The sequence below is a fragment of the Schistocerca serialis genome, chromosome 9, assembly GCF_023864345.2.
Source record: "Schistocerca serialis cubense isolate TAMUIC-IGC-003099 chromosome 9, iqSchSeri2.2, whole genome shotgun sequence".
Lineage (NCBI taxonomy): Eukaryota > Metazoa > Arthropoda > Insecta > Orthoptera > Acrididae > Schistocerca > Schistocerca serialis.
The window spans coordinates 238,621,318-239,198,033 of NC_064646.1; the positions used below are offsets into that span (position 1 = coordinate 238,621,318).

The 576,716-nt window shown below is 40.2% G+C and overlaps 1 protein-coding gene and 2 long non-coding RNA genes across 4 annotated transcripts; 1 reads left to right on the top strand and 2 right to left on the bottom strand.

The window, feature by feature from the left end:
- Positions 1–30,910: 30,910 nt before the first annotated feature.
- LOC126418474 (uncharacterized) lies at positions 30,911–84,198 on the top strand. Its single transcript, XR_007575856.1, has 3 exons — positions 30,911–31,340; positions 33,512–33,687; positions 83,847–84,198. It is a non-coding gene; the product is annotated as an uncharacterized LOC126418474 (long non-coding RNA).
- Positions 84,199–106,389: 22,191 nt separating this feature from the next.
- LOC126418473 (uncharacterized) lies at positions 106,390–124,762 on the bottom strand. Of its 2 annotated transcripts, none has more exons than XR_007575855.1 (2): positions 124,629–124,762; positions 106,390–107,137 (listed from the first exon to the last, which is right to left on the bottom strand). It is a non-coding gene; the product is annotated as an uncharacterized LOC126418473 (long non-coding RNA). The 2 variants fall into 2 exon arrangements; XR_007575854.1 differs by having other exon boundaries at positions 106,390–107,140; positions 124,629–124,756.
- Positions 124,763–188,067: 63,305 nt separating this feature from the next.
- On the bottom strand, positions 188,068–485,388 carry LOC126419511 (xanthine dehydrogenase/oxidase-like; the record flags this gene model as incomplete). The annotated part of the gene is given in 30 exon segments (XM_050086701.1): positions 188,068–188,135; positions 190,604–190,714; positions 190,785–190,881; positions 193,063–193,224; positions 198,612–198,705; positions 199,647–199,780; positions 199,865–199,993; positions 216,165–216,323; positions 241,017–241,207; positions 242,306–242,501; positions 270,190–270,373; positions 284,686–284,868; positions 290,161–290,185; positions 297,130–297,313; positions 297,422–297,517; positions 298,959–299,074; positions 310,927–311,092; positions 318,725–318,892; positions 323,532–323,660; positions 357,433–357,524; positions 363,441–363,464; positions 364,312–364,323; positions 376,707–376,809; positions 376,956–377,179; positions 391,663–391,856; positions 431,690–431,710; positions 445,110–445,274; positions 479,342–479,502; positions 480,254–480,411; positions 485,364–485,388. Coding segments are annotated over 30 exon segments (3,771 nt in total), but the record flags the coding sequence as incomplete, so codon positions are not given.
- Positions 485,389–576,716: the final 91,328 nt, after the last annotated feature.

Consider the following 576,716-nt stretch of genomic DNA (forward strand, 5'->3'; position numbering starts at 1 on the left):
TGAACATCAACAAAAGCAAAACGAGGATAATGGAATGCAGTCGAATTAAGTCGGGTGAAGCTGAGGGAATTAGATTAGGAAATGAGTCACTTAAAATAGTAAATGAGTTTTGCTGTGTGGAGAGCGAAATAACTGATGATGGTCGAAGTAGAGAGGATATGAAACATAGACTGGCAATGACAAGGAAAGCGTTTCAAAAGAAGAGAAATTTGTTAACATCGAGTATAGATTTGTCAGGAAGTCGTTTCTGAAAGTATTTGTATGGAGTGTAGCTATGTATGGAAGTGAAACATGGACGATAAATAGTTTGGACAAGAAGAGAATAGAATCTTTCGAAATGTGGTGCTACAGAAGAATGCTGAAGATAAGATGGGTAGATCACATAACTAATGAGGAGGTATTGAATAGAATTGGAGAGAAGAGAAATTTGTTTCTCAACTTGACTATAAGAAGGCATCGGTTAGTAGGGCTTATTCTGATGCATCAAGGGATCACCAATTTAGTATTGGATGGCAGCGTGGAGTGTAAAAATCGTAGAGGGAGACCAAGAGATGAATACACAAAACAGATTCAGAAGGATGTAGGTTGCAGTAGGTACCGGGAGATGAAGAACCTTGCACAGGATAGAGTAGCGTGGAGAGCTGTATCAAACCAGTCTCTGTACTGAAGACCACAACAACAACAACAACACCAGCACAAGGTAGGTCGTCCTCCAGCATGGGGTAAGCAGGACGACTGCGTGGAACATTTTACATAATTCTCACTATCAGTATCACTTACAAGGCATCCAGGCCTTATTACCTATGTACCTACCCCTGCAGCGACGATTTTTTCGCCAGCTCGTCGCACAGACCAGCACAGCGTTGGGATTTCTGTAATCCATTCTAGTCACACATGGGGCTACCTTTACTTTGAGGAGATAAACGTCAGCGTCTAGCGACGTGCACATACACAAATGGCGATAACATTGCGTACACAAGGTATGAAAAGGCAGTGCACTAGCGGAGCTGACATTTCGACTCAGGTGATTTATATGGCAAGGTTTCCGAGGTGAGTGTGGCTGCACGAAGGGTATTAAGACTCTGAATGCGGAATGGTACTTGGAGATAGACGCATGGGATATCCCAGTTCGGAACTCTATATTTCACAGTGTCAAGAGTGAGCCGAGAATATAAATATTCAAGCATTACCTCTCACTCAACGACCGAGAGCACCGGCGTTTGCATAGAGTTATCACTGCTAAGATAGAAAGAACACTGCGTGAAATAATCATAGACATCAATGTGGGATGTACGACGAACGTATCCGGTGGGACCGTGAGGTGATATTTGGCGTTAATGGGCTGTGGCAGCAGACGACCGAAGTGTGTGCCTTTGCTAACTCCACAAATCCTAGGCTCGTGACATGTCAGTTGGGCCCTACACGCCTGGAAATTCCTATTCTGGTCAGACGAGCCCAGATTTCAGTTGGTAAGAGCTGATGGTACTGTTCAAGTGTGGCGCAGACCCGACAAAGCTATGGACCCAAGTTGTCAACAAGGCACTGTGCAAGTTGTTGGTGGCTCCGTGATGGCGTGGGCTGTTTTTACATGGGATGGACTGGGTCCTCTGGAGCAACTGAAAAGATCATCAATTTGAAATGGCTATGTTAGGCTACTTGGAGACCATTTGCAGCCATTCGTGGACTTCATATTCCAAAACAAACACGGAATTATTATGGAAAACAATGCGCCATGTCAGATAATTTTGGACATTTCGAGCGAAAGATTGGGCCGCCCAGATTGTCCGACATGAATAGCATCCACCGTTTATGGGACATAATCGAGAGCTCAGTTCGTGCACAAAATCTTACATCGGAAATACGTTGCAAATATGGACGGCTATAGGGGCAGCATGGCTTAACATTTCTGCAGGTGACTTCCAACTTCTTGTTGCGTCCATGCCACGTCGAATTGCTGTACTACGCAACATGATATTAGGGGGTACCCCATGAACTTCTTCACCTCAGTGTATGAGGAGCACTACATCAATGTGCACAACACCCACCAACGGGCTGTGGAGAATCCACATGGTATGGTTGTAATGAATCATCAGCACTGATTCAGCTTCAAAGTGTTGGCGGGGGTTATTGGCGACCATCTTGAGGAACGACAACGCCTTACAGACGAGGCACATCTGCGCTTGCTGTAGGTGACCCTTTCTTCCCTGCTAGAACTCGTGCATTTGGTGGTACAAATGGTAATTTGGCTACTATCTGGTGCAAGAGTCTCTACAACATCCATTCAGGCCCAAAGAAGCAAAAAAATGGTTCAAATGGCTCTAAGCACTATGGGACTTAACATGTGAGGTCACCAGTCCCCTAGACTTAGAACTACTTAAACCTGACTAACCTAAGGACATCAAACACATCCACGCCCGAGATAGGATTCGAACCTGCGATCGTAGCAGTAGCGCGGTTCCGGACTGAAGCGCCTAGAACCGGTCGACCAGAGCGGCCGGCCCAAAGAAGCAGACGAGGTGGTTCACTCGACCTGTCACTGGATCTCAGCCCTTTACATTTCCACCTGTGGAAATACGTGAAAAAAGCCTTGTATGTAGATGTCACCCTGGCTGTGAAGACACTGCAACAACGCATTCAGGCTGCCTGTGACGCCATTCGCTTGGAGGACAGCACTGTGGAACGTGTGCTTCAGTGGCTGCTGCATCGTGTTTGTGCATGCTTAAAAGCCTATGAAACCCACTGCGAACACTTTGCCTAGCGGTGGTCTCAGAATAACATGTTCTTTTTTTATTTTTTAGGACATCACATTCGTCTTTGACTCTAGAAATTATTTATTTCACAACTGTGTTTTCGTGCTTTAGGACATTTTCAAGTAATGCAGCAAAATCTAAAAGAATACAAAATGAAGAACAGAGTGCTTATAAAGAACTGCACAAACGTGTCGTGTAGTCATATACAGTACTGCATAAACGTGTAATGTAGACGGCAGCACATTACAAAAATGGTGAAAAAATACATCACATTTTTCTTCAGTATCTGTCAGACTTTAAAAACCTCCGACATGTATATATGTCATCGTTTCTTCCTTCTTTTTTTCTTTATTGTTATTTCGTGCCATATGAGAGAAAAATTCTAAAAGAAAAAGTTATATGAAAGCTTGACATGGCGGCTGACGCAAACATTCCGTACAATAAAAAGACAAATTATCAGTTGCATAAGCTAAAATATAAAAAGTTGATTAATTAAAACATGTAAAATAAAGGCACTGATGAGTGAAAAATGAGCGTCACACACGAATATATAAAACCAGATAGTTGCGTATAGTAAAATGGAAACACCAATTTGTTGACTAAAACAGACACGTGGATAGTAAAGAGATGAGTCAATGCAGACTGGAAGGAAGAAAGATATCATGGGAATGTAGCATTTAGAGGTAGTGCATTGGAGGGCTTCTGTGTGGATGAATATTTGGAGGAGGGACGGGGGAAGAGTGGAGAGGGATGCAGTTTGGATGTGAGTGGAGGGGTTTGGAGGGGAAGACGTTCCTGACAAGAGGTGGCTGGCAAGGTTCTCCTAGATCTGCTCGGAATGGGCAGATTTCATGGACGTGTAAGGGAAGGCAATTATAATTTTTATTGGGAGAAAATACGGAAGGTATGTATTTGCAGTGTAGGGGAATGTGGTGGTAGAGGCACAGCAGAGTACCATAATCAGAGAGCAGGGGAAAATAAGGGAGGAGGATAGTGTCGATTTTACAGATAATGTAGGATATATGGAGGTGATCAAGATGGAAGAGTAGGCTGGAGGATTTCATAAGTTGATAGAGGATGCAGGCGGGAGATGGTAAGCATATCCAAAAGCTTAGGCAGAGCATATGGCGTCTGAGGATCAGCACGCCGTGATAAAAGGAGGGATGAATGGAAACCGATGCCACATTGGCATAGCAGAGTATGGGTCGGATTATGGCTTTATAGGTGTGGAGAACTGTGGAAGGGTGCAACGCCTATGTTTGGACAGCTAATAGTTTTAGCAGCTTTAGTCTACTATGGGCTTTCTTTTGAATGGTTAATAGATGGGGCTTCCATGTTAGTTGATGACCAAATGTCAGTCTGAAGAATTTTAGTGTGTAGGTTAACTGTATAGGACAGTCATAATACTAACGAAAAAGTCGTGGAAGCAGAAACTGTGGGTGATTTCACCAATAAAAATTATTGCCTGGGTTTTGGTAGGGTAAGGTAGAGGGCGAGGAATGTGGTGTCATCGACATAATGGACTAGATGAAAAGGGAGCTTTGGAATATCAACAGTGAACAGGAAATGCAGGAGAGGCTACAGCACAAACCCTTGTGGCACAGTGTGGTGGGAGATACGCGAGATGGGGTTGTTAACAGTAATATAAGATGGGCGCTTAGAGAGAAAGGAGGCAATGAGGTGGACATAATTTATGGAGAGTGCATCGGTCTGGAGCTTAAAGAGGAGCTCAGAGTGCCATACATGGTCATGAGTTTTCTCAAGATCTAGGGATACAAAATTAAGCGGATTTGTGCATGTTGATTTGTTGGGATGGGAGATGAGTAAGGTGCAGGAGTTTGTCATCAGAGGAAAAACTGGGACAGAAGACAGGTTATTAAAATTCATGGTGAAACCTGCAGGTGCCATTTATTTTGCACAACTCGCAATTAGTTCCGGTCAGTGACCATTATCAAGCTCAGATGGCATAAATGGCCGGAAAGCTTGATAAATGTCATTGACCGAAACTAGTAGCGAATTGTGCAAAATAAATGACAGCTGAAGGTTTCACCATGAATTTTAACAATTATTTGGTTCCTGAATATCCCCACCTGCAAACACACAAAGAAGACACATTGATGGAAAGGAACACTTAAGTGTTGTTGTAGTTGTTTATGGATATATCAGGATAGGATGGACTCAAAGATCTTGATAATCAAGGAAGTGACAGTGGGAGGAGGTATCAGTGGCAGGTTTATTAGGTTTGAGGTGGAAGAGGATTCGAGAGGTTTTCCGCAGCCCAGGTTTATACTGCAAAGGGCAGTTGCAATTTGCTGGAAGGAAATAGGGCATTGTTTCAGGTGTCTGTGGGTGATGCGTTTGTGACCAGGAGCCGTGTTGCATTTGTGATGGAGTATCTGTTAAATGTCTTGTGTTATTACTGGAACATTGAGCCCTGTATGTGGGATGTTGTCGAAGTACTGGGAGTTAGAAGGGAATGGCTCTGAGCACTATGGGACTTAACTTCCGAGGTCATCAAACCTAACTACCCTAAGGACATCACACACATCCATGCCCGAGGCAGGATTGAAACCTGCGACCGTAGCGGTCGCGCGGTTCCAGACTGTAGCGCCTAGAACCTCTCGGCCACTCCGGCCGTCTAGGAGCGAATGGTAGAAGTGAAGTTTGGGTACGCTCGTGGACTGTCGAGAGTAAGAAGTAATGGAAGTGCTGCTCATCTGGAATAATGAAGATGTCACAGAGGTAGGAGGCGGAGTGGTTGGCTTTGCCTAGGTTATCGGGGATAGGGCGATTATCGAGCAGAAAGGGGTAGGAGGGAGCATGATTGTTGCCAGTGAAGCAATTAAAGCCTTCCAGTACCTGGAAGAGTTTACGGGCAGTGTGACGTTGACGTTCGTGCATGTTTGGCCCCAAACGCGGCGTTTCTTTGCATTCAGCAGATTTCGGATGTATCGCTGTAGCTGTCAGTGGTGTATGAGTGTGTCGCAGTCACAGGTCTGCAGGATGGATCGGAAAAGGTGATAGGATTTGCAGAGGAGTAAGAGAGTATTTATAGTGCGTGTGGAATGGTTTGAGTACATATGTTTCGTCAGAATGTGGTGCGTTATGGGGTTTGACAGGGTCTGTTGTAGGATGGTGGCAGCATCGTAGATGTCATGGGAGTCTTTCTAGGATAAGGGAATGGCTTCTGAGTTTGATAGCAGTGAATTCCCTGTAGGCATACCAGTTGGTGTAGGAGTAATCCTGAATGTGTTTGGGAGAAGGAGTGGGTGTGTGGGTGGGGTTTGTGATGTTCAGGATGCTGAGTATAACAGGGAGATGGCCACTTCTGATGGGGTGAAGGACTGCTGCAGTTGAGGATAACATCAGGAGTAGAATTGCTTTCAAGGCGGGTATGCAGTGGGAGAGGGACTACATCACATAGAAGGACTCAGTAAATTGATGCCACTGCTGCAGTTCAGCATTGGACCGGCTATGGATGTTATGGCCTGTGGTAATGATATAGGTTGAAAAGGTACATATGTTCTACGATATGTGGGTGAGGTATTCGTATGGAATGGGATGATGTGGTCTGATGTAGTAACACAGGTAACAGCTATGAAGAAGAGAGTGAGAATAAGATGTTAAGTAGCATTGTTGTAGAGGGGTTATAGCTGAACAGGGTGGTTTTTGTGGTGACCAAGAGCAACTCTATCTCAGGCCATGTGGAGCGGAGAATCTATTTGTTGGAGTGTGTGTAGAGTTAAGTGTGGATAGTATTATAATGGATGATATCATGAATATAGCGTTTGGAGAGGGTTTGCATGACGAAATTTTCGTTTTGGCTGAAAAGGACCGGATATTGTGAAATAGGATATTACACTTTGTCATGTAATGATTTAGGGAGAGAAGGGGTGGTGGAGATGGGTCACTCCGGTGAGTTCAAACTTCAGCCGAGTGAAAAGAAAGTGGACCTTGTTGTGGGAATAGGTGGTTTGTGTGTTGAGATGTAAGACAGAAGGGGGTAGCATAGGAAATTTGGTGTAGGATGTGTGGCCTGTGGAAAGGATAAATGTTTTGAAGAGCTAGAGTCATAAAGCGGATGATGTCTTCAGCTGTAGTAGGTGACAGAGGAAGTTGTTGCAGTGGAGGGGGTTGTCCATAGGTTTGATGGGTATTAGTCCAGGCTTGGAAGATGGAGGTTGACCCCCACACTTGGAAGAATAGGTCAGTTGGGGCAGGTTACTGGTGTTACATGTGGGAGGGAAAGTGAAGTTAGGACATTGCTTGAAGAAATGGTGGGATTTACTATGGGGGTAGTTGGAGAGCTTTTTCAGTCAGTGGTTAGGTGGTCACTATACATTAGGCATCTTTGGCAGCAGTAGAACTGAGGTTGAGATTTGTATGGCACAACAGTGCGTCATCATTTGCAGATAAGGGCCTCAGCGCGGAGAGGGTGGTCGATTGCGGATGGGCATTCAGAGAAGATGTGGATGATTTTGAAGGTTGGGCCAGAATCGTCAAAGATAACAGTGCTTTCAAATCTTCGAGGTCAGGATAGTTGAGCTCAGACTCTACCTCCTTTGTGGTCTCAGAGTCAGTCTCTTTGATCATTGCAGTGAGGGGGGGGGGGGGGGGTTTACGAGGGGACTGTGGTCGCTTGGTCCAAATGGTTCTGGGAAATGGTGTGATGTTTGTGCAGGGAGAGAAAGTGACAGAGGAATCTTATGGAGGAGTTTGGTGATGAATTCTAGATCAAAGGATTTGATGAGGAAATCTTTTCTAGAGATGATCTGACTGATGAGTAAGCGAAGGATATATTTTCTGATTTCGAGGAGGAGGGTTATCGATTTAACTAGGATTTAGGAAAGGAAAGAAGGAAGGTATGAAGTTCTGTCGACATAGTGGCAGATGGGATGACCTGGCAGTCCATGAACGCCAAAAGCATTCCACTGATTTCAGACAGGGACTGGGCACGGCCCTGTCCATTGCAGGAATGTTATTGCCCAAAAAATATTGCCTCGCAAATGCTACTTTACAAGACAGTGCATTGTCATAATCACCGTCTCCAACCCGTTCCTCTACTGCATGAAGCACAAATTACTCTAAGATGTGCTGATATCATCTGATACGATTCCGCACTTTGTACATACCACTGTCAGCCACTGAACAGTGGCTTCGCTCTTTGCACCCCCTCAAAGTCGCTCAGCTATGATTTTAGAAATGGATGGATTATGAGGAGCAGGTCGACCATTGTACCAATTCTTAAGGCATAGGCATAAGTTATAGCGCACTATACGGCTCAGACTTTGGTTCAGGCTTGATCCTTACTACCCACGTCCAATTGTGGTACCGCTATCCTGTTCGGGTTCAGGAAACCAAACGAAGAACATATTTAACGACATCGTCTCTGGCGGGTCCCTTTAATCCACGCGGGCAACGGACCCACAGGCTAACCTCATTGCTAATTAACTCGGAAACGGCGTGAGGTATCGGACTTCTTTGTAGACAGTCAGTTACCAGCATAAGCTACCCTACAACACCCTTTCAAGTTTTCCAGACTGTTTCTGCCCATCCTGTACTAGCAGGACTACTACAGCATTTGATACTCAAGATCTGTTCCTTCCCCTGATTTCATGCGATTTTTTACAACAGCCCTCTGCAATCCATGATGATCCCTGTACGTCAGTGCACGGGGGTTACATGGTCCTGGTCTGGCTGTTGTTGTTCCTTCGAATTTCCAACTCACAATCACGTTACCAACAGTCAACTTCGGCAGCTATAGAAGGGTCAATGAGTCTTTGATGGATTTGTTACTCAGTGAGTTGACTACCATCGAAGTCACTGAGCTCTCTTGAGTGACCCAATCTGCCGTTACTGCTTCTCTACTGACAGTACTCCCCGCCTCCTTTTATGCTGGCGGATCTGACTTTCGTGAAATCTAGTAGTCAATTCCGCATCACACGGGTCCGTCCGAATACTTTTGATCATATAGTATACACATTTCATTCTTTACCTGAAGGGGGAGAGCGGCCCATTATAGATGTTCACTTGTTTTCAACCAGTCACCAGGAGAACCGGTAGTGAAGTAGACGGGGTTCACAATACAGAATGATTAGGAAAGGCTTTTCATTTCTGGCATTTACGTCAGAGCCATGACAAACATCACAGAGACCTTAGTCACAACCGAGGCATTGGAATTTTTTGGTGGGAGTAGGTTGTACAAGGATATGTGTGATGTTTTGATTGACAGTGCGCACTCTTTTATAAATTAAAACAATTTTCCCCTTTGACAGAAGCGCGAAGAGAACTGTGAAGTGCACGGCAACTGCTACTTCCCATTGTACCATTTGTTAGGGCCCCTCACCGTTCCATTCACATACGGATGAACGGCTGTTTAAACGCCTCTGTGTTTGCTGTGATTAGTCTGATGGCAGCAATACGTGAGAGGTTGCAGTTCATTCCATTTTATCCGCTTTCTTGAAACTTCGTAAGTAGAAATCCTCGACAGAGTTTGAGTTTATTTTCTAGCGTCTGCCAGTTCACTTTCTCCATCATCTCCCTAATACTCTCTCATGGGTCAGTAAACCCGTGACCAATCGTGTTACTCTTCTTTGCGTCTGTTCAATATGGCGTATTACTCCTGTTTAGTACTGGTCCCTCACACTTGAGCACTATTCTGGAATGGATCTAACGAGTGTCTTGCGAGCAATCTCCTTTGTAGACTGACTGCATTTCCTTGGTATTCTACCAATGAACCAAAGACTGGTATCTCCCTTATTTATAACTTAGTATATGTGAGAATATTAGAAAAAGCGCCTCTAGGATAAAAGCAGTACAGAAAATGTTTTATTTAGAGTAAATGTAAACACGAAACGAAAACACACGTTATAGACCGTGATTCACTTGCTGTATCGAGAGACACTAAGGCTATCTCCGGGTCAGTTATTTTCCGAGCAAACATTGAGGTCAGACGGACGTAACCACGGAAGCCAGCTTCAAAGATTGCACTGGCCTTCGCCGCCGCTGGCGATACTGAGTGTGTGATTCACAGCCGGACAGACGGTCTCATAACGAACGTAACCACAGATAATAATCCAAGCCTCCACCCAATGTCTCATGGGTTTGAAGACACATAATTGTGACGCATTAGTTGTATTATGACATAAGAGGCCTCCATGTAGAACTTATGGTACGTTTTGCTATGATTTTCACTCTTTCACAGCTATCGTCAGCAACATATACTCAAAATTGCAGACAAAGGACGCAGTCACATATACTGAGTCTCGGGACTTTGCACCTCAGGAATAATGCAGTAATTCCAGTTCGAAGGAAGGTAGGTGCTGACGTGTGTGAATACTACCGAACCATCAGTCTAATAAGTCATGTCTGCAAAATATTGCCGGCCGGTGTCGCCGAGCGGTTCTAGGCGTTGCAGTCTGGAACCGCGCGACCGCTACGGTCGCAGGTTCGAATCCTGCCTCGGGCATGGATGTGTGTGATGTCCTTAGGTTAGTTAGGTTTAAGTAGTTCTAAGTTCTAGGGGACTGATGACCTCAGATGCTAAGTCCCATAGTGCTCAGAGGCATTTGAACCATTTTTTTTTTTTTTTTTTGCAAAATATTGACACGAATTATTTACACAATATTGCGACTACAAAAGTCAAAACACTTAAAAGCTTCGACAGACGGCACAGCTTTGGTGTCAGCGTGGTAGTCATTGCACACTACTATCCATCGGTTTCCGCCTGTTGACATTGGGGAACTACCCCCAAGAGCTCGATTTCAGTCACATGGAGTGGAGCTGTTGCGGGCGGAATTGGTACCAGATGCCCGGGGTCAACTGTAAGATGTCTTCCATCACTGACACTACTTACAGTGTCTCGCATTGTGTCTTAACGTCAGAGTGTATATTTTTCACGGAATTTTGAACATCTTGCACAATTTACATTGTCAACGCTTTTTCCAGGTCGATAAATCCTATGAACGTAGCTTTTATTCAGTCTGGCTCCTTTTATCAAGCCCAAAGTGAGGACTGCCTCTGTCGTGCCTTTATCTTCCCTAAGCCAAACTGATCGTCGTCTACCTAATCCTCAGTTTACTTTTCCATTCCTCTGTATATTACTCTTGTCAGCACCTTGGATGCTTGAGATGTTACGCTGACTGTGCGATAGTTCTCGCACGTATCGGCGTTTGCTGTCTTCGAAATTGTGTGGGTCATATTTTTCCCGACGCCTAAAGTTACGTCACCTGCCTCATACATTCTACACAGTAACTCAAATAGTCGTTTTGTTGCCACTTTCCACAGTGATTTTAGAAATTCCGATACAATATTATCTACCTCTTTTGCCTCATTTTATCTCAAGTCCGACACAGCTCTTTAAATACTGACTCCAATACTGGATCGCATATCTCTTCCAAATAAACTGCAATTTCTTATTCCATCACGTCCTCAGACAATTACCCCCTCTCATGTAGGTCTTCAATGTACACTTTCCGTCAATCCTCTCTCTCCTCTGCGCTTAACAATGAGATTCGCATTGAAATTTTAATTTAGCATACCCTTATTTTTCGTTTCACCGAAGGTTGTTCGGACTGTTTTATATGCTGGATCAATCCTTTCGACGATCATGTTGCCTTGGCTTCCATGCACTTTCTAATTATGTCATTCCTAAGTGATTTCTCTCTCCCTCTGAACGTTTTTGGAAATCCTTCTTTCAACGACCAATTGAAATATTTCTCCTGTTACCCAAGGTTACTTCGCAGCTACTTTCCTTGCCTCTGTGATAGTCTGCCCAGCATCTGTGATTGCTCTTTTTAGAGATGCCGATCATCTTATGCTGAACTGCCTGCTGTGGTATTCCTTGTTGCAGTACCCATATTTTTAGCGAATTTCAGAGCCGTCTCATCATTCCTCAGCACATCATTATCCCACATAGATTCTTCCAGACTATTTCCTTAGATTTAAAATTACTCTTCATAATTACTAACGTGTGATGTGAGTCTATATCTGCTCACAGTCCAATATCTGATTTCGGAAGCAGTGTCTGATGATGATGTAATCCAGCTGGAATCTTCCAGTCCCAATTATACCTCCTCGTCTTTCAATTCCTAAACAGAATATTCGCTGTTACTAATTGAGATTTATGGCAGAACTCAATTACTGTTTCTCCTCTCTCATTCCTTCTACCAAGCTCACACACTGTTCTGCTACTTCCCCTAGGAATGCATTGCAATCCGCCATGTCTATTACATTATCATCTCACTTAATGTACTGAATTACCCTTTCAATATCATACAATTTCTCTCTATCTTCATCTTCTCCATGCGACGTTGGCATATATACCTGAACTGTTGTTGTCGGCGTTGGTTTTCTGTCGAATTTGGTGATAAGAACTCTATCACTGAAGTGTTCACAGTAACGCACTCTCTGCCCTACGTTGCTATTCATAATGAATCCTACTCCCTTTATACCATTTTCTGCTGTTGTTGATGTGACTCTATACTTTTTTGACCAGAAATCCCTATCTTCTTTCCGTTTCACTTCACTAACTCCTAACACATAGACACTGAGCTTTTCCATTTACCTTTCACAAATTCTAGCTTCCCTATCACATTCAGAGTGTAACCCTTTCGTTGGTTATTTAAGCTTTTTCCCATGGTCACCATCCCATTGGCAATCCCCTCCCGGATATCTGAAAGGGGGACTAACTTGGACACTTTTGTGAGATAATCACGACATTTTTTTGAATTACAGGCCACCTGTCTTCTAGCCTATCTATCCAACTAAGGGAGCTAACATTCCATGCTCCGACATGTGGAATGCCAGTTCTGTTGTTTCTCCTGAGTAATCATCGCCAGGAGATTTGAAGGAGAGAGTACCTCCAGAATATTTTACTCAAGAGTATACTATCGTTTATAAGCCATACAGTAAAGCTAGATGCCCTAGGTAAGAAAATAATAGCATTAGTTTCCCCTTGTTTTCACCAGTTCGCAGTACCAACACAGCAAGACTGTTGGCTAATGGTACAAGGCCGGATCAGTCAGTCATCTAGACTGTTGCTCGTGCAACTACTGAAAAGGTTGCTGCCCCTCTTCACGAACAGTGGTTAGACAGGCCTCTCCAACTTTGTTGTTGTGACAGCTTTGAGGCACGCAAACCTTTCACCTTGGCAAGGTCAGTGGTTCATGGCGTTTCCTAAGGTGTGTAATATTTTACTAATTCATAACTCCTAAGGGTATTTTTGGTCTGTTATTGCAACTACAAAAATGGGTGATTTTTTCACCAGACGCGTTTCTCTTTATTGAAGTAAAGCGCTATCAGTGGTGGTGATTTTCGGTTGATTTCTCGCTTACATCGGGAAATGCCGTCTGCTAGCGCATCGTTGTATCTCTGCGTTAGACACAGATAATTTTGGTCTAATTTTTAGTTGTGCTGCAGCACTATGCATTTCTTAAGTTTTTCACAACACAAGTAATTCATAGTGCTGTAGAACAACTAAAAATTAGACCAAAATTATCAGTGTCTAACGTAGAAAAACGACGATGTGCCAGCAGACGGCATATCCCGATGTAAGCGAGAAATCAACAGAAAATCATCACTGATGATGCTTTAGTTCAACAAAGCGAGACGCGTCTGGTGAAGAAATCACGCATTTTTGTAGTTGCAACGATAGCACAAAAATACCGTCAAGAATTATAAAGCAACTACGGACACTATGGCCACAAAAAAGAAGAATTTAATTCTTAACTATTTAGAATTACTCGCTTTAAGGACACTTCATGTTTAAATAAGATAGGCTTTTGTCATGAGGTCATCATGATAAGTTGTAATTTATTTGTACCACCATCGCACACGTTTTATGACGTTTTTTTCCGTAGGTTTATTGAACTTAACAGAGAAAGAAGGAAGTAAATCACCTTTCTCTCACATTATCTGAAACGATCTGATAACAGTCAGGCAGTTTTCGATTTCCATACCTGTAGCTCAAGGCTGCAATAGGGCCACAAAATGAATGTACAGAACTGGCTGGAATGCGAGTGCAAGAAGTCTGGGAGTCAGAATGGCCATCCAGCATGGTTGTGCATCTTCCGTTACGACAGATCATGACGGGGACAACTGTGACCTTCAGTACTTCGGTATATTGGGGCTAGCTTAGAATGAAATGAAGCTATATGTTTCCAGGGACTTTTCCAAGTCTCACACATCTATAATATTCAGGGTGGTCGGAGATTCCCGTTACAGACTTCTAGGACTTGTAGAGGGTAGTGAGTTCATCGTATTTTGAATAGAAACCCATGTCCGGAAACGTCATCCAACGAGACTACAGAGCTCAAAGTTAAAGGCGCGGGCGTCTGTAAATATACGTATACACGGGATGATTCCGTGATGATGTTACAGACTTTCTAGGATGATGGAGAAAGATAAATGTATTAATTTTAAATAAGGAGCCCTGTACCGGAAACGAACGAGTCGAAAGTTATAAACGAAAACCGTTCTGATACCTCTGACAGTCGAATACATATACCGATTCTTGTGTTGCGAAGAGAGTAAGGTAGGTAACATATGAAACTCCCCCTTAGAAAAATTGTACATGACTGTGCTTAAACTGACACACAATATTTTTTAGCGCAACGCAATCTTGACTTTCAATAATCCCTGCAAGAGAATGGCCCTGACTAACATTAACCTATACGTTTCACAAATCACTTACCTCACAAAAATCTTCGTTGCTCGAACTACTGCAACACAGCGAGCGCCACTACTGCCAGCTAAATAAAAGATTCTAACTACTGAAGGCACTAACTACTGATAGGCATAGTTAGCAAATGGAAGATTTTGATAGAGAACAAACAATGTATTTACCTTAACAGTGTTCAAAAGTCATAATATATATAACAGTTCATGGCATCCAGTCTTACAAATTTACTATCTCTGATGGACACACGTCCAGATCGTCCGCTCTCAAAATTCCGTCATCTCTCTCCCCACATCCACCACTGCTGGCGGCTCACCTCCACCTGCGCAACGCTACGCACTGTTAACAGCCAACTGCCCAACACTTTTTTTTTTTTGTCATCATTCTACTGACTGGTTTGATGCGGCCCGCCACGAATTCCTTTCCTGTGCTAACCTCTTCATCTCATAGTAGTACTTGCAACCTACGTTCTCAATTATTTGCTTGACGCATTCCAATCTCGGTCTTCCTCTACAGTTATTGCCCTCTACAGCTCCCTCTAGTACCATGGAAGTCATTCCCTCATGTCTTAGCAGATGTCCTATCATCCTGTCCCTTCTCCTTATCAGTGTTTCCCACATATTCCTTTCCTCTCCGATTCTGCGTAGAACCTCCTCATTCCTTACCTTATCAGTCCACCTAATTTTCAACATTCGTCTATAGCACCACATCTCAAATGCTTCGATTCTCTTCTGTTCCGGTTTTCCCACAGTCCATGTTTCACTACCATACGATGCTGTACTCCAGACGTACATCCTCAGTAATTTCTTCCTCAAATTAAGGCCGGTATTTGATATTAGTAGACTTCTCTTGGCCAGAAATGTCTTTTTTGCCATAGCGAGTCTGCTTTTGATGTCCTCCTTGCTCTGTCCGTCATTGGTTATTTTATTGCCTAGGTAGCAGATTTCCTTAACTTCATTGACTTCGTGACCATGAATCCCGATGTTAAGTTTCTCGCTGTTCTCATTTCTACTACTTCTCATTACCTTCGTCTTTCTCCGATTTACTCTCAAACCATACTGTGTACTCATTAGACTGTTCATTCCGTTCAGCAGATCATTTAATTCTTCTTCACTTTCACTCAGGATAGCAATGTCATCAGCGAATTGTATCATTGATATCCTTTCACCTTGTATTTTAATTATACTCCTGAACCGTTCTTTTATTTCCATCATTGCTTCTTCGATGTACAGATTGAAGAGTAGGGGCGAAAGGCTACAGCCTTGTCTTACACCCTTCTTAATACGAGCACTTCGTTCTTGATCGTCCACTCTTATTATTCCCTCTTGGTTGTTGTACATATTGTATATGACCCGTATCTCCCTATAGCTTACCCCTACTTTTTTCAGAATCTCGAACAGCTAGCACCATTTTATATTGTCGAACGCTTTTTCCAGCTCGACAAATCCTATGAAAGTGTCTTGATTTTTCTTTAGCCTTGCTTCCATTATTAGCCGTAACGTCGGAATTGCCTCTCTCGCCCCTTTACTTTTCCTAAAGCCAAACTGATCGTCACCTAGCGCATTCTCAATTTCCTTTTCCATTCTTCTGTATATTATTCTTGTAAGCAGCTTCGATGCATGAGCTGTTAAGCTGATTGTGCGATAATTCTAGCACTTATCAGCTCTTGCCGTCTTCGGAATTGTGTGGATGATGCTTTTCCGAAAGTCAGATGGTATATCGCCAGACTCATATATTCTACACACCAATGTGAATAGTCGTTTTGTTGCCACTCCCCCCAATGATTTTAGAAATTCTGATAGAATGTTATCCATCCCTTCTGCCTTATTTGACCGTAAGTCCTCCAAAGCTCTTTTAAATTCCGATTCTAATACTGGATCCTCTATCTCTTCTAAATCGACTCCTGTTTCTTCTTCTATCACATCAGACAAATCTTCACCCTCATAGAGGCTTTCAGTGTATTCTTTCCACCTATCTGCTCTCTCCTCTGCATTTAACAGTGGAATTCCCGTTGCACTCTTAATGTTACCACCGTTGCTTTTAATGTCACCAAAAGTTGTTTTGAATTTCCTGTATGCTGGGTCTGTCCTTCCGACAATCATATCTTTTTCGATGTCTTCACATTTTTCCTGCAGCCATTTCGTCTTAGCTTCCCTGCACTTCCTATTTATTTAATTCCTCAGCGACTTGTATTTCTGTATTCCTAATTTTCCCGGAACATGTTTGTACTTCCTCCTTTCATCAATCAACTGAAGTATTTCTTCTGTTACCCACGGTTTCTTCGCAGCTACCTTCTTTGTACCTATGTTTTCCTTCCCAACTTCTGTGATGGTCCTTTTTAGAGATGTCTATTCCTCTTCAACTGTACTGCCTACTGCGCTATTCCTTATTGCTGTATCTATAGCGTTAGAGAACTTCAAACGTATCTCGTCATTCCTTAGTACTTCCGTATCCCACTTCTTTGCATATTGATTCTTCCTGACTAATGTCTTGAACTTCAGCCTACTCTTGATCACTACTATATTGTGATCTGAGTCTATATCTGCTCCTGGGTACGCCTTACAAACCAGTATCTGATTTCGGAATCTCTGTCTGACCATGATGTAATGTAATTGAAATCTTCCCGTATCTCCCGGCCTTTTCCAAGTATACCTCCTCCTCTTGTGATTCTTGAACAGGGTATTCGCTATTACTAGCTGAAACTTGTTACAGAACTCAATTAGTCTTTCTCCTCTTTCATTCCTTGTTCCAAGCCCATATTCTCCTGTAACCTTTTCTTCTACTCCTTCCCCTACAACTGCGTTCCAGTCGCCCATGACTATTAGATTTTCGTCCCCCTTTACATATTGCATTACCCTTTCAATATCCTCATACACTTTCTCTATCTGTTCATCATCAGCTTGCGACGTCGGCATGTATACCTGAACTATCGTTGTCGTGTTGGTCTGCTGTCGATTCTGATTAGAACAACCCGGTCACTGAACTGTTCACAGTAACACACCCTCTGCCCTACCTTCCTATTCATAACGAATCCTACAACTGTTATATCATTTTCTGCTGCTGTTGATATTACCCGATACTCATCTGACCAGAAATCCTTGTCTTCCTTCCACTTCACTTCACTGACCCCTACTATATCTAGATTGAGCCTTTGCATTTCCCTTTTCAGATTTTCTAGTTTCCCTACCACGTTCAAGCTTCTGCCATTCCACGCCCCGACTCGTAGAACGTCATCCTTTCGGTGATTATTCAATCTTTTTCTCATGGTAACCTCCCCCTTGGTAGTTCCCTCCCGGAGATCCGAATGGGGGACTATTCCGGAATCTTTTGCCAATGGAGAGATCATCATGACACTTCTTCTAATACAGGCCACATGTCCTGTGGATACACGTTACGTGTCTTTAATGCAGTGGTTTCCATTGCCTTCTACATCCTCATGTCGTTGATCATTGCTGATTCTTCCGCCTTTAGGGGCAATTTCCCACCCCTAGGACAAGAGAGTGCCCTGAACCTCTATCCGCTCCTCCGCCCTCTTTGACAAGACCGTTGGCAGAATGAGGCTGACTTCTTATGCCGGAAGTCTCCGGCCACCAATGGCGAATATTGCAACAATGCCGACCAGCCTCAGACTGCACAAAGCACCGTCAGTGATTTTCATACAGAGCGCTACGTGGCGTTACCAATATAAAAACCTAAACATCCTACTTACACATTCAGTGATAGTAGTGGAGAAAAAATGTCCAATAAACGTGGGCTGTAAATTGCATACCTCAGGAGCCATGACCATTCGTTCATCTTCGCTAATGTGAAACACAACTTCTCTACTAAGCAAGTGTTCATAGCTGTTAAGGTACGCACTCTAGAGCCCACGTCCACTGGACATTTTTTCTCGTTTTTGTCCACACTACCACCACTGAAAGTTACCAGCCCTACACCGTTCGCAACACAAGAGACGGTACATGTATTCAACTGTGAGAGGTATCAGAACGGTTTTCGTTTATAACTCTCGTTTCGTTCGTTTCCGGTACAGGGATCCATAGTTCAAATTAATACATTTATCGTTCTCCACCATCCTAGAAAGTCTGGAACATCACGACGGAATCACCCCGTGTAACAGACGCCCGCGCCTAAACTTGGACGCTATGTAGCCTGGTTGGATGACGTTTCCGGACATGGGTTTCCATTCAAAATACGATGTACTCACTCCCCTCTACAAGTCCTAGAAGTCTGTAACGGGAATTTCCGACCACCATGTATACAGGGTGTTACAAAAGGTACGGCCAATCTTTCAGGAAACATTCCTCACACACAAGAAAATATGTTATGTGGACATGTGTCCGGCAACGCTTACTTTCCATGTTAGAGCTCATTTTAGTTTCGTCAGTATGTACTGTACTTCCTCGATTCAGCGCCAGTTGGCCCAAGTGAAGGAAGGTAATGTTGACTTCAGTGCTTGTGTTGACATGCGACTCATTGCTCATCATCAGTACGTAGCATCAACAGGTTAGTGTTCATCACGAACGTGGTTTTGCAGTCAGTGCAATGTTTACAAATGCGGAGTTGGCAGATGCCCATTTGATGTATGGATTAGCACGGGGCAATAGCCGTGGCGCGGTACATTTGTATCTAGATAGATTTCCAGAACGAAGGTGTCCCGACAGGAAGACGTTCGAAGCAATTGATCGGCGTCTTAGGGAGCACGGAACATTCCAGCCTATGACTAGCGACTGGGGAAGACCTAGAACGACGAGGACACCTTCAATGGACGAGACAATTCTTCGTGCAGTTGACGATAACCCTAATGCCAGCGTCAGAGAAGTTGCTGCTGTACAAGGTAACGTTGACCACGTCACTGTATGGAGAGTGCTACGGGAGAACCAGTTGTTTCCGTAGCATGTACAGCGTGTGCAGGCACTATCGGCAGCTGATTGGCTTCCATGGGTACACTACTGCGAATGGTTCATCCATCAATGTGTCAATCCTCATTTCAGTGCAAATGTTCTCTTTACGGATGAGGCTTCATTCCAACGAGATCAAATTGTAAATTTTCACAATCAACATGTGTGGGCTGACGAGAATCCGCACACAATTGTGCAATCACGTCATCAACACAGATTTTCTGTGAACGTTCGGGCAGGCATTGTTGGTGATGTCTTGATTGGGCCCCATGTTCTTCCAACTACGCTCAATGGAGCATGTTATCATGATTTCATACGGGATACTCTACCTGTGCTGCTAGAACATGTGCCTTTACAAGTACGACACAACATGTGGTTTATGCAAGATGGAGCTCCTGCACATTTCAGTCGAAGTGTTCGTACGCTTCTCAACAACAGATTCGGTGACGCTCCCACGCTCTCCTGACCTCAACCCTCTTGACTTGCATTTATGGGGGCATTTGAAAGCTCTTGTCTACGCAAGCCCGGTACCAAATGTAGAGACTCTTCGTGCTCGTATTGTGGACGGCTGTGATACAATACGCCATTCTCCAGGGCTGCATCAGGGCATCAGGGATTCCATGCAACGGAGGGTGGATGCATGTATCCTCGCTAACGGAGGAAATTTTGAACATTTCCTGTAACAAAGTGTTTGAAGTCAAGCTGGTACGTTCTGTTGCTGTGTGTTTCCATTCCATGATTAATGTGATTTGAAGAGAAGTAATAAAATGAGCTCTAACATGGAAAGTAAGCGTTTCCGGACACATGTCCACATAACATATTGTCTTTCTTTGTGTGTGAGGAGTGTTTCCTGAAAGTTTGGCCGTACGTTTTTGTAACACCCTGTATATGAAGACTAAACACGATGAATGAAAAGGCCGGAATTCGAAAAACTTGTCTTTTGCTCACTAGGCAAAAGCGCTAACCACTGGACTATAGTGGCACGATGGCTCTGCACAACTGCATGGACCACGCTAGCATGCCTCCCTCCTAAATCAGAAATCCCATTCACGCGTCACATCACTTGGTATTCCCTCTAATCTCGAACAGCATTGCACAGGTTCAAAATGGTTCAAATGTCTCTAAGCACTATGGGACTTAACATCTGAGGTCATCAGTCCCCTAGACTTAGAACTACCTAAACCTAACTGATCTAAGGACATCACACACATCCATGCCCGAGACAGGATTCGAACCTGCGACCGTAGCAGCAGCGCGGTTCCGGACTGAAGCGCCTAGAACCGCTCGGCCACAGCGGCCGGCTCGTGGATTTTCCTTAAGCGCCCTACTCACTTCAAAGTAAATCCATTTTCTCTCATCTGTTGTCATCCCGACATTGGAAGTAAGCTTCAGGTTCATTACTACTTGGCTAGGTGTTACGTCACACATCTCTGACAGCTACTCAGAGTTTTCTCAACAATACTCAGGTCCTGCGACGAGAGTGTGTGAAATCTAACTACTGTATGTCATTCATGTATATCGTAGTTAGATCGGCAGTGCAGGGTGTATATATATATATATATATATATATATATATATATATATATATATATCCATACAGTATGAATGGAGTGTATTTCTGTGTGGAGTGTATTCCCATAATGCAAGTTAAAGAACAATTGGCAACGCAATTCACGTCATAATTTGCCAGCAAGTGAATGTGCTGGACGCTATTACAGTGTAACTGCACACAGATTGTGTAAAAGTGTGTGAAGTGATGTACCAACTACCCATCAAAATGGAAGCAGACAGATGGACACTAACAGGAAAAAGCCGGCCGTACTGTCGCAAGCCAGCACCCATGATTATGCTAAATAGTGATGGAGCTTCCAGAAAACCACTGAAAAGGTTTGAAAAACCGGTTCATGAAATATCAAATAACTATTCAAAAAAGTGACTAATTGTGGTTTTATGTATATGAATTCATTTAATAGTCACGGGTACTAAAATATTGGCCGCGCGGGATTAGCCGAGCGGTCTGGGCACTGCAGTCATGGACTGTGCGGCAAGTCCCGGTGAAGGTTCGAGTCCTCCCTCGGCCATAGGTGTGTGTGTTTGTCCTTAAGATAATTTAGGTTAAGTAGTGCGTAAGTTTAGGGACTGATGACCTTAGCAGTTAAGTCCCATAAGATTTCACACACATTTTGTACATTTTTTTCTAAAATATTCCTTATGGGTAAGCTTAATCTAAAACGTAAAATATATAAAAAATTTCTATAAACAAAATATAAAATAAAGGGCATAAATAAATTAACATCTGTATGAGAAGAGTCTGAAACATTGTCATCATGATTCATAATACATCTGATTCTTGGTAATCAGTTGGTCATTAGACATACATCCTTAGCTACATGAAAGTGTTCCACAATTCGTCCAACAAAATCATTTTTTTGCTCTTGGGTACACGATGCGAAATTTGGAGTGATTCTGGGTGAGGTTCTGCGTGCCACTAGCTTTTAAATACTCAGCGAACGGAGCATTAGTTTTAATTGCACCATTTTAAGCGAGCGTATACTCTTGAGATCTCTTTTTGAACGTTCGACCAATCTGTCAAATGTAAGTTGTAGGACGTTGAGTGCATGTTAATTTATAAATGCCGAAATATGAGAATTTCGCTTTACATGGCTGCTTATTATGTATACAGTGATACTGGATCTTGTCTTGAGAGGTGTGAGCTGCTGAAACATTACAACTCTTAAATAGCCTCGCATTCTGATAGAAGACGCTTCCCAAGAACGATAGGACAACAAACTTTCCTTTTGGAATTACAAAATTAGCGTCTGTTAGACTACTATTTTTCTCTACTTTTTCTTTATCTATCTTATTGACAAGGTTCGAGTTCTATCTATTACTGCTAACAACGAACTGTTACTTGGGCAATCATACAATGTAGGCTTTCACGGCCGGAGTTGTCTTCAGTTGAATCTTCCGGGCTGAGAGGCCGTGGTCGATGTATAAAATTTTTACCCGACGTTTCGTCTCCACCTGCGGAAGACATCTTCTAAGGTCGTCCGGGTACTGTTAATTGGGTAGTTCATGGCCTGAGGCGCCCGGGGTTCAAGGAAGTTCGCATAGGCGGTCTATCGTAACTCAAAAAGCTCATTTTGTGCTGATATGGATGGCACGACGCCGTATGAATAATTGAGTCGCTTATGGCTGGCTTACGAAAGATGCCAAAATTAATTTCATGTTTGGCGAGCTAATGTTTTCTATCCAACTAATTAAGCAATTTCTGTGGACCCATTATATCAGACGCGGAAGACATTTTAGGACGCAAGGTGTTAAATTCATCTTTCAGTAAAGATATATATAGTGCAAAGGGCTATCAAATACAGTGAATATTTCGTCGACATAACGGTAATAAAATACAATTTTCTTGCAGAGCTCAGAATCGTGTAGGCAGTATTACATACTAATGATTTTATGATGTAAAAAATGGTTCAGATGGCTCTGAGCACTATGGGACTTAACATCTGAGGTCATCAGTCCCCTATAACTTAGAACTACGTCACACACATCCATGCCCGAGGCAGGGTTCGAACCTGCGACCGTAGCAGTCGCGCGGTTCCAGACTGAAGCGCCTAGAACCGCTCGGCCACAACGGCCGGCCTTTTATGATTTAATGATAACAATTTTTAAACCCCATCTCTGTGGCCTGTATTTTACGTTTTGGCTTATGGAAATTTTTTATGTATTTTATGTCTGTTTTGCAAAGGAGCTGTAATGTCCATGTATTTCTTACTGTCTTCTCGTCCTTACTTTCGGCACCAACAAATTTGGCGCTATGTTTCAAATACTTTATCTCTTCTGTAATTGTATTTACAATTGCTACACTATTATCAACTTTTTTAAATGTATTTTTCATTTGGAGGGCGTTAACTGTCACTGTATATTTTACTTTAAACTTATCTACTGTACTCTCAAACATGTAAACGCCACCTAGCAGAGCTTTCGTCCGTGGTGTCTGCAGCGCCCTGTTTACCAGCATCACATTACAAGCACGTTTGCGGTCACTACAATTTGTATACCAATATTTGTGTTGTCCTATCCTATCATAGCGCATGCCATCGCCGAATCTTTCACGGTTGCACTTCCAGTATGACCCTTCGTTTGTTAGTCTAGGACAACGTTCTTTGCCGGCCTTTGAGGCCGAGCGGTTCTAGGCGCTCCAGTACGGAACCGCGTTGCTGCTACGGTCGCAGGCTCGAATCCTGCCTCGGACATGGATGTGTGTAATGTTCTTAGGTTAGTTAGGTTTAAGTAGTTTTAAGTCTAGGGCACTGCTGACCTCCGATGTTAAGTCCCATAGTGCTTAGAGCCATTTGAACCGTTTTGAAGAACGTTCTTTAAAAGTCTTGTGTTTCAGCTCCACACTACAATTTTCGGCTACTTATGACTAATGCATTGCCCGCAGTTCCTAAACGTAAATTCTCCCCTCAGTCTGGTGTTTTTGCGGAAGTTCTCACGCTGGAAAGGACCATACCCCTATCTTTTTTATGTATTTTTCCCATGTAGACATTCCGATGATGCCTCAAGAGGCGAAAAGCGCCAAAAAAAGCTTCTTCTGTTACTGCTGTGTTTTCGTACTGAACATAGATCATCACATGGTTTCTTAACCATTTTAAGCGACCTTATTAATGCTAAGTTCAGAAATGCTAAAGATTTTTTTCTATCACTTAAGGTTTTTTTCCACAAAGTAATGATGAAAATTCAGAAAATTCATACAAAACACATTCATCTTAATAAATGATTAATAAAAGCATGATAATGTAAGACACTCTTAACGTTGTAATAGAGTATTATCATCTTCAGGCTTAATACAAAGGCTTTAATCTTAATACCTCTTATTTTTTTCTAAAAATTCCATGTTCCATATACCTTAGTCCCGACATCCTATTGCAGAACCAATTTTGAGATTCCTGGAAATTACACATTCGTTTCACCTTTTTGTACGATGTTGTGGTAGTTAAATGTCACGGGAACCATGGAAAGGGAATATTAGTAAGGAATAGATTCGTGAAGATTAAGAAACTCTTTGATTAATATTTTGAAATGAGGCGCTACAGAAGAATGCTGTGATTAGATGGATAGATCACATAACTAATGAGGAGGTACTGAACAGAAATGGGGAGAAGAGAAATTTGCGGTACAACCTCACTAAAAGAAGAGATCGGTTGGTAGGACCATTCTGGGGCATCAAGTGAGCATCAATTTAGTAGTTGAGGGAAGCGTGGGGGATAAAAATCATAGGAGGAGACCAAGAGATGAATACATTACACAGATTCAGAGGGATTTACGTTACGGTGGTTCCTCGAAGAGGCATGCGCAGGATACAGTAGCACGGTGAGCTACATCAAACCTGTCTTTGGACTTAAATCCACAACAACAACAGATTAATGTTTAGGGTATGCTACAGCAATTAAAGCGCATTATGCGATTTAGTCAGTGTCCAGAGGTTATCTCAGAGCTGCTACTCAGTATACTGCCTACGTATAACACACCTGCTACGTATTCTGACGATTACGATGAACACCTGGCCAGGTGGATCTATCGAGGATCTTCCACCGAGTGTCTCTGGTTGATTGACTGCGTTTCAGTTGTTTCAACGGAAATATCTTTCTCGTCTTCTACTTTTATACGTGCTTTCCAGGTCTGTTTCAGGTTCACGTCACCTGATTATATGTCAAGTGCAACATAGTTCTCCGAGAGAGTTGCCAACAATCCCTAGATCGTTTGAATAAAATGAGGAAAGTTAAATTTGTCCGTTGAATCCTGTCATCGCGTTTTCATTTGTGTTTTATAGATGTGCTTAATTGATCTGCGTCCTCAGAATATAAGTTATTTATATATTCCTCCAAAAGTGCCTCCACCCACACATACACACACAAAATAACGTGTATTTCCTCACGGGAACTACAGTGCAGCTTCGCGCAGTAACTTGTACTTTCGGAACTTCTTCCAACATTCTAGCTGTTAAAGAACGACTTGTAGTTCACAAGCACTGTCTACAAAGAAACAGGTAAAATATGCAACAAGTATAGCTTCGGCTTACTGACAAACAACGAACAACCTAATAATACACTTGCGGATTTCGATGTGTTGTACAATGTTTCTGTTATTAAACGGCGGATGTAAACGATCTCAAAGCGAATACATTACGTGTAAGCATCAGAATTAAAACCAGAAACCTCAATGCGTGCAGTGTTATCTTTACCACTAATGCTCCATTATAGGACACCTTGACGGGCTCATGTTAATTTTTGAACACTGTCACTTCTGTCCACGCGGGAAAAAGTTACGGAAAACGTACAGCTATTCCAGTCGGAACGTCCATAGTTCGATACATAAGTCAGACGTAACGTACTGTATGTTGTTATAAGCATATATTAAAAAGTCTATATTGTATGGAAACAAATCCAGAACGAACAGTGTGCCAAAGCATCAAATAAATCTGCAGAGGAAGTCTTTATTACACTGGACACAAAATAATTAGAAATACACTTTGCTAGGCGGCACATCAATAGATATATATAGAATGTGAGTATATAACTACTTACATTGTTGGAAAAACTGCAACAACAAAAACTAATTAATGTACAGTAATGAAATTTCGGGAATATAATTGTCTGGGTAGCATATTTAGGTGATTTACATTGCAAGATCACATGTTAATGTAGGTGCGAGATGGGCCATTGCAGATGTGAAATGCTGGTACATTAATAACCGGTGCAACCGCTGAATGTGAATGCAAGTATCCAAAAGTGCATACATCGTGTCGTTAAAGTTGCCGGATGGCAGTTTGTGGGATGCAATTACATGCCTGTTGTACCTGGTCTGTCATTATAGGGACGATTAATGCTATTTGTGAATGACACTAGAATTGCCGTCTCATGGGGTCTCATATGTGTTCGATTAGAGACACATCTAGCGATCGAGCAAGTCAAAGCAAGATGACGGCATTCTGCAGAGCGTGTTGCATTGCAACAGCGGTATATGAACGAGCGTTATCCTGTTGGAAAACACACCCTGTAATGCTGTTCATGAATGGCAGCACGACAGGTCGAATTACCAGACTGATGAACGAATTTGCAATCAGGATGCATGGGATAGCCACGAGAGAGCTCCTGCTGCCATACGAAATCGCACCCCAGGCCATAGTTCCAGGTGTAGGACCAGTGTGTTTGGCACGCAGACAAGTTGGTTACAGGACCTCAAGTGCCCTCTTCTTAACCAACAAACGGCCATCACTGGCAATGAGGCAGACCCACCTTTGGTCACAAAACACAACTGACCTTCACCCTGACCTTCAATGAGCCTTCGGGTGAAGTCGTAAATGGCCTTGTTTTGGGGTCGATGGATTACACGCTAAAGGGCGTCTGGCTCGAAGCTGTCCTCTATGTAACAGATTTGTTGCGCCATTGTGGTGCCAACTACTGCTCAGATTTCTGCTGCAGTGCACTACGATGCGCCATAGCTAGACACCGAAGGGTAGTGCCATGGGGGCCGTCCGGAGCACATTCTTCTTGCGAGCGTACAGTCTCGTCACCGCCGCTGCCAGCACTCATGTACTGTGTCTACGTTTCTGTCAAGTATATCTTCAGAATCGCAGATGGAACATCCAGCTTCTCGTAGCCATGTTACATGAAATCGTTAAAACTCATTGAGGTGTTGATTTTGCTTGTTTGTCGACATTTTTGACCGACATCAACTCACCACATCCAATGTCAAAGGCAACTAATGCTCACGACCGTTACAGCGCGATTTTAGGGTAATCCTGATTAGCAACCTCATAGTGACGCTACTGGCATCACTCTTATGCGACTGAATAGACATGGTCTCCGAAAAAACATGATATTTCAGATGTAGAAACATTCCTACCAACTTTCGTTTATGTCGGACAAATCCATCTTTGTGTTGCGATTTTTTCTTTCATTAGTGCACATGTTACAAATAACGTTTACTTTAGCTAGAAAGCGATATTTATGACTGACGATATTTTACATTCAGTCAGATTAATTATCGTGATACGTGGCTCGCTACATGACAAATATTTTTTATGTGAAAAAATACAAAGTGAAGATATATAAACAAACAATGACAAGCATTATCTGTTGTAGCATAAGACTGACATGTTGAAAAGAAAGAAATAATCAATTTGTAATTTAGCTTCATGAACATAATCATCTTACGTAACAGGAGCAGAGGTTTGAGGACCTAGCATCTAATATAGTAAATGATGCATCAAGTAGAGAACATATATAGAAGCCTAAAATATATGATTGTCACTATCTAAAATATGTACACAGGTAGTTTCGCACAGGTAAAGTAAGTGACTGGGTATAACACATGATAGTAAAGTGTATATTGCATAAAAACGATAGTTACATTATTCCCGCATCATGGTCTGGGAACTTCTCATTTAAAGTACTATTATCAGTTTAAAAGAGGAAAAAGGGAGTGTGCGTGTGAAAAGGGTCAGTGGTACAGTGTTTAAAAGCCATAGCAAGCTATATATTTAAAACGAGTAAACAAAAATTGTTTGATGCAATGAACATAAGAGACAGTGAGTAAGTCTTGCATAGGAGGGTAATCAGTCATCTTATAGCGACAAGACAACGGTAAAATACTAGTTATGTTATTACATATAACATTGAAAATATAAGAAAACGTTATTTAGCGTGCTGAAATCGGACAATTTATAACAAACAGAGTTACAAACACTAAAAAGGACACACTGCTTAATGGACCTCTGAAAACAGGGTCGATTCTAGAAGTCGGTCAGAGGAGTGGCGTGAGGGGGGGGCTAATGGGGTGAATGAGGTTTGGGGGATTGGAATATCGCTTAACAAAAGGAGAGTTGGGATCCTCCAACGACAAACTGCTAAAATTTGGTGTTACTTAACGTAGTTTTTCGTAACTGTTTTGGAGCTCAGGTTAAAAAATGTGTATTAACAATAAAATTATTAAATGTGTTTTAATAATAAGACGCTCATTTTAAGTTAAATGATACTTATGGTTTAGATAGTAAGCTATCTGCCGCCCTGGGGGGGGGGGGGGGGGGGGGGGGAGAGAGACTATAGCCCCCATAGGCCCTCCCTTGCCACTGCCCCTGTCTGAAAATCTACATCATCAGCTAGAAAGCGACACTTCACGACTGAACACAGCTTACACTGAGCCTCAGGACAGTTATTGTAATATATGGCTTTGCCAGAGGGCAAATAAACACAATTTCTCATATTTTATACCACAGAAAAAAAGTAAAGGTAGGTTAAGAAAAGTTCCAACAGTTGTTACCTATAACAAAAGAAAGGCATGTTTAAAACAAAGTACGCAATATATCATGAGGCAATAATCAGTTTATAATTTAGCATTATGGACCTAAGGTCATCTTACGTAAATGGCGCTGCTAGAGCTAAAATATGGTAACTCATGCATCAAGTAAAATATATATAACAGTCTAAAATATAAGGTCGTCAATATTGAAAATGTTAACACAGGTAGTTCGGTGCAGCAAATACGAATGTCGGGGTGTAACACTCACATGACGGTGAAATACAAAATTTATAATAAAGTAATAGTTTATTCTCATATCACCGTCTGAGAAAATCAAACGTGCTACTGGCGACTAAAATGGGGGGAGTGATGGATTGATTAAATAACAAGGCTGGCTAAAGGGCAAGGCTGTCAATAAATTAAAACATTTAAAGCATTTAAAACCTTAACAAAAATTGTCTGCTGCAACAAACGTAAGTGGCGGGCGTGAGTTCCGGATACCAACAGAATAGACAATAGCGTAGTTACTCTAGAATCATGGTCTGAAGCAGTCTCACATAAAATGTGCTCCAGTGGCAAACAAAACAGATGAGAGCCACTCAATCATTTGTAGTGGCAAAACCAAGTGTAACATTTCAAATGATGTTGTGAAATATTAAAAATATAAAGGCATATTATTTACCTTATTAAGATTGAGGATCACGATGTTTGATTTGTGGGGCGTTCAACTGCGCGGTCATCAGCGCCCGGACAAATTCCCAGTCTGTACACAATCCAATCTAGCTACTTTCACGACTGATGATAGAATGATGAGGACAAAACAAACACCCAGTTCCCGGGCTGAGAAAATCCCCAACCCGGCCGGAAATCGATCCTGTGACCCCGTGGTCCAGAGGCAGGAACGCTAGACACTTTTTCTGGTCTCATTTTGTTCTATATTGTTCGGTGGATTTGTTCTGGGCTTGCGTCCGATGACACTCGTTTAGGTTCTTCGTTAGTGCGTTCAGTAAGTTTATTATTATTATTATTATTATTACAGACAGTAGCTAACCCTCTGACCGAACACGCTGGGCTAGCGTGCCACTAAACCACTAGCTGCGGACATTAACATTGGACTATTTATGTACAAACAGTGATTGAAAATAAAATTGTAAAAAAATATATGGTAAATAATATTGTATTCGTAATACAATATCAACATAGTGGGATAGAGCACTTAACGGAAAGTTCGCACAACCGAGTCTCTTCGTTGTGCTATGTAAGTGGTGGTGACACTTCACGTTTTTATCCATAAGTTTGTCAAGATATTGCACACTGGGTTTCACTTAGTATGGGCCCACTGATCTTTACATCTGGTACATGTAAGATATTCTCATTTATTTAGAACTGCATTTTATGAAACCAGTTGTAAGTTTGTCCCACTATCCTCCTGGGTGTGTTTTGTATAAATGTGTGTGAGCGCTTTCTCAGGACATTTGTGTCATCAGCGAACTTATGGCTGTACATGGCATACCTCACTTGGCATAAAAAACATGTACAGTCATTTCAATGACAGTGGAAATGTTAAATCTGTACGTCAATGACTAGCGCTGGTTGTATTAACAATTTAAAAAAATTGAAAAAAAAGGAAGGGTCAAGTATTGTGAGAAATGATTTGTCCAAAAATAAGAAATAAATATGTAGGCCAACACTTGACGGAAGTTTCAGCGATGCGCGAAATCACCTACAGCAAATATGATCTAACGTTTAAGTTTCTAAGATTGTAAATTCAATAATGAGCTTTAAATTCTGAATCGGAGCCTCATTTTCCAAACATGATTTGGAGCGCGATTCAAAGGTGAGTCGAATGTTTCTCTAAACTATTTTATTTCTTGCTTTTATTTTAAACTTTTATTCTGAAAGCACGAAATATAATTTCGATGTATATGTTGTTATTTTCTTAATTACCCTGATTACTTTGAAGCAGTTATCAACGTGCAGCTGTGCGCAGTGTGATACCGTGACCTTTGACTGGTCCAGCCCTGGTTTGAACTTTAGGTCCTTTGCGACAAACATAGTACACGAGTTTCCTCAACAGCTGAGAACATCTGCATTTGAGGACGAGATAAGCCTTGTCAGACTGTGGTCAGAAATATTCCGAGAACTGTCTGTGGTCGATTGGCGAAACATTATTAGGTGGGGCGGGGAAGGGAGGGGGACTAAGTGTCGACCAAAGACCTTGTAAAAAATAACTACACTCACTGATGGCGCTGCAGTCGCGGGATAATTTGAACCTTCGGCTGGACGCCATTATAGTGGTTGTAGTCTGATGTGTTGTGTAGTAGCCGGCCGCGGTGGTCTAGCGGTTCTAGGCGCGCAGTCCGGAACCGCGCGACTGCTACGGTCGCAGGTTCGAATCCTGCCTCGGGCATGGATGTGTGTGATGTCCTTAGGTTAGTTAGGTTTAAGTAGTTCGAAGTTCTAGGGGACTGCTGACCTCAGATGTTAAGTCCCATAGTGCTCAGAGCCATTTGTTGTGTAGTATTGTTGTTTATGAAGACCCTGATTCAACGTTGTATATTTGTTGGGGCATACATACAGTATTTGTTACTCGTAATTCTACTGTCTGTACGTTCCAATCAAAATAAGTACAATGGTGAAGAGTTGTGCAGCGATTAATTGTACAAATAAATTCGAGAAAGGAACGAATATTACATTTCACAGGTATGTGGATATTTTAAGTTGTTTTGTATGTCGGTGCACTTGCTTAATAAATGTTTTTGTAACACGGTATTAGCATAATGTCTGTGCATGTATTTGCAGGTTTCCTTTCTCAAAACCACAGCTGTTACAAAAATTGTTACACGCTGTCAGGTGGCAAGATTTCCGACCGACTGAATACCATTTTATATGTTCTGATCATTTTGAAGAAAGTTGGCTGATAGGTAGTGTTTTCACGGTCTAGGTTAGGTTTGAAACTTGATAATTTCGTCGTGAGTTGCCAAAGCACTATGCCGTATATAACGCACTTCTCGTCATAAAATCTAAAGCAAGGTAGAGTCAGAAAATATCTATTAATATAGTGGGCAAATATTCGAGTATTTTGATGCATTTTGCGTACATCTATCGTAAATGAACTACGAAAAGTGCTAGGGGTCCAGTCCATAACTTTTAGCTACGGCAGATTCCACGTAGTACGTAAGATAAATTCATAAACAGTGACTAGTTGCTGTTTGTTCATAAATTAAAAAGTATATTGTTGTAACGTATTTAAATGAGGCATTATGTTAGATTAGATTAGATTAGATTAGATTAGATTAGGTTAATACTAGTTCCATGGATCATGAATACGATATTTCGTAATGATGTGGAACGAGTCAAATTTTCTAATACATGACATAATTAGGTAATGATGTGGAACGAGTCAAATTGTCTAATACATGACATAATTAGGTTAATTTAACAACATACTTAAGTTAATATAACAACTTTATTTTTTGTGTTTTTTGTTTTTCTTTTTCTTTGTTTTTCTTTTTATTTTTTTTAATTTTTAAATATTTTTTCTCTTTTTTTTCTTAATTTATATCTAAAAATTCCTCTATGGAGTAGAAGGAGTTGTCATTCAGAAATTCTTTTAATTTCTTCTTAAATACTTGTTGGTTATCTGTCAGACTTTTGATACTATTTGGTAAGTGACCAAAGACTTTAGTGCCAGTATAATTCACCCCTTTCTGTGCCAAAGTTAGATTTAATCTTGAATAGTGAAGATCATCCTTTCTCCTAGTATTGTAGTTATGTACACTGCTATTACTTTTGAATTGGGTTTGGTAGTTAATAACAAATTTCATAAGAGAGTATATATACTGAGAAGCTACTGTGAATATCCCTAAATCCTTAAATAAATGTCTGCAGGATGATCTTGGGTGGACTCCAGCTATTATTCTGATTACACGCTTTTGTGCAATAAATACTTTATTCCTCAGTGATGAATTCCCCCAAAATATGATGCCATATGAAAGCAATGAGTGAAAATAGGCATAGTAAGCTAATTTACTAAGATGTTTATCACCAAAATTTGCAATGACCCTTATTGCATAAGTAGCTGAACTCAAACGTTTCAGCAGATCATCAATGTGTTTCTTCCAATTTAATCTCTCATCAATGGACACACCTAAAAATTTGGAATATTCTACCTTAGCTATATGCTTCTGATTAAGGTCTATATTTATTAATGGCATCATACCATTCCCTGTACGGAACTGTATGTACTGTGTCTTATCAAAATTCAGTGAGAGTCCGTTTACATGGAACCACTTAGCAATTTTCTGAAAGACAGTATTGACAATTTCATCAGTTAATTCTTGTTTGTCAGGTGTGATTACTATACTTGTATCATCAGCAAAGAGAACTAACTTTGCCTCTTCATGAATATAGAATGTCAAGTCATTAATATATAATAAGAACAACAAAGGACCCAAGACTGACCCTTGTGGAACCCCATTCTTAATAGTTCCCCAGTTTGAGGAATGTGCTGATCTTTGCATGTTACGAGAACTACTTATTTCAACTTTCTGCACTCTTCCAGTTAGGTACGAATTAAACCATTTGTGCACTGTCCCACTCATGCCACAATACTTGAGCTTGTCTAGCAGAATTTCATGATTTACACAATCAAAAGCATTTGAGAGATCACAAAAAATCCCAATGGGTGGTGTTCGGTTATTCAGATCATTCAAAATTTGACTGGTGAAAGCATATATGGCATTATGTTTGTGACCTAAGTCAAGGGAAGGCATTTTATAACCAAAAACGATGTATAAACATTCGAACTCCGCGCGTCAGTTTACCACTCTAATGGTCGCCAGCCAGCTATTCAATTTGTCCGTTCTTCACAGTCGACCACTCGTGCGGTTGTTGGGGGGCCTGGTGTCGACAGCAGCAGGAGGGGGTTGGGCTACAAGGCCTATAAGAACGCCATAACCCGCACTCCTGACAGTTCACCTGCCCCACAGCAGCTGCTATGGCGCGCCACTTGCTCGTGCTTCTACTGGTAGCCGTCTGCTTGGTTCAGGTAAGGTATCGCAGCTCACGTACTCCTTCTCGAACTCCTTTAATACAGCAACAGAGCATGTGAAATACCGACACTTTGCAGGTACACGGCTTTATGATCAAAATAACGGAAATGCTTGTGGTTCCTAAACTGTATTTATTCACGAGAACTTCTAAGGAGAGGGAACGGGGAAGCAGGTAGATTCCGTCTTCTTAAGTTTCCGAAACTAACACTGAGCAATACATTGATATGCGACTGGTAGAAAAGTTTTTGACTGACTGCATTTACTTCGCTACACTGGAAGGCGAATGTTTAACAGAAACGAAACTTTCCGAAGGAAGTGTAATATAAACGATCTATTTGACAGGTCCAGCAAGACTATTAAGTTGCTCGGTAGCGGTAGTCTTGTCCACTAGAAAATATCGTCTTTGAATGACCGTGAGAAAATGCAGAAAAACCTTTGAAATATTTCGTTTTGATGTAATAACGGAATCTCTCTTTAATAGCAAGATAAAGTCCGGAATGAAGAGTGAGAACATACGCACAATACACAACCGTAACAGGACAGAGAATCACTTATATTGTTTCGAAGTATACCCCGCCTTTCGCTGTACAATGGCTTGCGAAGCATACAGGAAGAAAATTATTGAACTACATGAAATAAAATGGTTTACGTTAGGACGTTCAAACTGCATGGTTGGCCGTGGGTCATGATGGGAATTAGTATGGGCAAGCATCGTTTGGTTTGCGACGAAGCCCATTTTCATTTAGGTGCATTCGTCAATAAGCAAAATTGACGTATTTTGGGGACTGAGAATCCGCATTCCGCGATCGAGAAGCCTCTTCACCCTCAACGGCTAACTGTGTGGTGTGCGGTGTCCAGTCACGGTGTAATTGGTACGATAGTGCTTGGTGGCACGGTGACTACCGAACGGTACGTGAAGGTTTAGGAAGATGATTTCTCCCCTTTATCCAAAGTGACACTGATTTCGACAGGATGTGGTTCATGCAAGACGGAGCTCTACCCCACTGAAGCAGGAGAGCGTTTCATGTCCTCGACGAATATTTTGGAGACCGCGTTCTGGCTGTGGAGTACCCAGAGGCCACTGGCATCACCCTCGATTGGCTGCCATATTCTCCGGATCTGAATACATGCGACTCCTTTTTGTAGGGCTGTACTAAGTACAAGGTGTACAGCAATAACCTAATACCATTGCTGAACTGAAAACAGCCATTCAGGAGGTCATCGATGGCATCGGTGTTCCGACACTTCAGCGGGTCACGCAGAATTTCGCTATTCGTCTGCGCCACATCACCGCCAATGACGGCAGGCATATCGAACATGTCATAACCTAAATACGAATATTTGTAATGACGTTTACGTGTTGTATAAATTGTGTGCAAGCCGTAGCTTGTAGCTAATTTAAGTTTTTTTTCGTATAGTTCACCAATTGACATACTGAACATATATATGTAGAATACACTTGGAACTAAGAACTGGAACCGAATATTCAGTTTATTATAGTCATAATGCAACTATACCTCACATTATCAACCTAATCTGATTAAAACAGCCCCAAATGGCGATTTCCCGCCTCAGTGCTTGCTTGCATTACACCATACTTCATTGACAGATGTGTATTCTGACCTCACTGCCTCAACATGACGTTTATTCTAGGTGTTCAACTGCTGCTCCAGTCTCTATTCTCCTAAGTGTGATTTTCAAACGCACGTTGTGAGGTGTTGACTAATTTTCTCCTACACGACCCTCAAATTCTCTTACGCGAACAGTAAGTTGTCGACAGCCTTGTTCATCACTGTAGTGGCTTGAACGACACAACTTCTCTCCAGTTTCTTTCCACAGAAAAAACAACAAAAAACCCTCTCCTTAACTTGACGTCTGTTTAAAAACTTTTTTGTATAGCTTCGTTCACCTTCCCGGGCTCTATATGCTTCTGTATCATATATATGTAATGAGTCACAGAAAATATTATGAGCTCAAAAGGACTTAATTTATCTTGAACAGAATGATCTTCTCCATACCATTCGGTATGGATTTCTCAGACATTGATCATGTGAAACCCAACTCGCACTTTGATCAAAAGACATCCTAAAAGTCATGATCCAATCATTCAGGTTGAAGGACATTATCTTGACTTTCGAAAATCATTTGAGTCAGTACCACTCGTACTAGTATTGTCGAAAGTACGATCTCATACCGTACCAGACGAAACTTGTGACCGGGTTGAGCATTTCTTGGTAGGGAGGGGGCAGCATGTTATCTTGGAGAGTAAGTCATCGACACACATGATCCAGGGAGATTTGCTGCGACCACTGCTTTCCACGTTGTGTACTAATGACCTTGCCGACCCGATTAATAGCAGCCGTAAACTTTCGCACGAGATGCGGTTATCTAGAATGAAGTACTGTTTAAAAAGCTACACAAGTGTTAGGTCGGGTGTTGACTGGGTATCAAAGGTGTGCAAATGTTGCCAGCTTACATCAAATGTACAAAAATGTCAAATTGTGGTGTTAACAGAAAGAGAATACGTAATACCCTATGACTACAATATAAAGACCTCACCGTTGCAATCGTCCATCTCAAGAAAATCGCTGGTTGCTACAATCTGCAGGGATAAGAATTGCGAACGATCACACAAGACCAGTTGTAGCTGAAGCGGGTGAGAGACTTCGGTTCACTGATAATATACTAGGAAAACGTAATCAATCTGTAAAGCAGATTGGTTACAGAACTCTTCTGCGACCTGTCCATGCATTTTTGCTCTAGTGTTGGGGATGGCTCTAGTGTGCGGGACACGTACCAGACAGGACAAAAAGGGGACATTGAACATGTACAGAGAAGGGCACCACGAATTGTCACAGGTTACTTTGATGGGAGAGTGTCACAGAGATGCTGAAGTAACTCAGCTGGTGGACTCTTGAAGACAGACGCAAACTATCCCGACAAAACATACTTACTAAGGCCCAAGAACTAGCTTTAAGTGATGAGTCTAGTAATATACTACTCTTCTGTATATATTACGGGGACAAAATTAAACTACTTACTACAGACACAAAAGCGTGAAAGTTATCATTCTTGTCGCGTTCCATACGTGGATAAAGAGAGAAGTAGCCTTACTAATTGATACGATAGGGGGTACACTCTACCACGTACTTCACAGTCGTTTGCAGAGTATGGGTGTAGTATATAAACAGTGGCGGCTCTACAGTCGACACATCACAGACGATTGGGTATTCTCTTTGAAATTAGCGACACCAGTGACGATGCAGAAGTGTTATTTTTTTCAATCAACACAGGCAAATTATAAACACGTGGTTCAGAATTGTCATTTCCATTAACACCTTATAATGGATTATACTGTAAATGATGAAAGTATGTGAATGCAGCTTGCCGCTAACTTGGTGTAATGTCTCTCACACATAAACCTGTACAGTAAAGTAAGGGCCTCCTGTTTTATCTTTAGGCTGATCCGTGATAAGACAGGCAAACAATTATACTAATGGAGGATTCTGCGTATTTTCTCTAATTTCATTCGCTCTCTCTCTCTCTCTCTCTCTCTCTCTCTCTCTCTCTCTCTCTCTCTGTCTGTCTTTTATCTATATACAGTTTTAAATATAATATTTCATTACGTGAACTCAGCCCAATAGAATCTCTGGTGGAGCCCTTCGTCTTAATATTCAGCGGCTGGCTTGCTGTAAAAGATCTTTATATCTATTATTATTGTTAAGCGCTGCATTCAGTTGGGAAAATCGATCGTTTGAACAATTCTTTCATTTTACGACAGATTTAGAATTTCAGATGTGTCCGAAGCCTTTTTGGACGATTTTACAAAATCTCGGTGATTGCAGGCTCTCTTCGTCACAACTGAAACTTCCCCACTAATTACAGGGCCAAGACAATCGTCAATGATTCAGACAGAGAACTCATTCGTCATTCACTCTAGAATAAAAGGGTCACAAACCTTATTTCTGAGGAAAATTGTATATTCAATCCATCTCCATTACATGTTCCGTTTTCTGTTGATTCCCAGTCTTACTTAATTTGCGTTTACAATTTTTCTCTCTCTTCAAATAACCCGCTAGTGGCACAAACGTTAATAGCTCGCTTTAGCGAGAAGAAGAGCAAATATGTCTCTTTTAGCAACCCGACAATCTTCCAACAGATACTTCCGAAGCTGTTCTAGTTATCCGTCTATAATAACCATGGAGAATACATATATGTATCTCTGTTATTCCAAAGAATAAACGTACTAGAAAAATACCTTGGCGTCGACGAGCTGTCGGCGCATATATTACTAGAAAATCCGATCAGATACTATTCAAAAGTGAATAAATGTGGATGATTTGATTGACCATTATTAATTATTGCGTGGTAGAGGGTAATTTTTCGTGGGGAGATTACAATGCCCCTCGCAGCGAGCGAAGTTTGTGAGCTCAATTTTTATTTACCGAACACACTTCGCGAGCTATCTATTATTTGCATAACCCGGAAGTGATGATTGTCAGTCCTCCGAATATTATGTTTAAGACAGACGAAGAAAAGAAATGTTGAAAACAGAAGAAATGAAGAGACAGTTACCGTGGCTGTATTGCTTTTACGTGCATCTAGGTGTTATGTTTGCTGTGCACAACCAAGGAAGATGATCTTTCATGAAACTGTTATCAGGGTCTACCCATTCGGGAACTTTCTTAAGCAGGGAAACCTTGGAAAACCTGTTAAGCCTAGACCCCCAGCCTACGGTACATAGAAGATAGGAAAGCCTATAGAAGAAAAAAATAATTTTGAAATAGATCTCTAAAGGAACGACAGGGATCAATTTATATCACGATTTGGAGAAGAGTGATTTGTGCCTCTAGCAAAAGAAAAACATTTTACAATAAATAACGTGAATTTTCGTTTTACAATCTTGTTCCTAGGACAATATCTTGAGGTGCTAAAACTCCCCCGGGTCTTGCATGTCCCCGACGTCCACATTTGTAGTCGGTCTTCTACGCGGCCCACTTTGTAGTCGGTCTTCTACGCGGCCCACAATGGGAAGAGTAGAAGGGACAGGGATACTCGAATTCACATGCAACATTCATTCCAAAAGAATTAGCAATGACCAAAAGGGAAATTCTTCCTGTAAGAGAACTGGTTAGGTTGCACCGTCCAAGATTCTCCTTTTTGAAAGCAAAATCCTTATGGCTTCATGGATCCTTTTTGTTACGACGTACTTCAAGGAATTTAGCCATTAACTAATAATGTTGCCAAAAGCATCATCATATTTACTCTCGTTTGAATACTCTTTTTGACTTTGCATCCCCACTTGTGCTTATAAGTCCAAAAGTTCTGACACATTTTCTATCACTGATTTGTTCTTCGTAATTTAAAGGATTCATGCAACTTACAATAGATTTTGGATTCAAATCATCGAATAATGGAAAGTGTAGTTCATTTTATACAAAGACATAATCCATCATTTCCTTGAAAGTCATATAATTTATCTATACTCAAAAACTTTTTATCCTAAATACACATATTTCTCCAATTGACTGTTGTAATGTAAAAGTTATTAGCATTGACGAATGCGGATTCACTTCTTTCATTTATTCTCTGATTCATACGGCGTTCACACATGCATATATATGGAAATGGACTTTTTTTTTCAAACAAAAATTCCAAACGAACACGACCCATTAAATAACTATTAATTCTATGAATATTACTTTCTTTAAACATTCAATAATAAATTAAAAACTCTTAACTTCTAATTATAACACCTTTTCTTTTTAAAGTTCAACATGAATCAGTTTACCCTCGCGTTTGGTGCGAGTCTCTTACAAAGCATATCTGTGTCGTCTATGTCGATTCTACCTCTGGCGCCGACGTCAACTGTTTTGCGCGGGAAATTATCTTTGCGGCGTTAACCGTAACTCATGATTCACTGCCTCAACACATCCCTTCACACGTTTACACATCTAAGAGTGCACTTGAAATTATATATGAACCTTCACTCGGAACCTCTTTTGATTATTCAGCGTCATTTACGGGAAACATTTCATTGTTCTTGAAGGTCAGTTAGATCCTTTATACATCTTGATGACATTAGCAATGCTAAAGTTCCATGTTCACCCAAACACAGGTGAAGCCTAACTCCACTATCTTCTTTGCAACACTCGATAGTAATAGTTAGTCACTATTTCTATAGTCTATGTCACTGATTAATTATTTCAATTTAAAGTTTTCTAACACTACACATACAGTTTTTTTTTTTTTTTTTTTTTTTTTTTTTTTTTACGAGCGTTCATCTCTGTCACTCGCAACACCATTCCTCCCTATCTTCTAATCTTCATTAAATTTCTTCAAGTCGTTATGGGAAAATAACCCTTTTATTTTGTTTGAACCCCGGGTATGCTAATAGATAAGCCCCAGGATTCAGAATTTGTAGGATAATGTATGGGCCAGTATATAGTAACTCCCATTTCTTTATACTTTTCTTTATTAAGGATGATTTGGTATGTCTTTTGACTAATACCTTTTCTCCGACCCGGTATGTCTGTACCCTCTTGATTAATTTTTCAAATTGTTGTTTCTCTGATCAGCTTTTTTCGTCATATTTATGATGGCTTGTCTTATTTTTTCTTCCCAAGGCACCTCAGTTTCCTGAGTTTTGGGCATATGGTCAGTCCAGAAGTTTTCCTCTTCTGCTTCGAACATCAATTCACGAGGTGTATATCCAGTTGAGGAGTGGGGCATGTTATTGTATATCTGCTCAAACTCTTCCACATAATTTGCCCACGCAGTCTGCTTATTATGGCAATACGTCCTCATAAATCGATTGAATTCTCTAAAAATTCTCACAACCAAATTGCCTTGTGGGTGGTAAAATGATGTTAGTATGTGTTTCACACCGACTTGAGACAAAGTCTGTTTCCATCGGAGTCCCGTGAATATTTTAGCATTGTCTGTTATGATCGCCTTAGGTGTACCAACATGTGGAAGATAATCCCTTATCAATCTTAATACAATTACTTTGGCTGTAGCCGCCTTTATCGGGTATAGCTTTACGTATTTCGTACACACATCGAGAAATGCCAACACATATTTAACACCACCTCTTGAAGTAGGTAACGGTCCACACAGATCGCACGAAATTAATTCTTTTGGTTCTTGGACTAATATAGAGCATAATGGGTGCTTAGTCCCTTTATAATCCGGCTTTGTTTTTTGACAGATTATGCATCTCTTTAAGACCTCATGCACTCTGCGCTTTATGTTGGGAAAATAACAGTACCCACTTATCTTGTCAGCACATTTTGTCGCACCGAAATGTCCCCAGGTTAAATGAGTGAACCTTACAAGTTTCTCTATTTGCGCCTCAGGTATACAAACACACCAACGGACTTTGCTTTGCCTTCCACAGCGGAAAAATAATACGCCATTTACCAGTTTGTAATAATTTGCCATCTGATCCGAAGGTTGGTGTCGTAACCTTTGAATGACACTTCCCCATTGAACATCTCTCTTCTGTAATTGTGCCATATGCGCACACAAATTGACGTAGTACGTCTTAAATGGATTTTCCTGAAGCAGCAATACAGGGAATTCAGAGTTATTATTTACTTCAATCTCTTTAGTCAAACCCTGCGGTGACCTTGATAGAGCGTCAGCAATAATGTTTTGCTGTCCTGAGACATGCACGATCTTAAATTGGTATTGTTGCAGAGCGAGAGTCCATCTAGCCAGTCTGGGATGTAACAGTTTACACGTTTGTAAAAACGTTAATGATTGATGATCGCAATATACGATAGTCTTTGACCCATATAGATAATAATGAAATTTTCTAAAACCCCAGACGACTGCAAGGTCCTCTAATTCTGTCGTCGTGTAAGTTCGTTCACAGTTGGACAAAACACGACTGGCAAACGCAATAGGACAGAAGGTGAGTTGCCCATTTATCTTGCGTACTTGGAAAAGGCACGCTCCAAGACCCACATTCGACGAATCTGTTGACAAGTAAAATTCTTCTTGCATGTCCGGATGGTACAAAAGCGGTGCATTTACTAATTGCTTCTTTATCTCCTCGAATGCTTCTTGACACTCTAATGTCCAGAGCTAGGGCACATCCTTCTTCAGCAAACTATTTAGAGCTGCTGCATTCATGGCCTGATTTGTTATAAATCTTCTAAAAAATGAGGCAAGACCCATAAACCCTTTTAATTGCCTCCTATTTCTGGGTGTTGGAAACTTACTAATCGCAATTAGCTTCTCCTTGGTTCGTAAAATTCCCTTTGCGTCAATTATATGCCCCAGGAACTTGATTCTGTTTACTGCAAAATGGGATTTCTTTAGGTTAGCAGTTATTCCCATGGTTTTGAACACGTCCAACACCCGTCTCAGTAAGGTAATATGCTCCTCCCAAGTCTTCGATGCAATAAGCAAATCATCAGCAAACACTGTTATCCTGGTTCTTAGTTCTGGGCCTAGTGCATAATCTAGAGCTGCTATAAAGATTCCAGCACTAATGTTCAGTCCGAAAGGAACTACAGTAAATTGGTAACTTCTTCCGGAATAAATGAAAGCCGTATATTTCCTTGATGACTCATCCAGCTTGACTTGCCAATAAGAACTCCGCAAATCAATGCTTGTCAAATATTGAACATCCTGGAACCGTTGTATAAGTTCGTCTATGTTTTCCGGATGTGTTCTCACTGGAATTATGATTTTATTTATTTCTCTGGCGTCGAGTACCAGTCTCACAGTCCCATTTGCTTTTGGCACGACCAACAATGGGGAGCAGTATGGGCTTATAGAGGGTTCGATCAAACCCCATTTCAACATGCGATCTATTTCTTTCTGAACTTGAGCCTTTAACCTCCAGGGAACAGGATAGAAAGTTCTACAATACGTTTCGTGCAGCTTAACGTAGAGATGGCATATGTATCCCTTAATAACTCCTGGCCTTTCATCAAACATGTTTTTATACGCTAATAATATTTCTTTTAGCTGCTTCTTCTGATCTTCAGTAATGCAGTCGGATTCATTTAACTTCTCGTACACTAATTGACCGAAATCTCCATTGACTTGGAACTCACTAATTACATGCTGTTTAGAATTTTGTGCCGTCCTGCTTACTTGCACACTGATCCCACTATTATATTTTCTGGTAAGGCTTTCTTTTTTCAACAAGTCCAACTCAATTTCTTGTTTATTTACATTTAACCAAATTTTTCCTGTTTTAAAATCTATTCTGCATCCGTACTGACGTAGGCTGTCGACTCCGATAATGCAGCCTACCACCAAATTTTTCACAACAAGGAATGTGCTTAATATTGCTACATTTCCGACTTCTACACTAAGTAGTGACTGCACTTTTACATTAGCCGATCTAGCCCCAACGGCGCCTATTATTCTGCAATTTTGAACTGGAAAAATTGGTACTCGTCTTATATTTCTGATCTTGTTGAATAGTGCCCCGAAATAACATTTGTGGTTGCAGTTGTGTCTAAAACCGCCAATATAGGTACAGTCTCCTAAATGACTTGCACTTCGGCTACTGCCACCTGTTCCTTATCCTCATCCTGTGGTTCTAAGTCCTCGGTCAATTCATCTGCCAGTAATCGTCCATCATTATACGTTAGCATGGGTACACATATCCTGTTGCCCCTCAACCAATTGTTGACCGCTCCTCCGGGGCACGAGTGGGTCCTTACAAGTTTGTTGGATTTTGATTTGCCTGCTGGTTGACATCATCCGTCACTTCGGTAATTACCGGTTGATTCGTAGATGTCCGTCCCCACTGATGTTGATTATTTGAATTCATTCCCCCCGGTTGATTCCACTTTCTATTACTGTTATTATTCCAGGCTTGGGGTCTGAAATTCCTTTCGTTCCCCCACACGGGATTTTATCTTTTCCCGTCCCTGTTGTTCCTTGGATAGCCCCTCGCAAGACTATTGCCGGAATTACTATTGAGATTTTGAGGGGTTTCTCCGCTATTTAACGATCTCTGTCCATTCCCTTGCCTACCGTTGGGCGGAGGTTCTATCTCCCTATATTGGAATCTGTTATTACGGGCTTTCTGGTTGTTCTCTTCAATAATATCTATATGGTCTAGCGTCGTGAGGAACGACTCCAAGTCTTTATCATTGCCGTAAATCAATTGATTCCGGATGCTAATTGGTAGTCTTGCCTTAAGTATGTTTATTATGTCTGGCAAGGGCATAGGTCTGTCCCAGTATCTAGTTTTATTTATATATTTTTCAAAATACTTCCTAAGGCTTCCTTTTGAAAAGGAGAAAGGCTCTGGGTAGAGCACCTCCTGCCTTACGCGTTCCTGTACCCCTTCTGACCAGAACTTTGCTAAAAACACCTTCTCAAAATCGTCATATGTCGAGCAAACAGAAGTCATGTCCGAGGCCCAAATCGCCCCCGAACCTTGTATATATCCTGTAACGAAACTGATCTTCTGCCACTCCGACCAATTTCTGAGTAGCACTCCTCTGAAACTTCGAATAAAAACAATTGGATGGACCCCCCTTTTGTCAGTGTTAAAAATCTGGAATTGCCGATGCTTTATCATTTTTTCTTCGGCATGGCAAAGGCTTTCGTAATCTCCGTTAGAAAAAAATTCACGCGAACAACTAGCTCGTGGCAATTTAATATTTGAGTTACTTACACCAGTCGGTATCGTGTGCGAATGTGCAGTAACTGGCTCTATAGTCGCTGCCAACTTCTGCTGCTGGCCTGTATTCATTTGTTCTGAGCCTTGTTGTGAAACGCGTATCGACTCTTCTATCGTTTGTTTCCAATGCTCGAAATCAGCACCTAACTGCTGTCGCACTTCCTCAAGTCCTTTCGCAAACAAATTCTCTTCCTGATAGCCAAATAGACTCTGGAATGCTGCCTTAACATTTTGCTCAACGTTTTCACACATTAGCCTTTTGTTTTCTAATGTGATTTCGGATAATTTACCCGTTAATACATTAATTTGGTGGTCTATAACATCTTGACGCTCTGTCAGATGTTCAACACTTTCCTTTAAGTTAGTCTGCGTACGTGCCAATTCAGGAAGTTGCGCAATTGCACATGACATGGCAGCTTGCTTTTGTACTAATTGCGGAACCATTTCCACCTGTTCCCGTACGGTATCTATCTTAATAGCCACATACTCCTTCATTTCTACACGTACGCGGTGAGTAGATTCCTCACATTGAGCTTTCACCAATTCTATTTGTGCAGTTAATTTTCGTTCCGTCTCTTCGGCCTGATCTTTAAGTTCCTTTGTCTTCGCCTCTATCCGCTGCTCTAATTCGGAAAAACTGTCTTGTAACTGCTGCTTAATCTCAGTTTTCAAATTTTCCTGCCCTTCCGTAACTGAGGCTAATTTCGTGTTCAAATCATTTTGCCCTTCAGTAACTGAGGCTAATTTTGCATTCATATTATTCATGCTCTCGGTTATCATCTGCATCTGTCTCATGATTGTGGTGTCACCGCCAGACACCACACTTGCTAGGTGGTAGCTTAAATCGGCCGCGGTCCATGTAGTACATGTCGGACCCGCGTGTCGCCACTGTGATCGCAGACCTAGCGCCACCACCAAGGCAGGTATCGTGATACAAGAGTGGACTCGCCCCAGTTGTACGCGAACCTAGCTCTCGCCCAGTTGTACGCGAACCTAGCTATCGCCCAGTTGTACGAGAACCTAGCTACCGCCCAGTTGGACGAGAACCTAGCTACCGCCCAGTTGTATGAGGACCTAGCTACCGACCAGATGTACGAAGCCTTTCTCTCTCCTTAGCCGAGAGACAGAATAGCCATCAGCTAAGTTAATGGCAACGAACTAGCAAGGCGCCATTTGTATCAGTGCCTATAGCTTACAAGTATTCAAGAGAGATGTATTCCAAGGACTAAATAAAAGATAAGTAATAAGCATCTACATACTTTTCTTCTTATTCATTTATAAGTTCTCATGTTCCAGACTTCACGCCCGTCTGCTTTATGCCGTGCGTGCACTATCGGCTACAGCGTTAGTCTAGAGTTCATTTTCAGCAATCTCAACTTCACGGTGTCGGCCCAGCTACCGATACAACATTTATTGGCGACGAGGATGGGATCGTGTAAAGCGGCTGGCAGTGACCAAGTCGTAAGAGCTCCTTTAAAAAGTCGACTCTGCCTTTCTTATAGCGTCTACACTGAAATAAGACGTGATTTACATCAGCAATTGTTTCCTCTTTGTTGTCCGGATGTCTTCCACGACGTCCTCCGCCACCATCCAAGCGTTGTCTGCTATCTTTTGCATTGAAGGTCTTCCGCAGACTATTGTTTCCGACAATGGCCCACAATTCATGTCCGCAGAATTTCAGTCATTCTGCCAGGCCAATGGTATTCAACATCTGACATCCGCGCCGTTTTCGCCTCAGTCCAACGGTGCCGCTGAACGATTGGTCCGGACTTTCAAGTCACAGATGTTGAAATTGAAAGAGTCGCATTCTCGGGAGGACGCATTGTTGCTCTTTTTGTCTTCGTATCGCTCTCAGCCCCGAGATGGTCGCTCGCCGGCTGAGTTGCTCCACGGTCGTCCTCATCGCACCTTGATGTCTTTGCTGCATCCGCCGCATCAGGTTCCTGTGCAGCGGCAGACTCCTGCTTTTGCTCCAGGCGACGTTGTATTTTATCGCAACTATCGAGGTTCACGGCGTTGGCTCGCAGGGCGCATTCTTCGCTGCCTCGGCCGAGCGATGTATTTGGTTTTGGGGGCCTCTGGTGAGGTGCGTCGGCATCTCAATCAGCTGCGCCTCTGTCGTCGCTCGGGTTCTGCCGCTCCCCGTCTGCTTTCAGCGACGGTGCCGTCCGGTCAGCGCCCTGGGGACCCATCTACTGGCTCGCCTCATCCCCAGGTGTTACCGACGATGCCTTCCATTTTGCCCCATGGCGACGCGCCGCCGCCGCCGCCGCCGCCGCCGCAGCAGCAGCAGCAGCCGCCGCCGCCGCCGCCGCTTGTTCTCCCGCCGGCGCCGCCCGCATTCGACGCTTCGTTGCAGCCGCCAAGCGCCTCCCAGGGTCACGCGCCGCCGATCGCTTCCCGTGACCAGCTGTCCTCCGCCATGGACCTCCCGCCCGCTCCGGACCACATGACGTCCTCGCGCGTCGGCTACCCCGACGCAATGGAGGTCGACCCTTCGGTACCTCCTGTCTCTCTACGGGCGCATACACCGCATGTTGACGTGCACCCTGGACTAGTTTTTCAGGCGTTTCCTAGCTCTCCTCGGACCGAATGGCCGGGTGCGGGTGGCACAGCCTCGCCTGTTGTTAGGCTCCCCACCTCATCGCATACGTCAACATGTGGTCCTCCCCACGGCGGGCGGAAGCCTTATCACACGACCGTTCGCCGATTTGCGGGGGAGGAATGTGGTGTCACCGCCAGACACCACACTTGCTAGGTGGTAGCTTAAATCGGCCGCGGTCCATGTAGTACATGTCGGACCCGCGTGTCGCCACTGTGATCGCAGACCTAGCGCCACCACCAAGGCAGGTATCGTGATACGAGAGTGGACTCGCCCCAGTTGTACGCGAACCTAGCTCTCGCCCAGTTGTACGCGAACCTAGCTATCGCCCAGTTGTACGAGAACCTAGCTACCGCCCAGTTGGACGAGAACCTAGCTACCGCCCAGTTGTATGAGGACCTAGCTACCGACCAGATGTACGAAGCCTTTCTCTCTCCTTAGCCGAGAGACAGAATAGCCATCAGCTAAGTTAATGGCAACGAACTAGCAAGGCGCCATTTGTATCAGTGCCTATAGCTTACGAGTATTCAAGAGAGATGTATTCCAAGGACTAAATAAAAGATAAGTAATAAGCATCTACATACTTTTCTTCTTATTCATTTATAAGTTCTCATGTTCCAGACTTCACGCCCGTCTGCTTTATGCCGTGCGTGCACTATCGGCTACAGCGTTAGTCTAGAGTTCATTTTCAGCAATCTCAACTTCACGGTGTCGGCCCAGCTACCGACACAACAATGATAATGACCAATGGATCTAACCCATGTTGCGTACTTGCCGTTTCATCTCCAGCCGTGTCTACAGGGCGTTCTCTTGCGCTATCTGTAGCGATCGGTTCTACAACACTTTTTACTACATCATTATTATCAAAGCTAACAGCTGAAGGCTGTTGCGTGCTGCTCTGCTCTGCTTGACTCATCTTAAACATTGCCCTAGTTAAAGCCATATAAATATCCAATAATACTAAATAGAAGGGCGTATACTTCATCTATACTAGCAAGCTTTAATAATAAAATTATAGATCGGTTCTACAACACTTTTTACTACATCATTATTATCAAAGCTAACAGCTGAAGGCTGTTGCGTGTTGCTCTGCTCTGCTTGACTCATCTTAAACATTGCCCTAGTTAAAGCCATATAAATATCCAATAATACTAAATAGAAGGGCGTATACTTCATCTACACTAGCAAGCTTTAATAATAAAATTATAGATCTGGCCTTTCCTCTGTGGGCAGCTTTTTTTCTTTTTTTTTTTTTTATTAAATGGACCAGCGTGTTGTTTTATGTTCTTATTTGTAGATCCACTTAATGTGACTGCGAGAATTTCTTCTCTTTTCCAAGCGTCAGTTAAGTTGGCTCGTCATAGTTCACGTGAAACAGAGAACAAAATTATTTTAACAACGTCCAAAAACGTGTCCTGTCACGGATTGGCCATTATAATGGATTATACTGTAAATGATGAAAGTATGTGAATGCAGCTTGCCGCTGACTTGGTGTAATGTCTCTCACACATAAACCTGTACAGTAAAGTAAGGGCCTCCTGTTTTATCTTTAGGCTGATCCGTGATAAGACAGGCAAACAATTATACTAATGGAGGATTCTGCGTATTTTCTCTAATTTCATTCGCTCTCTCTCTCTCTCTCTCTCTCTCTCTCTGTCTGTCTTTTATCTATATACAGTTTTAAATATAATATTTCATTACGTGAACTCAGCCCAATAGAATCTCTGGTGGAGCCCTTCGTCTTAATATTCAGCGGCTGGCTTGCTGTAAAAGATCTTTATATCTATTATTATTGTTAAGCGCTGCATTCAGTTGGGAAAATCGATCGTTTGAACAATTCGTTCATTTTACGACAGATTTAGAATTTCAGATGTGTCCGAAGCCTTTTTGGACGATTTTATAAAATCTCGGTGATTGCAGGCTCTCTTCGTCACAACTGAAACTTCCACACTAATTACACGGCCAAGACAATCGTCAATGATTCAGACAGAGAACTCATTCGTCATTCACTCTAGAATAAAAGGGTCACAAACCTTATTTCTGAGGAAAATTGTATATTCAATCCATCTCCATTACATGTTCCGTTTTCTGTTGATTCCCAGTCTTACTTAATTTGCGTTTACAATTTTTCTCTCTCTTCAAATAACCCGCTAGTGGCACAAACGTTAATAGCTCGCTTTAGCGAGAAGAAGAGCAAATATGTCTCTTTTAGCAACCCGACAATCTTCCAACAGATACTTCCGAAGCTGTCCTAGTTATCCGTCTATAATAACCATGGAGAATACATATATGTATCTCTGTTATTCCAAAGAATAAACGTACTAGAAAAATACCTTGGCGTCGACGAGCTGTCGGCGCATATATTACTAGAAAATCCGATCAGATACTATTCAAAAGTGAATAAATGTGGATGATTTGATTGACCATTATTAATTATTGCGTGGTAGAGGGTAATTTTCCGTGGGGAGATTACAACCTGAAGTATTCAGTTTCTACAGTTGGTTCTGGTATGGTATGACTGTCATAAACATGCAAGCTGCAACATGTACTGGAGTGCTTTACTTATGCGTTGTCCTGCAGGCGTCGGTATGCATTTTTGCCTTCCTCCGACTTATCAACCCAATTATAAGGGAACCTACAGTTAAAGTGGTCTCCAAATTAGAACGCAATTTGACATTTTTATGTATGTAAATCATTGTTATAGGTGTAAAGATGAGTAAATGACAGAAAAAATAACTTTAGAAACTGAAGTCCGATAACCATTCAGCCATCGAGCGAAAGCAAAATTTTCTTTCCCCTAACTGTTCACTTCCAACCAATGCATTGTATCTCAGAATACTCAATTTTTGCTCCTTTATTTTATGTATAGTCTTGATCCCGCAAGCGAGACATCCTATGTAACTCTTCTGTGGAGCGAAAAGCGAGCATGTAGAGAGTGCTTACTCTAGAGTCCACACTTCAAGTATATCATGTAGCTTCTTGCAGGTGAGTCTCGCTAAAAGCAGCGTAACTGCTTTCGACAACAGTCTCAAATGATGTACACTTTTTAGAGCAATGCGTAACAAGAATGTTTACTTCATTTGTTTCCACATAGTTGTAGAAGCACCAGCAGTTGGTTTGTTCATAAGTGTATGAGTGTCGTGTCCGTTCAGTTGAAGGCAGATGACGTCAGCAGAATGAGGTGGAGCCCTGGTGAGGCACTGGATACACAGTTCGGAGAATAGAGGCTCAGATCAACGTCCAGGCACGCAGAGTTCGTATTTTCGTTTTTACTGTATATCGCTGAACTAAATGCCGGGATGATTGTTTTAAACTGAGCACAGCGGATATCCATCTCCATTCTTCTTCACACTGAAATTGTGCTCCGCCTAAAATCACCTACATCTACATCTGGATGATTTACTTTGCAGTTCACACTTAATTGCTTGACAAATACTTCTTCGCGCCATCTTCGGAGTATTTCTGTAGTCAACCGAGACTCGAATTCCGGACCTTACCACCTCGCGGCCAAGTTCTCTCTGGAGGAAGTACAGCTGTGCGGACGGGTCGTGATTTGTGCTTGGCCCGTTTCACTCTCGGACAGTGCGCGGGAAAAACGGTTTCTTACATCTTTCCGTGCCAGCACCGAGTCCTCTTACTATACTTCGGTAAGTATTTACCCCTATCTCAACGAAAAACGCCTTTTTTTAACGATTGCCACTCCAACTCTGTGTTATATTCATGGTACTCTCTCCCTGTTTTGCGATAATACAAAACGAGCTGCTTTTCTTCGGACTTTTTTGAGGTTTCTCGTCAGTTCTCTCTGATAAGGATCCCACAGCGCAAAGCAGTACTCCAGAAGATGACATACGTGCAAGTGTATTTAAGGCAGTCTCTACAACAGCTGTTGCATCTTCTAAGTATTCTGCAAATAAAAAAAACAGTCTTTGGTTCACCTTCTCCACAACACATTCTCTGTGACCGTTCCAGTTAAGTTGTTCGTAATTACAATTCATAGGTATTTAGCTGAATTGACAGCCTTTAGATTTATGTGATTTATCCGTGTAACCGAAATTTAACTGATTCCTTTCAGTACTCGTGTGTATAACCTTACTGTTTTTGTTATTCACAGTCAACTTCCACTTTAGGCACCATACAGATTGTAACGCTGCGCTTTGGGGCACACAATACTCTTTAAAGCCTGTACTATGGTAAGTTGACGGGCTTCACCTTATGAGAAAGGATTTTTGTATAGATATTGACCGCGTGTACCTGAATGGAGGCAAATCTGACTTACACCCACTCTGTAATAACAATGATACGTCAAGCAAGTCCGAAATGCAACTACACGTCAGGACGGACAAGAAACAACACAGAAGATGTTACCAATTTGTTAATAATACGGTCGCCAGCCGAATTAGGCATTAACTGAGTTTCTTTCCTGTACAAGATGATGTACGTGCAAGCAAAACAACAAGTAATAACACTGCATAATATGGTAAATTTTAGAACCAGAAAATCTACTGAACCGATAATTTCACTTTTTGTACTAATATGGATAAACCATAAATACATCACATTACACTATAATGTTTACTACAAAACTTCGTACTACCTATTGATCTGATTAAAATCGGGCATAGGTTACCCTAGAAATAGCACTTTCAAAACACACATACAATGTCAATTTTGATAAAGGTAAAACACTGACAAATTTTGGTTTTTATACTGACTTTAACTTTGATGGTCAAATCAGTTTAGAACACTTCAGAAATCAAATTAATAAAAGGGGGGGGGGACCCTGAAACTGTTATGGTCACTGTATTAAAACAATTAATTACTGAAATCATTATGTGCTCAAGATTTCCAATATATGAGTTACTACTCTTTTCATCTTATTTCCTGCTCATTTAAATACCATTATATCGGTCTCGAAATAATTAAGCTTCATTACTAAATCAATATCAAAATTATCTTCCAACTTTGTCAAGCCTTCGTTATTTATCTACAGATTCATTAACAAAAAAAGTTCTTTAAACATCATTCTAACATAGCTAGGTCTGCAGGTAATTATTATTAACATAAACTTTAATTCTTCGTTTCGGGACACTCGGATTGCGCAACATTTGGAAAGGACCCTGTCTAGGTTAGTTGTGAGGATAATTAAATGATAGGACAGTTCTGGTAAAATTTAAGTTGTTATTGGACAGTATGGAACAAAAGTAACACTGGTCCACACGAATACAGTACTAAAAGTTTCAACCTGTTTGTATCGATGTGGCGGTTGGCGGGCGGCGATGGCGAGGCACAGAGCACACATACAACCACAGCAATGGCTTTTGATGTATCGGCACTTTACTTCTTCATAGCGTCGCAATACTTTACCATTTAGTGCCTATGCAATTTTGCCATGCTGTATAGGCGTCGGAACGGCATATCCGAGGCTCAATGAAACTACGTCTTCCAGGAGAGCCTCCTCGATCCAGAACGTGTTGCTCAGACCAATACCCAACTCCGACTACTATTGCTGAGCCCGTTATGCCGTGCAGCGCCCGTGTGCATTTTCCCGCGCTCGCCTGCCATCCACCTTTTACCGCTCCCCTACAGACCGGGTATTCACCAGAGGTTTTGCATTCTACATATCCCAATACATTGCCTACGTATGGACCAGACGCACAATTAAAACTTTAACATCTTACAACAGTCTCAACATTTGTTACACTTCAATTCTGTTATAATATTGTTTGAAATTCGACATAAACATTAATATTCACATCGAAAATTGTCTACAGTTTCTTTTACATAATGTGAAACAAAAAAGAAATGAAATCAGAACATCGATTACACTAATTTATCGAAAATCAGAAGAAAAAATTATTATATGTACAATAGTACAGCGTTGTTGTTGTTACAAGATCTCTTGTTTAAATCATTCTGCACTTGGTTTTGGTTTACTGATACTTCGTCAGACAGTAAACGGCAGTATTATCTGCAAACAATCTAAGAGGGCGCTAAGATTGTCTCCGAAATCGTTTATACAGGGTGTTACAAAAAGGTACGGCCAAACTTTCAGGAAACATTCCTCACACACAAAGAAAGACAATATGTTATGTGGACATGTGTCCGGAAACGCTTACTTTCCATGTTAGAGCTCATTTTATTACTTCTCTTCAAATCACACTAATCATGGAATGGAAACACACAGCAACAGAACATACCAGCGTGACTTCAAACACTTTGTTACAGGAAATGTTCAAAATTTCCTCCGTTAGCGAGGATACATGCATCCACCCTCCGTCGCATGGAATCCCTGATGCGCTGATGCAGCCCTGGAGAATGGTGTATTGTATCACAGCCGTCCACAATACGAGCACGAAGAGCCTCTACATTTGGTACCGGGGTTGCGTCGACAAGAGCTTTCAAATGCCCCCATAAATGAAAATCAAGAGGGTTGAGGTCAGGAGAGCGTGGTCCGCCTCTACCAATCCATCGGTTACCGAATCTGTTGATGAGAAGCGTACGAACACTTCGACTGAAATGTGCAGGAGCTCCATCGTGTATGAACCACATGTTTGTCGTACTTGTAAAGGCACATGTTCTAGCTGCACAGGTAGAGTATCCCGTATGAAATCATGGCTGTAGCCGAGCAAGTACAGTACATACTGACGAAACTAAAATGAGATCTAACATTGAAATTAAGCGTTTCCGGACACATGTCCACATAACATCTTTTCTTTATTTGTGTGTGAGGAATGTTTCCTGAAAGTTTGGCCGTACCTTTTTGTAACACCCTGTATACAGCGTGAGTCACCTAACGTTACCGCTGGATATATTTCGTAAACCACATGAAATAATGACGAACCGATTCCACAGACCGTTGTTTAAAACAAACCATAAAAAAAATGCACGGAAGTATGTTTTTTAACACAAACCTACCTTTTTTTAAATGGAACCACGTTAGTTTTGTTAGCACATCTGAACATATAAACAAATACGTAATTAGTGCCGTTTGTTGCATTGTAAAATGTTAATTACATCCGGAGATACTGTAACCTAAAGTTGACGCTTGAGTACCACTCCTCCGCTGTTCGACCGTGTGTATCGGAGAGCACCGAATTACGTAGGGATCCAAAGGGAACGGTTATGGACCTTAGGTACAGAAGAGACTGGAACAGCACATTACGTCCACATGCTAACACCTTTTTATTGGTCTTTTTCACTGACGCACATGTACATCACCAAGACGTGGAGGACGCATAAATTGGCCAGTCCGTTCTCCTGATCTTACACCTCTGGACTTCTTTCTGTGGGGTACGTTAAAGGAGAATGAGTACCGTGATGTGCCTACAACCCCAGAGGAACGTATTGTTGCAGCCTGTAACGACATTACACCAGACGTACTGCGGCGTGTACGACATTCATTACGCCAGAGATTGCAATTGTGTGCAGCAAATGATGGCCACCACATTGAACATCTATTGGCCTGACATGTCAGCACAACTCTATTCCACTCCGTAATTGAAACCGGAAACCACGTGTGTACGTGTACCTCAACCCTCAACTCAAGCGTCAACTTTAGGTTACAATATCTCCGGATGTAATTAACATTTTACAATGCAACAAACGGCACTGATTACGTATTTGTTTATATGTTCAGATGTGCTAACAGAACTAACGGGGTTCCATTTTAAAAAAACGTAGGTTTGTGTAAAAAAAACATACTTCCGTGCATTTTTTATGGTTTGTATTAACCAATTACACTAGCCGCTCTACTCACGTTCGGTCGGTGGAATCGATTCGTCAGTTTTTGATGTGGTTTACGAAATATATCCGGCGGCAATGTTAGGTGACTCACCCTGTAGATTAGGAGCAGCAGATAGCCTGTAACAGTTCTGAGTGGGTCACCCGATATCGTATTTTTTACTCGTTGACTTGCCGTCAGTTATTACGAAATGTGAACGTTCTTACATGAAATCAACAATCCAATAGCACAACTGAGATGATACTCCATGGGCAAGCATATGTTTAGGTTGCTTGTGGGAAACGGTGCAATATACTTCTGGAAATTTAGAGATATAAAATCAATTTGAGATCTTCTGTCCGTATCACTCATTACATTGTGTGAATAAAGAGCTAGTTGTGATTCAGAAGAACATTATTTTCCGAATCCGTGCCGACTATATATCGATAGGTTGTTTTCTTCGAGGTACTACGCAATGGTCGAACACAGGATATCTTCCAAAATCCTACAGGAAATTGATGTAATACTGGTCTGTAACTGAGCAGATTATTTCTATTTCCTTTCTTAGGTATTGGTGTATCCTGCGCAACTTTCCAGTCCTGAAGTACGAATCTTTCGTAGAGCGATTGTAAGACTGCTAGGTATGGAGCTGTAACATCTTCATTCTCTGAAAGGAACCTATTTAAGATACAATATGGAGCGGAAAACCTGCCTTTATTATGTGATTTAAGTTGCCTCGCTACACCGAGGTATCTACTTTGAAGTTACTCATGTTGGCAGCTGTTCACGATTAGAAAGCTGGAACAGTTACTTCTCCTTCTTTGGTGATGGAATTTCGGAAAACCATGTTTAAGTAACTCCTCTTTAGCGGCGCTGGCATCTGTAATATTGCTGTTGCTATTGCGCAGTAAATTTATTGATTGTGTCTTGCCATTGGTGTACTTTACATACGACGATAACCTCTTCGGATTTTCTGCCATCTTCCGAGATACTGTTGTGTATTAAAATCATCTAGCATAGAATTCCGCTCTAAATTTAGAGCATTTGCAAAATAGCGCCAATTTTGGAGATTCTGTGTTGTTTTAAATCTGGCATTATTTTTTACTTGCTTCTGCAACAGTGTTCTGACCTGTTTTGTAGGAGATCCGTTATGTCTCTTATAATTTACTCGTATTTCATACGAATCTCTCAATTCTGTCGACACTATTTCTTTGAATTTAAACTACCACTGGTCTAAGCTTACATAGTTTGGATTTAACGAGGACTGTCTGTTGGGAAGACGTCAAGCGAATTTTTATCTGCTTTTTTTAAATACGCACATTTTGCATTTAGTTTTGGTGAATTTGGATGTTACGGCACTCAGTCTCGCTACAACAAACTTGTGGTCACTAATCCCTTATCCGCCATGATGCTCCGTATTGCTCAGAAATATTTGTTGTTAAGAGGTCAAGTACGTAAGAGCAATCATTTACACATCGTTTGGCCTCATGAATTAACTGCTGAAAAATATATTCGGAGTCAGCGTTTAGTACAATTTAGGACGAAGTTTTATACCACCACTGACTTCAAACGCGTGTTTTCGACAACATATCGTTGGCAGATTGAAGTCACCACCAACTATTATACGAAATGAGACTCAAGTTTTCTTTGAACCTTTCAAGCAACCATATCCTCCAAGTCGAGGGGGTATGCAAACGGAACCTATTGTTTATTTATTCCCGCTGTCAAGTATAACTTCCATCCATACTCATAGTAACTGTTTACTTGAGTTTCACTACAAGATAAATTACTTTTAACGGAAGCAGACACGCTACTATCAACTGCATCTGATCTGCTGTCTTTGAACAGTGTTACATCCTTTGCGTAATTTTGGCTGTTCTCATCTCCGGAGGTAGCCAGCTTTCTGAACCTATAACGATTTATCATTCAGTATTTTCTATGGTTACTTGAAGCTCTGATTAATTCCCAGCTTCTCGTTGTCTATGTGATGTTAAAACCTAATTTTCTTTACTTCACTCCAAAAGACATCTCAAGTCAGATATTTCTATCTGTGTCATCTCATCTATGTGTATGCAAAATACAACGGGAATCATTTCCTCCGCATATGTCTTCATAGAGCAGTCTCGGAAACGACTCTAATAAAATCTCTGTCACCATTTGACATTTAACCCTGGAGTACCCGTAACATCTTCTCAGATAACTGTCCATCAACTCCAACTGAGTCCTTACAAAGTATGTAAAGGTTTTTTAAATTACCGCTTCCAGTCACAAACTTTGCCAACTATTGTATACTTATTTATTTAGCGACGTGTTTCGAGGGAATACCTCATCTTCAGGCTAAATGGCATTACAAAAGCAACTTTACAATAAGGTCATACTGATGTTACATAGTTGTTTTTGTAATACGATGTAGCCTGAAGAAGAGGTATTCCCTCGAAACATGTCGCTAAATAAATAAGTAATACAATAGTTGACAAAGTTTGTGTCCGGTAGCGGTAATTTAAAAAAAAAAAAAAAAAAAGAACTTTACATATTTCTTGAGACAGTCACGGTCGGAAAATAGTGAAAAAATGTTCAAATGTGTGTGAAATCTTATGGGACTTAACTGCTAAGGACATCAGTCCCTCAGCTTACACACTACTTAACATAATTATCCTAAGGACAAACACACACACCCATGCCCGAGGGAGGAGTCGAACCTCCGCCAGTACCAGCCGCACAGTCTATGTCTGCAGGGTCTGAGACCGCTCGGCTAATCCCGAGCGGCGAAAAACAGTCAAAATGGCTTCAAATTCCTTACAAAGTAACTATCATGCATCGATTGATCAGTTTAAATAATATTGCTCGGTGTCAGCATTACAGCTGACTATTTGCCATGTATATATGATGTAGACAGTAATCTTGAAGTGCTCTTTTCCTCTGATGAATTGCGGCAGCATTTATTTGGGTATGCAAACTTGCAAAACAATTTTCCTCGAAATACTGAAAACTGCCATTATTTATATGAGACATGGTTCATAGAGTGAGAAATTGGGATCAAGACATATAAACTTTATATTCCTTATTAGCTACACCAAAAATCTCAAAACGATATGGGAGCAAGAGTGTTGTATGCAATTACTGCTACAGGGGATCCTGTCGTCAAAAACACCTCATAATGCTCATTGATACTGTGTGGTCTCGCATTATCCTGTACGACATAGCTGTAGATCTTTTTGTCAGCTGTTAGGTCACTGTAAAAAGTTGCAGTTTGTTGTCTACATATCTGCCAGATGAAAACTTTTGGTGGTATAAGGTCGCTCCGTAAATTGCGGACCATATCTAGGGTTCTTACTAGAGCGTAGGCGGGGATTCGACCCTACCTTCTCGCTATTGGTACAGTAAAACGGTGTTGTATCCAACGTGGCAACTAAAAGGCACCCAGTCAGGTCCGGTATGAGTGATCTGAATTGTTTCTTCGTATCGTGTTCATTTACTGTTACATCTGTCATTTTCGCATGCATACACTGGTCGAATGCAGAACATTTTCGCTCTTATTTTAGAAACTTTCTGTACGGTTCTGTCCTAATCAAACAACTTTTCGACCGGCAACTTTATTCAGTTAACTGTAGTTAAGACCTACGCCTTTTGGATATTTTGCCAATACAATGTGTAAGATCTCAGGCATACTACCGAATAAAAGTTCTCGTTATTGTGCTTCTTAGACCGAATTCGTCTGTTCACGCTGCCCTTGCAAGTTACTTTACCTGTGAATAATTACGGCAACCTACCTCCATATCAACCTATTGACTCGCAGTCAAGTCTAAAACATCCTCTAAGATGTTTATCCCACACACGTATCTGGTAAGCGCTGAGCACCCTAGAACTTAGAACTACTTAAACCTAACTAATCTAAGGACATTACACACATCCATGGTCGAGGCAGCATTCGAACCTGCGACCGTAGCGGTCGCGCTGTTCCAGACTGTAGCGCCTAGAACCGTTCGGCCACCCCGGCCGGCCACACGTATTTCCTTCAACTATTCACTGATGTCTCAGTACGTATTTTATGGACCTATCCCTCCTTAAAGTCAAATTCTGCAATAGATTTCTTTCCTCGCTGACAGAATTCAGGACGTTCTCATTAACCACGCAATCTAAATATCTAATATTCGTCATTATCCTGTAGCACCACATTTCGAGAGCTTCTAATGTCCCCTTGTAAGTACCGCACCCATATAAGGCTACACTCCACACACTTTTAGTAAGAGTTACTAACACATCAATATTCTATGTAAACGTTTCCCTCTTTGTTAAACACATTTTCCTGTCTGTTACTATCCTGTATTTTATTTTTTCATTACGGTCAAGTTAATAGATCTCCTCCTTGACCTCTATATCAATTTCTGTCTTTTGATTACCTATACTTCTTCCGCGTGTACTGACTGAATAGCATGTTGGTATGCTGCAACTCTGCATCATTCTCTTCTCAAATATTGCCTTACATCCATGTTTTTCGGGTCTTATAGCTCAGTATTATTTTTGCACAAGTTGTAGATAATCTTTACCTCCCTGTATATTTCAGTGGCAACTTCAGAAGTTTAAAAAGTTGGTCCAGTCACCATTGTCCATACCTCTTAAATGATGTAAATGTATGTTTTTCTTTCTTCTACCAATCCAGGTCAGCATTGCCTACCATATTCTCACATTTATTACAGATTCAAACATTTTCCTCCAGGTCAGCTTCCAGCAACCGTTAATAAAAATTTTTTGAACAAATACATCAGGGTGATGGAAAAACCTTAAAGGAATCCACAGAGCTCAATATAGGGTTCTTTGTTGTTTCTCATATATTTTAATGATCCTTCATGTAACGCACATAGAGGAAATTTGGCTCTTTTTGCGGCTGGTAAGTATTATAATCAATCCCAACAGCCATAAAGCAATGGAAGAAATTTTAAATAATGTGCTTAAGGAGTACTGAGTGGTTTTCAGCAAATGAACTTCCACTTAATCTCTGGAAAACGCAGCAAAATCAATTATAAAGTTCATTACAATCATTTCTCGCATAAACTATTTGACAGATATTTCTGCTTCGAGTCACTAGTTATTACCGACAGTCCATAAATATTTTGGTCATAATTCCCATAAAATTTCTATTGAAGCACTGGAAATCTTGGCCGACAGCTGCGTCAGAGCATGGTTTTAGCCAACATACCCATATATATATATATATATATATATATATATATATATATATATATATATATATATATATATATATATTATTCACGTTTGGGCCCTACTGGACCACGCGAAGTACAATCACGGGGCATTCAGTTATTTTCTTTTAGACTTTCTCTCTGCCCAAATTGTTTTCATTCTCTCGGAATGAGCTCTTTTCCTTTCATCAGACCATGTGGTTCCAGTTTTCTTTGGTTTTTCAGCTTGACCAACTACCCAGTCATGAATTTTTTGCCTAAATAATTTTCTGTCTTGAATTTCATCTTGTTTTATATCTGCCTCTTTCATGTCCTCTTTTATAGCAGCAATCCATTTTATTGTCTCAAATTTAGCTTTACTTCGATTTTCGTAGAATTCCACTACTTGTTTAGTTAGTCTGGTAGCATCCATTCTTTTAATGTGCCCATAAAATTTTAATCTGCGTTTTTTCATATCCGAATATATGCTGGTGTATTGTTGAATTTCACTATTTGCTCTTAGCCTGTATGTTCCTTCTTCAGTATATTTTGGACCTAGAATTTTTCTGATTACTTTTCTTTCTCTTTTTTGGATTTCTTGAATGTCCTTTTTTCTGTTTAAAATTAGCGTTTCAGCCCCATAAAGGCACTCTGGTTTTATGACCGTGTTGTAATGTCTCAATTTAGAGTACCTCGAGAGACATTTTTTGTTGTAGATGTCTTTTGTAAGTCTAAAAGCTGTCTCCATCTTTTGACAACGAATTTCATTTCCAATTTTTTCTAGACCAGTCTCTGAGATTGTTTCACCTAAATATTTGAATTGCGAAACTCTTTTGATTTTTCCATACTTAGTTTCCAAAAGTTTGGGTGCCAGTTTGTTGCTAGTCATATACTGTGTTTTTTCAAATGAGATTTGGAGACCTACTCTTTCTGCTGTTTCTTTAAGAATTTCTATTTGTTTCCGAGCAATTTGGATGTCCTGCGTTAGAATAACCAAGTCGTCTGCAAAGGCCAAACAGTCTATTCGAATATTTGTTCGTCCTAATTTCATTGGTTGGTCAATTTTGAACTCCAATTTTCGTTCGCGCCACTCTTGTATTACTTTTTCTGGAACGCAGTTAAATAGCAACGGAGAGAGTCCATCACCTTGCCTCACGCCTGTTTTTATTTCAAAGGATTCTGAAATTTCTCCTCTGAACTTTACTTTTGATTTTGTACCAGTTAGCGTGTCTCTGATAATTGCCATGGTTTTAGGGTTCAGGCCTTGTTCTTTCACAATTTGGAAAAGAGATTCACGATCCACTGAGTCATAAGCCTTTCTAAAATCTACAAAGGTACAAACTAGTTTTTTATTGTAAATTTTTTGATGTCTGAGAATTAGTTTGAGGACTAAAATCTGTTCTGGGCAAGATCTATTTGGCCTGAAACCTGCTTGATATTCGCCAATTTTCCATTCAAGTTGTTGTTGTGCTCGGTTCAGAAGACATTGAGAGAGGATTTTGTATGTGACTGGAAGAAGAGAAATTCCTCTGTAATTATTAACATCAGTTTTGTCTCCCTTCTTATGAAGTGGGTGAATCAAGGCGGTTTTCCATTCATCAGGAATTTTTTCAGTTTGCCAAATGTTTTGCATGATTGAAGTAATTTCTTTAACGGTTTTTGGACCAGCTGCCTTTAAAAGCTCTGCAACAATTCCATCTTCACCAGATGCTTTGTTGTTTTTCAACCTATGAATTTCTTTAATGATTTCCTCTTCATTTGGTGCAAGTGAAACTGGATTGCGTTGTTGGGGAATTTTTGGTGGAAATCTTTCTGTGGGCTCGGGGCAATTTAGAAGATTCTTAAAATATTTAGAAAGTTCTTCGCAATTTTCTTGGTTGTTAAGAGCCAACTGTCCATTTTCCTTCTTGAAGCAAAGATTCTGGGGTTGGTACCCCTTTATTTTGGTTTTAAAAGTTTTATAAAAATTTCTGGAATTGTATTTCTGAAAATCTTCTTCAATTTCTAAGAGTTGACTATTCTCATATTGTCTTTTTGTTTGTCTAATTAGTTTTGAAGTGTCTTTTCTAGTTGTCAGGAATGTATCATATGTGTCTTCTGTCTTGTTGCTATTCCATGCTTTAAATGTCTCTTGTCTGGCTTTGATTGCATGATCACAGTTTTCATTCCACCAAGCATGTTTCTTGTGTTTTCGTAAAGGAATTTGATCTTGAGCTGTTTTGATAATCTTGTGTTTGAGTTGTTCCCAATTTTGTGCACTTGTTTTGTCAAATTTGTCTGCTAATAATGATGGTTGGATTTTACTGGTGTCAAATTTGGGGATTAATGGTGTCCTTTTGTTGAAATTTTTCGGTTTTAGCTTTAGTTTCACACGGGTTAAGTAATGGTCTGAGTCAATATTGGCGCCTTTACGAACTTGAACATTTAAAATTTCTTTGTGACATGGATACGAGATTGCAATATGGTCAATTTGGAATTCACCTATGTCCTTGTTAGGTGATCGCCATGTCTTTTGTTTTGAAGGTTTTTTCTTCAAATGACTTGACATAAGTTTGAGATTGAAATTTCTGCAAAATTCTACCAGCCTCTTTCCATTTTGATTGGTCCATTTATGTGCAGGGAATTCACCGACCGTTTTTCTAAATTTTCTCTCTTTCCCTAACTGTGCATTAAAATCACCCATTAAAATCTTTACATAATTTTGAGGAATTTTGGAGACTGTATTCTCTAACACTTCCCATGACTTATTTACTTTTTCTGGATTTGTTTTATTCTCCTGGTTGATAGGCATGTGTGCGTTAATTAAACAGTACATTTTATTTGCACATTTCATGGAAATTGTCATTAGTCTGTTGTTTACTGGATTTACTTCGATTACGGAGCCAAGAATGTCTTGCGAAATTGCGAATGCAACACCGAGATGCGAAGTGTTTTTAAGAATTCTTTTGTCTGTTTTACTTTTAAACAATCGGTAGTTTCCAAAATCCATGGTATTCTCATCAGGCAACCTTGTTTCTTGCAGGGCTAAAATTTTGATATTTTGTTCTTTTAGTGTGTCTCCTAATTTATAGAGTTTTCCTGGTGTCAAGAGAGAGTTAATATTGATAGTTCCAAAAAATGTTTCGACCTTGGGCATGAGTCGGTCAAAAGACTTCGATTTCCTCTGGTTTGGGATATAGCGTTTCAGCCTAGTCTCCCCAGAATCCGATAGACTAGTTGCGCCACTGATGGCGGAGGATTTGTTACCACCTGGGGTAATTTTGTAATTACTAAAACGCTCCATAATAGTACTTAGAATCAAAGGGTTGAGCTCAGAAAAGCTCAGTGGTTAAGACTGGAGTGGTTAGTTCCAGAATTTGTATTACGGCCGCACCTCTGGTGAACAGACGCCGACCACAGTGCCGCTTGTTACAAGTCAGACGCAAGGTGGATTTATTGTATTATGTGCCTCTTCCGCTAGTTCCACCGTACCGAGATTCGTTCTCTCCGCCTTCACTACCGTTGAGGTCTTCGCTGTAACCCTAGCAAAGGGGCCCTGACAGAGTACTATCACCCGGGCCAGGTGAACTCTGGTTTTTTAAACGAGGTTGTTACTCCTCCCCCTCCTCCTTCCTCATCACTTGCATAATGAGGCCCCGGGCTTGGGACCGGTACAGCGGAGTTATATATATATATGGGCCATCGATATCGAATACTCAGTGGAAACTTCATATGAGAATTGAAAGAAGTATTCTTGTTCTAAGTAATATGCTCACTAATGCTCTCAACAAGTAACGTGGAAAATGTGAGTAGGATATTCAATTTTTCATATCAGTTGGTACAACACCAGCAATAATTTTAAATCAAAAGCAGTTGTTAGTCAGCAACTCTCCAAAATTCTTGGTTATATATGCTTGAATGGACAGAATTTAAATGTCGTACGGAATATACTCTGAGGTGACTCATCTTCAAGAAGGGAAGTGTTCATTGCACGAGAACGTGCCATAAGAACAACATGTCGTGCTCATCTTCGGCCGTCTTGTAAAACACTGTTTGAGGTGACAGCTATTTCAGCTACAACAACGCAGTGCGTACTTACTCTAGTGAAATTTGTTATAAATATTCCATTAGATATCAGAAGAAATAATGACATCGATAGTTATAATATTCGAACAGAAAATAATTATCCATTACAACTGACATAGGGGTGAACGACGCTGCTACAACAAACTTTGATCGTCCGTACAATGATATATGTATGAGAGATGACACATGTAAATTTGAAATTAAACTGAAAAAGTTCTTTCTAAACAACTCATTCAATTCCGTAGAAAAAAAATAATAAAAATTTGTAGCCTGTTTGATGCAAAAGTGTTACTTTTTTTCGTGCAGCTGATCACGAATTCCTCTCCGGTGCCAAACTTATCATCTTAGAAGAGCAGTATGTCCTAAATTATTTGCTGGATGTATTCCAATCTCTGTCTTCCTCCACAGTTTTTACCCTCTACAGCTCCCTCTAGTACCATGGAAGTTATTCCCTAATGTCTTGAAAGACGTCCTCTCATCCTGTCCGTTGTTCTTGTTAGTGTTTTCCATAGATTCCTTTCCTTGCTGATTCTGCGGAGAACATCCTCATTCCTCACTGTTTGTAAATAAATAGTCCAATGTTAATGTCCGCTGCTCGTGGTCTAGTGGCACGGTAGCTCAGCGTGTTCGGTCAGAGGGTTAGCTACTCTCTGTAATAATAATAATAATAATAATAAACTTATTGAACGCACTAACGAAGAACCTAAACGAGTGTCATCGGACGCAAGCCCAGAACAAATCCACCGAACAATATAGAACAAAATGAGACCAGAAAAAGTGTCTAGCGTTCCTGCCTCTGGACCACGGGGTCACAGGTTCGATTTCCGGCCGGGTTGGGGATTTTCTCAGCCCGGGAACTGGGTGTTTGTTTTGTCCTCATCATTCTATCATCAGTCGTGAAAGTAGCTAGATTGGATTGTGTACAGACTGGGAATTTGTCCGGGCGCTGATGACCGCGCAGTTGAACGCCCCACAAATCAAACATCGTGATCCTCAATGTTAATAAGGTAAATAATATGCCTTTATATTTTTAATATTTAACAACATAATTTGAAATGTTACACTTGGTTTTGCCACTACAAATGACTGAGTGGCTCTCATCTGTTTTGTTTGCCACTGGAGCACATTTTATGTGAGACTGCTTCAGACAACGATTCTAGAGTAACTATGCTATTGTCTATTCTGTTGGTATCCGGAACTCACGCCCGCCACTTACCTTTGTTGCAGCAGACAACTTTTGTTAAGGTTTTCAAATGCTTTAAATGTTTTAAGTTATTCACAGCCTTGCTTGTTAGCCTGCCTTCTTTTTTAATCGATACATCACTCCCCCCCCCCCCCCCTTTTAGTCGCCAGTAGCACTTTAAACAAGACTTTCTCAGACCATGATACGAGAATAAACTGTTACTTTATTATAAATTTTATATTTCACCGTCATGTGAGTGTTACACCTTGTCATTCATATTTGCTGCACCGAACTACATCTGTTACCATTTTCAATATTGACGACCTTATATTTTAGATTGTTGTATATATTTTACTTGATGCATCATTTGCCATATTTTAGCTCTAGTAGCGCCTTTTACGTAAGACTACCTTAGGTCCATGATACTAAATTATAAACTGATTATTGCCTCATGGTATACTATGCACTTTTTTAAAGGTGTTTTTTTGTTATAGTAAAGAAGTGTTGGAACTTTTCGTAATCTACCTTTACTTTTGTCGCTACGGTCGCAGGTTTGAATCCTGCCTCGGGCATGGATGTGTGTGATGTCCTTACGTTAATTAGGTTTAAGTAGTTCTAAGAACTTAACTCCCATAGTGCTCAGAGCCAATTTTTTTACTTTTGTTCTGGGCTATGAAAACTGAAAAATTATGTTCATGTGCCATCTGGCAAAGCCGTGTATTGCAATAACTGTTCTGAAGATCAGTGTAAGCTGTCTTCAGTCGTGAAGTGTCTCTTTCTAGCTGATGAGTAGATTTTCAGAGGTTCATTAACCAATGTGTGCTTTTTATGTTTGTAACTCTGTTTGTTATAAATTGTTCGACGTCAATAGGCTAAATAACGTTTTGTTTTTTTATATGTAATAACATAACTATTAATATTCCGTTGTTTTGTCGCTATAAGATGCTAGAATTACTCACTGTCTCTTATGTTCACTGCATCAAACAATTTTTGTTTACTCGTTATAAATATTTTAATTGACAACCATAGCTTGCTATGGCTTTTAAACAATTGACCACTGCCCCTTTTCAGCCCCCCCCCTCCATTTTCCTCTTTTTAACCGCTAGTAACACTTTACATGAGATCTTCCCAGACCATGATGGGAGAATAATCTAACCATCGTTCTTACGTAATATATATTTTACTATCATCTGTTATACCCTGTCCTTACTTTGCCTGTCGCAAACTACCTGTGTACATATTTTAGATACTGACAATCATATATTTTAGACTTCTATGTATGGTCTCTACTTTATGTATCATTTACTATATTAGCTGCTTATGCTAAATTACAAATTGATTATTTCTTTCTTTTCAACATGTCAGTCTTATGCTACAACAGATAACGCTTGTCATTCTTTGTTTTTCTTCTTCTTCGCGGATGGATCACTTAGGACCACGCGTAATCAACATTTGTTGGCCTTCCTTTTCGCCCAGTATACCTTCATAAACAACGAATGGGCTAGCTTTCGTTGCGTAGACCATGTATGTCGGTTAGTTTTTCTCTCTTCTTCCTCAAAACCCCGTGTGTTTGTGATTTTTCTGATTTCATTTCTATCATGTAGATTTGGAAACCCTAATTCTCTCAGGTCTTTTTCCGTCTGTTTGTACCAGTTCGGTCTTGTAGTTGTGTTCTTTAAAAATGTATGGATTTTGTGCGTTAACCTGTTTGAGTCCATTCTTTGTAAGTGCCCCATGAATTGGATTCTTCTCATGCGCATTGTGTCTGTTATTTAGGAGATATTTTTATGTATTTCTGCATTGGATTTTGGATAATGTACCCCATCATTAGTTCTTGGTCCTAGGATTTTCCTCATTATCTTACGTTCTTTCACTTCTAATTCCTCTTTTAGTGTTCTGTGTTGAAGGTTTAGTGTCTCAGATGCGTAGAGAGCTTCGGGTCTATTTACTGTTGTGTAGTGTCGTATTTTGCAGTTCCACGAGAGACTCTTTCTGTTGTAAAAGTTTCTTGTTAACTGAAACGCCGTCTCCATTTTCTGGACTCTTGATCTGACAGATTTCTTTTCGTTACAATTATCTGCAGTCCATTCACCTAAATATTTAAATTCTTTTACTCGAGAGATGTAGTTATTTTTTTATATATATCTTCACTTTGTATTTTTTCACATAAAAAATATTTGTCATGTAGCGAGCCACGTAATTATTCTGACTCTGAATTTAAATATCGTCAGTCATAAATGTCGCTTTCTAGCTGAAGTAAACGTTAATTGTAACATATGCACTAATGAAAGAAAAATTCGCAACACAAAGAAGGATTTGTCCGACATAAACGAAAGTTGGTGGGAATGTTTCTACATCTAAAATATCATGTTTTTTCAGAGACCATGTCTATTCAGTCACATAAGAGTGGCTCTAGTAGCGTCACTATGAGGATGCAAATCAGGATTACTTTAAATTCGCGCTGTAACGACCGTGAGCATTAGTTGCCTTTGGCATTGGACGTGGTGAGTTGATGTTAGTCAAAAACGTCGAGAAACACGCCAAATCAGCACATCACTGAGTTTTAACGATTTCGTGTAATAGGGCTACGAGAAACTGGATGTTCCATCTGCGATACTGCAGAAAGACTTGACAGATAAGGCCATTTACGACTTCACCCGAAGGCTCATTGAAGGTCAGGGTGAGGGTCAGTTGTGTTTTGTGATCAAAACTAGCTCTGCTTCGGTGCCAGTAATGGCCGTTTGTTGGTTAAGAGGAGGGCAGTTGAGGGCCTGCAACCAACCTGTCCTACACCTGGAGCTTCGGTTCAAATGGTTCAAATGGCTCTGAGCACTATGGGTCTCAACTGCTAAGGTCATTAGTCCCCTAGAACTTAGAACTAGTTAAACCTAACTAACCTAAGGACATCACAAACATCCATGCCCGAGGCAGGATTCGAACCTGCGATCGTAGCGGTCTTGCGGTTCCAGACTGCAGCGCCTTTAACCGCACGGCCACTTCGGCCGGCTGGAGCTACGGCCTGGGGTGCGATTTCGTATGGCAGCAGGAGCTCTCTCGTGGCTATCCCATGCATCCTGATTGCAAATTTGTTCATCAGTCATCAGATAATTCGACCTGTTGTGCTGCCATTCATGAACAGTGATCCAGGGTGTGTTTTCCAACAGGGTAACGCTCCCCCACATACCGCTGTTGCAATGCAACACGCTCTGCAGAATGCCGTCATCTTGCTTTGACTTGCTCGATCGCTAGATGTGTCTCTAATCGAACACATATGAGACCCTATGAGACGGCAATTCCAGTGTCATTCACAAATAGCATTAATCGTCCATATAATGACAGACCAGGTACAACAGGCATGTAATTGCATCCCACAAACTGCCATCCGGCAACTTTAACGACACAGTGTATGCACTTTTGGATACTTGCATTCACATTCTGCGGTTGCACCGGTTATTAATGTACCAGCATTTCACATCTGCAATGGCTCATCTCGCGCCTACATTAACATGTGATCTTGCAATGTAAATCACCTAAATATGCTACCCAGACAATTATATTCTCGAAATTTCATTACTGTACAGTAATTACTTGTTGTTGTTGCAGTTTTTCCAACAATGCATGTAGTTATGTACTCACATGATATATATCTATTGATGTGCCGTCTAGCAAAGTGTATTTCTAATTATTTTGTGTCCAGTGTAATAAACACTTCCTCTGCGGATTTATTTGATGATTTTGCACACTGTTCGTTCTGGATTTGTTTCTTTACAATATCGACTTTTTAATATATGCTTATAACAGCGTACAGTACTTGACGTCTGACTTATGTATCGATCTATGGACGTTACGACTGGAATAGCTGTATGTTTACCGTAACTTTTTCCCGCGTGGACATAAGTGACAGTGTTCAACAATGAACATGACCACCTCAAGGTGTCCTATAAGGGAGCATTAGTGGTAAAGATAACTATTACTGAGGTTTCTGGTTTTAATTTTGATGCTTACACGTAATGTATTCGCTTTGAGATCGTTTACATCCGCCGTTTAATAACAGAAAAATCGTACAACACATCGAAATCCGCAAGTGTATTTTTAGGCTGTTCGTTGTAAAATATTGTTTTTGTTTGTCAGTAAGCCGAAGTTATACTTGTTGCATCTTTTACCTGTTTCTTTGTAGAAAGTGCTTGTGAACTTCAAGACGTTCTTTAACAGCTAGAATGTTGGGAGAAGTTCCGAAAGTACAAGTTACTGCGCGAAGCTGCACTGTAGTTCCCGTGAGGGAATACGCGTTATTTTGTGTGTGTATGTGTGGGTGGAGGCACTTTTGGAGGAATATATAAATAACGTATATTCTGAGGACGCAGAACAATTAAGCACATCTATAAAACACAAATGAAAACGCGATGATAGGATACAACGGACAAATTTAACTTTCCTCATTTTATTCAAACGATCTAGGGATTGTTGGCAACTCTCTCGAAGAACTATGTTGCACTTGACATATAATCAGGTGACGTGAACCTGAAACAGACCTGGAAAGCACGTATAAGAGTGGTAGACGAGAAAGATATTTCCGTTGAAACAAGTGAAACGCAGTCGGTCAACCAGAGACACTCGGTGGAAGAGCCTCGACAGATCCTCCTGGCCAGGTGTTCATCGTAATCGTCAGAATACGTAGCAGGTGTGTTATATGTAGGCAGTATACTGAGTAGCAGCTCTGAGATAACCTCTGGACACTGACTAAATCGCATAATTCGCTTTAATTGCTGTAGCATATCCTAAACATTAATCTGTTGTTGTTGTGGACTTAAGTCCAAAGACAGGTTTGATGTAGCTCACTGTACTACTGTATCCAGCGCATGCCTCTTCGAGGAACCACCGTAACCTACATCCCTCTGAATCTGTGTAATGTATTCATCTCTTGGTCTCTTCCTATGATTTTATCCCCCACACTTCCCTCAACTACTAAATTGATGCTCACTTGATGCCCCAGAATGGTCCTACCAACCGATCTCTTCTTTTAGTGAGGTTGTACCGCAAATTTCTCTTCTCCCCATTTCTGTTCAGTACCTCCTCATTAGTTATGTGATCTATCCATCTAATCATAGCATTCTTCTGTAGCGCCTCATTTCAAAATATTAATCTAAGAGTTTCTTAATCTTCACGAATCTATTCCTTACTAATATTCCCTTTTCTTGGTTCCCGTGACATTTAACTACCACTACATCATGCAAAGAGGTGAAACGAATGTGTAATTTCCAGGAATCTCAAAATTGGTTCTACAATAGGATGGTGGGACTGAGGTATATGGAAAATGGATGTCTGAGGTATTCTTGAACCTTAAGAATGTGGAGGAAGAATGTGAGCTGACAGGGGACAGAGGTAGCGAACAGCAAGTCATGGAAAGTTTTGTTTAAGAGCTTGGAGAATGTGGTGAAGTTAGGAGAGACAGCATGGGCCTGCTCTACATTTCCGCTGGTTATGGTGGGTTAGATGATGGGCTTATAGGTTCAGACGACGTATGACACGTCTGACCAGTTAGGAGTTTGTTTACTGCGTGTTTCGGATGGTAGTACACAGTGGTACGAAGTTACCTTAAATCGAAAGTTTGTACAGAGTGCTCAATTTGGTGTTCAAAAATGGCTCTGAGCATTTTGGGACTTAACTTCTGAGGTCATCAGTCCCCTAGAACTTAGAACTACTTAAACCTAACTAAGCTAAGGACATCACACACATCCATGCCCGAGACAGGATTCGAACTTGCGACCGTAGCGGTTGCGCGGTTCCAGACTGTAGCGCCTAGAACCGCTCGGCCATCCCGGCCGGCTCAGTTTGGTGTCTCTAGGGACTATTTCATAACGTGGAAACCAGTCGGAAGAACACTTTTCAGTTTGTTACAGTGTTGTGCTGGTCTGCATGGATGTTGGAGTGAAGCAGCGTTTACAAACCATGGGGAAATCAATCCTAACAATATGCACAATCAGTTAAAAACGCACATTTGGTGAAAGAAGTGTAGTTGTTCAAGAATCACATCATTTATGCCTGTCTTATTAAAGGGACTCTCAAGAGCCATAAGTGTCTATAGTTTTCAACAGATATGCTGCCACAATTACTGGAAGACATTCCACTTGACACAAGGCAATACACGTACAACCGCCATAATTTATTTCCCGCTCATGACGCGCAGATAATTACTAAACTTCTGAACAGAACATTGGGAAGAGTAACTGGCTGTCGACAGTTCTAAGATTTTAACCCAAAGCCAAGAACTATACTGTATTTCGCTTCATACTTTTTTTAGAAAGGCATGGTAATCCTAATTTCACGAAATTTTGACTGCCGTTTTCAGTCAGTTCAATTTCACCAAAAGTTGAAACATCTGACAGACATTCTAGGTTATCCAAGACCGAGCGTTCATGGCTTTATGGTAACTGTGCCACATACTACTCATTCAATGGTTGGATCTCATGCTCCAAAGTGAAATGTTTTGTCATCACAGAGATAAATTATGAGAGCTGGTTGTAGATTTAAATTACATTGTCAGCTTCATGATGTCAGCTTTTCTTACTGGGCCTTCCGATTTCGCTCTGAATGTTAAACAGACAGTTAAGTTGAATGAAAATATTGAGTACGCTGAACAGCCAATGCTGCAGTCTTATAACGCCATAATTCATAGAGCAGTGAAAACAGGCGATAGAAATGCTCCTAAAAACGAATGACTATATTAACTTTGCACAAATTGGTTATGTTTGACACATATCATCAGTCAGTTGATGAGTATCAAAAGTTATCCATTTGGTCTACATAAAAGCTGCAGAACAAATAGAGAGATCTGCCTTAGATTCTGTTACTGATTATCATTCTATTCCTTCTCAGTTCCCTTAGAGTAGTGGGGAAAAATTACTGACTTCACATATACAACTTCTTCTGGCTGCAGTTGCTTTCACATCAGCAAAAGACAGCGACATCATAGAGTCAGGGAGGTGTTGGTGTCGTGAATATTCATTACCGAGGTAGCGACTAAGAAAGAATGCCATATTGCTCGCAAAATGAAATACTGTACTATACGAGTAAAATGGCTGTGGTACAGCGCGAAAATTAATGTCTCTAATTGGTTATCACTTATTATATAAGAAATTATCGGAATGTTTCATCGAAATTACATAGAATTATCAGGTGAATCTGAAAGGGTAATTCAGCTTCAGATGCCGCTCTGGGCTACCAGACACCAACGTTAGGACTGCCTTCACTCACCTCACCCATAGAATATACTAGTTTTATCTGATAACATTATCTGAATGAGTATGTAACTGTAGAAACATTGTAGGTACAAATAACAGATCCTGTCACTTAGATGATTGTAATATTATACACCAGTTTTATTTTTTATTTTTAGACACCTTACTGCAATTTAAAACTGTTTCTCAGCAGACATGTTTCGCTTTTTATTTACGAAGCACCTTCAGTGGTCAGTCTTGAAATATGGTACCCGTAATATATTTCCACATTAAAAACAGTTTCACAATTTCATCTTCTTCGTGCAGTTTACTGCGACTGAGGGAGGGAGGGGAGAGCGAGAAACAAGAGAGAGAGACTGGGTAGAAATTAGAAAATGTATAGTAAATGTTCATCAAATATATGATGGAAGGGTGTTGGTCAGTGTAGGGGGTTAAAGTTGAGGGCAGGTACCGTGGTTTTAGGGAGAAGCAACTGGGAGAAGCTCATAGTAGGGAATGGGAACAGAGTGAGAGAGAGAGTGATATTGAGTGGATGACATAGCCACAGGTGTTCTCGTATACAATATTATACGGAACAGCCAATTACTTTAAAAAGCGCTTTAAAAGGTGTGTCATTTGCCAAGTGGCACTGATCAGTTACGAGTTGTTTCATTCGTATTTTGGTTTTATGAAATATATAGTTTTATTGTAGGGTGAGAATGTGGGTTTTGTTATTTAACGTAATGATTTCCATGTCTGTGTCTCAGTCGGTAATTTTATGTTGGTGTCGGTGGAAGTGGTCAGCAAAAGTTCATTGGAAGATGTCTAGGAACGTTTGACATCAGATACAAAAGGCATGTAAGAGCATGAAAGTACAGAATAAGGAAAAGATAGATTGCTGCTCACTGTAAAGACCACACATTTCCTTATATTGTTGTTATTCCATTCTGGACTTTCCAATGTTTGAAAGTACAGAATAAATCAGTCAACTTACGCTGTACACAGTGCACCAACATCAATATAGAATTTAACTTCCTCTTCCTCCATTTATCTCCGTTTCTCTCTTCCTCATTCTCTCTGTCTGTTTGTCCATTTGTTTGTCTCCCTTTGTATCTCACTCTCTCTCTCTCTCTCTCTCTCTCTCTCTCTCTCTCACACACACACACACACACACACACACACACACACACACACAGACAGTTGAGGGCAGATACCGTGGTTTTAGGGAGAAGCAACTGGGAGAAGCTCATAGTAGGGAATGGGAACAGAGTGGGGGAGAGAGCGATATTGAGTGGATGACATAGCCACAGGTGTTCTCGTATATAATGTTATACTGAACAGCCAATTAATTTAAAAAGCCCTCACACACACACACACACACACACACACACACACACACACACACAGGAAATTTTCAAACGAAAGTATTCACAACGCTCTTAATACTCAGGACTTACACAACAAACAGATGAATAAACCAAAACATTGCGCTGAGTGCAGAACAGCTGGAATTACAGTACTTTAGTGACGTTTACAAAATTTAAGTGTGCAAGCTAGCCTATGGTGGCGGTAGTTCTCCATCTGCCAAACGACTAAAAAGTAGTAATCACCACATCCAAGAGGTGCCACGGTTATCAATAGCGCAAGGAAATCTGACTAGTGGCCCCAGTGTGGATCACCCCTGAGTTGGCTAACTTGACATAAAATTAATTTAATTCCTTCAGACCCGCAAGAAAATCAATGACATCATAGGGAATGAGAATGTGTGTCATTGAAAAATTAATAACAAAGACCTATGTATCATAAAGAGATTTATTAACTAGTATCAAGGGCAAGTGAGAACAAACACATAAACAGAAACTTCAACTGTGTCACATTTCATTAACACGAACTCAGGTTGGTTGGAAATAGACTCGATGAACCTAACTGGAATTTACGTATAGGGAAGACTGGCTATTGTGAGTTGAAGGATGCCAATGTAGGCAAGCACATACTGCTGTATCGTTCCACTGTTTGGCCTGTCATGTCAAAATACACTCATGCTCATTAATTAAGGATAATTGCAGAATGTGGCGCCACACAACATGGCACTAGACAAAACTGGTTCTAATAGCATAGGCACATAGGGAACACACACGACACAGATCTGTAAGTCCACAGTATTGGTGGTAAGTTGAGAAAACCGTCCCGAAACACATGTGCTACAAAACGCCACTGATTCCTGCGCATGTACCCCGACATCAATATGAGATATAATCACCACGCACACGTACACAGGCCGCACAACGGGTTGGCATACTCTGGGTCAGGTGGTCGAGCAGCTGCTGGGGTATAGCCTCCCATTCTTGCACCAGTGCCTGTCAGAGCTCCTGAAGTGTCCTAGGGGTTTGAAGACGTGCAGCGATACGTCGACTGAGAGCTTCCCAGACGTGCTCGATGGGGTTTAGGTCAAGATAACAGGCAGGCCACTCCATTCGCCTGATATCTTCTGTTTCAAGGTACTCCTCCACGAAGGCAGCTCGGTGTAGCCGTGCGTTACAATCCATCAGGAGGAAGGTGGGACCCACTGCAGCCCTGAAAAGGTGGACAGACTGGTGCAAAATGACGTCCCAATACACCTGACCTGTTACAGTTACTCTGTCAAAGACATGCAGAGGTGTACGTGCACCAGTCATAATCCCACCCCACACCATCAAACCACGACCTCCATACAGATCCCGTTCAAGGACATTAAGGGGTTGGTATCTGGTTCCTGGTTCACGCCAGATGAAAACCCGGCGAGAATCAATGTTCAGGCTATACCTGGACTCGTCCGTGAACATAACCTGCCACCAGTGTTGCAATGACCGTGTACTGTGCTCTTGACACAAGGCTTTACGGGCTCTCCTGTGACAAGGGGTCAGCGGAATGCACGTTGTAGGTCTCCGGGCGAATAAACCATGTCTTTTCAGTCGTCTGTAGACTGTGTGTCTGGAAACAATTGTTCCAGTCTCTGCGGTAAGGTCCTGAGCAAGGCTACCTGCAGTACTCCGTGACCGTCTGCGGGCACTGATGGTGAGATAGGGCCAGTGTAACGACCTGCTGTGTTTGACCAGCTTCCAGTCACCCTAGTATTCTACCGCTCATAACGTCATCAATATGTCTTCTTTGAGGCATTTTCAACACACAGTCACCATTAGCACGTCTGAAAACGTCTGAACACTTACTCATTGCACCGTACTCTGACATGCACCAACACACCTCTGCGTATGTGGACTGCTGCTAGCGCCACCGTGCGACGACCGCAAGTCAAATGCACCGCATGGTCATACCCGGAGGTGATTTAAATCCGCAAACCGACTACCACGGAGTTGCTTCACCATGTATCAGCATTATCCTTAATTTATGAGCATGAGTGTATAATTAAGCCTGCAATGGACAGTGGGAGTGACTATTGCGAGTACAAGGCTGCTATGAAAAAAAGATGGTTGTGAAAACGATTGATAGGCTTCTGAATTTGCTGAAGCTGCGCAACATTACCGATACATCCGGTGAAAGAGGAGACACAGTCGTCTGCTTGCGGGCGTTGCCAAAGCGTCGTACTGCGGAAGATGACCCCACATCCGCCAGTGATTGTACCATGTCCGCGAAAATATATAGCTTCTCCCATGTGTCCGGACATGTTTGCAGCTAACTCCTCCCTCCATAGATACTGACGGGCGGAATCAAACAAATGCGACGTCCAGAGAAATTCGCCGTCCTATCTTACAAGGTACGCTGTTCCTGTAATTAACACATTATCCACGCGCCAGCCTGACGCCGCTTTACCTGGACACGCACGTGGGATAAGGTGACCAGACTCCCACACCACATCCACTCGCTAATAAGGTGGTTAGGCAGGCGCCAGGAAAAGCCGGCGCCACCAGCTTCTAAAGAAGTGTCATTTCGCATTCAGCCACGACATTCCCATCCTCTTGCTTGGATGCTAGTGGAACAAATCAGGCCAATAAACCACAGCCTGCTAGGCCCACGGTCCGCTTTGGTGACGGCAAAGGAATCTTCGAACTTGCTTGCTGCTCGGGGAAAGTTCTACAGCTGCCCTAAGGCAATGGTAACCTCCACCGTCCAAAAGTCTGTCTCTAAAACGGAATTTAATTCTACTACCTCTACTCAAGTCATGAAAGTACTGCGAGATAAATCAGTGGTTTACCCTAACCCTAATAGAATGAGTTTCTCACTCTGCAGCGGAGTGTGCGCTGATATGAAACATTCTGGCAGATTAACACTGTGTGCCGGACCGAGACTCGAACTCGGGACCTTTGCCTTTCGCGGGCAAGTGCTCTGCCAACTGAGCTACCCAAGCACGACTCAGGCCCCGTCCTCACAGCTATACTTCTGCCAGTACCTCGTTTGGGTAGCCCAGTTGGCAGAGCACTTGCCCGCGAAAGGCAAAGGTCCCGAGTTCGAGTCTAGGTCCGGCACACAGTTTTAATATGCGAAGAAGTTTCATATCAGTGCACACTCCGCTGAAGAGTGAAAATCTCATTCTGGAAACATCCCTCAGGCAGTGGCCTGGCCACGTCTCCGCAATATCCTTTCTTTCAGGAGTGCTAGTTCTGTAGAGTTCGCAGGAGAGCTTCTGTAAAGTTTGGAAGGTAGGAGACGAGGTACTGGCAGAAGTAAAGCTGTGAGGAAGGGGCGTGAGTCGTGCTTGGGTAGCTCAATTGGCAGAGCACTTGCCCGCGAAAGGAAAAGGTTCCGAGTTCGAGTCTCGGTCCGGCACACAGTTTTAATCTGCCAGGAAGTTTCCTAACCCTAATAGTCCATCTGATTAATATCAATCAGGGAAAATTCAGGTACACCAAAGGCGAATAAAACGGTATGATAATCATCAACAGCCGGCCGAAGTGGCCGTGCGGTTAAAGGCGCTGCAGTCTGGAACCGCAAGACCGCTACGGTCGCAGGTTCGAATCCTGCCTCGGGCATGGATGTTTGTGATGTCCTTAGGTTAGTTAGGTTTAACTAGTTCTAAGTTCTAGGGGACTAATGACCTCAGCAGTTGAGTCCCATAGTGCTCAGAGCCATTTGAACCATAATCATCAACACAAAATGAAAGGGGAAGCACTTGACGGGTATTACCACGGCAGTGGCCGTCTTTCATTACCCCCCACTCACAGTAGATCATTTGTCGCCATTTGTGGCTCACTTAAGGAAGGGATGGTGTGACATAACACAAGGAAAATGTCTGAATTAAAACATCATAGCAACCACTAGTCGTGGTGAAGCAAGAAAGGGCAGAGGTCATGGAGGCGAATATTGCAAACATCACAGCCAATTTTACCCTTGTACCTCATGTGATGCTCATTCATTCACGTGGATACCCACGTGCGCACACACATCCTCTCCTCCAGTTGCAAGATAATTGAGCACTGCTGGGTGTTACCATTGTCAGTTCCATGGACCATATCGTCTGGCTAACATCCAGACTTACTTCGTTAACAATGCATAGTTTAGCTGTGCAAACACATACATTCAGTAGAAGAAGGAAAGGGGAAATCCTTACAAAGGACATTCCTCCCTATGTGAAAAGTGACCACATACTTTCAGTATCCCTGAGCAAAGAAAAGACATGGCCTAATATACTTTTGTACTGATTCATTCATGAGACATGACTACTACACAACTTGCACTCACCTTTCATTAATACATGTGCAGCTGGATTTACGAAACGTGTGTCACAATTTATACATGAGAAATATGTTGTATTACAAGACTAACAGTAAGTGAAAAACTGCCGCGCGGGATTAGGCGAGCGGTCTAAGGCGCTGCAGTCATGGACTGTGCGGCTGGTCCCAGCGGAGGTTCCAGTCCTTCCTCGGACATTGGTGTGTGTATTTGTCCTTAGGATAATTTAGGTTAAGTAGTGTTTAAGCTTAGGGACTGATGACCTTAGCAGTTAAGTCCCATAAGATTAAAAAAAAAGTGAAAAGCTGGTGAGGATACACAGGAAAACAAATTATCCAGGATACACAAAAAAACAAATGGAATCTGATGTTAACGTTACATGAAAACACAAAACTAGCATTGTTTAAAGCAGAGACTGACCGACAGTGCCCTGTTGTGGTTTACTGGTTGCCAAAACAAAAATGAGAGCTACTTCAATCCATGACAGGGAAGCAAACAGACAATTATAGTGTTCATCAGTGAAATGGATGATGACAAGAAACCAAATGTCACTCAACATTTGTGCATATAATAAGTTGTGGATGTTAGCGTCCTTGGACTCGACCTATCTTGTGTAAATGTTGACAGATTTCTTTTGCACAAGACTCTACATAACACAGGTAGACGGCACAGTAGTCTTGAGAGAGTTGTGGGCGGTCTTACAGACCAGGCCCACACGTGATTCGGTGGGTGTAGGCGTCGGTGGCCGTGAGGCAAGGCACTAGACACACATCGCAACCCATTAATGCCGCTGGCTACTGTGGGTTGCGGGCGGTCACACAGACCATGCCCACACGAGGACCAACTGCACACATGATAGCCACCGTTTGTCACACTGTGTTACATCTGACTTTTCCCTCATGGTGGCGCGCCGACAGGAGGATCAGATGGCACGTCTCGTACAGCTGCTAGATGCTGGAGGCTGGAACAGACTGGGTAGTCGCACGGACCACACCACGCATCAACTGTATGGCAGCATGTAAGAGGCGCTCCAGGACGTCCCTCGGCCGATGGGGATGCCCCTCCGTGGGCGTTGTTCTCGGGTAGTCGCGTTGACAGCGACGTGTAACATGCGCTGCCCCTTACAGTTCATGCAGCTAGTCAGGCCGGACCACTGGCTGGCGTCAGCTCGTCCCACAGAGAGAGAAAGTGCACACCAGCAGACAGCGGTCCACACTCAGGGATCCTCCAAGGTTACTTCTCTCGCGTCACCTGTCAGTGAAGGCTAGCATAGCACGTGGCAGCCATTGTCCACTTCTCCCAGCAGGGGTAGCCCTGGTCATCTGCTTGTCGCAGCGTGGTCTACCGTGCCAGTTGACTGGTGGGTTACACCACCTGCTTCTCTCAAATGGCCTTAGCCTCATCCAGTCCAAATTCAGCACACGCAACTCAAGCGTGGTGAGCACACTCGAGAAAACACCACAAAAATAACTGGCGCAACACTCAAGGCCGTGCCCATACGCACTCGAAACTGATCAAGAGATAGATGCAACGCAACGACTGCATGCCCACTCACTGTCATAAGCATTCGTAAGAGTGGTAAGCACCCCACAACACCACCAGAGACACAAGACCGGCCCAGGATTCACACATGCCAGGTGACGATTCCCCCATCAAGAACACAAAGGCCGAGATCACCCATGTATCAGTCATGACCCCAGAAACAGAATGCATTCGCTCACAAAAACACCGATAAATACCATTTTTATAATTACGGCGTTCAAAAAAATGGCTCAAATGGCTCTGAGCACTATGGGACTTAACGCATGAGGTCATCAGTCCCCTAGAACCTAAGAACATCACACACATTCATGCCCGAGGCAGGATTCGAACCTGCGACCGTAGCGGTCACGCGGTTCCAGAATGTAGCGCCTAGAACCGCTCGGCCACTCCGGCCGGCTATGGCGTTCACATTCCAGATCAGTGTTCCATGGGAAAAGCAGTCATAGAACAAAAAACAAACAAAATAAACACATTAAGTTGGATGCGACACTGAAAATGACAAAGATGAAATGCAGTAGTCAGACACAAATGCCCATTACAACCTTGGTTTCACTCAACCCATACAACCAAAAATAAACCCTGTGTTACACCTAATTTTTACACCGTTACATTTACCAACATAAAAAGAATACCTAAAACTTCTACTACTACACAGATGTGTGATACATTACGAAGACCCTATTTTATGATGTGCTTCACGTAACATACGGGGTGAAGGCCGATCGACCTTTTAGTCTTCAATGACTTCAGTTCCATGGCATTCTCTTGAGTGATTCTGTGAACATGGAAAGGCCCGTTATACATTGCGAAGAACTTCTGGCATTGCTATTTTACCTTATTAGACAGCCGGAAGGATTTCACCAAGACTTTATCTCCAATGTGGAACTGTCGCACTCGTGCAGTCTTGTCAGCCCGAATTTTCCTACTCTGTGAGGCTGCCTAAATTCTACAGAGCCAGTCTCTTATGTTGTTCCCACGTCCTCGCAGGGTGATCAACAATGGTTCTAATCAGGTCCTTTGGCCACTGATTCCTCAATACTGTCACAGGTGTGAATTGTGTCACGCCGTGACACACCTCATTGAGTATTTCCTGAAAGTAATGCAGGAAAATATTCCACGTCGTATGTTGCTTATTGCAGTATATCCTGCAGAGATTACCCAGTTCCTTTACGACGCACTCCGCGGGATTCGGACTTGGATCGTCAGAGATAAGCGCAGGTTCAATTTTGTGTTTCTTCAACATCTCCCTCCATTCCCTCGATTGAAACTGTGGACCGTTGCCCTAGATGATCTTCTCGACTTGTCTCACTTGCAGCAGGAAATCGTTAGAGGCCACAACACCGTCCTCACTGTCACCCTCTTAAAAGGCGTCAACGTTACGAATTTCGACTTCACCTCCACAAGACGAGGATCTAATAGTACCCTCTATTACTGCGAGGTAAAGGGCCCATGAGGTCCGTCGCTGCTAGAGGTTTGAGTTTCCGGCGTACAAGGCCGGCCGGTGTGGCCGTGCGGTTAAAGGCGCTTCAGTCTGGAACCGCGTGACCGCTACGGTCGCAGGTTCGAATCCTGCCTCGGGCATGGATGTGTGTGATGTCCTTAGGTTTTTAATTAGTTCTAAGTTCTAGGCGACTGATGACCTCAGAAGTTAAGTCGCGTAGTGCTCAGAACCATTTGAACCATTTGAACCGGGGTACAATGGGGAAGAGGGTTGCCTGCATGCTTGTGGTGGTGTGTTTTGCCTTTTGGCATAATTTGCACACCGACAGGATGTGGCGGATTCTCCTCTCCAAGTTGTTGAACTGCGCAAGAGACCGCAACTTCAAGTTACACTTCCGAGCACCAGTATGCCCGTAACTGTAATGAGTCTCCAGACAACTTTCTCTAAAAGGTGCTGCGGTAGGTACGGGCGCCATAGGGAATCCTCCATTCTTCCTCTGTGAAACAGAATTCCTTTCCAAAGAAGGTAGAACTGCCGGATTTCAGCCTCTCTCCGGGCCTTCCACTTCTCTTAAGTTCAAGAGCCCTGAATCTTTGCCCTTCTCCTCCCTGGTACATTGCATACTCGTAGTGACATCCTCTTCGAATGCGACTTTCCATATGTAATAAATGCAAAAGTGGTCACCCTCTAGGTCATTGTCATTGACTTCCTCAAAGCCAATGGGTGACCGAGACAGAGCGTCAGTTATTATATTGGTGTTACCTTTTATGTGGATAATCTCGAAATCATACTCCTGAAGCTGGAGAACCCACCTCGTGAGCCGTTCATGAGACAGTTTCGCCATGAGCAGGAATTCAAGAGCTTTGTCGTCTGGGTAGACCTTGGGTCTACGTCCAAACAAGAAATACCTAAGCTTCTGGAACCCCCACACCATAGCAAGCGCCTCCAACTCCGTCACCGAGTAGTTCTTTCGCTTTTGGTGAGAACTTGGCTACCAAATACTATAGTTTTCCACATGAGGTTGCCTCCTTCCAAATATCTTTGAAAAATCATCACTCCAAGCCCCGAATACGCACTGTCTGTCACCATGCAGAAGTCCTCTGCTATGTTTGGTTTGATAGTATCGGAGCCTGAAATTGTTTTTCCTCTTCTTCGTCCAATACCCACAGTGTTTTCTTGCCGGTGAGTTTGGTTCGACAAAGGTTACTCAAGGTATTTGTATCGATGAAATGCTGATAGAAATTTATGACACCGAGAAAACAGCTTGGTTGTTGTTTGGTCGTCAAAAGTTGGAATTTTGCTATTGCTTCTATTTTTTCTGGGTTAGGGGATATCCCCTCTGTCGTAATGACCTGTCCCAGAAATTTGACACTCGTGGCCCTGAAACATGATTTCTCGATGTTAACTGTGACCCCATAATCACGGAATGTTTTAAGGACTTCCATGATAACTATATTGTTGTCTCGCCACATTTTCTCTGGTATCAGCAGGTTGTCAACGTATGTGTGACACGTTCCTTAAGGAAGTCACTCATTATCCCATGAATTCCTCTAATGAAGGCCACAGACGAAATGTTGCGACCGAATGGCAGTCTTTGGAACTGATAACATCTACTGAATGTACTTTCGACATTCCGGGTGCAATTGAATCTGCCAAAAGCTACTCCGCAGATCTATGGACGAAAACACAACACCATGGAAATTCTGGAGCAGCTCTTCCAGCCCCTCTGGTCTGTCTGTTTCCATCTCGATTATTGTATTTATCTGCCAATAGCCAAGAACGCGGCGAATCGTCCCGCCTTTCGTCTCCACAACACAGACTGGGCTATTGTACACCGACCTCCTGGTCTCCATAACTCCGTCTGCCAACATTCGGGAAATCTCTGCAGCTACCAGGTGAAAGTTGTTTGGAACGCGATTGTGGACTGGAATCTCGAAGACAAAGTGCAGTTTTTTTGTTGTGATACTACAGCTTCAAATACAGGTCATATCAATGGTGCCTGTGTGTTACTTAAGCAAAAACTTAACAGAAGTGTCATTCTTTTTCCTTGCCGCCACCACGTCTATGAACAAGTGTTAAAAAACGTGTTCCAGGCAAAAATCAGTTCAGTGACAAGTCCTGATATTCCACTCTTCAAAAAGTTCCAAGATAACTGGAAAAGTGTAGACCCAGATAACATACAGTGCTACAAAGAAAAGGTCGAACTGCATCTAACTGTTTCAGAAATTGTCAGTCTGCTTGAGTTTTACCGCACTGAACTGACAAAGGAAGTAATCAGAGATGATTACCAGAGCTGATAGAGCTTTCTGTTGTATTTTTAGTTGGAGATACAGACAGAAAATTCAAGATACGGCCTCCAGGTGCCATACACCAAGCTCGATGGATGGCGAGAGCTATATATTCCCTAAAAATATCATTACTTCGTGCTCAGTTAAAAATTTCGAGCAAGGAGAAGGTAGCGCCGTTTGACGTTTGCCTGTTCATCGTGACATCCTATGTCAAGCCATGTGTATTTTGGCAGTAAAGGCACCCTACCAAGATTTGTGCTTTTTGAAGGCAATGAAGGCATACGAAAAAATAGATAAAGATATCTCGAAAGCAGCTCTACAGAATATAAGCCAGCATTTATGGTATTTTGCTGATGAAGTTTCTGTCTTGTCACGCTGTTTGACGATGATGTGGATCTAGAAACAAAAGTAGAAATGGTTGAAAATTTAACCAAAGGTAATTTATCATCTCGTGCTAAACGTTACATTCCATCGAAGGAAGAACTTTGCGTTCCATTGTATGGTGAGTTAAATAAATGAATAGAGACGTTGTTTCTTCAGTTTTCTATTTACATTGCAATTTTGTTAACTGGTTTGCTCTCTCTTAATTACAGAGAAAAACATCTACGACTTCATTTCTGTCATAAGCATGTCATTGCTCTTAAAATTGATGACAGTTTTCTCCACGTATGTCCTGCCATGTGGTCGAACAATGCTTCCTTTCAAGAAACCAGAAAGAAGGTTTCAGCTCGAAAAGCAGTGAATGATACAGCTGAAAGAGCGGTCAAGTTGATGCAAGAGTTTCATGGTGTAATCTCGGTTGAGGAAGAACAAAAACTATTTTTGTTACGTTGCGTACAAGAACACCGAAAGATTTATCCTGACTGCAGAAAACAAACTCTGAAACGAAAATTTAGAGACTAATGTTTTTACATGTTAAATAGTGAATAAACACGATTTGGGCAACTTGGTGTTTTATTTACCAAACAATCATTAACTTCCAGAATCCCTCCATTCCCACATAGTAAAAGTTTTCAAGTTTCATGTTTAGTGTAAAGTCGGTACGTGTTATAATAATTGAATTATAATAATATTTAGTATGTGAGTTATTAAGGTCAAATAGAAAAAAATAGAGGGTATGCGTTTTCGATTTCAGGAAAAAAATCCCCATTATATCTTGGGACATCGTAATGGCGAGGTTTGGTACTACTATAAAATTAGTCTCCAGGCGGTGTCCTTGACACTCAAAGTCAATCCTAGCCTGAATATTGACCTCTGCCACTCTTCGAGCTATTGCCCCTTTAATTTGCGTGTTGGTCGTGGCAAGCATGGGCCAGTTTCCGTGCTCCGCGGAAAGCATGTACCGAAATGGCCGTTATGTTACTACCACTGTCCACAATAACTTTAATTATTACGTCTGCTATCGTTACTGACATTACCAGATGGAGATAATCACCGCAGACTGCATATTTCTCCTCCATTAATATGACCTGTATGTCTTCATAACCAACCATGTGTATATGGTTTCGTCCAAGTTTGGCAACGAAGATATCTCGAACCTCTTTCGCGCCCTCCCCCCCCCCCCCCCCACCCCCCACCCCCCCGGGCGTCAGTTTCGCGGAGGGCTGCAGTTAGGTGTGTTGTGAGAGGGATTTGGCGGACGAATCCCAATCACCTCTCCTACCTGCTGATTCGTGTCTGGACCGCGCTAACCTCCAGAAGCTTGCTGGTTGTGTTCCCACTCCCGCCAGTTACGATCGTAGTGCCACACATTATATCGTGGTCGGCTCTGGTACCCGTAATTTCTGCAGTCGGGTTGAGGTGCACTTCCCTCTGAGCCTCCCTGTGGAGCGTGGTGCTCGGTGTGCCAATCCTTGTTCTGCGTTTATCGCTTACGTTCTGCCTCCCATATATCAATTCCAGCTCGTTGACTAGACAATTGAAAGTTTCAATGTTGCCTCCGCCCCTACCGACGAATGGCCGTTGGTAGTGCGTGGGGAACTTTGAGAAACAGAAACGAATAATTTCCGACGGCCTGCTGGGTGCGTTCAAGAACTGGTTCTTCTTTAATAACGCCTAGAACATTTTTACCAGTCATTTGTATCCCGAAGATTCGAGTTCAGGCCACATCATAATCCCCTGTTTTGTTCTGTCTTGCATTTCGCGTGACCAATAGGTAGCGAGAAAAGCTTCCTTGAACTCTTCGAATGTGCTGCACTCTACCGCGACATCTCGCATTTTTTCGGCGGCCGTTCCCTCAATATGTGCGCAGATAAATTCCAGCTTCGGACTGAGGGGCCATGAAGATGGTAACTACTGGATGAATTGTCGTATTAAAATTTTAGGATGCAAGCCGCCGCCATTTTCCTTAAAATTTTGAAATATTGGGACGGACAGAAAATGCTTCTAGTCGAACGTAGGTTCTACCCTCGCATTTGGGAATCTGTCACATTCCGTCACGGGGATTTGGCCGTCACAACTACCAAAATTCTCCGGGAAAGTATCTGGCGTGTTACTACCCATCAGCTGAGAGGTATCGCGTGAGTGGGCACAACACTCGGAAGAAGACGTGACATGCATCGCACTGCTCTGTGAACCAACCGATGGCATCACTCGTGCCGTTGAAGTTTCACAGATAGGGAACTGTTCCGCCGTGCAAGGTCTCGAAGTCTTTGTATACAACTTTTCCTCTATTTGATCTAGTCGGTCGTTTATTTTGGCAACATTCTCCGTGTTGGGGGTCACTGCCTTATGTCCCTCGGCCAAGGCTTTCAAACATTTTTTTTGCCATGGAGCTCGCTCGTTTTGCTCGGATGTCAGCAGCAAGAGCGATGTTCTTCGCACCTGCTACCTCTGTACCGGCAAGGCGAGCGTCTTTCTTCACCTCCGTCCCGAATTTGCGTACATCAGAAAGCTTTGCCCCAAACTCGTCCATGCATTCACTAATCTGCTCCTTTAATGTGATCGCCTCATGCTTTCTTGTTCGTTCCAATTCTTCTGCATCCTCCCTTCGTTTCCTTTCTTTCTGCCTCATCCCTCCGTTTTCTTTCTCATGCTTCTGCCTGCTGCTTTCGTTTTCTTTCTTTCTTCTACCTCCTGGTTTCGTTTTCTTTCTAATTCTTCTATCTCCTGTTTACGTTTCCTTTCTGGATGATATACCTGCTTCTTAAGCTTACCTAGGAGAGCAATGACTGGATCGGGTTCCGGTTCATAATGCGTGCCTATCATTGGTGAAGCTGCTGCATTGGCGTCGCACTGTGTGTCTGTCTTCTATCTCCCTTTGCGAATTTCTACTTGTCACTAACACATCTAAACGGCCATGGTCGTCTCCATCATCCGACTCATCACCAATGTTAATTCCCTGTTCTGATCCAGCATCATCTATCAGTACCCAGTCCCTATCATACGTGTTTTTGGGCCTGACTCCCCCCCGTGAAACCCCTCAAACACGTCACCAGAAGGGTTGACACCGTTATAACTGTGTTCCACCGTATTTTCCGAGTCTACTAGACTTTGGTCAAGAAGTAACTTCGCTTTACTCCTCGTCAACATTCACGATGTTGGACATTAAGAAAAGAAGTTATTTTGCATGACCCGAAAGAGAACGAAAAAACAGAACACAAAACAAAAAAATTGTACATATGTAAGAACACCTAATAATATCTGGCTCTCTAAATATACGTAAAGATCTTGAAATGCTCTTCCTATGACTCAGAAATGATTAATTAGTCTTCGACATAAGTAGCATAGTTACCTCGTCCCTTGCGCACAATTTACATTTTTGAGGTCATGCATGCAGGCCAGTGCCCCATCCATGATATCGTATGTGACACATGCCTTATCTATCCGCCGGCTGGTGTGGCCGTTCGGTTCTAGGCGCTTCAGTCTGGAACCGCGTGACCGCTATGGTCGCAGGTTCGAATCCTGCCTCGGTCATGGATGTGTGATGTCCTTAGGTTAGTTAGGTTTAAGTAGTTCCAAGTCCTAGGGGACTGATGACCACAGATGTTAAGTCCCATAGTGCTCAGAGCCATTTGAACCACTTAAAAAAAAACATGCCTTATCTATGATGCCATCACGTCACAAACATGTACCTTTTCATGATATCACATTACAAGAAGCAACACCTCTTTTCGTGGATTGGTGTTGGCGTTTAAAGCGAAACAGTCAGTCACATTTTAGAATTCTACCAGCCATTACATTGAAACAGCCAATCAAAATGTAGCCATATACCGCCATCTTCGTCACTTTGCTAGTAATTATTGACATACTGGTTTAACTGTATGCTAGAGATCAAACTTACAGGTCAAGCAGCACTTGTCAAAGAATTTAGTTTGATCTCTTTACCACACTTCGCGTAGCGCAATGCAGCTCGTAAATTGTATATTTACACAATCAAATTGTCTGTACTATTTATCAGACACACATTAGCGCACGCACGTACACACACACACACACACACACACACACACATGCCTGTCGCTATTAAAATACTTGTAGAGACTAACCGACAGTATTTTCACATCTCAATTATTCTGTAACTGTACAAAACACATGTTCTCTGCTAAAATAACAGGCTAAGCAGGCATCTGACGTTTCCTCCTTCTCCTAAATGAAACTGGTCACAAAAATCTATCTCAGCAAGTACTATTTTGGGCTAGAAGAAGACAACAAAACATAGAATGTTTATTTCAAGCGCAGATATGCCATTTTCGTTTTTAAAATGCCCATTACAGTCTATAAAGAGTATAGAGTTTAGTATTCCGCAATCTAAAATGTTTTTCAGAAAATACATTGGCAACAAACGAAATAATTATGTCAAACGACACAGTGTTATTTTCACGTCAAAATATTTGTGAAAATATGTAAAGAGTAGGGAATTTTGGCCGTAAGCCTACTTCAGACTATGTTACTGATGGTACGTAAATCAAACTTTCACCATCTGATGTTTTTAGAAGTGTGGTGGTAATGCTTCATATCACCAATCACCATTTCATGAGGGCAGAAGATAACGCAACATGTTCCACATTAGACAAATCTAATTGTCGTTATTTACTTACTAGCATATGTTCCTTGATCTTTGATATACATACATTTATGTTCCGTGATGTACTGTATTCTAAATCGCGTTATCTGACACTTCATTGCAATAAACCACCCTAAAAATTATACACTTTGAAGTGATGTTTAGCGTGCTGTAGCATTAAACTATTTATCTTCGTAATATGCAAGGAAAACATGATAATGTATGAACTATGAATGCCGATAATACCCAACATGACTAAAAACAATAATGCATCAAGCTTCCAAGTACAAATATCTTTGTATTGAAATAAATTTATTTTTCGGAATGTGTAAAGAATTTGACTGGAGGCATATGCAGGTTGCTTATTTTAATCTGAAAGTGTAATTACAGATCTCCAATCAGGATTTCAAATTATATTTTTGCACCTAATACACTTATTATCCAAATACATAAGGACTTTAAGTACTAAAACACACGGCACTAATATCGCTACTGAAGTGATATGTAATGATAAAAAAAAAAACAGACATGGCTTGAATAATAGTGATACATTTCTAACTTCCAAGTTATTCAGCACTTTTCAACGAGCATAATTCGATCTTTGTCACTCTTATTAAAGAAACCGGAGTTACTGTATTATTTATGAAATACGTAAAAATTAGTTCTGTAACACAGCAAAACACACATGGCACTACTTTTGTTCTTGCAGATTTAAGTGCACTTATTGGAGAGAATACCAGAGTAAACAATGTTAGTTTCATGACTAAACTGTTTGTATCACTTTGCCAAAAAGTCGTCTTGGTTCCATTAAAATGAATATCAAAGTCATCCAATCATTATAGCTAGCTACCTCACGTTGGGGTACAAATTTGATCTTGTGGTACAACGACAACTTAAGCTGTTGCGTGTTGGAAACTACATGCCACTTCACTCCATACATCGCAATGTTACTGAAGAACTGTGGCAAATTACCCACACATCACTATGTTACAATCAACTTATGACAAATTGCCTCAAATATCACCAGTATTATACAGAAATGTAACAAATTACCACATGCATAGTCATGTTATAACGAAACTGTAATGAAATACACCTCACTTCATTAAATTACAGGAAAATTTTAGCAAGTTGTCTCATACATCTTCACATTACGGTAAAATTGCAACAAAACGCACCATAAGTCACCATGTTACAGCAAAACTGCAATAATTGCCCAACGTCACAGCAAAATTGTAACAAATCGCCCCATACAGCGACAAGTTACAACCAACTTGTAACAAACAACCCCGTACATCGACGTGCTACGGCAAAATTGTTAAAACTCTGATATATTGCTGTTACGCTAGAATTGTAACAAATTTACCCATACATCACCATTGTTATAAGAAACTGTAACAAACTGGGACAATGATCATCAGTTTACTTGTCTAAAACTCATCTTAGTTTGGCTAAAACTAATACAGTACCTCCCAGTGTCCTGTAGTAAGGGGCACAGCATTTGTGTACTCTCTGAAGAACACACACATCAGAATCAAATGGTTAGGGTACTGTGTAAGTGGTGATTGGACCCTTCCTGCTTAGAACAGGAATTTGTAAACTGTGAGACATGGGGTTTGTGTACACACTGTACATCACTGTGTCATAGTCATGGATTAGAGCACATTGTATATGATGATTGGAACCAGCCTTCTCTGTGCTGGAAAACAACTAACACCCATGAAATTGTAACGAATTGCTCCATACATGGGTGTATTACAGAAAAATTGCAACAAATTCCCCCATAAAACACCATATTACAGCAAAAATTTAACAAATTGCTCCAAACATTTACAGCAAAATTATTAAGAATTACTCCATACATCATCATCATCATCATTACATGAAACCGTAACCAATTCCCCATACATTGTGAACCTATAGTGGATCCTATCATGGGCAATAATGGTCAGTTGATATGGTGACAGCCATTACCCCAAATGCTATTGCATTACTCTGAAAGCAAGGTGGTAGTACATGCACAATAACCTAACTGTTGGTGTCAGTAAGTGTATCGTAAATGGTACATATCACCAGAAACTGATAGTGTATGGAACATGACAATGCATATCAACTAGAGGATCTTAAGACTTTATTGTAACACCAGATGCTAACAGTATACGTCTCATAACCTGACAGTAAGTAATGAGAAGTAGCGTAAATGAAAACAGCGAGAAACTTAAAATGAGGATTGATGATCACGAGGTAGATGAAGTTAAGGAATTCTAGCACCTAGGTAACAAAATAACCAATGACGAGCAGAGCAAGGAGGACGTCAAAAGCAGACTAGCACTGGCGAAAAGGTATTCCTCGCTAACAAAGTCTACTAGTATCAAACATAGCCGGCCGGAGTGGCCGAGCGGTCCTAGGCGCTACAATCTGGAACCGCGCGACCGCTACGGTCGCAGGTTCAAATCCAGCCTGGATTTGGGCATTGATGTGTGTGATGTCCTTAGGTTAGTTAGGTTTAAGTAGTTCTAAGGTGTAGGGGACTGATGACCTCAGAAGTTAAGTCCCATAGTGCTCAGAGCCATTTGAACCATTTAGTATCAAACACTTGAGGAAGAAATTTCTGAAAATGTACATCTGGGGCACAGCATTGTATGGTAGTGAAACATGGACTGTGGGAAAAGCGGAACAGAAGAGAATCGAAGCATTTGAGAAGTGGTGCTATAGACGAATGTTGAAAATTATGTGGACTGATAACCATTTGAGGAGGTTCTGCGGAGAATTGCAGAGGAAAGGAATATGCAGAAAGACGGACAAGGAGAAGGGCCAGGATGATAGGGCATCTGTCAAGACACGATAGAATGACTTCCATGGTTCTAGAGGGAGCTGTAGAAGGCAAAAACTGTAGAGGAAGACAGAGCTTGGAATACATGCAGCAAATAATTGACGACGTAGGTTCCAAGCGCTACTCTGTGATGAAGATGTTGGCCCAGGGGAGGAAATCGTGATGGCCTGCATAAAAAAAACTAACGGTTGGTTTCAGCTACTGACTACTGTATTTTGAATACCAGAAGGAAAGAAGATAGTGGTTAATGGGCCATCAATATAAAAGTCGTTAGAGATGGAACACAAGTTCTCAATGATTTAAGGATGGGGTAGGACACTGAACATACTCTTTGGAAGGAATCATCCCAGTACTTCCCAGAAGCAATGTACGGAAATCACAGAAATAGTAAATCTGAATGGTTGCATGTGGATTTGAAATCTCATCCTCCTAAATGTGAGTCCAGAGTGCTAGCCAGCCGCTGTGGCCGAGCGGTTCTAGGCGCTTAAGTCCGGAACCGTGCAACTGCTGCGTTCGCAGGTTCGAATCCCGTCTCGTGCATGGATGTGTGTGATGTTCTTATGTTAGTTAGGTTTAAGTAGTTCTAAGTTCTAGGGGACCAATGACCTCAGATGTTAAGTCCAATAGTGCTCAGAACCATTTGAACCATTTCCAGAGTGCTAACACCTGCACCACCCCAGTTGGTGCCAATACCAGAAGCTCACAGTGTGTGTATGTGTCATAACTCAGCAGTGGTTGTCAGGTATTGGACAATGTAAGTCTCATAACCTAATATCGAGTGTAAGCTACTGATTTTCAAAACCTAGAAGCTGACAGTGGGTTTATGTGCTGTCACTTGACAGTGGATACCACCTACTAGACTTCCCTTATTTTGAAATCATTTGCAGATAAATGTGAAATGAAACTCCAACAAAATACTATATGCATTGTCAAGTTATAGAAAAATTTGTAACAAATTACTCCATACACAGCTTTGTCAAAGTAAAATCGTATCAAACTTCCACTGTTATAACAAAATTATAACACATTGTCCCATATGTCAACAATATAAAAGATTGTAACAAATTAAATATACATGACCAATGAATGTCAGCTTGGATTTGCAATACCAGAAAGAAGAAAGGAAGATTGGTTTTTAATATCTCATCAACACTGAGGTCATTAGAGATTGGGCACAAACTCATGATGATGGGTAGCAATGGAAATCGACCATACCCTTTACAAAGAACTTTCCTGGCATTTGCCTGCAGAGATTTAGGGAAATAACAGAAAACGTAAATTAGGATAGTTGGGTACAGATTTGAACCATCCTCCTCCCAAATGCAAGTGCAGTGTGCTAAACACTATGCTACCTCACTCAGTCCCAACACCAGAGGCTTACTTCCTATGTTCCATAACTTGGCAGTGGGTGTCAGGTGCTGGGTCTTAAAACTGCATTGTAACACTAGAAGTTGACATTGTATGTACCATAACTTGACACTGGGTGTCAGCTACGTACTGAGTTTCGAAAGCTAGAAGCTGACAGTGAGTGTGTGTGTCACAACTTGGCAATGGATATATGCTACTAGAGGTATCTGCTAATAGATCTTCCTCCTTTTGTAATAGGTTTCAGATAAGTAACAAATAAAACTCTAACAAGTTGCTACATACATTGTCATGTTACAACAAAATTCCAACAAATACCCATTTACATGAGTATGTTGTGGCAAAAATTGTAACACACAGCCGTGTCAAGGCAAAGTTGTAACGAACTGTCCCTATTGTAATGAAATTGTAGCAACTTCGTCACACACTAACATGCTTACAGATGATTTGTAACAAATGACTTGTAAATTGACAGAGTGTATCAGGCAGTCGATCTCATTTATTATTCTAACACCATAATCTGAATCCAGAAGCCAACACTATATGTCCCATAACCTGAAAGGAGCATCAGTTGTTGAACTTCACATAGTATCCCAAGCATCAAACAAAAGTGTATCAGATTGCTACATACATCACCATGTAACACAAATTTTTTCTAAATTCCACCGTAATTTGTTGAGTAAAATGGCACATGTTCTGGGAAGTTGATACTTCTGCCAGAAATGTCATTGGCAGACCTTACAGTTTTTATTTATTTGCCTTCAGCTTTAATTTCATTTGCATATTTCTCCTTGGTTTCTTTCACAGTTTACAAATTAGGAATATACTGTAAACCTGTCCCATTTCTGTCACTTATAATTGCAGTCTGGTTACTGTCTTATAATTGCACTCTAGTTTCTGTACAAATTGTAAATAACCTTTTTTCTCTCTGTGTTTTATTCCGTCTACCTTCAAAATTTCAGAAAATGTAGTGTAGTAAACATTGTTAAAGTACACTCTGAGTTTAATATTTATAATTTCAGTAGAATGGATCATAGTTGTTGTGTGTGGGTTTGACTTGCAGTGCTGTACAGAAATAGTTCGTAAATTCTTTCACAATTATGATTTGTTAAACATGTACTTACTTCGAATATATAAAATTTCCTTGAGATGTAAGCTTCTGTCCGCAATCAGCAAGGATTAAGAAAGCATTGTTCATACAAAAGTCTTTTCTCTCAAGATATCCTACAAACAGTAGATGGAGGGCAATTCCTTTTCTTTAGATTTTTGGAAAGTATTCGACGCACTGCCCCACAACAGACTGTTAATGAAGATAAAAGCATCCGGAATAGGTTCCCAGATATATGAGTGGCTCAAAGACTTCTTAAACAATAGAACCCAGTACATTGTCTTCATTGCAAGTGTTCATCAGAGACATGGGGTATCGTCAGAAGTGGCCCAGGGAAGTGTGATAGGACTTCTTCTATTCTCAGTACGCATAAGTGATCTGACAGACAGAGTGAGCAACAATTTGTAGTTCTTTGCTGCTAACGCTGTGGTGCACGAGAAGTTGTCATTGTTGAGTGACTGTAGGATAATAGAAGATAACTTAGACAAATTTGTAGTTTGTGTGATGAATGGCAGCTTGATCTAAATTAAGGAAAATGTAAGTTACTGCTGGTGGGCAGGAAAAACAATCCCATAATGTTCAACTGCACCATTAGTAGTGTGCCGCGTGAGACTGTCACGTCGATTAAATACGAGGCGCGTTCAGAAAGTAAGCTCCGATCGGTCGCGAAATGGAAACGGCTATGAAAATCCGATAAAGCTTTGCACAGATGTGTTGGGTAGTGTCTCTAGTATAACCCCAGTTAGCATCACGTCGCTCTTCTCATTTCTGAGCTCGCAGTGAGTGCGTAAAGATGTCTAGAAAATAGTGTCTGCCGCCAAGTACGAGGACCTGGTGAGAAATTTCGCCTGAAGCTATGCAGCTAACATTACATAACTGTCGTGCTGTTTCGTATTCACGACAATGCTCAGCCGCATTCTGCAGGGGCAATGAAGATGCTCCTGCATCGTTTTCAAATGGAAATGTTAGATTACCCACAATACAGTCCGCAATTGTCTCCCCCTGAGTTTCATCTCTGGTCACATGAACCGCTGTCTTTGAAGACAACATTTTGACACAGACAACGAGGTGTAGGCCAGAGTGGAGAATTGGCGGAAAGCACTGGCGGCTGCCTTCTATGATGAGGCTGTTGAAACGTTGGTACAACGCTATGACAAAAGTCTAAGTCAGAACGGCGACTACGTAGGGAAGTAGCTGAAAGGTGTAGCTAATTGTTACAAGTAAAACATTTCTGATGTTCACTGTGGTTTCAATTTGGCAATCAATCGGAGCTTACTTTCTGAACAGGCCTCGTACCTAGGAGTGGCAATGCTAAGCAGTATGATACAGAACGGGTATGTAAGGAAGGTGGTAGGAAAGGCAGATGAACGACTTTGGTTTATTGGCAGAAATTTAGGAAAGTGTGATTCATCTCTAAACGAGACCACATATAGAACATTACTGGACCCAATATTAACTATCGAGTGTTCGGTATCCCCCCCTCGCCAGATCGAACTAAAGGAAGATATCGAATTAATTCAGAGACAGGCCACTAGATTTGTTACCGGTAGGCTCGATCAACATGCGAGTATTATGGAGATGCTTCGTGAACCACCCAAGCGGTAATTCTTGGAGCGTGGATGACATTCTTATTGTGGAATACTAATGAGAACATTTAGAGAACCAGCATTTGAAGCTGGCTGCAGAACGATTCTACTGCTGCCAACCTACATTTCACGTCAGGATCAGCAAGAAAGGACGAATGAAATTAGGGCTCAAAAGAGGCTTACAGACAGTCCTTCACCCCTTTCTTTATTTGCCCGTGGAACAGAAAAGGACATGATAAGTAGAGTACAAGGTATCTTCCGCCAGGCAGCATACAGTAGCTTGCCAAATATGTACATAAATGTAGATGTAGATGTTACACAAGAAGTTTTAACTTCAAGCAGAATAATGGGTTGTTGTACACTATCCGATGAACAGAATTCAGACACTCAATGAAATGCAGAACTGGCCACAAGGTGCAAGAGAGACAGATCTGCCAGTACAACAGGAGCTGAGGAATTCTGTATTGTCAGTACAGAAGCTGTAACACCAGAATGGGACAGTCAGGAGAACTCAGAAGCCGCGAACGTGCGCTGGCCATTGGACGTCATTGCGAAGAGTGATTGTAAAAAGTCGCATGATATCAGTGGAAAGAATCACGCATGAGTTTAAAAATGCTGTCACAAGATCAGCTATCAAAATGACTACGTGTAGGAAGTTAAAAAGAATTAGGTGCAATGCTCTAGCAGTTTCTCGTAAGTCACGCTCTTCTTAGTCAGTGCCACGCAACGCCTGAGCTGGAGTAAAGAGTCATGCTACTGGATAGAGGATGATTGGAATGACGTATCTGGGATGATGAATCACGTTATATCGTCTGGCAATCTCATGGAAGAGTTTGCGTTTGGAGGTTGTTTGGAGAACGTTACCTGACGTTGTATGGAGAGCTGACAGTGAAGTATGGAGCAGGATGTTATCGTGAGGTAGGTCTGACAATCCCATGGAGGAGTTTGCGCTTGGAGCTTGTTTGGAGAACGTTACCTGACATTGTATCGAGAGCTGACAGTGAAGTATGGAGGAGGTGATGTTACCGTGAGGTAGGTCGTGCTTTTTATTACTAAGCGGTGGTCCCCTTATTGCAATTAAGAAGATGCCTAGTGAGTTATGTTCTACATACAATAGAGCAACATTTGGGGGAGGATGATCGGGTGTATCAGCGTAGCAATGAATCCTGACACAATGAAGCATCTGTGCGGCATTGGATTGTGGCCAGTAACATTCCTGAAATGGACTGGCTCACCCAGACTTCCCACCTGAAACCAATGGAATACCCTTCATATGAGGGACAACGTTTACTTCGCTCCAGATTCCAGTGCCCAACAAGATTACTATCTCCAGCTGAGCAGTGGCATCGTCTCTGCCAGTATGGCACTTGGGTCAAGATGATCTTTGACCAGATTGGTTGCACTGCAGTCCTTACCAGAGTGGAACCTCGCGAGGTGAAGTTGATGATCAGGCACACGCACCCAGAAAATAAAGGAAGGAAGTGGTCGGACAGCAGTGTGTGTGAGAGTCGGTTCAGTGAGTAGTATAGGGAACGTTTTCGCTGCTGCAGAGATAGAGGTAGAGAGAGAGAGAGAGAGAGAGAGAGAGAGAGAGAGAGAGAGAGAGAGAGAGAGAGAGGGAGAGAGAGAGAAATTGTTTGTGGCTCAGTTAGGTGTGCGTGGCTCGAAAATTGAAAGCAACTGATTCTGGATCCCTGATGAAGGCAGAGAAGCACCACGAGGGCTCGCTTCAGGAATTAAGCAGATGCATTGAGTTCAGGTGTGGTGTTTTGGGACGAGTCGTTGCTTTTCCTTGGATGGGGAACTGGCTATGTATTGAATCCAACTCTGATTTCAATGAAGTCTGCGAAAGCTTGGGAAATCGCCATGAGTGTGGTGGGCCAATGCAGATTTATTTAAACTAGTGAGCACTTCTCTTTTGCTAGTTATGTGTAAAGTAGTGAATTTGGTATGTAAATGTAAAACTATTCCTCATCTTCTATCCTCGTTTATAATGGTAAATTTTGTGCTTGATAATTTTACCCATTTGTCTGGCGCTATGTATTAAGTGGCTAAAGCTCACACTATTTCAGTCAAGCCAGTGTACGAAGCTACAGGAGTGTTTTTCTTAAAAATACGATTATCTTTGTAAGTTATTGCAAGCAGAATAGAGCCTGTGAGGTGAACTGGTATACACTAGATTTTTCCAATATCTGTGTGACACGTTTAGACCCTCGCAAATTATGGTGCCGTAAAACTGTTGTCAAATGGTGATTATTCAATTCTGGGGTTTCGCTGGTATTAACACTCTGTGTTCCCGGATTTGTCTGTGTTGTCAAATTCTATTTTTTAAACTACTGTGCCGTTAAGGCGACTTTAGGTGATAACAATTATTCGTTAGTAGTAAAATTTACCATGCGTTTTTGGATCAAAGTTTTAAACCAAGCAGGAGCCATTTTACTTCATCTATTTACCTTATATTTTAATTCTTTAAGGTATTTTCACGTGTTGCAGAATACCTTATCGGTTTTTTTTTAATGTTATTGAGTTGATGGTCTGTGGGGGCCTTCGTCATGCTGGGGCGTGGCGACTTGGCGCCTGTGTTGGGTTACAATATAACAAGGCCTTCACGTGTTAAACTAGTGCCTGCCTGGGCGTCTGACATAGATTTTTAGTTACTTGAGTTATTTCAGGTGTTGAAGTTTGGAAGCCGTTTGCATATGACTGTACTATGGCATTTACATTTTGAAAGATTATAAGAATTTTTTAAGAATTTTATTTCATTTAAATAAGTTTAACTTCTTTTATGTTCGGAAGTTTGAATTTTTTAAAAAAGAAAGGTATAAGGTAAACGAAGTCGTACTGAACTATTGTTTGAAGGAACTTCTCGGGAAATGTGAAACGCTATTCCACAGCCTGGGTGTTTAATGTACAATAAATGTTTATTGAAGGTAGTTACATATTAATTAATCCCAGCACTTTCCCTGCTCCACAAGCGTAGACCTGTTTACCGTGGTCAGTAAATATATTATTTTACTTAAAGAAAGATCTGACTGTTTCACAGTCGTTTCACGTCTCCCATATCAAGTATTAGTCTTTTTCTGGCACCTCATTGGTCTGCCCATCTTTTGTCTTTGCAGTCCTCCATCCCTCTGGTTCACCTGTTCAAATTACCCTATATTCAAGTGGACATTGTAGCGTTAGCGGAAGCAAGTGTCAATGTTGACATACAACATATGCAAGATGATGGTTCAAATGGCTCTGAGCACTGTGGAACTTAATATCTGAGGTCATCAGTCCATAGAACTTAGAACTACTTAAATCTAACTAACCTAAGGACATCACACACATCCATGCCCGAGACAAGATTCGAACCGGCCATCATAGCGGTCGCGCGGTTCCAGACTGAAGCGCCTAGAAGCGGTCGGACACTACGGCCGGCTTGTGCAAGATGAAACGGAACTGTGTTCGTGCCCTCTTTTCCTCTGCTGGCCCAAGCGCACGTTGGGACTGCACAATATCAACCGAGATTTAGAAAATTATAGTAGTTAACCTACTGCAAAATGTAACTTAAATTGTTCCAATACATACAACACTAGATCTTGACTTAAGCAATGGTTAATATAGTGAAGGAAAAAACATTAATGTAAACTAATAAAACATCTGGAATAAAGTTGTCTACGTAACATATTTAAGTGATTAACGTTGCAAGATCACAGGTTAATGCACGTGCGAGACAAGCCAATGCAAAAGTGAAAAGTTGGTACAGTAATAACCGGTTTAACCGCGAAGTATTGAATTCAGGCATGCAACGGCCATTCATTGTGTTGTACAGGAACCGGATGTCTGTACATGAGGTGGAGTTGCATGCCTGTTGCCCTTAGTCGTTTTGTACAGGCATGATTAACGCTGTTTGTTGATTATGCTGGAGTTTTCGTCCTATGGTGTTCCATGCGTGCTCGACAGGAGACAGATCTAGTGATGGAACAGGCCAAGGCAACATGTCGACACACTATAGAGCCTGTTGGTTTACAACAGCGGTAAGTGAGTGACACTTATCCTGTTGCAAAACTCCCTCTGGAATGCTGTTCATGAATGGCCGCTCAATGGGTCGAGTCATTAGCCTGCAGTACGAATTTGTAGTCATGGTGCTTGGGCTAACTACGAGAGTGCTCCTGCTTTCATTCGAAATCGCACCCCAGACCATAACTCCAGTTATAGGTCCAGTGTGTCTAGAGCGCAGACTGGTTGGTTGCAGGCTGTCAAGTGGACTTCTAATCAACACACGGCCATCACTGGCACCGAGGCAGAACCAGCTTTGTTCAGAAAACACAACAGACCTCCACTCTGAGCTCCAATGAGATCTCGTTTGACACCACTGAGCCGTGGCAAGCTGGCGCCAGTGTTACTTTGTTTACGTATCGTTGAGATCGATTGTGGTTGAGCTAAGCCATATTTGCTTTTCGCGTGTCTTATCTTCCGGGTTGGCGGGCGAAGCGATTTAGTTGTTAGCCTTCGACGGGTAACCCTCGAGATCTCGTGACATTCGCTGGGAGACGAGTGTCAACGGCTGCCGAATGAGCGTGATGACCGTTATATATTGTGGTGTGAAGTTGGTCGGGCGTTTTGGCGACATGGGCAGCTTGGAGGTGCAACTTCTGTGACTTCACTGGCGACAAAATTTGAAGTGAAGCGGTGAAGATGTGGAACCCGCTCCTTCGTATTGTATACGTGATAGGAGTTAGTGGTCGTAATTGTGTGTTGTTGACCGAAGCACTCAGAGGCATTTAAATTTTATTATTATGGTGAGACTTTCATAGTCGAACTTTAAGATGGTGTGGAAGAGTTCAGTTGGCCTAGTTAAATGGTGGCCGTTATTTGAAAGCTTTTTCAGAAGTTTTACTGGCGTTTTGTGTTTCTTGTAATCAAAAGATTTTATGTTGGCGTTTTCAAAGTCTGCATTCTATTAATGGAGCTGTGCATGTGTAAAATGCGTAAGGTTGAAGTTGCGAATTTGTCGGTAGTGTAACGTGTTCCTTTACACGTTTACCCATGTATCGAGTCAAAGGTTCTGCCGAGTGCTTCTATTTTTCAGACTTATTGGAATGTCTTTGTGATTCGCGTAAAAACCTTTGATTGTGCCAGCGCCTTGGAGGGGAGTGAAATGTCATCCGAGGTCTAGGCCTGGCAGTGTTTATGAACCTGGCCACAACTGGGAGTTGCTCACATACCGCCTTTCAAAGTTTAGTATTTATCTTCCTTCCGCCAAGGCGGGTTAAGCTGGTAGCTATATATATTTATATTATATGTAACCTGTTCTTATACGAACCTCGTTCCTTAAATATTAGCGACTGGCAACTGGTTAAACTTTAAACTGCATACATCTGCTCAGTTCCTTGCGCAGATCTTTCTAGTAGTCTTTTATTAACACGTCTGAGCACGTGAACATTCATTTTTAAAGATCAGTGTTTCTGCAGTAGTTTTTTATGTATGTGGTTCTATTATGTTATGTAATTGGATCTTGAAGTGTAATTAAGTCACCCTTTATTGGTAACTGTTTTCATTTTATGTATTTTGAGGGATTTCCTATATGGGAGTTTGAACTTCTGAAGTTTGTCAGTAATTCTGTTTCCTTAATAAGGGAAAATAAAGCGAGAGGTATTAGTGCCCGGCAACGTTGAGTTTGTAATTGACCTTTTAACAAGTGCTTCTTTAACGGATTGAATTAGTAATTTATCAGGGTATTTTAGTAAAGAATGTTTTAAGTGTGGCCATCTTAACGTAATAACTGGTTTTAAGGAGTTTGCTGAAGTGGCTATGTGAAGTAATTTATAACTACTATGCCTAAGGTTTCTATAAATGCCTGGCACATTAAGATTTTATAACTTTCTCTTAAGGGACTGTTTGAGTACTGAGTACGTTGGGTTTATAACTGTATTTGCAAAGTTTTATATAGTGGCTCGTCCACAATTTGTAATTTTCAAATTCCTTAAAAGGTGTAATGTCAATGTTGTTGTTGTGGTCTTCACTCCTGAGACTAGTCTGATGCAGCTCTCCATGCTACTCTATCCTGTGCAAGCTGCTTCATCTCCCATTACGTAAAGCAGCTTACATCCTTCCGAATCTGCTTAGTGTATTCATCTATCGGTGTTCCTCTACGATTTTTACCCTCTACGCTGCCCTCCAATACTAAATTGGTGATCCCTTGATGCCTCAGAACATGTCCTACCAACCGATCCCTTCTTCTAGTCAAGTTGTGCCACAAACTCCTCTTCTCCCCAATTCTATTCAATACCTCCTCATTAGTTATGTGATCTACCCATCTAATCTTCAGCATTATTCTGTAGCACCACATTTCGAAAGCTTCTATTCTCTTCTTGTCCGAACTATTTATCGTCTATGTTTCACTTCCACACATGGCTACACTCCATACAAATACTTCCAGAAACGACTGCCTGACACTTCAATCTATACTCGATATTAACAAATTTCTCTTCTTCAGAAACGCTTTCCTTGCCATTGCCAGTCTACATTTTATATCTTCTTTACTTCGACCATGATTAGTTAATTTGCTCCCCAAATAGCAAAACTCCTTTACTACTTTAAGTGTCTCATTTCCTAATCTAATTCCCTCAGCATTACGCGAGTTAACTCGACTACATTCCATTAGCCTCGTTTTGCTTTTATTGATGTTCATCTTATATCCTCCTTTCAAGACACTATCCATTCCGGTGAACTAACTGTCTTAATTATAAATTGTGACTACCAACCATGACTCCATCCTGCTTCCTCTTTTATAGTATCTAAAATATGGTGGGTAAGTGTGGTATGAATAGGGAACCCACGTACCCACCACTAAGGTCTCACATGGCGTTGCTTTGAGGTCAATATAATGCAAGCTACAGGGTGTCTGTCTCGGAGCTGTCCTTGAAGCAACCGATTTGTAACAGTTCGTTGTGTCACTGCGGTGCCAGCTGCAGCTCAGATTTCTTCTACAGATGCAGTACGATGAACAGAGCCACATTCCGATCTCGATGGTCTTCCCTCTCGGTAGTGCCACGTGGACTTCCGGAGCCCCGTCTTGCGACCGTACATTCCCGTGACCACCGCTGCCTGCAACCATGTACAGTGGCTGCTTTCTTTCAAATTCTGTTTCATATTTGGCAGATGTAACATCCAGCTTCTCGTAGCTCTGTTACGGGAAATCCTTCAAACTCAATGAGGTGCTGGTAATGACGCCTTTGTCGCCTTAAAGGCATTCATAACTAACATGCACTTACCACGTCTAATCTGAAAGGTAACTAACGATCACGACCGTTGCAGCGTGTACCTAAAACAAACCTGATTTGCATTGTCAGAGTAGAGCTACTAGCGCTACTCTTGCGCACTGGCGTGAAATTTGAACAGACATCATCTTTCACATGTGGCAACACACCTGCCACCTTTTGTTTATGTCGCACAACTACTTCTTGTTACGATTTTGTGTAATAGTTCCCGAAAAAGTCGCTGTTTTGCATAATTTTCAGTGGCGTCAGACTTGCAAGCTGTAGATTTACTTTATCATGAAACCGTCGCCCTGAAATCCCTTCTACGACAACTGTAATATTTTTCGATTTTTCACTAAAAATTTATATATATATATATATATATATATATATATATATATATATATATAGAGGGACCACCCGACCGCCGTGTCATCCTCAGTGGAGGATGCGGATAGGACGGGCGTGGGGTCAGCACACCGCTCTCCCGGTCGTTATGATGGTATTCTTGACCGAAGCCGCTACTATTCGGTCGAGTAGCTCCTCAATTGGCATCACGAGACTGAGTGCACCCCGAAAAATGGCAATAGCGCATGGCGGCCTGGATGGTCACCCATCCCAGTGCCGACCACGCCCGATCGCACGGGAACCGGTGTATCCACTGCGGCAAGGCCGTTGCCTTTATAAAAAAGTTAGTAAGCGGAATTTCAGCACCGCCATACAGTTGAAGGCTGAGAAATTGTAGCAGTTTTCAAAACGAGTCTAACATTACATTGTACAGCAATTTGGAAGCGGTAAGTCCAAAGGAGAATGGCTACGAGTAGTTACATTTAAAAATTCGTAGACGGCGTAATTACATAAATAGAGAATCCATATTTTGCCAGTGTTTTCAGATAACAGTTCTGTCATAGAAAAAAATTATTGCATGGAATCCCAATTGGGAAAAAATATTTGAGATTTGGTGTCACTCGCATTGATTTTTGAGGAGTAAGTTAGTGTTCCCAATGCCGTCCGCACCGAGTGACAAAAGCAGCACCGGTATGCGTAGTGGACACAGGCTGCAGTGGTCAGTTAATACGAGTAGTCCATGAAAAGCTATGTGAGGCGCAGGCTGAGGTACCTGAGCTGTGTGCGTAACTGTCGCTTGTAATATAGATGGGCAGTGTGAGCCCTTGATGCCACTGTTTCGAAAAAAAATTCCTTTTGAACTTCGAGCGGATCTTACGAAATAGTAGAGATACTTTCTTGGGCTTTTGCCTCCAATTTTCGGTATTGGCAAGTTTTGGTGTTGCTGGCTATGTTAAAATTTCTGGTGGCAAGTGTAGTATCAGAATTTCTAGTTCATTTCTTATCTATCATCGACTAAACCGATCGCTGTTTAAGAATAACATTATATGGCACAAATGGAACTCCAGTAGCATTTCCGAATTTGTAAAGTAATATCTGTAAAAGGTTTTAGTATTTTCGAAAAACATCCAAAACAAAAACGCATAAATATTTCTTTACTTAAAATAACCAGTTTCGACAGCCTTTGCTGTCATCTTCAAGTTTGTTTGTTTGTTTTTTTTTTCATCTCATTTTGCTCTATATTGGTCGATGAATTTGTTAGTGGCGGACGTCCGATGACAGCTGTTCAGGTTCTTTGTTGATCCGGATTTTTTTTTTTTTTTAATCTCATTTTGTTCGCTTGTGTTAGTTTCATCTGCTCGGGGTGGACGTCGTTATTGAGTTGAGAGTCCAGGTTTCACTTCAGCTCGTCAATAATGGTACTTAAGTTTTCTTACTTTATCATACACATTCGCTGCACTATTTCCAGAAACTTTCCACTCTGTTAACTGCGACGTATGTATCCCGTGGATAATTTTTTACGTCATTTGGAAGCTAAAAAGTATACAATATACTGTTTCCAGAAACTTTCCACACCATAACTACAACGTATGTATACTGTGGACAATTTTTTAGTCAACTAGAAGCTAAAACGTATAAAATAAAAACCTAAATTTGTTCAAATATTTCACTGTTAATCAAAAAAGTAGTGTATCATTTCTTGCCTTCAGAGGACAACCACTTGGTTTTCTGTGCATACATTTCCATATTAACCCTTCAGTAAAGAACGTTGTCAATAAACACAGATTTTTATTAGCATTTAACGGAAACGAAGAGTGCTTACAATTAGGATTACATTGGTTTTTTCAACGCCAGTTTGACCTGACTGTTAAAACCGCTCAAAATAACTGTTTCTAAAATAACCAATTTTCAATTCCCATTGTTTCCTGTAATAAACGTAGAAATCGAACAAGGATTGGAAAATTTTGTTTCCTTTAGTTTCAAGAGACACGGAATCAAAATACTGAATTAAATAGGGAAATAAAAGTAGTCCTTCCACCTTTCGCTGCTTTTCTAGAAAGGTTATAAGTAGTTGAATACTACAATAAATCATCAGTACTTTCCTATGAATCCAAATTTTTTTGGAACTCTACTCAAAAACCATATTGTAATCGAGTAACGTGGCAGTACTTGGTCATTACGAATAGTCAGTGCTAAAGGGTGAAAACTGAGGTTGAAGGACTCTGTTTTTCGTGTTAATTTGTCCCTTTTCACGGGTACCATGTACATGGCTTGACAATTAATAAGCAATAACTGATAGCTGCTAACAAATAACTGCCAGTTGCCTTGGAAAGCAAGAAATTGCTACCGAACACCCGACCAGTGGTAGTAAACGAAAATGAAGAGCGGGCGTTGGGGTGAGGGGAGGGGAGGTAATGTTAACTACAGAGAAGCCTTTGCAAGATCACTTTGTATGCATTCGACAGTAAATGCAGAGAGGTGTTCGAACAGATTAGTGCGACATACCGTGTGGTATTGCAACATGTCTGTGTAAGACTCATTTGATTGCTTACGATCGTGGAAGAGCAGTTGTACAGGTCGAGGCCTGTCACAGTATCATTGCTGCGACCTTAGTAAAGGATGTGTCCGAAAGCGTCATCTCGCGATTAAAAAAGGCCGTTGAAGTTGGAAATGCTATGCGAAAGCATGCCGGTATTCGTAAATGGACCACCACACAACACGAGGATGCCTTAGTGGCAAAAAAGAACAGACATCTCACTGCTTGGCAGATATCTGCAGACACTGCAACCGCCACTGGTACACGTGTTTCTGTCAGAATCATTTCGCAGCGATTTCAATCAGGCTGTCCGTATGCCCGGAAGCCCATTAAATGCTACCCACTTAAACCACGCCGTCATCGAGAAAGATGTCGTTGATTGGAGTCAGCAACAGTGGTGCAGAGTGATGTTCTCCGAAGAATCCCGCTTCACTGTGGAAATGGCGCAGGCCACCAGTTAGTGGGCAGACAGAGGGGCACGTTACAGACCACAGAATGTACATGATCATCGGGCAGGCACTATGCACAAAGGCCGAGCACTGCTCCATATCTTAGCGCAACGCCACACAAGACCGTTGAGGTATTAGACACACTGGAAAGTGAAGATACTGAAAGCATCGAACACCTACAGAGCATGACTTGTATGCTCCTGGCAGACATTTTTCTCTGCAAACACCGTCTTCCAGAACCTTGCAAGAACTGAAACCGCCTTGAGAGAGGAGTAGAACAGTATCCACCATAGACTCCTAAACAGTTTGATAGCCAGCATGATTAATAGGTGCAAAATATTCATTAGTGGCCGATGACGGCATATTACTTACTGAGAGGCTGATATCGACCTTCACGTTGGGATTTTGACCTCTGTCAAACTTTAACGGTGTATTTTCAACTGTCCTGCTTTCGCTTGTGGTAAAATATGTACCATTTTGGTTATAAATATACCAACCCACATCTGTTACGTACGTACTATGTTTGATGTCGTCCATCATTGCCTGTCGTTATTCCTTAGCAGTTGTTAAGTGGTGTATTTTAGGCACCGGAAGAACTCATTTCTTATGAGAAACATGCTATGTACATTTTCAAATCAATAAAAATACATGTATTTCAATAGTTAATTACATTCTGGAAACACTATTTATTCGAAAATATATCTAAAATACATTTTTCTCAAAATTATAAAACGGTGCCGAAGGAATGGTTAAATACTTAATACATTACATTAGTAAGTGCGTGTAAGAACATGGAACAGTGAATATTTTCCTTTAGAATTCATGTAAAAACACATCAAGCCGTCTCACTGCCAAACTTGCTCTATAATGTTATTGCTAATATGGATACTTGCTCTAATTTATTTTTCACCGAGACATTGAATATTTTGAATTTTTTCTCTAGACATTTTCTTATTAAATTCATTCGTTACACTGTATAAACTCTAAAACTATAGAGATGTAGGGATACTTTTCCTTGGGACATTAGGCCGTCACACTGGACAGTTGAGGTCGGTTGGTGCATCCGGCGATGAAGAATTTTATGACTGATTCTCAGGACACTTAGTGGCTGATGACGCTTCATGTATCATACCCATCAGTCGATTGCTTACAAAGTTATGAAATTTTCAGTGGTTGTCCCCAGATCACATCCAGAAGGGTCTAGACGGGGACGGCTGAGGTGGAGGTGGAGGCGGCAGCCTCGGCAAACTCCTTGTCTATCCGCCTCTGCGCCTCCTGCCTTAAATATTTCATCAACATGTGAATAGCCTCGTTCACGTGAGGCGGCATGTACTTCTTTTCTTGCTTCTCGTAGTAAGTGTTCAACCGCTCCAACTCATCCTGGAGTTCGTTAACCAGCGACACCGCTACCTGCTGATCAGAGCCGTGAAGTTTGTTAGTTAGTTAGCTACATGTTCTACCCGACACATTCTGTACATTATTCCGCAAGGAGTCGAAAGAGTCATTACAAAGAATAGTGACATGGATCCATTTACATGTGAGTTCAAAAAACAGAATGGTCTTTAGTTTAATAGCACAAATAGGTATGTAATGGTATTGCAGTAAGGAAGCTACAAAATTCCAAACGAAAATTCTTCCGTGAAATAGACTCATTTCCCTGAACGGACTTTTCAACTTACTTTCAAATCTGGGTTTCCCGTCTTCATACAATTACATCTATAACTACATCCATACTCTGCACACCACTGTCAAGTGCATGGCAGATGGCAGTTCCCACTGTAGCAGTCATTAGCTTCTCTTCCCGTTCTACTCACGTATGAAGGAAGCAAGGAGAACTACGGTTTAGCCTCAGGTCAACTCCGGGGTCATTAGATACAGAGCACAAGCCCGGATTGTTGCAAGGATTAGGAAGTAGCAGAAATAAAAATAGCTTAACAACAAAATTGGTAATCGTGAAGTACACGAAGTTAAGGAATTCTCTTACATCGGAAGCAAAATAACCCTTGAGGCTTGAAGCAAGGAGGACATACAAAGCGGACTGGCACAGCCAAAGACGGCGTTCCTGGCCAAAATAAGTTTGTTACTATCAGACATTTGAGGAAGAAATTTCGGAGAATATACGTTTGGTACACGGTATTGTATGGGGCTGAATGATGGACTGTGGAAAAATTGAAACAGAATAGAATCGAAGCATTTGAGATGTGGTGCTGTAGAAGAAACTTAGGTGGACTAATAAGGTGAGGCATGAGTAAGTTCTCTGCACAATTGGGGAAGAAAGGAACATATGGAACACACTGGCTAGAATAAGGGGCAGGTTGGTAGGACATCTGTCAAGACCTTAGGGAAAAATCTGCACAGTACTAGAGGGAGCTCTAGAAGGTTAAAACAATGGAGGAAGACAGAGACTGGAACACGTCCAACAAGTAACTGAGGACATTGGCAGCAAGAGCTACTGTGACATGAAGAGGTCTACTCAACAGTGGCCGCATCAAACCAGTCAGAAGACTGATGACAAAAAAATATCGAGGAGTCGGTCGAAATCAGTCTTGCTACTGAAGAGTTTGTGTGTACAACGACTGAAATAAACCTTATGCTCTTACATGCTGCGTATTCCCAAAGTTAAAAAAGAAACCATTTGCAGATAACCGCCCAAAAATGCTTCTCAACACTGTAAATTTTTCTCTATTGCTGTATGCCTGCTGTCATTGATTATAACACTTATGTCTCCTGCAAAACAGAGGTAATTGTTGTCGATGTGCAATAAATGAAAGCTCATAAACATATATCAAAATCAACAGAGGACTCAATATTGAGTCCTGTGGACTCCATTGGTGATTCTACCCTCAACTATAAAAATATATGCAGTTTTATACGTTCAAAAATTTTTTCCGGGCTTGGTGAACGATGACCTGAAAAAAGAAGCAAAAAACAGTTTCAAATTCGGATAAATATAAGACGACACCAGAAAATGTAGACCCTACGACTTAGCACGGAAAATTGAAAGGATAGAGAAGTGATTTCTATCTTGTCACGTAGATGCTATCTAAAATATATAATTCAATGACTTTTCATGGCCAGAGAATGCAGACTTAGGGTATATGATTACGATGAAAACGAACAAAATGCTATCTCTAAATGCCTCTGAAAGCGTTTGTAATTTTTGTTAACAATAATTAAATTAACATGAAATTGTGTGTGTCTACTGCAAAGAATAATATCACCATTTGCACAGCTGACGGACCATGTGTCCAATTTTTGTAAGTACTTAACCGGAATAACGACTTGCTGGACAAACAATTAGCAACCTTTTTTACGTCTCATGCTGATCGGTACTAAAGGCAGCAAACTTTTTCAGAAAATACAGTTACTCACTCTCTACGAAGTCCAATGTCTTTGGGCGATCAAACTGACCTCTCTGTAGTAGTTATTATTCACGCATTCGTGAATTCGAAAACGCGAGCCTGTTTTTCCGACAGCTGACAATGGTTCTACGTATCTCAGCCCCAAAATCAGAGTAATTAACTGTATTTGTGCTTTTGCCTATATAATTCTTCCTCTTGGTTTGAAATCGGGTGTTATAAGACAGAGCGAAGGAAGGCAAACTTGCATCTCTAAAATTTTTGGATTTGGACAATGGTATTGACAGTGCTGTTTGGAACATACAGTTAGACATCATGAAGTTACCAGACAGAAATACAGGAAGCAAATGTTCAACTGTAGCTTGTGTAGAAACCGCACTGTATTTCTGAGAGGCGAAAAACATGAAATAGAAGCAACATTTGAGAAGGGGAGGAATCGCGGATGCCAGAAAGTAATGGCACAACTTCAGTAACAATAGTTTCGTGACGCACATGGTGAGGCATGAATGAATAGTTAAGTTGCTAATGGAGGCACATATGTGGGATAGACACCAAGAGGAAAGCTAAGACTTGACTACATATCAGCAGGTTCAAATGGATAGAAATTAAAATTGCTATTCCAGGATAAAGTAACTTGCACAGAACAGATAAGTTCAAATGGTTCAAATGGCTCTGAGCAATATGGGACATAACTTCTGAAGTCATCAGTTCCCTAGAACTTAGAACTACTTAAACCTAACCAACATAAGGACATCACACACATCCAGGATTCGAACCTGCGACTGTAGCAGTCGCGCGGTTCCAGACTGTAGCGCCTAGAACCGCTCGGCCACTCCGGCCGCGAACAGATAAGTGTTAAGAGATGTATGATTTCAGTGCTTGGATTGAAGGCCACAACACCAACTGCAGTTTCCATTCAGTACGGTGTCTGTGCCAACGCATCAAGAACAAGACTTAATATAGGGATACGAGGGCGTCCGCAATGGGGGACCACAGGAGTACTTGCCCCTTCCTGGAACCCAGGGGCATAGAATCTGTATTAATTACACTATTGTCGCCAGTTTTTAATAATGATTGCCTGCTATCCTATTAAATAGCAGATGGTTTTTTTATTTTTATTTCTGTTTTTCCGTTTTGAGAAGCATTAATTTGCCATTTGTTCATGATTATTTTCGTTGCACAGGGATATTCTCCAGCACTCTCATTTTATGACTCTACGTCACATTTTTGATTTTCAGTTACAGCCTAATATTTTTGGTGTACTAATCAAAATTCAGCAAATGAAGCAAGTGAAAGGGAATACAAACGTTTCAAAAATGAGATTGGTAGGAAGTGCAAAATGGCTAAGCGGCAATGGCTAGAGGACAAATGTAAGGATTTAGAAGCATATATCACTTGGGGAAAGGATAAGTAAAGGGGTCGTGGCCCAAGGCAATCTGCCTTCGGCAGTGGTTAGATGAGCACGTAATGTTTGCGTCTTACCTGTTGTGTTGCTTGCGAGCGAGTGCGCGTTTGTTTATTTTCGCGTAGTGGCTTGTCTTCACGTCCGACTTCATGAACTTTTCCTTAGGATCGTAAACGAGCAAAAGCGTATGAAGTACGAAGGTTTATTTGGGATGAAATGTATCTCTGGCCGCAAGATGTTCTCAGAACTCATTTTTCGATCCTCAGTACAACTGTGCACATAAAGCTGGCGAATGAAGAGGTATGCGCGAAAGTTGTACGGCACCATGATAATGATCTCAAGTTCTGATACTATGGGAGGTTTCGGGGGACGCTGGTTTTGGCACCCGTACGTTGAGGGTTTCGGACTCCCGTTTGAGGTGCCGACGGACGCTGTGATGGCCGCGTTGAGACGTTACAATACTGTCGTCAGTCACGTTGCTGAAACGTGGAAGACTTTCGAAACGGACCGTGTCGTCAATGGTGTCCAGCAGATAAAAATTGAGCTGAGGAAACGCGTGCCTTCCTACTTGGTAATTGCCTATTGCATGCCTCACGTCATGTACAATGGCTAACCGCATATTTGTTCAGCTTGTGACGAGGAAGGTCATGTCCGTTCTGAATGTCTCCGACGTAGACTGGACCAGAAGCGAATCAGAGACGTCGCTCTCCCAGCGGCGCCCACTGTGTTACCTCTACCTTGCGCATCCGCTGTGGGGCTGCCCGCGCCCACTCTGAATCGGGCGGCGCCGGCGTCAACTCCTCCCGAGGACGCGATGGACGTTTTGCCTTTTCTCCTACAATGTGCTGGAGACAGTACCAATGAACGATGGCCGTCAGCAGACACAGCCCGTCTGTCCCGACCCAGTGGTTGTCGATCATGGATCTGTACCGACCTCCACTTTTCTGCCATCTGACCATACGCGGACGACAACCGCCCGTCATCCGACACAGAACAATATGTTGGGAAGCAGCGATCCGAGGATACAGAAGAGAAAACGCCGTACCCTTCTGATGACTCCCTCCACCAGATGTGTGCAGGGGATGATGACCCTGCTACTGCTGATGCCATGTCCTCTGCCCTGGCACCGGATGACGCGACGTCTTCCCCCCCCCCCCCCCCCCCCCTTCGTCTTCTATCAGCATCCACCTACGGGCACTGACCTTCGCCCGCCTGCATCTGATGTGGTTGTCTCCATTTCTGTCTGTCGGTACCTGTGGCCGCACCTCTGTTAGTGTTCGATGAACCGGCTCAGTGAAACGTCTGTCTTCTGTGCGAATGATATCGAGGCTGAAGATGGACGTTCTGGAGATTTACCGAGAGATGGACTCCCCTTGATGGGGTCTGCTCCTCCCTCCTCATCACAAAGACATGCCCTTCCACGGGAGCTTAACAGGGAACTCCCTGTGCTTCCCCCATGTCTGGATAGCCCATCCTCCTGGCAATGGCAGATTTTCAAACTTATCATAGAGCCACAGACAGTGTCCATAAAATGCTGTATGCTGCGGGCGTTGACTTTGTCCTCCATCAGAAGATGCATATTGCAACCTTTTGTGCTCCTCTTCGCTTCACGACATATGTCTCCCATACTTCCCCTTCTGGTTGTGGGGTGGCGATCCTCCTACATGAGGATATCATTGCTGACGCATTTGCCGATATCTCTGAGCAAGAGGTATGACTCTCACGTTTTAGGGCGTCAGGATCATCAATGTCTACGCGCCATCTGGTTCGAGTCGCCCCCACAAACGTTCCATTTTCTTGCGATGCTGGATCTGCTTGCCGACGTAATGGAGGACGAAGTCCATGATGATGCTACTCAGGTGGGTTCTACAAACAAGTTGCCTGGCCCTAAAGGCCGATGGTCTCCACATTGCTATCCCCAAGCCTTGAGGTACATTATGGATGCGTTATTACCGCCCCTTGATGTTGCTCAATAGCAATAGGCAGATCTTTACCCAGCTGTCAGCTGCGTGGCTTAAACGCATGGCCCAATACGTGGTCTCCCCTCAACAAACTTCTTTGTTAGGTGCCAATAAGATAAACACTGCTCTCTGTCCCTATCAGGACATAATCACTCTTGCTCATCTTATTGTGTATATTGTGTACCTGGTCTTTTGACCCACGCCTTTCCCACTCTTCGTCTGGTCATCAGAAAGTTCTTCTCGGAAAAACTATACATCGATAATTTCACTGAGTCCCTCCTCCTCGTGACGTTGGTTTCCTGTTATTCTCAGTTATATTAACAACAGTAATTTAAAAATATACTACAAGAAAAGGAAATAAATAAGTCATTGGTGTTCTTTGTAGCTCTATTCCACGTTCCCTATCCTGTTCTTAGTTCCTGGGAGCGGAGAGGGGAGGGTGGTGGGGGGAACAGGACATGGTAGCCAGGCCTCTGGGTGCGTCTCTGCCCACATTTCCCCCACCCCCTTATTTGGATGCCAGAAAAAAAAGAGAACGTCTTTGATTAGTAAACAAAATGCCTGCAGTCACCCCTTCGACCCCTGAAAAAGCCTAAATTTATAATGAAAATCATCAGCAATGGCGCCCAAAGACTTCTGGCATAAGATGTCACCCTTATTCCGCCTACGGCAAAGTGGGCGGAGGAGCAGACAAAGGTTCAGGGCACTCTCTTGCCCTTAATGTGGGAACATACACCCTAAAAGTAGAAGAATCAGCAATGATCAACGGTGTGATGATGCAGAAGGCGATGGAAACCATTGGACTAAAGACACATAACCAGTATCCACAAGATATGTGGTCTGTAATTGAAAAGTCTCATGACGATCCCTCCACTGGCAAATGATTCAGGACTAGTTCCCCATTTGCACCTCCAGGAGGGGACTCCCAAGGGGGTGGTGACTATGACAGAAAGATGGAATAACCAACGAAAAGATAACGTTCTACGAGCTAGGGTGTGGAATGTCAGAAGCTTGAACGTGGTTGGGAAGCTAGATAATCTCAAAACGGAAATACTAAGGCTTCATCTAGATACAGTCGGGGTCAATGAAGTGAAATGGACGGAAGACAAGGATTTCTGGTCATACGAGTATAGGATAATATCAACAGCAGCATAAAATCGTATAACGGGAGTTGAATTCGTTGTGAATAGAAAGGTAGCGCAGAGGGGTTACTGTGATGATGATGATGATGATGATGATGATGATGATGGTCTGTAGGGCGCTCAACATCGTGGTCATCTGCGGCCGTACAAGTTCCAGTCTTTCGATAACCAGTCTCTCGACTACCCGAATGGTGATGAGATGATGACAACACAAACACCCTATCCCCAGGTGGAGAAAATCCCCGACCCGCCGACCCGGCCAGGAATCGAACCTGGGATCCCGTGATCCAGAGGTAGCAGCGCTAGCCACCAGACCACGAGCTGCGGACAGAGGGGCTACTGTGAAAAGTTCATTGATAGGGTTGTTCTCATCAGACTCGCAACAAACCAGCAGCGACAATAATAATTCAGGTATACATGGCGACGCTTCAGGCCAAAGATGTATAGATAGAGGAAGTATATGACGGTACTGAACGGGTAATTCAGCATGTAAAGAGAAATGATAATCTAATAGTCATAGGGGACTGGAATGCAGTCGCAGGGTAAGGAGCAGAAGACCAATTGAGTTCTCCAATAAATTTTAGCTAGTAATGGTGAATACTTTTTTTCAAGAATCACAAGAGGAGGACGTATACCTGGAAAAGACCGGGAGACACGGGAATGTTATAGCTTAACTACATGATGTTTAGTCAGAAACCAGATTTATGATTTGAAAACGTACCCAGATGCAGATACAGTTTCAAATCGCAATTTAGCACTGATGAAGAGTAGGGTGAAGTTTAAGAGACTGCTCAGGAAGAATCAACGCGCAAGGAAGTGGGATACGGAAGTACTAAGGAATGAAGTTCTCTCAGGCTACAGATACTGCTATAAGGAATAGCTCAGTGGGCATTTCCGTTGAAGAGGAATGGACATCACCAAAAAGATCAATCACAGAAGTTGGAAAGAAAACCATCGCACAAAGAATGTAACTTCGAAGAAACAATAGGTTTGATTTGATTTGATTAATTATTCATTCCATAGACTCACAAAAGAAGGGATCCTCCTGGGTGTGGAACATGTCAGATAAACACAGTACAAAAATGTAATTAGAAAAACTTGAGTTTCATTAATTTTAATGGTCCTCAGTCAATAAACAGTAAAATTATGTACATGAATTAAAACTAAACTTCTAATATTTACAGGTTTAATACTTACATCTGCTTTCAATAAATCCATCGTTCACACAGTAGCTAGTTACTTGGCTATTACAATCAAGCATTGTCAAAAATTAAAGTAAATTATTCATTTCCATGATCCTCAGTTAAGAACAGTCAAATTATGTACAAGATTTAAAATTAAACTTCCACTATTTACGGACTTCAGACTTACATCTGCTTTCCATACATTCATCATTCACACAGGAGGTAACAGAAGAGATATTTCACCTGATCGACGGAAGAAGGAAATACAAAAATGGTCAAGGAAATTAGCGAACACAGTTAAACAAGTCACTTATGAACGAAATAACAGGAAGTGTAAGGAAGCTAAGGTGAAATGACTCCAGGAAAAATGTGAAGAAATCGGAAAAGAAATGATTGTTGGAAGGACTGACTCAGCACATAGAAAAGTCAAAGTAACCTTCGGTGAAATTAAAGGCAAGGTTGTTAACACTAAGAGTGCACTGAGAATTCCACTCGTAAATGCAGACGAGAGTTAGGATAGATGAAAAAAGTATATTGAAGGCGTCTATGAGGGCGAGGACTTGTCTGATGACATGATAGAACAATAAACAGGAACCGATAACGAAGAAGTAGAGAATCCAGTATGAGAATCATAATTTAAAAGAGCTTTTGAGGACTTAAGATCGAAAAAGGCAGAAGTGATAGGTAGCATTCCATCAGAATTTCTAAAATCAAAGGGGGAATGGGCAGTGAAACGATTATTCACGCTTGTTTATAGAATGTATGAGTCTGACGATTACCACTTGACTTCAGAAAAACATCATCACAATTCCGAAGATTGTGCGAGGAATATCGCACTATGAGCTTAACAACTCATGCATCCAAGATGCTGACAAGAATAGTACCCAGAAGAGCGGAAAAGAAAATTATGGATGTGACAGATGACGATCAGTTTGGTCATGGGAAAGAGAAAGTCACCAGAGAAACAATTCTGACGTTTCCGTTGATACTGGAAGTAACACTGAGGAAAAATAAACATAAGTTCATAGGATTTGTCGATCTGGAAAAAGGGCTCGACTATGTCAAATAAAGCAAGATGTCCGAAATTCTGAGAAAAATAGGGGTAAGCTATAGGGAAGGGCGGGAAAGATACGAGAGAAAATAACAGTGGAAGACCAAGAACGAAGTTCTCGGATTAAAAAGGGTGTAAGAGAGGATGTAGTCTTTCGCCCCTACTGTTCAATCTATACATCGAAGAAGCAACGAGGAAATAAAATAAGTTTTCAAGAGTGGAACTAAAATTAAAGCTGAAAGAATATCAGTGATAAGACTTGAGGATGACATTGGTGTCCTTCGTGAAAACGAAGAGAATTTACTGCTGTTGCTGAGTGGAATGAACAGCCTAATGTACACAGAATATGGACCGAGAGTACATCGATAAAAGACGAAAGTAATGGAAAGCAGTAGAAATGTTTGTCACGAAATAGATGGAGTTAAGGAATTCTGCTACCTAGGCAACAAAACAACCAAAGACGGACGGAAAAGCTGGCTGCTATCAAACTTAGGGCTCAACTGCAGGAAGAAATTTCTGAGAATGTACATTTGGAGCACAGTATTGCATGGTAGTGAAATACAGACTGCGGCAAAACAGGAACAAAAGTGGATAGAACTATTTCAGATGTTGTGCTACATAAGAATGTTGGAAATTGAATAATGTGGTACGGAATAATGTGGTACTAGAGAAAGCTGTAGAGGATAAAAACCCTAGAGGAAAGAGAGACTGGAATATATCCAATAAATAATTGAGGACGTAGTTTGCAAGTGCTGCTCTGAGATGAAGTCGTTAGCTCAAGAGAGGAATTGGTAGAGAGCGGCATCAAAACAGTCAGAAGTTTAATGATTCAAACACAGTGGAGAAAAGAGAAGAAGCTGTATGAGTATCAAGATATCTGGCGGAAAACGAGTCCTAAGCAGAGAAGAGAAGCTGAAAGGTGAAAGGAGTATATTGTGGGTCTGTTGAAGGGAGATGAAATTGAAGGCATAGTTATAGAAAGGGCAGAGGACGTACATGAAGATGATGGAAGCATTTGACAGAGCACTGAAAGATGTAAATCGAACCAAGATCCCGGCAGAAGAAAAATTTCATTATAACTACTGATACCCTTGGGAGAGCCGGCTATGACAGAACTCTTTCATCCAGTCAGCAAGATGTATGAGAGAGGCTAAGTACTCTTACACTTCGAATTCCAAGAAAGCAGGTGATAACAGGTGTGAAAATTACCATAGTATCAGTTTAATAAGTCTCTGTTGCAAAATACTAACACGAATTCCTTACAGGTCAATGGAAACACTGGTAGAAGCTGACCTCGGCTGAGATCAGTTTCGATTCCGAAAAAACGTAAGAACACGCGAGGCGCTGACCCTAAGACTTCTCAAGGAAGATAAGTTTAGGAAAGGCAAGCCTACGATTATAGACTTAGAGAAACCTTTTGACAATGTTGACTGCAACATTATCTCTCAAATTCTAAAGATGGCGGGGGTTAAATACAGGGAGCGAAAAGCTATTTACAGTTTGTACAGAAACCAGACAGTAGTTATAACAGTGACACGGAAGGCAAGCAGTGGTTGAGAAGGAAGTGACGCAGGATTGTAGCCTATCCCGATTGTTATTCAATCTGCATACTGAGCAAGCAGTAAAGGAAACAATAGAAAAATCTGGAGTAGGAAAAGTGGGGAGTGAAGAAATGAAAACTTCGAGGTTTGCCGATGACATTTAATTCTGTCAGCGACAGCAAAAACTTGGAAGAGCAGTAGAATGGAATGGACAGTGTTTTGAAAGGAGGATATGAGATGAACATCAACAAAAGCGAAACAAGAATAATGGAATGTAGTCGAAATAAACCAGACGATGTTGACGGAATTAGGTTAAGTAAACGAAACGCTTAAAGTAGTCGATAGGTTTTGGTATTTGGGCAGCAAAATAACTAATGGCGGCCGACGTAAAGAGCATAAAAATGTAGACTGTCAGTGGCAAGAAAAGAGATTCTGAGGAAGAAAAATTTGAACATTAAATATAAACTCAGGTGTTAGAGAGTCTTTTCTGAAGCTGTTTGTCTAGAGTGCAGCCACGTACTGAAGTAAAACATGGACGATAAACAGTTTAGACAAGAGGAGAATAGAAGCTTTTTAAATGTGGTGCTACAGAAGAATGCTGAAGATTAGTTGGATAGTTCATGTATCTAATGAGGAAGTACTGAATAGAATTGGGAAACAAAGAAATCTGTGGCACAGCCTGACCAGAAGAAGGGATCGGTTGGTAGGACACAGTCTGAAACAATTAGCGATCACCGATTTAGTAATGGAAGGGTGCGCGGGGGTTAAAAATCGTATAGGGAGAGCAAGAGATGAATACAGTAAAGAGATTCAGCAGGATGTAGGCTGCAGTAACTTTTCGGAAAGGGAGAGGCTTGTGTAGTATGGAGTAGATCAGATAACTGCATCAAACATGTCTTTGGACTGAAGATCACGACAACAACACAACACAACAACATCTGGCAACACTAAACCTGAGGTAGGTGTTTATAATGGGAATACGACTCGTAAAAAACAACTGCATGCCTCGCCAATATTTTTGGCGATATGTCGAAAATCAGTACATATACATCTGTGATTTGTCGACGTTGGGTCTTTAACGACGTTTAGCGTTCTTGACTGGTTGTGGAAGATGAGCATTACTATTTAACAGAAACTAGCAGACAAGAACGTAATGTGAGGGGGAGCAGGTTATAGGGACTGGGAAACCGAATAAATGTGCAGAGCACAGTTTCGCAACAGGCCGCCTAAAAGGAAAAATTTATTTTGCTGTCGATATTAATTTACGTAAAAAAATGGTATTCGAACAACAATAGTTGTTGGCAACAAATAATTATTCGCACAGCAGTACTGGTAGAACAGAAGTTACGCTCCTGCGCACCTGGTAGATGGGAGAACTGCCGAAGCTGCATCCCTGCCGCATACACACACACACACACACACACACACACACACACACACACACACACACACACACACTCACTCACAAACACACACACACACACACACACACACACACACACACAACAGACACGCACCCGCACACACATAAAACTTTGCACGTCTTATAATTTTGAAAACAGATTCAATAAGAATGAAACATTATTGAAAAATACCACTTAAATGAACTACGTGGACGAAAAATATTACCTGTAATAAATTAAGTGTGTCATTGTACTACATACATTACAAATTGTATAAAGCTTATAAAGAAACTGCAAGTAAAACAAAATGTATACCTTATTGTTTATGGCAGCACTGTATGTTGGATTTCGGACTATATACACTCCTGGAAATTGAAATAAGAACACCGTGAATTCATTGTCCCAGGAAGGGGAAACTTTATTGACACATTCCTGGGGTCAGATACATCACATGATCACGCTGACAGAACCACAGGCACATAGACACAGGCAACAGAGCATGCACAATGTCGGCACTAGTACAGTGTATATCCACCTTTCGCAGCAATGCAGGCTGCTATTCTCCCATGGAGACGATCGTAGAGATGCTGGATGTAGTCCTGTGGAACGGCTTGCCATGCCATTTCCACCTGGCGCCTCAGTTGGACCAGCGTTCGTGCTGGATGTGCAGACCGCGTGAGACGACGCTTCATCCAGTCCCAAACATGCTCAATGGGGGACAGATCCGGAGATCTTGCTGGCCAGGGTAGTTGACTTACACCTTCTAGAGCACGTTGGGTGGCAGGGGATACATGCGGACGTGCATTGTCCTGTTGGAACAGCAAGTTCCCTTGCCGGTCTAGGAATGGTAGAACGATGGGTTCGATGACGGTTTGGATGTACCGTGCACTATTCAGTGTCCCCTCGACGATCACCAGTGGTGTACGGCCAGTGTAGGAGATCGCTCCCCACACCATGATGCCGGGTGTTGGCCCTGTGTGCCTCGGTCGTATGCAGTCCTGATTGTGGCGCTCACCTGCACGGCGCCAAACACGCATACGACCATCATTGGCACCAAGGCAGAAGCGACTCTCATCGCCGAAGACGACACGTCTCCATTCGTCCCTCCATTCAGGCCTGTCGCGACACCACTGGAGGCGGGCTGCACGATGTTGGGGCGTGAGCGGAAGACGGCCTAACAGTGTGCGGGACCGTAGCCCAGCTTCATGGAGACGGTTGCGAATGGTCCTCGCCGATACCCCAGGAGCAACAGTGTCCCTAATTTGCTGGGAAGCGGCGGTGCGGTCCCCTACGGCACTGCGTAGGATCCTACGGTCTTGGCGTGCATCCGTGCGTCGCTGCGGTCCGGTCCCAGGTCGACGGGCACGTGCACCTTCCGCCGACCACTGGCGACAACATCGATGTACTGTGGAGACCTCACGCCCCACGTGTTGAGCAATTCGGCGGTACGTCCACCCGGCCTCCCGCATGCCCACTATACGCCCTCGCTCAAAGTCCGTCAACTGCACATACAGTTCACGTCCACGCTGTCGCGGCATGCTACCAGTGTTAAAGACTGCGATGGAGCTCCGTATGCCACGGCAAACTGGCTGACACAGACGGCGGCGGTGCACAAATGCTGCGCAGCTAGCGCCATTCGACGGCCAACACCGCGGTTCCTGGTGTGTCCGCTGTGCCGTGCGTGTGATCATTGCTTGTACAGCCCTCTCTCAGTGTCCGGAGCAAGTATGGTGGGTCTGACACACCGGTGTCAATGTGTTCTTTTTTCTATTTCCAGGAGTGTATATATATAATATAGACCAGATTATATTTGCTCCTCATGAATGACAGTGTATAAGCTATTAGTCAGAAACAGAAGTAAAAGGGCGTATGTGAAGGGTTGTCAGAATATTCCTTTCCAGGAACTGTGTTTTTCTTACAATTTCATTTCGCATTTCCTTGCTTTCAATGCTTGTTATGTATGAATAGATGTTTTCTTAAGTATTTCGTGATGTTCTAACACCCTGTACGTTCCAAAAATCATATTGTAATTTCGCTTCTTCGTATTATCACTAAAGATTTAGACAATCTTATAGATTCCAGGTTAGTTTTCTCCTAATATTCCGGTCGGTTAATGTGTGGTTCTTATCTTCTTTTGCCTTATGAGTTCATCAAGCCTGTGAATCCTGTTCCGATTTGGATTTGAGCGTTGTACAACACATAGTGTCATGCAAAAAGAGCTACGAACCATTAAAGTAATAGGTAATTTTGTGTCTTACAGCATTTCCTTACGATATTCCAACGTCGCTTTCTTGTAGAAAACAAAATCGTCAGCTGGAAACCTCAGAGTCCTGCTGACATTATCTGATAGATGTTTCTTTGTATGGATTTGTGTATATTTAGCACAGTAGGTGATAATAGCCCAAGTTAATTAAAGTTCATACTTGTTCAATTGAAATACCATCTGCTTGTGATTTACATCTTATAGCTAGGCATTTTTTTTTGCAGATAAGAGAACCACATGTAAGAACATCAAGAGCTCAGATGGAAACCCACTTCTAAGCAAAGAAGGGAAAGCAGAAAGGTGGAAGGAGTATATAGAGGGTCTATACAAGGGCGATGCACTTGAGGACAATATTATGGAAATGGAAGAGGATGTAGATGAAGATGAAATGGGAGATACGATACTGCGTGAAGAGTTTGACAGAGCACTGAAGGACCTGAGTCGAAACAAGGCCCCCGGAGTAGGCAACATTCAATTTGAACTACTGACGGCCTTGGGAGAGCCAGTCCTGACAAAACTCTACCATCTGGTGAGCAAGATGTATGAAACAGGCGAAATACCCTCAGACTTTAAGAAGAATATAATAATTCCAATCCCAAAGAAAGCAGGTGTTGACAGATGTGAAAATTACCGAACAATCAGTTTAATAAGCCACAGCTGCAAAGTACTAACACGAATTCTTTACAGACGAATGGAAAAACTAGTAGAAGCCGACCTCGGGGAAGATCAGTTTGGATTCCGTAGAAATACTGGAACACGTGAGGCAATACTGACCTTACGACTTATCTTAGAAGAAAGATTAAGGAAAGGCAAACCTACGTTTCTAGCATTTGTAGACTTAGAGAAAGCTTTTGACAATGTTGACTGGAATACTCTCTTCCAAATTCTAAAGGTGGCAGGGGCAAAATACAGGGAGCGAAAGGCTATTTACAACTTGTACAGAAACCAGATGGCAGTTATAAGAGTTGGGGGACATGAAAGGGAAGCAGTGGTTGGGAAGGGAGTAAGACAGGGTTGTAGCCTCTCCCCAATGTTATTCAATCTCTATATTGAGCAAGCAGTAAAGGAAACAAAAGAAAAATTTGGAGTAGGTATTAAAATCCATGGAGAAGAAATAAAAACTTTGAGGTTCGCCGATGACATTGTAATTCTTTCAGAGACAGCAAAGGACTTGGAAGAGCAGTTGAACGGAATGGATGGTGTCTTGAAGGGAGGATATAAGATGAACATCAACAAAAGCAAAACGAGGATAATGGAATGTAGTCGAGTTAAGTCGGGTGATGCTGAGGGTATTAGATTAGGAAATGAGACACTTAAAGTAGTAAAGGAGTTTTGCTCTTTGGGGAGCAAAATAACTGATGATGGACGAAGTAGAGAGGATATAAAATGCAGACTGGCAATGGCAAGGAAAGCGTTTCTGAAGAAGAGAAATTTGTTAACATCGAGTATAGATTTAAGTGTCAGGAAGTTATTTCTGAAAGTATTTGTATGGAGTGTAGCCATGTATGGAAGTGAAACATGGACGGTAAATAGTTTGGACAAGAAGAGAATAGAAGCTTTCGAAATGTGGTGCTACAGAAGAATGCTAAAGATTAGATGGGTAGATCACATAACTAATGAGGAAGTATTGAATAGGATTGGGGAGAAGAGAAGTTTGTGGCACAACTTGACCAGAAGAAGGGATCGGTTGGTAGGACATGTTCTGAGGCATCAAGGGATCACAAATTTAGCATTGGAGGGCAGCGTGGAGGGTAAAAATCGTAGAGGGAGACCAAGAGATGAATACCCTAAGCAGATTCAGAAGGATGTAGGTTGCAGTAGGTACTGGGAGATGAAGAAGCTTGCACAGGATAGAGTAGCATGGAGAGCTGCATCAAACCAGTCTCAGGACTGAAGACCACAACAACAACTACAGCTAGGCATTTTCCATATTACCGTACTTTTTCATCTAGAAAATCGAAGAGTATATAAATATCAAAACACCTGCAAGATGTAAATTAGCTGCAGATGATGTGTTTTAATTATTTGTGGATTGTTGTTGTTATATATAAGGCGGAACTATGAGCCTCATGGAAAAAGGGTGACCCGGCTGAGTCATGCAATTTGACTCTTAGTCTGATCACGAGGTGTGGCCATTAATTGCACGCGTTGATCACGTAGGCTGACGTGAGGATCAATTAACTACACTTGACGGAATGTATCTGGAACATCTTAGGTGATTAGAAAGTTAGTAGACAGGAATAAAATTAAATATTTAGCTTTAATTCAGCATCAGCGGTGAACGCCGATCCTGACTTTGTACAGTAATTTTTACAAGTGCACTTACAGACTGAACTGCGAATACTTCTTTGCAATTCTGATTGCTTCACACACATAGATCAATTGTCAATGCATATACTGTATGTGACGCCTGGCTAGTTCGTAGCTACTGAATTAGCTGAAGGCTATGCTGACTAGCGTCTCTGCAAATGAAATCTCTGAAGCTATAACAAGTGAATCATTCCTATTAAAGTCGGATGCAGAACTGGCCAGTGCGCTAGCTTGTCTCGTAAGACCAACCGAGTGGCGGCACTCGGTCTGCTAGCGTCGACAGTGGCGAATCGCGGGTCCGACGTGTACTGACGGACCGCGGCCGACTTGAAGCCTACAACCTAGCAAATGTGGTGCCTTGCGGTGACACCACAGTTACCACCAACTACAACCATCGACGTGAAAAACCAGTTGACAAAGGCCGTAAGAGTTGCTGGGTGCCTGCAAGATGTTGTGTGTAGAAATAAATTTATGACAACTCAGGGGACAGTAAGCGTTATAAAGCAATATTGCAGTCTGTTATGACATATGTAGCAGAAACTAAAGTACAAACGAAAAAGAAAACAAAAGTTAACGGTAGTGGAAAAGAAGGTACTAGGACAAATTCAAATAGTAGCGACGTGGGACAAGAGAACAAATGTATCGATAAGGGAAAACTGTGGAATGCGCCACATAAATAAATGAACGTGGCCAAGGAAAATAAACTGAAAGGTGCGTATAGAAAGAATGGACCCCACAAGACTCTTTAAAATTTGTAAATATGGACGACCGCAAAACAAACGGATGCCCGGATGACCACTCAAGAAATAGGGCAAGAGATGGTCCAGTACGACCCCGAAATGCGACCGACAAATAGGGGAAATCATAGTTAGCGGAAGAAAAAAACAACAAGAACAAGAAGGAGAGCACATTAGAGGCCATTCCACGTTTTCTTGGGAAACATCCGAGGATAGCTTCATTTCGGTTGAACATCCGCCTTGCGGTGTAAATAAGTACGTTCTGTTAGTCAAACAGTCATTCTACCAGTCTCGTATCCGTGATTGTATTTTGATTAATTGTAGACAAAGTGGTACGGTGTCGAATGACCTTAGGAAGGCAAAAGCTACCTGCTCCTTTGTTTCCACTGTTTGTAAGTTTCCTGAACATATCCAGTTTAGGACCTACAAGCATATTTATTATTTTTACCCTAAAGCTTGTGACATACCACAAAGTAAGTACCTTCGAGGTGCCGATTGCTTTGTTGCCATGTTTGAGACACAGTACGGGATCATCGATACGTTACCTGAATCAAGCAGACGGATAGCAGCAGAAACACGAAGATGTGGCGGGGCATGGCTGACACTTTGTGGCAGACGAACTGGCAGTGAGGACGGTAACAGGGTTCTTATAGGGCTTGGGGCCCATTTTGCCCCTCGTGTCCTGCCACTGTTTCCACTGTGGCCCCCTCCCTCCCGTTTGCCCTCCCCCCCCCCCCCAAAAAAAAAAAAGGAAAAAAATCTTCTCCACCGAGAAAAGTTGCTGTAACATTCCCCATCAGTCTGACAAGGAAACACTCGCCTGCGAATGAACTCTAGTATGACTCATTTCGAATGATGTTTGGCCGTCTGGGAGGCTTATGCAATATATTTGACACAAAGATACACAAAGTTCAAAGCAATACAGCGCATGTCAAAGGCCTCTGTGTCACGCTTCACACTACAGTAAGATGATAATCTCTAGACGTAACGAGTGTTAGTCATACTGCAGATATTTTGCAATACAGATTTAACATTTCCATAGTTAGTCATGTCCCCAGAGGAGTTCACGCCAAATATCTGGCATCTATCATATTGACATACGGCAGCCATATTTGTTCTAAAAAGTAACCCACACATATCCACCTGTAAGTAGTTACAACTGAGAGAATAGTGCAACAGGATTAAAACTGGTACAAATCATACAAACTAAGTCTTAATCTAGAAAAACTCATAGTAAACAATTAAATACATATGAAAGCTACTCACGGGTACCAAAAGTATACAGGGTGACTCAGTAACTATTGCCACCTAGAATAACTGCGAAACTATAAGCCAGAAAACAGTAAATACCTACAAATTCAAATACAAAGAAATATTTGGATTTTGGGATGTAAAGATTAGTTGATTCTAATCTCCACCTTAGATAAGATTTTAAATTTTAGAGTATACAGAGAGACGATAATGCTACCTTAAATGAGTGAATTTACATACCTGCGTAGTGTGAACTAGTAAATCAGAAAAGCAGTTGAATCTTGTTAGAGGAAAAGCAGTGGCTTCTTCCAAAAAACTGCATTTCGATAGTACACCCAACACACACATACATACATACATACTCCATCAAATATACACAAACACCATAAAATTGGCTTCTTCAGAAGAAGTAAACGTTCCTAGGTGCATTTTTTGAAGTACGTAAGTAAATTTTTATGCTTATAACTGCCTTATTAAGACACCAATCTTGTTTTTTCCGTTATTTTTAAAATAATATCTGTATGAGGAGATAAAAGAAATTATTCGTATAGTTAAGGGAGACGAAACTTTAATAGTGATTGGGGACTGGAATTCGATAGTGCGAAAAGGAACAGAAGGAAAAGTAGTAGGTGATTATAGACAGGAGAAAAGGAATGGAAGAGGAAGCCGCCTGGTAAAATCTTTTCCAGAGCACAATTTAATCATAGCTAACACTTGGTTTAAGAATTATGAAAGAAGGTTGTATACGTGTAAGAGACCTGGAGACATTGGAAGGTATCGGATTGATAATATACGAGATGGCATATGTATATACTGAAAGAACCAGAGGCTGTTTAGAGTTTCAGAGGGAGAATTAGGGAACGATTGACAAGAACAAAGAAAGGAATACAGCAAAAGAAGAAGCTCTGAGAGAAAAAATAGTGAAGACAGCAGAGGATCAAGTAGGTAAAAAGACGGGAGCTAATAGAAGTCCTCGAGTAACACAAGAGATATTGATTTTATTTGATGAAACTAGAAAGTATAAAAATGCAGTAAGTGAAGAAGGCGAAACAGAATACAAATGTCTAAAAAAATGAGGGACAGGAAGTGCAATGTAAGGATTTAGAAGCACATATCACAAGGGGAAAGATAGATGCTGCCTACAGAAAAATTAAAGAGACCTTTGGAGAAGTGAGAACCACCTGTATGAATATCAAGAGCACAAATATAAAACCAATCCTGAGCAAAGAAAGAAAAGCAGAAAGGTGGAAGGAGTATACAGATGGACTATACAAGGGAGAAGTACTTGAGGGCAATATCATGGAAATGGGTGAGAATGTAGATGAGGTGGGAGATACCACACTTCCTGGAGAATTTGACACAGCACTGAAAGACCTAAGTCGAATCAAAGGCCTGGGAATAGATAACGTTCCGCCAGAAATACTGATAGCCTTGGGCAGCCAGCCAGGACAAAACTCTTCCATCTGGTGAGCACGATGTATGAGGCAGGCTAAGTACCCTCAGATTTCAAGAAGAATATAATAATTCAAATTCCAAAGAAAGCAGATGCTGACATGTGTGAAAATTACCGAACTACATTTAATAAGTCACTGTTGCAAAATACTAACACGAATTCTTTGCAGATGAATGGAAATACTGGTAGAAGCCGACCTCGGGGAAGATCAATTTGGATTCCGGAGAAATGTAGGAACACGCGAGGCAATACTGTCCCTATTACTACTCATGGAAGATAGGTTAAGGAAAGGCTAACCCGCATTTATAGCAATTGTAGACTTAGAGAAAGCTTTTGACAATGTTGACTGGAATACTCTCTTTCAAATTCTAAAGGTGACAGGGGTAAAATACAAGAAGCGAAAGGCTATTTAGAATTTTTACAAAAACCAGATGGCACTTATAAGAGCCGAGGGGCACGAAACGGAAGCAGTGATTCAGAAGGGAGTGAGACAAGGTTGTAGCGTATCCCCGATGTTATTCAGTCTGTATATTGAGCAAGCAGTATAGGAACAAAAGAAAAATTTGGAGTAGTAATTAAAGTCCAGGGAGAATAAATAAATATTTTGCGGTTTGCTGATGACATTATAATTCTGTCAGAGACAGCGAAGGACTTGGAAGGACTGTTTAACGGAATGGACATAGTTGACAAAAGCAAAACAAGGGTAATGGAATGTACTCGAATAAAGTAGGGTGATGTTGAGGAATTAGATTAGGAAATGGGACATTCTGCTATTTGGGCAGCAAAATAAGTGATGATAGTCGAAGTAGAGAGGACATAAGATGTAGACTGGCAATGGAGTGAAATGCGTTTCTGAAGAAGAGAAATTTGCTAACATCAAATATAAATTCAGGTGTTAGGAAGTCTTTCCTGAAGGTATTGGTCTAGAGTGTAGCCATGTACTGACGTAAAATATGGACGATAAGTAGTTTAGACAAGAAGAGAATACAAGCTTTCGAAATGTGGTGCTACAGAAGAATGCTGAAGATCAGATGGATAGATCATGTAACTAATGAGAACGTACTGAACAGAATTCGGAAACAAAGAGATTTGTCGCATAATCTGACTAGAAGAAGGGATCGTTTGGTAGGACTCAGTCCGAGACATTTAGGGATCACCAACTCAGTACTGGATGGAAGCGTGTGTGGTAAAAATCGTAGAGGGAGACCAAGAGATAAATACAGAAGGATGCAGGTTGCAGTATTTACTCGGAGATGTAGAGGCTTCACAAGATAGATTAGCATGGAGAGAGCTGCATGAAACCAGTTTTTGAACCGAAGACCGAAACAGCAACATTATTCTGTGGCACTGGAAGAAATCCTCGAGGAGTAATTCATTGACAAGACAGGTGTGGACGCTGTGCAAGTAGTACAGGATGACATCACCACAAACTGCTGCCTTCCAGTGAAAGGGGTCCCGCAAACGACTAGCCCTACTGTACCGCCTGTAAGTAGGCACTTAATTTAGCCGGTCGAAGTGGCCGTGCGGTTAAAGGCGCTGCAGTCTGGAACCGCAAGACCACTACGGTCGCAGGTTCGAATCCTGCCTCGGGCATGGATGTTTGTGATGTCGTTAGGTTAGTTCGGTTTACCTAGTTCTAAGTTCTAGGGGACTAATGACCTCAGCAGTTGAGTCCCATAGTGCTCAGAGCCATTTGAACTTAACTCAATTTGTGTGTTTATTAGTATGACTGTCGCATCAATTGCTCAAAATATTGATATATGCTGTAAAGCAATTAAGCGATTAGGTACAACTATACCGCACGTTGAATTTCATCTGGACTTTGAGCAGCAAAGGTGTGTGTTATACTGCAGTTCGGGAGTGATCGGTGTTTCTTTATAGACCCATTGTTTTAATTTTCGCCGGCCGAAGTGGCCGTGCGGTTCTAGGTGCTGCAGTCTGGAACCGCGAGACCGCTACGGTCGCAGGTTAGAATCCTGCCTCGGGCATGGATGTGTGTGATGTCCTTAGGTTAGTTAGGTTTAACTAGCTCTAAGTTCTAGGGGACTAATGACCTCAGAAGTTGAGTCCCATAGTGCTCAGAGCCATTTGAACCATTTCTTTTTAATTTTCGCCATAGATAAAAGTCCAAAGATATAAAGTCTCGTAGCGGGCAGGCCATTTTGTGTTTCCCGAACGACGGATCCAGTGATCACCAAATGCTCTGAGAAAAAAATCTGTAATTATCTTTGCGAAATGGCGGGACGTAAGTTACGTTGTTAGCACGTGGATTGCCTTGTGTGACGTGGTACTTCTTCCAATAACTGCCTCGCCGTATTTGTTACCAACGAAGTTACTTGCTGCTGTTTTATATTTCCATTAATAAAATAGTCACCAGTGATGTCATTCTTCAGGAACCCGCTCTACACGTTGACATTTCTCACATACAGACTGCGTTTTCAACGGTTAGTGCGTATTGCTATGACGGATTTTGTGTATTGTTGGTAAATGATGTTTCGTCTGTAAACAAAACCTCTCCATTTAAATTAGCCCTGCAATGTAAACAACAGAAATATATTCTTTCAATTGATTTCCACTATATTTGAGAGAGCGCCTGAAAATTGTTAATCACCGCTCTGCAAACTCGGGAAGCATAGAGTTGTGATAACTTTCATACTGATAGATAGGAGGCGACCACACTGACTAACGCGTACGTTAGTGTGGCAGAGACGTCAGTCTCCACATTTACATCATTCACCAAACTAAATCCCTTAGTATAAACATTCAATCCAAAATCAACTTAGTACCACTGTCTACCAGCCGTCAGAAACAAAGTTCAACACAAACTACACTACTGGCCATTAAAATTGCTACACCACGAAGATGATGTGCTAAAGACGCGAAATTTAACCGACAGGAAGAAGATGCTGTGATATGCAAATTATTAGCTTTCCAGAGCATTCACACAAGGTGGCGACACCTACAACGTGCTGACATGAGGAAAGTTTCAAACCGATTTCTCATACACAAACAGCAGTTGACCGGCGTTGCCTGGTGAAACGTTGTTGTGATGCCTCGTGTAAGGAGGAGAAATGCGTACCATCACGTTTCCGACTTAGATAAAGTTCGACCGACGCGAGTGGCCGAGCGGTTCTAGGTGCTACAGTCTGGAACCGCGGGACCGCTACGGTCGCAATTCGAATCCTGCCTCGGACATGAATGTGTGTGATGTCCTTAGGTTAGTTAGGTTTAAGTAGTTCTAAGTTTTAGGGGACTGATGACTTCAGCAGTGCTCAGAGCCATTTGAACCATTTTTTTACAAAGGTCGGATTGTAGCCTATCGCGATTGCGGTTTATCGTATCGTGACATTGCTGCTCGCGTTGGTCGAAATCCAATGACTGTTACCAGAATATGGAATCGGTGGGTTCAGGAGGGTAATACGGAACGCCGTGCTGGATCCTAACGGCCTCGTATCACTAGCAATAGAGATGACAGGCATCTTATCCGCATGGCTCTAACGCATCGTGCAGCCACGTCTCGGTTCCTGAGTCAACAGATGGGGACGTTTGCAAGACAACAACCATCTGCACGAACAGTTCGACGACGTTTACAGCAGCATGGGCTATCATCTCGCAGACCATAGCTGCGGTTAACCTTGACGCTGCATCACAGACAGGAGCGTCTGGGATGGTGTACTCAACGAGGAACCTGGATGCACGAATGGCAAAACGTCATTTTTTCGGATGAGTCCAGGTTCCATTTACAGCATCATGATAGTCGCATCCGTGTTTGGTGACATCGCGGTGAACGCACAATGGAAGCGTGTATTCGTCATCGCCATACTGGCGTATCACCCGGCGTGATGGTATGGGTGCCATTGGTTACAAGTCTCGGTCACCTCTTGTTCGCAGTGACGGCACTTTGAACAGTGGACGTTACATTTAAGATGTGTTACGACCCATTCATTCGATCCCTGCGAAACCTTAAATTTCGGCAGAATAATGAACGACCGCCTGTTGCAGGTCCTGTAGGGCCTTTCTGGATACAGAAAATGTTCGACTGCTGCCCTGGCCAGAACATTCTCCAGATCTCTCACCAACTGAAAACGTCTGGTCAATGGTGGCCGAGCAACTGGTATCGTGTTGGAGCTGCATGGGCAGCTGTACCTGTACACGGCATCCAAGCTCTGTTTGACTCAATGCCCAGGCGTATCAAGGCCGTTATTACGGCCAGAGGTGGTTGTTCTGGGTACTGATTTCTCAGGATCTATGCACCCAAATTCCATGAAAATGTAATCACATATCAGTTCTAGTATAATATATTTGTCCAATGAATACCGGTTTATCATCTGCATTTCTTCTTGGTGTAGCAATTTTAATGGCCAGTGCTTACATGGCAGACGCTCTATCCATCTGAGCCACCGAGGACGTAGATGAATAGCGCGACTGCAGAGACTTATCCCTTGCACGCTTCCCGTGAAACTCACATTCCCAACTGTCCACAATTCCACATACGTTTTGTACCTTATAGATGTTCTGCCATGTAAGCCGGAGATCCCGGGTTCGAGTCCCGGTTGGGGCACACATTTTTAGCTGTCCACATCGAGGTATAACAACAACGCCTGTCGGCAGCTGAGGTTGTCAGTTAGTCATCATTTATTGCAGGGAAAAGCTGCACGGTCATCAACAGTAACTGTTCTTTCGAGAACAAGTTACTGTCTTCATATATATAGTTAAAGGCTGCCCAGCCATTGACCTTCGTCTGTGCGAATGCGCACAGGTTGCCCAAACTCTTACGGGAATCGCCAAAGCGTGCACGAGCAATGAGTGGGTGGGCAAATGTCTACAAGGTACAATACATACGTAGAATTGTGGACAGTTGGGAATGTGAGTCTCACGGGAAGCGTGCAAGGGATAAGTCGCTGCAGCCGCGCTGTTCGTATGTGTCCTCGGTGGCTCAGATGGATAGAGCGTCTGCAATGTAAGCAGGAGATCCCGGGTTCGAGTCCCGGTCGGGCCACACGATGATTCGGCGTAGATTCCTCAGAGTAGGTGGTGGGTCACGTCGTCCATAAACAGCCCCTTTTAACCTATCCCAGGCATGTTCGATAGGGCTCATGTCTGGAGAACAAGTTGGCCACTCTAGTCGAGCGATGTCGTTATCCTGAAGGAAGTCATTCACAAGAAGTGCACGATAAGGACGCGAATTATTGTCCATGAAGACGAATGCCTCGCCAGTATACTGCCGATATGGTTGCGCTATCGATCGGAGGATGGCATTCACGTATCATACAGCCATTACGGCGCTTTCCATGACCACCAGCGGCATACGTCGGCCCCACAGAATGCCACCCCAAAACAGCAGGGAACCTCCACCTTGCTGCATTCGCTGTACAGAGTGTGTAATGCGTTAAGCCTGACCAGGTTGCTTCCAAAAACGTCTCCGACTATGGTCTGGTTCAAAGCATATGCAAGACTCGTAGGTGAAGAGAACGTGATGCCAATCCGGGGCGGTCCAGCCTGCATTTTATTGGGCCCATCTGTACCGCGCTGCGTGGTGTCGTGGTTGCAAAGGTGGACCTCACCATGGACGTCGGGAGTAAGTTGTGCATCATGCAGCCTATTGCGCGCAGTTCAACAAGGTGGCGTTGCTGTTAGGATTCCTCCGAGCCATAATCCGTGTGTAGTGGTCGTCCACTGCAGTAGTGGTTCTTGGGCGGTCTGAGCGAGGCATGCCATCGACAGTTCCTTTCTCCCCGTATCTCATCCATGTCCGAACAACATCGCTTTGGTTCTCTCCGAGACGGCTGGACACTTCCCTTGTTCAGAGCCCTTCCTGGCACAAAGTAACAATGCGGACGCGATCGAACCGCGGTATTGACCGTCTAGGTATGGTTGAATTACAGACAACACGAGCTGTCTACCTCATTAGTGGTGGAATGTTTCGAACTGATCGGCTGTCGGACCCCCTCCGTCTCATAGGCGCTGCTAATGCTCTTTGCGCGGGTTTAGTGACATCTCTGAACAGTCAAAAGGACTGTGTCTGTGATACAATATCCACAGTCAACGTCTGTCTGCAGGAGTTCTGGGAATCGAGGTGATGAAAAAGTATGTTTGATGTGTGTACTAAGTGCGAACTGATGGGGACACATTTTACAGTACTGCGTACAGTAGGGAAACGTCTGGGAGATGATGTTTTTTGCATCAACCTCACAGTACACCCTGTCATAATGCAGCATCTGTGACGGAATTTTTTGTGGGCAGTAACATTCATGAAATGGATGTCCACAGACATTCAGGCACCTCACTGAAAGTGTGCCCAATGGAGGTGAAGCCATCGTAGAGGCGAAGGGTGGCTGCACCCCACATTAATGTCCTTTAATAGGTGTACGGATACTTTTGATGAGTTAGAGAACCACGACTCCCACAAAGAAAAACTTGAGACGTTCTGGCAGATTAAAACTGTGTGATGGGCCGGGATTTTATCCTGGTACCTTCGACGTTTGTAGGCATGTACTCTACCGACTGCGCCATCCACGCACGACTTAGGAACCGCCATTGCAGATTTACTTCCACCAATACATCTCCTACCTTCTGAACTTCGCAGAACTTGCCTGTGTAACTTGCGCGGTAAGTGCTAGTCCCGCAAGGTATACATCATAATGTTTGGTTTGTGGGACGCTCAACTGCGCGGTCATCAGCGCCCGTAAAATTCCCTATCTTTACACAGTCTGCGGCGGGGCGGTCTTGGTGGTCAAAAAATGTTCAAATGTGTGTGAACTCTTATGGGACTTGACTGCTAAGGTCATCGGTCCCTAAGCTTACACACTACTTTACCTAAATTATCCTAAGGACAAACACACACACCTATGCCCGAGGGAGGACTCGAACCTCCGCCGGTACAAGCCGTTTGGTGGTCAGTGCTGTTGTTAACGCTATCGTTCAGTTCACCTAACTCTTTTTTTTATTTATATTTTAACACATGAAGTCCGTATTTAATATGGTGAAATGTTATCATTGAAAGTTCTGTATAACAAATATTTACTCGAAAAAGCAGCCAGAATTTTAGCAAGTCCGACCCGACTAATTTTCACGTTTTACCAGTCACAGACATACAACTGTTTGCGAGTTAAACATTCGGTCGTTTCAGTGGTTTTCTTCCTAAGAAATGTTCGCCAAAATATTCCGTACAGATCACGAAACACGCCACGCGGAGTTGTTACTATGATCAGAAAGTTCACACGCCCATATCTCTCAAACTATTTAACTTAGAAACACCAAACTTTCATTAAAATGTTCGTAACTCCAGTCACTTCAATCACGAAATGTTCGAACCGAAATTAGCTCACTATTTCATCTTATGCAGAGTATTTTTAAGGAGCGATCTAACATCGTGTTATCCGTAGGTCGGCTAACAAGCGACTATCTCAAGGTACTCTCCTCTCTGCCCACCCCTCTATTCGCGCGGGGACAGCTTAATTCTGATTGGCTGTTGATCTAAGCGACCAATCAGAACGTTCCTTCCTGATCATTCTTGCGGCAAATTTTGCTTTATCCAATCACTAATTTGATAATAATTAATGTCAGCAAATCTTCAATTTCTCTTATTATGTTTAATCAAAATAAGCAAAGTGCGATATATTTTTCAAATTGATAAATAAACTCATTCCGCCTCTAACTGCCATCCTGGCTGCTTTTATACAAAAGCATGCTCACACAGACTTATGTCACCTGAATCGTGGTTGCAACATAACTTTCTCACAGTTCGTTGATACAAGGTTTTACATAAAATGAAATATTGAATTTTAACGTACGTTCCACACATACTCTCTCAATCATTCTCACGCACTCACACAACAAAATATAATCAAATAATAATTTTGACCGATTTTAGTATTACGTTATGCAAAGTGGCTAAAGTTTTAAAAAGAAAATTCTAATTAATTTATTTTTATGCACTGAAAATAGCTTCAAATGATAATGACAGTCAATCTGTTATTGTTCCTAGCTTGGTTTTAAAAAAAAAGCATAAGTTTTAGGACTTTCAGGTAATTCTCTTTATCTCTGGAACTATCATAAATAAAAATCTGAAATTTTGACAGTATCATTCCATTAATAACAAAAGACTGTGTACCAAATTTGAACAAAATCGGATAATAACTAACATGAATTATTTAGATTCGTAGAGGGTATGAAACTTCGTGTCGACTGAATGTTACGCTATGCAGTTCTCACGGCAGGCAGCGTCAGCTTGCTGTGAGCAGAGACAGAAAAAAAATATAGCCATCCTGCAGCCTCTGTACTAGACGGCTACGTGCTTTACTGCAATGACTGTTATCTAGTAATATCTTGCTGCGTTACAAGTCCAATCTCGCCACTTGCACGAATGATGATGAAATGATGTGGACAACACAAACACCCAGTCCCTGAGCAGAGAAAAATCCCCAATCCGGCTGGGAATCGAACCCAGGACCCTGTGATCCAGAGGTAGCAGCGCTAGCCATTCTAACACGAGCTGCGGACAAGGTATATAGGAGAAAGGTATGTACAAGAACGGTGAAATTTGGAAGCTCGGTGCAAGTAAAACTGTGAAGGCGGGTCGCGAGTCGTGCGTGGGTGCTCAGTCGGTAGAGCATTTGCCCGTGAAAGGTAAAGATCATAGGTTCTAGTTCCGGCCTGGTTCACAGTTTTAATATTACAGTAAGTATCATATCAGCGCACACTCTGCTGCAGAATGAAAAGTGAAGTTAGAAATACGAGAACTTGTTTACGAAACTTCTTTTTGAGGTTATGAAACTTTAAGACTACCTCTCGTAAACATTTTATTTGTTCGCATTTGCCATGATATATTTCTCTGGTGTGTTGTCAGCTGCCAGGTGATCTGTGTGTTGTGTGTTTTATGCGTACGTTTATATATATATATATATATATATATATATATATATATATATATATATATATATATGTATATGTATGTATGTATCTCTTCAGATTTACGTAATCAGGTTCTATCAACGGGGTATATATACTAAATCCCAACAAAAATAAGAAAATATGAGTTACTTGTTTTAAGGCAGCGCCTGAGGCGCGGTTATGGGAGGAATGTAATTTAACAGAGCACATTAAAAAGTTCAGTAATGAAGAGAGTAAATCAGGTAGTAGAAGTGCGCGTTAGTTCACAATGTCTAATATAAAGGTATTTAGGTCACACACACTCGCTACCCACAAACAGGCCGACCGCTGTGACCGTGCAGTTCTAGGCGCTTCAGTGCAGAATCGCGCTGCTGCTACGGTCGCAGGTTCGAATCCTGCCCCGGGCATGGCTGAATTGTGATGTCCTTAGGTTAGTTAGGATTAAGTAATTCTAAGTCTACGGGACCGATGAACTCAGATAAGTCCCACAGTGCTCAGAGCCATTTGAACCATTTGAACCCACAAAAAATAGTTACTAGTGGCTACCATTGTTCATCGGAAAGATTCTTGTCAGTGTGGAAGCCGTAGAAGAGCAGAGTTTGAAGCGCCCAGATGCGCTTGAACAACTGTCCCTCGCTCAGAGTCAGAGGAAGGGTAGGATTCGCATTGGCTACGAACAATCTGAGATTTCGTAACTTGATAACGCTGTTCATCTTTGGTGCTAACTCCCTTTTGCTTAATTTGCCCATACAGGCTAGGATGGTACAATGCAATTCCACTTCCACTAGCTATGGTTAGCCGCAAGATGAGCTGTTTTCACCTCTTTCTCACTCTTATGCATTCAAACACACGGGAATGGAAATGTAGGGAAGGAAAAGGAGTGTGACATATAAATAAACGCAGATGGGTCAATTTTTCTATTCAGTGGCATAGTATGTCAATATAAAGAGAAGGAGGTAGTACATATACCGTCCAACGATAGCAAATTAGGATCGCAAGGACAGATATCGTCAATTTGTATGCATAACCTAAAACTGCGTCTCCGGTGTCTGCTACAATCGTAAGAGAACTGCGTAATTGACAACCGCGGCGCCAATGAAGCAGGGTATTCTTCAGAGATCCTGGCAGGACCTATACTCACAAAGTTCCGTAGCACCTTAACAAGTGTATATACAAGGGGTATTTGAATGTTCCCGGAACACATTAACTGAAATTATAACGTCTTACCTAGATTTTATTCTCCACCACTTTCAAAGTAATCCCATGAGTGCGAATACAAAGATCACACCATTTCTGCCAATTTTTAAATACATCTTCGAAATCTTTTGACTGGAAGCTTGTTTAATATTCTCAGCCATTTTACTTGAAGCCGTGCCACTGTATCAAGTCTTCGTCCCTTCAACGTGATTTTCATATTGGGAAGACGAAGAAGTCACACGGAAATAAGTTTCTTGACTATGAAAGGTGGCGGACAATTGTCATCTTGTTGTTAATCAAATATACGTGACTAACATGTGCTTCACGTAGTCATACATTGTTCTGACTGTGTATCCAGTCGTTTGACGCAAATTCTCTGACATTTCTTCCTCATGTGATCTGTAAAACGTCTTAGAACATGGAGATAGAAAGTATTATTGACCATCTGACCAGAAGGGGAAACTTTTTATGAAGAGTCTCATCAATATAAAAAAAAAAATACAACAGGGAAACGAATTACTGTTACTCTCGACTTGTCGATTTCTTTCTAGTCGAGATGAAAAAGGGTTATTCCATTGCTATGATTGCTGTTTAGGCTCTGCGTCACTGCCAAAATTCCAGCTTTCGAGCAGAATGTTCAAACTTATTCCTAAGGCGTAGCAGAATTAGATACTCCAGTTGGTGAACATTTTCTGATATGATACCAGTTGATGGGGCACCAGAACCATCCTCATCATTCAATGTACAGCCATTCTTGAGAAGCTTATACCAGTTGTTAAATCTGCGTTTAATCTAAAGCGTATTTCTGAAGCGGTTTCCCTGAGCTTAAAACTGTAGCGGGGTCAATATGGCTAGAGATTTTAATGACCTCGTAGCAGGTTGTGGTGACGTTGGAGGATGGATGACAGGATAGCAGGTAATGACCTCGTAGCAGGTTGTGGTGACGTTGGAGGATGGATGACAGGATAGCAGGTACGGAACCATATGACCAGCCATCGTAGAGTCATAGAGGTAATAAGAGAACAACAAATTTATTTATCGTATACAACTTTATAGCACGGACAGTCACAGCCGTTGTAATTCATGGCAAATTGAACTTAGATAAAACCGCAACACCTGTAAATTGATGATTTAATCATATGACCAGTTTCGCTCCGTAAAAGCAACATCTTTAGGTGATAAGTTGTGTCGCATAGATTAGCACCCGGAGACACCTCCAACTTTCCAACCCTGTGAAGATGGGAAATTGTCACCAAATAACAACAGGCTAATAGTGTAGGGGATGAGGCAATATTAAAAACTAATCGGAACTGAAAATGAACATATCAGATAATAGAGGACACCATTAATAATGGCAACCCCTATAGTTGGTTGTTGCAAGGATGAAGCACTGAAGGTAGTCAGCTGTATACCCAGTGTAATCTGTCTTTACGTACAGAAAGTAAATAGAGTTACTGCTACATGCTTCGAGTGGTTGCATTGCAATGCTAATAGTCTTAATATCTAAGGATGTGCTACTCTCCGTTGCAGTTTTACTTTTGTTGCATGCCATGTTCATGATATTGAAACTTCAATGGTCAGCAGTATATTAATTCGACATCTGTGCAACGACTGGAAGGAGAACCATATTATGATCTTCCGTATTAAAAGAATTTCGAGTTATGGAATTCCTACATGTCAGGGACACCGTGTGTACAATGTTCCAGACGTCGTGGGGCAAATCGGTGACATTGGAGGCCTACCGCGTGCTGAGCGTGGAGCGGCGCTTTCTGCTGGAGGGAGCAGACCTGCTGGACCGACGGCGGCACTCCGGAGCTGACCATCGGCAGCTGGTGGGGGAGATGAAGCATACGGACAGTGCTCAAGTGGAACTAGCAAAACCCAGCTACAGAGCGGACAGAGTGGAGTCACCATTGACGTTACAGGAGCTATATACGTAAAACCTCTTCCTCAGGGACTGGCCCATCCACCAAGGAAGGGCGAAGAAGGCCAAGAAGCTATCCTGTGCAGGTGAGTCCGGCTGGACAAACGAAGTCTCTGAACAGACAGTCGAGGTTGGGCCCACGGTGGAGATGGTGGATTGGCTGAGGCTGTAGACGCCTTCTGCTTAAGACGTTTACCAGCTGGCGGAGAAGCTCAGGCACATCTGGTAGATGCACAAGGTGCGCTTCGACGATATCGACACTGAACACGAATCTGTCCGATGAGGAATGGTAACCACTAGTAAGGCAAAGAGATCTATTGTTTGTGGGTAGCAAGTGTGTATAACTTGAATATCTTTGTATTGGACATTGTCAACTAACGCGCCAATATTCTCTAATTTACTCTATTCATTACTGAACTGTTTAATGTACTCCGTTAACTTACATTCCTCTTCATAGGGCTAGCAGTAGCCCCCGTACCTGCTCCTCAGGCATTATTTTAAAACAGGTAACTTACGTCTTCCTGTTTTTATTGGGGTTTGGTATACGTACCCCGTTGCTAGGACCTAATTATGTAAATGGTGATTGTGAAGATTAAACAAAAAAAGACGCGTGAAGGCACACAGATCAGCTAGTAGCTGATAAAGTCCATCCCTTAGTGTAACTGGTCCATGATGGAGCCACCGTAATGTTTATGTGGGTTTCTGGTTGTGTTGGTCTGACAGGAAACGAGGCTGCGGACGCTGCTGCCAAGGCTGCAGTCCTCGTACATCATTCCACTAATTCCTATGTTCCCTCTGATGATCTCTGTGTTGACATATGTCAGGAGATGGTATCACTTGGGCATCGCCACTGATCCTCCCTTCATGGGTATAAGCTCGGGGTTATTAAAACTCTCCAAGTGGCTTGGACGACCTCCTCTCGGCCCTCCCGCCGCGAGGAGGTCATTTTAACCGGGTCACTTATTGGACACTACCTTTTTAGCCATCGCCGTTTGTTAAGTGGTGCTCCTCGACCACTTTGTGCACATTGCTCTCAACTTTTAACCGTCCGCCATTTCCTGACAGAATGCCCTTTTTTTAACCGATTACGTTCCCGTTTGGGTTTGCCGTCTGACTTATCGGCCGTTTTAGAGAACGACGCGCGCGCTGTCAACCGCGTTTTACTTTTTATCCGTTGTACCAATATGGCGATGGCCATTTAATTTTTAGTTCTGGACCTCAGGCTCTCTATGGCGTTTTTTATAGACCTTTCTCCACGTACCTGTTTTTAGCTGTCTTATCTTCCGTCGAGTCGGATTGACGTATAGTCGTTTTCAACTCCTCTCTTTGTCTTCGTGTTTCACAGTTTAGTATGACCCTAGTTGTTTTTGCTCCTTAAAACAAGACAGACTACAGCAGCATATAATGGTAACTGCTAACAAATAAAACGTTACTTGAAATAGTCAAGTTTCGACTATCACGTCGAAAAGATGTTTCATAATACAGTTACTGTTTTATAAGTGAATGTTTCATTGTACAGCCGAGTGTGCGCCGATATGAAACTCCCTAACAGATTAAAACTAAGCGCCCGACCGGAACTAGGATCTTTACCTTTCGCGGGCAAAGGCTCTATCGACTGCGCTACCCAAGCCGACTCACAAAAATGGTTCAAATGGCTCTGAGCACTATGGGACTTAACTTCTGAGGTCATCAGTCCCCTAGAACTTAGAACTACTTAAACCTAACTAAGGACATAACACACATCCATGACCGAGGCAGGATTCGAACCTGCGCCCGTAGCGGTCGCGCGTTTCCTAGAACCGCTCTGCCACACCGACGGCGCCGACTCACAAACTGCCTTCAAAACATTACCTGCATTAGCACTTCTTCTCCTACCTTCAAACTTCACAGTTTTCCTGTATAACTTGCGGGACTCGCACATGTCCCACAAGCTATGGAGGAAACTTCTTTGAAGTTTAGAAGGTAGGACATGTATAAGCCGAAGTAAAGTTGTGAAGGCGCATTCTAAGTTGTGCTTCAGTAAGCCAGTTCCGCTTCAGCCGCACTCACGAGTAGATGTTAGTTACTGCTGCGTTTCACTTCCGTGTTTACATCGCTGTGCTTGTGCTTCACCGAGTGCTGTCCGTCCGTTAACCTCCGTGTTCGTTCATATTCCTTGTAATCTGATCGCTCCTTCTGGTGCTGCTGGTGCTGCTGCTAATTGTAATTTCGGTTGTTTAACCGAAATTTCGTTGCTGGATTAACCATGGCTACAAACCTCAGGAAGGATACTCTGGTTTTTGCTTTTGAGAAGGAATCCCGTCCTGTTCAGCCAACATCCCTGGAAATAGATGACTGTATTACAGAGGTAATTGGTCTCAGTACTGAAACCGTCTATACCTGGTAACCGGATAAGGAAAATACTGTATTTTTGTCAAGTTATTCAGTGCTGCGACTGTTGATAAAGTGTTACGAAAATGGGCCTGTGAAGTATATTTTGTGCATATAAATGTTTATGAGAAATGTGTGTGAAATCTTATGGGACTTAACTGCTAAGGTCATCAGTCCCTAAGCTTACACACTACTTAACCTAAATTATCCTAAGGACAAACACACACACCCATGCCCGAGGGAGGACTCGAACCTCCACCGGGATCAGTCGGACAATCCATGACTGCAGCGCCTCAGACCGCTCGGTAAATGGTTATAGAAGCAAGGTTTTCATCTGTAGAGCTGACATTAATTACAAAACCGTTCTTGTCTTGAATCTTCCCATTGAAATTGAAAATATCTGTTGCATGTGATGAGTTGCAGCTTGCTCTAAGTATAGAAAAATGTATGTTCATGCAGATGAGAAGGAAAAACAATCGGGTAATGTTCGAATACATCATTAGTGGTGTGCGTCTTGTTTCAGTCGCGTCGAGTAAATATCTAGGCGTAATTTTGGAAAACGATATGAAATGAAACGAGCACGTAAAGCATGTAGGGAATGCGAATAGTGAATTTCAGTTTGATGGGCGAATTCATCACGTGCAGAGCTTGTTAAAGACAAGTAGGGCTTTATTCACACAGAGTAATCAGTGCTATTGATATCGGATGTCAAATTGATTTCACGCTTTTAGATTTCTAGAAGGTTTTCGACACCGTTGCTCACAAAGGACTTCTAATCAAATTGTGTGCTTATGGTGTATTGACTCAGCCGTGCGACTGATTTCCCTGTCATAAAGGTCGCAGTTCGTAGTTATTGAGGGAAAGTCATCGAATGAAACAGAAGGAATAACTTGAGTTCCCAAAGGATCTACATAAACGATTTAGGAGACAATCTGATCAGCACTCTTAGATTGTTTACAGAAGATGCTACCATTTACCATCTTATAAAGTCATCAGATGATCAAAACAAATTGCAAAACGATTTAGACAATATGTCTGTATCGTGCGAAAAATGGAAACTGACTCCAGATAATAAAGAGTGCGAAGTAATCTACAAGAGCACTAAAAGGAATCCACTAAATTTCGGTTACAGGATAAAACACACAAATCTAAAGGCTGTAATTTCAGCTATCTTAGGATTGCAATCACTAATATCTTAATTTGGGACGATCACATAGATAATATGCTGGGGAACGCAAACCTAAGACAGATTTATTTGCAGAATGCTTAGAAATGGAACAGAGGTACTGAAGAGACTAATTGTCCGCCCTCTTCTGGAGTATTGCTGTGCGATTTATCAGATAGAATCGACGGAAGTCATCGAAAAAGTCCAAAGAACGTTAGCACGCTTTGAAATATCGCGAAGTAAGGGAGAGAGTGCCACTGATACGATACGCGAATTGGGGTGACAGTCTTAAAGCAGAGGCGTTCTTCGTCGCTGCAGGATCTTCTCATGAAATTTCAGTCACCAACTTTCTCCTCTGAGTGTGAAAATATTTTGTTGGGCCCACCTACGTAGGGAGGAATGATTATCATAACAAAATAAGAGAAATCAGTACTGGCAGGGAAAGATTTAATTTTTCCTTTTTTCCATGTGCTGTTCGAAAGGGAACGGTAGAGAAACAGCTTGAAGGTGGTTCGATGAACCCCTTGTCAGGTACTTAATTGTGAACTGTGGATTAATCATGTAGACGTAGATGTAAATATAGAGGCAGAGCACTAGTGCGACCTATGTTGAATATTGCTCGAGTATATGGGATCCACACAAGGTCGGATCAAAAGAAGACATTGAAACAATACGCAGAGTGCTGCTAGATTTGTTACTAGCATGGTTCAAATGGCTCTGAGCACTATGGGACTTAACATCTATAGTCATCAGTCCCCTAGAACTTAGAACTACTTAAACCTAACTAACCTAAGGACATCACACAACACCCAGTCATCATGAGGCAGAGCAAATCCCTGACCCCGCCGGGAATCGAACCCGGGAATCAGGGCGCGGGAAGCGAGAACGCTACCGCACGACCACGAGCTGCGGACTGTTACTAGTAAATTCCATCAACAAGTGAGTACTATGGACTCAGATGGGAGTCTCTGGAGGAAAGGAGACGTTCTTTTCGTGTAACACTATTGAGAAAATTTAGAGATCATGTATTTTATTATGACTGCAAAACGATTCTACTGGCGCCAGTGTATCTTTCGCGCAGTTCCCGTGCAGACAATGTATGAGAAACCAGGCTTACTGATGCATATACAAGGTGCGACAATAAAGTAATTAGACTGATTTTCTTTGCAAGATGTGGCAACCCTGCAGGCTTGTGTAGGCACAATATCTTTGACCTTGGTCTATAAGCTGCTTCTAGTCCAAGTGGCACATCGATGCAACTTCTCAGTCGTGAGTTGTGCTCTAATAAGTTAACATGTGTTGGTGTCTCTCGTCACGGAAATGGAACCGCATAATATTGCGCAACGGTATGCCATTTCTTTTTGCATTAAATGGGGTGAAAACGCGACGACAACTTACAGTAAGCTTCAGAAGGCTTTTGGAGAGGAGGTTATGTCATGAGATCATGTTTTTCGTTAGCATAATATGTTTAGTGAAGGCAGAGCGAATGTTGAAGATGAAGACCGCAGTGGACGACCATCAACCTCACAGACGGATATCAACTTGGCCAGGGTGCGTGAACTTGTACGATGTGATCGAGAATTACCAGTGAAAATGATTGCAGAAGAACTGAATATCAATTAACAAAAGGTTCGTCTAATAATTGAAGATCTTGGTATGAGAAATATTTGTGCAAAAATGGTCCCCAAAAATCTCACACCACAACAGTGAGGAACACGGAAAAATGTGGCAGCCGATCTGTTACAGCAAACGGAAATCAATCCAGAATTGTTGAGCCGCGTTATCACTGGTGATGAAAGTTGGTTTTTTCAGTACAGTCCAGAGACAAACCGCCAAAGTTCGCAATGGTGCTCAAAGAGAACACCCAGACCAAAAAAAGCTCGTATGTCAAAGTCAAAAGTGAAACACATGCTTGTGTGGTTCTTTGATTCCAAGGGAATTGTTCATAAAGAGTGGGTGCCTCCTGGACAAACAGTTAACCAATATTACTACAATGAAATTTCAGAAAGACTTCGTAAAAGTGTTCTTCGTGTCCCTGACAACATTGCTGATAATTGGATTCTGCATCACGATAATGCGCCATCCCATAATGCTCTGTCAGTACAGCAATTTTTAACCTCAAAACAAATTTCAGTACTATCACAGCCATCTTATTCAGTAGATATCGCTCCGTGCGACTTTTTTCTATTTCCAAGAGTCAAAACGACGGTCAAGGGACAACATTTTCAAACAACACAAGATGTCCAAAAAGCTGTGACGAGGGTCTTGGAGGATATTACAGAAGATGAGTTCCAGAAATTTACCATCAGTGGCATAAGCGCTGGAAAAAGTGTGTGCAATCAGAAGGGAACTGCTTTGAACAAGACAACACTAAACTTGACTAAAACAGTAAGAAAACTATCTTTTTCACATCGGTTTCATTATGTTATTGGTCCCACCTCGTATACAGCATTTTCCCTTGCTCCGTTTGCGACCGGAACAGTATAGTACTACATGTCATTCATATTGTCGGTCGACTTTCCCGCTTGGCTGACCAAAATTTCAACACTCTGCCGCTAGAAGCCTCCGAACTCTAACGTTAACATGGCGGTGTGTAACGTAACTATCCTCAGAAAACTGAAAACACAAATTTGAAGACTTTTGCCACACATGAAGCTCCCTCTTCTTAAGCATGACAAAGCAAGGCCACAAACGAGTGCTGCGACTTCTGCAACAATTCGACCCTTGGGTTCACTGTCATTGACCATCCTCCATACAGTCCCGACTTGGCCCTCTTCGTTTTTCATGTGTTTCCAAAACTTAGAAAATGTCTTCGAGTCTTTGAAAGTGATGAAGTGGTGCAAGCAGAAGTGGGATTGTGGCTCCGTCAACGAACATTCTACAGTGACGGTATCAAAAAACTGGTCTCAAGTTAAAAGAAATGTGTTCGTCGCAGGGGTAACTATGACATAAAATAAATGTACAGATATGAACAATGAAGATGTAGAATTTTATATTAAAAAAGCTTTAAATTAAAAAAATTCGCAGGCATTACTTTTGAGTACGCGCACGTAAATGTAGACATCAAGCATGAATCATGGTATGTAGTCCGCAGTTATGTCCACGTAGTCCACAGTGGTCTTGGCGTCTTCGATTACTACCACCAGATGAATGTCACCCGTAGTTTAGCTGTCTCCACGGCTTAGAGCAGCTGCTCACCTGGATGACGGAGTATTCAGATGCAGCCATCGAACTTGCATAATACGAACCGTGCATCGACCAACTGGGCGACCATGTCTCCATTGGTCTAGTCCTCAATCTCGATAATGCCGTCAGCAGTATAATTGTAACTGACGGTCTCGTTGCGTCGTTAGTTTTGGAATCTCATGATGAATGGTGTGCTCCGAAACACTTATGCTTGCACTAGGGTTGTACTCTCTCGCAGATATGCCTCAGACTGCAGCTTATCCTACTTTGATAGAGCAGAAGAGCCTCCATCCCCCATATTTTGTGATGAGTCGTGGACGTGGTACACCTAGTCGCCTACTAATCGTTTCACCGTCCTGCAGTCACATTCCATAGATACGACATTAATATATTTGATAGTTTTCTGGAAATCGTCATAAATGTTAATTAACTCTTGCTTATAACATGCTTTCTCCCCTCATGAATTTTGATATTAAAAAAAAAACCGCAAATGAAAATGAAATAATTTGAAAGCCTGCTAAAACATTCCATTGAGTCATGCGAAGTCTGTGACGTCACTACTTAGCACGCTGCTCCCACTGTTACATAGCTCATACGCAGAGAAATCTTGTTTTGGATTCTTCGCTTTGGAAAATGTATGACAGATGGCGTGTAGTAATACGCTGTACAAATATATCTATTAACAGTCCTGTAAATTGTTGTTGAGTGTCCCAAAGAATGAGAAGATGCGTAAAATGCGGCTGCAACTCGCTCCTAGAAATCCAAATAAGATAGTGGTAACTACGTGTATTTGTTTCGATGAGGATTATTTTGATATAAATAAACACGCGACATGATCACACTGTTGCTTGTAGCGTAATAGGTAACGATGGCTCTGAGCACTATGGGACTTAACTTCTGAGGTCATCAGTCCCCTAGAACTTAGAACTGCTTAAACCTAACTAACCTAAGGACATCACACACATCCATGCCCGAGGCAGAATTCGAACCTGCGACTGTAGAGGTCGCTCGGTTCCAGACTGGAGCGCCTAGAACCGCTCGGCCACTCCGGCCGGCCCAATAGGTAACGTACTGGACTTACTCGTAAGATCGACCGTCGTCATGGGTAAGTCTATTTTTCTTTCTTCTTTTTAAATACTACTGTCTCCTTTAGTTTACTATTTTCGTAGTACAGTTATGTTAAGAGTAAATTCTACATCATATTACATTTTTATATCTTTTTTCATGTAGTAGCTTCATTTTACACCTCATCAGTTTGAGGTGAAGCACAAAGATAGTGTCATGAAAACGTATTTCGTGCCTGATGTAGCTCTTATTCTGAAGCACATGAGAAACCATTTATCAATTTCCGATCACATTATTATAATTTGCCACTTCCGACTGTCTCCTCTGAGCCTGTTGTAAGATATATGACTTTGACAAAGAGAAAACTTGAACATTACTTAGAATTTAGGAAGAAATGTAATAGGACCAACATATTACGATGAAATTAAAGTTGGTCCTTAAAAAAAAGTGTTTCAGCCTCAGTTACGAATGCAGTAGAACAACAGATACTTTAAGGTTCTACTGTGGCAACTGCATATTTTATAGACATAAATGTCCATTGGTTTATACTGCTGATCTGGAAGAACACAAAAATGTACTGTGCGAGAGTGTTGAAGGCAAACACAATGATGCTCTGTAGTTCCCCACGAATGTTATTATGCAGTTTGAAAATTTGGAAATTGAGAAAAGAGATACTTGGAAAACAGTAGTAGTTCGGGAAACAACCACATCAATTGACAATCAAATTCATCTTATGACTCAAAAAGTTTCCACTGTGTTTTACTGGATAGACTTTCACAAGTTGCCCTGGAAAACTTTTTCAGTACGGTCCGGACAAATAATCAGTTTCAGATTATCTCAGTTTTAATTCTGCGACCAATTGATGTGTCACAGTACTTCCGTACCAGTTGCCATGCAATGCAGTTTTCGCGTTTCTTGTCTCTGAAACATAAAAATCTTGGTTGTTTTTGAAGAATGAATAGATCTTAAAATACATTAACTTTCGTAAGGTTTCCACTATGAGCGTTCACAAAATTCCTTTCCATTGTTATTTAAAAGTTGTATATGGGCTTTTCCTTGCTTAATAACTAAACTGTTTGCAGAGAAAGTGGGGAATAGCCCTAGTTACTTGGGCTAACAATTCTGTAACATACGCATAGCTTCGTGTTACTCCTAGCCTGTGCCGTATCAGAGCTTCAGCCAGTAACAAAGCGTTTTCGATCACATGACCAAATCTTCAAATTTATTGTTTTTTTATGCTTTAACTACATGAAAATAACAGATGACTCGTGAGACTATTGACCGAAAATACTATTCGAATGTTATAATCGTTAACAATCCGAAGCATACTTTTAACATACAAAAACAGCCTATAGCACGCGAACAACAGGCACACGAACAACAGGCCAGTTTCGCTTTCCCGATATGCTGGTTTCCACGTGCCAGGTCAAAACGCTCTGAACTTTATCAGAGTGGCTTATGTCAGTGGATTTCCACATTTGCAGCCTGTATCGTCGCTAAAATGATTCTCCATTCTTTTCTGTTCTGTTTATATACTTTCGTTACCCCGACCCGTGTCTGTGGAGGTGGCATTCAGCCTCAGAGTGGGCAATATGGTGTTAACGTTTAGGCTCATCATTCTGTTTACATATAGTAGCAGGTAGGAGGTAAAAATAAACCACTGAAATCAGAAGTGATGAATGTTAATTTCAAAAGCTAAAGAAATTACCAGTGAAAGAAAATAACAACTGATGAAATGCAGATAAAGAAAAATAGACCACTGAAATCAGAAGTGATGAATGTTAATTTCAAAAGCTAAAGATATTATCAGTGAAAGAAAATAACAACTGGTGAAATGCAGATGAAGAATGGCAATGTTTTGGAAGGTTGGCGCAGATCAGTAACCTCATCCTCTATTTAAAGAAGAATACCGGAATGACTGGAGTAACTATGGATGTATAAGCCTACTAAACTGAAGGAATAACAAATATACCAACCAAGATACTTTCCTGATGATTAAATACTTGAACAGAGACGTTTCTGGCAGAAGGAGAAAATGGATTTAGACTGGAAACATAATTAAACGAGCGTGTTTCTTCTGTAAATCAGATAACAGAAAAGCATAAAGGATTTAATCTCCCAACATAAATATATTTTGTGGATTATAAAATGGCCTTCGGCAGGGTGGTCAGATGTAAGATTCCTCTGCATATAATATGGTCAATTCAGAGTGTACTTGCTGGTAACATCAAGGTACGTTTCAGCCTAACAATTTCTACAGCATTGAGAAGAATCGTGCAAGGAGTTGCACAAGGGTGCCCTATATTGCCCATATTATTTAACATATGTATAAATTATATTGTCAATAAACGGCAAAAGAAAATGGAAGATTCCTGCCCACCGAGATGTACAGTATCCACAAAGAAAACTCGGGGTATGGCTTGGTGTGAAGGTTTACTGTTGGATAACAATAGAAACAGGCATTGTCATTATTTCTTAATTACCGTCAGTAACACATTTATCTGAAGTTGCACGTCCACTGCTTGACCGACTGCCAGAAATAAATTGAAAAGTCGCTATTTTGATTGGAAACTTAGTGAATCGGGAGTGTCGTAGTTTATGGACTGTGATTTTAAACTGCCGCGCTACGAAAACATGCCATTGGATGGAACATGGAAAAACGGAATGTTCCTTCGTGCGGTTTGCGCTAAGAAAGTATTTGGAAGGCAACGTCAACCGATCTTAACTAACAAAAATAAACAAAAAACTGAAGAAAACTGGTGTGCAGGATCCTTTCTTACTGTCATTTAGCCGGCCGCTGTGGCCGAGCGGTTCTAGGCGCTTCAGTCCGGAACCGCGCTGTTGCTACGGTCGCAGGTTCGAATCCTGCCTCGGGCATGCACGTGTGTGATGTCCTTAGGTTAGTAAGGTTTAAGTAGTTGTAAGTCTAGGGGACTGATGACCTCAGATGTTAAGTCCCATAGTGCTTAGAGCCATTTGAACCATTTGAACTGTCATTTAAAGTTCCGCCAAAGGCACACCACCGGAATAAATTTTTCACGATGATGTACTGTCAGGATCGCTCACTATTCCGAGATCAGGTCAGAACACCAAGAGAACACAAGAAACTGCGTCGATGTTAAAGGCAATTAAAGGTTAGTTCACACATACGGTTGCAGTTAAGTGAATTTATTCGTGTCTTCACCTCAAATTCGAGAACGATTAGCGATTTGTGAAGCACACTCTTCTAGTTGGTAACGGTGGTGGCTCAGTGTCGAATGTCACTGCTGTTTTCGGCAACAGTCGAAGATAGTTTTCTGCTGTCACAACGACAATGCTCGCTATATGTGCAGCGGTCACATATCTAAGTCGGTTACCGTCAAAGGGCGTGCCCTTTGCTCGCTACAGCGTGATAATGCAAAGAGCACTTTTCACTGTCCAGCGGGTCTATCTTTACTGACACAAGAAGCGACAAACAGTGCACAGAGAGGGATCTCTGTTTGTCTTTCATTGGTTCGAAAAAATTGAGTGAGGAAAGACATCTCAAAGGAAATGAAACTTAACGAGATGTCTCAATGGTGCGACACTGAACTCGTATTCCAGAAGACAGCGATTTGCGTCGACGGCCGAGCATCCGCTTTTAGCTTTCCCGCGTTTTCCTTAAATCACATTAGCTTACTGCCGGGCCGCTTCCGTTGATAATGGCACGAGCTACTTGCCTTCACATCATCCTCCAGTCCGAGCTTTTGCCCTGATGACCTAGTCATCGAGAAAAGTTGAACCTCACTTCCACAGGAACTCATCTCGAGGGAACTACTAGACATTAAGCTTGGTTATGCAGATAAATTCGCACTAATAAGCAGCTCAAGATATGACACATGAAATATTGAACAAAACTATTTTACTTGGCACTCGTCAAGACCGAGGGCACCCTACCGTGACTGGAGCGCAGTGCCCTGAAGAAGGACGAATACAGGGCTCAGAGGATCATTACGAAAAGTTCCAGTTTCTATATGCTCGAATAAATAACAAGGACTTTATTTACAAACGTGAAGATTCGAATACCAGACTAGGTAATAGTCATATTAAGAAGGTGGTGGGAAGAAATGCAAATGGTAATCAGGTGAGAAGTTTCTGCTCTTACAGTAACCTCAAAATAACTAATTCATTCTTCCGAAAGGAAGATATTCACAATACATGAAAGGAAGATATTCACAATACACGTGGGCCCACAAAGGAACTGGATCAGTTATCAGCTATACTCGTATTGTAGCGAATAAGAAGCCTACATCTTTAGTTCAAAGCATTAAAATTTTCCGAGGGTGTAATATTTTCAGTGACTAGGTTTTGATCGTGGCCATAACAACACTGTTATCTAGGTCGACGAGACGCAATGGCTCATCGCCTACAGACAAAGAATAACAAAACAGTTTTAAAGTGAAATTGTTAAAAGATCCTTCGGCTTCAGATCTCTACCAAAAGAGACTGGACTATTATTTAATAAACACACCTATACAAAATTATGCGTACTCAGAATGGGACAACTTCAGATACCGTGTAAATAAAGCAGCAGGCGAAGCTTTAGGAAAGCAATCCAAATGGCAAAGGGAAAAATAACTTAAAATTTTGAATGAATAAATTGAAGAAATAATTAAAGAAAAGCAGCATACGTGTGTTTCGTCCAATCTCCCAACGATCCAATAGGAGAAAACTACAGGCTGATGAGAAATATAGCAAAATCACTGATGAGAAAAGCTCTTCGAGGTAATTGCGATAAATTTGTAGCAGCGATAGAACATGACGTATATGAGAGGAAAGACCTCGCTTTCAACATATTATGACACTTGAACAGGCAAGAGAAAGATGTAGCACAAATAAATGTAGTACGTTAGGATCATTGGACATGACATTACAAAAATCAGTAATATAATCCAAAACCGAGTAATCATTATGAAAATGTAAATGATTGTGTTAACACTAATTTAATTACCTTACCAGAAATGGAAGCTGTAACTAAAAAAACAATGATGTAAGAAGTGCTCAGATCCTGACAGGATTAATATCGAATAATTAAACATGCTGGTTATTGCTTACGCTGAGAATTATACATTCATTCAATACCTAGTGGTTAGACACTTAAATGCCACAAAATTAGCTTAATTAGCTTACAGAGACGTGTTTGTTTAAAAAGGGGGATCGTAGTAAAACTTCAAATTATGGAGACGTCATTATGTCAAACATGCTTACAATATATATTCGGATTTATTAAATAACAGGTTAAAGACTATTACAGAAGGGCTACTTCCAGAACTACAAAGCAGCTTTATAAGCGTAAGGTCGGGTCGTGATAGCGAAAAAATGTTTACTGTGCGACAAACGATACAGAAACGATGGGAATATTGTACTTTATATATATATACACCTTCATGTAGTTTGAAAAATCACTTAATAAATTGCATCTAGAGTCTGTATAATGGAACCTATATCATCCTCGACGCTCCAAATTACCCCGAGGAAAAGATTTTAATAAGCAAACTCCTTTCAATACTCAAGAATAAGTACACTCCCGGAAATTGAAATAAGAACACCGTGAATTCATTGTCCCAGGAAGGGGAAACTTTATTGACACATTCCTGGGGTCAGATACATCACATGATCACACTGACAGAACCACAGGCACATAGACACAGGCAACAGAGCATGCACAATGTCGGCACTAGTACAGTGTATATCCACGTTTCGCAGCAATGCAGGCTGCTATTCTCCCATGGAGACGATCGTAGAGATGCTGGATGTAGTCCTGTGGAACGGCTTGCCATGCCATTTCCACCTGGCACCTCAGTTGGACCAGCGTTCGTGCTGGACGTGCAGACCGCGTGAGACGACGCTTCATCCAGTCCCAAACATGCTCAATGGGGGACAGATCCGGAGATCTTGCTGGCCAGGGTAGTTGACTTACACCTTCTAGAGCACGTTGGGTGGCAGGGGATACATGCGGACGTGCATTGTCCTGTTGGAACAGCAAGTTCCGTTGCCGGTCTAGGAATGGTAGAACGATGGGTTCGATGACGGTTTGGATGTACTGTGCACTATTCAGTGTCCCCTCGACGATCACCAGTGGTGTACGGCCAGTGTAGGAGATCGCTCCCCACACCATGATGCCGGGTGTTGGCCCTGTGTGCCTCGGTCGTATGCAGTCCTGATTGTGGCGCTCACCTGCACGGCGCCAAACGCGCATACGACCATCATTGGCACCAAGGCAGAAGCGACTCTCATCGCTGAAGACGACACGTCTCCATTCGTCCCTCCATTCACGCCTGTCGCGACACCACTGGAAGCGGGCTGCACGATGTTGGGGCGTGAGCGGAAGACGGCCTAACGGTGTGCGGGACCGTAGCCCAGCTTCATGGAGACGGTTGCGAATGGTCCTCGCCGATACCCCAGGAGCAACAGTGTCCCTAATTTGCTGGGAAGTGGCGGTGCGGTCCCCTACGGCACTGCGTAGGATCCTACGGTCTTGGCGTGCATCCGTGCATCGCTGCGGTCCGGTCCCAGGTCGACGGGCACGTGCACCTTCCGCCGACCACTGGCGACAACATCGATGTACTGTGGAGACCTCAAGCCCCACGTGTTGAGCAATTCGGCGGTACGTCCACCCGGCCTCCCGCATGCCCACTATACGCCCTCGCTCAAAGTCCGTCAACTGCACATACGGTTCACGTCCACGCTGTCGCGGCATGCTACCAGTGTTAAAGACTGCGATGGAGCTCCGTATGCCACGGCAAACTGGCTGACACTGACGGCGGCGGTGCACAAATGCTGCGCAGCTAGCGCCATTCGACGGCCAACACCGCGGTTCCTGGTGTGTCCGCTGTGCCGTGCGTGTGATCATTGCTTGTACAGCCCTCTCGCAGTGTCAGGAGCAAGTATGGTGGGTCTGACACACCGGTGTCAATGTGTTCTTTTTTCCATTTCCAGGAGTGTATATTAAAGTGCTGTTATATGTTGACGAAATTTTATTAATGGCAAATTCTGAAAATGAGCTGCAAGGACTGTAATTTTAAAATAGCAGTAAGTAAATGTAAGACAGTGGCATACCTTGGAAATACCCAACACTAAATAAAAATATAATCTAAGAACAGACTTTGGAACAAGCTCAGCACTTCAGTTACCTAGGGAGTTATATTAGTTGTAACGAAGATAAAGATGTATCTATCAAATTACAGAGGTATCAGGGTATATGTGACGCTATAAGTAGAAAATTAAAAAATACGCGAAGTGACACAAAAACGAAATTTCATATGGTGATGGCAGAAAGCTGTGGAATGATAGAAATTATTGCTGGTAAAATGTAACTACCGCTACCTCTACCCTTGACACGGATGAGATTATATTGCCAAGTTGGTGTATTTTCTTAAAGTGAAGTGGTATAAACGTCTAAATGCATTAGGTTTATTTTAGAAAGTGGCTAGGAGAAAGGTGGTCTGGAACCAATTTCTTTTCCCGTCCCCTCTACCCCCTCTTCCGCCTCATGGGCTCACCTGAGCGAAGATGGTGTCAGCTCTGGCAACTAACAAGCGTGCACAGAGAGAAGTACAAATGATCATATCGAATAAGTGAAGTATATTTAGCGATAGCAAGCATGGATAGAAACCAAAGTAAACATTTTCCGAAGAGACCCTGAAGAAATTGTTTCTTTCGTCGCTGCTTGATAGAACCACTTCTGAGTTATCATTGAAAACAATAACTCAGAATGTTCTTCATTTAAATAAAACTCTTTTAGTTACCTTCACCGTTTGTGATGCCATGCAGTTGAACTAGAACAGTAATATTTGGCAAGAGACGAGATGCAGCAGCAACATTACACGAGAAAAGGAGAAAAGTATTAATTTGCAATAAAATCTTAAGAAAACGTTCCATTTTTGTCATTTGTTTTTGTAGTAGAATAATGACGGAACATCACATTACGTACTGTGGTATTTGGTCTTCTCGTTCCATACAAAATAGAAGCATCTAAGCCAATGGAATCGAGAAGTATGTAATGTTACGTCTCACATTTTGGTTACCAAAAACTCACTTATTGACCGTTTTAGACGGCATTCAGTTGAACTATAAACGTAATATGCAGCACAAGATGTGTTGCGGCAGCAAAATTACACAAGAAAACGCAGAAAGTATTAATTTGCAATAAAATCTTAAGAAAACGTTCCGTTTTTTTCATTTGTTTTCGTAGTGTCATAATGCCATAACATCACATTGCTCTCCCTTATCTCCAGAATGGTTACAGGTATCGAATGGAAATCTGTGTCGTGTTCTATGGTATTTGGCCCCTTCGATCCATTCAAAATAAGGCACCGCATACAGGAAGTACAGCATGTTACGTCTCATATTTTGGTTATCGAAAACTCACTTATTGGCGGTTTTAGATTGCATGCAGTTGACCCAGGAGATGACCAAGAGATGAGATGCGGCAGCAGTATTACACGGAAATACGCAAATAGTATTAAACTGTAATAAAATCTTAAGAAAACTTTCCGTTTGTGTCATTTGTTATCGTACTGTTGTAATGCCAGAAAATCACATTGCTCTCCTTTCTCTTCAGAATGCTACAGGTATCGATGTAAATTTGTGTCATTTACTAAGGTATTTGTCTTTTCATTCTGCACAAAATAGAAGGAATTAAAAGAATGCAGTCGAGAAGTATGGCCCGTTACTTCTCATATTGTGGCTATCGAAAGCTAACTTACTGACCCTTTTTGATATCGCGCAGTTCACCTAGAACCGTTAGAATTGGTAGGAGACGAGGTAAGGCAGGAACATTACACGAAAAAACACGAAAACTAGTAATCTGTAATAAAATCTTTAAAAAACTTCCTTTTTTCCATTTGTTTACATACTGTCGTAATGCAAAACATCACACTGCTCAAATTTCTTTCGGGGATGGTTACAGGTACTGAGTGGAAATTTGTGTCATGTACTAACGCATTTGGTCTACTCGTTCCGTGCAAAATAGAAGTTTCTAAGTTAAAGCACACGAAATGTTTGGTAACTTTCGTCTCGTATTTCGGTTATCGAAACCTCACTTATTGACAGATTTTGGTGCTGTGCAGTTGACCAAGGACCGTAATATTTGGCAATATACAATGTGTGACAGCAACATGACACGAAAAAACGCGAAATGTGATGATTAGTAAGAAAATCTTTAGAAATCGTTCATTTTTTGTCATTTGTTTTCGTACTGTCTTAATGCCAGAACATCAAAATGTTCCCCCTTCACGCGGGAATGCTTACAACTATCGAGTGGAAATTTGTGTCACGTACTAACATATTTGGGCACCTCATTCCGTATTAAATGTAAGCTGCTAAGCCAATGCATACGAGAAGTATGGCATGTTACGTCTCAAATTTTAGCTATCGAGTGTTACTTATTGACCGTTTTAGTTGCCATGTTCTTCACCTAGGACCATAATATTTCTCAAGAGCCGAAGCGGCAGCAACTTTAAACCCGAAAAGAGAAAAGTATTAATTTGTAATCACGCTTCCTCTTAAGAGGAAGTTACGTTTTTGTCATTTATTATCGTACTGTCATAATGCCAGAACATCAGATAGCTCGCTTTTATTCCGGGATAAATTACAGTTATCGAGTGGAAATTTGTGTCACATACTAAGGTATTTGGTCTCTTCATTCCATACAGAATTGAATTCTCTGATTCAATGCATTCGAGAAGTACGCAGTGTTATTTCTCACATATCGGTTATCGAAAACTCGCTTATTGACCGTTTTAGGAGGCATGGGTTTGACTTAGGAACGTAATATTTGGAAGAGACAAGGTGCGACAGCAACATTACATGACAAAACGTGAAAAGTATTAATTTGTAATAAAAGATTAAGAAAATGTGTCCTTCTCGCCATTTCTCTTCGTGCTGTCTTAATGTCAGAACGTCACATTCCTCTCCCTTCTCTCAAGAATGGTTACAGGTATCGAGAGAAAATTCGAGTCACGTACTTAGGTATTTGGCCTTTTTGTTCCGCATGAAACAGAAGCTTCTAAGCCAATGCAGTAGAGAAATATGCCATGGTAGGTGTCATATTTTCGCTATCGGAAACTCACTTGTTGACCGTTTTAGAAGCAATGGTCTTGACCTAGGACCATAATATTTGTAAAGAGATGAGGTGCGGCAGCAACATTACACATGCAAAGGTGAACAGTATTAATTTGTAATAAAAGCTTAAGAAGACGATATGTTTTTGTAATTTATAGTTGGAAGCAGAAACAGCATTCTATTTTCGATCACTAAGTGATTTTGCGGATAATAAAACAAAAAAATACGACCAATGCTGTTTCTGCTTCCAACTATATCCATTATCTGGTCGTGGTGCACAGAACACTCCATGAAGTCGCCAACCAATACAATTTTTGTCATTTGTTATCGTACTGTCATAATGCCAGAACATCACATAGCTCGCAGAATGAGATTTTCACTCTGCAGCGGAGTGTGCGCTGATATGAAACTTCCTGCCAGATTAAAACTGTGTGCCCGACCGAGACTCGAACTCGGGACTTGCCCGCGAAAGGCAAAGGTCCCGAGTTCGAGTCTCGGTCGGGCACATAATTTTAATCTGCCAGGAAGTTTCATCACATAGCTCGCTTTCCTCTTGCTATTAATTACAGTTAACGAGTGGAAATTTGCGTCACTTACTAAGGTATTTGGTCTCTTCATTCCGTACAGAATTGAATGATCTAATTCAATGCATTCGAGAAGTATGTCATGTTACATCTCACATTTTGGTTACGAATACTCACTTATTGGCCGTTTCAGGCGCTTTGCAGTTGACCTAGAAACGTAATATGAGGCAAGAGACGAGGTGTGACAGCAGCATTACATGAGAAAACGCGAAAAGATATAATTTGTAATAAAATATTAAGAAAAGTTCTAATTTTTTTTCCATTGGTTTTCGTACTTTAATAATGCTAGAACATTATATTGCTAAGCTTTCTCTCGGGCATGGTTACAGGCATCGTGTCGAAATTTTTTGTCAACTGCTGAGGCATTTGATCTCTTCGCCCAGTACAAAATAGAAGCTTCTAAGGCAATGCAATCGAGTAGTACGGCATGATATGTTTCATATTTTGGTTATCGAGAACTGGGTTAATGACCATTTTAGGTGGCATGCTGTTGACGTAGGATCGTAATATTTCGTAAGGGACGTGGTGCCGCAGCAACATTAAAGCAGAAAAGAGAAAAGCCTTAATTGGTAGTAAAATCTTAAGAAAAAGTTCCGTGTCATTTCTTTTTGTACTGTCGTAATGCCGCAACATCATATAGCTCGCCTTTCTCTCAGGAATGATTTCAGGTATCAAGTGTAAATTTGTGTCACGTACTAAGGTACGTGGTCACTACGTTGCGCACAAAAAAGAAGCTTCCAAGCCAAAGCAATGGAGAAGTACGTCATGTTGCGTCTCATATTTTGGCTATCGAAAACTCACTTATTGTCCGTTTTAGATGCCATGCAGTTGACGTAGAACCGTAATATTTGCCGATACACGAGGTGCGACAGCAGCATTACACGACAAAACGCGAAAAGTGGTAATTTGTAATAAAACTTTAAGAAAACGTTACTTTTTTACCTTTGTTTTCGTACTGTCGGAATGGTAGAACATCACCTTGCTCGTCTTTATCTTGGGAATGGGTACAGGTAACTAGTGGAAATCTGTGACATTAATTTATGGTATGTGGTCTCCTCGTTCGGTTCAAAATAGAACCTTGCAAGTCAATGTAATCGAGAAGTATGGCATGTGACATGTCATATTTGGGTTATCGAAAACTCACGTTTTGACCTATTAGAAGCCATGCAGTTGACCTAAAATCGTAATATCTGGCAAGAGAAGAGGATCGGCACCAACATTACACATTAAAACGCGAAAAATGATATTTTGTAATAAAATCGGAAGAAAACGTTCCGCCAAACCAAACGAGAAGTATGGTATGTTACATCTCACATTTTGGCTATAGAAAACTCACATGTTGTCGGCTTCAGATGGCATGCAGTTGACATTGGATATTAATATTTGGCAGGAGACGAGGTGCAGAACCAACATTACACGAGAAGATGCGATAAACGATAATCTGTAATAAAATCTTAAGAAAACTTAACGTTTTTCTCATTTCTTTTCGTTCTGCCATAATGCCGGAGCATCAAAATTGCTCGCCTTTCTCTCGGAAATGGTTACCGATACTGAGTGGAAATTTGTGCCACTTACTAATGCATTTGGTCTCTTCGTTTTACACAAAATAGAAGCTTCTAAGCCAATGCAATCGAAAACTACAGTATATGGGGTCTCATATTTTGGTTATCGAAATCTCACTTAGCCTATTGTCCGTTTTAGTTGGAATAAAGTTGAACTAGGACCGTAATATTGGGCAAGAGACGAAGTGCGGCAGCAGCATTACACGAGAAAACGCGAAAATTGTTAATTTGTACTTAAAACGTAAGAAAATGTTCTGTTTTTGTCATTTGCTTTCGTACTGTCATAATGCCTGGATATCGCAACGCTAGCCTTCCTCCCGCGAATGAATACAGGTATCGAGTGGAAGTTCATGTCACATACTAAGGTACTTGGTTTCTTCGTTCCGCACAAAACAGAACCTTCTAAAACCATGCAATCAAGAAGTACATCATATTCCGTCTCGAATGCTCACTTATTGATAGTTTTAGATGGCATGCAGTTGACCTAGAACCGTAATATTTGGCGACAAACGAGGTGCAACAGTAACATTTCACGACAAAACGCGAAAAGTGATAATTTGTAATGAAACATTAAGAGAACTTTTCGGTTTTTGTCATTTGTTTTCCTACTGTTGTATTGCTGGAACTTCACATTTCTCAGCTTTCTCTTTGGAATGGGGACAGGTAACGATTGGAAATCTGTGTCACGTACTAAGGTATTTGGTCTCCTCCTTCGGTTGAAAAGTCAGTGCAATCGAGAAGTACGGCATGTTACATGTCATATTTTGTTATGAACAACTCACTTATTGACCGTTTTTGATGCCATACAGTTGACCTAGAATCGTAATATTTGGCAAGAGACGAGGTGCCGCAGCATCATTACATGAGAAAGCGCGAAAAGTGATCATTTGTAATAAAATCTTAAGAAAACGTTCCGATTTGACATTTGTTTTCGTACTGTTGTAATGCCAGAACATCACATTGCTCGCCTTTCTCTCGGGAATGGCTACAGGTATCGATGGAAATTTGTGTCACATGCTAAGTTATTTATTTCACCATTCGTTTCGAAATGGAAGCTTGTAAGTCAATGTAATCAAGAACTACGGCATGTTACGTGTTATATTTTGGTTATCGAAAACTCACTTGTTGACCGTCTTTCACGTCATGCAGTTGACTTAGAGGCATAATATTTTGCAAGAAATGAGGTGCGAAGGAACGTTGCACAAGAAAACGCGAAGTGTATTAATTTGTAGTAAAATTATAATAAACGTTTCCGTTATCGTGAATAGTTTTGGTACTGTCGCAATGCCAGAATATGACATAGCCTGCTTTTCTCTCAGGAATAATTAGAATTATCGTGTGGACATTTTTGTCACCTACGAACGTATTTGGACCTACATTCCATGCAAAATAGAAGCTTCTAAGCCAATGAAATCAAGAAGTAGAGCATATTAAATCACATATCTTTGCTATCGAAAGCTCACTTATTGTCCGTTTTAGATGCCATGCAGTTGACCTAGATCAGTAATAATTGGGCGACAGCATGACAGGGGCGACAGCAACGTTACTCGACAAAAGGCGAAAAGCGATAATTTGTAATAAAACCATAAGAAAATGTTCCGTTTTTTGTCATTTGTTTTCATATTGTCACAATGCCAGTAATCGCATTGCTCGCCTTTCTTTCGGGTATGCGTACAGGTATCGAGTGGAAATTTCTGCCACGTACTAAGGTATTTGATCTATCCATTCCATACAAAATGGAAGCTTCTGAGTCAATGCAATCGAGAATTACGCCATGTTACATCTCATATTTTGGGTGTTGAAAGCCCACTTATTGGCCATTTTATGTGCCATGTAAACACGAAAAGTACTAATTTCTGGTAAAATCTTAAGAAAACGTTGGTTTAAGTCATTTTTCGCCATACTGTCAAATTGCCAGAAGATAACATTGCTCTCCTTTCTCTCCGGAATGCTTACAGGTTGTTGTTGTTGTGGTCTTCAGTCCTGAGACTGGTTTGATGCAGCTCTCCATGCTACTCTATCCTGTGCAAGCTTTTTCATCTCCCAGTACCTACTGCAACCTACATCCTTCTGAATCTGCTTAGTGTATTCATCTCTTGGTCTCCCTCTACGATTTTTACCCTCCACGCTCCCCTCCAATACTAAATTGGTGATCTCTTGGTGCCTCAGAACATGTCCTACCAACCGATCCCTTCTTCTGGTCAAGTTGTGCCACAAACTTCTCTTCTCCCCAATCCTATTCAATACTTCCTCATTAGTTATGTGATCTACCCATCTAATCTTCAGCATTCTTCTGTAGCACCACATTTCGAAAGCTTCTATTCTCTTCTTGTCCAAACTATTTATCGTCCATGTTTCACTTCCATACATGGCTACACTCCATACGAATACTTTCAGAAATGACTTCCTGGCACTTAAATCAATACTGGATGTTAACAAATTTCTCTTCTTCAGAAACGCTTTCCTTGCCATTGCCAGTCTACATTTTATATCCTCTCTACTTCGACCATCATCAGTTATTTTGCTCCCCAAATAGCAAAACTCCTTTACTACTTTAAGTGCCTCATTTCCTAATCTAATTCCCTCAGCATCACCCGACTTAATTAGACTACATTCCATTATCCTTGTTTTGCTTTTGTTGATGTTCATCTTATATCCTCCTTTCAAGACACTGTCCATTCCATTCAACTGCTCTTCCAAGTCCTTTGCTGTCTCTGACAGAATTACAATGTCATCGGCGAACCTCAAAGTTTTTATTTCTACTCCATGAATTTTAATACCTACTCCGAATTTTTCTTTTGTTTCCTTTACTGCTTGCTCAATATACAGATTGAACAACATCGGGGAGAGGCTACAACCCTGTCTTACTCCCTTCCCAACCACTGCTTCCCTTACATGTCCCTCGACTCTTATAACTGCCATCTGGTTTCTGTACAAATTGTAGATAGCCTTTCGCTCCCTGTATTTTACCCCTGCCACCTTTAGAATTTGAAAGAGAGTATTCCAGTCAACATTGTCAAAAGCTTTCTCTAAGTCTACAAATGCTAGAAATGCAGGTTTGCCTTTCCTTAATCTTTCTTCTAAGATAAGTCGTAAGGTCAGTATTGCCTCACGTGTTCCAGTGTTTCTACGGAATCCAAACTGATCTTCCCCGAGGTTGGCTTCTACTAGTTTTTCCATTCGTCTGTAAAGAATTCGTGTTAGTATTTTGCAGCTGTGGCTTATTAAGCTGATAGTTCGGTAATTTTCACATCCGTCAACACCTGCTTTCTTTGGGATTGGAATTATTATATTCTTCTTGAAGTCTGTGGGTATTTCGCCTGTTTCATACATCTTGCTCACCAGATGGTAGAGTTTTGTCACGACTGGCTCTCCCACGGCCGTCAGTAATTCCAATGGAATATTGTCTACTCCGGGGGCCTTGTTTCGACTCAGGTCTTTCAGTGCTCTGTCAAACTCTTCACGCAGTATCATATCTCCCATTTCATCTTCATCTACATCCTCTTCCATTTCCATAATATTGTCCTCAAGTACCTCGCCCTTGTATAGACCCTCTATAGACTCCTTCCACCTTTCTGCTTTCCCTTCTTTGCTAAGAACTGGGTTTCCATCTGAGCTCTTGATATTCATACAAGCCGTTCTCTTATCTCCAAAGGTCTCTTTAATTTTCCTGTGGGCGGTATCTATCTTACCCCTAGTGAGATAGGCCTCTACATCCTTACATTTGTCCTCTAGCCATCCCTGCTTAGCCATTTTGCACTTCCTGTCGATCTCATTTTTGAGACGTTTGTATTCCTTTTTGTCTGTTTCACTTACTGCATTTTTATATTTTCTCCTTTCATCAATTAAATTCAATATTTTTTCTGTTACCCAAGGATTTCTACTAGCCCTCGCCTTTTTACCTACTTGATCCACTGCTGCCTTCACTACTTCATCCCTCAAAGCTACCCATTCTTCTTCTACTGTATTTATTTCCCCCAATCCTGTCAATTGCTCCCTTATGCTCTCCCTGAATCTCTGTACAACCTCTGGTTCTTTTAGTTTATCCAGGTCCCATATCCTTACATTCTCACCTTTTTGCAGTTTCTTCAGTTTTAATCTACAGGTCATAACCAATAGATTGTGGTCAGAGTCCACATCTGCCCCTGGAAATGTCTTACAATTTAAAACCTGGTTCCTAAATCTCTGTCTTACCATTATATAATCTATCTGATACCTTTTAGTATCTCCAGGGTTCTTCCATGTATACAACCTTCTTTCATGATTCTTAAACCAAGTGTTAGTTATGATTATGTTGTGCTCTGTGCAAAATTCTACCAGGCGGCTTCCTCTTTCATTTCTGTCCCTCAATCCATATTCACCTACTATGTTTCCTTCTCTCCCTTTTCCTACACTCGAATTCCAGTCACCCATGACTATTAAATTTTCGTCTCCCTTCACAATCTGAATAATTTCTTTTATTTCATCATACATTTCTTCAATTTCTTCGTCATCTGTAGAGCTAGTTGGCATATAAACTTGTACTACTGTAGTAGGTGTGGGCTTCGTATCTATCTTGGCCACAATAATGCGTTCACTATGCTGTTTGTAGTAGCTTACCCGCATTCCTCTTTTCCTATTCATTATTAAACCTACTCCTGCATTACCCCTATTTGATTTTGTGTTTATAACCCTCTAGTCACCTGACCAGAAGTCTTGTTCCTCCTGCCACCGAACTTCACTAATTCCCACTATATCTAACTTCAACCTATCCATTTCCCTTTTTAAATTTTCTAACCTACCTGCCCGATTAAGGGATCTGACATTCCACGCTCCGATCCGTAGAACGCCAGTTTTCTTTCTCCTGATAACGACATCCTCTTGAGTAGTCCCTGCCCGGAGATCCGAATGGGGGACTATTTTACCTCCGGAATATTTTACCCAAGAGGACGCCATCATCATGTAATCATACAGTAAAGCTGCATGCCCTCGGGAAAAATTACGGCTGTAGTTTCCCCTTGCTTTCAGCCGTTCGCAGTACCAGCACAGCAAGGCCGTTTTGGTTATTGTTACAAGGCCAGATCAGTCAATCATCCAGACTGTTGCCCTTGCAACTACTGAAAAGGCTGCTGCCCCTCTTCAGGAACCACACGTTTGTCTGGCCTCTCAACAGATACCCCTCCGTTGTGGTTGCACCTACGGTACGGCTATCTGTATCGCTGAGGCACGCAAGCCTCCCCACCAACGGCAAGGTCCATGGTTCATGGTGTGTAGTCAATTAAGGTGTTTGGTCTCTTCGTTCCACACAAAATAGAAGTATCTAAGGCAACGTATTCAAAAAGTACAGACAGCATGGTACGTCTGATATTTTGGTTATCGAAAACTCACTTATTGACCTTTTAGATGCCATGCTATTGACCTAGGCTAGTAATACTTTGTTAGAGATGAGGTGCGGCAGCAACATTACAAGATAAAACGGGAAAAGAAATTTGTAATAAGATCTTAAGAAAACGTTCAGTGTTTCTCAGTTGTTGCCATACCGTCGTAAAGCTAGAACTTAACATTGCACGCCATTCTCTCTGAAGTGGTTAAAGGTATCCCGTGGAAATTCGTGTCACGTTCTAAGGTATCTGGTCCCTTCAATCTGCACAAATTAGAAGCATCAGCCAATGCAATCGAAAAGTACAGCATGATACATCTCATATTTTGGTTGTGGATAGATCACTTATTGACCGTTTTAGATGCCTTGCATATGACTTTGGATAGTAATATTAGGCACGTGACGAGGTGCGACAGCAACATTACATGAGAAAACGACAGAAGTATTAATTTGCAATAAAATCTTAAGGAAAACTTCCTTTTTTTGTCATTTGTCTTCGTACTGTCGTAATGCCAGAACATCACACTCCACATCTTCCTCTCGGAAATGGGTGCATGTATCGAGTGAAAATTTTTATCATGTACTAAGGTATTTTGCCTCCTCATTCGGTTCTAAATAGATATTTGCAAGTCAGTGCAATCGACAAATACAGTATGTTACGTCCCATTTTTTGGTTCTTGTAAACGCACTTATTGACGTTCTTTGATGCCATGCAGTTTACCTAGGACTGTAATATTTGACAAGACACAATGTGCAGCAGGAAATTACACAAGAAGACGCTAAAAATATTAAATTGTAATAAAAACGTAAGAAAATGATCTGTTTTTGTCATTTGATTTCATATGTCGTAATGCGAGGACATGACATCGCTCGCCATTCTCTCAGGAATGAATACTTGTATAAAGTGGAAATTTGTATCACGTACTAAGCTATTTGGTCTCTTCATTCCAAACAAAATAGAAACTTCTATGCCCACGCAATTGAGAAGTACGCCATGGTACGTCACATATTTTGGTAATTGAAAACTCTCTTATTGTCCGTATTACATGCCAGCAGTTGACCAAGAAACGTAATATTTGTCGACACACGAGGTGCGACAGCAACATAACGCGAAAAAACGCGAAAGGTGATAATTTTTAATAAAAACTTAAGAAAATGTTATGTTTTTTGACATTTGTTTTCGTACTGTCGGTATGCCAGAACACCACATTGCTCGTCTTTCTCTCGGGAATGGATTCAGGTAACAAATGGAAATTGGTATCACGTACTAAGCTACCGGTATTTGGTTTCCTTGTTCAAAAACAAAGCTTCTAAGCCAATGCAATAGAAAAGTACGGCACGTTACTTCTCATATTTTGGTTATCGAAAAATCACTTATCGTCCGCTATAGATGGCATGCAGTTCACCTTGGATCGTAATATTTGGCAAGAGATGACGCGCGGCACCAACATTACACGAGAAGATGCGATAAACGATAATTTGTAATAGAATCTTAAAAAAAGATTACATTTTTCTCATTTGTTTTCGTTCTGCCAATACGCCAGAGCATCAAAATTGCTCGCCTTTCTCTCGGAAACGGTTACCGATACCGAGTGGAAATTTGTGCCACTTACTAAGGCATTTCGTCTCTTCGTTTTACACAAAATAGAAGCTTCTAAGCAAATCCAATCGAGAACTACAGCATGTGAGGTCTCATATTTTGGTTATCGAAAAATCGCTTATTGTCCGCCATGTCTCAGTCAGGTGGCGAATGTGAACGGGAGACCGCAGCAAACGAAATGTAGGCGCTGTTGGTACAAGACGCACCATCAGTGAAACTGGCAGACCATAATCACGAACGGAACGTCACAGAATGATAGAATCTCGTTCATCTAGTCTGGACGGTGTCAGTGGTGGATCTCAGTTTGAGGCTCTCATGCAATTCATGCAAGAGGCAGAAAGAAAGAGACAAGAGGCAGAGAAAAAGAGACGGGAGGAAGAGCAGGAAAGACAGAAATTTGTCATAAGAGTCGTCACAGAGGGTATAGATGGAGTCAAGAAAGAGATCGCAGGAATCTAAGAAGAATTAGAGAATGTCAAGAAAATGACATTAGAAGCGCGTGAGGCCGCGGACCAGGCGAAGTGTGGTAGCGCAAGTAGCACGAAAGGACGCATCAGTGGCCAAAGAACAAGTTAAACTGGCAAGAACTGAGGTGTGTAAGACAAAAAAGGCACTTGCAGCTCTCCAAAAGTAAGGCCAAAAAGTAGTTCCAGAAACGCAGGAAAAAATGTGTGAGGCGAAGAAGCGAATTGAACAGATAGAAATCAAACAGACCGAAATCTCTGAAGTTAAAGATTAGCAGGCTCGAGTCGCCGCGCAACAAAACGAGTTGGCTAAGGGCGTTCGGCAGGCACATGAGCGGGCCGCAAATTTCAAACACAATCTCGTCCGGTAGAGCGCCATCGAGAGGATCACAGAAGTGAAGAAAATGTTTTGCGACTCTCCGAACCGCTATGCACAGGAATATGCTCCCGCCGCGGCGGAACGCGTAATAGAAAATGCTCCGTCGGTAACATGCAGCATGTCAGAGACCGAGCCGGAAAACAACTGTCAGAAACGTTATTACTTGAATCTGACAACACCAGGGGACACCATAACAGTGCACGAGGATCGTTTGGGCATGGATACAGGGAATCACGCGCTGCAAACGAAAGGGAAAATTCGTACGGTGGATACGTCGAACCTTTCGACCACAAACTTTTATTCACCATCCAGAATTTTCAAGTCTACAAGGAGGCAAACAACGCATTACATCCAGAGACCTGGATCGCACAGTACGATCACGTGCTACAAGACTCCTGGCCACTGAAGTACAAGCTCCACTTTAAATGTATTTCTTAGAAGGGTCGACTGCAGAACATATGCGCGGAGTTGCGGAAAGTTGTTGCTCCTACCAAGAATTTAAGGACGCATTCCTTAGCACGTATTGGTCGCAAGACACACAGGAGAGGATAAAACAGGAGATCATTTAAGAAAGGACTTAGAAGCGTCAAGATTCCGCAGTCCTGTCAAATTCTTCGAATCCCTGTTCAGGAAGAAAAGATTCTTGGATCAACCGTACAGTCTCAAAGAAATTATAAGGCACTGCTACTTCAAATTACCTTTACATTACCAGCAACCGCTCATCGGTAGGTGCAGCGATTCAACCGAAGCTTTCAAAAGTGCGCTGAGCGAGATCGAGTACGTGAATGGAATTCAAAACTCGCGGGAAAGAAGTAGAAATAATGACCGTAACTGGCGAGATTTGTCGGAGATGAATGACGATGGACGAAATGGAGGAAAACATCGATCGAATCGAAACCAAAATTCAAACTTCAATGGGAATAGCCAGCCGTCATGGGAAAATAGAAGAAGACGAGGAAATTATAATCATAACAACAACAACTACCGACGAAACGGAAACTGGAGACAGCAACAGAACTCGAACCAGGATCAACAGAACATACAACGGTCAAGGTCAATGGAATGACCAATGTACTGAATATGTGGAATTGAGGCCACCTAATCCATTGCAGGGGTCACGCAGAGAAAATTCAACCAGGAAGCCGCTGCTGATTCAACTCCAAACAATGCCACAGAAACTATCGAAACGAGCGACGTTAACCTGTTAGAGTACTAAGAGAACTCTAACGGGAAGAGAAGGTTCAGTATGTAAATAGTCCCCATGGATGAACTGTTTAACGTAATTTAATATTGATATTGTGTTGCTTGGCGTAATTTTCCATTTGTTCTATTTCGGTGTTATTTTGTTTGTTTGTCATTTCCATTACTTTTCAGCAGGAGTCCTTGTTGAACGTGGTCAAATGAGTCGCATATTTGTGACATTTTCACGCCAACATTTACTGTATAGTGTCAGATTACATACAAATTTCGATGCCTGTTAAATGCAATCACCAGTTGGCACTTTTTGTGGCATAGGCCCACCAAACCAGGCACGTTGCAATACTGACTACTCAAAACAACTGAATACTGCTATTATTTCTTTGGGCCTCACTATTGTTGACCAGTTTCCGCAATGGAACGTCATCGTACTGAATACTACTATTATTTCATTCAGCCTCACAATTGTCGTCCGGTTTCCACAATTGAGCGTCGCCGTACTCTGTCATAGCATTCTCGTATAAGAGCCTTCACAGTTATCACCATGGTCGATGAAATTGTTTCTGTTTAGTTTCCGTGGTTTCTTGTGCACTGTCCAAGGGACGGATGTACGTCAATTTATGTTTTTCGTGGTGACTAGACGGTAAATCGTGCCTTAGAGCATGTGCCTCTCGATTTTCGTATGTGTTTTGTATGGTGTTAGCAGTCCACGCTTCGGGCGCGTGTCGACGCAAAGACTCGGTGTGATATGAGCCATAGCCTGTCCTGCGATGTAGCCTGTCTCGTAGTGGAATTTTGACAGCGTCATGTGAGCGCCGTCGGCGAAATATTGTGTATGGGGAATTAGCACGGACAAGTGCAATTCAGGGTAGAGTGGCGTACACCAGACCCGGATATAGGGCAGAAACGAAATGATGGACCATGGATGAGATTTAAATTAGAAAAATATTTATACATAGATATAAATAATGCATAATGCTCGTGTTTCATTTCAGCAGCAGTGATCCTGACAGAGGAGTAGGAGGCATCCTTGTACTATGTACAACTGCGTGTATACAATCATGAAATGACACTTCAAAGTTTTCAGGCAAATCACCAGCACCTGAGGGAGTAGACGCACTTTCTGACCACTTCAGCGTCAGCAGACAACACCGCCGGACATCAAAATAAAAAAGTAGTAGTATACAAGGAATAAAATGCATGAAAATTCGATCGGTAGTTTTAGCATAGGCAGAGGTTAAAACAATAAGTTAGTATCTAGTATTGGGAGAAGTCTGCATGTTTGGTGGAGGTGTAGAGGTACGCAAGTGTAAAAAATTAGTGTGCATGACAGGAGTAGAACTAATCAAAAAACACAAAAACACGTGCACACACAAGCAAAGACACCTCACGCCACATAATTTACGTCCGTACAACGTTAGTAGGGCGCTGCAGTCATTAAATTTATTTTTGGATTCGCGTCCTTAGCAACACGGCAGACCAGACATCGTGTCCAATGCCAGCCAGCGACAGGGAAGGTAGCAGGCAGCCGTAATGACTCTCAGTTGTGGCAGCCTGGCAGCCCAGGTGCGACAGAACTGGACTGGGCTGCAGCCAGCTGACTTGCTAACGACACGCAGCCCTGTCGTCTACCAGTGGCTACCAGTGAGGATGGTACGTCTCAAGCAAGCGCAGACGGCGGGACGCCACCATGTGCCGGCAGCAACCCCTAGTGGCCGAAGAGCCCCCAGGCTGCTAATGGAGGGACAAGAGAGTTGAGTGGCACCACAGTCGACGTGCACGCCTGGCCTAACCAACTCAGTGAGGTGCTGAGAGGAACGTGTCCTGTTGACAAAAGGCGAGCTAATCCAATTTCCCGCGCCGGCTGGTGCGTTCCGATACTGAGGTGAATGGAAAGAGCAGGGTTGCCCCACGTCCCACTAACACTGAATGGATTTCTACGCCAGGGGTCAGGTTGCACAACAAATGCAACACTATCATGCCAGTCGCTGACAACTAACTGCTGCCTGGCCAGGATGATGCCAAATGTCCAGCTGCAAGCCGTAAGCTGCCCAAAGATACTGGTTGCTGCGCAGTCGCCAAATGCTACCTTGAGACGAGAGGGAACGCCAAAGATGTCTGCGAACACTTCTGCCATGTCATGCACTGAGTGAGAGGCCATTCCACTCTGGCGCAAATTGCTGTTCTTCAGTCCTACCAGTCACAGGTTTGTCTCCCTAGGGACCCTTGTAGAGGGAGCGATAGGATACCTTTCTGTAATATCATTATGTAATATCTTTTGTGTTTTTGTATATATCAATTGAACTGTCTTCATTGTGACATATATGTTGTCTGCACATTTATTAATGCTCTGATTATGTGCCTGTATTTGTTTTCATGTTGTAGAAAATAATATACAAATTACACAACTTACATAATAAGACAAACAGATTACACATGTGATTTCCTTGTTCATTGAGAATTTGAGAATGTATGTGTTTGATTAATGTGACCAAATGAGTGATAGAGCAGGGGTAAATCAATGAGCAGAGAATAGTTCATACTCCAGGACACTGCAAATGATTAAGGACATTAAACATCTCTGACCTCAGGATATGGTGTGAATGGATATATTTCTTTTAATGCAAGGCATTTTAACCGCCTATCAAATGTTTATTGGAAGTATGTGACCCCTGGGTCTAACATAATTCAGACTACTCACAGCAAACTTGTCATGTACTCTTGCTGGCTTGCAGCTTCATGTGAATGACTGACCCCTGGAATGAATGAGGTCAAGCTAGGGAGTGTTTTTGCCATGGGAAATCCTAATTGGCAAAGTTACCTTTTTTCACACATATATATCGGTTATAAGGATGAGATTCTCCTACTATTTTCAATGATTTCGTCTGGTTCATGTCACAATAACCGATATTGAAGTGAGGCACTACCCATCAGAAATCAATGGCAGGTAGATGGCAGTGAGAAAGGACAAGTTATTCTCTCACCTATTTTTCATACAAAGAAAATTATTAAAGATTACGCACGTTGAGCAAGACTCTAGAAAGTTAATGGCCTGAGCAGACGTTTATGGAGCCTGGCAGGGTGCTAAAAGCATGAGGTATTTTTACGGTTCTTAGTTCATAGAAACGGCATGTTGGAAGTTGAAAGCAATTGGCGGCGAGCCCATCCCTCAGTAAATCTTGCCAGACAGGCCCAGAGCTGTAAAGGTCAGATAGAGCAGCCCCTAGTCAAGACAGGTCTCCAGTAGGACAATGCCACTATACCTGCAATGGCGCCAGCCGAAGGCTGGGCTAGGGGCGACGGACTGAAGGGACACTTGTACACAGTGGAGTCATGAACCAGGCATTGTGTGCAGAGCCACGCATAATAAAAATTCACAAGTTTTCATGTTCGCTGATACTGCAAATAGGTCTGTGACTCACTTCCATTGGCTGCCTCAATTGTATAAGAAACTCTGGCGTCTGAGAAACGTTTAGAGATACAATCCTTATTACACCTCCTAACTAGGACTAACATGCTCCAAGGCATAGGTAATTTACATACAGATCTTTAAGATTGTATCTGTTCATTTGTTGCACGGGAAGTGACACGACTTTGGAAAAAAACATCTTCTCCCTCTGCGAATACTTAAAAAAGCCAGTAATTGGCGTTTTCTTTTTTTCTAGAGATACAGGTTCCTTAACTCTTGCGCTGGTTTGAAATAAGTTTGTGCTGTCGTGTAGGAGAGGAGATTTAGCGCCTCTAAAGTCCTGTGGTTGGCTCAAGATGGGGTGAAGGCGGCGTCGTTCGTGCACTTGGCAGAAAAACGGATTTTTTCTTTATCTGGAGAGGCACGAGGTGCTTGGGTTCTGGACTTCGGTATGGAAGTGATCTTCCGGTCAAAGCTCTGGCATGTGTGTGGGACCTGTCCTGAGACTGACTTCACATGCAAGTAGTTAGACTGGAGAGCCTGTGGTGAAGTTCTTATTGTACCGACAGTGTGATTTCAAACGTCTTGGACTACTCATTTACTGAGGGCACACTTATTCGTTTCTGGTTCACCGTCTTGACGTTTGGTATCCATGTGCGCTTCATCATATAAGTGAGCATAATCGGTCCTTGATATGACCAGCGAACAGGTGTGTTACACACCGAAATATACCGTGATTTCAGGGCTCTGGTAGAGAGTAAATTGCGATGCGTCTGCCTGATCGCTAGACCATGAGATTTTGTATTTCTTCCATGGCCGCGCTGGATTCACAGGTGCTGCCTTATGAGTCACCTCTGCCACACACATCTCACCAGCTGCAAGTTACATCGCTGCACGAAGCAAACATGGTAACATACTGCTGTCCCGGCCTTGTCAGGATGTACAGATCTCAATCAACACTTGCTCTCAGCTGCACCTATATAGAGTTCTGTAGATTATCAATCAAAGTCTGCTCAGTGTCAGATCAATTCAGATTGCGTTATCCACATTTTTAGGGCAGGAGTACTTGACTCACCTCTGCCACCAAGGATCTTTGTCCATTGTTCTCTTAACCTAACTGTTAGTTGTTTACTGTATTCAATCAATATCTATAATTTATGTCTGGTTTCCTTTAAAAAATAAATGTTGTTCGTAAATTTTACTACATTCTCAATCATTTTATATAGTCGGCACCATCGGTTAACTTTCATTGTGGTGTCCCATGCCAGGATAACTTTCAACTGTTTCCCCAGTTTTCAGTGCTCCCATGTCAACATTTCCATGTACTCCTCTTGCTGTCATACACTCTTTTCGATGTACAAGAATCGTTCTGCACCAACTAGAAGACATGCAAGTACTTCCTCAATTTCCCCGCATTTTGGAGTATTTTCCCTCAATTTATATGTATTTTCTGTCATTTTTTTGTGATTTTACCGATTTTATGTCATTTCTACTTACGTGATCATGACATCTCTTCTCATTCTGTACTCTAAAATTGCTTGTAAATGTAGTACAGTTGCCAACACCTAGCGCAAATGCACAATATTTCTGTTAGGGCGGCATAGTATAGTACTTTACTCGAATGCATCCAGCCACATCCACCCACATATTCAACAGTGCAGTGTGCGTGCTCTGTTTTCTGTATGTCTGTGTCTGTGCGTGTGATGCAGATGGCTCCCATGACACAGTCTGCCCCCTAGTGGATCCAACTTCGAAGGTAGAACACATCTCCGGATGTAATGCGTCATAAATTCCTTTCCTACATTTAGCCCAGGTTTCAAGGTTGATTACTGCTTGTCGTATTTTATCATCCATTGATAGCTCCTACGTTGGTATCTTCTGAAAAGGTTTCTCCCACTCGTCTAATTGTTTGCAACTGAACGTCAGGTCATTTGGTGTAAATACAATTGATGTACGGGAAGGTTGTTAACAACTTGTAAGAAGGGAGTGACATATTCAAACCACTTGCCATATTTACAAGGTATATAGGTCCTCAGAAACCTGTTGAATTCCTTAAACACCCATTCTATGGGGGATGCTTTGGGATGAAATTTGGATATTAAAATGTGTTCCGTTTGATTTGCAGTCTACAAATTCTTGTCGTTTAGATCCAACAAAATATGAATATTGTCTATTAACATGATTTCTGGTTTTCCTACTCTTTCAGAATATTCCTCTTTGATTCGTCTTATAATTGAACTGGCTGTAATGTTTTGTACAGCATATAGTTGTACGTATTTGGTGAAAATGTCATACAGACTTACTATATACCTTACTCCCCCCTTATCTCTGAGATAGAGTCCAGCCACCTCAAACAATATCTTTTCTAGAGGTTTTTTAGCCATAATGGGATGTAGTTCTAACTGTTTGGAGATGTTGGAATGTTTTACTTTCTGGCAGACAATACACTTTCTTACCACCTGTAGTACTCTTCGTCTAAGGTTGGGGAAGTAGTAATATTTACCTATTATGTCAGTGCATTTTTCAGTGTCATAATGGTCCCACATTTGTGTGTGTATAAGATAAAATCATCCACGTATTCCTCTGGCAAACACACACACCATTGTTAATGTTTGATCACAAATAGTGAACTGCGAAATTTTGTTGCTTTCGAATCTTACAGAAATGTATACCCACAAATATTTAGACATTTATTCATTGTTGACAACCACGAGAACTACGCAAAACTGAATACAAAATTTCTGTACTTCACTTTCATATATCACTCTTGCAAGCTATGCAAACACAGGAATCTACTTGTAGGATTCCTTTTGTGTTGTTACCCTAACTGCAGATGATGATTATAATAACATGTAACCATAATTTTGTCAGAAAATACACGTTTAAAAAGACACCAATAACATTAGAACACTGAAAACACAAATGACGAAAGACACTTGAGAGGTAAAGATATCGCTTTGCATCATACTGCACAGCACTTCGATCAGTCGATCTCATGGTCGCCACAGTAACTCGCCCCCCCCCCCCCCTCCCCAGAAGAAATAGAAGCTACAGCTAAAATGAGTGGTGTTTTTGTTGTACCTCAACTTTCTTCTGTCCGCCCCGAGGACTTTAGGGGAGTTGATCAATGGTGGAAGAAGGGAGCAACCAACAGAGAGCACGAAAGTATTGGTAGAAATCTCAGTCAGGTGGGTGACAGTGTCTTGACACTGCCTGTCCACATGACAGCCTGGTGTGCTGGGAACATCCATGTACTTGGACGTGATCACTCTGTCTGCACAAGTCAGTACAGCAGAAGTTTGAGGGGGCAGGGGGAGGGCAGGAAAGTGCGATTCACCCTGCGCAAGTGTTGCCAGATGTAGAAAGGAGGTGAGCTTGTCCACTGCCTGTTGTCGTGCTGGTGGCAACAGCAGACAATTGCTTTCACACTCGGTTGTCGAATTGTCCACGAAAGAAAGTTTACGTCTCTAAATAGACACAGTTTCATGTACGCCACCTTTGCGGATGATGATGGTGTTCATTATTCTTAATATTACTTCGTATGGGGTGGAATGTGGATGAGTAGGAGGCGCATATACAGCGTCATCACGATGTTCCAGTTTTTACATCTTTGATAATGAAAGAATGATGTTTTCATGGCGTTGTCAGTTATGTTCCCAAAGTTCTTGTAGGAGCAACTCAAGTTTTTTGTAAGAAGACTGTGTGTTTAGAGGATGGCTGAGCTGTAGGGAGTGTTGGTGTTGTAAAATCACCAGGAATACGCAGCTGTTCGTCAAGTAGCAATTGCACTAGCGAGCAAGACAAATCTCCTTTATTACCGCCCGCAGGCTGAGCAGAGCCCATTATAATGAATTGATCCAAGCATCTTGGTGGAGCACGAGAAGCGATTTCAGGGAGTGGTGCATGAGCTCCACTGTGCCATTACTGGCAGAGTTATAGCTTGTGGTACGAATGTGATGACTGTGCCAAAAGTTAAGTAGCTCGATGAACATACAGTCCTCAAGCTGATGGCCACAGTCTGTGATGATTGTAACAGGAAATCCGTAGCGGGAAAACCGGGCGGCCAAATGTGCCTTGGGAAGGGATTCAGCAGACGGCCACCAGCTACTGTCATACTGAATATCATATCGTTTTCATATGTCTACTGGCAAACAAGTCAAATGAAACGATGAAGATGTGCCGTAAGGGATGAACTGTTGTGTGAATGCATCCATCAGCTGGTCTTCTGCAATTTTAGCCAAGTTCACCATTGTTACCCTGGCGATGTCCACCCCCAGTAGCTGAGTGGTTACCACGACAGAATGTCAATCCTAAGAGCACAGGTTAGATTCCCGACTGGTTCAGAGATTTTCTGCTCACAGGGACTGGGTGTTGTGTTGTCCTAATTACCATCATTTCATCCCCATCGACGCTCAAGTCGCCGAAGTGGCATCAACTCCAAAGACTTGCACTCGGCGAATGGTCTACCCGACGAGAGGCCTTAGTCACACGACATTTACATGTTTTACTGGCAGTATTACTGGAAAGACAGTCTGTTACAGTGTTGACCTTGACCTTGATGTGGCGCATGTCTAGTAAAATGAGCCACGAATTTGCTATGGCAGCGCTGATAGAAAGCACCTCAGCTGAAATCGTTATAGGTACGGAAATCTGGCTGAAGCCAGATATAAATTTTGCCGAAATTTTTTCAAAGGCACAGACGGTGTTTAGAAAGGATAGATTGCATGCAACCGATGGTGGCGTGTTGGTCGCTGTTAGTAGTAGTTTATCCCGTAGTGAAGTAGAAGTGGATACTTCCTGTGAATTATTATAGGTAGAGGCTATACTCAACAACCGAGCTAGGTTAATAATCGGCTCCTTTTACCGACCTCCCGACTCAGCAGCATTAGTGGCAGAACAACTGAAAGAAAATCTGGAAGACATTTCACATAGATTTCCTCAGCATGTTATAGTCTTAGTTGGAGATTTCAATTTATCAGATATAGACTGAGACACTCAGATGTTTAGGACGGGTGGTAGGGACAGAGCATCGAGTGACATTATACTGAGTGCACTATCCGAAAATTACCTCGAACAATCAAACAAAGAACCGACTCGTAGAGATAACATCTTGGACCTACTAATAACAAACAGACCCGAACTTTTCGACTCTGTAAGCGCAGAACAAGGAATCAGTGATCATAATGCCGTTGCAGCATCCCTGAATATAGGAATATAACAAAAGGGAGGAAGGTTTATCTGTTTAGCAAGAGTAATAGGAGGCAGATTTCAGACTAACTAACAGATCAAAACGAAAATTTCTGTTCCGACACTGACAATGTTGAGTGTTTATGGAAAAAATTCAAGGCAATCGTAAAATGCGTTTTAGACAGGTACGTGCCGAGTAAAACTGTGAGGGACGGGAAAAACTCACCGTGGTTCAACAACAAAGTTAGGAAACTACTGCGAAAGCGAAGAGAGCTTCACTGCAAGTTTAAATGCAGAAAAACCTCTCAGACGAACAGAAGCTAAACGATGTCAAAGTTAGAGTAAGGAGGGCTATGCGTGAAGCGTTCAGTGAATTCGAAAGTAAAATTCTATGTACCGACTTGACAGAAAATCCTAGGAAGTTCTGGTCTTACGTTAAATCAGTAAGTGGATCGAAACAGCATATCCAGATACTCTGGGATGATGGTGGCATTGAAACAGAGGATGACACGCGTAAAGCTGAAATACTTAACACCTTTTTCCAAAGCTGTTTCACAGAGGAAGACCGCACAGCAGTTCCTTCTCTAAACCCTCGCACGAACGAAAAAATGGCTGACATCGAAATAAGTGTCCAAGGAATAGAAAAGTAACTGAAATCACTCAACAGAGGAAAGTCCACTGGACCTGATGGGATACCAATCCAATTCTACACAGAGTACGCGAAAGAACTTGCCTTCCTTCTAACAGCCGTGTACCGCAAGTCTCCAGAGGAACGGAAGGTTCCAAATGATTGGTAAAGAGCACAGGTAGTTCCAGTTTTGAAGAAGGTTCGTCGAGCAGATGTGCAAAACTATAGGCCTATATCTCTGACATCGATCTGTTGTAGAATTTTAGAACATGTTTTTTGCTCGCGTATGTCATTTCTGGAAATCCAGAATCTACTCTGTAGGAATCAACATGGATTCCGGAAACAGTGATCGTGTGAGACCCAACTCGCTTTATTTGTTCATGAGACCCAGAAAATATTAGATACAGGCTCCCAGGTAGATGCCATTTTTCTTGACTTCCGGAAGGCGTTCGATACAGTTCCGCACTGTCGCCTGATAAACAAAGTAAGAGCCCACGCAATATCAGACCAGCTGTGTGGCTGGATTGAAGAGTTTTTAGCAAACAGAACCCAGCATGTTGTTCTCAATGGAGATACGTCTACAGACGTTAAAGTAACCTCTGGCCTACCACAGGGGAGTGTTATGGGACCATTGCTTTTCACAGTATATATAAATGACCCATTAGATAGTGTCGGAAGTTCCATGCTGCTTTTCGCAGATGATGCTGTAGTATACAGAGAAGTTGCAGCATTAGAAAATTGCAGCGGAATACAGGATGATCTGCAGCGGATAGGCACTTGGTGCAGCGAGTGGCAACTGACCCTTAACATAAACAAATGTAATGTATTGCGAATACATAGAAAGAAGGATCCTTTATTGTATGATTATATGATAGTGGAACAAACACTGGTAGCAGTTACTTCTGTAAAATATCTGGGAGTATGCGTACGGAACGATTTGAAGTGGAATGATCATATAAAATTAATTGTTCGTATGGCGGGTCCCAGGTTGAGATTCATTGGGAGAGTCCTTAGAAAATGTAGTCCATCAACAAAGGAGGTGGCTTACAAAACACTCGTTCGGCCTATACTTGAGTATTGCTCATCAGTGCGGGATCCGTACTAGTTCCGATTGACAGAGGAGATAGAGAAGATCCAAAGAAGAGCGGCGCGTTTCGTCACAGGGTTATTTGGTAAGCGTGATAGCGTTACGGAGATGTTTAGCAAACTCAAGTGGCAGACTCTTCAAGAGATGCGCTCTGCATCGCGGTGTAGCTTGCTGTCCAGGTTTCGAGAGGGTGTGTTTCTGGATGAGGTATCGAATATATTGCTTCCCCCTACTTATACCTCCCGAGATCACGAATGTAAAATTAGAGAGATTCGAGCGCGCACGGAGGCCTTCCGGCAGTCTTTCTGCCCGCGAACCATACGCGAGGGGAACAGGAAAGGGAGGTAATGACAGTGGCACGTAAAGTGCCCTTCGCCACACACCGTTGGTGGCTTGTGGAGTATAAATGTAAATGTAGATGTAGACGGGGTGAAACAAGTTCAGTTGCCTGCTATAATACAGAGGTGAGTGGTTGGTGGCTTGTAAAAACATCAAAATGTTGGCCTTCCAAAATGGGATGGAAATGTTTGACAGCCTGGTACATAACCAGCAGCTCCCTATCTGTAGTGCTTCGTCTAGTCTGCGCCTCTGTTAGCTGCCTAGAGAAAACAATGCCAAGGGTTGCCTAAATCCAACTATTTTTTTACTGTAAAGCCATACGTACTGCTACATGGGTGGTGCTAGTGAAAATTCCGGCAGGGGCACCAGATTTCCGGCACCACATTTTGGATGTATAAGCAGTGTTAAATTTGTCAATGCTGTCTTCATATCTTCAAATGCTTTAGATGATACCGCAAAGCGTACGATTTTTCTGTTTCTGGAAGTATTTTTCCAGAGAGAAGCAGATCAAGAGGATGTTACAGATCTGCAGTGTGCAGTAAATGACAGCGTTCAAAATTTACTGTGCCAATAAAACGTCTAAGGTCCGTGTATATGGTAGGATGTGGCGTATTTTGAATGGCTAAAATTTGATCATGTGCCAAACCAGAGGAGGGGACCTTGTATCCCAAAAAAAATCTCGTTTTCACACACACACACACACACACACACACACACACACACACACACACACACACACACACTTCTCTGCATTAAGGAAAATTGCGAAGTCTTGGAAGAGTTGGCACAAATGTCGCAAATGTCTTTGCAAGGATTTAGAAAACATCAATATATGATCAAGATAGCGGAAAACAAAATGGAGAACATGTAAGAGCAAAAAATTATAACGAAATAGTCAAAATGGCGTTATAACTACCATTTTCTTTATGTCCTCCTTAATCATCGGAATCTGTGAGAATGCTATTCAACAATCAACGACACTGAAAATAGACACCCCCTCGACAGCATAGTTAAAGCCAACTATGTTAGGTACTGGATGGCGATATGGTGTTGTGCGAGCGTGCAGTGCTATGTAGTTGCTACGTAATCTCCATGTAACATTTTTATTTTTCGCCAAGTGGAGTGGAAAGATCCAATCGCTGTCTGCGGCTGACACGATGCCTTCAGATGACATTCTATTCATCTCCCTAACTGCTGCAACAAATTTCTCTGGAGGTAGGCGACATGCTTGACAAAAAGCAGGCTCTATAGATAAGGTTTTGATATGATGCTGAGCGGTGTGGCAGCATTGTTGTTTTTATTTGAATAGATACGTCACTGCAGGGAATTCATTCAACAACTGGGTGCGAGTGGTATCACTGTAAATGGCACGCAGTTCACCCGTCATGTAGCAGAAGAGATGGATAGCTTCTCATGTGCTACGCACTGCATTTTTTGAAGTACTAGCTTCGAGGATCCAAAGTACAAGACACAGAAATTTTCATGTGGGCCGTGAACGTGCCTCATGCACTCATTGTTAGCTGGCGCAGGCACTGTGACAGGTTAAGAAGCTGTCAGTCTTAGTACTGCCCACGCAGCTGTTGACTAGGTATGGTATCACTTTGAAAAATGTCACATCAGCTCCTAAGATAGGGCCACTGGCATCAGCCGTGACAAACCTCGAAGTAGGTGAAATATTAGGACAAAAGTTTGACGATTTCTCCTGTTCCACATACAAACTTATGTGTATTGTTTGCCACAGTCGAGCTATGACAGGTAGCCAGTGGTGGCTCAGAACACTGTTGCAATCGGAAAACGCTAATCTCAGAATCCGAATTGACCAAAAAATTGCAACCAGCGTTTCTTTCTTTAATAAACAAGCTGCTGAAATGTTGCGACTGTGAATACAGTTCACAGTGTGAGGGGCAATCAAATGAAACCTGGTCACTAGTGTAAAGTAAAAATGTAGTTATACACAGTACACATACTCAAAAACAGTTGCCAAAAACTGTTGGCACATTTGTCCAATTGCGACACTGGCTGGTCGATTCCATCCTTGAAGAAGCTAGTAGGCTGCTGTTAGATTCAGGCCTGAACCCAGCCACACTTTCGGCAGTGCGCATGCTAATACCCAGTAACTGATGGATCTCGTCCACGGTGATTCTGTGGTTGTCCAAGACTAAAGCATTCACTTCCACAACCATTTCCGTGTGATGACATGATGCACCTGTCCAGGACGAGCATTGTCTTCCAGTAACTTGCGCCCATCAATGAATCTTTTGCGCCGTTCCACAACACTTGAACGACTCACACTGTACTCACTGTACACGGCCTTCATCCGTCAATACATTTCATGGCCTCCAATTGCCTCCACTGCCAAAAATCGAATCACTCTTCGTTGTTCCTGCTTACTCACTTGCAGGTTCAGTAGTGTGTGACCACCTTCTCTTTGGCATGAAACCACACTGGCACTATGCACCATCACATGGTGCACACGTGTCAGTCTCTCTACCTATAGATGACGCCACCATATCCACAGTTACGTGGTGCCACCTTACATATAAGGTTCACTGCACTGACCAGGTTTCATTTGAATTTCATAACAGCTGTGGTTGCCGCAATGCCTGTTCCTTCAGACATGTTGTTGCTGTTGTGGTCTTCAGTCCTGAGACTGGTTTGATGCAGCTCTCCATGCTACTCTATCCTGTGCAAGCTTTTTCATCTCCCAGTACCTACTGCAGCCTACATCCTTCTGAATCTGCTTAGTGTATTCACCTCTTGCTCTCCCCCTACGATTTTTACCCTCCACGCTGCCCTCCAATACCAAATTGGTGATCCCTTGATGCCTCAGAACATGTCCTACCAACCGATCTCTTCTTCTGGTCAAGTTGTGCCACAAACTTCGCTTCTCCCCAATCCTATTCAATACTTCCTCATTAGTTATGTGATCTACCCATCTAATCTTCAGCGTTCTTCTGTAGCACCACATTTCGAAAGCTTCTATTCTCTTCTTGTCCAAACTATTTATCGTCCATGTTTCACTTCCATACATGGCTACACTCCATACGAATACTTTCAGAAATGACTTCCTGACACTTAAATCAATACTGGATGTTAACAAATTTCTCTTCTTCAGAAACGCTTTCCTTGCCATTGCCAGCCTACATTTTATATCCTCTCTGCTTCGACCATCATCAGTTATTTTGCTCCCCAAATAGCAAAACTCCTTTACTACTTTAAGTGCCTCATTTCCTAATCTAATTCCCTCAGCATCACCCGACTTAATTAGACTACATTCCATTATCCTTGTTTTGCTTTTGTTGATGTTCATCTTATATCCTCCTTTCAAGACACTGTCCTTTCCATTCAACTGCTCTTCCAAGTCCTTTGCTGTCTCTGACAGAATTACAATGCCATCGGCGAACCTCAAAGTTTTTATTTCTTCTCCATGAATTTTAATACCTACTCCGAATTTTTCTTTTGTTTCCTTTACTGCTTGCTCAATATACAGATTGAACAACATCGGGGAGAGGCTACAACCCTGTCTTACTCCCTTCCCAACCACTGCTTCCCTTTCATGTCCCCCAACTCTTATAACTGCCATCTGGTTTCTGTACAAGTTGTAAATAGCCTTTCGCTCCCTGTATTTTACCCCTGCCACCTTTAGAATTTGAAAGAGAGTATTCCAGTCAACATTGTCAAAAGCTTTCTCTAAGTCTACAAATGCTAGAAACGTAGGTTTGCCTTTCCTTAATCTTTCTTCTAAGATAAGTCGTAAGGTCAGTATTGCCTCACGTGTTCCAGTGTTTCTACGGAATCCAAACTGATCTTCCCCAAGGTCCGCTTCTACCAGTTTTTCCATTCGTCTGTAAAGAATTCGTGTTAGTATTTTGCAGCTGTGACTTATTAAGCTGATAGTTCGGTAATTTTCACATCTGTCAACACCTGCTTTCTTTGGGATTGGAATTATTATATTCTTCTTGAAGTCTGAGGGTATTTCGCCTGTTTCATACATCTTGCTCACCAGATGGTAGAGTTTTGTCAGGACTGGCTCTCCCACGGCCGTCAGTAGTTCCAATGGAATATTGTCTACTCCGGGGGCCTTGTTTCGACTCAGGTCTTTCAGTGCTCTGTCAAACTCTTCACGCAGTATCGTATCTCCCATTTCATCTTCATCTACATCCTCTTCCATTTCCATAATATTGTCCTCAAGTACATTGCCCTTGTATAGACCCTCTATATACTCCTTCCACCTTTCTGCTTTCCCTTCTTTGCCTAGAACTGGGTTTCCATCTGAGCTCTTGATATTCATACAAGTCGTTCTCTTATCTCCAAAGGTCTCTTAAATTTTCCTGTAGGCGGTATCTATCTTACCCCTAGTGAGATAGGCCTCTACATCCTTACATTTGTCCTCTAGCCATCCCTGCTTAGCCATTTTGCACTTCCTGTCGATCTCATTTTTGAGACGTTTGTATTCCTTTTTGCCTGTTTCACTTACTGCATTTATATATTTTCTCCTTTCATCAATTAAATTCAATATTTCTTCTGTTACCCAAGGATTTCTACTAGCCCTCGTCTTTTTACCTACTTGATCCTCTGCTGCCTTCACTACTCCATCCCTCAAAGCTACCCATTCTTCTTCTACTGTATTTATTTCCCCCATTCCTGTCAATTGCTCCCTTATGCTCTCCCTGAATCTCTGTACAACCTCTGGTTCTTTTAGTTTATCCACGTCCCATCTCCTTAAATTCCCACCTTTTTGCAGTTTCTTCAGTTTTAATCTACAGGTCATAACCAATAGATTGTGGTCAGAGTCCACATCTGCCCCTGGAAATGTCTTACAATTTAAAACCTGGTTCCTAAATCTCTGTCTTACCATTATATAATCTATCTGATACCTTTTAGTATCTCCAGGGTTCTTCCATGTATACAACCTTCTTTCATGATTCTTAAACCAAGTGTTAGTTATGATTATGTTGTGCTTTGTGCAAAATTCTACCAGGCGGCTTCCTCTTTCATTTCTGTCCCCCAATCCATATTCACCTACTATGTTTCCTTCTCTCCCTTTTCCTACACTCGAATTCCAGTCACCCATGACTATTAAATTTTCGTCTCCCTTCACAATCTGAATAATTTCTTTTATTTCATCATACATTTCTTCAATTTCTTCGTCATCTGCAGAGCTAGTTGGCATATAAACTTGTACTACTGTAGTAGGTGTGGGCTTCGTATCTATCTTGGCCACAATAATGCGTTCACTATGCTGTTTGTAGTAGCTTACCCGCATTCCTATTTTCCTGTTCATTATTAAACCTACTCCTGCATTACCCCTATTTGATTTTGTGTTTATAAACCTGTAGTCACCTGACCAGAAGTCTTGTTCCTCCTGCCACCGAACTTCACTAATTCCCACTATATCTCACTTCAACCTATCCATTTCCCTTTTTAAATTTTCTAACCTACCTGCCCGATTAAGGGATCTGACATTCCACGCTCCGATCCGTAGAACGCCAGTTTTCTTTCTCCTGATAACGACATCCTCTTGAATAGTCCCCGCCCGGAGATCCGAATGGGGGACTATTTTACCTCCGGAATATTTTATCCAAGAGGACGCCATCATCATGTAATCATACAGTAAATCTGCATGCCCTCGGGAAAAATTACGGCTGTAGTTTCCCCTTGCTTTCAGCCGTTCGCAGTACCAGCACAGCAAGGCCGTTTTGGTTATTGTTACAAGGCCAGATCAGTCAATCATCCAGACTGTTGCCCTTGCAACTACTGAAAAGGCTGCTGCCCCTCTTCAGGAACCACACGTTTGTCTGGCCTCTCAACAGATACCCCTCCGTTGTGGTTGCACCTACGGTACGGCCATCTGTATCGCTGAGGCACGCAAGCCTCCCCACCAACGGCAAGGTCCATGGTTCATGCAGAGGAACATTGCGTGGTACTTCTGAATGGTGCAGGCACTGAAATATTATATTTATCTGCCAACAGCAGGCAAGTGTTGTAGAATTAAAATTTCTCCCCTGTATGGGCATACACAATATGGATGTACAAGTGCAGATTGTAGACACATTATTGATGACATATGGAAGTTTAGGTCTGGTTGTGAATCATACTTAGATGGTAAGGCAACCACTCGTGATAAGTGGAAAATCCCGGTTTTAATCCCAGTGCAGTCCAAATTTTCATTGTTTTCATTCCATTATGTGACTGATGGTTGTCCATATTCACAACTGCAAATACATTCCATGTATTTTGTAATGGCTGTAGTTGCCGCAGTGCCTGTTCCATCAAACATGCATGCATGCAAACATGCATGCATTGTACTTCTGATCAACATGGGCACTGCAATGCTGCATTTAAAAACAGCCTGCACTGTATTATTTCCTCCAATAAGTTCCACAGCACACAAAAAGAGCTCTCTTTTGTAACTTTCTGCATTTCATTAGACAACCACAAAATAAAATATAGTAACACAGCACTTGTTCATGGTCGATCAGTTATGTGTTTTGAGCTATTGTCATGGTGGTTAGTTATCATTTTCTTATGTTTGATTATATCTGTCAGTTAATGTTTTCAGATCCATGGGTTGTAGTTAGAGTTTTATAGTTTCCTGATATTTTGTTTTTTCAATTTCTCAGCTTCATAAGGTAGCTCACTTTGCTCAAATCCTTACACATGAAAGAACGATTGAAAAAGTTGTCTATGACATTTTCATCAAGTCTTTAACTGAGCAGTCTTAGAAATTTATTTCCCTTTTTTTCTAATTTCTTTTCACCTGTAATGTAAGAATCACATAAACATTATGCTTCTGTTTTTAATGTCATATGTTATGTATGATATGTGCACTGTGAGTAAGATGTCAGATTCAACTAAGTCTATGAAAGATTTTCTATATATAGCAGCTACATCTTCAGCCTTATATTTTTGTACATATTGAATGTTTTCTTTCTTTTTTATGTTGGGGGAAAAGCAATTATTTTTGTTAATAAAAATACAACTTTTTCAGACCACAGTTTATTTTTGAACAGTATAGTAGAAAAAATGAAATTTTATTTTTACACATTCCAATAAAAATCCTTAAATTATTTGTGGGAAATCAACACAGTTGTCACTATAGAATGTAAGAGAGATATTGAAAAATATATTAAGTGATACAGCTAATATCTAATGAAAAATAAAAATCCTAATTAAACATTTAAATCATATTTTGAATGGAAGTGACATGTTACAGTACCAGACAGAAATTAATAGTTTGATGTAGAATAATTAAAATTTTGCAAAAATAAAATAAAAACCTTGAATTATGAATAAATTATGCTGAATAGATAACATTAACTGAGACAACTAACTTCCATATTTTTTTATTAGCATCACATCTGTTTCTTGATCCAGAGGTACCATAAAACCTAAACTGTAAATGTGCAGATGGACATACTTCTTTCATTTTCAGAAATGATCATTTTGTTCTGCTCAATTTACATTACCTGAACTGCATTTATTCTTTATAATATGAAGCATATTTGAAAAGTAAGTATGTTTACTTATATTTAAATTTTGGCTGCTCAGAACAAAGTTAGATGAATGCAGCACAAACTAATAATTGCTTATAAAACCACAGAAGTCATTATTTTGATTCATTAATTGTTTTACTGTGAGAGAAATCAACTAAAATGGCTTCAAGAATCGTTGGTGCCAGTAGGAGCAAAGTTGGTACTGTAATTTGATTTTTTGTGTTGAAAAGGAACAACTGTAATTATTGTAACTCATCACGAGTTAGTTTTGAACTGACGTAAAGAATGGTGGTAATAGTTGGAACAAACCTAAGAAAATAAAAAGGAATGTTTGTGAATGGAATGAGCTGAAGAACAAACTTTTTCAGTAACAGAGAGAAATATATTTCCACCTATGGAAAAGTGATACATTGAAAGAAGCTGTCTACTATTTGCTAAATGTTTGAAGATGTGCAAATAAGATTTGTTTGCTGGTGCATATGTTCCTTCCATGTAACACAGATATTACAATAGTAGAAAAGGAAACACATCACGGCAACAACTGACTGAACTCATGGAGAACAGAGAAAAATATTTAATCAAAATTTTCTGAGTGACACCTAAGACTTTTAAAGATTTTTAATAATTTAAATAAACCGTTTGTAAAACAGAGTGTTAGTAATAAAAAGTCTCAAGCAGGAGCTGCATGTTCAGTTTTATGTATATATCGATGTAAAATGTGCAGTGACATAAAAGAATTATTTGCTAGAAATGCAGACAATTCCCAGAGCTGTTTCTTACAGCAGAATACCCCCACCATATCCACCCCTCCTCTGAAGGCAATAAGTTAACAAGTCTAAATAGAACAACATTATGTTCCTTGTACAGTTCATACCTTCTATATGTCATACGCAAAAAACCTTAGGAGTCACTCTGATGAGCACAATATTAACTGAAAGAGTAGAAGCACCTTCATTAATACCTAGAAGTGCTTCTCAATGGAAGTTATTCTTAAACACCAATAATACTTTGGGAATAATCTGATAAATAAAATTTACAGTCTTAAAGTAAGATTCCACACAAGCCGATAATGGATCCAGAAATCAATGTGGCCGCTAGTAAAGGCATTTTCAGCACTAATCAAGGTTCGGAATCACATTCAAAATTCATTACTGCTAGCCTACTGTGAGAAACAGTGAGAAAAATCAGCCAGTTACTGGTCTTGTATATTAATACAGATTATTCTGATAAACCAATAAATACTAACATCAATAGGTAAGAATAAAGGAAGCTGCTATTTGCCATACCACAAAGTTGCTACTACATCAAATTACAATCAGATAGTACAGTAGTCTCACTTGTATGAATGACAATATATGCTGGGACTCTGGGAAATGAGAAGGCTGACCAACTGGCAAAGAATGCTGCATAACCTCTAATGTTATTGCTAGAAACTTTGTTCTCATATTTTATAAATTTTACAAGTCCCATAATTCTCAGAATTCATAAAACTGCTTCTTACCTGACACTAGTTTCAATTGGGATTGTATGTTATTCCACTAAACCAGTTAGATAGAGCTGATGTGTAATGCAAAATGCTCACATGCCATCTAAAATGAATGGTTTAAAGAAACATTTCCATTGGCAACTTTCTGACCATTCTTCCTACACCTCCATGCTATCAGCAACATTTCTTGCCCATGTCTTAGTGGGAAAGGCCTAAAGACAACGAGGAACTAAAGAACATCATTTTCAGTTAGTTCAATTCCTAGATGGAGAAGTTCTATGCAGAAGGGTTGAAAAAGTGCTACATTACAAAAAGTGCTTGCAAATGAATGGCAATTATTTGTAAAAGTGAATTAGGTTTACTGGGAACTAAAACCTACAACAAAAACTTCCTATAATGAGTATATATTTCTTTATGGTCAAATGGATCTTACTTTTTCAATATGTCTCGTATTATCAAGAGGAGTGTTCTTACTGCAAGACTAAGACTCTGCTCCCTCTCCAGTGTTATTGTGTTAATGGACTGGAAGCTTGTGTATTCAAAAGCTTATTCAGTTACTGATTATTGTTAATTTCTGGATGTATATATGCACAACAAAAACATCATTAACACTCCAATTTTTTAAAGTTCAAACTGGTTGTAGTTTGTCAAGCTGGTAAGGAAAACTTTTTCTGGAGTAGCAGGAGGATCTGAAAAACAAAACGCATTTATTTTTCAACATACTGAAGCAGCAGCTTTCTTGAAAGCATAGTTTAAGGTTTCAGTACCTAGAAATTACAAAAACCTGATTATCATTATACTTTATATCCTGTAGAGTTAAGGCACACAAACCATGCAAACTTGTTTCATCACATTTCATACAAAACAAAATACAGTTGAACTTTGCATAGCAAGCATAATTCATTCCAGAATCGTACACATAGAATAAAACACTCATTAAGCAAAAAAATTTATCCCTTATCAATTAATGTAAAATATTATCAAGTGTTCCATGCAGAAAAAGTACTAAAAGTTTTACATTATTCATGCTATTTATTCAGAGGAAATTACACATATTGGTATAGTATTATGTACTTTATTAATCATGATACATAACTAAATCTTTTTTATTAGGAACCTATCTATAGTCATTTGTTTCTCCTGATGCTTCAACACCTGGCAAAAAATGCAACACAGTGCGCTCATCAAATAAATTTGTAGCATGCTTAGCCACTGCTTCATTGGAGTGATGATTTTAAATGTGCAGTGTAACCAATTCCCATGCTTTCAGCATTTCTCTTATTGAGCCAGAAGATTGCTGCCTTGCTATTCCTACCTCCTCCTCCTTCTCTGAAGAACTCCTCTCCATAACTTCCTGCTCAGAAACACACTGCAACTTCATAAGCTCTTCAGTGGTCATATTTTGGCAGTGATCCTCCACAAGCTCATCATATCATTTTTATCCACTTCTAATCCCACGCTCCTGGCCAAAGACACAATCTCATTGACTACAGGCTCCACAGTTAATGACTCAAATGCCTCAGAGTCACACCTGACAACCCGTTCCAGCCAAAGTTTCTTCCAAGCAGAAGTGAGAGTTCTCTTGGTAGCCTCTTCCCATGCCTTTTTGATCATCTTGACATTGACACAATATTTCCAAAAGTCTCTGAGAGTGAGACTGGTAACGTCATTCATCTCAAAACAATGCTAGAAGAGTGCTTTAGTGTAGAAGCTTCTTAAAGTCAGAAATAATCTGCTGGTACATAGGCTGGAGTAATGGAGTGGTGTTGGTGTTGGGAGACGGAAACTGGATCTTGATGAATTGAAATTCTTCAAGGAGCTGGTCTTGTAGGCCTGGGGAATTGGTGGGAGTGTTGTCCATAATGAGCAAGACATGGACTGGCAGATTAATCTCAAGCAAATACTATTTCACTGAAGAACTAAACAGTATTTTCACCCAATTATGAAAAAGATCATGTTTCACCCAATCCTTGTTGTTGGACCTCCACATCACATTTAACCTGCTCTTCTGGACTTTACACTTCTTGAAGGCTCATGGAGTTTCTGAATGATAAACAATCAGCAGTTTAACTTTCAAATCGCCACTTGCATTGACATTGAATAGCAGTGTGAGACAGTCTTTCTTTCGCCTGTGACTGGGCAATGTTCTCTGCTGTTATAAAGGTACGCTTCAGCACCTTTCTCCAGAATAGACCCACCCCGTCACAATTAAAGACCTATTAAAGACCCTCAGAATCTACAAACATATTGAAGTTGCTGATGAAGTTCTCTCTGTCTTTGTGTCAGATCTGGCCACTTTACTGTGCCCCACAACGCTGTGGATGCCAGTTCTTCTCTTAAACTTCGTGTACCACCCATGACTTCCCTTAAACACATCTTTGGCTGTTTATGATCCTGGTTTCTTCTTAACTAGATCGGCGAAAATCATTCTCGACTTATCAAAAACGGTGTTCTTATTATTAGCGTCAACTTGAAAAACTGATTTTTATTTACCCATATACAGAGCTACCTTTTGATGTTCTCCAGAATACAAAATTCTTGTTAATTACTCTTTTACTCCCTTTGAAGCATCTATCTCCATAATTTTGTCCTTGTTCTGGAGGATAGAGCAAATAGTTTATGTAGACCGATCGTGTGTGCATGCCGAATCAGCAATGCTCACACCACATTTGTGTTTTTAAATTATTTTATGTTTAATTTCTAGGGCATTTTCCTTCAGTTATAGTCCTCTTGTTGTGGTTTTATCTTTGGGGACACTTGTATGAAGGTCATTAAAATTTGCACAAAAAAAAACTCTGTGAACACAAGTTTAGAAATATGTGCAATCTTGAGGTGTACTAACATGGGAGTGGAAAGAGTACTAAACCCAGACAGCAGTATGTACTAAAGACATTGTTCATATGCTGCTGCCAACAATGGAAGGTGTTCATATTATCGAATGTTTCGCCTGTGCACACGAATGGCTGGTGATATACAAAATTGTTTTCACTTGTTATGTGAAACATCACTCATTTAAGTGAAGCATCTTTTAAAATTTGTGTTGCACATTATACGAATTGCATGTTATTGGAGGTGCTCATTATGTGAGGTTTCAATGTAATAACACATTTTTATATGTTACTGATGTATGAAAATCATGAAGGACTAAGTTACTTACTCATCTCAAACCATTTTGCAGAGTACCCAGAATCTTGTCTAGCTGCCAGTACTGCTTCCCGTATAGCAAATAAAGCACTAATACTCATGCAGAAGGGTGGTTCACCAGTTGCTATAAATTAAATAAAAGTCAGTAACATATTCATTTTAAATTAACAGTAACTCTTTGAACATAAACTGACCTTTTGAACGAAGAACTCCGACAGGATTAGGAGCATTTTTCCTCAGCTCTATTCTGAAGTCAATAGGGATATCTTTGGCTCCAGGAGGTTTGTAATTCTTAGAACAAACAAAATTGTGCTATTAGTAACACTCAGAAAATATTTTTCCCATAAATGACACAAAAAGATAATTATTTTACAGTTTGAAATAAAAACGGAAAAATTGACAATAGCTATCTGAGCAGTTTTTCAAATAAATACTAACAAAGAGATAGAGGGGCTGGCCAGTACTTACCTCAGCTCAGTACAGCCGATAGATACACAAAAAACAGAACCAAAAATTTACGTTCCTAGCTTTCGGAACAAATGTTCCTTCATCAGGGAGGAGAGAGGGGAAAGAAACGGAAGAAGGGAAAGTAGATTCAGTTACTCACAACCCAGGTTATGAAGCAACAGGGAAAGGAAAACAGGGAAGGTAGCAAGGATGGAGCTGAGGTAAGTACTGGCCAGCCCCTCTATCTCTTTGTTAGTATTTGTTTCACATCTTTATATGAGATTTTCCAGTTTTTCAAATATTCACATATGTCATTACAACTATTAAAATGTTAGATATGTTCTAAATGCAACCTATTTTGTAGTTTTCCTGTCTATAAATTAAAGCCTGCTATTTGTTTTACCCACAATTCAGCTTTACATAAGTCTAGAAATGCTGAATCCATTCTTTTGCAGGCTTTAATATATAGACAGGAAAGCTACAAAATAGGTTGCATTTGGAACATTTGTACATTCAGTATTCAAATGCTACTGGGATGTGTCATATCTGTTCCATCAAGTTAACAATGAACATTGAGGGAATACAAAGAAAGGCAGAAAAAATAGTCTCAGAAGTACTTGACTGGCAAGATATATTAACAGAAATACTTAAACATCATAACTGGGGAACACTCAAGGAGAGACTCAATGAATATCATGAAAAATTGATTAGAGTTCCAAGAAACAACTTTGGAGTAGATATTACAAACATTTTTCAGCCTCAAATGTGTCAGCCTTGCAGGGATCATGAAGATGAAATTAGATTAATCACAGTTTGTGTACACGTGTACCAAGCAATCATTATAAAGACACTCCATCTGTGGATCAACAATAAAAAAGTTTTATCTGCTATGATTCACAATGAGTATATGTAGATGTGATTTCTGCAGTAAACATAATCCCTTGAAACTTCCTGGCAGATTAAAACTGTGTGCCGGACCGAGACTCGAACTCAGGACCTCTGCCTTTCATGGTCAAGTGCTTTACCAACTGAATTATCCATGACCCATCCTCACAATTTTACTTCCACCAGTACCTTACCTCCTACCTTTCAAACTTCACTGAAGTTCTCCTGCGAACCTAGTAGGACTAGCACTACTGGAAGGAAGGATACTGTGGAGACATGGCTTAGCCACAGACTTGGGCTGCAGACTGAACATTTCATTCTGGGAATATAATCCCCCATGTGTCAGATAGCTGCCTTCTGTGAGCAAGTACTGTGACTTGCAGTAACCAGTCTGTCTCACTGAATGAATAACAGATTTATATTACCAGAGACTTCTCCCTAATGTCCACAAACTCTACAAAAACGAGAATGAATGCAGTGAAAACTTCAGATTCATCCAAGTACCAAGGCAGTTACTGAGATGGAATACATGCTGTGTTGGTTATATGAGGTAAACCTGAATACTCTACTAGAACACAGAAGGGCAATGTGCTAGCACTTGGACTACTCAAGAATGCCTCATTGACCGACTCATAGTTTATGTTAGAGTTACAAACAAGACTTCTGCTGTAGTGGACATTTAAAAATGTGAGCAGATATTGCTTTCATGCATTGATTACAGTAAGACTACACCTTGTTGAAGCAATTATTCTAATTTATCATTTGTTTCTCTTTTGATCTTTCCATATATTATTTGACTGATATCCTCGAAATAAATATTTCAGCATTCACACTGGATTCCATGGAGCAGATAATTTCATTTGAGGTAGGTCATTACATTTTCTAAATTATTGTTACAAATTTGAGTGATACAGGACAGTATTTCAAAGTATTTTGTGAAGACACAGATAAACTCAACATATTATGGTCAATTTTGGTCACTGTTGAATAGAGATACAAATTTCTTTTCATATAATAATGAGAAAGAAGGAAAATCTGATTTAATTTCTTGCTATATTACTGCTTTGCTTGCATAGCAGTTCACTAAATAAAATAAAATTTTATGATAAAAGCACTCTACATTAAGAATTTGAAACATACCCAGGTTCTGTTTGTCAGTGCCTTCCCAGTATTATCATCATAAACCATGAATTCCTTTAACCAGTAGCCAAGACCCATCACAAAGGCTCCTTCTACTTGGCCTACATCAATCTCTGGGCTGAGGCTTTCTCCAGCATCTTCCAGTATATCTACACGTAGTATCTGAAACATTTCTATTATAGTCCCTTTCCTCTCTACTTGAGAATTTGTATATTGAGCATTTATGATTATTATTTTTGTTTTACATAGAAGGTATACAAAACATGTATCAGTAATTTTACAGATTTATTCTTGACATCAAAACATTACAAAACAATCACATGACCATGGGTCCGGAAATCCTTTGTTAAGGAGGTATGAAAGGAATTCCCTGTATCGACTTCTGGGTATCCAATTTATCTAAGATGTGCATTTTACTAACTTTGTTGATTATATTTGTCCATAGCATGTTTTTGTTATGTATGATGGGTGTTTGTTCATTTTTAGAGTAAATTCCATTACAACATATCATGATGATGTACAATAATCAGTGTCTGAAATTATGTATATTCACTACTTATGCAGCCTAGTTGATGAGAATGCAGGCAAAGCACATCAACTTTATGCAGAAAGTTATGCTTGGAGGCAGTTACCTTCTGCAAGAGTATTTGTATAACGCCACAAACACTTGTGAGAGTGACTCATTTGAGAAGAGTTTCAGCTGGTGGGTAACCATTCATTGTACAAATGCCCGAGTTTGAAGAATGGGTTATTTGTACTGCAGCTGAAACTCCATCAACTAGCACAAAGGGAACTGCCAATAGGGAAAGTGTTACTCACATGAGAATCTGGAACATTCTACAAGAATATATTTGGTAACTGTATCACTTTCAGTAAGTGCAAGGATTAAATGAGGCAGACTTTCAGCCAAGAATAACTTTCTATCAATGCATGTTGTGGCAGTGTGCTGTGTTTCTTCATTGCTTAGCATGTACCTTATCCACTAATGAGTCTGGCTTTTCACTTGATGGGATCTTTAAATCTTAAATAACCTTTGAAATTCATATGTTGCCAGGAGCTTCCATGAGAGAAATGTAACTGATGGAGAATTCTGTATATGTTTGGAATAGTCAATGGAATATAAAGCAAGATATAACTTTGATTCACTCAATGAAGAATATGTATTTCAAAGCTACTGCATAGAATTAGAGCAAAATACTGTAATTACATCTGTATATGGAATTTGAGGTGCAGAAATAATCAAATTGTTTTTGTAAAAATTGCAGTGCATATTACAGGAACTTAAGAAACACCAAGAATGTGTCATAATAGCTGCTGATTTCAACATGTATTTAGGTCATGAAACCAACAGCTCAACAAAATTCAATGACAGAATTAAAAAATTGAGTTTCAGTGCTAATATTAGCGATTTTACCAAACAAACAAGAAGTCAGTAACATGTACACATAAAACTTCAACCAAGTATACTAATAATGAGGCTAAAAACTTTTTTTTGGATATAAAATGTTCTGGAAACTATTCTCTGTTTATGAAATTACCTAAAATCATAAAACCTTGTTCAAAAAAACATACACCAAATGACATTTGAGCAAAGAAAATACATACTTACTCCATTACACAGGGATACAAAAAAAAATTCTGTGGCATAAGTTTATGGAGTCTATTTAGATACACATGATGATGAAGCACTTAGCCTATAACTTATTTTTTTTTAATAGGCTTTGGTTCTCATGATAAACTGTTCTGTAAAAAATATACATTTTTTACTAATCTACCATCATCAATGAGTCTTTTTCAAAGTAATGTAACTGTAGTATTATGATCTGTGACTCAATATGGCCAAGTGCCATGACAAGGACAGAGCCAAGACACCACCTCGATGAATGCTGCTTTTGTGCTCTGAATGTAAAAGGTATGAATCAATACAAAAAGTGCTCTTGGGCCTACCCAAATGTACAATCCGCTAATCCACCAATCTTGCATACTGAAGATTTTCCAGTACTGGCATTTACTTCCTTACCAGACAGTTACTGTGATGTCAAAATGTTAGATGGAGTAAAAGCAATAGTGCATGTGAATTCAAAGAATGCAGTCCTATACTGCAAGGCTTTTCTCAGGGTGAGCTAAATGACTTGATTTGAGATTTAAAATTATCTAAGAAATAAGCTGAGCTTCTTACATCAAGACTAAAAGAAACACATTGCCTTCAGCCTGTCATATCATTAAACTAGAGAGAATGACATTCTTCCATATTTTAGTGAGACAAATGATATTGTATATTGTAGTGATATTTCTGAGCTTTTAAATATAATGGTTCTTCCAGCATGCCAACCAAAAGACTGGCAACTTTTCCTAGATAGCTCAAAAAAGTTTTAAATGTGTGTCAGTGCATAACAGAAATAAATTAGCTTCAATCTCGATAGCTCATTCAACTATTCTTATGAAAGAATATCAAAAAGTTAAACACATTTTAGAGATAGTTTCGTTTTGTCAACATCAGTGGTCAGTGTGTGTAGATTTAAAAAGAGTGAGTTTTTTATTGGATCACAAAAGTGGATACACTAAAATTGCCTTTTTTCCTTGTCTGTGGGACAGTCATGCGAAAAATGAATAATGGAGCTGGAAATTCTGGCTGCTGAAAATGAACCTGACAGTAGGAAAAGATAACATCATTTATGAGCAATTGGTCAGTCGAGGAAAAAATTATTCTTCTACCACTAAATACTAAACTTTCACTTATAAAACACTCTGTTAAAGTTTTAGATAGGAAAGGTGATTGCTTCAAATATATACATCAATCATTTCCTGGTCTCAGTATAGGAATGTTAAAAGCAGGAACTTTTGACCGACCACAAATCCGTACTCTTGTAAACAATTATATTTTCACAAACCACATGATTAAAGTTGAATTGGAAGCATGGACAAGCTTTGTATCAGTTGTTAAAAATTTTTTCGGGAGTCACAGAGCTGAAGAAATCTGAAATAGTAGACAAAATGCTCTAGAATTTCCAAAAACTAGGAGTTAACATGAGTGTCAAATTACATTCTTTGCACAGTCAGTCAGATAAAGTTCCTGACAACTGGGGCAATTACAGCAAAGGATAAAGGTAATGGTTCAACCAGGGCATAAGGATTATAGACGGAAGATATGAAGGCCATTTGGATTGCCATATGATGGCAGACCACTGCTGGAACTTGCAGAGGGACTGTCTGTACAAAAAACACTGAAGAAAATCCCATAAAAAATATTTTTCTTGCTTCTCATTGATACGTTTTTGTTGTTATGATTAATTTCATTAGTCTTTGTACCATTTGTAGCACTTTCTTTGTTTGAAATCATCTAATAACTTTAAAATCAATGTTTTAAAAAATATTCTCCTCTTTCTTACAATTTATTTCCAGTATAAGTGGATTGCCTTTATCTCAAAAAGTAGAGTCAATTAAAAAAAAATCATTATTTTCGCATTCAGCAGGACAAAATTACCTGAAATTGATTAGTAAATCCCATACCACATTATTAGCATTACCCTGTGTTGTAGATTAAATAAGATGCGGTCGACTGTGGAACAGAGTTTTCAAGTTCTAAAAATTTTTCTAAATTCCTGGGAAACTTTCTGCACATTTTAATGAAACTTTCTCTCTTACCATTTATCATAAAGTAGATTACTGAAGTAACAAAACATCTATGGCTAGAAAAAGACAGCTACACAGGAAACTAAAACATAATAGTAATCCTATCTCTGTTACCCATACAACAAACTATAAAAATTTGTAAAAAAAATGTAAAGGCAGCAAAACAGTTGGTGTGCATAGATTTATTTTGCCAAGTGTGAACAAATTGAAGCCACTGTACCTAGTGATAAAACTGAAACAGGCACTATAGCTAAGAGTATCAAATTAGAGGCCAAAACTATTGTAAATCCTGCTCAAATACCGGAACTGCTCAATTACTTTTTTATAAATGTAAACAAATTGACATTAATGCAGATAATAACACAGATAAGATCAATTTCTTTGGCACTGGACAATTTGAAAGCTAACCATTGAGCATATTCAGCAAAACTACGACAAAAGATATAGAAAATGTGATTCTGCAGTGGGATGGGATACCATCGAAAGAGTTAGAACCAGTCTGTAAAATAATTGCATAGCCACTAAACACAATAGCTAATGAATCCTTTGACGGAGGTTATGTTAAAATCCTCTCTGTGGCAAGTTCTGTAGTTGTGGTCAAAATGGAAAGAGTGTACTGAAATGAACCTATACGGTTCCAGAGACCTTTTCAAATCTCAAACATCTTTGATTTATATGTATGCATACTGAAGCAGTGAATGAAAGTTTGTACCAAGGCCGAGGTTCAAACTTGGGTCTCCTGCTCACTAGGCAGTCAGAGTTAAGGAGGAATACTAAGTGGGCAGAGGCAGGAATGGGACTTTGGATTGAGGAGGGAGGCATACTAGGGTGTGTTCTGAAATTTCATTAATAATGATCAGAAATAAACTGAATTTCCAGTCAAAATTTCATGACAGCAATTATGTCAGATAATCAGCGATAATGTACAATAAAATGCCTTGGAAAGATCACAAAAAATATCAAATGTTGATATTTTATTATTTAGGGCTTGTACTACTTGGTGGGTGAATGTAAAGTGTGATTCTCAGTGGAGCAGTCCTTCTGGATCCATGCTGTGATGTACCAAGTAAATTATCCTGTTGATTACATTACTTTTTCAAATGTTTTGGAAAAGATATCAGTAATGAAAGTGAATGATAATTACATAAATCTTTCTTGTAACCTTTCTTATAAGTAGGTTTAACAATTGTGTGGTCTACTCCACCTCAAAAAATTCCCATATCAGTAATACATTGGATATATTCATACCAGAATGTGTAGTATTAAAGCTGATGACGTGTGTCAGTAGTCTGACACACGACAGCAGCAGCTGACTCAAGGCAAACACAAGGTAAAATGTTTATGTTATTTTGAGGAAAACAAACCTAAGATAAAATGTTAATGTTATCAAGTGTTATTTAAAGTCTTTCGTAATGGAGTGGAAAAACGTAGAAGTCATTGTTATTGAGGACAGAGAGCAAGGACTAGGAGTTAATTATGGAAAGGTTTTGGTAGTTAAAAGTGAAATTGGTGACAACATAGAGGCATGCAGAGATAGCCTGTGCAGTTGTTATAAGCACTGTGTCTTAGATGGCACAGTGGTTAATGCCTAGTAAGCAGGAGACTCTCGATTCAAATCCTGGTCATGCACACATTTTCATTTGTTGCTGCTGATTCTACACAAAGTCTCAATGCAACTGACATTAATAGTTCCATATTTGTAATGCATGGGCTATTTTTTGTAGATATGTGCAGAACCTTTTTTCTCTCAGGTAAAAGTTTAAGCACTACATAGAAGCAATCGATTTTAAGAGGTAAGTTTCCTTATTCATTTATTACTTTTATTTGCTTGAGCTCTATATTGATAGTGCTAAGGTAAACATAAGCCCTATGTCAGTTAACTTCATTAAATTTAGTATTCATACTGTTATACTAACCTGGTGCTGTCCTGTTAGGATATCAACTTCCACTTCTGCCACAGTTACTCCATAAATGTAATACCGTTTTAGGGCATCTGTGATCCCAGCATACCTGTCAGTCAGATTCCATCTCAATACATTATTAGAATTAAGATACATGGTTCTCATGTTAGTCTAAACCAAGAACACTGTAACTTTATTACAGCTCAAACACATGAGAGACAAAGTACATACAACTGACAACACACAAGTGGCCTGCAAGGCCCTGTGCTCCAGCCTGTAAGTCATTAGCTCCAACAGGGGGCGCAGCCAGTAGGCTGCGCACACAACTGCTGTCATACAGGCTAAGTGGGCTCTAGTAGCCAAATCGATCGCAAGTTATGAAGAAGTGCACACACAAACTTAGTACTTGATAGTTACAGCACACGACATGAAACACATTTGTCAAGTTAGAATAAATACAAAGTAAAAATTTAAAAAAATTGTGTCTTTAAATGGGAAATTAAAGGAAATATCTGAGTAATTGGGAATGTTTTTGGACCAAGTGGAAAAGGTGTTCATAAGTGGGAATCAGGGAAATGTAATGTGGAGGAAGAGAGTTGGTAAATGGTTTCTTCCAGGTCTCATCCTACTACAAATGTCCTCAAACATGGATCCTGGCTGACTTTTCACAGTAATTCTGACTGTGTCTTTTCTGGAAACTGTTTCCTTTGTATACCAAATTTCAATTTCATTGTAAAACCAAACTAGTTTTGATTTGCTCTCAGCAACCCATATATATATTTAATAATACTGTATGGAGCAATATATAGTAGACTGATGTGTGCTGCTTAGGTAAACGTTACAGAAAACAATTTACTAACTTTTGAGTTCTATAGTATACTGATGTGTGCTGCTTAGGTACATGTTACAGAAAACAATTTACTAACTTTTGAGTTCTGGCTACTGTTTTAGTAGAAAAAACACATGTTAATACTTGTTCTAATTTTGGTTTCTTACAATATGAGAAAATTAATAATGTGTATGAACAATACAAACTTGTCAGATACATACATCATAAATGATGAACAAAGATTGACATTTGCTAAAAATGCTGCAGCAATAAGCTCCTGCCAAGAGGGGTCTTTGAGTTTTTCTTTCACAGGAGCCAAACGCCTTAAAAGTTCCTCACAAGCACGTAGTGTAGCCTGTAACAAAGGTTTTCAGTATTTAGTTCTAATAAATGACAAAATATCAAATTACTTAAGTATTTAAAAGCTGTGTTCACTTACATATACACAAGATTCACTTGCAATGCTTCCACCAGTGACCATGTTGTTAGGAGATGTCAAAACGTTGCTAGGCTTTACACTCACAAACTCTAGTGGCACTCCAAGAGCATGGGCACAAACCTGAGCAACCTATAACAAAAACAAATGTATTACAAATTTTAAAAAGGGAAAGAAGTGAACTGCTGCTGCTTGATGTTAACAGTAAATTTTAAAGGAAAGACAACAACTCATTAGTACTAAATCTCTATTGGGTGCTCTCTGAAGGTCACACAGAAAGTAATCCCCCACTTTTTTCCTCAGGAGATGACTATGTTGCAGATATAAAATGTTTGTTATGGAATCTTTTAACTTTCCTGAATGTACATTCAAAATTTCCGTTTCATCTGACAGCTTAGTTGCAAAAATGTTTCAAAATGGCATCTCCAAATGATGCAAATGGATTTCTCAGTTTGATAAAAGAAACTAAGGGGAATATTCACAAATGTCTGTGTGAAGTCGATGAAACATCTGAGTGAAAAGGAGTACATTCGTTCATTGGAAACACACAGTGTGGCCACCGTAATGTGATTCAATGGAGCTCCACAAATTGCAGCAAGCAGTGAGAGACCAAATATGGTAGTCCCACCTAACATATTGCAGTTTGTTCATGGTCTAATTCATGGGGATTAATTCATTGTAGCTTGTTAATTGGAACTGGTGCTATCAGTCACCAAAGGAACTGTGGATGCAATAGTACACTCTCTTGGATACTGAAAAGTGTGTATGTTGAACATTAATAAAACAAACAAACTGACTGGAAATGGAGGAAAAAAGGTCCTACAAATATGTGTTCAGAAATGCATCATTGCCACAGTAGATGGTGCTGATGAAAGAAAATTCCTCTGACCACAAGCCGCTTGTTCCTTGTCTGTTGCAGCCTGTGTGACTGATGCAGCTAACTATAAGCAGTAGAATGGTGTGGTATTCATGTTGGGAAGAAGCTAAAATGGTGTTTCTGTATGGCCAAGCAGATCCAAATGTTTCAGATGCAGCATGGCTATACCAAAATAAGTACTTTCACTTACACCAACCACGTCACACAACATTTCAAGCCCTTTTTGGGCTTCTGTGTCATGATGTTGGCAGGCCACTTGCCTGGAACTTGTACTAGAGTTTGTCTCAATATCCAGCAGAAGCTGATCTTCCAAATGTAGTACATGCACAGTGTGCTGCCTCCCTGCACATTCATCTATCTGAATGCACCCAAGATCATATGAGTGTCCAAAAATGGATTGAAGTATTTTGTGATGTAGCAGGTGTCTGTGAGGTTACTTGTTTTGGTGCTGCCTCCCAAAAGTTTACATCTGCTTGGCAGTACAATAACACCATCACAGGTTGTTCCTGACACAAATACCACACTATTCTGTTGCTTACAGTATGCTGCCTCACTCACAAAGGCTGCAACACACAAGGAACACAAGACATGTGGCTAGAGAAACTTTCATTCATCAGCACCATCAACTGTGGTAACGAAGCATTTCCGGATACATGCTCAAAGGAACTTTTTTCCTCCATTTCCAGTCAGGAATCTGTCCCTGCATTCTGTCAGTTTTATTACTGTTCACCCTGCATAAAGTGTGCGCAAGGTGGATTCCATGTTATATTATGGTGGAACAAAAATCTCATAGAAAAAACATTTTGTCTGCATTTTTGCGTCATTTTGATGCTGATTTGGATGTCATCTTGTTGGAATTGTGACAGGTGACAAAACAAGTATAAGGTGATTATAAAAGTGAAGGAATGGCTTTGTGCCTAGAATACAGACTAGTACTGATAGGGCATACATGCCCTTCTCTTTCACTGGAGGAAGGCCATAAATCTGTAAGGAGATTATGTGGAAGACTGGGGTGTGTAAGTAAAACATCATTCTCTGATGTGTGTAATTTTCACTGTATGAAGTAAATAATTATTGTAGAAAAAATATGGGACATTAATTTCTGGTGGCCTTGTATATCTAGATTTTAAATTGTTTCCTGAAATATTACTGAAATTCATCAATACCATTTTATCCTGATCAAAGTATTATCGCATTTTCCTGTCTCATTTACTATCATAGAGACACTCTGCTGTAAATTATCCTCAGTGTATCCTTTTATAAAAATGCTAGTGTCATCACTGAACATCACAATTTCTGCAACTGTCAGATGGTTTGGCAAATTGTTTGTATACACCAAGAACAACAGAGGGCCTAACACAGAAACGTGGGGCACTCCATAGCTCTTTGCCTTCATGACATATTTGTACTTTCTGTTTTCTATCAGAGAGATAAGACTTGAACCGTTTGAACGCAAGTCCCTGGACCCCATAAAATTCTAGTTTCATAAGCAATAGTCATGGCTGCTAAGATCAAACGCTTTAGATAAATCTAAGAATATCCTGAAGCTTAATTCGTTCTTGTCCAAGGCATTTAGAACCATTTTCATGAATTGGAAGACTGCTGTTTCTGTTCTTTCTAAACCCATTCTCAGCATTAGTCAGTATTTTATTTTTATTCAAGAAGTCAGCTAGCCTTTCATACATTGCTCTTTCAATTACTTTAGAGAAACCAGACAATAATGACACTGGCCTATAATTATTTATGTCAGCTGTACTATCCTTAAATCACAATTCAAAATTGAACCAGGCAGCTACCTCTTTGATTCCTTTCACCGAGTCCACATTCCCCTGCTATTTTTCTTTCTCTTTCTCATTGTACTACCAAATTCCAGTCATACATCATTATTAAATTTCTCTCTCTCTTGACTATCTCAATCATTTCTTTTATCTTGCCATACATGCTTTCAGCCTCTTAATCATCTGTGGAGCTCATTGCCACTTAAAATTGCACTACTGTGGTGGTTGTTGGATTTGTGTTTATCTTGGCTATGATACTGCATTCACTATGCTGCTCACAGTAGGTTACCCACATTCATGTTGTTATAACGTCAAGTTTAACAAATATATTTCAGAACGACACAACACATATAAGTCACAGAGTAAGTTGACAAGCAAGACATGTGTACACGTTAGCATTTGAATGAGCACCGAGTCCCAGTCTGGTGGCCGCTGCTCAGCTGGCCGCTTAGGTGGCCGCTTAGGTGGCGCAGCTGCTGCATGGCTGGCAGACAGCGCCGCATGTACAGAACGCGCATAATTGTGCGGCGGTGCTTTGAATGATTGGCGAGTCACAACACTTTTCCCCCCTTTGAAATTGTTGCACTGGTCTTGATGGAGGTGTCCTGGAGATGGCTAACGTCCATAGGCGTTGTTTGACTCGCCGTAAAGTCTCGAAGAGGAGGCTTCCCATACAGACGGAAGTGTCCCCGATGATAACGGGTCAAGATGACAGGAGACGTAGGGGTCGAATCTGCTGGGGCCCCCTGAACCAATCTGCCCGTTGCAGCAAGTCCAGTTGATACGACAGGAGACATGGGCGATGTGTCGGCGTCCGTTGGAGGAGGAGGAGGCGAGTAGATTTGCTCTGACAGAGGATGGTCATCCGGTTCCTGCGTGGGCACGTCTCCTGGTGGCGGCGTCCGTTCTTGTGCTGGCATCGCGATGATGGTGAGAGGGCTGCATTGTGAGTATTGAGAGATGCCAAGATCCCGAGCATCAGGTAGAGCCGAAGGTGGTGTAGCGGCATTCGGAACAGGCGTTGCCAGCACACGAGACCGAAGCTGGTCCGAATGACGCACTGCAACACCCGTGTCCGTCTGGATTACTTGCAGGCATCTGCCATGGTGTCTTAAGATGCGGCCCGGGCTCCATTTTGGCCGCTTGCCATATCCCCGTACCCAGACGAGGTCGTCGGCGGTGAACCGGCCAAGGGAAGGCTGTGAGGTGGGAGACCGCAGAAGATGAAGTAGTGTGCGGGGCTGTCGGCCATGTAAGAGCTCAGCCGGGCTGCTGTCACCCATGGGGGTGAAACAGTAAGGCGCCAGAAACTGGAGAAGCGCATCATCAGCAGCAGAAGAAGTCAGAAGTTTCTGCATCTAAGCCTTAAATGTGCGGACCAGTCGTTCAGCCTCACCGTTGGATTGTGGATGGAACGGCAGGGCCGTGACATGCATAACGCTGTGACGAGCACAAAAATCTGCAAATTCGGAAGAGGCAAATTGCGGACCATTATCAGTAACAAGAGTAGAGGGGAGGCCTTCCAAAGAAAATATGCGGGCGAGAGCACTGGTGGTTGTCGCGGTGGTAGGCGACATGCAACGGACAATGAAAGCAAAGTTAGAGTAGGCGTCAATTACGAGGAGCCAATAAGTACCTAAAAATGGTCCCACAAAGTCAGCATGAATGCGATCCCAGGGCTTCTCAGGCAAAGGCCATGGTGACAAAGATGACTTCGGGGCAGCGGCCTGTGACGCACAAGGGCTGCAGGCAGCAACCATGTGTGCTATTTCAGAGTCGATGCCAGGCCAGTACACATGACGGCGCGCCAGAGATTTTGTGCGAGACACACCCCAGTGCCCTTGGTGAAGGAGGCGCAAGACCGAAGCATGCAAAGACGCAGGTACCACGACACACGGCGAAGCATTGTCAGTGGAGAGGAGGATAACACCATCCCTAGCCGTGAGGCGGATGGCCAAAGCGTAGTAGTTCCACAACGGATCAGAAGTCTTAGCAGACGGGCGATCTGGCCAACCCTTCTGAATACAGCATAAAACCTGGGAGAGGGTAGGATCAGAACTCATAGCAGCCGCCAGCCTGTCCCCAGTGATGGGGAACCCGTCCACAACCCGCTGCTCGGCAACATCCAGGTGGAAACACAAAAGTTCGTCCCTATCGAATGCCTGATCAGGACCCATGGGAAGGCGAGACAGAGCATCAGCATTTGCATGTTGAGCTGTTGGCCGGAAATGAATCTCATAATTGAAACGAGACAAGTAAAGAGCCCAACGCTGGAGGCGGTGTGCAGCCTTGTTGGGAAGTGATGTTGATGGATGAAACAAGGAAACAAGTGGTTTGTGATCCGTATCAAGATGTAATTTTGAGCCATAGAGAAAAACACCAAACTTATGAAGAGCATAAATAATGGCCAAAGCTTCTTTTTCAATTTGAGAATACTTTTGTTGGGCATCCGTGAGTGTTTTGGAGGCATAAGCAATGGGTTGTTCCGAACCGTCAGAAAAACGGTGCACAAGGACTGCACCGACCCCGTATTGAGAGGCGTCTGTGGCAAGAACAAGATGTTGGCCAGGTCAATAAGTAGCCAGGCAAGGGGCCTGTTTCAGTATAGTCTTCAATTTCTGGAAGGCCGCATCGCATGTCGCGGACCAGTGAAAAGGCACTTTTTATGCAACAGGCGATGCAACAGATGAGCCACCGAAGCCGCAGACGGTAAAAACTTGCGATAGTACGCTATTTTCCCCAAGAAGGCCTGCAGTTCCTTAACAGATGTAGGGCGAGGAAGGGCATCGATCGCAGTGACAGTTTGCTGAAATGGACGAATACCATCTCGAGAGAGTTGAAACCCCAAGTACGTGATAGATGCCTGAAAAAATTGTGATTTCCGAAGATTACACTTAAGACCGGCAGTCTGTAAGAAATGAAAAAGTGTGTGGAGATTGTGAAGATGTTCTTCAGTGGTGGAGACAGTGACAACAATGTCGTCCATGTAATTGATACACCCAGGGACAGGGAGCAATAATTGTTCCAAGAATCACTGAAAGAGAGCAGGGGCGCTAGCAACCCCGAATGGCAAGCGTTGGTGTTGATAGAGGCCGAAAGGCGTGTTAAGGACCAGAAACTGCCGGGAAGCAGTGTCGAGAGGAAGTTGATGATAAGCTTCTGACAGGTCAATTTTAGAAAAATACTGGCCTCCAGCAAGTTTAGTGAACAGTTCTTCAGGACGGGGCGTAGGGTAAGTGACAAACTGCCTATTGGCTTCTGTCTCGGGTTCTTCGGCCGACGTTCATATAATGATTTTTCTGACATTTCGCCAGCACGAGTGGCTGGCATTGTCAAAGCTTCACCCTCCATTGCCGGTGGTGAACTCGAGCCGAGCTCGCGGGCGCAGACTATATGTACCTGGCGCGCCAACGTCCGAGGGCTTCTCTGCGGTCATTTCCGGTGCGGTTCTCCTCTTGCTACCTGCGACGGTCGTTCGCTGCAGTACCGGAAGCCAGGATCCATTTACCTTGAGGCTTCCCTCTTTCTTGTTCAAACTGTTCGCGTGTTTTTGTATTTCTACAGCTTCTCTGAACAAGCGCGTGTGATAGTGTTTCTCTACAGCCAGAACTTCCGTGTCGGCGAATTTTATTACGTGGTCGGTCTCATTCAGTGCGTGCTCTGCCACGGCCGATTTCTCCACCTGCCCCAACCTGCAATGTCGCTTATGCTCTTTGATCCTGGTGTTGATGGATCGTCCAGTCATTCCGACATAAACTTTTCCGCATGTGCATGGTATACGGTATATTCCCGACATTGCAAGTGGGTCTCTTTTCTCCTTCACCGATCTAAGGCACTCTTTGATCTTCCTTGTCGGTTTGAAAATCGTCTTTACGCCATGTTTGCACAATATACGGCCGATTCTGTCCATCACTCTGGGAAAAAGGCCGTACCCGACATTTCTTTTTCTGGTTCCTTGCTTCGCCGAGTGTTTGGCTCTGTTACACTTCTAATATAATTTGTGGGGTACCCATTGCTCCTCAGGACAGTTTCCAGGTGTTGCATTTCTCGTTTGAGGTGTTGCGGCTCACATATTCGTCCTGCTCTCGTTTCGAGTGTACCAATCATGCCTCTTTTCTGGCTCGGGTGGTGGTTTGACAGTTTGTGCAGGTATCGGTCCATGTGTGTCGGTTTTCGATACGCGCTGTGTCCCAGGTTTTCGCTGTCCCTTGTGACCAGCACATCTAGAAATGGCAGTTTCTTGTCCTTTTCTACTTCCATGGTAAATGTTATGTTGCCATGGAGGCTGTTCAAGTGTCTTAGGAAGTCACCGAGCTGTTCTTCACCGTGGCTCCACACCACGAAAGTATCATCGACGTACCTGTACCACACCTTAGGTTTGCAAGTCGCCGAGTCCAGTGCCTGTGCTTCGAATTGTTCCATGAAGAAGTTGGCCACCACTGGACTGAGAGGACTACCCATGGCGACGCCTTCCAGCTGTTCGTAGAAATCTCCATTCCACGTGAAATAGCTCGTGGTGAGACATGCATGGAAGAGCTTTCTGATGTCCGGCGCGAGAATGGAACCGATGTGCTCCAGAGCGTCACTGAGTGGCACTTTTGTAAATAAAGAAATAAAATCAAAGCTGACCAAGATGTCGTTTGGTGCAAGTTTCAGCTTCTTCAGCTTCTCAATGAAATGTCCTGAGTCATTAATGTATGTGTCAGTCTTCCCCACGTGTGGCTGGAGCAGAGAGGCCAAGTGTTTTGCCAGTTTATATGTCGGTGATCCAGGAGCGCTAACGATTGGTCTCAGTGGAACGTTGTTCTTATGGATCTTGGGTAATCCATACAGCCGAAGTGGTAGAAAAATCATTATATGAATGTCGGCCGAAGAACCCGAGACAGAAGCCAATAGGCAGTTTCTCAACAAGTGGCCACGATAGCCTTAACAATTTTGCATAGGGTAAGTGTCGATGAGGCATTGAGCATTTACAGTGGCTTTGAAATCGCCACAGAGACGAATATCACCATTTGGCTTAGCAACGACAACGACAGGAGAGGACCACTCACTGGAAGTGACAGGAAGCAAGACCCCTGAAGTAGTGAGACGATCCAACTCCCGTTTTACCCGATCACGAAGGGCCACAGGAATGGGCTGAGCCCGAGAAAACTTAGGCCGAGCAATGGGTTTGAGCGTGATATGAGCTTCAAAGTCGTTTGCACAGTCTAACCCAGGAGAAAAAAGGGCAAAAATGTCGTCGACAAGGAATCCAGTTGAGCATAAGGAATAGCATCAGAGACAATATTGACAGAGTCATCTATGGAGAACCCAAAAACGCGAAAGGCATCGAAACCAAAAAGATTTTCTGCGTTGCTCTGGTCGACCACAAATATGGGAACAGTGCGAACGATGGATTTGTAAGATACCTCAGCATTAAACTGTCCAAAGAGAGAAATCTTCTGTTTATTGTACGTCCGTAATTGCCGAGTGACAGGTGACAGGAGTGGAGAACCCAACTGAAGATACACCTGGGAACCGGCAGCAGAACCGGTATCCACTTACATACGAACATCTCGACCAAGGATTTGGACAGTGAGGAATAGCTTCCCTGAAAGGGAAGAAGTGCAATTGACAGACAACACAGAATCAGAATCAGCGTCATGTTCATGAACATCATGTATGCGGTCGGATTTGCAAACGGAAGACACATGACCTTTCTTTTTGCAATTGTGACACACAGCCCAACGTTGGGGACAATCCTCGCGTGAATGTTTCGTAAAACACTGCGGACATGAAGGAAATTGCCAGGGGTTTTGCTGCAGTTTCTTAGTGGGTTGTTTACAGCTAGGCCGAGGCTGCGCGTGGGAGCGCACTGCGGCCACGTCGGCCGGCGGGGACGCACCGCACGCGTCGTCAACAGCGCAAAGAGGTTGTATTTCCCTGACATCACCCCACGCCTCTAATTGCGCCCCCAGCGGCGCGAGAAATTTCAAAAGACTGCGCAATGGAGAGAACTTCATCTAGAGTTGGATTCGCCAACTGAAGGGCACATTGCCGAACTTCTTTGTCGGGTGCCAACCGGATAATAGCATCCCGTACCATGGAATCGGCATAGGATTCTTTGTGAACGTCAATAACAAATTGACACTTTCGACTGAGGCCATGAAGTTCAGCAGCCCAAGCGCAATAGGATTGATGTGGCTGTTTTGACAACGATAAAAGGCAACACGAGAGGCTACCACATGCATTTGCTTTTGAAAATAGACAGACAGAAGTGAGCACATTTCAGCAAAGGACAAAGATGCAGGATCCTTCAAAGGAGCCAATTGCGACAACAACCGATACATTTGAGGTGAAATCCAGGAAAGGAACAGAGACTTACATGGTTGTTCGTCCGTGACATGAAATGTCAAGAAGTGCTGTCGAAGACGTTTTCATAATCAGACCAGTCTTCCGCCATCTCGTCATAAGGAGGAAAAGGTGGTAAAGCCAATGACAAGAAACGCCCCGCATTTGACGCCGCGACGAAATCGCGAATCGCCACTGTTAGAAGCGTTTGCTGTTCAAGGAGATTTTGCAATAGTTGCTCGACAGTAGCCATGGAACCCTGTGGGTCAACGGTGAAAAGGAAAAATCCCATCCTCTTCGCCAATTGTTATAACGTCAAGTTTAACAAATATATTTCAGAACAACACAACACATATAAGTCACAGAGTAAGTTGACAAGCAAGACATGTGTACACATTAGCATTCGAATGAGCACTGAGTCCCAGTCTGGCGGCCGCTGCTCAGCTGGCCGCTTAGGTGGCGCAGCTGCTGCATGGCTGGCAGACAGCGCCGCACATAGAGGACGCGCATAATTGCGCGGCGGTGCTTTGAATGATCGGCGAGTCACAACACCTGTCATCTTATTCATTACGAAACTTACTCCTGTGAACCTCTATTTCATTGATTTATAACCTGTACACACCTGAACATAAGTCTTGTTCATCCAGGCACCAAACTTCACTAATCCCCACTATATTTACTAACTTCAACCTATCCATTTCCTTTTTTTAATTTTGTAATGTACCTACCTCACTAAGGACTCTATCAATTGAAATCTGTAGAACATCAGTTTAGTTTTTCTTGAAGATGACAATTTCCCGAGTAATCACCATAAGAGATCCAGATGGTGAACTATTTTACATCTGGAATATTTTACCCACAATGAGTCTATCATCATTTAACCAAATAGTAGAGCTGCATATCCTCAGAAAAAATAATGGTTGTAGTTTCCCCTTGCTTTCAGCCATTTGCAGTACTAGCAGTGCAAAGACATTTTGACTGATGTTCCAAGGCCAGGCTGATCAATCATTTACACTCCAGAATGAGATTTTCACTCTACAGTGGAGTGTGTGCTGATATGAAACTTCCTGGCAGATTAAAACTGTGAGCCAGACCGAGACTCAAACTCGAGACCTTTGCCTTTCGCAGGCAAGTGGTTAGAGCACTTGCATTGCTGTTGTGCTGTTGTGGCATCAGCTATTGAAAAGGCTCTCATTTCATACAGTTGTATGTTTCCAAATGTCTCTCACATAAATTAATCATACTAAAACTGTTGAGGGTTTAAAAAAAAATCTCTGTATTTAAAAGATTTCTCTTAATTTTTTGAAAGATTCTAAAGTTGATGATCATATAGGACTTTGTTTACTGAGAGTATACTTTTTATTCTTCGGTTATCCACTTGACTTTTAAGAGAGTATAATAGTTATTTTTACGTTATCTCATGAATGTTCCTATGTGGGTGACAGTGTATTTGCATTATGGATATGAGAAGAGAAAGCAATTACCACTGAAGACTAAAAATTGTGTTCTGTTCTGGAAATGCCAAGGCTGCATTAATGTGCTGTCTTTATGTGCCACACATTACATTAGGATATCACCAATAATTACTACTAAAATCAGTAAAACTTCTCTCCTTTGTATGGGTGGTCTCTCTCTCTCTCTCTCTCTCTCTCTCTCTCTCTCTCTCTCTCTCTCTCTCTCTCTCTCACTCTCTCTCTCACTCTCTCTCTCACACACACACACACACACACACACACACACACACACACACGCACACACGCACACACGCACACACAAACACACCTCCTCATATCATGTTCTACCTCCTCCTGCCTGATGCAATGCAAAACTCAAAACTCAATGTGGCACATGGCAGAGACTCAACAAGTAGTTGGAAGTCCCATACAGAAATACTGAACTGAGCTACCTCTATAGCTGTCCATTACTGTGAAAGTATTGCTGGGGCAGGATTTTGTGTATTAACTGACTTCTTAATTATGTCCTATAAATGTTTGATGGGATTCACCTCAGGCAATATGGGTGGCCAAATCATTCACTTGAATTGTCCAGAATGTTCTTCAAATCAGTTGTGAACAACTGTGGCCCAGTGACATGGCCCATTGTCATCCATAAAAATTTCGTCATTATTTGGGAACATGAAGTCTATAAATGACTGTAAATGGTCTCCTAGTAGCCAAACATAATCATTTCCAGTCAATAATGGTTCACACCACACCACACCATTATGGAGCCACCACTAGATAGCACAATGCCTTGTTGACATCGTAGGTAAATCGCTTCATGAGGTCTGCAGCACTCTTGAACCCTACCATCAGCTCTTAACAACTGAAATCAGGAATCATCTGACCAATCATAGTTTTCCAGTCATCTACGGCCCAACCGATGTGGTCACGAGACCAGGACAGGCACTGTAGGTGATGTCAAGCTGTTAGCAAAGGCCATAGTGTTGGTCATTTGCTGCCATAGCTCATTAATGTCAAATGTTGCTGCTGTGTCCTAATGAATATGTTTCCTATATGTACCACACTGATGTATGCTGTTATTTCATGCAGTGTTGTTTGTTTGTTAGCACTGACAACTCTACGCAAACTCTGCTGCTCTCAGTCATTAAATTAAGGCTTTTGGCCACTGCATTGTCCTTGATAAGTAGTGCATGAAATTTGGTATTCTTAATACGCTCCTGACACTGTGGATCTCAGATTATTGAATTCCCTACTGATCTGCAAAATGGAAAGTCCCATGTGTCTAGCTCAAACTGCCATTACATTAATTTTCGTTGTGCAGCCATAATCATGCATACATGATACTACCACCATCTGTATATGTGCATACTGCTATCCCATGTCACTCATTTAATCTGATAAACAGCTTGTTTTTGCACTGTCTATATAACAATCAGTTTTCAGACATTGTCACAGATTTTAATTCACATATACAGAGCTTTAGTTAACATATGTAAGTGCACTTGTTGATATAAGTAGTGAAAGTCAGAAATTATCATTTTCTTGTTGCAAAAACAAATTTATGCTACCTACACTGTTGTAAAGAGATACTTTACAACTTGAAATATAAATGCATGCATTGATACAGTGTGTGAATATCAGAAATTATCATTTTTGTGTTGCAAAAATAAACTTATGCTATATACACTGTTTTATAAAGTGATAATATAATTTGAAATCTTCTACTGAATAACTGCTTTTCACTAGTAATAAATGCTTAAGTTTATTCTCTAAAGGGTTTAAATTAGCTGTCTTGAGGTCAGATGGAAGGCTGTTATAAAAAATTGTTCCTGTTGTATGTGGACTACAGACTGCAGCCTTTGTTTTATTTGCAATTCTGTGAAAATTTTCCCTTCCCCATGTATTGTACATATGTACATTACTGTTTGTTACATTATATTCTGGATTTTGTTTCACAAAAATATTGCCTGCAGGATGTACATAGAGTAGATGGTTAGTTTCTTAAGATTTCTCTACAAGATTTTCCTTAGCCACCAATTTACTGCCTTTTCTTGCAGTCTGAAGAGCCTGTCTGTATAGACACCTGGTGCCCCTTCCCATATCTCAGTACCGTACTGAAGGTGTGGATGTATTGTTCTGAAGTATTTTTGTCTCAAGCTGTCATGGCTGAAGAGGGATGAGACCCTTTTCAGTAGATACACATTTGTGCTGATTTTCCTAAAAATATTGTCTATATGTTCTTTAAATTCCAGGTGTTCATCAACAATTATACCCAAAAATTTGTGTTTGTTTGTGTAGCTCAGGTGGCGTAAATGGAGGTGTAAATGGAGTTCTATTTATGTTCTGATTATAGCAAAGCATGAATTTCATTGTCACTGTCTTCTCCTTATTTATGAATAGCTTATGTGCGGTAAGATAACTTCACAGGAAATCATGGCCCAGCTGACAAAAGATGTGTCATCAACGTAGCTTAAAGCCTTGCAGTTTGGGGTTCAGTTAAATCATTAAACATATACAAGAAATAGAAAAGGCCCCAGTATGCTTCCTTGGGATTAGCTTGACATACCTGTTTCCTGTCTTTCAAATAGGGAGTAAGTAATTGTAAGGCTTCCCCTCTCATCCCATACGCTTCTGATTTATGCAACAGAATTGTATGATTCAGGATGTCAAAAGCTTTACTCATATCCAGGAAGGTGCCTATTAACTTGTCTTCTTCATCTACCTTATTTTATATTTCATGCATAAAAGTTGCTACTACTTTTACAGTAGATCTTCCTTTTCTAAAACCGTGTTCTAGATTGTTAAATAGATTATGTTTGATGAAGTATGCCTCAAATTGATTTAATACGACTTTCTCTAATAATTTCCCAAGCTCTGAAGGTAATGATATTGGCCTGTAATTTTTCATATCAGTTTTTATTCCCTTCTTATAAACTGGTAGGATTTCAGTGACTTTCAAAAGATCACAGAGTTCTCCATGGCAGAGAGATATATTTATCAAGTGTGTCAGAGGCTTAACTAATTCTCCTCTGTATTCCTTTAGCAGCTTAAGTGAAATGTCATTCCTACCACAAGGCATTTTAGATTGAAGTTTTGAAATGATTGCTAGGAGGTCCCTCTCAGTAATGCCATGGATGAAAAAATATTGGCCAGTTTTTGTAACATTTAAATTGGATTCTCAGTCATGCCAAATGCATTAAAAATCTGTATGAATTTCTTACACAAATCTTTTGGGTCATTTGTTATATTGTCATTTTCATTTAATGTTGTGCTGGTGTGTTCATGAGAGTGCTGTTTCCCAAATTCTTTATACATTATTTTCCAGGCTTTTTTACTAACACAGGTTGGGTTACTTAATTGATACGCATATTTCTGACCTTAAAGGGTAGTAGTCAAGGAATCTCTGAACTTTTTTCTGATTGTATTTTGTTAAATATATTGTAATTTAGTATCTCTAAAGAGTACATAAATCCTAGAGATAATTTCTCAGCTTTGTGATTGATAGCTATGTTTACTTGTTTTACTATAATACATGTTTCATCTAAAGTTTTATTAAATAGTTTATAGAAATTTTCCCATTTGTCATTCATATTTGATGCATTGTAAATGGTTACCATTTTTCATTGCCTAATGTCCTCTTAATTTTATTATAACTAAATTTTCTTTTGTACATAAATATATCATTTTTACTTATATCTATATTCCCTACATCAGTTTCCATAGTAGGGGCTCTGTGGTCAGATGTTTCGTTTTCTACGGCGGTTATGTTTATGTTCTCCTTCGTTATGTTCATCAGATTGTGGTCACTGGATATCTGTGTTTCTACAGCAATCATTGTCAGTTATGAGTTTATGTAATAATAGCTATAACACTGAAGTTAGTAAGTGTAATGCAAATAATTATAGTTTGTATTTAAAGAGTCTATGTTGATATCTCCAAAAAACAGCAAATATTCTTTACACACTGATGTCTTCTCCAGCAGGTCCTCCAGACAGTTGAAAAATCCATTAATACTGCTTCCCGGTCATCTATAAAGAGCTGCTATAGTCAGACTGTTGTTCCCTAGTTTTAAATTTATTACTGCATCCTCAAGTACCATTTATTCACTCAGGTCAACAGTCCATTTAACTTTTACACACACATATCATTTTACTATAAATGCCTACCTCTCCACCTTTGTGTGTCTTCCTACAGTATAAGTTTATGAGTTCATAATTTCTTAGCCTGTATCCACATGCTTCCTCTTCCTCACAACTTAATTCACTCGCTGTGAAGAAATGTGGTTTTGATTCATTTTGGTATATGTCCAAGTGCTCTGTTTCATTCATTATATTCTGAAATTCTGGTATGTAAGGATTAAATGGCTACATTTTACACTGAAAAATGATTCCTTATCACTTTTGTGATTGATAATTTGGTTTATGTCATCTTTCTCTGCAAATCTCACATAAGATTTTCTTGTTTTCAAAATTTAGAGGCATCCTATGTTTGGTAACTAGACATTTGCCCATTTTACCTATATCCACTACTCTACATTTTCCAGATGAAGCACATACCTGTTTGGTCTTGATGTTTGCTTTTGTGCTTCCTTTTTGACACACAAATGGTACATTAGGTTATCCCTGTGATGTAGTATTGCAACTATTGGTTTTGAGATTTTTAACTTTTAAGAACTTTTCCAAGCTTGCTAAGCAGGTCTGTTGTTTCTTGAGGCATCATTGGCACCAGCTTCTCCCGTAAAGTTGTTTGCAGGACTATTTGTAAATGTACAACAATCAGCTATGCTTCATATATATATTGTTTCTCATTTGAACAGTTATTTTCATATACGGATTGTGTACAATAGAGTTTCGTTTGTAACATGTAATTCCTGGTTGCAAATGTGCACCCATTCCTTTGGCTATTGTGGGTGCCAGAGCTGGTTTGTGGATGTGGCTTTATCAAGCCTTGATATAATTGGGTTAGTCTTTCCACTAAACTGTCTGATGATTTGCCTCTTTTGCTGCCTTTAGGACTGGTGAGCTTCAGGTGTTTTCAAGTACTTATTGGACATAAACTAGTAAGAACTCCTTTTATGAAGCAGCACTTTGCAGATGGTTGCTATTAGATGGAACGGGCAATGACCATTGGGACAGCCTGCATTCTGTTCCTGAGGTTAATAGGCCAAAAGGTCTGAATGTTTAAATGTCATTGTAAAATTGTGAGTAGCTTGTGTGTTCAAGAATTGGCTGGCGATCTTCATAGGTGTTTGAAGCACAATATTGTCATTGGGCATGTAGGTGTTATTTTAAAATTGTTAACATTTTGGAAGTCAGGAGTTAATAATCTGACTTTATCTACAATGTTACTTTTCATATACAGAAATCTTACAAGAATTCAAAGTGCATTTACATGCAGGTGTGGAATTCTGCTTGACCAATTCTCAGCAGGGGGATGTTCGGTCTAGTGAGGGCACACAGGCAGCATAGGAAGGGGCCGCATGTTGAGTGTCAGAGGCTTAGCTTGCTGAATGGTGATGTTTAGTGAATGAGACAGACATGGGGACGTATAAGTGAGGCCAATAAATTAGGTTTGTTCCTCTGGAGACAATGTGTTCTGTTTTGGTGTGATTTCTGATTTATTGACTTTGACTGGTATTCTGTTTTTGATTTTTTGGAGATTATCTGCAGAAGTTTGTTAGTATCCAACTAGTAGCTGTGTGTCTATTGTTAACAGTGTACATTTTGGAGACTAGCGGTTAATTCTTGTAGTCTTTCTGAAAGTAGTTTGATAGATAAATGGCTTTATTTATTGACTTTTGATTAGTGAAAAGTTTAAACCAGCATCACAGAATACAAATAGGCAAGATTGGTTACCTTGGTATTTATTCCTTGTCCACATTCAATTCCTCCATGTGATACTGAGACTGTTCCATCACGAGCATAAACTGATACAACTGCATGAAAATTACCTAAATAATCAAATCTGTATTTCATAGGGACAATTGAAATTCCTCTTTTTCTCCAGCGGTTATTCTGCAATTGAAATACAAATGCAATTAACTATGGCATTAATTAAAGCATTATTTTTTCAATGTCATTTTGAACATGAACAACTGTTACATTACATCACAAATATAGACTAAATATCTAATTACAAATAAATTGTGAGTGACATATGACACACAATGAAAAGCAAAGCAATACAGGAAAGAAATATAGGAAAAAACTCTCAAGTAGGAACTGCAGAAAGATGCAGGCAAAATACCATTGGTTAAAATGGAAACAATGATGGGAATATTGAAGGAGAGAAAAACAAAATAAGAGCTTTGTGTCAGTTTTTCAAAGGCATAGACACGTTGTATATGAGCCTAATATGCAATCACTGTCACCTTCTTACAGTAATACAGTAAATGCATTTGGGTGCCTGCTGGAAAGTTACAGTGAATGTATACTGGCAGCCAACACAGATTATTTTCACACAGTACCCAATTACTAATGATATTCTTTGAGACAGTAGAAGGTGTCTTTGTTATTACTTTGCTTTGCAAGTGTTTTGGCACACCGATACTCCTACAGTTATTTTAGGGTCTTTCAGGTGAAGCAGCATTTTTTAGACAAACTAATTTTTTACTAATCATGCACTGTTAGCCTACAGTAATTTGTGTTTCTATGTCTCATTTGCTACACAAATTTTACTACTTTTTTCTTTTCAACTATATCTGTTTTCACTTCCTGTTCTCCTCTTGGTCACTTAAGTACTCTTCTTCATTCTTTATTTCTCATTTCTCCTTTTAGATTTGTAGTCCCTCTTTGTGACATATCTCTATATTAATCCTGCAAGAAGAGAGCAATGACTTAGTCATTATCCTCACCCATCCAATCACATCCTATTGCCATTCCAGCACTACACAGCCCTCATTCCACCATCACACCCAATCTTTTTACTGCTCTCCTTTTCCACTTCCCTCTCCCCCCCCCCCCCAAACCTCTTCCTTGTCCTCCATCTAAACTCCTAACCTCCCCTCTCTTCATGCCATCCGTGTGCACTCCTCAGCAGCAGTTCACTGTCCCAATGTCCCCCACCCCTACCCTACTATCCCCCCCCCCCCCCCCCAGCCTCCTCCTTATCCCCACCCAGTTGCCACTATCATCATGCACTGCTGCTGCTGCTGCTCGCATTGTGGCTTCAGCTGCCAGTGATTGCTGTCATGTGTGTGTGATTTGCATTTGTGTGAGTATGTGTGTCTGCCTGTCATCTGTTTTCAACAAAAGCGTTGTTGGCCGAAAGCTTATTTGTGGCAGTTTTTTTTGTTTTGCCTATCTGTGACTCAGCATCTCCACTGTATGGTGAGTTGCAACTTTCCTTTTCATAATATTGTAAGATATGATGGTAGTGCTTATTGTACGCTTTTGCACTGATCTTTCTACAGGTGCACAAATGTCTACTAACTTTTGCTTGTTCTCATTTGCACGTTCTTTTTTGAACTGAGTGTAACAGTCTTTGCTGCCTCAGAATTTCCCTGATTTTGTTATTAATCTGTAGTCAGTCTTTTCTGTCCTCAGTCCATTCACTAGGCACATACTTCTCCAGAGCACGATTTACAGTCTGTTTAAACTTTGCCCATAATTCTTTTACATCCATCATACTGGAACTAAATGAAGTCCATTCATTGTCTGTGATGCTAACATCTGCTTATCTGCTCTTTCAAGCAAAAATACCATTCTACACTTCTTGACTGATTTATAAACTTTAGTAGGCATTGTCACTATAACATCATATTCACTAATTGCTGTCTCTGTATTGACACAGTCGATAAGGTCAGTTCTGTTTGTAGCTATGTTACCACGAAAGTGCAGAAATCAGTTATTCTGCAGATTATCTAGGTAATGAGCAGATTAACTAACGTGACCCATTAAAGTGCTGAAAATTGTTTTTTTTTTCTCAAATTAAGTAAATAATCTGCAAATTACTCACATAATCTGTGCAGTACTTACTAGACACTGAAAGCGAAAATAAAATCTTTGCTGGAACAACAGAAATATTTCTGGAGACTTAAATTAACATAATTTTATATATTTATTTTTTGATACCTAAAGAATCATGTTAATAAAATCAAAAAATTAACAAATTAGTTGATACAGACAATAAAAATAGTCAATTTGTGGGGACACCTAGTTATTTAACACCTGAACAGGGACTGCAGACTGAACAGTGTGATGTATGTGGACTTTAGTCAGGTTTATGCATTGTTGCCATTCAGACGTGTCTTGTATTGTATGCAGTTCATAAAGTATTATTACACTGAAATTGTGTCATATAAATTAACAGTGCCATCCATATATCCCACTGGGGAAGGTATACTAGTGGTGACCCCACTGAAAGCTCAACACGTGTACATTGCCACAGATGTTACCAAACATCATTGTGACATGAAATACAGTTAGCCAAAAATGCAGTGCAATATCAGTGTTCGCTCTACATCAGTGCTCAGGATATGGCTTGCTTGGACAGAGAATACCTAATTGACATGTTAAGTGTCCTGCAGCTACGTGCCCAGCACTCTCAACAGAATAACCATGCAGGTACTGTGAGTCAGCGCAGTGTTGAACCGTTCCTCGTTACCCAACTAACTGGAAAGTGATTTGACCACCATGCCACATCTGTGCTACGCAGGTCCCTCTGAGCATGTGATCCAATCAGTTGAACAGCGCTCAGACAACTCTGCTCATGCTACACTTTTATGTCATCAGCAATGTGTTAACAAAACCACCTGAAATCATCAATAGTGGCAGAAATCTTGCCTTGCTGCATTTGTTCACAATAAGACTGCCTATTATCAGCTCTGGGATTAAAAAGAACTACCCAGCAACATTTTCACATACAGAAGGAAATGCTTCACCTACACATGGAGAGCCATGCTATATGCAACCACTTTCATGCATCAGCATATGAGCTAGCTGCCACATGTATATACTTGTAACATCTTACTCAAGAGCAGCATCATTGTTCTCTTTTTCTCCTCACAAACAGGTCAACGGATGCAGGACATGTGGCAGCAGGCAAAAGATGGCAGCAGGCACTTACACACCACCAGAACAACTTGTAAAAGCTTCATCAGCATCTGTATGGGTATGTTAAGTGCACTGCTCTTCTGGTGCCCATGCATCTGCCAGTGTATTTTCCTTGTCACCCCTAATCTGCATTTTCAGTTCAAATAGTGTGCTATCAGACACAATACAGTTCATAAAATAAATGCCACACTGGGCCTGTCAGTCAGATACAAGGTGTGTAGGCTAGTTGTAAACAGATTTTGTGAGGTTAAGTTGGTTACAGAAGAGTTATTACAAGCTGGGAGTGTTAGACAGTGAACATTACTGCCAAAATCACTGCAGATGCATTTGTCAACATGTGGATTTCCTGTTTTGGCTCTCCTGCCACACTGCATGTTCAGGTGCCTGCTAGGTACAACCTTTCATTTTAATAACAGTGTAGCATACAGTACTGCTGTTGTTATCATCCCTTGTGTCATATAGGTTTTTGTTTGTTTTGGTTAGTATAGTTAAGTGTCGGTTAGACCATCAGTGAGAGAGCACTTTGAATTCCTGCTGCTAATAAGCTAAGTACACCATTCATTTGTTACATATTTTTATGAGCTTCAGACAGGAGCTGGGTTTTCAATCCTTCGCTCACAGCTCATGGTTGTGTTGGCTTCTGTCACACAGCTTGACACGGCTGCCATGGGGCATCACTGTAGGGGGTTGGATGCGGGGATGCCAGGGACTTCGAGCACGTCCCATGTGTCCCCCAATCGGTCCACTGCTGTGGCCTGCACTGAGATTGACCCCTCACCTGTGGACAAGTGGGAGGTCATTCCAAAGTCCGGCAGGCAGTGAAAAACTTTCCAAGAGGCTGATCGTAGGGTCTCTCCGGTTCACTTGATGAACCAGTTTTGAGCATTATCTGTGGCTTATGATGTCTCTAAGCCAGATGCAGTCATCCACACTGTTCAAGAGGAAACTTCTCGGCCCGCAAGGTCTGGGGATTCACAGAGGGTGGGTTTGCTGGTAGTTGGGAGCTCCAACATTAGGCACATAGTGAGGCCCCTTAGGAACATGGCTGCCAAGGAGGGGAAGGAATCCAGTGTGCACTCTGTGTGCACATTGGGGGGAGTCATTCTGGATGTGGAACGGGTGCTTCCGCATGCCATGAAGAGTACAGGGTACAGCCAACTCCAGGTAGTGTTTCATGTCAGTACCAATGACGTGTGTCACTTGGATCAGAGGAGATTCTCTCTGGTTTTGGGTGGCTAGCGGAAATGGTAAAGATTGCCAGCCTTGCTTATGAGATTAAGGCAGAGCTCACCATCTGCAGCATCGTTGATAGAACCAACAGTGTCCCTTTGGTGCAGAGCTGAGTGGAGGGTCTGAATCAGAGGCTCAGGTGGTTCTGTGACCGTGTAGGCTGCAGATCCCTTGACTTGTGCCATCGGGTGGTGGGTTCCCGGGTTCCGCTTAATAGGTCAGGAGTTCACTACACATGAGAGGTAGCTACATGGGTAGCAGGGGCTGTGAGGAAAGGACTGGGTGATTTTTTAGGTTATAGGGTCTAAGGGAATCACAAAAAGGGAGTCTGTCTAGAAGGGGGCAGGAAAAACACAGTAAGGTAGTTGTAGAAATGATCAGTATTGTAATTGTAAATTGTCGTAGCTGTGTTGGAAAAGAACTAGAGCTCCAAGCCCTAATAGAAAGCACTGAAGCTCAAATAGTTATAGGTACAGAAAGCTGGCTAAAGGCGGAAATAAGTTCAGAATTTTTTTTTTTTTTTAATGCTCTAATATTGTTCAAAAAGGATTGAATAAATACAATTGGTGGTGGAGTATTTATTGCTGTCAGAAGTAATTTGCCTTTTAGTGAAATTGAAGTCAATAGTTCCTACAAAATAGTATGGGTTACACTTGAGAATCAGACTAAACTATTAATTGGATTGTTTTACCAATAGTTGCTGAACAGTTCAAAGAAAACTTGAGTCTCATTTCAAATAGGTACCCCGCTCATACAATTATAGTTGGTGGTGACTTCAATCTACCCACGAAATTCTGGAAAAATTATGCATTTAAAGCTGGCAGTAGGCATAAAACGTCATCCAAAATTGTGCTGAATGCTTTCTCAGAAAATTATTCTGAACAATTAGTACATGGGCCCACTCGAAGCATAAATGGTTGTGAAAGCAAGAAAAGTATGAAGTTAATCATATGAATACTAAAATAAATCCACTAAATTTCGATTACACAGTAAGTCACACAAATATGAAGGCTGTAAATTCAATTAAATACCTGGGGATTACAATTACAAATAAGCTAAATTGGGACAATCACATAGATAATGTTGTGGGAGAGCAAACCAAAGACTTCAATTCATTGGCATAACACTTAGAAGGTGCAGCAGGTCTACTAAAGAGACTGCTTACAACTTGCTTGTCCATCCTATTCTAGTGTTTTGCTGTAAAATGTGGGATCTGCATCAGGTGAGACTGACAGATGACATCGAAAAAGTACAAAGAAGGGCAGCTCATTTTGTACTATTGCAAAATTGGGGAGATAGTGCCACAGACATGATATGTGAATTGGAGTGACAATCATTAAAACAAAGTTGTGTTTCATTGTCATGGGATCTTCTCATGAAATTTCAATCACCAGTTTTCTCCTCCGATTGGGAAAACCTTCTGTTGGCACCCATCTAAATAGGGAGAAATTATCATCACAATAAAATAAGAGAAACCAGGGCTCACACAGAAGAATTTAAGTGCCCATTTTTCCCTTGTGCTATTCAAGAGTGGAACGGTAGAGAGACAGCTTGAAGATGGTTCATTGCACTCTCTGCCAGGCAGTTTATTGCGAACAGCAGAGTAATGATGCAGAAGTAGATGTAACAGCATTCTGCAGGGTAAGAGTGGGTGAGTGGTTCTCTGTCAGAGGATGCTGAGGAAGCAGTTGAAGAAAGCAGTTAATCAGTCGATAGAACACTTTATTGACAGATATGGTTCAGGACGCTAAAACAGACTGCAAATGGCAGAAGGTGATTCTCAGATCCCAACATGTAGGTGCAGATGTGCTGATGCAGGTGTTCCCCATAGACTATAGTGAGAGACCGGCTCAGTTTCATGTGTTGACAGTTGTGGAAGGCCTCTGTAATCAGGCCACATCAAAATATCCAGACCAGAGTTGATGGCCGGCATGGCACAATTAGCACATTGGTTGATCATGTGGCACAAGCCCACGTGACACGCCTCCTGTCAACATGTGAAGTGCCAACAGCAGAAGGAGTGTCTGCTGACACTGCTGAGCTAGCAGGGCATTTACAGATGGAGTGCACCCTCCATTCATTGCTATCCCAGCCACCATTTTCTGAGGCATTACATTTCCTCCCTTCTTAGGTTTATCCAGTTGTCTGGATTTCTATTTTGTTGATCTGGCTGTAACACTTACACATCTATCAATGTTTCTTCATGGCTCAAATAAGACTTGGGTGTTCCCTTCTTTTCCCTTTTTATTTTACACTAGATACAGTATCTCTCCCCTACTATGCTTAAGCACTGAGTTTCTGTGGCCCTCTTAGCCTACCCCCCCCCCCCCCTTTTTTTAAAAATATTGTTGTGGGTCACTATGGGTAAGACATTTCTTCACTGGTGCCTGCATGAGTACTGTGGATCCACAGGTTGAAGAATGGTAAGGGCAGGATTTTGGCAACTCTATGTGTGAGCAGGCAGTACACAGTACTTATTATGACCACAATTACAAAAATGGCTGAGGTGGTAGTCTGTACTCTTATGAGTCAGTTGTCTCATTTGGTCCAACGTTTTCTTACATGACCAAGTAGACATTACATCATCACATAAACATTTTGTGCTGCTATCGTCTGGTCCAGAGTAGCCAGAAGAGTTGGGTGTAGCTTGTCCTGCTTTCCTTGGGAAGGATTTAAAAAAGCCAATCGAGCAGGTAAACTAATGAGTAGGCGGTGTTTAGAGTTGTGGCTCCAGTAGTGGTGGCAGTTAACCAGAAAATGGGATCTGACTAACATTCGTTAGTAGTATCTGTCCCTGACCATGTAACTCTGTGCACTAGGCACTGCCAAAATATTCTTGATCATGGCAGGCGGCAATGACTACTGTCAGTTTTGGTACTGAGTACAGCCAGCATAATGTTATCTTCTGGAGAAGTTTAGTTTCAGTTGTAATGATCTCTGAGTGAAACCAAGTATATTCATACAACTCAGTTATGGCATACATTTGCTTTGTAGGGCAAACAGTGACTTGCCCACATCTTCACTGAGTAGTTCTGTGGAGGTGGGTATAGCATGGGACTCTTTATAGGGTGATATCAATAGTATTTTGATACCAATAAATGCACAAATTTCCATAGGGTTTTCTAGGCTACTGGGCAGGCATGACTGCCAAAGTCCATGAATCAAACGTCTTTTCATGTCAATAGTATCTATATATCTGTGTACCTTCAACCTAATTCCTACTTGCATGCTGGTTATGTAGGCCATATGATAGTAATATGATAAGGATTCCTCTTCCACTGCTGCTAATAATTCTAATGGAATCAGTAGCTCAGCTTAAATTCTGTGTAGTCCTTTCAGAAACTGTCCGAAAAAGTATTTGGGTCAGATGGTCACAGATCACATGGAGGAGTGTTTTCCCACAGGTTTACAGCTTTGATGCAGGTGTCAGTAATTCTTTTGGCAAGGTGCATTTGAAAGCCTCACAACAGTCAGTCCTTGAAAACCCATGCATTGTGGTTTACTCATCTGTTGGCTCTCAGGTGTGTGTCATGGGTGTGGTGGCCATGAAGCATAAGTGCCTAATGCTGTTCACCAAATATTGTTCAACACTGGACAGCTGCATGGTGTGTATTTCAAGAGCCTCCCAGTTTACTTTACTGTCTGCCTGTGCCTGTTGTAACCCCATTTTTGTCTTCTCAACATCTTGCACTTTAGCAGTGCTGTCTTTAGCATTTTGCTGTCCGCATCTATCCAGCCACTGTTTTGCCAAACTCATGGGAACAATTCCAATGGTTTGGCACTCCTGCAAACATATGAAAGCTGATCATAATAGCTGATATTCTCTTTGAGTGTCATTTAGTCTCACCCTGCCTTATGTCATGGATTGTAATTTCTTGAAAGTGCTCTTGAGCTGCTGAATTTCTTTTCATACGATCCATACATCAAGATCTGATCTTTATGTTGACTGGTGCTCTTATATCACTACGTCTTGCTTCTGTGTTAAAAGTGCTCCACCACTCGAAGGTCATAGCTTCTACCATTTTGGACTTGCCCCCAAGCCTCAGGTGCTCCACAACCAGGAATCTTCTGGCTCTCGTGTTTCCACTGGTTTTTCATTTGTCAACCAAAACTGGTATAGTTCTTCTCTGCTCAGAGTATATTGGTACTGGACCAGACCCAGTGGGAAGAGTAAATTCCTTGCCAGTTTACTTGTCCCTTTTATGTTTGAAATCACCTCCAAATTCATTATCTTTACAGACAAATTTGCGCTATGAAATATCCATTATAAACTAACTTAACCTTGAGAGAAATGCCATTGTGCATCACACATATACTCACTCATTCTCACTTATTAGCAACTTACTTTCTGTGTGCTTATCTGTTTCTATACCAACTGCATATAAACAAAACAATTGATGTGAATAAGATACACTAATTTTCTATTAATAGTTCTCTAATGTAATACCAGTGTGAAAATGTTTCCTATGAACACAGAAATAAGTGTAATACCCAATAACTAATAAGAAAATACAATCATTCAGCTTGTAAGACCATGTTGTGACCTAAAGGTCTATGAATGTGCTGGAACAATCTCAGGTGCACTCTGTGTCAATAACTTATTTCTACCTTTCTTTCTTCTCTTTTCTCTACCCAGTGTCCTTTTGCCTTTGGAAGAAGCCACCAGCAACTGAGGCAGTGCTTCTGATTCACCTGTAAATGGATGAATTTCACTCAGGTGAACAATTGTGATTCGTGTCAGGAAATGTATTTTAACATTACCTGGGCACTTCATTTCATCTACCTGATAGGATCCTGGGTACAGCAGAATAAACTTCTTCTGTTTTTCTGTCAGAAAGTGAGGATTAGATTAGATAAAATGATCCACTGCCTGACATGATACTTAGATAATTTTGGTTTTATATTGTGAATGTTTTCATGTCTTTCTAGTGCCTTTGTGTTCACTGTTTTTCACTAGATGCTATGTCTACTTTGGCCTTTTAAGAAAGTCCCAAACAGAGACTACTCCTTCCTCTGTAGTAGGCCGACATAATTCAAAACATGAGGGCATTCTTTGACCAATAGCAATCTTGTAGGGTGAAGGACCCACATTTTCATGGATTCTTGAATTGTATGTTCTTATGACATACTGTAATAGCATGTCCCAATTATCATGGCTCTACACACATAATAACTCACACCCTAACTTCCATATGTTAGACAGTCAGATCAGTACCAAACATTATATGTTGATCAAGCATCAACCAAAACACCAATTTAGTTCATGCTATATGCTGTCGCCTAGTATATTCTGTGAAACTATAAATGTACTCTACAGGTTTAATACTTTCAAAGAAATGAAGTGAAAGCAGACTGCCAAGAGAACATTGCTGTAAACTCCAAACAGTCCTTTTACATGTCATAAACATGTTGTCCCATGTAACACTTTCATACATAACACAGTAAAAATATTTGTTGTTATTGGGGTTTGAATGCCGAATGCTTGGTATGAGGATTTACTGCTTTACCAACTTCCCCACAGAAGCTGCATGTATTAGTGACTCACAGCTATTCTTTTCCTATGCTCCATAAATCAGTTGTTACTTTTAATTAAGCTTTACTCCCATACTGCTGGATGACAGCATATAGCATGAACTAAATCAGAGTTTTGGTTGATACTCTATCAACATACAAGGTTTGGTACCGATCTGAATGACTAACATCTCAAATTTCAGGTGTTAGCATTTTCAGTGTCCTATGAACTCCCTCTGTTCTACCATTCATTATCCGGTGAAGGGCACTGGGTTTTTAACTTCTTCACATTCAATAGTTGACATAGCTGCATAAAAAATTCAGACATGAAATTCATGCCATGGCCTGTTATTATTGTTTCTGTGTACTGGATTTTACTAGCTAACAGTTAAAGAAAGCATTAGCGATTACGTCTGCTTGTTGGTTTTGTATAGCAATTATGGCTAAATAATGTGAGAAATGAACAATGGAAACTACAGGTTGGAATAACAACAATGTAAGTGTCATGATGATCTCTCCATTGGCAAAAGATTGCAGAATTGTCCTCCATTCAGATCTCCAGGAGGAGACCGCCAAGGGCGAGGTTACCATGATAAAAAGATTGAATAATCAATGAAAGGATAACATTCTACAAGTTGGGCTGTAGAATGTCAGAGGCTTGAACATGGTCAGGAAGCTAGAAAATCTGAAAAGGGAAATGCAAAGGCTCAGTCTAGATATAGTAGGGGTCAGTGAAGTGAAGTGTAAAGAAGACAAGGGTTTCTGGTCAGATGAGTATAGGGTAATATCAACAGCGGCAGAAAATGGTATAACAGGAGTAGGATTTGGTATGAATAGGAAGGCAGGGCAGAGAGTGTGTTACTGTGAACAGTTCAGTGACAGGGTTGTTCTTATCAGAATCAACAGCAAACCAACACTGACAGTGATAGTTCAGGTATACATGCCAACATTGCAAGCTGAAGAGAAAGAGATAGAAAAAGTGTATGAGGATATTGAAAGGGTAATGCAGTATGTAAAGGCAGATGATAATCTAATAGCAATGGGGGACTAAATGCAGTTGTAGGGAAAGGAGTAGTAGAAAAAGTTATAGGAGCATATGGGCTTAGGACAATGAATGAGGCAGGAGAAAGAGTAATTGAGTTCTGTAACAAGTTTCAGCTAGTAATAGCGAATATTCTGTTAAAGAATGATAAGAGGGGGAGGTATACTTGGAAAAGGCCAGGTGATACAAGAAGATTTCAGTTAGATTACATCATGCTCAGACAGAGATTCTGAAATCAGATACTGGATTGTAGGGTGCACCCTGGAGCAATATAGACACAGATCACAATATAGTAGTGATGAAGAGTAGGCTGAAGTTTCAGACATTAGTCAGGAAGAATCAATATGCAAAGAAGTGGGATATGGAAGTACTAAGGAATGATGAGATACAGTTGAAGTTTTCCAGGGCTATAGATGCAGCAATAAGGAATAGCTCAGCTGGCAGTACAGTTGAGGAGGATTGAACATCTCTAAAAAGGGTCATCACAGAAGGTGGGAAGGAAAACTTAGGCACAAAGAAGGTAACTGCAAAGCAACCATGAGTAACAGAAGAAATACTTCAATTGATCAATGAACGGAGGAAGTGCAAAAATGTTCTGCAAAACTCAGGAAAATAGAAATACAGGTCACTGAAGAATGAAATAAATAGTAAGTGCAGGGAAGCTAAGACGAAATTGCTGCATGAAAAATGTGAATACATTGAAAATGAAATGATTGTCAGAAGGATAGACTCAGCATACAGGAAAGTTAAAACAACCTTCAGTGCCATTAAAAGCAAGGGTGATAACATTAAGAGTGCAATGGGAATTCCACTGTTATATGCAGAGGAGAGAGTAGACAGGTGGAAAGAATTCATTGAAAGCCTCTATGAGGGGGAAGATTTGTCTGATGTGATAGAAGAAGAAACAGGAGTCAATTTAGAAGAGATAGGAATCCAGTATTAGAATTTAAAAGAGCTTAGGACAACTTAAGATCGAATAAGTCAGAAGGAATAGATAACATTCCATCATAATTTCTAAAATCATTGGGGAAAGTGGAAACAAAATGCCTATTCACATTGGTGTGTAGAATGTACAAGTCTGGTGACATACCATCTGACTTTTGTAAAAGCATCATCCACACAGTTCCGAAGATGGCAAAAGCTGATTGGTGTGAGAATTACCACACAATCAGCTTAACAGCTCATGCATCCATGTTGCTTACAACAGTAATACACAGAAGAATGGAAAAGATAATTTAGAATGCACTAGATGATGATCAGTTTGGTTTAATGAAAGGTAAAGGCACAAGAGAGGCAATTCTGACGTTGCAATTAATAATGGAAGCAAGACTAAAGAAAATTCAAGAAACGTTCATAGGATTTGTCAACCTGGAAAAAGTGTTCAACAATGTAAAATGGTGCAAGATGTTCAAAATTCTGAAAAAGGTAGGGGTAAGATATAAGGAGAGACAGGTCATATACAATATGTTCAACAGCCAAGAGGGAACAATAAGAGTGGATGACCAAGAACATAGTGCTCATACTAAAAAGGGCATATGACAAGGATGTAGCCTTTCATCCCTGCTGTTCAATCTGTACATCGAGGAAGCAATGATGGAAATAAAAGAAAAGTTCAGGAGTGGAACTAAAATTCAAGGTGAAAGGATATCAATGGTATGATTCACTGGTGACATTGCTATCTTGAATGAAAGTGAAGAAGAATTACATGATCTGCTGAATGGATTGAACCATCTAATGAGTACAGAGTATGGATTGAGAGTAAATCAAAGAGAAGCAAAGGTAATGAGGAGTAGTACAAATGAGAATAGCGAGAAACTTAACATCAGGCTCAATGATCATGAAGTAGATAAAGTTAAGGAATTCTGCTACCTAAGCAGTAAAACAATGAGTGACAGATGGAGCAAGGAATACAGCAAAAGCAGACCATCAATGGCGAACATGGCATTCCTGGCCAAGAGAAGTTTACTAATATCAAATATTGGCATTAATTTGAGGAATAAATTTCTGAGAATGTACATTTGGAGTACAGCATTGTATGATAGTGAAACATGGACTGTGGGAAAACTGGAACAGAAGAGAATCAAAGCATTTTAGATGCGGTTCTACAGATGAACATTGAAAATTAGGTGGACAGATAAGGTAAGGAATGAGGAGGTTCTGCACAGAAATGGAGAGGAAGGAAACATGTGGAAAATAATGATAAGGAGAGGGGACAGGATGATAGGACATCTGTTACGACATGAGGGAATGACCTCCATGGCACTAGAGAGAGGTGCAGAGGCCAAAAACTGTAGAGGAAGACAGATACATCCAGCAAATAATTGAGGACATAGGATGCAAGTGCTACTCTGAGATGAAGAGGTTAGCACAGGAGAGAAATTTGTGGCAGACCGCATGAAACCCCAGTTAGAAGACTGATGGGGGGAAAAAAAAGATAGATTGGTACTCACAGTAAAGATGATCCACTGAGATGCTGGCAGGCATAACAAAAAGAAGGTTGCACAAGCAGCTATCACCCAAAGCCTTTCTCAGCAAAGTAAACATACATGCATTTACACAAGCAAGAACACCTCAGGTACCACTGGTAGCTCTGGTCAGAGTGTGAGTTGTGCTTACTTGTGTGAACATGAATATGCTTTCTTTGCTGAGGAAGACTTTGGCCAATAGCTGCATCTGTAAAAGTCTTTTCATTGTGCCTACCTGTAACTCAGTGGATCATTCTATTCATGATATTGTTGTAATATGGGAAACATTCAATTATAGTTAATACATATTGGTTTCCTGCTGCTGTTTGTGCAAAAGGGCCATGGACATGAAGATGATCATTTGAAAAGCTTTCTATGTTTCAGGCAATGGGATTTACTGGTGAATTAGCTTGGCTCTTTGAGCACAAGTGATGCAGTTCCTCACATAATGCTCAAACTATTGTTTCCTCTGTGGCCACCAGTAATTTTCCCAAATATGACATTCTGTGTCTCATTGTCCACTAAACCCAGTTGAGATGGAATCATGGGCTTGCTTCAGTACTTTGTCCCAGAAAGAGGCTGACACAACAATGCAGCAGCTGCATCATGTTTGCTTGTAAAGCACTCTCTCATCAGAGCTGAATTGTACATGTTTTGCATTCTGCTGACAATCAAGATTGGTGGCCTGAGCTCTGTGCCACTCTTCTGTGCTTATACCAATGCATTCTATATTGAGTATTTCATGGCTTAATCCATCACCATTACTGTGGGACTTCCCTGGGTGATGCACTACCTCAAAGTCAAATTCTCCAAGCCTCAAGGGCCAGTGTGTTACCCTATTGGTTGGATCCTTTAACCCAAGGAACCACTTAAGTGTGGTGTGATCTGGTATGGCATTAAAGCACTTTCCATAGAAATAGCAATGAAAATAGGTGATACCACAAATTAGTGCCAGCATTTCCTATTCTGCAGTTGAACAGTTTTCTCTGCTTCAGTCAGTAGGCTAGAAGTACAGGCCTTGGCTCAGAACACAGCTGATGGCAAGGTTGCTCGAATCACAAACCAAGATAGCCTGTTTTTGATAGTTTGGAAAACTGTTTTTGACCATTTTAAAAAATGAGAATAGGACCGATGTTCAGTAATTGCTTTAACTGTTGAAGGCTTTTTACAGTTGAGAGTCTAGTTAAATTTTACACCTCTTTTTAGCACATGCATAGGGGTTTTGCTAACCCTGCAAATTTCAGAATGTATTTTCTATAGAAATCCATGATCCCATTATATGATTGTACTTCTTTTACCAAGCTAGGTGTTGGGAAGTCTCTTATGGCTTGAACAAGTCACTGGTCAGTAAATACCCAGTCCTGGCCAATAATGTTATCTAAATAGCAGGCCTCCTGTGATACAAAGGGACTCTTTTCTACACTGAAGGTCAGCCATCCTAAAAGCAACCTTCAAATACTTCCCTGCAGAGGCATTTTATGCTCGAGGATGCCCTTGGAGTGTACTATTATTCATTTAGCTAAACTAGGCATTGCTTTGGTTTCAGCCCCCATAGCACTCAGTTGAAGTTGCAGGTATGTTTTTCACACCAAAAGGCTTCTAATGATAATGGAAGTCTCTCAATGGCCCAAAAATGCTGTTTTTTTTGCTGATCTTCTAGTGCTGCTTGTTCCAGATTGTCTAACACATCTGTGATATTAGACATGGGGTATGCACTGATGAGTATTCGATGACTTGGAAACGTGTAATTGCAGCAGAAGCTTTTAGCATTTTTCCCATTGAAGAACTTCTTGTGTACAATTACTACTATGGCTGACCATGGGCTAATACTTTCATCTATGATTCCATACTGTAGCTGCTGGTCCTCAAACTCTTCCAGTACTGGTTGCAAATAGCGGGGGGACTTGTATGGTTTCGTATATACAGATGAATTACAACAAGTGGGAATTCTGAGTTGTAGGAGAGGTGAAACTGGCAGTGGACCAGGCAAATTAACCAACCATGCATATTCTTTCAACACTATCACATCCTTTCAGGTGCAACTCTTTTCCTCTCAGTGCACTTAAATTGGCAAACTGTCCTGGCTTCTGGTATTATGCATTGAAATCCTTTCCGAATTTGTCCTCTAAAGCTTCTAAGTTAGCTGCCAATGTTCCTTTTGATAGCCCACTGCCTCTGAACAAAAATTATGTATAGTGATAGGCACTACTTGGCTGCCATCTAACTCTTGCACTTCTACTTTCATCCACACCAGTCTTCCTGTACCTTCTGGTACCATATCCTGAAAGTCTAAGAGTGGTGTACTCAGTTCAACCAGCATTCCAATATCTCAGGTGTTTCTTGCAACTGTTTAGCTCTTTCTACCATGAAACCAAGATGGAATAATATCCAACCTAGTTCTACTGTGCACTGCTGTAGATCATCTTTGACATGATGTTTAATCAGGAAGTCTAGACCAAGAATGATGTCCTATGGACGGCAGAACATCCACACAAATTCAGAAGTCTCCCACTCCCACTCAGAAACCCAACAATGTAGAACTGAGAGAATTCCCATTTTTACCACCCACACTACTTAACCTACAGTATGGTGGGCTCCAATTCACTGTACTCAATTTATTCTGGATAGCCATGGATACCTGTGAGTTTGTATCTAACAACAACTAACATAACATTTGCTTTATACAACCGAACAGACAAATGTCTGCCACTAATTTTGACCAGAGTGCCACATAGTGAAACTTACCAAGAGTCCTGCTGAGTGTTCACACATCTCCCTGCAATGTTTAACACAGGGGTGTGAGTGTTAGACGGATTCCACCATCTATGAGCCTATGGACATTTTTCAACACAATTGCCCCTCTTGCTTGCACCCCTGATATTGCAGATTTACACAGAAATGTTGAATGTGTGTGACCAGGAGCACCACACTTACAACATGTAATCTTCACATTAAACACTACCTGCTTGTCCCTTGGTCTAATTAATTAGCCAATTTCAGTCAAAGTTATTGCAGTTGCCACAGCTTCAAGCTCGGTTCTCAGAATTTCCATGTGTATTTTCCATGACATTTCAGATGGCAGGCCTGCAAAAGCTTGCCAAGTACCCACTGTTCTGCCTTCTGAAAAATGCCTTTAGTGCGATGATCTTCACTTGTTTATTCATACATATTAACATTTATTTTCCTGATATGGTTCACAAAACCCTCTACTGATTTTCCTTGTTTGTGCTACACCATTAAGTTGTTCACAATAATTTTATAAGGTATTCTTCTTCCTGTAAATATCCACTAACCCTTCCTGAAGGTCTGTGAGGGCTGAGCTTCCTGCAGTTTCTCATTGCTCATCACATATTACCTAGCATTCCTCCACCTATTTTAAAGGAGCTACACTTAACAACATCATTCCAGTTCCATAATTTCATGGCCATACGCAAACTATCAAAGAAGACAAAAATATCTTCCCTAGATGTACCATAAAAGGTTCCACAAATGAGTCCATACTAGCTTCAAGGATAGGTGAAGGTGCACCTGAAGATGATCCTTTCCTTCTTCCACCCTTCAAACAACTCACATCCCCACTCAAAGCATCAATTCCAGCTCTAAGCTTAGTTACCTCATTTAGAAGATGCTGAATTGTCTCCTTGGTTGTTGTTTTCCCAGAGACTGCCATTTCATTCACCACTACAACCACAAGAGTATAGTATACCCAGATAGAAAGGAAAGGACAAATACAATGAAACAGGCCTAAAACAAAACATTGTTGTCAGCACTTGCTTGAAACCAAGCACTGAATGCCACTGCTGCTGATCCTACCTCTCTTCCATACCACACTGGATGACTATTTTCAGCTCCAGCAGATATCCTGACACCAATATTCTAATAGGCTTTTACAGCAGGCAGGAGTGGGCAAGTGGTTTTATGCTGGAGGATGCTGATGGAGCTGATGAAGAAGGCAGCCAATTAGTTGATAGAACATTTCACTGAAGAACATCAAGCAACATGGTTCAACACATCTGAAAGAGACAGACTGCAGATGACAGGAGGTGATCCTTTGGCCCCAGCATGACTGTGCTGACACGCCAACATAGGCATTCCCCATGGATGGTAGCGGAAACTTGGCTAACAAGGCATGATGGCACATGGTGGGTGATGGCTACTGGGTGGAGGGATGGCAGCAAGGTGATGTTCATGTGCAACGCAGTATCATAGATGCGGCAATGACTGACACAGTCTTTGCATTATGAGATGACCCAGCTGTGATGAGATCAGGATGGCTGGTCTTAGAGGTTTTAATCTAATTTCCATATGCTGGCAATTGTAGAAGACCCCTGTACTGAGGTCACACTGGAACGTCTGGAGCAGAGTGAATAGCCTGGCATGGCATAACCAGTGGGTTGGTCAATCACACAGTGGGAGCTCATGCGATGTCCCTCTTGTTGACACACAGAAATGCTGAGAGCAGAAGCATTGTATCTGCTGATGTGCTAAGTTGGCAGCGCAATGGTTGACACACTGTGGCATGGTTTTGTTGCTGAGCTGCTGTCCCAGCTGCCAGTTTCTATACCTTAAATTTACAACACACCAAGGCAGATAATCTGAGTCACAACTTTTTACTGGACTCTGTCATTCATACGACTTGTAGTACTTTTGAACAACAGCTTACCACCCACAAAGTAATGATCTTGAAGAACTCTGGCACTGAACCCTAAAACCTGCTATCATGTGTCAGGGAGGGGGTCGACAGATGCCCTGCCATATGTTCCTTTAGATTTGTGTACTGGTTACAAATGCCACAATTGCCTACTGACAAAGAATTAACATAGTGTGTCCACACTTCAAGGTACCACACCTGGAGGAGCATGGATACCAAAAAAGTTTCATCAACAAAGCTTTGCAGGCCAGCTACCATGTAGTGCTGCATGATAGTACTGTCCACTGACATTACACCCACTCTACTTAGGTCCCTGTAAAGTAACTAGACACAGTAACAATAACTTGGACATTTTGTTGCATGGCAAACTGACTATTGCTATGGTCAACAGACTAAAATGGGCATGGACCCTGCTCAACATCACAGACATGCCTAGGAACATCAGTATCAGTTCTGACCAAGGAGATTTCAGTCAAACTAATTGGCAGCTTTCTCCTCATGGAAGGACAACAAGATGAGTGATGTGTCCATAATGACTCACCCCCAGAAGCATTTTCTTGCCTATACGAACTTTCACTGGATGTTGATTCATACTCCATTGCTTCCACATTTTCAGCAGATGTGATTCTCAAGGTCACTGCTGCTAAAAAATGCACTCAACCCCACCTTCTGCCACTGGAGTAACAAACAGACAGTGCTTTGACACCATCACCTCCATCACTTCAGCCTCAATCACTTGCCAGTACCAGTCTTCATTCTCATTTTGGTTGATACCATTAGTTACCCCATCACCTCATGCAACTGATCAGGCAAGCAGCCAGTCACAGAATGGGTGAGGTTGCACTCCTCTTTGAGGCTCAGCAGCATTGTGCCCCCCCACCCCCGCCCCCACCCCCACCCCCACCCCCTCCGGCCAAACCTATGCTCCACACTCCCAGGAGAGGGGGTCTGTAAGTGACCTAGGACAAATCGCTTAATCCAGTGATGATGCTCTTTGCTCAGGAGTATAGCTCCACAGTCACAATTCTTAACTCGGTTGATTACTTATTACTATTGTGTATGCAGGTATTCAGATGTGTCTCCATCTGGCTACACAGTGTAGATCATTGGTGCTTATGGTCTACATGGAGAGCTCTAACCTAGGTCTACTCTACAAAGAGAATAAACAGGAAAATGATGACATACATTTTAATCTGTGAAAACAATCTTAAACTTGGGTCATTAATAAGATGAACATTGAACACAAATCATCAGCTTTGGTGGCTAAAGACTTCCACCACAAGAAGTCACCCTCATTCTGCCAATGGCCTTGTAAAGAGGGCAGAGGAGCAACAGAGGTTCAGGGCACTGTCTTGTCCTTGGGTTGGGAAACTGCCCCTATGGTGGAAGAATCGACAATTGTCAATGGCATGAGAATGCAGAAGGCAGTGAAAACAAATAATAATAATAATAATTAAAAAACATCCAACATTTCACATAACACCTTCACAATATTTTTCTTTCCTTCTTTTTTCCTATGAGTGAACAGTGAGGCATTGCATTATGTAACAAGTTATTTGTACAAAAAAAAGTATTGTATACCAGGAGTAAATCTAATGATTATCTCTAACTAGAAGTCTGTAAGTGTATGTGTATAAAAATAAGTTTTTTTAAACTGGTGTAAACGTACAAATACTTTGACATGTCCTATATCCTTGTAAAAAGAGATCTACAGATGAATAAAGCTACTGCTATTACTACTGCTACTAAGTACATTAAAGACACAATACTGAATGGGTAATTCAGTACATAAAGGGAGATGAAAATCTAACAGTCATGGGGGACAGGAATCCAGTTGTGGGGGAAGGAGTAGAACAAAAGGGTTACAGGAGGACATGGGCTCAGTATTAGGAATGAGACAGGAGAAAGAGTAATTGAGCTCTGAAATAAATTTCAGCTAGTCATAATGAACACTCTGTTCAAGAATCACAAGAGTAGAGATATAATTGAAAAAGGCCAGGAGATATAGGAATATTTCAGTTAGATTACCTCACAGTCAGGCAGAGATTCCAAAATCTGTTACTAGATCACAAGGCATACCCAGGAGCAGATATAGACTCACATCAAAATTTAGTGGTGATGAAGAGTAGGTTAAAATTTAATAAAATAGTCAGGAACAGTCAATGGGCAAAGGAATTGGATATGAAAGTATGGAGGAATGAAGAAATACACTTGAAGTTCTCTAAGGCTACAGATACAGCAATAAGGAATAGCTCAGAAGTCAGTTCAGTTGAAGAGGAATAGACATATCTAAAAAGGGCAGTCATGGAAGTTGGAAGGAAAAACATAGGTACAAGGAAGGTAACTGCAAAGAAACCAAGGGTAACGCAAGCAATATTGTAATTGATCGATGAAAGAAGGAAGTACAAAAATGTTTTGGGAAATTCAGGAATACAGAAATACAAGTCACTTAGGAATGAAATACATAGAAAGTGTAGGGAAGCTAAGGTGAAATGGCTGTACGAAAAATGTGAAGAAATCAAAAAATAAATGATTGTTGGAAGATCAAATCAACTTTCAGTGAAATTAAAAGCTGGGGTGGTAACACTTAAGAGTGTAATGAGAATTTCACTGTTAAATACAGAGGAGAGAGCAGATAGGTGGAAAGAGTACATTGAAGGCCTCTATAAGGGGAAGACTTATCTGATGACATGATAGAAGAAGAAACAGGAATCTATATAGGAGAGACAGAGGATGCAGTATGAGAATCAAAATTTAAAAGAGCTTTGGAAGACTTAAGATCAAATAAGGCAGAAGGTATAGATAACATTCCATCAGACTATCTAAAATCATTGAGGGAAGTGGAAATAAAATGACTATTGATATTGGTGTAGAATGTATGAGTCTATCAATACACCCTCTCACCTTTGGAAAAAATATCATCCACACAATTCCAAAGACTGTAACAGTTGTCAGCTGTGAGAATGATCACCAGTCAGCTTAACAGCTCATGCATCTAAGTTTTTGACAAGGACATATACAGAAGAATGGAAAAGAAAGTTAGGATGTGTTATATGACAATCGGTTTGACTTGGGGAAAGGTAAAAGGACAAAAGGGGTGGTGCTGACAGTATGGTTGATAATGGAAACACGACTAAAGAAAAATCAAGACATCTTCATATGATTTGTTGACCTGAAGGAAGTGTTTGACAATGTCAAATAGTGCAAGATGTTCAAAATTCTGAGGGAAATAGGGATAAACTATAGAGTACATGAGCCAGGATGGAATAATCAGAGTGGAAGACCAAGAACAAAGTGCACAGATTAAGAAGGGTGTAAGTCAGTGATGTAGTCTTTCAGCCCTATTGCTCAGTCTATACATCAAAGAAGCAATGAAGGAAATAAAAGAAAGTTTCAAGAGTGTGATTAAAATTCATGGTGGAAGGATATCAAGAATAAGATTCACTGACAATGTTGCAATCCTGAGTGAAAGTGAAGAAGAATTACATGATCTGCTGAATGGAATTAATAGTCTAATGAGTACAGAATATGGACTAAGAGTAAATTGAAGAAATATGAAAGTAATGAGAAGTAGCAGAAAAGAGAAGAGTCAGAAACTTAATATCAGTATTGGGGATCACATAGCAGATGAAGTTAAGGAGTCTTCTACGTAGCCAGCAAAATAACCTTTGAAGGATAGAGAAAGGAGGACATTAGAAACAGACTAGCACTATGTGAAACAGGCATTCCTGGCTAGGAGAAGTCTACTAGTATCAAACATAGGCCTTAAATTGAAGAAGAAGTTTCCGATAATGTACGTTTGGAGCACAGCATTGTATGGTAATGAAACTGGAACAGCAGAGAATCAAAGCATTTGAGATTTGGCGCAACAAATAAATGTTGAAAATTAAGTGGACAGATAAGATAAGGAATGAGGACATTCTGCACAGAATCAGAGAGGAAAGAAATATATGGAAAACACTGACAAGAATGAGGGACAGGATGATACAACATTTGTACACATCAGGGTAAGGACATAGGCTGCCAGATGAAGAGGCTGACACAGGAGAGGAATTTGAGATGGGCCCATTATTGTTTTTAGAACTTACCCACACTCCACCTCAATCATACAGTTTAAATTTTAATCAGTTATGTTTTGCGAGGACAGCAGTACTGTGTTGCCATAACTGAAAACATTCAGATATGACACAGCACATAACATCATCAAAGGTTTTAGCATACATGTTCTTCTGGAGCTGAAAGGTTTTGCCTCCTGCAGTTCTACAAGAAATTTCTTTTCAATGCTGACTTTAGTGCAGTTGTAATACATAACTTGAAATGGAAATAGAACAAAAGAATCTTTACTCTATTAATCATAAGGGAATTAGGCTGGTGACGAGTGCTCAATCACTTGGCCTAACATATAGTTTATGCTCTGAGACCAGTGAGCCACCTCTCCCAATGGGCAACTACTCTTCTTGGTGAGTCATCAACAAAGTGTCTTGGCACTACCATAATCATTCCCATGCAACAATGCATTGAGTTTTGTATTAGTGTTACAATTTACTGTTTTATGTACTAATAGATCCAAGTTGGTGGATATGCTTGAATGCTCCATTATTTTTCCACACATGATGTCGAAATCCCACATTTCTAACATGTATAATAATCCATAACCAAGGAAAGGAAGTGCCTTTATGTTTAGAACAAAGGGATGTGTATTGTGGGTGATGATATTACAAACTCAGCAGTCAGTTTGCCTGTATCTCAACAGTAATCTCATCAGTCTTCCTTGTGGCACACAGCTCACACACTCTTTCTTGTTTATCCCTCCAACACTAGTTATTCTCTAATTTTCTCATTCCTAAATAGTTGAGATATGGACTAAGAAGAGGAAGAAACCCTGGTAGACCCAATAACACTAACCTTTGAAAATGGAACAGAAGTTAACCTAATGCCTAGAAGTGAAGATGATGATGAAGATGAATGATTAGAGGGACAGCTCTGTATAGGATGATCCCATTCATCTTAAGAGAACCCAGCAAGGAAGTAATGAATGATTTGGGGTAAAGGCAACCAGCTAGTCTATAGTGATTTATGAGTGCAGAAAACATCAGCTGTCTCTTCATTGGAAGTAAGTAAAACAATTTGAGCAATTAACTTAAAGTATGGTAGATCATATTACAGTTTCTATTCAGTTCTCTGTGTTTGTTTCTGTGTAATGGTCATGGATTTGTTCTGTCCACTTAACACATTCAGTAAATAAATAGGATGTGCAGAACTGGATATTCAACTATCATTATCTCCACCCAGTTCCTGATGGCTGACTTTGGTCCATTGGTAGACCAGTAAAGAAATGCCATTATCTACGATGGAGAACATTAACAAAACATTCATCTGACCCATCATAGAACATTGCTCGTGTATTTGTGACCCATACCAAGTAAGACTAAGAGGGCATATTGAATTTATGCAAAGAAGGCCAGCACCGGTCTGTGACACTAATATGAGTGCTTCGCAGAGGTGCTGAAGAAACTGAACTGGCAAAGCCTTGATGACAGATGCATGCTAGCCTGTTTGAAACAAACAGTCAATGGCTGTACTGCTGGTCCACAGTGTCCAGTGGGCCCATTGGAAATCTAGACTGGCAGAACACCCTTGGACTGTTTGATCAACAAATATGTCAGGAATAACTGAAAAATCATATCCTGTGAAAGCTTACTTAGAAAGTTACAATAATAAACTTTAAACAATAAATCTAGAAATGCAGTAGAAATACTATCTATTAATACTGTTGGTTGCAAAGCCAGTGTCAGAATAATTACAGAACACACAGAGGTCTTTAAGTTATCAGTCTTCCAATACTTGAAATGTGAATAGAATGGCAAAAATATCCCCAATAACTGGTACAATATGAGGTATGCATTTCACAGTGATTTGCAGAGTACAGATGCTAATATAGGTACCTTATACCCTGCATAAACACATATTTTTGAAAACAAGAAAATCATTAGTCAGTGGGAAGATAAATTGTATGAAGTAACCAACAATAATTTGTGACCATTCTGGGATTTACATAATATGATCTGGTGGGAAATCTGAGAAGTGTGTTTGCATATTGCAGCTTGCTTAGGCATAAAGGCCAATCAACATATCATGTTTACAATGGAACCCCATCTCTAAATCATTTTTAATGTGGTATATTTTATTTGCTAACAAAAGGATAGCCTTGTGATTTCACTCATATTATTAGCAATTTTATTTGAAAATAACTCAAATGTTGTGAACTTATTAAAAGCTTGTGTTGTGTTGGATCTCATTTCTAAACTATTAGGGGAGAGATGTTAATGTGTTAAGTGAAGTGAATGGCTCATCTGCTTTTTCACCAAATGATCAGCCACTTACATTAATTTGCAATATTCTCTCATCTTTCCTCAAATTTTTTCATAAGCATGTCTTTGCTCACTTAAATAACTAAGTTTTTTTAAAAAAAAAAATACACTTAATGTTTCTTCAAATGTTGTGCCATTCGTTTTATGTTTTACAACATTACTGCTACTTTTATGATTTTACATAAGTTGTGGAAGAGTTCATCAATAGTTGATAGTAGCTACTCATCAGTGTTGATGTATTTCTTGATAGTTGGAGGTTCTTTTCTCAGTATGAGATTTATAAACAGTAATAACTAATGCAACGAATGAGCCACTACACCAATTTAATGATGACATATCATTAATGTCATGTATGAAAGAAACAGCTAACAAGTTTTAATGTACCTTGTTAAAGTCTTGAATTGCCAATACTCTATTAGGATAATCGGATTTATTCTTCCAGTAAGGGACCATATCAGCAATGTTTGTATCATTTTTGGGCAGGTTCTTTAACTTCACCTCAATAGCATCTTTTCCAAGTACTTTTGCAATATGCTCCATAATGTTTTCAGTGAATGCAATACCTTCAGTAGTACCTGCAAAATAGAAATGTATGATGCAGGTATTTAAAACTCCAGAAAACTTACTTAGTTCTATTAAGGAGTACAATCATATTACATTCACCAACATCTGAAAAGGTAAATTACTTACAGACCATTATGGAAAAATGGAAACTAATATAAAACAATGGAATGTAATGATGCCAGAGAAGGAAAGTTGCTACTCACCATATAGTGGAGATGCTGAGTCATGATAGGCACAACAAAAAGATTCACACAATTACAGCTTTCGGCCACTAAGGCCTTTGTCATCAGTAGACACACATACACACATGCACACACACACTCAAGCAGATGCAACTTGCACACATGTCTGCAGTCTCAGAGAACTGAAACCACACTGTGAGCAGCAGCATCAATGCATGATGGGAACGTTCCCATAACCCTCCAGGCCTAACCTTCATTAGTCACTGTCCTCACCCAGCCAGTCCCCTCCCTGTTCCCATTCCAGCACTACACAGCCATCATTTGGTAGTGACTGATCAGTGGGTAATAATCAAGATTTGTGTTTAGAATAAAACAGATGAATTATATGCACATGAAGCGTTGTGAAACCAAAACCTTGAAGAAGTACTATATTTAACAATACTAATCATTGACTTAAAAGGTTTAGAGGCAAAAATTTCTAATCAGTGAAGAGTGAAGAATCAGAGGACTATAACAGAAAATTTCTCTTCAGGGAAGAGATTGGATGAAAAACAACTGAAAAAAATGGGATGTATCCAGACCAATGGATATGTTATAGTATTGTTGTAAGATAACTATCATCACCCATCTTCTCTTTCTGTGTTCTTCAATTGCTCTCTGAATTCATAGGTCTGTGTAACATAACTCTTACTCATCATTTGTATCTCTATTATTTTCTTCTTCCCTTCTTCATATTTGTCTTTTTTGCTTCTGGTAACAAAAGCAAGAAATCATTTGTTTTTGCATATGTATTTCTGTTAGTTTAACTAGATCTGCTTTAGTTATGGTGACTTATAAGGAATATAATGGTCTTTTTCTGTCATATACATCACTGAAGGAAAACAATATGCCAGGTTAATTGACAATGAAGAAAAGTACTTTACTAACCTGGAGCTCTACACCAGGTGTTGCATGGTATATCTGTAAAGACAACACTAGCTGTCACTTTCCATGTACTTGTGTCATAGCAGTTTGGCAGGTTAGATAGAGTAAAAAGTACAGGATGATCATTGAGTGAATCCCCAATGTTATGGTATGTGTTTCCTTCCAAATACATTATGGTTCCATCATCTTCCACACCAACCTAAAAGGAAATAGAGATTTGATTTAGGCAGTTACTGAATTTAAATTTTAACACATAAATATAAAACAGAAAAAATACATTCCCTTAACATCACATCAAGTTTCATGGCAATCTTCTCTTTCCCTGGCATCTGTAAGACAGAAGCCCTAAGGAGATTAAGTCATATTTTTAAATAATAATACTGTTGTCATGATCCATCTGTTGCTTCCTTATAACAGGTGGTTAAAATTTAAATGCAGCTACTCACAGAGGTACAGTGTGGGCTTCAAAAATTGTATGCCAGTGAAACTTGGTACATATTCTAATGTGTTACTGCAGAACCAATTTATGCTCACATGCTCATCTGCTTCACATCTGCTGTGCAGCGAGCTATGTTAATTTAAGTATTAACTGTATTTTTCTTACTTGTCACTTCTTCTTCCATGTGTTTTTGCTTTTAGGAAGCTTTAATCTTCGAGTACTAGTAACAATGTTCCATAGATTTTGTTTTTGTTTTGAATACAGTCAGAGAGGGTCCCTTTAGTCAGCTGTAGTGCCAGTAGTGCTAGTGTTTGTTTTGAATACAGTCAAGAGACAGGTAGTGCGTACTTTCATTCTTTTCAACAAGAAGTGTCTAGTAACCCATAGTTTAGTCAGCTATAAGCTGCCTTTAGAGAATTAGCAGTCTAGTTAAAAGTTGATTAACTCTCTACAGCAAACTGATTTCTTAGTATGGATAGGATGTGTGACTGCTGTGTACAGATGCAGGAGGAGCTGGCCACTGTTTGCGAACAGCTGAATGTGTTGATGGCCGCGGTTAGCTGTCTTCAGGCTGCTGCCTCGGAGTGTGGCGGCAGTGGGGAGGCTGGTGCGTCGCATGGTACACCGCAGGTGTACATGCTTCACCCATGGTCCTTAATGTTGAGACATTTTCGTGGGTACCGGGCGTGGTTTGGCCTCTCTCTCCCCAAGGGGAGTGGCGGTTCTGCGGCGTTCACAGCGCACAAGGCGGAGGGTCAATGTGGAGGCTGGCCATGTGGCATCGCCGACTCTGCCTGTGAGTGGACATGTGGCTGCTCCTTCAGCAAGGTCTGAGCAGGCACATGGGGGGAGGGGTTTATTAGTGATTGGGAGCTCCAATGTTAGGTGGGTGATGGAGTCCCTTGGGGAAATAGCAGAAAGGTTGGGGAAGAAGGCCAGTGTTCACTCTATTCTTGCCAGGGGTCTCATCCAAGATGTGGAGGAGGCCCTGCTGCCGGCAATAGAGAGCACTGGGTGCACCCGACTGCAAATTGTTGCTCATGTTGGCACCAATGCCTCCTGCCGTCTGGGTTCAGAGGTCATCCTCAGTTTGTACGGGCGGTTGGTGGGGATGGTGAAGGTGGAAAGCCTTGTTCATGGGGTGGAATCTGAGCTAACTATTTGTAGCATCATTCCCAGTACCAATCGCAGTCCTCGGGTTTGGAGCCGAGTGGAAGGCATTATCTGAAAACTACCTTGAGCAGTTAAACAGAGAACCAACTCATGGCGATAACATATTAGACCTTCTGGTGACAAACAGACCCGAACTATTTGAAACAGTTAATGCAGAACAGGGAATCAGTGATCATAAAGCAGTTACTGCATCAATGATTTCAGCCGTAAATAGAAATATTAAAAAAGTAAGAAGATTTTTCTGTTTAGCAAAAGTGACAAAAAGCAGATTTCAGAGTACTTGACGGCTCAATGCAAAAGTTTTGCCTCTAGTACAGATAGTGTTGAGGATCAATGGACAAAGTTCAAAACCATCGTACAATATGCATTACATGAGTATGTGCCAAGCAAGATCATAAGAGATGGAAAAGAGCCACTATGGTACAACAACCGAATTAGAAAACTGTTGCGGAAGCAAAGGAAACTTCACAGCAAACATAAACACAGCCAAAGCCTTGCAGACAAACAAAAATTACGTGAAGCAAAATGTAGTGTGAGGAGGGCTATGCAAGAGGCGTTCAATGAATTCGAAAGTAAAGTCCTATGCACTGACTTGGCAGAAAATCCTAAGATATATTGGACTTATATCAAAGTGGTAGGTGGATCAAAACAAAATGTCCAGACACTCTGTGACCAAAATGGTACTGAAACAGAGGATGACAGACTAAAGGCTGAAATACTTTTTCCAAAGCTGTTTCACAGAGGAAGACTGCACTGCAGTTCCTTCTCTAGATTGTCGCACAGATGACAAAATCATAGATATCTAAATAGATGATAGAGGGATAGAGAAACAATTAAAATCACTCAAAAGAGGAAAGGCCACTGGACCTGATGGGATACTAGTTCAATTTTACACAGAGTACACGAAGGAACTTGCCCCACTTCTTGCAGCGGTGTACTGTAGGTCTCTAGAAGAGCATAGCTTTCCAAAGGATTGGAAAAGGGCACAGGTCATCCCCATTTTCAAGAAGGGACGTCGAACAGATATGCAGAACTATAGACCTATATCTCTAACGTCGATCAGTTGTAGAATTTTGGAACACATATTATATTCGAGTATAATAACTTTTCTGGGGACTAGGAATCTATTCTGTAGGAATCAGCATGGGTTTCATAAAAGATGATTGTGTGAAACCCAGCTTGCGTATTCGTCCGCGAGACTCAGAGGGCCATAGACTCGGGTTCCCACGTAGATGCCACGTTTCTTGACTTCCGCAAGGCATATGATACAGTTCCCCACAGTCATTTAATGAACAAAGTAAGAGCATATGGACTATCAGACCAATTGTGTGATTGGATTGAAGAGTTCCTAGATAACAGAACGCAGCATGTCGTTCTCAATGGAGAGAAGTCTTACAAAGTAAGAGTGATTTCAGGTGTGCCACAGGGGAGTGTCATAGGACCGTTGCTATTCACAATATACATAAATGACTTTGTGGATAACAACAGAAGTGCACTGAGGCATTTTGCATATGATACTGTGGTATATCGAGAGGTTGTAACAATGGAGAATTGTACTGAAATGCAGCAGGATCTGCAATGAACTGATGCATGGTGCAGGGAATGGCAATTGAAACTCAATGTAGACAAGTGTCATGTGCTGTGAATACATAGAAAGAAAGATCCCTTATCATTTAGCTACAATATAGCAGGTCAGCACCTGGAAGCACTTAATTCTATAAATTATCTGGGAGTAGGCTTTAGGAGTGATTTAAAATGGAATGACTATATAAAATTAATCATCGGTAAAGCAGATGGCAGACTGAGATTCATTGGAAGAATCCTAAGGAAATGCAATCCGAAAACAAAGGAAGTGGGTTACAGTACACTTGTTTGCCCACTGCTTGAATATTGCTGACCAGTGTGGGATCCGTACCAGATAGGGTTGATAGAAGAGATAGAGAAGATCCAACAGAGAGCAGCGTGCTTTGTTACAGGATCATTTAGTAATTGTGAAAGCGTTACGGAAATGATAGATAAACTCTAGTGGAAGACTCTGTAGGAGAGACGCTCAGTAGCTCGGTATGGGCTTTTGTTGAAGTTTCTAAAACATACCTTCACCGAGGAGTCAAGCAGTATATTGCTCCCTCCTATGTATATCTCGCGAAGAGACCATGAGGATAAAATCAGAGAGATTAGAGCCCACACAGAGGCATACCGACAATCTTTCTCTCCATGAACAGTACGAGACTGGAATAGAAGGAAGAACCAATAGAGGTACTCAAAGTACGCTCTACCACACACTGTCAGGTGGCTTGCAGAGTATGGATGTAGATGTAGATGTAGATGCTGGAAAAAAGAAGATTAGTTCCTATTTTGGACACAAATTGTGATTCTGCTTTTGTGAATGCAAGAAAGATGTAATAGATTAGAAACAGCATATGAAACAGAAAAAAATCAAACAAGTGAGAAAGGCATAATGTTAATTTAATTATTAACCACTATAGCTCATCAAATGACAGTTTGTATGTCATGCTGTCATACAAGCAGTGTACAGCATCAGATTAGCACCTGGTGGCCAAAATTGGAGCTAACTTCTTTCCAGCATAAATTGGTATCTACCAATTGGTTTCTGACTGTTCTCATTTCTGCTACTTCTCATTACTTTCATTTTTCTTCTGTTTACTCTAGGCCCATATTGTTTAGTCAATAGACTGTACATTCCATTCAGCAGATCCTGTAATTCTTCTCAATTTTCACTGAGGGTAAGAATGTTATCAGTGAATGTTACCACTGATTAAGTACTTAATGACATTAAATTTCCTGACAGATTAGTTACATGTATGGGACTGAAATTTGAATCAAGACTGTTGCATTTCGTGATCAACACTCTACCAAATGTTGGTACAATAAACATTCTGAGACATAGTTTTAATCAGTGAAGAAAAACTTGCAAGAATGTTACTTCATATAAAACTTCCCGGTAGATTTAAATTGTGTGTCGGACTGAGACTCAAACTCAGGACCTTTGCCTTTGTGGGCAAATGCCCTACCAACTGAGCTCCCCAAGCATGACTCATGACCTGTCCTCACAGCTTCAAATCTGACAGTATCTTGTCTCCTACCTTCCAAATTTCACAGAAGCTCTTCTGCAAACCTAGCGGAAATAGCACACCTTGAAGAAAGGATACTGCGGAGACATGGCTTAGCCACAGCCTGGGGGATGTTTCTAGAACGAGTTTTTCACTCTGCAGCACAGTGTGTACTGATATGAAATTTCCTGGCAGATTAAATTCTCATTCTGGAAACATCCCCCAGGCTGTGGCTAAGCCATGTCTCCACTATATGTCTGTGGCTAAGCCATGTCTCCACTATATCCATGACTGTTACCATAGCTTAACTTGTCCTATGGTACTTGCCACTGTCAGGTCCTACTATATCAAATGGAGAATTACCTATTAAATGATGCATGTCATGTGTAAGCTAATGTGAGCCAATGTTGTTCCTTCTGTATCAATATAACAAGCTCATCACTGCCAATAATGATCAATGGATAGTGTAAGCTGCACTCACGTTTCTAGTCTGGAATTCATATGTGCTCTCATAGGACATGAGGTTAGCACAACAAAATCCATTGCTGTAAGAAGGCTGAGTGGAATTGTTTTCTTTAATTTGCTTTGTGTTTTCCACAATTGGTGTTATGCATAGTTATTATGTATTAATTGCCTCTGTTGTCTCTTGAGGGAATGAAAATGCCATTATGCTGTCAGACATGTTGATTCGTTTACAGGTAGGTTGTAGCTACCGAGTGAGTGCATTACATCACCTCCACCAGTTTTGTGAAACAGTTAAATGTACAGAGAAAATTTCACACATATCTAACTTACAGCATGTACACATTTCAAGTCCATTTTGCCTCAGAATACTCTGAGATAATTGGAAAACTTTCAGTGCCAAATAGTCCCTTAGAATATTATTCTCATACGTAAATGTTATCAAAAACTAATATTGGCATTAAAATTAGGACAGATTTAAAGACTTTTTACATAAATTGAATATCATAATACTTAAATATGGTTGCTGGTACTGTATATGATTTTTTCATTTGTTAACAGTGAGTGTAATTTGACCAGAGAATGAAACTGAGCACTAGCTCATCAACATTACAATTTAAATTTCTTTCCTTAAAGCTGTGACTTTTCTAGTGCTGTTTAATTTATTTAACAGTATAAATTTATAACTGGAATTTAGGTATTGATTTCAAGAATATGTTATTTATGATGTAATATAATTCTTAGTTATTTCAAATAACCCTCAGTCCAACAAGTTTGGTGAAAAGTAGGAGTTTTCCCAAATTCTCCATCAGCCAATCTTGATGCACAACAAATTAGGGTTTAACTCATCTGCTATGTTTTGTGTTCTCATGAATGGCCAATTTTATTTCATTTTCTTGTTTATGAATCACTTAAAACTTGGACCAAAAATATCATGCAAATGGAAAGTGCTATTGATGTGCAATTTTCACAGAATGTACTGGCAGTGAGAGGCTTGTATTGTTGGCCAATCAACAGACTGTAATAATACTTAGAAGCAGTATTTCTTTTGCAAACACACACTTTTCAAATTGAACCACCCCTATTGACAATAAAAACCCAAAAGTAGGGTCAAATTAGAATGTCAATGGTGTTTCTTGTAGGATTCTAGTGTCATTTGTTTATGAGATATTGTATATTGAAAAATTCCCACGCCAACACTTGTACAACACCTTTGGCAGCACACACTAAAGAACATCCCAGTTACCTACACAAGTTATGAGGATTCTGACCAGTAACAAGATAACTGGTCATCACACATTGTGTTAAAACTGACCACTGGCAGCAGAAAGACACTCTTCCAGTCTGGTATGGGATGACTGCTGCAAACATGCTATCATTTCAGAAGAGATGTCTGAGCAGGCTGTAGGAATACATCACTGCACATCATACGTGTAGTTGGTATGTTCTTGTAGACAGTTTGTTCAGTTTTCCCCACAGAAAAAAGTCTACAGGGGTCAAATATGGTGAATGACTAGTCAAGGTATGGGCCCTCTGCATCCAACCCAATGATTTGGAAACAATTTGTGAAGACATGCTGTACTACTCTGTGCACTATGGGCTGGACAGCCATCAGGTTGCTACCACAGGTCCCTCCTAGTCTTCCGAGGAACAACTTCTAGCAACCAATGGAAAATTGTCTATTAGGAGACTTCAATGTTTGTGCACATTAAGTGTTCAGTCCATGAAAAACAAGTGTATGAGCTGATGGTTCACTATCTGACAGCACATGTTTACAATCCATGGATGCTGACATTCCATCTTCTGAAGCCAACTTGTCAAAAGACCACTTCTGCATGTTTTGGCAGTTTACCTGGCCAGAGTTGCTAATTGAGGCTTCATGACTAAACAAGATACACTATACATCTGCAGTATCCTTTCTTAAAACCCATGTACAGAAGTTAACCGTATTCTCACAATTGTTTCCATGCAGCTCTTGATAGAGAGAGATGTGACAAGGATGAGACATGTGTCAATGGAGCATTAGTAGGACATTTGCTGGACTAATTCCACTTCCTCATACGATTGGGTGGGAACTATCCTGAGGATCAACTGCAACAGCAGTGAGAACATTAATTCCCTCCTCTTCTGTCATCACTTCTTTCTTTGTGGTACTTTGTCTGGGTGTTACATTACCACTTTCACAGAATTGGTTGAAGAAGTTGATAAATAATTGTCGAGATAGTTGATGCCTGTTGGTATAGCTTGCTACACAAACCATAAAAGAACAAGCTGCATTCTTCCTACATTTCCCATACACCATGAGCAGGCTGACTTTTTCTGCATTGACAAATCCCATTGGCCACTCACGACCTGTCATTTGGACTGCCACACACTAACTGACCAGCAAGTTGCAGTGCACTTCAGGACCAAAGAAGCACACTTTAAGCAAACATAAGAACATTGTACCTAGTGACATGCAAGATGAATGGCACAAACAAGTGTTGATGTGGAAACTTTTCAAAGTACAATCTCTCATAAATTATTTGTACAAGGCTCATGCAAAAACCACCACTGACATTCTAATTTACCCTCTTTTTAGTTTGTTAATGTCAATTGGCATTGTTCCATTTTAAAAAGTCTATGTTTGTACACAAAACACACTTTCTGAGTATTATTACAATCTGTTGAATAGCTAGCAATATGAGCCCCTGAATACCAATCCATTCTGTGAAAACTACACAGCAACAGCACTTTCCATTTCTGCAATATATGTACTGCAAGTTGTAGGTGAGTCACTTTGTATATATACATATAGAGGGGTGTTCGAAAACTATTGGGAACTTTGTAATTTCATTGGTTGTATTAGTTCAATTTGTGAGCTTTTTTGTTATTGTGTTGGTGAACATGCCAGAAATGTGTATGTCCACTAGCAGATGTATTGGATATTTAGTATGCTATCAGTTGTCAACAAGGCTACATTTTAAAAATGGATCAGAGAACTTGAAATAAACTTTGCTGTAAAAATGGAATGAAGTGTAATAAAGTTTTAGAAATGTTGAATATTGCTTTTGGTGAGTCTCCTATGAGTAAAATAAGGTTTTACAAGCAATGTAAGCATTTCCAGATGACCTGGAAGAAATTGAAGATGATGAACATCCTGGACTCCTCAGTACTTCAACAATGGATGAAAATGTAGGAAAAAAGGAAGAAATGATTATGAATGAGTACCATATCAGAATCAGAGAAGCTGCTGATGATGGTGGAGTATCAACTGGTTCATGCCATGATATATTTTCGGATCTGTTTGAGTATGAAATGTATGACAACAACATTTATTCCAAAGTTGTTGAATTTTGAGCAAAAACAAGAGGTGATGGAAGTTGCTTAGTAGTCACTAAATTAAGTCAACAACAATGTAGATCTACTGAAATGTGTTATAAGAGGTGATAAAACATGAGTACATGGGTATTACATTGAAACTAAGTCTCAGTCTCTTTCTTGATTGACAAGACCAAAAAAGCTTGGCAAATGTGGGCAAAAGTAAAGATTCTTCTCATTGTTGAAGTTCAACGTTGTTTACAGGAAGCAGTTTGAAAAAAAACTACCTGACCTAAATGAAACAATTTATTGAATTTCATGAATATTTGGGAAAAAACGACACTGTAAAGATGCCACAGCCTCCATATTAGCTAGATACTGCTCTGCATGACTTACTTATGTTTCCACAAATAAAGAGAATCTTATAGGGACTTTGTTTTAGATGAGATTGAAAGCTTATAGATGAAACAGCTAAGTGCCATGTCAAAGATCAAATTTGCTAAACTTTTTGAACACACCTCATATATGAGGAATATGTAAAATTATTGTTTATGCAAAATCTTATGTGTCAATTGTTTTATTTATTTATTTAGCATCCATATTATCACATTTTTATACTCAACTTGTAAAAGTACAAAACAGTATAATATATCATATATGTTCATCATGTGCAATATCTTATCTTTCTTATCAACACATCTTTATAACAAAACATTATTCTGCTTAATTATAGTGTAAAATTACATATGTACATACAGATAAAATATAAGCTAGCAAGACACCTTGGTCAGTTTAACTAAAACTATTAAATACCAGTACTTTAGTTAAATAGGCACAGTAACACATGGCACAAAAGTTAGGTGCATAGTTAGATACGTACACTGATGAAGGGAGTTTAGTTTTATCTAGGAATAATTTGAATATTATGAATTTCTGTTTAGAGAAATTATGAGGCAGATCTAAGGATTTGAGCAAAATTGCAGGTATTCATTAATGCTGTAGGAGCTGCTGTTATTTATTAGAAGATTTTTTGGTTCTTTCTTAAATGTATTAATGTTTTGTATTTTTTTGATGTTATTCTGTAGAGAATTTTTGATTTGTAAACTATGCTGTCCCAATATATTGATTTTCTGTGCACATCCCTGTGAATGATGTTTGTGAATCTCACTATTCAAAGCTTGAAGGTTTTTAATGCAGGAGATGCTTTCAAATATAAATGTAGATGGTAAGGTCATGATTTTTAATTCCTTAAAGATACTTCTACATGATTCTCTGCAAGCAACATCTCTAATTAATCTTACAACTTCCTTTTAAGTTTGAAAGAGTGCTTTGCAAAAGAGGTATTTCCCCAGAATAGTATATCATAGTCATTAGACTATGCACGTATGCGTAATAAGAACTTAACACTGTTTTAGTATTGCAGCAATCTTTAAGCATTCTTAATATGTAACAGTATGTGCTTAATTTTTTGTTAACCACTTCTACATGTTTTCCCCATTTTAGATGTTCAAACACCCATGATTCTCAAAATTTTATGCAATTCTTTTGCTGAATTTGGCTATTCAATGATGTGAATTTTACATTGGTCCTATTTTTTCTTTATATGTTTGAAGTTCATCCATACAGTTGTCTTGTCATTGCCAACTTTATAGTTATCTTTAAACTGTTTTTCAGCCCCATCTGCTGTTTTGTGAATTTTTTGCTGCGTCTTATAATTATTCTTTACTTTTTATAAAGAAACTGGTATCATCAGCAAATAATATAGTATCAGCTGTTGAAAATTACTGAGGTAGGTCATTAACAAAAACCAAGAATAACAATGGTCTCAATACTGAGCCATGGGGCACCCCATAATTACCCTTTTATGTTTAAGAATGTTACACGTTACCATCCAGAGAAATTTGCATCTTTGTTTCCTATCAGTTAAAGATGGCTTGAACCACTCATAGGAAACACCAAGGACATGATAAGTACACAGTTTTAATACTAGTAGATTATTATTTGCAAGATCAAACGCTTTGGAAAGGTCCAAAAACAACCGAAAGGTCAGTTCCTTGTCCTCAATAGCTTTGTAAACAATTTTTAGGAAATTGAAGAGAGTAATTTGCATAGAGTTGCCTTTTCTCAAACCGTTCTGAGCATTTACAAGAATTTATTTATGTCTGTTACACATTATTATTTCAATTATTTTTGAAAATGCAGATAATAATGTCAGTGGTCTGAAATTTTTAATGCTTATCGTGTCACGACTTTTATAAACTGGTGTTACTGTTGACTGCTTAAGTTTACTTGGAAACACACCAGTTACAAGGAGTCATTGATTATGTCCACAAGTTGAAAGACAACTTTATCACTACTATATTTAATAAATTTCTCAGTGATACCATCAAATCGGCACGTCATTTTACCCTTTTGTTTACTGATAGCCCTTTGTAAGTACTTCTTCGGGTGTTACAGGGTACAGGTATATTGTCCTTTCATTTATTGTAGTTATTACCTTTCTCTTTGGATTATATTCACTTGGACCAGGTTTTGGGCTACATTAATACAATTACCATTAAATATATTACCTATTAGAGGTGGATCATCAACAATTTCGTTTCTGTGTTTCATGGTGATTTCATTACTTGCATTTTCGTGTTTGTCTTATGATTATAAATAACTTTTAAAAACAAAGATGAGGTGACTTACCGAACAAAAGCGCTGGCAGGTCGATAGACACACAAACAAACACAAACACACACACAAAATTCAAGCTTTCGCAACAAACTGTTGCCTCATCAGGAAAGAGGGGAGGAGAGGGGAAGACGAAAGGAAGTGGGTCTTAAGGAAGAGGGTAAGGAGTCATTCCAATCCCGGGAGCGGAAAGACTTACCTTAGGGGGAAAAAAGGACAGGTATACAATCACACACACGCACATATCCATCCACACATACAGACACAAGCAGACATATCACGTGGAATGTTTCCTTCTATTATATAAATAACTTTTAACATTGATTTCATTTTGTTGTTCCCCTTTCTGATATATGAATCACTGTGCTTCTTTTTTCCAGTCCACATCTCGTGGTCACATCTTGCTTCCCGAGCACGGGGTCCCTGGTTCAATTCCTGGTGGGGTCAGGGATTTTTACCTGCCTCGAGATGACTGAGTGTTTGTGTTGTCCTCATCATTTCATCATCATACATCAAAGTGATGAGTTTGGACTCAGCAAAGGTTGGGAATTTGTACGGGTGCTGATAACCTCTGTATGTTTGTCTGCAAAAGCTGGAAGTCTGAAATCCCATCTGCAAATTTTTGTACTTCTTGCAGCCAGTGTTTGGTTACACACAAGATTGAACTCTTCTTCAGTGTATTATTCAAAACGACATATAGCTCACATAACTTCCTGGTTAAGCCCTGTACATTATGATATAGGAGAGTTAAAGAATTATTCAATTCTATGAGAGGTGCATTTCTTGCCTGGCTAACTCTTTGAAGAGCAGTCTGTAGTCTTCTTTTTGTTTCTGTCTTGACTACCACCTAGTAGTCCTGGACTTCTTGATTGTATTTTTCCACAGTGGATTGGGTCATAAAAAAACATTTATGTGTTGTTTGGATGCTGTCCTCTGCCTGGTAGTTCATTGTGATCTGTTGTTTATACCTTCTGCTCACTCTGGTATAGCTTCCTCTTCAGCCTTTTTACACAGTGATACTGTCTTCTGTGTTGGTTCCTTGTCATTTGTTCATTCCACAGAAAGCATGTTTAATGTTAACTTTTCGTTTTCTGTTTCTAATATTTTCTGATGCTGTAAGCACTGTGGTGATATTGTCTTCTGTGCTGCTTCCTTGTCACTTGTTCGTTCCACAGAATGTATATTTATCATTAATATCTTGATTTTTGTCTTCTGGTATTTCCCCATATTGCAAGCATTCAATTTTGGTGCCTGACTGATCTGCCTGTTGCAAGCTATTAGCGATATTAGCGATGGTGTGGTGGGTAGAAGCATAGCTAAATAATGAAGGTTCCTGCAAAGTTTTTCTTTTCCTTTCATAGCCAAATGTAGCCCATGAGTCGTATAATCAGTCCTCCTTAAAAGCAGATTATCATTCAGTCTCTTCACGTGATTGTACTGGGCAGCTTCCATCATGAACTTGTTCATTTTGTTTATTCTGTTGTTCCAGTCCACCCTGTCAGATTTGTAGGAGACTGTACACAGAATCACTTTAGTGTTCTTAGTTTTTGTGAAAGACATGTTCAGAGTGCATTGGTATTAATTGATATTGGATTCTACATTATTTATTCCAGGCAGATAAATATCACAATCAAATTTATTGAAGTCATTCTGTTTTTCTTCAATGTTATTAATGACTTATTTAAATTGTGCATTTGGTTTGACAATGGATGTTGCAAAATATCTTGGCGGAAGTGTCTGATTTGCAATTGTTGTTATTTATTTTACATGAGTTACTAAGCACACTACTTCTTGACAATGCAAGAGCACTTTGTTTACTTTTGGAGTTTTCATAATTTATCATAGATAACACATCACTGCCATTGTTTTGCACTAACTTTATGCTGCTTCACACTTTTTTTGATTTCCAACAGTCAATGAATTGTTTATACACATATGTATGTTCCTGACTACTACAATGCAATTAATGTCACTAAAAGCATTAGCAGCTAAATGCTACAGACAAAAGAATAGAAAAAACATTATGAGCTATTAAGCAGCAGAAGCGGTATTGCTAACACTCATTCAAAAGCAGGCAGTCCCAATTTTCCAAAAACATATTTAGAATTATTTGAAACTAAATAACATAAGAAATAATTGACATCAAAACTTCTGATCCTCCAAATTTCAATCATCTATTTTGTGTAAATGGCTACAAGATATTTTGAACTTTGACAGTATAATTCTATTGATATATTTTTTCCAGAGTCCATGCCATATAGTAGAATCTAACCTAACAGGATTTCAAAGAATTATGTATTTTCAGAATATCATATTATTTTGTCTGCTTTTATATAGCCACCCTTTCCCCAAAACCAGCAATTCACAATGACAATACGTTGTGTCATGTAATAGTGTGAGTTTGGACAGCATTAGGATAATATCCTCATGTCAGCTAAAGTGAATGTCAGTGACTTGTTAACCTAACGCTAACAACTCTAAGTAGGATTGCATTAGAACTCAAAGAAATCAGGTAACATTTTCAAGTTAGTAAAGTACGTACCTATAATTTACACTGTTAACATCTCTATGTCTGACCGCTTTGCACGGTAAAGAATGATGTCTCATTTCATGGGGGATTCTGCATGGTGCTATCATTATATTCACCTTTCTGGGTCGGCCAAAGTGATGTGCTGCATCCTAGTGTAATAGGCATAACATGTATACCTGTCTCAATTTTGTGTCTAAAAAATATTGGATGAATCAATGGATAATCAACCAGAAGGTGTTAATGATTGGAAAACTATTTATTGGACATTGTACCTTAGGCTGGTTCCAGTACTTTAAACCACTTTTTGTTCTCTGGCCCTATGGTATCCACATATACATCTATACTCTGCACGCTACTGTGAAGTGCAGTCACAAATTCAGTATAGAATCAGACAGGGATTGCCACTAACAGTCTTGACATACAACCAGAATTTCTTTGGGTTTTGTGATAGATCATTTGACAATATTCTGCTATGATATGTTACATTTATTTGTTTTAGGCTGAAAGATTTAACTGCTGCACTGAACATATCATTTATTTCACATTGTATGAAGACACACTTCTACAAGTAACACAGTTACATTTTTTTGTCTCTCCAAAGACTGCAATGGAAGTACTTCCAACCTCATTTGATACTTAATTAAACACAGAAATAAGTAACTATAACACTTTCCCATATTCAATTTAGAGAAAAAGGAGGAAATGAGGAACACATAAACATGAGAGACCCATTTCATGACATAAAACAGACAGTCTTGATTTTCCAGGGTCTTTGTCAATATATCTGCCAATAGATCCTCAGCTGAAATATGCTGAATGCCTATCTCACCTTCCAATACCGTTTCATGGATGAAAAAAGTACTTTTGCTTTACATGTTTTGTGTGTTGATGGAACTCAGGATTTTGTGCAAGTTTTATTCTTGCCCAACTGTCAACCTTAAGGATTGGAATTTCCATCAGCTTCCTCATTCCTCCAAAAACTCTACACAGATAAATTAATTCCTTTACAGTCACTGCTGCAGCTACCAGCTCTGCTTCTGCTGTATACGTGGCAGTCATTGCCTGTCCTTGGCTGAGACATGAGATAGCTCCACCTGCATGTGTGATAAGTACAACAGATGTTGTTGCGCCCTCCAGTGTCCACATCACTATAGCAACCTAATATGCCACTGTTTAAATTTTAGATTATGCCTACGTCACATACCAGAATACTGGCATTATAACTCTTACTACTTGTTCTGTTGATGCTGAGTCACAAGTTCAAAAGCTGCGTGGGGTGGCCACGCGGTCTGAGGCATTTTGGCATGGTCCACGCGGTTCCCCCCTGTTGGAGGTTCAATTCCTCCCTCAGGCTTGGGTGTGTGTGTTGCCCATAGCATAAGTTAGTTTAAGCTAGATTAAGTGGTGTGTAAGCTTAGGGACTGATGACCTAAGCAGTTTGGTCCCATAAGATCTTACCACAAATTTACAATTTTGTTATGAGTTGAAAGCACAGTAAGTGACGTCAGGTCTCATTGCAAGCTCTATTACATCAGTGTTCTAACTGCTTGTCAACAGGAAAAGTTAAACTTCTCTGCATTCTTACTTTCTGCATATGTGGTTACTTTATAATTAGTGTTGGGACAAGTTTGAATTCTTGAAAACTGAAACACTCCAGAATCATCTTTGAACAGGACTGACTTATCTTGATCGCACCACTATCATAGCATTTTATCTCAATTCTGAGGAAATACAATGCTGGTTTCCTGGTGATCTTGAATTCAGCCTTCGATTCTTCAAAAACCTTGCTGGCATCCTGTTGATCACTCACCATAACTGACCCATAATGTTCACAAAGAGCAACTAACAGTTTCTTGTCACTTACCTAGAAATCTGACCATGAAGAAATGCTCTAAAACGGTTATTCCAATATCTTGGGGTTTACTTAAGTCCACATCAACTTTGGCTTAATTTGCAAATTCTTTTTGTGCCATTATTGTATCCTTCTGGAAGTTGCTTATACTGTATATTACTTCCTCTAGTTCTCCATAGAAGAATGTTGTAGACACATCAGATTGAATGAGATGCATCTTCTCGGCTGCAGTAACATTTAACTATGAACAAATCATGCACAGCTTAGATAGTGGACTGAAAGTTCAACTATAGTCTCCACCATAGAGTTGATCTAACTCTGAAGACAAGTCTTGCTTTATATTTCTCAATACTGCTATTGAGATTAGTCCTCACATGGAAAACAAAATTACATGGTATAGCACTGGCTCCTTTTGGTAGATAGTCATTTCCCACATCTGAGTCTTTGTAGTTACTCCATTCCATTTTTGTGAAAAAGGAAGTTACTACTCACCTTATAGTGGAGATGCTGAGTCACAAATAGGCATAAGAAAAAGAGTGTCACAAATAATAGTTTTTGGTCAGTAAGGCCTCCATAAGGAGAAAATATAAAAATGCAGTAAATGAAGCAGGCAAAAAGGAATACAAACGTATCAAAAATGAGATTGACAGGAAGTGCAAAATGGCTAAGCAGGAATGGCTAGAGGACAAATGTAAGGATCTAGAGGCTTATCTCACTAGAGGTAAGATAAATACTGCCTACAGGAAAATTAAAGAGACCTTTGGAGAAAAGAGAACCACTTGTATGAATATCAAGAGCTCAGATGAAAAACCAGTTCTAAGCAAAGAAGGGAAAGCAGAAAGGTGGAAGGAGTATATAGAGGGTCTATACAAGGGCGACATACTTGAGGACAATATTCTAGAAATGGAAGAGAATGTAGATGAAGACAATATGGGAGATACAATACTGCGTGAAGAGTTTGACAGAGCACTGAAAGACCTGAGTCGAAAAAAGGCCCCGGGAGTAGACAACATTCCATTAGAACTACTGACGGCCTTGGGAGAGCCAGTCCTGACAAAACTCTACCATCTGGTGAGCAAGATGTATGTGACAGCCGAAATACCCTCAGACTTCAAGAAGAATATAATAATTCCAATCCCAAAGAAAGCAGGTGTTGACAGATGCGAAAATTACCGAACAATCAGTTTAATAAGCCACAGCTGCAAAATACTAACGCGAATTCTTTATAGACGAATGGAAAAACTAGTAGAAGTCAACCTTGGGGAAGATCAGTTTGGATTCCGTAGAAATATTGGAACATGTGAGGCAATACTGACCTTACGACTTATCTTAGAAGAAAGATTAAGGAAAGGCAAAACCTACGTTTCTAGCATTTGTAGACTTAGAGAAAGCTTTTGACAATGTTGACTGGAATACTCTCTGGCAGGGGTAAAATACAGGGAGTGAAAGGCTATTTACAATTTGTACAGAAACCAAATGGCAGTTATAAGAGTCGAGGGACATGAAAGGGAAGCAGCGGTTGGGAAGGGAGTGAGACAGGGTTGTAGCCTCTCCCCGATGTTATTCAATCTGTGTATTGAGCAAGCAGTAAAGGAAACAAATGAAAAATTTGGAGTAGGTATTAAAATCCATGGAGAAGAAATAAAACTTTGAGGTTCGCCGATGACATTGTAATTCTGTCAGAGACAGCAAAGGACTTGGAAGAGCATTTGAATGGAATGGACAGTGTCTTGAAAGGAGTATATAAGATGAACATCAACAAAAGCAAAACGAGGATAATGGAATGTAGTCGAATTAAGTCGGGTGATGCTGAGGGAATTAGATTAGGAAATGAGACACTTAAAGTATTAAAGGAGTTTTGCTATTTGGTAGGAGCAAAATAACTGATGATGGTCGAAGTAGAGAGGATATAAAAAGTAGACTGGCAATGGCAAGGAAAGCATTTCTGAAGAAGAGAAATTTGTTAACATCGAGTATAGATTTAAGTGTCAGGAACTCGTTTCTGAAAGTATTTGTATGGAGTGTAGCCATGTATGGAAGTGAAACATGGACGATAAATAGTTTGGACAAGAAGAGAATAGAAGCTTTCAAAATGTGGTGCTACAGAAGAATGCTGAAGATTAGATGGGTAGATCACATAACTAATGAGGAGGTACTGAACAGAATTGGGGAGAAGAGGAGTTTGTGGCACAACTTGACAAGAAGAAAGGACCGGTTGGTAGGACATGTTCTGAGGCATCAAGGGATCACAAATTTAGCATCGGAGGGCAGTGTGGAGGGTAAAAATCATAGAGGGAGACCAAGAGATGAATACACTAAGCAGATTCAGAAGGACATAGGTTGCAGTAAGTACTGGGAGATGAAGAAGCTTGCACAGGATAGAGTAGCATGGAGAGCTGCATCAAACCAGTCTCAGGACTGAAGACCACAACTACAACAACAACAACAACAAGGCCTTCATCAGAATTAGGTGGCAAACACACACATATACACTCACACAAATGCTACTCACACACACATGACGCATGCAGTCATGTGTGTGTGATTTGATTTTGCATGAGTGTGTATGTTTGCATTTGCCATCTAATTCTGATGAAGGCCTTACTGGCAGAAAGCTATTATTTGTGACAGTCTTTTTGTTGTGCCTATCTGCAACTCAGCATCTCCACTATATGGTGCCTGGCAGCTTCCTGTTTCACAATATTGTTGCATTCCATCTTGGATTTCCCACAGTTTGATTCATTCCATTTTTCATAGTTTGCTTCTAGTGAACACTATGTGTATTATTTACAGCATCTGATTCTTCATTTATTTCATTAATCATCTCTTCAGTTAGCATTACAAAGCCATTTAGCCATGAATGTTTAATTAACAATGAGCAGTTCCTCAGCTATCATTGAGATTGGATGGAGGGTTCCTCCTCTCTAGTATCAGCACTGTCTTCTTCAGTCTCTGATTCTCCAGATTCTTCTTTGTTGGTATTTGCCTCATCTTCTTCTTCACCTGCATACTTTCCCTGATTACTTTGCACAACATCCTGCAGTCATAATTTGACTTGTTCTTTACAAATTGCTGGCCTTTGTGGAAGATTGCAGCTCTGCTAAGAATAACTTTTGTTTTCATCTTTCAACCAAATTCTGTAACAATCATCCCCATCATGCCCCATGAGATTACCCTTGACAGCTGCCTTATCCATTTTCTGTCTTCTCTGAATTGGGATGTGGGCATATCATGTAGAATGTACTATATTTAAGTGTTTGATTCTCTCCTTATTACCTAACCACAACTAAAAAGGCTGTTTCCTTTCATAGATGATTTTGTAGTTTGGTTCAGAATGTACAGTGATACTCCAACAAATTCTGTCCATATGGCTGCTGAGAAATTACTTCTTTATTTGAGTACTTGAAGATTGTTGCCATTTCAACTATAGTTTTCATTTTACACTCACTCCCACCATTTTTCTGTGGTGTTTAGAGTGCTGTCATTCTCTGAGTAACACCTTTTTGCATCCAGTATGTCCATAACTTCCTTACTGTTGAATTCTTCACTATTATCCCTTAGCAGCTCTTCGACTGTATGGTACAGCATCATTGAATGTTGAAGAACATATTTCATATCATCATTAACTTCAGAATTTTGCCTTATGATTTAGGAATACCAAAATTTTGTGCAGCTGTCTTTGAACACAACCATATCTCTTCTTCTGAAAAGATCTGTTAAAAGATCTACAGACATCAGCTGACATCAGTTCACCTGGCTTGATTGTCTTTTCTCTCTGACCAAGTGACAAGTGATGGGCTTTGCCATAAATGCAGCTCTCACAAAATGCCTATTCCAAGTGAACACTTATGCCTAATTCCCTTTCTAACATTCCTTTGACATGGTGTTTATCTTGATGGCCCCATCTCTCATTATACAGCTGCAATAATGAAGTCTCTTCAAGTACAGCAATTTCTTTGGGCAAAGATGGTTGAATATCTGCCTTTTACAAGGTTTAAAAATACTCCCAGGTTCCATGCAACTGAAAAAAAGTTTCTAGATAGCTGTAGAACATCTAACAGTTCCATATCCTGCCCACCAGTCAGAGATGACAACTGGATACTGTCTTTTCCCATTCCCATTAGAGTCTGTTTTCCTGCTGCCTCCACACCACATGGACTGACAAATTTCCAAATGTCTGAAAAATTAGTCCCATGCTTTGTATATCCATTGCTCTCCCACCATGATGCTGAATCTGCTCCAACAGAATATGCCTCTTCACAAACTTCAGCACAGCCCTAGTAGCTGCACAACTTCTGTGACACCTGTTGCAATTTTTATTTGGTTCTGTGTTGAAAAGCCACTGTCTGCAGTCCTTCAGTCCTTCAACCAGTGCCCCTCTCACTTACAATAATTGCAAAAGTCACTTTTGCTTGACTCATTCTTAATGAGCTTGCCTTTGCCATATGGTTTTTGTTTACTTACATTTACCACTAATGCTGTTTTGTCACTGTTTGGATTTTCATGAAATTCCATCCAAACATAAATAACTGCACTTTCAATTCATCAAATGTTCTTTTTTCATCCATTGTCAGTAAAATCCAACTTGACTGAAAAGTTTCAAATTCACTTGGTAAAATATGCAAGGCTTTGCAAACTAGTATAATATCTGGTAAAACATTTTCATTTTTAGCTTTCAGCCCATTGGTTAAATTGTTCCACAAACTTTTTAAGTTTTTACATATGAGTAAAAATATCTTCAGCTTGTTTCCAGCTAAAGGAGGAAAAGTTTGTGCAGATTTTTAACAACTGATCCTTTGATGATGGTTCAGGTAATGCTTTAAGGTGTCCCACATTACACCAGCTGTTTCCTTGTCCATCCCCTTCTGACACGCTTCATCACTAGTTGCACTAGTTATTATACACTTCCTGTAATCATTAGCCTGTTGTTACAAATAAAACTGTTATTTGTGCCTCTTGGCTTCTATAGCTGTTGGGCCATCTTCCAATTGCTTTAGCTTCACTGATCTCTTATCAATGAGATCTAATGCACCTCCATAGTAATTTATTTATTTGTTTACTTTTGAGTATCATGGGTCCTTGATCCCAGTATTGCTAGGATGTAGAACATGTCAGATTGCAAGGGATAGTGAAATTCTGTTGTGTTTCCTGATGAAAGCTGGTTGTGCTTCTGTGCCAGTGATGGCCATGTGTTGGTAAAAAGGAGGCCAATTGAGAGCCTACAACCAACCTGCTAGACACACTGGATCTACACCTGGAGTTATGGCCTGAGATGTGATTTCATATGAAAGCAGGAGCACTCTCATGACTATCCCATGCATCCTGACAGCAAATTTGTTTGTCGACCTGGTGATTTGACCTTTTGTGCTTCCGTTCATGAACAGCATTCCAGGGTGTATTTCCCAAAAGAATAACTCTCCCATATATCACTTTGTACAGCAACATGCTCTACAGAGCTTCCACATGTTGACTTGGCCTGCTCAATCACAGGTCTTTCTCCAACTGAACACATATGGGACATCATCGGACGACAACTTCAGCGTCATCCACAAACAACATTAACCACTCCTGTATTGAGCAACCACATGAAAAAACACTGAAAAAACTAATATCTGGCACCTATACAACACAATGCAAGCATGTTCACATGATTGCATTCAACGTTATAGTGGTTACACCAGTTATTAATGTGCCAGTATTTCACATTTGCAATGGATTATCTCGCACTTATGTTCACTTGTGATGTTGCACTGTTAATCACTTAAATATGTTATCTGGAAAAAAGTATAGCTGAAATTTCATTACCTATAATAATTATTTTTTGATGTTAAAATTTTTTTCTGTCAGTATATACAGGGATTGCTACATTCTCAAAGTTGTTTCATGCCCAGTTAACACTATTTGAATCTCTCCCACTGGATATCAGTCTTCAGTATGTTATTTCACTTCAAAAAAAAATATGAGACTTCAAAATTTTCAAACCTGAGTGCACAAAACAATAAGTATGTAGAAATGCACACACTTTCTAGTGGGGTATAAATTTCATAAAAGAAATATTTTTTGATTATGAAATTTCATAAATTATATGTTTCTTTAATCTCAATGCTAGTTCCATATTTTGCCAATTTTTAAGGCTAAGTATGACTTGTGTATAGTAATAGATGAGATTGAGAATTGTTCAATATTAAATTGCTTTTCTGTTTATTAGTATTGTTTTATGACATAGTTTCACCATGGTAAAAATTTTTGCTTGTCATCATATATCACTAATCGGAAGAGATTAATTCATATATAACATCAGTGAGTGCATGCCATTGTCATCGAAAGAACAGCAAAATATATGACTCCAGTTATGAGTGTTACTCTTTAACTTACAGTGTAAAAATATCAACTGAACTCACTGATGCCTAGTCTGATGAGTTTTGTTGCTTGGCTGCCAGTCTGGTTATAACATGAGATGACTGATACTATGCAAAAGTGTTATAGTAAGACACAGTGTCAGTACTGTTAACATGTAACTGTAACACTGTAATACAACAAGCTATATGTTTTGTATGTATAAGTTGATCATGATGAGAAAAGGCAGAGTTGAACAATATATAGGTGGTAGAAAGTTGGTTGTAACAGGTAAATGAGATGTGTACGAAATAGAACGTTGAGGCTACTGAGCAATGGGTGGCTGTGCAACTGCTTCTAGGAAATACAAGGTCATAAAATACACCTCATGGCAGAGTGTTAGCAGACAGCATTCTAACATGGTGAGATTCTCAATGTATATAACACTAAATCATATATTTATTAAAGAACAATAAAAAATTACAATAACATGACAAGTCCATTAAAGTTTTCACCAACCATTTAATATCAACATCAGTAATGTTACTAAACTTTATATCTATATATAAAAAATAGAAATATTCATGACCACACATTTTTCACAAACAGTAGACATGCTGTACATTAAAGAAAAATGAAGACAACTATAGATAGTCCATATGACACATTATTACACAAAAAAGCAATTAGTTATATAAACAAAACATCGTATTACAGAGTTTGTACATTAAAACGGAAAGTCTGCCAGAATTACAAGAGATTAGCCACTGAATAAACATTTTATATCATTATTGTTATTATTCATAAGCATTAGTCATAAATTCTGCTAATATAATGTTGTAAGGGTGTCATCTGACTAGAGCATTGTATGCAGAATTGAATTGTATATTTGACCAGGTTCAGGCAATTTTGCTTCATAGTGTGTAATACTTGTCTAAAAGGCATAATTTCTGTTGTATATAAAACTCACCTGTGCCATAATGGACTGCAAATGCAGCCTAAAAGTATATCTTATTTGTTTAATATGAAGCATGTTCAAAAATTGTAAATAATTTTGAATGGGGATCTACAAATTAAGAGCTAACATGACTCAAGTAGTGGTCAGTGACCAATTTGAGGAGAAAGAGAGCAGGGCAAGTTTAAGGGTCTTTTGTTGGTATCATTGGTTAGGGTAAGAACTGTGCAGCATAAGAGCCTTTGGTGTTAGCTTGTGATAATGTGGAATGCAGTCTGAACTTATTCATTTCCAATGAAACTGTTTGCATTTGTGGAGATGCATTTATTCGTAATGAGTTAGCATGAAGAACTGTCTGATCTTTTTACAAGATCACATTATTCAGTAGACAGCGTGAACCAAATAAATGTGGTGAATTTATGAACATTAGCAAGTAGAGTTCTGCATCATGCCACTACTCAAGTAAAACATTGCCTGTGTAGGAACTACTTCTTTGCCTGCACTACTACACTAAGAGATCATGTTTAATTATTGTGATTATTAGTATCTATATGGTCACCAATTGAGGGAATGTGTTTGTTGACCATAACAAAACTAAAGTTGAGTCAAAACTTGTATCAGGATATACCATACACCAAATAAGCCAGTTCTAGCTTCTTACGTGATGTTTCATACTTAACTGTGCTTTAAATTGTTGATTGACTGTTCAGTAGACTTGATTATTATTGTTGAATTTATATTGGCCACAATGTGGTGGCACACAACCAGCCCCTAGGCCAATAGTTGAGCCACTGAATGTGTTAAATTGCTGTGTTTGCTCATGGGTAGTCATACCAGAGACATCACTATTGCTTGGTCTCACTCTGCATAACAAATTTGCATTGCTGCAAGATTGCTTGAGTTTCACAGAGCTGCTGCAAGTCCATGCTGCCATCATTCTGGTTTTTCGTCCACCACTGACCATGCTGCTGCCTGATAATGACACTTTCTTCCTTCACTGTCGGATTCATCACAGCACTAATGCCAGACCACATTTTATCAATTGTGCTGATACTTGTCAATGACTGTTAATGCCACAGTAACCCTCTCCCCCCAATTTAGCCTCCATGCCACCTCCCATACCACACATCATCTCCATGCAGCCACCATCAATGCCACTTCATTTCCATGCTCCTGCCACTGCCAATGTCACCACTGCAGCTGCAGCATCTCCATGTCACAGAATTCTCACCAGTACCACTTCTGTGTCACTGCTTGTGCCATATTATCTTCCATACATCAACACAGCATGTCTGTGCCAAAGTGTCAACACTGATGGCACCTCCAAGTTGCATCTTGTGCTGTGTCACCTCCACGCCATTGTTGCCAAGCTACAGCATTTACATATCATGGCCTCAGTCTTTCCTTACTGCAGGCATTGTCTTTTGCACACATTATGCCATAATACCTAGCAAGATTGTTCATATCCCCAATCATCAGCCAAGGTGGAAAGGAAAGTAATGTTTATGAGTGATTGTGGGGCAGTGAGATGTGATGTAGGAAATGTTAATTTGCAAAAAGAAATTGTGGGAATGAAAAAGCACTTGATGCCACATAAGGAAAATTCAAAGTTTTTGATTGTATTTGTGGTAGGTTCTTGCAGACAATGAACATGGGGCTTGATAGAATGCATTCATAACTAGATAGTATGCTATCAAAGTCTGATGTAGTAGAGAGGAGTAATTCTACCAAAAAAAGTTGTGGAATGTGATTTTGGGGAGGATGAATCGGACTACAAAAAGGTTTAAGTCAGCCATGGAGACTTAGAATTGGGAAGGAATGAAGAAACAGTTATAATGTTGTATGAATCAGATCACATTGAGAATAAAGTAGTTAAAGATTAAGCTATACGAGGATAAATTGAAATTGAGAGTCAAATTAGAGCTGTAGAGGGGAGCTGGCCAGAAATGGAAAATGTGGGAGAGGGGATAGTGATTCGTGTGAATCTCTTTTGTGATATTGAGCATATCGAGTCACAAGTGCAGAAGTGTGTGAAACAAAAATTGCAAACAAATGCAAAATTGAGGGGCCTGGTTGTAGATGATTATAAGGAGGGCACTGAACAAAGTAATGAAGCATAAAGTATGCAGATTAGCATCTTTGATACAAAAAGATTTAATTTATGGAAAGTCATGTTCAGTGAAGTATTTGGACAAGAAATTTCATCAGTGGAGTTTTACAAGGGGAGTGGAAAGTATAACTGCATGAATTTTTTCTGTAAAGGGAAGCTACACAATTTAAAACAAGAAATGTTTGGTATAGAAGCTGAGCAAGGAAATGTGTTAGTAGATTTTGCCATGGGGCACAGAATATGTGTGTGGTAAGTTTCATCAAATAGACAGCAAATTTTATGATGAAAGTTTCTTTGCAATTTTGTGGAACAATTCTTTTAATACTGTAGATGCTCTGGCAATGATGAAGAAGGAAAGAGGATGATTTGTATATACCAGAGGGTGTCTAGTATAGGGAAAGAAGAGAACTGTGGGCAGGAAAAGAGAAATTCACGTAATGTGCAATGTACACTGGTGAAAGTCTCTTACAACATTGACTTGTAGCGATTTGTGTGAAGGATGATAACATTGTGAAAAGGCTTATTTTTGTTGATGACATGTATCCATGTCAGAGGCTATTAGTCTGACACGTACTGAAGCAAAATCTTTTGCAGTACCACTTGAAAATGGCCCAAAGACTGAAACTGAAATTGTGAAATAAATCATTTCTATAGTCAACAGTGAATATGAAGTCCTTTAAAAAGTTCTACATAACTTTGAATCACAACCATGAGAAGTTAATAAAATTAGTCATTGTTGGTGAGGTCTTGTCTGTGGGAAAATGTATTCTCTTACCTATAGCATTTTTAGTTTGTAGCTGTATAAATTTTGGATGTTCATGAAATCTCCACTTTGTGGTAACATAAACTGATCATAGTATGACAACATTTGCTTCTCATTTTTCCTTCAGATATTTTAACATAGCTCATGAGAATTTACTGAAGTTGTTTCTATGATCTGCTTTCTGCATGTCTCTTCCTGCTGCACAGAATCCAAATGAATCACACTTTTTTTATATTTATATATGGCATCAAGGTTCTTTTTCTTATTACTCTTTGCTACACTATTTATTGACCAATGTAAATCACTAGATAAAGCTATAATTGTTTTACAAGATTTCTGAAACTGTTTAATGCAAGCACTGTACAACATCAGTAGTCCATCTATTTCATTAGTGATAGGTGTGATCAATTATTCTGCCAGGATGCTGAAATGTTATTTCTTATTGCACTGTCTCCCTTTGATGATGCAGGTTCATCTTCATTGTGATTTAAAACTTTGTCTCTATCCTCATTAAAGGAGAAATGCTCTACCTCCAAGATCATTTCATCACGTTTAGGTATTTTACTTGTGTTTCCTCACACATTTTTGCTTACCAAATCTTGATATTACCAAATCTACTGACTGTATATTACTGTGGCGATTATCAACTGCAAGAGTTCACCACCTCATCTTTGAGAACTAACTTCTTTGAAAACTGTTGATCTCAGTGTGTTCCGAACCTTGTATTCGAGCGGATGTGTTTGTACTGACATGATCAAAATAAAGTTAATTCACCATAAACGAGTGAATACTTAATGTTGGTTTCGATATTACCATACATAACATCCCGATACCCATATTACTATTATTATTAGTATTTACATTATCACATTTAGGGGACAGGGTGATTAATCCATTTTTCGTGAATTTCACTGACTCTGTTTTGGGTGCTTGCTCCTCTGCTTCAATAGATAGACAGACAACCATCATTTATAATTTCTACCACTGCTCAGTTTGGAGTTGCCAAGCATATAATCTTAACTGACGTTTAACTTTGTATAACATTACCAGAGTGAATTCAATATTTCAAATAGACTGTCGCTGATATTTTGAAAACTTAATTGATATTCATAAATTTCAGTGCATTATTATTAATTATCTGATGAAAAATTATTCTTGAAATTAAAATATTTTAGTAGTGTATGTTTTGCTGATTCTCTCATTATAATTAACTCCCCCCACCCAAATATATCTTAGTGTGTGTGGGGGGATTCTTGGGATAATAAAACTATTATTTTTTGTTTAATTCACAGTAGAGTATGAAGATGCAACATTATGGAATGACACATAGCATGTCAGGTAGTAAGACCCTCTGGTAGTGATGTTAGCAGGTTGTAATATATTCCTTTCCAGTATTCTACCAATAATCCAACGTCTGCCACCTGCCTTTCCAAAGACTGAGCCTAGGTGTATGTTAAATTTCACATCCCTGCAAATTGCTGCACTTAAGCAATTGTATAAGTTAAATGATTCCAGTTGTGACTAATTGGTGGTGTAGTCGCAGGACACTGCATTTGTAGAGTTTGTTAAGTGCAAAATTTTAAATTTCTGACCTTATACTAGTGCACCTTTCTTCAGATAGTACCCATTACAGATACTCAATCATCTGTAACATGTCTGAGGATAATATTAATACTGTCTAATGCATCATTAAAATACAATGTCAGTGTTAAAAATCCCAACACTTTTTTCTGTGGAATACCTGAAATTACTGATGCTTGTTGATAACATTCTATGCAAGATCATATGCTGCATCCTTTCCACAAAGAAACCCTCAATCCAATCATAAATTTCATTTTGTATCTCATATGATTATATATCTATTAATAAGTGTTGGTGTGGTACTGAGTCAAATACTTTCTGGCAGTCAAGAAATACCACATCCTCCAAATTACCTACATCCATGGCTTTCAGGTGTTCATGTGAACAGGGTGTCATTGAATTTTTCCATGACCAATGTTTCCAGAATCCATGCTGATTGGCATTGAGATCATTCTGTTCAAAATACATTATTGACTAACCTGGTGCTAGAATTGGAAGTTCAACCTGACTGAACACTAAAAAATGTGTCCTTTCAATCACATTGTGAGAAACTGAGAAAATCATTATATTATATTTCCTGGGAATGTTATATAGTTTATACTAGAAAAAGCAGTGACACACAAAATCAGTTTTACTTACTTCATAGTCCATAGCACAGTCATGTCTTTTGCCTATTGATTCCATGTTTCTTTCAAGGGGAAGAATGAAACGAACTGGCCTGTTCTGAAGATGTGCTGCTAGTGCACAGGCTGTACTGACCAACATGTTACGTGACACTTTAGCACCATAGGCTCCACCAAGTCTTTTTACCTGAACATTTATCCTGAAAAATGGGAAAAAAACACATTATGAAATGTAACATATGACAATAATTTTCAAATTTCAGCTCACTTTGATGGCATCACACATTAACCATACACAATGGAAAATCCAGGATGGAATGTAACACTGTTATGAAAAGGAAAGTTGTTACTCACCATATAGCGGAGATGCTTAATGGCAGATAGGCACAACAAAAAGACTGTCACAATACAAGCTTTTGGCCAACAAGGCCATTATCAACAATAGAAGGCACACACACATACGCTCCCAAAAGCAGCTCACACTCACCTTGCTGCAGACTTTGGCAGCTGATGCCACACTGTGAGCAAAAGCAGCAGAGCATGGTGGAAGTGGTAACTGGTTGAGGGTAAGGAGGAGGCTGGGGCAGGGAGGGTGAGGAATAGCAGGGTAGGGGTGGAGGACACTGAAGTACTGCTGCAGATTCACAAGGATGAGGTGGAGAGAGGGTGGTGCAATCGGGAGGTTAGATGGAGGGCAGGGAGATAGGTGGGGGCTAGCAGAAAAGGAGAGAAGTAAAATGACTGGGTGTGTTGGTGGAATGAGGGATATGTAGTGCTGGACTGGGAACAGGGAAGGGGTTGGATGGATGGGAAAAATGACTAACGAAGGTTTAGGCCACAAGAGTTTTGGGAACATAGTATCTATTGCAGGGAGCATTCCCAACTGTGCAATTCAGAAAAGGTGGTGTTGGTGGGAAGGATCTGTAAGGCACAGTCTGTGAAGCAGTCATTGAAATGAAGGATGACATGTTGGGCAGTGTGCTCAGCAACAGGGTGTTCCACTGGTTACATGGCTACAGTTTCTCAGTGGCTATTCATGTAGAGAGACAGCTCATTGGTTGTCTTGCCCACATAGAATGCTGCACAGTGGTTGCATCTTAGCTTGTAGATTACATGACTGGTTTCACAGGTAGCTCTGTCTTTGATGGGGCAGACGATGTTTGTAACCAGAGTGGAGTAGGTGGTGGTGTGGGAGAGGTCTTACATCTACACCTATTACAGTGATATGAGCCATGAGGTAAGGATTTGGAAGAAGTGGTTGTGTAGGGATGGACGAGTATATTGTGTAGGTTTGGTAGATGGTGGAATACCACTGTGACAGGGCTTGGAAGGACAGTGGGCAGGAAATTTCTCATTTCAGTTTATGACAAAAGGTAGTCGAAGCCCTGGCGGAGAATATAATTCAGTTGCTCCAGTCCTAGGTGGTACTGAATTAGCAGGGGAATGCTTCTCTGAGACTTTGGGAGGTTGTGGGAGACTGGAAAGATAAGGCACAGGAGATTGGTCTTTGTACACTAGGACTGGAGCAACTACATTCTCTGCCATTCTCTTGACTACAGCAGTTGCTGTCACACTTTTGTCTGAATCAGCTGCACAACGATTGGGATTCACAGTATCCAGTTTTATGGTGCTATATGATAAGCTCACTGATTTGAAAAGAGAGTATTGGGCCTAAAGATGGCAAAATGAATTGCTGGAACTGGTTGCTTTTGAAAAAAATTAAAATATCTTAAAGTGAAAGGCTGGTGGTAAAGTTTATTGAATTGAAAAAGCTGCCTGTCTGCATGAATGGCCACTGACAATCTATGGCCAAGAAACAAGTGGAACACCCTGTTGCTGAGCATGCTGTCCAACATGTCATCCTTCATTTCAATGACTGCTTCACAGACTGTGCCTTATGGATCCTTCCCACCAAGACCAGCTTTTCAGAATTGCGTAGTTGGGAATGTTCTCTGCAATACATCCTATGTTCCCATAACCCTTGTGGCCTCAACCTTCACTAGTCATTTTTCCCATCAATCCAGCCCCTTCCCTGTTACCATTCCAGCACTTCATAGCCCTCATTCCATCAACAAACCCAGTTGTTTTACTTGTCTCCTTTCCCGCTACACCCAGCCCATCTCCCCTGCCCTCCATCTAACCTCCCGATTGCCCCACCCTCTCTCCACTTCAACTTTGTGCACTCTGCAGCAGTACTTCACTATCCCCAGTCATGTACATGTGAGTTGTGTGTGTGTGTGTGTGTGTGTGTGTGTGTGTGTGTGTGTGTGTGTGTGTGTTTGTGTGTGTGTGTATGTGCGCATGTGCACACACGCAATTGTGTATGTGTTTCCTCTATTGTAGAGAATGGCCTTGCGGCCGAAAGCTTATATTGTGACAGTCTTTTTGTTGTACCTATCTGCGACTCGGCATCTCTGCTATATGGTGAGTGGCAACTTTCCTTATTATTAACCATACACAAATGTTTAGCGCAAGCTGGTTTCAAATCCTAACACACAAATCAAGAATTAGGTTCACCATAGTTTCTTAAAATTTTGAATAACAGGATGTATTTTCAACAAAGCAACATCCAGTCTTACATTTTAGAAGAAATTTGTTGCACCATATAGAGTAAATGGCTTACTCAAGCCACAGATAGTTGGCTGAGACTGCTGATAAAAAATAGTTCACACCGTACAATTTTAGAGCTGAAGCTGAATTATGTTGGAGAAGATTTATTAATAACCACTTATCAATTTGCTCATTAAATTCACACTTCAAAAACAAAGTGAAGATGTACTGGTAACACCGTAGCTGCCTGTCTCATTTTATATCAGACAATGGGATATTTGAGAGAACATGGAAAAATTTTTTGGATCATAGTAACGCATGCATTAGGATTAGCCTTCATCACTTTGGAAAGGTACTATGAGCTTAAGAAGTAGTAGTAGTAGTAGTAGTAGTAGTAGTAATAATTTTATTCATTCTTGGATCACATTCACAGGGACAGTGGACATGTCACCCAATTAAATTTAAGAACAAGGAAAAAAAATAGTACTTATATACAGGCATCTGTGTCCTTATAACTCTAGTCTGACAAGGATGGAACATGTTGTTAGACATGGCTTAATAGAAGGAACAACCACAGTATTTTCTTGAAGTAATTTCAGGAAATTGTAGAAAACTGAAACCAGAATAGCCAAATGACCATATCGGAACTTCCACTCATCTGTTTAAAACAGTGGAGCATCGTTCCATTTGCCCATAGTGGACAACACTTTGTTGTTATTTAATGATGTCATTGCTATAAGGTGTAAGTTGTTTATGTCAACATAAAACTATATATTCATTTCTGACCATTAGTTTTTTATCTTAAAGTATTCTGTTTAGGATCCTCTACCATGTGTACAATTTTTGCCATGCAAGTCTGGAACCCTCTGCAGATAAACAGACAAAAACAAATAACTAATAAAGCATATTTTCTGTTCTTTCATTTTCCTTTGAATTTATGGGGCTATTGATTGCTTGCTTTTAGGCCCTAGAAAAGGAAGAAACTCCCATTGCAATTTATTTTTCATCTTTTATGTAGTGAGTGAATCACATCTCAAATGATATCGATTTTTATTAATGCTATAAAATAACACAAAGAGGTAAATGTCTTGGACAGTCAGTGCAAGAATTCCAAGGTTTTTAATCATATCTCTGCAAAATGTATGAAACTGTTTAACGTAGTGCTCACTTTTGCTGAGTGAATATGTGAGGCCTTGACCAGCATATCAGCATATATATATACAAAATGTAATTAAAGTAGTGGACTCTAAAGTATGAGTTTGTGTTGTATCTTAATGCACCCATCCATATCCGGGTTCTTAAATTGGTGACCCACGATTGCCTCATCGTGCCATATTTTCTCACTTTACTACCCACACATTTACTGCACAGCAACAACACAGCCATTATCACACTCTGCCACTACACATTTCATGTGAACTGAGGTGATTTTCCAGCATTCTTGTTTTATGTGCCACAATACAATACAGAACATTCATGTGCAATGCATCAGACAGTGTTAAAAACTGAAACAACAGCACATCTGAACAGTGTGCAATTCACCCAGGCCACCTACGGTGTTCTGCCATCTTGCAGGGCACAATAGTTGGCTCATGTGGATATGGAATATATAATTGAGATGTTTGGTTCTCCACAATGGCCTATTCAACACACTTCATAGCACTTAAGTCCAGGTACAAAGCATCATTACAGTGCCAGATGGGAATATGCTGTCCAACTAGTTAGTGTGCTCTTAGGACGCTACTGATGCCACATTTGGACAGTAAACATTTTCACGATTGTGCCTTTCAACCAGTTGAACAGTGCTTGGGCATTGTTTTCCACCCTACTACATTATACAATCGACAATCTGTAGACAATGCTGTCAAAAATGACAGCCATCATGCCTCACTGCAACCTCCACTCACCTCGCAATGACAGGCACCTGAACTTGCATGAATTCAGCCGACTCTCACCGGTCATGACACCCTCATCACCAAGCCATCCAAGCTGGCTAAGGTATCACAACTTCACTCAACCATCACCAAAAGAGCCAGTGTCCCCTCCCCACAGGGGCAGTTGGCTGTGACTTTACACAACCATCTGAATGGCCAGAGATGATGCAACTTGGCAGGTCACCACCTTACTAGGGGACAACACTTCCCTACAGCAGCTGTCAGACAACACAACTTGTTGTGCAGTGGATGCTGATCTTCCACCACACCCAAAATGTCTGTGCTGGTTCCACGTGTGTTTCACCTCTTCCACACACAAGTGCTGATGTGCACATTTCACCACCATGTTGCTTGATCCACATCATGCACACTGATTCGCAGATACTGCCAAATGCACTCACCTACGCAATCTGACAACAGTCTCAGTGATGTAGTACTGCAGGGTTTGCATGACCTGTACAACAGTGTTACTGTACTGAACAAGATGTTCCAGCAGCATACCACAGTTCCACCAACATCTAGTCAACAACTTATTATACACAAGTAGGCACCTCCCCAACATCTGTTCCCTCCCAAATGACTGCAACAGCTGCAAGACCGCATCATTACACACAAATTGCTGGTTTCAAATAATCCTGTCTCACAATAGATGACACTGCAGTGCATGGCATGTGATCCGCCACCCCTGTCATTGTTATGGACTCCTAACCTGATGACTCTTAGCCTACGATCTTGCAAGAAATGGTTCAGTTATGCCTCACACCACAATTGTTACCGCATGACCACCGTGAAGAAAATGGTCCACCCGTGCCCTGCCAAGCAGCCAGCCACAATGTGGGTGATCACAAGCATCTACACAAAGATGACTACCCTAATATTCCACCCCTGTCCTCTCCTCATCCTGTGTTCTGCACAAGAGGGGAGGGGGAAGGGGGTTCCAGTGAGGGCTCAATCAGCAAGGCTCCTGCACACAACACCACTGACTCGTGTGTTACATTTGGTCCACAACAGTGTACATTTACAATGTGAATAAAATAGTGAACTCCAATGTATGGTTTCATGTCATATCTTATCACACCCATTTGTACCCAAGTTCATACAAATACTTTCTTGGCTGTGGCTGCATTGCCCCAGAAGATAATGATAACAGGGTGTATACATGGACAAGGAAAAAAATTCCCGGATTTTTCCTGGATTTCCCCGTTAAAAATACACTTTCTACTGGATAAAAACACACTTTTCCCATGTCATTAAGAGACAGCATATTTTCCTTCGGAACTGTAAAACTTATCAATCCTTTCAATGGTTATGTTTTTACACACAGGCGTAGAATTTCCCAACACTTTAGAAAATGAAACTCAGGGAAGAAAACTTCTTTTGGAAAGATTTTTGATGTACAGCAACATGTACTCTAAATATTTTCATATTACAAAAGTATGAATTCGAATTCCACCAAATACCACATGTTACTTTCTGAACCATTGTAATCGAGATTTCGATGTGCTTTTGTAAGTCAGTCATAGCTCATGTCACATGATCCAGCCAGCCGATGACAGTGAATATTCAGACCACAGGACACGTGATGTAGTCAGCTAATAGCAACATCACTGTTAAGTAGTGCGGGTGCACAAAAAGGAAAAGTTAATGTTTTAAATTAATATACATAGTGTTGCTACAAGAAAGCAAAGCTTTCACATATAATATTGGTCTCTAAAGTTAATAAGCTGCAAGAGAAGCTTAGCTTTCACATATAATGTTGATATTTTTTGCGCATGTTACACTTTAAGATATATCACACAAATGTGCCAGTAAAATTTTTATCCTAGTCCAGTGACTTGTCCTCAGAGTTTTCCACAAACAAATTAACTACCGCAGAGGACAGAGAGCTTGCCGTAGTACTACATCAATTTACTCTTAAGAACGACATGAATGTCTGATCTTCTGGGCACGAAATACTTCTAAATGGCTCATCATCAAACGCTATGTGATTTAAGAACTTCATCATACATCCTCGCACATAGTTCAACTTGCGTAAAAGGAAATTTACTTTCAAAAGTAATGCTTTTCAAACCACCATTTGCAATATTTTTCCACAACCTATTAGAAATAGGTTCGTTTCAGTACTCGTCAGAGAGCGTCAGATAACAGGCACCACCGCACTTTGGCAGCTGCTATGATGAAGGAAGCCCGTATGTTCGTATGTGTAAAACATTAAAAGATCTTACATTATGTCATAAAAAAAAGACATCAGAGGATACTCCAAGAGCATCGGAATTTTGTGAACCATACTAAAATGGCACATTTAAAGTGCATACTTAAAAAGCACATTTGCACACCCAGATTCCCAATGAAGTGGGCTTCGACATGAATTTTCTTGGAGTACCGGTACTGTATTGACTCATTTTTGATTCTTTATTATGGCACAATGGCGTAAGTGCTAGAAGATGAAAATGTGCACTTGAAATGCAGCGAGCAGTTGAAATTAGCCAATAGTGTGGCACTGAACACTATGTTTCAAACACGTTGACTGCCTCAGCATAAAAGATTAATAAAAACCAAATTTCCTTAGCAAACCGACAAAAATAACTTCATTGTTCTACAAGGCGATTAATGCATGGCTGTCAGAAAAATGGAAATAAAATGAAATCTGAAACTAATAACGTGTATTAGCCTTCTGTAATTATGTGAATGTACTTTAATTCACTTGATAGCTCATGACGACAGAAATCCATTTTGTTTACATTTGACGTGAAAGCAGTAAAGAGGAAACAGCAAAATCACTAAATGAGAACACGGGCCACGTGGAGACTACACACTCTCCACTATAACTCAGACTGCTCTGCGCATCAGCCATGGATCTATGATATTTCCAAACCAGGAAAATACTAAGATAGTGCCCCCCCCCCCCTCCCTCACAGTCCCCCTCCTTCGGGCGTTTGAGATACAATGACAAAAATTTAAAAAAAATTGAATTTTCAAAAATATCTTCATTTTGTAGCACACATCTTTCTGCAGATTCTCGTACATAAAACATATATGTTCGAGGAAATGTAAGGCATGTTATTTGGTCTTAAGTGTGCCAGAGTGCAGTGCCACCTCACTTCACACAGCATTCTTCTACCGTACGTCACTGTATTTCACCTGGTGAAATTGAAATGTGTATATTTTGTACTGGATGTCATCAAACTACACTCCTGGAAATGGAAAAAAGAACACATTGACACCGGTGTGTCAGACCCACCATACTTGCTCCGGACACTGCGAGAGGGCTGTACAAGCAATGATCACACGCACGGCACAGCGGACACACCAGGAACCGCGGTGTTGGCCGTCGAATGGCGCTAGCTGCGCAGCATTTGTGCACCGCCTCCGTCAGTGTCACCCAGTTTGCCGTGGCATACGGAGCTCCATCGCAGTCTTTAACACTGGTAGCATGCCGCGACAGTGTGGACGTGAACCGTATGTGCAGTTGACGGACTTTGAGCGAGGGCGTATAGTGGGCATGCGGGAGGCCGGGTGGACGTACCGCCGAATTGCTCAACACGTGGGGCGTGAGGTCTCCACAGTACATCGATGTTGTCGCCAGTGGTCGGCGGAAGGTGCACGTGCCCGTCGACCTGGGACCGGACCGCAGCGACGCACGCCAAGACCGAAGGATCCTACGCAGTGCCGTAGGGGACCGCACCGCCACTTCCCAGCAAATTAGAGACACTGTTGCTCCTGGGGTATCGGCGAGGACCATTCGCAACCGTCTCCATGAAGCTGGGCTACGGTCCCGCACACCGTTAGGCCGTCTTCCGCTCACGCCCCAACATCGTGCAGCCCGCCTCCAGTGGTGTCGCGACAGGCGTGAATGGAGGGACGAATGGAGACGTGTCGTCTTCAGCGATGAGAGTCGCTTCTGCCTTGGTGCCAATGATGGTCGTATGCGTGTTTGGCGCCGTGCAGGTGAGCGCCACAATCAGGACTGCATACGACCGAGGCACACAGGGCCAACACCCGGCATCATGGTGTGGGGAGCGATCTCCTACACTGGCCGTACACCACTGGTGATCGTCGAGGGGACACTGAATAGTGCACGGTACATCCAAACCGTCATCGAACCCATCGTTCTACCATTCCTAGACCGGCAAGGAAACTTGCTGTTCCAACAGGACAATGCATGTCCGCATGTATCGCGTGCCACCCAACGTGCTCTAGAAGGCGTAAGTCAACTACCCTGGCCAGCAAGATCTCCGGATCTGTCCCCCATTGAGCATTTTTGGGACTGGATGAAGCGTCGTCTCACGCGGTCTGCACGTCCAGCACGAACGCTGGTCCAACTGAGGCGCCAGGTAGAAATGGCATGGCAAGCCGTTCCACAGGACTACATCCAGCATCTCTACGATCGTCTCCATGGGAGAATAGCAGCCTGCATTGCTGTGAAAGGTGGATATACACTGTACTAGTGCCGACATTGTGCATGCTCTGTTGCCTGTGTCCATGTGCCTGTGGTTCTGTCAGTGTGATCATGTGATGTATCTGACCCCAGGAATGTGTCAATAAAGTTTCCCCTTCCTGGGACAATGAATTCACGGTGTTCTTATTTCAATTTCCAGGAGTGTATATTCAGAACAGTGGAAATTAAAAATGTCCTGTGGTGCCTCTCCTGCTCCCAGTCGCCCGGTTTGACATCCTGCCCCACTTAAAAAAATCTCGCAATTAATACTGGATGAGATTATTTGTAATCGGGAGAACAAGAACTCCTCAGAAAATTTGCACTCTTTTTTTTTTGCTTATTAGGTAATAACTTTCTGTTTTGGGTGACATGAAATTAAATATAGGATACATAAAACCAGTAAAGACAAGAGACAAGCAATACAGTACACATTTCTTCAATCCTTAGTTCCTAGCATTCTTTTCTCTCTAATCTTGCTACAGCTTTACATGGTGTGCTTTCCTGTCTGTGAAAGAGTCTACTACCTCATCAAAGTTTGTCAAATGTTTTGCTACATGAAAAATCTAAATATCGTTGTCTAATACTGTGTAAGGTGTTAATACAAATAGTACCCAAGATTGGTGTGGTTTCTCAATTTGATGACGTCTACTTTGTCACTGTCTGCTAGATAAAACAAAACAGGCCTTTCTGCCACTGCAGAAATTGTAACACACATCAAATAAACGAAACTGTTCTGGCACAAATGGTCATTTTTATACCAAGACAGAATATAATTCACGAAGACCAACATAAAATGCCTATTAGGCCTACTACAAGAAAAAAGCCTTATGTTAGAAAATAGTTTCACATTTCATTCATACGCTCCAGTTTCTCGAGCATGAGATGGAAAAGTAGTAGTATGAGATTTTTGTATAAATTTGGAAACGTCATATTCTTCCCTAATTTGTGTGATGTCCCCATTTCTTCTACTTCTTACAGAGTGTGTACAAAAACCAACAGGGATGCGCATCAAAATCTTATGCGTAATCAATAGACCAACCTGTGCTCGATGCTAGGCACTTTGTGAAACAAGGTTTTTTTCTCCTCAAGAATATGAATTTGGTGCCCCCCCCCCCCCCCCCCATAGATCTGGCAATCTGGCAGCTTGGGTGCAGCAGTAAAATATTTCCCAGTTGCATCTAGCTGCTTGCTGCGACTGCTTACACAGCCAACCCACATTTCTGTAGCCAGAAATGGGAGAAGGTACTACTCATACGCCACTCAACTGCGCATGCGCATGGGCCCGATGAAAAAATTCCCGGGTTTTTCCCGGATCTCCCGATTGTCCCAGGTCGTATACACCCTGGATAAATTTAGTTTACAGTTTTTAATGAAAATTTCTGACACCAGTAAGCTATTTTTTATTTGTTTGAAGCTAGATAATAGGAATTTTACAACAATAGAAAATCTAGGGTGGAATGCCAACAATATGACATACCCCAGGCAGACATATTTAAGGTACATTTAAAAGTAGACTAAGCTACCACACAAAATTCTTCAGATGTGAACACACACACACACACACACACAGACGCACACACACACACACACACACACACACACACACACACACACACACACACACACACACACACAGATCTTTGGGGGCAGGTGGAGAGAAGATGTGAAAAAACGTTAGTGCCTACAGAGACTTAATCGATTCAGTGTACTTGATGAAGGAATACGTACAGAAATGAGTGTAAACAATATAAACAAACGTGTACAAAGACAAAACAACAGGCCTAAAATTGCAAAGTACCAAAGTTAAAGTGAATATACATTCAGACAGTCATGGATGTGGCCTAGTGGAAATTTTATGTATTGAACATGGAATAAATGCTACTTCTTCTGTAAAACCAGGTGCACCAATGGCTGAAGTAACAAGAAACATAAAAGATGCAAAATTGTGTTATTGTAATGGTCATACTGTAATAATAGGCGGGGGGGGGGCCAATGATGTATATAGCAATGAATTAATTAAAACCACAAATAATTTGAAAGAAACCCTGAGTTGCAACAAGATGTGTCAGTAGTTGTTGTTGGAATTCCACACAGACACGACCTGATAGAAAGTTCTTGTGTGAATGTAGAAATTACTAAGGCAAACAGACAGTTCAAAAAAATATGTTAAGCATTCCTCAACACACATTTCTTATCTGTTGATTTCTTGCAGAGAGAAGACTTTACTAAACATGGTTTGCATTTGCATGCAAGTGGAAAGTCACTCCTTGGACATAAAATTGTACAATTGCTACATAAAAAAAGAATACAGAGACCATTGCTATAGTGGGTACTCCAACATCAGCAGCAGTACCCAGTCCAGTAACATCACATACAGCAGAATCCCAAGCAACACTACAAGCAGCTTCATTTACAGCAGGCTGTTCCAGCTCGTCGGCTCCGTTGTGAGCCGTGGAGCGCTCCCTGCTCCATGGAGCTGTGTCGCTCGCTGTAACCATTCAAATGGGCTGGCACGCCAGCAAGTGGCACGGCTGGATGAGGCAGGCAGCAAGGCAAGCGTTTTGATGTGCCAGCTGCGTCTTACAAGATTGACAACCTCATACTCTTAGCTGCTACGACGTGGTGACATGCTAGACCAGGAAATACGATGTTCAGGAAATAAGTAAGAAACAACTGTTTTACAAGAAGTTGCATATTAAATTTATTGGGCCTCTGTAGTTTGACGCCTGATATTTCCGATCTTGTAATGAAAAGAAAATGTCAAAGTGTTCGCAGCATTGATGCGGAGGATGGCCTACATTGTTGCATCCTGAAGAAACGGTCGTTCCTTACTTTTTACTCTTTTCATTGCTGAGAAAAGCTGCTCACAACAATATGTAGATCCAAAAATGCAAATGATCTGAGCAGTATTGTTGTGAAGCTTGGGAAATGTTTTTCGCTTTAATGAACGATACCATCATGACAAATCCAATGTGTTGTAGTACCTCTCTTTCAACAAAGTTGAAATTTGAAAATCAATAATCTCCAATTGAAGTGACGATGACAAATCATCGGGGGAAACTGAAAAAGGAGTGCTGAACACCTTAAGTTCCATTTTCAAACTAGTGAGGTCTTGGAATCGTGTTTCAAACGACATGATGAGCTGCTTTCACTTTGCTTGGTAGTAGCCGAAAGTAGTACCTTCAGGTAGTTTTAAAGAAGCAAGACGATTGAAGAACGTTAAATGTCCACTTCTCATCTGCCTCTCAAATAAATGTTACTTTTCCAAGAACGCTTTGATCTGGTCGTGCATGTCAACGATTAGCTGCTCTTTGCCTTGCAATGACAGATTTAAATTATTCAGATGCATAGTTACGTCAGCTAGGAACGCCAGGTCTGACATCCATTTTATATCTTTCAGACAACGCATTTCTTCCCGTTTCATTTCGAGAAAAAGGGATATTTCCTCACGAATGCGAAGAAAACATCAAGAACTTTTCCCCGACTCAGCCAATGAACTGTACTGTGGTAAGGTATATCCTCATACTCTGCTTCAATATCTTTCAGGAATCCTTTTAATTGGCGATGATTCATACCGTGACGCCGCACAATATTCACACACTTCACAACATCTTTCATTACGCCACCTAGCTCTACTGTTTCAGCACATAGTGCCTCTTGGTGAATAAAACAATGAAGAGTCAAAATGTCTTTCCGAATTCGTTCCTGAGTTTATTTTTCAAACGAGAAGCAAAACCTTGGTGATGCCCGATAATTTTTGGTGCACCGTCTGTCGCTACAGAACAGAGCTTATCCCACGGCAAATTCATATTGTCCACTGATTCACAAACAGCTTCAAAAATGTCACGTCCTGTTGCAGTGCAATCGAGTGGTACCACATCCAAGAGTTCTTCAGTTATTTGCAGCTCCATGTCGACACCACGCACAAAAACTGCAAGCTGAGCACAGTCCATTATGTCGGTGCTTTCGTCGAGCGCTAGCAAAAATTCAACAAAGTTCTTCACCTTTTTCCTGAGCTGTGTCTCTGAATCCGCTATCATGTCCAGGATTCGCCGAGACATTGTTTGCTTCGACAGGCAAACCCCTTCAATTACCCCTTCAATTGCCTGCAACTCCCTTGGAAACAAACATTCTGCAACTGCTACCATGCACGATTTGACGAGTGGTCCCACCAAAAACAGCTTGCCACTCATCGCAATAATGTGAGCGACCCTGTAGCTTGCTCGAATTTCAGATTCAATAGTGTTTTCTCCGCATTCATTCACCTGAAAATTATAAACGCATTACAGAACACAAACTATGTTGCATGTTTTGATACCTCCGGACACAGATTATTGTATCAGTTGCGAATGCATGCGGCCAGGGGGCAGTGAGTTCGCTTTCCCCCTCCAGTCAGGTTCCGAGCTGCCACAGTGAGTGCTCCGGAGCGCTCCGGCTCCCTGGAGCTCGGTTGGAACAGCCTGATCTACAGCATCACCAACAGTGCCAGCAATGAGTAATCCAGGAACCACCACAACAGTCTAAGCAACAACAGCAGAAGCCAAACCAACACTACAACCAGCTTCAGTAACCACTTCACCAGAACCATCAACAGCAGCAGCAATAATTTCTGGGCTACCAATTAGTCCAGTAACAGCAGAAGCCCAACAAACATCACAATCAGCTTCCTTCACTGTCTCTGTACGTAAATCCAACCACAGAAAGCACAATGCAAAGTTTTCTGTTTAAATACTATATAAACAATGTTCTTACATAAATATCTTTCATCAGCATGAGAGGAAGAAGTATAACATCTTATTCTGAGTGAACAATATGGCACACCACTAGTGCAGTTCTATCAAGTCAACAAAACATTTTAATACTTTGCTAGAAATAGCATAATAGCCAGAAAATTAATACCATTTAATAACCAGATGAGTATTGTAATGTCTTAGCAGTGGTATTTTTGAAGTTAGGATCTGCTGGTGTTGCAAGCAGTCCTGGAGTAAATCTAAAGCATTTGTATTTGGTGGTTTATTAATGTGTACAATGATTGCTGCCACTGTGAGGAAGCAATCATTGAATTTTGTGGTCAGTGACTTCAGTGACTCATCACTTCTTCAAAACTACTCTCTGAGGACATAATTTCCTTTGTTTCCACTTAATTCCTATCAAAATACTGAATTATTTTACAACACAGGTAGTTTTAGAGTTTTGACTGTGATATACATTTTCTTGTGTTTTTAATACTTGCTTAGAGCCTTGATTTGTCTTTTGTACTTTTGGGCTCAGAGTTTTTCAATGAGAAATACTCAGGAAGCATAACTGCTAGTGTACTGCCCACAGAACGGAGATATCCAGTTTAAGTCTATATTAGGTAAATAGTTTTAACTTGTCAGGTAAAATGACCACAGTATATTCCCTAAATAAACTAAATAAATTTATTGTCACTGTACTCTTCAGCTTGTGTAAAGCATAGCTAACTACTATAGATAAAAATCAGAAATAAGGAATAACAATATGGGGCAATTAGCATAAACTTTATTGTATAAGTAGAAGCTGCAATACTGTATTAAATAATATAAAATAAAAGCTGCATGCAAAATATTACCTGTTTTCTGGCATTTTAAGAGCTTGTGATATTGCAATCTGCGTTTCATCCATCCACTGTGTTGCAGCGTAAACATCCATACCATCTTCTGTTGGAATGCATACAGCACATTGGGTTTCCATTGTGTAATGATACTGTTTGCCAATGTCGAAGCTGCCTTTAATGACATGTTTTGCATTTTTTCTTTCTGAAATAGTAATTTTTATTCAAAGAAATAAAACAATAAAAGTGTACAGACTCTCTCTAAATCCAGTGAATTGTTCTCTTTCTCTCTATCTATCTATATCTTTCTCTAAATTTTATTGAAATATGTCAATAAAATTTTATGTCACCTTGACACATCATTCAAAATTTATTTCATGCTGTGATTTATGATGATTGTTTCTCAGTATGATTGACTGGTGATATGTTCTGGAATTATGAGAATCCAGTATTGCAGATAATGTAATTGTCAACTAGTTTAGAAAGTCTCATAACACTGGAACTTATCATTCCTACTTCACATTTAAAATGTAATAAAATTTTCATTTATGTGAAAGTACTTGCGCCTTCAATGTTGTTATGTATATATTAATATTCTTTGTAAGTTGTCACCTGACATTACAGAAACAGTTAGTTTCCTGTAGTTGTGTTCTCTGTATTTTGAATGAGTGTTAGGTTTTTAGACATTCTCATAGAAAATGGAATGAGTTACAAAAACCTTGTTCAAACTACCACTTGATCATTACAGATCTTCATTATGGAAGCATTGTAACAGCAGTGATACCAGAAAGGAAGGTTAATGGATGACAATGAGTGTGCCATCAGTCTATGTCCTATAATGTAATTTGTTAGTGACTCATTTTTATTTTTAGTTCATTTCTTAAAGCAACCAGCTATTAAATAATTTTTTTCACACAATGCAAAATTTTGATTTTCATTTACTTTTAAATGGATGCTGAAGTATAATTTAGTCATATTCAATTGTAAAAACATGAAATGAAAGTTGTTTCAGATGGAAGATGGTAAAACTAAAAAAAAATCTCAAACATATTTTATAATTTTCAGAAACATCTCTTATTATTATCTTCACTTTCTCAGACATTAAGTCCGGTTAAAAATGGAGTGACGCGGACCTTGATCAAGCATCACTTCCTTTTAACTGTACGGTATGTGTTATATTGCATTTAGGAACTTTCGGGTAATTGAACATGTATCAATAATTACGGATTTCTGTAGTTGTATATATATGTTTGGATGTAGCTGTATTGCATTGATGTACTGGTGGATATTGTGTGGTATGACTCCTGTAGTTGATAGTATAATTGGTATGATGTCAACTTTATCCTGATGCCACATGTCTTTGACTTCCTCAGCCAGTTGGATGTATTATTCAATTTTTTCTCCTGTTTTCTTTTGCATATTTGTTGTATTGGGTATGGATATTTCGATTAGTTGTGTTAATTTCTTCTTTTTATTGGTAAGTATGATGTCAGGTTTGTTATGTGGTGTTGTTTTATCTGTTATAATGGTTCTGTTCCAGTATAATTTGTATTCATCATTCTCCAGTACATTTTGTGGTGTATACTTGTATGTAGGAACGTGTTGTTTTAAAAGTTTATGTTGTAAGGCAAGCTGTTGATGTATTATTTTTGCGACATTGTCATGTCTTCTGGGGTATTCTGTATTTGCTAGTATTGTACATCCGCTTGTAATGTGATCTACTGTTTCTATTTGTTGTTTACAAAGTCTGCATTTATCCGTTGTGGTATTGGGATCTTTAATAATATGCTTGCTGTAATACCTGATGTTTATTGTTTGATCCTGTATTGTAATCATGAATCCTTCTGTCTCACTGTATATATTGCCTTTTCTTAGCCATGTGTTGGATGCGTCTTGATCGATGTGTGGCTGTGTTAGATGATACGGGTGCTTGCCATGAAGTGTTTTCTTTTTCCAATTTACTTTCTTCGTATCTGTTGATGTTATGTGATCTAAAGGGTTGTAGAAGTGGTTATGAAATTGCAGTGGTGTAGCCGATGTATTTATATGAGTGATTGCCTTGTGTATTTTGCTTGTTTCTGCTTGTTCTAGAAAGAATTTTCTTAAATTGTCTACCTGTCCATAATGTAGGTTTTTTATGTCGATAAATCCCCTTCCTCCTTCCTTTCTGCTTAATGTGAATCTTTCTGTTGCTGAATGTATGTGATGTATTCTATATTTGTGGCATTGTGATTGTGTAAGTGTATTGAGTGCTTCTAGGTCTGTGTTACTCCATTTCACTACTCCAAATGAGTAGGTCAATATTGGTATAGCGTAAGTATTTATAGCTTTTGTCTTGTTTCTTGCTGTCAATTCTGTTTTCAGTATTTTTGTTAGTCTTTGTCTATATTTTTCTTTTAGTTCTTCTTTAATATTTGTATTATCTATTCCTATTTTTTGTCTGTATCCTAGATATTTATAGGCATCCGTTTTTTCCATCGCTTCTATGCAGTCGCTGTGGTTATCCAATATGTAATCTTCTTGTTTAGTGTGTTTTCCCTTGACTATGCTATTTTTCTTACATTTGTCTGTTCCAAAAGCCATACTTATATCATTGCTGAATCCTTCTGTTATCTTTAGTAATTGGTTGAGTTGTTGATTTGTTGCTGCCAGTAGTTTTAGATCATCCATGTATAGCAAATGTGTGATTTTGTGTGGGTATGTTCCAGTAATATTGTATCCATAATTTGTATTATTTAGCATGTTGGATAGTGGGTTCAGCGCAAGGCAGAACCAGAAAGGACTTAATGAGTCTCCTTGGTATATTCCACGCTTAATCTGTATTGGCTGTGATGTGATATTATTTGAATTTGTTTGGATATTAAGTGTGGTTTTCCAATTTTTCATTACTATGTTTAGGAACTGTATCAATTTATGATCTACTTTGTATATTTCCAATTTTTGTAGTAACCATGAGTGGGGTACACTATCAAAAGCTTTTTGGTAATCAATGTATGCGTAGTGTAGCGACCTTTGTTTAGTTTTAGCTTGATATGTCACCTCTGCATCTATTATCAGTTGCTCTTTACATCCTCGTGCTCCTTTGCAACAGCCTTTTTGTTCTTCATTTATAATTTTGTTCTGTGTTGTATGTGTCATTAATTTCTGTTTAATGACTGAAGTTAATATTTTGTATATTGTTGGTAGGCATGTTATGGGGCGATATTTAGCTGGGTTCGCTGTGTCTGCTTGATCTTTAGGTTTCAGATATGTTATTCCGTGTGTAAGTGTATCAGGGAATGTGTATGGGTCTGCAATGTAACTGTTAAATAATTTAGTTAGATGTGAATGTGTTGAGGTGAACTTCTTTAACCAGAAATTTGCTATTTTATCATTTCCAGGGGCTTTCCAATTGTGAGTAGAATTAATTGCTTGGGTGACTTCATGTTGCAAAATTATCACTTCAGGCATTTGTGGTATCATCTTGTATGTGTCTGTTTCTGCTTGTATCCATCGTGCATGCCTGTTATGTTGTACCGGGTTTGACCATATGTTGCTCCAGAAGTGTTCTATGTCTGTTATGTTTGGTGGATTGTCTATTTTAATGTGTGTGTTATCTATTGTCTGGTAAAATTTCTTTTGGTTTGTGTTGAATGTTTGGTTTTGTTTCCTTCTATTTTCACTTTTTTTGTATCTTCTGAGTCATTTGGCTAATGCTTGTAATTTCTGCTTCTTTTCGTCTAATTGCTCTGTCGCTTCTTGTTGTGAGATTTTATCTAACCTTTTTCGTTTTTTTTCTGAGATTTCATTTCTTATAAATTGTGTTAGCTGTCCGATGTCTTTTCTCAGTTTTTCTATTTTGATCTGTAGCCTGTGTTGCCATGCTGGTTTATGGCTATTACACGGACCTGATCAGCTAGTTGTTGTTCTGTTAAAAATTTTAATTCTGGGTATCTGGTAATAAATGTTGTATATACTTGTGATCTGTATCCAGTTGTGTTGGTTCCTAGGTTTGTTGCTTGGTAATAACAGAACATGAGGTGTCGATTAACTTCATCTGACCATCTCATCCTCTGTCTTTGCTTTCCTTCTAGGGTGGTTGCAGGAAGCATATCCTGCAAAACACCTCTATTTGGATTTAAATCATTTTCCAGTTGGCTAGCAGTGTCGTTACCATTGTGGGCGGGCATAGGGTTCAAGCATCGTCCCCGACCATGACGGCGCTTGTCCGAGGCTTCTTTAGTTCTGTCCTGAACCAACTAATCACACTAAAAGGGGGGTTAGCCCTATTAGTGGTTTGTTCTTTTCGTCGCCTTTTACGACTGGCAGAACATACCGGAGGCCTATTCTTTTCCCGGGCCTCCACGGGGACATTATTATTATTATTATTGTTATTATTATTATTATTATTATTATTATTAGCATAAAATGGGGTGACTTCAAAAATTTTATAATCATTTCTGTAAATTAAACAGAAACTTCTCAAGATATTGACACAAAATTTTTGAGAAGTTGCAAGATATCTTGTAGACTATGATAAAGCATGTCCTGTACACTTAGCTTTTTTTTTTTTTTTAATTTTTCACTGTTCAGTTTCTCCCCTTGGGACAGGGTTGCTTTGAACATTTGTCTATTCTGTGGTAGGCATGTCAATTACTGTTAAATGGCAACCCTATCATATGAAATAGCATGGTATTTTGCATATAAATGTAGTTTTGAAAGTAACTTATTTAGAAAAATTTGATTATTTTTTATTAGGTTTCTTTAATTACCTGCAACTTTTCATATGATTATGGCTTTATTTTGCTAATAATGGAAATGGGTGCTGAGGTACTTATGAAATAAGAAAATTATTTAAAAACAGATCTTTTCAAAACAGTCTGTATGACTTTAATAAAAGTAATGAAAAAAAAGTTATCACATTTTTAAAAAATATATCTGTAAACACTCTACAGGGAAGGAAGTCTCCAGGAAACAGTGTCCACTCTAGGAGATGTCATAGGCATCAAATTTAATCTCAAAATGAAGCCTTCCCCTTGTATCTACCTTAGGATCAGCTGGAATCCTACAAATATCATCTTTCTCAAAACGTGACACATCGGGAACATTAGGTCACACAAAGAAGCCTCATCTGATTCCACCTTTGAATGCCATTTCCTCAGAAATGTAATTTTATCATAAGTAATAACATGTCCAGCATAATATTCTACACCTTTCTTTTGAGGAAACTTCACTAAAACATATTTTCCATCAATTGATCCACTGTAACTTGCAGAATCTAAAGCCTTATATGCTTGCTCTTCAGCTTCATACTCTTTAAGTACACTGTTCTATCTGTAACTGTCTCCTTCTTCACTGTTATCACACCCACTTAGGTTTTTCAACAATTCATTATCATGCAGCTCTTCATGACTTGACTCTGTAATTTGATTTTTCTTTCTTCTTTTTCCTTCTTTGGAAGAAACTGGCAGCTGTTTAGATGGGCGACCCCTCTTCTTCCAGCTCACAACTGACTCACCTTGACTTGTGGAAGGTTGTGCTTGTTCATAGAAACCCTCTACACAAACACAAGCAACACACACAACAACAACCATTAGCCAGCACTGATCAGCTGATGTGCCACAGAATACGGAAAGCACTGTTCAAAGTCATCCCTTGAAAGACAAGCATTAAAATTTAATTTTTTACGCCACCAAAGAATAAATACAACATTTTATGCTTTCTGTAAATGTTCACTCAAGTGCTAATACTGCTCATAAAAACTCATTTCAAATGCTAAACTCAAAAATACTTCTACTAATGGACAAATGTTTTTGCGGTTATGAAGGAACTTCCATTTCCAGAAAATTATTTTATTTTCTGGCATTGGTATGCAACGTTATTTCATATCATATGAAAGTATTGATTATTGGTGATATTTAACGACTCTGGCATTAGTTCCACATTTACAAACTAGAGTGCAGCATTTACTTTAAATAGACGATAAACTGCTGTTCCACATCACCTTGCCATTCAGTCAGCCAGCTTTACATATTATTATTTCTACAATTCTGTATGCCACTTATAAGTTTTGTAAAGTCAGACATCAAAAGTATTAATTACATATAAAATTATCTTTGCTTGTACGACTCAGTATGCCATCTTTGCATAGCAAAATATATTGCTACAGCCTTTGTCTGGTTGCTGAACTTTTAGGCATTTCTTGTTGAGAATGGGGTGCTAATTGCCAATGTGGTCATTTTTAAGGAAGAGTTTTTGTTATTAAAGATGTGTGATCTTCAAAACAAAGTATTAGATGATGATAATAATCAAGCAAAAACTCTTTGCAAAAAATCATTTTAACATCAAAGCATAACACAATTTATGACCCAAAATATCTCCTCCACAAGCAGAAACCATATTTCTGGATGTATTTGCCAATGAGAACCATTCAGGAAACTACAAAGAGAAGAAAAAGATAAGTATGCAACAATTTTACAAGTTTTTCGAGACTTGATGACAATTACTCACTCTTCTTTATGTTCTTTAAGTATTGAGAATTATTTACACAGACTGCACCAATGCCCACCACTGAGATTTCCTGAACAATTTTAAATATTAGCTTTATCACATCACAAAACAGTAGATTAGAATCTGGAGCAACTATATCAAAAATATCCTATTTTAAAATGAATGAAATTTGTAAATGCTTTTCATATGGAAAAGTAGTACACTTATCACAACAATGTAACACAGTTTTGATTTGTTATAGATGTAAGAAAATAGGTCTTCAATAAAATGAGTGTACTATGGGAAGTTAAAGACATTGCAGGCATGCAGTTACTTCAAAAACCAAGAAGAAAGTTTAGTAGTTATAAATAAACTGGCCTGTAATGAGGGGTTTATTGACAGTGGTGTGCCACATCATAAAATATATGAACATGGTTGGTACACCACATATGAAACATTTAAAACTCCAGGAAATACGTACAGTGCTAAAAATTGTGTACAAACCGAAGCATTTGGTGTACAATGAATTGATGTACAGGTATTCAGTGCACAGAAATGGACTGAATGATATTTGAAGATATCTGGTATTTTTCTATACAGATTTTGCAACGCATTGTCTGGTAAGAAAACTGCACAAAAAGAAATAGTCATTGATATTTTTCAAAAACAATACTGCAGTTGCTGTCTGCTGTGTCCAGTGGTGAAAATGAATTTAATCATTTGGCAGTGAAGTTGTTTGTCAAGAAAAGTATTGTGTTTAATATATGCACCAGTTTTTGAGGGATTGTGTTATAGAGACAACAACTGATAGCAGTTTATATGAGAGATGTGTCCATGGTAAAGATCAGCTGGAATTTGGTGAAAGAGTGCAGAAATGCACTAAATCTGATGACTTAGTATGTGTACGTGTTTATGCACCAATTGAATAAAATGATTTGCGGGGTCACCTGCACTTTCATGTTTTTATAGAAGATTTTCAAGTTTTAGAGGAGCATATCTTTTGTGACATAAAGATGAAACTAAAGAAAAAATTACAATTGTTTATTTAAATGATGACGATTATGGTTGAATTTGTTGTGAAATAACTGTATACAAGTGGTAGCAGGGAGTTCCATAAGAAAGATGTACTTAAGTTTGCTGACACATCTGGACTGAAACATTCAATTACTGGACCATGTACTTCGTAGCAGAATGGAGTTGCCCAGCAGGCAGATAGAGTCCTATGTGATGGTCTGCTCTGCCAAGCACCTTCCAACAGCATTGTGGGATGAGGCAATTCTGGCTGCATCATACAATCTGTATTGTACTGGGCCCACAAAAAAATCTGCTAACACTACAATAGGGATATTTTTGAACATGGAAGGTAATTTTAATAATTTGTTGGTAGCTGGAATGAAATACTATGCATGAGTACCCATGTAAAAAATGGAAGAAGTATCATGTTAAAATTTGAAAAGGATATAATGAGTGGTTTTGATTTTTATAAACATCCTGTTTATTTTCCCAAAAAAGGTGTTTGTGCAAAGATGGTGCAAAATTCAAGGGAGAGGGTAAGGAGTTATTCCAGTCCCGGGACTGGAATGACTCCTTACTCTCTCCCTTAAAACACACATCCTTTCGTCTTTCCCTCTCCTTCCCTCTTTCGTGATGAAGCAACCTTGGGTTGCGAAAGCTTGAAATTTGTGTGTGTGTATGTGTGTTTTTTATTGTGTCTATCAACATACCAATGCTTTCTCGTTTGGTACGCTACAGCATCTTTGTTTTTTATATATATTGATACACATATTCATATTCTTTAGAAGGATGTCACTTGAAATTACAGAAACTCTTAGTTTTGTTGGGTTGTGGTATGGAAGTCTGATGATATTTTAAATATTGTTTGTCCTTTTGAAGTTTTAAAATAAAAATTTTATTTTAAAAATGGTATGTGATGTTTTACCAACAACATGGCAGACTACTATCTTTTACATTAAGTTATGGCTTACATCCATAGTCCATGGGTAGTAGTTGTCATGGACAAGAAGTTACAGTGTGGCTTCTGACACTTGATAAATACGCTAACAACAAATTTTACAGTAACTTTTCTTATAAGCAAATCATCCATATCTCTATTGTCACACCACATATTGAAAATAAAATTTGGAGGAAAGCTATATAAATGTCTGCCCACTGTCTTGGAGAATCCTAAACTACATTTGCATTGTTAATTAAGGAACCCTATATGTTTGTAATCAGTAGTGTGTTCCTCGTGTCATTTGAGTTTTTTGTACATCCCAAGAGCCAGTCAGTTAACTGTTGCTTTCACAACTACACAGATATGAAGCAAACTATCACAAGCTGATTTTGTCACATTAAACAGAACTCGTACACCTGTCAGTATGGCTTTGGGTCTGTGGCTGTCTGAACAAATTACTGCACTCATACTATTAGCTGCTGATATAGAAAGAGATAGATTCTTGATGTCAGAATCAGTAACACTTTATTCAAATGCACAGTGAGTTTATTAGTGATAGATGTTTGATATAGATGCTTTACATGGAAGTAGAATCGACCCAAAAACTCAGATGTGCAATAGTCAAAAGCAACTCCATAACCAGTTAACAATAGAATGCTAAAAGTACTCTAAGAGTAAGCACACAAGTGTCATACAATACAACACCTCTGATGCCTGGTGTGGAATCACTTTGATAGTATTACAAAATCATGCATGAAAACCACATGACTTGCATTCCACTGTAGTGTCACTTCTGTCTACTATATCAGTCACCTCTGGGAAAGTGGAACAGTGCCAAAAACCAATCATATTGTATGTCCAGAGGGCTTCTTCACATTTATGGCTGTTTGAACCAATGGTCATGAAGCAGTTGAGACTATATCAGGATTGTGCTGTGCTGTCCTCATTGAAACTTCTTGAAAGAGGTACGGAGGTTTCATGCAGTCCAGTGAGACAGTAGTGGTTTTTGCCATTAATGATAATGTTGAGAATATGGTTTCCTTGTTGCACCACTTTATGTGGTCCTGAATAAGGTGGTTTCAATGGGGGTCAGAGCTTGGTATTAAATATATCTCAGGGCTACTGGCAGTGATCAGTGCCAGCTTTCTGTTGCGGCCACATGTAGTAAGCTTTGCTTCACGCAGTGGAGAATGGCAAAATAGAGGCAGCCAGCGATCACAGCATTGCGAAGTATGCGTGGCACAGATAGCCCTGCTGACAGTTGCAGTTGCATTGTCTGAGAATCTACACAGCAGCAGCCAGGCAGAAGGATCCGCAGGGCTGGGCAGCGACGATGAGAGAGAAACTGTAAAGAAAGCTCAATAAATAATTGTAAAACTCCATGCGGTCTAAGCCTTTGGCACAGCCACTGTGTCTGCTGCTAATGAGTACTGCAGAAGTCGTAACAACTGGTCATCTAACATAACAATTCTATCACCCCAGTGCTGGTTGGGTGACATCTCATCATTCTATGATGCACAGTGCCACAAAATTTAGTCAGCTGTATGAACAGGTCGGACTCAAACAGGTGCCCATGATTTTCCATGATATGTGAAGGACAACCAAAACATGGCACCCAAGTAAAAACAAAGACAGAAACTAAGATCTCTGCTGAGATGTTGTTTACTGGTGCAGCTTCCAGCCAACAGGTGAAACAATCCATCATTGTTAATAAATAGTGGTGGCTCTTTGATGGAGGTAAGAGGACAAAAGTACCAATACGAACATTTGCAAATCGAACTGGTGTATCCAGGAAGATGCCCACTGGCACCTGCATGTCTGTTGACTTTGCTGCATTGATATTTAATACATGTCCATGCCCAGTCTCATCATTCTTTGTTGACTACAGGCCATGCAAAACAATTGTAGACTAGTTATGTCATCACAGAAAAACCCAAATGGTACAGGTAATGTATATTATCAGAAGCACACCTCCCAAATTCCATGGGTAAAAAGGATGAGATTTGCCACTAGAGACATTGCAGTGAAACTTGGCATCAGCACTGGGTATCACTACTATCTGAAGTCCAAGCAATGATTCAGAGTCTTCAAAAAGGTCGGGCAACTCCTGATCTGATTGTTGCACTGCCATGGGTTCAGTGAAATCTGTCAAATGAGTGGTGCTGTCAACATGGGAGAGGCAGCCAGCCACTATATTGTCTGTTCCAGAAATGTGTTTTGTGACTTTACTATACAGATAAATGTAGACCAATTGACTATGCTGCTGAGGTGAATAGTTCATATTATTTTGTCACAAGCCATATGAGAGGCTTATGATTGGTAAAGATGGTAAATTCTCTAGCCTCCAGTTGAGATCAGAAATATTTAATGGCTTCATAGAATGCTAAATGCTCTCTGTCATAGGCACTCCATTTATGTAGCAACACAGAGAGTTTGTGACAAGAATGCTAGCCGCTGCCAAGCTCCATCATGAAGTTGTTGCAGTGCTGCACCTATTGCTGTCTGACTCATGTAAACTACCAACGCCAATGGTGCACTTGATTCTGGGTGTGTGTGTAATGTCATGTGTGTTAAATTCTGCTTGACTACTTTGAAAGCTGAAATCATTTCATCTGGTCATGAAACTTCTGAGTTTCTCTTGCTCTTTTGACTGGTGAGTGCCGCTGTTAATGATGGTTGCAACTCTGCTACATGTGGTAGATGTTCGTGATATAAAGTGAGGACACTGGGGAAATGAAACAGGTCTTTGCAGATCTTTGTCTGTGTCATCTACAGGATAGCTTCAACTTTCACCAGCAAGGGTAACAAACCTGACAACATAATCCTTTGACCCAAAAAATTAACTTGTTGCTGACAGAAGACTCACTTTTGTGCTATTTAAAATGATCCCATACCATTCCTATCTTCTGAGCCCTCAGTAAGATGCTCCTGATACTGCTCCAGAGAGATAGAAGGCATAAGATTTTCAGAAAGATAAGCAAAGTGAAAGTTTAGCCCTTTTAGCTTGGAGCTGATGTACCTTTGCCTTTCATAGACCAACAGTTGTGAACTGACTCTAAAAAAATGCCAAAAGGAGTGATAGTGGCTGTCTTTTGTATATCTGATTCTGCCACTGGAATCTGCATATATGCCTTTGCACAGTCTAAAACAATGAATATAGTCATGTCACATAATTATGTTCCCAAAGTGATGGTACACGATTATGACTGGGCACAGTTCTGGCACTTAGGGCCCAATAATCACCACAAGGGCACCATGCAAAATTCTTTTTTGGTACCAAGTGTAATGGGGACAACCAGGTACTACTCAATGGCTGCATCATGTCTTCACAAACCATGCTGTCAAATTTTACTACTGCTATGGCAAGTCAATCTGGTGCCAAGTACCTAGGTTGGCATGAGATGTGGACCTTCTGTAGTCCGTGTGTGATGCACTGTGTTGTTGCTCTTGGAGGTTTTGTAAGACCTGGGTATTTCTTCAGTAAGTCGGAATACTCACTACTGCTATCTTGCATGGGTTTAGTCATGTGTACTGCCACATCTTGACAAAAACCTTCAATTGTCAACCCAGTGACACTCTCAAAAAGTCACATACTTGCCATGTTGGGGAGCAGTTGATAATGTGCCAAAAAATCTGTGCCTGTTTTAGATTCTGACTGCATGGAACTGTAAAATCCCCCATAGAGCCACACTGTAGTCTGAAGACTGGGCTGATTCGCAGCATACCATACATTAATATAGTTGAATTGTTGGTGGCTGTCAAACAGAAGGGGATGTAGGGCCACTTGCTGTGCAACTTTGTACAATAATTAAGAACCAGTATGTATGTGCGGCAATTGGGTGACATGGATGCCCTGAATCTGGTTAAGTGTAACAAGAATCACAAGCAAAGATCATACAGTTATTTCAATACATACAAGAAAATTACTGAAGTTATACCACATGAAATAGTTGTCTTATTCTAAAATTTGTCCCATTACCATCAGAAAGATTCACAGTTTATTAAAAACTTACTTCCAGTATCAGTCGGCTTAATTTCACCAATCACCATAACTCTGCTTTTATCTCCAGATTTAAGGGCATCTCTCAAGTGAATGATGGGTTCATTTACAACATCATAATTTATTTTCACCAATTTGGCAGCTTCATCTGCAATTGCATGTGACTCTGCCACAATCACCCCTACTGGCTGTCCATTGTACTTTACATTTCCAGAGCAAAATATCTAGGAAGATAGTAGAAATGTTTCATTAATGTGATGTGGAGAAACTTGCTTGGTTTCTAACAGCAAAGGTTGTACTCTGTATTTTAATGGTTTTTTCATTGATCTTACCTCCTCATCAGTAAAGCTGGTCACAGATTTTGGGTAAAAGTTGTTGTTTCCTGGAATATCTTTTGCATCATAATATGCTACCACTCCAGGGACAGCCTAGAACATTGGCAGGGAGTTCGTATAAACAATATGGACGGAAGGCATTAGTGGTTGCTTTTATGTGTGTTAAGAGTAAAGTAAGAAAAAGAAAAAAATGGTTAAGATTTAATGTTGTGTTCACAATGACATCAAATAAGAGAGGGTGCACAATATCACATAAGACAAGGATGGGAAAAGATATTGCTCACGTCCATTCTTGTCTTTCCTCAATAAATTTTGGGAAGCTAAAAATAAAAGAAAACCTATATCTGGATTTCTGGAGAGGGATTTTAACATCACTATATCAAAAGCAAGTGCAGTGTCTTTACTATTGTGTCACAAGCTAACTTCTGTGACAGTTCTGTATAAGGCACAATGCACAGATTTTGAGATAATGTGGATGCCCATTTAAAATATGAGTCACAGTGACATATCATATATGTAGTCCACCTGCTGAGCTGAGTGGTAATGAACTTGCCTCCCATGCAGCAGGTACGGGTTCGATTCCCGGCTGGGATGGAGATTTTCTCTGCTCATGGACAGCATTGTTGTCCTTGTCAACATTTCATCCTCTTCACTGGCACAAGTTGCCCAATGTGGCCTTGACTGAAATAAGACTTGCACTTGGCGGCCAAACTTCACCGGATGAGGCCGCCCAGCCAATAATGCCAAACAACCGTTTCATTTTTCATCGTATAAGTAGAAATTGTGCACTTTGTTACTCATGAATTTTCATCATGTTTAATGACCTTTACTTATTGTGCATCCATGATAACACAGCGTTAGTAGAAAATCATCATTATCAGCATCCATTTGTGTACTTTTTAAAAATTAAGAATAGTCTATGGTTTTTAGTCATATTTATAACAATTTAACTACAAATTGGAAAAAAAACAACAATTAATGTTGAAATATCTTACATTACTTCCCTGAATAAACTCCTCTAGCTTGCCTAGTAAACAGACTTGCAAATATTGAGTTCAAACTCTCAACTTGTTACACTCAGTACATAAACAAGTTAGGGTACAAACTGCACCAAACATGGCTCAACCCCCATACACAGAAAATAATGAGAGCTATCACAAAATTGTTGGGAGTGTTTATGTACAAATGCTCTTTATTTCATAAAGGAGCTTGATGCTGCCCCAGGAAGCCAAAAGCTGGTTCATAACAAAATATAAAATAAATACTGTGTGTTCCACTTTTAACAAAAGCCCTTCCTATTCTGGAAGATGTTTTGACCCGAACAAGTACTATAAAAGAGCCTGGAAGATTCCAGACATCAAGAAAACAGACAGAATTACTTTTTTTCATTGACAATGAAAATGATTAATGGAAGGCTATAATATTAAAATGTTCTCCTATTGAATGCACTAAAATCTCTCTTGACATAAGACATAACATTTTTGTGAAATTAATACTGCAGTACTTTTATGCAGTATACAGCATCAACACTTACCAAAGCATCACTGGGATCTGTGTCTCTTATGTGACCATTTGCAATAGATGTAACAACAAAGGCACAATATAGTTCACCTGGCATGGTTGGCAAATCGTTTACATACATTGCTTCTCCTGTAATGATAAAAAATAACTTTAAGGGGCATACATGTCTTTGTTAATTCGTTTTGTAATCTTACTAAGAGCTGAGATGCATACATATCAATTACTCAAAAGTTTTTGAATGTTTTTAGTATCAGATAAGTTATTTATTGTTCCTGAATGTAAATAGATGAATTGATTTTCAGTGTAAATATCAAACTCCAATCTTCCTTTCATGTTTTTATTTGTGCTTGTTGTTTAGTTGTTTCCGAATTTTTGTCCACTACAGTGTGATGCATTACCAGAGAAGTGTGATGCATTACCAGAGATTATACTAATATCATCATCAATTACATATAAAGTACAGGTTTCTGAGTTGAACACTGCAGACTCCCACACCATTTATAGTATAACATTCCTAATTAAGCAATGGAAAGTTCAAGTTAGAATATCAACAATATTATGAAAGAGATACAAGAGTTATTCAGAAAGTAACTTCATGTCAGCCATGAAATGGAGCCACTGTGAAAATCAGAAATGGTTTATTTACAACAGCTAGCTACAATTTCCAGCTACTTACAAGGTCTGTTCAAAAACTCTGGAAATTTGTCCGTGACCTTTTTTGTAGCATACCTTTAAATTATTGTGCATGGTCTCCTTTAAAATACTCTCCTTGACAACTGATGCACCACTCCAAATGCCATTCCCACTTCCAGAAGCAGTCTTAGTATGCAGAATGAGATTTTTCACTCTGCAACAGAGTGTGTGCTGGCTGATATGAAACTTCCTGGCAGATTATTACTGTGTGCTGGACCAAGACTCAAACTTGGGACCTTTGCCTCTACCAAGAGCACTTGCCCGTGAAAAGAAATGGTGCCAAGTCCAAGTCTCAGTCTAGCATACAGTTTTAATCTGCCAGGAAGTCTTATATCAGCATACACTCTGCAGCAAAGAGAAAATCTCATTCTGGTAACATCCCCCAGGCTGTGGCTAAGCCATGTCTCCGTAGTATTCTTTGTTCCAGGAGTGCTAGTTCTGCAAGTTTCACAGAAGAGCTTCTTTGAAGTTTGAAAGGTAGGAGACAAGGTACTGGCAGAATTGAAGCTGTGAGGATGGGTTGTGAGTTGTGCTTGAGTAGCTCAGTTGGTAGAGCACTTGCCTGCAAAAGGCAAAGGTCCCGAGTTCGAGTCTCAGACCGGCACATAATCTTAATCTGCCAGGAAATTTCATATCAATGCACACTCTGCTGCAAAGTGAAAATCTCATTCTGGAAACATCCCCCAAGGCTGTGGCTAAGCCATGTCTCTGCAATATCATTTCTTCCAGGAGTGCTAGTTCTGCAAGTTTTGCAGAAGAGCTTCTGTGAAGTTTGGAAGGTAGGAGACAAGGTACTGGCAGAATTGAAGCTGTGAGGACAGTTCATGAGTTGTGCTTGAGTAGCTCAGTTGGTAGAGCACTTGCCCACAAAAGGCACTTGCCCGAAAAAGTATTGGTCTAGCACACAGTTTTAATTTGCCAGGAAGTTTCAGTCTTAGTACACATCTTGCTGGATCATATACAGCAGTGTTTACAAATTTTCTTTTATCTCATCTATCATTGCAAATCTTCATCCTTTTAATGGGCTTTTCAACTTTGGAAATAAAAACACATCTGCAGAGGCCAGGTCTGTAGAGTGTGGAGGATGAGGCAGTGCAGTGATTTCATTTTTTGTGCAATAGTCATACATGAACAGGGGTGAACATGTTGGTGTCTTATTGTGATGCAAGATCCATGAATTGTCTGCCACATTTCAGGCCATTTTCTTCTTACATTTTCTTGGTAGTACCATCGATTAACAGTTTATCTCTGTGGCATGAATTCACAATGAACTAATCCTTCAAAATCAAAGAGAACTATCAGGATGGCTTTGACATTTTGCCTGACCTGAAGAGCTTTTTCCAATCTTGGAGAACCTTTCCTGTTCCATTGAGAAGATTGGACCTTAGTCTCAACATCATAATCACAGACCCATGTTTTATCACCAGTTATGATCCTCTGAAGGAATATCTCATTCTCATTTGCATGATCCAAAAGTTCTTCACAGATTGTCTCTGATCTTGACTCATGAGCTGTGGGATGAACTTATTATTCTGTGCTGCAAACTTCTGCGTCTTCCTTCTTTATTTGTTGTGGTGAGGGAACCGACACTTACAAATAAAGTTTAAACTGATGTGAATTGACAGATGAGGATATTAACATTATTCCAGAAGAAATTATTGATGTATATGAGTTAAAAGAAATTGTGAACATTTTTGCACAAGTTTAGGGACGTGAAAATGAGGTTCAAAATAGCATGTAATTACAAAATTTGCAACAAAAATCCAAGGGAACCAAACAAAAACAATTAAATGAAGTTAAGTGCAGCATGAGTGAAATGAATAACAATATTCAGTCCGTGTAAGAGAAATTAAATAAGATACTAGCAGAAATGGGGAGAAAGCTAAGATTTGAAATAGGGAGAAATTAACAGGGATGTGCTAAATTACATGCTGAGGTACAGGAGGAATTTGTTGAACTGGATGAAAAATGCGGGGCTGAAAATTCCAAATTGGAACAAAGTCTGAAAGGGGAATTGGAAAGGAAGTCATGTTGGGATAATCAAGAATGTTAGTGAAGTACAAATTAAAGTGAATAAATTAAAAGCTGAAGTCAGTACTATGACAGCAAAGAAGATTGAAAACTTAAAAAAGAGTCAATAGTTGCTTTGCTGGAACAGGGAAATGTGGGCAGTATCATAAATATGCTTCCATAAACAAAGTTCAGAATTTGGATAATAAAGGAAAGCAACAAACTGTCAATTGTGTTTCATGTTGTACATTGAAATTTGTGGGTGGAATGAGTGATGTATGAAAGGTTAGATGTATTAAAGAGGTATTGGAAGGAGAAGATTTCTCATGGGCTAACCAAAATCAGTACAATTTTGTTACCCATAAAGATTCTGAGAGGTAATTTTTAAGTAAATGTTGGGGAGAGGTAAAACAATCCAGAATTCAGAATAATATTTTACATCAGAAATGCTTACAGACCAGATTAGAGAAATACAAAAGATTTTTTGTGAGGGAAATTAGGAAGCTGGCACATCTGGAGAAGCTAATGAAGTCATTAACTGTCATTTCTACCTTACAGAAGAGATTGACTGAAAATATACTGATGGATTTCTTAAGTACTCCAGGAGATAATGTAGATTTATTCACTGATTACGTAGTGAATGTGGATAGTGCTTACTATTTAGAACCAGAAAAAAATACAAAACAGCAGAAACCATTACAGGGATGGGAGATGGAATTACTAGAAAGTCAACATAAATTTTCACAGAAATTTCAGGAATGATGGTAGGAGAAATTGGGGGCCATATAATAGAATGGATTGCAAAAGGCCACAGTATGAACATGTTGGAGGAACAACTGGGGGAATTTCATTTTCCTGGTTACCATAGACAGGGGTAAATGCAGTCAGTAGAGAAATTGTAAATGAAGCAGCAGTTCTGAGCAATGAGAAGGGAAATGGCTGCCACAGATATTAAAGTAGAGTGTAAAAAATTATCCTGGGATAAATAAAATAAATATGAAATCATAGGCAATTAATGAGGAACTTTTTAGTGAACTTGATATAGATGATAGTAGAATTTTTCAGTCTAATATCTATACAGCAGGGGATGCAAGTGTTAGTGATGTAAATATGGGGATAAAGTGTGTTTAATTAAAAATGTAATGTTGTTGATGGAACTAATAATAAGACAAATGATTCATAAAGAGGTAGAATTCAGTGTTACAACCATGGAAGACACTATAGATAACTTGCAAACATTGAGTAGGACCTAACTGAGGAAGATACTTTGAGAAAAATAAGGTAGGAAAACTACAATGCAAAATTAAAATAAATATACAAGGTTTGAGAATGAAGTACTTCTGGATTCACTGAGTGAGATTAGTGGAATCTCTGACATATGTTATGAACATCTGAAATCCATTATAAAAATTACAGAATTGCCAGTTATTGTAATAGAGATTAGAGGTGCAACAGATAGGTGAAATAAACCTGTAATGACACAGGTATTTCCGTGTCACCACACAGAGTTTTGTCACAACAATATGGTTGTACCTGATCTACATATGAATTATATTGCTGGAATGGTTGGATGAGTAATTAGGAGCTGTACTACTCTGTAAAAGACACCCAGTAAATAGAGGGAAGAGAGCTTAATTTGATGCTGGAATATAATGAGTCATTAACTGGAAAAATGATGGTAGCATCACTGAAGTGGATAGAAAGGTAAGAGAAAATAGTGAACAGTGGAGGAAAAACTATAGAGATCTGAAGAAGACAATCTCAGAAATTAATCTCAAAACTGAGACTATGGAAGGGATAAGGGAGAGATAAAGGGAGGAGCTGTATGATCTCCTGCGTGAACATAATGGTGTATTTTTTTAAGTGCCAGGAAGGGTGAAAACTTTGAATGTGCTATAATTGTCAAGCCACATGAATCATTTATGCAGAGACCATGCCCTATAGCTATTGCACTAAGGAAGGCAGTTGAAACTGTACTGGAAAGAGTGCTGTAACTAGGTTAATACAGAGACACAATAGTGAACACAAAAATCTAGAAGTTGTTGTTAGGAAGAAGGAAACATCAGTGAGGGTAGTGTTAAATGCTACACAGTTGAATACCATAATCTCTAGGGAAACTTATCATCTAGAAAATATTGATGACCTGCTGCATCAGTTTCACAATGCTGAAAAAATGCCAAGTGTTGGTCTGACGTCTGGTGTCTGGCAAAACCACTGGCAAAGAACAGCAGGTAATATACTGCTTTCAAGCACAAAGGTATTTGTTGCCAATTTAAAGAAGTTCCATTTGACCTAAAAGTCTCTATGGTAATTTTTATACAGGATTTAGATTATGTTTTAGGTAGGGATGTTATAAGGACATTGGCAGTCTATGTTAATGACATTTGATGGGCTCTATTGACTGGGAAGGTGAGTAACATGTAATGAGATAAGTGATATGTACAGTTAGAAAGGATGGCATGAAATTAGAACTAAGCAAGTATGAGTTTGCAAGGAGGTGGACTGAATTCTTGGGAATGTTATGGCACCCACTGGAAAGGTCCCAAAGGAAGAGAGGACAGAAGTTAAAGCTAAATGGCTTGACTCTTATAACAAGAAACAATAAGTCTAATATCTACTAAAATTTATCAGAATAAGTCTAAATACACCAAAATAACCAAGTCACAGCAAAAACATGCAATTTGGTTGTGGACACAGGAGAGCACCAAAAATTTTTAGGAAATAAAGGACAACTTGAGTGACAGCAAATTACTATACCACTCAGATCCATCCTTGCCTTGCTGTTGGTTTACTGACAGCAGAGATTGTGGTTTGGATGTGGCATTGTCACAGAAAAAATGGTAGGTGGAAATGAAGGACTGGGGAGTATAGTTTTTGCATCAAGAACACTCTCCAAATATGAGCAGAGGTACTGGATAACTTAACCAGAGGTCTTAGTTACTGTGTAGGCATTCATCAAATTCAGAAATTATCTACTAGGTCAGAAGTGGTTGCCTTCACTGACCATAAAGCACTGAGGTATTTCTGTGAATGTAAATTTTTGAACACCAAGATAATGAGGTGGTCCATGTTCAGCCAGTAATTTATCTACAGCATCGAATATAAAAGGGAAACTGAGAACATCAAAGGTGATATACCTTCTCAAGATTGCCAGTAGGAGACAGGGATGTTTCACAAGAGGACAAGGAGGAAAATAAATAATCTGGAATGTTGGATCATGTAGGGGACATGAGAAGATCACAGGACTCAGATCCCAAGCTCAAACAGATAAAGGGGAGAAGTAGAGGAGAAAAACTTGGATAAGCAGCACAAAATAAATCACGGAATTTTGTTGAGAGGTGCAAACTACAGCTGCGATGTGTGTAAGTTATGTTCCCTGAGAATTATGCCAATGATTTAATTCAGCATGTCCACTAGAGCTATAGATACTATGGGCCACAAAAATTCAGTGAAATAATAAGGGAAGAGTCTCTGAGTTAATAAGGAAAATGGCTGTGTTCAGTAAAGTGGTCAGACAGTACTAAAACAAATTGAGATCAGTGATGTTTTTCAGAGATTTAAGGTCAACCAAGCACACAGTCAATGATATATGCACTGTATAATACCTAAGAATGCCAGATATCTGCTCGCTACTGCTCTTTTTGTCCCACTGCCATCTTTGAGAACTGGGTGTGCTCTACAGGCTGTACTGTAGCAATAACCATAGATCTTGGATGCAATATCTAATTCATTTTGAAACTACAGTGAACTATTTGAGATATAGTTCAATTGGGTCTTTGCCATGGGATATGGAGTGTGGCACAAGGGCATTGACTATAATCTCAGAAACTGTTGTCTTCCCCCACAGAAAAAGGTGATGAGAGAAGAGCTGGAATCATTGGTAAGTGAGAACATGAAAAACAAAATACCATGAAAGGAAGGTGGAGGTGACAGAAATAAAATCTGGGGACCTTCATTTGTAAGAACAAAGGAGAAGTCAGACAAACACAAAAAAAGATACAAAAAAATTTCCTATTTATATTTCATTTTTATATTTTACTGATTTAACAATTGATATCATATCAACTCTGTAACAAAACATCAAGTCAATACCTTGATAAATATTCACCTTATTTTGGTATGCTGATCAGTGTTTGTCATTATTAAAATTACCTAAAATAACTTACATTTGAGCAATGGGAACTCCAGATTGGAATTTCAATTATATAAAAGAAAAAATAGATCGCTAGCCACCATAAAATAAATATGTTGAATTGCAGGCAGGCACAACAAAAAGACACATACCTATTAGTTTCCAGCCAAAGACTTCATCAAAACAGGAGACACATCTTAATGCACACAAGCAAATACACACCAAGCACATGTGACCGCCATCTCTGGCAGCTCAGACTGGAATCCCAACATGCATGAGGTGTGCTTGCTTCTGTGAATGAATGTGTGTGTGTTTCCTTTACTGACAAAGACTTTGGCCAAAAGCTAATGTGTAAGGGTTTTTTCATTGTGTCTGTCTACAACTCAGTATGGTATCTTTTGTAGAGTATCAATCTGTCTTTTCCTTATATTGTTGATAATTTACATTTGTGAATTGTAGCCATTAATTGGAAACTATGTTAATAATAGAAAGTGGGAGTTACCTAGATAGTAATTTGACCGACATAACTTTCTGGAAGCTTCCAGAACAATTCACAATTAATATATGCTATCTGTCACTTTTACTCTGAGACTAGTTCTGCAACTGAGAGAGTGAACAAGATGTGTGGATCTTTGATTTGTGTGGTTAGAAAGACAATGGACCACTTGCTATCTTTTTTGTGCATTCTGAGTTTATGTTTTCCTTGTGAGTTTGGGGAATGTTGTGATTGTGGGATGAATATAGTTAAATGGTAATAAAACATCAGATTTTATAAACAAGTAGTTATGCTTCAAGCTTGTCTTTTAGGAATCCCAGGACCTATTGAAATACCATACATTTCTATTGCACAGTTATGAAGACCACAAGACACTGAAGCCATCTGCAAGTTAGGTAAATAATTAATATTTTGTGTGAAGATTCCTCCTTTGAACTTTATTAATAGACATTGCTACCAAAGTGATTATCACTGAAGTGAAATGACATCAACTTTTAATAATTTCAATGCAAATAATAAAGGGAGGATCTGTAGAAAGGGATAAAGTTGAGTTCACATTTAGGAATCTGAGTGAGGGTATGGTTGATAATGGATGAATGGGTCACATACTGAAACTGATACTATGCTCTTTGTGTGTGTGTGTGTGTGTGTGTGTGTGTGTGTGTGTGTGTGTGTGTTTGTGTGTGGAAGTAGAGAGAGACACTTGGAGTGTCAGTAAAGTTGACTCTTGTTTGACAGTTTATTCAACACAATGACTCACTTTCAGAAAAGGCAAATTGATGGAACCTGAAGATGCAGAAAGCATTGAAAGTTTGAATTGTGAATAGAGAAATTGAAACCAGAGTACATTTTATGGGGTTGTCTAAAATAAGTTAGTAAAGTTTGGTTTAAACTGTTAATTTTAAGTCCTTGGCCATTGAGAGGTTTTTTTCTTCTTTGCAATTTGACCATAATCTCCAGTAGGTTAGTTGTAACATTACAACAACTTTGGGGCCTAGTACCACACAGCATCCTAGACAATATTATGAAAAGAATGAATTCTTACTCACCCTGTAGCGGAGGTGTTGAGTCATAGACAGGCACGACAAAAAGACTGTCAAACAAGTAAGCTTTTGGCCAAAAAGGACTTAATCAAAACTAGACAACATACACACACACACACTCACACAAACACAATTAACACAACATGACCATGGTCTATGGTTGATGAGGTTCACAGATATTACTTACATACACCAGCTCTTTCTGCCAGATACCTGTACTCTTGGATATTGAATTCACGGACCATGCAGCATTTTGAGTCTGTGTTTTTGGGCATTGTATTCATAGATCACACAGAAATATGAGGGAGATTGTATCCATACAGCACATATAGGAATTTTTTCCCATGAGAAGAACAGAATAATTGTATTTGATCAGGAACAACTAAATATAGCATTTAAAAATGACTGAGTATGTGAAAATTGTAAAAGATTATTGTTATTTTGGAGGGGGGGGGGGCTATTTTGCATTTTGGGACTATGGCGCAACAGTGCACGTGGTGATGGGACTGGGGATGTGTTGTCCAATTTCTTTTCCATAGGGACAGTGCTGCACTTTAGTCACTAATGGAATAAAGTGAAGTATATCTTTAAACTGAGGTTCTTACTCTTCTACCAGCTGTACACATTCAACAACTGGTAATTAACACTAAAACTGGCAAAGAGCAGAATGGTTATATTGTTCCCTGAACAGCCAAAAGTAAATGGAAACTTTTACAATAATATTTTAATAGCCACTAGTGCTGGTTAGCATTATGTACAGAAAATAAAATGCAATGACCCCATTGCTAGCTGGCAAACTTGACATAAAAATACAAAATATGAGAGTATAGAATCTTTGCTGAATGAAACTCAGAACGTTTTCCATAGTTGGAGGCTGTAATGAAATTGCTCAATATATCTTGTTTTTTGCACAGTATTGTAGAGTATGATACTGCACAGGTAAAAGTAATGACCCCTGCAGCACACTATTAATCCTCAAGTGGCACACCAATTTTTATAACATCAGGAGGCACATGGCATATTTTGTACACATAAAAAGAATATCTACCTTTATGTTATCAAGGTATACATCTATGAGTAAAATTGCAGTTTAATCTCAGTTTAATTAAACAATTACAAAATAAACTTACATTATGTGAGCCAAGTGATTGTTTAATTAATCAATAACAAAATAAACTTTCATTATATAACTCCATTGTCATGCAAAAACATTATCCCATAGTAATGAGCCACTCAAAGCATTAAACAACATAGTTGGATCAGATCCCAGGCAACTGGTTATTTAATTGCTAATTCTCTCTTAGAAAACTACCTCATTGTGGAACTGTGCTACTAGCTCAGAATCTGGGTCATATTTTTTCAGATCATTCAGTTTTTCTCACCGAGCTCAATGTTTATTTTATATTACTGGTGCTCAATTGGACAAATGACAGCACAAATTTTCACTGTGTTAGCTGAAGCAATAAGGGAGAAATAAGTACTGGCTCACAATTGTAAAACAACAATAGAATGGAGCAACACAATGTTTTTTGTGGTTGGCACACTTTATACATAGACAGACCTGCTCTAGTATTAACACAACACATTGTTTCTTATTATCATTTCTTACTATCACTCAAAAAGATACAATTGTAAACATGATTTGAAAATATTGTAATTAAATGACTTAACAAGAAGTAGTAAATTACATTAGACTCTTTGGATGTAAAGATCAATGTATATACACATATCTATACACATATCTGTACTGTGAGTTTATGTATCACTGCACTTGTTGATTTGCATGTGAAACAAGCAATGGTCAGTGTGTGTCTTGTCAAGTCATGAGTCAGTCATACCTGTGTGATGGGGTAATTGACTGGACTCTGGAATCTAGTATTATTCAGTTAAGATGAAATGAGATGGATGCAAACAAATTCAGCTGTATTGAATATTGTCTTTTTAATTGTTTTCTTTGAATTATGTGAAGTTTACATTTTTCTTTCTACCTCCACCTTCCAAAGAAGAAGCAGGTAAAAATTAAAGAGGCTAGCAGTCAAGTGTCTACTGTTTTATTTGTGTGTCTATCAGTATTTTTTCACTTGTTAATGTTTCATCCATTGTTAAGGACTTCAGTCAGTTTCTTCCTGTACATTTTTGATACTTTTTTCAGTTTTGAGAAATCCCTTGCCTATTTCCCACAGTAAAACATAAACAAAACATTTCTAATAGCTCTAAGGTTGCTCTATGTTACCAATTATAAATAATCTGAATCTAAACAGTTTTTCTGAAAAGATTTTACATTGCAATACTAGGGTTTCCAAAATATCAGGAATCTGATATATCAATACTTAAAAAAATATCATTATGGGCCCTTGATATATCAATAAAAAAGTAACGATATATTGATGGAAAAAATATCAACATTCTGGCCTACAAAGATATTGCCTGCACTCTGCAAATATACTGCCAGTTTTAGAGCTGTATATTTAAGTATTGGTCTATTATTAGATATTCTGTACATCACCAAGCCAGCAGCCTTCCTATCCCCTGTAGAGCAAGAACTGAAAGGAAAATGAAGCATATTCACACTTAGCAATAACCATTTTGCTAACAATGGTAACTGCATGTAAGTGGCACAATAAAAGGGGTCCAATGGGCCCACTGTTCAGTTTCATCACATGTCAGATTTGTCCACAATACTTTATTTTGACTTCTCTGTTTTTTCATTTCTGCAAACGTCAGTGACCTAGCAGCTGTCATGTCAAAATTGCATGGTGAAGTGAAACATTGCAGTTTCTGTCAGTAGCACTGAACACTGATGACGTCAGTATTTCCCCTCACACGTCTCGACCCACGGCAAAGATCTTCATTCAGATTTTTGTTCATCATATTCAGCAACTGTTATTGAAGAATGTAGATGTGAAGAAACAGTACACTAGTTGTGTTAAAAAGTTTTTCTTAATGTAACTGATGTGCTGTTTGTTCACATCATAAATATTGTTATTCCATTCACACTGCCACTCTCAAGAGCAAATGAGCTTCTTCTTTGTACCACCTATACATGCTGCACACAGTCGAAGAGGAAGACTGGACATGACGAAAGCTCAAAAACACAGTGAAATTAAATTATGACCTGCTACAGTTTCAAAAGGACAGTTTCAAATATTTACCAAAAATTGCAGAAAAAGTATGATATAAATAAAAAATATCAGCACTCAATAATGGACTTTCAGTATCGACATTTTGGGAAAAAAATATCGCCTACATATATCTATATTTTTTGGAAAAAAGATCTTTATATCAATATTTTCTCAACAGCTCTATTTTAGAGGACCTTCAAAAAAATTTTCTGAACTTTTTATGTATTTCAGTTACATTAAAACATATTATTAAACTATGTTAATATAAAATTAGCTGTATGTTGAATGCCTCTTTTATGTGCTGAGTGGCAATCTGTCCTAACATGGTACTGTTATTTCATCCTGGATTTTCATACATTATAATAAGTGATACAGTCCTTGAAAATTTCATTTGTTTTTTTTTCCCCTCTAAATTGTGGTCATGTTGCTCTTGTGTATTTTTGTACAAGATGTAAACTATTTTAAATTAAAAGCTGTGCACTTACCAGAACACTGGAAAAGAGCTTCAAGTTTTGATACTGGTTTTCCTAGTGGCCACAACTGCTTCTTTGTGTCATATACCTGTTTTCCTGAAGAAAGTGGTCTCTTTAACATTTCACTCCCACTTCTCAGGTTCGGTTTCAAACTCTCAGGGGATATGCTCAGCACAAACTGGATTGATTAAAACATGCAATAGTTAGTGAAGACATAACTGTTTATGTCAAAACACTAGTAACATAATCATATTCTATCAAAAACTGCACCAGAAAGAGTACAAGAGAGTAAAAAATAGATGTACTGCAGAACTTCAATGTATATTACAAGAAATTAAGTACTTTTCATTAAAGCAATATTAAGAAAATAGAAGAAAGTATAAACTGAAGAAGCGGTGTGGTAACCAGAAAGAGCTGAATACTTTAAAATGTCTGTAGATATTAAAAAATAAATAGCCTAGACCCTTTTTTATAGCATAATGACTTTTATCACTAAGGTGATTGCAGATAAAATCATTAACAAAAATGCTGATTTTCACATGTAGAGATCATCAGTAATTGAAAATAAAGTTATGGAAGAAAAGAGACTATTGAACCATTACATCTTACAAGTCACACAGGACCTCCATCAGGGAAGAAATCATAGGACTTGATGAGAGGGAAATTATCTACACTATCAGCAAAAGTTATGATTTGAAAGCCTAAGATAGTAGAGCTAGTAGAGAAGGTAGTTACAAAGTCTGAGAAATTAGCAGCAAGAAATGCTGATTGTTGAATAGCATAGAGAGGCAGCTATAGAGAAAAAGTGAAATAAGTATGAAATACTGGAGAGGAAACCAAATGGAAGAAAACACATTAGGGGAAGATATAAAAATGTGCGAGGAATGGTAACTGAATAAACAAACTTGAAGGAGTTAAAAGATAATTGTATAAACTAATTGTATAAACAAGAGTAGCACTGGGTACGATCATGGTCACAGTGTTGGAATGGCAGAAATAGTGTTGAAATGGAGATTGGAGAGAATACAAGCAGAAGGTTTGGATGAAAGATAGTGGAAACATATATACAGAGCAACTTCCCAGATGATGACTTGTAAAATATTAATTGTGCCAGATGATAGAGTAAACATATTTATTTATTCATTTAGTCACTTTTTATCCCTGTTAGGACAATTTAGGATTTGTCTATGTATATTTACAGTTTACAATTACGGATAAATTATTGTTTGAGTACTTACAATATTTCATAATGTGCGTAACTAATAAATGAAAACATAGACAAAACAAAATGTGAAACATCCTGGCAGATTAAAATTGTGTGCCAGACCGAGACTCGGACTTGGGGCCTTTGTCTTTCTAGGGAAAGTGCTCGACCAACTGAGCTACCCAAGCACAACTCGTGCCCCATCCTCACAGCTTTACTTCTGCCAGCACCTTGTCTCCTACCTTCCAAACTCTACAGAAGCTCTCCTGTGAACCTTGCACAACTAGCACTCCTGAAAGAAAGGATATTGCCCAGACATGGCTTAGCCACAGCCAGGGGGTTTTTCCAGAATGAGATTTTCACTCCGCAGCGGAGTGTGTGCTGATATAAAACTTCCTGGCAGATTAAAACTGAGTGCCGGACCGAGACTCGAACTCGAGACCTTTGCCTTTAACGGGCAAGTGCTCCACCAACTGAGCTACCCAAGCATGACTCATGCCGCGTCCTCACAGCTTTACTTCTGCCAGTACCTCATCTCCTACCTTCCAAACTTTACAGAAGCTCTCCTGCAAAGTTTCATATCAGCGCACACTCCGCTGCAGAGTGAAAATCTCATTCTGAAAACAAAATGTTATTAATAATTAATTCATCTAAAAACAAAGGTTCTGTAACTTACCAAATGAAAGCATTGGTACATTGATAGAAACAATAACAAACACAAACACACACATAAATTTTGAGGTTTCGCAACCCAAGGTCACTTCATCAGGAAAGAGGGAAGGAGAGGTTAAGATGAAAGGATATGGATTTTAAGGGAGAGGGTAAGGATTCATTCCAATCCCGGGAGCGGAAAGCCTTACCTTGGGGGGGAAAAGGGACAGGTATACACTCACACACACACACACACACACATATCCATCCACACATAACAGACACAAGCAGACCTATGTAAAGGCAAAGAGTTTGGGTAGAGATGTCAGTCGAGGCGGACGTCCAGAGGAAAAGATGTTATTGAATGACAGGTGAGGCATGAGCGGCGGCAACTTGAAATTAGTGGAGGCTGAGGCCTGGTGGGTAACGTGAGGAGAGGATATATTGAAGGGCAAGTTCCCATCACCGGAGTTTTGATAGGTTGGTGTCAGTGGGAAGTATCCAGATAACCCGGACGGTGTAACACTGTGCCAAGATGTGCTGGCCGTGCGCCAAGGCATGTTTAGACACAAGGTGATCCTCATCACCAACAAACACTGTCTGCCTGTGTCCGTGCATGCGAATGGACAGTTTGTTGCTGGTCATTCCCACATAGAAAGCTTCACAGTGTAGGCAGGTCAGTTGGTAAATCACGTGGGTGCTGTCACAAGTGGCTCTGCCTTTGATTGTGTACACTTTCCGGGTTACAGGACTGGAGTAGGTGGTGGTGGGAGGGTGCATGGGACAGGTTTTACACTGGGGGCAGTTACAAGAGTAGGAGCCAGAGGGTAGGGAAGGTGGTTTGGGGATTTCGTAGGGATGAACCAAGAGGTTACGAAGGTAAGGTGGACAGCGGAAAGACACTCTTGGTGGAGTGGGGAGGATTTCATGAAGAATAGATCTCATTTCAGCGCAGGATTTGAGGAAGTCGTATCCCTGCTGGAGAGCCGCATTCAGTGTCTGATCCAGTCCCGGAAAGTATCCTGTCACAAGTGGGGCATTTTGGGATTCTTCTGTGGGAGGTTCTGGGTTTTGGGAGACAAGGAAGTGGCTCTGGTTATTTGCTTCTGTACCAGGTCGGGAGGGTAGTTGCGGGATACAAAAGCTGTTTTCAGGTTGTTGGTGTAATGGTTCAGGAATTCAGGACTGGAGCAGATGCATTTGCCACGAAGACCTAGGCTGTAGGGAAGGGACCGCTTGATATGGACTGGGTGGCAGCTGTCATAATGGAGGTACTGTTGCTTGTTGGTGGGTTTGATGTGGACGGATGTGTGAAGCTGGCCATTGGACAGATGGAGGTCAATGTCAAGGAAAGTGGCATGGGATGTGAAGTAGGACCAGGTGAATCTGATGGAACCAAAGGAGTTGAGGTTGGAGAGGAAATTCTGGAGTTCTTCTTCACTGTGAGTCCAGATCATGAAGATGTCATCAATAAATATGTACCAAACTTTGGGTTGGCAGGCCTGGGTAACCACGAAGACTTCCTCTAAGCGACCCATAAATAGGTTGACATACAAGGGGGCCATCCTGGTACCCATGGCTGTTCCCTTTAATTGCTGGTATGTCTGGCCTTCGAAAGTGAAGAAGTTGTGAGTTAGGCTGAAGCTGGCTAATGTAATGAGGAAAGAGGTTTTAGGTTGGGTGGCAGGTGATCAGCATGAAAGGGAGTGCTCCATCGCAGCAAGGCCCTGGACATGCGGGATATTTGTGTATAAGGAAGTGGCATCAATTGTTACAAGGATGGTTTCCAGGGGGTAACAGATTGGGTAATGGTTCCAGGTGTTCAAGAAAGTGGATGGTGTCTTTGATGAAGGATGGGAGACTGCATGTAATGGGTTGAAGGTGTTGATCTACGTAGGCAGAGATACGTTCTGTGGGGGCTTGGTAACCAGCTACAATGGGGCGGCCGGGATGATTGGTTTTGTGAATTTTAGGAAGTAGGTAGAAGGTAGGGGTGCGGGGTGTCGGTGGGGTCAGGAGGTTGATGGAGTCAGGTGAAAGGTTTTGTAGGGGGCCTAAGGTTCTGAGGATTCCTTGAAGCTCTGCCTGGACATCAGGAATGAGATTACCTTGGCAAACTTTGCATGTAGTGTTGTCTGAAAGCTGACGCAGAACCTTAGGCCCCCTACAAAACCTTTCACCTGACTCCAGCAACCTCCTGACCCCACCGACACACAAGTGACTAGAAATATGTTTTGTTACTGAATAGTTTGCGTCCTGTGAATAAACTTTTCATGAATGAAACTGTTGGTCGAATGTAATAATTTTGGAAGAAGTTATTTGCCCAGGCCTCATCAAATTGAATGAAACACACTTTTAGAAGAAGTTTGGCTTAATCCAGTGCGTACTAGTAGAAGACATTTTTGTTGAAAGGAGTCGTAGAATAATGGGAACCTAACACTTCAACATGGCTACCATACACATTTATAAAAGTGAATACTGATAAACTTGAAGGGCCTGAAGACTTACCAACATAGGAATGGCACATCTATATAGTGCTTTTTTCACATTAATTTGAAGACATTATTATTATTGCATGTGAACATGTGACACTGCGATGAGAACCAACAAGTGGACAAAAGACAATGTTCGCGGAGTGACTAAAGGATGTTGCAGAAGCCACAAGTTTGATAGCAACTGCACTATGTAAACCAGTTACTGTACTTATCTAGATGTTGTGATAGAGCCAGCCAGGCTGGATATCATGAAATATATGATAGTATCCATTAAGAACAACCATGATGAAACATCTCACACTTTTGTGAAATGTAAATTATATGATTGTTTCTTCCAAACTATATCGTACAGTAGAAATCATCAATAAATGTGAAACTCACACTGTAAACAAACACTTATATCCACATTTTCTTTGATTCAATTTACTCTGTTAGTAATTTACTATAAGTTTAATTACTGTACTCTAGTACAATAAGCCATACAAATGTTAGAAAAAAAGGACACTGTAATTAAAAAGGCACTGAACCTCATGCTTTTGTATTGCTAAATGACTTGTAATAATCAGTTTTCACTTTAAAAAAACCTGCATTTCATGACAAGAAAAACTATGTATTAACTTATATATGTACCTGTAATCAGATGATGTGCTTAAAGTATTGAAAAGACAGAATTTGTAATTGTAATTTTCTTGTTTAACAAATCCAACTATAGTCACAATCTTTTTCAGTTGTTCTAACCTACAGAAGCCACAACTCGAAAGGCAGGCATGATTGCTGACTATGGTTGAAAAATAGGTCAAAACCCTTGTCACTTGTGGTATAATAGTGCATTTTATCAGATGAACTTCTCCTCTATTAATATTAGTACCAGCTAAACATGACCATGGTAGCTGAAAAATGTTAAATAGTGTAGAAGAAAAGGAGCAGATATTGTGCTCCTCAGTCTGTGTGGTACAGAGGATGCATGATCAGTAACAACAAGAGCACTGGTGAGTCATCAGGGGCTGAGCACCAATCACTTGGCGCACATGGATATAGATATGCTTTGACATTCTGAGTTGGTTGTGTGATGTGTGGCTTGGAGTAAGAGGACCACCAACAGTGTCAAAGGGGCCTCAAATCATATGAATCATTTTTTGATGTGAAAAGATGGACTTCTTTGTATGGCCTACAGGTCACAAATATGATACAGTGGTGGAGATTTAGACTATTTCAAGGCGTCTGTCATTGTGAGGAGAAAGAACTTAAAATGCAGAGTAGTGAAGCTTAAGAGTTCAAAGAGTGTTTCATAGATCAAAGTAGTCATTGTGATCTCATATTTCAGCATTATCCTGCAAAGGATCAAAGTCCAGAAGAAGAGAAAGTTTGTACATGATCGTGGGACACAGGAGATGGACCACCAGATCAGTTCATAAAGGTGGTTGTACATAATGAAAAATAATATAAGGGTGAATGACAGATATGACATGTCAAAACATACCAAGTGCAAGCAGTGGTTGAAATATACCACTATCTGTATTTATAACCAGATATACAACCAACCAGTCACCTCTCTTTCTGCAGTACACTAAAATTTATAGCAGTTTTTGTCATATATTTTCTAAGTTTTGTGAATCAAATAATGATGATAATAAATTCCAAAAGAGTTAATTACAAAGAAGGTGTGATTTATATCATTTAGAAATTCAGTTTTACATATAAGATTAGTCCAGGCAACAAAGTGCAGATAAGACTGCCCCAGATATTCACAGAAGACAGCACTACAAATAAGATGAGTATCTACAATTTCACTTTAATATATATTCTGCTTGGTTAACATTAACTAATACATGATGCACACCTCTAAAAAAGAAATGCCACTTGAGTTATGAACTCCAAATTTTGAGTGAACTCTGTCACTCAACAAACTCAATATCACGTGTGTTGAAAGTAAAATGTGATTAAGGTTGTGTGAATTTGAGTTTTCCAGTCTAATGGCACTGTCAGCTAAGCGTTTTCTTTAATTACCAGGTTTGTCACTTGAGTTATGAACTTTACATTTTGAATGAACTCTCAGTCACATAACGAGCAGAATACCACATGTGGTGAAAATAAAACTTGTTTAAAACTTTGTGCTGCTATTTTCAAATGGCATACATATATTGCTTCATGTTTCCTTGGCATTATTGAAAGTGAAATCAAATTCAGCAGTTGATTTACTTAGAAGGCTTGCTATCTGACTTGCTGCTTTCACATCATTCTTCCACTATCCTACATATGCACTGCCTTTTCTTCAACTATTTACATATCTATGAGTTCAGTATATATCTATGAGTTCATCTCAATGAATGACCATAGAGATGTGTCATTTCCATTTAGTCCAATCATCAGGTTCTTCAAGTATACCATTATCCACTTTATATTCAGCATTCATATGCATTTTCTACTGGAAGGTTCCTGCTACTGTATGATGTGAAAACAACAAAATTTCTTTTATTACCACACACTGAATTGTTTCAATCTCTTTTTTAAAACTGTTTTGTTCATTTTCACATGGCCTAGGCCCAAAACCTGTTATAAAAATATTATGTTTAATGAACATAGTTTTATTTTCAAATAACTTAGTCATAGAATATGAACTATTAAGCAATGAAATGAACTGCAAAGAGTTTTTATAAGGCTCATGCATATTTCAAAATATCATGTAACAGAAATTGCAGAGAACCTACACACATTTTTTTCTTTTTTTTATGACAAATACATATATAAAGAGGACTGTCAAAATTTTAAAATCTTTGAATTTACCACATCTCACTACTGTTTTCAATCAAGCACTGTTTTCACTTCTTTGTGTTCCCAAATGATTGCATTTGTAGGGACATATCCCTCAATGAATTTTCATATCTTATATATACCTTCACTTATAAACTGAAATATTATATCTTCTTGGCCTTTACCTTTCCTGTTTGTTTGTGAACTCTCCAGCTTCAATTATTTTCATGTATACTAATGTACAATTATATCTCTATCAACACTTTTATCCCCTGCTTACACAAAAATGAAACTGATCATAGGAAATCTCTGTTCTTTATTTGTGAGCATGGTCAGTCTGCATTCTCTATTACAATGAAACACAGCAATCACAGTGGTAAACATCTGAATCAGTAGGTGATAATGTGAATATATAAACATAAATGCTTATAAAGAGCAGAACATAAATGTTAGAAAGTAAAGATATTTCAGTAGAATTTCTGTGAGTTTTGCTACCAAAAATTACTTCCACATATAATTCTAAGACCCTGTTGACCCTATGGAAATGTGAATTATTGACTGAAAGGAGGGAGACAGAGTGACAATGTATTATCAAAATGGTGTCTTACAGAAATCTTGTATCAAACAAGGACAAAAAATTGTAAGGAAAGACTGGGCTACGGTCTCACATTGTCTATGGATCAAGATACCATGGATTTGCACACCATACCTTGTAGAATAATGCTACTGCCAAACCTTTACGGTACTCAGGTGACGCTTCAGGTGGCATTTTTTCAGGCTGTATTTCAGAATCCAGAATTCTGAGAGCCTGCTGAAGTGTACTTGATTCATATATATTTTCACCTTCGAGGTACTGCTCTAACTCTGTGGCATGTATCTGTGGATATAAAATTATATGTTTTAATATTTCTCAGCAAAACAAATGACTTGTTGGTGTTAAACATAGGGTACTATTAATGTTGAAGTTCAATTACTTTTAAATCAGGGCTACTGAAGATTTTAATGCAGTCACCAGAAGGTTTTGTGAACTTATTTGGACTTCTAATTAAATTCATTTTTATAGTAAGTAACGTATAGCATCTCAAGAACACATTTTTGGATTTACACAGTGCATAATTTTTACACTAAGATTTTGCTGTAATTATGGTAAGAGATACATAATAAATTTATATAAAATCATTTATGTAAAATAAGTGCATAGGCTTTTGGGGATGTTTTCAGCTACAATAAAATAGTTTTAGGTTCAGTAACACTCTACACTGTAGAATGGACATGATAAATACTCACAATTTGACAGACAAAATATTTATTATTGGAACACATGGTGAAGCACTAAAAACCCTGTACAAAACCATACAATTTACACTAGAGACAGAGATGAATGGCCCCATTCCATTACTGAACATATCTTCAGAACTATTAGGAATGGAGTGTTTTGAAACAGTGGCCATGTTTGTGTGAGGTGTGCTTGCTTGTGTAAATGTGTGTGTTTTACCTTTCTGAAGAATGCTTTGGCAAGAAGCTCAATTTGTAACAGCATTTTTGTTGTGCCTGTCTGCAACTCAACTTGTCATCTTTACAGTGAGTAGCAATCTTTCCTTTAAATAATACTGTTGATATCAATCTGAATTTTCTATTATTTGAACCATTATGAAAGATGATTTTTGAGACACTTTGCATACCAACATATCCCATAAGGACAACTGCACCATCTTTCAACATAAAAGAGCAGTCTGATACACACACACAATGATCTCCTGAGCTAAACATATATGCTGATGGGCCAAAACATTATGACTGCCTGCTTCATAGCTTATTTGTCCACCTTTGGAACAAAATACATCACTGATTCTGCATATCTTGGATCTGACAACTTGTTGGTAAATTTTTGGAGGTATGTGGAATTTTATGTCTATCTATAGGCCATGTAATTTGAATAAATCATGGCCTGCTGATCTGTGTAAGCAGTGATGGTGTTTGATAGTGACAAAGGCAAATTTTACATCAGACAAATTTTGTGATTGAGACATCAACATGAGTTCACTATAAGGCTCCTCAAATCACTACAGCATGGTTCTGGCTCTGACACATGGACAATTATACTGCTGAAAGATGACATTGTTGTCTGGGAAGACATAAAGCATGAAGGGATGCAGGTGGTTTGCACTTGTCAGTATGTCTTTGATTACTACCACAGGTCACGTGCATGTACAGGAGAATGTCTCCCATACAGCAACACTGCTTCCACCAGCCTGCGTCCATGACACATTGCATATTTTGAGTCTCAGTTCACTTCAGTGGCAGAGATTGTGGAGATGACCATCTGTAGCAAAATGTGATTCACCCAAAGAGCCAACACATTTCCATTGTCCAATGGTTGAGTCCTGATGGTCCTGTGCCCACAGCAATTGTAATTGTTGATGTTGTTGGGTCAATGCATGAACATGTAAGATTGGTCTGCTGTGGATGAGTCGTGCGTGGCTTGTGTTTGTGCCGTTTATTACTTGACATCTTGTCTTTGTGGTACTGCCATCCTGTTTCTTATTCGATTTACTGGCATCACTTAGTTGCTGGCTTGCCTGCCCATGAGTGGCAGCAGTAGCACTTATCAATAAGAGCACTGTTGTACTATCTTTGGAGCGACTGCTAGTATTTCCGGGTCATCATGTGTCATGAGTTCAGTCGGGACAGAGTAGCAGTGAGGTCCAGACAGCCATGACTCGCCTGACCATTGCCAACACACATGACTTGAGTGGGGATGACCTTGGTTGGTTGTTCGGTTAGTTATCTCATCGGATGCCAGGTATTTGGTTGGCGACTGCTTCTGGGTTCTCCGTGTTTGTCGACTCATGATTCATCCTTGTTGTTCCACAGTCGCTGGTTTTAGTCTTGTTCGACTTGTTTGTGGAAGTGTTTTCATGGAACCATGTTTAGCTTGTGTGGTTTTCACTAAGTAGCCATTTTAATGCTGTCTGTGTGCTACATGTGCTCAGTCGGTTGGGACAGAGCAGCAAGGAAGCCTCCACAGCGCAAGGTCAGGCCGGGGACTGCTGGCGGCATGCACGTGTGGTCAGATTGTGAGGCGCTAGCTGCAAGAGCTACCAATTTCGTTGCCCACCAAACCTGGACACTGAAGTTGAGTGATCAGTTAACCTGTTATGAAACATCAACTACTGGGACATCTCTTCATTCATTGTCGGTTGTTCCTTCTTAGGCTGTTGCGGCTAGCAGCAACATATGGTGTGTGTAGTCAGTGAAAATTTGCAGCCATCTTCCTGTATGGTCTTTAACTATTAAATTGGTTGTTACTTATCAGTGAAGTGCACCAGTGGTATTTTCTGCCTTGTGGCCATTAACAGCCCAGTTACCTGCCCTGGTCGTGAGCGTAGTTTTCCGGCAGTGTGTTTTTCCCTTGCCATGTTGATGCTGTCTGGCACGGCATGTAGTTCAACACCCTTTAGTTGTTTGTTCATATTTTTTTCTTAAGAGTGGTTTTTGTGCCTTGGCTGGTTTTAGATGCCAATTTTGATGATGTAGTGTGGCTGGTATCTTCGTCCTTGGCTGATGTTTTCCATTGTTGTACCATTGGTCGTGTGCAAGGGAATTGATTACGTTGTTGGTCAGTCCTTCAGCTGTCCCTGGGTGAGGTTGCCATCCAATTATTTAACCTTACTCTTGGCTGCCTGTCTCACCTCACCTTATGTTAGAGCTACCTCCTCGGGCCATCCCTCGGAACACTTCTGAGCACCACTGTTCTGTTGATTTTAAATTGTGATTTTCATTTTAGTCTGATGTACTGTGTGAGGCCTTCAGCCATCTATTAATTTAGTTTGTTATGATTTTAAATAAAGCCTACAGCCAAATTAATTTAAAAATTTGAAGATTGATTTGTTTAATAACCAAAATTTTGAAAGTTTGTTCTATCTGAAATTCTTGTTATCCAGGCCCTAAGTCCTGACTTGTTCAGTGTCCAATGTGTCACCTTCAGCCATGTATTTACATGAAATTCCCCCCCCCCCCCCCCTCCCCACACCAAAAAAAAACAAGGCCTTCAGCCGCATGTATTTTTTAAAGCAATTTTTTATAACTTGTGTTCAGGCCTTCAGCCATTCTTGTTTTTGGAGTGGTTTTGGGCCTTCAGCCCAGGAGGTATCGCAAGTTTTCTTAACCAGGCCTTCAGACACATTGTTTTAATTTGATCCTTTTAAAGCAATCTGTAATTAAGTAGTTCTTAGGAAAATGAAGTTTGTGTGTTTTGTGCAAGTAACAGTAACTGATTACAGCCCCCTCCACAACCATAACTTGATCCACTCTATCCTGGGAAACCAGATTCCAGTGGAGCTCCATGTTCAACAAAGTACAATGAACAGTGTGCTCTGAAACACTTGTGTGGTGGGAACATTGTGCTGTTTTGGCAGATACATCACAGATCACCACCTTTACAGAGCAGATAAGCCTCCGAACCCCACATTAACCCCACATTCTGTGAAGAGTCATGGATGTTCAACCATATAGTTCCTAGTGGTAGTTTCACTGTCTTTCTACCTCTCTCCATAGATGCTCAAGACAGTAGTATATAAACATTTAACCAGCTTCACTGTTTTTGAGCTACTCATTCACAGACTCTGCATAATAAAGATCTGCCTTTGTTAAAGTCACTTATCTCAATGGATTTACCCGTTTGCTGCTCACATACTTTTGTTACCATGTCATATGCCCACAACACCACCAAGCAGCATCCAATCTTACAGCGGACAGTGGCCATAATATTTTGGCTAATCTGTGTACTCTACAGTGCATGAAGTATCCATGATCAAATAGTAGGCACGAAGGCTACTGGAAATGTTCTCCACACTGCAGGACTCTATGTGGTCAAATTAGGAAGTTTAAAGGCCTGTGTTGTTTGGAGCATCAGAAAAATGCATGGCTAGAGGATCATGACAAATCAGTAGTAGTGGAACACCACCTGGACTGTGTGCAGCCCATAAAGTTTCAGGAGATGTACACGTTTGTCAGGGAGCCACATCTAAAGCAATTAAAATTAAGTGAAACTAACTAGATTACGAAGCATGAAAAAAAATGAAAACCAAGGTATTAGTACCCTGATACCTGCTGAATGGGTCTCATGGGTACCTGAGGCAGCAACTCAAGAAGAAAAGGATGCAACTACACAGACATAAGATTAGAAGAGGACTGGTGCACTGCATTGATGAATCCAGACAGGGGAAAACTGTCATTTTTAAACCCACACTAACTCACTTCCAAATTTAAATCAAAGACATTAATGTAGTGCAAACAATAGTCTTCCATATGAACACTCGTCTCTTCATCTCTAGTGATTCTGATGATGTAATATCATCTTCAACAACGATGCTGGTTGTAATATGATAGCCTAATCAGTATACTACACAAAAGTTTAACTTACTTTGAAGTCTAACAGACAAATGTAGCAAATCAATCAAAATATGCCATATATAATATATTAAGCATAAAAGTCACATCCCATTACCACCTACCAGATCACAATGGATACCGCCAAATACTATTCTTGGTTTGCATATAACTTTTCCCACATCATTCACGTCCAGTTTGAATAGGAACCCAGCATTCACATAAGCATGAGAATTTTGTGCTCTTGGCATGATCTGAAATAAATAATATTGTTGTTGGTGATACAATAACATGAAGCTATTAATAATGTACAAACATGACATTCTAAGATTATAATTAAAACAATAAATGGCTTGCAAGTAAAAATAAAAAATTGCTTGTGTACAGACCAAAATTTTATGGTTTCTATAAGAAGATTTTTTGAGCGTTCAGGAAATAGTTATGGTATGCATATGTGATGTATTATTGAGAATGTAAGAATGCTTTGGGATATCTTTGGAATACGTGCCAAGTGGCCAACTAGTCAGACTCTTTCCCAATATCAGTACATCCTAATTTAGAACTGGAGAATTGATCTGCCTGGTCCTAGCTTTTTTGTTTGTTCTATTTAGGTTTTAATTTCTCTGCTGTCCTATTTGCTTTTCACCTACAAGACCAAATATGACTTCTTGATCAAATATGTAGAAAGATATTACATTTTATGCATTCTTTGAAAAGAATATACACAGTATATATAAACAGCTAACACTTAATGGTTTACAATGTACCACAGATGAGCAATTTTCTATAGGAAATTTGTGCCCCTTAGAGTCAGGTAAGTAGGATATATTGGCCTACAAAGGCTACCTATGCTAAATAACTGGTCCTAGAGAATATTAAATTTAAATGTAATTGTTGTAATTTTTACATGTGCAGCAAGTAATGACACATGGACATGGGTGGCTGGTTGAATTAAAACACATATGTCATCATTCGTGATACACATATTATAGAAAACACACACATACAATAAACAGAGTGGCACTACCATCACACTACGTTTTTTTCACTGAGATGTTGTTTGTGCCCTACTTGAATGGCTCCAAAAAAGCGCATACAGAAAAGAGAAGCATTCGCTAGAAACCCCTGGCTTTTGAATGCCCTGGAAACAGTGCTGAGTTTGAATGATAGTCACCACATTAAGTAAATATAATTACAACACTTCCCCTTGGTGGGCATCATAAGACAATAACTTATAAGTTTCACATTGCAAAATATGTTATTAAACATAAAAACACAAATGAGACAAAATTTAACAGGCAGGTAATCCAACATGAAGTGATAGATTTCGTAATATTAGTATGTATCTGAATCTCTCAGTTTTAACACCACTAAGACCTTTAATTAAAATATCTGCAGTACTGTCATCAGTTGACAAACTTAAACTTTAGAAAACCATCCATGACAGTCTGTCTGAGTTTAAGATAGTGCACTCTGAAATGTTTGGTTCTTTTTGATACACCCATTTTCTTGGCAATCTCAGTGGCATGTGTGCTGTCAGCATTGACCTGCACTTCAGAACACTTAATCTCATTTTAAAAAATCTACAAAATGTTCCACCTCCTTACATGCTTTGAACATTGCAGTTGCAACTGGGGAGGTTGCTACAATGAAGTCTTTTACTCTTCCAGCTGATTACTGCTCCAGCTAACAAAATTGTGTACCTTGTTACGTATTTACTATCAGCTGGGTCATTTGCCCAGTCAACATCACTGAATTCACTAGCATCAGAACAACTAGCATTGAAACATAAGCTCAAATCTTTAGTTTGCTGCAGGAATGAAACACCCTTTTTACTCTGTACCAGTAAGAAACACCTGATTTAGATTTATGGATGTCCATCTTATTGCATGGACAAGAGACTTCAGCTGATAATATATAGCACATCACCACCATCCTTAGGCACCACCATTGCCAAAAGAATATTTGATTTCCTTGGTGTGTTTACTGTGGGATCCTTGTTAGTAGCAAATGTGGACTAGCTTTCATCAGGTGTCTGTACATGATGCCATGTGCCATCTTTTGGCAGTAGTAAGACACGAGAATGGTGGTAATTTGTCACCAAAACGAGTCATGTGATAGAATAAAAATGTTCCCAAGATACAGCTGTGGTGGTACTTGTTCTCATATACTTGGTTTAGAGTTGATCTGACTCAGCCCTCCTGCAATAAAGGCAATATCAGATCCAGTCCCTGTGGATATGTGCAACAAACATCCCACTGCCTGTTGGTGCAATTTTGCACCAAACAGGTTGTCACCAAAATGGTAATCAAAATGGTTGTAGCTATGCCCTTGCAGCCATGCACTTAAAACTCTCTCAGTTTCTGCTGAATGTAAATAGTTTGGTTTAATTTCACTTGTCCTTGAGACTGGTCAATCATAAGTCCTAAAATAAACATGTCTTTCATTCATTTTAATGCTAATGTCAGATTTCAAAACATTCTTGAATTGTTCAGTCCTCTCTTCCTCACATTTTACAAGAACATCATCAACATGAACCCCAATGATTTAATGATTAGAGAAGAATACACAAAAATCCTTTTTACATTTTCTCGAACTTAATTTTTCATCAGAGAGCAGAAAATATCATTACATTCTTGGTGAAGCCCATACAAACTCTTATTCAATAAACACACTTTATTCCCCATAATAAACAATTTTGGTCACTCTGTGAAAATGGTGCCACTTATGGGGATATTGAGATAAGCAGTTTCTACATCAATGTGTTTGACTTTCCATCCCCTAAGTACTGCAATTGCTATCTGAATCCTGAAGCAGCTTGGGCACTTTACTGAGCTGTAGTTTTCAAAATAATCTATTCAAAATATCTGGCTATAGCCCAGAGCTACAAACCTTGCTTTAATTTTGATAATCTCACCTTCTCTGTTTCTCTTTGCAGTAAACACTCACTTACTTACTATAACACAATCAGCTTTTGATCTGTCAACAGAATGCCATGTACTGTCATGTTTCAGGCTACTCATCTCCGACTCCATGACTGTACACCACTTGTCCCTGTGAACTATGTCTAAAGCCTCTTCTGCTGATGTTGAATCAGACCAATTCACTTGACACATAGTAGCGAAACAATATTCAAAGAGACACAAACCACACTTTTTCAGTTTCACCTGATGTATAGACCATCATATCTCTACTTCACTATTTGCAGTAGAAATTTCACTTTCCAACAAGGTATTGCACTCCTCACACAAATAACTACTGGTAATTGCACTGCCTTCAATACTGTACCCATCTTCTCCAAACCTGGATTGGCTCCCATGCTCTTAAACAACTCAGCAGCATCATCTGCTACCAGTTCTGCACTCTTTCATGGTGTGTTGTTGCTCAACCACCAAAGATGACATCTCTTCTCTAAAGGATTTTTCATTGTCCAAGTCTCCACAGACAATATACTTTTGATCCTGCCTCTGCTCGAGGATAAACACATTCTTCTGCCCATTCCACAAGTTTGTCAGATGTCAATGTGCTTGTCCAGGCTCTGCAGCCAAGTACTTTGGATGTTTTAAAGCCTGCTTTAATAAGTTCTTGTTGCTTCCAGACTTCATATTGCATTTTTCCATTAAGGGATCTTGTCGGGGACCTATTTTGGAGGTAGCATGCCAACATAAGAGCTTCTCCCAAAAAGCCACTGGGCAAACCACCTTGGAATAGTAGATACCTCATAATGGATATAAGTGTTTAATTCAGGCATTCAATTCAGCTTTTCTAAGCTTTACTAAGTCTACTGCTACATCTTTGGAGCTGGTACCTCCTCATGATGTTCTCAGTTACCAGACGTTCATGATCACTATGTTTATTGATAAACCATTGTGTGTTAGGACAAGGAAGTCTTGTAAACTATTGCATGATGATGATATTTGTATTTTTGTCCGTAGTAGAGGTGTTGATATGAAATGTAAAATAGTTGGTGATATGACTGTATATAATAGTATGTAATAAACATTTTTTTTATTAATATATAATTGTTTTTTTTATTTTAATATACACATGACAGCAAATAAAGAGACCTGTTGGATCAGCATGAATGACCCATCCCAAAAAACCCATTCTTATATACTTATCTTGTGATTTGTGTGTTTTGTGTGTGCTGTGCGCAAAGTTTGCATTGAGTTTGGCATTGTGCCAGAGGCTGGTGACTCTAGTTTTAATGAGTTGCCAGGTGCAGATTTTTCAAACATGACCTTGGACAGGCACCAACTTTCCCAGTGTAATATTCCCTCTTTCTTGAACAACTGTTCAAATTTTCCTGTTGATGTTCTCAGCCCCATTGTCTGACTGGAAACTTTGCAGTTTTCTTCCTGTCTCACACACTGATGCATGTCCCTTGAACTCCACAAATGAGTTAAACACATTACTTTTCTGCTTTAGCACTTTCACAATCAATATCCTGAGTGATTATCCAGGTAAGTAGCATGGTAATGTGCTCTGCCTAAGGAGATCTGTCTAATATAGCCCATATCACTATTTACCAGTTCTAGAACATTTTCAGCAGTAGTTTGTCTTGGTTTGGAATTCTGTCATTTTTCCTTGCACACACACTTCATATTTTCCTTCATACTTAGTGACTCCACATACTTTGAGTAAATCTTCTCTGTCTCTAAGTCTTTTGTAACACAAAATGTCTTCCAATCTAGCCGTTGCTTCATTTTCCACTGGTTGATGTGTTCTGTCTTTGTGGAGCATCACTGTACCGTTAGTTCTTTTGTAATATTCACAGTGGACCAAATAGACATTACCGCCTGATGATCTTGCTCTCACCAATAGACATATCCAATGCATGTTCCTCCCTTGTCCATTTATTTAACAGACAAGTTCCCACCCATTTCTTTCACCAGAAGCACTTCTGTTAACTGGAATAATTTACCCTCACATGACTTTTCTGCTTTCATGACAACACTTCCATTACCAGTCATCTTAATAACTTTCCTGTCCATTAGTTTTATTTCTCCAAAGTTGTCCATTTCTAAGTCCTGTAGTATCTCTTTGAGACTAGACATATGATATGATGCCCTTAAATCCAGAACTCACAGCTTTTCATCAGCAGCTCCTCCACTTTTGGTCATTGTCATGGCCACTATTTCATCGCCTTCCTTTGTCCTTGAGCTTTCATTGTTTGGATAATTCTTACCGCTGTTAGGCTTGCACCCACTTACACTGTATGCCAATTTCTTGGGAATATTCTGCTTGCTTGGTGCACCCCATTCTTGTTTTACATGGAAATGTGGGCAATCCTTGGCAATGTGGTCTGCTTCACCTCAGGAGAAACATAGTCTGTTTCAGCTGGTTGCATTCTTCTCACGTTCTTTGTTTTGGTTATGATGTTTGTAGTGGCTCCCACAAAATTTGTGTTGTTCATGATCTCTACCTTGTGTTGCATATGTTCTAGCTTCTCTTTGCCTGTTAGTGGACTTAAACTGGTCCCAGGTCCTTCTCTTCTAACTCTAGTCTGTGATCAATCTGTTTTCATCTCTTTCCATATTTCCAATGAGGCCTTCATACTTCTCCATAGGCAGTCCTAGAAGCATGCAACTGTTTTGCCATCAAAGGTTAAATGCCCTTTCTTCACTAATCTACTAGCAGTCAGTATATTCCTTACATAGTCATCCATAGTTATATCATCTTCTTTCTTCATATTCACTAAGTTCCTCACCTTGGATATAGTGTTAAGTAGGCCATTGTTGCAGAGTATTTTTTCCAGTTTGTCCCATGCTTCCTTCACTCATTTTAGAGTGTCAATTTTCTCTAGGTAGCGGTCTTCAATGTGCATTTGAATGATGGACAAGGCCCTCTTATTTTTCGTCTCCTTTTTCTCCATGCCAAAATCATCATAATTATCTTCTAAATCCAGTTTATATGGTATCCCTCACTTCACGATGTAGTGTCAGTGAATGAACACAAACTGACCATGCAGAATTGTTATTGCTGTACAGGTGATCAATCTTCAGAGGTGGTTCCATGATTTAAATTGTTTCCTTCGTTGTAAGCTAAGACAGACTGTCAGATATGTCATGTTCATCAGTTCTCATACCTTGTGTTCTTGTTTTCATTGAATGTGAACATACTCACCACACCCGTGGATAACCTGTTGTAACTTTTACACGTGTTGTTGTTGTGGTCTCCAGTCCTGAGACTGGTTTGATGCAGCTCTCCATGCTACTCTATCCTGTGCAAGCTTCTTCATCTCCCAGTACTTACTGCAACCTACATCCTTCTGAATCTCTTTAGTGTATTCATCTCTTGGTCTCCCTCTATGATTTTTACCCTCCATGCTGCCCTCCAATACTAAATTGGTGATCTCTTACTGCCTCAGAACATGTCCTTCCAATCGATCCCTTCTTCTTGTCAAGTTGTGCCACAAACTTCTCTTCTCCCCAATCCTATTCAATACCTCCTCATTAGTTATGTGATCTACCCATCTAATCTTCAGCATTCTTCTGTACCACCAGATTTTGAAAGCTTCAATTCTCTTCTTGTCCAAACTAGTGTCTCATTTCCTAATCTAATTCCCTCAGCGTCACCCGACTTAATTTGACTACATTCCATTATCCGCATTAAGCTTTTGTTGGTGTTCATCTTATATTCTCCTTTCAAGATGCTATCCATTCCATTCAACTGCTCTTCTAAGTCCTTTGCTGTCTCTGACAGAATTACAATGTTATCGGCGAACCTTAAAGTTTTTATTTCTTCTCCATGGGTTTTAATACCTACTCCGAATTTTTCTTTTGTTTCCCTTACTGCTTGCTCAACACACAGATTGAATAACATCGCCGATAGGCTACAGCCCTGTCTCACTCCCTTCCCAACCACTGCTTCCGTTTCATGCCCCTCGACTCTTATAACTGCCATCTGGATTCTGCACAAACTGTAAATAGCCTTTCGCTCCCTGTATTTTACCCCTGCCACCTTCAGAATTTGAAAGAGAGTATTCCAGTCAACATTGTCAAAAGCTTTCTCTAAGTCTACAAATGCTAGAAATGTAGGTTTGCCTTTTCTTAATCTAGCTTCTAAGATAAGTCGTAGAGTCAGTATTGCCTCACATGTTCCAATATTTCTACACTTTTACATGTGCAGCAAGTAATGACACATGGATGTGGGTGGGCAGTTGAATTAAAACACACACATCATCATCCTTGATAAATGTGTTACAGAAAACACACACATACAACACACAGAGTGGCACTACCATCACACTACATTCTTTCCACCAAGATATTTTTCCCCCTACTTGAACTGCACCAAAAAAACACCTACAAAGGAGAGAGGCATACACTACAAAACCCTGACTTCTGAGTGCTCTGGGAACAGTGCTGAAATCGAATGATGGTCAGCACAGTAAGTAAACATAATTAAAAATTTAATTTTGTACTAAGATAAGTTTTCGCTAGAGGCAACACTTTCTGAGTTATCCACCCCTTCACACTCATCCCCAAACCCCTAATAGCCAAGGTGTTCTTCATAGCACTATCTCCTACTACAGTACAAAAATTTGCAATTACACAAATTATTTCTCATATTCGACTTACTGGCATGTTTTCCTCTGACCCCCAAATGTCTGTTCTGAGTTGTCATCTGATGGCTGCAGTGCAATTCTGAGTCAACTGGGTCCATTCTTCCTGGCACTTTCAAAAGGCGGTGGAGACTGGAGGTAAAAGATCACTATACCTCTTTTGCAGTATTCTGTAGTACCTGCTGAAATATGGGGCTGACAATCATGGCTGCTATCTCTTGCTTACTTGGTCTGAAAATTCATGCTGCCATAATATCCTGCATATCTTCTCATAAATCAGTATATGAGACAGCTGAGGTCATTGTGGTCATCCACAACTAGCACAGGACCAACATTCAGGAATCAGTCATACTTCCTTTGTCCAACGGTCTTCTGTTGCATTTCCTCAATGTGCTGCTACCACATGATGAATTCTTCTGTTATTCTAACATCTTTCACCAGAAGAATCTTGAACACATCTGATTTGGCTAGTTTCATCACATATGAGAGTTGGTCAACATCTGTTATATTCGACTTCACAATGTGGAATAGTGCCAAAACATTCTATGTAGGACTGTGTCATATTTCCATGACAATGAGCCCTGTTCTTCAACTGTTTGTCTGTTAAGTAGACTTACTGATTACTGCCACACATTTTCTTCACTTCAGTCTGAAGTTTATGCCAGCTGTTGAGCTTCTTTTCATTGTTCTCCAACCACTGCTGGGATGTGCCATCCAAGTAGAGATACACATTTGCCAAACACATCATGTTATCTCACCTGTTGTGCTTTGCAATTTGATCAAATCCTTACAGCCATTATGTTGGGTCCTGACCAGTGTCTCTGAAAAACACTGATGGATACCTGACATGCAAATGATTTCCATCAGTCCCTATACCAGTTCCAAACTGAACAATCCATTGCCCTCACCCACCTAATCCTTCACCTAAACATCAACTCAGCCAATGAACACACCCGTCAACTCCTATCCTTAATAAAAGTCCTTAATCTTTCCTCTCCCACATCCACACCGGCTGTTCACAGCATCCTCCTACAGGCCAACCGTAAATTAGAACAGCATGCCACCCTCCACCTCAAAAAACTATCCAATCTCCTGGTTTCCCACCTCCGGAAAGGCAACTCACTCACCCTTCACAACCTTTCCAGCAAACCTCAACCTCCTCTCATTGCACACAAACCCAGTCTCTCCCATCTACTCAATCTCCCACTTCCAGCTCCACTCCCTCCAAAACCTCAAAATTCCGATCAACACAATCTGGAACCACAACACCCTAATTCAGTAGTTAACCTTTCCTCCAAACCTCTCTCCCAATCCGAAACCTCTGTCCTATCCAAAGGCCTCACCTTCAGCCCCACTCCCAGATTCAACCAGACAGCCCTCGTCAAAGATTTACTGTCCTACACTCGTACTCTCTGCTGGAAGTATCACTTTGCCACGAAGAAAAATGATCCTAATCCTACTCCTAATGATCCGACTCCCCAAGACACCATCCAAATTGAACCCTGCCTGGAACAGTTCCGTCCTCCGTCACAGCGGGACCCACCTCCTCTTCCTCAAAATCACCCTCTCCAAACCTTCCAGGAATATCTGACTTCCAGCCTTGCATCTCAATCCTTCTTAAAAAACCTTAATCCTACACCCAACATCACCACTGCTGAAGCCCAGGCTATCCGTGATCTGAAGGCTGACCGATCCATCGTCATTCTTCCGGCGGACAAGGGTTCCACGACCGTGGTACTTGATCGTCGGGAGTATGTGGCTGAGGGACTGCGTCAGCTTTCAGACAACACCACATACAAAGTTTGCCAAGGTAACCCCATCCCCGATGTCCAGGTGGAGCTTCAAGGAATCCTCAGAACCTTAGGCCCTCTGCAAAACCTTTCACCTGACTCCATCAACCTCCTGACCCCACCGACACCCCGCACCCCTACCTTCTACCTTCTTCCTAAAATCCACAAACCCAATCATCCCGGCCGCCCCATTGTAGTTGGTTACCAAGCCCCCACAGAACGTATCTCTGCCTGCGTAGATCAACACCTTCAACCCATTACATGCAGTCTCCCATCCTTCATCAAAGACACCAACCACTTCCTTGAACGCCTGGAATCCTTACCCAATCTGTTACCCCCGGAAACCATCCTTGTAACCATTGATGCCACGTCCTTTTACACAAATATTCCGCACGTCCAGGGCCTCGCTGCAATGGAGCATTTCCTTTCATGCCGATCACCTGCCACCCTACCTAAAACCTCTTTCCTCATTACCTGACCCACAACTTCTTCACTTTTGAAGGCCAGACATACCAACAATTAAAGGGAACAGCCATGGGTACCACGATGGCCCCCTTGTATGTCAACCTATTCATGGGTCGCTTAGAGGAAGCCTTCTTGGTTACCCAAGACTGCCAACCCAAAGTTTGGTACAGATTTATTGATGACATCTTCATGATCTGGACTCACAGTGAAGAAGAACTCCAGAATTTCCTCTCCAACCTCAACTCCTTTGGTTCCATCAGATTCACCTGGTCCTACTCCAAATCCCATGCCACTTTCCATGACGTTGACCTCCACCTGTCCAATGGCCAACTTCACACGTCCGTCCACATCAAACCCACCAACAAGCAACAGTACCTCCATTATGACAGCTGCCACCCATTCCACATCAAACGGTCCCTTCCCTACAGCCTAGGTCTTCGTGGCAAACGAATCTGCTCCAGTCCGGAATCCCTGAATCATTACACCAACAACCCGACAACAGCTTTCGCATCCCGCAACTACCCTCCCGACCTGGTACAGAAGCAAATAACCAGAGCCATTTCCTCATCCCCTCAAACCCAGAATCCCCCACAGAAGAACCACAAAAGTGCCCCACTTGTGACAGGATACTTTCCCGGACTGGACCAGACTCTGAATGTGGCTCTCCAGCAGGGATATGACTTCCTCAAATCCTGCCCTGAAATGAGATCCATCGTTCATGAAATCCTCCCCACTCCGCCAAGAGTGTCTTTCCGCCGCCCACCTAACCTTCGTAACCTGTTAGTTCATCCCTATGAAATCCCCAAACCACCTTCCCTACCCTCTGGCTCCTATCCTTGTAACCGCCCCCGATGCAAAACCTGTCCCATGCACCCTCCCACCACCACCTACTCCAGTCCTGTAACCCGGAATGTGTACACGATCAAAGGCAGAGCCACGTGTGAAAGCACCCACGTGATTTACCAACTGAGCTGCCTACACTGTGATGCATTCTATGTGGGAATGACCAGCAACAAACTGTCCATTCGCATGAATGGACACAGGCAGACAGTGTTTGTTGGTAATGAGGATCACCCTGTGGCTAAACATGCCTTGGTGCACAGCCAGCACATCTTGGCACAGTGTTACACCGTCCGGGTTATCTGGATACTTCCCACCAACACCAACCTATCCGAACTCCGGAGATGGGAACTTGCCCTTCAGTATATCCTCTCTTCTCGTCATCCGCCAGGCCTCAATCTCCGCTAATTTCAAGTTGCCGCCACTCATACCTCACCTGTCTTTCAACAACTTCTTTGCCTCTACACTTCTGCCTCGACTGACATCTCTGCCCAAACTTTTTGTCTTTTAAATATGTCTGCTTGTGTCTGTATGTGTGGATGGATATGTGCGTGAGTGCGAGTGTATACCTGTCCTTTTTTCCCCCTAAGGTAAGTCTTTCCGCTCCCGGGATTGGAATGACTCCTTACCCTCTCCCTTAAAACCCACTTCCTTTCGTCTTCCCCTCTCCTTCCCTCTTTTTTGATGAGGCAACAGTTTGTTGCGAAAGCTTGAATTTTGTGTGTATGTTTGTGTTTGTTTGTGTGTCTATCGACCTGCCAGCGCTTTCGTTCGGTAAGTCACCTCATCTTTGTTTTTATATATAATTTTTCCCACGTGGAATGTTTTCCTCTATTATATATATAAGAACTTTTGAGAATCTTCAAGAAACAGTAAATACTAATTACAAGTAATTACTTGTGATCATATTTGAAGAAGTTGATCACAGCACAACTGCTAGCAAGGTTGAGAAATAGCCATTAAAGTCAACCACATTATCCAGAGTAGCAAGCTTCAGAACTGAATAGTCTTTCTTGATGACCTGTGATGACAGTTTGGTACTGATCAGTCATCTAGGATTAGCTGACGATCATACTCTTACAGAAAGTTGCACAGTGATTGCAGTGAAGGGGGAAGATCACAATCAATTTCACAATTTGTTCAGCCTTTCAGGGGTATGAAACTCCAACAGGGCTGGACTGTAAGATAGGGAGCAAACATATGGGACTGTTACTTTATGTTTCTGCTTGGATATGAACCCTGGGGCTGGAGGTTGGGAGTAGTAGTGGCATGGAAATGGAAAAAGATGCATTGGACAGATACTGAACTACATCTTGGGGATAAGTAGACAGGATAGTGGAGCAGATATTCACTTCAGAGCATTCTGAAACTTAGGTAGAGAATGTGATTCAGGGGTTTCAATTTTGGATGGAGTTGTGTCATGAAAGAAGCTCACTTTTTAGAACATTTGACAGGTTGATAAGGAATGTTGGGTGTATGTGATGATATGACACGAAAAATCTGACATGAGGGAAAGCTTAATCTTAGTCTGCAAATGATTTTGAACACAGAGGTACAGTAACCCCCATAGAACAGCAGAACCAGCAAAATAAACAAGAGAATTGCTGAACAGGTGGCAAAGATTTGTACCTTTCAGGCTGAATTAGAACAAGCAAAATTTGAACTCAGTAGTCAAAGAACAAAAAATATTGTGGTAATTGCATAAAGGTAACAAGCAATGGGCAAAAAGGAAACATCTCAACAACTTCTTCATCTACATTTGAGCTTACAGCAACAAATAAATTTGATTTGCTACCTGAAGTAGGAGGGGAAGAGCCTCATCCAGCTGTTGTTCACAGTAGAGTGCCGCAAACTTCTGGCAAAGAAACAACGTGTAGAAACACAGAGCAGGAAGAAAAAAGAATCTTGCTGCTAGGTACAGGACAAATTTAGGAACAAGTACCAAGTCCAAGCATTGTGAAACCAAGTAGTAGCCTTTGCCATGTGACATGGGGTATTTGTGCAATGATTTTGGCAAAGAAGGGCAATTTATTCTAGTAGGTGGAGTAAAGAACAGCCTGGCACACACGCAAATGTGAGTTTTGTTATGGTCTTACAGCACCATGTGCAACACTTGGTTAAACTGCTGTGAGTCATGTGAACACTGAGTTCAGCAGGCTGCTACTGACTGAAATCAAGTATCATATGAATGCAGTGCTTGTTGCTATAATTGGGAAATGGGGATATATTAGACACAGTGTACACCTGAACAGGGAATGGAGTGATGGGTTGCCTGAGCTTCTCAAAGAAAATACATTGGGACCACCATCACACAAAGGAAGATCACTGTGGTTAGTTGTGTCAGACAGGTATCTTTCTAGGTTAGAATCAAGATTCAGGCACCCTGTTTTGAAAGAAGTCCAAAAATAGAAAAGGCTTACACAGTGCTCAAGAACACACAGAAAAGTAAGGCTAGGTTATTTCACCAAAATTAGAGTACTGAACAATAAGGTAGAAGAGCATCTTGCCTGTTTGGAAAATGTAGTGAGTTCTGAAAAGATAGACATCCTGTGCCTATTTGATCACCACATAACCACAGGGTTAGATAAGTTACATATAAAAGATTACACTCGGGCAGCTTAGTCATGCAGAACTAAAATGGGAAAAGAAGGAGTTGTTACATATATTTATATGGGACATAAGTTCAAAAACATTGAGAAAACTAGATTTTGTAGTAATCAGTGTCCTTGTAAATTAATACCATTTTTAATTGTAACTTTGTTGTAGATCCCCACTCAGAAGTTCTGAACTATTTGTATGGAATGTGGATTCCTTATGAGGGTTCCTTACTATGGCATCTGCCAGACAGCAGCAAGCACTCAATATTCTATTGTGACTTCAATATAGGTTTTCTACAGGATTGTGATAGACAAAAAAATAATCTGGAAACCTTCTTTGAATCCTACAATTTGGTTTCAGTAATTTACTTTCCAACATGAGTGGATAAAGAGAGCAGGTCCCTAATTGATATGTCTTCTTTGGTGAAACTCAAAGCAAGAAAACACAGTTCATCCAGAAACAAATGCTCTCTCTGATCATGATGCTCAGTCAGTTAGGATGAATAACATGAAAAGATAGAAAGACACAGAACAATGATCTGTGACATAATGGAAAAAATAAACATCTTGAAATGGCAGTGGGCTGGTCAATGTTGCTTGAAGAAAGTGTGGCAGATGGTCAAACAAGTACTAGATTGGAGACCAATTTACCAAAAAAGCCCAAGTTACAGACAGTGGACATATGAGACAGAGACTTACGAAACACAGCCAGATTCAGTCAGTAATGGAAAGATGAAGATTGACAGAAATGAAAGAACATATTGGTTTCTATGTTTCATGCTGACTTAAAGAGGCAGAACCATTAAGTGAATGATGTGGTAGATAACTGATGATAATGATGATGATCATGATTGTTTTAGTAATGGCCCAATCACCATTCATCATGGAGTATCTTAAATGATTGAAATTATAAATGTTGGGAAGTGTGTAGAAAGTGGGAGTCTGGAAACTAGCGAGATTTAGGATCAGAGCAGACAGCTTTTGGTAAAGCCCCTTGGTATTTGAGAATGAATTTATGGTCAAGATAGACCCCTCGGATAGTCATTATGGCAGTGCTCATAGATGTATGTTGTGACACTACAAAGGGCTGGCCCTGAAACAAGATGAGCTGAGATGTATCTGGGGGAATGGCTGGTTGGTCCGCAAAAGATGAAAATTATAATAAAAGATGAAGGTGACTTGTCTAAACAATTAATATCAACAATAGCAGTTACAAGTTGACATAGCCAGTCTCCAGCACATACAAACATCTACACAGATCACCTAATTAGGGCTTGGATACAAAATGTATCTGGGGGAATGGCTGGTTGGTCTGCAAGAGATGAAAATTATAATAAAAGATGGAGGTGACTTGTCTAAACAATTAATATCAACAATAACAGTTACAAGTTGACATAGCCAGTCTCCAGCACATATAAACATCTACACAGATCACCTAATTAGGGCTTGGATATAAAATATCACCAATAGTATTAAAATCAACAGAGAGAAAGGTTGTAATATCATATACAGATGATCACATAATGATTCATGAAAATGGAGATATTCTTCAAAGATGCATTTTCATTTATTGAGTTCTAAATTTCACATGAAGGCCTCCACTAATTAAAAAAGGTAATGACATTTAACAGAAAATTGTCTATATGATCTAAAATAGTAACAAATAATATAATACCAGAACAGATAACCCACTTTCAGTATCTTCGGTATTTTGAGAATGAAACTGATAACAAGAGCCTATCCTGAAATTGATGCAACCTATGTGGCAATTATAAATATGCAAAAAGAAAAGGCCAAAAAAGACACACAGATGAAGTTTTATGAAGCCATGGCAGTGCCTAATACACTTTATGGATCTGAAACCTTAGCTCTGACAGAAAAGGATATGAGCAGGAACCAGATTGCAGAAGCGAGATTTCTCCTTAGTATTAAAGTGTGTTCAAGAGAAGACTGCATCAGAAATGAAAACATTAGGAACAAGTTACAAGTTGATCCAGTGCACAAATAAACAGATGCAAACAGAAATAGATGGTGGATGCATGTAGATAGACTGCACGAAAATAAACTTCCAAAACAAACTCTTGCCTACAGACATAGAGAAGCATGAGAGGGGAAGATCATGGAAGAGATAACTGGGCCTTGACAAAAAAGTTCAAATTCCTGCTCCATGAAGGAGAAAGGAGAAGAACAAAAAGAATACTGAGAAAAGACTTATGTGCTGCTATCAATCTGTTGTAAAATTATTGAACATGTTTTAATTCATCTGTTATGACATTTTTGGGGAAAAGTAGCTCCCCTTTGGAGTCAGTGAATGAAACTCACTCCATTTGCCCATGAGATTCAAAAGGCTGTAGTTGATGGTACCCAGTCTAATTCTGTGTTCCTTGCCTTCTGGAAGACATTCAATACATTTACTCACTAATTCTTAGTGCGCAAAATATGAACATATGAAATATTAGCTAAACTTTGTGACTAGATGGAGAACCACAGAAGAAAGAACATGAAATGCCATTCTTAATGTGGCAATCCATATAACCATAGGTAAAAGTAAACCCTAAGGAAGTGTTACAGGGTTGTTGGTGTTTGCTTCATAAATGGGTGATCTGGTGGATGATGTATGAAACTTTGTGGGGTTGTTCATGAATGATGTTGATGGACACAGGAAAGTTACATCAACATAAAAACTGTAGAAGAATGCACAAAGGGCTGCAGAGAATACATTACTTATGCAGGGATTTGCAGCTGACTTTTAACCCTGCAGCGAGCATTCGTTCAATAATTACGTCAGTGCCCCAAGCACACAACAGTGGTGCTAGATATGCTTCAATTATTTAGTCACACACAGAACTGCATTACTGCACCATCATTATAACCACCATAACAGCTGTGACTCACTTGTGAAGTGGACGACTGCACCGAGACGGCACTGCGTACCACATGCACTCGGTAATGTAAGTACATGTAGCCATACCACTGTCAAATGTTTTGATGATTAGAAGCTTTGTTTTACAACTCTGTGGGTGAATGATGATTTTGTTACTAACATTACTTTGGTATTAGAATTATTTTATTGTCTCCCAGGTCCATACAAAGGAAAGGACTAACACCAGAAGAAATTGAGCGTCTTCTTCTCCAATCATCTGACGAAGAAGATTACACAGATTTCTCTGACAGCAATGAGGAAGCAGAAATAATTGAAACTGCAGATCATTCCAGCGAATCTGAGCAGTCATGCATTGACTGGAATGAAGTGAAAGGAATGCCACATGATGACTGTGATTTTTATATTGGAAAGGACCAAGAAACTTTGTGGATAAATAATCCGTTAGCACTACTAGGGAAACCAAAACATAAGAATATAATCAAAGTCCTACCTTGCCCGAAATGCAATGATAGAGAAGCTAAAACTGCAATTCTGAGATAGTTGATTATGTCGTTGCAAACACAAACAGGTACATAAATAACAAGAGATCATCTGTGAATTACTCAAGGGCTAGAGATTGCAAAACTATTTCTGCTTCTGAAATAATGGCACTGTTTCTCATTGCTGTATAAAAAGGAGGATGCACAAATGTATTAGAACTGTGGGCATCAAATGGAACAGGAATGATTATTCTAAGGGCAGCATTTAGCTACAAACGTTTTTTGTTCTTGCTCCAGTCACTCTGGTTTGATGATACTTCTTCAAGAAAAGAATGACTAGCAACTGATAAACTTGCTGCCATCCGCAATCTCCACTCGGCATTTCTGAACAACTGCAGAAATAACTACAGTCCAGGGAAGTTCACAACCATAGACGAAATGCTTGTCCCATTTCGTGGACGTTGCGGTTTTGTTCAATACATGCCCAATATGCCTGCTAAGTATGGATTGAAGTTGTACACATTGTGCAATAGCAAGACATTTTATACTTTTAATTTTGAAGTATACTGTGGCAGACAGAATCTTGGAACATATGTTGCATCTAACCAGCCAATGGATATTGTGAAGAGATAGGTTGAGCCAATCAAGGGAACTCACAGGAATGTAACTACGGACAACTACTACGGTAGTTACCCTATAGCCCAGCATCTTTTAGAAAATGGGCTAACACAACTACTACAGTAGTTACCCTGTAGCCCAGCATCTTTCAGAAAATGGGCTAACGTTCATTGGAACATTGAAAAAGAACCAGAAGGAAATTCCTCTGGAATTTTTGCCCAACAAATCACGAGAAATTGGAAACTGTCTTTTCGGTTATCAAGATGAATTCTGTCTTGTTTTGTTCCAAACAAAAATGAACAAGGCTGTGCTTTTCCTGTTGTCAATCCATGAAACTGCTGAAACTGACACTGCTACCAGCAAGCCTGTTGTAAATTTGGACTACAATGTAACAAAAGGTGGAGTTGATACTGTGGATTATATGTGAACATCCTACTCTACACAAAGGACCCCAAGAAGACAGCCCTTAGCATTGTTTTTTCATTATCTGGATATTGCTGGGATAAATTTCCAGGTCTTGTTTTTTGCAGACAATGCAGAGAAAAGATTCAGAAGAAGAACCTACCTAACAAACCTGGCCTTGGCTCTGATGGACTGCCATTTGAAAGAAAGTGCTCAGCTATATACTCTACCACGAGATATTCAAGGATTTCTGTCACTTCATCAATCAATTCCCACCAATCACGATGAGACTGTAAGAAGGTGTGGGAGGTGCCATCTTTGTGGTGGTAAAAAAATAATAAAACTACTGCCACTTGCAACAGGTGCAAAAGATTCGTTTGCAAGCAACATTGCCACAATGTTGTCACGTGTAATGATTGCAGAGCTTCTCTGGAGGAAGAAAGTGTGTAATTCTTGATATATATTTACTGACTGCCTTATTCTTTATTATTACTACAAAGTTTTTGTACATATTAGATGTTTTTGTAAAACTTGCTTCAACAATGGTAAATAATCGAATCATATCTGTGGTTATTATTTTGTTTAGAATTTGTTATTGAAGTCGCTCTCAGGAAATATCCAGGAAACATATGTCAGATATTCTGTAACAATTTTAATTTTCCCATGCACCTTGGATATATGTATACAGATCATATTTGAAGTTGCTGTTAAGAATGATGTTATATACAATAAATAATTCCACCAAAAAATTTAAAAAACTGCTTTTTTATGTATTTAAATGTGGCAGCACTGAGTGCCGCCCATGCCCGCTGACGCAACAATCTTAAGCGCGCCTGCCGCAGGGTTAGCATAAATAAATGTAGTAGGGTGGGAGGATGGGTGGGTGGGAGGGTGGGTGGGTGGGTGGGTGTGTGGGTGCATGTGTGTGTGCGCGCACATCTGAAGTAAGGTGCACCTCCAAGAACAGAAACAATGGACAGAGACAATGCTAGCTAGCTGTGAATCAATTAAACCTGGTAACAGTGACGCCAAAGGAATTCACTCAACCCATAAAAATAATTCTAGGGTAACTGCTGTTTCAGATGCAAGCAGATTAGACCAGTCAGGCTGGAGAACTGTTTCAAGGGGGGTAATAAAAAAGTCTTTCCTTGGAAAACAAAGTGAGAACTCTGAAATAATCATTCTTTTTAATCTTTGTCAGTTGTTTGTTTCCAGGATGTGGCACCAGAAACTCTCAGTTGGACACTATGGGTCCTGATTCTATTATAGTGTTCTTGGGTAGCAGAAGTTACGTGACAAGAAGTGAAATGAGAAAACTTCAACACTCTTATAATAAAACATTGTTATCATATAAGAAACACTAATGTCTTAGTTTCTCACTGACTCACCATCATGATCTATGTATGGGGTCATGTGTCAATGGAGAAGTAAAAAAACAGCAAATGAAGCCATGTTTAATATCTGTAAGAAACATACAAATGTATTATTTGTCGAAATAAGTAGATTTCACACAAACATGGACGTCCTCTCATCTCAACAGTTTTGTAAGTGAAAGAATTTTGCTATTAAAAAAAAAAAAAGTAGCATTAGGTTTTGGCACCAATCTCTGTAAGAGTCGTTGTAAATCACTTCCATACTGTGAAATAGAAGCATGTTTAAAGTGCCAAGGAAAAGTGAGTTGCTGACCAAGTCTAATCCATGTAAGGCTTGGTCACTTTCAAATCATCATGGCCAGAACCATACTAAAAAACAGGACTCTCTTAGGTTAAGTTTTAGGACTGGCTGTATGCAGCAAAATGACCTTAATCTATTTGAACATGCAAACGTTAAGAAACAAACTCCCTTAGTTGGAAATTTTCTTAGAAGAAATATGTTGCGAAATATTGTGTCTCAATGAACACTGGCTTAAAGAAAAGGAATGTAACTTAGATATTCCAGCTTGCTACACAAGCCTAACTGCTTACTATAGATCACAAAGATCAATAGTGGTGCTATAGTAATATTAGTTAAAGAACGGTTGTCACTGAAAGCCAATGTAATAGACATTAAATATTTAGCTGAAGGGGGAAAATTTGAAGCTGCTGCCATCCAATTCCCTGATGGCAAAGTGATTATAATGTCCATATACTGTACATCAACAACAGACTATAAGGACTTTAAGGAGTGCATAGAAAATTTTTATTACTGTCATTACTTAAATATAATACAGACAGAATATTAATCATTACTTATGTTAATTTATATGTTTTAGTGAAAAATTCTAACATAGACTCTATCTATACTCTAAGGCCACACAACTTTCACTAAATCAATGAAAAACACACCAGACAAAATTATTGTCAAGATAATGTCATTTCAGCTATATGTAAACATGAGACTCACTTGAACATCATGAAGCCCTTGCTATCTGATCATGATGGCCTACTCATAAAACTGTCTAAAGATGGAAACATTCACAACCATGAGGCTGAATCCAGGACAGAGAGATTACTGCATGATATATACATAACAAATGTCAGATATGATCTGAAGGGTACTGACTGGAGTTCCATTCTCAACAGGTATCAGTCCTCATGTGAAGCATATGAAAATTGCATACATGCTATAGTAGCCACCTTTAATGAATGCTGTCCTACTTTAAATACCCAGAGGACTTGTTCAAATAAAACAGGAAAGGACACATAACTAATTGGTACACTCCTTACCTGTATAAATTAAAAATACTGCTAGGGTCATACTTTGAAATTTTATCTGACAACAGTATGTATAAAACTAAAGTGGTATTACAGTGTAGGACAGGTTCCTTATTTCATTGAAACAAATAACATGGTGTAGGAAGGTTCCTTACTTTATTGAACTAATTAACATGTGGAGCTACAAACATATGAAGGGTAGGTTTACATGTAACTGGTGTAACACAAAAGGCTCCAATTTCAAAATGTACGTGTAGAAACAGCAGAGTCAGAGAAATCATTGGCTCATGCCAGTATCTACCACATAATATCTGCACTTATCTGCACTTAGATACACAAGATGAAATTTGTAGTCTGCACAAGAGCATGACATGAAAATACTATGCCCTCGGAAGTTGCATGTCAGCCATTAAAATGGTGCAGTATGGATATCTTGCAGTGTCATGAAAGCACCAGCATCAGGTGCATTGCCATGTGGCCAGACCATCACAGCCTGAACACAGAGCAACAATTGAAGTGGATGCTATAAGGGACGTCAAAGACTGGTGAAACACTCTCAGCACAAGCCTCACAATGAGCAGCTATTTTTCTGCACTGATAATCAGCTACCATAGCAGTGAAGTGTCCTGCTGCATGGTAAGATTGTCAGTCATGAAAGAAGTACTGCATGAGGGGCGAAACTCAGATAGAAAAAGAAGAATCTGGTATCTCTAAAAGAAACTACCTATTCCTATTAGCCCAGATCAACTTAACCTGAGCTTTAATTAAGGAAAATACAATGATAATGATGAGACAGTAGCCAATAAAGACATTGGACCAACCTTAGTGCAGACTTTGAAACCAACCACCACAGTAATGGTGAGTTTGAATGGAAATATGTCTCCCCTAAGGAAATAATAGGTGTAGTAGCAAAACTCAGTAACTCAAAAGCTGAAGACTATTACGGCAACTTCAACTTTATTATAAAACAAATTATAAAAATAATAAGCCATCCTCTATGCTACCTTATAAACTAGATGTTTGAGTTACGTGCCTTTCCCGACTGTTTAAAGTTAACTGTAATTTAACCTGTGCATAAAAGGAAATCTAGGGAATCACCAGAAAATTATAGGCCTATTACCATAGTTCCATTACTATCTCATGTCATTGAGGTGATAATGGAAAAGCAACTAAATTAATATTTTCAGAACAATTGCCTCTCAAATCAGGGCCAGTGTGGATTTCATGGTTAAAGCAGTTTGAACATAAACAATATATATATAAATATAATAGAGGGAAACATTCCACGTGGGAAAAATATATCTAAAAACAGAGATGATGTGACTTAGCAAATGAAAGTGCTGGCAGGTCGATAGACACACAAACAAACACAAACATACATGCGAAATTCAAGCTTTCGCAACCAACGGTTGCTTCGTCAGGAAAGAGGGAAGGAGAGGGAAAGACGAAAGGATGTGGGTTTTAAGGGAGAGGGAAAGGAGTCATTCTAACCCCGGGAGTGGAAAGACTTACCTTAGGGGGAAAAAAGGACTGGTATACACTCGCACATACACACATATCCATCCGGATGGATGGCGGATGGATATGTGTGTGTGTGCGAGTGTATACCTGTCCGTCCTTTTTTCCCCATAAGGTAAGTCTTTCCACTCCTGGGACTGGAATGACTCCTTACCCTCTCCCTTAAAACCCACATCCTTTCGTCTTGCCGGCCGCGGTGGTCTAGTGGTTCTAGGCGCGCAGTCCGGAACCGCGGGACTGCTACGGTCGCAAGTTCGAATCCTGCCTCGGGCATGGATGTGTGTGATGTCCTTAGGTTAGTTAGGTTTAAGTAGTTCTAAGTTCTAGGGGACTGATGACCACAGAAGTTAAGTCCCATAGTGCTCAGAGCCATTTGAACCATTTGAACCATTCGTCCTTCCCTCTCCTTCCCCCTTTCCTGATGAAGTAACCATTGGTTGCGAAAGCTTGAATTTTGTTTGTATGTTTGTGTTTGTTTGTGTCTATCAACCTGCCAGCACTTTCATTTGGTAAGTCACATCATCTTTGTTTTTAGATATATTTTTCCCACGTGGAATGTTTCCCTCTATTATATTTGTATCATTAATTTGAACCCAACAATTACGTTTGTTATTATCACTGTTGCATTTCGAAATCTTTTCTGTCATCTTATTTTCTCTTTCTGTTTTTGCAAGTAGTTTCACTTTGTATTCACCTTCCCCTTTTTACCGTAATCTACCATACAATTTTATCCCGCCTATATATACCCAATAATACGTAACCCACTTCCAAACCATAACCAAAAATTTTTTTTTTGTTTTTTCGCTTTCAACACTACTGCTGCTATAAAATCCACCATTTTCAGTTCACAAACAGTTCCTTTCACCTATTTAACAACCATTTCGACTAGTTGCTGGTTCTAATAACTTTTGCTTTATTTCCATTTCCATTTTTACCACATCACTGATCATTTTTAGCCACTTCCCACAGGTTTTAATGTCATTATTTCTTCATCAGACAATTGTTAGCCTCATTTTCATAATCTGTCACCACAAAACCACTCCTTTTAATACATTTACACGCAGTTTTTTCGAAATTTTCCAGAATTTCTCCACCCGTTAACGTCTTTTGGCGGCAACACAACCACCTAACCTTTATGCACATCATTGTCTACCAACCCAAGTTCACCACAGGATCAATTTAGCCCAGCTTTTACCAAGACTTTTTCGCCTTTTTTCACGCCAGATCTCCAGTTGCTTTCTAGTTCACCTTTATCTCTCCCCATATATTTTTATTTTCATTTTCACTTCAGGCTCATGTTACACTTTCCACCTTCTAATACCATGTCCCCCTCACAACACCCCCACAACGACCCCATTAAGTTTTATTTACATTCCCTCCGCAAACATGCCTTCGCCCTAGCTAGATTACGCTCCCATATTTTATTTTCTCAGGCTTGTCTGACATTTGGTGTTACCCCCAAAGGCACCACACTTAAAGTTCCCATCTCTGGCTGTAACCCTTCTTTCCATCAGTCCCTATACCAGTTCCAAACTGAACAATCCATTGCCCTCACCCACCTAATCCTTCACCTACACATCAACATAGCCATTGAACACACCCGTCAACTCCTATCCTTAATAAAAGTCCTCAATCTTTCCTCTCGAACATCCACACCGGCTGTTCACAGCATCCTCCTACAGCCAACCGCAAATTAGAACAGCATGCCACCCTCCACCTCAAAAAACTATCCAATCTCCTGGTTTCCCACCTCCGGAAAGGCAACTCACTCACCCTTCACAACCTTTCCAGCAAACCTCAACCTCCACTCATTGCACACAGACCCAGTCTCTCCCAACTACTCAATCTCCCACTTCCACCTCCACTCCCCCCAAAACCTCAAAATTCCAATCAGAACAAACTGGAACCACAACACCCTAATTCAGTAGTTAACCTTTCCTCCAAACCTCTCTCCCAATCCGAAACCTCTGTCCTATCCAAAGGCCTCACCTTCAGCCCCACTCCCAGATTCAACGAAACAGCCCTCATCAAAGATTTACTGTCCTACACTCGTACTCTCTGCTGGAAATATCACTTTGCCATGAGGAAAAATGATCCTAATCCTACTCCTAATGATCCAACTCCCCAAGACACTATCCAAATTGAACCCTGCCTGGAACAGTTCCATCCTCCGTCACAGCGGGACTCACCTCCTCTTCCTCAAAATCACCCTCTCCAAACCTTCCAGGAATTTCTGACTTCCAGCCTTGCCTCTCAGTCCTTCTTAAAAAACCTTAATCCTACTCCCAACATCAGCACTGCTGAAGCCCAGGCTATCCGTGATCTGAAGGCTGACCGATCCATCGCCATTCTTCCGGCGGACAAGGGTTCCACGACCGTGGTACTTGATCATCGGGAGTATGAGGGTGAGGGACTGCGTCAGCTTTCAGACAATACTACATACACAGTTTGCCAAGGTAATCCCATTCCTGATGTCCAGACAGAGCTTCAAGGAATCCTCAGAACCTTAGGCCCCCTGCAAAACCTTTCACCTGACTCCATCAACCTCCTGACCCCACCGACACCACGCACCCCTACCTTCTACCGTCTTCCTAAAATTCACAAACTCAATCATTCCAACTGCCCCATTGTAGCTGGTTACCAAGCCCACACAGAACGTATCTCTGCCTACATAGATCAGCACCTTCAACGCATTACATGCAGTCTCCCATCCTTCATCAAAGACACCAACCACTTTCTCGAATGACTGGAATCCTTACCCAATCTGTTACTCCCGGAAACCATCCTTGTAACCATTGATACCACTTCCTTATACACAAATATTCCACATGTCCAGGGCCTCGCTGCGATGGAGCACTTCCTTTCACGCCGATCACCTGCCACCCTACCTAAAACCTCTTTCCTCATTACATTAGCCAGCTTCAGACTAACTCACAACTTCTTCACTTTCCAAGGCCAGACATACCAGCAATTAAAGGGAACAGCCATGGGTACCAGGATGGCCCCCTCATACGCCAACCTATTCATGGGTCACTTAGAGGATGCCTTCTTGGTTACCCAAGCCTGCCAACCCAAAGTTTGGTACAGATTTATTGATGACATCTTCATGATCTGGACTCACAGTGAAGAAGAACTCCAGAATTTCCTCTCCAACCTCACCTCCTTTGATTCCATCAGATTCACCTGGTCCTACTCCAAATCCCACGCCACTTTACTTGACATTGACCTCCATCTGTCCAATGGCCAGTTTCACATGTCCATCCACATCAGACCCACCAACAAGCAACAGTACCTCCATTATGACAGCTGCCACCCATTCCACTTCAAACGGTCCCTTCCTTACAGCCTAGGTCTTTGTGGCAAACGAATCTGCTCCAGTCCGGAATCCCTCAACCATTACACCAACAACCTGAAAACAGCTTTTGCATCCCGCAACTACCCTTCCAACCTGGTACAGAGGCAAATAACCAGAGCCACTTCCTCATCCCCTCAAACCCAGAACCTCCCACAGAAGAACCCCAAAAGTGCCCCACTTGTGACAGGACACTTTCTGGGACTGGATCAGACTCTGAATGTGGCTCTCCAGCAGGGATACAACTTCCTCAAATCCTGCGCTGAAATGAGATCCATTCTTCATGAAATCCTCTCCACTCCACCAAGAGTGTCTTTCCACCGTCCACCTAACCTTCGTAACCTCTTAGTTCATCCCTATGAAATCCCCAAACGACCTTCCCTACCCTCTGGCTCCTATCCTTGTAACCGCCCCCGGTGTAAAACCTGTCCCATGCACCCTTCCACCACCACCTACTCCAGTCCTGTAACCCAGAAGGTGTACACGATCAAAGGCAGAGCCACATGTGAAAGCACCCACATGATTTACCAACTGACCTGTCTACACTGTGAAGCTTTCTATGTGGGAATGACCAGCAACAAACTGTCCATTCGCATGAATGGACACAGGCAGACAGTGTTTGTTGGTAATGAGGATCACCCTGTGGCTAAACATGCCTTGGTGGACGGCCAGCACATCTTGGCACAGTGTTACACCGTCCGGGTTATCTGGATACTTCCCACTAACACCAACCTGTCAGAACTCCGGAGATGGGAACTTGCCCTTCAGTATATCCTCTCTTCTCGTTTTCCACCAGGCCTCAACCTCCGCTAATTTCAAGTTGCCGCCGTTCGTACCTCACCTGTCTTTCAACAACGTCTTTGCCTCTGTACTTCTGCCTTGACTGACATCTCTGCCCAAACTCTTTGCGTTTACAAATGTCTGCCTGTGGCTGTGTATGTGCGGATGGATATGTGTGTGTGTGTGTGCATGAGTGTATACCTGTCCTTTTTTCCCCCTAAGGTAAGTCTTTCCGCTCCCGGGATTGGAATGACTCCTTACCCTCTCCTTTAAAACCCACATCCTTTCGTCTTTCCCTCTCCTTTCCTCTTTCCTGATGAAGCAGCCGTTGGTTGCGAAAGCTTGAATTTTGTGTGTGTGTTTGTGTTTGTTTGTGTGTCTATCAACCTGCTAGCGCTTTCGTTTGGTAAGTCACATCATCTTTGTTTTTAGATATATTTAGATCCCTCTAAACGAAAGTGCTGGCACATCGATAGACACACAAACATATACAAACATACACACAAAATTCAAGCTTTCGCAACCAATTATATATATATATCACAATGGTTGATCTAATAGAAAGTCTTTGACACAATATCACACAATATTCTTGTAAATAAACTCAGACAGAATGGGATACCTGATAAGAGGCTGACATTATTAGATCATATGATGGTGAGTCAAATGAAAACCTTAAATTTGTAATAACAAATTGAAATTTCACACCATTATCCTATAAGTTTGTAAGCATGCTACAAACAGTAAGCAGAATAGCCTGTAGGTGGCAGCATAGTGGAGAGGCACACATACTGCCGCAGTATCAGTATAAAGTTGGCCACCCCACTTTTGACTTACAGCAAGGAAGAACAGCATTCTGTTATTCGGTTTTTGCGTAGAGAAGGTGTTAAACCTACTGAAATTCATTGATGAAGGAAGGTTCAGTAAGGTGATGCATGTTTGTCACAGCAACAAGTCTATGAATGGAATAGGAAGTTCGCAAATGGTGTGACTTTAGCGGAAGATGCTCTTCGTACAGGTCAGGCACAACGAGTTGTGACTCCACAGAACATTCTAGCAGTTGAAGCCATAGTGGAGGAAAACCACCAAGTGACTCCAAATGACATTGCAGCATGTTTACAGATTAGTCATGGGTCAGCACACCACACTGTGCATGATGTGCTCCAGTTTCACAAAGTGTCTGCAAGATGGGTGCCATGGCAGCTGACTCCTGAAATGAGAGAACAATGTGTTAATGCTTGCGAAGAACTTCATCAGTGCTTTGAACGAGAAGGTGATGGCTTCCTTGCAAGAATCACTACTGGGAACGAAACCTGGGTTCACTTCCACAACTGGAAATGAAGAGAGTGAGCAAGGAGTAGCACCATTCCTCATCACCAAAACTGTAGAAGTTTCGAACAGAATCATCAGCATGGAAGGTTGTGCTGACTCTCTTTTGGGACAAAAAGGGCATCATTTTGGAGCATTCTATGCCTAGAGGGACCACTGTCCCCAGTGCATTATACACAGATCTCCTAAAAAATCGTCTGCAGCCTGCAATCAAATCAAAGCAACGTGGATTGCTGTCACCAGGTGTCCTTTTGCAACATGACACTGCAAGGCCCCACACTGCCGGTATAACAGTTGCAACAATCACAGACCTGCATTTTGAGTGTCTTCGTCATCCAACATACTCACCAGACCTTGCCCCAAGTGATTTCCCTATGTCTGGACCACTCAAAGACGCAATGGGACGAAAGAAATTTCGTTCTGATGAAGAGGTACGCAATGTGGTGCATGAGTGGTTGCGTGGACTACCAAAACAATTTTTTTCTAAAGGAATTTACGTACCTTGTAAACACTGGAGGACTGTAATTGAATGTGGGGGGGATTATGTTAAAAAGTGATACAGCTTTGTACCACTTCTGCACAATAAATAATATTTTTAAAAATATTTAAGGTTTTCATTTGACTCGCGCTCATACTTCCCAATGCAAAGCAAATGATACCAACTGATTCAAATAAAAAGTCAAGCTTAAGAGAAGTACCTCATGGAATGGTGCTTGGGCCATTTTTGTTCATCATTTATGTTAATGATTTGCTTAGCCTGCTACCACAGTAATGTGTGAAGACGATACCACATTTGTTACTTTACATAATGACAAAAGTACTATGGAGGAAATGAAAACACTTATGATGGACAAGGCATCTCACTGGTTTAAGGCAAATGAATTAAAATTAAACAGTAGCAAAACTTAGAGAATAGTGTTCTCCCAAAAAGGTAATGACTGCCATGGCAAAGACTCTATCATATTAGTGGGAATCCATCTCAACACACCATTGAACTGGAACACACACACAGATAATTTATGCAGCAAACTATCCCAAATGTAGTACCTTATTAGCAAATTAAAAACCTGTTAGTACAAAACAGCTAATCCGTGCCTACTACACCTTTTTCCACACACACACACACACACACAAACTATGGAATAATGATGTGGGGTAACTCTGCTGGAGCCAGAAGAGTCTTTATTTGGCAATAAAAAGCTATTAGATGCATGTATGGTCTAAGAGCCAATACTCCATGCAAAATGTATTTCATTGACAACAAAATAATGACTGTCCCAAGTCTACACATATTTCACACCATTGTGCACACCAATAACAATTGGGCTAAACATGACACATGATTGAACATTCACTCTTACAGGACAAGGAACAGGAACTCTTTGAATATTTCCTGGACTAAACTTTAAAAAAAAATCAAAAAAATCATTCTGCATGCAGGAAGGTCTCCTTTTGACAAATTACCAAGTAGGATGAGGAAGTTAGATGCTAATAATTTCTGAAATTATATAGAATCCTGACTGAAGGGAAATACTTTCTATACTGTTGATGAATTTTTAAATAGTGACTTAAGTGAACTAACAATTTAATTATAAACAAACAGCTTCCATTCTTATTATTCTTAAGTGTGTGTATGGAACAACTTTGTAGAGGTACTGTAACAAAATTTAACCAACTATAATTATTAAATTGTCCAACTGCATACTGTGCAATACAACCTGTATTTCAAAAACATATAACATATGTGTACAGAATTGTGATGGTGCCTTATACAGCTTGAAAACTGTCTTAAGGACTAATGAATAAATAAAAGAATAAAAAGTACTCTTGCCATAGTTGTATTAAACAACTGAGGGTACTGAACACATCTCATAATTCATCTGTTCAACCATGATTTCATAAATTGGCAATCCTTCCCATCAACAAACAAATTAAACCTATCACAGTCATAATACTAAAATGTGACCTACACTGTGATATGAAGAATTTGTCTCTACTATAGAAAAGGGTAAACTATAGTGGCACAAAATCATCATCTCACTTTTGCTTGAAAACACTTTTCATTCTCTAGAAGAGTTTTTAATAGAGCTAGATAGGCAATTTTCACCTCTTTTTATTTTCTGTTCCTGTGCTAACTGTGTATGTTATACTGAACATTTTATGTATGAAGGTAGTTTGAAAGGTTCTCAGAATATGACACAAAAAAAAATACTTACATCACTACAACATTTTTTATTTTTCAATGTAGCCTCCTTGTAGATTAATGCACTTGGTTCAACGATGTTCCAGTGCCTTGATCCCATCTCGAAAATGAGTTTCCTCCAGGCCTGCAAAATAGTTGTCAACTCCAGCTATCAGTTTTTTGCTTGAAGTGAATCTTCATCCGCTTAGAAAAATTTTCAGTTTTGGGAAGAGACGGAAGTCTGACGAAGCCATATGGGGTTTTGAGGCAGGTGTGGCAACAATTCATACCTTAGTTTGTGTAATTTTGCCATGGCGATCGCACATGTGTACAGGTGCAGATCAAGAGTCGTGGTACCCATCTTGCAGATAATTGTTTCATTCCCAATTTTTCAGTTAAAATGTGATATACCCTTTCAGATGACATCTGGCAAGTGTAAGCAATTTCACACACTTTCAATCACCAATCCTTCTTGACCACTTTGTGCAATTTTGCAACAATTTCTGGAGTAGTGACACATCTTGGCTGACCACTGCACAGATCATTATCTAAGCTCTCCCAACCAAATTTAAATTCATTTGTCCACTTGGCAACAGTTGAATATGAAGGAGCAGAGTCCCCCAGTATATTCCGGAAATTGGAATGAATGTCCTTTGATTTCATACCATTCTTTGTGAAGTTCTTAATCATGGCTCGAATATCAGTTTTTTCCATCTTCGCAAATCACTACACGGGAACAGCAGCAGAGCCATGTCACTGCCACAGATCTCTTCCAAGGGCAATGACATGGCACCTGTTTACAGGTAACAGTCCAATGATTATCAGGTGAATGATTCATTGTGCTAGCACTGACCTCTCGTGGTGATTCTGAGAACTTTTCAAACCACCCTCGTACTACAACATATACTACTATACAATCATGATCATTGCATATGTAATCCATTACTTATTTACTGAAACTCATAGCTAGATCTCTTTTTATCTTGATGTGAAGTGAAAAACAAATTGTGTGTAAATTAATGCAAATAATATGTATATAAATTAATGATATGTAAATGATGTACAATTAATAAAATTTATGTTGGAAACATCACATTCTTGCATACAAACTTCCTTATTTACCTGACGAATAAGCACTGAAAATTAAAAATAAATAAATAAAAAACCTAGTGTTTTAAAAGCTGGTTGCTTCATTCATTAGCTATACTTCCTAGTGATTCTCCCAATGAGTCTTAGCTGACCAACTTCCTTTCTTGTGATATTTTTTATATGGCCATTTTAAATATCTCAGTATACATATTCTCCTATAGTAAACAAAGAGCTTCCTGAGGTCGTTTGGCCATCATGTAATCATAATGGGTTTCTCTACCTATTTACATGTATATGTTACATTTGTTAATGTTGAGAGTCAGCTGCTAATCTGTCCACCAAGCATCAAGCCGCTGTGTGACATGCTGTGCTCTGTTAGCTATGAATTCTTCCACCCAAACACAAAGCTGGTCAGATATTTTGTATGCCCGCATTTTGTTCATTAGCCAACAATGCAGAATTCTATCCAACTAGCATGGGTGTCACCTTAACTTTGTGCTTTTGTCTAAGACTATATTTCTTTAAAATATATAGAATTCATACTTAATACCATGAAGGAGAGTAGTGTCTTCATGTTGCTGTTGTGGTCTTCAGTCCTGAGACTGGTTTGATGCCGCTCTCCATGCTACTCTATCCTGTGCAAGCTTCTTCATCTCCCAGTACTTACTGCAAACTACATCCTTCTGAATCTGCTTAGTGTATTCATCTCTTGGTCTCCCTCTATGATTTTAACCCTCCACACTGTCGTCCAATGCTAAATTTGTGATCCCTTGATACCTCAGAACATGTCCTACCAACCAATCCCTTCTTCTTGTCAAGTTGTGCCACAAACTCCTCTTCTCCCCAATTCTATTCAATACCACCTCATTAGTTATGTGATCTACCCATCTAATCTTCAACATTCTTCTGTAGCGACACATTTCAAAAGCTTCTATTCACTTCTTGTCCAAACTATATATCATCCATGTATCACTTCCATATATGGCTATACTCCATACAAATACTTTCAGAAACGACTTCTTGACACTTAAATCTATACTTGATGTTAACAAATTCCTCTTCTTCAGAAATGCTTTCCTTGCCATTGCCAGTCTACATTTTATATCTTCTCTACTTCAACCATCAGTTATTTTGCTCCCCAAATATCAAAACTTCTTTACTACTTTAAGTGTCTCATTTTCTAATCTAATTCCCTCAGCATTACCTGACTTAATTCAACTACATTCCATTATCCTCATTTTGCTTTTGTTGACGTTCGTCTTATACCCTCCTTTCAAGACACTGTCCATTCCGTTCAACTGCTCTTCCAAGTCCTTTGCTGTTTCTAACAGAATTACAGTGTCATTGGCAAACCTCAAAGTTTTTATTTCTTCTCCATGGATTTTAATATCTACTACAAATTTTTCTTTTGTTTCCTTCACTACTTGCTCAGTATACAGATTGAATAACATTGGGGAAAGGCTACAACCCTGTGTCACTCCCTTCCCAACCACTGCTTCCCTTTCATGCCCCTCAACTCTTATAACTGCCATCTGGTTTCTGTACAAATTGTAAATAGCATTTCGCTCCCTGTATTTTACCCCTGCCACCTTTAGAATTTGAAAGAGAGTATTCCAGTCAACACTGTCAAAAGCTTTCTCTAAGTCTAAAAATGCTAGAAATGTAGGTTTGCTTTTCCTTAATCTTTCTTCTAAGATAAGACATAAGGTCAGTATTGCCTCACATGTTCCAGTATTTCTACAGAATCCAAACTGATCTTCCCCGAGGTCAGCTTCTACCAGTTTTTACATTCGTCTGTAAAGAATTCGTGTTAGTATTTTGCAGATGTGGCTTATTAAACTGATAGTTTGGTAATTTTCACATCTGTCAACACCTGCTTTCTTTGGGACTGGAATTATTATATTCTTCTTGAAGTCTGAGGGTATTTCGCCTGTCTCATACATCTTGATCACCAGATGGCAGAGTTTTGTCAGGACTGGCTCTCCCAAGGCTGTCAGTAGTTCTAATGGAATGTTGTGTACTCCCGGGGCCTTGTTTCGACTCAGGTCTTTCAGTGCTCTGTCAAACTCTTCACGCAGTATCGTATCTCCCATTTCATTTTCATCTACATTCTCTTCCATTTCCATAATATTGTCCTCTAGTACATCGCCCTTGTATAGACCCTCTATATACTCCTTCCACCTTTCTGCTTTCCCTTCTTTGCTTACAACTGGGTTTCCATCTGATCTCTTGATATTCATACAAGTGGTTCCCTTTTCTCCAAAGGTCTCTTTAATTTTCCTGTAGGCAGTATCTATCTTACCCCTAGTGAGATAAGCCTCTACATCCTTACATTTGTCCTCTAGCCATCCATGCTTAGCCATTTTGCACTTCCTGTTGATCTCATTTTTGAGACGTCTGTATTCCTTTTTGCCTGCTTCATTTACTGCATTTTTATATTTTCTCCTTTTGTCAATTAAGTTCAATATTTCTTCTGTTACCCAAGGAGTTCTACTAGCCCTCGTCTTTTTACCTACTTGTTTCTCTGCTGCCTTCACTACTTCATCCCTCAGAGCTACCCATTCTTCTTCTACTGTACTTCTTTCCCCCATTCCTGTCAACTGTTCCCTTATGCTCTCCCTGAAACTCTGTACAACCTCTGGTTCTTCCAGTTTATCTAGGTCCCATTTTCTTAAATTCCCACCTTTTTGCAGTTTCTTCAGTTTTAATCTACAGTTCATAACCAATAGATTGTGGTCAGAGTCCACATCTGCCCCTGGAAATGTCTTACAATTTAAAACCTGGTTCCTAAATCTCTGTCTTACCATTATATAATCTATCTGATACCTTCTAGTATCTCCAGGATTCTTCCATGTATACAACCTTGTTTTATGATTCTTGAACCAAGTGTTAGCTATGATTAAGTTATACTCTGTGCCTAATTCTACCAGACAGCTTCCTCTTTCATTTCTTACTCCCAATCCATATTCACTCACTATGTTTCCTTCCCTCCTTTTTCCTACTCTCGAATTCCAGTCACCCATGACTATCAAATTTTTGTCTCCCTTCACTACCTGAATAATTTCTTTTATCTCATCATACATTTCATCAATTTCTTCATCATCTGCAGAGTGTCTTCATAGTGACGTAGAAGACAGGCAAATAACTGTGAATATGGAAAACCTTCATTTGAAAATGAATGGAAGGGGAAAAGAAGAAAAGAGTGGGAAATCTGCTAAGGAAACAAAGGTGGACTATAGGAAAAATAAGACAGAAATTTTGTTGTACATCCTGCAGTCATAGAAGCCACTAAAGGCAAGTACGGGTGAGTATATATCGTAATAGAGACATAATTTAAATAAATATGTTAAGTATGAGATTACTACCTAAAACATGAAACTACGTGGAGAAATCTGTAAAATTTGTTTCTGGATTAATATTATTTAAAATATTGTCTCATACCTTGTACGTCTTGAAATAGTAACTGTCATCATAGGATGGCAATGTTATGTTTTTAATAATTTTGTGGTTCATGTCAATTTTCAAATACTCTGCTGGACTTACAGTAAGTTGTGCTCCATTCCTGTCAACTATAAAACAATAACTGGCATTAGGTTATAACATAATTTATTCACAGATACAGCACATGCACACACATTATACAATCAGCAACATTTAAGTGATATTTGTAACTAACATATATTCTTTCCACTCCCTGTCAGTGAACAAGAAATGTAAACAACAATGACATTTATCTGGGAAAAAACTTGTAAAACAAATACTCAATGGCTATTTGAAAAACCTTTGTACTTTTCCAACAATAATTTTGCTTCTTCTATTAAATTAGTGAAAATAGATTGAGTTTATTTCTCCTCTGCTCCTCCACTGGCATTTGCAGCATTCCTATCCCTCTTCAACATACATGAGCCACTGAGTAGAAGACACCAACCTGGCAGCATGTAGTACCACTTTTACCCTAAATGACAGTGACAGCTGCTCTCTATCCTGTGTACAGAAGTGTGTATGAGTGTACATTTTATGCACCTGAAGGTGGGCCATGCAGCACTTGCAAGAATTGACAGGTGTGCGCAGCTCAGAGTAGAGGTGCAGAGATGCCTCCAGCTTGTAAATTTACAGATGAGAAAATCAGTCATGTGTTTCATCCAATGTGGTTAGCACACAGTTTCAATGTTGAAGGTAATGGCTAAGGCAGATGAGGAGGTAGCCACTTTTCCAGGAAGCGATTAGTGCAGCTGATGTTTTCATGTGTACCACATGCTCAAATATGTCAAGGTTACATAAGCTATAAGACAGTCCAGTCAAAAATGAAAATATGTGAACCCATAAGTTAGAGGGTGATGTAATACAGGAATGACATGGTCTTGATGAAACAAAAAGAAAGAGACTATGTAGTAACCAATGGAGCAATGTGTATGGCAGTTATCACACATCAAAGATGGACAAAAGGCTTAAAACTTAGGAAAAGCATAACTTTGTGTGGAAATGGAGCATGGATTTCTTTGATAGTCTATTTAAAAACCAATGAGATGTAGATCTGAATTTGTTCTTAGAATTACAGACTGTTATTTGTGTGTAGATAACATCAAGAATTTTCTAAATTTTTGCAGTGCTTAGGAGTAATAATAATTTCTAGAATAATAAAATACAAACTTCTGATGCATCATGGAAATGTACTGAAAGAGGAAAAGTGGTTGAGGTGCTGTATCACAGAGTGCACATCAATCTTACCCGACAGTCTTGCAATTTGTCATGTCAAAGAGTGATCATCGCCTAATCTTACCAAAAATAGAGCCACGTCACATTAATAAGCATCAGATAAGAACTGGTCACCTGACCTTTGAATTGATATAGTAAGATTACAGTTTCGTGTTAACAGTAAGTTTGCTTCCTTTGTTAATATTTTAGTAAGGAAGAAGCTGATTTCATTTTTTCACCACTCATTTTAAAACTATTTCATACATGAAAATTCTAGATGCATCAACACACGCAAGGTTAAAAAGCACATTGATTTATATACAGTATTATCATGAACAGTATGATTAATTCAAACAAGCAATAAAAATGTGACTGTGATGACAAAAAAAAAAATGGTTCAAATGGCTCTGAGCACTATGGGACTTAACATCTGTGGTCATCAGTCCCCTAGAACTTAGAACTGCTTAAACCTAACTAACCTAAGGACATCACACACATCCATGCCCGAGGCAGGATTCAAACCTTAGTGTGAGCAATGGCGATTCAGCTGTGAGAGTTTCTGGAGGTGGAATGTATGTTTGCATGGTTTGATACACACCTAGTGTAGGTTAAAGTGATTATTTTCACTTTTTTCCAGGACTTAGGATTTTTGCCAATGAGTTTTGGATTGTGATTGTGCACATTTAGGACTTAGACTTTTGTAGCAAGTTTTGGATGCCACTTATTTTATTGGCATTTTTAACTACATAAAGAATTAAGTTGGTTTGGTGATTATTCTTAAGAAACAAAGAAATGAGTGAACATCTGCTGACTGTTTTCAACAAATTCTATCTGCTTATAATCAATGCTGTCTAGCTGTTTCAAATATATTTAAATAAAAAAAAAAGCTGCACCACAAAAGAATTATCCAAATTGAATGCAAATTGATAAATGTAATGTACAGGTACAGACAAACAAATGATTACAATTTCAGAAAAATTGGATGACTTATTCAAGAGAAAGAACTCCATGAATTGAGTGAGTCAATAACACATTGATTCACCTCTGGCCCCTATGTAAGCAATCATTCAGCTAAGTATAGATTGATAGAGTTGTTGGCTGTCCTCTTGAGGTATACAGTGCCAAATTCTGACCAACTGATGTGTTAGAGCATAAAAATCCTGAGCTCTCTGGAGGGCCTAGCCCATTATGCTCCAAACATTCTCACTTGGGGAGAGATTAGATGATCCTGCTGTCTAAGATAGGGTTTGGCAAACATGAACACAAGCAGAAGAAAATTTTGCCATGTGTGGGTGGCATTATCTTGGTGAAATATAAGCCCAGGATGGCTTGCCATGAATGGCAACAAAACAGGACATTGAATATAGCCCATTGTTCCTGGTTATTGGGTTGTATGGTGGGTGCTAGCCAGGTTGTTATCCCACCTCTGTCTGGAGTATCTCCAAACATGTCTGTGGCCCGGTATGCCATCAAATGGAGTAGAATTGTCTTCATTGATGTATCCTGCTTTGAACTGAGTCTGGTGACCAACAAAGATGAGTCTGGAGATGCCCTGGATGGTGGTGATGTACCAACCTGACTGTCACCCATCATAAAGTAGAACAACCAGGGAAATGGTCTGCGGTGCCATTTCTTTTCATAGCAGGACCCATTTGGTTGTCAGACATGGCATCTATACAGCAGAGCAGTATATTGACAATATTTTACTTGCCATTTTGTTGTCCTTCATAGAAGGTCATCCTAAGATTACATTTCAGCAAAATAATGCCCATCTGCACATGATGTGAGTTTCTACTGATTGTGATTGTGCTTTCCAAATCACACATTTGCCAGCAAGGTCATCAGATCTCTATCCAGTTAAGAATGTTTGCAATATTATGGGCAGTAACCTCCCACCAGCTCAGTATTTTTACCATCTAACATGACAATTAGAATTTGGCATGATATCCCTCAGGTGCATGTACAACAATGCTAAGCTCAATAACTACTTGCATAAGGGCCAGAGATGAACCAGCATGTTTTTGACTTGATCAATTTGCAAAGCTCATTCTCTTGAACAAGTCAACCAATCTTTCTGAAATTGTAATCATTTTTTATCTGTACATGTACATCACATCTAGCAATTTCCATACCATTCAGATAACTGCTTTGTGGTGTGTCATTTTTTTCCTAGAGTGTATGCACAGTCAGTGGAATCTGAAGACATTTTGTGCAGTAGATATTAGTAAATGGGCAGCTCCTCTCCTGGGGCTCTGTCATATATAAAATGATCCAAGAATAACTGAAATCAGGTCTTAGGTATGAGGCTGAAAGTTTGTGCAGTGCACTGCAGTGCCAAGTGTGGAAGGTCACTATGATACGTTGTGGAGCTGGACTGAAAACATTGGGAACCCAAAATTTCACCATCTTGTCAAAATAGCAGTGGAGCAGTGGGTGGCTACCTGGTTGCAGTCAAATTTATCATGTAAAAATCATTGATTAAACATTCACTTTATTAGTGACAAAACTACAACACTCTCAGCAATTACTGATCGTGGCAATGCCCCTCAAGACATGTGCTACACACTGCATGTGTGGAGGCCCTGAGGCAAGCAAGTAGCCTGCAATCTCTGGCAGTTTGCAGTGTTGTACACCCAATTAAATGATGATGTCAGTGACTTAACAAGGGGTCATGCAGCAGACTGTGCCACATGTGAACTAAACAGCTTCAGCATAACAGCTCAGGGCAGGATGTGCCAGAAGGTGCCAAATCCCACTGTGGACATTGTGGAGTAAAATTCAGTAGTATTGCATGCCCTTACAAGCAGAAGCAGACAGTGAGATTATGCCTGCACACACAAAAGTGGCAGAACAGCTCTCACCCAGGTCTTGAATAGTAGTCCTCTAAGATAGGTGGCCGGCAGCAAATGGAAAATGGCTCAGAGGTACCCACCAGCTGAATGGCACAAAATCCACAACATTGGACTCAGAACCAACAGTAGGCCTGCAGCTTCGTAAGGCCAAGTGTCATGATGGTGGCTTGTAGAATCATGTCAAATCCTATAATGATGTACACCAGCCTTGAAGCTTGCAGTTGTCAGACTACATGCATTTTTCTAAGATTGAAGGTTATTTATACAGGCTTGGTGAATAGTTGTGTTTCCAAGGAATTGATTCCCATTGTGTAAGCCCCAAAAGAACCCACATCTTGAATGTGAAGCAGTCAGCTTTACAATACTGTAGTAGCTCTGCTTTTCTGCTGTGTCAACAAGGTTACAATTCTGGTCCCTCAGCTGGTCTGACAATGTGGTAATTGCCTGGCATCATAGTGTCAGTTCTTGTTGTATTGGTAGGCAGCCCCTAATGTACCAGTATCTGGTTAGACCTGTGTGACCCACTTCCCTGGCCTCTTGTGTTAGCCATGGCAGCATCATTCCTTTCTTAAGAAATGCGAAAATATAAAGGTGGTACTAGACACATCCTCTTTCTTCAGGAGATCAGGTCTTCAGATCTTGGCTCATGGTAACTCAACAGAGGTTCAACATAGATCCTACAAATGGATAATTGTGTAGAGCACAAGGTTCATGGGCTGCATACATAACCTAAATGGCACTCCTATGATTAGTTCACTGGCTTTTCTCCTTATTAGATACGGCCAATAGATCACTTAATTACCACTTACAAATTAGCAATGTAATATTACCAGATTCTTGACTCTCAAAATATACCATAACAACTACTTAACAGTAAAAGCTGCTACCCGAGTACCAGAAACTTGCCAAACAGCTCTTGACCAGTTTCTAGTCAAGAAGAGTTTACACAACACTTCACTAAAAATTTTTGACGCAGGTTTTAGTGATCATCTTGCTCAAATATTAAGCATAAAAGTACAAGGCAGTATTATTAACAACATGTCTTTCAGAGCAGCATATTGAAGTTATAATCAGCATAATGTAAACTACTTCAACAACTTATTACAGAAAGAAAAATGGCTATGAGTGAACAAAATGAATGATATAAATGAAAAATTCAGCAGTTTCATTGATACATTAACCCATTTCTTTGAACTTGCATTCCCACTGAAAACATTAACCATACAGGGGAACTCTAGAACAAACAGCTGGATCACAAAGGGAATAAGGGTTTCATGCCAGAAGAAAAGACCACTTCATGAAATATGTTACTCGAAAAATTCCTCACCTGCAGTACGTGCATACTATAAAAAATACTCCAAAATATTAAAAAAAGTAATAAAAGCAGCAAAAATAATGCATAATGATGAAATCATTTATAATTCAGCTAACAAATCAAAGGCTATGTGGAGTGTTATAAAAAAAAGAATGTGGAGAATACAGACAGCCTTGCAAAAATATAACACTATCAAATAAAATAAAAAAGTAACAAACCCCTTAGAAGTAGCCAACACGTTTAACAACTTTTTCACAGGTGTTGCTGATAATATGTTACAATAAACTTTAAGAGCACCCAGGCAAATGAGTATAAAATAAGTGCATGTAGAGGATCAATGTACATCAGTTCTGTTTCACAAGATGAAGTAGCTAAAGCAATAAAAGGACTAAAAAATTCCAAATTGGCAGGTATTGATGGTATACCTGCAACAATGTTAAAGAATAGCACATCAAACCTAATTGAAGTACTCACACACTTATGCAACTGCTCGCTTCAGGCAGGCACTTTCCCCGATGTGTTGAAAACATCAAAATTTATTCCTGTATATAAAAAAGGGGATAAAGACATTGTAAATAACTACAGACCCATTGCAATTTCCTCCTGCATCTCTAAAGTACTGGAAAAAGTTATGTATGAGAAACTTATGAAATTTATAAATAAAAACAGCATCCTATGTAATGAACAACATGGATTCAGAAACAAGAGGTCAACGACAACTGCTGTCTATGAGTGCATCAGTTCCATCCTAAACCTGATGGACAAAAAACAGGAAACAATAGGAGTCTTTATTGACTTGTCAAAAGCTTTTGACATGGTGGACCATAAAATTCTGCTATCAAAGCTAGAAAGATATGGTATTCGAGGTCTGTCCAACAAGTGGATCAGTTCCTTCCTGACTAATCGTATGCAGGCAGTGTATATCAAGCACACAAATATTGAACTAAAAACTGTATCTAATCACTTATCTGATTATAAACAAATTAAATTTGGTGTACCCCAAGGATCAGTATTGGGACCCCTTTGTTTCTTCTGTACATAAATGATCTAAGTTTAAATCTCGATGCACACAAATCAATCATATTTTCAGATGACACCACGATTCTGCTAAAAGGAGATGACAATGAACAGTTACAGCAGACAGTAAACACAGTCAAGAAACAACTTAGCAGCTGGGCACAGAGTAATCAGCTTGTAATAAACAGTAAGAAAACCATTGCTCTAAAATTCCACAATGTTCCTAACAAGGACATTTTTATCCCATCAGTCTCTATCAATGACGAACCAGTTGGTAATAATACTGAAACCAAATTTTTACAACTTTGGCTGCAGAGTAACATCAGATGGAATAAGCATATTGAATATCTCAATGCAGAACTGAGCAAAACATGTTACCTTCTTTGTCCATTAAAATCATGATGTAGTGAGAAAACAGTATTGAATGCATATCATGCATACTTCCATTCTCATCTTAGATATGGGGTCACCTTCTGCGGAAAATTTAAAACAGCTAATAGCACTTTTAAACTACAAAAAAGGGCCATTAGAATCTTGTTTGGGTGCAAGTGTAGAGACTCCTGTAAACCCCTGTTTAAGAAATCTGGTATTCCTCCATTACCATGTGTGTACATTATGGAAACCCTTTTGTTCTTTAAATTAAATGTAATAGGCAAGGACCGGAGACTGCAAAAAAACTGTGATATACATGAGCACTTTACCAGACAAAACAGAAACTTACATATGACTCAAATCAGCACAGCACTGTGCCAAAAAGGTACTTTTCACATGGGAGTTAAGCTTTACAACAAACTTCCTGAAAACATAAAAGCTATCACTGAGGTCAATACATTTGGAAGATCTCTTAAGTCATAATTTACAGCATCACTGCTTTTACTCCATTGAACAATATTTAAATTTATGAAATGTATCTAAAAACAAAGATCATGTGACTTCCCAAACGAAAGTGCTGGCAGGTCAATAGACACACAAACAAACACAAACATACACACAAAATTCAAGCTTTCGCAACAAACTGTTGCTTCATCAGGAAAGAGGGAAGGAGAGGGAAAGACGAAAGGATGTGGGTTTTAAGTGAGAGGGTAAGGAGTCATTCCAATCCCAGGAGGAGAAAGACTTACCTTCGGGGGAAAAAAGGACGGGTATACACTCACACACACACACATATCCATCCACACATATATGTGTGGATGGATATGTGTGTGTGTGCGAGTGTATACCCGTCCACATATATGTGTGGATGGATATGTGTGTGTGCGAGTGTATACCCATCCTTTTTTCCCCCGAAGGTAAGTCTTTCCACACATATATGTGTGGATGGATATGTGTGTGTGTGTGAGTGTATAGCCGTCCACATATATGTGTGGATGGATATGTGTGTGTGCGAGTGTATACCCGTCCTTTTTTCCCCCGAAGGTAAGTCTTTCCGCTCCCGGGATTGGAATGACTCCTTACCCTCTCCCTTAAAACCCACATCCTTTCGTCTTTCCCTCTCCTTCCCTCTTTCCTGATGAGGCAACAGTTTGTTGCAAAAGCTTGAATTTTGTGTGTATGTTTGTGTTTGTTTGTGTGTCTATCGACCTGCCAGCGCTTTTGTTTGGCAAGTCACATCATCTTTGTTTTTAGATATATTTTTCCCATGTGGAGTGTTTCCCTCTATTATATTAATTTATGAAATGTGTTATATAAATACTTACATGTAAAGTGTATTATTGTAACCTTAAATATGTATGCCTTGTAATGACTTTCAGCCTGTATATTTATAATTTGACTTGTCCAATGTCTTATGCATAAGCTGCTATGTAGACAACAGGACCAATAAAAAATACAATATAATACAACCTAATAAATTCTTCATGCTTATCAGGCACCATCTGTACCTGTTTGTTATTGGATATGAGTAATTTAGTCTATCTCTTGTAGCAACAAGTTTGCTGGACTTCCCTAATTTTCACCCATAAACATTACTCAATTAGTCCATCACACAACATATTAAAATATAATGGAACACTTTTTCCCTCTTAACATATTCCCTTTTCATGACCAATGGTCCTACACAATTGATCACTTATTTTTGGAACTTTTCATCTATCTGGTGGTTCCCTTACTTGCTCTTTGGCACATCATTCAGAGCTTTATCTTTGCAATGACACATTTACCACATATGATATTACCACACACAGTACATTGACAGGTCTTCCTCTTAGTTACCACACTGTAATGCTAATCACAGACTGTTTACTTCTTGTGTTTCCTTATGGCTTGTGCTACTATGTCATGCAAACTGAGTCTTAGGGGCCTTGACTGCACTTTAATTGGTTGGTTTATCACGTGACAGTTTCCCCTATCTGCAACAATGTTTCCTCAAACCCCATCATACTTCCATGTCAATTTTTGCATGACACCCCTTCTTACAACCAAGATGTATAGCATTACTAGTGTCATCACTTTTGTGAAATTCCTGATCCTCAGGCACACACTCCTGAGAAGATTTAGCATTGCTGACCCAATTAATAGTCTTACAAGCATTTTTCCTTTTACAGCCTACAATTTTTGACAGTTTGCTGGGTTGCACAGCTGGAGAAATGGTGATAACCAGTGACTCAGTGAGGGTGCCAACATGAGGGGTGTGGTAGTCTGGGCCTTGGGTGCAACAACAGACCACAGTTTCACAGCTCAGGGCATGATGTGGTGAAAGGTGTGCTACGCTGCTTCAAACACTGTAGTGAAAGCTGGTATCAGCTGTGGTGTCTGCCCTTGCAAGTAGAAGTGGACAGTGACAGTATGCCTGCTCAGGTAAAGGTGGCTGAGCAGCTGCCTGACTTCAATCTCGGACAGTAGTCCTCTAGGGAGGAGGCTGGCAGCAACTGGAAGCAGACTCAGAGGTGGCCCACTGCTGTAAGTTACTAACTTCACCACATTGGACTCAGAGCCAATAGTAGGTCTACAGCCAGAGAGGTCCAAATTTGTGATGGTGGCTTGTAAATTCATGTACTTGTAGACTGGTGTAGCCCCCAATGAAGCTTGCAGCTGTCAGTCTGCATGCCAAAGATACACTCAGTGCTACCCAGATGTGATCATTAAGTTGGAGGTGGTGGACCTCAAGAGTTTGGTTAGTTGTGAGGTAGGGGAAATGCACAAGCAGCTTCATATCCATGGAGCGATCTTCAAGTTATTTTGACAGAATTTGGAAGCAATCAGTCTTTGTGCAGGTGCAGGTCCCCTGTAGCTGTAGGTTGGTGAAAAGACGCTTCTAATGAGGCAGTCGGCACCCAAATAGTCCACCAGTGAGATACACTGGCAAACTTTACTTATAGAGCACCCGCAGGGAATCTTGGAATCTTTCTCAAACAGACTGAAGCAATGTTATCAAAATTGTACAGAAAAAACATTTCAGTCATAATACCAGGGGACTTTAATGTAAATTTCCTGAATGAAAGTTATGACAGAATGGAGTTGGAACAACTAATGAGCTGTTACAATCTAACGCAAGTAGTTGAATTTCCCACTAGGGCAACTGACCACTCCAGTACTCTAATTGATAATGTGTTTGTTGATAAGTCTAGGCACAGTAGCTTGACAGTCAGTCTAGTCCTAAATGGGCTGTCAGACCATGATGCTATACTTCTGACAATCCCCCATTTAAATCTTAACAGAAAACCAAAAGCTATCTGGAAAAATGTGAGACCAATAAACAAAGAAACAAAGGAAATTGACTAATCAAATAACAAAATGAAAACCATATGGAAATGTATTAAAAGCAAGACGGGGAACAGCCTATGCGCCAAAGAAGTGATTAGCTTAAGAACTGGGAGCCTTTCGGTGGATGCTCCCGAAATGGAGGCTAATATCTTTAACAATCATTTCCTAATAGTCACCAACCAAATGGGATGCTAGGGTTCTGTAAAGAAAGCTACAAAATACTTGCATAACACCTTAACTAACAAAATAGTTGAGATGCATCTTCGAAAAACTACAGTGATAGAATTAGAAAAAATAATTATGTCTTTAAAATGTAAAAATTCTGCTGGAGTTGACAACAATTCCAGCAAGTTACTGAAGTACTGTTGTAAAGAAATAAGTACAGTCCTCTGCCATATTAGTAACATATCATTGGAAGAAGATGTTCTTCCTGACGGGCTAAAATATGGGCTTATACGACCAATTTATAAAATGGGAGAAAAGACTGAGGCTACAAACTATTGACCAATTTCATTACTCTCAGTTTTCTCCAAGGTACTAGAGAAATTGATGCATAGCAGAATGGTTGAGCATCTTAGTAAATATAGCATTCTCAGCAGTAGCCAGTTTGGCTTTCGGAAAGGGGTATCAACCGTGGATGCAATACATGCATTTGTTGACAATGTTATGGAAGCCATAAATAATAATATGATGACAGTTGGTATATTTTGTGACCTGTCAAAAGCTTTTGACAGTGTAAGTCACCATATTCTCTTGAGTAAAGCCCAGGCACGTGGCTTGAATCCTACCTGTGTGGTAGAAAGCAGAAAGTAATCGTGGAAAGACTGCATGATGGCCAGGTATCTTCAAAATGGGGCTCCATTACTGCAGGAGTACCTCAAAGCTCAGTATTGGGCCCATCGCTCTTTCTAATATTTATAAATAACTTAGCACTATGTACAGAATATGCGAAAATACTCATGTTTGCTGACGACACCACTTTATCAGTTAATAATATCTCAGGGAATGTGTCAAATGAGGCTGCAAATAAAGCTTTTGCAGATTTGACAAACTGGATTGAAACCAATTGCCTTACAGTCAACCCAAAAAAGACAAATTACATTCATTTCTCTTCTAACACAAATGTTACTAATGAAATGAACCTAAAAATTGGTAAGCATGGGATATTGAAGATTGGGAGTCCTCCAAATTCTTGGGTCTGCATATAGATAGCAAAATAAAGTGGCATCAACATATTCAAGATCTGTGCAAAAGGCTAAGCTCAGCAACATTTTCCTTAAGAATAATTTCAGACACTAGGGAAACGAGCACAATAAAAAATGCATATTTTGGCTATTTTCACCAACTTATAGTCTATGGTATAATATTTTGGGGAAATCAACCAATAGCAAAAAAAGTGTTCCATGCACAGAAGCGAGCAATAAGAATTATGTGTGGAATACATCCTAGGCACTCGTGCAGGGATCTGTTTAGAGCTCTACAAATCCTTACAACACCTGCTCAATATATTTTTTCCCTGATGTGCTTTGTTTCAAAAAATAGCAACTTATTCAAAATCAATAGCTCATACCACAGTTATAACACCCGAAGGAAACTGGATATCCATTATGAGCTAAAAACGAAAAGCATGGTCCAGAAGGGGGTTTTATACAGTGGCACCAAGATTTTTAGTGCCCTCCCACTGCACATCAAAGAACTGGTTGGAAACATGCCAAAGTTTAAAGAAAATCTGAAGCAGTTCCTTTTAGATGAATCTTGTTACAGTATTGATGAATTTCTTAGAAAAATGCATAGAATCTCTTGTTTGTGCTTAAACCTTACTGTGTGACCTCTACAATTGATTAATCATACTCTGTAAGTACAGTGTAACTTAATACAATACCCAAATTTATGTATGACTGTACATTCTTTCAGATGTCCTGTATCTTAACTAATATGTAAGGGTATATGCTAAACTTCACAGTTCCTTTAATCTAATGATAAGATCAATGTATCTGTGCACAAAACAATAATCTGTAAAAAACCTTGACTCGTTCTATATCCAGAGATATGTTCCCATATGGATCTATGGAACATGAAATAAATAAATAAAATAAATAAAAACTTTGTGGGATCCTCATTTTGTCCAATTTAAGTACCCCCCCCCCTCACATGAAAATACCTCTGACAACTGCCTGAATATTGAACTGTGGGAAGTGGCACGCATCACTTCATGTGATTATTGATGTAAGTCCCAATATCAAGTCATCGGCTTTGAACATGCAATAAAATGTCCCTGCGTGTATGCTAATATCAGTGCACTGTCTGCCAACAGGGATACACTAGTAGGCTGGTGACTTTTGTACAGCACAGGAAGGAGGTGAGTTTGAATGATATGATTTCTCTCAAGTCTTTTTTTTTATTTGAAATCATAATTACATAAGAAACTATCTTTATTGCTATATTTGTAAATTAATTCTAAAACCTTGTAAAAATAAATGTCAGGTTGTAGACTCTCTGAATGTGTCTGTATAATATCACTGTTTTTCAAGTGTTACTGTGCGATCTTTGTTCTTATTCACCTGGAATGTGAGTTATGTTTTGGCGTGGCGTAGTAGTGAGTTGGCAGGACTCTGTTATCTTGAAAGTGCATTATGAACACATGTTAAACAGAATATACACTAAAATCCTGCAAAAACTTACTATTTACTAATGCATAAAATTTAAAAACCTGAGGACCTTTACTGAAATCAACACAGAAAGAAATCTTTGACTTAGACTTCTGTGTCACAAGCATCAATAAGAAAAATCTCCAAAGTTGACTACATTTTTATTGCAATCACACATCATAAATATCTGACCTTCACTCTCTTGTTCATCCTTTACACAGTTGAACTTATATTTAATTGTAATGAAGTCTCATTTTATGTATAGTTTGGAAAAATAACTATCAATAATAGTTTCTGAACAGTATTTTTATTGCTCTAATGGGAGTGCAGAGGTCATAAAGTCGAGCGCTTGCTCTAACCCAGAGATGAAGTTTCCCATGTGTCACATACCCATGATCTTGCAGTGATCACCCATTCACTGATATCACATGACTTATCCATCCTGGAATTCACTTATGTGTTGAACATGTGTACATGCTGTGATGACATTCAATTTTTGTGACACTCTGAACTACACCATTCACCATGTTGTGGCAATGGTGGCATCTCTTTCTAACACAACATCAGTCATTAATGTAAATGGCCATGAGTGTATTAACTTTCTACCTGTGTATGGCTTCATCCTCATTGTGCTTTTCCTTTCCATATTTTTGTTAAGTCATTTGTTTTCTTTGTCTTGCAACCACTTCCCCAATTAAAACCTTGGATGTTCCTCAACTACAGCTTTCATCTACGACATATTGATTATTGCAGGTCATTAATGATGTTTTATAACAATTTGTTGGCAAGTCTCCTCTGAACCTTGCATCCCTTTTCATCAATTGTTTAGAGTTACTTCTGTTCCGTATCATCATCATATCTTTTGTTTGTCTTACTTTCTATTTTCAGATTTTCCATTTCTCCCAACAAAGGAACTTCTAAAACCTCTGAAAGCTAAGGATTCGGTTATGTTATTTCTAGATCAGACATTCATAATTACACCCACATTTTGTATTTTATAATGACCTTATTTAATGTGCAGAATCAAACAATGGAAAATCCAGGATGGAGTTATGACAATATTTTTAAAAAGATAAATTGCTACTCACTATACAGCAGAGTGATGAGTCACAGACAGGCACGGTAAAAAGACTACTAACACACAAGCATTTTTCCAGAAGGCCTTCTCTGAAATAAACAACATACATACACAGATTCACACAAATGCAGCCCACACACACATGCCCACTGTCTCTGGGTGGTGAGGCTAGACTCTGCACAACTGTGCATGATGAGAGAAGCAGTCTGGGTGTTAAGGGTAAGGATGAGGTTGGGGCAGGGAGGGGGAGGGAGACCAGGTTACACATGGGGGACAGTAAAGTGCTGCTTGTGGGAGCATGCACGGATGAGGGGGACAGAGGGCAGGGAAAATAGGTGCATTCAAGGTGTTGGACACCCCCATGAACCATGGACCTTGCCGTTGGTGGGGAGGCTTGCGTGCCTCAGCGATACAGATAGCCGTACCGTAGGTGCAACCACAACGGAGGGGTATCTGTTGAGAGGCCAGACAAACGTGTGGTTCCTGAAGAGGGGCAGCAGCCTTTTCAGTAGTTGCAAGGGCAACAGTCTGGATGATTGACTGATCTGGCCTTGTAACAATAACCAAAACGGCCTTGCTGTGCTGGTACTGCGAACGGCTGAAAGCAAGGGGAAACTACAGCCGTAATTTTTCCCAAGGGCATGCAGCTTTACTGTATGATTACATGATGATGGCGTCCTCTTGGGTAAAATATTCCGGAGGTAAAATAGTCCCCCATTCGGATCTCCGGGCGGGGACTACTCAAGAGGATGTCGTTATCAGGAGAAAGAAAACTGGCGTTCTACGGATCGGAGTGTGGAATGTCAGATCCCTTAATAGGGCAGGTAGGTTAGAAAATTTAAAAAGGGAAATGGATAGGCTGAAGTTAGATATAGTGGGAATTAGTGAAGTTCGGTGGCAGGAGGAACAAGACTTCTGGTCAGGTGACTACAGGGTTATAAACACAAAATCAAATAGGGGTAATGCACGAGTAGGTTTAATAATGAATAGGAAAATAGGAATGCGGGTAAGCTACTACAAACAGCATAGTGAACGCATTATTGTCGCCAAGATAGATACGAAGCCCACACCTACTACAGTAGTACAAGTTTATATGCCAACTAGCTCTGCAGATGACGAAGAAATTGAAGAAATGTATAATGAAGTAAAAGAAATTATTCAGATTGTGAAGGGAGACAAAAATTTAATAGTCATGGGTGACTGGAATTCGAGAGTAGGAAAAGGGAGAGAAGGAAACATAGTAGGTGAATATGGATTGGGGGACAGAAATGAAAGAGGAAGCCGCCTGGTAGAATTTTGCACAGAGCACAACATAATCATAACTAACACTTGGTTTAAGAATCATGAAAGAAGGTTGTATACATGGAAGAACCCTGGGGATACTAAAAGGTATCAGATAGATTATATAATGGTAAGACAGAGATTTAGGAACCAGGTTTTAAATTGTAAGACATTTCCAGGGGCAGATGTGGACTCTGACCACAATCTATTGGTTATGACCTGTAGATTAAAACTGAAGAAACTGCAAAAAGGTGGGAATTTAAGGAGATGGGACCTGGATAAACTGAAAGAACCAGAGGTTGTACAGAGATTCAGGGAGAGCATAAGGGAGCAATTGACAGGAATGGGGGAAATAAATACAGTAGAAGAAGAATGGGTAGCTTTGAGGGATGAAGTAGTGAAGGCAGCAGAGGATCAAGTAGGTAAAAAGACGAGGGCTAGTAGAAATCCTTGGGTAACAGAAGAAATATTGAATTTAATTGATGAAAGGAGAAAATATAAAAATGCAGTAAGTGAAACAGGCAAAAAGGAATACAAACGTCTCAAAAATGAGATCGACAGGAAGTGCAAAATGGCTAAGGAAAATTAAAGAGACCTTTGGAGATAAGAGAACGACTTGTATGAATATCAAGAGCTCAGATGGAAACCCAGTTCTAAGCAAAGAAGGGAAAGCAGAAAGGTGGAAGGAGTATATAGAGGGTCTATACAAGGGCGATCTACTTGAGGTCAATATTATGGAAATGGAAGAGGATGTAGATGAAGATGATATGGGAGATACGATACTGCGTGAAGAGTTTGACAGAGCACTGAAAGACCTAAGTCGAAACAAGGCCCCCGGAGTAGACAATATTCCATTGGAACTACTGACGGCCGTGGGAGAGCCAGTCCTGACAAAACTCTACCATCTGGTGAGCAAGATGTATGAAACGGGCGAAATACCCTCAGACTTCAAGAAGAATATAATAATTCCAATCCCAAAGAAAGCAGGTGTTGACAGATGTGAAAATTACCGAACTATCAGCTTAATAAGTCACAGCTGCAAAATACTAACACGAATTCTTTACAGACGAATGGAAAAACTAGTAGAAGCCAACCTCGGGGAAGATCAGTTTGGATTCCGTAGAAACACTGGAACACGTGAGGCAATACTGACCTTACGACTTATCTTAGAAGAAAGATTAAGGAAATGCAAACGTATGTTTCTAGCATTTGTAGACTTAGAGAAAGCTTTTGACAATGTTGACTGGAATACTCTCTTTCAAATTCTGAAGGTGGCAGGGGTAAAATACAGGGAGCGAAATGCTATTTACAATTTGTACAGAAACTAGATGGCAGTTATAAGAGTCGAGGGACATGAAAGGGAAGCAGTGGTTGGGAAGGGAGTAAGACAGGGTTGTAGCCTCTCCCCGATGTTATTCAATCTGTATATTGAGCAAGCAGTAAAGGAAACAAAAGAAAAATTCGGGGTAGGTATTAAAATTCATGGAGAAGAAATAAAAACTTTGAGGTTCGCCGATGACATTGTAATTCTGTCAGAGACAGCAAAGGACTTGGAAGAGCAGTTGAATGGAATGGACAGTGCCTTGAAAGGAGGATATAAGATGAACATCAACAAAAGCAAAACGAGGATAATGGAATGTAGTCTAATTAAGTCGGGTGATGCTGAGGGAATTAGATTAGGAAATGAGGCACTTAAAGTAGTAAAGGAGTTTTGCTATTTGGGGAGCAAAATAATTGATGATGGTCGAAGTAGAGAGGATATAAAATGTAGGCTGGCATTGGCAAGGAAAGCGTTTCTGAAGAAGAGAAATTTGTTAACATCCAGTATTGATTTAAGTGTCAGGAAGTCATTTCTGAAAGTATTCGTATGGAGTGTAGCCATGTATGGAAGTGAAACATGGACGATAAATAGTTTGGACAAGAAGAGAATAGAAGCTTTCGAAATGTGGTGCTACAGAAGAATGCTGAAGATAAGATGGGTAGATCACATAACTAATGAGGAAGTATTGAATAGGATTGGGGAGAAGAGAAGTTTGTGGCACAACTTGACCAGAAGAAGGGATCGGTTGGTAGGACATGTTCTGAGGCATCAAGGGATCACCAATTTAGTATTGGAGGGCAGCATGGAGGGTAAAAATCGTAGAGGGAGACCAAGAGATGAATACACTAAGCAGATTCAAAAGGATGTAGGTTGCAGTAGGTACTGGGAGATGAAAAAGCTTGCACAGGATAGAGTGGCATGGAGAGCTGCATCAAACCAGTCTCAGGACTGAAGACCACAACAACAACAACAAGGTGTTGGACAGAAGGCAGGGAGGCAGCAGAAGAAGAGAAAATTAAAAAGAGTTTGGGTGTTCTTGTGGAATAGACAGCTTTGTAGTGGGAACAGGGAATGAGTAGGTTGATGACGGACAGTGACTAATGAAGGTTGAGGTGAGGAGGTTTATGGGAACACAGGATAAAATTCAGGAAGAGTTCCCACCTGTGCGATTCAGAAAGGATAATGTTGGTAGGAAGGATCCAGGTGGACAGGCTGAGAAGCAATCATTAAAATCAAAAACATTGTGATGGGCAGCAACCTCAGCATCCGGATGGTCCAGCTGTTTCTTGGCCACAGTTTGTTGGTGGCCTTTCAATGGGATAAACAGATTGTTGTAAATAGTCTCCACAGGTTTACCGCTGGATCACACTGTGCAAATTCCACAATAGTTCCTCAGAGCAACTGTTCGACATCTTCAGGTGGTTCAACCTTGCTGGTGGCTAGGTGGAATTTGCACAACATGATCTGGCAGCAAACCTGTGAAGATTATTTACAGCATATTCACCAGGAAAGCTTGAAGAGTCACAGCAGACAGATTGTTGTTTGTCATACCCATGTATAATAAAGCACAATAGTTTCAGCTTAGGTTGTATATCACATGACAGGTGTCACAATTAGCCTGCCTTCAATGGATGCCTTCAATGAGATAGGTGATGCTTGTGATTGGACTGGGGTGACAGGAGGCTGTATGGAACAGGCCTTGCATCTAGGTCTGTTACAGAGATATGAGCCATGAGGCAAGCCATTGAGAACAGCGGTTGCGTAGGGATGAACAGAAAGATTGCATAGGTTAGGTGGGTGGTGGAATACCAATACAGGATGGGTGGGGAAGAAGTGTTATTTTTGAATCTCTTGAGCTTTAGCCAAATTTTATATTAATTTTCTATAATTTGGAATACATTATTTTGGCTATGCACATGTATGTTAAGTAGAATTCACATCAGACTCACTTCATTTACCACAGTGAATTTAATTTATCAGCCCTGGTCCAATCTGCATTAGTTTCATTTAAAAAACAAAAGTATGTCAGTTTCTTATCATTTTAAGCAGCAGAACAGAAAATTGATTGCAGTAACTATCAAGAACAACAACAAAATAGTATTTCAAAAGGTGGTTTGCTGAATGACATTATTAATTTCGACGGACATGATTCAGATCACTCTTTACTATGACACTTTATAGAGAACTCTAAAGAAAGTGAATTTGATGCCAATGTCTCAAATTCTTGTTCTGAGCTCAGTGAATGAATGGGAAAACTGAAATTTATGCAGCAGTCTTGTAGCTTCAATAAAATATTTTTGTGCGAACATTATTCTGTGTTTTTAAAAAAATGACAGACCTAAAAGTTTCCAAATTTATCACAAAAAATTCTGCTTCCACAATCATATTTGAAATTACATATAAAATGTACATTACATTTGGTCCATATAGGCAAATATACTAAATAGAGAAATATTCAAAATACCTCTAAATTGAAGAGAATGAGGGCAGTTCATGTAACGTGGAAAACACTGGGGATGCAATTATCACTTTTCCCAAACATCATTGTTGTTCACAGTACTATTGTAGCAGTATATTAAAGTTCAGGGAACACCTTTCTTTTTAAGGCAACCTTGATATCTTAAATAAGCTACCCAGCTCCAAAATAACCAGAAAGAGTATCATGCAAAAAAGAAAGAAAAACAAAAGTGTGAAGATACAAAAATAAATATTACAGCATTAGTTATCTTCAATAAATTTAATAATTGTACTTCCTAGCAAGGTGTAACCTGGGTAAACATGGACTTTTTCAGTGTTCGTACTGTACCTATATTGATCCTAGCATCTGCAGCTTCCAGAATGAGAAAAATATCAGATGGAAACTCTTGATACATGTGTTTAATTGACAGATTTCCTGCAACTGTTCCTGCCTGTAATAAAAGAAAGAAGGAAAAAACCTTTACAGTTACTAACTGTAATTTGAGGTCAAAGAGAAGTAAATCATATTATAAAAGTGTTTTCAAAACTTAAGTGTGGCTTAACCTCAGTACCAGTGCTAAGTGCAATGTATTCTTACATTTCTAACTGAAACATTTGCCACCAAGTCTATGTGGTCTGCAAGCATTTTGGTGTAACTGAAATTTTTTTCTGATTTTGAAACATCATAAAGTAGCTCCATAACTTCAGTTAGAGTCATATTTCCACCAATTGTTATCTCTGAATCAATGGTAAATTTCTTGAGTTCCACAACATCACTAACATCAATGAATATCTCAATGTCAGGTTTTCTTCGATACACACCTGCAATCAGCAATAAAAAACATACAAACTAGTATATTTAAAAAAAATTTAGACTTGGATAGTAAAATAAATATTAAAATAACAACAGACTATTGTGAATGAATGAGGAAATAAATGTATTCAGAATGAAAATAAATAAAGAATGATAACTACTTTATAAGAGAACAGACACACCTGCTTATCAGCACCCTCAAACAAAAATGCCTTCTTTGGGTTGTCAGACTCATGAATTTGGAAGAACAGTTTATTGATATGGCAAATGAATTATTATCCTTGAAAATCAAAGTTTAACTAGGAAAAAGCAGCAACTAACACATCTAATCATGAAAGCCTTCATTGCCTGACTAGAACAAGACTGTCGTTCTCTGTCTTTCTCCTTCTGTCTTTCCATATGTGTTGTTTGTTTGTGGTGCTTGCGGACTTTCTAAGAAAAATGAAATGGTGGTGTGGTGGCCCTCAACTATGTACCCTCTGACTCAAAGTTGAAATATTAAAAATTTTGGCTGGCTCAAATGGCTCTGAGCACTATGGGACTTAACTGCTGTGGTCATAAGTCAAAAATTTTGGCTGGTTTCACTGTCTAGGGACAGGGATACTTAGTTGCCACATCACAAGCCAAATACTGCTGAGTCTACAGTATACAATACGAATATACACACAAAATTCTAGCTTTCGCAACCAACGGTTGCTTCATCAGGAAAGAGGGAAGGAGAGGGAAAGACGAAAGGATGTTGGTTTTAAAGGAGAGGGTAAGGAGTCATTCCAATCCCGGGAGCGGAAAATCTTACCTTAGGGGGAAAAATAGACGGGTATACACTCGCACACACACACGCACACACACACACACACACACACACACACACACACACACACACACACACACATATCCATCCACACACATCCAGACACAAGCAGACATATTAAAAGGCCTTTTAATATGTCTGCTTGTGTCTGTATATGTGTGGATGGATATGTGTGTGTGTGCGAGTGTATACCCGTCCATTTTTCCCCCTAAGGTAAGTCTTTCCGCTCCCGGGATTGGAATGACTCCTTACCCTCTCCTTTAAAACCCACATCCTTTCATCTTTCCCTCTCCTTCCCTCTTTCCAGATGTAGCAACCATTGGCTGCGAAAGCTAGAATTTTGTGTGTATATTTGTGTTTGTTTGTGTGTCTATCGACATGCCAGCGCTTTCGTTTGGTAAGTCACATCATCTTTGTTTTTAGATATATTTTTCCCATGTGGAATGTTTCCCTCTATTATATTCATATACAATATGAATGTACACATGAATCGAATGGTCGAAGGTTCCTATCACTCGGCAATTGCAAATTTTAAATGTTATATAGAAATTTATAAATGAAAGATTGAAATTAAATAAATTCAGCAAGTACTATTTTAATGACTTTAAACAATGGGTACAATAGCAGATGTACCTTTAAGAATGCCGTTTGTCCCTCTAAAACACTTATTGGTGTCGATGGTCCAGCAATTAAATGAAATATAAGCTGAATAACAGGGAAACAATAGATTCCTACTTCACATAATTAGTTATGGGCAACAACATAGCTCATGAGGTAATCACTTCTAAACGCAAATTATGTCTTCACTGCAGAAGCCACAGAAATCTCACAAGTGCACAAGTCGGCACTACGAAATATTTCTATCTCCCGCCACTGCGTGCAATCTGCTCCGATCTCCAAGTCTTTCCTGCAACCATGCGTCTTTCGTGCCGTACCATCCAGGACTCTCCTGTGCCCTCTGCCACTGTCCCTCATGCTACACTGTTCAGAACTGCTACCCCCACTTCCATACAGTCTCTCCACGTGTCCTTTTTGGAGCGGTTGCTGTGACTGGCTAGAGTGCTTGCGCCCTGTCTCCAAGCCAACGCACCCTCACAAACATATTGAACCACATTCAGAATACTGGATTTACGTTTAAATATCTTGAAATTAAATAAATATTCCTACAGCTGGACCATAAACATGCTCTAACACACATTGTTAAATAAATAAAGAAATTAAATAAACATATATTAAAGGAATAGAACAGAAGTAAGCCAGTATCCTAATTCCTCTGTGTTTTCTAAAATACAGTAAATAATTAACCAATTTCTTCATGAATAGTATATATCAGATATAAACAAAGACATAGATGAATAAATATATTTATAAGCATGCTGCTACCATTTTTTCGTGTCACTGTGGAGTAGTTATGGCCTGACACAATTAATAGTAATCGGTAATCGGCCACTTTGACCTCCAATGACTCATGTAATATTCATGTTACATGCCGGTAATTCATACCAATTTAGGTTTACAGTAATAGCTTTCTAAAGACATGTCGATTGACAAAATCGGATGAACTGTCTAGATTTTGGAAATTTGTTGCTGGGTGTTACTTGTATAATTTATCATTAGATACTAAACTTTAAACTAATAAAGATATTGAAAATCTGATTACACCATCAGAATCATTGTGCAAATAATGGTAATGTACATGTTTCTTTTTAAGGTATCATGATTCATCTGGCTACTATTAATTTTTATAAGATCTGTGACCTACTTGCCATTAAGGTCTCACAAACTCCGCCATCTTTGGCACTCCTAGCACATCTCCTGCATCACCATGGAATTCCCAGCCATGTGGTCAGCTGGACCACGGTACGGAAGTTGTGCGGCATAACACAGTTGCTAATGAGTCATGACTTGACAAGCAGCCCAACCAGTCGCCACCAACTCTGAACTTGAACTATTTCCAGAGCGCCACAACTCATCTATTACCTCACATGCTCCAAAGAGAAACCCAAATGTATAAGTGGAGCTCCAATGATGAAATTTGTGTTAAGAAGCCTAGCCATTGTTCAGTGTCTGCTCAATCCAATGAATGATTTCTTTACTCATCTCATTATTTAACACAAAAACATGTTATTTGGAGTAAATATCAATGTTCTACATTATGTACAATTTGTGTTAAAATATGTATGAGCCTCACACTATGAATATTTTCTTTCACTCTGTGCAATATTTTCTTTCACACTGTGCAACTATGGACTGTTTAATGCACATTTTTTTCTCAATTGAAAAAATAAAAAGTGAAGTGGGTTGCTATAGTAAAAGTTATCATGCAGAGATGATTCAGTTTACATAAGCACAATGTAAATAGTGAAAAATGAGCTCAAAGGACCACAAATTGCCAGGGCACAATCCACAGGTCTTTAAACAAAACTCGAATAACAACAAACTGTCAGGAACAGATGATATTTATGTTGAATTATTAAACAGTGCTTGAGATAAGGCAAAATTACAGCTGCACAGATTTATTTGTGTCTGCTAAGAGGATGGAACACTACTAATGGAATTAATAAAATGTAAAACAATCACCATATCTAAGAAATGAAATGTCAATGGTTTTTTAAATGACAGATCCTTAGCATTAATAAGCAGTGCTTTAAAACTTGTACCCAATATTGTTAAGTAAAGGTTAAAAGCTGGAATTCACTAAAATTTATAAAATGGTTGATTTGGATTTAGGAGAGGAAAAGGAACCAGGGAACCCATAATAGCATGATGAATTATCTTACAACCAATGAACAGGAAAACATATGTCACATTTGTCAATCTAGACAAGAATTTAGACTCAATGGACTGGAAGATACTGAATAAAACTGGAACAGGCTGAAGAGATAAAAAATGGATTCTTAATCTTTGCAAAAAACAGAGGGCAGAAATAGATATCAGTGGCACTAAGAAGGAAACTAGGATAGCAAGCTGTCCTCTGTCTACTTATTTATTTAATTTACTTACAGGAAGTGGAATGCAAACAAGGGAAAGCAGCACCAAAGGGATAAAACCAATGGTAAACCAATAACGATGCAGCAGTTTTACTAGATTCTGAAAATGACGGAAAACAAAATTTCAAAGTTTTTGCCTGATACATTGGACAACTGCAAAACAAGAATAAACACAAGTAATGTGACAGGTAAATCAGTAACATAAGTAAGGGTAAATGTCAAGATACAAACTCAAATGCTAATTATCATTTATTACCCTTTATTACAAGGTCTTTGTCATTCACTAACCATGGCTGGACAGACTGTGTCAAAGTTACAATCAAGTGATTTGCAATATAATGAATTACAAAATAACATCCAAACTTCATACAGGTAATGTATATACACTATGTCATGTTCACTGAGTCCATTTGTTTTCTTCACAGTCAAAGAATTCTTGGACAGAGTATAGTGGGCATTGTTTTAGACCTTCAGGAGTTTGTTTCTTGAAGTTGTCCAGTGGCAGGGTCTGAAATTCAACAGGTAGTTTGTTGAACATCTTCACAGCGATCACTGGAAAACTGTCTCTTGTTTTCGACAGTCAGCAGGTTGGTAGGTATATGTCTTTTTTGCTGCGGGTATTATGTTTATGGATGTTATGCCTCTTGCTGTAGATGTCTAGGTTTTCCCTTATGTGGATGATGCATAATAATACAAAGTGGCTATAAACAGTCATTATTTCCAATGTTCTGAATAATGGTCTGCAGTGTTCCTGGCTACTGCTCGATGTAATAATTCTTATTGACTTCTTTTGCAGCAGCAGCACATTCTTGCAGCCTCCTGAATGACCCCATAGCTGTAATCCATACAAAATGTGGCTATGTAACAAAGCATAGTTGACAGTTATCAGAAAATGATCTGTAATCACTTTTTTTAATCTTCATAGGAGGTATTTTACATGAGAGAGTTTCTTGCATGCATGCACAGTGTGTTCATTTCACGAGAGTTTGTGGTCCATGGTGAAGCCTAACAGTTTCACAGATTTTATATGGTCAGAATATGTGTTTTTTCGAAGGCTGCCTACCATATACTGGGTTTTTTGTTCTTTTACTTTCATCTTGTTGGTGATGAACCATTTTTTAGCATTTTCGAACTTTACATCAGACTTCATGACTGCCTGGGCAGAATTTTCCCCATTGACAATAGGAGTGGTGTCGTCTGCAAATTGTAGTGTCTCACCAACTTCACTTATATCATTTACAAAAATGGCTGAACCTTGTGGCACACCGTGTTCTAGCTTCTGTTCCTGGGATGTTGCTCCTTGGATTGAAACAATCTGCCTTTTGTTTTCCAAGTAAGACTGAAGTGTAGCTAGGGCTGTACCTCCCCTACCATAGCTTTTTAGTTTTTTGAGCAAGACCTTGTGGGGGATGCAGTCAAAAGCTTTGCTCATATTGCACAGTGTGAGTGCCATAAACTCTCTCTCCTTGAATGCCTATATTACTTTTCTTAATAGGTCTAATGATGCAGTGGTACAGGACTTTACCTTGTGGAACCCATGGTGTGCATCTATGAAGAGATTGTTTTCTTCAAAATAAGTTAGGAACTGATCTTTCATGATAGATTCAATCACATTTGCTAGTACAGGAATGATTGATATTTGCCTAAAACTTGACACATTATCTGGGTTTCCTTTTTTGTAAACTGGTACTGTCCTTGCAAGTTTCAAGAAATCTGGGAAAACTCCTGCAGATAGCATTTGTTTATAAATGTTATCAATGGCTGTGCTATTTCTCCAATAATTTTCTTTAGGACTGTACAGGAAATAATGTAGATATCTTGACTCCCTGAAGTTTTGTAAGACTTTACTATTTCCACCATGTCATTTGCATGTACTTTTTTCCCTGTTTCAAATTTACTGAGTTTTATTTGGTAAGTAAACAGCAGGATCTGAGTCTGGGATTTCAGCAATAGTGTTTTCTATAGCTTTGATAAAGTAGTCATTGAAGTCATCAGGACTGCAGGCATTAGAAGAGGAAGTAGGCTTCTTCTTATGTTCATTTACTAGAGTCCAGGCTGCTTTGCACAGATTATAGGCTTCTCTTATGAATCTATCATTCCCTCTCCTTTTAGCTTCTTCTACTTTTTTTCTGTAAAATTTCTTGGCCTCTAAGTAATTGCTGTGTAACAGTTGTTTACTTTTTGAAACTGTGGCTGCTTTGGCACAGTCATTCCACATTAGAACATTGTTTTTTTAGATTGGCTGGCTCAGGTTTGTACCATGTTTTTGCATTTAGTGCTTTCTGTTTTCCTTGTGTTTTACCTGATTGGCGTTTCTTAGGTATCAGTGAGAACATATCACAAATTTGGTTTTTAGTGTCTGGAAAAGAACATTTAAGGCTTCATTGGGTTTTGCTTCTGTAATTAATTGCTGCCAGTTTATACTGGACAGTGAGGCATTGAAAGTGTCTAGTTTTTCTTTTGGCACTATTCTTCTGTAAGACACATAATTTGATTGTCGTGTCTTTGTCTGTTGGTTACCCATAGTCTTCGTTTGTAGTTCCATGACTAATGTACTGTGGACTGCTATTATTGCATCAACTACTTTTATTTTGTAACTCCACGTATCTATGTTTGTAATAATGGTGTCAAGGCAGACATCACCTCTAGTTGGAAGTCTGTTTGCTGTAAAGAGACCATAACTATTTACTAAATTCAAGAACGCTCTCTCTTTTGTACTATTTTCACCTATGTGTACACTAAGATTGCCACACAGTGCAATTTTCAGTTTAAGGTATGTTATGTGACTTAAACAACTTTCTAAGTTAGTAATAAAGTTTTCAAAATTTCCATTTGGTGAATGGTACACTGAAACAAAAATCGTATTCATATCTACTAGCTCTAAGCCAACCAGTTCTAAATCCATATCTGAGGAGTAATTTCTCAGGTCCACATCTCTAATGTTCAGATTTTTATTGGCATACTTAGACTTGCCTCCATGAGTGGTAGTTTCTTGATACCATGAGCTCACCATCTCTAGGTATTCAATGCATTTGTAATTTTCAGCCTCTTCTTTGTCGAGTCAGTGCTCACATACACATATCATATCTGGCTTTGCATCTTGTATATATATAGACAACAGATCACATGTACACTAGCTAAAACTATGGGTACATTATTTTAATTCCAGTTTTGTTGACCTGCAGTTGAAATAGTAGGCTCTATCATACTGCTGCCTTGAATGTTCTCTGGAATAAAAAAAAAAAAAAAACAAAAAAAAACGTCATAATACTACATTCTTAGGCCATCTAGAACTGTTTATTACTTTTTCCTTTAGTTTGAAGTCAACACCAATTTTGAAACTGCTGTTAAGACCTTTTGTAGCTAGTTTTTCTACTTCACAATTATTGAACTCAGGGAAAGTTTTACATAGGAAACTGATTACATTTTCAGTTTTTTTACTGTTTCTAACTTGACTCAACTGAAACCAAGCCTCTTCTTCTCTATACAGTTCTTCCTGTTTTTTGAAGGTGCCTATAATGTTTGTTTGCCTGTTTCTAACATTGAAATTTCTAGCTGGTGTTGTTTCAGATATTTGAAGAATGGGTATTTCGAGGTTTTCATTTTGTCTAGAGCTCTGAGGTGTGGTTTTATAAGGCTGTTTGCACTCTGTAGATGGATTTATTTGATTATTAGTCATAGGTGGACTGTTTGGGTCATAAAAGCATACTTTCTTTCCTTTTTTGTGAAGAACTGGTTGCCAATCAGTCTGATTATCACAAGAATGTTTGTTTACTGTTGATTTATCTGTGTTTCACATAATGCTTTTATTGTTTTTTTTTTTTTTTTTTTTTTTTTTTTTTTTTTTTTTTTTTTTTTTTTTTTTTTTTTTTTTGCTGTATTATTTTGCTGATGCTCTGTGAATTTCTAGGCTCACTCAGTGTTTCCCCAGTAACTTCATTTTCCATAGGCAGCATTTGTTTGTTGTGTATTTTTCCACTGTGTCTTGCAGTATCCACTGTGTATTGCAGTAGAGGCTAATTGGGATGTGTACTTTTCTAAACTACAAATTAAGTCATTTGTCATGGGTTCACTGAGTGTCTCTGTAATTTATTCCTTTTCTGAGGCCATGAAATGCTTATTTGTTTATTTTTGCTGGATATTTCTGGGTTATAAGCAGATTTTGATTGGTCTTTTCTTAACCTATAATTTTTAGCATATTGTATTTTATCGAGTTTTTCTTTTATTTCAGCACTGTCTTTTGTGAGTTTGATCACTAGTTTTAATATTTTTCCCACTGATTCACTTAAATTTAAACACTATTCCATATTTTTTGCCTCACGAATATGATTTAATGTTTCTCTTTGTTTGACTGGATTGCAGGGTAGCTTCTGTGAAATGATCAATTTATCTCTATTTGCATATTTACAATGTGGTTTGGAATCATCACATACCTCTGCAATTTTGGTTTTGCCTTGTCCATTTGAGCACTGTGTAGGTTCTAGATCCGTTGTAGGCAGTACTTCTTTTGTTGTTTTGATCTGTAGTGTGAGCTGACATGTTTCACAACAGAACATGATTCTATCTTTTGAACTTTTCACAATGCAAACTTCGCTGCTACTTAGGATAACATAATCACTGTGAAATTGTTTTTGACACCACAGTAATGCAAGTAAATGAATTTTGCAACTTGCTTGCTACAACAAAGGATAAAAAAGAACTATAATGGATGTTGAAAGAACTCAAATGACGGAATATCCAGAAAAAGAAGAATTACAAGGAATGAAGAAGCATCCAAAGGTAATAGTAATTTATTAATGAACAACCACCTTAATATACAAATAAAAAATATACTCACCAAATCATTTATTTTGAGCACATTATGCTATGGACTCTGGTGAAAAAAGAATAGAAAAAAGTTAGAGGACACAGAGACAATTTGATACCTTTGGTGGTGCTATTCATTGTTTGCATTGAACTTCCTATAAATAAATTAAATACACAAGTAGAGAGAGGATAGCATGCTGTCCTAGCCTCATTCTTAGTGCCATTGACCAATCCTTTTAAAACAAGCAGAACATCTGAATATGGCACTTGTTGCAGCTTTTATATGGTGAAGAGCCATAAACATAAAAACATCCTGGACTGAAGGAAAACCCAATGAAAAAATACTAAGGAAATTAAAAAGGAAAGCATTTAGATGATATGTAGTAGGAAAACTTAATTATTTGGACACACAATTTGATATTGCATGTTAATAAAAACACCTCAGAACAAAAAATCCTGGGAAAAAACAAGACGCAGCTCCAGAACATCTACATTACAAACTGTTATCAATAGAATAAACTGCAGCAACAGCAGCCAAATGGTACAGATGACAAGGAATGGAAGAGGATGGCTACACCAACAAGGCAGTGCCTTTAGTGTCTTATGATGACAGTAATGTTATGAGAATAAACTTCAGTCCTTATAATGTTTTCTACACAGAGGAATGTCATAAAAGAGTAAGAAGATTCAGAACTGGCAGTACCACCTTCTGCACTGTTAAAGTCCATTTAAAAGATGCAGAAAAAGCTAAATTTCTTCTTATTGTTCCTGCAACTAACTCATACAAAAAGTGTCTGATGTAACTACATTTTTTGGACATTAAATAAAAATAAAACACACAAATGAGAACACAGAAGTATAGAAATGTCTCTAAATGTAGAAATAAAAAAGCATAAAATTTTCCAGGGACACGCAACAGTTATCCCATACATTACACCACAAATGGCAGGCATTAGAATGAATTAGACTCAAGGGTGATCATTAACAAAAGATTTTATTATAATTTAGCAGCATGATCATATTGTGCAAGTAACACTAATAATTAAATAACAGAAGGTGTAAATCTAACAAGACACCTTATATTTTAAGTTTTCAGTCATCAATAGGCACATAAACAAAACTGAAAAAGTTGCTTAGTTTTGGACAATGTCCTACTTCAGAGCTTACTAAGGAATACATGCACATGGTACAGCTACCTTGTCCTGGCCTGTAGTCAACAGGGGTGATGTGGCAAAACATTGCTTTGTAGATAGTTCAGGAAAAGGACATTATCTGAAAGAAGCTTAACAATGCTTTCAGTCTCATTTATGTGCTTGTAATGTAAGAGTATGCGATGTAAAAGCTTTAGATTTCTTGTACGAGTATACAATTCACAGACCTTAAAGAATTATTCAATACAATTCATTGAGTATTATGTTGTCACACATTTATGATTGTGCTTATTCCTTTCACATTCATGATCCACTATCTAATGCCAGTTGGAATGAATGACTGTCCTCTGTGCAACATAGCGGAGATGTCATTTGCAAGAATATGAAACTGGATAATTTACTCAAGTAAATGCTCTTTTTGTGTGAGACATGGAAATGAATAGAAAGTTCTGTAAAGATACTGTGTAAAACTTGGACCAATTATAAAACTGTAAGTAGACCAGTCATTAATAAACATTAACATGGTTCACAAGGTAATGAAATAATGTAACTTTAGCATTCAAACTTAGGTTATATTACTATTAAAAATAATTAATCACTTAAGCAGTAATTTACATATGAAAAACAAATGTTTACAATTTATGCTTTACAACATTTTCTATCAAAGAGAAAGTCTGTAAGGAAACAATATATGTGAGTTCCTTATTGTAAAAATTACTGTTAAATTTAAGTTTTTGAGAATATGAAGTTTCTCAATATAACTTTACAGAAGTATTTTCTGATAATGGATTTGTTACATTTTTGTACAAGGGACAGTGCAAGGACAAGCATGTAAGCTGTTGTTGAGTTGTTCTTCAGTTAGTATGGTCATTAAAGTGAGAAACATGAAATGTATTAATTATTATGTGTTTGAAGATTGAGTCAATACATAATTATGTGAGCTAAAAATCAGTACTCCATTCTGTAGTTTCAAAATATGACCTGGAAATCCAACTAAAAATAGACATCAAACCAATTTGATTCAGTAGGTATTATTTAAAACTCAATATATTCCATGCCATAACAGGAAGTGCATAATTTGATCAGTTAATCTTCAGCATGGCTGCTCTTATATAATACACAGTAGATGGAAGGATTTTATATCTGACTTCAACTGAAAGATGTGATCAAAAACCATCCAAGTTTCTTCTTTCCTGCAGGAGGCTTGATTTGGTGGTGGCAGACATTCATCTGCATTTATGAATTTTTTCCAACTGGCATGAAGTGTCAGTCATGGGCAGTTAGTGTGCAAGTGACAATATGTGTACTTCAATTAAAATAACTAAAATAAGTTTGTGTCTGATATATTGTAGCAGTGAGAGGCATTGTTGCTGGCATGCAGCCAGCCATGCTAAACAAGTCTCTGAATATATCTTCTAAACAGCCAACATACCTTGGCTGTGGCACCCACTACAGTTTCATGGCAGCTTGCCCCTACCTCTCAACTCAGCTGTCCCCAACCACTCAGCTCACTGAAACACCAGTCACAAAGTTATTTTAAAGGGAATATAGTAAGTGCTCACCACATTCCAGTAATTTGAAAAATAATGTAACAAACCGAGCAGCAGTATTGCATCACATTTTGCCAAAAGCTTGGAGATAACAAGTGGAAAATATCCAGAAAATTCAGCAAGCATTTGTGGCAATGCCAGATGCAACTCGTGCATAAAGGTGAAGCCACTTCAAAAATGGACGAATGTTAGTGGACAGCTAACTGCATTCAGGCGTACCCTCAACAATTGAAATACAAATATCACTGACCAAGTGAGGACTTTGGTCAAAGTAGAGTGTCATCTCATAGTACTTGCAAATGAGGAAGGGGTAAGAACTGGATGAGAAAATTCAATTCTGACTGTTGATTTGTGCATGAGGAGAATGTCTACAAAATTCATATAAAAACTGCTGATAAAATTGGGGAAGAAATGCTCTCCAGAAACTGCATGACATGTTGGACAATGCAAATGGAAACTGAAACTTTTTTAATGCTGTGATCACAGGGGATGAGACATTAGTTTATGGTTCAGTTATCACAGTGAACATATTTACAGTAAAAGCACAGCAGATCTGCAGCAATGTCAATATCATGTTGACTGTTTTCTTCAAATCTCATGGGATGATGCACCATGATTATGAGTCACAAGGCCAAAGCATCACAAAGGAATACCAACTGGCGGTCCTTTATCACCTTTGTGATGTTGTGCAGTTCAAATAACTGGATCTGTGGGTAGCAAAATTTTGGTAACACTATCATGATACTGCATCCGTCCATTCAACACATATTCAAATTTTCCTCACCAATACAATTTTCCTGCAGTTAGTTAGGCAGCCTATTCCCCTTCTATGGTTCTGTATGACTTTCGGCTGTTTCCCAAGCTAAAAATGGCACTGAAAGGAATACAGTTTGAGTCAACAAAAGGCATAATCCAGAAAGCAATGTCCTAACTGATCACTGTTGCAAAGAACACATTCCAGAAGTGTGTCTAAAAATGACAGGAGCAATAGGAGAAGTGTGTGCATTGTATAGGAACTGCATTGCAGGGGATTACATTGCTGTACCTCCAAATTAATAAATGTATTTTTGCCAACCAACGGTCCAATACTCTTGTAACACACCTTGTGTATTGTGAGTTGATGATGTGAAATTTTTGGGACTACATCTTTGTGATGATCTCAAATGAAATACACATATTCAGTCTCTGACAGGTAAAATTTCATCTATTTGCTATATGCTGAGGATACTGAACTTGAGCAGTAATAGAGAAACAGTACTGCAGGCATATCATGCACATTTCCAATCTGCAATCACATATGGAATCTTATTCTGGGGAAATTCACCAAGTAGCCAAACTACATTCAAAAGACAAAAATGAGCTGTTAGAATCATCTGCAACAAGAAGAGGCAAAATTCACATCTTTCTCTTTCCCAAACATTAAGATCCCCAACCATCCACCCTTGTGTCTACATGAAGCAATAGTCTTTGTAAGAGAATATTTAACAGCATACAATGCTTATAAACAAAACAGCCCTGTACATAACCATGAAATAATAAATCACAATAATACTCACATCTCTTATGTCAGAAAAGTGTTAAACATAGTGCAGCACTCTAACGTTCTGATGACTTACAGTGTGAGTGTGGGTCTGAGTTACACTGATTTATTTCCCCAAACCACATCCCACTTCTTTATGAGATGAGTTACTTGGGATTTGCAGCCACACTTCTCTACTGGATAGCTGGCTGCTGGAAACTTTCTTGACTTCTTCTCTGTCAAATAATGCTAGGTACAGAAACTTTCAAGCCTCTTTCTACTTAGAAAATGAGTAGGCATACAAACTTTCCTTTTCATCAGTTAACAATGTATTTGACTTTCATGCACAATATAATTCACACTTTCGACATACATATGTAAGTTTCTTAAGTATCTCATACTGTCAAGCATTAGAAACAAAATTAGTTACAGTTTAAAGAAAGTTTGCTTGACTACCATGACTTCCTTAAAATGAATCAGAAAATACATCTTGACCCTACCAAGGCTGAGTCAAGAGTCCATAATAGTACTTTTTCAACTGTTCTTGTTATAACTAACAATAGTCAATGACACAATAAGCACAGAGCAGCATGTAAACTCAATGGTTCTTCATTACAAACTCACTAACACATCTATGGATTGTCCGTAAGTTACTTGTTGGTGCCGTTCAGCCACCACGTCTACTTTCTTCCCGCAACTGATTTTAAACCTGCACACATAAACATGTGATGCACAGTAGGTAGGTCTCTACCATCCCCCACTCGTATCTAGAATATTGTGTGTTCAAGATGGTAGAAGGCTGAGTGGTTCTAGATTTTACACAGAAATTCTTGAATCACTACAACACAATTGCACATAGTGCACCTCCTACCTAGCATAAAAATAATGAGTAAAGAAAGCCTGTTCAAATAAAAAAAGCTAAAGCTATTTCTGATGAACCACAATTTCTACTTGGTTTATGAATTTGTCAGTGAGTGAAGTGTAAAACAGTATCTTACTTCTAAGTAAAACTACTAGTCATAGCAAATATTACCTCTATATGAGAAATATAATATAGCAAACAGATATAGTAAATGCAACCATACACATGTACTGATGAACACTATTGTCTGGTAAATGTCACTAATATTGAATGTGTAATCATGATTAATTTCTGTATTGTCTTTATGCATAAATGTGTTCATATGGATGTATTGTCTACTGTATTGTCTGTGGGAATCATTTGTGAGATATCAAATACAAAAGTAATAAATGTTAGTTATGTTGAATGTGAAAACATGGTAAATTTCTGTATTGCACTTCTGTGAAAAATTTTTAATGTTTACCTCTGCATTATATTTTGACTTGTCCTATATATGCGCAAGATGTCACAAGACCAAATAAAAATAAATAAGTAAATAAATAAATACATTCCATGAAGGAGTTGCCATTACCATATTCCTAGTTACGGTAGAGAATTTTTAAGCCATCTGTTACATCTTAAAGCTTGTAAGCCAGTGTACTATATAATAATAGTATAGTATTGTAGTATATGTAATAAACATCAATAAAATAATTTTGGTCATCACATCAGTAAGACAAGTGTGCTTCCAGCAGCTGGGTGCTGCAAGTAATAACTTATGAATACAAAAGATAAATGTAAGGAAAGATTTTTTTCTACTAACCATGTGCTGTGTTACCTGCTACCAGCATATATTTTTTATCAGACTTTGTACCAAGAACATGGAAAATATCATCAATGTGTCCAACTTTAAACCACTCTGCATGTTGTGTTTCCAAATGTAGTGTTGAGAGCACTTTCTGTTGATCACATTTGTCACTATCATTGGCACAGTTTTCATTACATGGTTTCCCACTTCTTCCACAAATATTTGGTATTATATTCTGAAACAAATATAGTCTTTACCTTGAACAATTCTAAAAATGCAGATACAGCACTCAGGTAATTAGTTTGCTATATTCTACAGTGTATTTTAAGATATTTAAAGTATGCAGTTATTATGACAAAATTTCACTAGCAAATTAAATATATAAGGGGTGATCAAAAAGCTTCCATTTGAGAGGATGGCTACGGCATATATGCAATATAATACAACTTCAGTGCAGATATATCAGCACCAACATACAGGAAAGCAATTTGTGTGGCACTTGTACCTTTCCGACATGCATGCAGTAAACATGTAAATACGGACCATGGCAACTTTGAAGGACAGTCACTGGTAGATGTCCATCAGAGAATGAAGAATGTTTATGGAGCAGCAAGTCTGTTAAATACCACCAATGTGGAATGATGCACCAAGTTCCCAGTTGTTTGTGGCTCGACACAAGACACTAGTTGATCAGGGATGCAAGCCTCATCTATAATGGAGAAGTGGGAGACACTGAAGCACCCACCCAATAATCCTTATCTCTCAATATCTGATTATCTTTCCTTCAGTTCCTTAAAAAAAGGCCTTGAAGGATCAATGATTCCTGTCAGATGAGGGTGTGCAGCAAACAGTTATAGACTTCTTCAGACAGCGGGACACAGTGTACCGACAAACAGATCTCTTCTACCTGTTGCATTAGCGGTATGTTCACAGCTATTTTTCCAATTGGCGTATTGATTCTGGACGGTACAGCACTTGAATAGTTTTTTGATTGGCATGTATAGTTTTCTCCATAGGAGAGACATTACTAAAGTGGGTCTCAGTGCAACTGATGTGCTACCAACAGGAAAGTATGAGGTGGAATCCAAAAGTTTTGAGACTGGTGTTGCCATCTGGAAAGTAGGAGTAGTAGATCTTTGCACCGCTAGATGGCAAGACCTGCATATCTGATCAGTCAGTATGCAGAGTGGCATTCAGCTGGGATGATGTGTTGCATGTCCACAGTGATTTCTGTAATACTCTGTGTTTGATGTGTGGCGATTTTATGATGGATCTGCAAACACAACAGCGTGTGTGTATCAAATTCTGTGTGAATCTCGGGAAAAGTGCTACAGAGACATACAGTTATAAACCAGAGACAAAGCAACAATCATCCCGACGGAAGAGCCTGGGCTCTTAAAGACCCAAAAAAACAAGACAGGTGAAGTGCAAAGTGAAGAGGATGATCATCGTTTTCTTTGATACCGAGGGAATTGTGCACAAAGAATTTGTCCCACCTAACCAAACAGTGAATTCCATGTACTACTGTGCATTCAGCTTTACTGTTTGATTAAACGATGATGGCATCCTCTTGGGTAAAATATTCTGGAGGTAAAATAGTCCCCCATTCAGATCTCTGGGTGGGAACTACTCAGGAGGACGTTGTTTTCAGGAGAAAGAAAACTGGCATTCTATGGATCGGAGTGTGGAATGTCAGATCCCTTAATAGGGCAGGTAGGTTAGAAAATTTAAAAAGGGGAATGGATAGGTTAATGTTAGATATAGTGGGAATTAGTAAAGTTCGGTGGCAGGAGGAACAAGACTTTTGGTCAGGTGAATACAGGGTTATAAACACAAAATCAAATAGGGGTAATGCAGAAGTAGGTTTAATAACGAATCAAAAAAATAGGAGTGCAGGTAATCTACTACAAACAGCATAGTGAACGCATTAATGTGGCCAAGATAGACACAAAGCCCACACCTACTACACTAGTACAAGATTATATGCCAACTAGCTCTGCAGATGAAGAAATTGATGAAATGTATGATGAAATAAAAGAAATTATTCAGGCAGTGAATGGAGACGAAAATTTAATAGCCATAGGTGACTGGAATTCGACAGTAGGAAAAGGAAGAGAAGGAAATGTAGTAGGTGAATATGGAATGGGGCAAAGAAATGAAAGAGGGAGCCGCCTGGTAGAATTTTGCACAGAGCATAACTTAATCATAGCTAACACCTGGTTCAAGAATCATGAAAGAAGGTTGTATACATGGAAGAACCCTGGAGATACTAGAATGTTTCAGACAGATTATATAATGGTAAGACGGAGATTTAGGAACCATGTTTAAATTGTAAGACATTTCCAGGGGCAGATGTGGACTCTGACCACAATCTATTGGTTATGAACTGATGATTAAAACTGAAGGAACTGCAAAAAGGTGGGAATTTAAGGAGATGCGATCTGGATAAACTGAAAGAACCATAGGTTGTACAGAGTTTCAGCGAGTGCACAAGGGAACAATTGACAGGAATGGGGGAAAGAAATACAGTAGAAGAAGAATGGGTAGCTTTGAGGAATGAAATAGTGAAGGCAGCAGAGGGTCAAGTAGGTAAAAAGACGAGGGCTAGTAGAAATCCGTGGGTAACAGAAGAGATACTGAATTTAATTGATGAAAGGAGAAAATACAAAAATACAGTAAGTGATGCAGGCCAAAAGGAATACTAACATCTCAAAAATGAGATCAACAGGAAGTGCAAAATGACTAAGCAGGGATGGCTAGAGCACAAATGTAAAGATGTAGAGGCTTATCTCACGAGGGGTAAGATAGATACTGCCTACAGGGAAATTAAAGAGACCTTTGGAGAAAAGAGAACCACTTGCATGAATATCAAGAGCTCAGGTGGAAACCCAGTTCTAAGCAAAGAATGGGAAGCAGAAAGATGGAACAGATTATATAGAGGGTCTATAAAAAGGAGATGTACTTGAGGACAATATTATGGAAATGGAAGAGGATGTAGATGAAGATGAAATGGGAGATATGATACTGCATGAAGAGTTTGACAGAGCACTGAAAGACCTAAGTTGAAACAAGGCCCCAGGAGTAGACAACATTCCATTAGAACTACTGACAGCCTTGGGAGAGCCAGTCCTGACAAAACTTTACCATCTGGTGAGCAAAATGTATGAGACAGATGAAATACCTTCAGACTTCAAGAAGAATATAATAATTCCAACCCCAAAGAAAGCAGGTGTTGACAGATGTGAAAATTACTGAACTATCTGTTTAATAAGTCAAGCTGCAAAATACTAACGCAAATTCTTTACAGATGAATGGAAAAACTGTAGAAGCCGACCTCGGGGAAGATCAGTTTGGATTCTGTAGAAATGTTGGAACACGTGAGGCAATACTGACCCTATGACTTATCTTAGAAGAAAGATTAAGGAAGGGCAAACCTACATTTCTAGCATTTGTAGACTTAGGGGTAAAATACAGGGAGCAAAAGGCTATTTACAATTTGTACAGAAAGCAGATGGCAGTTATAAGAGTCGAGGGACATGAAACGGAAGCAGTGATTGGGAAGGGAGTGACACAGGATTGTACACTCTCCACGATGCTATTCAATTTGTATATTGAGCAAGCAGTAAAAGAAAAGTTTGGAGTAGGTATTAAAATTCATGGAGAAGAAATAAATACTTTGAGGTTTGCCGATCATATTGTAATTCTGTCAGAGACAGCAACGGACTTGGAAGAGCAGTTCAATGGAATGGACAGTGTCTTGAAAGGAGGATATAAGATGAACACCAACAAAAGCAAAACGAGAATAATGGAATGTAGTCGAATTAAATCGGGTGATGATGAGGGAATTAAATTAGGAAATGAGACACTTAAAGTAGTAAAGGAGTTCTGCTATTTGGGGAGCAAAATAACTGATGATGGTCAAAGTAGAGAGGATATAAAATGTATACTGGCAATGGCAAGGAAAGCGTTTCTGAAGAAGAGAAATTTGTTAACATCGAGTTTTGATTTAAGTTTCAGGAAGTCATTTCTGAAAATATTTGTATGGAGTGTAGCCATGTATGGAAGTGAAACATGGACAATAAATAGTTTAGACAAGAAGAGAATAGAAGCTTTCAAAATGTGGTGCTACAAAAGAATGCTGAATGTTAGATGGGTAGATCACATAACTAATGATGATGTATTGAATAGAATTCCAGAGAAGAGGAGTTTGTGGCACAACTTGATCAGAAGAAGGGATCAGTTGGTAGGACATATTCTGAGGCATCAAGGGATCACCAACTTAGTACTGGAGGGTAGCGTGGAGGGTAAAAATCGTAGAGGGAGACCAAGAGATGAATACACTAACCAGATTCAGAAGGATGTAGGCTGCAGTAGGTACTGGGAGATGAAGAAGCTTGCACAGGATAGAGTAGCATCAAACCAGTCTCAGGACTGAAGACCACAACTACAACAACAACAACAACAACAACAACAGCTGTGACATTTTGCGACGGCTCCGTGAAAACGTGCAGCGACGACGGCCCGAACTTTGTCATCAAGGGAATTGGCTGCTGCATCATGACAACACGCCCTGTCACACAGCCTTGCTCACCGGGACCTTTTTTGCAAAAAACAACATGGCGTCTGACCCTACCCACTGTACTTGCCAGATTTGGCACCATGTGACTTCGCACTATTCCCAAAACTGAAAATCAAGTTGAAAGGCCATTGGTTCGACACTCTAGAGAGTATTCAAGCAGCATCACTGGTGGTGATAAACACCCTCAAAGAACAGGGCTTCCAGAAAATGTTTGACCAGTGGCAGAAGTGCTGGGACCATTGTGTACATGCGGATGGGAACTACTTCGAGGGTGATGGTGACCATTAGTCCAAAGGTAAAGTTTTCAACAGATGGCAGCGCCAGCTGCAAAAATTTTGGATAGCACATCATATGTTTGTCAAAGTGTAGGAATAGAATGACTGAGTCACAGGAATCTTATGAAACATATATTGCTCATTAATAAACTATAAAAAATGATATGCAGCCCTAAAAGTACAATGCTGGACATTGAAATTGCAACGCAATGATGACTGCATGCAACAAACGTCAAACTGACATGAAATGTAGTTTAGCATTTCAGTGCAAAAGCATAAGGTAAATAGCAGTAACCAGATCTACGTTCTGTATGTAAGGAAAGAGCACACAATGAGTTTTTTGTGCAGGAATTACATTTTAATATTGGATGCTTATTACAAGATTGAGTTTTAACTTGTCTGAGAAGCAGAAACATCAATCAGCATGTGTCAAAATTTGACAGAGGCAGAATTATGATCTGTCAAGTCTGCAGTTTATTGCTCTACAATATCGATGCTCACACTGGTCGGGATCCAATGGCTGACATGGGAGTGCAGAACTGATGGATTTGTAATGGTCATACTCAATACCAAATATCATCTTAGTGATATGACAGAACAGACATATTGTTTACTTACATGAAAATTACTCACAGTTGCAAATATGGACAACCATCAGCTGTATAATGGAATGATGTCAATAAAAATTTGAGATGGACTAGAACTAGAACCCGAATTTCCTGCTTATTGTGAGTAGTGGCACCATAGGGTTGTCCAAGCTTGACTCACAGCTAAGCCCAAACTTCCATAAGTCATTAACCATGTGTCTACACCCTGTTCTCATGGTTCCATTTTGTATATTCCCATACAGGGGAGACATTTTACTTGAATGTCACTTGCCTAGTGTTGGTGGATAAATATGATATTGCAGAGACTGTGTTACTCCACATTATGATGAAATGTTTTTTTGGACAGGCATATATACATGATGCATGGAAGTTGGGGTCTGGTAGTAAGTCATACTCAAATAGTCTAATGATAAGGCAACTGCTTGGCATAACCTGGAAATCTGGTTTTGAGTCCTAGTCTGGCTCAAATTTTCATTGTCATCATTCCATTATATAGCTTATGGTTGTTGATATTTGTAACTGTGAATACATTTCATGTATAATGGCTGTGGTTGCCTCAGTGCCAGTTCCTTCCAACATGCATCCATCTCCAAAGGAAAATTCCTTCATAATTTAGAATAACGCAGACACTGCAATGTTATATCTTTCTTTTGGTCATACAGCCATGCCAATACCTTAAGTGTCTGCCACTGTAGCTGAGTGGACAGTGTGCCAGCTTGTCATGCCAGGATGCCTGGGTTTGATTCCCAGCTGGGTTGGAGATTTGCTTCATTCAGGGACTGGATGTTTGTGTCGTATTCATGATCCTCACTTCATCTTCATCAACATGCAAGTCACTGAAGTGGCATCGACTCAAAAGACTTGCACCAGTTATTCAGGTCTAATCACTGGGAAGCTCTCGCCACATGATTTTTCAATACCTTAAGTCAAGAGATGGGCTTGTTTGCAACAAAATATGTATCCATACTGACAGTGCGATGATGTTTGGAACATCTTGGACTGTCTTCACAGTGATCATTGTTGTAGCTTCCATTGACACTGGTGCAGAGAGAGAGATGCACTGAAAGTAATGTGGCCAGTGACTAAGCTCTACATGGGAGAAGCACTATGTTTTCTTTTCATATGTGTCCTGGTTCTACATACAGCATCACAATGGTGTATCTGAGTACGGAGTCTGCATGGAGAAAAACATTTCTACATTGTATCCCTTTTCACTGTATAGGACAAGCTCCTTGTGTGATGCTATGGAGTACTATTGAGTAATCAACATAATATATTGTATTGTCAATACAGGTAATGGTACAATGGCATGAATGGTCTCAGAAAGTTAGATGTGTATTTAAATCCACATATTTCATTAAAGGTCTTTAAATTTTCTTGTACTTGCTTATCGAGTTCTAGCACAGTGATTTTACTTTCACGCATGAGGAAAATTCTACTGAAATCTTTTTATAGCCACAATCTTGTACATCTTCTTTCTTGACTGTATCACCTAAATTTTAAATTAACGAACTTTTCTTCTCAGCATTGCTTGACGAGGAGGACTATACTTAATTTTCTTTCATTTGCAACTGTATTATTACTGTAAGTCACATGTGATACATTACAGTTGACATATTTCTCACCACTGCGCCCCATAACTTTTGTTTGCTATGTAGAAATTGACTTTTGGTGTAGCAATTTCACTAGCACTAAAAAAAAAAAAAAAAAAAAAAAAAAAAACCTAAACAATACACTATACAGTTCATAAGACTTCATGAAATAACACATCTTTACTGAGCAACACTCTGCAATGTGAAGTAATGTATTGTCTCATAATAATTATTTCTAACAACATCTCTGCTATGTGGTGAGTTTCAACTCTCCTTTTCATACTACTGTTACATTCCAGCCTGGATTTTCCATTGTTTATTAATTATTCCTAGACACAGAATATTTATGCTCAAGGCACCTAAACCTCTCCAGTCCTTTTCCTTCACTCATCTTTCTCTCTTCAACTTTTCTGCCAGAAGAAGGAGCCACTGACTCGAAAAGCTTATAAAAGTTAAACCCTTTTGCGTATTTGTTCCCCAGCTGGTGCTTGGCGAGTGCTTTTTTATGTATCCATTTACATTAGTGTACACACTGTGCAACACAATATTAATCTCTTACAAGTCTCTTTATTTTCATTCTCAAAGGCATTTTTTGGATTACTGTTGGTCATGCTGCTTCCTCAGCTCTCACAGTTGACTGCAGTCTCTTCATTCTCAGTGTTGGTTACCTCAGCAATGCAAACGGTTAGCAATCATGAACAGATTATTCAGCTTGGTGCCTTGTCAGCACTGAGTGGAAATATCTTGTCCTTAAACAAATGATGGCTTGTGTGGAGTTACAGAGCTGAAGAGTACCCAACACACAGCATACCAGCTGCACAATGCTGTCTGGTAAGTATCCCCTTCATTCTCTTCTTTTTTAATCATAGCCTTTTGTGTTCAGGAAACTCCTTAGAATGTGTATTTGTTTGTTGTTGATGCACCAGTCACCGGTTTTAGTGACACCTCTCTTTTCACTTGACATAACACTATGGCAATTACACAAGTGCTTTTTCATGTAGCATTTGTTTCAGCTTTTGTACCTCTTGTGGCAGGGCAGGGTTCAGTTCTCTTTGTACTGTTATTACATTCACATAGTTCAATCCACCTACCTTGACAGGTTTTGTTGTCTGCTCATTGTCCCTTCACTCTGTCATAACAGGTACTACCTGGGTGGTGCAAAGCAGAGTTAAAGAAATTACCACCCAAATTGCCACATTGAGGCCACAAAATTCTAGTTAAAAATCAGTTACTGACAGATCATGATCAATATAAAGTGATTGGGTTCTACCTTCTTGTAGCAAGATATTTAAAGTTCTGTTGACCATTTATTTCCACTAAGACTTATGAAATGGCTATCAAGTCCATACTTACATCTGCACTAATATTGTCTCTGCAACTTTACAGTTACAAAAATGTGCTACACATAGTCACATGAAGGTAGGCAGAACTTTTGAAATTTTGCCTGAATATTATTCATGATCTAAATAGTGAGTGACCCATAACTTTACATGAGCCAAACATTTGGTCAATTCAGTGGTCTTCCTTCACATAGGTGCTCACCATAGTATTCAGTCACAAATGCAAAACATGCCATGTGGATTTTCTAAGGTCAACCAGAATATTTCATACACTGCTGTCTTTCACATGGAAGCACATAAAATTACCAAATGCTCACTAAAATCCATCCCATTCAAGTTGCCTTCTGTTAGTGATAACCAAACCGAATTTACATCCCTAATTATTCATTTTATGTACTAATCAACAATCTAACATGATTTGTTCGGTACAATTGTTTTGAAGCAGCTACCTACATAGTGTTCCTGTACAGAGAGCAACCCTCTCTCCACACAGGATGTCCTCAATTCTGACTGGCTATTAATCTGAATAAACAATCAGAATATTCTTTCTAGATGATTTTCATGGCAGAATTGTCTCTCATTCAGTTATAATTTATAAGGTAATTTTATGTAAGTCAAACTTCAATTTATTACATTAGATTTTATTATAAACCAAATAAAGTATGAAATAATTCAAATGTTAATTATCAAACTTATTTTGTTCTTAACTTCATTTCTGGTAGCCTTTTACAAAAACATGCTCACTCAGAAATCTGTCACATAACTGCTGATTCTTCCCAGGATTTTTTCTCATGGTTTGGATTTCACACAGTTCTTCACAAAATAAAGTATTTAGCATTTTAATATGTCCCTTATTCACTCTCTCAGTCTCTTCCTTCCACTCACATAGCAAAATATAACTGAATATTAATTTTAAGACTTTTTAATATTACATCAGACAAAAATTACAAAAATTATAAAATGAAAGATTATTGTTAGGTTTTTGGAGCCAAAATTTTCACAGTAGGTTAGTCTATGGCCATTAATTGAGCAATTTTGAAATACCAGAATTTTTGTTTGTGATTATTAGGTAAAATTTTCTATCTTTTAAACTATGATTAATAACGAAATTAAATTTAGACAGTATCATTTAAGCAGTAACAAAAAGCACTGTGTAAAGTTTGAGCAAAATTGGAGAATCAAGAAGGTAGTTTATTTATATTTGCACGGAGTATAAATATTCATATCGTAGTATTATACTGGCAGGCTAAGTCACTACCACAGGCAGCACCTCGTATAGGTGCATCAGCTGCAGTCTAACAAAAGACAAACAAATGTACAAATCTAGTGCAGCTACCAGACAGGAGGCACTAAAGGTGTCATACTTTACTGCCCCTATTTTAACCTGGAATAACTTGCTATGTTACACATCCCCTAAGAAGCTAAAATTACTTTTAAGTGCATTTGATGTTCATATAAAGGACAGATTATAATAGATTTCGCAACTGAATTCAGCAAAACAAAAAAAATTAAATGTGAACCTTTTTTAACAAATTTTTTTCCTACCCACAATTTTTCAAGTGACCCAAATATGTATGACACACTTCATTCTTTACATTGAAAATTAAGTTTCTGAGGCTTGGACTTGATAGCAGTACATTGAAATTAATTTACAAACATTTTTAACAAAAAAATATTTTAACATAATTATGCATTTTATCTGTGTTTGTAAAACAATATTTTAACAAACATACTACCTTTGCAAAATTAAAATTCTGACAGGAACTGTCAATTACATGCCTCGCTCTGACCACCCAAGGGCTACTACTGCAGTGGATGACCGCTACCTATGGATTGGCTCGGAGGAACCCCTATAGCAATGCCACCATGTTGTATAATGCTTTTTGTGCAGCCACAAAATGTCGAGTTATGACTCAAACTGTGCACAATAGGCAGCATGATGTGCAACTTCACTTCTGACATCCATGACAAGGTCCACCTTTGCAACCATGACACCATGCAAGGTGGTACAGACGGGTGCAACAACATGCCGAATGGACCACTCAGGATTGGCATCACGTTCTCTTCGCCAATGAGTGCCGCATATGCCTTCAATCAGAAAATCATTGGAGATGTGTTTGGATGCAACCTGGTCAGGCTGAATGCCTTAGACACACTGTTCAGTAAGTGCAGCAAGGTAGAGGTTCCCTGCTGTTTTGAGGTGGCATTACGTGGGGCTGATGTACACTGCTGGGCGTCACGAAATATGCCATAACGACTGTACGATATGTGAAGGCCATCCTCCAACTGATAGTGTACCCATATCGGCAGCATATTGGTGAGGCATTCGTCTTCATGGACAACAATTCACGCCCCCATCATACACATCTTGTGAATGACTTCCTTCAGGATAACAACACTGCTCGACTAGAGTGGCCTGCCTGTTCTCCAGACATGAACCCTATCGAACATGCTGGGTATAGATTGAAAGGGGTTGGTTATAGAAAAAAGTGACCCACCAACCACTCTGAGAGCTCTGCACTGAATCACTGTTGAGGAGTGGGACAATCTGACCAACAGTTCCAGGATGAATTTGTGGATATTATGCCATGATGAATACAGGCATACATCAATGTGAGAGGACATGTTACTGGGTATTAGAGGTACCAGTGGGTACAGCAATCTGGACCACCACCTCTGAAGATCTCACTGTATGGTGGTACAACATGTGCAATGAGCAATAAAAAGAGTGGAAATTATGTTTATACTGATCTCTGTTCCAGTTTCCTGTACTGGTTCCAGAACTCTCGGAACTGAGTGATGCTAAACTTTTTTTGATGTATGTATTAACCATCTCAACTACTTACACTGGAAATTCATGAGAACACCACTATGAAAAGTTTGTTCTCCTTGTCTGACTTTATTACTTGAGGCAGTGCTCCTGTGACCATTTTAGTTTCTGTGATAACCATTGTTATTGTTTAGTTTTCCATGAGAAAGTTCACCATACCAGTTTTGTCTATTCCAGTTATTATCATTTCTTTAAATGATGGAGTAACCATGATTATATTTATTCATCCCCTTTTTTGTGCCATTCCGATTATGTTTAAAGCACAATTTTACTTGCCTGTTTCAAAGAGCAATCCCAGATTAGTTTAGCATTATTTTACTGTTTAGTTTAGTTTACTGTTTGAATTATTGATACATTTAAAGAAGAACAATGAAACACAGTAATGAATAACTAGTGCCCCAGATGTGACGTGTGTGTGTATGTGTGTAATAGCTTTATTGAATCTTTGTACCACTTGAGAGTGAGCCATTGCTGGAAACTGGTAGGGTAAATAACATATAAAAAAGCAGCCCTGGTGAATTATTATTACAGCAATATGTATTCATATTAATAAAGTGTTTCTGCTAGACACTTTTACGTCTTCAGAATTTCCTTCAAAACTGATAATAGTTTTGAGATTTTTGAAGGCCGTGTGAGATACTGCAGAAAAAATTTGTGAAATGCTTTCACTATCTTTGCAACTTCTGTACTTCTTTACCTATTCTCTCTACTACAGGTAATAAATTATTATTAAAATACATGCTATGTTTGAAGCATCATTAATGATGTTCTTTGCACTCTGATAATAAAACTATCTCATTCTGTGACTCATGACCCTGCCCCTTGATATGCTGTAATTCACAGAGACATCGTTCGCTAGTCAGCTAATGCCTGGTTGCTGTAATAGTTTTTCCTGCATATATCTCAGTAACTTCTGTGAAGCTTACAACTGCTTCTAACTGTTATACACTCCTGGAAATTGAAATAAGAACACCGTGAATTCATTGTTCCAGGAAGGGGAAACTTTATTGACACATTCCTGGGGTCAGATACATCACATGATCACACTGACAGAACCACAGGCACATAGACACAGGCAACAGAGCATGCACAATGTCGGCACTAGTACAGTGTATATCCACCTTTCGCACCAATGCAGGCTGCTATTCTCCCATGGAGACGATCGTAGAGATGCTGGATGTAGTCCTGTGGAACAGCTTGCCATGCCATTTCCACCTGGTGCCTCAGTTGGACCAGCATTCGTGCTGGACGTGCAGACCATGTGAGACGACGCTTCATCCAGTCCCAAACATGCTCAGTGGGGGACAGATCCGGAGATCTTGCTGGCCAGGGTAGTTGACTTACACCTTCTACAGCACATTGGGTGGCACGGGATACATGCGGACGTGCATTGTCCTGTTGGAGCAGCAAGTTCCCTTGCCGGTCTAGGAATGGTAGAACGATGGGTTCGATGACGGTTTGGATGTACCGTGCACTATTCAGTGTCCCCTCGACGATCACCAGTGGTGTACGGCCAGTGTAGGAGATCGCTCCCCACACCATGATGCCGGGTGTTGGCCCTGTGTGCCTCGGTCGTATGCAGTCCTGATTGTGGCGCTCACCTGCACGGCGCCAAACACGCATACGACCATCATTGGCACCAAGGCAGAAGCGACTCTCATCGCTGAAGACGACACATCTCCATTCGTCCCTCCATTCACGCCTGTCGTGACACCACTGGAAGCGGGCTGCACGATGTTGGGGCGTGAGTGGAAGACGGCCTAACGGTGTGCGGGACCGTAGCCCAGCTTCATGGAGACGGTTGCGAATGGTCCTCGCCGATACCCCAGGAGCAACAGTGTCCCTAATTTGCTGGGAAGTGGCGGTGCGGTCCCCTACGGCACTGCATAGGATCCTACGGTCTTGGCGTGCATCCGTGCGTCGCTGCGGTCCGGTCCCAGGTCGACGGGCACGTGCACCTTCCGCCGACCACTGGCGACAACATCGATGTACTGTGGAGACCTCACGCCCCACATGTTGAGCAATTCGGCGGTACGTCCACCCGGCCTCCCGCATGCCCACTATACGCCCTCGCTCAAAGTCCATCAACTGCACATACGGTTCACGTCCACGCTGTCGCGGCATGCTACCAGTGTTAAAGACTGCGATGGAGCTCCGTATGCCACAGCAAACTGGCTGACACTGACGGCGGCGGTGCACAAATGCTGCGCAGCTAGCGCCATTCGACGGCCAACACCGCGGTTCCTGGTGTGTCCGCTGTGCCGTGCGTGTGATCATTGCTTGTACAGCCCTAGCGCAGTGTCCGGAGCAAGTATGGTGGGTCTGACACACCGGTGTCAATGTGTTCTTTTTTCCATTTCCAGGAGTGTATGTACAAGTGAGTTTTTGGCCAAATACACACTTACACTAAATGCTAAATGGATCTAAACGTTTTCACAGGATGTAGCACTTCACTGAAATCTCCAGGACAAGGATAGAGAACTGGAGACAGCCTCTGGAGCATGTCAGGCTTGAATACATAGGTTCTTGAGTAGATAGCCTCTGAGCACTATGATAAAATATTTATTTCCTTTACACAAGCACACTTTGATACAAATGTAGACAGCTTTGATAAGAATAATTTAATTGGGTAGATAAGAACTCTACTCGCCAAACAGTGGCAGAACACACACATAAAAGAAGGTTGTAATTAGGCAATGTTTTGGAGACAGTGGCTCCTTCTTCAAGCAGTAAGGTTGAAGGGTAAGGAAGAAGGATGAAGGAAAAGGACTGGAGAGGTCTACAAAAAAGGGTAAATTCCAGGAAAGTCATGCAGAACTGTGGGTCAGGGGAGACTTTCTGGATGGGATGAAAAGGAAAGACTGATTGCTGGGGACAGTGGCTCCTTCTTCAAGCAGTAAGGTTGAAGGGTAAGGAAGAAGGATGAAGGAAAAGGACTGGAGAGATCTACAAAAAAGGGTAAATTTCAGGAAAGTCATGCAGAACTGTGGGTCAGGGGAGACTTTCTGGATGGGATGAAAAGGAAAGACTGATTGCTGGGGACTGCATTGGATGAGATTTGAAAACCTGTGATCTTAAAGGTGGGAGACAGGGTAATATGCAGGACAGAGATTATTGCTTAAGCATCATGCATGAATTAATAAGAGCGAAAAGCTAAGTGAATTGTATGTAACAGAGGAGGGAGGGGCCAGTGACAAACAGATGGTTAAGACAATGAAAGATGTGGAAAACTAAAACAGAGTGAAGAAAAGAGTAGTTGCTGTGGAAAAATGCTGAGATGGAAGAAATTAACGTAAATTAAGGCCAAGTGGGTGGCAAGAGCCAAGGACATATTGTAGGGCTAGTTCCCATTAGCAGAGTTATGAGAAACTGATGTCTGGGTGAAGAATTCAGATGGTACTTGTGGTGAAACAGGCACCGAGGTCACAATTGTCATGCTGTACCACATGCTCTGCAACAGGGTATTGCATCTTGCCAGTATACACCCGCTGCCTATGCCCACTCCTCCTAATTGATAATTTGTTGATTGTCATGCCAATGAAACAAGCCAAACAATTTTTTTACATAACAGCTGGTGTATGATATGCTATTTCACAGGTATCATGATAGTATAGGTTTTTCCAGTTACAGGTCTGGTATAGGTGGTGGTTGGAGGGGGCATAGAGCAAAGTGTTACAGTGGCAATGGTCACAGAGGTAGGAGTCATAGAGTAAGAAGATGGGTGCAGAAGGAACATAAGGTCTAACAAGAATATTCAGAGATTTTGAGGGTGATGAAAAGCTATTCTAGGTGTGATGGGCAAAATTTAGACAGAATGGATCTAATTTCAGGGAATGATTTTATGAAGTCATGGCCCTGTTGAAATAGCTGTTTGATACACTGCAGACCAGAATAATACTGAATCACCAGTGGTATGCTCCAGAGCTGGTTTTTGGAGGGACTAGTACAAATGGATGTGGTGCCCTGGGAAATCTGCTTTTGAACTAGGCTGATCGGGTAATTATGTGCAGTGAAGGCTGAGGTGAGAATGGTTGTGTATTGGTGTAAAGGGCTATAATAAGAGATACACTTAATAATAGGGCCTTAGCCCCTTTAGCACATATTAGTAAAATCTGAGTTACTCTATGGGCACCTGCCTATGATGACACAATAATTCCAATTTTAATCTTGACTTAGACATCAGGCACTGCCCCTTCTTAAGAAGACACCTTGTACAGTCAGATACATAATAAGTATACCAGAGAAAAATTAGATATACAATTAACTACTGGGCTGTAGTCCTTAAATAAATATCATTTAATGTTTGATTACTCCACAGAACTTCTATGGTTCAAAATTCAACCTTGACTCAGATCTATGGCATTCTCCCTTCTTATGATAATTATCTGAGTATTCAAAACACACAAGAAACACAAGGGAATACACTGAATTAATGGACCTTACCCTTTTTGTCATAAAAAGAATCCAATAATCAAAATTTCCAATACTATAAACCACTGTACAATAAGCAACTCAGTGACATCACCCCCTCAAAAGCACACAGTCAATACCAAGCTAGAAACTGGGCACTGCCCTTTTTAAGATAATAATCCGAGTGACTAGAACAGACAAGATATGCTAAGCTACCATCAGTTAAATTCAGCAAGTAATTACAGGCTAATAGATAGGAAAAGAAATTTTATGGGCATACTTCTGCAGAAAACTTGCTTACTTTTAGACAAGGACTCAGCAAATAGCTTAGTACCGAATGAGTTAAGCAAAGCAACCATACAGTGGTAGATTCTCAAGGTAAACAGAGCATGTTATAGAATTTGCTTTGCCAACCAGTCACTGAGTACATACAGTTCACTATGAGCTGTCCTGATTCTGGGCACTGACTTAAAGCAGCCTTAAAGTAAATTATCATGGCACCCAGCAGACTACAGCAAACACCCTTATACATAAGACCAGAGGACTTGAACCCACCACATCCCTTCGCACTTTTGCACTGTGCCCATGGTTAATACCTACCAAATTTTAACAGTTTTCTACAACAACAGAAACATGCAGTTAAATGCCATACATCTTTAATGTTGCCCAAGACTACCACAACACAGACAAATTCAGCCACACAAAGAACTGCTTATAATCATTCTGCCACATTCATAAAAAAATATATATTCTCTTAACCAAAAGTGTATTTGTTAGGGTTTCTGCAGTATCTCATCTAGACATACATACTTTCAAAATTTGTTTACATTCCATTTTTATCAAGAGAGGTGGCACAATGATTAGCAGAGTTACATGGTTGCCTATGTAAGTGTTACATGAACCTGACATGACATTATTGGTGTATGACAGTATTATACAAATGTGTCATACTGATCTGCTATGAACAAATGGAATGGAAAGAAGGAAGGAAGATTTTGTTTAATGTCCTGCCAACATGGAGATCATTAGAGATGGAGTACAAGCTTGGATTGTGTCAAATATTGGGAAGGAAATTGGCCATAGCCTTTGAAAGGAACCATCCTGGCATTTGTGTGAAGCAATTTACAGAATTAAAGGAAAATATAAATCTAGATGGGTGGACACAGGTTTGAATCACTGTCCTTCCAAATGTGAGTCCAGCGTGCAGTGTGTTTTAAGAAGACACAATCTAGAATAAGCAATCATGTAATACCTCAATGAAGGACAGTTGTTCATCTCCATTCCACAATAACTGCTCAGAATTCCACACCGAGCAGTCATAATTCATTTGAAGCAACGTGTGCATCGGAACAGATATCACCAAAAAAATAAAAAAATAAAAATAGTCTACAGCATGTAACCTCAAGAGCCTCAACCTAAATGAATGGAACAACTAGGCTCACCAAATTCAGAATTGAAGTCCAGCACGTTAAGTCCACTGATGCAGCTTGTCACTTCACTTCCCAAGCAGACAGCAGTAGAGTGACTGCTGATCCACAATAACACCCACAAGCCATCAACATGTGCAAAAACTCCCCTGCAGCGTCACAAGGCAGGCCCAGCAATCAACCACCTGACCTCTCCAATAGCAGAGGCTTGTTGCAGAACTCAGACTAAACAGCCTTTGTATACTCCCACTGACTCCTCACTTGTTCACCCTCAGCATGTTAAGAAACTACCATGTGTGTGCACATGCATGCCTACTGGCAGGAGGCTAAAAGCTTTGCATCACTGATGCCTGCTAGTACATATCGATCACACAACCCCCTTCCCCATTAAGGTGACAGCTAGAGAGGGCAAGGCAACAACACCACGAGAATGAAACATGCTATCCACAATCTGCCCCTTCAGCACCTCCAAACTTAATTTGGCTTAGGTAACCCTGCTCCTTTTATGAGTTTTAAATTCTCTGTGATGATGCTTACCATGGAGAGGTCCCACAAAGCACAAAAACATCTTCCCAGCAACCCCTTCCATGGGTCCACTCTGATCCCAAACATTCTTGATATAAACCACCCCCTCATGCCCACAGCTGCTGCATGTCTTCACTTGTTGTAATTACAGGCTTGCTGTTTATGAACAAGCAGAATATTCCTCCTGGCAACCTCCCATCTTGTCCTCAGACTTCTGGGATTGACACACTCTGGCAGAATATTGTTGAGAGTCCATGTCTTGCCTAGAAGAGAATTAACCCCCTATGAGAGCACCATCTTTTCTGGGGTAGTTTCATGGACCTTGTGGCAGCTGGTATTGAAAGACAAACTTAACCAATTCAAAGAATGGTGCCATCTTTTCTGGTCCTCAGAAAGATAAATTGTAAGAATGGTGCTATCTTTTCTGGTCCTCAGAAAGATAAATTGTAAGCACACAATTCAAATTTTGATCTATACACTCTGCAAATGTTGGTTGAGGATAGTAAAGCACTGTTGTAATGTGCTGGATCCCAAGGTAAAAAAAAAAGCGCCTGAAACACTCATGATGTGAACATAACACTTTTACTGGGTTTCTCCAACTTGCATTCCTGGTACATGGCTACTAATCCCTTGATCTCTGAGGCCACTTCCCACCACATTAAGTGTTCCTTAATCTTCATTTCCATTTTATTTATGCCCAGGTGTCTCTCGCACAAGGACTGGTGGAAGTAGGTGAAGACCACAGGCACTTAACTCTGGGGAAGACAGATCTTTAATTTTGCATTGTACTTAGTACAACGGCACAGCACCTCACTACCAGACAACCTTCCACCAAATGTTCATGATCTAGCTGAACTCGTCATCCCTATGCTGCTCATCCTCCAGGAGTGAGTCTCGCTTAGGATGGCAGTGGTCAAGTCAGTCCCTGTCATCTCTACCACAGCCGCAGATGTTGGTGCCATTGGTACAGCCTCACTTTTCTCCTCTACCATTTCCCCACCGACCACCCAACTGATGGCATTGGCCACCTGAAACTGAGATTCTTTAATATGTACAATATCAAACTGAAATTCTGGGATGTGGACAGCCAGGTGTGCCACCATTCTGGTCTTGCATGGCCAGGACAGAACCAAATTTAACTCTTTGTTGTCAGTTTCTAAACTGAACTCCCTATGCTCTAAATAAGATTTAAACTGCTCCAATGCACACAGTACTGCCATTGCCTGAAGTTCATATGTGGAGTAATGGCTTACAGATTCTGATAGCACCCGGGATGCCTAAGCCAATGGCCTGAGCTTGCCTTCCTGTTCTTGTAGCAGGACTGCTGTGATGCCTGAGTTGGATGCATCTGTTTGAACTATAAATGATCAATTGAAATTGAGAATACCTAATACCCTGGCATTATTGAGTATCTGTTTCAGGGCCTAAAAAGTCCATTTGCTATTTGCACAAGACTGGGCACAAGTTTCCTAAAAGATTTACGATATCCACAAATCACACTATATCTCTTTAATTTCAGGGTCTGAGAAATTGGTAAACAGCCTGAATGCTGGATTGATTGATGCTCATCCTTTCCACTGACTCAATGTGCCTCAAAATGATATCTCTTTCCAAGGGACAAGCTTTGGTGTTGGCTGTTTGAACAACTCTTGTGTGCTTTCTTACAATCTCTAACTAGATGCTGTGTACACGAGCATTGAGAACACTGAAGCTCCATGAACTCCTTCCCACCTCTCTCCGAGGCCCTTTTCCTACTTTACCTGGTGGTATGACCTGACTTCATTTCCTGTCCCCATGTCAGACATTTGCTATGTGGTCACCATCTTGTCGACATCAGAGAATGAGCACGGCTAACCCATGAACATAATGCAGGAATGACCCTGTGGCCACATTCCATCTAAAACATTACTACTGCTTCATGTTCCATATCCTTAGCTGCCTCATGTTTCCTACTCTCTACACATAGCAAAATTCTTGCCACCTGCATATGCCCAGCAATATCTGCTATGGCTTCAACCACATCTTGTACTCTATAAAAGTATTCATCAATTATGTCCTCCTGTCTACACATGCCTAGGCACCTTGACAAGATACTGTCATGAAGAAGACTGAGCGGTTCTGCAGCCCACATAACATCAGTTACTAACCCACTCAACTGGCTTCTGTGAGAGGATAAATCACTTGAAATATTACTTCACATGGAATTAATAGACTTTGACCTGGTCTTGCAACTCAGCAGCTAACTGTAATACCTTGGTTATGTGGTTGATATTACTGTATGGACAATACCGAATACCATGGATGACAGGGAGAAGAGGGTTTGGTAACTTACTAAACTGATTCCTACTGGCCTCCCTCACACCACTAGGTTGCTGATTCTCACTCTCTTCACCTCCTTCAGGTAAGCTAATAAGGGTCATCTGCCATTGAACAGACAGAATTTTCTCCTGCAATTTAGATACGTCTGCCATGTACTTAATGGCCTTGTTAACTGAATGGATATTATTAAGTGTATGTTCAACATGATCCAGCAGAGCATGCAACCAAGTCATCTGAGTGCACAAGTGGGAGGTGCAATTAAAGCAGAACCTTCCTGAATTATAGGAGGCAAGGAAGACATGCAGTGTATGTGGTACTCACCTCCCCAGCTGTCTGCAAGGTGCTGTTCGCTGAAATTTCCACCGCGCCCCCCAACTGCTGACACGACTTGGCTGCACTGCCCTGCTCTGACTGAGCAAGCATTCTTAACTCACGCAGTAAACAGTCCCTCCGTGTATACTTCCTCCCCGGGGCACTTTGTGCATCCATAATTGGAGGACTCTGCAAACATGCAGAAAATACAGTGACAAGTAGCACTAAATATACTCAACACACACTTTCGTCTTAGTCTAGACATATTATGTGTACTGTACCAAGCTATGCCTTTGTACTGTAAATAACAATGCACTGTGCTAACAGCTCATATATCAAGGACAGAGATAACGAATGGGAGGCAACCTTTGGAGCAGGTCAGACTCGAGAACAGGTGTTCTTCAGTTGCCAGTCTCTGAGCACTGTGATAAAAAATTTAGTTAACAAAAATATTTCCTTCACACAGGCACCCTTTGGAACAAATGTGGACAATTTTAATAAGAGATATACTTCATCAGAGGGCCTTAGTCCCTTTAGCAGGTATTATTAAAACTTGAGTTACTCTATGGATGCTTGCCTTAAACAACATACACAATAGGTACATCAGAGAAAAATCAGATTTACGTTCAACCAATGGGCCTTAGATCATTAACAAACATTATTTAATGGTGGATTACTCCACAAAACCACTATGGTTCCAAATTCAACATTGACTTAGGCTTCAAGTATTGCTCCCTCTTGAGAAAATCGTTTGTATAGTTAAAATACACAAGTGGTACACAAGACATAGATAAGATTTGCACTTAATCATGGACTGAAACCCTTTTAGCAAAATACTATTAAACATGGAATTACTGCAGGGACACATGCTCCTTTCATCAACCAGTGATCAATCCCACCTCAGAAAAGGCTTTAATTCCAGCAAGCAGTACATACCAGGCACTAGCAGTTACTTGGAAAACAATCTAATAATAGATTCCAATAATTCTATGTGCCTAAGGAATACGCAGACTAACAGTTAACCAAATTAGTATGCTTTGCTCTTCAAAACACTGCAAATACTAACTTGGAAGCTGGATAGTGCCCCTTCTTATGACAATAATCTGAAGAGTTAAAACACCAAAGAAATGCAGGGAAATATACTGAATTAATGGATCTTACCCTTTTTTTTTTTTTCAAAAAACAATCTAACAATCGAAACTGCCAGCACTATAAATCACTGTATAATAAGCTACTCAGCAGTCATCACTATTCCAAGAACATACAGTCAGCATTGAGCTAGGCATTGCACACCACCCTCCCTTAAGAAAATAATGAGAGGAATTAGAATAGAAAAGATATGATAGGTTACCATCAATTAAATTCAGCAAATAATTCACAGGTGAATAGAGGAGAAGGAGGGGAAGGAGGAGGAGGAGAAGATTAATGTTTAACATCCCATAGAAGCGAGGTCATTAGGGATGGAGCACAAGCTCAGATTAGGGAAGGATTGAGAGGGAAATTGGCAAAGCCCTTCCAAAGGAATCATCCCAGCATTTTGCTTAAGTAATTTAGAGACATCAGGGAAAACCTCAGTGAGGATGGCTGCACATGGGTTTGAACCATTGTCCTCCCAAATGTGAGTACAGTGTGCTAATCACTGTTCTTCCATGCTCAGTCATAGGTGAATAGATAGGAAAAGAAATTTTATGGGCAAAGCCCTGCAGGAAACTTACTTATTTCTAGACAAGGATTGAGATAACAGTCTAGCACTGAGTGAGTTAACCAATGCAAGTGTACAGTGATAGACACTCAAGGTGAGCTAAGCATGTTACAGAATTTGCTTTACCAATCAGTCACTGAGAACATATACACATATATGTGATTCTGAGCTGTCTTGAAGCTGAGCAATGATGCAAAGCAGCTTTAAAGTGAACGTCCATGACACCCAACAACTACTGGTGACCCACTGGGCACATAAGACCACAAGATTTGAACCCAGCTCATCCCTTCACACCCTTTCACCACACCCACAATAAATACCAATCTAATTTTCACAGCTTTCCACAACAGAGGCAGCTAAACACAATACATCTTTAATGTTGGCCAAGAGCACCACCATATGGCCTCATTCAGCCACACACACCACTGCTTATAATCATTCCACCATACGCATGAGGCACTTGTGATTTTTTTAAAACAACAAAAGCTAGAACAAGAAATTTTGTCGTACCACAAAGAAGGACAGGTGTTTGTCTCAGTTCCACAATAAATTCTTAGAACTGCACACAGAACCGTCATAACCCTTCTGAAGCAGAGCATACATCAGCACAGGAAACTCCCAGAGAAAATAATCTAACAGCCTATATCGTCAAGGCTTCAGCTTAAACATATAGAACAACTCGGCTCATTAAAATCAGATTAGAATCCAGCACATAAGTCCACTGATGCATCTTGTCACTTCACTTCCCCAGTGGACAGCAACACAGTGACCTGTTGATCTGCAAGTAACCCTCCCACATGCCATTGGGATATACAAAAACCCTTCTGTATAGCATCACAATGTGGGCCCAGTGATCAACCACTTGACCTCCTCGACACCAGAGGCTCGCTGCATGTCTCAGACTAAGCACCCTTTGTGTGCTCCTACTGACTCCTCATTATTTCACCCATGGCATGTTAAGAACTTACTGCATGAACACACATGCATACCTACTGGCAGGAGGCTAAAACTTTGTATCAGTGATGCACTGCCAATACTGCCAGTATCGATGCAATGCTATCAATCATGGAGTTATATCACTAAATATTTAACAGCAGGTTGGCTAAACTGTAACACAGATTTATGTAATATGACTGAAGTACTTTGATTTAGGTTCTATGAATGTTACTACAAGTCATTTTAAAGGAATTTATTTTAGAAGTATGTTTTATGTTATTAGCCAGTGTATTTCACAGTTATACAGGTGCAAATCTGAGAGAGGTCATGACCCCCACCAGCTACAAGAAACATTTTTACCAGGTAATGACCCCAATTTAATGGCTGAGGGCAGGCCTGCCTGATGACATCAACAAATCTGACATATTTCATAAGTCTACTGGTATAACCTGCTGACCACAGGAAGCAGGCTAGGGTGGAAAGAGAAAGACACTTTTCCAACAACAAAAGAAATGGGAAGATCTCATAAATATGCAATTATCAAATTTTTTTTATGAATGCTTTTCAAGTGATTTACAATAAAACCCCATTTTTAAATTCCTGCACATTATCTTTTCTCACTTTTTTTTTTTTTTTTTTTTTTTTTTTTTTTTTCCAACAGAAGTCACATTCTATCAGTACAATGCTTTCCCATTATTAATGATCCCGTGTAGAAGATTTCCCTCATTTTAAGTTTTCTTTGATGTTATCAGGACATTTAGCATTGATTTTCAAACAGATTTCTGCAAAAGGTGCATCATGTTCCTGCTCAAAGTCAGCCTTCGAACAAAGCAGAAAACATAAACTATACACAAAGTTATTTATCATGTAATTTAGCGTTCGTGCAGTGAGCAAGATTTTCATTGCCGCTGCATTGGGTCTTGGCCACTGTAATGGAACTGACAAATAGACACTAAAGTTGTGTTAAAAAAGCTTTTGCTTAAGATAATACTAAGTTAGGAGTTGCGATCAATAATCGATATTTGAATTGTATGTTCTTTGTAGCTTATGACTGTGATCTTCGGTCTACAACGGGTTTTTGGCCACTTGAGTGTTGGCCGCGGTTGAGTGTAGTTGTGTATCTAGTTTTGACAATAAAAGTGTGTTTTTGATACAAAGAAACCATGGAATACTGCGTCATGATTTCGATAGTCCATGATAATTAAAAAACCCGCACCTTTTCTTGGGTCCAGAGCAGCAAAGGAATCATCGCCTAGACAACGAGAAGCCACATAGACAACGCAGACTCAGCAGCATCAACAAAGGAGATATCATGGCCAGCTCTACTAAAGTACTATACAGCCATTAGCCACACCATAACGGTGTCCTTATGGATATAACTTATCCTGCACAGTAGAGCGGGTTTGTGAAAACTGGGGGCTCTTTGCTGGGATTAAGACGTTTATATGTACTGGATTGACGAAATCTGTTTTGCAGAAGTCTAATGACCACTTGGTACAAGGAAGTGCTATACATGGAAGTAAAGGGAGACGAAACAAAACAGTAAAGTGGACTAACCACACGAGTGGGGACCCAGACTGAAAAGATAAGTACATTTGTTTAGTGCTGTTTATTCCTTTTATTATTTTGTGTGTGAAATTTCACAGAAATGACCATCGTGAAAGAGGAAAGTGGTGCTGAATCCGAGCAGGATTGTGAAAATTTGTTAGTCTTTGGGGACGTAGACATGCCGATAAAAACGGAAGATGAGTCAGTCAAAGAAGCGCATCAATGTCTTAATTCATCAGAACGTGAGACGTCGGACATTAAATCGCTGTTACAAATGATGGAACAAACTTTAGCTTTAAATCAAACAGTTGCAGCCCGTTTACAAGCTAATGAAGATCAATTGCAAAACATCAATCAGATGGTGGCGGACAGTTTTCGGGTTATAAATCAGAAAGTGTCGTGTCTAGAAGGAGCTATGAACAAAAAATTTGATAATGTCTTACTTTGGGGTAATAAACTTCGCAACGATATATCAAAGATAAACAAAAAACTTAGCAAGGCAGAAACAAAGATTTTGGTGGTAGAATCTAAAGTGGGAGAAGAAAAATCTAGTCTGAGTAACAAAATTCAGTCTGTAAAAAATGAACTGGCCACAGACAGAGAGAAAAATGCGAAGTGTTTTGTTAATGTTAATAGTCAAATAGATACAGTTTGTGTAAATGTAAAAGCTATGGCAGTAGATCTTGAAAGTAGAGTACTTTCAAAACTAAATGTTGTGAATGATAAAGTGAAAACAGTAAGTAACACAGTAAAACTCCACGAGATTGAAACTAAGAAAGACGTTAGTGAATTAAAAAGTACAGTATCAGAGTTAAACCAGAAGTTTGAAATATTTAGCAATGATGTAGCTAACAAAAATTTTTCTATGAACACCTGTACCTTATTATCCAATATTCCAGTTAAAAACTTTTCTGATGAGTGTAGTTTGCATCCTGTTGACTTTCTGTAGAGTTGTAGAGACAATTTTTTGCCGAATATGAGTGAAAGTTTCAAAATTAAGTTTGTTAAAAATTTTTGGAGGGGGAATCTTTGTCATGAGCCAATCAAAATTTTTCTATGGACATGTCTTATGCAGAATTTTAAATTGAGTTCTTAAAACGGTTCTGGTCTGAAACTGAACAAGCCAGGATAAAGAGCGAGTTCCTGAATGGACCATATTATAGAGAAACACAGGGGACTATGAAACAGTTTTGTAAGAATCAACTGAAGAAACTTGTACATTTGAGTAAAACCTTTGATGAGCTCACACAGATAGATGCTTTAAAGAGAAGGTTGCCAACAGATGTGCAATGGGACCTAGTGTATGGACCAGATGACAACATTGAACAATTTCTAAACTATGTGGACAAACTTGACAGGATTATAGACAAAGTGGGGAAACCAAAAAACTATTTCAATCATGCACAAAGAGGTGGAGATCATAGTTGGGGAAACACTAATTTTAACAGGAGGGAAAGCAGTAGGCCCAACAACCATAGTTTTCATTATAGGGAACAAAATAGTCACAATATTAATAATAATTTCCATTCAAGGGCAAACTATAATTTCCATTCAAGAGGACAATCTGGGAACAATTGGAACAGAAGTAATAACAGGGAGTTTTAAAACAGGAATTGGCGTGAACATAGTGACACCAGGAGTCAAAATGCTATGGGATGTCATGAAGTAAAAAACTAGCATGCACTCAATTTTCGGTCCACAAGGTAGGGGCGAAAAGCATAGATAATAGATGGACCAATAACACTGACTACGTTGCACCAAGAGATACGTCTCAAGTAATGAGTAGTTATCTTATGAATGTGTACTACCCTCTAAACACAGTACCTGTTAAGAAGGAACACATTGGTTGTAATAAAGAGCCAGAGAAAATAATTGACTTAGTTGAATTTTATGAATGGGCAGAAGCTTATAGTTTGTCAGGGGACCAGCAGGTTAACGATTTAAATGATTTAGGAATTGATGCACTGATGAGGGAACTAAGTGAGCAAACTGTTGACACTGATTTAACGAGCAAAGAATTAAATACACTTGGGTGTGAAAGCAACATTTTAATTTTTCGGGAGAGAGAGGCTGATGATTGTAGTATTTGGGAAAATGAAGATTTAATGATATATGATGATGATGAAAAATATTTCGTTTGCCTGAAAGAGGAAATGGAGGCATTAGGTGTTGTGGGAGAAACTGATATGCACGCTGTAGATGTACCCAAGGATGTTATTAACAGTTTAAGTGGTGTTAATGCCAGTGTCACAACCAATAGGCTCTGTAATGCAACATCTTATGAAGGAACCTGGGCAGATGATAAAGATTCACTGAACAGTAAAACTGACTGTGCAAGTATGCTACCATTTGCTATGAACAAAGGTGAATTATTTCTTTATGATATGTGGCTAAAGAGTGATGCAATTAGATATGATAGCAATTTTAGAAAAATGATTCTTAATATATCTCAAATTTTATATCCTGATTGGTGGCAAAATACTAAACATAGTTTTGTTGAACAACTGAAGGATAAATACCTTAGTGATGAACAATGTTATATGGGTGAAAATATTGGGATTAATGAAATTATCAATGCAAGTGACAGTGCTAATGACGTGTGTGTTAATGTAATGACCGTAGATAATAAAGGTGACAGTAATATAGGTACTTTTAAGTCAGGAAGTCATTGTTTTAGTGAAATTCAAAATGATTTATTGTATGAATATGTTCAGCCCAAAAAAAGTGATGACTTAGGTAGTCCATTCATTAGAGCTAAAGTTGGTACCTTGGATGGCAAGTGCCTCATAGACACAGGGAGTCAGGTGTCAGGAATATCTGAAATACTAAGCAAAAAGATGAAGTGCGAGAAAGATTACATTGAAATGCCAGTCATTGGGGTGAAAATAAGAGGGGCTACAGGAAAACATAGTAAAACTGTGAAAAGTCAAACTTTGTTATCTTTTACAATTGATGGAGTCACATTTACACATGGATGCCTAATTATACCAGGCCTCAGTGAGGACTGTATTCTCGGGATGCCATGGATTCGGAGTGTAGATGCAATATTTGACTGGGGAGGACAAAAACTTATCATAACAACACCAAATAGTGAGACAGTTCATGCTACAATTGCATTTGCAAGCAGAATATTACTGAAACATGAAAAGAACTATACAGTAACAGAAAAAGAGCTATTAGCCATATAGTGGTCATTTTCAAAATTCAGGACCTATTTACTTGGACATAAGGCAATAGTGTACTCTGATCATAAAGCCTTAAGCTATATGCAGGAATGCAAGCTCTATCATGATAGGCTTACAAGATGGGCATTGTATTTACAACAATTCAACTTTGAAATTAAGTATATTAAAGGCACTGACAACATAGTTGTGGATGCTCTATCAAGGCTACCAGTAGGAGGGGAAACAGAAATTTTTGATCAGAATGAAGAAAAACAGTTTAAAATGATATATATTAAAGGTGTCACAGATGAAAAAGTTGTTAGATCATTGTGTGATAAAATCAGGAGGAGCGAGAACTGTGATGCAAATTGGAAATTAGTAAAGAGCTGTTTAGGGAAAAAAAACTATGAAAAATTAGACAAGTACTATAAGGTTTAAAGGTATTCTGTTTAGGACAACTGACGAAGACTCAGACAATTGGAAACTATGCTGGCCTGAGGAGGAAGCTGAGAGGTTAATTAGGTATACTCATGAGAGCTATGGTCATTGTGGCATACATAAGTATATGCAGAAATTACAAGAAAACATATACTTCTACAATATGGCCAAGAAAGTTAGAAAAGAATTGTCAACTTGTGATAAGTGCCAATGAGTCAAAGTAAGTAACAAAAAATGTCAAGGTGAAATGCAAAACATTATTCCTGCACAACCTCTAGACTTAGTCGCTGTTGATTTCTATGGGCCTCTTCCAAGGAGTAGGAGTGGCCACTGCTACATTTTTGTCATGGTGGTTATATTTTCTAAACTAATCTAGTTGTATCCTGTCAGAAAAGCCACAGGTAAAGAGATAGTTACAAAAGTTGAAAAAGACTGTTTCTTAAACATTGGGAAACCAAAAGCAATCTTGTCGGATAACGGTTCTCAGTTTTTGTCAAAAGTTTGGAAAGCCTTTGTTGATAAATTGGGAATCAAACATGTTCAAATATCTGTATATAATCCATCGTCAAACCCAGCTGAGAGGTATATGCACGAGATTGGTCGTTTATGTTGTACATATTGCAGTCATAAACATCCTACATGGTACGACCATGTACGAGACTTTGAAGATGTTATGAACAGCTTGCAGCACACTTCCACAGGATGTTTCGTCTAAAACCAGACAACATTATCACTGAACTCATAGAATTTCCACTATGCGCAATGATGACTATGCATGAACGTGAAGCCATAGTCAAAGAAACAATGATAAAACAGGGGGAAATTAGAAAAAGATGACATGATGGCAAGATCAAAGCAACCAAGTTTAAAGTAGGAGATTATGTTTTAGTAAAATCACATGAGAAATCAAAAATTCTAACTTCTGAAATAAAGAAATTCTTTGATATATACATGGGTTCATTCAAGGTTGTAGAGCATCCACACCCAAATGCATACCGGTTGGTGTATCCTAAATCCAGGAAAGTTCTCGGGCTAAGGAATATTGTTTCATTGAAATGGTATAAACAAAAGGGGTAAGACTATTCTCAGAAAGTTAAAAGGTGACTCAACAAAAGTTTTTCACTGGAAATTATGAAATTTTATCTATAAAAATTGTCTGATTTTGATACAGTTTTGTGCCCTTGAAAATGTTTATTATTTGTTTAATATGTATTCACTGTATGAAGTGTTTGCAATGAATTTTCTGTGTAATATGCTTGCCATGTTAGTTCTTAATATTTTTGTATGTTTATGCAATTTGATTGATATTTGATAATTTGTGTAATTTTAGCTTGTGTAACTTTCTCACATCACACTTGTTGAGACATCATTTAAAACGCAAGCCACTAATCAGCACTAAATCTGTCTTGCAACAATTAAGTTTTTTTAATTTTTTTTATCTTAAAGGCAGAGTCCTAATTACAAAATTACAAAAATTACAAAAATTGAAATGTCCAACTCTACTAGGAGACAATCATTCTTAGTAAACCACATAAATTTCTGTATATTTCTTCCTCAACCACTGCAAAAGCATAGGCAGTAATATTTTTTAATTTTGATAGATACATACCATTGCAAAACTTTCATCCATGATTCTACCTTTGCACTTTTACTGTGAATATGAACCCTTGTAACAAACTGCCTATAACTTTACTTTTGAAAACAATTTAATTTTTTTATCCTTGGAGTAATGTCTTTGTCTTAAGACATTTTACACCCAACATGTTAATGCATTTGTATTACATGTTTATTTAATTTATTGTTATTTAAAGGATCTTTTTTGGACCAGTTCATACCTGTGTAGTATTACTCAGACATATTCTGTTAACTTCTCCCACTAGATAAACATTACCAGAAGGTAAACTATGTATCCTAACCATGTACTTACATATAAACATTATGTAACCAAAAAGTGATCTCTGTATGTGATTTTTAGATAACATGGGATTATAGTCAATGAAGTGATACAAACAGCTAAGCTTTGGAAACTGATGCACTGCAGGACAAGCAGAAATCAGACCTTTTAACGGAAGTCACCTATGTGCAGATGGACAATGTGGGACAGACTGTTAGTAGTGTGAAAAGTGGGCAACAAAATAAAATAAAACAAGCCTGCAGTTAAAAGTTACAGTCTTTCAATGGTTTCATGTGAAGTGCTACAACATTATGGACTCGTCTAAGTGAAAATTGCGAATCTTGTTTTGTATTTCATTTACTCTAAGGTTAAAAATTGTATGTTTTCCTTTACTTAGTATAACAATTTCAGTGTTAGCATAATTCAAAGGAAACAGTCCTATTAAAAATTTTAATTTATTTAAAATCATATTCTTGGCAGTTCCATTATTCTGGTGTCAGAATTTTGTTCACATTTTCATACTTACAAAATTCTTGGGGGGCTATTGTAATGGAACTGACAAATAGACACTAAAGTCGTGTTAAAAAAGCTTTTGCTTAAGATAATACTAAGTTAGGTGTTGCGATCAATAATCAATATTTGAATTGTATGTTCTTTGTAGCTTATTACTGTGATCTTTGGTCTACAACGGGTTTTCGGCCACTTGAGTGTTGGCCACAGTTGAGTATAGTTGTGTATCTAGTTTTGACAATAAAAGTGTGTTTCTGATACGAAGAAACTGTGGAATAGTGCATAATGATTTCGATAGTCCCTTGATAATTAAAAAACCCGCACATTTTCTTGGACCCAGAGCAGCAAAGGAATCATTGCCTAGACAACGAGAAGCCACATGGACAACACAGACTCAGCAGCATCAACAAAGGAGACATCATGGCCAGCTCTACTAAAGTACTATACAGCCATTAGCCACATCGTAATGGTGTCCTTATGGAGATAACTTTTCCTGCACAGTAGAGCAGGTTCGTGAAACCGCCTGTGTTATAGGTTCACAGTGTTTGGTAGGGTGGGAACGTATGCTGAGTCACTGCCTTAATCATAATCACAATCTGATGATAGTGACTCTAGTAGCAATCTTCCTGCTGCACATTTGCAAGTTCCTTGTTAGCACTCAGTCACTGCCTTCACAATAATCAGAAAGGTAGTGGCTGAGTGCTGACGCACACAAACTGGGTGTAGGTTCCCTCATCACTTTGATCATGCCCAATAGTGTAAATAAAACACATAAATATAAGTCTTTCAAGAAACCACACTAAAAAGACATTCACATTTTAATGTTCTAATGTTCATTGATAGCCATTATAAAACTATGATCAATAAAACTTGTAACACAATATGGTTGAAACTCTAATGTTGGCAGTCTTTGTAAACAGAGAACAGTAGGCAAAAAATTTACAGCTCGTTGTCAACAAGGAAGTCATTTGGTTAAGGAATTTCCTGGGTGAGAAAGAGGGAAGAAACTGTCACCATATTACAGAGCACCTTGAGGAGGGAAGCTTACGTCTGACATCAGGCCATACCAACCTAAGACTGCGCACCTGGTACAGTTTAGTGGATTCCAAGTAGAAGTAACAATGATTCACAAAAGCCTATTATCAAGATATCTGTCTTCAAAAGTGGTGTTTATTTGTATAAATGACTATGAAATTAGATGAAAGTCATTGTAATACAGTTCAATGAGCAGAATGAATATTGCTACTAGAGTCGTTACCATCATATTGTTTAAGTTGCCACAGTTGAAAACAGAAGACAGCAGACAGAAGATTTCCTGAGTCATGAGAACTTGTTACAAAAAAAGCTGGGCAAGAAGTATCATTGATCCCAAAAAATAAAAATGATTACAGCATATTTAATAAAGAATTCTCAAACAAAATGCACCATTAGATTAAACTTTCCAAACAGCTGTCTGTAAAATTTATATTCCACTTTTACCACTGCTTCTTCGAATGCAAGGATGCTATAATTGTAACAAAGATCTCTGAAAAAATTGGTACTGTACCTGTAATAATAAGCAAACAAGTAAAAGTCACATTCTGTATTAACTCAAATCAGTGCATATGAGTGAAATGACTAGGAAAGACAGGAAATGTATAACTGTGGAAGAAAAATTATGATTCTACAACATACACATTTGGATGTTGGTTCGCAAGGTCAATTAGTGAATTTCCTAAGACTTACTGCTTCCACCCTGAACACAATTGTGAGAAATTGGCCCAACATAAAAACCAACAGGAGACGTACTTGTTCCATTGCAAAAAAGACATAAATACATTTGGCATCAGTGTATGATCATTTGGAGAAACTCATTGCAGAGTGGTTTGTTACCTTGATAGCATTGGGAACTACACTTGAATGCTATAGACTGAGAGAAAAGGTGATTCAGTTTGCTACAAAAAATGGGGTTCATCAACTTCACAGCATCGAATGATTGGATCAATCAATTTAAAAATCATCTTTACATAATTTTTACAGCCATTGGTGTCACGCAAGTGTAAGTCTTCATAAGAGAACTGTGGACAAATGGAAGAAAAACTGCAAAATATCTTTAAAGATTATGATCCAAAAACCATGCTTAATCTTGACAAAACTGTTCTTTTTTATAACATATTAGGAAACTGAGTAAGTAGAAGATAACTGATACTTATGAACAATGATGATGGGTCTGCAAAATTTGAAAAGCCAATTTGTTTCAGAACTGTCAGAACTCTGCCTACTAGTTATGATTCCAACAGCACTGCATTGATGACCAATTCCATCTTCACAGGGACCGTGCAGGCACTTGATGCTAAAATGGAGGCAAAATATAGGAAAATAATGCTGCTAAGTGACAGATGTCGAGCAGAACTTGACAATATGCAGCTGAGAAATATCAAGCTAGTGTTCCTGCCTCCTAATTGTATGAGTAAACTTCAACTGTTAGAGCTGCAAATAATCAATTCATTTACATGGAAACATAGAAAAATGCCTGTCCGGAAGGTGGTATTTATGTACGAGGGTTATTCCAAAAGTAAGGTCCGGTTATAAAAAAAAAATCAAAACTAAAATGTTTTTTCAAAACAATTGTTTTATTTACATTCCTTACATCTTTATCTATTTTTCTACATAACTTCCATACTTATTTAAACATTTGTCACATCATTCAACAAGCTTTTGAATGCCCATGTTATAGAAATCGGCCGCCTGTGACGATAACCAGTCCTTAACTGCTTCTTTCACTTCATCATCTGTGTCGAAGCGCTTGCCGCCGAGAAACTCCTTTAAGTAACGGAACAGGTGGAAATCACTTGGCGCCAGGTCCGGACTGTAAGGAGGATGGTCCATCTGTTCCCATCCAAATTTCTTGATCAGAGCTTGCGTTTCATTTGCAGTGTGGGGTCTGGCATTGTCATGCAACAACAAGATTCCAGACGACAAAAGACCACGTTGCTTATTCTGGATTGCACGTCGAAGTTTAGTCAGGGTAGCGCAGTAGGCGGCTTTATTAATCGTTGTTCCTCTCTCCATAAAGTCGACTAACAATACTCCACGTCTATCCCAGAACACAGTCGCCATAACCTTACGTGTTGAGATTGTCTGCTTTGCCTTGACCTTGACTGGCGATGACGTGTGACGCCATTGCATTGACTGACGTTTAGACTCTGGAGTGATGTGAGAAACCCATGTCTCATCCCCTGTGACAACATTGTCTAAAAGACTGTCACCTTCCTTATGATATCGCTCCAAAAAATCAAGAGCAAAAGCCATTCTTTTCATTCGTTGGGGCTCCGTAAGCAGCCTGGGAACCCAACGGGCACACAATTTGTGAAACTTCAAATGTTCAGACACAATTCTGAACAAAGTTGTTCTACTCACATTCGGAAAATGCATGTCTACGTCTGTAATAGTGAATCGGCGATCTTCACGAATTTTTTTGTCAACCGCATTGACCAAATCGTCTGAAATCACTGATGGTCGGCCACACCGTGGTTCATCGTGCACATTATCCCGTCCTTCATTAAAAGCTCGCACCCACTTGCGCACTTTACTGTCGCTCATTATGTTAGGACCGTACACTTCAGTAATCTGCCGATGGATTTCTGCCGCTGAATTGTTTCTTGCAGACAAAAACCGTATCACTGCCCTTACTTCACAATCGGCGGGCTGATCAATTGTCTTAAACATTGTAAAGTGACACTGTGAACTACACTCAGCAACAGTAACAAAGCGAATGGCGGCGTTTGACGCGCAAGGCTTGCCGGGAGTCGGCGCGCATGCGTGTTTTGTCATTGGCGCCAAATTTCAATAGTTACGGCGAATTGGACCTTACTTTTGGAATAACCCTCGTATGATAATGGCATGGACTTAAAATCTATTATCATATCACTTTTGGATGCTATGCATTAGGCCTATGCATCGAAAGCATGGATAGATGTGACTCCTTGAACTATCTCGACCTGTTTCATGAAAGCAGGATTTCAGTTCACAGAAAACACACATGCACCACTGGAAGGAGATTTGTCTAAGCCTACAGTTTTTTCTGTGACTGGCATGTTGTCTACGTTTCAAGAATATGTCAGTGTTAATACTTCAGTCACCACTTCAGGGGTGCCAATTGTAGACAGCATAATTACCAAACATTTGAAGTAGGGAAGAGAAATGTGGTTGGTGAAGAGGGTAATGAAGATGATGACCAAGAACTAGTTGTGCCAAGCAGGTAAGAAACTGTGGAATGTGTTAATATTTTTAGGCAGTATACTGGTAGCATATCGGGTGATGATTATAGGTTTGATGCTTTGTATACTTTGGAGAGGCAAGTACAGCTGGTTGCTGTTAGTAACAAACAAAAGAAATTAATTATTTCACATCTTTTTAAACAGGCAAAATTAAAATTGTTTTACTTTCATATTTTGAACAAAATAATGATAATGACAGTAAGAGTAATTTATTCATTTTTGCTTATTGTGTTTCCCTTGCTTCCCTATACTTTACACTTTCCTGTGTTTTACACTTTATTGGGTCAGTCCTCTGAAAAGTGAAAAAAGATGTTTTACTGTACATCTCATACATCTCTGAATGAATTTTTTTTAGAATTTATGTCAAAGTAATGCACTAAGCACTGATGCAAAGAAAGCTGATTAAAAATATATTTTATGGTTAACCAACAAATGGAAATATTTTTGTAAAATACATTTCAGAAATAAATCTAACATTCTAAGAAAATAACATAAAAAATAAATACGAACCACATGTTTTCATACAATGTAAACTGAATTATTTTTGAACCTGTTTTTAGTGAATCAGAACAGAAAAAATAACACACAGTTAACTTGCATTTCAGTTCACTTCCGATTGTTGCCTGGATGCCCATTTCTAACATGAGCCAGCAGGTCACAGGAAATACAAATGTCATGATTGACAAAAATGACTGTGCATGGTATGTAAAATACATACCATGCACAGGCCATTCTGGGTGTATAGCAAGCATCACTGGTTACCAACCATGTCACACGATAGCAGTGGCACTGAGTCCAAATCTCACACACTGCATAAGCATTTATCAAGCTATTTTCAAACATACAGCTCAGCTAGCAAAACACAAGTTATTTTTCCCATCATTCCTTAAGCACTGAAAGTGCATAGCTTTAATCTACCTTTGTCTCATTAATTACAAAATTTGTCTGTTCAAAGAAAATATGTTTTCACAATTACAGTGTGCAACTGCAAGCTATATTTCACTAAACTGATATTAGAAAAGAAAATGTATTGATCATATACCTCTTAGCTTAAAACAGTCATGCTGCAAAATTAATCTGCGGCTGCTGAATGTGCTGAAGTCTAAAGTTGGTTCTTCTGCGGTGAATTTTTTGGTGTTTTAGATTGCCTTTTCTAAGATCTGGATAAATATTTCCTTGTGCTCATATACAAATGATATTTTTTCCATCTATTTTGGGAAACTAATGTTTCCATTACCCTGATGCATTTGGACACCCTTATCTTTGAAGACCTGTGAAAACATTATTGGATTCCACCACTGCCACCAGCCATTCAGGTGTTGGCTAAGCAAGGCCTCCCTTAGGTATTACATCAGGACTGGTCCTGATTCATGAATTCTTTTGGGTAAAAAGGACAATTTTCTGTTGTCCCTAATAAAATATCAATGTCTTCATGTTTGCAGGCAACACAACCTTTGATGTACAAGTATCTGAAAGCACTACGTTCAACTTCTCATCTGTAGCACTCTCAGTCATCAAGGCCATTGTCCAGAAGCAAATATTCTTTGTTCTGCCACCAGAATCAATAAAATCAATATTTTCTATGTATTTGGCAAATGCACTTAAATATGACTTGCTTTATCAGTCTCTCCTTAAGCTATGATTATGATGTTAATAGATGTAAGCTGTCATTTTTTTTTTGTCAATGGCGTAAGAACAACAGGAAAAGATATTTCATTGGCTTTTTCTGTTCGTGTAGAAGATACATTTTGTTCTTTACTTCAAAAGCTGTAGACTTATTGTACTATTTGCCTGAAGTCTAGAAAAATAATTTTCTAAGTAGTCTTGACTCAGCCTGGATGTCAAAATGTAGGATTCCCCAACAATTTAAAAGTAATTAAATAAATCAGATTCAATTTTAATTCGAATACCATATACACAAACAAAACTATACAAAATCAATTCACTGATGTATGCGAAGAAGAATTTTAAGACAAGATTTTATCCACAGTGAGAGGAGCAAAGTTTTTTCAGTTTTCTTAAATGAAACCACCAGCAATTTCCACAATGGAAAGTTTAATTTATCTGCCTCTTACCTTCATGAAGGAATGCACAGGGAAGATTTTATTACATTCTGTAATGCTTATGAGAAGTTTCATTCTGAAGATGAAAATGAAGAGTGTCATCTAACTGCATTCACCCTTGCTCATATAGTTAAAGATATTTGCAAGAAATTTAATGTCAGTCTAAGGATATGTGTTGGAATTTTCATTCACAGCTGTTCAGTTATGGTTTTTTAGTTAAAGGGTGCCATTCATGAGCTTACTGAAACAATCATTAATGCAAAACACATTGCACATGTAACAATAAATTAATGGGAAATTGTTTCACACATTCTTTCCAGGTCACTGTTTGTCACAATTCATTAGCCACAATGAAAAAAGTTGTAGCATCTGCTAATGCCTCTGCAAATAGACGTAGTGTCTTTAAAGAAGTGTTCAGTGGAATAGCAATCAGAGAATCTACAAGATGTGTTGGGTGGAGAGACATGATGGTTGCCTGTAGTTTCAATGTCACTATTTGCTGAGTTATGTGGTGTTCTCTATAAGATTTCAATGTGGCACAAAAGTACAACAGTGTCTGAAGCCCAGTGCCTTTGGTAAACTTTACAACAACTGAATTCATTCTCTCAGCTGAGAGATGCATTTGAAATATACTCCAATTTTTTACATTTCCCTTTTCTTACCTATGAGGTCATAAATTATTATTTTTGTTATTTTCATCAGTTTGCCGGGCGCAGTGGCTGAGCAGTTCTAGGTGCTTCAGTCTGGAACCGCGTGACTGTTACGGTTGCAGGTTCGAATCCTGCCTCAGGCAGTGTATGATGTCTTTAGATTAGTTAGGTTTAAGTATTTCTAAGTTCTAGGGGACTGATAACCTCAGATGTTATGTCCCATAATTCTCATATCCATTTTTCATCAGTTTTACATGTTTCTTTTTCTCATTCATACTGCACAGAACAACTATGCCCTCAGCCACTTTATTCAGTCAACAGCTATAGACTTAAAAAGATCAATAGGTACTCAGAAGGACACCATATGCCATCCTGGACAGAAGATACATTATGTGGATCTGGCTATTCTTTGAAGCTCAAGAAGTCACTGATCAAGTGAATGTGGAAAAGCAAGCACCACATATGGTTTCTTAACAGGTACACTGAGATAATTGCCTGTCTTGTACATCTCACTGTTAGAGAAGTAGAGTCAGCCATCATCCTTCATCAGTGAAGCACCAGGAGACTAGCAAGTATCATATTTAGCTTTTCTGTTTGTGTTCTCAGTTTAAGTCTTAAACTTTTTCTGTATTTTTGAATGTTTGCAAAGCCATTGCATATTTTTGTATTTGAGAGCTAGAGTAACATGTTTTAGTATGGTAATGTGTACTATGAGCAATCTGTAGCACAGTAGTACTTTGTTTGTTTTTGGATGGCCGTAACCTTTAACCACAGCTCAGTCAGCTACGAGCCACCAGTAGTGAAGCACCAGAAGAGTAGAGAATCATATATTTAGTTTTTTACATTTGTTTTCAAGGTTTAATTCACAATTTAGTAGTAGTAGAATAGATAGTGTGGGTGCAGGCTATGTGCAGACATAGTATGAGCTGGCCATAGTTTGTGTACAGCTGAAGATGTTTATGGGCATGGTCAGTTGTCTGCAGGCTGCTGCCTAAGGGTGTGGTGGCAGCTGAGAAACTGGTACATCATATGGGACACATGAGGTGTCACTTCTTTCACACATGGGCTCTGCTATTGAGGCACCTTCCAATGTATCAGATGTGGGTGAGTGGCAGGTTGTTACATGTGCATGTCACTCGACGTGGAGAGTCAATGTGGGTGCTGGCCATCTGGCCTCGCTCATTCACTCTCTGACTGGATGGATGGCCACTCCCTCAGCAGGTCTGATCAAGCACATGGGAGGAGGTTTTTATTAGTTGTAGGGAGCTTCATTCGAACCCCTTCAAGAAAAAGTGTCCAGGGCTGCAAAGAATCCCAGTGTGGCTCAGTATGTCTGGTTGGGAGGGAAAAGGTGGTGGTCGGGGGTGGGGGGGGGGGGGGGGGGAGGGGGTGCTCTTCCAAGATGTGGAGCAGGCCATGCCTTTGGCTATTGAGGGTAAAGGGTGCAGTAGTCTGAAAGTTGTTGCTCATGACAGCACCAACAATGCCTGTCTCTTGGGTTCTGTTGACATCCTCTGTTCCTACAGGTGGCTGTTGGAAGTAGTGAAACTGCTAGCCTCACTTGTGGGGTTTAAGTAAATCTCACAACTAGCAGCACCATATTCAGAGTCAGTCAGGGTTCTTTGGTTTGGAGCTGAGTGGAGGGTCTCAAAGAGAGACTTTGTCGATTCTGTGATGGTCATGGCTGCAGATTTCTGGAGTTGTGTTATAGGGTGCAAAGTTGTGGGACTCCCATTGGTAGGTCATGGGTGTACTGTACAAGGAAGCAGTTACTTGGGTAGCAGAGAACTTATGAGTGCACAAGGGTTTTTTAAGGCTAGGTGGTAGTTTGGGATCATTTGGTGAACACTTGCTAGTTGTTACGCAAAGTGAAATTGGATCGTGCACAAAGTAGACACACTTCAACTGTCAAAATTTTACTTGTAGACTGCCGAAGTATTCATACCAAAGTACCAATATTTATTGCCCTGCAGGAAATTTCTCAGACTCACATTATTCTTGGGATCAAAAGCTGGCAGTAACCCAAAGCAGAAATCTGCAAAATATGTAGTGGGTTGTGGAAAGTATATTGGATAAACAGATTAGATGCAATAGAGGGGAGAATGTTCATTGTAGGTGGTAAAAATATTGTCTCTCATGTAGCCAAATCCGAGGGTGACAGTGAGGCTATCTGGATGAATATAACAATTGTAGGTGAAATCAGATTAATAGTGATGTTTTTACAGTCATTCAAGGAAACTCTATGGTCAGTAGCACAGAAATACTCAGATCATGCAATATTAGTTGGAGGCAACTTTAAACTACCAAGTATAGACTGGGACATCTAAGGATTCACTGCAGATGGTATGGATAAACAGTCTTGTGAAGTACTTCTGACCACATTTTCCAAAAACTGCCTTGAACAACTCGCTAGACAACACAGACAAAATAGAAATATTTTACACTTTATAGCTACAGACAAGTCTGATGTTATCCACAGCCTCAGTACAGAGACAAGGATAAGTGATCATGATGTCACTTTAGCGGTCAAGGTTACTAATAAATGCATCAGGAAGGTCAAGAGAGTGTTTATGCTTGAAAAAGCAGCTAAACAGTTGTTAGCCTCTCACTTGGGCAATGAATGTACACCATTTAGCTGCAGTATGATGGATATAGAGGGACTATGGGCAAAGTTTAAACTGACTGTAAATCACACACCAGATCCAGAGTCCCAAGTAAGTGTGTTAAGGATGGAAAGGACTCTCTATGGTTTAATAATCAAATTTGGAAAATGCTGAGGAAACAGAGATTGTTGCAGACTCAATTCAAAAAAGAATGCTCAAATGCTGACAGGCAAAAGATAGTAGAGATTGATGCATCTATAGAAAGATCAATGTTCAAAGCATACAACTTCCACCGTCATACCTTAGCAAAAGATCTTGCCAAAAACTCAAGAAAATTCTGGTCATACATAAAATCACTAAGTGGGTTGAAGGCTTCTATCCAGACACTCGTTGACTGGACTTGGGTGGCAATAGAATACAGCTAAAGGAAAGCTGAAGTTTTAAATTTCACATATAAAAAAACCATTCATGGGTGAGGATCATACAAAAAAATCATTGTTTGACTGTCTCTCAGACTTCCTAACGGAGGACATAGTAACTGGAATCCATGGCATAGAGAAGCAATAGAAAGAGTTGAAAAAGTAAGTCACCAGGTTCAGACAGAATCCCAGTTTGGTTTTACAGAGAGTATGCTGCACCATTGGCCCCTCACTTAGCCTACACTTATTGTGAATCTCTCATTCTCATCCAGCGAAAAGTCCCAAGTGACTGGGGGGGGGGGGAAATAAAAATAAAAAAAAAATGCGGGCAACTCCTGTATATCTTCAGCATGGATTTAGAAAGCATCACTTGTGCATGACTCAGCTTGCCCTTTTCTCACTTGACATCCTGCAGACAATGAATAGAAGGCAACAGGCAGACTCCATGTCCTAGATTTCTGGAAAGCATTTGACTCAGTGCTCCACTGAAGGCTGCTGACAGAGGTCCAAGCATATATTTTAGGTTTCAGATATATGAGTGGCTCATAACTTTTGCAGTTACAGAACCCATTACTTTGTCCTCAATGGTGAGTGCTCATCAGAGAGAAAGACATCATCAGGATTGTCCCAGGGAAGTGTGATAGGGCCATTTTAATTCTCTATATACTGTACATAAATGTTCTGATGTGGGCAGCAATTTAGGGCTGTTTGCTGATGACTTGTGATGTGCAGCAAGGTGTCATAATTGAGTGACTATAAGAGGATACAATATGACTTAGACAAAATTTCTAGTTGATGTGATGAATGGCATCTTGCTCCAAATGTAGAAAAATGTAAGTTATGTGGACAAATAAAGAAAACAATCCTGTAATGTTCAAATACACTATTTGTAATGAGATGCTTGACACAATCACAACAATTACATACCTAATTTAATTGGATGGATAAAAAATCTACTTACCAAGCGCTGGCAGAACATACATGCACATAAAAGAAAGTTATAATTAGATAAGCTTTTGGAGCATGTGGCTCCCTCTTTAGGTAGAAGGGTTGAGGGGGAAGGAGGAGGGGTGAGGGAAAAGAACTGGAGAGGTCTAGCAAAAGGAAGAGATTTTGGGAAAGTCACTCAGTAGTTCAGCGGAGGCTTACTGGACGGGATGTGAAGGAAAGACTGATTGTAGGGGACTGCATCAGATGAGATTTCAAACCTGAGAGCTTACGGTGGAAGGCAGATTAATATGCAAAACAGAGATCACTGCTTATACATTGTTCAAGAGTTAAAAAGAGTGGAAAGCTAAGTGCATTGTATGTAACAGAGGTGGAAGGTGAGCAGTGAAAAATAGATGGGTAAGACAATGAAAGATGTAGAAAACTGAAACAGAGTGAAGAATAGAGTAGTTGCTGTGAAAAAAATGCTGAGACAGAAGATGTCAAAGTAAATTAAAGTCGGAGGTCAGAACCAAGAACATGTGGTAGCGCTAGGTCCCACAGGCAGAGTTCTGAGAAACTGGTGTCTGGGGGAAGAATCCAGACGGTGTTTGGCACAATGATCTTGACTGTCATGCTGTACAGTATGTTCTCTAACAGCATATTGGGTGTTGTCAGTATACAGCCCCCACTTATGCCCTTTCATCCTAACTGATAATTTGAAGGTAGTCATGCCAATGTAAGAGACCAAACTTTGTTTACATAACGGCTGGTATATGACATGTTGTTTCACAGGTGGCTCTCCTTTTGATAGTATATGTTTTGAAAGTTGCAGAGTTGGTATAGGTGGTGGTAGGAGGGTGCACAGGAGAAAGTCTTGCAGTGGGAACAGTCAGAGATGTAGGAACCAGTGGGTAGAAAGATGAGTGTAGAAGGGCAATAGGATCTGATAAGAATATTCTGGAGATTGGGACGATGATGAAAAGCTATTTTAAGTGTTGTGGGTTAAATTGCCAACAGAATGGATCCCATTTCATGGCATGATTTTAGGAAGTCATGGCCTTGTCAAAGCAGATGGTTAGTACATTCCAGACAAGGATAATACTGAGTGAACAGTGGTGTGATAGAAAGTTGTTTTTTGGAGGGATCAACAGTACCAGGATTGGATGTGATGGCCCAGGAAATTTGCTTTTGAACTAGGCTGGTAGAGTAACTACATCCAGGAAATGCTGAGGTGAGAATGGTGATGTATTGCTATAAAGAGTCTGGATCCAAACAAATAGGTTTGCCTGGATTGCCAAGACTGTATGGAAGAGAACATTTGACATGGAAAGGATGGCAACTGTCAAAATGTAAGTACTGTTTCCAGAATGAGATTTTCACTCTGCAGCGGAGTGTGCGCTGATATCATATCATATCAGCGCACACTCCGCTGCAGAGTGGAAACTCTCATTCTGGAAACATCCCCCAGGCTGTGGCTAAGCCATGTCTCCGCTATATCCTTTCTTTCAGGAGTGCTAGTTCTGCAGGTTCGCAGGAGAGCTTCTGTAAAGTTTGGAAGGTAGGAGACGAGATACTGGCAGAAGTAAAGCTGTGAGTACCGGGCGTGAGTCGTGCTTCGGTAGCTCAGATGGTAGAGCACTTGCCCGCGAAAGGCAAAGGTCCCGAGTTCGAGTCTCGGTCGGGCACACAGTTTTAATCTGCCAGGAAGTTTTTTGTAAGTACTGTTGTTTTCCAGTAGGTTTAATGTGGACAGCAGTGTGTGTCTGGCCTTCAGAGAGGATGAGAATGAAGAAGTTGTCGGTAAGGCTAAGTTTGATTAAGACGAGTAGGAAGGATGTCATATGTTTGGAATCAGGTGGGCACTAACTGAGGAAACGTTTAGCAACAAACAGATCATGTATGTGGGGTATGTTGGTATAGATGCCACCTCCCTCTATCCAACAGCTCACATGTACATTCACACATCAAAAAAAGTTTTCCATCACCCCACTTCCAAGAACTCTTGAAGATAGCTGTTGACTGTGGACATTGTATCACAGACACAGTCCCTTTGACTGTTCAGAGATGTCACTAAAACTGCACAAAGATGTAAACAACCATGCATGAGCAGACCTGTTGGATGGAAGGGGTCCAACAGCCGATCAGTTTCAGTCATTCCACCAGCAAAGAAATACACAATTCATGTTGTCTGTAGTTCAACCATGTCTAGATGGTCAATACCACAGTTTGAGTGCATCCAAATTGTTATTTTGGGCCAGGAAGGGCTCTCAACAAGGTGGGTGTCCAGGCATTTTGGAGTGAACCAAAGCAATGTTGTTCGGACATGGAGGAGATACAGAGAGACAGCAACTGTTAATGACATGCCTCGATCAGGCCGCCAAAGGGCTACTACTGCAGTGGATGACTACTACCTATGGATTATGGCTTAGAGGAAACCCGACAGCAATGCCACCATGTTGAATAATGCTTTTAGTGCAGCCACAGGACGTCATGTTATGACTTAAACTGTGCGCAGTAGGCAGCATGATGCGCAACTTCACTCCCGACATCCATGGCGAGTTCCATCTTCGCAACAACGACACCATACAAGGCAGTACAGAAGGGTGCAACAACATACAGAATTGACTGCTTAGGATTGGCATCACATTCTCTTCAGCAATGAGTGTCGCATATGCCTTCAACCAGACAATTGCTCAATATGTGTTTGGAGGCAACGCAGTCAGGCTGAACGCCTTAGACACACTGTCCAGTGAGTGCAGCAAGGTAGAGGTTCTCTGCTGTTTTTGGGTGGCACTATGTGGGGCCGACATACATTGCTGGTGGTCATGGAAGGAGCTGTAATGGCTGTTCAATACATGAATGCCATCCTCCAATCGATAGTGCAATCATATCGGCAGCATATTGGTGAGGCATTCATCTTCTTCATGCACATCTTGTGAATGACGTCCTTCAGGATAACAACATCGCGCGACTAGAGTGGCCAGCATGTTCTCCAGACATGAACCCTATCGAACATGCCTGGGATAGATTGAAAAGAGCTTTTTATGGATGACCTGACCCACCAACCACTCTGAGGGATGCACGCCGAATTGCTGTTGAAGAGTGGGACAATCTGGACCAACAGAGCTTTGATGAACTTGTGGATGGTATGCCACCATGAATTCAGGCATGCATCAATGCAAGAGAACTTATTAGCAGGTATTAGAGGTACCGGTGTGTACAGCAATCTGGACCACCACCTCTGAAGGTCTTGCTGTATGGTGGTACAACATGCAATGTGTGATTTTCATGAGCGATAAAAAGGGAAGAAATGATGTTTATGTTGATCTCTATTCCAATTTTCTGTACAGGTTCCAGAACTCTCGGAACCAAGGTGCTGCAAAACTTTTTTTTGATGTGTGTAGTTTGTCTGCTGCTGAACATTTCCTCAGTCATAGCCCACCTGATCCCAAACCTATGACATCCTTCCTACTGACCTTAATCAGTTTCATACTTATTCTATGATGTTTTGGGATTGCAGCTTTCCTGGCATAATATTTTGACTGGATGGTTGCCAGTCAAAATATTGTGGTGAGAAGTCAAAATGATCTGGCTACAACCCCTAAACCTCATAGAATATTCAGTACGCCAGAAAAATTTCAAGAATCACATCTTCATACTTACCAACTACTTCACTGTTGAGGGGAAGACATACAAACAGTTCAGGGGTATGGCCATGGGAACCTGGAAGGCTCCTTCCTATGCCAACATTTTCATGGGCCGCTCAGAGTAGGCTTTCCTGGGATCCATAAATCTTCAACCCCTGATTGATTTAGATACATTGATGACATCTTTACTATATGGACTCATGATGAGGCAGACCTGTTAAAATTCCTGGAACCTCTTAATACATTCTCCCAATCAAATTTCAGATGGACCTATTCTGAATCCTGTGCCACTTTCCTTGATGTCGACCTTGTCCTTGCCAAAGGTAGCTACACACTTCTGTCCACATTAAATCTACTCACAAGCAATAGTACTTACCTTTTTGGCAGTTGCTATCATTTCCATTCCAAACATTCCCCCCCTCCCTGTACAGTCTTGGCATTTGAGGCAAACACATTTGTTCAAATGCAGACTCTTTACAGCAATACATCACCGTTCTCACCTCAGCCTTTCCTGTATGTAATTAACTCACCAGCCTATTTCGAAAGCAAATTTCCTGGGCCATCACATCCAATCATGGTACTACTAATCCCTCCAAAAAACAACTTTCGAGTATACCACTGGTCACTCAGTATTTTCCTGGTCTGGAATGTATTAATCAGCTACTTCAACAAGGCAATGGATTCCTAAAATCATGCCCTGAAATGAGATCCATTCTGTCGATGATTTAACCAACCACACCTAGAATTGCTTTTTGTCACCCCCTCAATCTTCAGAATACTCTTGTCAGATCCTAAGCTCCCTCTACACCCATCTCCCTACCTTATGGTTCCTATACCTATGACTGTTCCCACTGCAAGACTTGCCCTATGCATCCTCCTACCACCATCTGTACCAGCCCTGTAACTGGCAAATTATATACAATCGAACAGAGAGCCACCTGTGAAACTACATGTCATATACCAGCTTCTATGTAAACACTGTTCAACCTTTTACTTTGGCATGACTACCAAAGATTTTAAATTAGGATGAATGGGCACTGTTGCAGGGCATGCTCTGCAACATGACAGCTGTGATCCACACCATGTGGATTCTTTCCCCAGACACCTGTTTCTTATAACTCTGCCTGTGAGACCTAGCGCTACCACATGTTCTTGGTTCTCACCTCTGACTTGACTTTAATTTACGTTGACATCTTCTGTCTCAGAATTTTTTCACAGCAACTACTCTATTCTTCACTCTGTTTTAGTTTTCCACACCTTCCATTGTCTTATCCATGTATTTTTCACCACCCCCCTTCCCACCTCTGTTACGTAAATGGTTAGCTTTTCGCTCTAATTAACTCATAAATGATATTTAAGCAGTGATCTCTGTCTCACATATTACTCTGTCTTCCACCTTTAAGCTCTCAGGTTTGCAAATCTCATCTGATGCACTCCCCAACAATCAGTCTGTACTTCTCATTCCATCTGGTAAGTCTTCCCTGACCTCTGGTTCTGGGTGACTTTCCCAAAATCTGCCCCTTTTCCTAGACCTCTCCAGTTCCATTCCTTCACACCTCTTCCTTCCCTCAAACCCTTCTGCCTGAAGAAGGAGCCACATATTCCAAAAGCTTGTCGTCTAATTAGAACTTTCTTTTATGAGTGTGTTCTGCTGGTGATTGGTGAGTAGATTTTTTATCTATCCAATTAAATTATTTCATCAAAAATTGATTGTTTTCACAATTATGTATTTAGACATAATGTTGCAAGGTGATAGGAAATGGATTGAGCACTTCAAGATGGTAGTAGAGAAGACAAAGGCTTGACTTTGCTTTAGTGGGAGAATTTTAAAAAAGTGTACCTCATCCAGCAAAGGAGATGTAATATAGAATGCTAGTTTAACCAATTCTTCAGTACTGCTTGAGTGTTTGGGACCCCCATCAGGTCAGATTAAAGAAAGACATTGAAGCAATTCAGAGGCGTGCCACCAGATTTGTTACTGGTAGGTTCAATTAGCACCCCAGTATTACAGAGAAGCTTCATGAATTCAACTGAGAATCTGTAGAGGGATGCTGACATTCTCTCTACATGGCACTACTGTGGGAATTTACAGAACTGGCATTTTAGGCTGACTGCAGAGTGATTGTACTGCCTCCAACGTAAATCTCAAGTAAGGATCATGAAGAAAATATATCAAAATTAGGGCTCATATGGAGGCTTTCAGACAGTCTCTTTCCCTTGCTCTGTTTGTGAGTGGAACAGGAAAGGAAATGAGCAGGAGTGATACAAGGTACACTCTGCCATGCACATTATAGTAATTTGTGGGGTACATGTATAGATGTAGATGTAGGATGTCATTTCTGATTTAAAGTAGCGGATTTCTCCAGATGTGCTGAATCTTTTCAGTTTAAGTATTTTCCTGCCACAAACAACTTACAGCAAAGAAGGCACTGTAATCATGAGAGGAACAGTGGAGGTGTACAAATAGCTTTTGGATGCTTCTATTTCATTTCTAGTGTAAGATCTGAAGATATGTGTAGTGAGATGGAAGTGCCATGTTGAGGATGCTCTAAAAATTTTGGAGCATGTGCTTGATATCACTGGCATATTGTGACATAGCATGGTGGATTCTTCCCATGTGTTATGTTTTTCTGTTCCCATACATAAGATTCTGGACTAGTCCCCTATTCAGACCACTGGGAGGGAATTACCAAGGGGGAGGTGACCATGAGAAAAAAATTGAACGACCAACTGTGTAACGTTCAGTGAGAGGATTGTTCTCATCAGACTCAACAGCAAACCAACACTAACAATAACAGTTCAGGTGTACATGCTGATATTGCAAGCTGAAGATGAAGAGATAGAGATAGTATATGAAGACAATATGTAATGGGAGACAAAACTGTAGTAGTCATGGGGGATTAGAATGTGGTTATAGGGAGGGAGTAGAGGAAAGGGTTACAGGAGAATATGAGCTTGTTAGTAGCAGTGAGAGAGAAGAAAGACTAATTGAGTCTTACAATAATATCATTTAGTAATAGCAAACCCCTTGTAGAGGAATCAAGAAGAGGAGGTATACTTGGAAAAGGTCGTAAGATACAGGAAGATTTCAGTAACTACATTATGGTCAGACATATATTCTGAAATCAAATATTGGATTGTAAAGCATACCCAGAAGCAGATATAGATGCAGATCACAATTTAGCAATGATGAAGAGTAGATTGAAGTTGAAGAGACTAGTCAGGAAGAATAAGTGTACACAGAAGTGGAATATGGAAGTTCTAAGGAATGAAGAGTCATGCTTGAAGTTCTCTGAGGATATAGATACTGCAACAATAAATAGCTTAGTAGGGATTTCAGGTGAAGAGGAATGGACATTCCCAAAAAGTATAATCAGAGAACATAGAAAGAAAATTGTGTGTTCAGAGGAAGGTAACTGTGAAGATATCATGGATAACAGAAGAAACACTTCAGTTGATCAATGAAAGAAGTAAATACAAAAATATTCAGTGAACATCAGGAATACAGAAATAAGAAAAGAATTATTCAATGTAAATGTGATGTACACAGACAGACAAACAAATGACTACGATTTCAGAAAAATTGGATGATTTACTCAGAAGTAAGAGCTTCACAAATTGAGCAAGTCAATAATGTGTCGGCCCACCTCTGGCATTTATGCAAGCAGTTATTTGACTTGGCATTGATTGATAGAGTTGCTGTATGTCATCATGAGGAATTCATGCAAAATTTCATCTAACAAGGGGAGGCCGCCAATTGTGAAATTCAGATTCGATTCATACTGCGCATAATAAAAGCTCATGGCCAGAGGTGTAATATGGCAAAGCACCAAGATGCACTTCTCAGCCGTTGTCGAGAAAATCGACAGTTAAAGGAAACCATTGCGGTGAAATACTCTCTATGATTAATAATTTTCTACAGCATCATGGTGGAGCAGCAAGCGCTCGGGTTCGTAATCCGAAGGTCGCCGCTCACGCCATGCAACCGTTTTTTTAGTATTTGTTTTTTGTAATTCAAATATGTGTGTGTGTGTGTGTTATATATATATATATATATAATAGAGGGAAACATTCCAAGGGGAAAAATATATTTAAAAACAAAGATGATGTGACTTACCATACGAAATCATGAAGATGTCATCAGTAAATCTGTTCCAAACTTTGCATTGGCAGGCCTGGGTAACCAAGAAGGCTTCCTGTAAGCGACCCATAAGTAGGTTGACATGGGTAGCCATGGGTACCAGTATGGCTCCCTCGTATGTCATCCCTCTTAAGGGTCGCTTAGAAGAAGCCTTCTTGGTTACCCAGGCCTGCCAACCCAAAGTTTGGTACAGATTTATTGATGACATCTTCATGATCTGGATTCACAGTGAAGAAGAACTCCAGAATTTCCCCTCCAACCTGAACTCCTTTGGTTCCATCTGATTCACCTGGTCCTACTCCAAATCCCATGCCACTTTCCTTGACGTTGACCTCCATCTGTCCAATGGCCAGCTTCACACATCCGTCCACATCAAACCCACCAACAAGCAACAGTACCTCCATTATGACAGCTACCACCCATTCCACATCAAACGGTCCCTTCCCAACAGCCTAAGTCTTCGTGGCAAACGAATCTGCTCCAGTCAAGAATCCTTGAACCATTACACCAACAACCTGAAAACAGCTTTCGCATCCTGCAACTACCCTCCCGACCTGGTACAGAAGCAAATTACCAGAGCTACTTCCTCATCCCCTCAAACCCAGAACCTCCCACAGAAGGACCCCAAAAGTGCCCCACTTGTGACAGGATACTTTCTGGGACTGGATCAGACTCTGACTGTGGCCCTCCAGCAGGGATACAACTTCCTCAAATCCTGCCCTGAAATGAGATCCATCCTTCATGAAATCCTCCCCACTCCACCAAGAGTGTCTTTCTGCCGTCCACCTAACCTTCGTAAACTCTTGGTTCATCCCTATGAAATCCCCAAACCACCTTCCCTACCCTCTGGCTCCTACCCCTGTAACTGCCCCCGGTGTAAAACCTGTCCCATGCACCCTACCACCACCACCTACTCCAGTCCTGTAACCCGGAGGGTGTGCACGATCAAAGGCAGAGCCACGTGTGAAAGCACCCACATGATTTACCAACTGACCTGCCTACACTGTGAAGCTTTCAATGTGGAAATGACCAGCAACAAACTGTCCTTTTGCAATAATGGATACAGGCAGACAGTGTTTGTTGGTAATGAGGATCACCCTGTGGCTAAACATGCGTTGGTGCACGGCCAGCACATCTTGGCACAGTGTTACACTGTCTGGGTTATCTGGATACTTCCCACCAACACCAACCTGTCAGAACTCCGGAGATGGGAACTTGCCCTTCAGTATATCCTCTCTTCCCGCTACCCACCAGGCCTCAACCTCCGCTAATTTCAAGTTGCCGCCGCTCATACCTCACCTGTCATTCAACAACATCTTTGCCTCTGTACTTCCGCCTCGACTGACATCTCTGCCCAAACTCTTTGCCTTTACAAATGTCTGCTTGTGTCTGTATATGTGTGGATGGATATGTGTGTGTGCGTGTGAGTGTACACCTGTTCTTTTTCCCCCTAAGGTAAGTCTTTCCGCTCCCGGGGTTGGAATGACTCCTTACCCTCTCCCTTAAAACCCACATCCTTTCGTCTTTCCCTCTCCTTCCCTCTTTCCTGATGAAGCAACCGTAGGTTGTGAAAGCTTGAATTTTGTGTGTGTCTTTGTGTTTGTTTGTGTGTCTATCAACATGCCAACACTTTCGTTTGGTAAGTTACATCGTCTTTGTGTGTGTGTGTGTGTGTGTGTGTGTGTGTGTGTGTGTGTGTGTGTGTGTGTGTATGTACATTTGAATTACAAAAAACAAATAATAAAATATAGTTGCATGGCGTGAGATTTGATCCAGCGACCTTCGAATTACGAACCCGAGTGCTTACCGCTGTGCCACGACGCTGTAGAAAATTATTAATCGTAGAGAATATTTCATCGCAACAGTTTCTTTTAACTATCGATTTTCTCAACAATGGCTGGAAGTGCATCTTGGTGCTTTGCCACATTACACGTCTTGCCATGAGCTTTTATTATGCGCAGTATGAATCGAATCTGAATTTCACAATTGGCGGCCTCCCCAAGTAAGTGATGTGTTACATCATCAAAATCCCAAGCTGGTTGGAGGGCACTCTCCTTAATTGTCCAAATATTCTCAGTTTGGGAGAGATCTGATGAACTTGCTGGCCAAGGTAGGTTTTGGCAAGCAAGAACACAAGCAGTACATACTCTCATCATGTACAGGTGGGCATTATCATGCTGAAATGCAACCCCAGGATGGCTTGTCATGAGGGGCAACAAAACAGGACATAGAATATTGTCAAGTTTCCACTTAGCTGTAAGAGTACCATGGATGACAACCAAAAGAGTTTCACTATGACCTTCATTCTTCGTTGTCTGGCCTATAGTTGGCAACAATGAGGTTGGTATCCCACCACTGTCAAGAGCTCAGTTCAAAGGGTGACTCATCACTGAAAACAGTTCTACTCCAAACAATGTGATTCCAGGCCAAAGACATCTATGGAGATGCCTGGTCTGAGGTGGGATTCTAACTGACTGTTACCCACAATAAAGTCTGAAGAAGTGATGGTCTGGGGTGCCATTTCATTTCATAGCAGGACCCCTTTATTGTCAACCATAACACATATTGAGTCTAATGGTGTTAGATTTTGTTTTGTGTGCAATGAAATCTTATTTGGAAAAAAATGTGTACAGACGTAAATGATGATTTGGACTTTCCATTAAGATACTTAGCCACTGAGAGTGACACGGAGGAATCTGAGGAAGCATATTATTAGAGACAGAAAATGAAATTGAGGGTATAATAGCAAGTCAAAAAATTATCAGGTTGGAGTGTTGATTCTAAATAGTAAAGTGTTTTCAGGCATACCTGCTCTACTGAATGATTTTGTGTACAAGTTGAAATTTAAGGAACGTGAACCATTCTCCAGGAAGCCTTATGCTATCCTGTTTTCTAAGAAGGAAGCTGTGAGAATGAAAAAGAGAAAATTTTGGTATGGGGAATTATTAAGTGATCAAATAGCAGGTACAATAAACCACTGACATAATAAGCCCAATAACTATGTTTGTAAACAATAGGAAACTTAGTAATATTTTTATGTCTTAAAATCTCAAACAACCTGAAATTTCTGATGATCTACAAACTCTAGTTACTAGACCATAAATGCTGTTCATTATACTGCAAATTATTTCATGTGCACTGTTACTGTCATATTTTGGTCACTGTACATCATGCCATTGTGCAACTCAACAAATACTGTGACTGTGAATAACAATTAAGTGAGTTTTCTCCCACATGTGTTTGCAAAGGAAGATTTGCATGCTGCTTGACCTATATAAGCTGCATATTATAAAAGTGATACTGGCTGTCAGTTACAGTATAGTGACATTAACATGGGATGAATGACATTTAGAATTCAATTCTTGTTCTGAGTACATCGTTTGATACAATCTTTCATATGGTCATTTTTCAGGATATCTTCTCAGTACAGCAAGATATGAGTCATCAAGATTTGTCAAAACTGAGTGCAACATCAAACAACAGGAAAGGAGTCCATTACAAGATCTCCGATTGAACTGACTCCAGGATGTGCTGCCTTCCTGGTGGACAAACACAGATGCTTACACCCTCCATTGACAGTGGCTAACTACATCACAGGGATCACTAGTCTGCTCACCAGCTATGATTCCATCTCTGTAACTATCATGAATAAAAGAGTTTCTTAATCACAGATATTTTGTCAGTCGACTACAGCCAGCAGCACCACTACAATCTTTGTCCAGTAGGGGGAATGGCACTTCATCCTGACTTGCCAGCAGCTCAATTTACCCACCACTATAGTAGTCATATACTAACCTTTACATTATGCAAATTTCATTAGAGTAGTAACAATTTTTCTCAGTATGTAGACCTATTTTTATGACAGACTGTAATATATAAGAACTAAGGAAAATACAACTATCATGATTTTCCACTGATCGCATAATTCATAATTCTAACATCTGTGTTTGCATACATTGCTAAGATCAAAGTCAGAATCAGAATTTTTATTGTCCTATAACAGAGTTAAATCACAAGATTTAATGTATAGAGATCTCATCAATAATGCTAATGAATGTACAAGAGCAAAATATACATGATGACAGTTGGAGAACTTATTTTGCCACATAAAATCCACTCATTTGAAAAGTCTCTTATACCAAGACAGTAAATCTTTCTTAAGAAATTATTTAGTGTTTGAGATCGATACTTCTTTAACGTCTAATAATACCCACAAAAATTACATTATGCTGATATCTGGGAACAATAATACTGTCCTTAAGAAAAGTAATAGTTATAACACAGACCTTAAATAGAGTTTAGTATCATCTCAGTAAAATAAGAGCTTTAGAAATGTGTTACTATACCTCAATGTCTGGAAATTTGCCTTTGCGGTCTGGTGGAGCATCAGATGAAAGAGACTTAAATGCATCAAGTATTGGGCGATATCCAGTGCATCGGCAAATATTTCCACCAAAAGAGTTTTCAATATCTTCCAGAGTAATGTTCTTTCTTCTCTGTAACAGACTGTTCAAGTAAAACTATTAAAATATTTGAAGATGACTTTGTTAGTTAACTAGTTATTTGCATGTTACATGGATCATAATTACAACTTCATCCTGTGATATGGAACAGGTCAGTTTTAAAATTATTGTAGGCCCACATCTTCTCAGGAGAAAAATACAAAGCTGCTAATCACCTACATGATTTCTAAATTATACACTGACAGAAAAAGTTAGTAAACCTGGAAAGGTGATGTTGATTCTGATCCAATGATGGCATACACCACATGGGCTATAGTAGACATACTGATAACTATTTCAGCATCATCCACCAACAGATAGTGTTGTGGCATAGCTACTAGAACACCATTTGTGTCTACTCGTTAATAGAGAATACTCATACTCAGAAGGCTCAGTGTGGTCCAAATATGTCAAGCAAGGAGGCAACTACACCACAGACACACACTTGTGATTTCTATGGCCAAATGAGTGAGTTTGTAAGGTATCAAATTGTGGCCTTCTGAGTAGTAGGGTGGTTCTTTTGGAGAACTGCCACACAGGTTGGAAATACTGCATTAGTTGTGCAATGATGCTGGTATCAGTGGGCACACCTGTAGACAGGATTCTGGGTGTACACACAACACAGATGCCCGCCAAGGTATACCAAGAGATACTATTGTAAGGCCACTAGTGGCAGATCGTACAGCTCCCAAAGCATAGACAAGAGGGATGTGAGCCCAGATATGTCAAGACGAACTGTTGTGGACCAATTATCAACAGAGGGACTATGAGCATACACAGCTCTACCCTGTCTTCCACTCACGCCACAGCATCAATACATATGGCTCAACTGGTGTCATCAGAGGATGACTTGGAAAATGGAATGGTGCACTGTGTTCTTCAGCAATGAAAGCAGATTTTTCCTGCATGCAAGTGATGGTTGTTTGTGCATATGTCGTAGACCTGATAAACACTGTCTCGTACAGTGCATTCATCCAAGACATGCTGGTCCCATTCCAGGCCTATGGTCTGGGGTGCAATGAGCTATGACCCTTGTTGACCTTTGGCGCTTCTGGAGGGGACTTTAACTGGCACTTGGTATGTGCTGAATGTTGTTAGACCCATTATTTTGCTGTTCTTGCAATAGGAAAGTGATTTGTTGTTCCAAGAGAATAATGCTTGCCTGCACACTGCCTGTGAAACTCAATGTTCTCTGCAAGGTGTGCAGCAACTTCCCTGGCCAGCACAGTCTCTGTCTCCTGCTGAGCATGTGTGTGGTATGAGGAGATGATAAGTGACTCGTGCAACTCACCAGCCAACAACTCTTATAGAACTGCATGAACAGGTCAAGCAGGGTTGGAATGAAGTATCTCAGGACAGTATTCACCATATGTACAACTAATTGGTTGCCAGACTCATCACCTGATTTGTCACCCATGAAGGCTACACCATGTACTAATATGACTGTTTCAGCATGGGTCGATACCCGGGGCCTCAGAACTGCTTGTACAATTGATCTGTAAATGTAATCATTTTATTTACTCCATATGCACTGTTGCATCAATAAATCTTGAGTGTACTGGAAGCCTCTAAAAGGAAGTACTAAATTTTTTCTGACAGTGTATTATATTTATATTTCACTATGTTGTTATATTCAATGTCTTTCCCTCTTTCTGACACCCACACATACACCATACTACTATACATTTAGAAATCCTTGTACTGAGTAGAAGGAGCAATCAAATGAGTAGGGAATTCAGTTTGTGTTTGTTATTAATTTTATTATTCATTAAATTCTCTACATTCCTGGTGGCTGTTCAAAGATTTTTACAGTTGAATACCTCACTAATTTATGTGTCATACCAAGTCTAAGAGATGTACAGTGTAAATCATCTCTCCCTCTAGCATTATGCTTATAGATGTTAACTGTTGTTTTTAAACTGTGGTTCAAGCTGACAAGAAAGCAAATGTACTGTGAGGATGTTGTCACAGAGCACTCTACAAGAGGCTATAGACTTGACACCACATATTATCCCAGAGCAGTCTACAAGAGGCTTTAATCTAACTTGAGAAATAGTTATAGTTATGCTGTTAAAAAGGGAGTTTGTAAGAATTGTAACACTGAAATAACAACGCTAAAAGAACGAATTGCTAGCTTACAATTCATAGTCAGTTCCTTAAGAAGCGATATTGACTCACTCAAGAAAGAAAATCGGGATCTGTGATCGAAGCCAACACTAAGTGAAGTGATGCAAGATAAAAGTAATATATCGTCCGAGTGGGTAAAAGTGCCGTATAAAAATAGTGTTCCAACTACAAAAAGAACAACAAAGTCTGCTAAAACAGTCACATTTTCGGAGAAAAACAAATATCATGTTTTGCAAACAAGTGACTGTGATAACAACTCTCCAAATGATCGTGAACTTGAAAAAGTCAGTGAACTGAAAATGAATAGCGTTTTTTCAAATAATGTCAACAACAAACACAGATCATCAGGGAAAAAGAGTAGTGTACTATTACTAACAGACAGTCATGGCAGGAATCTATCCAGCATGCTCCGTGAGAAAAATCGCGATATAGCAGTGACTAGTGTAGTGAAACCGGGAGCGGGATGTAAAAATGTTGTAGACATTAACTCTCAGACGAAATTAATGCAAGAAAATGACTTTATCGTCTGTATAATGGGTTCAAACGATGTGGCAAAAAATGAAGCAGAGGTGTGCGTGAAAACGCTGCAGAATTTTTTACAAGATAATAAATGCAGAAACACAGTAGTTGCCACACTTCCTCATAGGCATGATCTGATTTATAGTTCGTGTGTAAACAAAGAAATTCGGAAAACAAACATTAAAATAAGGAAACTGTGTTCTCAATACACTAAGTGCGATGTACTGGATATAAGCAAGCTGCATGGAAATCTGTACACGAAGCATGGAATGCATTTGAACTATGAAGGGAAAAGATTTGTTTGTGATCGTGTTAGTCAAATAATCAAAGAAAGACTTGTAAGGGATAGAACAATTTATCAGCTTCCTGAACATCCTTCCAACAGCGAGGAAAACAAAATAAAGAAGAAAGAAGAACGAAAATACAACACTGCTGACGTTCCTAATTTAAACTAAAGGTATGTGATGCTGTAAATATGATTCCCAATTACCAAATCGTGAATACGCCCGAACTAAAAATTTATCACCATAATGTGCAATCCCTGCGTAATAAGATCGATGAAATTAACATTCTATTAACACACGAACTTAATGATATCTCAGTGTTATGCATTTCTGAGCACTGGCTTAACCCAGAATTAATCCAGAATACTAAAATAAACAAATTTGTCTTGGCTGCTTACTACTGCAGGAAAAACAGCAAGCAGGGTGGGGTAGCAATTTACACAAAGGATAATGTAGATTTTATTACACTACCTGACTTAACTGGGGCAAATGTTGAAAAGGATTATGAAATTGCAGCTATAAAAATTACTCAGTTCAACCTGGTTATTGCTACAGTTTACCGATCACCGTCCGGGAATTTTGAACTTTTCTTAAACAAAATGGAGTCATTGCTAAATAAAGTAAATAAAATGGATTGTGAATTGATAATCTGTGGTGACTTCAATATTGACTTCCTCACGAATAGTGGAAATAGGGAGACCATTTTGAACCTAGCAACGTCCTACAATTTAAAGGCTGAAGTAAAAGCAGCTACCCGAGTATCAGAAACTTGTCAAACAGCTCTTGATCAGTTTCTAGTAAAGAAGAGTTTACACAACACCTCACTAAAAATTTCCAATGCAGGTTTTAGTGATCATCTTGCTCAAATATTAAGCATAAAAGTACAAGGCAGTATTATAAACAACATGTCTTTTAGAACAGCATATCAAAGCTATAATCAGCATAATGTGAACTACTTCAACAACTTATTACAGAAAGAAAAATGGCTAGGAGTGTACAAAATGAACGATATAAATGAAAAATTCAACACTTTCATTGATACATTAACCCATTTCTTTGAACTTGCATTCCCACTGAAAACATTAACCATACGGGGAAACTCTAGAACATACAGCTGGATCACAAAGGGAATAAGGGTTTCATGCCAGAAGAAAAGACTACTTCATGAAATATGTAACTCAAAAAATTCCTCACCTGTAGTACGCGCATACTTTAAAAAATACTCCAAAATATTAAGAAAAGTAATAAAAGCAGCAAAAATAATGCATAATGATGAAATCATTTATAATTCAGCTAACAAATCAAAGGCTATGTGGAGTGTTATAAAAAAAGAATGTGGAGAATACAGACAACCTTGGAAAAATATAACACTATCACATAAAAATAAAAAAGTAACAAACCCCTTAGAAGTAGCCAACACATTTAACAACACAGGTGTTGCTGAAAATATGTTACAATCAAACTTTAAGAGCATCCAGGCAAATGAATATAAAATAAGTGCTTGTAGAGGATCAATGTACATCAGTTCTGTTTCACAAGATGAAGTAGCTAAAGCAATAAAAGGACTAAAAAATTCCAAATCGGCAGGTATTGATGGTATACCTGCAACAATGTTAAAGAAGAGCACATCAAACCTAATTGAAGTACTCACACATTTATGCGACTGCTCACTTCAGGCAGGCACTTTCCCTGATGTGTTAAAAACATCAAAAGCTATTCCTGTATATAAAAAAGGGGATAAAGACAATGTAAATAACTACAGACCCATCACAATTTCCTCCTGCATCTCTAAAGTACTGGAAAAAGTTATGTATGAGAAACTTATGAAATTTATAAATAAAAACAGCATCCTATGTAATGAACAACATGGATTCAGAAATAAGAGGTCAACGACAACTGCTGTCTATGAATGCATCAGTTCCATCCTAAACCTTATGGACAAAAAACAGGAAACAATAGGAGTCTTTATTGACTTGTCAAAAGCTTTTGACATGGTGGACCATAAAATTCTGCTATCAAAGCTAGAAAGATATGGTATTCGAGGTCTGTCCAACAAGTGGATCAGGTCCTTCCTGACAAATCGTATGCAGGCAGTACGCGTCAAGCACACAAATATTGAACTAAAAACTGTATCTAATCACTTATCTGACTATAAACAAATAAAATGTGGTGTACCCCAAGGATCCGGATTGGGACCCCTTCTGTTTCTTCTGTACATAAATGATCTAAGCTTAAATATTGATGCACACAAATCAATCATATTTGCAGATGACACCACGATTCTACTAAAAGGAGACAACGGTGAACAGTTACAGCAGACAGTAAACATGGTCACGAAACAACTTAGCAGCTGGGCACAGAGTAATCGGCTTGTAATAAACAGTAAGAAAACCGTTGCTCTAAAATTCCACAATGTTCCTAACAAGGACATGCTTATCCCATCAGTCTCTATCAATGACGAACCAGTTGGTAACAGTACTGAACCCAAATTCTTAGGACTTTGGCTGCAGAGTAACATCAGATGGAATAAGCATATTGAATATCTCAATGCAGAACTGAGCAAAACATGTTATCTTCTTTGTTCATTAAAATCATGCTGTAGTGAGAAAACAGTATTGAATGCATATCATGCGTACTTTCATTCTCATCTTAGATATGGGGTCACCTTCTGGGGAAACTCTAGAATAGCTAATAGAACTATTAAACTACAAAAAAGGGCCATTAGAATCTTGTTTGGGTGCAAGCCTAGAGGCTCTTGTAAACCCCTGTTTAAGAAATCTGGTATTCCCCCATTGCCATGTGTATACATTATGGAAACCCTTTTGTTCTTTAAATTAAATGTAATAGGCAAGGACCAGAGACTACAAAAAAACTGTGATATACATGAGCACTTTACCAGACAAAACAGAAACTTACATATGACTCAAATCAGCACAGCACTGTGCCAAAAAGGTACTTTTCACATGGGAGTTAAGCTTTATAACAAACTTCCTGAAAACATAAAAGCTATCACTGAGGTCAATACATTTGGAAAATCTCTAAAGTCATATTTACAGCATCACTGCTTTTACTCCATTGAAGAATATTTAAATTTATGAAATGTGTTATATAAATACTTATGTGTAAAGTGTATTATTGTAAGCTTAAATATGTATGCCTTGAAATTACTTTCAGACTGTATATTTATAACTTGACTTGTCCAATGTCTTATGCATAAGCTGCTATGTAGACAACAGGACCAATAAAATACAATCTACAATCTACAAGTGTGTGTCGGTACATGATGAAAGACCCCCAGGATATCATAAAGTTAATATTTATTAAAAAACAAAAAAAATGAAACACAGATCGAACATAAGAATTGACAAAGACATTAATTATGAATGCGTGGTGAGGCTCAGACAGACTAAAAAACATTCATTGAATTTTTTGTACAGGATTTCGTTTCTCTTGTAAGAAGAAGGACAATGAAGATGTGCGATTTTAAATATGAAGTATTATGAGTTCTATGTATCATAGGTGTTCAAAAGTAATAGTACATTGAACAACAGTACCAAGTATTTTTTATTTATTGATGTGAAGTGAAAACCATATAATGAGAATTTTCTGGATTATGACAAGCGCCGATGTTCTCGGAGTCCACTGCCTGCAACTACAATTGAAATGTAAGCAAAGTCTGACAGCCAAGAAAAATTCAAATATGCACAGAATTCACCTATTTTTTTGTGTGTGTTATAGTAACAAATTTCTATGACATTGTTGTGAATCATAAAAACTAATTGACTACTATATTTTCTGTTTTCATGAATCACTACAGGGAGCAAGTATTGCAAAAAGACAAAAATTGAGGAGAAATTTTGAAAAGGAACAAGAATTGGGTGCAGGTTAAGTAAAAATTTTCAATAGTAAGCTCATTTGTTCGGCACAGCAAAGGTAGAGCAGCTACTCTAGTTGCTTGCATGGTTACGCTTGGTAGCACCTCTTTTGAAGTAAATTGAAACCTTTTCCCCATTATTCCCTTTCCTTGAATTTTATTTGCAAAAAAATTACAGAAATTTTTCAGTGTGATACGCACTGTCAGTAAAAAATTGTAACACAATAGTTTACACGTCATAACTGATGTAAAACAAGCTTTGATGTCACGTAAATTACAATTGTCAAGTATAATAATTAGCACATGAAATTTTAACATTTTGTGAAATTTCTATGTTTTGCATATTCATATGACATGACAGAAAAATATATGTCTGTTGTTGATAGCGATAGCAAAAATGCAATCAGCCAAGATGTCGTAGAATTGCGTGATTGAACAATTGAAGTTCAGCGCTTGCCTACTGCAGAAAGTTTAAGTAGATCAGAGATAAATGTCACAGGAGTGACAAATGATAGAGATGCTCAACAGCAGAACAACCTTGATGACACAATGTTTACAACTGACAAGACAATGCCACGTATCTCCCGGAGTGACATACTGCTCATGAATGAAACATTGGAGAGCAATTCCAATATGAATTTGGCAACACGTTACAGACACTATTTGGTCACAACACAAACATTAACTTGGGAAGTACAGCTGACAGCAACCACAGTAGTACAACTGAAGCACTGCTATGGCAGTTACTATCTAACATAAATGTGAAATTTGATGTTCTGAAACACAATATGAGCACCAATATCAGTAATTTGACACAAAATATGAACATGGTAAAATAGCAACAAATCACTGTTACACAGGATCTAAATGCAATGAAGGAAGAACAAACACAAGTATTCGAGGAGTTGCAAGACATGGTCTCACAGAAATTTGATGACTTAACCAAAAATTTTCACACTGAAATCAACGAAAAATTGAATGATATGAAAACACAGGTAAAGCATGAAGTACTTTCTGAAGTTAACAGTAACATTACGGAATTAAAACAGAAAGTAGATTCCTTTAATGACCATCATGATCTAGTAAAGCAACAGATAAAGAAAATCACAGACGCAAACACAAACATTGAAGCCACACAAAACCAGTTGGTTTTTACAGTAAAAAAGGTAACCACTGTAGTTAACAAACTAAATAAAGACTATGAAAATGTACCTCTAGCTGTAGAAGAGCTTCCTTTAAGGGTATCAACATTAGAAGTTGACTCAGTATGTGATAAGAAGAAGAGCAAAGCAGGATCAATGCAAATCTGAGTGATATAATTAGTGAAGCTGAAGAAAGTATGTTAGATAAGGGTAAGACCATTGAAGAGAAGTTAGTAACCAATTGTAAGTTATACACAGATGTAGTAGAAATGGCTATTCAGAAAAAAGAAAATGGAATCATGAACAAAGTAAACATTAACATACAAGCTGCAGAAGATAGGATCCGCAATCTTTTAGAAGAAAATATTACCGTATCTCGAAATATGCATGTAAATAATACACATTCTACAGTGAACATACTACAGCCTGATGGTATTTTCCACAAATTGTCATGATTCCCACAGCAGGTGCCAGTGACAGTTGTAGAGTGCCAAATGTAAATGTACCCACAACTCGAATATCTGGACAATTACCGGACGGAATTACAGGTAACTACAATAACAACATAAATACCACTGAAAATGCCCACGTGTCTGTCACCTACTTTTGCAGATGAAGGTTTTCTGAGACTTCGACAGTTTCCCACATTCACTACCGAAGGTAAAAGAATGAATCCTGTAGTATTTACCTGTGCTTTTCGTCATGTATTTCCACACAACTGGACAGAAGCACAGAAAATCAGATTTGTCGTGGGTTATACTCAAGGTGATGTGCTTTTATGGGCAACTGAAGTGGCCGAGTATTACAGCACTAATATCCAATTTGAACGAGCTGCCCTTCACAAATACTGGTCTGAGGTGGTGCAAGAAAGACTCATATCCGAGGTTTTCAAGCCGGCACCATTCAGTGGCAAATACGGTAGTCTACTTGGATACTTTGAAAAGTCTCTGAACAAGACATGCTACTGGGAGAGCACAATATCAGAGGTAGACATGTTAAAAATGTTGAAAAGTCATTTGGCATTGCACACTTGAGAAAAATTAGTTACAATGCTAGATCACGACACTGAATAATTTCTTTCATTGCTCGATTCTATCAACTTCATCTATGAGGAAAGACCTGTACCCCATAGAGCAACAGGAACGCAGGCACATCAACAATATAGTTATGTTAATCAATCAGTAAAACGTGATTTAAACACACAGCGAGGTTGGACACACAACAGCAAAATTACATAACCAGAGGTAAAGAGTATGGTAACAGGAATTGAAAAACAAACGATTTAAAAGAAATTTTCGAAACAACTGGGGTAATTTCAACACATGAGCAAATTACAATTCACCATCGCAAGGACCTATGCTGAACATAAACAGAAACCATCAGCTGCAGCAGTGGCCGATGCACGGCATAATGCCATGCCTTAAGCTGTACCGCAGCCGACCTTTGGGCAGCAAAATAATGGCACAGCAGCTAACGACACAAATTGACGAAGTACCTACACAGTGTAACTAATTGAAATTTCTCCAGGTAATGAATTAAGTCACACTACACCATCGTAAATCACCAACCAGTCTTAGTTAAGCCCCAGGCTATTGACCTCCCTGGGAGAGGGGGCAAGACAGAACTACAAACATGTTTTATAAAGTTTGGCAAACAATGTAACATCAAGTATGATTTGTATCAGCATGAGTTAGATGCAACAGGTAATATCCCGGAAGAACAGGTACAAGCAATGATTAAGATGAAAATACTTAGATACAGGTCCAACTACCAATCTAATCTCAAATGCACTTTTTTGTGAATTGAAGAAGAGAGGCAAATTCCCAATATTTCCCATCCAAAATTGCAAGGTGCAAACTGCTACAGGCAGTAAGACTAAATTGGTTTAACATCATGCACTTATTCTATTACAAACTGAACAGTTTACAGTGAAGTTCAACTTTCTTATAATTGACGAACTTATAGGTAATTGCCTTATTGACATGGACATGTTTAGGACATACAAAACATAGGTTGACATAGGTAATGGTAAATGCCACTTTCATAAAAAGGATCAGATTTTTTCTATTGATTTAGTCAAAATACCTGATGAAAGTAATGAAACAAAACCAGAGTCAAATGCAGTACAATATTCCTTTCCAGCTGTATATTTCACAAACAAATTTGATACGGAATTACAAGCAAACACTGAGGTTAGTTACAAACTGGTAGATCAGAAACTAAGTGAATCACAGGTACTAAATGATATGCAATGACAAGAACTTTCTAACTTGTTATTTAAGTATGCCAATGTTTTCAGTAAGGAGCCAGGAGTAATCAAAGACTATGAAGATAAATCTGAAGTCTATCCACAGGAGACATTTTGTGCAATGTCAAATCCTATTCCATAGGCAAAATGAGAGGTAGTAAGGGAAGAGAGCAATCATATGATTAAATGGGGAAATATACAACCTTCATTTTCACACCATTGTAGTCCATTGTAACCAGTAAGCAAACCAGATGGTTATGTAAGACTAGTTATCAATGCTAGAGGTATTAATAAGATTATAGTATCAGTACGCATGAGACCAGACAATTTGGATGAACAGCTTCTTAAGTCTTATAGTACAAAATATTTCAGTATACTCATTATCAGGATGTCCTACTGGCAAGTAAAGCTCCATGAAGAAAGTCAAAAATATACAGCATTTGTTTGTGGTGGCAGAAGATACGAATTCCGTGTTCTACCTTTTGGACTGAACATTAGTGCAGAAGTGTTTATATCTGCACTGGACAAGGTTTTAGGACCAGAATTTCTTAACAAAGTCACTGTTTATGTAGACAACATGCTAATGGGCTACACCTGCTTTTTTTTTAGAACATATCAGATTCATTGAACAGGTGATTTTAATGATTTGCAGATTACGAGTAACAGCCAATTTTAAAAAGTCTAGTTTTGGTAAGGAGCAAGTCAAATTTTTTGGACATGTTGTTTCAGAACAAGGTATATTACCTGATCTGAAAAAAACTTGATGTCGCCGGAGTGGCTGTGCGGTTCTCGGCGCTACAGTCTGGAGCCGGACGACCGCTACGCTTGCAGGTTCGAGTCCTGCTGGATGTGTGTGATGTCCTTAGGTTGGTTAGGTTTGATTAGTTCTAAGTTCTAAATGATTAACCTACAGCCTAGGTATTCGTGGCAAACATATCTGCTCCAGTGACGAATCCCTCAACAATTACACCAATAACCTGACCAATGCTTTCCTCTCCCGCAACTATCCCGCAGACCTTGTCCACAAACAGATTTCCCGAGCAATACATTCCTCCCCATCCAACAACAATGTTCCTACCCTTAGACCACACAGAAGCATCCCCCTTGTCACCCAATATTATCCTGGCCTCGAAAACATCAATAAATTACTCTGCCAGGGATATGACTTTCTCAAGTCAACCCCTGAAATGAGATCATCCCTTGACAAAATTCTCCCCACACCACCAAGAGTTGCCTTTCGTCGCCCCCCTAACCTCCGTAACATCCTTGTTAAACCCTACAATATTCCCAGACTACCTTCTCCACCCAGCGGTTCCTACCGCTGTAACCGACCCCGCTGCAAAACCTGCCCCATGCATCCCCCCACAACCACCTACTCCAGCCCCGCTGCTGGTAAAACATACACAATTCAAGGCAGGGCCACGTGTGAAACTACACATGTCATTTATCAACTGACATGCCTGCACTGCACAGCCTTTTACATCGGCATGACAACAACTAAACTGGCTGAGCGCATGAATGGACACAGACGAACTGTCCGCCTAGGAGATGCCCAATACCCAGTAGCGGAGCATGCCCTCCAGCATAATTCTAGGGACCTAGGAACCTGCTACACCGTACGTGCCATTTGGCTTCTCCCACCCAGCACCAGTCCCTCTGAACTGCGGAGATGGGAACTTGCACCCCAACACATCCTTTCATCCCACCATCCCCCTGGACTGAACCTATGTTAAACAACCTCAATCCCATTTACTCTTCAGTCTTCCCTCTTTCCCTTTCCTCTTTAGCCATTCACGCATCTTTTCATCCTACATAGTTGTGTTTATCTTTATACTATATATCTCTTTACTTCTGTATGCATCCTCTTTGGTTTGAAGCTGGCACAGTACTTACAGTAGAATATCTTTGGCTTCCCTCTGACAACCATGCCTCCATCCTTGCTACCCTCCCTATTTTCCTTTCCCTGTTGCTTCATAACCTGGGTTGTGAGTAACTGAATCTCCTTTCCCTTCTTCCCTTTCTTTCCCCTCTCTCCTCCCCGATGAAGGAACATTTGTTCTGAAAGCTTGGAACGTAAATTTTCGGTTCTGTTTTATGTGTTTTATGTGTATCTATCGGCTGTACTGAGCTGAGGTAAGTACTGGCCAGCCCCTATATCTCTTTGTTAGTATTTAGTTCTAAGTTCTAGGCGACTGATGACCTCAGAAGTTAAGTCACATGGTGCTCAGAGCCATTTGAACCATTTGAAGAAAATGGGATGAAGTCATAAAGAACTGGGGATATACACTCCTGGAAATTGAAATAAGAACACCGTGAATTCATTGTCCCAGGAAGGGGAAACTTTATTGACACATTCCTGGGGTCAGATACATTACATGATCACACTGACAGAACCACAGGCACATAGACACAGGCAACAGAGCATGCACAATGTCGGCACTAGTACAGTGTATATCCACCTTTCGCAGCAATGCAGGCTGCTTTTCTACCATGGAGACGATCGTAGAGATGCTGGATGTAGTCCTGTGGAACGGCTTGCCATGCCATTTCCACCTGGCACCTCAGTTGGACCAGCGTTCGTGCTGGATGTGCAGACCGCGTGAGACGACGCTTCATCCAGTCCCAAACATGCTCAAGGGGGGACAGATCCGGAGATCTTGCTGGCCAGGGTAGTTGACTTACACCTTCTAGAGCACGTTGGGTGGCACGGGATATATGCGGACGTGCATTGTCCTGTTGGAACAGCAAGTTCCCTTGCCGGTCTAGGAATGGTAGAACGATGGGTTCGATGACGGTTTGGATGTACCGTGCACTATTCAGTGTCCCCTCGACGATCACCAGTGGTGTACGGCCAGTGTAGGAGATCGCTCCCCACACCATGATGCCGGGTGTTGGCCCTGTGTGCCTCGGTCGTATGCAGTCCTGATTGTGGCGCTCACCTGCATGGCGCCAAACACGCATACGACCATCATTGGCACCAAGGCAGAAGCGACTCTCATCGCTGAAGACGACACGTCTCCATTCGTCCCTCCATTCACGCCTGTCGCGACACCACTGGAGGCGGGCTGCACGGTGTTGGGGCGTGAGCGGAAGATGGCCTAACGGTGTGCGGGACCGTAGCCCAGCTTCATGGAGACAGTTGCGAATGGTCCTCGCCGATACCCCAGGAGCAACAGTGTCCCTAATTTGCTGGGAAGTGGCGGTGCGGTCCCCTACGGCACTGCGTAGGATCCTACGGTCTTGGCGTGCATCCGTGCGTCGCTGCGGTCCGGTCCCAGGTCGACGGGCACGTGCACCTTCCGCCGACCACTGGCGACAACATCGATGTACTGTGGAGACCTCACGCCCCACGTGTTGAGCAATTCGGCGGTACGTCCACCCGGCCTCCCGCATGCCCACTATATGCCCTCGCTCAAAGTCCGTCAACTGCACATACGGTTCACGTCCACGCTGTCGCGGCATGCTACCAGTGTTAAAGACTGCGATGGAGCTCCGTATGCCACGGCAAACTGGCTGACACTGACGGAGGCGGTGCACAAATGCTGCGCAGCTAGCGCCATTCGACGGCCAACACCGCGGTTCCTGGTGTGTCCGCTGTGCCATGCGTGTGATCATTGCTTGTACAGCCCTCTCGCAGTGTCCGGAGCAAGTATGGTGGGTCTGACACACCGGTGTCAATGTGTTCTTTTTTCCATTTCCAGGAGTGTAGATATAGAATGTAATGGACAACAAATAAAGCAAGTAAACTCAGCTAACTTCCTGAGTATGTACATAGACTGCAAACTAAATTGGTCCAAACAAATCCTAGACCTAGAGATAAGGCAACATTCTACAACATTTGCCTCACACATAACTGCATCAACCACACATAAAGAGGCCATAACAGCTGCTTACTTTGGATACTTCTATGCACTTTTGTCTTACAGAATCGTTCAACCAGCCCTTGGCAATAAAAAGTTTTTATTGCTCAGAAGAGAGCTATACACATCATGAGTGGTGCCCAACCAAGGCACTCATGCAGCAATCTGTTTAGGAAACTACAGGTATTTACAATGATATCTCAGTACATATACTCCCTTGTATACGTCATTAATAAAAACCACTCTCTCTTCAAAACCAATAGTGAATATCATTGTCACAAACAAGGTCAAAAGAGGACTTTCATAGTAACCAGTCAAACTATTCCCTTGTACATAAAGGAGTAAATTATACAGGCATCAAAATTTACAATGCTCCAGCCAGTGTCATCAAAAATCTTGCTCCTGAAACCCCAAAATTCAAGAGCAAACTGAAGGAATAAGTAGTACAAAAGTCATTCTATTCAATCAGTAAATGTTTTAGTGCATAGGAGTAAGTTTTTATCATACAACTGAGTTAGCCATTCAATGTAAGCATAAATGTAAACTATTTGTTGCTGTAATGTCACATTGTTGCTCAAATACTTTGATATTGTTAATCCGAATGTGTACACGTAAGTATTAATTCTTATGTATGTAATATGTATGTAATGTAATTTCTTCTATTGTTCCATGCTGTTACTATGAGTCTTGTCATGAACTAACCGTAATGCGTGCTGCTGTATTGATAACACTGTAACAATACTTACTTGTTCCATGCCCTTGGAACCCCGTTGCTAACAGTGTGGAAGGAACTCGCAATATAATAAAATAATAAATAAAATAAATAAAGAATGGAAGATCACTTAAATACCGTATAACAAGAACAAGAGGAAATTCAGTATTGATCCATATGGTCCATCAGTAGTGATCATTTCTCATTCTGAAGATGATGAATCATTCTGTACTTTCCAAGTTTCTTAATCTAACACACTTCATCCTCAGTTAGTCTGATGTAATCTATAACTTTTGATAAAGCAATGTGTTACCCAGTGTCTACCTAGCTGGTGAACAATGATCAAAACAGTGTATGCATTTAGTAGTAGCTAATTAACTTAGAATCATGAACTATTTGGAATTTGGTTATTTCTTAGGGGGTGCATGTACATTGGAACAGATGATTACCCTGCACCTCCAACACAGGAGATGATGACAGTTTTGCTACACATTGCAGTACTTGCTGGCTAGGCAGTTATTCCATCTATGACATCCCAACCCAGAGAAGCAAAATGTGCCACCAACAAAACTGGCATGCCATGACAATGGTGCTTGCATTAGGGAAGATATAAAAAGAGTCATTCTATCTGTCAGATTCGTGTAGATTCGTAATGTCAGATTGTGTTTAGGTAAGCTCAGACTGAATGTATGAACACTCACTGTAACTGTGGTGTTCCCTTATAACATCACTTGCATCAGGAGGATTGAAAGAGGTACTTTCTATTATTTATTATATAGTTGAGATTTGATGACAATTTATAGATTCCTTCACAAGAAGAGGTGAAGAAGTCTACATCAAGAACTAACTATATGGCTTGTCTGAACAGTATTTAAAGAGGCAGCAGTTCATAGTTTAAGTGCAACAGCACCTCCAGTATAAATATACAAATTATTTCAGACATAGGGACCACTCCATTCTGGCAGCTAAAGTGCAGAATCCAGAATAATTCTGTGTTGGAAAATCAATGAAATATGAATGAGATGTATATACTAAAAACAAGTCAAGAAGAAACTGACAATTCTGAAGGAAGATTTCATTAACAAATATTGTTGTTGTCCTTAGCAATGTAGTCAACAGCAGAAATATTATGACAAAGCAGTTAAGTATTGACATCTAAAAAGAAATAATACTCTTTCAAAGATGTAATAAGCAACTAAATGAGTTGACAATAACTGCATCACAGAAGAATTTTTAAAGTCTGTGAGCTGGAGGTCTGGCATCTGAATCTGCAAAAGAACTGCAATTGTCTCACCAGTTCCACAGCTAACTCATGGCATCAAGCAATGGCTGCACATCAATCTTCAGCAACGCTGTTCACCTAGTACAGCAATCCAGCTTCTCATCAGTGTCACTACACACCATACTATTGAGCGACTGTGTTGAGCTGTATTTAACCCAAGCTGCTGTTTTATAATGTGGTGGTTATGCATTTGTTATGAGGTAATAAGGAGTAGTATTTGTAACTGAAAGTTTATTAGTTTTGGTCTCTGGAGTTGTCAACATAGTTGACAACCAGCGACTAGAAAAGATTCATTTTAAACTTACTATGGTCTTGACTATATGTCATTAGAAATTATAAATATGAATTAAGAGGATTACAAAGTAATTTTACTAACTCTTTAATACTTAATGATAATATGGGAGAGTTAGTATACACAATGCTAAATTAGATAGCTTACCAGATGCAAATAAGACTTAATTAAAAGTGAATATAAAAGAATGAAATTCTGATTTACATGCTCAAGGTATTAGGTTAGATACAACAAAAGCAAGTATTAAAGCTCAAGGTGATACACTGGATACTGCTAACAAGAACATAAATGTTCAGTGAGTTAAATTTGAGCAAATCTGTTTCTGAAACCAGTATAAAATTAGACTTAACTAATATCAACCTTGGAAAGTATAACTGACTCATGTGAAGTAAAAATTAGAAATAAAAATCAAATAGTTATATTATAATGTAATATTATGAAAGTAACAAAGGAATTACGTTAAGTCATAGCTATCTGATCTGATTTTGTGGTAAATCCATTAATTTCTGGTTTTGTTGAGTTAAATATTGAATCAAAACAAACTTCAGACAGGAGTGTCAGTCTAAATATTTTAAAATTTGATACAGATCAATGTAAGGTAGACATTTTAATTTCCATTTTATCAACTTTGAAACATTATAATAGTGATGCACTTGAACTAAAGATTCAATCAAACATTGAGATAGTTGTTAACTTATCTTCTTCATCAGATACAGTAACAAATCAATCTACTTGGGAAAGACTATTAAATTTTGAGACATATTTTCACCTGAAGTGGTGGAACAAATATATAACAGAGTTTTGCCTACAATTTAAGAAAGGTAACCTAGATTTTAGTTGTTCTATGACGGGCAGTGTTTATAACATGTCTGGTGATAGGATAAGATCATGTACTGATATTTTCATAACACGAAGTATAAATGATTTGGCGTCAACATTAAACAAGATAAAGACTGCATCAGGTTTAACAATATATTTATGTCAACCTTTATGGTACGACAGATATTAACTTTAAATATTTACAGAAGGTTGAAAGAAGATGACAAGATAGTTTGAAATTTAAGGCAGACTGCTATGTGCATGGTACATCTGGGAAAACATATTGGGTGTTCCTTTCCAGTGCCACAAGCATTCAGAAGAGATAGTTAATTTCCTTGAATTTAGGAGAGTTTATGATCTGTATGAACTTTGCAAAATTATTACTGAAAGGCTCTCACTTCTTGGTTATAATTTTTCTTATTGAAATTTCCATATAACAATCTCTTCCTCCTTTCCTACATTATCTTCTTTAAATTACATTTCTTTCAATATCCTATCCATAACAATTAGACAACAAGACACTAGCTACCATTTCTGTAACAGGATAGCTGTTACAAGTTATCTCACAGGTGTTTTCTACATCTGTGTTTACAAGTAGACAGAAAATATAGGAATGACCATATCTGTTGCAGGTTTATTATTGTGGAACAAAATTCCATATTTTCTTAGGCAGTGTAGATGACAGACTCCACATGGTCACAATTATTTAGTTTTTGTGACAAATAAACCCTTAAATACCATACTAAACACAGTTCATATGGCTACAGAATGGGTTTTTCTTACCTACCTTGTTATATGGTCACAATTATTTAGTTTTTGTAGTGAATAAACCCTTAAACATACTACTAAACAAAGTTCATATGACTAAAGAATGGGTTTTCCTTGCCTGCCTTGTTAGTAATAATAACAAGTAATAATAAAAAAATAAAAAATCAGACATCTTTTGTGATAAAAATAATATGCTACTTTCTGTATAGTGATAATGGTTAATTACAATAAAATGGAAATTTTATCTGAACATGTAACTTAAATACAAATTCTGGTACTGGCAGAAATGAAGCTGTGAGGATGGGCTGTAAGTTGTGCTTGGGTAGCTCAGATGGTAGAGCACTTGTCAGGAAATTCGAGTCTTGATCTGGCACACAGTTTTAATCTGCCACAAAGTTTCATATCAGCACACACTCCACTGCAGAGTGATAATCTCAATTTTCATAATAGCAACAGCACATAGGTGCCAGAACTATTGCACAACTAGCTTAACATTTCATGCGACTCAGCAACTGCCAAGAATAATATAAAGAAGAAAAGAAACTGTAGGATCTGTTAGATAAAAATCAGTTTGGCTATAGGAAAGATAAAGGCATTAGAAAGGCTGTTCTGATGTGACACTTCATAATGCAAGCAAGATTGAAGAAAAATCAAGATACACTCATAAGGTCATTTGATATAGAAAAAGAATTTGACAATTCAAAATGCTGCAAGACATTCAAATTCTGGGAAAAATAGGACTAAGCTACAAGGAAAGACAGGTTAATACAATATGTAAAAGAGCCAAGAGGGAACTGTAAGACTGGAGGACCAAGATCAAAGTGCTCAGGTTAAAAAGGGCATAAGACAGGGATGTAATCTTTTGCCCCTATATGCAGAAGAAACAATGACAGAAATAAAAGAAAGATTTAAAAGTGAGACTAAAATTTAGGGTGAAAGGATATCAATGATAAAGTTCACTGATGACATTGCTATCCTCAGTGAAGATGGAGACGAATTACAGAATTTGCTGAATTAATGAACAGTCTAATAAATACAGAATATGGACTGAGAGTAAACCAGGAAAAGGGAAAATATTGAGAAATTGTAGAAATGAGAAAAATGAGAAATTTCACATCAAAATTAGCAAAGTAACTCTAGATGGATGATGCTTGGAGGAAATGCCGTGTGGCTATGGCCTACCGGCGGGTAGACCATTTGCCTGGTGCAAGTCTTTTGAGTTGACACCACTTTGGTGACTTGCTTGTCAATGGGGATGAAAGGAGGATGATAAGGACAACACAACACCCAGTCCTTGAGTGTAGAAAATCTCCGACCCAGCCAGGGATTGAACCCGGGCTGTTTGGTATGACTTTCCGTTGCACTGACCACTCAGCTAGCAGTGGCGGACATGGAGGAAATAAAAAACGACTAACAGAGGCAAAGAGGGCATTCATGATCAAGTGAAGCCTACTACTATCAACCATAGGTCCTAATTTGAGGAAGGAACTTCCAAGAATGTATATTTGCATCTCGGATCTCAATGTTGTGGGGTAGTAAATCATGAACCTTGGGAAAACCATAACTGATGGGAATCAAATCGGCAAAGAACAGAACATGTGGAAAACTCTGACAAGATGAAGGGACAGGATGACAGATAAAGAATGGAATACTCGATTCTGAAATGAAGAGGTTGGCCCAGGGAAGAAATTCATGGTGGGCTGCATCAAACCACCCAGAAGGCAGATGGCTAAAAAAAGCAGTTACTATATATGTTATTTTTGGTATATTAACTTGAGTATGACTTCACTTTGTGATATTGATTGATGATAATTTTCTGGCCAATATCACAAACACTGTATATGTTTAAGGTACTAAGCAACCATAGATAATGTTTTTAGGAGTTTAATTGGAAAGATTGGAAAGGTGCGGAATGTTAACATGATAACATCAAAGAGGAGAAGAACAGGTATCCTTGCATAGCAGTAGAATGATAAGCTAATATCAGGATGAAATCTACATTGGGACTTTATAGTACAGCAACATGATACATTTGTAATGAACAAAAGTAACCTTTGGTCACACTGAATGAAACACAGAGGAGTACATAAAAAAGACAGCAGAAGGGGAAGCTCAGTAATCAGATAAGGATACTAGATAATATAAGAGTACGTTATCTCAAAGTACAGGAATAGAGAGAAGAGTGATGTATAACATTAAACAAGATACTGTACCCTTACATGTAAATGGTGTAATGAATAGGGTACATGTAACAAAGAAAGAGGACCTGCCCCTAAAGGGAAGAGAATGGAGAGATGCAGGAACATTGCCTCTGTGAAAATTTGATGCTGGCAAGGAAAAGGCCCTCTGAGGAAGGTCATGTATCAGATAATTTCTACTGAAGTAGAAACTACAAAATTACAAAAGACAGGGACCTAACTGTCTTGTACTTGCCTAATTCATATACTGATTTAATGAAAGAATGACAGGGACATACGTATCTGATACCTCTGACAGAGGTCATTCACGAAAGGAGTTATGATGTTGATGACTTCCAAAGCCAATGTAGATTCACATAAATCACTTCTAAATTACGACCAAAAAGAGACATACAGTGAGCTAATGGGATGCATATGGACTTATCATGATGGCCAATGTTTTCTGGATCAGGAAATTCTTCCAGGCTCCTGTACTGAAGTGGGACAAATTTGGCACACAAACTCCTTACCTCGAGAGTAGCAACATAAGCGGGTTTATAAGGCTCTAGCTCTAATATATACGGAAATAAAGACATGTAACATTTTTAAGCCCCTACTGTATAGGGTGCCATGCATTTCAGGTGTGTAGTACCGACCTACCCTGCCTTATGAACTTACTTTGTAGGGCAGCCTGCATGTCATGGGATAAAAGGGTTTCCAAGCCCTTGGCATACAGGTTGTGCTGTATGAGAGGTGTGTTGTGGGTGAAGTACCAGCCTGCTTTATCAACCTCTTCTGCAGTGCTAGGGAAGGGTTGAAATAGATAGGAAGACATGGAGAGGGATGGATAAGGTGGGAGGGGCGGGAGGGGATCGGTAGTGAGAGAGTGAACAGAAGGGAATGTACAGAGAGGGGGCAGGAAGAGACGGACAGCAAGAGAGGAGGTGGAGGAAATGGACAGAGTGAGGGGAGGATGAGATGGGCAGTGGGATAAGGAGAGGAGGAGATGGATAGAATGAGGAAAGGAAAGAGGAGACAGGCTGAGAGATGGGAGGAGTAGATGGACAGATAGGGAGGCAGTGAAGTGATAGGCAGAAACGGTGGAGGAGGAGATGGACCAAGAGGTGTGTGCATTATGTGACATACATGTACACAGACCAATCTATGGCGAAAACATCTTGCCCCAAGATGACCAACATAGTGGAGTTTAAAATGCTCAAGCTCTAATGTTTATGAAGATACAGACATGCGTGTTACTAAGCCCCAGCTTTAAAGACCCTCTACAACAGGTGTGTTGTGTGGGAATAGTGTCGACCTGCCTTATCGACCTCCTCTGTTGGGCAGCCCACATGACAGGTTCCTTAAGGGCAATATGGGCAGTCAGATAGTAGATATTTAGCATACATATGTGTATGTATTGCCTCGCCCGACGACACCTCCCCCCCCCCCCCCCCCCCCCCCCCCATCTTCCGGCTTATGGCTTATGACCACTGCTCATCTCACCTACTCCCATCTTTCCACAGGCAACAACCAAGTCTGAGCAGTTGGGTGACTGTGTGCTCAACCATGCATTAATTGCAATTGCAGATATGTGTATAGGCATGTGCAATAAACAACTAGTAGACTTTGGCTTGCTGGCACCTCTGATAGAGGTAATTCATAAAATGAGTTATGATGTCGATGACTTCCAAAGCCAATGTAGATTCACATAAATCACTTCTAAATTACGACCAAAAAGAGACATACAGCGAGCTAATGGGGTGCATATGGACTTATCATGATGGCCAATGTTTTCTTGATGCACCTGATGGTAAAGGGGAAATATTTTTAATAAGTCTACTACTGGCAGAAGTATGATCACAATGATATACTGCACTTGCTATTGTTAGCTCTGATATTACTGGTACACTACTGTATGGAGGAATGACAGCACATTCCACACTACGTATACCATTATATGTACCACACCACGACACATCATGCAATATAAACCAGTCCAGTAGGCGGGCTCATGTGCTAACTGATTGTGTGTTAACAGTCTGGGATGAATGCTCCATGACACATAGAAACACAGCTGGAACACTCAGAACAATGCTGCAAGACATCCATAGTAACAACATCATCACAGGTCGTGCACTAATACTAATGTGTGGGGACTTCCAACAGAAGTTGCCAGTGATCACTTGCTGATGTAATTGCCATCTACTTAAAATATTCACCATTGTGGACACACGTGCACACACTATCATTATGGACAAACGTGAGAGTAGGCCAATGAGACAACTCTGCATACACCTTTGCACAACATCCGTTAGCATCGGAGGAGTGTACTTGCAACCATGAGGGATGGGTGATAGTACCACCTGAGCTATTAGGAAATACATTTTATAAAATTTATAGCTAAAGCATTTATACAGCAGATTGTATATAGGAATTTCCAGGATCTCTTCTCAGACTCCTGGATAAATATCAAGCATATTTGGCACCCAAACAGCGGACTTCTTGAGTATCAGCACTGAGCTAGCCTAGCTCCAATAGGAGTGAAGATACTGCAAAAATGTGTTTTACAACTCCTGCTGTATAGACTGCCCTGCTTGATGGCATGTTGTGCGGGAAGCACATAGCTCTGGCATAATGACATCTTTTGCAGGGCAGGCTACATGACAGAGGCAAGAAACATTCTTCCAGCAGATAGGCATGAATGGGGGAGGACAAGACTGATAATGGATGGGATGAACAGAGAGGGCAGCAGGTGGGGATGGGTGGAGAGAGGGGCAGAAAGAAATGAACAAAGAGAGGGTGGCAGAAAGGGATGAACAGAGAGAGGTGGGAGGAGCGGTTGGAAAAAGGGAGGGGAGCAGGAGGGGGAGAAAGGAGGCAGACAGAGGAGGACAAGATTGCTAATAAGGAGAGAAGGAAGGAGGAAGGAGTATGCATTGGAGGGGGAGAAGATGGATAGGGTGATGTGGGAAGGAAGAGGTGCAAAGAGAGAGGGTAGGAGATAGATAGGGTGGATAGGAGGTGAGAGAGAGGGAGAAGCAGATGAAAAAAGAGGGTGTGTGGGAGGAGGAGTTCAGCAGGGAGAGTAGGAGGACATGATGGACTAACAGAGAAGAGGGAGTAGGAGATGGACTGAGAGATGGGAGAGGAGTTGTAGATGGACAGAAAGAGGAGAGAGAGAAGATGGACAGAGGAAGTAGGGGAAGGAGCTGCACAGGGGAGGGTGGGGCAGCAGGGGATGTACAAAGAAGGTGAGAGGAGTGGATGGGCAAGTGGACGAGAGGAGGAGATGGGCAGAGAAGGTGAGACGTGGAGCATATGGATGTCCATTTGTTCCAGCAGATAGTCTCAGATCACAACCTAAAACTGTCTTTGGATAAAATTAAAGCAATGACATTTCAGACCATAAAAACTCATAGATCAGAATCAGTCTTGAATAAGGGATTCTTGGAACAAGTTAAACATTTTAATTATCCTTGCTGTGACACAACACATATATACAACCATGGCATGAACATAAAAATTAAGAAAATTTACTTCCACATGAAGAATGATTTTAAAAAAAAATTCACAATAAAGCAAGGCAGGCCCAGTTTAAGGACAAAGTGACACAAACGCTGTTTGTGGTGCTGAGATGAGAGGGGTGTCAAAATGGTAAGAGTTCTATAAAAGATGTATCACAATTATTAGCAGCTGCTAGGGTGCAAAGCTGTGAGGGGCACCAGGGGTGCCCAATGGCAAGATATGTGCACAGTCTGTATCACAATTTGTAGTGAAAACTGACATGAGTGGAAGGGTCTGAGGAAGCAGTTGGAGAGGTGTGTGTGTGTGTGTGTGTGTGTGTGTGTGTGTGTGTGTGTGTGTGTGTGTGTGTTTGTGTGTGTGCATCAGAGGGAATTCATTTGTGTTGAAAAGTAATATTGAACAGGCCATGAAATCAGGAAAAAAAACCCTCCTATAGTTTCACAGAACCATAGCTCTACCAAACCTTACTTATGTAAGTGAAGAATGGGTAGCAACATCTCTGGGACTGCCCTTTGGCAGCACTGATTTTGTGGATGGAGACGCTTGCATGTTTGCATGAACGTGAAGGTTATACTGGCTGCAGCATAGCTACTAGCAGCGTCTCCCATGCTGGACAGGTGTCAGTGAATGAACGAGATGAAGCATGTCTCATGATGTCCCATCTCTCCTACATCTACTCCCACAGTCCCTCCTCAATTTCCCTTGCACCCAGCCCAAAGTGCGATCCATGCTGTGTGGTGCCTGGCACATGGATGGATGTGTCATGAATGGACCCTCACTGCAGGCAACCTTCCTGAGTAATTGGCCATGCACCTCATCTGGGTCCTTGGTGTAGGCCTGACATATCCACAATCTTCATGGGATAAAAACAGGGAACATGAAAAACAAAACAAAAACCAGGAGTCTTTATGAGACCAAAGCATCAGGGTTGGAAGCAATGGAAGCTGTTTCCTCAACTGCATCATGACAGCCAAGTCAAAGAAGTGAAAATCATCTGGAAAATTTGGGCCATGTCAAGATCAAATCCCTGTCTGGGCTCAGAGGAGAAAACTTCTCAGAAAACAAAAACAACTGGAGGCCAAGGAATAGCTTCCTAAAGACTGTCTCAGAGTGACAGTGATATACAGAACTCTTCTGCCTTCAAGCTAGGCAACAAGAAAACAGGGGAGTCTAAAACTCACACTTCTCAAGATAATCAGTTACAAAAAAAGTTGAACCAAAAATAGCTAAACAGATTTATAGCATTGCAGTCTCAGTTTTTAGAATGGCAGTTATTCAACCATTACAAAAATCACCTCACAGAGCAGGAGCTAGTTCAGATGGGTCTCTTTAGGAAGACTGTGCAGGATACAAGTCCAGGACTCAAATTCATGAGGGTCTATTTGGACAAAGATGCTCTAACCTTGAGGAGAGAGGACTGGCTGAAGGAAATGATGCCTAAGATATCTCCATAGGGGGGATGAAACCGCTGGTCAAGACAGCAGCTGAACTCTTCAGGACCACAAAGATATCAGTTTGGGTACCAAAAGTTCTTAAGGATGCTTCTCCAAAGACACTATTCAAGAAAGTATGGGTATAGAACCACAAGGCCTCATCAATGGGAAAATCATATCTGAGAGCCAAATCCTCGTGAAAGTCAGTGAAGAATCCCTGAGGGCAGTGTGAGAATTAGGCCTGAAACTTTATTTACGGTTCTTGTCAGTTACATCAGGATAATTAAAATGTAGGAAGCGGCCATTGCAGCAAACTGGTGGCTGCAAGTGATGCAGACAAACATCCAACACAGTAAGGGGGCAACTGCTGCCCTGAGCCATCTTCTGGGGAAACTTTGTGGCACAGCAGATGGATGCCTCCCATCTGTTACATTTTTCTGTTCTCATAAACAACCAATTCTTTTCACTAATTTTTATCTTATTTTCAACACATTTACATGTTGACACGTAACACTTACTTAAAAATCGCAAAATCCTATTTAGACATAATTTGACTTAAATTTGTTATATGGATTCTCATTTCAAGAGTCTGATTCCATTAATGTAATTAGTTTTCATTAGTGCACTTTTAAGTAAAAGTTACAATTAATTTAAGTTAGCACTACAGTTCACTATTTGCAAAAAATCTATAAGCTAATACTTATATTTGAGAAAGGTGATCTACACCATTTGAAACTTAAGCAACCTCAGTTACCTGTAAAGTTGTTAAATTATCTAAAACTAATTATCTTGTGTGGTAATTTACATCAAAGTTCGTAGACAGTACCACTTTCCATTTCAGGTTTCATTATAACCATTGTTCGATCCAGAACTATGCATATATTTGTTACTTTAATTTTTCGGTACAATATGACAAATGGCATTAATTGAGTAACTCACTAATTAATAATTTCATATAACTGACTGTAATTTGAAATATGGTGCTCATTCATATACACAATTTGTGCCTACAAATTTTTCTAAATTTGTAATCATCCAACATTTTCTGTAACCCAGATTTTTTAAAATTTCTTTTAGTTCATCAAACACAGTATAAGCCAACCTAGCAATATTTCGAAGCATAATGCAGCCTATTCTTAAACTAACAGTTTGTTATTATGTTCACCTGCACGTAGTTGGATGTCAGCCAAAATTGCCACTTTGTGATTTGAAAGCTTATAAGTAACTTTTATGTTGGAGATACTCTCTTTGTTGGTGCATGCCACGATTACATAGGTACAGTATTCAGAATCTTGAATATTAACTCAATGTTTAGCCAATTTAGCTTTAATACTTGTTACAGTCTTTTGTTTATTTAGAATTCATGAGTGAAGCTAGTTTGCCTGAAAACTGTGCTAATTACAAAACATCAGTAATTATAGTTTTCATTGTCAGTGATTGTTTGTAAACACCCAGATGAAGTAGATGAAAAAGGCAAGTAAATAACAATAGCATTTATACACCAAATGACAAAATCATGGTAGCTGCTCTTGCACCCATTTGGTTTCAGAGTAAACAGTTTACTTAGTAAAAAGATTGTTACTAAAATATAATCCATTAGATAGCAAACTAGACAGCATAATTCAATAGAAATTGCTGCTGTATCTAAAAGTTGTATTTCAAATGAATCTTCTACCACTATTTGGTTACTCAGAAATACAAATCTTTGATTGTAATGTATGGAAATCTAATAAACAAATAACTAACATTAGTTCTAATTATTGTTAAATTTATATAAAGTGTGTTGGAAGCCATTTAAGTCAATCTTTATGTAAATTACATGTCTGGGAACTGTACTCTATCTCCTGGGGTGGTCATGAATTTGAAGTTTGTAAATGCCATGTATTGATAATTATTATATAAATAGCTGGCAATGTATGCCAAAGAGTAAACAAATGCATTATGTTGCAATGTATGCCTTGATGAATATTCCATGTACATTCGAGATTGTGTGTCTGAACTTTTCTATTCTGGTTGACTTCTTCTGTTCTTGAACTTAAAGAGGAAAGAATGATTATCTGAGGTTCATCTTGCTGTAACAGTCTATGTAAGTCATAAACAAAACCAAAAATATAGTTGTTCATGACTTCAAACTTGTGTAATGTACATAATTATTTGCAAACCTAAACCTTGAGTAAACCTAAACTTTGAGTAGACATGGCCTCAATGAAACACTGACAATTGTTAGGTGCCATACAAGAAAATAATTGATAATTTTCTTTCACCTCATCTTTGAGACATTCCACTGGTTAGGACACTAATCTTTCTTTCAGATTCCATGAGCTACATGGTGGCTAAGAATAATTCAATATATTTCACTTTCAGATTTACTCAAGGTTGCGAGATTGAGTACAGAGCTAGTTTGCTGATTGCTGATCAATGTTGAGTTAATAGTAATGTTGGGTTATTAATCACTGAGAGACAGGGTGCATAATTACCTAACAGAACTGTAAGCATAGTATTATTAGAGGTATTTCTCTTTTGTTTTGACATCACTTTATTAAAAGCTATCAAAGCATATTCACAGTTTCAAGTCAAAGTGCTTAGGGAGTTAACTCTCATTCACATTACAAAACTAATTTCAAAGACAATATATAATTAATTAATAATTCGTACACCCAGTCTCTGGCAGAGAAAGAATTACTACTATTAATATTCAAATAATAATTATTACTATATTCTTTTTTATTATTTTTATTAATTGCTATTATATTACACTAGCATCAGTAGTAGTGTTCTGCATATAATTGACTTTTCAAAGATAATCCTTATCACTACAGAGTTTCTTTTTGTGGATACAAACATTGTTTATTTTTTTCATTTAAACAGCTCAGTTCATATACACCAACAGCTGATTGCACTGAACACCGATTCCTGATGCTGACATCAAAATTAGAATCCTGAGACCTAATTTTATTGTTGTTATTGATTAAATGTATGTATAAAAACACATAGTGAATTGTAATTAATGAATAAAATGTTTCCGTTACATGTATTATACACATTGGAATGACAACAAGCTGACTTAGAATCTGAATTAGTGATTGCAGACCCACACTGTTCTTTACATCCAAGACAGACTGTGAGGTAAGGACTCGAACGCAAATGACCAGGTTTCTAATTGAAGCTAGTCAGTAGTACCTGGGCCCATACAATTAATAACAAACTTTACACATAGCTGCCTTCTACCACTTTGATTGAAACTATTAGTGTAGAAAGTGTTATTTATTTATTGTCTGATTTTTGTGTGTGACGCTATTTACATCAGTTAGCACAATGGTTAGACCGAGTACAAGACATAATCATTTGGAATTCGAAAATTATAAAACTGATGACCAGGTGGAGAATATTCCTGGGTCGTTGGCAGGAGGGACTATAGTGAATGAAACTGAACAAACTACAATCCCACCTGACAGTGTACAATCAAAGACTGATATTTATCAACAGAATTTACAATCACTGGGGGAACAAGACTGTTTGTCTGGCGGTTGAAATCAGCTGCCAGAGAGCAGCGAAAAGTGAAGAAACACAGGCGCAGCTAGCAAATTCAAGCAATAAGCTTGCATTGCTGTTCCAGAAATTGGAAATAATAGAACAACAAAGAGAAAGAGAGCATGAGGATGATATCCAACGGCAAAATGAGTTTTTTGAAAAGGTCGAGACTAACATAACCGCTAAAGTGGCCCTGAGATGTTAGTCAAACGCAAACAAGCGTTAGTTCAAAAGTTTAATCCTGCTCTAGATGATAGGGATCATAGTATATTAGAACATGTTAATAACAAAACAGAAAAGGTAGAATCAGATGTATCTGAAGTTAAGAAAAGTTTGAAAGATTTATCAAACAAAGTAAATAATTTGGCCAGAGAAGTATCCCAGGTCAAAGAGTTACAGGAATCTTTCAATGCCTTACAGGAGATTTCGTCGCCGTTCTAAGCAGACAGTTTATAAAACGATCGAGAACATCGAGTTTGCCACAACAGCTGGGGACAAGAAGAACCGCACACCAGTTAAGAGTGTTGCTGCTACTGCACTTGTTGATGGACCTTGTGTTTTCTGTGGTTGTAGACTGAATTTTAGTATTGACATTAATGATACCTTCGATCATGGTAATGGTTGGCTCACTGTAGCCATTGTACGTGGAGGTACTGGAGTTCCTAACGTACCCGGACTTGAAAGTTTTGTTGATAGAGACATTATTGCTTATCGTACCTACCATATGGCAGAACTTGCTAATAAAGACTTTGGTAAATCTGCTTCTATGTCGCCTTCTGCATTGTCTTCGTATACTCGTAATAAGAGCTGCAGTAGTTCATTTAATGTACAGAAGGGTGGAAATAATGTGTCAAATCAGGACATGTACAGAAATTCACCAGCAAATAATGTGACTGTTAGTCCATACGCAGTGAATGCATGTAGAAATAATCCGATAGATGTGCACAATAATGTATCCACTCTTGCTAAAGGAAATAGGGATAGTCATTGTTGAAACACAGACACATTCAGATGTTTTCTGAAGAAAAGTAATGTTTGTACTGGGAATGTAATGTAATGTAAGTAGTAAAATACCTTAGTGATTATGTGATAAATATCATTGGTAGTTTGTGGTTTTATAATAGGGAATTGCATTAATAAGACTTTCAGCCTTAAGGGTGACCCTGACACAGAAACAAAGTAGAATTAGCAAGAAATAACTGCACTGAAAATATAACTAAGAGAAAGATTTCATTTTTATTTGTATATAGTAGGAGAAGAATTTCTTTTGCATTTTTTTGATTAACTAATTTTAATAAGTAGGGAGAATGGTGCAATTTAATAATATGACCAAGTACTTAGAGGAGTGCATATAATGTATCAAAGCATAGTCCTGATGGTTGACTGATTTCTTGGAGTGTGATTGTTAACAGGCATGTTTTAATTATATAAGAACACTGTTGAGATCTAAGTAACAGTTTTGTTTGCTCCAGCAGTAACCTTCAGCCATGTAATTGCATGTGTCCAGGGGCACTATTGAGAATTAAAGGAATATATGTTCTTGTGTAGAGGAAGTAGCAGCATGACATAAAATTTAAAGCCATGGTGTATAAGGAATGATGCGAGCGTAAGCATGAATTGCGCACATGCAATTGAGACCAGGTTTTTCGGCAAATGGTTCCTCACTTAAAATTTTAAATAGTTAAAAGTGTGGATCTGTGATAAGTGATGAATAACACATGTGTAACTGCCTGAGGATTGGTAGTCCACATGGCCAAAGGTCTACTTCCAGCACGAAAGGTTAAGGGAAGTCTATGACATAAAATGAGTGTTTGATGCCTCTTGTTTATAATTTCTTTAATTTTTCTGACAAGCAGTTTTTTCCCAATGTTGGTAACATGCAATCCATGTAATGTGTGGAATCAGATTCCAATATTGTTAACATTTATGAGGTCTACATTTCTTAAATGTTTGCAAAGTAATGAAATTTGTTGGTTGGCATTGATTCAAAATGGCTCTGAGCACTATGGGACTTAACTTCTGAGGTCATCAGTCCCCTAGAACTTAGAACTACTCAAAACCTAACTAACCTAAAGACATCACACACATCCATATCTGAGGCAGAATTCGAACCTGCGATCGTAGCGGTCGTGCGGTTCCAGACTGTAGTGCCTACAGCCGCTCGGCCACCCCGGCCGGCGTTGGCATTGATTATTTCTTTATTTACGCATGACTAAGATGGTAAGTCATGCCGATGTGGGATGTTCAGCACTACAACATTTGTGTGTGTTAACTGTCCTAAACAGCTTTTTAGTTCTTGTTTTGCTTTGTGAGTTTCGTTTTTGCACACGTCATTTGACCCACCAAATAGCACAACAAAATCTTCAGAGGATAAGCCAGGAACATTTGTGGATCATACATGCTTGCAAACTTCTGACATAGAAGGACCAGGCTTTATGTAAGTGATTGTTTGTACACTGGACAGACCGTTCAGAAGGCAAGAAAATCTATGACCATGACTGTCTGCCATCACTACTACTTTTCTTCATTTAGGTTTTTCTGCATGTTTAGAAGGGCATCCGACATTATAGCCAAAGAATTTTGTGTCAGTACTGGACAAACATTTGATATTTAAGTCATGCAAGTGTTCAGGTCTTTCTGACTCATTTTCTTTCATAGCTGTAATTGAGCTCTTAGGCATTCTTTAGGATGTATCACTTCGCATGCACAATGTTTCTTATCTTGCATGGTTGATTGCACACTGAATCTGCTAGTAAACACAATATTAGGTTCATACAATAAACTTCGTTGAGAATGTGGCACTTTGTTTTCCACTTTGCCTGGAATTTCGAGGTTATTGTGAGGCAAGTTTGCTGTCGGTTTACACTTTCTGGATGTAAATTGTTTTAGTTCACTCATCAGAATATTAATGATTAGATGCAGACTACTTACACAATCATTACCTTCCTGATTTCATCACTACAATTAGTGCACACGCTGTTTTTATCAGTATAATTTTCACTTTTTTTCACATGAACACTATGTATATCAACACTAGCTGCCATCTTATATCTTAATAATGAAAGAAAAAACTTCAACACCAAGAAAGCTAGAAATGCAGGAGCATTAATATAGAAGGAGTTGCATCACTAGTGACAGGGATGACTGTGCCAGAATTCAATGAACAACATTTATCAAACATTTTCAAAAAGTATTCATTCATTCATTCATTCATTACATACTTAAACAGTACATTGAATATAGGACTAGTCAAAATTGCGAAAGAAATGCACACACACACACACACACACACACACACACACACACACACACAGAGAGGGAGAGAGAGAGAGAGAGAGAGAGAGCATGACAAAATTAATTACAGATAACAATCATAAATTACAAGTGACAAATATAGCAATTTGAATTTAACCATTATTACATAATCATTGTTTACAAGGGTATTTTTTGTAATTTAAAAATTCTTTTACAGAGTAAAAACATTTTTCCACTAGAAATGACTTAAGATTATGTTAAAAAAAAAATATGTTGCTGCAATTTTAAATCACTGGGTAGGCTGTTATATAGCTGAACTGTTATCTGTGATACACTTTTTTGGTACAGTGCTGTTCTACACTGTGATATGTGGATATTATTTTTGTTTCTTGTGTTGTCCCTGTGTATATGCTTATTTTGTTGAAGATGTCCAGCTTGGTATAAAAGATACTCATTTGCGAACAGGATACACTCATACATGTAAAGGCTTGGTAGGCTCATTATTTTCATCAAGATGAAATGTGGTCTACATGTTTCCAGTTTTATGAGGTTGCAGATAGCCCTGATTGCTCTTTTCTGCATCCTAAAGATCTTTATGCTGGTGGCTGAATTTCCCCAGAAGATTAGCCCATATCGAAGTAGTGCATGGAAGTACACATAATACGCCTGAATAACTATTGACTTGCTCACACTTTTACTTAACACACGCAGAGCATAACAAGCTTTTGAAAGTTTTTTCTCAAGTTCTTTTATATGACAGTCCCATTTTAAATTATCTTGTACCCACAGGCCTAGACCCTTAGTGTCAGTAGCCGAGTTCAGTAACATATTTTCAAGGTATGGCACTGTAACAAATTTTTGCAAATGTGGAGAAGAGCGGAAATTCATAAAGACAGTTTTTTCTTTATTTATTATTATTTTATTTTTTTGAAACCAGCTAGTAATTTGGGACATTACAGTATCTATTGCTACTTCCAATGAGATTTTGTCAGCAGCTGTTATTAACATGCTGGTGTCATCAGCAAAGAAGATTAGTTTTCCCAATTTAATAAAGTCATTTATATCATCAATGTAAAGGAGGAACATTAGAGGTCCTAGGACAGAACCTTGTGGCACTCTGTACTTTATTTTTGATTTACTGGAGACATGTGTTGTTGTGATAATATTTCCTTGTGCTGAAATGTCATCATGCCTTAAAACCACCACTTGCTGCCTGTTTTCTAGGTAAGATCTTATCCACTGATTTGGGATTCCTTGGACACCTTTTTGATCTAATTTGTGAATGAGGAAGTCATGGTCAATTATGTCGAAAGCTTTCGAAAGGTCCAGAAAGATACCAGTAGCATCTTTTCTGTCATCCAGTGCTTTAAGCACAGCTTCTTTGAACTCATACATTGCTGTTGTTGTAGACTTTGATTTATTGAATCCATGTTGATTTGCTGAGAGTAATGAATTATTTGTAATGTAGCTTAGTAGTCTATTGTAGAAAATTTTCTCAAATATTTTGGAGAAAACACTGAGTTGGGATACTGGATGATAATTATTTACATTTTCAGAGTCCCGTTTTTTGAACAGTGGAGTTACTTTAGCTGTTTTTAGGCTATTGGGAAAGATTCCAGTTGATAAGAAGTTGTGTAATATATATATATATGTATCAGAGGTTTTAATACATTATCAGACGACTTTTTAAAGACATAGTCTGGCACACCATCCAGTCCCCATGAATATTTGTTTTTGAGTGACCTTATTATTTGTTTCACCTTTTTTTCCATGACTGTTTGAAGGAACATAGACTTAACACTAGCATTTAAATAATTTGGTAGGTATGTAGGTCCATTGACATACTGATTTTCGATTTCCTGCTTTGCTATATTAGTAAAATACATGTTAAAATTTTCAGCTACCTCTTATGGAAATTTTACTTTCAATTTCATGTTATGCACTGATACAACCATTTGTGTTTTGCTTCTGTGTTTATGTCTTATGTATTAGTGATCAGTTAGACCTGAAATGATTTTCAACCACTCCCTTTTTTTTTTTTATCTGTACCTTATAGATAGGGAACAAGAAACAGTGAACTGCTAAAATCATAATGAGTTTCCATGACAACATTTTGTATGATGAAAGGGGAGAACAAATTAAACAATTTGAAACCATAGTTATGATGTCTCGGTACATAAAAAAAAAATAGTTTTACAAACTTTTAAACGCAACTACACATACCTGTACATGTTCATAACCATTCCAGGAGAACAGTACCCACACTGTGTGCCATTGAAAGCAGCAAGTGTCTTCTGAATTGGATTATACCCAATTCTTCTATTACCAATTCCTTCAATTGTTGTTATCTTACAGTTGTGGCATGAAAATACTGGTATCAAACACTGTAAAACAACGATAAAATTAAAATTTTTGGTGACAGAAAAGTAATATTTAATTGTTCAACAAAATACCCAGAAACAAGCTAAAAGATTTCAGAGAGAGGCCCAAGTAAACAATTATTGCCATATAAAGTGTACTCAGGAAATCCATATACACTTGCTAATGGTTGTTGCTGGGTATCAAGAAACATTATTCCCTACTACAAGCACTACATGACGTACTATTACTTCAGTGATGATATTACAAATATCATTTTTAGGCAACAAATGAAAATGTATTAGCTGTTTGACATATGATGTGCCTGCTCTCTCTTCTGCATGTACTGGAATTCATACAGACTTTTATTATTACATTGCTGGGCTGGTAAATGTATTCCAGTTCTTTGACCATCAAATTTCCCCACCAATCCTAAATGTTTGAAAATGTACCAGGACTGTGTATTGACGATGTGAAGATTGCTTGCATGATTGTGAGTGCTTGTTTGAACAACTATATGGCAAGAAAATGAAAATAATGTTACATTAAATGCATTTTGCTTGTTTTTCTCTTTCCCTGTCAATTAAAAATGGTATTTTTATTTGCAGACCCATGTCCAGTGGCAACAGCTGTTGCTTGTGGCCTCTCCATTACCCCTTTGATTCTGGCTATATACATTTGGAGCACCATAAACAAACTATAAGATATTTTTTGTTCAGCTAGTGTATTAATGTAAGTAGTTGTTAATAGTATGGTCTTTTTATATAGGAGACTTACAGAATTGACTGCAAATGACTCCACTTTCTGGCTGACAGGATGTTTTCTTGTCATCATAACAATACATGAGCCACAGCCTCCTTCATGGCACATTGCTTTAGTTCCTTTGAGGTTGACATAATTTCTTATGTAAGTGTTCAGTGAAGTGCCCACAGGAACTGTGTTATCCACTGTAAGATGAAATTATGATTTCAGTTTCTGGTTTCTTCCACATGGATATAGTGTTTAAAAATCAGCAGTTCATACAAAAACATGTCTGGATAATAATAACAATAATAAATGTTACAGTAAATCATCTGTTACAGCACATAAAAACCCTCATTGAATTACAAATGGTGGAAGGCATTAAGGTCACAACCCACCACATAGTTGAGACACTAAGTAGTCATTACAAGATAAAATACACTGAAATTGTTGGTGTGGCCAAGAGTAAAGTTGGTAGAAAATGTAAACAAGCCACTGAGCATAATGTGCTCTGTGTCAATGAATGTTACACAAATCATGACCTCTTGACCCATTCCCCCTCCAATAACAGCTTATCTGAAGAAAACAAATGTCAGGAATGTAGTGACATGCTTAGACCCTACCTGAGATGTGGGTGCAGAGTTGTAAGGTGTGCCACAGAAGTAGGTAGATGCAGCTAGAAGTTCAACAACCATCAGATGCCACCATTCACAGATGCAGGTGCAGCCTCTGGTCATGCACTCTCCCAGCTGGTTGACAGCTTTTACAGACAGGCCAGGGCAGCTGTAACTCAGTTATGTGTTTATCTCTGCATATGTGTTGTTGGACTGTTATTGTGAGTTACTCTGTGGCTAGTGTACCCATTATAATAAATTGTTTTCTAGACTTAAAGTTTGTTGTGTCAGTCATCTCGCGTGATGTTCTCTTGTGGGACTAGAATGCATTGACAAGAGGACAGGATAATGTGTAGGAAATAACTTACTATGACTGGTATACTAGCCACAGTGTCTCACAATAATAGGTTGATAACACATATGCAGAGGTAAACATATAACTGAGCTAGAACTGGCAGAGCCAGATACCAAAAGCTATTGGCTAGCAGGCAGTATGAGTGGATGAGAGGCTGTAAACACATTTACAAGTGGTGGCCTCTGACAGTTGTCGAACCTCTAGTTGGATTTGCTGACTTCTGTGGCATGCCTTATGATTCCATGATGCCATGTCTGATTTTTGGGTATGGATCTATGTAAGTCATCACAACTTTCCCCACTCGGGTGGAGGGGGGGAGGGGGGCGGAGCAGTGAGAGTTGCTGATCCATAGGGCGAGTTGGGGTTGGCTGCAGTGTGAAGATGGTGTCTTCCTCCTTGGAAGCCCCTGAGCAAACTGCAGTTACCAGAGACTGGGGATTTGGGCAAAAGTGGTCAGTGTGAGGAGATCCCCACTGCCCCCACCATCAGAAGATAAGATGACAAATCTGGTCACAGGCAGCATAAATCAGAATCCATGTTAATTTCCAGCTACTGTGTGGAAGGTGGAGGCAACATTGTTGCAGGCTAGGGTTGTTCCTGTGATATCAAACTGGTGAGGGGTATACACTCTGGTTGGAGCACCACCGGAGCTGCTGCCAGAGGCTGTGAAGGTGTAAGCTCTTTGGGCAAAGGCACTGTCATAGGTGGAAGAGGAGGCTGGAAACTTCACAGGTAGGTGGTGCCCAGTGACTGGGATAGCTGGGAAGATGGTTGTGTGGCCGGGACGGGACGGGCATGCTCACCCACATGTGGAGCTGATTTTGATGGTTCTGGAGCTTGTAGTCCTCTGTCCTAAGGTTTTAGATGTGGCAGCTGTTGTGGGGTATGATGACTGACAGCATGCAGTGGGGACGCTAACCAAAAACCATGTGCCAAAACTGCCATCCCTGGCATAAAAACCGGTGCACCAGAAGGCAATGGTGGGTGAGATCCAGGACAGAGGAGACATATCAATGTCCTTGAATGGCACCCATGGGAAGCTCTACTGAGCTATGGGAACCAATAGTATCTGTCTTGTAGGCCATCATAAAAAAATTAATACATATTCGGTGGATAAGTCTTTCCGATATTTCTTTGTCTGGGTCTTAATGGTGCGAACCATGTGAGGGGTATGGAGGATCACGTACTGAAAACCTGAAATTATGTGAATGACAATCAGCCAGACAACATTCAGAAGTGGACTCGAAAAATCAACTGAGATGCTTTCCCCCCCAGAGCTGTGTTGCTGGAGGCCATAGAGAGAATGATGACCCAGGAGCCACTCCTTGACTAGCACACTAGGGCATGCAGCAACCAAGAATTCCAGCTCTCAGTCAACACAAGACTAGTAATCATTCTGTGAGCCAAGGCTTTGGTGCAGAAATCACCCCAGTAACCCTCACGTAACAGCTTAACCGCTGTAAAATCTCTCACCTTAAACTCTTGGGAACAAGCACTGAGGGAGCTGCACCATCCATGGAGATGAAACACACATCATCTAAGAATGAGAGACAAAATAGTCACAAAGTGGATTGGAGGAGCCATATGGAGGACAAGACCCTGTTGGATGAGGCAGACTTATATGCCTGAAGAAGTGGTTGACCACTTTCAGCTTAGTGACTCAGGCACTAGTATCAAAACAACATCTACTGCTTGTTGGATGGAGGCATTATAGTGAAAACACACAAGCTCCTCCCAATCAAACTCAGGATCCAGAGGAAAGGCATCAACATTGGTGTGGTGTCCTGTGGAGTGAAAATGAAAGCCATAGTTGTAATTTAGAGGAACAAAGCCCACAGCTGCAATGTGTGGGCCGCCTTATCAGGGACCAGGCAGGCAGACCAAATATGAAATTAAGGGCTGGTGTTCCATAATTAGTTGGAATTTGGTGCCATACAAGGAAATGTGGATTTGATGAATATATATTCAATGGTCGAAGCTTCCTTCTTCTCCTGAAAGTTCTGGACCTAAGTGAACTCTGAGTTTTACATGCAAATGACAGCAACTGCCTTGAGCTGTCTGCTTTCCAATGGTGGAGGAACACCCCCACGCCATACTGCAAGGCATCCACAGCCAACACCAAAGGTAGCTAGACACAATGTCAACAGGAGACAGTGCTTCAGCATGGTGAAGGCCTCATCACACATTGGAGACTAGACGAAAGGGACACCTTGTAGAAGGAGCTGGTGTGGGTGCAAGATGATGGATTCCCAGGGAATGAAATGGTGGAAATAGATTATTTTACCTAAATAATCCTACAGTTCACACAATGACAAGGCATGCAGCAGGTCCACAATTCCCCTAACAATACTCTCATGGGTTGGACATTCTACCGCAAGATTTTGTAGCCCAAATACTCGAGAGACAGTTGGAAAAATTTTGCAATGTAGAAGCATGGATCAGAGTTTTTCAAAGGGTGCCTGGAGATTGTGCAGGTGGTACCTCATAGTACATCCAGGTAGTTGAAGCTGTGCCAAATATTGGACATGACTGTTCTCAATAGCGTTGAAAAACTGCAGGGGCTCTTTCAGGCACCAAATCAACCACTGGTATTGGTAAAGGACAAATACTGTGTGATGAGCATGAAATGCTTGGACTCATCATACAGGAGTAACTGGCTATATGGTTCAGGAGTTTGGAGAAAAATTGACTTCTTGCTAAGTATGTAAACAGTTTGTTAGCATGAGGCAATGGGTATGTGTCAGCCACAGACTGTGAATTCATGGTGGTCTTAACATTGCTGCATAGGAGCAATTTATCAGCGGCTTTCTAAATGATGGCAACAGGTGTGCCCCATTCACTGGGGGAAATTGGAACTACAAACCTGAGAGAGGTGAGCCAGTCCAGCTCCCCCTTGTCTTGGGAGCAGAGAACCAGGGGAATCTGCGTAGCATGAAAAAAAATGTAGGATGAAGTAACTGCTTCAAGGTTACATGGGCTTGAAAGGCTGTGGTGCACCTAGGCTTTCCACAAAGATATCCTGAAATTCCGAGCATAGAGATTTCAAAGACTGAAAAGAGACTTCAGCAGATACCAACTGTATAGAGTCCATGACTGAAATGCCAAAGGCATGAAAGGCATCAAACACAAAAGGGTTTACTAAACTAGTTTCATGGATGACAATAAAGGTAATAGGTGGAGTCAAAGATTTATAGGTGTCTTCCACTGAGAACTGGCCAAGCAAGGGTATTTGCTGTTTATCATATCCCCTGAGGTGCCTGTTTACTGGTGACATCAGTGAATAGCCAAGGTCAGAATATGTTTGGGCATTAGGCAGGGAAACTGCATTGCCAGTGTCTACCCACAGGCACAGCTGTTGTGAGAGAACCAAAACCTCAATAAAAAGATTTTTGGAATCATGATCGGGAAATGACCCTGACAAAAACATTTCCTGAGTATCCATATCCATAGTCTCTTGTGCTGTGTTCTGTGCAGTTGATTGGCAGATTACTGCAATGTGACCCTTTTCCCAATACTTATGACAGATGGCCCAATGCTGGGGACTTTCTGATATGTCATCATTGGTGTAACATAACGCACATGACTGCAACAGGGAACAGTGTCTGGAACACTGTATACGAGGTGCTATCCAAAATTTTCGGGACTGGTACTGCCATCTGTTGAAAACCTTATCTTTGGATTAATGGTCACCATCACCCTCGAAGTAGTTCTCATCTGCATGTACACACTGGTCCCAGCACTTCTGCCACTGGTCAAAAGTTTTCTGGAAGTCCTGTTCTTTGAGGGTGTGTATCACCGCCAGCAATGCTTCTTGAATCCTCTCTAGAGTGTTGAACTGACGGCATATCAACTTGAGTTTCAGTTTTGGCAACAGTGTGAAGTTTCAAGGTGCCAAATCTGGTGAGTATAGTGGGTGGGGTACAACCGCCATGTTATTTTTTGCCAAAAAAGCCCTGGTGAGCAAGGACATGTGACAGGGCATGTTGTCGTGATGCAGCAGCCAGTTCCCTTGAGGCCAAAGTTCAGGCCGTCGTTGCTGCATGTTTTCACGGAGACACCGCAAAACATCATTGTAGTACTCTGAATTCACTGTTTGGTTGGGTGGGATGAATTCTTTGTGCACAATTCCCTTGATATCAAAGAAAATGATGATCATGCTCTTGACTTTGCTCTTCACCTGTCTTGCTGTTTTGGGTCTTGGAGAGCCCGGGCTCTTCCACTGGGATGATTGTTGCTTTGTCTCTGGGTCATAACCATTTGTTTAAGTTTCGAGAACATACCTTCACTGAGGAGTCAAGCAGTATATTGCTCCCTCCTATGTGTATCTCGTGAAGAGACCATGAGGATAAAATCAGAGAGATTAGAGCTCACACAGAGGCATACCGACAATCTTTCTTTCCACGAACAATATGAGACTGGAACAGAAGGGAGAACTAATAAGAGGTACTCAAGGTACCCTCCGCCACACACCGTCAGGTGGCTTGCGGAGTGTGGATGTAGATGTAGCTGTAGATCCAGCTCTAGTCGCTGGCAATAATCTGTGCCGAGAAGGTTGGATCATCAGATGCGGTCTGATAAAGGTCTGTGCACACTTCTGTTCGTGTCTCCATACATAAAATCGCCACACATCAAACACAGAGTATTACGGAAGTCACTGTGGACGCGCAACATGTCCTCGCAGCTGAATGCCACTCTCCTCACTGTCTCATCAGATATGCAGCTCTCGTCACCTAGCGGTGCAAAGATCTACCACTCCTACTTTCCAGATGGCAGCACCAGTCCCAAAAATTTTGGATTCCACCTCGTATGTACTGTGTGGGGTCCGCCAGATTGGCCAGCTTGCACCGCACTGATGTTGTCCTCCACAGATGCAATTTATGCAGCCAGGCCACACTGTACCACTGCAACACTTCAACAGGCTTCCAGTTGCTGACCAGCAGCTTGTGATACCTCTTACAACTGGAAAAAGACAAAATATCTTTCAGGGAAGAGTTATATGATTGGAGAGCACGTTACCAGACTTTCTTATCCATGGCAGAGCAGATGATAACACTGTGAATTATAAGATCTGCATATAATTCTTTTGAGTTGTCTGTGGCAAAATGGCCTTTGTGACTAAGTAAGGGAGGGTTGCAGCCCAGGTTCAATAAGACTGAAGGGACTGGTTTTTGCACTGATGAAAAAAAAATTATTTGCAAACGACCATGACATGCATGCAGCAATGATAATATGAAGACAACAGTGAACATAAAGTGTCAAATGACAATGAGGAAGATTTCTACAATGGGGCCTACTGTGGCAACACCTGATAGCAGGTTTGATAAATCCATGACAAAAATAGTGAATGACATACATCTGCATCTGTAATGTGGAAGGCATGAAACTGCTATGTTGGGTAGTGTTTGGACACCTCTCAGATTCTGCTGTCTCACTAAATGGTGGAAATTGAGGAGGAAACAGAGCTGGAGATGAATTTTTGGTGAGCAATGTTGCAAAACCTCTTACATGACCATGATGAAACCCTTCTGTTACTGCATAAACATTTGAATCAGAGACTCCAAGACACAACAAAATGTGAAAAGCAACTGCACAATGAAAAACATGCAAAGATATGACACTATTCTTCACCAATATGTTCTAATCTCACAGAAGAACACCACTTACTGACTGACACAGCAAATTTGATTAAAGATAGAAAACAAATTATTATAATGGGTACTCTAGCCATGGAGTGGCTCACAATAACAGTCTGGTAAAACATATGCAGAAATAAACATGTAACTGTGATAGAGCCAGCCAGGCCCATCTCTACGAGCTGTTGACCGGCTGACTGAGTGCATGGATGAGAGGTGCACATCGATGAATGGTGACCTTTGATGGTTGGTGAACTTCTAGCTGCATCTACCAGCTTCTGTAGCTTACCTTATGCTGCACACCTTACCTCGGGTGTGGCTTTATGTGTGTCACTAGAATGAATTTTGGATTTCAGATTGAAGAGGTAAAATAACACTGTTATTTTAAATGTAGATTTACCACAGTAGACTACATAATAAATGCAACATTTCTAGTACAGAACATGGATTTTCAGTTGGTCATTTGATCACACAAAGATACTTACCTATAGAATGGCATCAATATTTTACCCCTTAGTCCTGTCATTGGTACATTTACTCACATTCTTAGCTTCAAATTCTTTTATGTGGCATAAATGCAGAAAATATAAACAATGTTTCCAAATTACAGAAAAGGGCATTAGAATAATAACAAAAATTATTAAGTTGGCTCACTGTAAAGATCATTTCAAAATTCTGGGGCTTTAACTATGCCATTGAGTACGTTTACTGATAATGTTTTGCACATCCAAAATAACCTTTATAATTACTTAATACACAGTTCAGTTCATGACCATAGGATAAGATCTATATTGAAGTTACATTTGCCAAGAAACAATAAACATTAATATCAAAACAATTATATATAAAAACAAAGATGAGGTGACTTACCGAACAAAAGCGCTGGCAGGTCGATAGACACACAAACAAACACAAACATACACACAAAATTCAAGCTTTCGCAACAAACTGTTGCCTCATCAGGAAAGAGGGAAGGAGAGGGGAAGACGAAAGGAAGTGGGTTTTAAGGGAGAGGGTAAGGAGTCATTCCAATCCCGGGAGCGGAAAGACTTACCTTAGGGGAAAAAAGGACAGGTTTACACTCGCACACACGCACATATCCATCCACACATACAGACACAAGCAGACATATTTAAAGACCAATGGTCTTTAAATATGTCTGCTTGTGTCTGTATGTGTGGATGGATATGTGCGTGTGTGCGAGTGTAAACCTGTCCAATGGTCTTTAAATATGTCTGCTTGTGTCTGTATGTGTGGATGGATATGTGCGTGTGTGCGAGTGTAAACCTGTCCTTTTTTCCCCCTAAGGTAAGTCTTTCCGCTCCCGGGATTGGAATGACTCCTTACCCTCTCCCTTAAAACCCACTTCCTTTCGTCTTCCCCTCTCCTTCCCTCTTTCCTGATGAGGCAACAGTTTGTTGCGAAAGCTTGAATTTTGTGTGTATGTTTGTGTTTGTTTGTGTGTCTATCGACCTGCCACCGCTTTTGTTCGGTAAGTCACCTCATCTTTGTTTTTATATATAATTTTTCCCACGTGGAATGTTTCCTTCCATTATATTAATATCAAAACAGCATTATCTGACAAGGAATAAAATTTTACAGTAGGTTACCAAAGGAGATAAAAAATCTACTCACCAAGATACGGCAGGGGAACACACACACGAAAGGATTTAACTTGAAAATCTGACAGCTTAAAGGTGGAAGACAGGGTAACATGCAAGACAGAGGTTATTACTAAAACAACATGCACGAATTAATAAGAGTGCAAAGCTAAGTGCATTGTTTGTAACAGAGGTGGGAGCCACCTGGCCTTAATTTATGTTAATTCCTTCATTCTCAGCATTTATTCACAGTAACTACTCCTTTCTTCAGTCCGTTGTTTCTTACATCTTTCATTTTCTGACTTGTCTATTTTTCTCCGTCCAACCTCCGACCTCTCTTACATACAATGTACTTTCCTTTTCACTCTTATTTTCTCATGCAAGATGTTTTAGTAGCAATCTCTGTCTTGCATATTACCCTGGCTTCCAGCTTTAAGATCTCAGGTTTTCACATCTCATCCAGTGCAGTCCCAAACAATCAGTCTTTCCTTCTCATCCCGTCCAGTAAGTCTCCCCTGACACAGGATTCAGGGTGACTTTTCTGAACTGTATCCCTTTCCCTAAACCTCTCCAGTCCTTTTCTTTCTCCCCTCTTCCTTTCCCTTTAGCGCCTCTGCCAGAAGAAAGAGGCACTGGCTCTGAAAGCTTGCAAAAGTTAAATCTTCTTTTGTGTGTGTGTTCCCCTGCTGCTGCTTTGTGAGTAGATTTTTCATCTATCCGTTTATACTATATTATTAACAATTTATTATTTTTGTTGTCAATGTATTTAAAAAGGTGGTTAAAACATAACTGTTTGTAGAAAATATAACAGAGTAAATAATAATAATTTAATATGGTCAATTCACAACAAAGTTTCACACTATAATTTTTTTTCCTTTTCTGGAAAACATCACTCTTGAGCTCTACAATCTTATCCTCTTTCCTCAACATTTCACTCATTATGGAAGAATGCTGCCTCAGTTTTTCAGGTAAGTAAGTATGAAGTTGTGGTACACAATTGTTCTCGCATCTGCTGATCATGTGTCTAAAGTTACATTATGAAATAATGTCTGTGTTGTGTGCATGGTGGCCAGAATTGAGAATGGGATGAAGTCTGTAATCTCCAAGATGTAGGCCAATCAGCTAAAATGAATTTTTTGATATAACTTTTACTTGTGACATGTTTGATGCCAATTCAGTCTCAAAACAAACAAGACACGATTTTTATAGAATTTAGTGATGCAGGGGAGTATAAATTAAAAGAACATTTTCACACATTAAAACTTGTAAACATGAGTCCCAAAAAGGTAGTCATCCTTTCGGTTTTACTTTTGAAACATAATTTTGAAAAGAAATAGTACCTTAAAATAATTTAGTTTACCATCGTTTGAGTCCGTCAAGTAATAACAAATGCCACGTATACCTACAAAATTTCCAGTGTTCATTAAAGATGTTTAAAACATTATTATTATTCAATTCGTAAATTATCATCTCTATTAGAAAACACAGTTAACATCACTAGGAAAAAATTTCATTTCACACAAGAACACAATATCAGCAATCGCAAGCAAACCTTTTCATATGTCGTATTTTGGAAACATTTACTTTTAATCCACGATTATTTTACTAATCTTTTATAACTGTTCTGCCTGTTAGATTTCTTCTATTAAGAAAAATATATATTATTTTCTAAATTTTCACTGTTTGTAAAACCAGGTGCTATTACTATACTCAATTAGACAATAGAAGTTTCCACAGTATACTGGCAGCAAACTTAGATTGTAAATAAACTCAAATGAGTGACAGATTTTCAGTTTGTTGTTTTTTTTCTTACAAAGTAGTTTGTAATTTGTATTTGATTTGACACATCATAGGTCAAATGTCTCTGCAAGTGCAACTGCAGTTCACATGTTTTTTTCTTCTCTGAAGTTCTTTACAAACCAAAGTTCTTGTTCTATGTTGTGCAATAATGCAGCTAAACACTAACAATACATTTAGAAAATAAACCAAAATATGAGTATATAGGAAGATATAGTGTGCTTAAGTGGTAGTAAAGACCCATAAAACCAACTAGCACAATGAGAGTCACGTTCCAACAAAGAAGACCTGCAGAAGATGAGTACATTGTTCTACTAATAACTGAGTTGACCCACTTCTCTTATCTAAGAACATTTATAGATTAATGAATTGGCCAGTTATATACTACAATAATGCATCACAAATATAATTTTTTATGTGCACAACAGAATAAATAAATATCATTCATATAGGAAATGCATTAGCATTTACATTATTAATTAATTTCTTTGCAAGACTGACAATGAAAACAGCATTATACTTTAGAGATGAACCAAATAAAGTTTCTACTGTTTTAAACAGACTAATCTAGTATTAAAACAATGGAAAATCCAGGACAGAATGTAACTATATTATGAAAATGATAGTTGCTACTCACCATATAGCAGAGATGCTGAGTCGCAGATAGGTGCAACAAAAAAACTGTCAGAAAGTGAGCTTTTGATTAACAAGGCTTTCGTTGAAAATAGACAACATACACACACACACACACACACACACACACACACACAAATGCAACTCACACATTCATGACCACAGTCTCTGGCTGCTGAAGCCAGAGTGTGAGCAGCAGCGCATGATGCAACAGAGTGGTGTGGGTGAGGAGGAGGCTCTGGCAAGGAGGGGGTGGGATATCAGGGTGGGGTGGGGGATGGTAAAGTGCTGCTTGTGGGAGCATACAAGAATGAGGTGGAGAGAGACTAGGGCACCTAGGTGCGCTTGGGAGGTTAGTGGAGAGTGTGTGTGTGTGTGTGTGTGGGCAGGGGGGGGGGGTTAGGATGGGGGGGGGGGGGGAAGGGACAGTGGAAAAGGAGGGAGTAAAATAACTGAGGGTGCATGGGTAGAACAGAGGGCTGTGTAGTGCTGGAATGGGAATAGGGAAGGGACTAGATAGGTAAGGACAATGACTAATTAAGGTTGAGGCCATGAGGTTTTTGGGAATGTAGGACATGTTGCAGGCACAGGCTGTGAAGCTGACATTGAAATGAAGAATGTCATTTTGGCATGGTGAGCAGTGAGGTGGTCCAGCTGATTCCTGGCCATAGTTTTTCAGTGGCCATTCAAGTGGACAGACAGCTTGTTGGTTGTCACACCCATGTAGAATGCAGCACAGCAATTGCATCTTAGCTTGTAGATGTCATGACTAGTTTCACAGGTAGCCCTGTCTTTGATAAGATAGGTGATGCTTGTGATGGCCTGGAGTAGATGGTGGTCAGAGGATGTACGGGACAGGTCTTGCATCTAAGTCTCCATGAACCATGAGGGTTTGGGAGCAGTGGTTGTGTAGGGATGGACAAGGATATTGTGTAGGTTTGGTGAGTCGCGGAATACCACTGAAGGAGAGGTGGGAAGCAATTTACACTTACATTTAGCCAATAATAATAGTTTCCAGAATGAAATTTTCACTCTGTAGCAGAGTGTGCACTGAAATGAAACTTGCTGGTAGAATAAAACTGTGTGTTGGACAGAGACTCGAACTCAGGATCTTTGCCTTCCATGGGCAAGTGCTCTACCACAAGAGCTTCTGTGAAGTTTGGAAGGTAGGAACGAGGTACTGGTGCAGTTACAGCTGTGAGGACAGGTCATGAGTCATGCTTGGGTAGCTTATTTGGTAGAGCACTTGCCCGTGAAAAGCGAATTGCCCAAGTTCGAATATTGGTCCGGCACAAAGTTTTAATCAGCCAGGAAGTTTCAATAAAGTATTAATAATGTAGCACAGGAATCCGAAGGTGAACAGAAGAAACATCAGATTTCTCACTTATGTTTTGATTAAAAGTTTTGGAATACTATGCTTAATAACAGTTAGGGCTGTATACTTTGCTCGTGTACATTCAATACTGAAGTACGGTATCATTTTCTGGGGAAATGTACAACAGGCCATAACAGTTTTCAGGAAACAAAAGGCAATTATAAGAATAATGAAACAAGTGAGCAGCAGAAAATCATGCAAACCTTTCTTTAAACATCTAAAGATCCTACCCCTTCCCTGCATTTATATACTGGGAGTAGTCACGCATGTCAAAAAAAGCATTCTGAGAAAAGAAAACCTTTTTCCTCAAAACAAAAGTGTCCATGATTACAGTACCAGGTCAGACAGTGACATACATGTCAATCATTGTAACACCACATTATGCCAAAAAGGTGTATATCATGCAGGAACAAAACTTTACAACAGATTACCAAGACATATAAAATCTCTTACTGAACTACAAAGCTTTAAAAAGTCTGTGACATCCTACCTTCTGAAAAACTGCTACTATTCAGTCTCACAGTATCTTATGCAAGAAAAAATGTAATTTGTATCTTTAACTGTAGAAATAAGTTATAAATATACAGTATTTCAAAAATTTGTAATTATTATCTGTATAGATCCAATTTGTCATAAAAATTTATAAAATTTATGTTTGACATTTGAAAATCCAATAGCTAAAAAGGTTTTCTGTCCAATATCCTGTGTACAATATATGTACTTAAAAAGAGATTTATATGGACAAATAAATAAATAAATATAATGATCTAGATACTAATCATAAACCAGTATGTGAAAGTAATGAGAATTTTGATGTAGTGTGTACTAATGATTTTTCTCTTGGTCAGAAAACAGTGTTATTGATATACAGAAAACAATTAATGACTGAAATTGATCTGAATTAGGTGGTATTTTTTATGTAGGTGTGAATGACAGCTGTTAATTGACTGAGGTTGATAAGTCTCAGACTGGTAGCTTACTGCAAATGAATGTAAGTGAGGTGTGTAACTTTGAGAGTGATGAGAATTGTGATGTTAATGATGTTGTTGATGAAGTAATTTTCAAAGAATATGATGATGATAGTGATGATGATGATGATGAATATCAGGTTTTTGTGGAGTTTAAAAATAAAGAAGTCTTTGAGCTATTTGCGAATACAGGTAACATAAGTGTTGTTTATGATGATGTAACTGAGATTCATGGAATACCAGTCCAATCAAACCAGTTTTTTATTCATGTCATGCAGAGTAGTGATCCAGACAGTACAAGTGGGTTCCTGTAAGCTTAGAGAACAAAGGTGAAAATTTTTGAAATTTGTTTAGGGCCATATTGATGATAACATAGATAAATTTGTATTCTGGAATAAGTTTAGCAGTCTAGCAGTGGTTAGTCAAAATTTGTGTCCAAATTGGTGGAATGAAGTGAAAGAAGATCTATGTAGGAAATGTAATTTTGACAGCAATATATTCTGTATTTGTTCTGTAGTAAGTGATGTTAGTTGTTGTATGGAACCCATTCAGTGTGTTCAATCTTTACCTGACAACATGTGTAACCAATGTAATTCCATGAAACCAGTGAAGTTGATAAAACCTCGCAAAAGCAATGTAGATGCAGCATTTCATGAAATTGAAAGTGATCTTTTACATGAGGTGTCTAATAACAGATAGAAGAATTCAGATTTTGGGTGTCCTTACATTAAGATTAAGATTGATCAGTGGGAAGGGAACTGTTTCATTGATGTAGGTAGTTTAATTTGTGTCATGTCTGAACAATTTAGAGACAAGATCCAGTGTAGAAAGAATTTTGTGGAAATGTCAATTGCACATGTAAACATAAGAGGTGTCACTAGTATGCAAAGCAAATACATGAAATCTCAGGTACTGTTAACGTTTAGTATAGATGACAAGACATATGAATATGGATGCATAATGATACCTAGTCTCAAAGAAAATATTCACTGTGTTTGTAGATTTATAATACTATGTGATTGTGTTTTGTTTGCCATGAATGTAGTATGTAAGAACATGTAGTTTTTAAAGTCTTATCTTATCCAGTGAGTGAGTTGAAATCTATTTGTTGATCCATAAAATTATATAACTGTGTTTTGACCTATCTGAAATCTAGTACGTAAGATCATGCAGTTTTAAAGTTCTGTCTTATCTATTGACTTAGGAAGATGATGAAAGAACAGGGGCTGGGAGAAAGCAGAAATATGATGATAAAGGTAGATTTTCTAAATTTTGAGTAGTAGATCTTGTGTTGGTGACTGCCAAAGAGAACTCTAAAGTGTTCATAGACATGATTCATAAGTATGTAATTTTTGCTTGTTAGTTCTTTTTTACATTGTCATGAATTTAGTATGTAAGATGATGTGATTTCTAGAGTTCTGTTTTATCCATTGACTGAGTTTAAATCTATCTGTAGGTTCATAAGACTATATAACTGTGTTTTGTTTGCCTGGAATTTAGTATGTAAGATTTTGTGTTTTTTAAAGTTTTGTCTTTTCTGTTGACTGGGTAAAAATCTATGATACAATGTATAATTATGTTCTGTAATAGATTTTTGCTTTAGAATTAAATATATAGATGCCATGAGACTAAATAAGTGGAGCTTTTTACAGTTTTGAAATGGGACAGTATTCATAATTTGTACAGTAAAGATTATGAATACTATCTGAGCATATCTGTGTGTATTACCTTATTAGTCCATCCTTTTCATTGCATTTAACTTTGTTTACTAATGTTTCTTAAGTGAACACTTTTAAATTTCACCTGACATAAATCCCATATAACTGACTGTAAAATATCCAAGGAGAACATATCTTGTGTGATGTGAAGGAGGTATTGAACAACATATTTAGTACACAAAACAATGCTTCAGTATTTGATGAGAAGTGATTGTGTTTTGTTTGCCATGAATATAGTACGGATGTCACCTCTCCACTGGAGTACTGGAGTGGGTGATGAGAACTCTAAGGAGTAAGGTATCCAAGACTGTTATTAACAGTGTTGTCCAGCATAAATGCTTTTCTTTGGGGGGAAGGAGGGGGGGGGGGGGTGACTCTCCAATCATTATGTGAGTTTAAATCAGTATGTGTTTTTCTATCATTTGTAAATGAATATTCTAGCTCTTTGTGTGCGTAGATTAGTGTGGAAGACATTTACTAGTATGGGCAATATAATAAGATGTACACGTTAGCTTTCATACTCTGATTTTGGTTAAGAAGCTACTGGATTGTGTTATCATTAAAAACTAATTTATGACTATTTTTACCTAAAGTTATTCTGAGTATTGCAGTATTGTATCTGATTGGATCTTGAGTTGTGCACAGACTCATGCTTAGCTCTGTTTCGTCATTGTGACTGTTTGTGTGTGTGTGTGTGTGTGTGTGTGTGTGTGTGTGTGTGTGTGTGTGTGTGTGTTTGTACCCAAAGAGAATGTTCACCCACTGATTGAGGCTGGATGCTTCTAGCAATTGCTCATTGCATATACCTGAATTCATTGATATGATAATGAACTTTCTTCATCTTGTTGTGTCTAAACTTTTTCACTGGTTTGTACACGGTGTGGTTTGGATTCATGGGTCAGTACCCAAATCATAGTCTCAGGCCCTAATATTTTTCCATTATTTTGTTCTTTCATGAGCCAACATATCCCCAAATACTCTGGTTTATATGGCTGATCGATTCCTACTCATGATTGAGTATACTTTTGCTGATCTGTACCCATCATTGTGAGTTTTTCGAGTCGGCTCCCTCACCATACACTTAGGCTCTGAAATTTTTGCTCTTCTCTTTTGAAGATTTTGAAGGTTTGATTGTATAGATCTTAACTTAAAGTTTATAAACTTTAGTAGCTTACATTGTCTCTGTAATTATTTCTGTAGTTCAGTGGCGTAATGTTATAGTTTTGTCCTCGAATTATTTGTCTTGTAACAGTATGTTTCACAGATCTGAAAATGTGAATGCCATATACTAATATATGTATAGATTATAAATTTTTATAGTAAATATTTTTCTTATGGTCACTGTAATATTTTTGTATCAGATACTTCTATACATCCATCTACTATCCTGGACTGTCTGGCAAATATTATAGTCTGTCACAAAATATTATAAACACTCTGTTTCCAAATTTTGTGAGGATAATGAATCATCCTCTTCTAATTTTTTTTTTTTTTTTTCCTTGCAGAGATAACTGATACCATATACACTATCGATTCTTGCATAGGTTAAAATTATCTCAGCTGTTACGCTAAAAGAATTCATACAATTTTGTATATGATGTATTATATTTCAGGTGAAAATGTGTAAAAAAGAAATTAATGTAACTTCCTGGCAGATTAAAAGTGTGTGCCCGACCGAGACTCGAACTCAGGACCTTTGCCTTTCACGGACAAGTGCTCTACCAACTGAGCTACCAAAGCATGACTCACACCCGGTACTCACAGCTTTAGTTCTGCCAGTATCTCGTCTGCAAACCAGGAGAGCTTCTGTAAAGTTTAGAAGGTAGGAGACAAGATACTGGCAGAAGTACAGCTGTGAGTACCGGGCATGAGTCGTGCTTTGGTAGCTCAGTTGGTAGAGCACTTGCCCGCGAAAGGCAAAGGTCCCGAGTTCGAGTCTCAGTCGGGCACACAGGTTTAATCTGCCAGGAAGTTTCATATCAGTGCACACTCCGCTGCAGAGTGAAAATCTCATTCAAGAAATTAATGTGTTACAGTCAATATGTACTAACAGTTAAAATTACTTTTCTTTTCAAAATAACTGAAATTACAAAATTTATGGCATACTTAAAATTCGTATTATTAATTGTTCAATCAAACACTAATTATTAAATTTGTTTCTGGATTTATTTATGAAATAATGACATAATCTGGTAAAGATCCTTTTCCTGTTGTGAAAGTTTGTAAACTGTTTTGCTTTGTAAACTCTTTGGAAATTGGGAGTACCAACAAATGAAAGGAGTAGTGGGCATGCCTTAGACGGAAGCAGACATTTTTACAAGTTTGTCACCAACAATGTAATTACTGGTTTTTTTGAATGTGTAAATTATAAAGTCGGTGTGATTTAGAAGAATGGGATTGTTGTAACTTCAAGTTGAACAAATATATTTCAAGGACGACGCAATACATATAAGTCACAGATCAAGTAAACAAAGTAAGACATATGTACACTTTAACAGTCAAATCAGAACTGAGTCCAAGACTAGCGGCTGCTGGCTGGCCGGCCGCTTAGGTGCATGGCTGTCAGACAGCGCCGTATGTAGAGGATGCGTGTAACTGCGCGGCAGCACTTTGAAAGATTGGCGAGTCACAACAGGGATAAAATAAAATAAAATCATAGCAAAAGGCATATCTTCATCAGCCATTTCGTGTGCAGGAACCTGTTAAATCAAAATTTTCAGCAGCAAGAATGTACCCCAAGGCTTGGAGCCTACAACAACAGTACCGAGGTAATCAAAATAAGTAAAAAGTTCTTCTTTTGTAATCTTACTCCTCCTGATGCTTTCAACATATGTGTAAAGGATGAGAACTTTAATGGTGATGTGTGGGAGGGTAAGATTACAAGGTTGTATGTAATTTTCTGTTAGTAAAGAACTCTTTTAGAAGATATCTGATAGCTACAAATTTCCTTATATAGACTGGTGAACTCACCTTCATACCTCCTTCCATTGATGTAAAACACAACCACTTTCTGGAACCTGAAATATTCAGACACATTATGTAAATATACTATAACATTAGTAGTACTTGGAATGCACACAATAATAAATACTAACAAATATTTCTTTTCAGAAAGATCATTTAGGTCAGTCATTTAAGTGTCAAATGTCATTAGGTCAACACACCATCATGCAACATTAAGCAAACTAATATGGATAACTGGTGCTAAAAAAATGTCAAGTGCTTGGAAAAGACAGTTACACAATAAACTGAAAAGTATTAGATGTATAGTTTTTATAATATATGCAAAATGACATAACACTGTATTTGGGCAGGTGGTGAATGCTGCAAGGGAAATGGCACACAAAAAAATTAATTCTGAACTGTACAAATAAATCCATAAGCAGTACAGTCAGTGATGAAATAAGAATTTAGTGTCATAGGTGGGAATCCACATATATTTAAAATTAAGTTGGGTGACACATGCAGTGTAAATCCTTTGGAAATATCAGAGTATTTTGAAGAATATGTTCACAAATACAGCACAATCACATGTTAATGTAAGTGCTTACATAATCTATGTCAATCACTTTGGTTTCAGTTGGGATGATATGTGAAATGTAGCAGCTACGACCTTCTCAACTTTTTTAAATTTTACTACCACCAGATTCTCACTCACATTTGATTGAATGAAAAGCTAATAACTTGTCAACAGTAATCATAGGCATAGCCAAGTATGGGTAATATAAGTACACTTTGGGAACTGTTATGATGAAATAAGCCTGTACAAAGTATTTCTTATGCCTCAAGTAGACACTGTAACTGATAGGAGTGTTCGAAACCATGATAGTTACTGAAAATCACTAAAATAAGGTTACAACCATTGACTGTAAGACATTATTTTCAACTAAAAAAAGAATTAAATTAAATTATGAGTCTTATTATAAAAGTGCAAAGCATTTTCCTGCCTATGTGAAATGTAATAACTGTTATTAACAGGAAAGTTAACTGTAGATATGTAAACAAACTACTATGAGGAATGTCCAGACTGCTTTTGCAAGATTTGTATAACTGAAATGAAGTACTTTTTAATTGATGCTAGGAAACTTGCTAGGAGGAAACTGCATTCCATATTTTTCATGCAATCCACTAAAATGCAATATGTGTTGCTATGTTTAAATATCTCACTATTTTAATTGAGAATGAGACTGTTCTGAAATGGGAAACATTTACTGCCTAAATAGATTTTATTTTATGGTTCATTCCATGTAATTTTCTGTTTGTATATATGTCAAATTTCATTACAGTTCATAAATTTTCTGGTTTTAAAAATTGTTGACATAGTAGCTAAATGTCTATAAGGCCCATGCCAGGACTACTGTTATAGGTCAGTTTTGCGCAAACTATAATGGTGACCACTGTGCCAGTCTGATTTGTAAATATATAATAATTCTTCAAGGCTCACACTATGCCAGTTTAGCTTAGTTGCACTACTACCTGCTCATTATATGGATAACTTCAAGATACAATTAAATTACTTCAAAATTCAAAACTGTGTGGCACAAATTAATGCCAGCAATTTTCTCACTGTGGTCAGCTGTTCTTTTACCCAGATTTGAACCTTCTTTTCTACAGCAACATCAGCAGATCATCCTTTCAACACAGATTCACAGAGTCAAGTATAAGTTCATTGAATTCACTCACTACTTCACTTTCTGCAGACACTGATATTTAACTGGATAACGTTAAGAGTTTTTATTGCCACATTATATGAATTAATTTAGTAATATTATTAAGCTCAGTGCAGTATTATAAAATTCAGTGCAAATATTTGATCCCAGTTAGTTTCAATTACTTTAAAGGCAGCAGGAATGTTATTGTTTTGTTTTTTGTTATGGGAACTTTTCAGAGGGAAGATCTAATAAATTTGAAAGAATTACAGCCAAAGATGTAGAAAAAATAGTATTTGTCTTAAAAAATAAAACTTGTACTGGGAGGGATGAAATACCCCAACAGTAATTAAAACAGTTCTCATATAATATCATGACATCTGTGCTAATTAATCAGTCATTTGAATTTCCTAGCTGCTCAAAAGTATGCTAGAGTAAAGCCATTATTCAAGGAAAGCTTAAAGGGAGATGCAGGAAACTGACAACTTGTAAGTGTTCTCCTGCCTTCTCAAAAGTATTTGAAAACATAATTTCAACTCAGACCAAACATTTCATAGCAAAAACCAATTATCATCACATTAAACCATTTTTGCTCCCAGAGAGGCAAGAGTACAACAACTTCCATCAATGAATTTGCTGAGAAAATCAGCTTATTTTTCACTGTGGCTTTATGAAGGTTTAAACTCCCCTTACTGCTCCATAAATTAGAAAGATATAGAATTAATGGTAGTATTTCAAATCAAATTTGACAGAGAGAAAGCAAAGGATTTTTGTAATTTCAAGGACAGGACAGTGTTCCCCACACTGGAAAATTATTTCTCATGGAGTCCCGCAAACATTTTTATATTATATTAATGATGTACCTTTAAATACACTACTGGCGATTAAAATTGCTACACCATGAAGATGACATGCTACAGACGCGAAGTTTAACCAACAGGAAGAAGATGCTGTGATATGCAAATGATTAGCTTTTCAGAGCATTCACACAAGGTTGGTGCCGGTGGCAACACCTACAACGTGCTGACGTGAGGAAAGTTTCCAACCGATTTCTCATACACAAACAGCAGTTGACTGGCATTGCCTGGTGAAACGTTGTTGTGATGCCTCGTGTAAGGAGGAGAAATGGGTACCATCACGTTTCTGACTTTGATAAAGGTCAGATTGTAACCTATCGCAATTGTGGTTTATCGTATCGCAACATTCCTGCTCGCGTTGGTCGAGATCCAATGACTGTTAGCAGAATATGGAATCAGTGGGTTCAGGAGGGTAATATGGAATGCTGTGCTGAATCCCAATGGCCTCATATCACTAGCAGTCAAGATGACAAGCATCTCATCCGTATGGCTGTAACGGATCGTGCAGCCACATTTCAATCCCTGAGTCAACAGATGGGGACGTTTGCAAGACAACAAACATCTGCATGAACAGTTCGACAACATTTGCAGCAGCATGGACTATCAGGTCGGAGACCATGACTGCTGTTACCCTTGACGCTGCATCACAGACAGGAGGGCCTGTGATGGTGTACTCAACGATGAACCTGGGTGCACGAATGGCAAAACGTCATTTTTTCGGATGAATCCGGCTTCTGTTTACAGCATCATGATGGTCATGTACATGTTTGGTGACATCGCGGTGAACACACATTGGAAGTGTTTATTAATCATCGTCATACTGGTGTATCACCCAGCATGATGGGTACCTCCTCATTAGCTACATGATCTACCCACATAATCTCGACCATTCTTCTGTAGTACCACATTTCGAAAACTTCTATTCTCTTCTTGTCTAAACTGTTTATCATCCACATTTCATTCCATACATGGCTACACTCCATACTTCATGAGAAATCTATACTCAACATCAACAAATTTCTCTTCTTCAGAAACAATGCTTCCTCATTGTGGATAGGCTACAACCCTGTCTCACTCCCTCCTCAACCACTGATTCCCTTTCATGCCCCTTGACTCCTATGACTGCCACCTGCTTTCTATGCAAATTGGAAATAGACTTTTGCTTCCTGTATTTTACCCCTGCAACCTTCAGAATCTGAAAGAGAGTATTTAAATCAGCATTGTCAAAAGCTTTTCTAAATCTACATATGCTACAAATGTAGGTTTGCCTTTCCTTAACTTATCTTCTAAGATAGTTGTAGGTTGAGTATTGCCTTGTGTGTTCCAACATTTCTATGGAATCCAAACTTATCTTCCCAGAGGTCAGCTTCTACCAGTTCTTCCATTTGCCTGTAAAGAATTTGTGTTAGTATTTTGCAACCGTGACTTATCAAACTGATGGTTCGGCAATTTTCACACTTTTCAACACCTGCTTTCTTTGGGATTGGAATTATTATATTCATCTTGAAGACTGGTGGTATTTTGCCTGTCTCATATGTCTTACTCACCTGACGGTAGAGTTTTGCCATGACTGGTTCTCACAAGGCAATCAGTAGTTCTAATGTATTGTTGTCTACTCCCAGCACCTTGTTTCGACTTAGGTCTTCCAGTGATCTGTCAAATTCTTCACGCAGTATCATATCTCCCATTTTGTTTTCATCTGTGTCTTCTTCCATTTCTGTAATTTTGCCTTCAAGTACATCATCCTTGTACAGACCCTCTTTATCATCATTCCACCATTCTGTTTTCCCTTCTTTGCATAGGACAGGTTTTTCCATCTGAGCTCTTGATATTCAAACTGGTGGTTCTCTTTTCACTAAAGGTCTCTTTAATTTTCCTGTATGCAGTATCTGTCTTACCCCTAGTGATACATGCTTCTACATCCTTACACTTGTCCTCTAGCCATCCCTGCTCAGCCATTCTACACTTCCTGCCCATCTCATTTTTAAGACATTTGTATTCCTTTTTGCGAGCTTCATTTACAGCATTTTTATATTTTCTCCTTTCATCAGTTAAATTCAATAACTCTTCTGTTACCCAAGGATTTCTACAAGTCTCTCTCTGAAACTCTCTTTAACCTCTGGATCTTTCAGTTTATCCAGTTCCCATCTCCTTACATTTTAACCTTTTTGCAGCTTTTTCAGTTTTAATCTACAGTTCATAACCAATAAATTGTGGTAAGAGTCCACATCTGCTGCTGGAAATGTCTCACAATTTATAACTTCATTCCTAAATCTCTGTCTTATGATTATGTAATCTATCTGAGGCATTCCAGTGCCTCCAAGGCTACATTTCTTGTTATTCAGTGTATACCTTGAGCAAGCAGTAAGGGAAACAAAAGAAAAATTTGGAGTAGGAATAAAAATACATGGAGAAGAAATAAAAACTTTGAGATTTGCCAATGACATTGTAATTCTGTCGGAGACAGCAAAGGACATGGAAGAGCAACTGAACGAAATGGACAGTGTCTTGAAGAAGGCTATAAGATGAACATCAACAAAAGCAAAATGAGGATAATGGAATGTAGTTGAATTAAATCAGGTGATGCTGAGGGAATTAGATTAGGAAATGAAACACCTGAAGTAGTAGATGAGTTTTGCTATTTGGGGAGCTAAATAGCTGATGTTGGTCGAAGTAGGGAGGATATAAAATGTAAACTGGTTATGGCAAGAATAGCGTTTCGGAAGAAGAGAAATTTGTTAACACTGAGTACAGATTTAAGTGTCAGGAAGACTTTTCTGAAAGTATTTCTATGGAGTGTAGCCATATACGGATGTGAAACATGGACGATAAATAGCTTAGACACGAAGAGAATACAAGCTTTCGAAATGTTGTGCTACAGAAGAATGCTCAAGATTAGATGGATAGATCATGTAACTAATGAGGAGGTACTGAATAGAGCTGGGGAGAAGAGGAATTTGTGTCACAACTTGTCTAGAAGAAGGAGTTGCTTGGTAGGACATGTTCTGAGGCATCAACGGATTACCAATTTAGTATTGGAAGGCTGCGTGGAGGGTAAAAATTGTAGAGAGAGACCAAGAGGCAGGATGTGGGGTGCAGTAGTTACTTGGAAATGAAGAAGCTTTCACAGGATAGAGCTGCATGGAGAGCTGCATCAAACCAGTCTCTGGACTAAAGACCACAACACAACAATAACAACAACAACATTACTTCAATCTATTCATAATTTGCGGAGCTGTTTGGCATATAAACTTGTTCTGCCGTGGTAGGTGTGGGTTTAGTGCCTATCTTGGCTACAACAATGCATTCACTGTTCATAGTAGCCTATCCATGTTTCTATTTTTTTTATTAAACCCACTCTTGCATTACCGTTTTTTGATTTTGTAGTTATAATGCCGTATTCACCTGACCAAAAGTCTTGTTCCTCCTGGCACCAAACTTCACTAATTCCTACTAACTCTAACTTTAAGCTATCCCTTTCCCTTTTTAAGTTTCCTAACCTACTACCCCATTAACGGATCTGACATTCCATGCCCTGATCTGCAGAACACCAGTTTTGTTTCTCCTGATGACAACGTCCTCCTGAGTAGTCCCTGCCCATAGATCTGAAATAGGGGACTATTTTACCTCTGGACTATTTTACCCAAGAGACGCCATCATCATTTAACCATACAGTAAAGGTGCATGCCCTCAGGAAAAATAACGGCTGTGGTATCCCCTTGCTTTCAGCCATTCACAGTACCAGCACAGCAAGTCCCTTTTGATTGATGTTACAAGGCCAGATCCGTCAATCATCCAGACCATTGCCCAGACATGTTTGTCCGGTCTCTCAACGGATACCCCTCCATTGTGGTTGCACCTACGGTATGGCCATCTATATCGCTGAAGGAAGCAAGCCTCCCTACCAACGGCAAGGTCCATGGTTCATGGGAAATATTAGGACAACAAAAACATCAGATGGTTGGAAATTATGAAGTAATGCTGAAATATGACGGAAAATAGAAAATATTTAAAATGTAATGAAAAATGATGACTCATGTTTATTGGACATTTATTTCGAATGGAAGACAGTAGATAACTAATATGACCTACAAAGTCCACAAAAAAGTGGGTCAATGAAGTAAAACAGGATTTAGAAGGAAACAATATAAAAACAGCATATATAAACAACAGAGAAGCCTTTAAAGAAAAAATATTGAAAATGGAAGAATTCCAAGGTAGGGTAGATAAAAAGACTGGTTCAAAATAGTCTGAAGACAGAAGGGAAGAAACTTAGTGAGCAGATGAAAGTATACAGGAAGAAAAGAACAGGACACATAACTAAGAAATGAAACTGAAAATTCTTGCCTGGAATAAAACCGAATGCATTCTTCCTGATGGTCCTAAGAGGTATCCCATGCTACCCAACCTGGAAATCATGATGTCCTGCATTCAACATACGTCTCAGAAACGATAAACCCTCTCACCACTAAAAGCCTTCATCATGTATGTGAATGCTTGCGAAAACACACCATTAATCATAAAAGCATTCTTGTTGTTTGGAAAGGAAGCACTGTCTAAGCACAGATGGGAAAATCAGAACAATTACACAACAGAATTCGAAGCACTGTCCTGCAGAAGAGAAAAATGGCTGGAATTTTTGGTGTCCTACAGCTGCTGGTCTGGCAGATGAGTGACAGCATCCCGCTGTACATACCTTACCCTTATTTTGTTATAACCAGTCTGTAGAGGCTCCTATGTTCCAGCACGAAGGATGTCTTGTGAATGAATGGAGCTTTCTGATTGGCTCTGTAATATTAGTAATTTTCGCCTCACAAACATTAATATACGCTCAGTAGTAAACGCCTGATGGCCTAAAGTTATCGAACTGTAAAGTAAAAGAAATGAACCATCACATAGCAGCGACAGAATCTGTTATTCTTTACGTTTGCCGCTCTTGCGCGATGCCCGTAAATCTCTATGTGCATGTATCGATTAATAATATAAAAAAGAATTCTGTTGTTTCAACACAAACGAGGCATTTGGCGCCTCACCTTTTATTGTTTGTATTCCATGAAAGGTGGACACGGATTTGCTGCGTTCCGCAACGGTATTTTATATTTCATGTGAAAATATTGAGTGAATATGCTAATTGTTATTTTTCCAATCAGAAAACATGTAGTTTCTTGTAACTGATTACGAACAGACAGCATCAAGAAGACATTTTGACTGTTATGTATAAAGTATTTAACCACAATGGTCATCTATTGTAATTTAATATGAAAAGGTACGTAGCATTAAAAATAAAAGGTGTGTTAAAGATAAGTGTGCTTATTTTAGTAAATTAACCTTGATGATTTCCATCTCCTTATTTATTTGAATGGTAATTATTTAGTGTTAGTTCATCACCAGAAATTACGATCACGCTGATGGGCCGAACGCAGCATGGGGCAGAAGGAACATTATCGTTTTCCTATTATTTCTGAATCAGCTCTTTTTTTAATTGTGTAGTGTTGCATTTCTTTCAAAGGCCATAAATCTTCTGTTCCCTTAGTGCTGTACCGGGTATGACTACATCGCGAGTATAAAAATGCACAGAAATGACAATGTTTCTTCTGAACGATCTCAAGTATATCAATATGCTGCTCATATTCAGGTATTTAATGGCCAACGTATGTTATTATAATAGTGTAATCAATCTCTGATTCTGTTGCCAAGTGGCCCACCGAAGTATTCATTTTTTCGGAATTTTTCAAGAAAAAATATAAAATAACAATTCGTTTTCTTTTCGCGCCCCAAGAGCAACGCTACAGCTCTTACTGAATCTACCCACCAAATTACTGATGCTGCCACTGTGGAAGCAATGTTCGGCTTTCTTTTCTTGCAGATGAGACTTTCAGTGACAAAACTATTTTGTACAGATCGCCATATTGCAGTGACAGTTAAACCGTGCAAAAATGGTCTACAGATCGTCAAATACGGGCAGAGATGTCCTCAATTACATTGCTCTGCCACTGACAACGGAAGCTTGAATATTTCTGCGTGAAACCGATCACTGACCCAGCTATACATCACCACATACCGTAGCAATGTAGAAAACACACAATTCGTATCCAGCGCCACACAAAATCATCACTTCTACCTCCTGGATATAAATAGAAGACTCTGATATTTCCACTTGAGACTACTAATGTCGGTGATATAACAGATTCCAAATCGTCCTTATAATTTAACAAAGTTAGCTAAGGTGGTTCTCATGTCTAGAGAAACAGAAAATGCGTCTTCCAATCCTCTTTCACCTGCTAGATGCGCGCATCACATACCTCCACCGATGTTCTCTGAACCAAATAAAGACGGGAATGTGCAGAAGTAGTGAGCTGGACAATTTACATGGGAGGGAACAACGGTCCAGTGCAAACACACGTTTATATTGAATCTTCTCAAATTTCAACAAGGAACACACATGATCATAAAGGCTGTCTCTCTTTCCAAGATACATTAGTACCACTCACAGGAAAAAACTTATAAGACATGTCCACCAATCGCTGATTTTCGCTCAGTATTGTTTCGTATCGCCAGCAATCAGTTATTGGCGAAGTATTATACTTAGTAGTAGGGAATGCATGATAGGTTCACCTTGAGCATCAGGCTTATAAAGTATGTGCAAAGAAAATGACATGTCCAGTCATAAGGAAGGTATGGATTTGATGTGGAATACTGTGATAATATAGGGAATGGAACACTTTTTTTTTTACTTGGAAATGTACGCCAGGTCACAAAAATGGTACTGATATTTCTGTTTTCAGAGCCACAACTGCCAGTACATGGTATTTTCGACACTTCTGTAGTGGCACAACCGTTTAGGATAGGGAAAGTTAGTTTTGTGTAATATTCTGAGCACAAGTTACAGCCAGGTGCAGGCCGGATTGCAGTGAGTTATGCATACCAACAGCTGCAAAGTAGAACAGAGGTCACAGGGCCGTCAAATTGCTGAAAGAGTATACATAGAGGTTTTGCATGTCGCAACTCACAGGCAGAAGGGGCCCACAGGCCAACCTAGCATGTTATGAGTACATGACGCAAAGCAGCGTGTATGGCAAAACAGAGGCACACAGCTGCGTATAAATAGGTGTGGGTTTCTAACAAGATTCATTTCAAGTGTGGCAGCTCTCCTGGATGGCGGGGCGTGTCACACTACCAGCTACACGCAGCAGCAGATGGGACGCCAACGTTCCAGTCCACGACGGGTTGCTGGTTCGACCCTCTGAGACCAATGTGGGATCTGTAGCCAGCCAGCAGTGGGCCACTCCATGGCTCACTACCACAGGCAGTCATCCTGGCTTTCAACACACGCCGGAGGCATCCCGAGGCGAGGGCCACAGATTCAGACGCCAGATCATGGGTGCTCGTTGTCACCATGATCACAGTCACGCTGGCAAGAAGGACGCAGCTGGGCAGCTGGCCGCCTGAGACTGATAACGAGAAGTGCTGAGTCGGCGGGGACATAGACTGCTGAGTCAACTGCTGGCATCCTGACAATGCTGCAACTTCGCTGGCGAACAAGGCTGGCTTGACACAGCATTGCACTGCACGGCCCACTGGCGTACTTCCTCAGCATTGCGGGTTCCTGTGATGCAGACCAAGGTGAATAAGGGCACTGTAGTTGGAAACAATAAATCACTTGCAAAGCTTGGGCGAGTTTTAATACGGCACCTCCTGGCACCAGTCATTACATTTGGTGTCAGAATAGTGGATGTTGTCTGTCCAGTACAATATTTGAACCCACCACCTGATATTCGAGCCCACCGCCTGCATTACGGTCACAAGATGTGGTGAGTTTTGATCAGTTTTCTTTTGAGTGTTGGATGTTTTCTTTCTTGTTTGTGTTTTGAGTATGGCCTGCCAGGAGCCACAAAAAATTGTAGATATTTTGCGTGGGCACAGTATTTTTTTTTTTGTCAGAATAAGTGTTGGTGTATTTGGGACTGTACTATTTCTTTTATCGTGGCATTTAATCACTTTTGTATTGGTTTGCGTATGAAGATACGGAATATGATGATAGTGAGGTGTAGGGAGTCGGGTTATTCTTGTACTTAAATGTTCTATTTTTGGACTAACTGGGAACGAAAGCAACACAATGGCAGAGTCAGGGATGAGAGGTGTATCAGAACCAGAAGCGGTACGGATTTTGTTGGAAGAAGTAGCATAATTTACAGCAGGTAATACGCAGTTGAGAAATGAATTAACATCTAGAAGTGAGCGGGAAACCACATCTGATCAGTCATTGTTGCCTAGGGTGCAGGAAATTGATTCAGCTGCCACGAGTTTGATTGTTTCGTTTTCTGGCAAGGCATCTGAAGATTTGCGTTCGTTTGTGGAGCACTTGGAGACTTCAGCGGTGATGAATGGTTGGTCAGATGAGCAGTTTTTACATATAGCCAAGATTAGATTAACAGGTGAAGTGAAAATATATGTAAGGTGTTCTGAGGCCTTAAGGAAGGCAGGACAGTTTAAGCAGTTAAAGGAAGGGCTTTTACAAAGGTACAAAAAACAGAATAGAGCTCGGTACTTTAGAGAGATGTTAAGTACAATGTCAAAGAGACAGGGGGAGACGATGGAGAAATTTGCGGACAGGATAAGGGAAACTAATGAGTATACTTACGAGTTAGGTCAGAGCGATAAGATGAATAGTGTTCTGTTGCAGGAGGCCAAGCAAAGGGCACTTAATGTATTTTTCAGAGAGTTACCGGCGTATATGTCACGGACAGTGCTTGAAGGGACTCTGAAGGATCTGTATTCGGCCATTCAGCTGGCAGTTCTATGTGAGGAAATAGACGTGGCAACAGGGGTACGCGGGAGGCAAACATTGTTTACAATGGGTGTGAAATGTTCTAAGTGTGGTCGTACGGGACATGTGCAGAGACAATGTACCCAGTCACCGGGGAATAAAATAAGGGGTGGAAATCGGCAGCTGGGAGGATCGAGAAGTGGAGATAGGAGAGGTGGAAAAGCGTTCAACGGCAGAGGGGGCCCCAAGACCCACCAAGGGAGCTTCCGCTTAATTTCAATGCTATGAATACGTATGCAGAGGTGGAATGTTCAGTGGTAGGATCCACACGAACTAAAAAGTTTAAGATTTTGTTGGACACGGGGGCGTAAGTGTCAGTGGCTACTAGGAATATAATGGGACGAAGGAAGCTAGACCCACCACGTTATAGGTTGCGTGGAGTGGGGGATAAGGAGGTCACGCCTTTGGGGTCGGTGAGAGTTGACTTTCGAATAGAGGAAGTCCGATTTGATTCATGCATGGAGGTAGTACCATGGGTAAGCGAGGACTACGACATGATCCTAGGAGTAGATTTCTTGCATCAACATCATGCCAAAATTGACCTGGGACAACGAACTGTGGAACTTGGTGGAATGTTATTTCAGCTATGGGAAACAGTTGTCGATGCATAGCTGTCGTAAGGGGCGTTCAACACAATGAATAAACCAATTGAACCGCGTACATTAGCATTAAGGCTTAATTCCCATGAGTGTGTGTCTGGTGGCACCAGAAAGTCGCTTTGGGTAAGTGTGGAGTCGAATCTACCTGTGGGTACAGTATGTGTTATTGAAACATTTCAGGATAATGAAGTTTTGGGTCTGTTGGGTTGTTTCGTGAAACGTAGTGTTGTACGCACACAGGAGGGGAACGACGGGCGAGTAGTTACTATGAACGTGGATAATTTTAGCGCTGTAGATGCGAATTTTAGGAAAGGAGTTTTAGTAGCAAATTTGGATGTGCCACATGACGAAGACTGGTGTTCGAGAGGTAGGCGAAGCGATCAACTACTAACTGCCAATAGAACTGCATTGCGTGACAAAATTAAGCATTTGAAAGGAGAAGAGAGAGAGCACATGGAAGAATTATTGTGGGAATTTAAGGATTTGTTTTTCCACGAGGGCCGTTACTAGCAACTTCATTAGTTCAGCATAGGATACCAACAGGGAATGTAGCACCTCTTTATCGTAAACCATTCAAAATACCGCGGTATTTACAGCGGATTGTGGAGGATTTCATTGATCAGCAGCTTGCGGACGGTATTATAGAGCACAGTAATAGTTGCTGGGGAACGGGCATTGTCGTTGTGCTTAAAAAATCTATGGATAGAATTAAGAAATACGGGTTCTGTTGTGACTACCGATATCTCAATAATGAGACAGTAACGGACGCATACCCCATTCCAAACGTATCGGAGACTTTGGATCACTTAGGACAGTGCCAGTACTTTTCTACGATTGATTTAACAAGTGGTTATCATCAGTTAGAGGTGGCTCCAGAGGATCGTCCAAACACTGCTTTCTCTACACCTGGGCGCCATTACCAGTACATTAGAATGCCATTCGGTTTGAAAAATGCTCCGGCAACGTTTCAGAGGATGCTAGACAGTATCTTGAGGGGCTTGAAACTACGAGAGTGTCTGGTCTATTTGGATGACATTATAGTGTTTTCAAGTAGTATGAAGCAACATAGACAGCGGTTAAGGGAAGTCTTTACTAGATTAAGAGCAGCTCGTTTGACGTTGAGCCTGGAGAAGTGTCATTTTGCATTATAAGAAGAAGTAAAATATTTGGGTCATATTATCAGTAAGGACGGAGTACGAACAGATCCGGGGTTGGTACAGGCTGTAAGGGATTTTCGCGAACCGAAAACAGTTAAGGAAGTGCAGTCCTTTATCGGAACTTGAAATTTCTATGGAAAGTTCGTGAAGTGTTTTGCAGATTTAGCACAGCCGTTGACGCGATTGTTACGGAAGGGTGTGAAATTTGAGTGGACAGAAGAGTGTCAGAAAGCGCTTGACAAACTGAAAGAAGTGTTAACATCAAGTCCGGTTCTTGTGGTTCCAGATTTTGAAACGGAGTTTATACTAGCATGGGATGCATCGAATCAAGCGTTAGGGTGTGTTCTTAGTCAGGAAATTGATGGGAAAGAACATCCTGTAGTCTATGCGTCTAGGCAGTTGAATGCAGCAGAGAGGAATTACTCAACAACTGAGAGAGAGATGCTTAGTGTAATCTATGGAACCACATATTTTAAATGTCATTTATATGGGAGAAGATTTCGGGTAGTAACAGATCATGCTGCATTGAAGTGGTTGTTGGGGTTGAAGGATCCGTCCACTAGATTCGCTAGATGGGCTGTGAGGCTTAGTGAATTCGATTATGAAGTGGTGCAGAAGCCTGGGAAGAAACACCGTAATGCGGATGCACTAAGTAGGAAGGTGGCAAAGGTAGAAGTCATAGGTTATGACCCAGCCTTATGACAAGAATTACAGGATGTGGGCAACGATTGTAAATTGTATTGGACACAGCAACAATTAAATATGCACGACGGTCTTCTGTGCAGGGAAACGAAGTTAGGGCCAAGGGTAATAGTGCCAGCGAAGTTGAGGGAGATGAGGTTTCAAAGGAAGTGCACGATCACGTGTTATCTGGTCATAGAGGGTGTAGAGCGACGAATAGACGAGTGGTGGAGAGGTAGGAAAGTAGATGTGGATCAGTATGTCAAGAATTTATACCATGTGCGCAGAGAGCAGATTTGAGTCGGAAATAGATACAGCTACAACGATTACCAGATGCGACATGTCCATTTTCTTTGTTGGGGATTGATGTCTTAGGACCTTTTAGGCGAACGTCATCAGACAACGGATTCGTTCTCACAATAATAGACCATTTTTCGAGGTATGTGGAGATGGTGGCTATGCCAAATCAACAGGCAGCAATGTCGCACAAGCGTTAGTAAACAACTTGATTTTGAAGTTTGGTGTACCGGAGACAATAATTACTGACCAAGGGACCAACTTCATGTCAGATTTAATGAAGGAACTGTGTAAATTGTTGAACAAAAAGAAGTAGAGGACGAGCGAGTTGCATCCACAGGCCAACGGAAGGACAGAACGGGTACACAGAACAATCGAGAAGATGCTGAGTTTCATCACCATCAGTGGGACGAGTATTTTAAGCATTTGCATGCGCGTACAATGCAAAAGTCCATACAAATACCAGTTTGTCTCCATATGAGGTAGTGTACGGGCGAAAAATGCCGTCACCGTTTGATTTGGTGAGGCTACAGAAAGGAAGGACTGGTGAATATGTACGTCAATTCGCAAGGACAATTCGGGATGTTTGGAAACGGATACAAAAGGCGAATACGAAGGCTTTGGAAAGGCAGGAAGACGCAGTAAGGCGGAAAGGAAGTTTACCACAGTATAGAGTGGGGTGATGGGTAATGATTTCCAGCCCCTATACGTAAAAAGGGAAAACGAAGAAGTTCCTCACGAGGTATCTAGGGCCATACCAAGATGTTGAAACCACATCCCCCATTAATGTTAAGCTTCAGCTGCCAACTAGAACAACGATAGTACACATTGGGCGGCTACTGCCATTTAAGGGTTGCCCGGATGTGATTCCAGGCACGTCACACGAAGGAAAGAGAGAGTGAAGAGAGGTGCTAAGCACAGAGAAAACCAGGAAATAGAGTACAGCATGAAGTACCGTATGCTTTGCGATCCAGAAAGTAGTAGAGTATTTGTAGTTTTTTTTTTTCGTGTCATGTATAATAGGGTTTGCATAGAGTAATGAGGATTTGTATTTTCATTTGTTGTATGTATTTTTAGAATATAGCCCGCTGCAGACAGCAGTCCTCTTGAAGAGGGAGGAAGGGTGATGGTGATCCCTGTCCTCAGATCACTGAGAAGGAAGTGTAGCGTCTGACGTATGTGGAGTGTTGTTGGAGGAGAAATCAAACGCAGTTCTGGACAAATAAATGCGTCGGAGTAAATTTTGTGGTAAAGCCGTAATAAATATGTGTTGGACGATGTCAGAGTCGTACGATTTCCTGTTAAAATTTTTTCTTATCGACAGTGCAGGGTCAGGAAAATCGTGTTTATTGTACCAGTTCATGTAATGTAATTTAAGGATGAATGTAGTCACACAATCGGTGTTGAGTTTGAATCAAAAATAGTGAATGCTGGATGAAAATCTGTGAAGCTACAAATATGGGACACGTGCACAGTGCAGTTATTTTTAGTCGGGAGGAAAGGAATAGGTAGTCCAAGCGACATTGTGGAGCCAAAACTGAGCTTGCAACGGGTCAGGATGCATTGAATCCTCTCCACCTACAAGAATTTGGTGGTAGTAGCAAGTGTTTTTGGGCGGGTAGTATTTGCCGAAGCGAAACGTATAGAGCTCGAGGGGAGTGGAATTTTAATCAATGGAATTGAGTGTAACATAATAGGACTATCCTTCCACCTGCCAGGGTCAATTTCAGGAGTCACGCAATTGAATGTTACGCAGCCACAGCTGTACTGGCCAGAAGCCACTTTAGAGTTTTTGCAGAATCTGACCTTGTTAAATCAAACTCTGGAACCAGGACTGTTGAGATGCGTAAACCAGTTCATTTTTGAGCAAGAGGGGCGCCTATCAGCCGAACAGCTTGTACAACATGTCGCTCAGTATAGGAAAAGGCAACGGCAAATAATAATCATTTTGATCACCTCTGTGCCAAGTCTCATCACAGCCTTAACTTTGTTATGTGTTGTTTGCTTCCTGATCAGGCAGAGAGCTAATTCCAAGAGGGAACCAAGGGTAGTGCATGTCCCAGTGGATTGGATGCCGAGGGCGAGAGATGAGTAGATAAGGGGATGAGTGAACACTAGTCATCCAGTAAGGAAGTTTTACGTTTTGTTTCATGTCACGGTTTTTAGGGGCACAAGACCACATTTAAGTTTTCTAATAGTAAGGAAATATGCCTTACGTCCCGACCCAAAGAAGTTAAGAGCTACTTAAGGGTCTACCCGGGGACTGGGTCTTTCCGAAGAGGTGAATAATGTAGCAGCACCACCGTTTACGATAGGGAAAGTTAGTTTTGTGCAATATTCTGAGCACAAGTTACAACCAGGTCTAGGCCAGATTGCAATGAGTTATGCACACCAACAGTTGAGAAGTAGAATAAAGGCCCCTGCGAAGTATAATAAAGGCCACAGGGACGTCAAATTGCTGAAAGAGCGTACATAGTGGTTTTGCATGTCGCAACTCACAGGCAGAAGGGGCCCACTGGCCAACCGAGCATGTTATGAGTACTTTGTAAGAAGCGGCGCGTATGGCAAAACAGAGGCACACAGCCGTGTATAAATAAGTGCGGGTTTCTAACGAGATTCATTTCAAGTGTGGCAGCTCTTCTGAACAGCAGAGTGTGTCACACCACCAGCTACGTGCAACAGCAGATGGGGCGCCAGCGTTCCAGTCCACGGCGAGTTGCTGGTTCGACTCTCTAAGGCCGACGCGGGGTCCGCAACCAGCCAGCGGCGGACCACTCCACGGCTCACTAGCGCAGGCAGTCGTCCTGGCTTCCAACACACGCCGGAGGCATCCCGAGGCAAGGGCCACCGATTCTGACACCGGATCGCGGGCACACATTGTCGCCATGATCTCAGCTACGCCGGTGAGAAGGACGCAGCTGGCCACCTGCGGCTCATACCGAGCAGCGCTGAGTCAGCTGGGTCGCAGACCGCCAAGTCGACTGTCGGCATCCTCACGATGATGCAACTCTACTGGCATACAAGGCCGGCTTGATGCAGCATTGCATTACATGGGCCGGTGGGGTGCTGCCTCAGCACTGGGGGCCCAGTGACGCAGACTGAGGTGATCGAGGGCACTGTAGTTGGAAACAAGAAATCACTTGAAAGCTCGAATGAGTCTTAATACAGTGCCTTCTACCTCTTGCCGCTACATTTGGTCACCCTGATACATCCAGTAGCAGAAGCTGCCGCTACACTTCGCTCATTATCAAATGTCATCCAATTGAGATCTCAGTCGTAAAGTTTAATTGTAAGTATACTGCTCAAACATACGTGTAGCCAGTTTCCTAGGATGACTCAATCTGGGGGTGTGTGGTGCGCATAAGTGGTGTCCTGTGGTGGAAACGCCGGCCGAAGTGGCCGTGCGGTTAAAGGCGCTGCAGTCTGGAACCGCAAGACCGCTACGGTCGCAGGTTCGAATCCTGCCTCGGGCATGGATGTTTGTGATGTCCTTAGGTTAGTTAGGTTTAACTAGTTCTAAGTTCTAGGGGACTAATGACCTCAGCAGTTGAGTCCCATAGTGCTCAGAGCCATTTGAACCATTTTTTTGTGGTGGAAACGATTCACGTTTACAGCTAACAGCAGGAGCTATCTGAATCAATAGGCCTGTTCACATACAGGAATTTAGCTGACCTAACTGTGTCGTCCTCTAGACGGCTGAATAGTGAACTAATAATACTCAGTATGTGTTGGACAGCCTTTGTGATCGTGTGTGTTCCATGTTGAAATGTGAGAAGATTCAATATGGATGTGTGTTTGCGCTGGAACATTGTAAATTGTCTGGTTGACTACTTCTGCACATTCCCGTCTTTATTTGATTCAGAGAACGTCGATTGTGGTGTGTGATGTGTGAATCCAGCAGACAAAAGAGGGGTGGAAGACGCGTTTGCTGTTTCTCTAGACGTGAGAAACAGCTTTGTTGACTTTGTAATTGTAATACCAATGCCTGTTATATCACAGACATTGGTATTTGTTAGTGGAAATATCAGTTTCTTTTTTTCGAGTTTTCATATAAAGATATTCGCAGACGAGATTAGTTTCTAGTTACTAAGTGGTTTACAGTAAGCTACACCTCCCTAAAGTTTCAGGTTTATAGAGCAATAATTTCCAGTCTATATCTTCGGAATTATACTGTGCAAGTGATACTGCTTCGCAAGCAATATTCCTATGTGCTTGCTATCGAGAAGTATCGCGAAAATGGTATAATATTCTGGCAAACCAAGTGAACATATGTATGTTCTTGTAATCCCAGAGTCTGGAGAGGTGGAGAAAGGAAAGCAAGCAAGCAGGTCGGGGCCAAAAACAGTGGCGCCTTTGTGCCCAGCCTGCCAAAAAATGATTCAAATGGCCCTGAGCACTATGGGACTTAACATCTGCGGTCATCAGTCCCCTACAACTTAGAACTACTGCCCGAGGCATGATTCGAACCTGCGACCACAGCAGTCGCGTGGTTCCACACTGAAACGCCTGGAACCGTTCTCCCACTGCAGCTGACCCAGCCTTCTTACAACAGTCTTCGTGATATATATACGAGTGTCTGGCGGTCGCTAGCTATATGCAGGGTGCAGAAGTGATGATTTCGTATGGCGGAGGATACGAATTGTGTGTTTACTATATCGATAAGGTACGTGGTGATGTATAGCTGGGTCGGTCATCGGTTTCACACTGAAATATTCAAGCTTCCGTTGACAGTGTCAGAGCAGTGTAATTGAAGTCTCTGCCCGTATTTAACGATCTGTAGACCACTTTTGCACGGTTTAACTGTCACTGCAATATGGCGATCTGTACAAAATAGTTTTCCCGCTGAAAGTCTCATCTGCAAGAAAAGAAAGGCAGACATTGCTCCCACAGTGGCAGCATCAGTAATTTGGAGGGTAAATTCAGTAAGAGCCAATCACAATGCTCCATTCATTCACAAGACATCCTTCGTGCTGGGACATAGGAGCTTCTACAGACTGGTTCTAACAAGACGAGGGCAAGGTATCTACAGCGGGATGCTTCACTCAAGTGCCATTGCGGCATTATGACATCTCCAGACCAGCAGCTGTAGGACACCATATTTTCCAGCCATTTTTCTCTTCTGCAGGACAGTGTTTCGAATTCTGTTGTCTAATTGTTCTGATTTTCTCATCTGTGCTTAGACAGTGCTTCCTTTCCAATCAACAACAATGCTTTTATGATTAATGGTGCTTTCGCAAGTGTGCACATACATGATGAAGGCTTTTAGCGGTGAGGTTTATTTTTTCTGAGACATATGTTGAATGTAGGACATAGCGATTTCCAGGAAGGGGCGTATGTGATGCCTCGTTTGGATCATCAGGAAGAATGCATTCGGTGTTATTCTGGGCTATTTTCGTAAACAGGTCCTGTTAGGGCAAGAATTTCCATGCAGACAAGTTGAGACATCACAAAAGTTCCTACAACAACAAAAGTGTGTATTAACTATTTCTGCGACACTTTAGGATTTCCGAGAGGAAGACTTGGCTCTTATTTACATAGACATTTGATGTCAGTATAACACTGACAACCTTTATCAGTGCCTGCGAGGGTGAGTCGCTATGCAAACATCTCTTACTTGGCGCAAGATCCGCAGCTCTGAAAGCTATGTGTCAGCCATGATAAACATTTGTGTGGCTAGATGCATCTCACATGCAGGATGGGCTGTTCCATTAGGATCGCTAGAAAGAATGCATCCAGCCATAGTTCCACCTTGGAACACTGTAGGGAACCGTTCGCTGATATGTGGCGGTTGAATTTCTTAACGATAGTTCAAAAGCTGTTTTACATGCAATGAGTGTTTGTAAACCGTATTATTTCGTTGTTTAAGTGTTGTGAGCATGTTTGCATAGTGATATATATGCATTATTTTGATAAATTATAATAAGTGAGCGTGTTTGCATAGCTTTTTACAAGCATTATTTTGATAAGTTACGAGTTGTTTTCATGTCTGTACATCAGGCCACTGCATTTTTTCGGTGGTTTACGAGTAGTTTTCTGGTCTGTAGGTTGTGCAATGCATTATTTCGACAACTTACAATCTGTGAGCGTGTTTGCAGAGCGTTTAATATACACTGTTTTGATAATTTACTAGTTGTTAGCGTGTGTGAACATCAGTGTATTGCATTATTTACGAGTAGTATGCAGATTTTTAGGCTGTTTACTGTGACCCCAAGCATGCCAGCATGAGTGTTTTGTATCAGTGTTATAAATAATCTACATGAAATCCGTCCCAAAATAAATTATTCCAACTTCCCACTGAAAATAAATAAAGTACACTCCTTCCTCGCTCCAGCAGCTGGATACAGACTGAGTTCTTTTCCCGCCATTTTTCCCTAGACCGTCATGGGCCGACAGTACCCTCTGGAGGCAGCTAGTGTGTACTAAGTCAGTTGGAGTCCAGATCTCATGGTGAACACACTGGATGGAGCTACTGCCTGTGACAACTCAAACTGTTTCAATAAACACTGCATGCAAAATAATGACTTATGTCGATCGTATCCAGCAGCAGAGCACAGGCTGGGTCCTTTTCCCGCCAATTCCAAGACATAGACCAAGTGACCTTTTACCTACCAAATTCTGAACTTCCCACCACTTTCTGCGGTAGGGGAAGGGAGAGGAAGAGGGGATTAAGTTAGTGGAGGCAACCCAATTGATCTATTTACCGCCAAAATTTGATCTTCCCGCCATAACGTCATTGCGATGTTGTCATATTTGTCACCGCCATCTTGGATCTGCCATCTTGAATAAATTTGGCAACATTGCAGAATGGAGCTATGTTCTTGTTACCCTACTACTCTTTTAACAAGTTTCACTGTGAAGAAAATCATCACAAAGTTTGAAGCCGTGGATTGCTTAGATCATCAACCGCATGGTGAGCTACCAGACGCAAGTGTTATTGCTGTTCGGAAGGTTCAGGAGACTTCATCAGGTTCGCCTCCGCATTGTGAAGTCAGCACTCGTAAAGTCGCGTGTCGCACAGCACTACTATATGCACAGCACTAAGACATACACTCCAATGCTATCCAGACAAAATGCAGTGTCATCACTGTTAGCCACCGATTTTATGACACAGAGACCATTTGCGGTACGTCCACTTCAAAAAATGGGGGCAGTTGACGATTGGTTATCTAACGTGCTGTGGATGGATGAAACTCATCTCACACTCGGATGATATGTCAACACCCACAACTAAAGAATTTTGGCTACCGAAAATCATAGAACTGTCGTGGAAATCCCATTGTATGCCGCGAAAGTCACGATGTGGTGTGAATTTACCACATCAGTTGTGATAAGACTTTTTTCTTTTTTTCGAGGAAATGCGTGGCGCTGCTTTTCGAGCTGTCAGCGTGAAAGTTGGGAGGCACGCTGATGTTACAGAATTGCAATATCCATAGCCAGGCTGATAAACACATACTGGAAGGTATGGCTTTTATGCAGGATGCCGTACAGCTCCATATTGTTACATGTGTGAAAGATCTCTTGCGCATATCATTTGGCGAGATTTGTGTGCTTGGCCAATCCGTGTGATTATTGGTTGTGGACTTACCTGAAATCGCAAGTCAACCGCAATCGTCTTCATTTTCCCTGCACGCTGTTCCAGACTGGAGCGGTAAGAAGTAGATTAAGGTGGTTTGATGAATCCTCTGCCAGACACTTAATTGTGAAGATGTAGATGCAGATCGTTTGACCTCATTCAGAATGCCAAAAGACAGCATCCAATGGCAGTTTCTTGCCATACTTACTGACACGCTGTACAGTGAGTGCTGTTCACAACACTTTCCCGCGACTACAGATGCTGCTGTTGAATGATGGCCGACATGTTGAGCATTTGTTATAAAGAAGGACGTATTTGCTTAAAATCATTTGTTAAGCTAATTATAGCTCTTGTATCATATGAAACACCACCTTTTGCTCCCTTTACCCATAATTTTTTTTATTTCAATAAATCTCATGTCATTTCAGTCATATATATCAATTTTTAACCGTCTACCTATATTATTCTGTGAAGTGTTTAATTTGCAAGTGTTATGGATTAATTCGGTTTTAATAGAAAGGGAGGAGGATTGTTATTGGCTTCTGATTAGAATGCTATTACAGAATCTGAATCGATTGAGGTTGAGCTCCTACACGTACACAGATTAAAATTGTGAGAAGCACTGTCATTGATATCTACTATCCTCACAGATCCAGCAGCTGGAGACGTCTCTCGTACAACATATACCAACAGTCCCACAATCCGCCAGAGACGTTGTCGCGAAACATGTTCTTCGTTTAGTTTCCTAAAAAGGAACAACAGAGCGATATAAAAATTGGACATGGGACGGTAGTAAGAATCGAACTCGAGCCAAAGGCAGACCACTCTCGTGCGCTGTCATCTAAGATATGAAAGCAACTGGCACCAATTTTATCTACCGAAGAGCTTGAATTAGCACGCGCAGCGGCCTGGTTGATTAACTTCAAAGCTAATTAAGTCGGAAATGGCGCAACGTATCGAAGTTTTTTTCTTAACAATGATTACTTCGTAGCGCAACCTACCATGCAACACCCTTACAAGCTTTTCAGATCTTTTCTCACCACCCTGTGTTTGGATTATAGTCGTAAATTCATGTTAAAATGCGATTTGGTAGTGTGGTAAGCAATAAAATACAAGTAGAATTAAAGAATGATCGGCATACAGTAGAGGATAACCTCATACAGCAAATTATTTCACTACATTACCTTATCTCAAAATTAACAACATGACACAAAGTTCTTCTTCGATAGCTGTCACTTGTGATTATATAGCATACTGGGTTAAAAACGGCAACACTTCACGGGTGAAAAGTATAGACACAGAAGGACAATGTTATTTCATAGTAGATGACGCTGCAGCTGATGACGAAAGGGTACCGGAAAAAAATTCCCACATAATTTTAAATTGTTCTGGCTTCTGAAGTGGTAGAACGGCAGGCTTACAGGGCACCGAGAGATAGTACTCCGGTGACGAAATGCCAAACGACCTGTTTGTAGCCATTAGGTGACGTGATTAGTGAAACTCAGCTGCGAGATGACAGAATATATGACAGATGGACTCTGAGAGTAAAATATCTTCGGCACCTGCAGTGTGATGGATCTTTAATAAACTTAAAAGACATAGGCAACACGCAACACTAAACATTAAATACGAGTCTTTATGAACGTTCCATTGGATTTGGCTATAATGGCTGCAGCAGCACGTCATTTCACAACAAGAATCACGTCACTTTAATTTTGCCCAGTCATGCCACTTTCTGTTGTGAAGAGAGAGCATACATTTAACGTTAATTTGTTCCAGCGCTATTTCATTACTGTTATTTGTTGCTACTATTTGTCTCTTTATTCTGTGCCGGCCACAGTGGCAGAGCGGTTCTAGGCGCTTCAGTCCGGAACCGCGCGACTGCTACGTCGCAGGTTCGAATCCTGCCTCGGGCATGGATGTGTGTGATGTCCTTAGGTTAGTTAGGTTTATGTAGTTCTAAGTGTAGGGGACTGATGACCTCAGATGTTAAGTCCCATAGTGCTTACAGCCATTTTTGCTGCTCTGTGTAGTCTCCCAAGGTTTACAATAAACTGTCATGTGAATAGTATTCTCCACATCAAAGCAATGAATGGACTACGCCAGAACACACGCTGGTAGAGCTACTTTTCAGCAAGAAAAATACAGAGGGGTTTAGAAAAATATAAACATTCTATGCTAGTTAATACCGTTGGAACAGAGGACATATCGGTGGTTTTGCCAGCAAACGCAGTCCATTGTTTTCTCAACAGATCTTGGGGCGCATTTCCCAGCGGATGACAGCGCAGCAATGGATGAAGTAAGACAGTCGATTGAGCAACGCGAGGCCGTATTGAAGTGGTGCTGGAAGTATGAAAACATGATGGAAATACAATGGCTATGGCGTAACGTGTACTGAACTCAGCCACCAACATGTTCAACAACTTATCGTATTCAGGGTAAATTCGAAACCGACGGTAGTGCACAAGAATTGCATAAGGAAAGGTCTGGCCGACCAAAGCCACCGACAAATCCAGCTTCCAGCGCTGCTGTGTTGCAACATTGTACAAGGGCACGTAAAAAATCGGTGAACCAGGGTGCGCGTGAAAGCGGAGTACGCCGACCAATCGTACGACGAATACTGAAGGCTGCAAAGTGGAAAGAGTACATTCCAAGAACACTGCACGCTATGAACGAGGACGACCCGGATACAAGGATGGAGCGGTTTGAAGGCATGCTTCGCGAGGATGAACAATTTGCAGTGATCATTATCTGGTCTGACAAGTCGCAGTTCAATCTGAACCGAACAATAAACCACTACAATGCGTGTACTGGGTTCCTGAAAAGTCTCTTGTTCACGTGGACAAACATGTTAATCTGCCGGGTATTAACGTGTGGTTTATTAAGTCATCGCGCGGTTTGACTGGCCCATTTTTCTATGAAGGTACCGTAACTGGTCAGGTGTATCTTCATATGCTGCAAACAGCGATTTTACCTGCCATCCGGGAGGTGTTTGGAAATGAAAGATTTTTACCTACAAGATGGCGTTCCGTCTCACTACCACAGAGATGTCAGAGCCTACATGGACGGAAATCTACCTGGATGATGGATAGATCGAAGAGAAGCCGTTGAGTACTCTCTACGATCTCCAGACCTTACACCTCTTGTCTTCTACCTACTGGGACCTTGAAACATGGAGCTTATCAACAAGTTCTAGCTACTCTGGACGAGATATCAGAAACCATCGAGGCGTTCTGTGCGGCTATCATACCAGCAACACTGACAGTCATAGTTCGGTCAACAGCCGGCGTTGTTTGGCTGCTAATGGGGGTCACTTTGAATACATAAAATAACCTCCCCCCTCCCCCCTGCAGTAATTATAACGGCAAGTCTTTTTGTTCCATTAATATTGACTATCAAAGAATGTGTACATTTTTATGGAGCTCTCTGTATATCATGTCTAGGTCCTTATTGCAGATGTGCTTGTCTAGTGACGTTGTGTCGTGCGAAACTTTCTACCACCTTTCTGACAATGCTATTCACCTACGCTTTCACACAAAAATCTTGGTTTTCTAATCAGTGGTATAAAAAAGAAATGGTTCAAATGGCTCTAAGCACTATGGGACTTAACATCCGAGGTCATCAGTCCCCTAGACTTAGAACTACTTAAACCTAAGGACACCACACACCCATGCCCAAGGCAGGATTCGAAAATGCGACCGTAGGAGCAGCGCGGTTCCGGACTGAAGCGCCAAGAACCGCTCGGCAACAACGGCCGGCTCAGTGGTAGTCAACCTAGTCCCTACCTCCCTCTAGTAGGTGCTCCAACTTTAGTGGTGGGCGGCATCCGGTAAGTATATTTACAAAAAATTAAAAAAAAATTCCTTTGGGTTTCATAAAATTTTGACATAAAGTGTTTGGGAAGTAATTATTACTATGTACTTCGACTTCCCGTAACTCAGCTTTATAAATTTTATAAAGTACAGCTACTTCCCTAAATATAAACTACCATTATTGTGGAAACCGTGGGAGGTTAGTCTTTTCGAGGTTTTTGAAACTTTAAGATTGCGATCTAAAAATAGTTGTCATGAGTTGAAGTATCTATGTGCTGTCGCTGCCGTCTCTGTTTCATTATAGAATTGAAACTGAATGATGATGTGCATTTGGAATAGCTGTGTCTCACTTCAACGTTTGATAAATAAAAAATAGGTAAGAAACGGTGTATGCTGTGCTTTCTGAGAGCTAGTTTCGGCTTCTTTTCCTAAAACTACACGAAAATTTTCGTAGCAGATGGAAGGCTGTACGTAGACATTGAACGTGCGTCCGGGAGGCCTGCACGGGCTGGCTCTCGTGGTCGGACCCGGGCTGACGTGTTTGCCACTTTCTGCGCCGCTTTCACCGCAGCTCACCACAGCTAATAACAGTACGCTGGCAACGACTGTACGCAGGGTGTCCGGGAGGAAGTACGGTCAATATTCACAGATGTGACAGAAACAATCATTTGAAGCAAAAAACTTCATTCCGAATGGTTTCCGAGATAGAACACATTTAATGTACATTTGTTTATGAGCTAGCGGTGAGCACGTATGTCTCTTATGTTTAATTCTAGCCCAACCTACTTCACTGCTTTCAACCTCTTTGGTCGAAAGGTGTTTCTGCCATTAAAACAGCGGGTTGAACGAGCAGCTGCGCGTCATATGTTGTGAGTGGATGGTGCGAGAGATTGACGCTGTATCAGAGGGAAGCGTCGGTTAACTAAATTTATATGCTGACTAAAGTGCCACGCATCTGAGCTAATGAAGAACATGCTGACATGGTACATGTTATCGCGTGTACAGTGGTAGTGATCTTGCTGTTGTCGAAGAACCTAACGGTGTTCTGAAAGGATAGGCTAAACACAGTAGGCGGTAGAATGTTTGTTGCTGTTAGTAGTAGTTCATCTTGCAGCGAGATTGAAGAGGATAGTCCTGTGCTTTAGTATGGGCAGAGGTCATTTTTGGCAATCTGAATAAAATAATAACTGCATCCTTTTACCGACCTCACAACCATGGAAATGTTCAAAGAAAACTTGAGTTTAATTTCAAACATGTACCCGACTCGAACAATTATCGTCGGTGGTGACTTTAATTTACCCTCGATATGTTGGCGAAAATACGTATTTAAACCTGCAGGTACGCATAAAACATCATCCGAAAATGTACTAACCGCATGTTCTAAAACTAATTTCAGACAGTTAGTTCATGTATAAAACATTATCCGAAAATGTGCTAAGCGCATGTTCTAAAAATAATTTCGAACAGTTAGTTCATGAGTCCACGCGAATAGTAAACTGTTGTGAAACAACACCAGACCTCTCAGCAACAAACAATCCTAAGCTAATAACGAGCATCAAAACGGACGCGGTAGCGAGATTGAATACTGTAAGCCCCAAATTCTCCAAAAATAAACGAAAAATATACTAGTTCAAAAAAGCAGATAAAAATTCACTTGACGCCTTCCTTCACTTGACAATCTCCACTCCATCCAAATTAACAATGTAAGTGTAGACCAGATGTGGCTTGAATTCAAAGAAACAATATCGACAGCAATTGAGAGATCTATACCAAAGAAATTGACAAACAACGGAACTGATCCCCTTTGGTGAACAAAACGGGTCAGAACACTGTTGCAGAAACAACGAAAAAAGCATGCCAAATTTAAACGACTGCAAAATATCCAAGAATGGTGATCTTTTACGGAAGCTCGAAATTTAGCGCGGCAGAAAATCCAAAGAGATTCTGGTCATATATAAAGTGTGCTAGCGGCAGGAGACAGTCAATGCCTTCTCTGCCCGATAGCAATGGAAACACTATCGACGACAGTGCTGCGAAAACAGAGTTACTAAACACAGCCTTTAGAAATTCCAGGATTCGGACCAAGAACAGCTGCCAACATGAATAACGCAGAAGTAGATATCGCTAAATAAAAGCAAGTCTTCTGGCCCAGACTGTGTACCAATTAAGTTCCTTTCAGAGTATGCTGATGCAATAGCTCCGTACTTAATGATCATGTACAACCAATCGCTTGACGGAAGATCCGTACCCAAAGACTGGAAAGTTGCACAGGTCACACCAACATTCAAGAAAGATTGTAGGAGTAATCCACTAAACTATAGGCTCGTATCAATGACGTCGACAAGCAGCAGGATTTAGGAACATATATTGTGTTCTAACATTATGAATTACCTTGAGGAGAACGATCTATTGACAAACAGTCAACACGGATTTAGAAAACTTTGTTCTTGTGAAACAACTAGCTCTTTACACACGAATTGTTGAGTGCTATTGACAAGGAGTTTCAAATTGATTCTGTATTTCTAGATTTCCAAAAGGCTTTTGACACTGTAACACACAAGTGACTCATAGTAAAATTGCATGCCTGTTTAATATTGTCTCAGTTATGTGACGTGATTCGTGACTGGCTGTAAGAGAGATCACGGATCGTAGTAAGTGACGGAAAGTCATCGAGTAAAACAGAATTGATTTCTCGCGTTCTTGAAGGTAGTGTCATGGGCCCTCCGCTGTCCCTTGTCTGTATAAACGATTTAGGAGACAATCTGAGCAGCCGTCTTAGGTTGTTTACAGATGATTCTGTCGTTTATCGTCTAATAAACTCATCGGAAGATCAAAACAAATCGCAAAACTATTTAGAATAGATACCTGAATGGTAAGAAAATTGACAATTGACCCTATATAATGAAAAGTGTGAGGTTATCCACGTGAGTGCTAAAAGGAATCCGTTAAACTTCGGTTACACGTAAATCAGTCTAATGTAAAGGTCGTAAATTCAACTAAATACTTAGGAATTATAATTACGAAAAACTTAATTCGGAAAGAATACATAGAAAATGTTCTGGGGAAGGCAAACTAAAGATTGCGTTTTATTGGCAGAACACTTAGAAAATGTAACAGGTCTACTAAAGATATTGTCTGCATTACGCTTGTCCGTCCTCTTTTTGAGTGCTGCTGCGTGGTGGTCTGGGATCCTTAGTAGATAGGATTGACGGAGTACAAAAAAAAATGGTTCAAATGGCTCTGAGCACTATGGGACTCAACTGCTGAGGTCATTAGTCCCCTAGAACTTAGAACTAGTTAAACCTAACTAACCTAAGGACATCACAAACATCCATGCCCGAGGCAGGATTCGAACCTGCGACCGTAGCGGTCTTGCGGTTCCAGACTGCAGCGCCTTTAACCGCACGGCCATCCCGGCCGGCTGACGGAGTACATCGAGAAGGTTCAAAGAAGAGTAGCGCATTTTGTATTACGGCGAAATAGGGGAGGGAGTGTCATGGACATGATAGAGGATTTAGGATGAACTTAGTTAAAACAAAGGCGTTCTTCGTTGCTGCGGAACCTTCTCACGAAATTTCCGTCACCAACTTTCTCCTCTGAATGCGAAAATATTTTGTTGACGACGACCTACGTAGGGAGAAACGATCATCATAATAAAATAAGGGAAATCAGAGCTCGCACGGAAAGATACAGGTGTTCGTTTTTCCGGGCTCTGGTCGAGGGTGGTATAATAGAGAATTATTTTGAAACTGATTCGATGAACCCTCTGACAGTCACGTAAGTGCCATTTGCAAAGTATCCATGTACATGTAGAATAATACCGCCGGCACTTTCCGATATGTCGAATTCCTGATCGTAGAATGTTTACCAGAGTTTTCAGCACATTGCATGAAACAGCTGTTCTTCCAACTCCTCCCTTTTTTTTCTGAACGTGTAGCTCAACAACCTGCGCAGGAACAGCAAAACATTGTTGAACTGGTGCAGCGTAGGAATACTAGCAACACACGGCGACTTTCTGCACTTATCAGTGTGCCATGAACAAGTGTTTGACGGGTATACGCAAGGGAATATCTCAACCGCACTTATCCTAATCAATGGGTTTGTCGAGGTACTACCATTAACTAGCCACTAAGATATCCAGATCTTATGCCATTAGATTTTTTTAATGTATGTTGAATGAAGCCCAACGTAAAGCGTACAAAGGAGAACACGCTAGAAGAACTGTTTGGGCGCATAATTGACACTGCTGCCCCCAGAAGCTCTCAGACAAGTAACACAATACGTTTTCCCAAGACTGCACAAACGCAATGACGTTGACGGTGGGATATTCGGCACTTATTGTGAACTGCACAACAAGCGTAATGTGACGTGTACGATAATTCTTGGAGGTGAGTGTTAACAATACGTATTCTTAATTCGACACTTTGTAAAACGCATTTTGCAACATTTACAAACTTTTGTATATGGGTAAATCTGACAGACTACTGAGTAATACAGAAAACAAACAACAATGTACATTAAATGTGATCTGTGTCGTGCACTATTCCAGATAGGGCATGTGAAGTTGCAAATGATCGTGCCTGTCATGTCCCTGCATACTGGTCAATCCTCCTGGGACACACTGCAGAAGAGACGCACATGGAAACGCTCACTGTAAAATTGCTGAAATAAGTGGCTAACGCTGACGTGAGCGCTAAATTACCATGAAACTAATGTCATACACTGTAAATTATTTAAATAAGAACACGTACCATTGTCACAACGCAAAGTATATGTTTACGGTATTGTGATAGGAATTCCTGTGTGGCTTTAATTTTTGTGCGCTGTGTAGCTGTTTATTTTCGTTGAGATAGATGATTACCTATCTTCCGCCCAGTGCTGGTATGTTGAACGCGTTCAGATCTCAAAGCTCAATAATATGAAGTAATTACGGGAATCTATATCTGTAATACGCAACAGCTCAATCGATATGAAACACTATACGCCCTCGGATGGTTCTGTGTGTGTTTGAGGAACCATCCAATTCGATGTTTGAGATCATCTCCCAGTCGGAATAAGTTTTATAGTGTAAATTGCTCACGAAAACGCTCTGTAGATATAGTTAAGTTTCAACCATCGTCCTCTGTATGCAACATTCGTTTCCTACTTGTTTGACCTCCGTTGTGATCGGTCACCCGTTAGCGGGTACCTGCGTGTGCTCCGTTAACAACACGTAAAAATATATATCTATGGAAATTTGATAGAAACTCTTGGTTTCGTGGCTGTGAATGTTTATAGCGATCTGCTTATTTTGGACAGGACCGGTGCTCAGAGTAAACAATGCACCTAAATTCTGTGCGTCATCCTTTTTTTCTGTATGTTTTGAGGAACCATTCGTTGAAAAGATATATAGCTGCTGTCGGAATAAATTTTATAATTCCTTGTTCTTAAACTACAATTGCCACGAATTATGAGTGTCGTGTAATATACAGAGGGCGGACAAAAACATGCAAACACAACACGTTACCATGCTTAAAATGGTGTAGGAATACCGTTGCCATTCAATGCGGCTTCTATTAGTCTCGGAATGGATTAAAAAAAAACCGCAGCCCAGTTGCGAGGCGCGTCCTTCAGTTTACGTTTTCCTAATTAGCGTTCTGGAACATAAAGGCGACTCTAATACACTCACAGCCAGAAAATCTGGCTATATACATGCTATGCATGGAACATGTGTTGGAACAGCCAATAGTTTAGATTCACACTTACTTATGTTTATCAGCACTTTGTTTTTTGCTATAAAAGCAAATTATCGAAAAATTCTGACGTTCTTTTCTTCCTAAGGCCTACGTGGAGCGTAATTTATCTCTTCACCGTCCTGCAAGAGGTGTGTGCCGGATTAGTCGACAACATGGACGCAAAATTACACTGTGCAAGCACCCATCAATCATTTACGCTACACTGGACCACGTTTGACAGGTCTCACACGAGCCATCGAACTGGCTTCCTCCAGCTGAAAATCTTTATTCAAATTTAGAGCTACGCGAGAAAATGGCATTTAATCTCATTGACATGTGGCAAACAGCAAAAATTATATACATTCAGAACATCGCTATTTGGCGAAGATCCAGTGATGATAATGTGTGTATGTGGCGTGCTGTGGAACAGCTTCCATCTGTAATAGCAATTGTATCCCTGGTCTCTCTTAAAATTGTTGTTGTTTATTCTAATCTCGACCATCCCCAGAATATGAGAGACAACATAGCCCTTCGCAATTCGACAGATATTCAAGGGCCTCTTTCCTTACAAGAGCTTTATAAATACAAGTATCGCCTGAGTTATGTCTTTTACTTCAGTTGTGATGTTGGACGAGCCAGTAATCAGGCCATGTGTACTATTTGTTTGCAAGCTGGACGTTTACGGATTACAAAACAGCATAATGACTCACATTTAATCTGAAGTCGCTGATACCACCTTTATGAAAAAGCATTCAATTTAAAAAGAAAGTAAGCATGTGTGTCCTTGTGCCATATATGCTACAACTTTTTAACTAAAGAAATTTCAGAGAAAGTGAAATAACATTTGCAGCTGTTTTCTTGTCCCTTCGGCAATTTCAGCGATGCAACGTTCGGAAGTTCTTGTCATTATTAGCGAAAATTTCAGAGGTAATAGATACTTGATCATTCTTTCTGAGTAACTGAATTGAGTACAGCGTAACAAATATCTATGTAGACGAGGTTTGCTCTGAGTTAGATTGGATTAATGTACAGTACTTACATTTTGTTTTCCATAAAAATTTACATTCTCTAGTCATTGTAGGTTACGTGTACATGGCTTTTATAAATGAAGTCTGGGCTGACATTGTATTAATTTACGAAGTATGTCATCAAAATGTATGAACAACAGCAAACCGGTAGGCAGAATGGTTTGGGATAGACCCTTTTCACATTTACCAACACTGTCCAAGAGTTTCACAACCTGATGAAACGTATTTGGAAAAGGGATTATACCAATCATTAGAGGCAGAACACAAACCAACATTCGGCTAGGACGAGGCAGTAACTGGGCATCACTTTTACAAAGGTATTTTCACGGTATTTATCTTGGTAGATTTAAAGAAAACATAGAACCTAAATTCGGAGAGCCAGATGGGGTTTGTACCAACTACAGCGCCTTCTCGCTCAGTAGACATTTAGATCATACTTCCCCTATCTCACAACATCGGAAGTTGCAAGGGAGTGACTCTCGCAGACCATGGCTTCTCCGGCTAATGTAGTTATAGTGTGGAGAACATACTGGTATCTCAACAATGCCTACTTCTCTAGAGCCTGCTAGTCGACACAATCTATCGCACTGTTGCGTTCGCACAGGATACCACGGCCGATGCCCATTGACCTCCAAAGCGTTGAGCGATTTCATTCATTTATTCAAAAGTGGAGGCCGAAGTGTTTGCCACCTTTCGGCCGGTCGGCGACGGTAGAATCGAGACGCATGCCGAGTAAATTTTTCTCAAACCACGGTATAGAAGCTATTCGTTAAAGAATTCATTTTTGCGTTACTTATAGCTTAATACGTCAGGCCAATGATGATTTGACAATCATTTTGATAATGGTCATAGTTACTGTGATTTTTACGTGGAAGTAAGCCACTCCAACAAATTCGAAAAAGTTAGCAAAGAAAAATAAGGGGCGCTATGATTTTGTATTTGGTGCATATTACATACAATGTTGCAGCGTATGATATTTAGCTAACATATCGAATTCTTTCTTTCGACTTAGGTGGAGGTCTCAATACGTCACCAATCTCGAGAAAACTGATCTGATGTGGCGCACTCATTTGCGATCGTGCCGCACCAGTGATAAGACCAGAGTGAAATATCCACAACATTCCTCATATTTCATAAACCATTTGAGATATCGATAAGCCTTCCGGCAAATAACAACGAGCAAATAGGAGAGTTTTTTCCGAATGATTATTATGTAATTATCTACCATGCTAATCCACTAACTAAAGACTCTTTTAGTGAAAGAATTTAATTTTTAAGGGGCATCGAAACTGGTGAAACGAGAAATACTATGGATTTGAGAACAGCGTAACTGGAGACATTACATATTTATTTTGTACTGAGGATGTGCTTTTTCATAAGCTACTGGCCTTACATTTCCTCAGTTGCTCACTTAATAAAATTAGTAAACCAATGTTTTAGAATTCTTTCGCCATTGTGTATGCATAGCATGTTAGTGAGGTAGCATTTTGTAACTTATGCTCTGTTTTAGCAAAAGAAGCAAATTTTAACATGAAAAAAGAGAAATGTGTAGTTTTTACTCAACCTTCGCCATTAATGACGCTTTTCTCGACGTTGCAAATAGTTAACAAGCCAAGCGAAAATAATTAGCTGCATTTTCAGCGAAATTCTTTTTAGATACTAACCAAAGCGAAAGTTACATATCTTTTTGAATCGTCACGATGCAATTGTGGACGTGGAGGGGCTCCACTTAATATCTACAAAAAATGTGAGCTTCAGTTTAGAATGGCACTTTCCCTCCAGCACTCAGCCTTTCCCCTACAGCGCATGCTCATAGCCCCCGGCTCTCCCCATATGTGCCCTGCCGACTGCGCATTTACCAGCCACGGTATTTGGCATGGGATTCTACTACCAAGCACTGAGCTGATTACCTCAGAATGTGTGAGACAGAACGTCTGGAACATCTGATTCAGCGCGTAGACGATAGTGCAGAACAGACACAGCGCTTTTTTGTAACGGGGGTACGTACATTAACTTTATCTAGGGATAACACAAGAACACGTTTCAGGCTCCAAACTCTGCATGAAGGAACGCTCTGAAGCCCTGAGGTTAAACATTAGGCTAACTACGAGCGCTGACAGTCTCAGAAAAAGGAAGTCTGTTGCGTCACCAGTACGGAAAACCACATCAACTGCTATAAAATCCTCGCCTTCCATCTGCTCACTATCACAGTCTGGCACCATCTGCATCACCGATACCGATAGCAGGGCAGCTCTACTAGTTGCAGAATGCCCTGGTTAATACTACGAAGTGTCAGCAGCCAATGTCAGCTTGGAGTCTACGGCTGTTAGTGATGGTTGTGGGTAGTTCTTATAGGACCAAACTGCTGAGGCCACCGGTCCCTAGACTTTCACACTACTTAATCTAACTTAACCTAACTTACGCTAAGGACAACACGCACACCCATGCCCGAGGGAGGACTCGAACCTCCGACAGGGGGAGCCGCGCGGACCGTGACAAGGGACTGCCCGGCTACCCCGCGCGGCTTGCTATGAGTCCGCAGCCATCCAGTTATTGAGGGAACTTCAACACTGTGAGTTGGGTTCCTACCTGTCACATCTGTGACTGGATTGGGTCGAATTCCGTGAATGAAGAATTGATCTGCCCGTAAGCAAGCTGTTGAACTTGGGCTGTATGCTGTGCTTTGTGTCACTGTTGGGTGTACCGCCTACACAACATTTCGACAACTGGCGACAGGGACTTGCAAGCCTGAGTGTAGCTTCACCTGAGAGCACCGAGGCTCTGACAGACCTCCACGGCTACTCCATGCTGCAACGACGCGCTGGCCGCAGTACCCTCCTACGAAGCGGCCACAGCGCCGATCTCAAACAACGCCAGTGCCTACGCCAGCAGATCACTCGCTGGGTACGACACGCCACCCTGCGCATCTGTGCAATGCAGGCTGAGCACGACCACAACCACGCCGCACTGAGAAGACAGAGTGATTGTGAAACTCTCGAAAATAAGTAACTGTTCACTGAATTCTGTCTCGTTAGCGCCCCGACATTCCACAGCTCTCCAGCACTGCACCCTCGCTCAACTATACCATACTCACATTCCAGGTCACATGTGGCAGGCTCCTACAGCAACAACAACTGAAGAATATCCATTTTAAATGCATTTCTATTTCTTAATTTCCTATCAGTGCTACAAAATAGTTACAGCACTGGAACGTTGTCGCAAAGACCTGTTACTCCGTTTAAGGTAGCGAAGTTTCTATCTTCATTTGGATGATTAGTATGGTAGGTTAATGTTTAGTCAGCACCCGCTTCCGAGTCGAAGTCGCTAGCGCACGACTTTGCGATTGTACTCGACACAAAGGTAAGGTGGTTCAAATCCTGGTGGTAGAAGAAATGTTCATCGTCATTATTTGACCGACAAGAAGAGGAGAACTGGAGGCGTAAACTTCCTGAACACCAAAATTTGCGCCAGTTTCTTGGATTAACCTTCCTCTGAACTTTAGAGAAAGGGCATATAACTCTGTTGATGGTAATTCACTCGTCGAATGGCGACGTTAACCACGGCCGCCAGAAGCTGCTATCCGAACAGAGTAGAACACAAATGTGGCACAACACCATCCATTAGAGTCACCTACACTCAACAGTTCGCTCAGCACACAATTCGCACACTTCATGAAGGAAAAGTGCCATTTTGCGCGAATGAATGAGTAACCTCTCTAATTAGGCAGCTAAACCAACTCCTCTGGGCCATCCAGCTAACAACAAGGCACTATATTTTACTTTGTTAGTACAGTATTTCGTAGCTATTCATATAGGACAAAATGGATGACCAAATCTTTAACATTAAATCTGAGGCATAATGACTGAGCAGTACACTACGTGATGAAAAGTACCCAGACATCCCTACGTAATGTAGAGCTGACAACTAGACGTCAGAGAGCCGGCCCGGCAGTATAAAAGGAGGCGCGGAGTACTGTATTGTCAACTGAAAAGAAATTTACAGAGAAGTGGATCGGACATGGGTCAGGGTTGGTTAAGACTTGGTACGAAACCTCAGCGTGATGTCGAAAACGAAAACGTGTACGTCTTCTTATTACGTGTGAAATTTAGTTCCATTTGCAGACTGAAGTATGTCATTGCTGTAGAGCTTTCCCAAATTAAACTATTACGCTATAAAAATGACGGTAGTCGTAATAAATGTCCAAGTAATAATATTGTTCGCCATCGAATACTGCTGAGAATAACTGTACTGAGTTGCACGCTGGTTTCGTGTATAATCACACACACCAATAGTACGAAGATGGGATCACCACCCCAATTTTGATATCAAATTGATACGCAAATTAATTAAATTTATCAATTACTCAACCCCTACTCCCTACTATCCCCGACCCCGACCACGTCCACCCTCACCCCTGGATGACATCACGTGTTTTTCTCAGCCTGCATGAGGGTCCCAAAACCCCCCATTTCCCCAACCTACCCTATTGGCGGAATTTCGAATTTTGGTGGGAATTTCTTTGTGCCAGGGCTATGCTGACGTGCGACCCCACCCCCACCCATGAATTGGAAGGAAATTAAAATAGGTGGTACCCTTCCTGGAACTCGAACCCTGGTCCTCCTGGACGGAAAGCCCAAGTGCACCCCCTCCCCCCTCCCCAACACAATTATAGCACCAGAGGCGCTTGGAATACAGCGGAAATTAAAAATGGCGGTGCCCTTTCCAGGACTGGTACCCTGATTCTACTCAAAGGAAAGCCCAAGTCCACCCCAAACACATGGAACTGTCCAAATGCAAGAGATGAAGGTTAGATTAGTGTACTTTATTTATTTTGGTCGGGAAAATGAAGTATAGATAGGTCCTAATTGCGTAATTAATCACAAATATTGGGCCTAATTACACAACTATATGCGCGGCGCTACACAAGAAAGGCCTAAATCGCAGTACAACTAAAAAACTGACCGTACCATACAACTGGTGTTATCCTACTGGGAAAATATTTCGCAATACCACCCGAAACTCCTTCCAAAGTAACAATATAAGTGTAGACCAGGTGTGGCTTCATTCAAAGAAATAGTATCGGCAGCAATTGAGAGATTATACCAAATAAATTAACAAACAACGGAGCTGCTTCTCCTTGGTACACAAAACGAGTCAGAACATTGTTGCAGCAACAACGAAAAAAACATGCCAAATTTAAACAGACGGGAAATCTTCAAGATTGGCGATCTTTTACAGAAACTCGAAATTTAGCATGGACTTTAACGCTAGATGCTTATAATAGTTTCCACAACGAAACCATGTCTCGAAACCTGGCATAAGCTCAAAAGAGATTCTGATCGTATGTGAAGTATGCTAGGGGCGAGACACAATCAATGCCCTCTCTCCTCGATAGCAATGGAGATACTATCGACGACAGTGTTGCCAAGGCAGAGTTACTAAACACAGTCTTCCGCAATTCCTTCACAAAAGAAGACGAAGTGAATATTCCAAAATTCGAATCAAGAGCAGCTGCCAACTTGAGTAAAGGAGAAGTAGATATCCTCGGAGTAGCGAAACAACTTAACTCAATAAAAGCAAGTCTTCTTGTCCAGACTGTGTGCCAATTAGGTTCCTTTCAGAGTATTCTGATACAATAGCTCCATACGTAACAATCATATACAACCGTTCGCTCTACGAAAGATCCGTACCCAAAGACTGGAAAGTTGCACAGGTCACACCAATGTTCAAGACAGGTAGTGGGAGTAATCCACTACAATACAGGCCCATGTCGTTAACGTCGATATGCAGCGGGATTTTGGTACCTCTGAGAAAATAGTCTATTGACACATTGTCAACACGGATTTAGAAAACATCGTTCTTGTGAACCTCAACTAGCTCATTACTCGCATCAAGTCTTGAGTGCTATTGACAAAGGATTTCAAATTGATTCTGTATTTCTAGATTTCAAAAAGGCTTTTGACACTGTAACTCACAAGCGGCTTGTAGTGAAATTGCGTGCTTATGGAATATCGTCTCAGTTATGTGACTGGATTCATGATTTTCTGTCAGAGAGACCACAGTTCGCAGTAACTGACGGAAAGTCATCGAGTAAAACAGAAGTAATTTCTGGCGTTCCACAAGGTAGTGTTATAGGCCCTCTGATGTTCCATATAAAAGATTTAGGAGAAAAAAAAAATGGTTCAAATGGCTCTGAGCACTATGGGACTCAACTGCTGAGGTCATTAGTCCCCTAGAACTTAGAACTAGTTAAACCTAACTAACCTAAGGACATCCCAAACATCCACGCCCGAGGCAGGATTGGAACCTGCGACCGTAGCGGTCTTGCGGTTCCAGACTGCAGCGCCTTTAACCGCACGGCCAGATTTAGGAGACAATCTGAGCATCGATCTTAAGTTGCTTGCAGATGATGCTTTGTTTATCGTCTACTAAAGTCATCAGAAGATCAAAACAAATTGCAAAACATTTAGAAAAGATATCTGTGTGGTGCAAAAATTGGCCATTGACCCAAAATAACGAAAAATTTGAGGTCATCCACATGAGTGCTAAAAGGAATCCGTTAAACGTCCGTTACACGACATATCAGTCAAATCTAAAGGCTGTAAATTCAACTGCCCGTATCTCGTGGTCGTGCGGTAGCGTTCTCGCTTCCCACGCCCGGGTTCCCGGGTTCGATTCCCGGCGGGGTCAGGGATTTTCTCTGCCTCGTGATGGCTGGGTGTTGTGTGATGTCCTTAGGTTAGTTAGGTTTAAGTAATTCTAAGTTCTAGGGGACTGATGACCATAGAAGTTAAGTCCCATAGTGCTCAGAGCCATTTGTAAATCCAACTAAACAGCTAGGAATTAAAATTACGAATAACTTAAATTGGAAGGAACACGTGGAAAATGTTGTGGGGAAGGCTAACCAAAGACTGCGTTTTATTGGTAGGACACTCAGAAAATGTAACACTATGCTTGTCCGTCCTCTTTTAGAATACTGCTGCGTGGTGTTGGATCCTTACCAGATAGGATTGACGGAGTACATCGAAAAAGTTCAAAGTAGGGCAGCACGTTTTGTATGATCGCGAAATAGGGGAGAGAGTGTCAGTGAAATGATACACGATTTGGGATGGACATCATTAAAAGAAAGGCGTTTTTCGTTACGGAGCAGAGCGATCTTCTCACGAAATTCCAATCACCAACATTCTCCTCCGAATGAAAAAATATTTTGTTGGGGTCGACCTACATAGGGAGAAATTATCACCATGATAAAATAAGGGAAATCAGAGCTTCTACGGAAAGATATAGGTGTTCGTCTTTCCGCGCACTATACGAAATTGGAATATAAGAGAATTGTGAAGGTGATTCGATGAACCCTCTTCCAGACACTTACATGTGATTTGCAGAGTATTCATGTAAATGTAGATGTAGTGACAGACACATTCAAACTCTACCCTTCACCAACAGGCTGGTGGGAAAAAGGCAGGGGTAAGGTACTACCTTTATTCTCTTTGGCTGGAAATATGTTCAACTGACGAGACGCTGGTGTTGGAAGAGAGGAGTTTAAAAAATGTATTACCTGTAAGCATACAGTATCTATCATTGTTGGACGTCAGAGTTCGCTTCAGACGCCTGCTCAAAAACCACTCTGCAGCCTAGGTAAGCGAAGACAACACATACTACCATAACCGATGGATAAAATGCATCACAGTTCTAATTACACTTCGAAATTATCGTGAAAAAAATCCAGCACTAGTAATGAACGGGTCATAATGCAATACATGTTATCAATGAAGTAAGTAAACTGACATAGCAAAGGAAAAATTTAGGTGTCTGACTTTTTCTGTAAATGTGAAATGAGTGATTTGAAGCCCCAGCCTTCCTTAGCATTACTCCAAGATGTTGCATATATGTTGGTTGATGCTGGATCCTTATTATAACTGGACAGGTAATTTAGAAGCAGAAACTAATTATCGAGGAACAACATAACGTGAAGAAGGCAATCATTTACTCTGGTAATTTCCAGCCCTATACATACGGTTATCATGCTCCTCTAAAAACGGTAAGAGTAAGGAGAAAACCTGCACCATGGCTTACAGGCCACCTCAAACGCGTCGTGAGTTTAAGAGATGCAGCACACAGGACATACACCATGCCTCTGATAACCATCTCACTAGAAGCAGCTACACAACTGAGTTAGTCAATCTGTGAGAAATGCAAAGCTCAAATATCCTAACTCGCTAACTGATACGGCCTCACATTGGCTTCCATTGTGATAACCACGGCCGGCCGAAGTGGCCGTGCGGTTAAAGACGCTGCAGTCTGGAACCACAAGACCGCTACGGTCGCAGGTTCGAGTCCTGCCTCGGGCATGGCTGTTTGTGATGTCCTTAGGTTGGTTAGGTTTAACTAGTTCTAAGTTCTAGGGGACTAATGACCTCAGCAGTTGAGTCCCATAGTGCTCAGAGCCATTTGAACCATTTGTGATAACCACGCCTTGCAAGTATTCCCCAAAGTTTTTCCACGAGGTTCAAATTCGGGCTACATGCAGGTCACGGCAAGATATCGATATCTTTGTCTGCAAACCATGTTTTGGTTGTAACAGAAACGTACACAGATGCAATATCTTGTTAAAACGTTAGACTTTCGTAGCCCAGGTCTTCACACATTCTAATCAGTTCTGTCCTTAGCATCTCAGTGTACTTATCGGAGTTGACTCTAGTGTTCATCCAAGCAATGCATGATTCGCCTTCTTATCACTGAAGTCCGTGACATATATTTTTCAGAAGTCCAATCTAGCCTCTTTGTTTGGGAATTAGAGCATACTTCTGCAACCGTTTATTGAATGCAAGATATTTGTCATGCGATGAAATTTGTAGTACACTTCTGGCAGTTACTGGCAACTGTAAATCAGCAACAAATTGTGAAGAACAGCCGTTTGTGGCCCTTACTTTATTCAAAAATAACTGTTTCGATGCCTCAAATAATTTGCTACTTCGCCAATGCTTTCTTTTCAGTTCATCTCGTGCGTCCAATCTTTCGAAATTATCAACAACTGTACTAGAACGGTTCAGCTTCTTGCCAATTTGATGATCAGAGTGCCACATTTCCGAGTTTTGCTTTCTCATCACGAGATTGTCACAGTCGTGGCTTATGTACACAACATGCACAGTCACAAATGGTGTCTGTTTCTTAAAAATGGTTCAAATGGCTCTGAGCACTATGGGACTTAACATCTATGGTCATCACTCCCCTAGAACTTAGAACTACTAAACCTAACTAATCTAAGGACATCACACAACATCCAGTCATCACGAGGCAGAGAAAATCCCTGACCCCGCCGGGAATCGAACCCGGGAACCCGTGCGCGGGAAGCGTCTGTTTCCTACCTGAGCATTATGGGACTTAACATCTGAGGTGCCGGCCGCGGTGGTCTCGCTGTTCTAGGCGCGCAGTCCGGAACCGCGCGACTGCTACGGTCGCAGGTTCGAATCCTGCCTCGGGCATGGATGTGTGTGATGTCCTTAGGTTAGTTAGGTTTAAGTAGTTCTAGGGGACTGATGACCACAGCTGTTAAGTCCCATAGTGCTCAGAGCCATTTGAACCATTTTGAACATCTGAGGTCAGCAGTCCCATAGAACTTAGAACTACTTAAAAACCTAACTAACCTAAGGACATCACACACATCTATGCCGAGGCAGGATTAGAACCTGCGACCATAGCGGTCGCGCGGTTCCAGACTGAAGCGCCTAGAACCGCTCAGTCACACCGGCAGGCACTATCTGCAAGAAAGTCATGTACACACACATTAACACCGCACAGAGATAAGGATTTCCATCCTCTACCGCATGAACCGTCGGTGTTTTGTTAAATACTGTAGTACTGACATAAATTACTATACCATTTGACTGCATTTGTCGGTGCACTGGTTCACGTAGTACTGCATATACACAGTGTACAACTATTCCGACCTACATTGCTAATTTTCCTACACTGATTTTTCCTTTACACTGATTTACACTACTGTAACTTGTATTTTTTTTTCACTTCATTCCATTCGATACAGGAGTCTTCCCCACGAACAAAGAAGTACGTTTTAATGCTTCAGAAATTTTCTACCGCTCGTATTTCTATTCATTCGACACTCGCGCTGTGGATGTCTTGGATCCCGGATGCACGAATGATAGCTATTTTTCTCAGCAATATTGCGTCCTCTTTGGACCACTCCATCGCCCATGTATCTAATGACAAAAACAATAAAAGTAGACAAGACAGTGTGTTATCTGTGCTGATAGCGCCGAAGCGAAAGGGACGCAATTCTCTGCTGATGGCTTACTAAGAGACCGGCGAAATGCGGAACACGAGTGAACCCAGGCAAATACTAACTGAACACGACCGAATACCGTTTGCTCACGCGTGCCTACCGTTTACACCAGAGAACAGTTGGACATTCGTTTATGTTCGTTACGGGATAAGTTTTTTGTTTTGAACGGCCAGTGTCGGTTGGTCGCAGTCAGTGTGCTCCCTGCCGCCGTTGGATAAGCAGCTGAGCAGCAAGTCGTATACTCCTAGCTCACTCATTTGTTACATAGTTTAATTCTTAATTTCTTTGCGTGTTTTTGGTACTTGCATTGTTTAATTCATAAATTTCGGGCGTATTATAGTATTTGAGAGTTGTAGCATCGCGTTTTAGTACCTGAATAGTGTAAATTCGCGTAGTCGTTAGTCTACTGTTTTTGTTTTGAACGGCCAGTGTCGGTTGGTCGCAGTCAGTGTGCTCCCTGCCGCCGTTGAATAAGCAGCTGAGCAGCAAGTCGCATACTCCTAGCTCACTCATTTGTTACATAGTTTAATTCTTAATTTCTTTGCGTGTTTTTGGTACTTGCATTGTTTAATTCATAAATTTCGGGCGTATTATAGTATTTGAGAGTTGTAGCATCGCGTTTTAGTACCTGAATAGTGTAATTTCGCTTAGTCTCCTTCCGCCGCCGAGCAGTGTCAGCAGTGCGCAAGTAGCAGCATTACTGCATTTACTAGGCAATCTTGTATTTTAATAACCGCTTAAATTTTGTCGATTTGTTTACGCTCTCTGTAGATTAGTTCAGACGTTCTTTGCACAACAGTTTTTAGCATGGATAGGGACTGCAACTGCTGTGTTCGGATGCAGGCTGAGTTGGCATCCCTTCGCTCCCAGCTTCAGGCAGTGTTGGCTTCGGTCGCACAGCTTGAGGCTGTTGCCAATGGGCATCACTGTGGGGGTCCGGATGGGGGTTTGTCGGGGACGGCCAGCTCGTCCCACGCATCCCCTGATCGGACTACGACTGTGGTTGCCCGGGATACTGCCCGCATTGAGGCTGATCCCTCACCTGTGGTAGAGTGGGAGGTCGTTTCAAGGTGTGGCAGGGGGCGAAAGACATTCCGGAGGGCTGAACGGAAAGCCTCTCCAGTTTGTCTGACGAACCGGTTTCAGGCTCTGTCTCAGGCTGATACTGATCTTCAGCCTGACATGGCTGCTTGTCCTGTTCCAGAGGTTGCCCCTCAGTCTGCAAGATCCGGGCAGTCGCAGAGGGTGGGCTTACTGGTAGTTGGGAGCTCCAACGTCAGGCGCGTAATGGGGCCCCTTAGGGAAATGGCAGCAAGAGAGGGGAAGAAAACCAATGTACATTCCGTGTGCATACCGGGGGGAGTCATTCCAGATGTGGAAATGGTCCTTCCGGATGCCATGAAGGGTACAGGGTGCACCCATCTGCAGGTGGTCGCTCATGTCGGCACCAATGATGTGTGTCGCTATGGATCGGAGGAAATCCTCTCTGGCTTCCGGCGGCTATCTGATTTGGTGAAGACTGCCAGTCTTGCTAGCGGGATGAAAGCAGAGCTCACCATCTGCAGCATCGTCGACAGGACTGACTGCGGACCTTTGGTACAGAGCCGAGTGGAGGGTCTGAATCAGAGGCTGAGACGGTTCTGCGACCGTGTGGGCTGCAGATTCCTCGACTTGCGCCATAGGGTGGTGGGGTTTCGGGTTCCGCTGGATAGGTCAGGAGTCCACTACACGCAACAAGCGGCTACACGGGTAGCAGGGGTTGTGTGGCGTGGGCTGGGCGGTTTTTTAGGTTAGATGGCCTTGGGCAAGTACAGAAAGGGCAACAGCCTCAACGGGTGCGGGGCAAAGTCAGGACATGCGGGGACCAAGCAGCAATCGGTATTGTAATTGTCAACTGTCGAAGCTGCGTTGGTAAAGTACCGGAACTTCAAGCGCTGATAGAAAGCACCGAAGCTGAAATCGTTATAGGTACAGAAAGCTGGCTTAAGCCAGAGATAAATTCTGCCGAAATTTTTACAAAGGTACAGACGGTGTTTAGAAAGGATAGATTGCATGCAACCGGTGGTGGAGTGTTCGTCGCTGTTAGTAGTAGTTTATCCTGTAGTGAAGTAGAAGTGGATAGTTCCTGTGAATTATTATGGGTGGAGGTTACACTAAACAACCGAACTAGGTTAATAATTGGCTCCTTTTACCGACCTCCCGACTCAGCAGCATTAGTGGCAGAACAACTGAGAGAAAATTTGGAATACATTTCACATAAATTTTCTCAGCATGTTATAGTCTTAGGTGGAGATTTCAATTTACCAGATATAGACTGGGACACTCAGATGTTTAGGACGGGTGGTAGGGACAGAGCATCGAGTGACATTATACTGAGTGCACTATCCGAAAATTACCTCGAGCAATTAAACAGAGAACCGACTCGTGGAGATAACATCTTGGACCTACTGATAACAAACAGACCCGAACTTTTCGACTCTGTATGTACAGAACAGGGAATCAGTGATCATAAGGCCGTTGCAGCATCCCTGAATATGGAAGTTAATAGGAATATAAAAAAAGGGAGGAAGGTTTATCTGTTTAGCAAGAGTAATAGAAGGCAGATTTCAGACTACCTAACAGATCAAAACGAAAATTTCTGTTCCGACACTGACAATGTTGAGTGTTTATGGAAAAAGTTCAAGGCAATCGTAAAATGCGTTTTAGACAGGTACGTGCCGAGTAAAACTGTGAGGGACGGGAAAAACCCACCGTGGTACAACAACAAAGTTAGGAAACTACTGCGAAAGCAAAGAGAGCTCCACTCCAAGTTTAAACGCAGCCAAAACCTCTCAGACAAACAGAAGCTAAACGATGTCAAAGTTAGCGTAAGGAGGGCTATGCGTGAAGCGTTCATTGAATTCGAAAGTAAAATTCTATGTACCGACTTGACAGAAAATCCTAGGAAGTTCTGGTCTTACGTTAAATCAGTAAGTGGCTCGAAACAGCATATCCAGACACTACGGGATGATGATGGCATTGAAACAGAGGATGACACGCGTAAAGCTGAAATACTAAACACCTTTTTCCAAAGCTGTTTCACAGAGGAAGACCGCACTGCAGTTCCTTCTCTAAATCCTCGCACAAACGAAAAAATGGCTGACATCGAAATAAGTGTCCAAGGAATAGAAAAGCAACTGGAATCACTCAATAGAGGAAAGTCCACTGGACCTGACGGGATACCAATTCGATTCTACACAGAGTACGCGAAAGAACTTGCCCCCCTTCTAACAGCCGTGTACCGCAAGTCCCTAGAGGAACGGAGGGTTCCAAATGATTGGAAAAGAGCACAGATAGTTCCAGTCTTCAAGAAGGGTCGTCGAGCAGATGCGCAAAACTATAGACCTATATCTCTTACGTCGATCTCTTGTAGAATTTTAGAACATGTTTTTTGCTTGCGTATCATGTCATTTCTGGAAACCCAGAATCTACTATGTAGGAATCAACATGGATTCCGGAAACAGCGATCGTGTGAGACCCAACTCGCCTTATTTGTTCATGAGACCCAGAAAATATTAGATACAGGCTCCCAGATAGATGCTATTTTTCTTGACTTCCGGAAGGCGTTCGATACAGTTCCGCGCTGTTGCCTGATAAACAAAGTAAGAGCCTACGGAATATCAGACCAGCTGTGTGGCTGGATTGAACAGTTTTTAGCAAACAGAACACAGCATGTTGTTATCAATGGAGAGACGTCTACAGACGTTAAAGTGACCTCTGGCGTGCCACAGGGGAGTGTTATGGGACCATTGCTTTTCACAATATATATAAATGACTTAGTAGATAGTGTCGGAAGTTCCATGCGGCTTTTCGCTGATGATGCTGTAGTATACAGAGAAGTTGCTGCATTAGAAAATTGTAGCGAAATACAGGAAGATCTGCAGCGGATAGGCACTTGGTGCAGGGAGTGGCAACTGACCCTTAACATATACAAATGTAATGTATTGCGAATACATAGAAAGAAGGATCCTTTATTGTATGATTATATGATAGCGGAACAAACACTGGTAGCAGTTACTTCTGTAAAATATCTGGGGGTATGCGTACGGAACGATTTGAAGTGGAATGATCATATAAAATTAATTGTTGGTAAGGCGGGTACCAGGTTGAGTTTCATTGGGAGAGTGCTTAGAAAATGTAGTCCATCAACAAAGGAGGTGGCTTACAAAACACTCGTTCGACCTATACTTGAGTATTGCTCATCAGTGTGGGATCCGTACCAGGTCGGGTTGACGGAGGAGATAGAAAAGATCCAAAGAAGAGCGGCGCGTTTCGTCACCGGGTTATTTGGTAACCGTGATAGCGTTACGGAGATGTTTAATAAACTCAAGTGGCAGACTCTGCAAGAGAGGCGCTCTGCATCGCGGTGTAGCTTGCTCGCCAGGTTTCGAGAGGGTGCGTTTCTGGATGAGGTATCGAATGTAATGCTTCCCCCTACTTATACCTCCCGAGGAGATCACGAATGTAAAATTAGAGAGATTAGAGCGCGCACGGAGGCTTTCAGACAGTCGTTCTTCCCGCGAACCATACGCGACTGGAACAGGAAAGGGAGGTAATGACAGTGGCACGTAAAGTGCCCTCCGCCACACACCGTTGGGTGGCTTGCGGAGTATCAATGTAGATGTAGATGTAGAAGTGGAGCTATAGGGTACTCACTCAATAGAAGGAGAGGCGCCCATGGTGCGGCCGGTGCGCTGTCGGTATCAACAGGTCCGCGGCTCCACGCGCTGTGCTCGCAGCGGCGCAGTGCTCGCAGGGGCGTCTGCCCCTCTCTCCCAACCCCCCCCCCCCCCTCCCCCACTCTAGCAGAATCCCACTCCCCAGGTCCGGGAGAAATCACATATTTTTCTTCCTTGAACTGAGGATTCTTTGATGCACGTAATAACTGGGCTTTGTTACTATGCGGAAACAAATGAGGGATTATCATGCTATACGGGTTAAGTGACACTTTCGCAAAAACAGTATTTTCCACTTAGGTAGTACGCGAACAGAGCTTTGACGGACTAGAAGGGCTGTCTCCCGTTACGGCTGATGTACGTGCTATGAAGGCCAGTAGGTGACATGAGGCCTAATTCCTATTACTTGTTCTTGCTACGTAAATGGGTTGAGTGCAGAATGTGTTACACGAGTTGGCTATCCTGAACTTACAGATTTTACAGTTCCGCTGGATCCTGTTGCTTGTACACTGTCTTTTGCCTGTCTTCCTTGGCGGTACAGTGGATAGAGAATTCGATACGAATAATTTATCAAAGGTAAAAAGAAAACTAGTAACTCTAAAAGAAAGCATGAACATGACTTAAGTTCGAGTGGTGAAGCATTTTGTTCCTGACGATGTGACGAACACCATAGTAACAGCTCGCAGTAAACAACCACTGAAAGTAGTTCAGACGAGAGCCAAGTCAGTTATTTTACTGGACTTTCAGCAACTAACTGTAGGATCATTAACACAACTAAGGTTAATACAAATTCTACCTCATGGAGATCACCAAGTGTAGAATAACTCAGAAAAAAATGATATTTGGTGAAACAGTGGAATGGAAATGGGTGCGAAGTGAAGATTTCAAAACGATCACATTCAGTGAGTTCACTGGTACAAAATGGTTGTCATAAGGAAAGAGACTTCAAAAGTATGATGGAAAACCTACCTGAGATGCACAAACAGTTTTACAGTGAACTGCGCCGAGACTGAACAGTAAGATGTGTACTAGACGTAGAAATACCACAGAGCTTGTTTAGCGAACTTACCTCTTTAGAATGTCAGTTCAAATTTATTTACAAAAGTTTGATGTTATTTTAGGCCATATTAAATCAGTGTGGTTTTAGTGCACATTTGTGTTCACGTCATTTGACTGAAGTTTATTCTGAATAACCAAGAAAGTACAGTTTGTTACTTACCCCATTTAACGTGACAACTCTTCACATTGTTACACTGAAATACTCGCAAAACACGAACAAAAATCTATACCTAGTTTCTGCAATTTTCTCCGGATTTTTTCCCTCTTTTTTCTACAAGCAAAGTGTGTATCAGGTATCAGCGACTAGGGAACGCAGAATGTCAAACTAACCGGGCTCAAACCGAGAAAGGCTTGAAACCAGTCCAAATCGCAAGTACCACATACCACTATACAAGGGATAGTCATAACGTTTCACCTATCACCTCAAAAATATAAAGTTAGATAATTGATTTTTTGTTTGTTGGCAGTTGGACGTCTGCAGTGCTGGTACGCATTGAAATACCGCCGCATATTACCGTAGCACGCCACTAGAGGGACGAAAACAAAATTACTAAGCCTACTGCTAAAGGAGAGATGGGCAGTACCGTAAGTCGTACTCGCCTGCCGTTGTGGACACAGTGCCATTAGTGTAGGTCTCTAGAAACTGGTGCTAATGTAAATATCACCAATAGTTAATTTCAGCGAAATTGAGTTATGGTACATCGAGTTCAACTGCCAGCTTCTTTGCAGTCCATACGCCAGCCACAAGACTGACTTTTATCTCGTCCTTTACGTGTATGAGCACTTGCGTACTCTGCAGCCAACCAGACAGCAGTATGGTATCATATAAGCGAAATCGGGAACAAGTAAGATCACTGGAAAAAATAAGTCGCCGCTTTAAACGGGAATACTAGCCGTGCCTGGTGCACTGTACATGAAATATAGGGTAGTTACGATTAAACTTCTGCTACTGGAGCCAGTGTAGATGGAGAACATTCAACAATATATGGATACCCAGTTTTATAGGAATGACATTCAGACTGTGCGCTGCAGGATTTGCTTTGTTGGTAGTGTTACTGTCATGACACGCCGTTAGGCGCCCGTGCTGGTACGACAACGTAGGGTTGAAACATAAGCACCAGTGTGCATTATAGTTGTAGATAGTCAATAAGGGTCTGGATAAGTTGAGAGGCGCTTCATTTGTAAAGCTGTTATATCAAAACAGCAGCAGTAGTGCTTCTGCTCTTCGCCGGCGTCGATGCATTAAAGAAATACCGAGAGGTCCTCTTTCCGCACCTGATTCGGAAGTTTGAAAAAAATGGCTCAAATGGCTCTGAGCACTATGGGACTTAACATCTCAGGTCATCAGTCCCCTAGAACTTAGAACTACTTAAACCTAACTAACCTAAGGACATCACAGACATCCATGCCCGAGGCAGGATTCGAACCTGCGACCGTAGCCGTCACGCGGTTCCAGACTGAAGCGCCTAGAACCGCTCGGCCACACCGGCCGGCCGGCAGTTTGAATTAATTGGCAACTTGGGATTGCCCTGTGACAATTGCGCCACAAATTCTTGAAGAGGTTACTGTTGCCATGACTGAGAATGCTGGGCGCAATGTGTGATCTTCAAGCAGAGCACAGTCTGCGTCACGAGAACTGAAAATTTTATGGTCCATCGTTGTTTCGGCCAGCTGTAGAGTAATCTCCTGTGCAGTTTCAGCCTGTTGAGGATGCACACATTACGCAAGATTTGTAATCTGAAACGTAATCATGGTACGCAATTAACAAATGCTACTCTCCTATGTGGAAATTAATATGTGCTTCTTTCAATAGATTATTCGTTACTTCTCTTCCGCCTGTCCACACAGATGTTTCCATAAACATTCATTGTCCTACGATCACTCGTTCGTCGTGGAAGCCGCCTGAAGAAGCGAAAGTTTAATTATAACAAACCTATATAACTGGTAACAGGCGACCATGTGATTCAAGTCGGTGCTTAATTTTTAAAATTTTAGATGCCGGAACGCAACCATACAAATCCTCTCCCTCCCTCCCACCTCTCCCTCCCAATGATAAAAGTCACAATTCTCGATTTATGAAAACTTATAATGAGAAATTACATGTTACAAAATACTGTTCTGAAATTCATGTTTTGAAAACTCAAATTCTTGTAATCACTCACACACACACACACACACACACACACACACACACACACAGTGGATCACCCAGTGCCTCTGCCTGTCTAATCTCGTCAGTCACCCTTCGTCAAGTTCACTGGTGGCAGCGCAGCGGCAAATTATAGTTGCGTTTAGATTCACATTGAAGAACCAAAGAAACTGGTACATCGTGTAGGGTCCTCGCGAGCTCGCAGAAGTCCGGCAACACGACGTCGCATGGACTCGACTAACATCTGAAGTAGTGCTGGAGGGAACTGACACCGTGAATCCTGCAAGACTGTCCACAACTCTGTAAGAGTACGAAGGGTTGGAGAACAGCACGTTGCAAGGCATCCCAGATATGCACAATAATGTTCATGTCTGGGGAGTTTGGTGGCCTGCGGAAGTCTTTAAACTCAGAAGTGTGTTCCTGGAGCCACTCTGTAGCAATTCTGGATGTGTGGGGTGTTGCATTGTCCTGCTCGAACTGCCCACGTCCGCCTGAATGCACAATGGGCATGTGAATGATGCAGGTCATCAGACAGGATGCTTACGTACGTGTCACGTGGCAGAGTCGTATCTAGACACATCAGGGGTCCCGTATCACTCCAAAAGCACATGCACCACACTATTACAGAGCCTCCACTAGCTTGAATAGTCCCATGATGACATGCAGAATCCACGAATCCATGAAGCTGTATCCATACCCGTACAAGTTCATTCGCTCGATACGACTTGAAACGAGACTCGTCCGATCAGGCGACATGTTTCCAGTTATCAACGGTACAATTTCGGTGTTGACGGCCAAGGCGAGGTGTAAACCTTTGTGTCGCGCAGTCATCAATGATACACGACTGGACCTTCGGCTCCGAAAGTCTATTTCGATGATGTTTCGCTGAATGGTTCGCACGCTGACACTTGTTGATGGCCCAGCATTTAAATCTGCAGCAATTTGCAGAAGGCCTGCATTTCTGTCACACTGAGTGATTCTCTTCAGTCATCGTTGGTCTCGTTCTTGAAGGACCATTTTCCGGCCGCGGCGATGTCGGAGATTTGATGTTTTACCGGATTCCTGATATTCACGGTACACTCGTGAAATGGTCGTACGAGGAAATACCCACTTCGTCGCTGCCTCGGATATGCTGTGTCCCATCGCTCGTGCGCCGACTCTACAACCACGTTCAAACCCACTTGAATTTTGATTACCTGCCATTGTAGCAGCAGTAACCGATTTAACAACTGCGCCAGACACTTGTTGTCTCATATAGGCGTTGCCGACAGCAGCGTCGTGTTCTGCCTGTTTACATATCTCTGTATTTGAATACGTATGGTATGCCTGTACCAATTTCTTTGCACTTCAGTGTAATACAAGTGTATCATTTTAAATCTCCAGTGCTGACATGCTCCAGTGAATTTAAAAAAATTGTAAGTAGGCTGTTTATGTTTTCTTATTGGCAACGTTACATAGCGCTCTGTGTGAGAATCACTGGCTGTGCTGTGTGCAGTCTGTGGCTGGTTTGCATTGTGGTCTGCCATTGTAGTGTTGGGCAGCGGCAGCTGGATGTGAACAGCGTGTAGCGTTGCGCAGTTGGAGGTGAGCCGCCAGCAGTGGTGGATGTGGGGAGAGAGATGGCGGAGTTTTGAAATTTGTCATGAACTGCTATATTTATATATGATGATATCAAGGTAAATACATTGTTTGTTCTCTATTAATATCTTTCATTTGCTAACTATCCCTATCAGTAGTTAGTGCCTTCAGTAGTTTGAATCTTTTATTTAGCTGGCAGTAGTGGCGCTCGCTGTATTGCAGTAGCTTGAGTAGCGAAGATTTTGTGAGGTAAGTGATTGGTGAAAGGTATAGTTTACTGTTAGTCAGGGCCCATTCTTTTGTAGGGATTATTGAAAGTCAGATTGCGTTGCGCTAACAAAATATTGTGTCTCAGTTTAAGCACAGTCATTTGTAATTGTTCAAAAGGGGACGTTTCAAAATGCACTGCGAGGTGCCGCAACGCCATTTCGGCGCGAGCCGCCGAATTTACGCCGTGATTTGAGTCACGGTATTGGCGTCGCTTGTATGAAATCACTGCGGTAAGATGGATGGCGTGGGGACGTGACTGAATAGGACAAGGAGATATCCTGTTTGGGTGTGACCACGACCACATCGTGAATTAAGTAGGAATAAAAAATAATACAACGAACTATCTTGTTTGTAGGAACTAAAAAGGCAATTCTTTAGTTCTTTGGCTCATTATTTCGAACATGTAACTGTGTAATCTGTAAACCGTATAAGATGCAAACTATAAAGAATGTGCACTTTATAATATCGTATGTAAAAACACATATGCAGTGTAATACGACTGCCGGCCAGAGTGGCCGAGCGGTTCTAGGCGCTACAGTCTGGAACCGTGCGACCGCTACGGTCACAGATTCGAATCCTGCCTCGGGCATGGATGTGTGTGATGTCCTTAGGTTAGTTAGGTTTAAGTAGTTCTAAGTTCTCGGGGACTGATGACCTCAGAAGTTAAGTCCCATAGTGCTCAGAGCCATTTGAACCATTATAATAAGACTCAGTCACACAAGCACGTAAGCTTAACGTAAATAAGAAGTGCCCTTCGAGAAGAAGAGGCTGAAGGTGACCCTTCCGAGAGCCTCTCCTGCTTATGGCGCGGGCAAATTCAGTAAGTAATTGCAGTACTAAATAGCACTGTCATGCCTCATATACAAACCACATGGAGCTAATATCACGACTTACATACGTGTAGTAGTAACCATAGTAGGCTGCACTATACTAATTCAGACGAGACACGGTCGAGGTGTTTACCGAAGCATTCCCACTTGAAACAGCCAGGTAATCCAAAATCTACTTTGTGTACTACATTTGTTTAATTAACAATGTAATTATATAAAAGACAAGAAAAATAACAGCACCGAGAGAAATTGAAGAAAGAGACGAAGAGTCTTGTCTCTACAGCTTGTTATTAGTTTTTAGTAGCAAACGACCCACCATGGTAGCCAAGGCGGCGGGTAACACTTTAATGTTAATAAATTAAATAGCCTGATTGGTTCGTGATTCACAGTGGACTGCCCAGCGTATCTACAAGGTATAGTATACTAATCTCAGCCAGGTAGATCGGCGAAAGTATAGTAGACATACAAAAGTTCCTAACCGATACGGAGCGGATGCAAGACGCCTTGTTAATGACAATCTCTCCCCAAAGCGACAGGAATTTTTGCTTACAGTTAATACAGGCCCATTTCATTCAATTTCCGAGCGTACATGTATATTTGGAGTCGGGTATCTCCAGCAATGAGACTGCCAACTTCATTGCAAACTGCGGCACATGAAAGCTGCGAGTTTTCAATACTGCAACAGGACAATAACTGACTGGAGGTGTGTTGTGTGGTTCAATGAAATCCGATTTTGTCTCTTTTCGAAGGATGCATGGCGGCGAGAGCGTTGAGGACTCAATAAAGTGATAACCCGCAGTCTGCAGGGGATGTAGTTCACGACAAAGTGGGGTTCTGAGACGTTTCAGGTGTGTTTTTTCATGGTACGACTTGGGCTCACTTATTCAGATTATGGTGAATATGGCTAGGCAGTTTGTTTCAACTTTCTCGAAATCCAGATATTTACCTTTCTTCTAGGTCTTCATGATGAGTATACTGCGGACATACACGTCTTCCAACATAACAAAGCCATGTTCACAGGGCAGCCTGCATACATACAAGGCACTATATCGCATCTCGACTAAGCCACTAAAGCTGTCCACCTTAATTATGTAGACAATTATCAGTCATTTGGTTTTGTAGCTCTTACTGGATTTCAGGTCCATATGTTATGCACACAAACAGACCTCTTAATACATGGAGAATATCTGAGACTGGAACAGCTGGTGAAACGTAGCAATCAGAATTCTCACAAACTGGAAACTGTTCGAGGTCCAGTGATCAACGAGTGGCTTCACCTACTGTACGTATGGCATACCTGAAAAATTTTGTTTCTTCTTCCCAAATTGAGGTCGTTATCAAGGCTAAAGGCTTTGTTATGCGATGTTACCGTGAAGTCTTCTGGGGCTGATTAATTTCTTGTTCTTCGATATTATTGAAATTTCTTCACACTTTCAGGGGCAATAGAACTGCCGGAACTCACCCAGTAAGGCGTAGCACACTCCTTTAACGAAGGCGGCGACGCATCGTGGCATGTACTCCACGAAATGCCAAAACGTTTGGAAGCGGTTTTGATCCAATACACAACAACTGCTTATGTGCATTTTCAACTTCTCGCGGCGTAATGAATAATCCACTAAATTTCGGGCATGCAGCTGCGCAAATAAAATTTCCTCTACTGATATTTCGGCCGCGTATCGTCCGGCCATCTTCAGAGTCTTGTGACTCGCTCTGAAGATGGCCGGACGATACGCGGCCGAAATATCAGTAGAGTAAATTTTATTTGCGCGGCTGCATGCCCGAAATTTAGTGGATTAACAACTGCTTATGCTTCGTCTACAACTGTTTTTGGTCGGAGCTGCCTGCTGGCGTCTCATTTATGCTTCGTAGGATTCAGACCTGAAGTTCTGCAGGCCGCGCAACCCTTTAGGTGGCTGCGGCCACACATATGCTTTTATAGATGGACTGTTGCTCAATGATCTTTTAGGCAATTAGGAAGTGATGTGATTGTATATTATTTTGCTGAAGGATGCTGTGGGACAGTGATGGTGAGCCTTTCTACATCTGCGTACTATTTTTTTTTTCCAAAGAAATGCTTAATACGGCCATTGCGTGCCATCAAACTAACAGACGAACTAAATTTTGATGCCGCATATTACACTTTATTACTTGCTTATTTTGTGCATGTTTAGACGTATGATAGGGCATGAATGCATTATGTATTTTAAGATATGATTACATATATAAACTTGGGCCGTACAGTTTAATGAAAAACACTAATTATTTCTTTACTAATACTCGTTATTTGCTCCCATATATTGACTTTTCATACAGAAATCATAAAATAAACGTTTTTGGTTTATCTAAATGACAGAAAAATTAATGTTATCTCCGCTGTTGCAATTTCGAAGCCAAATAATTTATATTTGGTGCATATTTTGTAAGTTTTTGGAGAAAGTAAGCTGAGCCCGAATCATCTCACAAACGGTTTCGTAGCAACATCTTAATTTCATTGATTTCTGAAAATAATGGTCACAGTCATAGATGAAAATATTGCCAAAATTGCAAACGCCATCTTCCTTAAACAGTTATTATGTGTCTGGAATCGCACTCCAAGTTTCCATAATTTTAATGTCGACGTTTTTGCTCATATTGCCTGATAGTGGATTTAATTAGTCTGCTTCCAATTCTTTTCTCGTTTCGATAAATTTTTGAGACTATAATGAACTACAATCGAAATCAATCAGCTTCATTTCAATTTCTTCTGTTTTCAACCTGTCAAATTTAGGCAATTTCACTTCAGCCAGTGAAGTTACATCTGGATGCATGATAAATTACAGTGTTTCAGTCAACTATTTGAACTGAGAAAATCTCGATGAAAATTCTTTAATAGAAGAGTCCATTACCGAAGAAAATTCCTAAGTGACTTTCCTTGGTCTGGCTTTTCGTTTATATACAAATCTCCGGTAATTTTTTTTTTTTTCAAATTACTTATACTTTTTAAAACAATATCGTTATTAAAAACTTGCAATTTAGCGTCAAAAGCGTGAATAAAATATATCGTAACAATAACTGTTTTGTTTCTGCCTTGAAGTTTTACGCTCAAATCATTGAATCCGTATTTAGCAGGCTTGCTTGGAATATACACCAAAAAGTGACATTTACCTCCGAAGGACACCAGCTGTTCATCAATTGTTGTATAACTTCCTAAGCTGTACGAATTTCTGTCGTTTTCGTTGAACGAGGTCAATACTTCTCGCATTGCAGCCATTTTACCCAATTCCTTGCGTTGCGCCCCATCATGAATGTTGTCAAATCTCAGACACCTCAGAAGGAACAAAAATCTGTCCAGTGAGATACCAGTGTGAAATATCTTCTTCATTGAAAACGTCCTCCAACAGTCTTGAAAGATGGTTTTGCTGCTCCTCATGTGACATCATGATATACACCGCTCATCACAGAATATCGAACGACTAGGTAGGTAGGATGTTATCAGCACCCTAGCAATTAAAACTTGTGGTGTACGTTGTTGCGTATCTTTGTAAACACAAACACCAAGAGCAATGCGTGATGCCTTCAATGACTACCGTAGCAGCATATATAATTTGAGAAAATTATCTTTCACATAACATTCTGGTCGTATGTAAAGGCTGTTTTTGACACCCAAGTTAGCGTCCACTCTCTAGCGAACGAGATAAGAACTGAAATTGAGGGTAGCAAAGCAAAAGCTGAAATGCTTAACTCCGTTTTCAAATGTTCTTTTACAAAAGAAAACCCAAGAAAAATGTCCCAATTAAATCCTTGTACGACTGAAAAGGAGATTCTGTACTGAATTTGCGACTGCGTTAGCCCCTCTTCTAACTACTATCTACTGTAGAATGGCTCTGAGCACTATGGGACTTAACTTCTGAGGTCATCAGTCCCCTAGAACTTAGAACTACTTAAACCTAACTAGCCTAAGGACATCACACACATCCATGCCCGAGGCAGGATTCGAACCTGCAACCGCAGCGGTCGCGCGGATCCAGACTGTAGCGCCTAGAGCCGCTCGGCCACCCCGGCCGGCTCTATTGTAGATCCCTTGAATAAAAAACCGTCCCAGTTCTTGGAAATAGGCAGAGGCCACACTCGTCTACTAGAAAGGTAGTAGAACTGATCTACAAAAATTACCGTCCAATACCTTGACGTCGATTTGTAGTAGAATCTTAGAACATACTCTGAACTCAAGCACAATAAGGTATCTTGAACAGAAAGACCTCCTCAATGTCAACCAGCTTCGAAAACACAGATACCTGAAACCCAACTCACACTTTTCTCACATGACATACTGAAAACTTTGGACCAAGGCAATCAGGTAGATGCTGTATTTCTAGTTTTCTGAAAAGCATTTGGCTCAGTACCACACCGACGCTTAATGTCAAAACTACTACCATATGAAATATCAAGTGAAATTTGTTCTTTTTGGTTGGGAGAATGCAGCATGTTGTATTGGACAGAGAGATGTAGTGTGTCCAGGGGAGTGTGTTTGGACCATTGCTGATCATGTTGTATATTAATGACGTTGCAGACAATATTAATAGTAAAATCAGGCTTTTGCAGATGTTGCACTTATCTACAATGAAATACTATCTGAAAGAAGCTGCATAAATATTCAATCAGGTCTTGATAAGATTTCAAAGAGGTGCAGAGGGCAACTAGCTCTAAATGTTCAGAAATGTAGAACTGTGCACTTTACAAACTGAAAAAATGAACTATCCCATGACTGTAATATCACTGAGTCACAGTTTGAATTGGTTAATTCATAAACAAATTTAGGTGCAATATTTTACAGGGTTATGAATTGGAATAAGCGCATAGGCTCAGTCGTGGTAAAGCACATGGTAGACTTTGGTTTATTGGTAGAGTACTGGGGAAGTGTAATCAGTCTACAAAGGAGATTGCGTGCAAATCACTCATGCGACCGGTTTTATATTATTACTCAAGTGTGTGGGACCCGTACCAGATCCTAACAGGGGATATGGAACTCATATGGAGAAGGGCAGCACGAATGGTCACGGTTTTGTTTTATATGTATAACAGGAATATGAAAATACAAAGCTACATGTAAAACTAACTAAATGCCAATATCTAGGTTCCTAATCCATATAAGAGCCGAATCACAGGCTTTCATGAGGTCGCTCCAGTTCCACTGGTAGGAACGCAAGGGGCATCACCTGTAATGTGCTTGATTATCTATTTCGCCGTTTCGGAGCCCCACAGTCACAAGCCAGAGACTCTGTAACACCCCATTTGTAAAGAGAGTCTGCGCATCATCCATGCCCAGTGCGAGCTCTGTTCAATTTGACCCACAGTTTCCTGTCGAGTTCTGTGCCAGCAGTATCACAATTATACTTTCGGAACCACTCACGCTCCTCAGGATTTTCAATACGTTGACAGCTTTGGTTCCACAGGTCACTCACACCAGTATTACTGGTATCTAGCTCTTCTGCTTGCCGCAATGGTGGGTTTCTTGAATGGAGTTTATTTCATCGTAAACATGGTATGTGTTCCTGCAAGAGTAATTCCAGGTTCTCCTGTACCTTGCGGTATTCCCTAAGCAGGGCTACGCTTCTGCAGATTGCGGGTGGATAGAGGTTACTCAACAGAGGAAGCCATGAAATCGGTGTTGGTCGAATTGCACCAGTTCTTAACCGCATAGTGTGGTTCAACTGGACGTCGATCAAGTTAGTGTGGCAGCTGTTTAGCCACACCGGGGTACAATACTCGGTTGCTGAGATGACCGGCGCAACGAATGATGTGCGCAAGATATCTACTGTGTAAGTACATGATGAAAGACACAACAGGACGCCACAAAGTTAATATTTACTAATTAACAAAACAAAAATGAAAACAACGATCGACCTGAAGCATTAACAACGACGTCAATTAGGAATTAGGAATGCGCGGTAAGGCGCAGACAAACGAAAATATTTTTCATTCTTTTTTTTTTTTTTTTTTTTTTTTGACCATTACACTCAGACTCTCTCGTATGTGGAAGGACGATGAGGATGTGCGATTTTAGATATGAAGTATTGCGAGCTCTATGTATTATATGTGTGCGTGAATAATATGATGTTAAAAAACAGTATCAAGCATTTTATTTATTGAAGTGAAGAGGAAAACTATAGGAAGAGGATTTTAGTGATTACGACAAGCGTCGTTGATTCCCGGAGTCCGCCGCCTGCAGCTTCTAAAAAATGGTTCAAATGGCTCTGAGCACTATGCGACTTAACTTCTGAGGTCATAAGTCGCCTAGAACTTAGAACTTATTAAACCTAACTAAACTAAGGACATCACACACATCCATGCCTGAGGCAGGATTCGAACCTGCGACCGTAGCGGTCACGCGGTTCCAGATTGAAGTTCCTAGAACCGCAGGGCCACACCGGCCGGCCTACAGCTTCATCAGAAATGTGTGCGAAGTCCGATGCCCAAAAGAATACCAATAAGCACAGAACATTTTAACAACGTAATCATATTCAATTATATTATATTTATTTAAGAATTTATTTACATTATACTGCTGAAGCTGTCCACGTCATTCCACACAATTTTTTAATAATATTGTTACGAGTTTTTATCTTGGCAGCAATATTTTCAAGACTTTTCTATATGAAACGACGCGGTCAAGGTTTGTAGAGAAAAGATGTAGATGTGAAACCGTTTAACAACAATGTGCATCCATTTGAACGAAGGTAACATGTCGCTCAACGATGTGACCAACATACTTCCCTAAATAGCAGTCAACGTTTACATCTGGGTTGTCGTGAACATCCCACATTATCAAATGGTTCAAATGGCTCTGAGTACTATGGGACTTAACATCTGAGGTTATCAGTCCCCTAGAACTTAGAACTACTTATACGTAACTAACCTAAGGATATCACATACATCCATGCCCGAGGCAGGATTCGAACCTGCGACCGTAGCAGTCGCGCGGTTCCGGACTGAGCGCCTAGAACCGCTAGACCACCGCGGCCGGCCCACATTATCGGTGGAAGGTTTACACAACATAAGCCATCGTACACCGCGATGACTTTATCTAAGAACAGTTCTACCTTTGTTTTATTATAAGCTTGCGACGATATAAGTCTCACCGTTTTTATGAATACAGCCGTTATATTATCAAGCGAAACGAAACCACCTTTTGGAAACAAGGCTTGTTGATGTATGATGCAGTGGAATTCAAGGACAGAACGTCCCACGTGTGTATGAAACAAACTAATGAAACCATTAATTTTTTCTCCATTTTGTTTGGAGTACCATCAGTAGTTATAGAAACTGTTTTGCTCAAACCTATATCTTTCTCATTAATTTTTGATTTATTTTTGATTTTGAATTTTTAACAGCCGTACAAATATCTGTGCCTCAGTAGTAGCTGACAACGATATTATCGGTTTCAATTCTGTAATGCCTTTTACTACGCAATATCGCCCAACAGTTAAACGGACAAATTTAGTTACATCTGAACTTTCGTCAAGACACAGTACAATATAAGGAGGACTTGATGCCTGTCTTTTGGTTGTTCTTTTATGTTTTCCGCCAGCTTTACGATTAAGTTTCTAGATAAAAGGGTATCTTTTATGCCCTCAATTATCTTACTTTTATTTTCAAAATCGTCAAAAAGTGTTGGGTACATGCTAACCACGCATTCTTAAAAAGTTCCCTTCGCCAACAGGTTTACTACGCCACGCGATGACACTTGCTGTCGAGAAATCTGCGGCTCTGTTGTGGCAATCTTTGTTAACATGTCGATTGTCTGTTCCTTCCCTCAATAGGGCATGTAATGAATTCCTTTTGCTCTGGTTCGGTTTTTTGACAAAGAGATTTGTGATTTGTTTCATAGTGACGTTTTACAGACGATGTTCTACATACCAATGACTCGGAACATTAAACACACACCACTTTATTCCCTTTATTAATACTATATTCCCTTTATTAATCGTGCCATATTATTCAATCCACTAAGTCTTAAGTTCTCTGTTGAGCTTATCTTGCGCCTTTTTATTTATTTGTCAAACTAGCCACGCTGAATAACACTGACAAGTTTAAAAGTGATACTACACGTAATTGCAGCATACGACGTAAGCTAGCAACGAACAAAAACAAACAGGTAAACACTGTTTCGAGCGACAGTTGGGCAATACGGTATTCGTCGCAGAACGGTATTTATCAGCAGAGCTCGGAAGTCGTAGTAGTCTGCCAACCTATACGATCTAAAAATGGATGACGGTATAGTATTACTAATGCATTTGGGGACACCATGACACACAGTAACAGTGAGCAAAGATCTTGTCATCTATAACTTCTATGACGCCTCGGCAACGTTAGTCCGTTCACGATGAACTTTGCCAGGGGCGGTGGCGAGAGGGGTGGGGAGGGGGCATGGGGGCTATAGCCCCCCCCCCCCCCCCCGCCTATGGAGTATCATATTACACTGGATAAAATTTCAGAAATCAGCGAATATATTGGTCCAACTGATTCAATCATTTTTTTATAATTATGTAGCAATATAGGTTGCAATGTATTCCAAATATATTTTAACAAAAGAATAAGAGCGGCAAATAGCTTACTTCCTAAACCAATAAATAACATTTAACTTAAAATAGGCGTTTTATTATTTATTAATACACTTTTTTACCCTGAACTCCAAAACAAATACCAAAAATTCCTTTAAGCAACAACAGATTTTACCAATTTGTCAGTAGAGGATCCCCAATTCTCCTTTTGTTAAGCCATATCCCCCCACCCCCCTTGACCGACTTCTAGAATCGCACCTGAACTTTGGTGCTATGACTTCAAATGTATGTGAACAAATGAATTATTTCGATTAGGTATGCCTACCTAAATTCCTCATTTAATGTCATACAAAAATTCTTTGGTCGCGTGCAAATAATGACACGCGTGCCATTGGTTTTCCGTCACTGCTGTAAGTGAACAACCAGATGCGCATAACCTGTCAGTAAGTTACTACATCGCGTTGGTGACTGATGATGAAAGACGAAAGAAGGATCCTACTTCAAGCCACGTAAACATCCCCCGAACGAGAATATCTTGACCACCGGACTGAAGCGCGTTCTGTTGGCAAGCGCCGGCCAGCGTGGCCACGCGGTTCTAGGCGCTTCAGTCTGTAACTGCGCGACCGCTACGGTCGCAGGTTCGAATCCTGCCTCGGGCAAGGATATGTGTGATGTCCTTAGGTTAGTTAGGTTTAAGTAGTTCTATGTTCTAGGGGACTCATGACCTCAGAAGGTAAGTCCCATAGTGCTCAGAGCCATTTGAACCTTTTTTTTTTTTTTTTTTTTGTTTGTTGGCAAGCAGCATACATCGTTTCGTGTGGTTTTCAGCGTACTCGCAACCTGCCATCGTCGTGTGCTAGTAGGTATTGCGTAGGGATGAGTTACACTATTAACTATGAGTAATAAGTTACAACATTGACCTATTGTTACTGTAGGTACAAATTGTGACGTGTATAGCGAGTGTGGCGCAGCACGCTTTTTTGTAACTTCATAGATTGAAGTGGGACCGCGCAAATTGAGTCGTGACGCGACTGGCACACGATACGTGCCTGCTCTAGGTCGCGGCGAGTTGGCTGTAGCACAGTTTCTCGCGCCACGCGAGCGCTGCGGGAGGGGTGAGGCAGGGAGCGGGAAGGCAGTGCTGCCACATGCTCACTTCGGCATGGCATATACGGGCACTGAAAGTATTGCCCATCCGAAAAATACCGCCTTGCAGTATACTGAATTTTATTATCACTGAGTATTGTTCCATCTCTCTTAGTTAATACATAATAGTTTTTAGTTACTTGCACTACTGGCCATTAATATTGCTACACCAAGAAGAAATGCAGATGATAAACGGGAATTCATTGGACAGATATATTATACTAGACCTGACATGAGATTACATTTTCACGCAATTTGGGTGCATAGATCCTGAAAAATCAGTACCCAGAACAACCGCCTCTGGCCATAATAACGGCCTTGATGCGCCTGGGCATTGAGGCAAACAGAGTTTGGATGGTGTGTACAGGTACAGCTGCCCATGCAGCTTCAACACGATACCACAGTTCGTCAAGAGTAGTGACTGGCGTATTCTGACGAGCCAGTTGCTCGGCCACCACTGACCAGATGTTTTCAATTGGTGAGAGATCTGGAGAACGTGCTGGCCAGGGCAGCAGACGAACATTTTCTGTATCCAGAAAGGCCCGTAGAGGACCTGCAACATGCGGTCGTGCATTATCCTGCTAAAATGTAGGGTTTCGCAGGGATCGATTGAAGGGTAGAGCCACGAGTCGTAACACATCTGAAATGTAACGTCCACTGTTCAAATCGCCGTCAATGCGAACAAGAGGTGACCGAGACGTGTAACCAAAGGCACCCCATACCATCACGCCGGGTGATACGCCAGTATGGCGATGACGAATACACACTTCCAATGTGCGTTCACCGCACTGACGCCAAACACTGATGCAACCATCATGATGCTGTGAACAGAATCTGGATTCATCCGAAAAAACGACGTTTTGCCATTCGTGCAACCAGGTCCGTCATTGAGTACACCATCGCAGGTGCTCCTGTGTGTGATGCAGCGTCAAGGGTAACCGCCACAATGGTCTCCGAGCTGATTGTCCATGCTGCTGCAAACGTCGTCGAACTGTTCGTGCAGATGGTTGTTGTCTTGCAAACGTCCTCATCTGATGACTCAGGGATCGAGTCGTGGCTGCACGATCCACTACAGTCATGTGGATGAGATGCCTGTCATCTCGACTGCTAGTGATACGAGGCCGCTGGGATCCAGCACGGCGTTCCTTATTACCCTCCTGAACCCAATGATTCCATATTCTGCTAACATATTCTACCAACGCGAGAAGCAATGTCGCGATACGATAAACCGCAATCGCGGTAGGCTACAATCCGACCTTTATCAAAGTCGGAAACGTGATGGTACGCATTTCACCTCCTTACACGAAGCATCACAACGTTTCACCAGGCAACACCGGTCAACTGCAGATTGTGTATGAGAAATGGGTTGGAAACTTTCCTCATGTCAGCACGTTGTAGGTGTCGCCACCGGCGTCAACCTTGTGTGAATGCTCTGAAAAGCTAATCATTTGCATATCACAGCATCTGCTTCCTGTCGGTTAAATTTCGCGCCTGTAGCACGTCATCTTCGTGGTGTAGCAATTTTAATGGCCAGTAGTGTATATCTGTATACGTTTTTCTTTTGTTAATTGTTTTATCATGAACGATGCATAGTTCAATAAGTGGTGAGCCATTAGCCACTGGGATTATATCTTCTCCCTCTGCAATGCTTTCAGATTGTAAAATGGTTCAAATGGCTCTAACAAGGGAACCTCCCCATCGCACCCCCCTCAGATTTAGTTATAAGTTGGCACAGTGGATAGGCTTTGAAAAACTGAACACAGATCAATCGAGAAAACAGGAAGAAGTTGTGTGGAACTATGAAAAAATAAGCAAAATATACAAACTGAGTAGTTCATGCCCAGGATATGCAACATAAAGGAGACTGTAAGCTGAGGAGTGCCGTGGTCCCGTGGTTAGCGTGAGCACGTACAGAACGAGAGGTCCTAGGTTCTAGACTTCCCACAAGTGAAAATTTTAATTTTTGTATCTTCGCAAAGTTATGATCTGTCCGTTCATTCATTGACGTCTCTGTTCACTGTAATAAGTGTTTTGCGACCGCACCGCAAAACCGTGCGATTAGTAGACGAAAGGACGTGCCTCTCCAATGGGAACCGAAAACATTTGATCGCAAGGTCATAGGTCAACCGATTCCTCCACAGGAAAACACGTCTGATATTTTCTATACGACACTGGTGACGCCATGTGCTCCACATGACAGGAATATGTTGTCGACCCACCTAACTTGTACACTTGGCGAATGGGTAAAAAGATTCTTCTACCTTTCCCGATTTAGGTTTTCTTGTGGATGTGATAATCACTCCCAAAAAAGTGATGAAAACATAAGTGTTTGTCACATAAACTGCAACAAATGAATGCAACAGTTTCACAGTCGCACAGTTTTCCCTGTGCTCTGTCAAAACATATGTTTTTAATGTTTTCAAATTTTTCCGTGTGTAGACCGTCAAATCCTGCATATGTCCAAGCAAATCTGAATATGTCCTGGAATTTTGGAGAGTGAAGTTGATTATGTGTGAGTGCCTGAACTTTAATAATTGTGTAAAAATAAAAAATTAAACTTTTGTCTCGAGGGTAGACTAGAACCAAGGACCTCTTGTTCCGCAAGTGCTCACGCTAACCACGGGACCACGGCGCTCTAGTGCTCACAGAGTACTTGATGTTGCTTATCCTTCCCATGGACTACTCAGTTTTTATATTTTGCTTTTTTTTTCATAGTTCCACACAACTTCTTCCTGTTTTCTCGATTGATCTGTGTTCAGTTTTTCAAGGCCTATCCACTGTGCCAATTTATAACTAAATCTGAGGGGGGTGCGATGGGGAGGTTCCCTTGTAAGAACTATGGGACTTAACATCTGACGTCATCAGTCCCCTAGACTTAGAACTACTGAAACTTAACTAACCTAAGGGCATCACAAGCATCTATGCCCGAGGCAGGTTTCGAAGCTGCGACCGTAGCAGCAGCGCGGTTTTGGACTGAAGCGCCTAGAACCGCTCTGTCACAGCGGCCGGCTCAGATCGTAGGGGACAGACGGTTATCGTGAGGGTATTGTATAAGGAAGTAAGGAATATTATAAAATCACGTGATCGAGAAGCAAGGCAGGAAAGTAAAACAATGTTATCTACTTGCTGCCTGTTATGCTGACGTATCTCTCTATCTGTTACAAAAAGTCGAAAACCCGTAATTTCCATAGGAATGACCTCTTTGTGCTCCTGGCAAAAAGCGACCAAGATATGCAGAACATAAGTTTCACTATCATTACTTGGATGTGGGTGTAATAAGAGAGATTATATTACGTACATGTGGACATCACATTTTCACTGCAATCTAGAAACAGTCGAGAAGCAGTCACGAATAACAATGATTTAATCGGCTCGCCGTGACGAGAAGAAACAGTTCAGTGGTTGCAAACACACATTAACATTAATAAGCTAATTATACAACAGGTTACACAAATGAAGTAGTGGTCGGTATTATTCCGAAATTATGAGTATCCTCAAAGAGTGTGGTAATTTGATATATTTAATTTGTTGAAATGTATTGCTGACAAAGGCAGATCTACTTTCATGATAATGATTTTCGAGTGACGTGAAACCTTCCTCTCACGAAGCACACATGGCTAGCTTACTCATTCCTGTCGCGCGCACTATTGTCAGCTGTTGTCTACTTTTCTCAATAACAACTATTTTACTCGCGAATCACACATTGTCAGTTTGGCAAGCCGTAGGTGAGTAACCAGCATCTGAGATGTGCGTGTCATTCAGCCTGAAGAGTACGCTCGTCATTGCCGGCCGGAGTGGCCGAGCGGTTCTAGGCGCTACGGTCTAGAACCGCGCGACCGCTACTGTCGCAGGTTCGAATCCTGCCTCGGGCATGGATGTGTGTGATGTCCTTAGGTTAGTTAGGTTTGAGTAGTTCTAAGTTCTAGGGGACTGATGACCTCAGAAATTAAGTCCCATAGTGCTCAGAGCCATTTGAACCATTTTTTTACTCTCGTCATTGTTTTAATACCGTTCAGATAAAAAAACGGAATAAAATCCTTTGGTAAGTTTCCATTCCAGGCATTCAGTGTTAAAAATACGATGGGTTATTGGGATTCAAGCAAAATTCCAACAGAATTGGCAATTTATTTTTGTGTGAATTGTTAACCTTTTCTCATTCGTAGAAGCATCACCATTTATGAGTAACGGCCATACTTCTTTTTTTGACAGTTTTAATTTTACTTCTTTTGCCACAACACAGTATAATTTGCACAAATTAATTTTTGCAGTATGTATTGCGACAGAATTCTGAAACAGTGTGTCGCATTAATCAAGTAATTAGCGACCAGAGAGCTCAATAGATTACGGAAGACCTCATTGTGTCGGTTTGCGGTAACATGAAAGAAGAAATTTTATGTTTATTTTCATACTAGGAAACCATTGTATCACTAGCTTTCGATAACTCTTAAGAAATTAGCCACTGGAGAGGAAAAAATAAAATAGAAAGTACAACTTCTGATATATCGCCATAGATAAGAAAGTTCGGTGTGTTTACGAAATGACAAAATACTCTCCTCCTTGTGTGCCATCATTCGCCAAAATCTTGTTTCGATGTCTCAAGCGGTTTAGGAGATGTGAGGGATGCTGCGAATATTTCATTCTCGCGGATGTGAGATCGGGAGTGAACGCTCTAGATAGGATCCATTTTCTCGAGATCGGAAACAGATGGAGACCTTCTCCCAAGTCTAAAGCGGATTAACGACCTTGAGCTGGTACAACAATGACATGCACTTAAAAAACTCTTTGTCTTGGAACTCCAGATAACATAACAAATAACACGACATTTGAATCACTTTAACCCTTTGTTTCTTGACATAAGAAAATTTTTACTTTTTAACATTTTCTTTGCAGAATTTATGCTATTGTGGCCTCAAATGACGGTAGGATTTTTTGTAAAATTTTATTTTTTGCAACTTTTTTCTCTCCTGGTACTCAGAAGTACCGTCAGACTCCATGGACAGAATCACAACATGCGCAGAAAAATGCTCCAATTTTTATAACTTGTACTTTATTCCACATAAATATTAAATATTTTTACATTAGAAAATTAACAGAAATATGATACTTCTGAATTTTTTTAAAAATTTCGCATAAATTTATTCTAGAGCAACTTCACAATACATAGTAACTTGGCTATACATTTTTGACAGTATATACATATCACATATTCAGTGATACCTCATGAAATTGTAGGAAACAGTTCTTTTTCTCATTGCAGCACAAATACACTTTACATGTACTACATTGTGAATGTGGTCTCGACTGAATTTTATTTTTTGCACACATTTCGCATCGTCCTCTTTTACAACCGAACACTACAAAATGGTTTCCTCGGTTGCCAAGACGTACATCCTTCGGAACAGAAAAGTTGTCCTTCCTTCTCTTTGGGAGAGTTATTTCATCTTTACCAGAGTTTCTATTTTTGAGATTTGGCACTTGCTGTTCATTCATTAGCCCTAGTGCCACAGCACGCCTGAATTCCAGCAGTGGCAGTGCCCCATGTAGATCATTGAAAATGATGTAAGCATTGACAAAAGAAACTTCTATTGCTCCCCAGAAGAGACGGTGCCACCATTTCTTTGATCGCTTGTCAAAACCATAAGTTGAACGTAATCTGTCTGCATGATCCACACCACCCATGTTTTTATTGTAATCACATACAATAACTGGACATGGTATAGTCATACTAGTTGCATCTTTCTGTTTTCTTGTCACTACGCTCTGTTCGGTGCTATGGAAGTTTGACGCAAAATACACTACTTTATTTTCCTTCCATTGAAATACTGTTAGTTCTAAAGATGACACTCTGTGATTTGATTTAGACATTTTTCTTTAGGTAAATTCCCTGGCAAACCTTTCCTGTTTGTTCTAATTGTTCCACAGGCAAATGTATTTACCGATTTCTGTGTGAGAAAAAGTGGACAGAACAACTAGTGAGAGGTAACGCATTGTTGCTACAATAAAGTGTTCGCACAACCTGACGGTACTAATAAGTCCGCCTTATATTTTCACTTTATCTCATTCACTTGTAACGTAATGCTTCAAACTGTTATAAAAAAAACAAAGAAGGTAAGTACGTACAATGGAAAACTCAACGGAAGTTTCAATAAATTGCGCACAAATTCAGGCAACACCATGGAAACAAGCACATACAATCTTCTGTTTTCACAGCAGCGCGCGAAAAACAATTTCAAGCTCTGACCGCCAGAGAGGTCTATGTATTGCACATTAACAACTATGAAGCAGTAGAGCAGAGTTACTGTTACGTACCGACAGGCTCTCAGATCACGAAACTGCACCACGAGGAAATAATGAGAGTCAAAACTTACTGGTACTTTTAAGTACCGTCAGGCAACAAAGGGTTAACTTGAAAGAAAATTGTGTATCAACACAACTACTATCCATACTTCTCTGACTCATTCCAACGAGTAACAGTTCTGTCCTACCAAAACGATTTATGTTCTACACAATAATGCCTTTATAGCTATAAAAATGAGAAACACAGTAACTGAAGTTGGCTTTCTTAACAAATGACGCCATTAAAATTTTATATTCATAAACTATTTAACGTTTATTATATTCATTTTCAAACTTATGCCGGCTAATGAGACGGTACCTTATTCGATCACAAAAACCTGGCAGTAATGTTATCTCTTCATTTATAGGTCTCATCATCAATTTATAGGGGTGAAAATGGAATTTATTTGCGCGTCTATGTACTGTATGAAAAATAAACCACCGAATCAGTAGACAAGCTGGACGGAACTTGGGCTTCGCAGAACTATACGAACAAATAAGTTATCCATAGTACTATTGGGTTGCTGCCTAAGTTCGTACCTTTTTTCCATAAGTTAATAAATACGACAGATATACATAACAGAGACTATAGACATCAATGATATATTCTCTTGCCTTGTTTGCGACAGTCTTCCAAAGCTTGGGTAACTTTTCGACTACACGACTGTTGAAATCACGTGGTTTTGAGGCGAAGAAATCGTCGAACTATTTCCGGAGAGCATTTTCATCCGGAAAGAAAGTTCCTTGAAGGATGTTAGAGAACGGAAAATGTGAAAATCTGAGGAGGCAAGATCAGGCGAATAATGTGGACACGAAATGACTTTTCAGCCAACTCCTGTATAGTACTTTTTGTCAGCCTAACAGTATGCCGTAGGGGATTATCGTGGAACCGCATCACTTCAAACAGTCTTCCTGGGCGTCTTCAAGACGTCTCAACTGTTGACAATAATTGTCAGCAGTGATGGGTACATCCCGGGGAAGCAATTCGTAGAACACTGCGCCATCGCTGTTCCACCCGATGCACATCATTATCTTTTGTGGTGCGACCAGGTCTGTAAGTGGAGTTGGTTCTTTGTTAGGGCTCAACCAGTCATTTCTCTTCCTTGTGTTTGGATAAAGACACCATTTCTCGTCACCAGTAACGACACACGACAGGAGCTGTCTGTGTGGTTCTCGATCCAATTGATGACGAGCAAGCACAGATGCACATACGGCTACCTACTGATTTTTGTGATTTTGATTTAGAGCACAGACCAAAATATTACTCAGTGTTTAGAGCATGCAGTACCCGTACATCCGATTTTTGTAACTACTCCACTGAATGCAAATATCGCGTGATGGTGGAATGATCACAGTTAATTACATCTGCCAACTCTCGAGGACGCTGACATGGATTATTGTGGATTAATGCGTGTGAACTATCTTCATCAATTTCCGAAGGTCTTCCTGAACGTGGCGAGTCACTAATGTCAAAACGATCCTCCTTAAAACGAGAAAATCATTTCCTTGCCTTGCTCTGTCCAAACGCATTACCCACATAAACGGTGCAAATGGTTCTGGATGCCTCCGCTGCTGTCACAATTCCTCTGAACTCAAATAGGAGGATATGTCAGAAATGGTCCAATTTCTCCACTTGACACTTTGGTTTCTAGCGTCCACAGCTCCACTCAGTATCTCCGAATGACGAAATAACAGTATGAAAACTCAATTGTAGTTGGAGTCACAAACGATGGCGGTCGAGTTTCGGATTGTTCTGCGCATCTACGTCACGCGTTTACCGACAGCCAATGAGCATTCAGCGGCATTCTGAGGGCTCTGCTGTGAAAGTTCTATGGAGTGCGACCATTAAAAGTGATCGTAGCGAGATATTTAGTGCATTTTTCTACTACTTGCTGCGCACTGTCATGACTGGAGGTGATGATGGAGGACATTTCTACACCAACAGACGAGAGACATAATTTGCGGGATACACGTCTTCAACAAACGCACAGCACGTGTATGCGCGAACCGCAACCGTCGCTTGGAACCGGCGACCCTGCCCATTGTCTCGACCTGCACGAACCGCCACAGTTCGCGGCTCAGCAACAGTGAATTATAAATAAAAAGTGACAATCTATAAATAAACCCAAAGCAACCGAAATGCAACATGTACAACAAAAACGCTACGAACTTACGCTAAACCTAATACAATTTTCCCTAACTAAAAATTGTAATCTGAGGACAGAAGCACGTTGAGTCTCAGGAAAAGGTGTTAGATATGAGATCCGGGTCCGATTACTCATAAGGACAATTTTAATAAAGAAGTAGTCTGCAGGAGTCTGTTAGAATACTATAACGGAGGGGACATCCAATAACTTTTTCCTTGCTCAACAACAACATTAAATTGCATAAGAGGGCTCGGAAATGTTTGTTATTTGCTTTCTAGAAGAGATCGGGTTTGGGTTCAGAAAATATAACAATGGACACAAATTTCTTATGGAATGAAGGGACATGATCGCCTCGAAAGCTAAATTTTTGCAGACTGGCCAGTTCTAGCATACGGAGAACAACAGGCCTGTGGTTTATCTAGATGAAACTTGGGTTTCGCAAAATCACACGAATAAACACATTTGTCACGACTCAAAGAGAAGTAGTAGCCTGAAAGTAGCTGCCACCTGTACAGTCCAAATCGGTGTTTTGGGTGTGGATGCAGTGATAAAAGAGCCCATAACTGCTGGTAATCTGTTCGACAGTTAGGGAACACTCTTCGTCCTATTAACGTGGGCTGTCAACAACTTCTGGCTGAAATTTTCTACAAGGTCAAACAGAAATGAGATTTGTCAACTACTTTATTTATCGCTTAGCAGTTTCACACCTGTTTTGTATTTTATGTCGAATTAGCTTTACGTTTACGCTACAAAACGTGTACTGCAGGCATCTACAAACTTTGAGAATGTTCATACGTATTTCATTCCAAAAGTATTAAAAAATGGTTCAAATGGCTCTGAGCACTATGGGACTTAACATCTATGGTCATCAGTCCCCTAGAACTTAGAACTACTTAAACCTAACTAACCTAAGGACATCACACAACACCCAGCCATCACGAGGCAGAGAAAATCCCTGACCCCGCCGGGAATCGAATCCGGGATCCCGGGCGTAGGAAGCGAGAACGCTACCGCACGACCACGAGCTGCGGGCCCAAAAGTATTAGTTTCTGTCCCTATCCACGGGCTGAAGTAAAAATAAAATATATATTCCTCAAAATTTCGTGTAAAATTAGTTTTTACTTCATTTCGCGACGACTGGCAGGATTTTTTTTTTTTTTTTTTTTTTTTGGAAAGTACTCCATTATATTCTACACTTAAAATAGAGGTGGCTCATATTTTTTTAACATTTACAATTATAACGAACTGGTAATGCTGTAAGTATCAGAGATAATGTTGACCCGCCTACTTAAAAAAAACCAAATTGGCAGTTGCGAGTAGGAATCGCCCTCTGAGGGTTCCATACCTAATTAATTATTTATACAGACAGTTCATTCACCCTAGAAATCGAATCTCGATTGTTTTTGCTTGTTATCTACATTAATATTGGCAAGATATCGGCCAGAGGAATTATAAGACTTTCGAGAATGTTTTAATTATAAGTTTGAAGTCGGATAATTTCACTGTACTGCGAATCCTTGCTTTTTGCCATTTTAATGATTCTAGGTCAACGGGAAGCACCTCATGGGTTTTAATGAGCGAATGTGCGATCATCAATATATGTGACATATGCAGCAGTAATTTTTGGTTGCACTGACTTAGAAGCTCACACGTATTATACTGCCAAGGAATCATAGACCTACGTATATGACAAAAACTGCTTTCACTTAGAAGCTCAAGTTATTTACCCCACTTTAACTTGACACATCTACCCGTTTCTGAGGAAAGGGGGTCATAACAGACGGACGGGTAAGACAGATGTTTGTGTAACAAACGTCAATTTTTTTCATATGATATAGTTGCTAATTCACAGTTTCCGAATTTTTTTCTTTACTTACTGTGAAACCTTGTTTCTAGCCAAATTTCGTGATTCTAAGTCGACGGCATGCACCCTACAGCGTTTTGATGAATGAGTTTACAAGTATCAAAATATGTGACATGAATGCCCGTATCTTTTGGTTACATTCACTTATAAGCTTCAATTTTTTTCACAGCGACCCTTAGTAAGTGACATAAATTTCAGCTTGATACTAACAGTTCGTGAGAAAAAGGTTTTTTAGTAGAGGGACAGACAGACAGAGAGACTGACAACAGAGTTATCCTATAACGGTTTCTTTATTACTGACTAAAGTACGGATCCCTAAAAAGGATATCTTTATTGTAATCGCAGTTCCCAATCCTTCGATAACTGCAGGCACACCTCGTTGTCATTGTATTTTTGTTCTTCATTTCATATTTCTTTTTCTGGCTGTCTGTTCTTTCTTACTGTCACTAATATGACTAACCTTCTCTGAAGTCACTTTGCTACATTGTTCAGTCTAGTTTTCGTTGCGAACACCTTCTTTCACCTTATCTACTTGTCAGTCCTTTTGTTCCACGGCAAGACATTTGTATCTCAACCGTTCATTTGCTTCTATATTTTTTCTAACTTCATTCTTTCCCTTCCACATTTCTGCAGCAAGATATTACACTCGTCTTGAAGTTTTAAAACTCCTTCTGGGTCGCTGTACAATCTCATTCCATTTTCGCATCCTCTACCTATTCTGCTTCCACATCCTACCAATTACATGCAGCTAACAATCATTCTTCAGCGCTACTGTTCATCGCCAATGGCTATTCTCGTCCTTGCAGAACTATTTTATCGTGAACCAATGGACTAAGCATATCCGCTCTTAAATTTTCCAGGTTTACCCCAAAAACTCGAAAACATGCCGATGCCATTTTCCTCTTCCGATTTTCTTTCATCGTAATACTCTTTACCAATTGTCTCTCCCTAACGTCACACTTTCGTACTCAAATCTACTTCTCTCTTATTCTTCTTCAAATATTCAATGCCCAATGTGGCGTCCACATCAAGACTTTAGACTCCAGCAACCTTAACATCAAGCCTATCCCTTGACATTTCACAGCTTTATCGACCAGTTCAGATACTCCAACACATTTCTTACAAAATGCATACAGTTTCATTTTCGGAATGTGTGGTATCTTGCACGACTTAACAGCTACACATTTCTTTAAAGCACCCTTCAAAATTACGCCGCGCGGGGTAGCGTGCGGTCTTGGGCATCTTGTCACGGTTCGCGCGGCTCCCCCCGTCGAAGGTGCGAGTCCTCCCTCGGGCATGGGTGGGTGTGTTGTCCTGTTGTCCTTAGCGTCAGTTAGATTAAGTAGTGCGGAAGCCTAGGGACCGATGATCTCAGCAGTTTGGTCCCTTAGTCCTTACCACAATTTTTTTCAAAATTACGCTAACCTTCCTCGCTATGTCTATGACCGTCACTAGTTCAATATTGCATAAATTTACCCCTGTTTCAGGACAGAGAACAGATTTCTTCAAAGACTGCTTCTCTTCCAACAAATCTTCTAGAATACCTATCTAGTGCATTTATAAAAAAGACGTTCTTATCTTTCTGCTAAGTTGTTTAGACTCAAAGAATGCTACTTGAACTCTTCCCCTTTAATTCAATCCCTTCTCGTTTTCTATCGTCTTTATACGTAATGTTTCCATTACTCATTCAATCATGACGTAAAATGTCATCGTCAGTGTCTCCAAGTCTGTGTGAATTTGCAGCCGCTTTCTGCAATTTCTTCTCTACTGTGTATTCAGCCATACCTTTTTAAATGTACCACCGGCCGTACAATTAAGTGAACTGAAAAATTTCGCCTTCTCCTTGGACTAAGAAGTTTGTCACCAGAATCTTTCAAAATTTCATTTGGAATTCTTCTGCAGTAAGGCAGTTCTGAGAAATCGACATTGTTTGGAGCGTTGTATATCCATCATACAGTTCCTAACGAAGTCCATTTTCATATCATCCCTCCAGTTTGATGCGAGTACACTAGTGGATCGATTCACTCATATAACTTGATGAATCTTCCATCGCTGCTGTACGTGAGAAAGCTCTGATGTTTCCAAAATATGTACCCTTCAGCTTCTCTTTCCTCACATCCATTCACTGCGTTTAAATTGTATTCAGTGGTAGTTTTCGAAAGATAACTTTCTCTGCCTATAACATGATCTTAACTCACATGTTGTGGTTTCTCCGGATCTTCAGTAGTATTTGCAACCACTATAGACTCATTAGGGGCATGTGCTAAATTGCATCCTCGAACCTACTCACCCATTTCTTGTCTTGTGTTTCGTTCAATTTCTCCGTGCATTCGTTCACCTAAGTAAACTACTTGTTTACGAAACCCTCATGTTTGTGACATCGTAAGACCAGATTCTGGATTTGGTTGTTCATTTGAGTCGAATTTTGACTGTGCTATACTAACATCAGGGAACACCTGATGAAGACGTCAAGTAATGACGTCGAAATATCGTGTTTGGAAGACGCTGATATCTGGCAGAAAACCCAATTTCCACGAGATGTGCTGTATTAGTTGTGTAGCTGAATCGCTTCTATATCGTTTTTTTGCAATTCAGCAATCCTTACAACAAGATTATCAAGTCGTTTGTGATGCTCTTCCATCGTGACATTCACATCTTCTTCTTAATTTTCGACGTTGCTGATCAATGCATTTTGCTCGGGAGGTCTCTCTTCTATCGTTTGCTGTAATTGGGTTAAAGTGTAACTTAATTTTTTTATCGCTTCACCTTGCTATTGTGCGACTTCACTTTGTTCATTACCCTTTATCTCAATTGTTTTATTGCTTCGCCTTGCTTTCGTGCATGTTGTTCATCTGCTTCGCCTTTTTTGCGATTGACGTTCATCGCCCAGTTTTTTGATTATTTGTAAAACGAATATGAATTATTCGGATGCAGCTCTTCCACTTTACGTATCGCGCTCCTGTATTGTCTTTATCAATTTTTATTGCTTCGCCTTGCTTTCGTGCATGTTGTTCATCTGCTTCGCCGTTTTTGCAATTGACGTTCATCGCCCAGTTTTTTGATTATTTGTAAGACTAATATGAATTATTCGGATGCAGATCCTCCGCTTTACGTATCGCGCTCCTGTGTTGTCTTTATCAATGGTCGTGTGTCTTCAGGTGGCATGGTTGACCGTCCTTTCGTGTGGTGAGTGAGGGACTACATTTTCTGTATTGTCGTCCGAAAGTTCACCTCGGGCAGTCCTCTCCAGTATTAAGAGACAGTAAACAGGCGTGTGCTGGCAAGTAACGGTATGTGACGTCGTATCGCTTCCATCAACGGTGCCTTGTACCTGGCATGGACACCGAAGCTTTCTCCCGGATCAGACTGCCACATCATTTCTGTTACGCACCACTCCTTAACAATTCGTTAATCTGTTTCCGTTGCTCGAAACCGCTATCTGCAAATTATTTTCTAACGTGTCCTTCTTTGCCTCTCAGTTTTGTATTTTCTGTGTTATTTCTGTCGCGTGATCGGCTCTGCCTACTAACTCGACCAGCAAAATCTATTCAAATACAAAAACATTTAAAAGTGATAAATGTGCAGTTTATCTCACTGACGAAAGTAATTCCCCTGCACTTAATGTATGTACGAGAGGGGTCCAATAAGTAACGCAACACAATTTTTTCTCGGCTAATTACGGTTAAAAAATACGCACTTTGTTGAGAGACATCGTGGAATATTTCCGCTTCAGCCCCTATAGTTTCATGAAGTTCCGATTGATGGCGGCGCTACACGTAGCCTGGAAAATGGCGTATATAACGGAGGTGCATTCCAAAAGGAGAGCTGTCATTGAGTTTCTTTTGGTGGAAAACCAGAATATCGGAGATACTCAAAGGTGCTTACAGAATATCTATGGAGACCTGTCAGTGAACAAAAGAATGGTGAGTCGTTGGGCGAGGCATCTCTCAAAAAAATGTTTCAAATGGCTCTGAGCACTATGGGACTTAACGGCTGAGGTCATCAGTCCCCTAGAACTTAGAACTACATAAACCTAACTAACCTAAGGACATCACACACATCCATACCCGAGGCAGGATTCAAACCTGCGATCGTAGATGTCGCGCGGTTCCAGACTGTAGCGCCTAGAACCGCTCGGCCACTCCGCCCTGCGGTATCTCTCATCATCGCAACAAGGTCGCGCTATCCTGTCCGATCCCGTGCGTCCCGTATGACCGCACACAGCTGTGACTCCTGCAATGTTGGAACGTGCGGACTCGGTCGCCCGAGGTGATCGACGGATCGCAATCAGGCACCTCGCTGCATCACTGGAAGACTCAGTAGGTAGTGCTGACACACTCGTCCACCAGTTCACTACTCAAAGGTGTGTGCTTGGCCGCCTAACAGAACACCATAAAGAGCAACGAAGGACCATCTGTACGGAATTGCTTGTGTATTGCGAGACTGATTGTGACCTTTTTTTGTCGAACATTGCCACAGACGATGAAACGGGGGTTCATTACTTCGAATTGGAAACAAAACTGCAGTCCATGAAGTGACGCTATACGCCGACTCCTCCGAAGAACAAGATCATAGCCGCACCATCAGCCGGTAAATTCATGGCGACAGCCTCTGGGACTCTGAAGGGCTTATTCCGTTTGATGTCCCACCTCAGGGTGCAACGATCAACTCGGAAGTGTATTGTGCTACCCTCAGGGTCATCATATATAAAATTCCCTTTCATTGTAACTGTTTATAATGTTTCTTTTTGTTACGATCCTGGAATAGATAGCCAAGTGCAATATGTCTATTTTCGTCCTCTTGCTTTCTCGAACTTTTAAGTGTTACTTTTTAAATATTTGTGTGTGCAATAGATTTTTATATCTGTTCATCTGATGTAATGTAAGTGCAATGAAATGTTAGAGAGAGGCTTGGCGACTTCCAAAGTTTAACCTCGACCACTGAAAAACTTCAGTCTTTATCCTGAAACATTATCCTGATGTACTTTCTACTTTGAAGAGCTTCTCTGGTACATACTCACACAATCTGCTCTTTGTTATACAGGGTGTTACAAAAAGGTACGGCCAAAATTTCAGGAAACATTCCTCACACACAAAGAAAATATGTTATGTGGACATGTGTCCGGAAACGCTTACTTTCCATGTTAGTGCTCATTTTATTACTTCTCTTCAAATCACATTAACCATGGAATGGAAACACACAGCAACAGAACGTACCAGCGTGACTTCAAACACTTTGTTACAGGAAATGTTCAAAATGTCCTCCGTTAGCGAGGATACATGCATCCACCCTCCGTCGCATGGAATCCCTGATGCGCTGATGCAGCCCTGGAGAATGGCGTATTGTATCACAGCCGTCCACAATACGAGCACGAAGAGTCTCTACATTTGGTACCGGGGCTGCGTAGACAAGAGCTTTCAAATGCCCCCATAAATAAAAGTCAAGAGGGTTGAGGTCAGGAGAGCGTGGAGGCCATGGAATTGGTCAGCCTCTTACAATCCATCGGTCACCGAATCTGTTGTTGAGAAGCGTACGAACACTTCGACTGAAATGTGCAGGAGCTCCATCGTGCATGAACCACATGTTGTGTCGTACTTGTAAAGGCACATGTTCTAGCAGCACAGGTAGAGAATCCCGTATGAAATCATGATAACGTGCTTCATTGAGCGTAGGTGGA